The sequence below is a fragment of the Pseudophryne corroboree genome, chromosome 9, assembly GCF_028390025.1.
Source record: "Pseudophryne corroboree isolate aPseCor3 chromosome 9, aPseCor3.hap2, whole genome shotgun sequence".
In the NCBI taxonomy this organism is placed as follows: Eukaryota; Metazoa; Chordata; class Amphibia; order Anura; family Myobatrachidae; genus Pseudophryne; species Pseudophryne corroboree.
Window position 1 is genome coordinate 21,914,678 of NC_086452.1, and position 494,842 is coordinate 22,409,519.

The window sequence follows — 494,842 nt, forward strand, 5'->3', positions numbered from 1 at the left end:
CTGTTAACTTCCATCCCTTTGTACAGGTCCAGCTGACGGTTCTATCAGAATAGAATGTGCGCCGACACATTACTGAGCTGCGCCCGGCTCCTACCTGTATTGTAAATGTGACATTGCTTTATCTGCGGATGTAAATTGGTGTTATTGTGCCAGCTGCGCGGGCGCCAGTCTCCTCCGTGACTTCACCTTTCTGTGTCTTATTTACAGCAAAGAAGAAAAAAACGAAAAAAACAGACAATTCCCATATTTTGACTTAAATCGTGCAATCCGTCTGTCTCCTGCCGGCTTCCGCACAGTTCTCATCCTGAAGCGATAAAAGGCTTTTAGGACAAGTTGTAACTTACGAAACAAATATTCCGATGTTGATGCCGCTGTAACAAGAAAAGGCATAATGAAGTAACAGAATCTCATTTTCTCCCTGACAGCGGCCTCACAGTGGCGGCTTATCTGCTGAATCTAACGTACTTCCATAGGGCTGGCGGTGACAGCGGCATCCTGGGAGCAGGCCGGAGCGTCGTGTGCTGCCCGGGAGGGTGATTTATAATTCAGAATTACACTAGGACTAACATTAGGAAACGCTACAGTCAGAAACGCGGTAAATGAATAGTATTCGTACACAGTATAAGGTAATGAAGTGTCATTACCGGACAATGGTGATGGACAGCTTAGGGCTGCCCTGTGACCTGGTCCCTCTCGTCGCAGCTCTGCTTTTCTTTCTAGAAATTTATGACGCTGGCGTTTTATTCTTTCCAGGTCTGGAGTCTAAGCCCGTGCACAAGCTGGATACAGTAGTTCCTGCATTTCACACAAGGGGGGTCATTCCGAGTTGTTCGCTAGCTGCATTTGCTCGCAGCGCAGCGGTCAGGCAAAAAAACGGCAATTCTGCACATGCATATGCGGCACAATGCGCACGCGCGTCGTACGGGCACAACGAACGATGTCATTTTGCACAGGGTCTAGCGAAGCATTTCAGTCGCACTGGTGGCCGCAGAGTGATTGACATGAGGTGCACGTTTCTTGGTGTCAACTGACCGTTTTCAGTGAGTGTTCTAAAAAACGCAGGCGTGCCAGGAAAAACGCCGGCGTGGCTGGGCGAACGCCTGGCGGGTTTGTGACGTCAAAACAGGATCTGAACAGTCTGAAGTGATCGCAAGCGCTGAGTAGGTCTGAAGCTACTCTGAAAAACTTCGTAGCCGCTCTGCGATCCTTTCGTTCGCACTTCTGCTAAGCTAAAATACACTCCCAGTGGGAGGCGGCATAGCGTTTGCACGGCTGCTAAAAACTGCTAGCGAGCTATCAACTCGGAATGACCACCAAAATTCACAGCACAGTCACCATGCAATGTATTGGGGACGATGCAACAGTGAAAGTTAACAATCTCCAAAAAGCAAAGGTTATCAGAGCTTGTCTGCATAAGTAAATGACATCAGACGACGGTATTATTTCATTTACCTCTATGGAGCAGCACAAAACTGAAGAAGGATCTTGTGACCCCTCTCCTTGGGGCAGGGCTGGATTAAGGATGGGGAGGAGTGGGGCGCCGCCCCACACAGAAGTGCCCACCCACTCATGGCCATTGTGACCCTGCAATTTCAGAGAACGGGTACTTAGTCCTTGGGAGGTCAGTACTGATGGGCCCAGGGGGAAACTGCACTGTGTGTTTGAAAAATGACAGGAACTGGTTGGTTGGTACTTTATCTCTCTACTTTATCACTCACCAAGTTTTGATAAATCTCCCCGATAGATTTTTATTCTAGATAGATAGGCCCCTAAGGGTATATGTGTATATGTAAGCTCCACTTGGGCAGTGACTGTTACAAACATACAATATTGTATATGATCATTGGATGAATATTGATTATGATTCTCTCCTTTACATGCGTCTTCCATTTTTCCTCTATAGAGTTATTGTTAGATACATGCAGTTTAATAAATAACTGTACGCAACTTTATGTTCCATTCTGTCATTTAATACCGCAGTACAAGAGTTTTTTCTAATACCAGTTTTCTTTTTGTGCATGAGGTTTGAGGTGTGCGGTACCTCATGAGTTGCAGTTGCTCATTTCTATTTGTATTGTTATTTTACATATATGTTGCAGTACTGCAGTTACGTTATCTTCAGGCTTACTTTGGTTCTTTAGATTTGAATTTCATTTTATTTTATGACCGGAACAAATAAAAGTCAAAATTTCCACCCACTGCTATTTTTGTTTACAAAAAAAGTTTATTATGTAAATGCGTTACAAAAATGTTTCATGAATGTTCCCAAAGAGTTTATATCTGATAGCAAACACACAATTTCTGTTAGGTTCTAAACAAAACATACAAGTTACACCGGAAACATATTCCGCAAAACATGGCCGGAACAACAGTAACATCATTCAAAAGGGGAATTCATTGGTACGCTCTGAAAATCAATATGCGGTAAAACGCGCACTGTACAGTAAATGCAGACATCAAAATAGCTACATATATGTGTTTGTATATATATATATATATATATATACACACACACAAACATATTCACTATACAAGGGTTGTTCAATAAACAAGGTAAAAAGATCTCTCATTACGCAAATTTATTCTACTCGTACATATACGTATAATCAGATTATTTTTCCACATAGTCCCCATACTTGTCTAAGCATTGTTCTAATGGTACACCAAGACATCTATCCCGGCATAGATGAAATCAGTGTCAAGTGTCTGAAGCCAGGATGTTACGGCTTGCAGAACTTCACCGCTGGTTGCGAATCGCTTCCACCCAGGTGCTTCTTCTTTGGTGCCAGGTCAGCGCTGCAGGGATCGTCATCTGTGGTGGAGGTGCTTGGCCGGCCGGATCGCTGATCATCTTGAACGTCTGTCCTGCAGTTATCAAATGCACCAAACCCAAACCTGTTTCCGTGACTTGACGCTATCACCGCACACCGCGACAAGCTGGCGATGTCAGTTGCTGATGTTCCATTTATACGCAGAAATCTGACCACACTGTGCACCTCAATGCGCGACCGTGTTTCCGCTAGCCCCGCCATCTTACACCTGATGCTGGGATAGTATGACAGATATAGGGTGCAGTATAATGGGGGGAAGCAATGGTCTACCTGCCCTGACCTGGTGGGAAATTAGGATGAAATAGAGAACATTACACACGTGAGAGATCTTGTTACCTTACTTATTGAGCCACCCTCGTAGTTACGCATGTGCAGGGCTGTTTCGTTAAAATATCCCTACTTAGGGCTCTCTGGAGCGAGTAATGATGAGTAATTTGGACAACAGGTACTTCAGAAGATGTGCCATTTATTGAAGAAAATTGATTAGTTACAAATGTTGTCACCAGGTAGCAATACAAATCACTTGAAGAGCGATACAATTGCTTAGGCAACACTTTACTAAAGAACAGGTCATCAGCCGCAGCTTTCAGACATCTTGGCCACCCCAATTATTGAACCTCCGCCTAATGTATTGGTTGGTTGTGGAGGTTTTTGAAGAAGCCTGTGTATCGGGAAGGGTGTCAGATCTGTAAGATATCCTTAGATGTCAAGTACCGATTATCCCTAGAGACATGTTATGTTCTGCTATAGAGAATGCTTTTCTTCTAATGGAAACTGTTGTTGATCACAGTGGAGGACACACTGAACAATTATAATGCTCTTCAAGTGACTTGTTTCGCCACACCACTGCCTGGTTTGCAAAAATTTGCAACCAGAATATTTTTTTTCAGTGAATGGCTCTGAAGTATCTGTTGTCCAAACATCTCTTGATTTCAAGCCTTAGAACTGACTATAGAGTGCTCAAACTAGGGATACTAACTTATTAGCAACCCTGTATACACCGCATACACATACAGTACATATATGTAACACGCTACGACAGCATTATGTGCTCAGCACTGAGAGGTATTGTGTATATGAAGTAGATATGTATAAAACACGTCGCTCGCTACAAACGGCTGAACTAAAAAAATATATTGATACAAAAGTAATTGTTATCTTCCATGCTTCATAAAAAAACAGCAATACAAAATTATTTCTCAGCTAAACGTCTACAAAGAGGAACGTCATTTAAAGCATAATTATGTCAAGTATTTGTTCACAGTACTTGTTATTACAACAGTGTTCACGATCTGAGATCCAAGAAGGTTCTGCAGGTAGACACACTTGGCATGCGAGTGTCGTCAGCGCAATTATGGCGGCTCCTTGGATGCGCCACTAACCACACCTACCCTAATGTCCAGCACACGGGGCCTGGGCGGCAGTACCTTGGCTGTGTACAGGTGAATACAGTAACACGTGGACACCAGGGGCCGTATGCTGGATGTATCTGTCTTTCCGTGGATTCTGGAGTGAAGTGGGGGTGACAATGTGAGTGACATGGGAGGGGTCATTGGAGGATCTGTCCAGACATTTGCTGATCGGGTTGTTCCATTGGAAATGTAGCCAGCCACAGCACTGCTTATTAAATGTGAGTGCTATTCATTTACTGTCAGACCGGTTTCGGGGGGAAGGAGGTTTATAGTGTTTGTTCGTTGACAGCTTTCCTGGCGATGAACAGCAACTTTCCATGTTCCAGACAAACAGAACTTAAGACATAAATGGTTGGTAACCGGCTGCGAACACACAGTCCTGCTCCTAGTGGCATAGGGGGTAATTCCAAGTTGATCGCAGCAGGACATTTTTTAGCAGTTGGGCAAAACCATGTGCAGTGCAGGTGGGGCAGATATAACATGTGCAGAGAGAGTTAGATTTGGGTGTGGTGTGTTCAATCTGCAATCTAATTTGCAGTGTAAAAATAAAGCAGCCAGTATTTACCCTGCACAGAAATAAAATAACCCACCCAAATCTAACTCTCTCTGCACATGTTATATCTGCCTCCCCTGCAGTGCACATGGTTTTGCCCAACTGCTAAAAAAAATCCTGCTGCGATCAACTTGGAATTACCCCCATAGTCCCGATTTTAGGCGTCTGTCCTGTCAGAACTGTGGGCCTAATTCAGACCTGAACGCACGCTAGCGTTTTTTGTAGCGCTGTGATCAGGTCAGAACTGCGCATACGTATGCACCGCAATGCCCAGGCACAGGTACAAAGCGGATCATTGCTGTGCGATGGGTTTTACGAAGAATCCATTCGCACAGACGATCGCAAGGAGATTGACAGGAAGAAGGCGTTTGTGGGTGGCAACTGACCATTTTCTGGGAGTGGTTGGGGAAACGCAGGCGTGTCCAGGCGTTTGCAGGGCGGGTGTCTGACGTCAATTCCGGTCCCGGACAGGCTGAAGTGATCGCAGTGGCTGAGTAAGTTCTGGGCAACTCAGAAACTGCACAAAGTTTTTTTGTACCGCTCGGCTGCACACTTGCAAAGCGAAAATACACTGCCCTGTAGGCGGCGACTATGCGTACGCAGGACTGCAAAAAACTGCTAGCGAGCGATCAGGTCTGAATTAGGCCCTATGACGTGACTAAAATGGAAGTCTAGAGGTACAGTATGTCACCCTTCATGTTGCTTGTAAAGGGGGCGCCACATGCACCTCACAGTGGGGCGGACAGCAGTGCTAGTGTAAGGGTGGAGAGGAACTTTGGCGGAATCCTCGTCCTCCGTCATGTGTACCAGTGCAGTGACCACTGTAAGACATGAATGGTGTCCCTGTAATCATCAGATACATCTCTGACAAAGTGGAAACTGCTAATTTAGAAGATTAGTAGTAATTTTAATTCCCTACAAAAGCTGCTGCCACTTTGTCGGTCTTGTCGCAGCGAAGCTACAACTTTGTCGCCACAGTAATCCCGCGCTCATCTCAATGATTACAAATAATTTTCTTTTGAATGAAAATAACTATGATTTCTGCCATTTTAGGCACATTAGTCCTATAGCCACAGTATATAGAGCATGATGATAACGGCCATCAATTCAACTGATATCTATTAAACTGCTGACACATCTCATCGGAGACCGATAAAATCGCACGTGAGCGTCTGTAATGACAGGGAGGATATATTGTCATAAATGTACAGTAACCACACACACAGCGACCCCCTGTGCTTGTGTTATATAAGTAGGGGGCCCGGATATTAGTTTTCATTACAAAGAAAAAGTTATTTTAAGGAGAATTCTGTCAATGAGAGACTTAGGGGGTCATTCCGAGTTGATCGCTATCTGCATTCGTTCGCTGCGCAGTGATCAGGGAAAAAAATGGCACTTCTGCGTATGCGGCGCAATGCGCACACGCGTCATACTATTGCAACGAACTGTGTCGTGTAGCGAAGCATTTCAGTCGCACTGCTGGTCGCAGAGTGATTGACAGGAAAGGGGTGTTTCTGGGTTTCAACTGACCGTTTTCAGGGAGTGTTCGAAAAAACGCAGGCGTGCCAGGAAAAACGCAGGCGTGGCTGGGCGAACGCAGGGCGTGTTCGTGACGTCAAAACAGGAACTGAACAGTCTGTAGTGATCGCAAGCGCTGAGTAGGTTTTGAGCTACTCTAAAACTGCACAAAAAAACTTTGCCGCCGCTCTGCGATCCTTTCGTTCGCACTTCTGCTAAGCTAAAATACACTCCCAGTGGGCGGCGGCATAGCGTTTGCACGGCTGCAAAAAACTGCTAGCGAGCGATCAACTCGGAATGACCACTTTAAACCGGCCACCCCATGTGCTGCAATTGTTTTCTTCCATCTCCTTTACAGAACAGCGACAGTTTATAAGCCCTTTCTGGCAAGTGTGCGGCCGCCTGTGGCTTGTGTGGGCTGAGCCATGCTGTAACCGGCTTCTGTCTCTATAAGAAGCTTTTTGGCAAAGACCTACCGACCCCATCATGCATGGCGTCCGTGCCTGGGTTCTCCCTGGGTCACACAGAGACATCACAAGGGCATTAGTGAAGCCAAAGAGCTGACAATCCTCTTTGTCTAAAGGCAACGAAAAGAACGTCTGAGGTCAATTGTGCAGGAACAATACAGTCCAGAATGGAAATTGTGACATAAAAATGAATATCAAAACAAGGATGCAAGCATTAAATAAACACAATTAATACGTAAAATCCCAACTGATCAGATACATTTAAAAAAAATGAAGACATATGGCGGCTTGGCATTATCATATGGCGGCATGGCATTAGGGCGGTAACCAGACTGGACAGGGGTGCATTTAATGCTGACGCACAATCAGTGCACTGCAGGCAAGGTAAGTGGTAACAGTTTGTTGTAGGATGTCTGTACCTTGTTAGTAAATAAGCCTTAGCGCTGTTTGGTTGGTTGCGTACCGCAGTGGTCTTATTGCTCAGACTAGCTGTGGTCTCCTGCGTCATTTCATTATAGGGACCCATATATTGCCCACAGCTTACAATATCCAGGTAACGACTTCTGACAAGGAGAAAACGCCACGTTACACCCAATCCCTTTGCATAAAGTGCATATAACGTACAGTAAGTTCTGCGTGTGATTCTGCGGACTGATATTCATCCTGTACTGAGGCTACAAATGCTTCTTGCTAGACGCACGCTGTGGTCGTTATATTGAGGTCAGCGCGCTGGAGTCGTGGATATCGAGGTCAGGACCAGCCGGGGTTGGTGAATGTTATATTGTGCAGCTTTGCCCACTTTGCAAAGACTCGTTTTTCCGTGATAAATCGATGTCCGCCATACGGCGCATTTTCATGTAGGATATATTCCTCACATTCGTATCTTCCTGGCTCGTAGTAATGATAAGGAACTCTCCGGAAACTGTTCGTCCTGAAACAACAAAATATGGAGTTCACGTTTGCCGAATTATTTTTATTTTAGGAGACAAACTAAAAATGTTGCCAGAAAACCGCTGTTTTGGACGATATCAGTAACCCGCCAGACTGTAAATGCAAATCTGCGGTATGCTTTCCACCCGCGGCCGCCCTTAACCCACCAATGATGTCACATACAGATATCTGGGAATTACTAGCTCTCACCTCAGCCCTGGGATCTAACCCTCACTTACAAAGCCTTCATCCTTTCCACGCCCCTCACATCTCTGACCTCATCTCTGTCCACGCTCCCTCCGGCCCTCTCAGCTCCTCCTCTGACCAACACCTCCCCTCAACCCTGGTCACTTCTTCTCACCCTCGTCTTGCTTCAGGTGCCACCACTCCTTGGATCTTTCTACCACACCCAACCAGCCTCCTTGTTTTTAAAATGTGCCCTTAAAGCTCATCAAAACCTTCTCCTAACTCAGTACTTCTCCAACCCACCACCCTCTGACTGTTCTTCCCATCCGCTTAACACGTCAGCTATTACGGGCAGGGCCCTCCTCCCTCTTGTTCTTCCCTAGCACTGTCCATATTACTAGTGCTCCGCTCCCTTGTCTCTTCCCCACCTGTGACTCATTCCCACCTGTGACTCCTGTTAGCGTCAGCCACTGTTATCTGCCCTGGCCAGTCAGCAGTGTGATATTAATGTTTGGTACTTATGCCACGTCATTCCGCTCTGCATTATACTTAAGTTATTAATAATAATTATATTCATGGCTGCCCCTTGCTGCTAGGAGAGAGCCTACGGGGCATGTTAATTTGGCCTTTAAGGTGCCCACTGGGCTACAGATCTATCAATGTGTGTTGCACTAAAGATGCAATGTATGATGTATGTGACAGCCGTTGTGGCCGGTGACACTTGTGGAGCAGCCGCACCGTTACTCCATGCCGGTTATAGTTATAACGTGAGATTAGCGGCACGCTGTGCAGTTATAGTAATATAGGACAAAAGATACAAATGACCCTCGATGACCTTACTTGCAGTAAGTGTCGTTTATCATCCCGTAGGCGCGGATTCCGTTGCAAGCGTCCATTGCCAGGATCAGCGTGAACCAACCAGTGCTGAGATAGGATCCTGACTGAACCCTGCAAGACAAGGAGAATCGGGTAAGGTCTGGGTAGAGAGATCCACCAGGTCACATTATGACATGAGCCAATCACACTGCAGTACGTCGGCGACAGCACAGCTGAGACATCTGCAGGCTACATTCGAGGCCCAGCTAGCCCTACATCAGGGACAGGACAAGGGACGTCTCTTCATAAACCACAAATCATTCATGGAACTCAAAAGTAATGATAAAAAACATCAATACAGATACTAAGCAGCAATACACAAATATGAATATCTGGCGCTAAAGTTAATAAGACTCATAACCTGGCCTCTACCAAGTACTATGTAAACAATAGGGAAGGAACGGCTGCGCAATGTGTTGGAGTAATGAAAATAGGTAGCAGCTTGCTACCGTAGCAGAGTCCAAAGTCAAGGTGTGCAAGAGGGCAAGGTACTAACGCGTTTCGTCACATATCATGTGACACCTTTGAGAAAGTCACATAATATGTGACGAAACGCGTTAGGACCTTGCCCTCTTGCACACATTGACTTTGGACTCTGTTACGGTAGCAAGCTGGTGACTGAGCCATTCCTGCTCCGGCTCCACATCCCGGCGCAACGCCATTGCCGTCTGCCGCTCTCATCAGCACGCCGCTGACAACCTGTTGCACCTGCCTGACGTTAGTACAACTACCTCCCTGCTGCACAGTAAACAGTGGGCACTGCAAGACTATACAGCCGAGGACGCTCGGTCTGTACCAGCCCACAGAGAGGTATTTATCCATCCATCCGGCAACAGGTTATATTTGCTACATTGAGACTGCATACTCCGGCAACCTTACTCTCATTACCAATTGATTGGTTGTTCATTTATTGTGGACACTATTTCTGGATATCGACACCAGACACATTGTTATATCAGCATTGCAGGTGCTTACCCACAGCCTATATTCCTATATAAAAATCAAGGTGCTCAACTATCCAATTTGGTATAACTCCTATTATAGATATACAATTCATTTTTTATGTGATGTTATCTTTATAAATAAATTACTTTTTATTATATACACGTCAGTTACCTATTTTCATTACTCCAACACATTGCGCAGCCGTTCCTTACCTATTGTTTACATTTGCCTCAACTAAACACTCACACAGTGTTTTTACGGCAGCGCAGGTGCTGGAGCAACTATAATTAATACTGGTTGGATTTTTATATTCTAAGGCGCTATATAGCAGGTTTTCTGTTGTTTTTACCAAGTACTATGTGGCTGATTCGCATCTAGAGCGCTGTACTGTTCAGTGGGTGCGGCAGCCGGGGGAAAGCCTGATGACGGAGCTTTTCATACACCCCTGCGACGCTCCCACAAGTCAGGGTAACCCCATGTGATAGCACTGACACCCTATCTCATGCAAAGACAGATGCGGCGCAGTTGCATCCGACTCTCAATGGGACGCGCTCACGCACAAATTTATAAAGTCATTTCTGCGCAGTTTGCGTCCATGAAGAGAAATCTGTGTGACGCCCCTGCAGCTCCCCCTTGTTACAAGACTGAATTTTGCCCCTACATAAACCTCGCCTTCGCTCTGGATGCACCAATACGCTAGATATAAGGCTCTACGTTTATGGGTCTGATTCCGATTTGTATGCACAACCCTACTCAGCAGCGATTTTTCAGGCTATGGACTTGCTACGCAACGCAAGTGATGCAGCCGCCTAGAAAAGTATAGAGACGCTTGACGGAGCCAACGCATAGTCATCATCAACGCAGACACGATGAACATCGGCTCCCCGAGTGAGTCTATGGTCACGCAGCGTGGACGCGGCAGTAGCGACACTGGCGCCATGTTTCCCTATGTACATGATCGCAGCTGAAGGTAGATACATACCCTGAAAAATGGTCATTACACGCCTACATTTTTTACCACCTCTCCCAAATTATTCCTTCCTGTCAATCACTGCGAGTGACAACGCAAAAGTACCTTGGCACGGGCGCAGCATGATCGCGGCACATGCTGAGTCGTCTGATAATCGCTTAAATGCGTGACCATCTGCACTGCGTACAAATCGCAAGCAGCCCCATTGTGGTGTGTACATCTGAGCGCACACACCTGGAGACACAAGTGTGCAGACAAATCTTTGCTGGTCCGACTGTAAATCAGGCAGATACAGATTCGCTTGTTCCAAACGTTTGCAACCAATAAACTGCATTATAATGAGAGACTGAATTTCATGTGTTGTGTTATTAACACCGGGGAAAAAACAACAACTTCACTTTCTAATTAATGTCGTACTATGAGCTTTATAAAGAGCTTATATAATGCACACAACCTGCTGCTTGCTGGGTAATCTATATCTCTGCATGGAGCCGTCACGTCGTACTGACCAATGTGCCGGAGGGTCTATACAATCCTCTATACGCTGGATTAAGTACGGTTACACAGAACTAGCGCTTATCAGCGGGGGACCCGTTATTATATATTATTTTATTATATATATACTCAGTATAAATCTCTCCTATAATAATCTGGACTATCGCTTAGAATTTCACTAACTCAAACTGGAATTGATGGTATTAATTACATTCAGGTGACGATTATTAAATAGATTTGATAACAAATTGTTATTTGTTTAATGACTGTGTTATATGTGTCAGTAACAGCAGAGACAGTATAGATATCTAAATTCCCAGATCTTTTCTGAATGTATCTACAATATACAGCATGTGTATTCTGTATGCTGCCTGTCTTCCCCACAGTTACATCTGGCAGGTACACAGGTGACGTGACTGCACACAGGTGTAATTCCTGTCCCCACAGAGGTACATGTGTATTCTGTATGCGTCCTGTCTTCCCCACAGTTACATCTGGCAGGTACACAGGTGACGTGACTGCACACAGGTGTAATTCCTGTCCCCGCAGAGGTACATGTGTATTCTGTATGCTGCCTGTCTTCCCCACAGTTACATCTGGCAGGTACACAGGTGACGTGAGTGCACACAGGTGTAATTCCTGTCCCCACAGAGGTACATGTGTATTCTGTATGCGTCCTGTCTTCCCCACAGTTACATCTGGCAGGTACACAGGTGACGTGACTGCACACAGGTGTAATTCCTGTCCCCACAGAGGTACATGTGTATTCTGTATGCGTCCTGTCTTCCCCACAGTTACATCTGGCAGGTACACAGGTGACGTGAGTGCACACAGGTGTAATTCCTGACCCCGCAGAGGTACATGTGTATTCTGTATGCGTCCTGTCTTCCCCACAGTTACATCTGGCAGGTACACAGGTGACGTGACTGCACACAGGTGTAATTCCTGTCCCCGCAGAGGTACATGTGTATTCTGTATGCTGCCTGTCTTCCCCACAGTTACATCTGGCAGGTACACAGGTGACGTGAGTGCACACAGGTGTAATTCCTGTCCCCACAGAGGTACATGTGTATTCTGTATGCGTCCTGTCTTCCCCACAGTTACATCTGGCAGGTACACAGGTGACGTGACTGCACACAGGTGTAATTCCTGTCCCCACAGAGGTACATGTGTATTCTGTATGCGTCCTGTCTTCCCCACAGTTACATCTGGCAGGTACACAGGTGACGTGAGTGCACACAGGTGTAATTCCTGACCCCGCAGAGGTACATGTGTATTCTGTATGCGTCCTGTCTTCCCCACAGTTACATCTGGCAGGTACACAGGTGACGTGACTGCACACAGGTGTAATTCCTGACCCCGCAGAGGTACATGTGTATTCTGTATGCGTCCTGTCTTCCCCACAGTTACATCTGGCAGGTACACAGGTGACGTGACTGCACACAGGTGTAATTCCCGTCCCCGCAGAGGTACATGTGTATTCTGTATGCTGCCTGTCTTCCCCACAGTTACATCTGGCAGGTACACAGGTGACGTGAGTGCACACAGGTGTAATTCCTGACCCCGCAGAGGTACATGTGTATTCTGTATGCCGCCTGTCTTCCCCACAGTTACATCTGGCAGGTACACAGGTGACGTGAGTGCACACAGGTGTAATTCCTGACCCCGCAGAGGTACATGTGTATTCTGTATGCGTCCTGTCTTCCCCACAGTTACATCTGGCAGGTACACAGGTGACGTGACTGCACACAGGTGTAATTCCTGACCCCGCAGAGGTACATGTGTATTCTGTATGCGTCCTGTCTTCCCCACAGTTACATCTGGCAGGTACACAGGTGACGTGACTGCACACAGGTGTAATTCCCGTCCCCGCAGAGGTACATGTGTATTCTGTATGCTGCCTGTCTTCCCCACAGTTACATCTGGCAGGTACACAGGTGACGTGAGTGCACACAGGTGTAATTCCTGACCCCGCAGAGGTACATGTGTATTCTGTATGCTGCCTGTCTTCCCCACGGTTACATCTGGCAGGTACACAGGTGACGTGACTGCACACAGGTGTAATTCCCGTCACCGCAGAGGTACATGTGTATTCTGTATGCTGCCTGTCTTCCCCACAGTTACATCTGGCAGGTACACAGGTGACGTGACTGCACACAGGTGTAATTCCTGACCCCGCAGAGGTACATGTGTATTCTGTATGCTGCCTGTCTTCCCCACAGTTACATCTGGCAGGTACACAGGTGACGTGACTGCACACAGGTGTAATTCCTGTCCCCGCAGAGGTACATGTGTATTCTGTATGCTGCCTGTCTTCCCCACAGTTACATCTGGCAGGTACACAGGTGACGTGACTTCACACAGGTGTAATTCCCGTCCCCGCAGAGGTACATGTGTATTCTGTATGCCGCCTGTCTTCCCCACAGTTACATCTGGCAGGTACACAGTTGACGTGACTGCACACAGGTGTAATACTCGTCCCCGCAGAGGTACATGTGTATTCTGTATGCTGCCTGTCTTCCCCACAGTTACATCTGGCAGGTACACAGGTGACGTGAGTGCACACAGGTGTAATTCCTGACCCCGCAGAGGTACATGTGTATTCTGTATGCTGCCTGTCTTCCCCACGGTTACATCTGGCAGGTACACAGGTGACGTGACTGCACACAGGTGTAATTCCCGTCACCGCAGAGGTACATGTGTATTCTGTATGCTGCCTGTCTTCCCCACAGTTACATCTGGCAGGTACACAGGTGACGTGACTGCACACAGGTGTAATTCCTGACCCCGCAGAGGTACATGTGTATTCTGTATGCTGCCTGTCTTCCCCACAGTTACATCTGGCAGGTACACAGGTGACGTGACTGCACACAGGTGTAATTCCTGTCCCCGCAGAGGTACATGTGTATTCTGTATGCTGCCTGTCTTCCCCACAGTTACATCTGGCAGGTACACAGGTGACGTGACTTCACACAGGTGTAATTCCCGTCCCCGCAGAGGTACATGTGTATTCTGTATGCCGCCTGTCTTCCCCACAGTTACATCTGGCAGGTACACAGTTGACGTGACTGCACACAGGTGTAATACTCGTCCCCGCAGAGGTACATGTGTATTCTGTATGCTGCCTGTCTTCCCCACAGTTACATCTGGCAGGTACACAGGTGACGTGAGTGCACACAGGTGTAATTCCTGTCCCCGCAGAGGTACATGTGTATTCTGTATGCCGCCTGTCTTCCCCACAGTTACATCTGGCAGGTACACAGGTGACGTGAGTGCACACAGGTGTAATTCCCATCCCCGCAGAGGTACATGTGTATTCTGTATGCCGCCTGTCTTCCCCACAGTTACATCTGGCAGGTACACAGGTGACGTGAGTGCACACAGGTGTAATTCCTGTCCCCGCAGAGGTACATGTGTATTCTGTATGCCGCCTGTCTTCCCCACAGTTACATCTGGCAGGTACACAGGTGACGTGAGTGCACACAGGTGTAATTCCTGTCCCCGCAGAGGTACATGTGTATTCTGTATGCTGCCTGTCTTCCCCACAGTTACATCTGGCAGGTACACAGGTGACGTGAGTGCACACAGGTGTAATTCCTGACCCCGCAGAGGTACATGTGTATTCTGTATGCGTCCTGTCTTCCCCACAGTTACATCTGGCAGGTACACAGGTGACGTGACTGCACACAGGTGTAATTCCTGACCCCGCAGAGGTACATGTGTATTCTGTATGCGTCCTGTCTTCCCCACAGTTACATCTGGCAGGTACACAGGTGACGTGACTGCACACAGGTGTAATTCCCGTCCCCGCAGAGGTACATGTGTATTCTGTATGCGTCCTGTCTTCCCCACAGTTACATCTGGCAGGTACACAGGTGACGTGAGTGCACACAGGTGTAATTCCTGACCCCGCAGAGGTACATGTGTATTCTGTATGCTGCCTGTCTTCCCCACAGTTACATCTGGCAGGTACACAGGTGATGTGACTGCACACAGGTGTAATTCCCGTCACCGCAGAGGTACATGTGTATTCTGTATGCTGCCTGTCTTCCCCACAGTTACATCTGGCAGGTACACAGGTGACGTGAGTGCACACAGGTGTAATTCCTGTCCCCGCAGAGGTACATGTGTATTCTGTATGCCGCCTGTCTTCCCCACAGTTACATCTGGCAGGTACACAGGTGACGTGACTGCACACAGGTGTAATTCCTGTCCCCGCAGAGGTACATGTGTATTCTGTATGCCGCCTGTCTTCCCCACAGTTTCATCTGGCAGGTACACAGGTGACGTGAGTGCACACAGGTGTAATTCCTGTCCCCGCAGAGGTACATGTGTATTCTGTATGCTGCCTGTCTTCCCCACAGTTACATCTGGCAGGTACACAGGTGACGTGACTGCACACAGGTGTAATACTCGTCCCCGCAGAGGTACATGTGTATTCTGTATGCCGCCTGTCTTCCCCACAGTTACATCTGGCAGGTACACAGGTGACGTGAGTGCACACAGGTGTAATTCCTGTCCCCGCAGAGGTACATGTGTATTCTGTATGCTGCCTGTCTTCCCCACAGTTACATCTGGCAGGTACACAGGTGACGTGAGTGCACACAGGTGTAATTCCTGTCCCCGCAGAGGTACATGTGTATTCTGTATGCCGCCTGTCTTCCCCACAGTTACATCTGGCAGGTACACAGGTGACGTGACTGCACACAGGTGTAATTCCTGTCCCCGCAGAGGTACATGTGTATTCTGTATGCGTCCTGTCTTCCCCACAGTTACATCTGGCAGGTACACAGGTGACGTGACTGCACTCAGGTGTAATTTCCGTCCCCGCAGAGGTACATGTGTATTCTGTATGCCGCCTGTCTTCCCCACAGTTACATCTGGCAGGTACACAGGTGACGTGACTGCACACAGGTGTAATTCCCGTCCCCGCAGAGGTACATGTGTATTCTGTATGCTGCCTGTCTTCCCCACAGTTACATCTGGCAGGTACACAGGTGACGTGACTGCACACAGGTGTAATTCCTGTCCCCGCAGAGGTACATGTGTATTCTGTATGCGTCCTGTCTTCCCCACAGTTACATCTGGCAGGTACACAGGTGACGTGAGTGCACACAGGTGAATTTCCCGTCCCCGCAGAGGTACATGTGTATTCTGTATGCCGCCTGTCTTCCCCACAGTTACATCTGGCAGGTACACAGGTGACGTGAGTGCACACAGGTGTAATTCCTGTCCCCGCAGAGGTACATGTGTATTCTGTATGCCGCCTGTCTTCCCCAGTTACATCTGGCAGGTACACAGGTGACGTGACTGCACACAGGTGTAATTCCTGTCCCCGCAGAGGTACATGTGTATTCTGTATGCCGCCTGTCTTCCCCACAGTTACATCTGGCAGGTACACAGGTGACGTGACTGCACACAGGTGTAATTTCTGTCCCCGCAGAGGTACATGTGTATTCTGTATGCCGCCTGTCTTCCCCACAGTTACATCTGGCAGGTACACAGGTGACGTGAGTGCACACACGTGTAATTCCTGTCCCCGCAGAGGTGCATGTGTATTCTGTATGCCGCCTGTCTTCCCCACAGTTACATCTGGCAGGTACACAGGTGACGTGAGTGCACACAGGTGTAATTCCCGTCCCCGCAGAGGTACATGTGTATTCTGTATGCCGCCTGTCTTCCCCACAGTTACATCTGGCAGGTACACAGGTGACGTGACTGCACACAGGTGTAATTCCTGTCCCCGCAGAGGTACATGTGTATTCTGTATGCGTCCTGTCTTCCCCACAGTTACATCTGGCAGGTACACAGGTGACGTGACTGCACACAGGTGTAATTCCTGTCCCCGCAGAGGTGCATGTGTATTCTGTATGCCGCCTGTCTTCCCCACAGTTACATCTGGCAGGTACACAGGTGACGTGAGTGCACACAGGTGTAATTCCCGTCCCCGCAGAGGTACGTGTGTATTCTGTATGCCGCCTGTCTTCCCCACAGTTACATCTGGCAGGTACACAGGTGACGTGAGTGCACACAGGTGTAATTCCTGTCCCCGCAGAGGTACATGTGTATTCTGTATGCCGCCTGTCTTCCCCACAGTTACACCTGGCAGGTACACAGGTGACATGACTGCACACAGGTGTAATTCCTGTCCCCGCAGAGGTACATGTGTATTCTGTATGAAGCCTGTCTTCCCCACAGTTACATCTGGCAGGTACACAGGTGACGTGAGTGCACACAGGTGTAATTCCTGTCCCCGCAGAGGTACATGTGTATTCTGTATGCTGCCTGTCTTCCCCACAGTTACATCTGGCAGGTACACAGGTGACGTGAGTGCACACAGGTGTAATCCCCATCCCCGCAGAGGTACATGTGTATTCTGTATGCTGCCTGTCTTCCCCACAGTTACATCTGGCAGGTACACAGGTGAAGTGAGTGCACACAGGTGTAATTCCTGTCCCCGCAGAGGTACATGTGTATTCTGTATGCCGCCTGTCTTCCCCACAGTTACATCTGGCAGGTACACAGGTGAAGTGAGTGCACACAGGTGTAATTCCCGTCCCCGCAGAGGTACATGTGTATTCTGTATGCGTCCTGTCTTCCCCACAGTTACATCTGGCAGGTACACAGGTGACGTGACTGCACACAGGTGTAATACTCGTCCCCGCAGAGGTACATGTGTATTCTGTATGCCGCCTGTCTTCCCCACAGTTACATCTGGCAGGTACACAGGTGACGTGAGTGCACACAGGTGTAATTCCTGTCCCCGCAGAGGTACATGTGTATTCTGTATGCTGCCTGTCTTCCCCACAGTTACATCTGACAGGTACACAGGTGACGTGACTGCACACAGGTGTAATTCCTGTCCCCGCAGAGGTACATGTGTATTCTGTATGCTGCCTGTCTTCCCCACAGTTACATCTGGCAGGTACACAGGTGACGTGAGTGCACACAGGTGTAATTCCTGTCCCCGCAGAGGTACATGTGTATTCTGTATGCCGCCTGTCTTCCCCACAGTTACATCTGGCAGGTACACAGGTGACGTGACTGCACACAGGTGTAATTCCTGTCCCCGCAGAGGTACATGTGTATTCTGTATGCCGCCTGTCTTCCCCACAGTTACATCTGGCAGGTACACAGGTGACGTGACTGCACACAGGTGTAATACTCGTCCCCGCAGAGGTACATGTGTATTCTGTATGCCGCCTGTCTTCCCCACAGTTATATCTGGCAGGTACACAGGTGACGTGAGTGCACACAGGTGTAATTCCTGTCCCCGCAGAGGTACATGTGTATTCTGTATGCCGCCTGTCTTCCCCACAGTTACATCTGGCAGGTACACAGGTGACGTGACTGCACACAGGTGTAATTCCCGTCCCCGCAGAGGTACATGTGTATTCTGTATGCCGCCTGTCTTCCCCACAGTTACATCTGGCAGGTACACAGGTGACGTGAGTGCACACAGGTGTAATTCCCGTCCCCGCAGAGGTACATGTGTATTCTGTATGCCGCCTGTCTTCCCCACAGTTACATCTGGCAGGTACACAGGTGACGTGACTGCACACAGGTGTAATTCCTGTCCCCGCAGAGGTACATGTGTATTCTGTATGCTGCCTGTCTTCCCCACAGTTACATCTGGCAGGTACACAGGTGACGTGAGTGCACACAGGTGTAATTCCTGTCCCCGCAGAGGTACATGTGTATTCTGTATGCCGCCTGTCTTCCCCACAGTTACATCTGGCAGGTACACAGGTGACGTGAGTGCACACAGGTGTAATTCCTGTCCCCGCAGAGGTACATGTGTATTCTGTATGAAGCCTGTCTTCCCCACAGTTACATCTGGCAGGTACACAGGTGACGTGAGTGCACACAGGTGTAATTCCTGTCCCCGCAGAGGTACATGTGTATTCTGTATGCCGCCTGTCTTCCCCACAGTTACATCTGGCAGGTACACAGGTGACGTAACTGCACACAGGTGTAATTCCTGTCCCCGCAGAGGTACATGTGTATTCTGTATGCCACCTGTCTTCCCCACAGTTATATCTGGCAGGTACACAGGTGACGTGAGTGCACACAGGTGTAATTCCTGTCCCCGCAGAGGTACATGTGTATTCTGTATGCCGCCTGTCTTCCCCACAGTTACATCTGGCAGGTACACAGGTGACGTGACTGCACACAGGTGTAATTCCCGTCCCCGCAGAGGTACATGTGTATTCTGTATGCCGCCTGTCTTCCCCACAGTTACATCTGGCAGGTACACAGGTGACGTGAGTGCACACAGGTGTAATTCCCGTCCCCGCAGAGGTACATGTGTATTCTGTATGCCGCCTGTCTTCCCCACAGTTACATCTGGCAGGTACACAGGTGACGTGACTGCACACAGGTGTAATTCCTGTCCCCGCAGAGGTACATGTGTATTCTGTATGCTGCCTGTCTTCCCCACAGTTACATCTGGCAGGTACACAGGTGACGTGAGTGCACACAGGTGTAATTCCTGTCCCCGCAGAGGTACATGTGTATTCTGTATGCCGCCTGTCTTCCCCACAGTTACATCTGGCAGGTACACAGGTGACGTGAGTGCACACAGGTGTAATTCCTGTCCCCGCAGAGGTACATGTGTATTCTGTATGAAGCCTGTCTTCCCCACAGTTACATCTGGCAGGTACACAGGTGACGTGAGTGCACACAGGTGTAATTCCTGTCCCCGCAGAGGTACATGTGTATTCTGTATGCCGCCTGTCTTCCCCACAGTTACATCTGGCAGGTACACAGGTGACGTAACTGCACACAGGTGTAATTCCTGTCCCCGCAGAGGTACATGTGTATTCTGTATGCCACCTGTCTTCCCCACAGATACATCTGGCAGGTACACAGGTGACGTGACTGCACACAGGTGTAATTCCTGTCCCCGCAGAGGTACATGTGTATTCTGTATGCCACCTGTCTTCCCCACAGTTACATCTGGCAGGTACACAGGTGACGTGACCGCACACAGGTGTAATTCCTGTCCCCGCAGAGGTACATGTGTATTCTGTATGCCGCCTGTCTTCCCCACAGTTACATCTGGCAGGTACACAGGTGACGTGACTGCACACAGGTGTAATTCCTGTCCCTGCAGAGGTACATGTGTATTCTGTATGCCGCCTGTCTTCCCCACAGTTACATCTGGCAGGTACACAGGTGACGTGAGTGCACACAGGTGTAATTCCCGTCCCCGCAGAGGTACATGTGTACACAGGTGTAATTCGTGTCCCCGCAGAGGTACATGTGTATTCTGTATGTGTCCTGTCTTCCCCACAGTTACATCTGGCAGGTACACAGGTGATGTGAGTGCACACAGGTGTAATTCCTGTCCCCGCAGAGGTACATGTGTATTCTGTATGCCGCCTGTCTTCCCCACAGTTACATCTGGCAGGTACACAGGTGACGTGACTGCACACAGGTGTAATTCCTGTCCCCGCAGAGGTACATGTGTATTCTGTATGCCGCCTGTCTTCCCCACAGTTACATCTGGCAGGTACACAGGTGACGTGAGTGCACACAGGTGTAATTCCTGTCACCGCAGAGGTACATGTGTATTCTGTATGCCGCCTGTCTTCCCCACAGTTACAGTTTGTACTTTTCTGGAAGAGCAGTGAAGGGATGTTTTTTCATTCTGTATTTTAGAAGCACTGCTTCAATCCACACGCTGAGAGCCGCCTGACACCCAATCTAGCCCGGAGGCTGCGGATCAGCAGGTAAATGTAGAAATTCTATTAGTTTCTCGACCTAGGGTTTACAACATTCATTTCATACGGAATCAAAATCCTACACATGAATAGGTAGGCGGAATTATGTCCCCCCCAAACTGTCCTGGTGCCAATTACCTGGCGAGGAGGAAAACTCTCTCTGCCAGGCTACAGACATAGGCACGGGGAAGTGCAAGTAATGGCATTGCTGGTGCACCTGGTTGTGTGTCTGCGTTGCTGCAGAGACGCCATAAGGGAGGGGGGGAGGAGGAGGGGGGGGGGGAACTGCGGGAGACCGTCTAGGAGACTGAACCCAAACAGCTCGCAGGGAAATGAGGTTCTGAGAGGTTAATGACTTTGAGATTGTTGAATACAAAAGAAGTGGGATTTATCAGCATAAAGATTGTCTTCACAAAGCAAGAATGAAAGCTGATGGAAAAACCCTGTTACTGGTGTATGTTTGCAGTTGTCACAGTGTAATATTCAAATGGTCGTATCATATATATTATACACTAGGTGCTTCATCGCGCACTATGGGCGCTCTTCACACCGTCGCAAGGGGCTACGCCCCCTTAACCCTTGCATGCCTTTCAGGGGTTCAATATTTGCATTATATAAAGTATTACCTGCATTCCTTTGTTAGTGGTTAAATATTGCACAATGAAAGGGGCGTGCGATGGTGAAGGAGGCGCAGCCCCTTGCGACGGCGTGAACAGCACCTGCAGGGCACGATGTACAGAATGTAGCGGGTGCGGGGGGGACTGCGGATGGTGTCTGTAGATGCTGCAGGTGGAGGGGGGGCAGAAGTGGGGGTGGGGCCCGGATGGGGAAGAGTCGGGAGGTGCTGCGGGTGGGGGAGGGGCAGAGGAGTGGGGGATGCAGATTGGGGAGGGGTCCGGAGGCACTGCAGGTGGGGGAGGGGCAGGGGTGCCATGGGTGGGAGAGGGGCAGGTGTGGGGATGTTGTGGATGGGTGAAGGGTTCCGGAGGTGCTGTGGGATGGGAAGGGGCAGGAGTGCCGGGGGTGGGGTAGGGGTCCGCAGGCGCCATGGGTAGGGGAGGGGCAGGTACGGGTGGTGCGGCGCATAGGGAAGGAGGTCCGGAGGTGCTGCTGGTGGTGGAGGGGCAGGTGCGGTGGTGCCATTGGTGGGGGAGGGGTGGGTGAGGGGGGGACCGCGGATGGAGGAAGGTGTCTGCAGATGCTGCGGGTGGAGGGGGGCAGGTGTGGGGGGAGACATATAAAGGGGGTGGAGGGGGCCTGGAGGTGCTGTGGGTGGTGAAGGGGCGGAGGAGTGGGAGCCGCGGGTGGTGCAGGGGGTCTGGAGGCACAGCGTGTGGGGGAGGGGTGGAGGGGAAGGTGCGGAGGTGTGGTGCATTGGGGAGAGGTCTGGAGGCGCTGCGGGTACTGTACCTGCCAAAAAGGTAGTTGGAGGGTATGCAGTAACAGGGCCAGGACAGGGGTGACAGGGTCAGAACAGGGTTGACGGGGCCAGGACAGGGGTGACAGGGTCAGAAAAGGGGTGACGGGGCCAGGACAGGGGCGACGGGGCCAGGACAGAAATGACAGGGACAGGATAGGGGTGACAGGCCAGGGTAGGGGTGGCAGGAACAGGACAGGGGTGACAGGGCCAGTATAGGGTTGACAGGGCAAGCACAGGGGTAACAGGGCCAGGATAGGGGTAACAGGGCCAGCATAAGGGTAACAGGGCCAGCATAAGGGTGACAGGGCCAGCATAAGGGTGAAAGGGCCAGGATAAGGGTGAGAAGGGTGACAGGGCCAGGATAAGGGTGACAGGGCCAGGATAAGGGTGAAAGGGCCAGGATAAGGGTGGCAGGGCAAGGCCAGGGGTGACAGGGACATGACAGAACACAGGGCACGGGAGAGATTGGTATTAGGGACAAAAGAGTGGTGACAGACTCTCTTAGGCTGGAGTCCTGCTTCCTCTGCCCGTCTGCATCCCTCCCCCCCTCCTCAGTCACACACCGCAGACCTCGCGCAGCTGCCGGGCACTGTGGTAAGGGGAGACTGGGAGTGACTGGTTAGCCCCCAGGAGATGCTGCGGCTGGAGGGAGGAGGGGGTCGGAGCCTGCAAGCAGCTTGGACTTCTGCAGCGTTACCCGCCGGCTAAAGTGTGTGAAGGAGCTGGGCGCACCTCACTGTGGGTGGCAGCGCTGCAGCTAGCGGTGGGGTTGCCGGGGCTGAAGATAACAGAGGCAGTACGGAACCTGCACAGCGGCAGGTGCCCCACAAAACTGCAGCTAAGAAGCGTGGAGTGTGCCAGAAAGTGACGCTCCTCCGCGCCAGAGAGGGGGGGGGGGGTCAAGCACACAGTGAGCCGGTGCCCGTCTGTCTGTACGGCATACCCCCTCACACACCCCCATACCTCCCAAATGTCCCGATTTTCGCGGGACAGTCCGATTTTTTTGGGTCTGTCCCGCTGTCCCACCCGCGGGTCGCAGTTTCCCGCGGTAACGGGGGGGTCAGTTGGAAAGCTCCTGTACTCGCTGTTCTGCTTAGCAGAGCAGCGGTGAATAGTGGAGACAGAGGGAGAGGGGGCATCAGGGGGTATGGATTAAGGGGGGGTTCCAGCAGCAGAGCCGGATTAAGGGGGGGGGGGCAGGGGGTACGTACCGTTGGCCCCACAGTTTTAGGAGTAGCTCTGTCCCAGCTCAGAAGCCCCCCCCCCCCGTCCTGCCAGCAACAACGGCAGCATTGTGCTACTGTCAGCACACGCTGCTGCGTGTTGGCAGGTCTGTGGTGTTGCAGGGAGGCAGCAGTCTCCCTGCTTTCTTCTGCCTGTGCGGGTGTGTAGGGGGGAGCGACCACCTCCTCTGGATTTACCCCTAGCTGAGGGGCCAAAATTCCATAAAAAATAAATAAATCCTGGAATTTGCATAAGGGGGCGTGGCCTCGTGTCCCGCGATTAGGCCACGCCCCCAACCCCACAGAAGGCACAGCAATGAGATAGGGTTCCCCTGTCTCAAGAGCCCTGGCCCCCCCGGACTCATAATCAGCCCCTGGGGGCATGCCAGCAGCTCACAGAGCGCTGGGCATGCCGCCTCATTGACGAAAACGGGGCCCTCCCGTGAAGCCACGCCCCCTTTTCGCCGAGTGTGTGTCCCTCCTTCTGTCTGAAGAAAGCTCCTGCAGAAAGCTGGGAGGTATGCACCCCTGCCTGTGCCATGCCCATACTATCTGCTTCTGCTCCTAGTCTCCTGTAGATTTGGCCAGATCTGTGACTCATTTGACTAACTCCGCCCACTGTTGTGACTCCGCCCAGCGTTAGCAAATGAATCACAAAGTCACAGATCTGGGCTATTATATAGGAGATATATCATATTCCTGATTTCTATAGACAGCAACAGTGACGCCTGCAGGATAATGTAAGCAACTGCACCCCAATAATATAATAAAAAAATGCTGAAATCTAACGGAATACAAAGTGCGACTTATAGGTAATTAATTACAGTATACCGGCTGATGTGCCCAGGTTTCAACCAGGCAAAGGTTTGCTGGTCGGAATATATTACCCCTTTTTATCCCCTTAGGTGTGGAATCTGGAAAAAACCAGATGGCTGCAAATAACTGTCACAGTTTCCCAACCACCCAGCAGGTCACATGTTCCAGGTCTCCCGGCAGGTGCACAGGCAGAGTTCACCAACTGTCACATTTTCCAGAGCACAATGGTGATGCATTGTAAACGGCAGGTGGACGTTTTGCCACATAACTCCAAAACAAAGCGACCAATTGCAATGCCAATATTTTTCTGCACATCTACGGACCAAGGGGGTAATTCAGACCTGATCGCTAGGCTGCGTTTGCCGTTTTCACACAGCGGACGATCAGGTCTAAACTGCGCATGCGTATGCACCGCACGGGTACAAAGCAGATCGCCGCTGAGCGATGGGTTTGTGCGAAGAATCCATTCACACGGGCGATTGCGAGGTGGCTGACAGGAAGAGGGCGTTTGTGGATGTCAACTGACCGTTTTCTGGGAGTGTTTGGGAAAACGCAGGCGTGTCCAAACGTTTGCAGGGCGGGTGTCTGACGTCAATTCCGGTCCCGGACAGGCTGAAGTGATCGCAGCGGCTGAGTAAGTACTGGGCTGCACAAAGGCTGCACAAAATCTGCTTGTACAGCTCGGCTACACATGCGATCGCACACTTGCAAAGCGAAAATACACACCCCCTGTAGGTGGTGACTATCTGATCCCAGCAGTGCAATAATCGGCTGCTAGCGATCAGGCCTGAATTAGGCCCCAAGACCTTTAATTTGGTATATGATGTGTCCTCCTCAGACAATGGATCATATAAATATGTCACTCATACAAGTCGTCCTTCTGCTAGTAATAGATTTACCTGTATATCATACACTGATCATACCAACCATCAAAAGTCAATAAAATAATAGAGAAGAATAGCCATGACGGGGTGATAATCTGCGATGTGGTGTGCAGAGGCCGGTGGGATTGAGGGCGAGGAAGAAGAACGATCTGTTAAGAACTAAACCCGTGTCACCCTGCAGCACTCCTCAGCGACTTAGTAAGGGGGGAGGAGCCAGATGATCACTGAGGAGGGGGGCGCTCCTTGCTATTAGGTCCTGTCTCCATAATGCCACAAATTGTGGATTCATGAATAGAGAGCAAGGCCAAGATGACGCCCCCTGCCCTTTCCAGCTCATTTCACAAGGCGGGCTTCACGAAGTCTGCGGAACTACCTAAAAATGAGTGGCCCAGGTAAAATGTCGGCAAGTATGACCACTGGTCACATGCTTTGTGGCGCAATCAGAAGTCAGCGACCTTCTTTTGCGCTAACTGTCCTATGACACAATTGGGCGCAGCTGACCCAGTTTAGTCACTCAGAATGAGGTGACCGCCGCGGCGAGGAGCAGCGCAGTTTGTGGTCAGCTGCGTCCCGCAGGGAACAAGTTGTCACCACACCGTCTCACCAATGAGCAGCCAGGCCGCAGCTTCTCAGCCATCTATAGGCTGTATCCTGTGCGCGTTTCACCGTCACATGACTGTAGCATGGCTACTTGCACTTCCTATGCGAAACACAGAAGGGGGTCCTTGTCACGATCCTGACTGTAGTTCTCATATTGGGTGACTTACCCCTGCCATCTGTCCTGGATCCTGTGTCTTTTCTGCTCACTGGAATAAACAGCTTGCCATTACCATGAGTTTCCTGAGTCCTGAATTCTCTGCCTAGAAGGTAAGAGTTAACGAGCTCCACCTGTGGTGATTAATCTTCTGTGTGAATCTGAATTCAGCAATCTGAAGTTTAGGCCTAAAAGCCAGCATCCTCTGTTTGTTTGCAGAAGTTCAGGCTTCAGTGTTCTTTCGGCCTGCTAGGCCTCACTCCACATCACAGCCTAGTCTGGAGTACTCACATGATAGTGACTGTTCACCTGACCCAGAGCTGTCCAATCCTGTGCCAGCCTGAGACTCTCTGAATCACCTAACACTGCTCACCAATCACCAAGGACCAGGATGTATAAGTCAGGAGACTTGAGCTGGAAACTCTGCCAGTTCCTCGTGTTACACACAGCTCTGTGTGAGCTTAGAAGCTGTGCTCCCTAAAGGGAACACTTGTACTTCGGTTCCTGTAAAACTCTGCTCCTTTGCTACCCAGTCTGGATTACAGTTATGTTACCATTGATATCCAGTATTCTACAGTTTCATCTTAAAGTCACAGTTGCAGTATTCCATAGCCTCATCTTAAAGACACAGCTGCAGTATTCTACAGTTTCATCTTAAAGTCACAGTTGCAGTATTCCATAGTCTCATCTTAAAGCCACAGCTGCAGTGTTCTACAGTTTCATCTTAAAGCCACAGCCGCAGTGTTCTTCAGCCTTGCCCTAAAGTCACATCCACAGTCATCGTTCTACTTACAGTTGCGTCCCAGTCTCACTGGTAACCAGCCCGGTTCTCAGTCTCACCAGTAACCAGTCCGGCTTACTATCTCGCCAGTAACCTTGAGTACATAAGAACCTACTCATGTGACACTATATCCAGTTCAATCTCACCTATACATTCATCATCCTGCTGTCAACACCAAGTCCCTGGTGATCCAGTGGTCAGGATACGGCTTCCTCTGCCGAGGCCCGTGTTCGATCCCCGGTCAGGGATTGTTCCTTCTTCTCACTGATCCCTACAGACCAGCCTAATATCACATAGTCCTCCAGTCGCCCGCACAGACTTCACTAACACCGGGTTCACAAAAACCACAGTCATGACAGTCCGCATTCAATACTAAGGGTCAAACAACATATCTGCCAGAACAGAATGGAAAACAGGCGGCGCTGGGCTTTAATGTTTAAATAAAACACATTTTTTCTCAATGTAGGATTCTTTTCAAATGCATTGAATTTATTTTGACATCTGTTGTTACATATACCTGTATATATTTTTCTCATCGATTAGAGGAGCAGACAGCCCAAGACAGTAGCCATATAGCAGCAAATTCACTTAGATTGCAAGAGATGCAACGTGGTGCAGGGTGCTGAAATGCATAGCAGGGAATCAAGCCCAGCCAGCATGACTGAAAGCAGAGAACCAAATGTTCCGACTTCTATGAAACCAGTGTCTCTAACATGTGCGCCACACAGCCTGGAATGTTCATCGGAGTCAGCAGGGAGCTTCAATGCAATGAAATATGTATGGAGTGGACTGTGCGCACATTCTGTGTATAGAGTGTAACCGAGTATCACTGTATCAGCGGGGCGACCTGGCTCTGGATACAATAACAGAGCAGGGATTATTTCTATTGCAGGTCTCTCATTACACGGTGGCACTTATTCCAGGGTCTGACAATGCCCCACCCGCAGCGTTTCTCTCTCCTGCACAGAACCAGACCTGGGAACTCGCATCCAACTGTCACCGCACAATAAATCTTCATTAGGTGACACTCTCTGGGGTCCGGTTACAGCTGCTTCCAGCCACTGTTCTCTACTCACATCACCCTTACTATTTCCATATGTACAACTAGACTTATCAGAATCAGCTTTATTAGCCAGGTATACTTGCGTATGCTAGGAATTTGTCTTCGGTTTGTTATGAACAGTAGACTGGGGCTGTTGACTCTTCTGGTGCTGGAAATGTTTAGCCGGCAGCACAGCACCGTATAGAGGGGTCCAGACGCCCCTGGCAATGAGAAGGACGCGGCTAGCTAAAACTTCCACTCAGCTGCATTGTAATGCTGTCACGTTGCACACACTGCACTTCTGGGCTGCAACAAAATGGTGGCTCTGCGACAGAGTCCAGGAACTTAGACCCAGGGTCACAGATGGGTTCATTCACAGAGAGCTTGGTTGGTTGAACCTGGGAAGCACGACACCCCCCCCCCCCCTTTATTTTCTGGTGAATATGGCAAGTGCCGTCTTGGCCAACCGGTAGATACGATGGCTGTGCTGTTACATCGGTAAAGGGGAGAATAGGACTTATCACCCAACCTTCTGTCCCAACAGGGACAGAGCCCTCAAGCTGGGACTGAACAGTTGGTCCTTGATAACGCGGCTCGCTGTGACTTGCACCATGGTGCCCCATCCTCTGCTGTCCAATGCAGACAATCGCGGTTGTTGCCTCCAGGACCTCCCGCCGGTACAACGCTGAGAAGATCGTCAATTATGGTCAGATCATAGTTTTTGTCATTCATGTTGTTGTCTCCCATCTTCTGTCTTTCTTCTCCTTACTGAGTGTAAATAGTGCAGGACTGGAGCAGATCCTAGTTCCCACCAGCAAATCCAATCACGAAGCGCAAAATACTCACACTGAACGTAGCATGGACACTATATCACCGCTGGACACTTCTCCCGCCATCTACAGGTGCACTAGCCGATGTGATAGATACAACTGCCTACTCTATATACTATGTCACCTTGTAATTACATGTGAGATCTACAGATGGGTCCTAGCCTCAATACGCCATGTGGTGCGGGATGCTCAGCGCAACTATGCCGCTCCGCACCTTCAAAACGACACAAATCAGAATATGATAGGTCAGGATAGTATTTCTGTATTGGCACCCGCAGCAAATACAAAAGCTTGGTGTATAATGTGGCGGTATCTACGCCAAGGTCGACGCGGCAACAGTGAACCGTTGATATGTAAAAGGAGAAGAAGTTCTAATTACTAGACTAAAATTGGGCCCAGATTTATCAAGCCTTGGAGAGTGAGCACCAACCAATCAGCTCCTGTCATGTTACAGGCTGTGTTTAAAAAATGACAGTTATGAGCTGATTGGTTGGTACTTTATCACCATGCAATTTATCACTCTCCAAGCTTGATAAATCTGGGCCTTGGTTCCTATGTCTTCACTAGTTCAGCGTTATCCCGCCTCCTGTAGCGCTGACTGCAGAAACGCATTACATCCTGCATCCATAGGGAGGGTTACTGACGAGCCCTATCTCATGCCAACTTCCATCACAGTCACTGCGCTGGGGCCTATGTATATTTACTCAGCGTCCTGACTCACAGCAAACGGCGAGACTCATCTTCTCCACGCCGCTGCGGTTTCCGGGGATCACCTGTCTATCAGTGAGAAGTCTCCATCATTCCCCTCACCGCTCTCCCAGGAGTAGCGGCCCTCAGTGTGTGTCAGCTTTCTTAGGGTGTGTACACACGGTGAGATTTTTTCTTACGATTCTGACTATATAGTCAAATCGTCGAAAAGTTAGTGCAGATCGCAAGGTGAAAGTCCCGGTCGGCATCGTAAGCCTAGACAGACTGTGCAGGCAAGTCAAATTTGACTATCTAGTATAAAAGATAGTCAAAATTGACACCTAGCCAAAATCACACACAGAGCCAGTATCGCAAGCACAGTCATTATGCGCTTGCGATACTGACTATGTGCCGACCTAGCCCCTGTCGTATAGTGAGAATCGGGCGTAGCCCGAATCTCACCGCGTGTACACATCCTTACAGGAGTAAGAGACCTATGTACTAAGCCTTGGAGAGAGCTAAAGGGGAGAGAGATAAAGTACCAGCCAATCAGCTCCTACCTGCCATGCTACAGGCTGTGTTTGAAAAATGACAGGCCGGGTACACACCTGCCCTGCACGTCGGCGAACTTGTCGCACCGACCGAGCGGCCACTCAATAACGTGAACTACTTTGTTCACAGACATATTGGGGGTACACATCCGCCGACAGGATAACAATATACTATATCGCCCAGTGTGTACCCAGCTTTAGGTGCTTGTACCCAATCTATCTATCTATCTATCTATCTATCTATCTATCTATCTATCTATCTATCTATCTATCTATCTGTCTGTCTGTCTGTCTGTCTGTCTGTCTGTCTGTCTGTCTGTCTGTCTATCTAGCTCTCACTGTCTTTTTATCTATCTATCTATCTATCTATCTATCTATCTATCTATCTACATACCCCTCTCTCTCTCTCTCTCTCTCTCTCTCTCTCTCTCTTTCTCTCCCTCTCTCTCTTCCTCTCTCTCTCTCCCTCTGTCTCTCTCTCTCTATGGCCCTCATTCCGAGTTGTTCGCTCGGAGTTTTTCATCGCATCGCAGTGAGAATTCTCTTAGTAGTCATGCGCAATGTTCGCACTGCGACTGCGCCAAGTAACTTTACTATGAAGAAAGTAAGTTTACTCACGGCATTTTCATCGCTCCGACGTTCGCATTGTGATTGACAGGAAATGGGTGTTACTGGGCGGATGCACGGCGTTTTAGGGGCGTGTGGCAGGAAACGCTACCGTTTCCGGAAAAAACGCAGGAGTGGCCGGAGAAACGGTGGGAGTGCCTGGGCGAACGCTGGGTGTGTTTATGACGTCAGCCAGGAACGAAAAGCACTGAACTGATCGCACAGGCAGAGTAAGTCTGAAGCTACTCAGAAACTGCTATCTCGGTTGTAATCGCAATATTGCGCCTACGTCGGTCGCAATTTTAAGAAGCTAAGATTCACTCCCAGTAGGCGGCGGCTTAGCGTGTGTAACTCTGCTACATTCGCCTTGCGAGCGAACAACTCGGAATGAGGGCCTATATACAGTATATCTATCTCTCTACAGAGGGCGCTTCTTGTGATGATGAGACCCGTGTGCAGACTCTGGGCCTAATTCAGACCTGATCGCTCCTCTGTGATTTTGCAGAAGGTTTGTGATCAGATAGATGCTGCACAGACAGAGTGAAACTCCGCCCCGTGCAAGTCTGTGTACGCCGTGCGAAAAGCTTTGCAAGCGCTGATCAGCTGCAAATCCGTTAACAACTCACTCACCATGGAATGATTTTTCCAGTGTGTGCGCAGCCCAGGACTTACTCCTACAGTGTGATACACACAGGCTGATCGGGGCCGGAGCTGACGTCACACACCCGACCTGAACGCTTGGGGACGCCTGCGTTTTTCCTGACACTCCCAGAAAATGCCCAGTTACCATCCACAAATGTCAGCTTCCTGTCAATCAACCTGCGTACGCCTAGCGATCAAAACAGACGCTGATTTCTTTCGCAGTCTGACCTCACACGTGTGCACTACGATCGATAATCATCTGCGTTGTGAATTCGCACAACAGCGATCAGGTGTGAATTTGGCCCTCTGTCTGGGCCCCCTGTTCTGTAGCTCTGGGCACTAGGGTCACTAAGGAACCCTAGCACTGTCCCAGAGTCTAGAACACAAGCACGCCGGCCATTTTCCCAGTGATTTTTCCTACTGCGCATGCGCGAAACAGCAGGAAAATGGCCGCCGCACCATTTTCCTAGTGATTTCTGCAGCGCGTGAGTATTGAAATGAATGGGTGCAATGTGTGCGGTGTGGCCCCCTCTTGACCGCGGGGGCCCGTGTGCACCGCACAACACTGCACCAATTAAAAATACGCCAGTGAGCGTCTCCAGTATGCCATGTTCTGGGGTCCAATCAGAATCCACTCAGGTGGGCCGCGGCGGCTGCGTGACGTCTCACGCAGCCGCTGCGGCCAGCAGCAGCGACAAACTACTCCCCGCCAACGGCAGGAGCTGCGCTGGCCGGGAGTAACTCCTGAAATACAAAAGCATTGCCGCTGTGCGATGCTTTTGTATTTGTGCGGGGGGGCGGACTGACATGCGGGGCGGACTAGCCCTGTGCTGGGCGTCCCCCCCGCATGTCAGGGAATATGATCATAGCTGTGCTAAATTTAGCACAGCTACGATCAACTCGGAATGACCCCCAATGACCTCTTATCTCCGACATGCTTTTATGTAACCTCTCAGGCTACCAGCGCTGATTGTGCGGGGACCATCCGCGCGTCCCTGGGAGCAGGTGCGTTTGCTGTTACCGGCAGACTGCGAGTTAGACACAAACATCTCTATTTGATTTTCTTAGAATTCCCATAATCAAAATTTGCTGTTCCTGGACAGGTAAACACATTCTATTATGTGGATAGAAACAAAATCATAATTGGAAAATAATGTCACTTTTTCCCCGGGGACCGCATGCCAGCTCGGAGGAGACTGTGTAACGTTTCATTTTAAGTTCTGCTTTACAAACTCATAAAAAGCTGATTTTACACAGCAGTATCTGGAAATGATATCCTGACACAGAGTCCTCATTAAAAGAGCATTACCCGGCTCGCCCGGTGATCCGCTGCCAGCCCCCGGGGGAGTTCTCCTCTATTTTCTACTGCAAGATTTTTATTTTATTTCCCGGAGGATATATCCACTGGATGAGGTAAAAATATTTTATTTCTAATGAATTCACGGTATAACGAGAGTAGACAGAGTAAATGAGCTACGGCAGACGGTATTCACGGGCACAGATTAATGCGCCCATCATACGCCTCATCTGAGGGGGGGGGGGGGGGGGTGAGGGTCTCAGATGTCTAGGCAACTCTGTGGCACAACCCAAGTTATTACAATGACATTTAACACTCATTTCTGTAACACTATACGTGCATACACACTGTGCAGTATGCACTTAATTTTCCTTACGATTTTGACTGTATATGTGTACACAGCTTGCGATGGCGATGCGCGGTCCCTCGGGATCGGCATCACAAGGAAAAATAGACTGTGCAGGGAGCCCAACATTGACTATATCGGCGGGGCCAGCCTCCGGCCCCATCAAATAGTCAATGACGGGCTTTGCTGCGCATCGTGCCGTGTGTACATAGCTTAAGAGGCACGGTCCCATCTGCCTCAAGGCCTTGTAACAATATGGGGGCCCTCCTTCCTGGCAGGCTTACCTGACTGCCAGTGACTCCATATTTCTGGTGATGTCTCCTCAAATATGGCGTTTAAGCATAATATAGTATAGACTCTGGCACATTGACGTTGCTCTTCTGTGTCGGCGCCATACTTTCAAAGACCATGTGGAAATATGGTGTTGCCGGCAGTCCGGTAACCTGCTAAGAGCCTGTACTGGGCACAGGGTGTGCCACACGCACCCTGCACCCACTATAGATACACCACTGAATCTGCCCACTAAAAGGACCTGTTTCCAGTCTGGTTGTCCAGTGTCTGAGTGTTCCATCATCTGCCAACTGGACTTACAGCAAAGATCCCTACTCTCCACAAAGAACTGCAAGACTCCTGGATGGACGAGGGACCTCCCAGACAACTAAGAGAACTGCAATTTTCCCCGAAACGCCTTGGCTGCTACCATGAAGCAAGTTGGGCCAATAAACTCCCTCAACACACTGAGTAAGCAGATATAGTATGTTAAATCGTTATTCACATCATCTCATCATTATTATTACAAGGGGGTCTGTGCTGCGTTATAGGGTGTGTGTGCTGCATTACAGGGGGCGTGTGCTGCATTATAGGGTGTGTGTGCTGCATTACAGGGGATGTGTGCTGCATTACAGGGTGTGTGTGCTGCATTACAGGGGATGCGTGCTGCAATACAGGGTGTGTGTGCTGCATTATAGGGTGTGTGTGCTGCATTACAGGGTGTGTGTGCTGCAATACAGGGTGTGTGTGTGCTGCATTACAGGGTGTGTGTGCTGCATTACAGGGTGTGTGTGTGTGCTGCATTACAGGGTGTGTGTGTGTGCTGCATTACAGGGGATGTGTGCTGCATTACAGGGTGTGTGTGCTGCATTACAGGGGATGCGTGCTGCATTACAGGGGGCATGTGCTGCATTACAGGGTGTGTGCTGCATTACAGGGGATGTGTGCTGCATTACTGGGGATGTGTGCTGAATTACAGGGGGGTGCTGAATTACTGGGGATGTGAGCTGCATTACAGGGTGTGTGTGCTGCATTACAGGGGATGCGTGCTGCATTACAGGGGGCATGTGCTGCATTACAGGGTGTGTGTGCTGCATTACAGGGGATGTGTGCTGCATTACTGGGGATGTGTGCTGAATTACAGGGGGGTGCTGAATTACTGGGGATGTGTGCTGCATTACAGGGGGTGTGTGCTATGTGCTGCATTACAGGGTGTGTGTACTGCATTACTGGGGATATGTGCTGCATTACAGGGAGTGTGTGCTGCATTACTGGGGATATGTGCTGCATTACAGGGAGTGTGTGCTGCATTACTGGGGATATGTGCTGCATTATGGGGGGGGGGTGCTGCTGAATTACTGGGGATGTGTGTGCTGCATTACTGGGGATGTGTGCTGAATTACAAGGGGTGTTGAATTACTGGGGATGTGTGCTGCAGTACAGGGAGCATGTGCTGCATTCCAGGGGATATGTGCTGCATTACAGGGAGCGTGTGCTGCATTACTGTGGATAGGTGTTGCATTCCAGGGTGTGTGCTGCATTACTGGGGATGTGAGCTGCATTACAGGGAGTGTGTGCTGCATTACTGGGGATATGTGCTGCATTATAGGGGGGGGGGGGGGTGCTGCATTACTGGGGATGTGTGTGCTGCATTACTGGGGATGTGTGCTGCAATACAGGGTGTGTGTGTGTGTGTGTGTGTGTGTTGCATTACTGGGGATATGTGCTGCATTACAGGGTGTGTGCTGCATTACTGGGGATGTGAGCTGCATTACAGGGTGTGTGTGCAGCCTTACAGGGAGTGTGTGCTGCATTACTGGGGATATGTGCTGCATTACATGGTGTGTGTGTGTGTGTGTGTGTGTGTGCGTGCGTGCGTGTGTGTGTGTGTGTGTGTGTGCTGCATTACTGGGGACATGTGCTGCATTATGGGGGGGTGCTGCATTACTGGGGATGTGTGTGCTGCATTACTGGGGATGTGTGCTGTATTACAGGGGGTGTGAGCTGCATTACAGGGTGTGTGTGTGTGTGTGTGTGTGTGTGTGTGTGTGTGTGTGTGTGTGTGTGTGTGTGTGTGTGTGTGTGTGGCATTACAGGGTGTGTGTGCTGCATTACTGGGGATATGTGCTGCATTACAGGGGATGTGTGTGCTGCATTACTGGGGATGTGTGCTGTATTATAGGGGGTGTGAGCTGCATTACAGGGTGTGTGCTGCATTACTGGGGATATGTGTTGCATTACAGGAGGCGTGTGCTGCATTACTGGGGATATCTGCTGCATTACAGGAGGCGTGTGCTGCATTACTGGGGATATGTGCTGCATTACAGGGGATGTGTGCTGCATTACTGGGGATATGTGTTGCATTACAGGTGGTGTGTGCTGCATTACTGGGGATATGTGCTGCATTATAGGGTGTGTGTGCCGCATTACAGAGGGTGGGTGTTGCATTACTGGGGATGTGCAGTGAATTGCAGTAGAGTGCAGCATATTAATTAGTACACACAGGGGCAGATTTATTAAGCCTGGTGAAGTGATAAAGTGGAAGGAGATAAAGTAGCAGCCAATCAGCTCCTAAATGTCATGTCACAGGCTGGGTTTGAAAAATTACACTTAGGAGCTGATTGGCTGGTACCTTATCTCCTTCCACTTTATCACTTCACCAGGCTTAATAAATCTGCCCCTCACATCTCGTGTCAGAAGTGCAGACTATTGGCCATCTTCAGGCTCTTTCTGTGGCCACTGCAGAATTTTTGTTTCTTACTTTGACACCTGCGCAGGTGTGTAAAACATGATTACAACGTGTCCTCATACACTGTGCATTCAGTGGCGCCAGGTCCCCGGTAACTCGGCCGCGCATCTTTCTCCCTGGAAATGTGCGTCTTATTCACATAAATAAAATAACCGGGAGCAACAAAACCACATTGCTGACCTGCACTGATCAATTTCATGTGCAACACTTATACATCTGTGTGCGACCGAGCCTGAATCTGCATACGAAGCGCTGCCATGCAACGGCTCCGTTGTGCTTCATCTGTGAATGTACGTGTTTAAAACGTCTTCCTGCGTAGTTACAGTCGCAGCCCGGCGCCTCTGGTACACTGTGATATATCGCTGCTTCTGTGATGAAAACATGAGTACAGTCCACCTTTCGGAGACTCTCTGTGCGCAGGGCGCCTCTCATTGAGAGTCCTACCTGCTGAAGTCTTTTAGGAATAGTACAAGGGTCTTCAATCCAGACAAATCGCAGGTCCTTATTTTAACCGTAATGTATATAGCACAACTGAGAGCAACCAGGAGCAGCCGCAGCAGCTGCCGTTCTGCCTGCCTCCAGCCCTCGGCCGGGGAAGGGGGGGGGGGGCGGGGGCATTCTGTCTACCTTCTGCAGCCAGCTACATATATGCAGAGCGCGGCTGCGGGTGACCCTACGGATCTGGGACTCAGGGTCAACAGTGTCTAGGTCGACACCTACTGGTCGAAATTGAGTAGGTCGACACAGGAAATAGGTCAACATGGCAATTAGGTCCATGTCGACCTTGCTTATGTTGACCTAATGGCCGTGTCGGACTATTTTCTGTGTCCACCTACTCACTGTCGACCTATAGGTGTCAACCTAATGTGTGTCGACCAAGACACTGTCAACCCAGAGTCCGGATACCGGCCCTATACCACTAAAAGTGTACCAGTTTGGGGGGCAGTTGGCACCCTGCCCCGCCTGCCACTGCATGCTTGGTGTATGAGAACACATCCGTACTTAGGTGGTCATTCCGAGTTGATCGCTCGCTAGCAGTTTTTAGCAGCTGTGCAAACGCTATGCCGCCTCCCCCTGGGAGTGTATTTTAGCTTAGCAGAAGTGCGAACGAAAGGATCGCAGAGCGGCTACAAAATAATTTTGTGCAGTTTCAGAGTAGCTTCAGACCTACTCAGCGCTTGCGATCACTTCAGACTGTTCAGTTCCGGTTTTGACGTCACAAACACGCCCTGCGTTCTGCCAGCCACGCCTGCGTTTTTCCTGGCACGCCTGTGTTTTTTCGAACACTCCCTGAAAAAGGTCAGTTGACACTCAGAAACGCCCATTTCATGTCAATCACTCTGCGGCCAGCAGTGCGACTGAAAAGCTTCGCTAGCCTTGTGTGAAAATACATTGCCCGTTGTGAAAGTATGTGGCGCGTGCGCACTGCGCCACATACGCATGCGCAGAAGTGCCGTTTTTTCCTTAATCGCAGTGCAGTGAAGATTTTCAGCTAGCGATCAACTGGGAATGACCCCCTTAGTTTGCAGATCAGCCTCCTATCACGTTTACACCTCACCCCCATCATCTAGCCGTTCCGTGGCTTGGATAATCACGGGTGTTGCGCTCACAATCTCCCAGGTAATGGTTTTTCAGAGCTAGACGAGTTTGCTTCCAGCTACTGCACAAGATAAAGAAGAACGAGGAGTGAAGAGTGAACAATAGCAGAAACATATTTACTGTGCGTATTTGTATGGCCTGGATGAGGGAATGTGAGTTATATAAGTCCCAGGCTTGTCAAGGTCAGACATCGGCAGTAATTCAATAGATGACACGAGCGGAGATGTATACATCTGTAGCCGGCGTCCTCTCACAAGTGCGCACTTTGTGCGTGTGATACATCTCTGATGCTCCCATATAATTATACTGTAGCATCTATAGCCGCGTCCTCCGCAGTCATTTCTCCAGAGATGAAACGCTCTGTTTGCTGAAGTCTTATAGGAATAGTACAAAGGTCTTCAATCAAAAAACAGAAATCACATCTCTACAAAGGACGGATAAACCGGAAAACACAAGACGCCTCGGCTTTAATATTACATAACACGAGACGCACGTCGCCATACTTGCACATGCCTGTCTGCTGGAGCCTTCAAAGAAGCCTGTAAGTGATTGCTGTAACAGGAGGATTGCCATTATTCTGCTGGGTGAGGGATCGGAGATCTACAGTGTCAGCAGGTCAACCTCATAGTCCACAGGGTCAAAAAGTTAATTGAGGTACAGCAATGGGGCGTGGCTAATTAGATGCATGGAGATGTTGCGAACTCTGTGGCTCATCCAGACCCAGCCGCTGATGCAGCCCGCAGCGCAGTTTGCCTCCATGGCAGTAGGCGCATGCGGTTGCGCGGACAGACACATTGCGGTCGCATCTCTGATGGATGCAACCGCAATGTGATTGACAGCGGCGGGCGTTCGCTGGGTGATGATGTGGTGTTGGGGCGGGCCCGAACTGTTTTCGGGGAGGCTGCGTGACGTCACGCACAGCCGTTCCAATAAAAAAAATGGCCGCAGGCGACCTGACTGCCCTGCACTGTATCCTGCATTGTATATGACCCCCACTGTATCTCGCACTGTATCCAACACGCACTGTATTCAACCCACACTGTATCCCACACTGTATCCAACCAGCAATGTATCAAGCACTGTATCCGACCCAAACTGTATCCAACCAACACAGTATGTAACCCACACTGTATCTCACCCGCACTGTAATCCGCACTGTGTCCGACCCACACTGTATCCAGCCAGCAATGTATCCAGCAATGTATCCAACCAACACAGTATCTAACCCACACTGTATCTCACCCGCACTGTAATCCGCACTGTGTCCGACCCACACTGTATCCAGCCAGCAATGTATCCAGCAATGTATCCAACCAACACAGTATCTAACCCACACTGTATCTCACCCGCACTGTAATCCGCACTGTGTCCGACCCACACTGTATCCACCCAGCAATGTATCCAGCAATGTATCCAACCAACACAGTATCTAACCCACACTGTATCTCACCCGCACTGTAATCCGCACTGTGTCCGACCCACACTGTATCCACCCAGCAATGTATCCAGCAATGTATCCAACCAACACAGTATCTAACCCACACTGTATCTCACCCGCACTGTAACCCGCACTGTGTCCGACCCACACTGTATCCACCCAGCAATGTATCCAGCACTGTATCCAACCAGTAGAGCCCCTTTCACATCTCCAATGCCGGATCCCACCCGGGAATTGGAAATGGGTCCTTCCCGGGTGGGATCCGGCATTGGAGCCTCGGCGTTGGCTTCCTGACCCAGCAATTTGCCAGGTCGGTTGCCATAGCAGCGGGGGGCGGAGGTGACGCTAGGAGATGAGCTCATCTCCGCGCCGCCTCTCCCTATGTAGTAAATGGGTCCCGGGTCGCATTGACCCGGGAACCCATTTACGCAGCCACTGACCCGGTATTCAACCAGAGAATAACCCTGTTTATAACCCGGGTTGAATTACCGGGTCAGACGACCCGTGAATTTGACCATGGCCCTTTCACACCGCACACTGACCCGTGTTGACCCAGCAATATGCCGGGTCGATACCGGGTTATACTGTATGTGCAGTGTGAAAGGGGTATAATATATCCCGCACTGTATCCAACCCACACGGTATTCAACCCACATTGTATTCAACCCACACGGTATTCAACCCACACTGTATCCAACCTGCACTGTATCCCCGACTATATCCAACCTGCACTGTATCCAACCACCACTGTATCCAACCTACACTGTATCCAACCTGCACTGTATCCAACCTGCACTGTATCCCCGACTGTATCCAACCTGCACTGTATCCCCGACTGTATCCAACCTGCACTGTATCCAACCTGCACTGTATCCCTGACTGTATCCAACCACCACTGTATCCAACCTGTCCTGTATCCCCGACTGTATCCAACCACCACTGTATCCAACCTGTCCTGTATCCCCGACTGTATCCAACCACCACTGTATTAAACCTGTGCTGTATCCCCGACTGTATCCAACCACCACTGTATCCAACCTGTCCTGTATCCCCGACTGTATCCAACCTGTCCTGTATCCCCGACTGTATCCAACCACCACTGTATCCAACCTGTCCTGTATCCCTGACTGTATCCAACCACCACTGTATCCAACCTGTCCTGTATCCCCGACTGTATCCAACCACCACTGTATCCAACCTGTCCTGTATCCCCGACTGTATCCAACCATCACTGTATTAAACCTGTGCTGTATCCCCGACTGTATCCAACCACTACTGTATCCAACCTGTCCTGTATCCCCGACTGTATCCAACCACCACTGTATCCAACCTGTCCTGTATCCCCGACTGTATCCAACCTGTCCTGTATCCAACCTGTCCTGTATCCCCGACTGTATCCAACCACCACTGTATCCAACCTGTCCTGTATCCAACCACCACTGTATCCAACCTGTCCTGTATCCCTGACTGTATCCAACCTGTCCTGGATCCCCGACTGTATCCAACCACCACTGTATCCAACCTGTCCTGTATCCCCGACTGTATCCAACCACCACTGTATCCAACCTGTCCTGTATCCCCGACTGTATCCAACCACCACTGTATCCCCGACTGTGTCCAACCACCACTGTATCCAACCTGTCCTGTATCCCCGACTGTATCCAACCACCACTGTATCCAACCTGTCCTGTGTCCCCGACTGTATCCAATCACCGACTGTATCCAACCACCACTGTATCCCCGACTGTATCCAACCACCACTGTATCCAACCTGTCCTGTATCCCCGACTGTATCCAACCTGTCCTTTATCCCCGACTGTATCCAACCACCACTGTATCCAACCTGTCCTGTATCCCCGACTGTATCCAACCACCACTGTATCCAACCTGTCCTGTGTCCCCGACTGTATCCAACCACCACTGTATCCAACCTGTCCTGTATCCCCGACTGTATCCAACCACCACTGTATCCAACCTGTTCTGTATCCCCGACTGTATCCAACCATCACTGTATCCAACCTGTCCTGTATCCCCGACTGTATCCAACCACCACTGTATCCAACCTGTCCTGTATCCCCGACTGTATCCAACCATCACTGTATCCAACCTGTCCTGTATCCCCGACTGTATCCAACCTGTCCTGTATCCCCGACTGTATCCAACCGGTCCTGTATCCCCGACTGTATGCAACCACCACTGTATCCCCGACTGTATCCAACCACCACTGTATCCAACCTGTCCTGTATCCCCGACTGTATCCAACCTGTCCTGTATCCCCGACTGTATCCAACCACCACTGTATCCAACCTGTCCTGTATCCCCGACTGTATCCAACCACCACTGTATCCAACCTGTCCTGTGTCCCTGACTGTATCCAACCTGCACTGTATCCAACCTGTCCTGTATCCCCGACTGTATCCAACCATCACTGTATCCAACCTGTCCTGTATCCCCGACTGTATCCAACCACCACTGTATCCAACCTGTTCTGTATCCCCGACTGTATCCAACCATCACTGTATCCAACCTGTCCTGTATCCCCGACTGTATCCAACCACCACTGTATCCAACCTGTCCTGTACCCCCGACTGTATCCAACCACCACTGTATCCAACCTGTCCTGTATCTCCGACTGTATCCAACCACCACTGTATCCAACCTGTCCTGTATCCCCGACTGTATCCAACCACCACTGTATCCAACCTGTCCTGTATCCCCGACTGTATCCAACCACCACTGTATCCAACCTGTTCTGTATCCCCGACTGTATCCAACCATCACTGTATCCAACCTGTCCTGTATCCCCGACTGTATCCAACCACCACTGTATCCAACCTGTCCTGTATCCCCGACTGTATCCAACCATCACTGTATCCAACCTGTCCTGTATCCCCGACTGTATCCAACCTGTCCTGTATCCCCGACTGTATCCAACCGGTCCTGTATCCCCGACTGTATGCAACCACCACTGTATCCCCGACTGTATCCAACCACCACTGTATCCAACCTGTCCTGTATCCCCGACTGTATCCAACCTGTCCTGTATCCCCGACTGTATCCAACCACCACTGTATCCAACCTGTCCTGTATCCCCGACTGTATCCAACCACCACTGTATCCAACCTGTCCTGTGTCCCTGACTGTATCCAACCACCACTGTATCCAACCTGTCCTGTATCCCCGACTGTATCCAACCATCACTGTATCCAACCTGTCCTGTATCCCCGACTGTATCCAACCACCACTGTATCCAACCTGTTCTGTATCCCCGACTGTATCCAACCATCACTGTATCCAACCTGTCCTGTATCCCCGACTGTATCCAACCACCACTGTATCCAACCTGTCCTGTATCCCCGACTGTATCCAACCACCACTGTATCCAACCTGTCCTGTATCCCGCACAGTGGGGGTAATTCAGAGGATCATTTACTCTGACATGCCGGGGGACGCCCAGCACAGGGCTAGTCTGCCCCGCATGTCAGGCCCGACCCCCCCCCCCCCACACACAGGTACAAAAGCATTGCATGGCGGCGATGCTTTTGCACCTGGTGAGTAGCTCCCTACCAGCGCAGCTACTGCGCGCTGGCACGGAGCTACCCGCTGCATCCAGGGTCGCAGTGGCTGCATGTGATGTCACCCAGCTGCCGCAGCCCGCGCCCCCCCAACGGTCCAGACACTCCTCCGTTGTCCGGGCTGTGCCCTGCCAATGGCATTCTAACGCCGTTGGCATACCCCTTCCCATCTCGCGACCGCCTCTGGCATCAGGCAGAGGCGATCGCAGCCCAGAGATGCTAACAGCATCTCAATGGTCTCCGGGGGGGACGCACGCACAGTGCGGCCGCTGCACGTGCGCACTCCACAAAATAATTCAGACTGTGATCGATGACGCTGCAGCAATCCAGTCTGAATTACCCCACATGTGCAGTGTAGGGGGGCGGGGGGGGGGGGGCAGATGTAACATGTGCAGAGAGAGTTAGATGTGGGTGGGGTGTGTTCAAACTGAAATCTAAATTGCAGTGTAAAAATAAAGCAGCCAGTATTTACCCTGCACAGAAACAATATAACCCACCCAAATCTAACTCTCTCTGCACATGTTATATCTGTCCCACCTGCAGTGCACATGGGCGGTCATTCAGACCTGATCGCACGCTAGTTTTTTTTGCAGTGCTGCGATTAGGTCATAACTGCGTATGCACCGCAATGCGCAGGCGCGTCGCATGGGTACAAAGCGGATCGTTGCTGTGCGATGGGTTTTACAAATAATCCATTCGCACAGCCAATCGCAAGGAGATTGATAGGAAGAGGGCGTTTGTGGGTGTCAACTGACCGTTTTCTGGGAGTGGTTGGAAAAACGCAGGCGTGTCCAAGTGTTTGCAGGGCGGGTGTCTGACGTCAATTCCGGGACCGGACAGGCTGAAGTGATCGCAGCGGCTGAGTAAGTTCTGGGCAACTCAGAAACTGCACAAAACTTTTTTGTACCGCTCGGCTGCACATGCGATCACACACTTGTACAGCTAAAATACACTCCCCTATAGGCGGCGACTATCTGATCGCAAGACTGCAAAAAAACTGCTAGCGAGCGATCAGGTCTGAATTAGGCCCTATATTGTGAGCTGTGAGGTGGTCAAAATTAATTGAAAATGACTGGAAATTAATGTTATTGAGGCTACTAATACTCTAGGAACAAAAAAATTAAGTGATTTTAGCTGTTTTTGTTAATTTTTGAAAAGAATCCAAATCCCAAATCAGCCACGGCAGTTTGGCAAATCCAAATCCGGCCAAAAAATCAGCACCAAATCCAGAAAAAATGGCCCGCCGCACATCCCTACTCTAAACCCAATTCCACCTCGAAATGGAGACTAGAGAGATTCCCTATTCTACAGTCCCCTTTTCTCCCATTGGGACATGGCATGTATATATAACAGAGGGTAAGGGTGCCCCTACTGCACATACCACTTCTCTGAGCCCTTCCCTCCCCTTTCAACTTATAGGCCCTACACGCTGGCCGACAATCCTCAAAGATATGAACAATCTCGTTCATTATTGAACGAGATAACGTTCATATCTTAAGTGTGGAGTCACCAGCGATGAACGATACGCGGCCCCGCGCTCGTTCATCGCTGGTGCCCCGTCGGCTGTGCATGCAGGCCAATTCGGACGAACTCGTCCATAGCTGCCTGCACTTCAATGGAGCCGGGTGACAGGGAGAGTGAAGAAACTTCACTCCCCCCGTCACTGCCCCCCCTCCCCGCCGCCGGGTCGCCCGTCGGTCGTATCCGCCGTCGGGCAGCTCGGCGGCGGATCTTTAAATGTGTAGGGCCCTATAAAAGAACTTTGATGCTTAATTTGTATATTCTGTGATTACTCGTTTACTGTGTGTCTGATGCCTTTGGATGACTTGTCCCCTCTGTTCCCCTTGTGTAATTTACCCCCCTCCTTCCCCCGTTACCCCTTTTCTTTTTTTTATCCCCATAATTAATTTGCAGATTTTCTATAAAATATGCATGTTGGAAAAAATAGGATTTTGATAACCTACCGGTAAATCCTTTTTCTCCTAGTTCGTGGAGGATGCTGGGGACGACATCAAGACCATGGGGTATAGACGGGATCCGCAGGAGACATGGGCACTCTAAAGACTTTTCATTGGGTGTGAACTGGCTCCTCCCTCTATGCCCCTCCTCCAGACCTCAGTTGTAGGAACTGTGCCCAGGGAGACTGACATTTCGAGGAAAAGAATTACTTAACTAGCGGGGAGATATCTACCAACTCACACCCTCAACCATGCCGCACACATGGCATTCAACATAACACACGCCAACAGGCATGAACTAATTGCAGCAACATGCTGAACCAAGATAACACAACTTGTGTAACTCTAATAACTAAACTGCAGGTAAAGTACGCACTGGGACGGGCACCCAGCATCCTCTACGGACTAGAAGAAAAGGATTTACCGGTAGGTTATCAAAATCCTATTTTCTCATACGTCCTAGAGGATGCTGGGGATGACATCAAGACCATGGGGTCTATACCAAAGCTCCAGTACGGCGGGAGAGTGCGGATGACCCTGCAGCACTGATTGACCAAACTTTAGGTCCTCATCGGCCAAGGTGTCAAACTTGTAGAACTTAGCAAAAGTGTTTGACCCTGACCAAGTAGCTGCTCGGCAAAGTTGTAATGCCGAGACCCCCCGGGCAGCCGCCCAGGATGAGCCCACCTTCCTAGTGGATTGGGCCTTTACTGACGTCGGTAACGGCAATCCAGCTGTAGTATGAGCTTGCTGAATCGTATTTCTAATCCAACGTGCAATAGTCTGCTTGGAAGCAGGACAGCCAATCTTGTTGTGATCATACTGGACAAACAGAGCCTCTGTTTTCTGTATACGAGCTGTTCTAGCAACATAGATTTTCAAAGCTCTAACCACATCTAGAGACTTTGAATCAGTGAATGTGTCAGTAACTACAGACACCACAATAGGTTGGTTTATGTGAAAAGCAGAAACCACCTTTGGAAGAAAATGTTGGCGAGTTCGCAACTCTGCCCTATCTTCATGGAAAATCAGGTAAGGGCTCTTGTGAGACAAGGCCCCCAATTCAGACACCCGCCTTGCGGATGCCAATGCCAAAAGCATCACCACTTTCCAAGTGAGAAACTTCAACTCTATCTTTTGTAGAGGCTCAAACCAATCTGATTGAAGGAACTGCAATACCACGTTAAGGTCCCATGGTGCCACTGGAGGCACGAATGGAGACTGGATGTGCAGAACCCCTTTCACGAAGGTCTGAACCTATGGAAGAGAGGCCAATTGTTTTTGGAAGAACACTACCAAGGCCGAAATTTGGACCTTGATTGATCCCAATCGTAGGCCCGCCTCCACACCATCCTGCAAAAAAATGGAGAAAACGTCCTAAGTGAAACTCTTCCGTAGCAGCTTTCTTGGATTCACACCAAGACACATATTTTCTCCAAATACGGTGGTAATGTTTTGACGTTACTCCCTTTCTGGCCTGAATAAGAGTGGGGATGACCTCCTTAGGAATACCCTTCCTGGCTAGGATATGGCGCTCAACAGCCATGCCGTCAAATGTAGCCACGGTAAGTCTTGGTACACACACGGCCCCTGCTGCAGCAGGTCCTCCCGAGGAGGAAGAGGCCGAGGATCTCCTATGAGTAACTGCTGAAGATCTGGGTACCAAGACCTTCTTGGCCAGTCTGGGGCAATGAAGATTGCTCGAACCCTTGTCTTTCTTATGATCCTGAGTACTTTTGGGATCAGCGGAAGTGTAGGGAAAACATACACTGACGGAAACACCCACTGGGTCACCAGTGCATCCACTGCTACTGCTTGAGGGTCTCTCAGCCTGGAACAGTATCTCTGAAGCTTCTTGTTGAGACGAGACGCCATCATGTCTATTTGAGGAACTCCCCAAAGACTTGTCACCTCTGCGAAGACTTCTTGGTGGAGGCCCCACTCTCCTGGATGGAGATCGTGTCTGCTGAGGGAGTCTGCTTCCCAGTTGTCTACTCCCGGAATGAATATTGCCGCCAGAGCTTGTAGATGTTTTTCTGCCCAGCAGAGGATTTTTGTGCCATTGCCGCTCTGCTTTTCGTTCCGCTCTGCCTGTTTATGTATGCGACTGCTATTACATTGTCCGCCTGGATCTGCATAGGACGGTCTTGAAGAAGATGTACCGCTTGTTGAAGGCCGTTGTAAATGGCTCTTAGCTCCAGAACGTTTATGTGAAAGCAGGCTTCCTGTTGTGACCAACGTCCCTGGAAGTTTTCTCCCTGAGAGACTGCTCCCCAGCCTCGGAGATTTGCATCCGTGGTTACTAGGACCCAGTCCTGAATCCCGAACCTGCGTCCCTCTAGCAGGTGAGAGCTGTGCAACCACCACAGGAGTGAAATCCTGGCTTTTGACGACAGGATTATCTTTCTGTGCATGTGTAGGTGTGACCCCGACCACTTGTCCAACAGGTCCCACTGGAATACTCTGGCATGGAACCTGCCAAACTGTATGGCCTCGTAGGCCGCCACCATCTTCCCCAACAACCGAATGCACTGATGGATCGACACACTTAATGGTTTCAATATCTGTTTTACCATTTTCTGGATTTCCAGAGCCTTTTCCAGCGGAAGAAATACTCTCTGAACGTCTTTGTCCAGAATCATCCTGAGGAAAGACAACCTTGTCGTCGGTTTCAACTGTGACTTTGGGTAATTTATGATCCACCCGTGTTGTTGGAGTATTGACAGGGAGAGGGATATGTTTTGTAATAACTGCTCCCTGGATCTCGCCTTTATCAGGAGGTCGTCCTGATAAGGGATTATATTGACTCCTTTCTGACGAAGGAGGACCATCATCTCCGCCATCACCTTGGTGAATACCCTCTGCGCTGTGGAGAGACCGAAAGGTAACATCTGGAATTGGTAATGGCAATCCCGAATCGCGAATCTCAGATAAGCCTGGTGAGGAGGATAAATGGGAACATGCAGGTAAGCATCCTTTATGTCCACCGACACCAAGTAGTCCCCCTCCTCCAAACTGGAAATCACTGCCCGAAGTGATTCCATCTTGAACTTGATCCTTTTCAGGAAGAAATTCAGATCTTTTAGATTTAGGATCGGTCTGACCGAGCCATCCGCCTTCGGAACAACAAAGAGGCTTGAATAAAAACCCCGCCCTTGTTGTGACAACGGTACCAGGACTATGACCTGGTCTTGACATAATTTTTGGATTGCCGCTGTTACTGCTTCTCTCTCTGGCGGAGAAACTGGCAAGGTCGATTTGAAAAATCAGTATGGGCGAACATCTTGAAACTCTAGTTTGTATCCCTGGGATACTATTTGCAACACCCAGGGGTCCAGGCCAGACAGAATCCAATCCTGGCTGAAGAGTTTGAGATGTGGCCCCACCCGAGCGGCCTCCCGCAAGGGAGTTCCAGCGTCATGCTGGGGTTTTGGCAGAATTAGGGGTAGACTTTTGCTCTTGGGAACCCGGAGCCGGTGTGGGCTTCTTTCCCCTTCCCCTACCTGCAAAGAAGGGGGAACCTCTCGTCTTTTTGTAGTTATTGGGCCGAAAGGACTGCATTTGCGGGTGATAGGTCTTTTTTGCCGGTGCAGACGCAGAGGGCAAAAATGTTGACTTACCTGCGGTAGCCGCCGAGACTAACGCATCCAGGCCATCGCCAAATAAGGCCTCACCTTTATATGCGAGAGCCTCCATGTTTCTTTTGGAATCTGCATCCGCGTTCCACTGGCGAATCCATAAGGCCCGCCTAGCCGATACTGCCATGGTAGCGGCTTGTGAACTCAAGAGTCCAATATCCTACATTGCTTCCAGCATGTAGGCGGCAGCGTCCTTGATATTCCCTAACTTAAGGAGTATCTCATCTTTATCAATCGTGTCAATTTCTGATGACACGCTTTCTGACCATTTTTCAATAGCGTGACTCACCCATGCGCAGGCAATAGTGGGCCTGAGTAGTGTACCATTGGTAACATAAATGGATTTCAATGTCGTTTCCATTTTTCGGTCTGCCGGCTCTTTTAGAGAAGCCGTGCATGGAGCAGGGAGAATTACCTTCTTTGTCAACCTGGAAAGTGCACTGTCTAAAACAGGGGGTGACTCCCATTTTTTCCTGTCTTCAACCGGGAAAGGATAAGCTATGTGAATCCTTTTGGGAATAAGAAATTTTTTATCAGGATTCACCCACATCCCTTCAAACAGAGCATTTAGTTCGTGTGAAGGAGGGAACGTGACTTTGGATTTCTTTTTCTTACATAAATAAGCTTTCTCCTGAGGTACCGGAGTCAGAGGCGGAACTACCGGCAGTGCAAGCAGTGCGTTGCACTGGGGCCCGCCTCTGTCCAGGGGCCCAAGCATGTAATGAGTCAAACTGACTCATTACATGCCGCTGTGCGCTGCGGGCAACCGCTGCCCGCAGCGCACAGCCGCCCGGAGAGGAGAGGAGCAGCGGCACGGACGGGGGTAGGAGGAGGACGGAGGTGAAGGAGGGAGCCACAGCAGCGCTTTGTTACTGGTGGAGGCGCTGCTGCTGCTGCCCCTCTGCTTCACTATAGGCTGTCTTCCGAGAACAGCCTATAGTGAAGCAGAGGGGCAGCAGCAGCAGCGCCTCCACCAGTAACAAAGCGCTGCTGCGGCTCCCTCCTTCACCTCCGTCCTCCTCCTTCTCTCCAGCCCGGGAATCGTCTGACGCTGCACCGAGGAGCCTGAGCCAGCGGAGAGGGTAAGTATAATTCTTCTTTCTTTCTTTCTTTCTTTCTTTCTTTCTTTCTTTCTTTCTTTCTTTCTTTCTTTCTTTCTTTCTTTCTCTTTCTTTCTTTGGTGGGACTGCCTGCCGCTATGTGTAAAAATGGGGGACTGCCTGCCGCTATGTGTAAAAATGGGGGACTGCCTTCCGCTATGTGTAAAAATGGGGGACTGCTTGCCGCTATGTGTAAAAATGGGGGACTGCCTGCCGCTATGTGTAAAAATGGGGGACTGCCTGCCGCAATGTGTAAAAATGGGGGACTGCCTGCCGCTATGTGTAAAAAGGATGAATCTGCCTGCCGCAATGTGTAAAACTGGGGAATCTGCCTGCCGCAATGTGTAAAAAGGGGGAATCTGCCTGCCGCAATGTGTAAAAAGGGGGAATCTGCCTGCCGCAATGTGTAAAAATGGGGAATCTGCCTGCCGCAATGTGTAAGAAGGGGGGACTGCCTGCCGCTGTGTGTAAAAATGGGGAATCTGCCTGCCGCTATGTGTAAAAAGGGGGAATCTGCCTGCCGCAATGTGTAAAAAGGGGGACGCTGTCTGCCGTAATGTGTAACAAGGGCACGCTGTCTGCCGTAATGTGTAAAAAGGGGACGCTGTCTGCCGTTATGTGTAAAAAGTGTACGCTGTCTGCCGCTATGTGTAACAAGGGCACGCTGTCTGCCGTTATGTGTAAAAAGGGGACGCTGTCTGCCGTTATGTGTAAAAAGTGCACGCTGTCTGCCGTAATGTGTAAAAAGGGGGACGCTGTCTGCCATAATGTGTAAAAAGGGGGACGCTGTCTGCCGTAATGTGTAAAAAGGGGACGCTGTCTGCCGTAATGTGTAAAAAGAGGAATCTGTCCGCTGTAAGGTGTAAAAGGGTCTCTACCTGGTGTAGTGGTGCTACTGTGCGGCGTAATTTGAAGAATGGAGACTACTGTGCACCGTTTTATGAATTGGTATTATTTTGTGGCCACACCCATTCCCCACGAAGCCACGCCACTATGTATTTTTGCGCGCGCCTACGGCGCGCACTGCCCCTGTTTTGCATGCAGGGGTGGGGCTCCGATGCCGTTTCTTGCACACAGTGCTAAAATGTCTAGTTACGGCACTGTTGCTAGGTATCCATTTCTCTGGCCCTGAGCAGGTCCCCCTCACCAGATCCTCTCCAGGGGTGAGGGGGTGGACTTGGATGGGATGTGGAGGAAGGGGGAGGTGGGGGGGGGGGGCGAAGCATTTTGTCGCACCTGGGCCCACCGCTCGCTAGTTCCGCCACTGACCGGAGTGCTTTCTGTAACCTCCAACGCGTCCCTTATAGCCTCAATCATATATTGTATACTTTTTGCCAATTTATGATCTATCTCTCTGGATTCCCTATCGTCGACACAAGAATCAGAATCCGTGTCGGTATCAGTGTTTACAACATTTGCAAATTGTCTCTTATTTGACCCAGAGGGGCCGCCCGCATAAGGAGTAACAGCATCCTGAAAAATCACATCTTCCACAGATTTTTTCCAGCATGCAGCCTTAGATTAAGACTTATCCAATCTACGGTTAATCAGATGCATACTGTCACGTAGCTCTTTCACCCATGCAGGCTCTTGGTGTGCCGGTAGCGCCACCACATTACAACTCTGTGTCCCTAAAATGGCTTCCTCCGGGGAGGAACTCCCTGCCTCAGACATGCCTCACACGTGTACACCACACTCACCGACACACTGGGACTTATTTTGGGGACAGACCCACAGTAAAATCTGTCAGAGGGACACAGGATAGGAGCAGCCAGTTCACAAACCCAGCGCCAGTATTGCCTGTGAACACAGTATGTCCACAGCCCAAAAGCGATTTTAAATAGTAATATACACTATCAAATGCACCAGTCGCTTTGTGCCCCCCCTTTATAGCACCCTGTACTTGTCAGAAGTGGAGGAGAGGACCAGTGTGTTCTCTGCAGCCCGAGGAGAGAGAGAAAATGGCGCTGAGTAGTGTGCTGGCTGCCTGAGGAAGAAGCTCCGCCCCCACAATGGTGCGTCCTTACACTCAGTATATTGACTTATTATTTATACTGGCGGGGGTAGGGCTGTGCCAGCGGCATCTTATGCCCCCTTTTAGCCAATTTGAGGTATTTTTCTTGCTGCCCAGGGCGCCCCCCCCCGCGCCTTGCACCCTGCAGTGCATGTGTGTGTGGGCAGCAATAGCGCGCTGCGCTCCCGCCAGCCGCGCCGCACCTCAGCCGTCACTTACTTGATTGAAGATCATTCTTCTCATACTCACCTGTCTTCTGACTTCTGGCTCTGTGAGGGGGTGACGGCGTGCTGTGGGAGTGAGCATCTAGACACGGCTAGCATTCAGTTCCCTTCAGGAGCTAATGGTGTCCTGTCAGCCAGAAGCAGGGCCATGAAATTCTGAGGAAGTTGGTTCTGCTTCTGCGCCCTCAGTCCCACGAAGCAGGGAGCCTGATGCCAGCAGATCTCCCTGAAAATAAAAAACCTAACATAAGTCTTTTTAGAGAAACTCAGTAGAGCTCCTCAGTGTGTATCCAGTCGACCTGGGCACATTTCTAAAACTGAGGTCTGGAGGAGGGGCATAGAGGGAGGAGCCAGTTCACACCCAATGAAAAGTCTTTAGAGTGCCCATGTCTCCTGCGGAATCCGTCTATACCCCATGGTCTTGATGTCATCCCCAGCATCCTCTAGGACGTATGAGAAAGGAGATTTATGGTAGACTTACCATTGTTAAATCTCTTTCTGCGAGGTACACTGGATTCCGCGGGGAATAACATCGGGGTGTAGAGTTGGATCTTGATCCGAGGCACCAACAGGCTAAAGCTTTGACTGTTCCCAGGATGCACTGCACCGCCTCCTCTATAGCCCCGCCTCCAGGCACTGGAGCTTAGTTTTGTTAACCAGTCCAATGCAGTAGCAGGAAAGAGAGACGGTAGATGTTAGCCACAGAGTACCACATTCTCACGACAGGAGAAGGGACTAGCGGCTAATGCCATACGAACCCAAAGAAGCTAAGTGCGTCAGGGTAGGCGCCCTGTGGAATCCAGTGTACCTCGCAGAAAGAGATTTAACAATGGTAAGTCTACCATAAATCTCCTTTTCTGCAGCGAGGTATGCTGGTATTCCACAGGGAATAACATTGGGGATGTCCTAAAGCAGTTCCTCATGGGAGGGGATGCACTGTAGTGGGCACAAGATCCCGGCGTCCAAAGAAGCATCCTGGGAGGCGGAAGTATCAAAGGCATAGAACCTGATGAACGTGTTCACAGAGGACCACGTAGCCGCCTTGCACAATTGTTCAGTGGACGCGCCATGGCGGGCCGCCCAAGAAGGTCCAACCGACCGAGTAGAGTGGACCTTGATAGCAGCAGGAGCTGGGAGACCAGCCTGTCCATAAACTTGTGCAATCGCCATTCTAATCCATCTGGCCAAGGTCTGCTTATTCGCAGGCCAGCCACGTTTGTGAAAATCAAAAAGTACAAAAAGGGAATCTGACCTCCTGATGGAGGCAGTCCTCTCCACATAAACACGGAGAGCCTGTACCACATCCACAGATTTTTCTTTGGAAGATTTCCCAGAAGAGTCAAAGACCGGAACCACAATCTCCTGCTTAAGGTGAAAAGATGACACCACCTTAGGCAAATAACCAGGGTGAGTTCGAAGAACCGTCCGGTCACGGTGAAAAATCAGAAAGGGTGGGCGACAGGACAAAGCGCCTAAGTCCGACACCCTCCTAGCAGAGGCTATAGCCAACAGAAATACGACCTTAAGCATAAGGCATTTAAGGTCCACAGACTCAAGAGGTTCAAATGGAGACTCTTGCAGAGCATTTAAGACGACAGACAGATCCCATGGAGCCACAGGAGGGACATAGGGAGGCTGAATCCGTAGAACACCCTGAGTGAAAATGTGAACGTCAGGAAGAGACGCAATTTTTCTCTGAAACCATACCGACAAGGTAGAAATATGAACCTTGAGGGAGGCCAGACAAAGGCCCAAGTCTAGGCCTTGTTGTAGGAAAGTCAAAAGACTGGAAGTTTTGAATGTATATGCATCATAATTCCATAATTCTTAGCCACACACCAGGTGAAGTAGGAATTCCAGACCCTGTAATAAATCCGAGCCGAAGCTGGTTTATGGGCTTTCAACATAGTTCGAATAACCTCCTCAGAAAATAATTTTGCTTTCAGGAGTGATGCTTCAAGAGCCACGCCGTCAAAGCCAGCCTGGCCAGGTCCGGGTAGACACAATGGCCCTGAACGAGGAGGTCTGGGCGTTGAGGAAGTAGAAGAGGACGCTCGATCGATAGACCCTGCAAGTCTGAGAACCAATGCCGTCTGGGCCACGCTGGAGTGACTAGAAGTAGTATTCCTCCTTCTTGCTTGAGCTTCTGTATTACACTGGGCAGGAGTGACACTGGAGGGAACACATATGGCAGCCGAAAGTTCCATGGAATTGCCAGTGCGTCCACGAATGCTGCTTGAGGATCTCTTGTCCGTGCTCCGAAGACCGGAACCTTGTGATTGTGTCGAGATGCCATCAGGTCTACATCTGGTAGGCCCCACTTCTCCACTAGGAGATGAAAGACTTCGGGATTAAGACTCCGCTGTCCAGCGTGTACGTCCTGACGACTGAGAAAGTCCGCTTTCCAGTTGAGGACTCCCGGAATGAACAGTGCTGATATGGCTGGCAGATGGCGGTCCGCCCATTGGAGATTTTTTGACACTTCCAACATTGCCATGCGGCTTTGAGTGCCGCCTTAATGATTTATGTACGCCACCGTGGTGGCGTTGTCTGATTGTACTTGAACAGGCCTATTCTGTACCAGAGACAGGGCCAGTGTCAATGCATTGAATACTGCCCGCAATTCCAGAATGTTTGTCGGGAGGAGAGATTCCACCCTGGTCCACCGACCCCGGAGAGATTTTTGCTCCAACAACGAGCCCCAACCTCGCAGACTGGCATCTGTTGTCAGTAGGACCCAGTTGGAGCTCCAGAAGGGACGGCCCCTGCTCAACTGTTGGTCCTGTAGCCACCAGCTCAGTGGCAGACGAACCTCAGGAGTCAAAGAGATAATTTGAGATCCGATGAGGCAGGCCGTCCCATTTGGAAAGGATTAACCTCTGCAGAGGGCGGGAATGAAACTGAGCGTACTCTACAATGTCGAAAGCCGACACCATGAGGCCTAGTACTTGCATTGCCGAGTGTATCAACACTCTCTGGCGAGAGAGGAAGCATCTGATCTTGTCCTGAAGTTTCAGGACCTTCTCCAGAGACAGAAACAGTCTTTGGCTGTGTGTGTCCAGCAGCGCCCCCAGGTGCACCATGCTCCGAACAGGGACCAGCGAGGACTTCTTGCAATTGATTAGCCACCTGTGGGCTTGAAGGAATTCGACCAACATCTCCAGTTGACTGAGGAGGACATCTTGGAGGTTCGCCACAATCAGCAAGTTATCCAGATACGGCAGGATTCTGATTCCCTGACGACGGAGAAGAGCCGTCATCACGGCCATTACCTTGGTGAAAATCCGAGGTGCCGTGGCCAGTCCAAATGGCAGAGTCTGGAATTGAAAATGAAGGTTGCCAATAGCAAACCGCAGATATTGTTGATGCAATATGGCAATAGGTATGTGCAGGTAAGCATCCTGTATGTCCAGGGATACCATATAGTCCTCGGGCTCCATGGCCAGCACAATAGAATGTAGGGTTTCCATACGGAATTTGGACACTCTTACAAACTTGTTCAATGATTTGAGGTTGAGGATAAGCGGGAAAGACCCATTCAGTTACGGAACTAGAAATAGTATCCCCTGTCTCTCTGGGGCAGAGGTATCAGCACTACCACTCCTGTTTCCAGGAGGGATTGTACAACCAGGTGTAGAGCTTGCGATTTCAGCGGATCCAAGGGGATAACCATTGAACAGAACTGGTGAGGGGGACGTCTCTTAAAAGAGACTGCTTATCTGTGAGAGACGACTTCCCATACCCAGGCGTCTGAAGTGGTCTTTAACCAAATCTGGGTGAACTGCAGAAGTCGGCCTCCCACCCTGAGGTCCCCCAGGGGGAAGCCCGCCCCATCATGCAGCAGGCTTGTCTTGTTTGGAAGCAGTCTGACGGGCAGCCCAGGATTGTTTAGATTTGGGCTTAGTGGATATGGAAGTACGAGCCTGTCTCGGGTACGCCTGACCTTTTACTTTACTTGGAGATTGAAAATAATGAAAAGTTGTACTCTTAGCCTTCTGAGCAGAAGGATTAGTACTTGGGAGAAACGCAGTCTTGGCTGTTGCCAAGTCAGTCACAGTCTTATTCAGATCTTCCCCAAACAGTATGTCTCCCTTGAATGGGAGTACCTCCAAGGTCTTTTTAGAGTCCAGGTCCACTTTCCAGGACCTCAACCACAGAATCCGGCGGGCCAGGATAGACATAGTAGAAGCCTTGGCCACCATGACCCCTGCATCAGAGGCCGCCTCCTGAATATAGTGAGAGGCTGTGGTAATATACGACAGACATTGTCTGTCAGTGTCAGAAAAATCCTGTGGTAGCTCCTCCTCAATTGCCTGAACCCATGCTTCAATTCCTCTTGCCGCCCAAGAGGCAGCTATAGTGGGTCTATGTACAGCACCGGTAGGAGTGTAAATAGACTTCAGGCATCCCTCCATAAGCTTATCTGTCGGTTCCTTCAGTGAGGTGACAGGCAGAGTAGAGGACACCACAAGATAGGCGACATGAGAGTCCACCGGCGGTGGAGTTTCCCACTTGTTGCTCAACTCCGCAGGGATAGGATAACGAGCTAGCATCTTTTTAAACAGGGAAAACGTCTATCCTGGAGATGACCAGGATTCCTGACGTATGTCAATTAAGAGGTCAGAATGTGGTAAAACTACTTTAGCAACCTTTTGACGTTTAAACTTATCAGGTTTCTTAGATGTAACAGGAGGCTCAATGTCATCATCAATTTGGAGAATCAGCTTGATAGCCTCCACAAGGTCAGGAACATCAACCTGGGTTGTAGATTCCTCATCAGAAGCAACTGTATCAGTGTCTGACGGATCAGTATATTCCCCATCGTCATCAGAAGAATAATCCGTTATATTAGTAGATTGTGAGGAAGAAATGGCCCACTTAGATGAACCTTTGGCCTCAGAGGGATGTGAAGTGGACTTTTGTCTAACCAAAGTCTGATTTAATTGCTGTAACTGGGTAGACAAAGTATCCGACCATGGCGGATTAACTACCGGGACAATATGTGGCTGTAATAGCACAGGAGGCCCCACAGGGGGCATGAGACGCGTTACAAGCGTAGTCAGCATATTTGAAAAAGCTGCCCATGGTGGGTCTTGATTGACCACAGGTGCCACAGATGGACTAGGAGATGTATGACCCCCAGCGCCTGAACCAGCAACTAACACTTCCTCCACTGATGAATCCACAATGACAGCACTGCATGCTGCAGGAGCGTCTGCGGATGTCCCACCCTGTGTAGCAGACATCATGTGGGATGTAGCCTTAGGATGCAATAGTACAATATAGCCAGGCAAACACAAAAACCAGCAATAATCCCCTGTGTTTTGTGACAGTAAATACAGACAAACAAAGGATATAAGTGGTGTGGGGTGACTGAAAAACACAGAAAGAAATACAAACAGTATACCCTGTGTAGCACTATATATTATATGAGACCCTGACGCACCTAGTTCCCCAGGGTACAGAATACAGTGATAGCAAACGTGTGATACACAAGAGTGGAATCCACACAGCAGCTATAGGCACACTCAGTCACAGGTACAATGCAGGAATTATCACATATAACAATAAAACTGCACTGGACTAGTAATTACATATAGATATGTATGTATACAGATATAACAATGCATAGTAAACACTGGATGTATATCACAGAATACTTGTACTAAATATTCAGATAGAGTGCACTTGTTCTTAACTAACGCTGTCTAAAACGACATGTGGAATACTTAAGTGTCCTGTAAATGCCATACCTCCCAACTTTCTTATTTTATAAAGAGGGACACACGCCGCGCTCCCGGAAATGGGGCGTGGCATTTGAAAAAGGGGCATGGCTTTGCGGGAGGGCCAGCGATCGCGAGCCACACCCCTGTTTTCGTCACTGAGGGGGCATGCCCAGCGCTCTGTGAGCAGCTGGCATGCCCCCTCTCCTTCTGTCTCCAGTGAATAGACGCTGCAGCCCGCGGGTGGGACAGCGAGACAGTCCCAAAAAAACGGGACTGCCCCGTGAAAATCGGCTTTACAGAGTAGACAGTGCCCAGCAGTCCTGGAGATCAGCTCAGCTATGTAATGGCGCCAAAATCTCTTCAGGGTGTGAGGGAGAGAGAGAGATGAGCTCCAAGATGGGAACACCAGCAGTAGATGGCGCCCGAAGCTGGGGGAGGGGCTACAGGTCAGCGCCTTATCCCCTCAGCTGGACCTCACCACCGGGTACTGTGGAGCCTTTTGCAAATGGATTTTAATAAATCCGACCTGAGCTCTTTGCCCTGGGGGATATAGTGGGGTCCCTGTGCGACCCAGTGTCCACGCCAGCGGTGCGTTTCCTGTGACCGCGACCGGATCGCGATTTACCTTACCTCCCCCCTTCAAGTGCAGCCACACGATCCTGGAGAATAACAGCGGTGGTGTGCCTGAAGAAAACCGGTGTGTCTCCGCTGCAAGTACCGGGAACCAGGCCGCGGGAGTATGCAGCGCCGCTGAGGGAGGTGATGGAGCCGCAGCACAGCATGTCATAAAGAGATAGAAAGTGCTGCGCCCCTTGAAGTCTTCTAAAAAAGCTCTTTTCAGGGCTGCCTATCACAGCCCTCCCTGTTAGCTGCCTGCACTGCAGGCACCAACTTACAAACTGAGCTCCATTGCCTGGAGGCGGGGCTATAGAGGAGGCGGTGCAGTGCATCCTGGGAACAGTCAAAGCTTTAGCCTGTTGGTGCCTCGGATCAGGAGCCAACTCTACACCCCGATGTTATTCCCTGTGGAATACCAGTGTACCCCGCTGCAGAAAAATAAAAATAAACAGAACTTTATAACTTGCAAACAGCGAAACCGCGTATGCATTATTACACTGAGCGTTCGGCATTATCTGGTAAGGGGGGCGGCTGGTTCCAGAACACGGCGAGTCAGTATTAATACATTTAATCTCTCTTATATGGTTTATTGCACTTAACTAAACATACTGAGAATGTAATGAGCTGGGCTGGAGACAAATATTGATTACGTTTTATGTCAAATTTATTGATAGCATCTAGTGGGAGTGATAAGTACACATCATCTGTTAGTGTCACGCTTCCTACAATTTCTCGTTAGTGAGTAATTAATCATTGGATGCCATTGTGATTGAAGTGGGCCATCACTGTGACCGCTTCCCCACCCTGCGCCTTTTCCACTTAGTTTTGGTACCTACAGTCAGTATAATTTGGAGATTTACTGAGTTACAGAGGCGCGTTATTGCGTTATGTGCTGCCCATGAGATAGATGGGAAAGATAATAAGAGACTGGGGCTGATTCAGCTGCACACGGTCCGCACAAAATGCCAGCGTTCACATAGTGCAGAGATTATTTGCTACTGCGCATGTACGAAAAATTCTGAAAACCCGGACGGCGGTGCTTTAGGGACAGGCGGTATCGGAGATGTGTGGAAAAGTGATGGCCATTCCTGGGCAGTGACTGGGAGGTGGCTAGTAGTGCATGCACCTGTTAGCTCCTACTGACCTGCTAGCACCTACTAACCTGCTAGCTCCTACTAACCTGCTAGCTCCTACTGACATGCTAGCACCTACTGACCTGCTAGCTCCTACTGACCTGATAGCTCCCACTGACCTGATAGCTACTACTGACCTGCTAGCACCTAGTGACCTGATAGCTACTACTTGCCTGATAGCTCCTACTGACCTGCTAGCTGCCACTAAACTGCTACCTCCTACTAACCTGCTAGCTCCTAGTGATCTGATAGCTGCTAGTGACCTGCTAGCACTTACTGACATGTTAGCTCCACCTAACCTGCTAGCTCCTACTAACCTGCTAGCTCCTACTGACCTGCTAGCACCTACTGACCTGCTAGCTCCTACTTGCCTGCTAGCACCTACTGACCGGCTAGCTTCTACTTGCCTGCTAGCACCTACTGACCTGATAGCTCCTAGTGACCTGCTAGCACTTACTAATTGTTAGCTCCTACTAACCTGCTAGCACATATTAACCTGCTAGCTCTTACTAACCTGCTAGCTCCTACTGACCTGGTAGTTCCTACTGAACTGCCACCTTCTACTGACCTGCTAGCTCCTACTTGCCTGCTAGCACCTCCTGACCTGCTAGCTCCTAGTGACCTGATAGCTCCTACTGACCTGCTATCTCCTACTGGTATGCTAGCACTTACTGACCTGCTAGCTCCTAGTGACCTGCAAGCATGCTGGGGTGACCTGATGGGTGCACGGGCCAGCTGCTGAGGGGGAAAAGGTCACCTTTTGTAGTGTGCGCATAGGTTTCTTTGGAGGTGGCACTCCTCCTGCTTTGGGCCATGCCCTCTCCAATGCCGGAGCCCCATAGCTGTCTCAGCAGCCCTGGTTGCATTGCCATTAGCGGCCTCATCTTGTGACTGTTACCAAACTGCTCATGCACAATAGCGCATACTGTATATATCCAACTGTGTGTATCCGAGTCGGCAGCTTCTCTCCGTCTGCAAAATGGGTGTTACGGGTGGCAACTGGGCGGAGACAATGGGGAAACACTGAACCACCTTGTGGAAATGTTATGGCGTGTAGCCAGAGTTGCACGTGCTGGTGGGACCCCTGCTGCAGATGGAGGGATTTGCACCGAGTGTAGGGCAGAGCGATCTGCAGACTATTACACTATATGCATAATATACACTCTGCACACTATTCTGCAGCATCTGTACAGCCTATGCATATACATAGAATATTAATAATCTGATGAAAGGCAGGTTGGATCCCCTACCCCCATTAAAATACTGCGGCCACTGACCCCGACTTGTAAAAGGGGTTACATCAGGCAGCGTACATTATGCCGTGGCAGAGCAGACGTGGAACGTGGCCAAGTGCACTGTATCAGCTTGTCAGCGGGCAATGTTGGCAGGCACGGGCGCATGTCCTGAACATCAAATAATCCCAGTATAAATCCATTGTGAGCTCATGCAGGAAATTAATTGTAGGAACAGAGTTCCCTGAAGATTCGCTGATTTTCCAGAGTACGGGGTGAAAATAAATCCAGTCTCAGCCGCTGAAATCTCCCCATTATAACTTCAAGAAACTACAGAGAGCACACGGAGAACTAGGAGATTCTGCACAGTATAAATGCCTAACCCAGTCTGCTTCTGCCCCTGTAAATGTTAGAAGGAGGAGCCGTTACTGTGCGTGTTTGTTCCTATGCAATCACACATAATGTATATGTTTATCAAACCCATTGCTTTTCCGGTAAGTAAGTTAAAATTATTTTCCTGGCGCCTGCTCATAACAGCTTACCCGGACCCCCCGGGGCCCTTTAACAAGTCCGGGCCCATCTAATTAGTACCCTCCCGTGGTGCCCATGGCTGCGGCAACACTTGCTGAATAGTCTTTCCCGTGCTTAGTGCAATAGACACCTATTCTTGCCGCCCTTTGGTAAATACAGCGCCAGTAGTTGTCTGTTCTGACGCTTCCAGGCCCCAGATATACTGAGGAGTTAAAACATCACAAACAAAATGCGAATCTACAATCTTCAGGTGACAGAACGCTAATCCCGGAGATTTAGGATGACTCCGATATTTTATAAACATCTTAAGATAGCAAATGTAACATATAATACCCGCAGTTTAACCTCGGAGCTGGGGATTAGGACACAGGCCCTGGCAGCGGTAAATCACTGGATAATAAACACGATGACAATTTATGCTGGGTCTGGTCATAGATCCATCTCTGATCCGCACATACACACGCTATGAGTAATGGGATAACATCTCCGAGAATAATGACTGCAGATATTTATGCGGCTGGATATGGGCTAATTTTACTAAAAGCGTTTATCGGAAACCGAAAAGGTTGTGTGTTGTGTTGGGGGGAGGGGGGGAGGGATTCTTATTCTTCCAATATTCATCTGACATCGAAACAGCAATTTCTACTTTGTTGGGCTGTTAAATGACTTTCGTGGCCCTGTTTGAGCACCGATCTTGTCCCATTATCAGGGGCCGTCACACAACAAAACGCTAGCCCCCTATTCCGTGCTCCAGTATACCAAGCACAGGGGCAGTTTTTGGTATAGCTGGGAAGGTCGGGCACTCACTGGGCACAGTGTAGTGCAGCATATTGTGTCCCGGTTTGTATCCCGGAAAGTTGCGGTGCATGCAATATTACCCTCTCCTACGTGCTGGGGGGGGTCCACTAGATGAGGGCAGGCGGGGGCGGCAGCCGCATAGACAGTGGTTGGTTACCAGCACACCGGGTATCGCTCAGCAGAGCCGCAGTGGGAGGTCATAATGAAATGTTGAAATTCATAATTCATTGTGGAAATGTCGACAGCCGTGTTGACATCTACAAAATGTCAACATGTTCACAATGCCAACAGGTGAATTGCCGACATTTTGACATGAGAAATGCTGATATTAGGTTTAACATTAGGGAAAGGGTCATACCGCCGCAACTAATGCCGCAAAGTTGTGAGTAATGCCACAACCACTGGAACATTGGGGGTCATTCCGAGTCGATCGCTCACTAGCTACTTTTTGAAGCCGTGCAAACGCATAGTCGCCGCCCACGGGGGAGTGTATTTTCGCTTTGCAAGTATGCGAAAGGCTTTGCAGCCGAGCTCTGCAAAAACGTTTTCTGCAGTTTCTGAGTAGGTCTGAACTTACTCAGCCGCTGCGATCACTTCAGCCTGTCCGGGCCCGGAATTGACGTCAGACACCCGTCCTGCAAATGCCTGGACACGCCTGCATTTTTCCAACCCCTCCCTGAAAGCGGTCACGGTGTGAAGAGTGCCCGTAGGGCGCGAAGAATCATCTATATATATATATATATATATTTATTTATTTATTTATTATTTTTATTTTTTATTTACTCGATAAAGCAGGAAATTAGCAACAAAGATTTAAAAATGATTATAGATAATAAAAAGTATGGATAAAAAAAAAAAATATCTCCTATATAATAGCCCAGATCTGTGACTTTCTGATTCATTTGCTAACGCTGGGCGGAGTCACAACAGTGGGCGGAGTTAGTCAAATGAGTCACAGATCTGGCCAAATCTACAGGAGACTAGGAGCAGACAGAAGCAGATAGTATGGGCATGGCACAGGCAGGGGTGCATACCTCCCAACTTTCTGCAGGAGCTTTCTTCAGGCAGAAGGAGGGACACACACTCGGCGAAAAGGGGGCGTGGCTTCACGGGAGGGCCCCGTTTTCGTCAATGAGGGGGCATGCCCAGCGCTCTGTGAGCTGCTGGCATGCCCCCAGGGGCTGATTATGATTCCGGGGGGCACAGGGCACTTGAGACAGGGGAGCCCTATCTCATTGCTGTGCCTGCTGTGGGTTGGGGGCGTGGCCAAATCGCGGGACGCGAAGCCACGCCCCCTCACGCAAATTCCGTTTTTTGTTTTTGTTTTTTTTTAAATGGAATTTTGGCCCCTCAGCTAGAGGTAAATCCAGAGGAGGTGGTCGCTCCCCCCTACACACCCGCACAGGCAGAAGAAAGCAGGGAGACTGCTGCCTCCCTGCAACACCACAGACCTGCCAACACGCAGCAGCGTGTGCTGACAGTAGCACAATGCTGCCGTTGTTGCTGGCAGGACGGGGGGGGGGGGGGGGGCTTCTGAGCTGGGACAGAGCTACTCGAGCCGGGGGGCCCCCTAAAACTGTGGGGCCAACGGTACGTACCCCCTGCCCCTCCCCCTTAATCCGGCTCTGCTGCTGGAACCCCCCCTTAATCCATACCCCCTGATGCCCCCTCTCCCTCTGTCTCAACTATTCACCGCTGCTCTGCTAAGCAGAACAGCGAGTACAGGAACTTTCCAACTGACCCCCCCGTTACCGCGGAACACTGCGACCCGCGGGTGGGACAGCGGGACAGACCCAAAAAAATGGGACTGTCCCGCGAAAATCGGGACATTTGGGAGGTATGGGAGTGTGTGAGGGGGTATGCCGTACAGACAGACGGGCACCGGCTCACTGTGTGCTTGACCCCCCCCCCCCTCTCTGGCGCGGAGGAGCGTCACTTTCTGGCACACTCCACGCTTCTTAGCTGCAGTTTTGTGGGGCACCTGCCGCTGTGCAGGTTCCGTACTGCCTCTGTTATCTCCAGCCCCGGCAACCCCACCGCTAGCTGCAGCGCTGCCACCCACAGTGAGGTGCGCCCAGCTCCTTCACACACTTTAGCCGGCGGGTAACGCTGCAGAAGTCCGAGCTGCTTGCAGGCTCCGACCCCCTCCTCCCTCCAGCCGCAGCATCTCCTGGGGGCTAACCAGTCACTCCCAGTCTCCCCTTACCACAGTGCCCGGCAGCTGCGCGAGGTCTGCGGTGTGTGACTGAGGAGGGGGGGAGGGATGCGGACGGGCAGAGGAAGCAGGACTCCAGCCTAAGAGAGTCAGCCATGCCAAGTCTCCACCAGCAGCAGATCCCAACAGGTTGGAGTGGAACAGCAGCAGCCAGCAGCAGTGACTCCGGTAAGACACATCTGTCTGTCACCACTGTTTTGTCCCTAATACCAATCTCTCCCGTGCCCTGTGTTCTGTCATGTCCCTGTCACCCCTGGCCTTGCCCTGCCACCCTTATCCTGGCCCTTTCACCCTTATCCTGGCCCTGTCACCCTTATCCTGGCCCTGTCACCCTTATCCTGGCCCTTTCACCCTTATCCTGGCCCTGTCACCCTTATGCTGGCCCTGTTACCCTTATGCTGGCCCTGTTACCCCTATCCTGGCCCTGTTACCCCTGTGCTTGCCCTGTCAACCCTATACTGGCCCTGTCACCCCTGTCCTGTTCCTGCCACCCCTACCCTGGCCTGTCACCCCTATCCTGTCCCTGTCATTTCTGTCCTGGCCCCATCGCCCCTGTCCTGGCCCCGTCACCCCTTTTCTGACCCTGTCACCCCTGTCCTGGCCCCGTCAACCCTGTTCTGACCCTGTCACCCCTGTCCTGACCCTGTTACTGCATACCCTCCAACTACCTTTTTTGCAGGTACAGTACCCGCAGCGCCTCCAGACCTCTCCCCAATGCACCACACCTCCCCCTCCACCCCTCCCCCACACGCTGTGCCTCCAGACCCCCTACACCACCCGCGGCTCCCACTCCTCCGCCCCTTCACCACCCACAGCACCTCCAGGCCCCCTCCACCATCCACCCCCTTTATATGTCTCCCCCCACACCTGCCCCCCTCCACCCGCAGCATCTGCAGACACCCTCCTCCATCCGCGGTCCCCCCCCTCCCCCACCCCTCCCCCACCAATGGCACCACCGCACCTGCCCCTCCACCACCAGCAGCACCTCCGGACCTCCTTCCCTATGCGCCGCACCACCCGTACCTGCCCCTCCCCTACCCATGGCGCCTGCGGACCCCTACCCCACCCCCGGCACTCCCGCCCCTTCCCATCCCACAGCACCTCCGGAACCCTTCACCCATCCACAACATCCCCACACCTGCCCCTCTCCCACCCATGGCACCCCTGCCCCTCCCCCACCTGCAGTGCCTCCGGACACCTCCCCAATCTGCATCCCCCACTCCTCTGCCCCTCCCCCACCCGCAGCACCTCCCGACTCTTCCCAATCTGGGCCCCACCCCCACTTCTGCCCCCCCTCCACCTGCAGCATCTACAGACACCATCCGCAGTCCCCCCCGCACCCGCTACTTTCTGTACATCGTGCCCTGCAGGTGCTGTTCACGCCGTCGCAAGGGGCTGCGCCTCCTTCACCATCGCACGCCCTTTCATTGTGCAATATTTAACCACTAACAAAGGAATGCAGGTAATACTTTATATAATACAAATATTGAACCCCAGAAAAGCATGCAAGGGTTAAGGGGGCGTAGCCCCTTGCGACGGTGTGAAGAGCGCCCGTAGGGCGCGATGAAGCACCTAGTATATATATATATACCTAAATTGTGAGGTTATTTTATTCCTATTTACTTGGCCAAATTTATGTTTTTACAATTATTTTATTTTATCTTCACTTTTTACTATCTATAATAATTTTTATATCTCTTGTTAATTTCCTGTTTAATCAAGCAAATCAAAGTTGTTTGTGCACGGCATAAAATGTAATTGCATTGAATAAATAATAACGGTGTTTACCGATTGATACATTATTAATAAGGGAGCACCGTATAGCAATCACAGCACACCATTCTCCTACGACAACCGGGAGGGCATCCCTACAACTCGTAATAAAGACACCAAGGGACATCGGGGGTCAAAATTAATATCCAAAGTGAACATACGTATATTTGACAAAGGGTGTAGTGAGCACAATGTATTTCTCCCATTGTATGCCATATACTGTATACATTGAGAACTACAACAGCTGGAATTTCCAGGAGACAATGTTGCAAAACGTGACCACCGGCGGGTATCGGTGCAATTATACCCAGGGCGCAATTCTTTGCACCAAATGGTGAGCATAACACTTGTTGTAGGATTGTGTCACTTATATGACACAGTGTACACTATACACATTTCTCTTTTTTCTCTCTATCCACAAAACACTCTGCGACTGCACAAAGGAATTACGGCCCCTGGGAGATGAATTAAGGATCAGTAATCCAGTTCTGAGAGCCCAGACCAGGTAACTTAGGGAGACATTTACTAAGCAGTGATAAGAGCGAAGAACTGAGCCAGTGGAGAAGTTGCCCATGGCAACCAATCAGCAGCTCTGTATAATTTTATAGTATGCAAATTATAGATGTTACTTCAGTGCTGATTGGTTGATGGGGCACTTCTCCACTGGCTCACTTCTCCGGTCTTATCACCGCTTAGTAAATGTCCCCCTTAAGAGTCTCCGCCAGATTGCCATTCCTGGCCTAGCCAAACCCTTTCTAAACAAGACAATGCAAAAGCATTTCTCCCATTGTCACAGAATCCCAGCTGACGTCACAGCGTTTTAGCATCTCAAAATGTCACAAATAAATCCTGTTGTTCCAGGACATAAAAGAAAACCTGCATTCAACCCCTGCGTGAGCAGTCCATAATCAATTACAACACGGAACGCTTGCTCCAGCACTTGCCTCTTCAAAAGCTGACGCGTTTGACGCCGGCCGCGGTGAGCATTTAATCTGCTTTGAAAATTTCCAGACAGCCATCAGCTTCAATTCTGTCAGACGAGGTTATTATGGCAACTTTGTGTCGAGCGTAAAACTTTTCAACAGACACTGCAGAATTGAATTTTCTGACTGGTAATGGCGTATTAAACTGTAACGCCGAAAGTATTCTGCGGTTTCACATTTCATTTTATTTTTCATTTTTCATCACAATGTTTTACCCGGTCTGGGAGCATGTAAATGAAATATATTCCGTAAACAGGTATTATACAAAGATCTCCGTATGTTGTGACTGGAATGCAATTCTCTTTATAGGAATAACTGCGCACGGAAAGGCAGGAAGGCGCCAGGGAGAACCCACGGAATGTGCGGCGTAGAGATGATCGTGGAAAACAGTTCACGTTATTTACTTTCCCTGATGATATGATTAAAACATAGGGGTCTATTTACTAAGCCTTGGACGGAAATAAAGTCCCAATAAGGTCCTAACTGTCATGTAACAGGCTGTGTTTGAAAAATGACAGTTAGGAGCTGATTGGCTGGTACTTTATCTTCGGCCACTTTTGTCCGTTCAAGGCTTAGTAAAAAAAAAAATAGACCCCTGCGCTTTGGAGAGAGATAAAGTACCAACCAACCAGCTCCTAACTGTCATATTTCATACACAGCCTGTATGAGAAACGGGTACACTTGCATCTGCATGAAGTTGCGTAGAGAGGCGGAACCGAGGTGGGAGGTAGTGCGCAAGAATTGGATGCATACAGTATGGCCCATTCAGGCAAATGCGTCTTCTTCAGACCCCACAAAAGACACCTATCCATCTGTAAGGAAATGTATTCCTTTTATGTGCTCAAGTACTGGCGCAAATTGCGCAGAGGTGATGGCAGCGATCGGCAGTTGCTTTTGATTGGATAAGCAAGTTGCGCCAATTGCAAATGATCTATTGCCGCAATAAGCAGCGCTAGAAAATTGTCATTATTGCCACCTTATAATAAATAGGGGCGTGTATGTGGGCACTTGGGGGTGAATGGCAAGTTTGAAGGGATCTTTGGATATCTGGCACCCCCTATTAAATATAATTATAGTACAGCCAGCACGTCTCCTGTGGCGCGGTTTATAGGCCTCAGCGCTCGCTAAGAAGCTTTATGCCAGGTGCTGTACGGCTCTAACTGAGCTGATATTTATTGAATGTTCCAGGAACTGTCTCTATAGCCAGAGGGTGACAGACTCCAGTAACCGGTGCCAGTGTAGGACTTTCACCGGAGCGTCCGCAACAGCGCAGATGAAGGAATCTATATCCTCTTATCCACTGCCAATATATATGTCAATGAAAAATGAGTAAGTAAAGCCTTACACGAACACGTACGAAAGGAGAGCAATTACAATCTACATTTTATAAACAAATTGTCAGCAGCATCTATGTATCATTATACAGACATGTATTTAATAGACGCATATACGATGCACGGAATTCAGCCAACACACTATATTGCCTGTAACACTCATTACTGGTGTCATACACCTAGCCTCAATACGCCACGCGGCATGAGACGCCTGGCACGAGTGATCCGCGCCAAGGGGTGTAGCATGGCAACTTTTTGTCTAAATTTGCGTCGCAGATGCAGTGAAACACCGCTCTATCTGTTCTAGAGGAGCCGAGCTGCGACTTTAACTGCACAGGAATTCGTTTCAAATACAGATGGAGCCCTCGTCATCTTGGCCTTTAATATGATTAACTGAGCAAGGGCAGTAGGACTTAGGGGGTCATTCCGAGTTGATCGCTCGCTACTATTAGCAGCCGTACAAATGCATAGTCGCTGCTCACGGGGGAGTGTATTTTCGCTTTGCAAGCGTGCGAACGCCTGTGCAGCCGAGCGGGACGAAAAAGTTTTGTGCAGTTTCTGAGTAGCCCAGAACTTACTCAGCCGCTTCGATCACATCAGCCTGTCCGGGCCCGGAATTGACGTCAGACACCCGCCCTGCAAACGCCTGCGTTTTCCCAAACACTCCCAGAAAATGGTCAGTTGCCACCCACAGACGCCTTCTTCCTGTCAGTCTCCTTGCAATTGGCTGTGCGAATGGATTCTTCGTTAAATCCATCGCCCAGCAACGATCCGCTTTGTACCCGTACGGCGCGCCGGAGCATTGCGGTGCATACACATGCACAGTAGTAACCTGTTCGCTGCACTGCGAAAAACATCAGCGAACGATCAACTCGGAATGACCCCCTTAATCCCCTGCTGTAATGATTTAATCCCCTGCTGTATTGTTCTCTCTGTATTGTATTGCAGCTGAGAACAATAGATGAAAGGTGTATGCTAATAAGCCTTGGTGCACCTAGGCGCAGCAGGGAAGCCAAGATAAGCGTGGGTCCTTCTGTATGTACAGAGCTGCAGATGAGGCACAACAGAACATGTAAAAAAGCCGCTGTATTGTAGCACTTCATATACAGATTCAGACTCCGTCGCACACCAAATGAATTAGCGCCGTCTTGTGAAGCGGCTGTGTCACACATTCAGCTGAAAAAGACGCTCGGCTGTTTGGCCGACTACGTCGATAGCGTATGAGGAAGCAGAAATCATAAGCGCTGCGCACAAATATTGCTCCGTATTTTACACCTGTCATTTAGTGAACAGAAAGTGCATGGTAAAGAGGACAGTCAATCTGAGCGGAGCGGATTTGCATTAATTTGAATATAATATGCATATGATTACAGGCTTCAGGCTAGGAGTGTACAGTAAAAGTCTGAACAGTAAGCTCACATACAAAAAGCAAAGCTCCCGCAAGTGATACATTGGGACAGTACTGAACTGGGGACTTCGAAAAGGGCGGCACTTCGATAGGCCACGGACTGAGCTTATATCACCCCGATTTTTCGCATATTGGGGGTAATTCTGAGTTGATCGCAGCAGCAAGTTTGTTAGCAATTGGGCAAAACCATGTGCACTGCGGGGGTGGCAGATATAACATGTGCAGAGAGAGTTAGATTTGGGTGGGTTATATTGTTTCTGTGCAGGGTAAATACTGGCTGCTTTATTTTTACACTGCAATTCAGATTTCAGTTTGAATACACCCCACCCAAATCTAACTCTCTCTGCACATGTTACATCTGCCCCTCCTGCAGTGCACATGGTTTTGCCCAACTGCTAACAAAATTGATGCTGCGATCAACTCGGAATCAGGCCCATTGGGAGTTTTGTACTGGAGCTTGCAAAATTAGTCAAGAAAATAATAGTTTTTTTTTTTTTTTAAATTTAAAAGCAAATAATCTCGCAATGAAACTTTAATGCACACAAGTACATAGTACATACCGATGGGCTGAGTTATAAAGTATGACCAGGCTTAGGACCTCTATCTGTATATATATCATTTCAGATACGCAGATGGAGCAGGTCTGCTTACCTACCCTAATCGGACTGGTATTATCTGTCTGTAATCATCATATCTAATACAGAGCAACGTGGGCATACAGAGTGCAGAGAGTTCCTTTATCCTATGTTACTCTGGAATGGATCAGCTCACAGAATTATTAAACCTCATAGTCCTGAGCCATTGGCTTGTAGTCTCCTAGGTAATGGAAAGGGCCTGCAAAGCCACACGACCAGTATACAACATGGTGGACCATTTGGACAACCCTTTTTCATTGTGACTTGCCTCCAATGTATCAAATAGCAGGGAGTGGAGAGGGAGCGTCTTTTCCTGAAATTGCGGGGCAGTGTCTTGCACCAATTGCCCCTGTGGATACAGTATTTGCATTTATATTTGTGCAATGTACCCCTCCTCAAACATTCCGGCTTAGGGGCCTCATTCTGAAAGGTACTCTGCTCCTACTCCTGCGGGACGGCTGCTCTGCCTGGAAACGCAAAAGGCGGGAGGAGTAAAAGCGTCACTTCAAACGTCCCTTCCTTCATTTTAGCATTTCGGTATTTCTCTTTAAATACTGTTTGTTCAGGTTCATTTCCTGCTTCAATTAACTGTAAGAGGGACGGAGCAGTGGGAATGCCTTACTCAGATGTACGGCTGTACAGTTTTTATCACCTATGTTATAATGTGACAAGAAATGGCCTTTCTAGTGTAAAACGCGTTAAGCTGAAAATGTCATCGTATCGTAATCATAGTCTGCAACAGATCTTTGCCACCCCCGGGCGAGTCCCTGCAAATACGAAGTCATTTGCTGGGAGAAAGAGACTACAACCCCGGCCTTCTGAAAAACGGCGACTTTCCCCCGAAATGCGTCAGTCTCATTTCAATAACTAGTCCCGGGGGTTCACTCTTGCTTTTGCATGTGGCTATAAGTGTATCACCAGGAACTTCCAGCCGCGCTCAGCTCATCCAGCTGCAAGATCAATACTTTGCATCAATGGCAACCGCCGCCAGAATTTAAGTGTGCGTTCCGCAAAGTGAGAGCCGTCACCCAAAATAGGCGCAATTTCTGAACAGGCCTCTGCTGTCCCTGAACCTGTCCCTATAGCGTGGAAAATACGTATAGGGGGCCTAATTCAGAGATGTACGCAAGCCTGATGGTCTACGCCTTCGGAAGCAGCAGTGGATCACAAGAACAGGCAGCGGTCGTCTTTCTCCTACAGATGCTTCCTGCGGCTTTTGCATATTTTAGCACAGCCTCTGCGTACAAAGACCCAACGGCGGAAATACAGCGCCCATCCCTCAATCTGCCGCGCAGAAAGTACCCGAAATCTGCCAGCGATGGAATAATTGTCGCCATTTGTTTATGTCATAGGCACAGACATGATCAGTTACTCCCACAGCCGCATCCGAGAGGCTCTGCAGAATAATGTAATAGGGGGGGAGAGTGCTAGGGGTAGTGTGCGGAGAGAGATGAGTGCGCTTTTTTTTAACTGCACCTTAGCATATTTTTCAGGCATCGCCCCAAAAATATGCAAACAAACCCCTCCCTTGTGCAGCAATCCCTACATCCCCAGGAACCGAATAACGTGTCTCTCCCCTGGACGGCGACTCAGTTACAGCCAGGGCTGTTTTGCAGAATATCACGCCTCCATACTGAGCCAAGAAACCGGGATTTTCTTTCAGCAAATTCTTCTCTATGATTAAAAGACTTGTCTGGTCTAAAAATTCCTTTCTGCAGCTTTGGTTAAGATAAAGCAATAAATGAAAGGAATAAACTGGCTTTAAGAAGCTTCTGGCTGACAGTCCTCTCCCATCAGCGGGAGGAGACGCTCTGCGAGCCGCACTTTGTATTCAGTTGTCAAGTGTGAGAATATTAGTGCAGAGAATAGTAATCAATACAGGTGTCATGTTATCATGCTGGAATATTCAGCGCTTTATGGACAAATTGTGTTGCCAGGTAAAAGCCATAGTTTAATTCGCTGCTGCCACAAAGTGCCGGTGATGCAGCGGACAATGGCAAAACTGCAATTTGAAGGTGCTTTGGCCCACAATCCCCCCCCCCCATAGCCATTGGTTTGGTAACCATCGATGGTGATGGTGCCACAACCTATCAATGGACTGTAACTATTCAGTGTGGTACAATTGATAGTTTCACCATCGTTGTCTTTGCGCATGCAGGGCGGCTGGTTCAGCGCCTATGTGAGAGCCGGGGGAGGGGCTGAGCTGACAGTTGAACGTAAAGAGGTGGTGGTGGTGGTGGCGAGGGGGGGGGGGGGGAGTGTATAGAGATATCAATAATACAGCTACCATCAATGGTGGAAAACCATTCGGTTCTCTCCTGTCGATGGTAAAAGTATTCTGCATTGGCCATAAACCATTGATGATTTAGAATTATCAATAAATGGTCGATGGCCGTCCCTACGCCAGAGATGATTATACTGACATCACGTTTACAGGTGAATGTATCCAAATCTGAACAATCCAGCTGTTAAGATAGAGCACATTGATATGGGGGGAGATGTGTCAAGCCCTGGAGAGAAATAATGTGGAGAAGTTGCCCATAGCAACCAATCAGAGTCTGTCATTTTTGCTAGATAAATGACAGAAACGGAGTGGTTCTTTGGGCAACTTATCCAGTTTCTCTCTCTCCGCGGCTTGATACATCTCCTCCTCTAATCACTGTCTGACCGAATTTACTGTGTCCAAACCGACATCTGCCGCCTCTCATTTAGCTGTTGATTTGTATCAGTGGTCTTATTGTATCAGTGGTCTAATTCAGCCCCAGGCACAGGTATAAAATATTAATGCACCTTCTGACTTTCTGTAGGACAAAAAGCTGAAATGGCAAAGCACATCGCGTAACTCGTGCTTGCTGTCACACACCTGGCCATGCTCCTGTTCGTGAATCTAGCAGACTCCACAGATAATTTTTGTGATGTTGCAGACTGCAAGCAAATTATTCTGACTCCAGCCATTGAAAAGTCCAGCGTAACAAGATAGAGAAGCACCACCTTCCCATGCAGTGTTTTCTCTGCCTGATTTCTGCAGGGACAGCACGGTGTACACACTTACACATCAGTCACTCCAGGTATGTTACTTCTTGTACAAGGATCTATTACTGGTAAATACAGCTGACTGCAGCAAGAGTCCCCATACAGTAATGTCTCCGACTCACAGGGAATAACTGTACAACACACACAATGAGCAGTGTCACTATGTGCTTCAGAAGAGGGACACACACTAAATGGCATTTATAGAACAGTACAGGAGAAGTTTATTCCAGATAGAACCAAACACAAACGCATTTATTTATTAGTTATGGCAAAACCTCATATCGCCTCAATGTATCCAGAAACTGTCACCGAGCATCACATCGATACGTGGTAAGAATTAACGCAAGGCGTCCCGAGGCCAGCCTCCAAGCGGGTGTGCGTGTGTGGCTAAGGGATCTATGTAGTAAGCCTTGGACGGAGATAAGTACCAGCCAGCCAGCTATTGTCATTTTTCATACACAGGGGGTAATTCAGACTGGATCACTGCAGCGGTAGCGACCGCAGTCTGAATTACTATGCGCAATTGGTATGCGCAGTGCCTGATTGACAGGCATAGGCGGTCGCGGGGCGGGAGAGGCCGTGCCAACAGCATTAGAACGCCGTTGGCGGGGCGCGGTTCGGAACAACGGAGGCGTGTCCAGACTATTGGGGGAGGGGAGCGGGTCGAGGCGGCTGTGTCCCAGGAAGTGACGAGTAGCTCCTTGCCAGCGCACAGGAACTGCGCAGGTCGGGAGCGACTCCTCAAGTACAAAAGCATCGCCACCGTGTGATGCTTTTCTACCTGTGTGTGTGTGCGGGGGGGGGGGGGGGGGCAGAGACAGACATGCGGAGCGGACTAGCCCTGTGCTGGGCGATGGGTTTTACGAAGAATCCATGCGCACAGCCGATCGCAAGGAGATTGACAGGAAGAGGGCGTTTGTGGGTGGCCGTTTTCTAGGAGTGGTTGGAAAAATGCAGGCGTGTCCAAGCGTTTGCAGGGCAGGTGTCTGACGTCAGTTCCTGGACCGGACAGGCTGAAGTGATCGCAGCGGCTGAGTAAGTCCTGGGCTGCGCAGAGACTGCACAAGATCTGTTTGTATCGCTCGGCTACACATGCGATCGCACACTTACACAGCGAAAATACACTCCCATATGGGCGACGACTGAACGCAGGACTGCAAAGCGAGCGATCAGGTCTGAATTACCCCCTATGCTCAGTTGTTTTTTTCCCCATGCTCAGCCCTACAGAGCAAAGTTGTCTTTATCTCTTTCCACTTTATCTCTCTCCAATGTTTGATACATCTCCTTAGAGAACAGACACTGCTTCATAGCGGTCCCTGACATCAGTGGAAAGCATTGCTAAATAGATGAGCACCGGAGGAATCTCTTATCTTCATCAACTAAGAAGTGAGAAAAGCACCTTCATTAACAGACACCTCAAGACAGGGCCGTCTTTTCGTATGGGCTCTTGCCCAAGGGCCCCAGTGGTAAAAGGGCCCTAGGCTGATAGCTGAGGGTCCCCTTTTTCCAGGGGTACCAGATTTTTTAAAATCGGCCCTAGGGAACCAAAGATATCCGACTTCAAAGTAGTGGTCCCCATCCAAGCCTGTTAATTTTTCTTCCCAACAAGATATCTCCGGTTCTGTCTGACTTAGTTTTTCTGAGGGTATATTTCAAAAGCTGAGACTCTCCCCTTTTGGAAAACACTGGCAGCTTGTCTCTATTATGCCCAGAACCAGAGATATCACCCTTCAAGCAACTGGTCCCTGCTCCAGCTCCACATACCTTATATGTAGTTTTATATTTTCGTTGGTGGAATGGTCTGGCTCCTGACCTCTGATCCCCAAGTCCCCAGAACCTTCTGAAAGGTGTCCCCAGTACCTCCTGAAAGGTGTCCCCAGAACCTTCTGAAAGGTGTGACTCTCTAATTTTTTTTATCCCATTAAAACTAAGAAATCTGTTTCCAGGAACTGGAGATATCTGCAGTCAAGCATGCTGCCCTCCCACCAGAAAATGATGAATATTAAGCCCACTCCACTATCGACCCTCCCCTATGTATTAAACACCCCCTACCACCCTGGAAGTCATGTACCGGGGCCCTTTCATTCAGCCCAATGTCCCCTTCTACAGTTTAGTGTTCTCCCTTGCGCTCCATCTGTGCATTAAAGGAATAATTAGCAGAAATTATTGCTCCAGGTCTTACATGATGAGCAGAAGACAGAACACCTTCTACCGCCCCCGGGACATCAAAGCTGCCACTGATAGCACCCCCCACCCCTGCCACTGATGAGTGGGTAGGGGCCCCAGTGCATTGCTGTGCCCAGGGGCCTACACTGCTGTTAAGACGGCTCTGCCTCAAGAGACCTATTTACTAAAGTCTTTTGCCCTGATACCCGCCGATACTGGTTTCCGCATGAATGACTCCCATGTAGGTACTAGGAGTAATGAACAGAGGAGATACTGCAGATATCTGGAGCATTGACCGAATGTAGCTCTGAAAACCATCCGCCTCCGTGGTCCTGTACCGGAACGGCGGTCTGCCCGCTGTAACAAGCTCTCTTGCAGACATGTAGCGCCAGAAGGGGGCCTGATTCAGCACCTATAGGACACATGTCTGGGTGCAGCGTTAAACATAACAGACAACTTTCTAAAACTTTTTTGGTCTTCAAAGAAAAAAAATTCTAATGTTCTATAGTAATTCGTTTTTCTTGAACAAAGGAAAAACTTACAAAAACAAATCTAACATTTGTTACTGTTCTATTCTGCGGCAGAACATGTCTTACAGTGAGCACAGAAGAATATTTCCGCCACCTTCTATAGTTATCGTTGGAAAATGAGAATAGATTTTTTTGTTTTTGTGTAAAGCGTCTGATAGAGCGACGCAGCAGATGAATCCATCCCGCTCGGTTCCACTACATCGTCTTCATATTTTAATGATTCTGCTACTAATTAAAAGCTATTGTTTACGAGACTGAATGTCATGAATAGCATTAATCCAAAATATATTTCCTTAGACCGGTTCATGCAGCTGAGTTTAGTGGTCTGTAAGGACTTTATGCAGGGACTATAAAGCAGACGGAGAGACTATGGGGGTCATTCCAAGTTGTTCGCTCGCTAGCAGTTTTTACCAGCCCTGTAGTTACTCTTCGTGTGCGTTGATTCTAACAACGGAGGGACAGCTTTTGACGTCACACACCCGCCCAGCGTTCGCCCAGCCACACCTGCGCTTTCCCCGGCACGCCTGCGTTTTCTCAAACACTCCCAGAAAACGGTCGGTTGCCACCCAGAAACACCCCCTTCCTATCAATCTTCTTGCGCTGTGCTGTGCGACTGAAAGCTTCGCTAGAACCTGTGCAAAACCACAAAGGACTTTGTACCCGTACGTCGCGTGTGCGCATTGCGGTGCATACGCATGCGCAGAAATGCCGATTTTTAGCCTGATCGCTGCGCTGCGAACAACGGAAGCTACCGATCAACTAATTGCCCATCCAGTCCTAAAGCTCTGAAATCAATGATATGACGTCAGAGCAGATACAGAAAAAGTCGGGTGACTTATTGCGCAGGTGTGTATATGCAAATTGTACGGGTGTGATACAATATAACTGCGGTCACATTACCGACACCGGAATCCAACAATGAACATGCCGACAGGGGACGAGGGTAAGTATTTTACCTCTCCCCTGTCCCCTCCCCTAACCCGCCTGGGGTGGCGGCCAGGGCTAAGATAAAGGGGGTGACGCCTAGGACTAAGTCACCAGGGGTCAGCTAGGGCTAAGACTCGGAGGGCGGTGGCTAGGGCTACCCCCCCCCCCCCCCCTTAGTGCCTAACCATAATCCTAACAGTCACCCTGATACTTACCTTTGGGATGTCGGCATTATGGCGCCAGGATTCCGAGTATTGTCCAAATTCCGGCGTCGGTCACATGACCGCCAACACTCCAACTGCCGGGATGCTAACTGCATCCCCATTGTATACCACGATGCCAATTTCCCTCTTTCCAAGCTCTTGCTCTCTCTCTGAAATTGCAGATATGGTTAAGATCATACTTGTCTACCCTCTGGGAGGAAGCAGCGTTGTAGGCTCATGTGGGTGTGGCCGGCGACAAGATGGACTATCCGGTGGCGTGACCAGGAGACAAGATGGGCAGTCCAGGGGTGTGGCATCACGATCGCATCATCGTGGCTCCGCCCCTTCCATACAGTGTCACGAAAATAGGCACTATAAAGCGGGGAGTGGAGCTACGCTGATACGATTCAGCGCGAATCACGTGATCGGATCCCGTCAGGCCGCCCACTTGTTCTCTGCTGTGGGCGGACGAGGGGGGGGGGTTGGCAGGGAAAGTGAGAGACTTGCCCACCTTTCCGATTTTCGGGAGCCTTCCGGCCATTCCGGGAGGGTAGGCAAGTATGCTTAAGATAGATATTGTTCTATTCTTTTAAATGAAACTTCTCAAACTGTGTGCCACGGCACCCTGGGGTCCCTCAGGAGAACTGCAGGGGAGCCTTGGATTGGTGGTCCAGGACCAATTTAAATTATTTATGGTCAATGTAATAGGCAAAACCAGAGCTGGTGGCGGCTAATCATAAAATATGTGGACAAACTGAAGTAAATCTTGTCCCTCACCGCACAATTGAACCTAAGGATGACCTATAAACATAATTTACTAAATGTAATTTTTATTTCTAAATCTCTCAATAAGAAACTTTTGGGCTAGGGGTGCCGTGATAAAAATTCTGATACACCAGAGCGCCGTGATTCAAAAAAGTTTGAGAACCGCTGTTTTAAACTGTTACTGTCACCTGGATACATTGCGACTAATTCTTTATTGACCTGCAAGGTTGCAATCTACTGTACAATAAGCTTCTTCTCAATAATGTCTGAAACAAACAAAGCCGGCGTGACGAAGCAGTAATTCCAATTTACCCAAGCAATTTGTTCCGCTTTACTACATAAATCTTTTAACATCTATACTTTGACTTTCTACTCCCTGCGCCGAGTAATTGTGTCAGTAGAAGATACGGCTGAGAAATGTATCCTTACTTCACCCTGACGCTGTTACACACATCCGTCCACCGCCGGACGGCTGATTAAATTCCCTTCATGTCCGGATGACAGTGTAAATCTCCCACCTAGGTAACACATCAGCTCCTTCTCATACAGTCCCCAGTAGATGTTTCAATCTCCCCCGAGACCTTCATGAAAAGTTTGCTCCGTCATGAAACTCTCAAGGTTTGTGGGGTCAGGCCGGAGGAACACAGAATGTTCTTAATTTGAAATGATCCACTCAATAACCTAAATGATTTCATGAGATCCATTTGTTACTCTCGTCCATGTGTGAAGCTCTGCTGGGCGAGCGCATCTCCTGAAGGACGCAGGAGACACTGACAAATGTTGTTTTCACACAATAACACCTAGACTTTCCAGGCCAGCCTGCTCAGCTCCCCGCCAAACCTCTGGGGTCTGTGAGTTTTCTATCAACTCAAGACATTCTCCTGGAAAACACTTGTATTATAGTATTAAAAGTATTATATTTACAAGCAAAGTGAACATTACATTTTTGAAGTATTCGCCATGACTCTAAGCAAAGTTGCATACACTCAAACCACTTGGTGAAGCAGCTGTACCAGTCTGAAGCAGGTACATTCAGGTACGTTCTCCATGCTGGATGGAGGTCTCCACTGCAACTTCTGGTGACTCAAAACGAATCCCACGCATCTTGCGCTTGATTTGCGAGACAAAGAAGTTGCAGGAACACAATTAGGTCGCACAGCGACAGGTCTGGACTGTACGGTGGATGACCAATCTCCTGGATGGGTTCATGGGCCAGGAAATCCAACGCTTTTCTGGACTTGTGGGCAGGTACATTTTCGTGATGGAGAAGGGCACCATGAGCACAAGTTCTTGGACGGCGCCTGGAAATGGCTTCAAGCACTTGCGGAAGGCATTAGTTAGCATACCAGTCCCCAGTGATGGCGCGCTGCTGCACAAGTGGTATGGTAGTTACATGACCAGTCTTGGCCACAAATACAGCCACCATCCTCTTGGCCACACTGCACTCCTGTGGTGGTGTACCTCCAACTGGGATCCACTTGGACAACCGTTGTTTGGTGTGAGCAACCGCCATCAAACCTGGCCAGCATGTTGCGGCACAAAAGTCACCCGAGCCTCCTTCTGCTCACGAGTCAACTGATGGGGCACCCAGCGTGCAGCGACCTTGCTCAAGCCAAGCTTTTCATGGAGTATCAAGCAGATGGATCCTGATGTAATACCTATCTCCTTCTCTAACTGGGCCATCGTCACCCTGGCGTTCACCTCAACTATCGCACGCAGGACAGCAATGTTGTCCTCGGTGATGGCGGACACAGGTCGGCCGCAGCGCTCCTAGTCTTCCAGGGTCTCCCACTCCGAAATTCTGCAAACCACTCAAACACAGTGATTCGGGAGGGTGCCTCCTCCCCAAACGTATCTCACAGTTGGTCATTACCCTTCTGCTGTCGCAGACCACTCTTGTAGTGGTAGAAGACCATGGTTCTCCAGTGGCCTTTGTTGAGCTCTATAACAAGTTTGTGAAGGAAGGGAACATGGTGACTTCTTCGGTGTGCAGTGCTGCTTATGTACAGTTCTGTGCCCTGACATTTCACAGGAAATTTAGTCAGAGATTACAGTGGACAACCAGTCAGATTGCGTCTTATCTATCTATGCACTGCACACCCGGAACCTTACTGCACACCCCTTGTATTTATGCTAATGGGATACTGTAAATATGTATTTGGATGAGATGCAGTCCCGTGGCACAGCAGTCACCATAGGTTTGTTGGCTGTGATATGGTTGCCAGAAGGCTCCGGAAAGCATAAATTTCCAGCGCTAGGGCCCGATAGCTAAGGACTACTGGTTACAATACTGCAAACTTAGCTGCCTGGAGAGGGTTCCAAAGGATCTCTCTCCAATAGTGACCACTACTGCTGGTGCAGCCCGATGGCCACGTGTGCGCTTTACATCAGCCGGGTCATAAACCGGAAAGTGATGACAACGCTATGGGACATCTCAGTATGGCGGAGCTGTCCCAGCAAGAATTAGATGAGGAATTCCTGCGGACCTTACTAAGTAGGCGATGATGTATATTAATAATCACTTTATAAATGTCATCATAATAAATCATTATGTGAAAATGTTTAGTTGTTTGTATTAGTCTGTACTATGGGGATAATTCAGACCTGTTCGCTCGCTAGCATTTTTTGCAGCACTGCGATCAGGTCAGAACTGCGCAAGCGTATGCACTGCAATGCGCAGGCGCATCGCACGGGTACAAAGCAGATCGCCGCTCAGCGATGGGTTTGTGCGAAGAATCCATTTGTACGGGCGATTGCAAGGAGATTGACAGGAAAAAGGCGTTTGTGGGTGTCAACTGACCGTTCTCTGGGAGTGTTTGGAAACGCAGGCGTTCCCAAGCGTTTGCAGGGCGGGAGTCAGACGTCAATTCCGGTCCTGGACCGGCTGAAGTGATCGCAGCGGCTGAGTAAGTCCTGGCCTACTCAGAAACTGCACAAGATCTTTTTGTACCGCTCGGCTGCACATGCGATCGCACACTTGCACAGCTAAAATACACTCCCCGGTGGGCGGCGACTATGCGAACGCAGGACTGCAAAAAACAGCTAGCGAGCGATCAGGTCTGAATTACCCCCTATGGTCAGTTGTTTTTTCCCCTGCTCAGTCCTATAGAGCAAAGTTGTCGAAGCCCCTCCCTCACTGTCTTCTCATTCAGCCCAATGGATCGAAAAAAAACCCAGGGGCATGCAACTGAGATTATTTTGTTAATTTATCTGCTCTTATTCCACTCAGAAGTGTATTTCAGCTTTGTCTGGAATACTCCTACAGCACACTATTACAAGTTTTTACCTGTTACGTGGAGGCGCCTACTGTGACAACCCACAGGCCAGGGTCATTAAGTTTTCAGATTGCAAATAATACGTTAGGCACAGTGCATGCTGCCCTTACATTTATGCATCGTCAGGATTTGCAACACATATCCTGGAGCCCTGTATATATCTGACAAATGTCACTTCCCGGGATATAGGCAGGCCTGTGGCAAATTAAGAATTAATAGGAATTAATAGCTTCTTGGCCAGGCATCTATCAGACATTTTATTACCCTATTAGTAATCTTTAGCAAGTGCTCTGCAAAAAACATAGATGGTTCGTGAAATAAATAACATTTCACTATAATGTGCCTTTAATGTAGATCATTAGTTTTGAGACATGAAGTAAAGTTGAGGGTTCATCGGCTGGTGACAAATTTATATTGCGGTTTGTATGCTGCGCCTGCGTTTATTATCGCGTTACAGCCGTACCTGATCCACGCGCAGCACAGACATCAGTCATGCAACACCATATATTCTCCAGCCCCCAGGTAGCACCAGGCCGTATGAAAACGGGGGGCACCAACGGAGCATCGAAACCCCAATATTTCATTCTGATTTCAGACTGACGCCAACTGTTACTTTAGTTCTCATTTGCAAAGCAGATAAGAATATGGATACACTCCATTTATTTAATGAGCTCGCTAAGCCTGCACTAAACAAATCAATACAATTAGTGATGCCTCTTCATCACAGCCAGCGCATCCTTCAATTATCCCTCCGCTGTCACACTACTTGAATTCTTTTAAAGTGGCCTGACTGTCAGTGAGTTTATAAGGGTTCACTTTTATAAAGCATTTTTTATTATTCTTGGTATTATTAGGAAATAGTCTTTAGTTATAAACTACCAATAATTTTAGGTCATATGGCTGAAAAAGTGAAATTAATCATCTATACGGCACTGAAACTTGAGAACGGACAATCTAGACAAGATAAACAAGGCATGGGCTGTACGGGGTCCGGTTAGTGTAGAGGGGGAGCAGTAGCGGATCTTGCCACGGGCAAGCAGGACTTTTGCCCGGGGCGCCGCCTTCCGGAGGGCGCCGGACCATGGCAAGATCTGCTACTGCTGTTCCCCTCGCTGCCCGCTGTGTCCCCCGCTGGTCTCAGGGAAGGAGGGCTAGGGTTAGGCTGCGGGGTGGGGGACTATGGTTAGGCTATGCGGAGGGAGGGCTAGGGTTAGGCTGCGGGGTGGGGGGGCTAGGGTTAGGCTGCAGGGAGGGAGGGCTAGGGTTAGGCTGCGGGGTGGGGGGCTAGGGTTAGGCTGCGGGGAGGGAGGGCTAGGGTTAGGCTGCGGGGTGGGGGGCTAGGGTTAGGCTGCGGGGTGGGGGGCTACGGTTAGGCTGCGGGGAGGGAGGGCTAGGGTTAGGCTGCGGGGTGTGGGGGGGGCTAGGGTTAGGCTGCGGGGAGGGAGGGCTAGGGTTAGGCTGCGGGGTGGGAGGGCTAGGGTTAGGCTGCGGGGAGGGAGGGCTAGTGTTAGGCTGGGGGCGGGGGGGGGCTAGGGTTAGGCTGCGGGGAGGGAGGGCTAGGGTTAGGCTGTAGGGAGGGAGGGCTAGGGTTAGGCTGCGGGGTGGGGGGGGAGGGCTAGGGTTAGGCTGTTGGGAGGGAGGGCTAGGCACTAAGGGGGGGGGGGTTACAATTAGGCTGAGGACGGAGGGTTATGTATCTGTACCAATAAAGCAGCTCTGGCGGCTGAGGTTCCAGTGCAGCAATGAGGAGAGAGACGGCGTCCGGTGCAGACACGAAACGGAAACCAGTCAGTGTAGAAATGTGAAAGACGGTCAGCCGCTGCAGCCAGAACTGTCCTTCAGCATTTACTGAGCCACCTCTTGTGGTCCTGTAGACCTATGGGCGCTGTATCAGTCATCTGCCAGCTGGCAGTAGCCATGTGCTCACAAGGGAAGCCATAAGGGGGGGACTGGAGTCCCGGGCCCTTACAGAGAGGGGGCCCAGCCCTGGCTCTTACCACCAATACCTGTAGAGCTGCACCAGGTTGTAAATCAACAGCAGGCTGATGTGCAGGGAGGACTTCTTAAAACACGCCTTATCTGCGCATCAGCTCTCTGTAAACCAATCCTGTAGGTCCGCAACATTATTTTGCCAGTCCCGGGCCCCGCAATTTCTGATGGCGGCCCTGGAATCCACTATATTCCTTGTTCCTCACGTCTGCAGAATACCTGGCGCCAGCTGCTGACAGCAAGGGGGTTGCGGAGGTCCCTACATGAGGAAGAGACAGCAACGACAGGGTCACCAAGAGCTGAGCCGAGGTGGTAATACTATATGTACGGTTAACCGGAGAAGCCTAGGCTTGTGACTATATACACGGTGGAGTAACGTTATTATGACCCCCAGCTAATACCCAGAGTAACTGCCGTGGGCAGCGCGGACAGCAGCTAGACGGGCTGAACTGTCACTATAGACACACGTCTGGTAGACCCCAGGGTCACTGTGACGGTGAGCTGCTCCGCTGTAGCGCGTCGGTCAGCCCTCACGCACCTTCGTAGCCGACGGTCACCTCTCACATCAATGGCGCGTGGTACTCCGCAGTTTCCACGCCAGTTATTCGCAGTGGTGCCATTTGTCCAGTCACGGTACACCATCACCGCAGCAGCACGCGGACAGGTCACACACTGCGCTGTGTCAGAAATACCGCCGTCCTTGGCACGAACACCGATAATCATTCGAGTGATATGTGTGCAGACGGCCTATCACACACCTTATATACCAAACCACGCCAGCGCATGACACGTGACGTACTATGCGCTGCCGACGACGTCACATGTAGGAGGGGGTCATAATAATGTGACTCGACCGTGTATATATATATTGTATATATCTATGTATACAGTTATACACACACACACACACACACACACACACACACACACACACACACACACACACACACACACACACAACAATCTAAACGTTTTCTTCCACAAGCAACAACATAAGATTGGAAATAAACCAGGATTGGGGACCAATAAAATGAAATCACTACCAGTATCTAAATGTACCTACCCCCTCTAGCACGCTTGCTATGGAAGTGGACCTACTGCTGACATAATCAGCATATAAATGAAGTTACTCCCATAACAATCAGAATATCAATGTATTTACCCCTCTGACATAATAAGAATGTAAATGTCCTACACTGCTGATACAATTAATATGTAAATGTGTCCTATTATCTTACTGACATGACCAGTGTATGAGTGCTGTGCCTATTATCTCACTGACATGACCAGTGTATGAGTGCTGTGCCTATTATCATACTGACATGACCAGTGTATGAGTGCTGTGCCTATTATCTCACTGACATGACCAGTGTATGAGTGCTGTGCCTATTATCTTACTGACATGACCAGTGTATGAGTGCTGTGCCTATTATCTCACTGACATGACCAGTGTATGAGTGCTGTGCCTATTATCTTACTAACATGACCAGTGTATGAGTGCTGTGCCTATTATCTCACTGACATGACCAGTCTATGAGTGCTGTGCCTATTATCTCACTGACATGACCAGTGTATGAGTGCTGTGCCTATTATCTCACTGACATGACCAGTGTATGAGTGCTGTGCCTATTATCTTACTGACATGACCAGTGTATGAGTGCTGTGCCTATTATCTTACTGACATGACCAGTGTATGAGAGCTGTGCCTATTATCTTACTGACATGACCAGTGTATGAGTGCTGTGCCTATTATCTCACTGACATGACCAGTGTATGAGTGCTGTGCCTATTATCTCAATGACATGACCAGTGTATGAGTGCTGTGCCTATTATCTTACTGACATGACCAGTGTATGAGTGCTGTGCCTATTATCTCACTGACATGACCAGTGTATGAGTGCTGTGCCTATTATCTTACTGACATGACCAGTGTATGAGTGCTGTGCCTATTATCTTACTGACATGACCAGTGTATGAATGCTGTGCCTATTATCATACTGACATGACCAGTGTATGAGTGCTGTGCCTATTATCTTACTGACATGACCAGTGTATGAGTGCTGTGCCTATTATCTCACTGACATGACCAGTGTATAAGTGTTGTGCCTATTATCTCACTGACATGACCAGTGTATGAGTGCTGTGCCTATTATCTCACTGACATGACCAGTGTATGAGTGCTGTGCCTATTATCTCACTGACATGACCAGTGTATGAGTGCTGTGCCTATTATCTCACTGACATGACCAGTGTATGAGTGCTGTGCCTATTATCTTACTGACATGACCAGTGTATGAGTGCTGTGCCTATTATCTTACTGACATGACCAGTGTATGAGTGCTGTGCCTATTATCTTACTGACATGACCAGTGTATGAGTGCTGTGCCTATTATCTTACTGACATGACCAGTCTATGAGTGCTGTGCCTATTATCTTACTGACATGACCAGTCTATGAGTTCTGTGCCTATTATCTTACTGACATGACCAGTCTATGAGTGCTGTGCTTATTATCTTACTGACATGACCAGTCTATGAGTGCTGTGCCTATTATCTCACTGACATGACCAGTGTATGAGTGCTGTGCCTATTATCTTACTGACATGACCAGTGTATGAGTGCTGTGCCTATTATCTCACTGACATGACCAGTGTATGAGTGCTGTGCCTATTATCTTACTGACATGACCAGTGTATGAGTGCTGTGCCTATTATCTTACTGACATGACCAGTGTATGAGTGCTGTGCCTATTATCTCACTGACATGACCAGTGTATGAGTGCTGTGCCTATTATCTCACTGACATGACCAGTGTATGAGTGCTGTGCCTATTATCTTACTGACATGACCAGTGTATGAGTGCTGTGCCTATTATATTACTGACATGACCAGTGTATGAGTGCTGTGCCTATTATCTCACTGACATGACAAGTGTATGAGTGCTGTGCCTATTATCTTACTGACATGACCAGTGTATGAGTGCTGTGCTTATTATCTTACTGTCATGACCAGTGTATGAGTGCTGTCCCTATTATCTTACTGACATGACCAGTCTATGAGTGCTGTGCCTATTATCTTACTGACATGACCAGTGTATGAGTGCTGTCCCTATTATCTTACTGACATGACCAGTGTATGAGTGCTGTGCCTATTATCTTACTGACATGACCAGTGTATGAGTGCTGTGCCTATTATCTTACTGACATGACCAGTGTATGAGTGCTGTGCCTATTATCTCACTGACATGACCAGTGTATCTGTGCCTATTATCTCACTGACATGACCAGTGTATGAGTGCTGTGCCTATTATCTCACTGACATGACCAGTGTATGAGTGCTGTGCCTATTATCTCACTGACATGACCAGTGTATGAGTGCTGTGCCTATTATCTTACTGACATGATCAGTGTATGAGTGCTGTGCCTATTATCTTACTGACATGACCAGTGTATGAGTGCTGTGCCTATTATCTCACTGACATGACCAGTGTATGAGTGCTGTGCCTATTATCTCACTGACATGACCAGTGTATCTGTGCCTATTATCTCACTGACATGACCAGTGTATGAGTGCTGTGCCTATTATCTCACTGACATGACCAGTGTATGAGTGCTGTGCCTATTATCTTACTGACATGACCAGTGTATGAGTGCTGTGCATATTATCTCACTGACATGACCAGTGTATGAGTGCTGTGCCTATTTTCTCACTGACATAACCAGTGTATGAGTGCTGTGCCTATTATCTTACTGACATGACCAGTGTATGAGTGCTGTGCCTATTATCTCAATGACATGACCAGTGTATGAGTGCTGTGCCTATTATCTTACTGACATGACCAGTGTATGAGTGCTGTGCCTATTATCTTACTGACATGACCAGTGTATGAGTGCTGTGCCTATTATCTCACTGACATGACCAGTGTATGAGTGCTGTGCCTATTATCTTACTGACATGACCAGTGTACGAGTGCTGTGCCTATTATCTCACTGACATGACCAGTGTATGAGTGCTGTGCCTATTATCTTACTGAATTGACCAGTGTATGAGTGCTGTGCCTATTATCTCACTGACATGACCAGTGTATGAGTGCTGTGCCTATTATCTCACTGACATGACCAGTGTATGAGTGCTGTGCCTATTATCTTACTGACATGACCAGTGTATGAGTGCTGTCCCTATTATCTCACTGACATGACCAGTGTATGAGTGCTGTGCTTATTATCTTACTGTCATGACCAGTGTATGAGTGCTGTCCCTATTATCTTACTGACATGACCAGTCTATGAGTGCTGTGCCTATTATCTTACTGACATGACCAGTGTATGAGTGCTGTCCCTATTATCTTACTGACATGACCAGTGTATGAGTGCTGTGCCTATTATCTCACTGACATGACCAGTGTATGAGTGCTGTGCCTATTATCTCACTGACATGACCAGTGTATGAGTGCTGTGCCTATTATCTTACTGACATGACCAGTGTATGAGTGCTGTGCCTATTATCTTACTGACATGACCAGTGTACGAGTGCTGTGCCTATTATCTTACTGACATGACCAGTGTATGAGTGCTGTGCCTATTATCTCACTGACATGACCAGTGTATGAGTGCTGTGCCTATTATCTCACTGACATGACCAGTGTATGAGTGCTGTGCCTATTATCTTACTGACATGACCAGTGTATGAGTGCTGTGCCTATTATCTTACTGACATGACCAGTGTATGAGTGCTGTGCCTATTATCTTACTGACATGACCAGTGTACGAGTGCTGTGCCTATTATCTTACTGACATGACCAGTGTATGAGTGCTGTGCCTATTATCTCACTGACATGACCAGTGTATGAGTGCTGTGCCTATTATCTTACTGACATGACCAGTGTATGAGTGCTGTGCCTATTATCTTACTGACATGACCAGTGTATGAGTGCTGTGCCTATTATCTCACTGACATGACCAGTGTATGAGTGCTGTGCCTATTATCTCACTGACATGACCAGTGTATGAGTGCTGTGCCTATTATCTTACTGACATGACCAGTGTATGAGTGCTGTGCCTATTATCTCACTGACATGACCAGTGTATGAGTGCTGTGCCTATTATCTTACTGACATGACCAGTCTATGAGTGCTGTGCCTATTATCTTACTGACATGACCAGTCTATGAGTGCTGTGCCTATTATCTCACTGACATGACCAGTGTACGAGTGCTGTGCCTATTATCTCACTGACATGACCAGTGTACGAGAACTGTGCCTATTATCTTACTGACATGACCAGTGTATGAGTGCTGTGCCTATTATCTTACTAACATGACCAGTGTATGAGTGCTGTGCCTATTATCTTACTGACATGACCAGTGTATGAGTGCTGTGCCTATTATCTTACTGACATGACCAGTGTATGAGTGCTGTGCCTATTATCTCACTGACATGACCAGTGTATAAGTGCTGTGCCTATTATCTCACTGACATGACCAGTGTATGAGTGCTGTGCCTATTATCTCACTGACATGACCAGTGTATAAGTGCTGTGCCTATTATCTCACTGACATGACCAGTGTATCTGTGCCTATTATCTCACTGACATGACCAGTGTATGAGTGCTGTGCCTATTATCTCACTGACATGACCAGTGTATGAGTGCTGTGCCTATTATCTCACTGACATGACCAGTGTATGAGTGCTGTGCCTATTATCTCACTGACATGACCAGTGTATGAGTGCTGTGCCTATTATCTCACTGACATGACCAGTGTATGAGTGCTGTGCCTATTATCTCACTGACATGATCAGTGTATGAGTGCTGTGCCTATTATCTCACTGACATGATCAGTGTATGAGTGCTGTGCCTATTATCTCACTGACATGACCAGTGTATGAGTGCTGTGCCTATTATCTCACTGACATGACCAGTGTATGAGTGCTGTGCCTATTATCTCACTGACATGACCAGTGTATGAGTGCTGTGCCTATTATCTCAATGACATGATCAGTGTATGAGTGCTGTGCCTATTATCTCACTGACATGACCAGTGTATGAGTGCTGTGCCTATTATCTCAATGACATGACCAGTGTATGAGTGCTGTGCCTATTATCTTACTGACATGACCAGTGTATGAGTGCTGTGCCTATTATCTCAATGACATGACCAGTGTATCAGTGCTGTGCCTATTATCTCACTGACATGACCAGTGTATGAGTGCTGTGCCTATTATCTCACTGACATGACCAGTGTATGAGTGCTGTGCCTATTATCTCACTGACATGACCAGTGTATGAGTGCTGTGCCTATTATCTTACTGACATGACCAGTGTATGAGTGCTGTGCCTATTATCTCACTGACATGACCAGTGTATGAGTGCTGTGCCTATTATCTTACTGACATGACCAGTGTATGAGTGCTGTGCCTATTATCTTACTGACATGACCAGTGTATGAGTGCTGTGCCTATTATCTCACTGACATGACCAGTGTATGAGTGCTGTGCCTATTATCTTACTGACATGGCCAGTGTATGAGTGCTGTGCCTATTATCTTACTGACATGACCAGTGTATGAGTGCTGTGCCTATTATCTCACTGACATGACCAGTGTATGAGTGCTGTGCCTATTATCTTACTGACATGACCAGTGTATGAGTGCTGTGCCTATTATCTTACTGACATGACCAGTGTATGAGTGCTGTGCCTATTATCTCACTGACATGACCAGTGTATGAGTGCTGTGCCTATTATCTCACTGACATGACCAGTGTATGAGTGCTGTGCCTATTATCTCACTGACATGACCAGTGTATGAGTGCTGTCCCTATTATCTTACTGACATGACCAGTCTATGAGTGCTGTGCCTATTATCTTACTGTCATGACCAGTGTATGAGTGCTGTGCCTATTATCTCACTGACATGACCAGTGTATGAGTGCTGTGCCTATTATCTTACTGACATGACCAGTGTATGAGTGCTGTGCCTATTATCTTACTGACATGACCAGTGTATGAGTGCTGTGCCTATTATCTCACTGACATGACCAGTGTATGAGTGCTGTCCCTATTATCTTACTGACATGACCAGTCTATGAGTGCTGTGCCTATTATCTTACTGACATGACCAGTGTATGAGTGCTGTGCCTATTATCTCAATGACATGACCAGTGTATGAGTGCTGTCCCTATTATCTTACTGACATGACCAGTGTATGAGTGCTGTGCCTATTATCTTACTGACATGACCAGTGTATGAGTGCTGTGCCTATTATCTCACTGACATGACCAGTGTATGAGTGCTGTGCCTATTATCTCACTGACATGACCAGTGTATGAGTGCTGTGCCTATTATCTTACTGACATGACCAGTGTATGAGTGCTGTGCCTATTATCTCACTGACATGACCAGTGTACGAGTGCTGTGCCTATTATCTTACTGACATGACCAGTGTACGAGTGCTGTGCCTATTATCTTACTGACATGACCAGTGTATGAGTGCTGTGCCTATTATCTCACTGACATGACCAGTGTATGAGTGCTGTGCCTATTATCTCACTGACATGACCAGTGTATGAGTGCTGTGCCTATTATCTTACTGACATGACCAGTGTATGAGTGCTGTGCCTATTATCTTACTGACATGACCAGTGTATGAGTGCTGTGCCTATTATCTCACTGACATGACCAGTGTATGAGTGCTGTGCCTATTATCTCACTGACATGACCAGTGTATGAGTGCTGTGCCTATTATCTCACTGACATGACCAGTGTATGAGTGCTGTGCCTATTATCTTACTGACATGACCAGTGTATGAGTGCTGTGCCTATTATCTCACTGACATGACCAGTGTATGAGTGCTGTGCCTATTATCTTACTGACATGACCAGTCTATGAGTGCTGTGCCTATTATCTTACTGACATGACCAGTCTATGAGTGCTGTGCCTATTATCTCACTGACATGACCAGTGTACGAGTGCTGTGCCTATTATCTCACTGACATGACCAGTGTACGAGAACTGTGCCGATTTTATCTTACTGACATGACCAGTGTATGAGTGCTGTGCCTATTATCTCACTGACATGACCAGTGTATAAGTGCTGTGCCTATTATCTCACTGACATGACCAGTGTATGAGTGCTGTGCCTATTATCTCACTGACATGACCAGTGTATGAGTGCTGTGCCTATTATCTCACTGACATGACCAGTGTATCTGTGCCTATTATCTCACTGACATGACCAGTGTATGAGTGCTGTGCCTATTATCTCACTGACATGACCAGTGTATCAGTGCTGTGCCTATTATCTCACTGACATGACCAGTGTATGAGTGCTGTGCCTATTATCTTACTGACATGATCAGTGTATGAGTGCTGTGCCTATTATCTCACTGACATGACCAGTGTATGAGTGCTGTGCCTATTATCTCACTGACATGACCAGTGTATGAGTGCTGTGCCTATTATCTCAATGACATGACCAGTGTATGAGTGCTGTGCCTATTATCTTACTGACATGACCAGTCTATGAGTGCTGTGCCTATTATCTTACTGACATGACCAGTGTATGAGTGCTGTGCCTATTATCTCACTGACATGACCAGTGTATGAGTGCTGTGCCTATTATCTCACTGACATGACCAGTGTATGAGTGCTGTGCCTATTATCTTACTGACATGACCAGTGTATGAGTGCTGTGCCTATTATCTCAATGACATGACCAGTGTATGAGTGCTGTGCCTATTATCTCAATGACATGACCAGTGTATGAGTGCTGTGCCTATTATCTTACTGACATGACCAGTCTATGAGTGCTGTGCCTATTATCTCACTGACATGACCAGTCTATGAGTGCTGTGCCTATTATCTCACTGACATGACCAGTGTATGAGTGCTGTGCCTATTATCTCACTGACATGACCAGTGTGAGTGCTGTGCCTATTATCTCACTGACATGACCAGTGTATGAGTGCTGTGCCTATTATCTCACTGACATGACCAGTGTATGAGTCCTGTGCCTATTATCTCACTGACATGACCAGTGTACGAGTGCTGTGCCTATTATCTTACTGACATGACCAGTGTATGAGTGCTGTGCCTATTATCTTACTGACATGACCAGTGTATGAGTGCTGTGCCTATTATCTTACTGACATGACCAGTGTATGAGTGCTGTGCCTATTATCTCACTGACATGACCAGTGTATCAGTGCTGTGCCTATTATCTCACTGACATGACCAGTGTATGAGTGCTGTGCCTATTATCTTACTGACATGACCAGTGTACGAGTGCTGTGCCTATTATCTTACTGACATGACCAGTCTATGAGTGCTGTGCCTATTATCTCACTGACATGACCAGTGTATGAGTGCTGTGCCTATTATCTTACTGACATGACCAGCGTATGAGTGCTGTGCCTATTATCTTACTGACATGACCAGTCTATGAGTGCTGTGCCTATTATCTCACTGACATGACCAGTGTATGAGTGCTGTGCCTATTATCTTACTGACATGACCAGTGTATGAGTGCTGTGCCTATTATCTCACTGACATTACCAGTGTATGAGTGCTGTGCCTATTATCTCACTGACATGACCAGTGTATGAGTGCTGTGCCTATTATCTTACTGACATGACCAGTGTATGAGTGCTGTGCCTATTATCTTACTGACATGACCAGTGTATGAGTGCTGTGCCTATTATCTTACTGACATGACCAGTGTATGAGTGCTGTGCCTATTATCTCACTGACATGACCAGTGTATGAGTGCTGTGCCTATTATCTTACTGACATGACCAGTGTATGAGTGCTGTGCCTATTATCTTACTGACATGACCAGTGTATGAGTGCTGTGCCTATTATCTCACTGACATGACCAGTGTATGAGTGCTGTGCCTATTATCTTACTGACATGACCAGTGTATGAGTGCTGTGCCTATTATCTTACTGACATGACCAGTGTATGAGTGCTGTGCCTATTATCTCACTGACATGACCAGTGTATGAGTGCTGTGCCTATTATCTCACTGACATGACCAGTGTATGAGTGCTGTGCCTATTATCTCACTGACATGACCAGTGTATGAGTGCTGTGCCTATTATCTCACTGACATGACCAGTGTATGAGTGCTGTGCCTATTATCTCAATGACATGACCAGTGTATGAGTGCTGTGCCTATTATCTCAATGACATGACCAGTGTATGAGTGCTGTGCCTATTATCTTACTGACATGACCAGTATATGAGTGCTGTGCCTATTATCTTACTGACATGACCAGTGTATGAGTGCTGTGCCTATTATCTTACTGACATGACCAGTGTATGAGTGCTGTGCCTATTATCTCACTGACATGACCAGTGTATGAGTGCTGTGCCTATTATCTTACTGACATGACCAGTGTATGAGTGCTGTGCCTATTATCTCACTGACATGACCAGTGTATGAGTGCTGTGCCTATTATCTTACTGACATGACCAGTGTATGAGTGCTGTGCCTATTATCTCACTGACATGACCAGTGTACGAGTGCTGTGCCTATTATCTTACTGACATGACCAGTGTATGAGTGCTGTGCCTATTATCTTACTGACATGACCAGTGTATGAGTGCTGTGCCTATTATCTTACTGACATGACCAGTGTATGAGTGCTGTGCCTATTATCTTACTGACATGACCAGTGTATGAGTGCTGTGCCTATTATCTCACTGACATGACCAGTGTATGAGTGCTGTGCCTATTATCTCACTGACATGACCAGTGTATGAGTGCTGTGCCTATTATCTTACTGACATGACCAGTGTATGAGTGCTGTGCCTATTATCTTACTGACATGACCAGTGTATGAGTGCTGTGCCTATTATCTCACTGACATGACCAGTGTATGAGTGCTGTGCCTATTATCTCACTGACATGACCAGTGTATGAGTGCTGTGCCTATTATCTTACTGACATGACCAGTGTATGAGTGCTCTGCCTATTATCTTACTGTCATGACCAGTGTATGAGTGCTGTCCCTATTATCTTACTGACATGACCAGTCTATGAGTGCTGTGCCTATTATCTTACTGACATGACCAGTGTATGAGTGCTGTCCCTATTATCTTACTGACATGACCAGTCTATGAGTGCTGTGCCTATTATCTCACTGACATGACCAGTGTATGAGTGCTGTGCCTATTATCTCACTGACATGACCAGTGTATGAGTGCTGTGACTATTATCTCACTGACATGACCAGTGTATGAGTGCTGTGCCTATTATCTCACTGACATGACCAGTGTATGAGTGCTGTGCCTATTATCTTACTGACATGACCAGTGTATGAGTGCTGTGCCTATTATCTCACTAACATGACCAGTGTATGAGTGCTGTGCCTATTATCTCACTGACATGACCAGTGTATGAGTGCTGTGCCTATTATCTCACTGACATGACCAGTGTATGAGTGCTGTGCCTATTATCTCACTGACATGACCAGTGTATGAGTGCTGTGCCTATTATCTCACTGACATGACCAGTGTATGAGTGCTGTGCCTATTATCTTACTGACATGACCAGTGTACGAGTGCTGTGCCTATTATCTTACTGACATGACCAGTGTATGAGTGCTGTGCCTATTATCTCACTGACATGACCAGTGTATGAGTGCTGTGCCTATTATCTTACTGACATGACCAGTGTATGAGTGCTGTGCCTATTATCATACTGACATGACCAGTGTATGAGTGCTGTGCCTATTATCTCACTGACATGACCAGTGTATGAGTGCTGTGCCTATTATCTTACTGACATGACCAGTCTATGAGTGCTGTGCCTATTATCTTACTGACATGACCAGTCTATGAGTGCTGTGCCTATTATCTCACTGACATGACCAGTGTATGAGTGCTGTGCCTATTATCTTACTGACATGACCAGTGTACGAGTGCTGTGCCTATTATCTTACTGACATGACCAGTGTATGAGTGCTGTGCCTATTATCTCACTGACATGACCAGTGTATGAGTGCTGTGCCTATTATCTTACTGACATGACCAGTGTATGAGTGCTGTGCCTATTATCATACTGACATGACCAGTGTATGAGTGCTGTGCCTATTATCTTACTGACATGACCAGTGTATGAGTGCTGTGCCTATTATCTTACTGACATGACCAGTGTATGAGTGCTGTGCCTATTATCTCACTGACATGACCAGTGTATGAGTGCTGTGCCTATTATCTTACTGACATGACCAGTGTATGAGTGCTGTGCCTATTATCTCACTGACATGACCAGTGTATGAGTGCTGTGCCTATTATCTTACTGACATGACCAGTGTATGAGTGCTGTGCCTATTATCTCACTGACATGACCAGTGTACGAGTGCTGTGCCTATTATCTTACTGACATGACCAGTGTATGAGTGCTGTGCCTATTATCTCACTGACATGACCAGTGTATGAGTGCTGTGCCTATTATCTTACTGACATGACCAGTGTATGAGTGCTGTGCCTATTATCTCACTGACATGACCAGTGTATGAGTGCTGTGCCTATTATCTTACTGACATGACCAGTCTATGAGTGCTGTGCCTATTATCTCACTGACATGACCAGTCTATGAGTGCTGTGCCTATTATCTCACTGACATGACCAGTGTACGAGTGCTGTGCCTATTATCTCACTGACATGACCAGTGTACGAGTGCTGTGCCTATTATCTCACTGACATGACCAGTGTATGAGTGCTGTGCCTATTATCTTACTGACATGACCAGTGTATGAGTGATGTGCCTATTATCTCACTGACATGACCAGTGTATGAGTGCTGTGCCTATTATCTCACTGACAAGACCAGTGTATGAGTGCTGTGCCTATTATCTTACTGACATGACCAGTGTATGAGTGCTGTGCCTATTATCTCACTGACATGACCAGTGTATGAGTGCTGTGCCTATGACATGACCAGTGTATGAGTGCTGTGCCTATTATCTTACTGACATGACCAGTGTATGAGTGCTGTGCCTATTATCTCACTGACATGACCAGTGTATAAGTGCTGTGCCTATTATCTCACTGACATGACCAGTGTATAAGTGCTGTGCCTATTATCTCACTGACATGACCAGTGTACGAGTGTTGTGCCTATTATCTTACTGACATGACCAGTGTATGAGTGCTGTGCCTATTATCTCACTGACATGACCAGTGTATGAGTGCTGTGCCTATTGTCTTACTGACATGACCAGTGTATGAGTGCTGTGCCTATTATCTCACTGACATGACCAGTATATGAGTGCTGTGCCTATTATCTTACTGACATGACCAGTGTATGAGTGCTGTGCCTATTATCTCACTGACATGACCAGTCTATGAGTGCTGTGCCTATTATCTCACTGACATGACCAGTGTATGAGTGCTGTGCCTATTATCTCACTGACATGACCAGTGTATGAGTGCTGTGCCTATTATCTTACTAACATGACCAGTGTACGAGTGCTGTGCCTATTATCATACTGACATGACCAGTGTATGAGTGCTGTGCCTATTGTCTTACTGACATGACCAGTGTATGAGTGCTGTGCCTATTATCTCACTGACATGACCAGTGTATGAGTGCTGTGCCTATTATCTTACTGACATGACCAGTGTATGAGTGCTGTGCCTATTATCTTACTGACATGACCAGTGTATGAGTGCTGTGCCTATTATCTTACTGACATGACCAGTGTATGAGTGCTGTGCCTATTATCTCACTGACATGACCAGTGTATGAGTGCTGTGCCTATTATCTTACTGACATGACCAGTGTATGAGTGCTGTGCCTATTATCAGACTGACATGACCAGTGTATGAGTGCTGTGCCTATTATCTCACTGACATGACCAGTGTATGAGTGCTGTGCCTATTATCTTACTGACATGACCAGTGTATGAGTGCTGTGCCTATTATCTTACTGACATGACCAGTGTATGAGTGATGTGCCTATTATCTCACTGACATGACCAGTGTATGAGTGCTGTGCCTATTATCTCACTGACAAGACCAGTGTATGAGTGCTGTGCCTATTATCTTACTGACATGACCAGTGTATGAGTGCTGTGCCTATTATCTCACTGACATGACCAGTGTATGAGTGCTGTGCCTATGACATGACCAGTGTATGAGTGCTGTGCCTATTATCTTACTGACATGACCAGTGTATGAGTGCTGTGCCTATTATCTCACTGACATGACCAGTGTATAAGTGCTGTGCCTATTATCTCACTGACATGACCAGTGTATAAGTGCTGTGCCTATTATCTCACTGACATGACCAGTGTACGAGTGTTGTGCCTATTATCTTACTGACATGACCAGTGTATGAGTGCTGTGCCTATTATCTCACTGACATGACCAGTGTATGAGTGCTGTGCCTATTGTCTTACTGACATGACCAGTGTATGAGTGCTGTGCCTATTATCTCACTGACATGACCAGTATATGAGTGCTGTGCCTATTATCTTACTGACATGACCAGTGTATGAGTGCTGTGCCTATTATCTCACTGACATGACCAGTCTATGAGTGCTGTGCCTATTATCTCACTGACATGACCAGTGTATGAGTGCTGTGCCTATTATCTCACTGACATGACCAGTGTATGAGTGCTGTGCCTATTATCTTACTAACATGACCAGTGTACGAGTGCTGTGCCTATTATCATACTGACATGACCAGTGTATGAGTGCTGTGCCTATTGTCTTACTGACATGACCAGTGTATGAGTGCTGTGCCTATTATCTCACTGACATGACCAGTGTATGAGTGCTGTGCCTATTATCTTACTGACATGACCAGTGTATGAGTGCTGTGCCTATTATCTTACTGACATGACCAGTGTATGAGTGCTGTGCCTATTATCTTACTGACATGACCAGTGTATGAGTGCTGTGCCTATTATCTCACTGACATGACCAGTGTATGAGTGCTGTGCCTATTATCTTACTGACATGACCAGTGTATGAGTGCTGTGCCTATTATCAGACTGACATGACCAGTGTATGAGTGCTGTGCCTATTATCTCACTGACATGACCAGTGTATGAGTGCTGTGCCTATTATCTTACTGACATGACCAGTGTATGAGTGCTGTGCCTATTATCTTACTGACATGACCAGTGTATGAGTGCTGTGCCTATTATCTCACTGACATGACCAGTGTATGAGTGCTGTGCCTATTATCTTACTGACATGACCAGTGTATGAGTGCTGTGCCTATTATCTTACTGACATGACCAGTGTATGAGTGCTGTGCCTATTATCTCACTGACATGACCAGTGTATGAGTGCTGTGCCTATTATCTTACTGACATGACCAGTGTATGAGTGCTGTGCCTATTATCTCACTGACATGACCAGTGTATGAGTGCTGTGCCTATTATCTCACTGACATGACCAGTGTATGAGTGCTGTGCCTATTATCTCACTGACATGACCAGTGTATGAGTGCTGTGCCTATTATCTCACTGACATGACCAGTGTATGAGTGCTGTGCCTATTATCTTACTGACATGACCAGTGTATGAGTGCTGTGCCTATTATCTTACTGACATGACCAGTGTATGAGTGCTGTGCCTATTATCTTACTGACATGACCAGTGTATGAGTGCTGTGCCTATTATCTCACTGACATGACCAGTGTATGAGTGCTGTGCCTATTATCTCACTGACATGACCAGTGTATGAGTGCTGTGCCTATTATCTCACTGACATGACCAGTGTATGAGTGCTGTGCCTATTATCTCACTGACATGACCAGTGTATGAGTGCTGTGCCTATTATCTCACTGACATGACCAGTGTATGAGTGCTGTGCCTATTATCTCACTGACATGACCAGTGTATGAGTGCTGTGCCTATTATCTCACTGACATGACCAGTGTATGAGTGCTGTGCCTATTATCTCACTGACATGACCAGTCTATGAGTGCTGTGCCTATTATCTTACTGACATGACCAGTGTATGAGTGCTGTGCCTATTATCTCACTGGCATGACCAGTGTATGAGTGCTGTGCCTATTATCTTACTGACATGACCAGTGTATGAGTGCTGTGCCTATTATCTCACTGACATGACCAGTGTATGAGTGCTGTGCCTATTATCTCACTGACATGACCAGTGTATGAGTGCTGTGCCTATTATCTCACTGACATGACCAGTGTATGAGTGCTGTGCCTATTATCTCACTGACATGACCAGTGTATGAGTGCTGTGCCTATTATCTCACTGACATGACCAGTGTATGAGTGCTGTGCCTATTATCTTACTGACATGACCAGTGTATGAGTGCTGTGCCTATTATCTCACTGACATGACCAGTGTATGAGTGCTGTGCCTATTATCTTACTGACATGACCAGTGTATGAGTGCTGTGCCTATTATCTTACTGACATGACCAGTGTATGAGTGCTGTGCCTATTATCTCACTGACATGACCAGTGTATGAGTGCTGTGCCTATTATCTCACTGACATGACCAGTGTATGAGTGCTGTGCCTATTATCTTACTGACATGACCAGTGTATGAGTGCTGTGCCTATTATCATACTGACATGACCAGTGTATGAGTGCTGTGCCTATTATCTTACTGACATGACCAGTGTATGAGTGCTGTGCCTATTATCATACTGACATGACCAGTGTATGAGTGCTGTGCCTATTATCTCACTGACATGACCAGTGTATGAGTGCTGTGCCTATTATCATACTGACATGACCAGTGTATGAGTGCTGTGCCTATTATCATACTGACATGACCAGTGTATGAGTGCTGTGCCTATTATCTCACTGACATGACCAGTGTATGAGTGCTGTGCCTATTATCTTACTGACATGACCAGTGTATGAGTGCTGTGCCTATTATCTTACTGACATGACCAGTGTATGAGTGCTGTGCCTATTATCTTACTGACATGACCAGTGTATGAGTGCTGTGCCTATTATCTTACTGACATGACCAGTGTATGAGTGCTGTGCCTATTATCTCACTGACATGACCAGTGTATGAGTGCAGACGCCGGTACCACTGGCAGAGCGCACACGCACAACCCAATCACTAAATATCAACATGTATGAATACAGCACCAACATACTCAGCACTGCTTTACAAGTGGGAACAGCCACAGTGCTCAGACAAGGCGGGATATTACCAAACAGGCTGAGAGAAGGGGTTCACTTGAAACCCTGTAATAATGTATTTTAAGGTCTGGGATTGGCTCCATCCAGGAGCATGCTGTCGTTGACAATACAGTAGCTTTAGATCTTGCTTGCAGCAGGGAAGATCAGAAGCTCCGACCAACGACCAGCGGGACCGCGCATCGTGATCGTTATTGTTCACAGACACGAACGTTCTGCACTATTATGAACGATTTGTAGTTTCGATCAGTCAGAAAGGTCAAAATCACTCATAATATCATCTAGTGTATAGTCACTTTAAGATCTAAAAAATCTATAAATCAATCAATCAATCAATCAATCAATCAATCAATCAATCAATCTCATATCTATATATCTCATATCTATTCATAGATTTTTACTGCCCCCTCCAGTCATAGATCTCACTGAACCCTCCAGTCCATAGATCTTCACTGCCCCCTCCAGTCCATAGATTTTACTGAACCCTCCAGTCCATAGATCTTTTTCTGCCCCCTCCAGTCCATAGATCTCACTGAACCCTCCAGTCCATAGATCTTCACTGCCCCCTCCAGTCCATAGACATTACTGCCCCCTCCAGTCCATAGATCTTCACTGCCCGCTCCAGTCCATAGATCTTTTGCTGCCCCCTCCAGTCCATAGATCTTCACTGCCACCTCCAGTCCATAGATCTTCACTGCCACCTCCAGTCCATAGATCTTCACTGCCACCTCCAGTCCATAGGTTTCTCACTGGCCCCTCCAGTCCATAGATCTTCACTGCCCCCTCCAGTCCATAGGTTTCTCACTGGCCCCTCCAGTCCATAGATCTCACTGAACCCTCCAGTCCATAGATCTTTTTCTGCCCCCTCCAGTCCATAGATTTCACTGAACCTTCCAGTCCATAGATCTTTTTCTGCCCCCACCAGTCCATAGATCTCACTGAACCCTCCAGTCCATAGATCTTTTACTGCCCTCTCCAGTCCATAGATCTCTCACTGCCCCCTCCAGTCCATAGATCTTCACTGCCTCCTCCAGTCCATAGATCTTCACTGCCCCCTCCAGTCCATAGAGCTTCACTGCCCCCTCCAGTCCATAGATCTTTTACTGCCCTCTCCAGTCCATAAATCTTCACTGCCCCCTCTAATCCATAGATCTTCTAGCCCCCTCCAGTCCATAGACATTACTGTCCCCTCCAGTCCATAGATCTTTTACTGCCCCCTCCAGTCCATAGATCTTCAATGCCCCCTCCAGTCCATAGATCTTTACTGCCCCCTCCAGTCCATAAATCTTCACTGCCCCCTCCAGTCCATAGATCTTCACTGCCCGCTCCAGTCCACAGATCTTTTACTGCCCCTCCAGTCCATAGATCTTTTACTGCCCTCTCCAGTCCATAGATCTTCACTGCCCCCTCTAGTCCATAGATCTTCACTGCCCCCTCTAATCCATAGATCTTCACCGCCCCCTCCTGTCCATAGACATTACTGTCCCCTCCAGTCCATAGATCTTTTACCTCCCCCTCCAGTCCATAGATCTTCACTGCCCCCTCCAGTCCATAGATCTTTACTGCCCCCTCCAGTCCATAGATCTTCACTGCCCCCTCCAGTCCATAGATCTTTACTGCCCCCTCCAGTCCATAGATCTTCCCTGCCCCCTCCAGTCTATTGCCATTACTGCCCCCTCCAGTCCATAGATCTTCACTGCCCCCTCCAGTCTATAGCCATTACTGTCCCCTTCAGTCCATAGATCTTCACTGCCCCTCCAGTTCATAGATCTTCACTGCCCCCTCCAGTCCATAGATCTTCACTGCCCCCTCCAGTCCATAAATCTGCACTGCCCCTCCAGTCCATAGATCTCTCACTGTCCCCTCCAGTCCATAGACGTTACTGTCCCCTCCTGTCCATAGATCTTCACTGCCCCCTCCAGTCCATAGATCTTCACTGCCCCCTCCAGTCCATAGATCTTCACCGCCCGCTCCAGTCCACAGATCTTTTACTGCCCCTCCAGTCCATAGATCTTCACTGCCCCCTCCAGTCCATAGATCTTCACTGCCCCCTCCAGTCCATAGATCTTCACTGCCCGCTTCAGTCCACAGATCTTTTACTGCCCCTCCAGTCCATAGACATTACTGCCCCTCCAGTCCATAGATCTGCACTGCCCCCTCCTGTCCACAGATCTCTCACTGCCCCCTCCTGCCCGCTACTCCTACGCTGTTATTACAGGATGTGAGCTGACATTGGCTCTGAGCGGGGAGGTTACTACAGCCTAATGTCTCCTGGGATCACTCAGACAGCTCTTATGGTTTCCCCACTACTCTCTAGCAGCCCCCTCCCTGCGGCACAAGCCTGTTCTCCTGACATGTGCCCCATCCCTGGGCAGTCCCGGGGGTACATGACCACACCTCTACTTTGCACAGTGCGCATGCACTTATCCCAGAACTAAACTAAACAAAACAAAAAAATAATAATTTTCTGATGCTCAAAAATCTATTCTAGCGCTCCCAGAGCATGTCCACACCAGTGACGTGCGGTCACACCACGGCAATATGACCATAGTCAGAGCTATTTCCTGTTAAGGTCTTTTTTCATACGTATTTGTGGATGCTTTAACCAGCTATTTTATATAAACTGTTTTCTTTTAAGTTTAGTATTGCTTTAAATAAACGGATGGCAGAGACCGACAAGAAGGGAACATAAAGCCGTATTTCAGCTGCCCCTTGAACATTGATGGCCATTTTTGTCTTACAGTTACCATTAATACTTTATGTTTTTATGATGTGATACAGCCGAAACACTCTTTTTATTCTGCTCTTTTTATTGTCGCCTATAAATTAAAATCCCCCCTTTCTTCTCTGCACAATGCATTATTCAAATCAACAGGAAAGAAAGAAAAGGAATAAAAATTATGTAGAGCTGATTAAAAACGTCAATTTTATTAATACCGCTGCAAAACTGCGACCATTTCAAAAATCAGTCGAAAATAATTGCAAAGAGAATGAAAATTCTCTTTGCACTTTATAGTCCAGAAACCCGCCAGGAAGACGGGTCTGAATGCAAATTGCATTCATTTTCCTGACTATAAAGTACAGAAATTCCCCTTTGGGCCAGTTAAGGATGTAATCCTCGTGGAACGCCTATTTCAGTACAATATATTTTTATATTTTTTTTTATTGTACGATGCATTTGGTACCTGAAATTTTTCCCCATAGATGGTGAACATGAAGGTATTAAAAGTTAAAGCGAAATGAAGGGGAAAAAATGAGCCGTTGCCGGAAGGAAGATTTATGGTAATGTGGAAATTATTTCCTTAGGAGGATAAACATTTAGGTGTAAACATACTTTAGAAAGTTTTCTGCAAATGTTAAATATTGCTTAATAATAAGTAAAAAGAACCAATGTTTCTGCAGGTGAAAAATAAATAATTGCTAATATTCCCATGGCTAACGGTCATTAGGTCGAAAAGACTTAGGTCAACAGTGATTAGGTCGACCACTATTGGTCGACCTAATGACCCATACCCTATATACTGTAGGTGCACATGCACCTATGGTAGCTACGCCCTTGATGGCGCGTATTCTGATGAAGGAACCTCTTATAATAATGATGTAAATATATTTCCTCAAAGTCAGACCCCGAATGGTGCAAATAGATTTTCTGAAAACTGAATGAGCACAATATGGACTATTAGTGCAGTAGATAGAAGGCTAGTTAGATAAGATAGATATGTAGATAGATAATAGATAGATGATAGACAGATATGTAGATAGATAGATAGATAGATAGATAGATAGATAGATAGATAAAAAGATAGATCGATGATCGATAATTATATTTCCAGGTCTCTAACAAATGTTATGTTCATGTTACATTCTATTGAAGTAATTATCAACCAACTTAGGGGTTTATTCCGAGTTGTTCGCTCGTTGCCGATTTTTGCAACGGAGCGATTAAGGCGAAAATGCGCATGGTGCACAGTGCGCATGCGCTAAGTATTTTAGCACAAAACTTAGTAGATTTACTCACGTCCGAACGAAGAATTTTCATCGTTGAGGTGATCGGAGTGTGATTGACAGGAAGTGGGTGTTTCTGGGTGGAAACTGACCGTTTTCTGGGAGTGTGCGGAAAAACGCAGGCGTGCCAGGATAAAATGTGGGAGTGTCTGGAGAAACGGGGGAGTGGCTGGCCGAACGCAGGACGTTCCCAGCCACCGACCTCACCGCACGCCACTGCTGTCCGGTTCTGTGTTTTCGTACATAAGAGAATAAGCGAGTCACTGGTGGAAGCTCCGCCCAGCTGGCGACATGCTACAGTAACAGAATGTATGCAGCATTAATGAATCACTGACATTGGCTTTCTGCATGAATATTTATGACTGCATATTAAGTGTAATGTGCTGGTAGAACATATATAAAGCGGTGTCCTAATCACATAGCAGCTGCAATCATCTCTGTACGTGTAATGCAACATTGACCGCGTCTAATTAGAAGGTGATATAACAGACGACGTGCCGCCAACCCGTGCGTCAGGCGAGTGTGTGCAAAGTGTGAGCCATATGTAACCATTTACTAAACCGAGCGCAGCTAATCAAAGATGGGCATAGCTGGGCAGACTGTGGATGAGATGGCACAACGTTGACTGAGATGGGCATGGCTAGGCAGACCGTGGACGCGATTGGCACAGCAATGGCTGAGATGGGCATGGCTGAGCAGACCATGGATGAGATGGTACAACATTGGCTGAGATGGGCATGGCTGAGCAGACCATGGATGAGATGGTACAACGTTGGCTGATATGGGCATGGCTGAGCAGACCATGGATGAGATGGCACAACGTTGGCTGAGATGGGCATGGCTGGGCAGACCATGGATGAGATGGTACAACGTTGGCTGATATGGGCATGGCTGGGCAGACGATGGATAAGATGGCACAACGTTGGCTGAGATGGGCATGGCTGGGCAGAACATGGCTGTGATTGGGCACAGCATTTGGTACTCCAAAATTCACCTAATGGGTAGCCAATGTGTGTGGTGGCTGGCCACACCCAATCTGTTGGCTGACTCCACCCCTTAAACATGGGCCCCCTCCACTTAATTCCTGCCGGTGGGCCTTCATGCCTCTGTGTCGTACACCCAGTGTGCACGCCTACCCTCCGCACCGCCGCACACTGGCAGCGCCCTAGATGTGCACTGTGGCAGAAACATTTCAAGAGGCTCATTGTACAATAATGTAAATATCATATCATAGTTCAACCGTTCTCACTTTAATAAAATATTTGCGCTTTTCTCACAGCCACAAGTGGTTCCAAAACTTTTTTTGCATCGAAGCCCCTAGAGAATCAGCATTTTTTTTCTTGGCACCACTAGGATAAAAGAGTTTTTTTATGATAAATTTGGAAACAAATATTAAATTTAGTAAACTGTGCTCATGTGATCCTTAGGGTCGGTGACGTGGTGGTGCGCAGTTGTGCTTCTTATTGTCCACATGTTTTATGATTGCCAGCCGCCAGCGCTGGTTTTGCCTATCACTGTAACCATAAATAATTTGACTTGGTCCTGGACCACAAACCCGAGGCAAAGCTGCAAGAGCCTCGCGGCACCCAAGGGTTCCTAGGCACACAGTTTAGGAATCTCTGTCCTAATAGATACTATTACGGCTTAAATTAATCATGAGAGTTAGGGGACATCAAGATGCTTATAGAAATGCCTTCCGCCATCTCAGCCAATTGCCGCCATTTTACGCAGCGGAAACGATCGTGCACCGCAGTGCACAGCGAGTCATGCTCATATAAATGTGACATCCCTTGATCCTGCGTGCTGCGGTAACCCACGGTGCTGTAAAGTGCGCTGCCGCTTTGCAGCATCACTTTACTGCACCGGGGTCACAGCGCAGCACATGGAGGACCCGGTCGCCTGGCAGCTCTCACTGGAACAGCGGACACCGGCTCCCTGGACTGGTAAGTATGTTTGTTTGTTTTTTACACTTTGATCAGCTTGTGTGTCCATCAGACACACAGAGCTGATCACACTGCCGGCTCCCCGCACAGCTTTCTCTGCCAGGGGGCAGAGAAAGCTGGACAAAAGGGTGCACATCGCAGTGCTGCCCTGTGCTCTCACCAGCCTGAGCTGGCGTTATTATCACAGGGCACACTGCAGTGTTTTTTACATTTTATTTTATTTTTGTAAATTTGACCACATCGCATTTCCCATTATAAGTATGGGGAATGCGATCTGGGTTACTAAAACAATTACAAATAAAAGGTTTGGAGCAGTTTTTCATGAAAACTGCTTCAAATGCCCTTTAATACATTCAGGTGATACTAAAATAATGTGAAAATAATAAAGTAATGTTAATAAATAGGCCCCTCAGCCTGGATACCAGAAAACCTGGACTGTTAGTGTGCCCTGAGGAGCGAGGTTGGGAATGCCTGACCTAGAGGGTCAATGGTGCAATAGTCCAATCTGAACAAAGGCCCTCATTCCGAGTTGTTCGCTCGCTAGCATATTTTAACAGCATTGCACACGCTAAGCCGCCGCCCTCCCGGGAGTGAATCTTAGCTTAGCAGAATTGCGAATAGAAAATTCTTAGCAGTTTCTGAGTAGCTCGAGACTTTCTCCTACACTGCGATCAGTTCAGTGCTTGTCGTTCCTGGTTTGACGTCACAAACACACCCAGCGTTCGCCCAGACACTCCCCCGTTTCTCCAGCCACTCCCGAGTTTTTCCCAGAAACGTCAGCGTTTTTCCGCACACTCCCATAAAACGGCCAGTTTCCGCCCAGAAACACCCACTTCCTGTCAATCACACTCCGATCACCAGAACGATGAAAAATCTTCGTTAAGCCGTGAGTAAAATACCAAACTTTTGTGCTAATTTACTTGGCGCAGGCGCACTGCGAACATTGCACATGCGCAGTTTGCGACTAATCGCTCCGTAGCGGAAAAAAATAACGAGCGAACAACTCGGAATAACCCCCAAAGTTCTGCTCCCTGCATTATTCCCCCACCCTGCTCCACAAACCCGCACACTGCAGCGAAAATCTAAACACAGTTAATAAAACGACGAATAATATGATGACCAATATATCAGTATACAACACGGAACCCTATGGATGTCATTATATAACGTTCCCATGTCCGGCTGTCTATCAGAAATGAATGGAAGAATTTTGTTTAATTGCAGCCCGGCCAAGTGCAAGCGGGGTCACCGGCCCGGACTGCGCGCACACGCGGTCACGTCCTCATTATTCCCGGGCACATCCCGGCTCTGACCCCTGTCAGGTCTCATTGTTGCTTGTCAGGGGAATGTATGCTGCAAATGGAGATGGGCTTTCATACTAATTCTTGTCAATGCCCATTAATATTCAGTGTAGACTTTAGCTGTCCATAAACGCTTATTGTGGTCAGAAAATGGCTCTAAGATGACTTGTAGCCATGGGCAGCAGCTTATGAAAGGTGGTAGAATGAGCGCTAGGTAACGCTGGTGAATGGCCATAGCTGTAAAAGGCAGGCCCGTGAGACTTCAAATCCAATTAGGTGCGGTAATTCACCACAGCCAAATGAAGCAGCGGGGTTATTCAATTAGCCCTGAAGGCAGCCCGCAGGCCATGATAACTTATCCCGGATTCGATGGGTTAATGCCAGTTAACAGTTAATTAGCGGGCGAGAAAATGGGTTTCTTTTTGAATAGCCCTGGGTCTCTAATTGAATAGGCCAAGACTACCACCCTTTTTCACACCCAGTAAATTATCGACGCTAAATTAATTTCCCCCCCCCCGGCCTTGTCAATTAATCTGAGCTTCAAAAAACCTTGCCTAACCCAGTGGACCTGACCCAGAGGTGCATGCAGACTGCGCAAAGGCTGAAAGCAACATTTCCATATTATCACTCCAGCAACAGACGCAAGTTTGGTCGGTTCCGGTATGAATTGTCGACCATGTTATGGTCGACAGTCATTCGGTCGACAACTATTGGTCGACATTGACATGGTCGACATGGACACATGGTCGACACATGAAAATGGTCGACACGTGAAAATGGTCGACACGTGAAAAGGTCGACATGATGGTTTTCAACTTTTTTTGGTGTCGTTTTCTTTGTAGAGTGACCGGGAACCCCAATTAGTGCACCGTGTCCCCTCGCATGGCTCGCTTCGCTCGCCATGCTTCGGGCATGGTGCCTTCGCTCCGCTGCCGCTTCGCTCGGCACAGATTACCGTTCCAATCATAGTCCACGTGGATCGTAACGTATGGAAAAGTTCCCCAAAAGAAAAAAAAGTTAAAAAACTCATGTCAACCTTTTCATGTGTCGACCTTTCATGTGTCGACCTTTCATGTGTTGACCATGTGTCCATGTCGACCATGTCAATGTCGACCAATAGTGGTCGACCTAATGACTGTCGACCATAACATGTGGATACCAGTTTGGACGCAGATGAGTCCCCCTCTGAATCAGACCCGGTGTGTATGGGGGATCTAATACAGACATATTGCACACATATTGCACACACTTTATTGTGTATTATAATAAGATTTTACTTACCGATAAATCTATTTCTCGTAGTCCGTAGTGGATGCTGGGGACTCCGTCAGGACCATGGGGAATAGCGGCTCCGCAGGAGACAGGGCACAAAACTAAAGCTTTAGGATCAGGTGGTGTGTACTGGCTCCTCCCCCTATGACCCTCCTCCAAGCCTCAGTTAGGATACTGTGCCCGGACGAGCGTACACAATAAGGAAGGATATTGAATCCCGGGTAAGACTCATACCAGCCACACCAATCACACCGTATAACTTGTGATCTAAACCCAGTTAACAGTATGACAAACGTAGGAGCCTCTGAACAGACGGCTCACAACAAATAACAACCCGATTTTTTTGTAACAATAACTATGTACAAGTATTGCAGACAATCCGCACTTGGGATGGGCGCCCAGCATCCACTACGGACTACGAGAAATAGATTTATCGGTAAGTAAAATCTTATTTTCTCTAACGTCCTAAGTGGATGCTGGGGACTCCGTCAGGACCATGGGGATTATACCAAAGCTCCCAAACGGGCGGGAGAGTGCGGATGACTCTGCAGCACCGAATGAGAGAACTCCAGGTCCTCTTTAGCCAGGGTATCAAATTTGTAGAATTTTACAAACGTGTTCTCCCCCGACCACGTAGCTGCTCGGCAGAGTTGTAATGCCGAGACCCCTCGGGCAGCCGCCCAGGATGAGCCCACCTTCCTTGTGGAATGGGCCTTGACAGATTTAGGCTGTGGCAGGCCTGCCACAGAATGTGCAAGTTGAATTGTGCTACAAATCCAACGAGCAATCGTCTGCTTAGAAGCAGGAGCACCCAGCTTGTTGGGTGCATACAGTATAAACAGCGAGTCAGATTTTCTGACTCCAGCCGTCCTTGAAATGTATATTTTCAATGCCCTGACAACGTCCAGCAACTTGGAATCTTCCAAATCGCTAGTAGCCGCAGGCACCACAATAGGCTGGTTCAGGTGAAACGCTGACACCACCTTAGGCAGAAACTGAGGACGCGTCCGCAGTTCTGCCCTGTCCGAATGGAAAATCAGATATGGGCTCTTATACGATAAAGCCGCCAATTCTGATACTCTCCTGGCTGAAGCCAGGGCCAGTAGCATGGTTACTTTCCATGTAAGATATTTCAAATCCACTGATTTGAGTGGCTCAAACCAATGGGATTTGAGAAAATCCAAAACTACATTCAGGTCCCACGGAGCCACTGGGGGCACAACCGGGGGCTGTATATGTAGTACTCCTTTTACAAAAGTCTGGACTTCAGGAACTGAAGCCAATTCTTTCTGGAAGAAAATCGACAGGGCCGAAATTTGAACCTTAATGGACCCCAATTTGAGGCCCATAGACAATCCTGTTTACAGGAAATGTAGGAATCGACCCAGCTGAAATTCCTCCGTGGGGGCCTTCCTGGCCTCACACCACGCAACATATTTTCTCCAAATGCGGTGATAATGTTGTGCAGTCACCTCCTTCCTGGCTTTAACCAGTGTAGGAATGACCTCTTCTGGAATGCCTTTTTCCTTTAGAATTCGGCGTTCAACCGCCATGCCGTCAAACGCAGCCGCGGTAAGTCTTGGAATAGACACGGTCCCTGCTGAATCAGGTCCCGTCTTAGAGGTAGAGGCCACGGATTTTCCGTGAGCATCTCCTGAAGTTCCGGGTACCAAGTTCTTCTTGGCCAATCCGGAGCCACGAGTATCGTTCTTACTCCCCTTTGCCGTATAATTCTCAGTACTTTGGGTATGAGAGGCAGAGGAGGAAACACATACACTGACTGGTACACCCACGGTGTTACCAGAGCGTCCACAGCTATTGCCTGAGGGTCTCTTGACCTGGCGCAATACCTGTCCAGTTTTTTGTTGAGGCGAGACGCCATCATATCCACCTTTGGTTTTTCCCAACGGTTCACAATCATGTGGAAGACTTCTGGATGAAGTCCCCACTCTCCCGGGTGTAGATCGTGTCTGCTGAGGAAGTCTGCTTCCCAGTTGTCTACTCCCGGAATGAACACTGCTGACAGTGCTATCACATGATCATCCGCCCAGCGAAGGATCCTTGCAGCTTCTGCCATTGCTCTCCTGCTTCTTGTGCCGCCCTGTCTGTTTACGTGGGCGACTGCCGTGATGTTGTCCGACTGGATCAACACCGGCTGACCCTGAAGCAGGGGTTTTGCCAGGCTTAGAGCATTGTAAATTGCTCTTAGCTCCAGTATATTTATATGAAGAGACATCTCCAGGCTTGACCATACTCCCTGGAAGTTTCTTCCCTGTGTGACCGCTCCCCAGCCTCTCAGACTGGCATCCGTGGTCACCAGGACCCAGTCCTGTATGCCGAATCTGCGGCCCTCTAACAGATGAGCACTCTGCAACCACCACAGAAGAGACACCCTTGTCCGTGGCGATAAGGTTATCCTCTGATGCATCTGCAGATGCGATCCGGACCATTTGTCCAGCAGATCCCACTGAAAAGTTCGTGCGTGGAATCTGCCGAATGGAATTGCTTCGTAAGAAGCCACCATCTTTCCCAGGACTCTTGTGCATTGATGCACAGACACTTTTCCTGGTTTTAGGAGGTTCCTGACAAGTTCGGATAACTCCTTGGCTTTCTCCTCCGGAAGAAACACCTTTTTCTGAACCGTGTCCAGAATCATTCCCAGGAACAGCAGACGTGTTGTCGGGGTCAACTGAGATTTTGGAAAATTCAGAATCCACCCGTGTTGTTGCAGCACTACTTGGGTTAGTGCTACTCCGTCCTCCAGCTGTTCTCTGGACCTTGCCCTTATCAGGAGATCGTCCAAGTAAGGGATAATTAATACGCCTCTTCTTCGCAGAAGAATCATCATTTCGGCCATTACCTTGGTAAAGACCCGAGGTGCCGTGGACAATCCAAACGGCAGCGTCTGAAACTGATAATGACAGTTTTGCACCACGAACCTGAGGTACCCTTGATGTGAAGGGCAAATTGGGACATGCAGGTAAGCATCCTTTATGTCCAGGGACACCATAAAGTCCCCTTCTTCCAGATTCGCTATCACTGCTCTGAGTGATTCCATCTTGAACTTGAATTTTTGTATGTACAGGTTCAAAGATTTCAGATTTAGAATAGGTCTTACCGAGCCGTCCGGCTTCGGTACCACAAATAGCGTGGAGTAATACCCCTTTCCCTGTTGTAGGAGGGTGTCAAAGTCAGAAAAATGTCTCAATGCACACTGCCATATTTGCACCGCACACTGGTCCGTGCTGCGCGTGCGTACGCTCTCCCGTGGAGGCGCATACCCGCAATAGCGTGCACACGCAGGCGCGGTATGCGCATTTACGGTAGAGTTTATGTGATCGTAGCGTGCGACTCATTCGTTACAAATGTTCACAATTAATGTAGTTTATAGATTATGGTCCCTTTGATAGATTCTGAAAGTTTGGTTAATATAGAATGTCCCTGAACGGAGGAATCCCTCTTTGTATTGTGCGAAGGGTCTAACAGGGGTCATACAGCAGTGTTTGGTACCCATCGGAAGAGTATTTAAATAGCAATATTCCGGTGTTGGTTTGGAGCAGATTAATCGCTCGTGTGAATAGTTATGGACATAAGAAGTTATGTCCATTTATTTATTTGTCCTTACTTAGTCATGCATCTGAACAGTTGGAGACAGGCATCAGTAGGTCTCAAATGTCTCTTTGACCTCAGGGATCCCCCAAACAATAGTTTGCATGTTAAGAGGGCCTCATCTCTACACATGCATAAGGTAAACACAGGAATAGTAATTGAAGATCAATTGTACTCCAAATCAGTATCTTTCCCGCAGACGGAGTACAATAGTCTTTAATTACACTGAGCTTTTGAGACTCAATGAGGAAGGCCAACACCTGTGTTTACAAATGGGGCTGGATTTGTATACAGGAGAATGAGGGCTGAGATGTCATTGTCTCAACTGAAAGTGGACATCATGAATATAGAACAAAACCCAGACAGGATTCTGGGTTTGTATTCGCCAAACAATACCCCCTCCAGAAGACAGGAATGTGTTAGTTATCACCCATTGTTTTGCATAACCAGGGCCACTGATATGAATCAACCTATGACCTTTGTTATAATGCGAAGCCGAGTTCCTGCGTCCAATGGACAGTGAGACTGTAGGGACCAATAGATTGCATTGTGTGAGTAGCATAAAAGACGGGTCAGTGACATCCAGCCTGGACTTCTCTTCAAACTGTTATCATTGCTGATAATCGGGAAGCTGGCTGTCCAGAGGCGCTTGCGATCGTTACCCTTTGTGCGTAAGTTCTCTCCATAATCATTGTCTTTCTGTGAGCCAATTTCTCTCTCTCTCTCTCTATCTCTCTCTCTCCTCTTTTCTCTTATATACCTCATAGTATTATAGTATTGTATTGTATTGCATTTAGGTCAGTGTAGTATTGTCTTTTTGTATTTATTGTTAAGTTCTGTGGTTAGGAAGTCTTTGTTATATTGTAGTGTATCATATGTACTGTTATCCCCTTTTACAAGTATATTAGATATAATACAGTTAATAGGCCTTGGAACCTAAACCAGTATCTGTGTATTTTCTATAGTGTTAAGTGTTCACTTGAGCGTCGGTGACGCACAAGCAGCTTTGTAGATAGTCAGGTTACACAAGGTTGCACTTACACCCTGTACTCACATTAAGGTATTCTGTGTATTTCATCGGTATAAGGTTTTAACATAAAGGTATAGTGTTGTAAGCGTCTGCATCGCTGGTGACCTCCTCGTGGTCTCGAGCGTAAGCTACGCTACAGCGAATCTTTCCCCTAGACATAACCAATAACGTGTCCTGTGATCACTGGGCCGTGAGCGAACGTGACGCTTGAGCGTCTCGCCTACGGCTGAGCGATCGTTACGCAAATAGCGTATCATTACGGTATTTCTTAAGTAAACAGCGTACAGTGTTCTTAGCTTCATAAGGGTTGTTTATACGACAAAGGAATTTAGCATTGTCAATTGCGGGCTCGTCCTATACTTTTCACATCTGCACTAGGTAGATCAGCAGACATTATCCCCCAGCAAAGGGTGGGAGATTGTCTCATAGTGCTGGCGGGATAAGCGTCTGCTTCACTTAGATAAAGAGTGCTGAAGGAACCCGGTAACCGGAAGTAAGAACAAAACGCTTGTGTCTTTTTAAAACTGTTTATTTTTCTTTTGTCTTGCGTACGCACGCATATATCTGCATTTCTGTTTCATTTTCGTATATCACTATTCCTGTTTGCCAATTTTATAGTTGATAGAAAGGGCTAAAAGGAGATTTGCTGTTATTTAATAGTAGAGGTAATAGTTAAAGTATAGAACAACACACGGGTTGTCTGGAAAACAAGGCAGTCAGTGTGGATTGCGGTAGATGATCAGGGATCATCTACATTGATAAAAATATATTGTGTTACGGTGGATCCTTTGCATTGCGTACACGTGTCGCTAACAAAGACTAGCGTACGCAATCCAAAAGGCAGACGCACGCAGCGTACATTACGCAACGTAGCGTCCGGTTACGCCCACGTAGCTCAAGTTGTGGTAAAGTGAAGTAACGCAAAGGCGATAATTAACGCACAGCGGTAGATAACGCGACGCGGTAAATAACGCAAATCTATTTTTGGAAAATCTGAAATTTAGTTTAACAGATCCTGCTCCTAATTGGTAACACTTTTGGCCTGAAGACAATTTCTGCGCAGAAATAGACATAGAAACAAAGTATACATGTGTTGAGTGAGTGTGTTTTGTATACAAAAGTTTATATAACTTTAAGGTGGAACCAAAAGGAAAGCCGGGTACTCGTCAAGGGACATACGTGTAAGTGACATATACGGTGGCTAGGGAGGCATCTCTGGTTAAATAATATTTGAGCATTAGAGTATAGCGGACCATAAGGTAACAAGACCAGGAGGTCATAAGGTAACAAGACCAGGAGGTCATAAGGTAACAAGACCAGGAGGTCATAAGGTAACAAGACCAGGAGGTCATAAGGTAACAAGACCAGGAGGTCATAAGGTAACAGACCAGGAGGTCATAAGGTAACAGGTAAAATAGACAAAGAGGTCCGCTATAAAAGTACAGTGGCACAACGCCTGGGGTGTTGGTGCAGAACCCATATAGGCCATACAAGCTCTCGCTGAAGGAATCGCGGCCGGAAACATCGATTCCATTGATCTTTCAGTACATGACAAGTAGTGCTCGTGTACTGAACGATTGGACCGCACGTAATTGTGTGCAGTAGTTAGTAATCTGACCTAATACCATTAGAGTAAAGTGGTCACAAACGCTATCTGTACATTCTGACGTGATTTGTGTAATTTTTTATTTTTTTGGGAAGAGAAGTTCGCTGGTCACTCAGGAACTATCTAACAACCCCAACGTTTACTGGAAAGAGTAAGTGTCCTGCGGGTATCCCTCATATGTTCCAGTAAACTGAAGGTTCCATAGGGGCCCTGTATCGAGTACGCCAGCACCATATCGGTGTGATCAGGTCGTATTGGTCGAGGTGGGCGAGTGAGTGGGGTACTCGGTAAACCGCCACCGCCGGCCTACTGTGGAGTAATTTGGTTGTCTGTAAAGGCTTGCTGAAAACCTTGATACAGAAAATCCAAGGAGGACTAAGCAACACCTACAGACTATGGGGGCCAGTTGCTCAGGTAGGGGGCGATCAACCCAGGTTCAGGTTGATTCTGTGAACCGACCAGTTGGGTCGGCACGATATGTAATGTGTGAAAAATACGGTAGTCACACAGAGGTTTTATGTGATGAATGGGAGAGAATGACTGTACAAGACAGGGACAAATTCCCAAGAATAGGTAGCTTCAGTCCAGAAGTGTTACAAAATTTAAGGAGGAGGATAAGTCTCATTGAACCAACGAAGAGACAAAATAAACATTATGAATATTTACAGTTATGGCACCAGGAAGGTGAGATACAGAGAGGTTTGGCTCTGGCGGCAGGATCTGGGGCAGTCAGGAAGTTGATTGCCACAGCTCCTCCCCCACCATACATTGCAGGAGAGGAGTTGATTGCGGAGAGAAAAGCACAAAAGTGGAACAATAAAAATGCTCTTAGCAACTGTAGTATAGATAATAAGAATAAGTGTAATGAATGTAACAATGATTATTGTAATACTGTTGAATGTACAACTATTAACCCATGCAAGTCGCACCCCATGTTAAACTTTCCTCAGGAATACAAACAAGAAAGTGAGCCCAGAACGATGTCGGCACCTCTTCCAGAAGCCATCCTACAAGACATCCAGGTGGACACGACCAAATTGGTAAAGGCAATAATCAAACCCCCTAACGGAGGGTCAGGTGAGGTCGTGTCCACAGGTACGTACAATGTTTTATATCACGCACAAACAAATGTACCCCATATTGTAAGACCAAAACAAGGTGATGTAATTGAGTTTAGTCCTGTCAGGGTGATCACAGTCCCCAATGGGAAGACTGACGATCAGGGAACCATTCCCGTCAAGGACAGTGCAATGCGCCATCCCTGGTCCCGGACAGAATTGAGATCAATCATGTCTGATTACCCAGATCCTAGGAAAGATCTAACTGTATGATCAAAGATTCACAGAAGGTATATCAACTCCCTAGACAACGACATAATCATGGTATCCAAGGAATCAGGTAGGTACAGGGAAAGCGGTTGATGGTGATGAGCATCCAAACGTTTGAGGAGGCATCAAATCAGCCAAGACCCCATTTCACTGACACTTGGAGGAAGCCCAGGGTTTGTTATCATTGTAGAAGAGAAGGGCATTATGCCAGTAACTGTAATAACCCACATAAAGTTAGACCCCCTAGACATGAAAATGAGCATGAATATGACACACCAAATTACAAGCAGGGATCATATAGGAAGAATTTTGGGCCACACCCATAATATATAGTCAGGAAAGGTGATCATTAGAACTGATGGTAAGCCTGAGGTAACGGTTAGTAAATTGGGAGGTCATTCACTGAAGACACAGGAATGACCAGGTTAAACGTTGTAAATGTATTTGTGAAAAATGTTTTTCTCTCCCTCTCTCTATCCCCATCTCTGACGATTATTGGTAAGAATTCAAACATTGCATATTCGCTTGGTCCTTGCAGAAGTCTACCAAACCCCAGCATGACCTATCCACCACAATGTATTCTGGCCAGATACAGACAGTGGAATAATGCAAGTGCTGGTGGGGAGGGACTGCTCAAGGAAACCATTAGACACGTAGATACGACAGCCAAATAGTCTGACAATGTTTTCTTAATGTTGACAATGTTTAAAAATGCTTTGTTTCTCTTCTCTTATTGGTGGTTATTGTCGGGTTATGTAATGTATATATGCACATGAATTGTTCTCTATCTCTTTTGTTTTTTTTGTTGTCTCTCTCTTCCCACTCATGTTTCCATGATTTAAAGATGGTATGTCACCCCTCAGTTGGACCAATGGTAATGCCAGATTTTTGCTCCTTACAGAAAGATCGTCGGTTAGGAAGGAATATTGCATCACCAGAATGATCGTTTTTGAAGACTGAGAGACAACACCTTTGAGAGGACAGCAGAACAAAAAGAACAACAAAACGAGAGAACTTATTATCGTAACGAGTTCTCTCCCCCTCAAACTGATTTTCTTATACCCCCTTTACAAATTTCTTCTTTTCTCCTCCTGTAAGATGGACTTGCCCCAAGAGACTGTGACATGGATTTTCCCGCTAACCATGATGTTGACCAGAGCAGTCTGTTTCGGTGAGAGTACCAGTGAGGTCGAGAAAGGATCCAGAAAGGTCCTGATGACTGAGACGGAGGTGTAAATTTCCAATAGCAACCCAATCACCAAGCAAAGGCGAGTACCGGGCACGATCTAACAACCATGTTATTTGTAAACAACTGTGAAGGAATGTTAGTTCAAAAAGAAAGTTGTATCTGTAGGCTCTGTAACAAAGTAATGCCAATCCAGTTTTAATATCCATATGGACCGGCATCCATTGAGTGACTATCACTCCTTAGTGGGTAATGTGTTAAATAAGACCGATTGTTGGGTATGCTCTCAAGTACCTCAGGGACACAGCAAACCAGGGCTAGTACCATTTCCTTTAACGTTAGGGGAGGTACTTGAGCTAAGTGGTGGGAGACCGGTGGACCGGAGGTTTAACATCTCCAGCCCTCCTAGTTTGAAGCTCCACCAATACCATGTGGATAGGTCCCTCTTATGTTTTAACATCTCCAATCCTAGAAAACCGGGAAATTGGGAAGTGTCATGGAGCAACCTTACCATGACCTTTTCACACAGAGCAGATAGAATGCCTACAGATACAGAGCTCGTACGCCACATAGCCAGTAGAGGAAAATCTTTCCGGTATCGATATACCTTAGGAAATAGGATTACTAAAGTTGGAGAGGTATCACCAGGATACTGTGCACATATCGTACAAACTGATACGTGCATTAGACAGATGGAAGAATTAGGGTCAGGAGATTTCACCTGGAAGGTTTGTAACATGGTCATGTCCTTCTCCGTCCCTTATGTTCTCCCCGATGATGCATATTTCATATGCGGGAGAAAGGCGTACAAGTGGCTTGCCCCAAACTCTGAAGGATTGTGTTATATTGGAAAAGTATTGCCTGAAGTGATGACTGTTACACATGACAAAATGAAGGACATACACCGTGGTGCCCAAGCTCCTTATACTCACACTCATTACGAACACCGAGTTAAAAGACAACTGTCAGAAAGATTAGAGCATCCGGCCTCTGATCTTATCCATGAATCCACCGGGATTCAGGTTCTGGTAGCGTTAGATTTCACTCGTACCGCTCGAGGAGTGATGAATTATAAATACATTTCCGCACTCGCCAATTTGTTAGATAATATCACTGAAATGTATGATGACACGTTTAGATACACTGGAAGAGAACTTCAAGCTTATAAAACAGAACTAGTTCAGCATAGAATGGTTCTTAATTATCTTACAGCAGTAACAGGCGGATATTGTGTTACCTTGGCAACACAGTACGGCATAAAGTGTTGCACGTATATCACAAATAGTACCGAGGATCCGGTAGAGGTCATAGACCAAAAGATGGACGATATTCTGCAATTAAAGTGGGAATTTCGTCGAAAACACAATCTCACCCTTGCTGCTGTAGGTAATGAGCTGACTGGTTGGGTGTCATGGTTGAACCCGCGAAATTGGTTCTCCGGTTTGGGAGAGTGGGCTCAAGGAGTCATAATGGATGTTGGAAAGTTTCTACTGTGTATTTTGGGTGTCGTTATATCGATTGGATTGATATTTAGATGCGGGCAGGCTTTAATGAGGTGTAAACAAAGTACGAAAGTGATGAGCTTAAGGAGTGAGGAAACTGTAATTAACCTGGATTTGATTTATGACCCAATGATAGAAACCAGAATGTGATGAAAATGCGATTATACGGTCCGTTTCTTTCACCTGTTTTTCTGCTTTTCTCCAAGATACAAAGACCCCCTTGGACGAGGAAGTTGACGAGACGGTATACAGACAAAGACCACAGACAAGACCAAAGATGAAGAAGATTTGACAACTTTAAATATGGACACTTGATGAACTTTGCCATGGATCCCCAGTTTCCCTAGTACTTTTAAATTCACGCTAGCCCAACATTTTTTGTAAATCTGATGGCTTAGACAAAGCTATTTGCTCATGCTTAAGGAGCAAAACAGCGCAAAGAAGACGACTCTCAACAGATACCGAAAACGACTTCGACGACAGATGTACATTTCCCTGACATAGAATATCATTGCATTTTCCATAAGTGTTCTTTATCTTCATCTCTACAACCCTCAGGTAATGACACACATAGTCGATAGGGAATACAGGCACAGATATCAGCAACCACATACTTCCCCCATTCATGTATCATCAACTAAAATGTGCATCCCCATTTTGTTGCAACCACAGCCGAAATGAGCTCGGTAGAGTTTGACAGCCCATCCACAGACCCTTAGTACGGGATAAGAAGGAATTCAAATGTATACTTCGCAATACCTCGAAGCTTGATTTACCACACGTACGGCACGATGATACATGACCCTCCAAACATGGACTCATACACACATGCTTCTGCTTTCTCACTAGGTCATACCCTTTTCACACCTACTCCTCTCTTCTTCCTTACCCCACCATGGAAATCAATTAACCCCTGACTTACATTTTTCTCCTTAAATATTTTGTGGCAGTTATTATTGACTGCCAAAGGGTGGACTGTCAAAGTCAGAAAAATGTCTCAATGCACACTGCCATATTTGCACCGCACACTGGTCCGTGCTGCGCGTGCGTACGCTCTCCCGTGGAGGCGCATACCCGCAATAGCGTGCACACGCAGGCGCGGTCTGCGCATTTACGGTAGAGTTTATGTGATCGTAGCGTGCGACTCATTCGTTACAAATGTTCACAATTAATGTAGTTTATAGATTATGGTCCCTTTGATAGATTCTGAAAGTTTGGTTAATATAGAATGTCCCTGAACGGAGGAATCCCTCTTTGTATTGTGCGAAGGGTCTAACAGGGGTCATACAGCAGTGTTTGGTACCCATCGGAAGAGTATTTAAATAGCAATATTCCGGTGTTGGTTTGGAGCAGATTAATCGCTCGTGCGAATAGTTATGGACATAAGAAGTTATGTCCATTTATTTATTTGTCCTTACTTAGTCATGCATCTGAACAGTTGGAGACAGGCATCAGTAGGTCTCAAATGTCTCTTTGACCTCAGGGATCCCCCAAACAATAGTTTGCATGTTAAGAGGGCCTCATCTCTACACATGCATAAGGTAAACACAGGAATAGTAATTGAAGATCAATTGTACTCCAAATCAGTATCTTTCCCGCAGACGGAGTACAATAGTCTTTAATTACACTGAGCTTTTGAGACTCAATGAGGAAGGCCAACACCTGTGTTTACAAATGGGGCTGGATTTGTATACAGGAGAATGAGGGCTGAGATGTCATTGTCTCAACTGAAAGTGGACATCATGAATATAGAACAAAACCCAGACAGGATTCTGGGTTTGTATTCGCCAAACAATACCCCCTCCAGAAGACAGGAATGTGTTAGTTATCACCCATTGTTTTGCATAACCAGGGCCACTGATATGAATCAACCTATGACCTTTGTTATAATGCGAAGCCGAGTTCCTGCGTCCAATGGACAGTGAGACTGTAGGGACCAATAGATTGCATTGTGTGAGTAGCATAAAAGACGGGTCAGTGACATCCAGCCTGGACTTCTCTTCAAACTGTTATCATTGCTGATAATCGGGAAGCTGGCTGTCCAGAGGCGCTTGCGATCGTTACCCTTTGTGCGTAAGTTCTCTCCATAATCATTGTCTTTCTGTGAGCCAATTTCTCTCTCTCTCTCTCTATCTCTCTCTCTCCTCTTTTCTCTTATATACCTCATAGTATTATAGTATTGTATTGTATTGCATTTAGGTCAGTGTAGTATTGTCTTTTTGTATTTATTGTTTAGTTCTGTGGTTAGGAAGTCTTTGTTATATTGTAGTGTATCATATGTACTGTTATCCCCTTTTACAAGTATATTAGATATAATACAGTTAATAGGCCTTGGAACCTAAACCAGTATCTGTGTATTTTCTATAGTGTTAAGTGTTCACTTGAGCGTCGGTGACGCACAAGCAGCTTTGTAGATAGTCAGGTTACACAAGGTTGCACTTACACCCTGTACTCACATTAAGGTATTCTGTGTATTTCATCGGTATAAGGTTTTAACATAAAGGTATAGTGTTGTAAGCGTCTGCATCGCTGGTGACCTCCTCGTGGTCTCGAGCGTAAGCTACGCTACAGCGAATCTTTCCCCTAGACATAACCAATAACGTGTCCTGTGATCACTGGGCCGTGAGCGAACGTGACGCTTGAGCGTCTCGCCTACGGCTGAGCGATCGTTACGCAAATAGCGTATCATTACGGTATTTCTTAAGTAAACAGCGTACAGTGTTCTTAGCTTCATAAGGGTTGTTTATACGACAAAGGAATTTAGCATTGTCAAGGGGTACCTTGACTATCACCTGCTGAGAAAACAGCTTGTGAATGGCTTCCAATACCGTCGCCCTGTCTGAGGGAGACGTTGGCAAAGCAGACTTTAGGAACCGGCGAGGGGGAGACTTCTCGAATTCCAACCTGTAACCCTGAGATACTACCTGCAGGATCCAAGGGTCCACCTGTGAGCAAGCCCACTGTGCGCTGAAATTCCTGAGTCGACCCCCCACCGCTCCTGAGTCCGCTTGTACAGCCCCAGCGTCATGCTGAGGGCTTTGCAGAACCCTGGGAGGGCTTCTGTTCCTGGGCAGGGGCTGCTTGCTGCCCTCTCTTACCCCTTCCTCTGCCCCGGGGCAGATATGACTGTCCTTTTGCCCTCTTGTTCTTATAGGACCGAAAGGACTGCGGCTGAAAAGACGGTGTCTTTTTCTGTTGGGAGGGGGTCTGAGGTAAAAAGGTGGATTTTCCGGCAGTTGCCGTGGCCACCAGATCCGATAGACCTACGCCAAATAATTCTTCCCCTTTATACGGCAATACTTCCATATGTCGTTTGGAATCCGCATCACCTGACCACTGTCGCGTCCATAAACTTCTTCTGGCAGATATGGACATCGCACTTACTCTCGATGCCAGAGTGCAAATATCCCTCTGAGCATCTCGCATATAAAGAAAAGCATCCTTTAATTGCTCTATAGTCAATAAAATACTGTCCCTATCCAGGGTATCAATATTTTCAGTCAGGGAATCCGACCAGACCACCCCAGCACTGCACATCCAGGCTGAGGCGATGGCTGGTCGCAGTATAACACCAGTATGTGTGTATATACTCTTTAGGGTAGTTTCCAGCCTCCTATCAGCTGGATCCTTGAGGGCGGCCGTATCAGGAGACGGTAACGCCACTTGTTTTGATAAGCGTGTGAGCGCCTTATCCACCCTAGGGGGTGTTTCCCAGCGCGCCCTAACCTCTGGCGGGAAAGGGTATAATGCCAATAACTTTTTTGAAATTAGCACTTTTCTATCTGGGTTAACCCACGCTTCATCACATACATCATTCAATTCCTCTGATTCAGGAAAAACTACAGGTAGTTTTTTCACCCCCCACATAATACCCCTTTTTGTGGTACTTGCAGTATCAGAGATATGCAAAGCCCCCTTCATTGCCGTGATCATATAACGTGTGGCTCTACTTGAAAATACGTTTGTTTCTTCACCGTCGACACTAGATTCAGTGTCCGTGTCTGGGTCTGTGTCGACCGACTGAGGTAAAGGGCGTTTTACAGCCCCTGACGGTGTCTGAGACGCCTGGGCAGGTACCAACTGGTTTTCCGGCCGTCTCATGTCGTCAACTGATTTTTGTAATGTGCTGACATTATCACGTAATTCCATAAACAAAGCCATCCACTCCGGTGTCGACTCCCTGGGGGGTGACATCACCATTACCGGCAATTGCTCTGCCTCCACACCAACATCGTCCTCATACATGTCGACACACACGTACCGACACACAGCAGACACACAGGGAATGCTCTTATCGAAGACAGGACCCCACTAGCCCTTTGGGGAGACAGAGGGAGAGTTTGCCAGCACACACCCAAGCGCTATAATATATATGGGAACAACCTTATATAAGTGTTGTATCCTTATAGCAGCTTAAATATATAAAATATCGCCATAAAAAGTGCCCCCCCTCTCTGTTTTACCCTGTTTCTGTAGTGCAGTGCAGGGGAGAGTCCTGGGAGCCTTCCTCACAGCGGAGCTGAGCAGGAAAATGGCGCTGTGTGCTGAGGAGAATAAGCCCCGCCCCCTATTCCGGCGGGCTTTTCTCCCGTAGTTTGTAATATCTGGCAGGGGTTAAATACATCCATATAGCCTCAAGGGCTATATGTGATGTATTTTTTAGCCATAAAAGGTATTTACATTGCTGCCCAGGGCGCCCCCAGCAGCGCCCTGCACCCTCCGTGACCGTTGGTGAGAAGTGTGTGACAAACAATGGCGCACAGCTGCAGTGCTGTGCGCTACCTTCAAGAAGACTGAAGAGCCTTCTGCCGCCGGTTTCTGGACCTTCAATCTTCAGCATCTGCAAGGGGGGTCGGCGGCGCGGCTCCGGGACGAACCCCAGGGTGAGACCTGTGTTCCGACTCCCTCTGGAGCTAATGGTGTCCAGTAGCCTAAGAAGCCAATCCATCCTGCACGCAGGTGAGTTCACTTCTCTCCCCTAAGTCCCTCGATGCAGTGAGCCTGTTGCCAGCAGGACTCACTGAAAATAATAAACCTAAAAACTTTTTCTAAGCAGCTCCTTAAGAGAGCCACCTAGATTGCACCCTGCTCGGACGGGCACAAAAATCTAACTGAGGCTTGGAGGAGGGTCATAGGGGGAGGAGCCAGTACACACCACCTGATCCTAAAGCTTTAGTTTTGTGCCCTGTCTCCTGCGGAGCCGCTATTCCCCATGGTCCTGACGGAGTCCCCAGCATCCACTTAGGACGTTAGAGAAATTATGTATATGGTAATAACATATATCATTATTATTATTATTATCATTGGCAATTTGGTAACGCCTATCTGGCAGTTGGCTGCTGGATGTATAGTGACGGCTGACATAGACAATACACCAAACGCACTGCTGGGAATGACTGCTCGGTGCACTGCAGACGCTCAGGAGCTGGAGTCTGGAGCGAAAGTGCCAGGGATGATGCCTGAGATGACAAAGCAGCTTCCTCCCCACATAATGTGCAACACCATCTGGCCCCTGAGCTTCAGCAAAGAGCCGTCATATGCAAGTGGAGGGCGATGCCATCTATCTGCCGGAAGGTATGAGGAGGACGTGCAGGCTCCGGAGCCGGCTGCTGCTCTGTCTATGACAACTGATGAAAAGATTTTGAAATGTTTTGTCTATTATCCACGTGGGGCCAGTGAGTAAGAGGCCCATCTATCATGAAATAATTGCGATTTATTCTCCAGAATGGGGGGAAGACAAAGGTGACATAAATGAAGGGAGAGGATTCCAAACGTATGTGATGTTTCCAAACGTGGGCACATCCTTATTTTACTGGGATATTCCATAGCCCTCTAATGTCAGAAACAGGAGCATTTGCAATCCCCGTGTCTGCATAATTTGGGGGTTAATAAACAACTCTTACTGTCTATAGATGTGATCAATATGACGAGTGAAAGCATCATAAATAGAGTTCTGCCAAGTGAGAAATATGTTTGAATTCTGCATCAGCCTGACACGTCCGTGTGTTTGTTACTGGCAACGTGCACTGCGCAACTGCTGTCTACGTCATCCGTGTCATTCAATGACCTGCTCTTCAGGGACATAGAACATGAGAACATAGGTGGACGTTTTTCCAAAATAGCATAAAAAATAAATAAGTGCGGCATCACTCACAGCAAGCTACTACATTGGAAGGTCCACTCAAGGTAAATGAGAGCCCCTTATTGGAACAGCACAGCATATGATATCAGGGCATATGGGAGAGATAAGACGGGTATTGTCAGGCAAGAAGTTTAATCGTATTTGCCAACTCTCCCTAAATGTCAGGGAGACTCCCTGATATAGTAGCGATCTCCCTGACTCCCTGAACAAGGTAGAAATCTCCCTGATTGACCTTATCCAGATTTTGTAGCTGTTATAAACAAAGGGGGTCATTCCGAGTTGATCGCTCGTTGACGATTTTCGCAACGGAGCGATTAATGCGAAAATGCGCATGCGCATGGTACGCAATGCGCACGCGCTAAGTATTTTAGCTCAAAACTTAGTAGATTTACTCACGGCAGAACAAAGAATTTTCATCGTTTAAGTGATCGGAGTGTGATTGACAGGAAGTGGGCGTTTCTGGGTGGAAACTGACCGTTTCCTGGGAGTGTGCGGAAAAACGCAGGCGTGCCAGGATAAAACGCGGGAGTGTCTGGAGAAACGGGGGAGTGGCTGTCCGAACGCAGGGCGTGTCTGTGACGTCAAACCAGGAACGAAACGGGCTGAGCTGATCGCAGTGTAGGAGTAAGTCTCGAGCTACTCAGAAACTGCTAAGAAATTTCTATTCGCAAATCTGCTAATCTAAGATACACTCCCAGAGGGCGGCGGCCTAGCGTGTGCAATGCTGCTAAAATCAGCTAGCGAGCGAACAACTCGGAATCACCCCCATAATGTAAAAAGTATCAATGTGTTTTTGCAAACAAGCAGATCTTACTGAACAACTATGCTCAGACACAACAATACACGTCTACTTTGACGCTCTGCTCATATACTGTAGGTGTTGCTTTCACAATCTCCCTGAAAGAGAGAAAGTATGGTTTATTGCTTTGCTACTGACAGTGGTGAACACTGCGTAATTCCCAGCATCAGAACCCAATCACGCTCATCCACCCTTAGCTCTGGTTTGCTGCCCCGTGGCTATATAGTGCCTCAGATGCAAATGCCTCTTGGTGTGCCAATACTTATTGGAATGAATGGATTATGAATAGATAGTGCCACTGAGCGGACTGACTGCTGTGACAGTTTTTAGAATGCAGGACTAGGGCCGGCGTGATCATAGCCGAGGCAAACAAGAGCTTCACAGGAGTCTGCGCTACTTCTCCCCCACCTGTCATATGATCAATTAAACTGCCGCTGAGAAGCTGAGATATTCCATCGATCTCCTCAGGTAGTGTATCTGCTGCCAGCATGAGAAACACTCTGAGATATTGCAGAGCATTTTATCTGTGAATGTTCTCCTGCTGCTTGTGCAGAGCAACCCGCAGGGTCTCCTCTGTGGCGCACAAATGGCTCAGATGCAGCTCAAATCCCTCGCTGGAGGCTCAGCACGGGTAAGGCCGCCCGGCACGTATGGCGTCGTCCTACGTTGCGATCACAATTACATCACATCGCAGATTCAGGAAATAGCGGACGACCCCCTGTATACGCAGCGTATACAGGAGCACCGCCACCATGTTTCCCGTCGCAGGAAACGCAAATGACGTCATCGAGCCTCCCTGAAAACGGTCATGACATGCCTGCGTATCCTGCTCCACTCCCCCCCAATGGTGCGTCATGTAACTAGAACTTTGTGGGCCCCATAGCAAAATCTTGAAAGTCTCCGGGTCCCCCTGGACCGTTTTGGTATCCTGGAGCTCTAGGGGAGGTATTCAATTAGCCTCAGGGATTACCCCACTGCTAATTGCTGGCTAAAATTCCTGTGGCGCAGGGAAAGGCTATTCAATTACATATCCTTTCTCCCACACCAAGAAATCAGGATTCAGGTGTGGAAACCCACTGATTCCACGTAAACTTCTGATCACGAACCCGATTTTGTCATTTTTACTTATGGAGCTGCGAGGTTCAGACCGAATAAAGGGATTCACTGGCCAATCCCCGCTAATGGCATTGCTCCGACGTGGCTAATTGAATACCCCCCTTAAGGGGAGATTGATAGAATAAAATATACAGTTAATCTAAAGAGACACCAGGCATATAGGGGTGTGTGGTATGAAGGGTCGACAGTAACTAGGTCGACAGTGTCCAGGTCGACCACTATTGGTCGACAATAAGTAGGTCAACAGAGATGCTAGGTCGACAGGGTCTCTAGGTCGACATGGTCTAAGTCGACATGTCAAAAGGTCGACGTGAGTTTGTTAAGTGTTTTTGGTGTCGTTTTCTCCGTACAGTGACCGGGAATCCCAATTAGGGCACCGTGTCCTCTCGCAGGGCTCATTTCGTTCGCCATGCTTCGGGCAAGGTGCCTCGCGGATTCCCAATCGTAGTCCACGTGCATCGTTAAGTATGAAAAAGTAAAAAAAAAAGAAAAGAAAGAAAATTGTGAAAAGCTCATGTCGACCCAGAGACCCTGTCGGCCTAGTTACTGTCTACCAATAGTGGTCGACCTAGACACTGTCGACCCAGTTACTATCGACCTAGAGACCGGTTCCAATATAGGAGGTCATTCAAATCTGATCGTAGATGTGCCCCCCCCCACATGCCTGTGTTGTCCGGACCGCGCCCGCCAATGGCATTCTAACGCCATTGGCATGCCCCCTCCCACCCTGCGGTTGCATCTTGGGCTTCACGGGGTGCACGAGCGCACTCCTCAAAGGGCTTCAGACTGCGATCACTGCTGTTGCCGCGATGGGGTCTGAATTAAGCCCATAGAGTGTATGGGAGAATGTGCGCAATACAGGAGAGAAGTAACTGTGGAGGAGAACATGATAAGAATAGAAACTTCTCCACATAACGGATATAATAGAACGGACAATCTGGCCTGTCTCGCACCATCTGACCTGTCTCGCACCATCTGACCTGTCTCGCACCGTCTAGCCTGTCTCGCACCATCTGACCTGTCTCGCACCATCTGGCCTGTCTCGCACCGTCTGGCCTGTCTCGCACCATCTGACCTGTCTCGCATCATCTGACCTGTCTCGCACCGTCTAGCCTGTCTCGCACCATCTGACCTGTCTCGCACCATCTGGCCTGTCTCGCACCGTCTGGCCTGTCTCGCACCATCTGGCCTGTCTCGCACCGCCTGGCCTGTCTCGCACCATCTGGCCTGTCTCGCACCGCCTGGCCTGTCTCGCACCATCTGGCCTGTCTCGCACCGCCTGGCCTGTCTCGCACCATCTGGCCTGTCTCGCACCATCGAGCCTGTCTCGCACCATCTGGCCTGTCTTGCACCGTCTGGCCTGTCTCGCACCATCTGGCCTGTCTCGCACCATCTGGCCTGTCTCGCACCGCCTGGCCTGTCTCGCACCATCTGGCCTGTCTCGCACCATCTGGCCTGTCTCGCACCGCCTGGCCTGTCTCGCACCATCTGGCCTGTCTCGCACCATCTAGCCTGTCTCGCACCATCTGGCCTGTCTCGCACCATCGACTGTCTCGCACCATCTGGCCTGTCTCGCACCATCTGGCCTGTCTCGCACCGTCTGGCCTGTCTCGCACCATCTGGCCTGTCTCGCACCATCTGGCCTGTCTCGCACCATCTGGCCTGTCTCGCACCGCCTGGCCTGTCTCGCACCGCCTGGCCTGTCTCGCACCGTCTGGCCTGTCTCGCACCATCTGGCCTGTCTCGCACCATCGAGCCTGTCTCGCACCATCTGGCCTGTCTCTCACCATCTGGCCTGTCTCGCACCATCTGGCCTGTCTCGCACCATCGAGCCTGTCTCGCACCATCTGGCCTGTCCATCGAGCCTGTCTCGCACCATCTGGCCTGTCTCGCACCATCTGGCCTGTCTCGCACCATCGGGCCTGTCTCGCACCATCTGGCCTGTCTCGCACCATCTGGCCTGTCTCGCACCATCGAGCCTGTCTCGCACCATCTGGCCTGTCTCGCACCATCGAGCCTGTCTAGCACCGTCTGGCCTGTCTCGCACCATCTGGCCTGTCTCGCACCATCTGGCCTGTCTCGCACCATCGAGCCTGTCTCGCACCATCTGGCCTGTCTCGCACCATCTGGCCTGTCTCGCACCATCTAGCCTGTCTCGCACCATCTGGCCTGTCTCGCACCGTCTGGCCTGTCTCGCACCGTCTGGCCTGTCTCGCACCATCTGGCCTGTCTCGCACCGTCTGGCCTGTCTCGCACCGTCTGGCCTGTCTCGCACCATCTGGCCTGTCTCGCACCATCTCTCGCACCATCTGGCCTGTCTCGCACCATCTAGCCTGTCTCGCACCATCTGGCCTGTCTCGCACCATCTGGCCTGTCTCGCACCGTCTGGCCTGTCTCGCACCATCTGGCCTGTCTCGCACCATCTAGCCTGTCTCGCACCATCTAGCCTGTCTCGCACCATCTGGCCTGTCTCGCACCATCTGGCCTGTCTCGCACCATCTGGCCTGTCTCGCACCATCGAGCCTGTCTCGCACCATCTGGCCTGTCTCGCACCATCTGGCCTGTCTCGCACCATCGAGCCTGTCTCGCACCATCTGGCCTGTCTCGCACCATCGAGCCTGTCTAGCACCGTCTGGCCTGTCTCGCACCATCTGGCCTGTCTCGCACCATCTGGCCTGTCTCGCACCATCGAGCCTGTCTCGCACCATCTGGCCTGTCTCGCACCATCTGGCCTGTCTCGCACCATCTAGCCTGTCTCGCACCATCTGGCCTGTCTCGCACCGTCTGGCCTGTCTCGCACCGTCTGGCCTGTCTCGCACCATCTGGCCTGTCTCGCAGCACCGTCTGGCCTGTCTCGCACCGTCTGGCCTGTCTCGCACCATCTGGCCTGTCTCGCACCATCTGGCCTGTCTCGCACCATCTAGCCCACCATCTGGCCTGTCTCGCACCATCTAGCCTGTCTCGCACCATCTAGCCTGTCTCATCTGGCCTGTCTCGCACCATCTGGCCTGTCTCGCACCATCGAGCCTGTCTCGCACCATCTGGCCTGTCTCGCACCATCGAGCCTGTCTCGCACCATCTGGCCTGTCTCGCACCATCGAGCCTGTCTCGCACCATCTGGCCTGTCTCGCACCATCTGGCCTGTCTCGCACCATCGAGCCTGTCTCGCACCGTCTGGCCTGTCTCGCACCATCTAGCCTGTCTCGCACCATCTGGCCTGTCTCGCACCATCTGGCCTGTCTCGCACCATCTGGCCTGTCTCACACCGTCTGGCCTGTCTCGCACCATCTGGCCTGTCTCGCCCCATCTGGCCTGTCTTGCACCATCTAGCCTGTCTCGCACCATCTGGCCTGTCTCGCACCATCTGGCCTGTCTCGCACCATCTAGCCTGTCTCGCACCATCTGGCCTGTCTCGCACCATCTGGCCTGTCTCGCACCATCTAGCCTGTCTCGCACCATCTGGCCTGTCTCGCACCGTCTGGCCTGTCTCGCACCATCTAGCCTGTCTCACACCGTCTGGCCTGTCTCGCACCGTTTGGCCTGTCTCGCACCATCTGGCCTGTCTCGCACCATCTGACCTGTCTCGCACCATCTGGCCTGTCTCGCACCATCGAGCCTGTCTCGCACCATCTGGCCTGTCTCGCACCATCTGGCCTGTCTCGCACCATCTGGCCTGTCTCGCACCATCGAGCCTGTCTCGCACCATCTGGCCTGTCTCGCACCATCGAGCCTGTCTCGCACCATCTGGCCTGTCTCGCACCATCTGGCCTGTCTCGCACCATCTGGCCTGTCTCGCACCATCGAGCCTGTCTCGCACCATCTGGCCTGTCTCGCACCATCGAGCCTGTCTCGCACCATCTGGCCTGTCTCGCACCATCTGGCCTGTCTCGCACCATCTGGCCTGTCTCGCACCATCTGGCCTGTCTCACACCGTCTAGCCTGTCTCGCACCATCTGGCCTGTCTCACACCGTCTAGCCTGTCTCGCACCATCTGGCCTGTCTTGCACCGTCTGGCCTGTCTCGCACCGTCTGGCCTGTCTCGCACCGTCTGGCCTGTCTCGTCTGGCCTGTCTCGCACCGTCTGGCCTGTCTCGTCTGGCCTGTCTCGCACCGTCTGGCCTGTCTCGCACCGTCTGGCCTGTCTCGCACCGTCTGGCCTGTCTCGCACCATCTAGCCTGTCTCGCACCGTCTGGCCTGTCTCGCACCATCTAGCCTGTCTCGCACCGTCTGGCCTGTCTCGCACCGTCTGGCCTGTCTCACACCATCTGGCCTGTCTCGCACCGTCTGGCCTGTCTCGCACCATCTGGCCTGTCTCGCACCATCTGGCCTGTCTCGCACCATCTAGCCTGTCTCGCACCGTCTGGCCTGTCTCGCACCATCTAGCCTGTCTCGCACCGTCTGGCCTGTCTCGCACCGTCTGGCCTGTCTCGCACCGTCTGGCCTGGCCTGTCTCGCACCGTCTGGCCTGTCTCGCACCGTCTGGCCTGTCTCGCACCATCTGACCTGTTTCATACTCAGCGCTCACAGAGATCCAAATCTGCAATAAAACGACCCCACGCTGTGGTGGAATATGGGAACACTGGTGTAGCTACAATGGGTGCAGTGTGTGCGGTAAACATGGGCCCCTGGGTACAATGGGGCCCCACACTGCACACCCTGCACCCGTTTTTTAAATAGTCACCTCTCCGGAGTCCCCTGCCGGCGGCAGCATCTCTAAGCAAATCTCTGGTAAATGGCTTGCAGACATTTTTACGGAGATTTGCGCATGCGCAGTAAGGAAATCTCTGGGAAAATGGCCACCGCGCCATTTTCCCGGAGATCTGCGCATGTGCACTAGACTCTGGGACAGCGCTAGGGTCTCCTAGTGACCCTCGTGGGGAATACAGGCTGCAGAAGGTGCCAGGATACCATCAGGGGGTAGTGAGCTACATATTCATAAATACACACCAATAAATTTGACCCAATGTATTGACAGGGGTAGCGATAGATTGGGGGACGGGGCAAGGCAGGGGGAGCAGGTCAAGATAGTAAAAGTAGAGAAGGGTATCCCCAACCTGTCATTCCCGGCCAGGGGTTCTCACTCATCCTATATAATAAAAGGCTAACGCTGCTCCTCCCCTCTATGGGGGGAATTCAAGGGCATGCTAGCAGTTTAGTCCAGAATAAAGGCCTTTTCCTAATCACTGAGAGCGACATTTCGACGCCTGCGCTCCAGCAGTGACTCAGGACTCACACACATCCTTGTAGCGGAGACAGAGTGGCGCTCTGCGCGGTATTAGTGTCACTCATGTCACGCGGCGACCAGCGGGAGACAGTCACAGGGTGTGCGAGTCCTGTACTGTCTCACGCTGGTCGGCGTCTGTGCAGTGTCGCTTTCCGCTGCAAGGATGTGAGACTCGTTGTATAAGTGCACCGCTTTACTGCGGGGCTCATTCTCCAGTCTACCTTCACATAGCCACTGCGCAGTGCAGCATGGACAGACCTCGGAGACGCAGCACCCCTGTATACACGCCCTGCTGAGTGCAGCACAAAACGGGATGGCAGGTGACCCCGGCATCCCAATCCGTGCGTGACTGGTGAGTGTGAATTTTTGCAACTGTGCCTGTACGAATATTCGTAAGAGCGCCTATGGCGCACGCGCTACACAGAGTGCACATACAAAGGCGCTGTTGCAATTGAGACGCACAGTATCAGAAATGTTGTGGACTAGTGATGGACGTTACTGAGCGGTGACCTGGGGGGTGGCTAGTAGTGCACATAAATATGGTCCATTGGTATCAGGGTGCACCTATCGGTATTACTGCGTGAGCAGACGCTGACACTAGACATCTCAGTCCTTGCAGTCCTCAGCCGCCAACACTATGGGGGTAATTCAGATCTGATCACAGCAGCAGATTTGTTAGCTAATGGGCAAAACCATGGGGGTCATTCCGAGTTGATCGCTAGCTGTCGTTCGCAGCGCAGCGATCAGGCTAAAAATCGCCATTTATGCGTATGCACCGCAATGTGCATGCGCGACGTACGGGTACAAAGTCTTTTGTGATTTTGCACAGGTTCTAGCGAATCTTTCAGTCGTACGGCACAACGCAGGAAGATTGACATGAAGGGGGCGTTTCTGGGTGGCAACCGTCCGTTTTTAGGGAGTGCTTAGAAAAACACAGGCATGTCGGGGTAAACACAGGCATGGCTGTGCGAATGCTGGGCGGGTGTGTGACGTCAAAAGCCATTCCTCCGTCGTTAGAATCAACGCACACGAAGAGTAACTACAGGGCTGGTCTTGTTTTGCACAAAATTATTTTGCAGGCGCTCTGCTGCACAGGCGTTCACACTTCTGCAAAGCGAAAATACACTCCCCAGTGGGCGGCGGCAATGCATTTGCACGGCTGCTAAAAACTGCTTGCGAGCGATCAACTCGTAATGACCCCCCATGTGCACTGCAGGTGGGGCAGATATAACATGTGCAGAGAGAGTTAGATTTGGGTGGGTTATTTTGTTTCTGTGCAGGGTAAATACTGGCTGCTTTATTTTTACACTGCAATTTAGATTTCAGTTTGAACACACCCCACCCAAATCTAACTCTCTCTGCACATGTTACATCTGCCTCCCCTGCAGTGCACATGGTTTTGCCCATTAGAGAACAATTTTGCTGCTACAATCAGGTCTGAATTAGGCCCTGTGTCACTATTGTGTGCGACGCACCAGGTCCTGTGGCTATATCTACTCTGGTCTGAGCTCTCTCCAGTTATGTAACCGATGTCTAACGAACCTGACTTTGGAAAATGTCACGTTACAGAAGCCTCAGGATCTTGATTTTTGCTATAATGGTGCATTCAGGTGTCTGGGAAAGTAGTAGTAATTCTACATTATGGGTTATTATAGTCATGATCGTCATCAAGGAGCACAGCTAAGCACTGATAGCGTTTGAGGAATGAAGAGATTAAATTGTGCATCATTATTCAGCTGTAATGCTGCCTTCACTAAAAGCTCTACAGGCAGAATAATTATCTACAGCTCCAAAAATAAGATTTATTTCTAAACGCTGTGACATCCCTATCTGCGGTGTCATCCCTGTCTGCGGTGTCATCTCTAACTGAGGTGTCATCCCTATCTGCGGTGTCATCTCTACCTGCGGTGTCATCCCTATCTGCGAAGTCATCCCTATCTGCGGTGTCATCCCTATCTGCGATGTCACCCCTATCTGCAGCGTCATCCCTATCTGCGGCGTCATTCCTATCTGCGGTGTCATCCCTATCTGTGGTGTCATACCTGTCTGCGGTGCCATCCCTATCTGCAGTGTCATACCTATCTGCGGCGTCATCCCTCTCTGTGGTGTCACCCCTATCTGTGGTGTCATCCCTCTCTGTGGTGTCATCCCTATCTGCGGTGTCACCCCTATCTGCGGTGTCATTCCTATCTGCTGCGTCATCCCTATCTGCGGTGTCATCCCTATCTGCTGAGTCATCCCCATCTGCGGTGTCATACCTGTCTGTGGTGTCATCCCTATCTGCGGCGTCATCCCTATCTGCGGTGTCATCCCTCTCTGTGGTGTCACCCCTATCTGTGGTGTCATCCCTATCTGCGGTGTCACCCCTATCTGCGGTGTCATTCCTATCTGTGGTGTCATCCCTATCTGCGGTGTCATCCCTATCTGCGGGGTCATACCTGTCTGAGGTGTCATCCCTATCTGCGGTTTCACACCTGTCTGTGGTGTCATCCCTATCTGCGATGTCACCCTTACCTGAAATGTCATCCCTATCTGCTGTGCCACCTCTATCTGAGGTGTCATCCCTATCTGCGGTGTCATCCCTACCTGAGGTGTCATCCCTATCTATGGTGTCATCCCTATCTGCGGTGTCATCCCTACCTGAGGTGTCATCCCTACCTGAGGTGTCATCCCTATCTGTGGTGTCATCCCTAACTGCGGTGTCATCCCTATCTATGGTGTCATCCCTACCTGAGGTGTCATCCCTATCTATGGTGTCATCCCTATCTGCGGTGTCATCCCTATCTATTGTGTCATCCCTAACTGTGGTGTCATCCCTATCTATGGTGTCATCCCTACCTGAGGTGTCATCCCTATCTATGGTGTCATCCCTAACTGTGGTGTCATCCCTATCTATGGTGTCATCCCTACCTGAGGTGTCATCCCTATCTGTGGTGTCATCCCTAACTGCGGTGTCATCCCTATCTATGGTGTCATCCCTAACTGTGGTGTCATCCCTAACTGCGGTGTCATCCCTATCTATGGTGTCATCCCTAACTGTGGTGTCATCCCTATCTATGGTGTCATCCCTATCTGATGTGTCATCCCTATCTATGGTGTCATCCCTATCTGTGGTGTCATCCCTAACTGCGGTGTCATCCCTATCTATGGTGTCATCCCTATCTGAGGTGTCATCCCTATCTGCGGTGTCATCCCTACCTGAGGTGTCATCCCTATCTATGGTGTCATCTCTGCCTGAGGTGTCATCCCTATCTATGGTGTCATCCCTATCTGCGGTGTCATCCCTACCTGAGGTGTCATCCCTATCTATGGTGTCATCCCTACCTGAGGTGTCATCCCTATCTGTGGTGTCATCCCTAACTGAGGTGTCATCCCTATCTATGGTGTCATCCCTACCTGAGGTGTCATCCCTATCTGTGGTGTCATCCCTACCTGAGGTGTCATCCCTATCTATGGTGTCATCCCTATCTGCGGTGTCATCCCTATCTGCGGTGTCATCCCTACCTGAGGTGTCATCCCTACCTGAGGTGTCATCCCTATCTGTGGTGTCATCCCTAACTGAGGTGTCATCCCTATCTATGGTGTCATCCCTATCTGCGGTGTCATCCCTACCTGAGGCGTCATCCCTATCTGCGGCGTCATCCCTATCTGCAGCGTCATCCCTATCTGCGGCGTCATTCCTATCTGCGGTGTCATCCCTATCTGTGGTGTCATACCTGTCTGTGGTGTCATACCTGTCTGCGGTGCCATCCCTATCTGCAGTGTCATACCTATCTGCGGCGTCATCCCTCTCTGTGGTGTCACCCCTATCTGTGGTGTCATCCCTCTCTGTGGTGTCATCCCTATCTGCGGTGTCACCCCTATCTGCGGTGTCATTCCTATCTGCTGCGTCATCCCTATCTGCGGTGTCATCCCTATCTGCTGAGTCATCCCCATCTGCGGTGTCATACCTGTCTGTGGTGTCATCCCTATCTGCGGTGTCATCCCTCTCTGTGGTGTCACCCCTATCTGTGGTGTCATCCCTATCTGCGGTGTCACCCCTATCTGCGGTGTCATTCCTATCTGTGGTGTCATCCCTATCTGCGGTGTCATCCCTATCTGCGGGGTCATACCTGTCTGAGGTGTCATCCCTATCTGCGGTTTCACACCTGTCTGTGGTGTCATCCCTACCTGAGGTGTCATCCCTATCTGCGATGTCACCCTTACCTGAAATGTCATCCCTATCTGCTGTGCCACCTCTATCTGAGGTGTCATCCCTATCTGCGGTGTCATCCCTACCTGAGGTGTCATCCCTATCTATGGTGTCATCCCTATCTGCGGTGTCATCCCTACCTGAGGTGTCATCCCTACCTGAGGTGTCATCCCTATCTGTGGTGTCATCCCTAACTGCGGTGTCATCCCTATCTATGGTGTCATCCCTACCTGAGGTGTCATCCCTATCTATGGTGTCATCCCTATCTGCGGTGTCATCCCTATCTATGGTGTCATCCCTAACTGTGGTGTCATCCCTATCTATGGTGTCATCCCTACCTGAGGTGTCATCCCTATCTATGGTGTCATCCCTAACTGTGGTGTCATCCCTATCTATGGTGTCATCCCTACCTGAGGTGTCATCCCTATCTGTGGTGTCATCCCTAACTGCGGTGTCATCCCTATCTATGGTGTCATCCCTAACTGTGGTGTCATCCCTAACTGCGGTGTCATCCCTATCTATGGTGTCATCCCTAACTGTGGTGTCATCCCTATCTATGGTGTCATCCCTATCTGATGTGTCATCCCTATCTATGGTGTCATCCCTATCTGTGGTGTCATCCCTAACTGCGGTGTCATCCCTATCTATGGTGTCATCCCTATCTGAGGTGTCATCCCTATCTGCGGTGTCATCCCTACCTGAGGTGTCATCCCTATCTATGGTGTCATCTCTGCCTGAGGTGTCATCCCTATCTATGGTGTCATCCCTATCTGCGGTGTCATCCCTACCTGAGGTGTCATCCCTATCTATGGTGTCATCCCTACCTGAGGTGTCATCCCTATCTGTGGTGTCATCCCTAACTGAGGTGTCATCCCTATCTATGGTGTCATCCCTACCTGAGGTGTCATCCCTATCTGTGGTGTCATCCCTACCTGAGGTGTCATCCCTATCTATGGTGTCATCCCTATCTGCGGTGTCATCCCTATCTGCGGTGTCATCCCTACCTGAGGTGTCATCCCTATCTATGGTGTCATCCCTACCTGAGGTGTCATCCCTATCTGTGGTGTCATCCCTAACTGAGGTGTCATCCCTATCTATGGTGTCATCCCTATCTGCGGTGTCATCCCTACCTGAGGCGTCATCCCTATCTGCGGCGTCATCCCTATCTGCAGCGTCATCCCTATCTGCGGCGTCATTCCTATCTGCGGTGTCATCCCTATCTGTGGTGTCATACCTGTCTGTGGTGTCATACCTGTCTGCGGTGCCATCCCTATCTGCAGTGTCATACCTATCTGCGGCGTCATCCCTCTCTGTGGTGTCACCCCTATCTGTGGTGTCATCCCTCTCTGTGGTGTCATCCTTATCTGTGGTGTCACCCCTATCTGCGGTGTCATTCCTATCTGCTGCGTCATCCCTATCTGCGGTGTCATCCCTATCTGCTGAGTCATCCCCATCTGCGGTGTCATACCTGTCTGTGGTGTCATCCCTATCTGCGGCGTCATCCCTATCTGCGGTGTCATCCCTCTCTGTGGTGTCACCCCTATCTGTGGTGTCATCCCTCTCTGTGGTGTCATCCCTATCTGCGGTGTCACCCCTATCTGCGGTGTCATTCCTATCTGTGGTGTCATCCCTATCTGCGGTGTCATCCCTATCTGCGGGGTCATACCTGTCTGAGGTGTCATCCCTATCTGCGGTTTCACACCTGTCTGTGGTGTCATCCCTACCTGAGGTGTCATCCCTATCTGCGATGTCACCCTTACCTGAAATGTCATCCCTATCTGCTGTGCCACCTCTATCTGAGGTGTCATCCCTATCTGCGGTGTCATCCCTACCTGAGGTGTCATCCCTATCTATGGTGTCATCCCTATCTGCGGTGTCATCCCTACCTGAGGTGTCATCCCTACCTGAGGTGTCATCCCTATCTGTGGTGTCATCCCTAACTGCGGTGTCATCCCTATCTATGGTGTCATCCCTACCTGAGGTGTCATCCCTATCTATGGTGTCATCCCTATCTGCGGTGTCATCCCTATCTATGGTGTCATCCCTAACTGTGGTGTCATCCCTATCTATGGTGTCATCCCTACCTGAGGTGTCATCCCTATCTATGGTGTCATCCCTAACTGTGGTGTCATCCCTATCTATGGTGTCATCCCTACCTGAGGTGTCATCCCTATCTGTGGTGTCATCCCTAACTGCGGTGTCATCCCTATCTATGGTGTCATCCCTAACTGTGGTGTCATCCCTATCTATGGTGTCATCCCTATCTGAGGTGTCATCCCTATCTATGGTGTCATCCCTACCTGAGGTGTCATCCCTATCTGTGGTGTCATCCCTAACTGCGGTGTCATCCCTATCTATGGTGTCATCCCTAACTGTGGTGTCATCCCTATCTATGGTGTCATCCCTATCTGATGTGTCATCCCTATCTATGGTGTCATCCCTATCTGTGGTGTCATCCCTAACTGCGGTGTCATCCCTATCTATGGTGTCATCCCTAACTGTGGTGTCATCCCTATCTATGGTGTCATCCCTATCTGAGGTGTCATCCCTATCTGCGGTGTCATCCCTACCTGAGGTGTCATCCCTATCTATGGTGTCATCTCTGCCTGAGGTGTCATCCCTATCTATGGTGTCATCCCTATCTGCGGTGTCATCCCTACCTGAGGTGTCATCCCTATCTATGGTGTCATCCCTACCTGAGGTGTCATCCCTATCTGTGGTGTCATCCCTAACTGAGGTGTCATCCCTATCTATGGTGTCATCCCTACCTGAGGTGTCATCCCTATCTGTGGTGTCATCCCTACCTGAGGTGTCATCCCTATCTATGGTGTCATCCCTATCTGCAGTGTCATCCCTACCTGAGGTGTCATCCCTATCTATGGTGTCATCCCTACCTGAGGTGTCATCCCTATCTGTGGTGTCATCCCTAACTGAGGTGTCATCCCTATCTATGGTGTCATCCCTATCTGCGGTGTCATCCCTACCTGAGGCGTCATCCCTATCTATGGTGTCATCCCTACCTGAGGTGTCATCCCTATCTGTAGTGTCATCCCTGCCTGTGGTGTCATCCCTATCTGCGGTGTCATCTCTCTCTGCGGTGTCATCCCTATCTGTGGTGTCATCCCTACCTGCAGTCATCCCTCTCTGCGATTTCATCCCTCTTTGCAGTGTCATCACTATCTGCGGTGTCATCCCTATCTGCGGTGTCATCTCTCTCTGCGGCGTCATCCCTATCTGCTGTGTCACCTCTACCTGTGGTGTCATCCCTATCTGCGGTGTCATCTCTCTCTGCGGTGTCATCCCTATCTGTGGTGTCATTCCTACCTGCAGTCATCCCTCTCTGCGATTTCATCCCTCTTTGCAGTGTCATCACTATCTGCGGTGTCATCACTATTTGCGGTGTCATCCCTCTCTGCGGTGTCATCACTATTTGCGGTGTCATCCCTCTCTGCGGTGTCATCACTATTTGCGGTGTCATCCCTCTCTGCGGTGTCATCACTATCTGCAGTGTCATCCCTCTATGCGGTGTCATCCCTATCTACGGTGTCATACCTCTCTGTGGTGTCATCCCTCTCTGTGGTGTCATCATTCTCTGCAGTGTCATAACTGCGGTGTCATCCCTATCTGAGATATTATACCTATCCGCGGTTTCGGTGCGGGGGGCAGGATTGGAATTCGAGTTGGCGAATTTACAAATCCACAAAAAAGCAGCAGGATTGATCCTGGTTCAAGAAAAATTACTCATTAACCACAACAGCATTACTACACATTACTCACTTATTAACAGATTTTGTTTTCTTTAAACATACCAATTAATTTAGAGTGAGATGACTTACACTCTGTGTTATTCGTTCTGATAATGTATGTGTTAAAAATAGACTTTCACTGTCAGATGCCTACAAGTTAGCAAAGTAGGAGCATAGCGGATATGAGCGAGGAAGTCAGTCCACGTGTTGACTCTAAACCAGAGTAGGTTTTATTGAAGATAACAGGATACAAGTGATAGAAGACAAACATCATTAATATGATAAAGTGTCAATCTCTCATGGGCTAAATATTGCACATCCATACAGCACGGTGACACTCCAATAAGACAGTGACAGGCTTAGGCATATACACACCCTTTTATAGAGCCAAGCAAACAACTTGAACCTGAAGTCTAACCAGCCTGACCTATAAGTCTTATGACTTGGACATGTAATGTTATTGTAAAAAGTATCCACAGCGTCTTTTATTTACCAACTATTCCAAGCTGAGAAAATGTTTTATTTAAGTACATAAAGCATTTCTTTCCCGGTCATTCTATCCTGTTATTGCCGTCTTAAGACGAAATGCCCTATCGCAGTTGAGAGCGCCCATTATCGCCAGACACAACTTTTCTTATTATGGCCCAGATTTATTAAGCCTTGGCGAGTTATAAATTGCACGGTGATAAAGTAACAGCCAACCAGCTCCTTACTGCCATGTTACAGGCTGTGTTTGAGAAATGACAGTTAGGAGCTGATTGGTCGGTACTTTATCACCGTGCAATTTATCACTCGGCAAAGCTTAATAAATCTGGGCCCTAATAAATACAGTTCTGCAGGTATCTAATGCCTATCTCACATCTGCCAGTCTTTCACACGATAAACCGCTCATTTCCCACCCCTAAACGACACGCTGCGGCTAGGGGGGCACAGTGACATCATCGCAGACACAGACCCTGCGCACACGCAGATCCACAAGCACCGGAGATATATACGTTAATCATCAGGGGTTGCATACATCTCTGATTTAGTGCCTCTGTACACAACCATGTCAGCGACACTCGCATGACATGCTTATTAGACAATCCATCTACGTGTGTCCGCTTACACATTTCTGAGGCCGCGCGTCTCAACTGCAGCGTTACTTAGACGCATGTGCAGTAGCCAAAAAAATATGCTCAACTGCGTCCGGTGTCGACACAGCGGGCGACTAAGAATCAGGCCCCTAAGTTCCACCAGTAAAAAAATGTTACAAAAATTCACGGCTGAAGGTAGAATGTTTGCCAAATTATTTTGGGAGCAGAATGAATATCGCTCACAATCAAATTTTGATCCGGCTCAATAAGGTGTCATACAGGAGTGCTGGTCAATAAAGGTGGACGATGGCCAATAGCTGACCCTGTGAGGGACGTTGTCCAATCTAGAGGACTGTATCCGTAGGACTTACCCCATTTGCCCCTCCCTGCATACAGCTCTAACGTCTCAGTTTTATATTTATTTTTGCTACGTTGTAAAAGTTACAGCTACAAGTTGACATCCCCTTCCCGTTCACATGCCAACGATGACTGTAAGGCTGATTAAGCCGGATGACTCAAACAGCTCAGCTATTGGCGCCAGTTCTACGCTCCAGCGTTTCCCCCTTCAGCAAAATATCTCCTGTGTTATCTCTCTATTGAAGAAGTCGCTCTCATCATCAATAATGCATAGTATCTCTTTACATGGACTGGGGGGGGGGGGGGGGAAGCCTCATAATAACACGCACTCTGATGGCTCTCGCCGTCTGCCATTTACTTCCAGCTCACGTACTTCCAGATTCCCCAAAGGAAATGTCACAACTTTCACGCAGAATCCAGAATATTGTCTCTCGCCTTGCATGGCGCTTCTTAATGGGCAGGATTGATATGCGGCTGACGTGGGGTGGCTAATGACAGAAAATGCAGAAGCGTAATCTCTGAGTCGCCACAACCCTGGGATATACTGCAGGCTTGCGGCGAGAGACCGGGGCCCTCTCTCCGCTGATTCCCCTATCAAGAAACACAAGGACACAACCTGAATTTGTCAAATCGGGTGTCAGCTCATATCAGACAGGAGTGTGACACCCGGCAATGTTCTCCCCTGATAACCTGAATTCTGCGTCCTTACAATGTGCCTGAAACTCACATATCAAATGATGACTGTCTTCTTATAATGAGTTTCCTGGGCCTTGCTGTGGATTATAGACATTATTTACTAGTTCTATGAAGTGACAGCTGGAATTGTGTTATAACAGTTATTCTATATTTAAATATACACAGTACTGTGCTTAGGATTTAGGCGGGTGTGGAAAAAATGCTGCAGAGTAAGAATGCTTTTAAAAATAGAAGTGTTAATAGTTTATTTTTTATCAATTAACAAAATGCAAAGTGAATGAACAGAAAAGTAATCTAAATCAAATCAATATTTGGTGTGACAAGCCTTTGTCTTCAAAACAGCATCAATTCTTCTAGGTACACTTGCACACAGTTTTTGAAGGAACTCGGCAGGGAGGTTGTTCCAAACATCTTGGAGCACTAACCACAGATCTTCTGTGGATGTAGGCTTGCTCACATCCTTCTGTTTCTTCATGTAATCCCAGACAGACTCAATGATTTTGAGATCAGGGCTCTGTGGGGGCCATATCATCACTTCCAGGACTCCTTGTTCTTCTTTATGCTGAAAATAGTTCTAACTGACATCAGCTGTATGTTTGGGGTCGTTGTCCTGCTGCAGAATAAATTTGGAGCCAATCAGACGCCTCCCTGTTGGTATTGCATGATGGATAAGTACCTGCCTGTATTTCTCAGCATTGAGGACACCATTAATCCTGATAAAATCCCCAACTCCATTTGCTGAAATGCAGCCCCAACCTTGCAAGGAGCCTCCACCATGCTTCACTGCTGCCTGTAGACACTCAACATTGTACCACTCTCCAGCCCTTCAGCGAACAAACTGCCTTCTAATACAGCCCAGAGCACCTGTTGCCATGTTTCTGCCCTAAAGTTCCTATGTTTTAGTGAATAGTTGAGTCAATTGGCCTTGCTTCCACGTGGAAGGTATGGCTTTATGGCCGCAATTCCTCCATGAAGACCACTTCTGGCCAGACTTCTTCGAACAGTAGATTGGTGTACCTGGGTCCCACTGGTTTCTGCCAGGTCTGAGCTGATGGCACTGCTGGGCATCTTCTGATTTTGAAGGGAAGTAAGCACGATGTGTCTTTCATCTGATGCACTAAGTTTCCTTGGCTGACCACTGCATCTACGGTCCTCAACGTTGCCCGCTCATTTGTGCTTCTTCAAAAGAGCTTGAACAGCGCATCTTGAAACTCCAGTCTGCTTTGATATCTTTGCCTGGGAGAGACCTTGCTGATGCAGTATAACTACCTGGTGTCTTGTTGCTGTGCCCACTCATGCCATGGTGTATGACCTGTGACATGAAACTGTCTTCCACAACCTCACCTTTGTAGAAGAGTTTGGTTGTTCCTCACCCAGTTTTAAGCCATTTAATGACTGTGTTTCAACCTACATACGAAAATGATGATCATTATCACCTGTTTGGTATGACTGGTTAATCATACACCTGATATAATCCTTCAAAATCCCTGATTTTGTGCAAGTGTACCTAGAAGAATTGATGCTGTTTTGAAGGCAAATAGTTTTCACAACAAATACTGATTTTATTTAGTTTTTCTTTAATTCACTTTGCATTTTTGTTAATTACTAAAAAATAAACTATAAATACTTCCGACTCGCTGCTGCCTCTTTTGACCGCCCCCCCACCCACCTGTGGCAGGGAAGTAAATCATACTTACCTACTTTGTGGCTGCTCCCTCCGGGAGGTAACAGTCAGGTCACACAAGAGGGGGCATGAAGGAGGAGGTACAGGGGCGTGGTGACGTGTTTGCATCATGGTAGCCCCGCCCCTGCTCTGTAATGCCCACATTATTGGTATTGCAGAGCGGGGCGTGGGGCTACGATGACGCGATTTAGCGCGATTGCGTCATTGCCTCACCCCTTTTTCTATGCAACAGGATGAAAGTGGTGGGGGGCGTGGGGTGCAGCGGGAGGAGTGTGGGGTTTGGCGGGGGGGTCGAGCGGGATGCGGGAGACTTGCCCCTTTCCCCGGGGAGCAGGGAGTGCCACCCTAATTTCGGGAGCCTCCCGTCCTTTCTGGGAGAGTGGGCAAGTATGAAGTAAATAGATGGGGATGTGCCGCAAGGCCAGGCCCCCCTGACTCGTGGCACGCCCTGTGAACCATGGCCACGCCCCCTTGTCATGCACGCACCTGCACAACACATGCCAGGACTGATTCACGGTCCCCGTCCCTGCTTGTCGCATATACAGTGGGGCAAAAAAGTATTTGGACAGCCACCGATTGTGCAAGTTGACCCACTTAAAAAGATGAAAGAGGTCTGTAATTTCCTTCAACTGTGAGAGACAGAATCTGAAAAAAAAAAACCCAGGAAATCACATTGTATGATTTTTAAACAATTTACTTGTATATTCTTGTGGAAAATAAATATTTAGACACCTACCAAGCAGCAAGATTTCTGGCTCACAGACCTGTTACTTCTTCTTTAAGAAGCTCTTCTATCCTCCACTCATCACCTGTATTAATGGCACCTGTTTGAACTGATTATCTGTATAAAAGACACCTGTCCACACCCTCAAACAGTCAGACTGCTACCCCTCCACCATGGCCAAGACCAGAGAACTGTCTAAGGACACCAGGGACAAAATTGCAGATCTGCACAAGGCTGGGATGAGCTACTCGACAATAGGCAAGCATCTTGGTGAGAATAGATCAACTGTTGGTGCAATTATTAAAAAATGGAAGAAATACAAGATCACTGACAATCTCCCTCGACCTGGGGCTCAATATAAGATCTCACCTCGTGGGGTATCAATGATCTTGAGAACGGTGAGGAATCAGCCCAGAACTACACGGGGGGACCTGGTCAATGACCTCAAGAGAGCTGGGACCACAGTCACAAAGGTTACCATTAGTAACACACTACGTCGTCATGGATTGAAATCCTGTAGCATCCGAAAGGTCCCCCTGCTTAAGTCAGCACATGTCCAGGCCCGTCTAAAGTTTGCCAGTGACCATCTGGATGATCCAGAGGAGGATTGGGAGAATGTAATGTGGTCAGATGAGAGCAAAATTGAACTTTTTGGTATAAACTCCACTCGCCGTGTATGGAGGGAGAAGAATGATGAATGGCATCCCAAGAACACCATACACACTGTGAAGCATGGGGGTGGAATCATCATGCTTTGGGGCTGCTTTTCTGCAAAGGGGACAGGACGACTGATCCGTATTAAGGAGAGGATGAATGGGGCCATGTATTGTGAGATTTTAGGCAAAAACCTCCTTCCCTCAGTAAGAGCATTGAAGATGGAACGTGGCTGGGTCTTCCAGCATGACAATGACCCCAAACACACCGCCTGGGCAACTAAGGAGTGGCTCCGTAAGATGCATTTCAAGCTCCTGGAGTGGCCTAGCCAGTCTCCAGACCTCAACCCAATAGAATATCTGTGGAGGGAGTTGAAAGTCCGTGTTGCCCGGCGACAGCCCCAAAACATGAGAGATCTAGAGAAGATCTACATGGTAGAGTGGGCCAAAATACCTGATACAGTGTGTGCAAACCTGGTCAAGAACTACAGGAAACGTTTGACCTCTGTAATTGCCAACCGAGGTTATATTACAAAGTATTGAGTTCAACTTTTTGATTGTCCAAATATTTATTTTCCTCAAGAATATACAAATAAATTGTTTAAAAATCATACAATGTGATTTCCAGATTCTGTCTCTCACAGTTGAAGTGTGTGATGGAAATTACAGACCTCTCTCATCTTTTTAAGTGGGTCAACTTGCACAATCAGTGGCTGTCCAAATACTTTTTTTGCCTACTGTACAATACATTACCCAGTGCTTGACTACAATTAAGCAAAAAAAAAAAAAAAAAAAACACACAACATTTTCACCCCAAAAAAACAAAAAAATTAAATTAAAAAAATCCCCAAACCTGCTTTAATGGCAACAAAAACATCAAAACTGTCCTTTCGCTGTACGTTTCTACTTCAGCGTGTTAATCAGAGATAAGATGAATTGACAGCTAATGACATCTTGCACAATTTATCTTCTAATGTGTCTTGTATTCTGATTGTCTGGCTGGCTGAGGACACCTCATAATTCCCCTTGAAGTGTTCCCTACCTCCCCCGCAGTCAGAGAGCGCGGAGGCTTCACGCCGAACTGGCGGCTCTCAGTAATAGTCTGACTACTGAGTGACTCTGTGGAAGGAAGTAATTAGGGGGATTGGAAGACGGCGCAGGAAAGAATAATAGCAAAAATCAGACACAACTGAGAAAATTGACATACTGTACTGTGTACTCCTCCAGGTTTCTATATAAGAGGTTTTATTGTGTTTTTTTTTGTTATTGGTTTTGTTTTACAGATGACTTTGTTCTAAAGTGAAAGTTGAGGAAACTGTTCTGAGCAGTTTTGACGGAGTCATGTCAGCCGCCGCGCATGAATGGAGGCGACTGGAAAAAAGATGAATCTGATTAAGTTATACGATCGAAATATGCGCCTGTCATCTACACGGCGACGGCGGCTATTTTGTGGCTAGGATTAGTAATTGCCAAAAAAAGCCCTTCAGTTCTGGACAGGTCCCACTACTCCAAGGGGATGTCCAATGTCTTTATATAATATACATAGGAAGATATGTCCATTCTTACAGAAGTGATAACACACAGGCTCACCAACTATGAGTGACGACGACCGCAGCAGCGGTTTATAAACTTGTGAGAGTTTATAGAAGAATGGTGTCTTTAGCCAATAGAAGATTAGTTTACCAATCGCGTTAAGGGCCAAATTCAAGGTTGCTTGCAAAACAAAATTTTCCTCTAATAGGCAAAACCATGTGCACTGCAGGTGGGGCAGATATAACATTTGCAGAGAGTTAGATGTGGGTGGGGTGTGTTCAAACTGAAATCCAAATTGCAGTGTAAAAATAAAGCAGCCAGTATTTACCCTGCACAGAAACAATATAACCCACCCAAATCTAACTCTCTCTGCACATGTTATATCTGCTCCCCTGCAGTGCACATGGTTTTGCCCATTAGAAGAAAATGTTGTTTTGCAATCAACCTTGAATTAGGCCCTTCATGCAGTACATGTCAGTTTGCGCAAATGTTCAGATTCCGCGCATATTTATAGATACACTGTAATGTCACGCTTTTAAGATGTGCCCCATGCAAAGACTACACACGCCCATATGTGGGACTGAGCCAATATCTCATATGCCCCCAACCTTCGCCACTTCTGAAGGTTATCTTGTGGGGCTACAAAAGCTCTAGAGGATGTTTTGGGTGGCACTTGAGAGGTTAGTCCCTCTCCTACTGGGCACAGTATGCTGCCCTTCCACTTCCACCTCCATCACTCACAGAGAAGACCCCTTTGGTGCACTAGACTCTCCAGGGCTGGATTAAGGTCCACAAGGGCCTGGGCAGAAAATGTTCAAGGGCGTATACTGAGTAGGAGAGGAGCTGTGACCAGTGCTGCGTGGGTGTGGTTAGGTCTGCATAGGTGTGGACAGTGTCACGTGGGTGTGACCAATGCTGTGTGGGTGTGGCCAGGTCTTCATAGGTGTGGCCAGTGGTATGTGGGTGTGATCAGTGCTGTGTGGGTGTGGCTGGGTCTGCGTAGGTGTGGCCAGAACTACAAGAGTGTGTACACCCCCATCACAATCAACCCCACTGTCTCTCTAAATATATACATTTAAAAAACAATGCGTAATTCATGAGAAAACTAGAAGTACTGTTTTAATACTTATGATTCATGGCTGACTGTGTATCCAGCCGACGCCTGGTCAAAAAACGTAGCAGCAAAATCTTTCTCTAATGGGCAAAACCATGTGCACTGCAGGTGGGTCAGATGTAACATGTGCAGAAAGAGTTAGATTTGGGTGGGTTATTTTGTTTCTGTGCAGGGTAAATACTGGCTGCTTTATTTTTACACTGCAAATTAGATTTTAGTTTGAACACACTCCACCCAAATCTAACTCTCTCTGCACATGTTACAACTGCCCCACCTGCAGTGCACATGGTTTTGCCCATTAGAGAATTTTTTTTGCTCTGCGATAAGGTCTGAATTAGGCCAAAGTTTCTCTGAACAGAATGTTTTACACAATACAGCCACAGTAGGCGATATTCATACAGTACGTTACGGGGGGAAATCTCAAATGGGGATTACAACCATAAATGGTCTAAAATACAAAAAAATTCTACTGATCTACTTCTGTATTTTAGGAACATTTTGCACTATTTTCTCTATACTATGCATTAAAAAATTAAATTCTGATTTTGAAGTATTTTATAAATGGTATTTGGCAATTCAACTATTTTCCTACAAGTTCCACTTTCTGAAACCTACCACAAAAACAAACACCAACCTCCCCCGCCCCCACAATAATTGATTTTTGGATTGTAATGTACTGTATATACAGACCCTCCAACATGACCCGCCCCACTAGGTACAAAATGCTCTGTTTCTGGACTTCCCTTTTAATGTATGATTTCCATCACCTGTGTTGAACTAGTTGAATGATAAGAAAGCTGTTTCTTCACAGGTGATGGCAATAATAAATTAAGAGGGAAGTCCAGAACCAGAGCATTTTGTACCTAGTGGGGCGGGTCATGTTGGAGGGTATGTATATATCACAGCGAAACAAATGAAGAAGGACAATAAACACTACAAAAAGATTATCACTGGTTTAAAACACTCAAGATTGCTGGAAAAACCAGTGAGAGGAGCAACATTTCTCTTACGTCCTAGAGGATGCTGGGGACTCCGTAAGGACCATGGTGTATAGACGGGCTCCGCAGGAGACATGGGCACTATAAAGAACTTTTAGTATGGGTGTGCACTGGCTCCTCCCTCTATGCCCCTCCTCCAGACCTCAGTTAGATTCTATGCCGAGAGGAGACTGGGTGCACTACAGGGAGCTCTACTGAGTTTCTCTGAATAAAGACTTTTGTTAGGTTTTTTATTTTCAGGGAGCCCTGCTGGCAACAGGCTCCCTGCATCGTGGGACAGAGGAGAGAGAAGCAGACCTACTTAAATGATAGGCTCTGCTTCTTAGGCTACTGGACACCATTAGCTCCAGAGGGTCGGAACACAGGTCTCATCCTCGTCGTTCGTCCCGGAGCCGCGCCGCCGTCCCCCTCACAGAGCCGGAAGATAGAAGCCGGGTGAGTATGAGAAGAAAGAAGACTTCAAAGGCGTCAGAAGACTTCAGATCTTCACTGAGGTAACGCTGCGCGCCATTGCTCCCAACACACACACACACACACACACACACACACACACACACACACACACACATACACACACACACACACACACACACACAGAAGGCACTGTACGGGTGCAGGGCGCAGGGGGGGCGCCCTGGGCAGCAATTATTACCTCATAAACAGCACTGGCACAGATATTAGATACTGCTGAGGCAATATAAATATATATATATGTTATAAAACCCCCGCCAGTATAAAGAAATTGAGCGGGACCAAAGCCCGCCGTCGAGGGGGTGGGGCTTGATCCTCCAGCACTAACCAGCGCCATTTTTCTCCACAGCATGCTGCAGAGAAGTGCTCCCAGACTCTCCCCTGCTGAACAATAACGGGACAAAAACGAGGGGGGGGGGGGGCACATTTATTTGGTGCAGATTGTACATATATTTATATATATAAAGCGCTATTTAGGCTGGGACCGTGTTTTCAGCATATTGTGGCGCTGGGTGTGTGCTGGCATTCTCTCTCTCTGTCTCTCCAAAGGGCCTTATTGTGGGTCAGCCCCCATATTTATTTATCCCAGTGTGTGTGGGGGTGTCTGTACGTGTGTGTCGACATGTCTGAAGCGGAAGGCTCGTCTTGGGAGGTAGCGGAGCAGATGGTGGTGGTGTCTCCGTCGGCACAGCCGACACCTGATTGGGTGGACATGTGGAATGTTTTGAATGATAATGTGGCTTTATTACAGATTGGACAAAGCAAAGTCCAAAGACAAGCAGGAACTTAACCCATGGCGTTTACTGTGTCCCAGGACCCTTCAGGGTCCCATAAATGTCCCTTTACCCAGTTAGCAGACACTTATACCGACACGGATTCCGACTCCAGTGTCGACTAGGATGATGCAAGGTTGCACCCATGGGTCGCGACAGTATTCAATATAGGTTTATTGTAATAAACGTTGTTTTGCATATCTCAGAGGACTCCTCTGTCCCTGACACGAGGGTCTGCATATTTGAAGAAAAATAACCTAACTCATCTCATGAGCTGACAGTGTTATTTAAAACAGCTTGGGAGACTCCTGACATTAGACTGCAGGTTCCCAAGGGTATTATTATGGCGTATCCTTTCTCCTCAAAGGACAGGTTACGGTGGGAATCCTCGCCCACGCTGGACAAGGCCCTAACGCCCTGGTCCAAGAAGGTAGCATTACCGTCCCCTGATACGGTGGCCCTATAGGATCCTGCGGATAGTAAGCAGGAATATACCTTAAAATAAATTTTATGCGACTGCTGGAGCCCTATTTAGACCCGCAGTAGCGTCGGCATGGGTAGGTAACGCAATTACAGCTTGGGCTGGTAATTTGTCGTCTAACATTGACACCCTAGATAAAGATAGTATGGTGTTGGCCATTAGGTCACATCAAGGACGCAGCACTATATATGAGAGAGGCTGCGAGAAATATTGGGTGTTTGGGTTCAAAGGCTAAGGCCATGGCAGGTTCTGCTAGTAGGTCCCTGCGGACCCGTCAATGGACAGGTGATGCTGACTCAGAGAGTCATATGCAAGCTTTACCTTGCAAGGGTGAAGTTTTATTTGGGGAGGGTCTCGCGGACTTAGTTTTCACAGCTACCGTGGGTAAGTCGTCTTTTTTTGCCTTATGCTCCCCCACAGCAAAAGGAAACACTCTAATAACAGATGCAGTCCTTGCGGTCACGTAAGTTCAGAAAGGGGCGTGGCTTTATTTCCTCGCCAAAGGTAGAGGGAAAAGATCACCGGCTACGGCCAGTTCACAGAAAAAGTATCCTCCCCGGCCTCTACCACATCCATCAAAGAGGTGCTTCCACACCGATTTTCAAATCGGCCTTGCCAGCTACTTCCTCGGAGAGGAAAGTAGTTTTGGCTGCCATACTAAAGCTGGGTCAACAGCAGGTGTTTATCATGGTTCCCCTAGTGCAACAGGAAAAAGGGTTTTATTCAGCCCTATTTGTGGTCCCGAAGCCGGATGGCTCGGTCAGACCAATTTTGAATCTAAAATCCCTAAACCTACATTTAAAGAGATTCAGATTCAAGATAGAATCTCTCAAGGCAAGGATATCCAGCCTGGAAGGGGGGGATTTTATGGTGTCACTAGACATAAAGGATGCATACCTTCATGTCCCCATATTTCCTCCTCATCGGGCGTACCTAAGGTTCGCTGTACAGGATTGACATTACCAGTTTCAGACGTTGCCCTTGGGGCTTTCTACGGGCCTGAGAATTTCACCAAGGTAATGGCGGAAATAATGGTACTCCTGCACAAACAAGGGGTCACAAGTATCGCATACTTGGACGATCTCCTGATAAAAGCGAGTTCAGGGGAACAGTTATTAAAGACAGTGTCTCTCTCCCTGAGAGTACTACAACCACAGCTGGATTGTAAATTTACCAAAGTAGCAGTGGGTTCTGACAACTCGGTTGTATTTTTTTGGGCATGATTCTGGATACAGAAAAACAGAGGGGTTGTTCTCCCGGTAGAAAAGAGCCCAGGAACCCCAGAACATGATCAAAGACCTGTTAAAGCCTATAAGAGTGTCAGTCCATCAATGCACTCGAGTACTGGGAAAAATGGGGGCGACCTACGAGGCCATCCCCTTCGGCAGGTTTCATGCGAGGACTTTTCAGTGGGACCTTCTGGGCATGTGGTCCGGGTCCCATCTTCAAATATATCAGAAAATAACCCTGTCCCCCAGGGCCAGGGTGTCTCTCCTGTGGTGGCTGCAGAGTGCTCACCTTCTAGAGGGTCGCAGGTTCGGCATTCACGACTGGGTTTTGGTGACCACGGACGCGAGCCTCCGAGGATGAGGAGCAGTCACACAAGGATGGAATTTTCAGGGACTATGATCAAGCCAGGATACTTGCCTACGCATCAACATACTGGAATTGAGGGCCATATACAACGACCTACGACAAGCGGAGAATCTTCTTCGCGACCTACCGGTTCTGATTCAATCAGACAACGTCACAGCCGTGGCTCATGTAAACCGCGAAGGCGGGACAAGGAGCAGAGTGGCAATGGCGGAAGCCACCAGGGTTCTGCGCTGGGCAGAAAATCACGTAAGCACTCTGTCAGCGGTATTCATTCCGAGAGTGGACAACTGGGAAGTAGACTTCCTCAGCAGACACGATATCCATCCAGGAGAGTGGGGGACTTCATCAAAAAGTTTTTGCAAAGATAACAAGTCTTTGGGGACTTCCTTAAATAGACATGATGGCGTCACGCCTCAACAAGCTTCGGAGGTATTGTGCCAGGTCAAGGGACCCGCAGGCAGTAGCGGTAGACGCCCTGGTGACACCATGGATATTTCAGTGGGTCTATGTGTTCCCTCCTCTTCCTCTCATCTCAAAAATATTGAGAATCATAAGACGAAAAAGAGTGCAGACAATACTCATTGTTCCAGATTGGCCTCGAAGGGCCTGGTATTCAGATCTTCAGGAGATGCTCACAGAAGATCCTTGGCCTCTTCCTCTTAGGGAGGACCTGTTGCAGCAGGGGCCCTGCGTGTTCCAAGACTTACAGTGGTTGGGTTTGACGGCATGGCGGTTGAACACCGAATCATAGCGGGGAAAGGTATTCCGGAAGAAGTCATCCCTACGCTGATAAAGGCTAGGAAGGAGGTGACGGCGAAACATTATCACCGTATCTGGAGGAAGTATGTATCTTGGTGTGAAACCAAGAATGATCCTACGGAAGATTTCCATCTGGGCCGTTTTTCTCCACTTTCCACAGACAGGAGTGGATATGGGCCTGAAGTTAGGCTCCATTAAGGTACAGATTTCGGCCCTATCTATATTCTTGTAGAAGGAATTGGCTTCTCTTCCAGAAGTCCAGACTTTTGTGAAGGGAGTGCTGCACATCCAGCCTCCTTTTGGGCCCCCAGTGGCACCATGGGACCTTAACGTGGTATTAAGTTTCCTGAAATCTCACTAGTTTGAACCTCTTCAAACGGATGAATTGAAATTTCTCACTTGGAAGGTGGTCATGTTATTGGCCTTGGCATCTGCAAGGCGGGTGTCAGAGTTGGCGGCCTTGTCTCACAAGAGCCCCTATTTGATTTTCCATGTGGATAGAGCAGAGTTGAGGACTCGGCCTCAATTTTTGCCTAAGGTGGTTTCTTCATTTCATATGAACCAACCTATTGTGGTGCCTGTGGCTACGGGCGACTTGGAGGACTCCAAGTCCCTGGATGTAGTCAGGGCCTTAAAAATTTATGTAGCCAGAACGGCTAGGGTTAGGAAAACAGAGGCTCTGTATGTCCTGTATGCAGCTAACAAGGTTGGCGCTCCTGCTTCTAAGCAGACTATTGCTCGCTGCATCTGTAACACGATTCAGCAGGCTCATTCTACGGCTCGATTGTCGGTACCAAATTCGGTAAAGGCCCATTCCACTAGGAAGGTGGGCTCTTCTTGGGCGGCTGCCCGAGGCGTCTCGGCATTACAGCTTTTCCGAGCGGCTACTTGGTCGGGTTCAAACACTTTTGCAAAATTCTACAAGTTTGATACCCTGGCTGATGAGGACCTTGTGTTTGCGCAATCGGTGCTGCAGAGTCATCCGCACTCTCCCGCCCGGTTTGGAGCTTTGGTATACACCCCATGGTCCTTACGGAGTTCCCAGCATCCTCTAGGACGTTAGAGAAATTAAGATTTTAAACCTACCGGTAAATCTTTTTCTCCTAGTCCGTAGAGGATGCTGGGCGCCCGTCCCAGTGCGGAATAAATCTGCAAGACTTGTACAGGTTGAGTATCCCTTATCCAAAATGCTTGGGACCAGAGGTATTTTGGATATGGGATTTTTCCGTATTTTGGAATAATTGCATACCATAATGAGATATCATGGTGATGGGACCCAAGTCTAAGCACATAATATATTTATGTTTCATATACACCTTATACACACAGCCTGAAGGTCATTTTAGCCAATATTTTTTATAACTTTGTGCATTAAACAAAGTGTGTGTACATTCACACAATTCATTTATGTTTCTTATACACCTTATACACACAGCCTGAAGGTCATTTAATACAATATTTTTAATAACTTTGTGTATTAAACAAAGTTTGTGTACATTGAGACATCAAAAAACAAAAGTTTCATTATCCACTCTCACTCAAAAAAGTCTGTATTTCGGAATATTCCGTATTTCGGATATGGGATACTCAACCTGTATATAGTTGTTGCTTACATAAGGGTTATGTTACAGTTGAGATCGGACGTTGACTGATACTGTTTTTGTTCATACTGTTAACTGGTTGCGTATAGTCCAGGTTATACGGTGTGATTGGTGTGGGCTGGTATGAATCTTGCCCTTAGATTAACAAAATCCTTTCCTCATATTGTCCATCTCCTCTGGGCACAGTTTCTCTAACTTAGGTCTGGAGGAGGGGCATAGAGGGAGGAGCCAGTGCACACCCATACTAAAAGTTCTTTATAGTGCCCATGTCTCCTGCAGAGCCCGTCTATACCCCATGGTCCTTACGGAGTCCCCAGCATCCTCTACGGACTAGGAGAAAAAGATTTACCGGTAGGTTTCAAATCTTATTTTCTCAGTCATTTCAATGGAAAATGCATTTAAGTTGGTGCAGAAAGCCCACTAATAAATGGGGAAATATGCTGTTGAACAAATGAAACTTTATTTTAGGATTGTGGCACTACAAATCAGTGCTTTCTGAACAATTCCACAATAATATAACATTGTTTTTATAAGAATGCAGTTGTTTTTTAATGATTGTGGAGGTCAGTCACCGCTTAGCCAATCAAAAATACCCAACATATACACATTGCTTGTTATTGGCTAATCTTTTGCCATTTATTTATATGGGCAATGCATTTCAATGGGCGCAAATTGAAAATATATTGCCCTTTCAAATGAATGGGATAGAAAGGAATGATATACAGGTAGGTTAATTGGATTCTGACAAAATGAGTGTTTGAGTGTGTGCACGTGGTAAGGAGTATAGATTGCAAGTTCCATTGGCGCAGTGACTGATATGAATGGGAAAAATATTAACTACTGTATAAAGCACTGCGGAATATGCAAGCTCCACATACTGTATATATAATAAAAATAAATACATTTGTACTTTCATTTTAGAACTCCCCCTATAGTATAATTTATTCTTAGGCTAAAAATGTGAATGATTATCTGAAAAGCTGACTCGCCTTTCCTAGAACTAAAAATCCCACATAAAACGGACTTGGCAATAGTAGACGCTTGCGTTACGGCAGTTTGGTTTCTCGTGTCATTCATTACAGATACTGTATGGTACATAACATAGCTGTTACAATATATGCAAACTAAATGACTGGGAGATTGCTACGCCGTGGTAATGCAATTTGTCTGTCTGAGTCAGATTCCCAGGATAACTCAGAATATCTGCCCACACCGTCCTGCCCGGTCTCCGAGTCACCGAAACTAATTAGCGTTCCCCAGAGCTACTTATTACTGCCGACCTTGATAAATGAGTCACCTGGATGTCGCTTTACGCCGGGTAATTATACCATGGGTGATTATACAGTAGTCTGACTTTCTGTTCTATGCAAAGAAAATAATATAATATATACGTATGCCATTTGCTCAATGTTGGCTGTTTTTAAACCACGATTAGCAAACGATGACCCAACAGGTTGGCGGAAGGACGCTCACCACGGGGGACGGGAGAAATACACGTTATCCAGGCATATCTCAGCTACTCTGTTTGGTAATTCCTTCTGGTGACATAAGAGCCTACGGTGACGGGGCACATAATTCTGTGAAATTAAAAAATTGTAATCAGAGAGAGACCTGATTATCTGCAGCCACAAAACTGCAAAGAAACAAACAGAAATGAAAAAATATGTATATATTTATATTAAATGTTCTCATCCGCATAAACTCCCAGACTCTATAGAAGAGCTTACAGTCTGGTCTCCACGGTGGTCTTGCAATGCTTCGGGGGGCGACGGAGGAGGGGTATAAGAAAAGATTTTAAGCCCACGGCCATTAATCTATTGCACAGCATCCAAAAGAGAAGCGGCCGATACACAACAAAGGCTCGTAAAAGCTGCTAGCGAGCGAGCAATTTTCTCCCAAAGGTTCCATTCTGTAGACAATAAACTTGATCTACACGTCTAATAACATTTAATACATTTCAGTACACAATCTTAATTTGTATCCGAAATCACCAGGTACTCTGGAAGACAGATCTGTGAGACCAGTTGGTTGGTTATTGTCTCGCTGGTTGTGGGCTGGTATAAATCACGCGGCGTGCCATGTATCAAGGTGATTAGCGAAATGATATTTGAACATCGCGCAGAAAGAGGCAGATTTATGGCGGAGAAATAATTGTTTTGATTCAATAATTGATGTGATTTGTGCGCTGGTGGGGAATATGTTTCCCCTGCTCTGTTTCTATCACAGCAAATGTGGAGCCGCTGTAGTTTCTGTGTGATATACCTATATTCTGGGGGGCGCAGGAAGGAATAAGGCGTCTGCGGGTGAGCTACCCTTCCACATACAGTGCTGCGCAGAGCATTCACAATATAGGGGGTAATTCCAAGTTGATCGCAGCAGGAAATTTTTTAGCAGTTGGGCAAAACCATGTGCACTGCAGGTGGGGCAGATATAACATGTGCAGAGAGAGATAGATTTGGGTGTGGTGAGTTCAATCTGAAATCTAAATTGCAGTGTAGAAATAATGCAGCCAGTATTTACCCTGCACAGAAACAAAATAACCCACCCAAATCTAACTCTCTCTGCAAATGTTATATCTGCCTCCCCTGCAGTGCACATGGTTTTGCCCAACTGCTAAAAAATTTCCTGCTGCGATCAACTTGGAATTACCCCCATAGATCAAATGAAAATATATGAATGAAACACGGGCCACACACTATGATATGAGGCAATGGGGCTGATTCACAGGTGCACCAAATGTCAACGTCCAACGCACTGGAGCAAATTTTTGCCACTGCACATGCGCCCGCATCCTTTTAGCAATTTAAGCAAAACATGATCCAACCTGAACTAGACCCTCAGGTCACGGCACTGGCGGGCAGCCGTACACACCGCGACTCCGGTACTGAATGTCATTGTAGCGTGATATTTTTACCACAATAAACCATTGTGCGCTATCAGAAAGTAACATAGTAACAATCCGCAGCCTATTTACTGTAAGAAGTATCGCGGCGGTGACTGTAATGGCGCAATACCGGTTCTGTTATCACCATCTGACATTTTAATATGTAAAAGAGTTTCAAATTATGTTTTACTTTCTTCCTATCATTTTTTCTCTTCTGACATCTTTAACGCTAACGCTCACTTATGCGGTAAATGAACCATCGCAGCACCAGCCCAGCATCACAGGCACAGCACAGCATCACTGGCACAGCACAGCATCACTGGCACAGCACAGCATCACAGGCACAGCACAGCATCACTGGCACAGCACAGCATCACAGGCACAGCACAGCATCACAGGTACAGCCCAGCATCACTGGCACAGCACAGCATCACAGGCACAGCCCAGCATCACCGGCACAGCACAGCATCACATGCACAGCACAGCATCACTGGTACAGCCCAGCATCACTGGCACAGCCCAGCATCACAGGCACAGCCCAGCATCACTGGTACAGCCCAGCATCACTGGTACAGCCCAGCATCACAGGCACAGCCCAGCATCACTGGCACAGCCCAGCATCACAGGCACAGCCCAGCATCACAGGCACAGCCCAGCATCACAGGCACAGCCCAGCATCACCGGCACAGCCCAGCATCACTGGTACAGCCCAGCATCACTGGCACAGCACAGCATCACATGCACAGCACAGCATCACTGGTACAGCCCAGCATCACATGCACAGCACAGCATCACTGGTACAGCCCAGCATCACAGGCACAGCCCAGCATCACCGGCACAGCCCAGCATCACTGGCACAGCCCAGCATCACCGGCACAGCCCAGCATCACTGGTACACAGTATCACAGGCACAGCCCAGCATCACTGGTACAGCCCAGCATCACAGGCACAGCCCAGCATCACTGGTACAGCTCAGCATCACTGGCACACCCCAGCATCACAGGCACAGCCCAGCATCACAGGCACAGCCCAGCATCACTGGCACAGCCCAGTATCACAGGCACAGCCCAGCATCACAGGCACAGCCCAGCATCACAGGCACAGCATCACAGGCACAGCCCAGCATCACTGGCACACCCCAGCATCACAGGCACAGCCCAGCCTCACTGGCACAGCCCAGCATCACAGGCACAGCCCAGCATCACTGGTACAGCCCAGCATCACAGGCACAGCCCAGCATCACAGGCACAGTCCAGCATCACAGGCACAGCACAGCATCACAGGCACAGCCCAGCATCACTGGCACACCCCAGCATCACAGGCACAGCCCAGCATCACTGGCACAGCCCAGCATCACAGGCACAGCCCAGCATCACTGGTACAGCCCAGCATCACAGGCACAGCCCAGCATCACAGGCACAGCCCAGCATCACTGGTACAGCCCAGCATCACAGGCACAGCCCAGCATCACAGGCACAGCCCAGCATCACTGGTACAGCCCAGCATCACTGGCACAGCACAGCATCACAGGCACAGCCCAGCATCACTGGTACAGCCCAGCATCACTGGCACAGCACAGCATCACATGCACAGCACAGCATCACTGGTACAGCCCAGCATCACATGCACAGCACAGCATCACTGGTACAGCCCAGCATCACATGCACAGCACAGCATCACTGGTACAGCCCAGCATCACAGGCACAGCCCAGCATCACTGGCACAGCCCAGCATCACCGGCACAGCCCAGCATCACTGGTACACAGTATCACAGGCACAGCCCAGCATCACTGGTACAGCCCAGCATCACTGGCACACCCCAGCATCACAGGCACAGCCCAACATCACAGGCACAGCCCAGCATCACTGGCACAGCCCAGTATCACAGGCACAGCCCAGCATCACAGGCACAGCCCAGCATCACAGGCACAGCACAGCATCACAGGCACAGCCCAGCATCACTGGCACACCCCAGCATCACAGGCACAGCCCAGCATCACAGGCACAGCCCAGCATCACTGGCACAGCCCAGTATCACAGGCACAGCCCAGCATCACTGGTACAGCCCAGCATCACAGGCACAGCCCAGCATCACTGGCACAGCCCAGTATCACAGGCACAGCCCAGCATCACAGGCACAGCCCAGCATCACAGGCACAGCCCAGCATCACAGGCACAGCACAGCATCACAGGGACAGCCCAGCATCACTGGCACACCCCAGCATCACAGGCACAGCCCAGCATCACTGGCACAGCCCAGCATCACAGGCACAGCCCAGCATCACTGGTACAGCCCAGCATCACAGGCACAGCCCAGCATCACAGGCACAGCCCAGCATCACTGGTACAGCCCAGCATCACAGGCACAGCCCAGCATCACAGGCACAGCCCAGCATCACTGGCACAGCACAGCATCACAGGCACAGCCCAGCATCACTGGTACAGCCCAGCATCACTGGCACAGCACAGCATCACATGCACAGCACAGCATCACTGGTACAGCCCAGCATCACATGCACAGCACAGCATCACTGGTACAGCCCAGCATCACATGCACAGCACAGCATCACTGGTACAGCCCAGCATCACAGGCACAGCCCAGCATCACTGGCACAGCCCAGCATCACCGGCACAGCCCAGCATCACTGGTACACAGTATCACAGGCACAGCCCAGCATCACTGGTACAGCCCAGCATCACAGGCACAGCCCAGCATCACTGGTACAGCTCAGCATCACTGGCACACCCCAGCATCACAGGCACAGCCCAGCATCACAGGCACAGCCCAGCATCACTGGCACAGCCCAGTATCACAGGCACAGCCCAGCATCACAGGCACAGCCCAGCATCACAGGCACAGCACAGCATCACAGGCACAGCCCAGCATCACTGGCACACCCCAGCATCACAGGCACAGCCCAGCATCACAGGCACAGCCCAGCATCACTGGCACAGCCCAGTATCACAGGCACAGCCCAGCATCACTGGTACAGCCCAGCATCACAGGCACAGCCCAGCATCACTGGCACAGCCCAGTATCACAGGCACAGCCCAGCATCACTGGTACAGCCCAGCATCACTGGTACACAGCATCACAGGCACAGCCCAGCATCACTGGCACAGCCCAACATCACTGGTACAGCCCAGCATCATTGGCACAGACCAGCATCACTGGTACAGCCCAGCATCACAGGCACAGCCCAGCATCACTGGTACAGCCCAGCATCACTGGCACAGCCCAGCATCACAGGCACAGCCCAGCATCACTGGTACAGCCCAGCATCACTGGTACACAGCATCACAGGCACAGCCCAGCATCACTGGTACAGCCCAGCATCACAGGTACAGCCCAGCATCACCGGCACAGCCCAGCATCACTGGTACACAGCATCACAAGCACTGCCCAGCATCACTGACACAGCCCAGCATCACAGGTACAGCCCAGCATCACAGGCACAGCACAGCATCACAGGCACAGCCCAGCATCACTGGCACACCCCAGCATCACAGGCACAGCCCAGCATCACTGGCACAGCCCAGCATCACAGGCACAGCCCAGCATCACTGGTACAGCCCAGCATCACAGGCACAGCCCAGCATCACAGGCACAGCCCAGCATCACTGGTACAGCCCAGCATCACAGGCACAGCCCAGCATCACAGGCACAGCCCAGCATCACTGGTACAGCCCAGCATCACTGGCACAGCCCAGCATCACCGGCACAGCCCAGCATCACTGGTATAGCCCAGCATCACAGGCACAGCCCAGCATCACTGGCACAGCCCAGCATCACTGGTACACAGCATCACAGGCACTGCCCAGCATCACTGGTATACAGCATCACAGGCACTGCCCAGCATCACTGGCACAGCATCACAGGCACAGCCCAGCATCACTGGCACAGCCCAGCATCACCGGCACAGCCCAGCATCACTGGTACACAGCATCACAAGCACTGCCCAGCATCACTGGCACAGCCCAGCATCACAGGTACAGCCCAGCATCACTGGCACAGCCCAGCATCACCGGCACAGCCCAGCATCACTGGTACACAGCATCACAGGCACTGCCCAGCATCACAGGCACTGCCCAGCATCACTGGTACAGCCCAGCATCACTGGTACACAGCATCACAGGCACAGCCCAGCATCACTGGCACAGCCCAACATCACTGGTACAGCCCAGCATCATTGGCACAGACCAGCATCACTGGTACAGCCCAGCATCACAGGCACAGCCCAGCATCACTGGTACAGCCCAGCATCACTGGCACAGCCCAGCATCACAGGCACAGCCCAGCATCACTGGTACAGCCCAGCATCACTGGTACACAGCATCACAGGCACAGCCCAGCATCACTGGTACAGCCCAGCATCACAGGTACAGCCCAGCATCACCGGCACAGCCCAGCATCACTGGCACATAGCATCACAAGCACTGCCCAGCATCACTGGCACAGCCCAGCATCACAGGTACAGCCCAGCATCACTGGCACAGCCCAGCATCACCGGCACAGCCCAGCATCACTGGTACACAGCATCACAGGCACTGCCCAGCATCACTGGTACAGCCCAGCATCACTGGTACACAGCATCACAGGCACAGCCCAGCATCATTGGCACAGCCCAACATCACTGGTACAGCCCAGCATCATTGGCACAGACCAGCATCACTGGTACACAGCATCACAGGCACAGCCCAGCATCACTGGCACAGCCCAGCATCACTGGTACAGCCCAGCATCACAGGCACAGCCCAGCATCACTGGTACAGCCCAGCATCACTGGCACAGCCCAGCATCACAGGCACAGCCCAGCATCACTGGTACACAGCATCACTGGTACACAGCATCACTGGCACAGCCCAGCATCACTGGTACAGCCCTGCATCACTGACACAGCCCAGCATCACAGGCACAGCCCAGCATCACAGGCACAGCCCAGCATCACTGGTACACAGCATCACAGGTACAGCCCAGCATCACTGGTACACAGCATCACAGGCACAGCCCAGCATTACAGGCACAGTCCAGCATCACAGGCACAGCCCAGCATCACTGGTACAGACCAGCATCACTGGCACAGCCCAGCATCACAGGCACAGCCCAGCATCACTGGCACAGCCCAGCATCACTGGTACACAGCATCACAGGTACAGCCCAGCATCACTGGTACACAGTATCACAGGCACTGCCCAGCATCACTGGTACAGCCGAGCATCACTGGTACACAGCATCACAGGCACTGCCCAGCATCACTGGCACAGCCCAGCATCACAGGCACAGCCCAGCATCACTGGCACAGCCCAGCATCACTGGTACAGCCCAGCATCACAGGCACAGCCCAGCATCACTGGTACAGCCCAGCATCACTGGTACACAGCATCATAGGCACAGCCCAGCATCACAGGCACAGCCCAGCATCACTGGTACAGCCCAGCATTACTGGCACAGCCCAGCATCACAGGCACAGCCCAGTATCACTGGTATAGCCCAGCATCACAGGCACAGCCCAGTATCACTGGTACAGCCCAGCATCACAGGCACAGCCCAGCATCACTGGTACAGCCCAGCATCACAGGCACAGCCCAGTATCACTGGTACAGCCCAGCATCACAGGCACAGCCCAGCATCACAGGCACAGCCCAGCATCACTGGTACAGCCCAGCATCACTGGCACAGCCCAGCATCACTGGTACAGCCCAGCATCACTGGCACAGCCCAGCATCACTGGTACAGCCCAGCATCACTGGCACAGCCCAGCATCACTGGTACAGACGAGTATCACAGGCACAGCTCAGCATCACTGGTACAGCCCAGCATCACTGGTACAGCCCAACATCACTGGTACAGCCCAGCATCACTGGTACAGCCCAACATCACTGGTACAGCCCAGCATCACTGGTACAGCCCAGCATCACTGGCACAGCCCAGCATCACTGGTACAGCCCAGTAGCACAGGCACAACCCAGCATCACTGGTACAGCCCAGTATCACAGGCACAGCCCAGCATCACTGGCACAGCCCAGCATCACAGGCACAGCCCAGCATCACTGGCACAGCCCAGCATCACTGGTACAGCCCAGCATCACAGGCACAGCCCAGCATCACTGGTACAGCCCAGCATCACTGGTACACAGCATCACAGGCACAGCCCAGCATCACAGGCACAGCCCAGCATCACTGGTACAGCCCAGCATTACTGGCACAGCCCAGCATCACAGGCACAGCCCAGTATCACTGGTATAGCCCAGCATCACAGGCACAGCCCAGCATCACTGGTACAGCCCAGCATCACAGGCACAGCCCAGCATCACTGGTACAGCCCAGCATCACAGGCACAGCCCAGTATCACTGGTACAGCCCAGCATCACAGGCACAGCCCAGCATCACAGGCACAGCCCAGCATCACTGGTACAGCCCAGCATCACTGGCACAGCCCAGCATCACTGGTACAGCCCAGCATCACTGGCACAGCCCAGCATCACTGGTACAGCCCAGCATCACTGGCACAGCCCAGCATCACTGGTACAGCCCAGTAGCACAGGCACAACCCAGCATCACTGGTACAGCCCAGTAGCACAGGCACAGCCCAGCATCACTGGTACAGCCCAGTATCACAGGCACAGCCCAGCATCACTGGCACAGCCCAGCATCACAGGCACAGCCCAGCATCACTGGCACAGCCCAGCATCACTGGTACAGCCCAGCATCACAGGCACACCCCAGCATCACTGGTACAGCCCAGCATCACTGGTACACAGCATCACAGGCACAGCCCAGCATCACAGGCACAGCCCAGCATCACTGGTACAGCCCAGCATTACTGGCACAGCCCAGCATCACTGGCACAGCCCAGCATCACTGGTACAGCCCAGCATCACTGGCACAGCCCAGCATCACTGGTACAGACGAGTATCACAGGCACAGCTCAGCATCACTGGTACAGCCCAGCATCACTGGTACAGCCCAACATCACTGGTACAGCCCAGCATCACTGGTACAGCCCAACATCACTGGTACAGCCCAGCATCACTGGTACAGCCCAGCATCACTGGCACAGCCCAGCATCACTGGTACAGCCCAGTAGCACAGGCACAGCCCAGCATCACTGGTACAGCCCAGTAGCACAGGCACAGCCCAGCATCACTGGTACAGCCCAGTATCACAGGCACAGCCCAGTATCACTGGTATAGCCCAGCATCACAGGCACAGCCCAGTATCACTGGTACAGCCCAGCATCACAGGCACAGCCCAGCATCACTGGTACAGCCCAGCATCACAGGCACAGCCCAGTATCACTGGTACAGCCCAGCATCACAGGCACAGCCCAGCATCACAGGCACAGCCCAGCATCACTGGTACAGCCCAGCATCACTGGCACAGCCCAGCATCACTGGTACAGCCCAGCATCACTGGCACAGCCCAGCATCACTGGTACAGCCCAGCATCACTGGCACAGCCCAGCATCACTGGTACAGACGAGTATCACAGGCACAGCTCAGCATCACTGGTACAGCCCAGCATCACTGGTACAGCCCAACATCACTGGTACAGCCCAGCATCACTGGTACAGCCCAACATCACTGGTACAGCCCAGCATCACTGGTACAGCCCAGCATCACTGGCACAGCCCAGCATCACTGGTACAGCCCAGTAGCACAGGCACAGCCCAGCATCACTGGTACAGCCCAGTAGCACAGGCACAGCCCAGCATCACTGGTACAGCCCAGTATCACAGGCACAGCCCAGCATCACTCAGCTTCCCCCGGTGACTTATTTCTCTATTAAACGGCAGCAATAAAATATCAGACTTATCGCTGTGACCTAAAAGTGACTGCAAACCGCTGACATTCCATATCCTTGTGTGATGCTGCCGTTACCCTGAGTCAGTGTGACTTACACAATGGGGGTCATTCCGACCCGTTCGCGCGCAGCGGTTTATCGCTGCGGTGCGAACGGGTGCGGAATGCGCATGTGCGGCGGCCGCAGTGCGCGACGTTGCCCGGCGACAGGGGTCGCTGGGTTACGTTGCGACTTACAAAGGAAGCGGACGCAGAGCCGACTGCAAAGAAGATTGACAGGAAGAAGGCGTGCCAGGGCGGATCCGGACTGTTTGGAGCCTTTTTTAGGGAGTGGTGAGTATAACGCAGGCGTGTCCAGAAGAACGGAGGGCGCATGTCTGACCTCAAAGCCGGCTCCAGCATTGCAGGGATCGTCGCACAGGGTAAGTATGTCCAGGGATGGTCTTGTTCTGCTTGAAATTTTTTTAGCTTAGCAGGACTGCACAGGCGATCGCAGCCCTGCAAAGCTAAAATACACTCCCCCATAGGCGGGGACTAGTTGATCGCAGCAGCAGCAAAAAGTTGCTGGCTGCGATCAACTCGGAATGACCACCTATATGATGCGTAGAGGTGGGGAAGAACAACAGCCAACAAATGCTTATTTCCATATTAAAGCGAGCAGGGCCCTCTAACCTCTCTGGGGTATATTTACTAAGGTCCCGATTTTGACCGAGATGACGTTTTTTCTTCAAAGTGTCATTTCGGGAATTTACTAAGCAAAAATCTCGGCAGCGATGAGGGCATTCGTAATATTTTGGAAGTCCTAGGAAAAAATTACGAATGAATACACCATCGGTCAAATACGCCTGCAATTTGGTAGAAATTGGTCATTTACTAAAAAGTGCAAATCACAAACACTGCCGACAATAGCCAAACACTGCCGTGCTGAAATACAAATCGTGAAAAAGTGCTAAAAAAAAACAGACATGCTTTTTTATCCCGTGTTTGGATAGGCATGCACGGATCCATGAGATCCGTGCATGTTTTTCAGTGGGAAGGGGTGGGAAAGTGTTATTTAAAAAAAAAAATGCGTGGGGTCCCCCCTCCTAAGCCAAACCAGCCTCGGGCTCTTTGAGCCGGCCCTGGTTGCAAAAATATGGGGGGGAAAATGCCAGGGGTTCCCCCATATTTAAACAACCAGCACTGGGCTCTGCGCCTGGTCCTGGTTCCAAAAATACGGGGGACAAAAAGCGTAGGGGTCCCCCGTATTTCTGAAACCAGCACCGGGCTCCACTAGCCAGATACATAATGCCACAGCCGGGGGACACTTTTATCTAGGTCCCTGCGGCCCTGGCATTACATAACCAACTAGTCACCCCTGGCCGGGGTACCCTGGAGGAGTGGGGACCCCTTCAATCAAGGGGTCCCCCCCCTCCAGCCACCAAAGGACCAGGGGTGAAGCCCGAGGCTGTCCCCCCCCATCCAAGGGCTGCGGATGGGAGGCTGATAGCCGTTTTGTCAAAAAATTAATATTGTTTTTAGTAGCAGTACTACAAGTCCCAGCAAGCCTCCCCCGCAAGCTGGTACTTGGAGAACCACAAGTACCAGCATGCGGAGGAAAACCGGGCCCGCTGGTACCTGTAGTACTACTACTAAAAAAATACCCCAATAAAAACATAAGACACACACCTTGAAAGTATAACTTTAATACATACATCCACACCTCCATATACACATACTTACCTATGTTCACACGAGGGTCGGTCCTCTTCTCCAGTAGAATCCATGGTGTACCTGTTGAAAAAATTATACTCACAAAATCCAGTGTAGATGGCTCCTCTTTTAATCCATTTGTAATCCAGGTACTTTGCAAAATAACAAAACGGACACCCGACCTCGCACTGAAAGGGGCCCCATGTTTTCACATGGGACCCCTTTCCCCGAATGCCAGAAACCCCCTCTGACTTATGTCTAAGAGGGTTCCATCAGCCAATCAGGGAGTGCCACGTTGTGGCACCCTCCTGATTGGCTGTGTGCTCCTGTACTGTATGACAGGCAGCACACGGCAGTGTTACAATGTAGCGCCTATGCGCTCCATTGTAACCAATGGTGGGAACTTTGTGGTCAGCGGTTGACCGAAAGTAACCTCACCGCTGACCACAAAGTTCCCACCATTGGTTACAATGGAGCACATAGGCGCTACATTGTATCACTGCCGTGTGCTGCCTGTCATACAGTACAGGAGCACACAGCCAATCAGGAGGGTGCCACAACGTGGCACTCCCTGATTGGCTGATGGAACCCTCTTAGACATAAGTCAGAGGGGGTTTCTGGCATTCGGGGAAAGGGGTCCCATGTGAAAACATGGGGCCCCTTTCAGTGCAAGGTCGGGTGTCCGTTTTGTTATTTTGCAAAGTACCTGGATTACAAATGGATTAAAAGAGGAGCCTTCTACACTGGATTTTGTGAGTATAATTTTTTCAACAGGTACACCATGGATTCTACTGGAGAAGAGGACCGACCCTCGTGTGAACATAGGTAAGTATGTGTATATGGAGGTGTGGATGTATGTATTAAAGTTATACTTTCAAGGTGTGTGTCTTATGTTTTTATTGGGGTATTTTTTTTGTAGTAGTACTACAGGTACCAGCGGGCCCGGTTTTCCTCCGCATGCTGGTACTTGTGGTTCTCCAAGTACCAGCTTGCGGGGGAGGCTTGCTGGGACTTGTAGTACTGCTACTAAAAACAATATTCATTTTTTGTCAAAACGGCTATCAGCCTCCCATCCGCAGCCCTTGGATGGGGGGGACAGCCTGGGCTTCACCCCTGGTCCTTGGGTGGCTGGAGGGGGGGGGGGGGGCCTTGATTGAAGGGGTCCCCACTCCTCCAGGGTACCCCGGCCAGGGGTGACTAGTTGGTTATGTAATGCCAGGGCCGCAGGGACCTAGATAAAAGTGTCCCCCGGCTGTGGCATTATGTATCTGGCTAGTGGAGCCCGATGCTGGTTTCAGAAATACGGGGGACCCCTACGCTTTTTGTCCCCCGTATTTTTGGAACCAGGACCAGGCGCAGAGCCCGGTGCTGGTTGCTTAAATATGGGGGAACCCCTGACATTTTTTCCCCCATATTTTTGCAACCAGGACCGGCTCAAAGAGCCCGAGGCTGGTTTGGCTTACCCACGCAATTTTTTTTGGGAATTTAACACTGATTACAATTTTTTAAAAGGTGCACAATGAAGCCCAGCACGGATCTCTCAGATCCGGCCGAGATTCATTGTATTAAAGTCGGCAGTGTTTTACAAGTCACTCATGTAAAACACTGCCTAAAAAAACGAATGACATCGACATCGGTAAATCCGACAATGCAGAATACGACAGCTTAGTAAATTAGCCGTAATAAATTCAAAAAGTTGTAACTTTACACTTTCGATGTCATTCGTGATTGAACTTTGACCTCAAATGGGAAAATACGAATTTTAGTAAATATACCCCTCTGTCTGTTATTACCCAGTCTTGTTTTTTTACTATTTTGTTCCCAATTCGCAATGGTAAAAAGTAACAGAATACGCCATGCTACAGAATGCCATGCTATAAATCACCGGCCAATACACTGAGGCACCGTTATAAGATGTTATGCGACATTCAGCTCAAACTTAATAACTTCCAGTCTAAAACAGATACGATTGCTAAATATTGTCATTTATTGCGTGATGCTCTAATTGCACTTTGGTAATACAATGTAAGAAAAAGTATAGCACACATGGCGATGTCAGTGGCGCTGACCCACTAATAGTGATGCCTAGGACGTGTACGACAGAGGCCGCCATTTTCTGCGGCACAAGGAAGAAATCTATCAGGGGGTACATTATATTTACACATTAAGGGGGTTAATCAGAGTTGTTAGCAAACCAAAAAAGTTAGCAATTGGGCAAAACCATGTGCACTGCAGGTGGGGCAAATGTAACATGTGCAGAGAGAATTAGATGTGGGTGGGTTATATTGTTTCTGTGCAGGGTAAATACTGGATGCTTTATTCTTACACTGCAATTTAGATTTCAGTTTGAACACACCTCACCCAAATCTCCCCCACTGTCTAATGCCCCTGCTTGCTCTCTGACACCTCCACTAGGCGCCTCGGCTGCCTGCTTATACCCCCTCCCCGGACGCTGACATAGAGTCATTCCGTTTAACACCATTTAGCGGACAGTGAGATCTGCTCCCTTATCTGACAGACTGCTTTGTTTCCACAGCCATCTAATGCTCTTTAAATGAAAGTTGAAGTTTCAATTTAAAGCAAACAAATTGCATTTCAATAACTCCCTGACTTTTACCAGCGAGCGCTGACTTATAGTTTATGAGGGAACAGAGACTAATTATCATAAGAGAGAAAAAAAAATATTCCCCAGACCACAGAAGCTTCAGACGCGGCGGCACGGTGGACAGAGGGATAGCGGCTATTTTACACCTTATTTCAAAGTCGTGCTCATTGTTTGATAATGTAAGATCTGCTCAGTGTCTCGCCATAATTGTGCCCGAAGGCCTAACTAGGAGCAGCGCTTCGGCAGGTACCGGAGAATAAATAATGCACACTGGCTCCTCGAGGGGGCTCCTGTGGGGCCGCTGCGTAATGAGGGAACATTGTACTGATGATGCTGACGCTATTACAATGCGGATGATATACAAAGCAGGCTTTTGGCGTAGCAATAGTAGCTCTGCGACAACGTCTATATATCTTAAGGCTGCGGAAACTGTTAGAGGATGTCACCGTGTAAAGTGATTGATACAGAAAAAGGGTTCCGGTATGAATGGTCGACCATGTTATGGTCGACAGTCATTAGGTCGACCACTATTGGTCGACATTGACGTGGTCGACATGGACACATGGTCGACACATGAAAATGGTCGACACATGAAAGGTCGACATATGAAAAGGTCGACATGAGTTTTTTTACTTTTTTTTAGTAGTTTTTTGCGTAAAGTGACTGGGAACCCCAATTAGTGCACCGCGTTCGCTCGCCATGCTTCGGGCATGGTGCCTTCGCTCCACTACCGCTTCGCTCGGCACACTTTACCGTTCCAATCGTAGTCCATGTGGATCGTAAAGTATGGAAAAGTTCCCCAAAAGAAAAAAAGTTAAAAAACTCATGTCGACCTTTTCACATGTCGACCTTTTACGTGTCGACCATTTTCATGTGTCGACCATGTGTCCATGTCGACCATGTCAATGTCAACCAATAGTGGTCGACCTAATGACTGTCGACCATAACATGGTCGACCATGTGAACGGATACCCAGAAAAAGGAGAGGAAAGAGATTTACAGCTGCAAAGAGCTATTTGTTGCATCTGGATATTATTATTATCCTCTATATGTAAAGTGCTGCAATATTACGCTGTGCGGTAGATCGAGGGACTCATGATACAAATAACATACCCCGGAGACTTGGAACGGCTTACTGTTGTGTATGTGTCGACACGCTGCTGACACACCTCCTGACTGGCATCAGTTGACCCCCACTGGTCACAGACCTGGACCAGGCCCGGCACGGTAGCTTGCAGAGGGCAGAGCTTGGAGACGACGGGCTGAACCCAGAAAAGGCGGAGAACCATTCATGTTGGTCTCAAGATGAAAGGCAATTGTCTTGAAGGCAAGTTGTTTATTGCTCAAAAGTCTTAAAGAGTCTTAAAGAGAATGCTTAACAAGCATTGCTCAGAGGATAGAGCATACAGGGTGTTTACAGCAGCATACTCTCTTCTCAGTCAGGAGAAACCTCTCTCCCCAACTCCGGGCTCAGCCATCTTTATGTAGTCAGAAGACATAATAGCATGGTGAAATCCTCCCCCGTATACCTTTAGGATTCGTATATCAAACAGACCAGAACACATAAATACAGATTACATTTCAAAAGGGTTAAACATATTTCCTTCCTCCCCTCGTACAGTATGTCTGTAACTAAATGTACAGGAAAACATTGATTCCACATCTACTTGCCACTTTACATAGAGAAACGCAGAAGTCTTTCATTAACAGCTTTTAAGAGGAAGATCCAGGACGTTGCCTAGAGTGCAGTGACCAACATCACACGTCTTGTTATCACACCAGGAGGGTAATTATCATATGACTTCCTATGTGAGTCTCACAAACGCTTTCCAAAAACTATAATACCATACAGTATATATTTCTCATAAGTGCTTTGTCCATGCATTTTACACGTTCTACAACCATGCATAGAGCACTACCTATAACACGTTAAAACACATTATTAAACATACATTTACAGTACATGGCGCTCGGCAGTGATTCGTCCATTTAAATAATGGCGAACGCGCCATGAGTTTATCATGTGGGGCGGGTCTACCCCACACTATCTCTCTCTCCCTCCCTGCTTTCTTCACTCTATCTCGCTCTCACTCCTCCTGTCTCTCTCCCTCTTTCCATGTCACTTACTCTGCCCCCTCTCTTTTATTCCATCCCTCTCTCCCTCCCCGCTTTCTTCCATTCATCTCTCTCTCCCTCTTTCCCTGTCTCTTACTCTGCCCTCTCTTTTATTCCATCCCTCTCTCCCTCCCCGCTTTCTTCCATTCATCTCTCTCTCTCTCTCCCTCTTTCCCTGTCTCTTACTCTGCCCCCTCTCTTTTATTCCATCCCTCTCTCCCTCCCCGCTTTCTTCCATTCATCTCTCTCTCCCTCTTTCCCTGTCTCTTACTCTGCCCTCTCTTTTATTCCATCCCTCTCTCCCTCCCCGCTTTCTTCCCTCCTCCTCTCTCTCTCCCCTCTTCCCACATTTATCTCTCTCCCCTCTTTTCCCTCTCTCTTTCCCTTGACTCTCCCTCTTTCCCTGTCTCTTACTCTGCGCCCCTCTTTTATTCCATCTCTCTCTCCCTCCCCACTTTCTTCCCTCCATCTCTTTCCCACCTCCTCTCTCTCTCTACCCCTCTTACCAGATGTCTCTCTCCCCTCTTTCCCTTGTCTCTCCTTCTCTTTCCCTGTCTCTTACTCTGCCCCCTTCTTATATTCCATCCCTCTCTCCCTCCCCGCTTTCTTCCCTCCTCCTCTCTCTCTCCCCCTCTTCCCACATTTCTCTCTCTCCCCTCTTTTCCCTCTCTCTTTCCCTTGTCTCTCCCTCTTTCCCTGTCTCTTACTCTGCGCCCCTCTTTTATTCCATCCCTCTCTCCCTCCCCGCTTTCTTCCCTCCATCTCTTTCCCACCTCCTCTCTCTCTCTACCCCTCTTCCCATATGTCTCTCTCCCCTCTTTCCCTTGTCTCTCCTTCTCTTTCCCTGTCTCTTACTTTGGCTCCCTCTTTTATTCCATCTCTCTTTGCATCCTCCTCTTTCTCCCCCTCTTCCCATCTCTCTTTCCCTCCTCTTCTTTCTCCCCCTCTTCCCACATTTCTCTCTCTCCCCCTCTTTCCCCTCTCTCTTCTCCTTGTCTCTCCCTCTCTTTTCTCTCTCTATTTGGTTTACTGAGGTTATAACAGTGACCCATGGGTGGATACAAAGCTCTAAGGTTTTGCAGCTGTTTTCCCCTCACCATTTTTACTTTGAGATGATATTTTGTGCATAGGTGTAAATGTAGGAATTTATCTAGCATCCTCACGCCACCCACTCACTGATTCATAGCTCCAGCAAGAACCTGCCAGGGAGTGGCAAAGATTATCGTTCCTGACCTCCCCAAGATGGCATTTGCGGAAAGTGTACTCTTGGGACATCAAGAAGCCTCTATTAAATACACCCAGGGTTGGACTGGCCCACAAGGGCACAGGGGAAACTCCCAGTGGGCCACAGTACCTGAGGGATCAGGTTCCAAACTGTGCACTTGTATTATACATGATACATATGTTACATTATACTGCACATTACTATGGTGTATTTCAAGGCTCTGCGGAGACTGGCCACACCCGTAAGATGGGCCACTATCACCGCATTCCCCTTGGTGGGCCCTTTACGCCCCAGTCCGACACTGAATATACCGCTGTGCAGGGTGGAGAAGTGGGGATGTCACAATCAGGAATTTCTCAGGTATCATGACTGTGCCACCTACCTGACTCCTACTTACCTTTCTAATATTGTTACATTTTCTTCATTATCAGCTTATGCAATACAGAGAACCGATACAATACAGAGAACCGAAAGATTGCAGAGCTGCTGCAAGACCGGATATATCCCTCATACCCCTTTCACACCGCAATGCCGGGTCGCACCCTGGAATTGGAGATGGGTCCTTCCCGGGTGCGATCCAGCATTGAACCCTTTTACATTGCTTCCCGACCTGGCAATATGTCGGGTCGGGTTGCCATCGCGGGCGGGGTTCCGAGACGGCATCAGGAGGCGAGTGCGGAGGCGGCACTGGGAGATTACATCGACCCGGCAACCCGTTCACACTGCCCCTGACCCGGTAATTACTCGGGAATTACCCTTCTTTATTCCCAGGTGTAATTACTGGGTCAGGCAACCCGGGAATTCGTCACTGACTCCTTTCACACCACACAGCGACCCGCATAGACGTGACAATATACCGGGTCCATACCGGATTTTTTAGTGAAAGGGGTATCACTTACATGCTCCCCTTGCAAAGACTGATAATTTATAGCAAGCAATACAAGGACATTGTTTCACCTGTAAATTTTACTCACCCACAAAATGTATGTATGTACTGTATGTATGTATGTATGTATGTATGTATGTATGTATGTATGTATGTATGTGTGACCATTATTTTTCTTAGGGAAACCTCAAACAAACTGAATAGTTACTTTTTTTCAAATATTCTCTAACATATAAATAATGATATTTTGACATAATCTACAAAATATATGATTCTTAGAAGCTAAATATGGCCCGAAAAGTAATATATAAATGCACTATCTTATATTGCCTAATATATAAATACATATAAATTGTACTACCTTGTATTTACTAATATATAAATGCAGTACCTTATACAGTATTTACTAATATATAAATAAACTACCTTATATTTACTAATATATAAATGCACTACCTTATATTTACTAATATATAAATGCACTACCTTATACAGTATTTACTAATACATAAATGCACTACCTTATACAGTATTTACTAATATATAAATGCACTACCTTATACAGTATTTACTAATACATAAATGCACTACCTTGTATTTACTAATATATAATGCACTTCCTTATATATTTACTAATTTATAAATGCACTACCTATTATTTACTAATATATAAATGCACTACCTTATATTTACTAATATATAAATAGTAAATGCACTAACTTATATTTACTAATAAATAAATGCACTACCTTGTATTTACTAATATATAAATGCACTACCTATTATTTACTAATATATAAATGCACTACCTATTATTTACTAATATATAAATGCACTACCTTATATTGACTAATATATAAATGCACTACCTTATACAGTATTTACTAATAAATAAATGCACCACCTTATATTTACTAATATATCAATTGCACTACCTTATATTTACTAATATACAAATGCACAACCTTATATTTACTAATATACAAATGCACTACCTTAAATTTACTAATATATAAATGCACTACCTTATATTTAATATCAAATAAATGTACCCACTTATATTTAATAAGATAATTGTTTTGTAGCATTATTTTTTATGGAAATCCACCAGTAAAAAGAAAAACCCACAGAGAAACGTTGGACTGCCCCTGAAAAGCTCCCAACAGAGAGCGGACTTACTAAATAGACGAGCAGCCAATCAGAAGCGGCCTACTATCTCTGGCAGATGAGCAACAACAACGTCAGGTCCTTGAGCTCTGTTCTGCATGGGGCAGCCGGTCATACGTGCACATATGCCCCGACACTGCCCCTGGCGGTAAGCGCAGCCTCTTACGAAGTGGCGATAGAAAATCTGTGTTATCTCTGCATATTAATAAATTGCGCTGAATTGCTGCCATGTTCGTTACTGAAAGATATTTTTGTTTAAAGACTCTTCCTGCAAAGTCGTCAGTAGTTTAGCTAATCGTGGGGACTCGCCCAGCTGCAGGCAAATTTATTTTTCCTGGATAACAATAGGTTTCAGCAAGCCTGCCAGTGGCGACATCTGCTTTTAAGTTGCAGTAAAAATTGTAATCAATGTGGTCAAAAAACATACGGGGCTTTATATGAAACAGAAACCTCTTTATGTCTTTCTACCAGCAATAACGCCTGTTAATGCACCCTCTTCCCATACCCTTCAGTACTCACCTACACAACGGCCATGGGAATTACCTATGCCCCCTTCCTGCAAACTCTCCTGCTCCGCATGTGATTGTAAGCTCTCCCGCACACAGTATGTATGTTACGTACATTATAACATCTATGCTTTTTATCATAACGTCTGGCTTTTTATCTTGGCGTTACGTGGAACTTCAACACTACACTGTAGATTTTTCTGACCTGAAGTGGCGTAACATTATCGCACGGTGAATACGGAAGTTTGGCTGCTCCCTTAAACAGATATTACACTACAGATATTGATATTAGGTAAAGCTTCCGCAAAGTGCAGCATGCAACTCACCGATCTTTCCCGGTCTCCTGCTTGAAGATCCTGTCGCAGTAGTTCATGCGTGTCTCGGTTGTAACGTAAACTTTAGCGCTGCTGTAATTCTCCACCGTTTTCCGTAGCATGTTGTAGACTATACCCTTTCCGTCTTGTCGCATGTTCCTGAACGGACCCCATATCACGTAGATGGTGTCATTGGTTTCCTTGAAGAAGTAATCCGGGTCCTTGAGCAAGAGAGGAACGCTCGTATGGGATACCACCCGGACGGTGGTTCGTCTCCCCACGTCTTCCGTGTAGCCCCTTGTTGGAGCGTTGTTCATCCTCCATATGCAGGAAGAGCGGTCAACTTCATGTCCCACCTTCTGACCAATCATCTGTCCCGAATTCGACACGATTGCACAATGGCTACAGTCCAGTTGTAGAGGCTGGAGATACAAAGGAGACTTATGGTTACACAATGGCATCCCGGAATGTCTATAAGAGATTTGGGCAAAGTGTGGCCATGAAGCCGTCACAGAACTGGGAAACGTTGGTCTGTAATGGCTGGAGGACCACAGGAAGCCTATTTGTGGTTTATAGCACAGACTTAATCAAAATATACCTGTCAGGCTTAATATATACAGTTCCCTCGCTGTCCCTGTCTATTATTATAGTGTTTGTGATGAGTTATATATATATGAATTATTAACCTTGGATCTCCCAGCAACAGAAGACATTTCCCTTTGGAATCCTGACCATCTAGTAAATCATTATCAATGGGGTATCTATGCTCTACCCCCTGCAATGCTTGCGCATTCCGCTAAAGGTGATGTCATAGGTGGTCATTTCGAGTTGATTGCTAGCTGCATTCATTCGCTGTGCAGCGATGAGGCAAAAAACGGTACTTCTGCGCATGCGTATGCGGCGCAATGCACACGCACGTCGTACTATTACAACTAAAGATGTAGTTTCACACAGGGTCTAGCGAAGCTTTTCAGTCACACTGGTAGCCGCAGAGTGATTGACATGAAGTGGGCGTTTCTGGGTGTCAACTGACTGTTTTCAGGGAGTGTTCGAAAAAACGCAGGCGTGCCAGGAAAAACGCAGGCGTGGCTGGGAGAACGCAGGGCGGGTTTGTGACGTCAAAACAGGAACTGAACAGTCTGCAGTGATCGCAAGCGCTGAGTAGGTTTTGAGCTTCTCTAAAACTGCACAAAAATTTTTTGTAGCCGCTCTGCAATCCTTTCGTTCGCACTTCTGCTAAGCTAAAATACACTCCCAGTGGGCGGCGGCATAGTGTTTGCACGGCTGCTAAAAACTGCTAGTGAAGGAACAACTCGGAATGACCACCATTGTCCGCTTCCTTGGCCAAAGTCCCAGAATCCCCCACCCAGCACATATAAGAAGCAGGGATATCAGCATTTAATGGTGGGGGAAACAGATCCGGGGTCACTACGGCAGCAGACAGAGATTTAGTAACTATCTGAATTTTACTGGCAGGAGCAGTGATGTGTTATAGGGTCCACTGGGGATAGCTTACTAGCAGTGGCCCCACTATGCAGATGTGCAGACAGGAGTCCATGTATAGTGGGATGAAAACTTCATAAAAAACCCAACATCGAGGTTAAGGGTAAGTCTACGGCTACGCAGATTGAACATTGATGCAGGCGCCATGTTTTTTTTCAGATACATGAGCTCGCAGCCATGTCCTGGAAACGAACATGACACCCCTGCTTTTTTCCAACCACTTCCCGTTGACACCTCCAAGCGGTCACTTCCTGTCAATCACTTCTCCGTGAAATCCTTATTGCGAGCGAGGTCGCAGCGGCTCCTTGATGCATGCACATTGCGATCGCAGAATATGCGCAGTTTGCCGATAATCGCTCTGTTTTGTGAAAATTAGGAATTGTGTACAAACATGAATTAGGATCCTAGTACATGGCGAGACAGTGTTACGCAAATGTGTCCGCACGCATCTAGCCTCGAATTGCACCATATAGCCGTGTTTGGGCGCCATGTGACTTTTCATTACAATATCCATCTCAATATGTTACATTATACCAATTATTTAGCCACAAAAATACTAAATCTAAATGCTTTGTACACTATTAGCGAATTATGATGCAAAATCGAAGAAAAAGTGCTCAAGTGCGGGATTCGCTGCTCGTGTCAGCGCGCCTAAGTTGCGCCAGGCGTCTCACACCATAGGTGCACAAGGACACACCTGTAAATAACTCAAAAAGTCACATTCTCCGTGTCAAAGTAAATTAGACTAAGACACAAGATAGTTTCAGCAAATTCACAACAATACTCACCTACATCACTCACCCGATATATCAGACACCTTCCTTTTTAACCCATTAATGGCGGGATATATCGAAGGTGATAAAGCAGTCTAACCTTTATTTTCATAAGTTTGGCCACATTTCTCGTTGCCCGCCGGGTCTACATACCAGAGCTTGGATCCAGTAGGTAACGCCATCTGTAGATGGCTTTGCCTTATAGAAGCCTAAGAATCCTCTCCAATCAGATCCCTGCCAGTGTCCCCTGGGACGCATACGTAATAAGGTCATAAACCTGGAAGTCCTAGTATCGCAATGGACAGCTCGTATTGGGAGAGCTGCCCATTGAGATTTGTTTCAAGCATACGACGTTACTAAATGCCGCTATGCCTGCGATGAGTGGTGGGATGCATCACACGCAAAATGAATCTGCTTAATTACTGCGGAACGATTGCTGATATCACTGTAATAATGTAAAAAATTGCAGCAGCAGCATTACTGCAATATTAGCATAAATGGGAGGGATTTAGATGCATTCAGCCAATCAGACGTGACCGCCGATTGTCAAGATCATTAGTTTGCGTGTTGCACAATAGGTCGCACACCTGCAAACGACCGGCCTGGAAACAGGCGCATATGTGTCTTTATATATTGAAAATTAACATTTGCAGAGTACTGTGATGTATTCCAGCCGAGAACACCTTTACATTAAGGGCTTCTGGCCCGATTCTATTTAGTAATACGGACGGCCATATGGATCAGACGTGTGCATGGGGGGCTTATTCTGAGTCGCACAGCTCTCTTTTCACGGACATAAACAGCAAGTTTTTTTAATGCAGCGCAGGCGCAATTTGGCCGGGTCTGTCTTTCCAGCAGTGGGGCGATTTGGGAAAGAAGAGGGCGGTGGCAAAACCACCCCGAGTGTTGTGGATGTGTGAATTAAAAGCTCTGGGTGACTTCTGCGTACGGAGAGGGAAGCCTTTTTCTGACGGATCTCTTCCATTCCACCCCCTGTACTAGGATGCGGGAGTGGTGCCCACTCTTCCGGGGGTGCAGGGGACAGCAGGATCCGGAAGAGTATGCTCTATACCAGTGATGGCTAAAACTGATGCAGGGCATGCTGGGATGTGTAGTTCAACAACAGCTGGAGCGTCAAGGTTAGCCATCACTGCTCTACACTATAAAAGGTTGGTGTCAATAACGTCTGGCTTCCCACAGTGGTGAAACACATTAATATTCCTTCCATTTTATAGATTAGATTGATGGGTAATCCGGGCGTAAAACAGACAGGCAACATAAAAGCGGGCAGCATATTGCATAGTTTATCTCCGCGTATAAATTGCAGGCTGCTTTGCCGGGAGAGATTATGGCTCGTTATATGAATTGTCCCCTAACAAAGCATGTCAGCTGTAATCCGGGCGAGTCCTCCAGTTACTACAGCACGCCGCTCTTATCCCGCTCGCATTCCTGTAAAGCACTCGGATTTTATACAGATAATAAATGTCATTTTGATTGCAAGAAATAAAAAATATGCATATTTCAATGCTGCCTTAGCTGCTGAAATTACTTTTTTTTCCAAATCATAATGAGCAATATAATTAAATATGTAAAAGAACACAGCTAAGTACTCTTGGTGATAAAGTCGTTTTTGCTTTAATTGTATTTGGATACCACAGAATAGAAGCCGCCGCTGAACATACAGAACACTGCGCCTTAAGAAAACCATATGGAGACGTGCTTACCGGAGAGCGTCTGCTTATGTGCAGGAGAAACTATCCGAGGCACGTAGGCATGTCCCCTAATGTTATACCTCCCACAGGGCTACCGGGTTATAGGACTGTGGGCAGTTACGTCACTAGCCATTTTGGTGTCCTGCCCTGTACCAGAATTGGTGCCCCCTCTCCCCCATATAGGCGCTTGTCAAAAATATAGGGAAGGGGTGTGGCCACATAATAGTACCAATTCACATTACAGCGCACAGTAGTGTCCGTTAGTCACATTACACAGCACAGTAGTGTCCATTATTCACATTACACAGCACAGTAGTGTCCGTTAGTCACATTACACAGCACAGTAGTGTCCGTTAGTCACATTACACAGCACAGTAGTGTCCGTTAGTCACATTACACCGCACAGCAGTGTCCGTCAGTCACATTACACAGCACAGTAGTGTCCGTTAGTCACATTACACAGCACAGTAGTGTCCGTTAGTCACATTACACAGCACAGTAGTGTCCGTTAGTCACATTACACCGCACAGTAGTGTCCGTCAGTCACATTACACAGCACAGTAGTGTCCTAGTGTTCACTCTAAGCTTCTTTCGCAGGGCGCTGCGCCCTGCCCCTTTTCTGAGTGACAGAAAGCGCCCTGCCCGTTTGTGCCCGCCCTGCCGCCCTGTTAATCACCAAAGGACTGCCTTCTCCCCGCGCCAGCGCTGTCACTTCTCCCCGCGCCAGTGTGCTGTCATTTCTCCCCCTGCCGCACTGTTACTCCTCCCCCTGCCGCGCTGATAGCTCTCAGTTGAAGGTGGAGACAGGGTCAGCGTGCAGCGTGGAGGAGCAGCCAATCAGAGCCTGCGGTGTCTCCCGCCCGCCAGTCCTCCGGCATGGTTTGAAATTCCCCCTCACCACGGCGCTGCACGGCCATTCCCCCTCACCACGGCGACCTGGGCTCCGCCGTCAGCATCAAGAGACTGGACCCGCTGCAACGGTGAGTGCTGCTCTGCATCTGCCCGTCCTCCCCTCCCTCCCAGTGCTCTCTCCCTGGTGCAATGTGTCTCAGTGCTCTCTCCCTGGTGCAATGTGCCTCAGTGCTCTCTCCCTGGTGCAATGTTTCTCAGTGCTCTCTACCTAGTGCAATGTTTCTCAGTGCTCTCTACCTGGTGCAATGTTTCTCAGTGCTCTCTACCTAGTGCAATGTTTCTCAGTGCTCTCTACCTGGTGCAATGTTTCTCAGTGCTCTCTACCTGGTGCAGTGTTTCTCAGTGCTCTCTACCTGGTGCAATGTTTCTCAGTGCTCTCTACCTGGTGCAATGTGTCTCAGTGCTCTCTACCTGGTGCAGTGTTTCTCAGTGCTCTCTACCTGGTGCAATGTGTCTCAGTGCTCTCTACCTGGTGCAATGTGTATAACGTGCTCTCTACCTGGTGCAATGTTACTCGGTGCTCTCTACCTGGTGCAATGTTTCTCGGTGCTCTCTACCTGGAGCAATGTTTCTCGGTGCTCTCTACCTGGTGCAATGTTTCTCGGTGCTCTCTACCTGGTGCAGTGTGTCTCAGTGCTCTCTACCTGGTGCAGTGTGTCTCAGTGCTCTCTACCTGGCGCAATGTGTATAACGTGCTCTGCCTGGCGCAAAGTGTAGAATGTGCTCTGCCTGGCGCAATATGTATAACGTGCTCTACCTGTCGCAGTGTGTATAGGAGGTTCTACCTGGTGCAGTGTGTTTCAGTGCTCTCTACCTGGTGCAGTGTGTCTCAGTGCTCTCTACCTGGTGCAGTGTGTCTCAGTGCTCTCTACCTGGCGCAATGTGTATAACGTGCTCTGCCTGGCGCAAAGTGTAGAATGTGCTCTGCCTGGCGCAATATGTATAACGTGCTCTACCTGTCGCAGTGTGTATAGGAGGTTCTACCTGGTGCAGTGTGTATTAAGCTGCACTACTGTGTGGTGTAATGTGAATTGCCACTATTATGTGGCCATGCCCCTTCCCCACGAAAAACAGCGCCCCTAAAATTTTGCTGCGCGCCTTTGGCGCGCACTGCCCATTCTTTATCACGTGGGAATGGGAGGACCAAGCATTATAGTATGTACCTAATTTTGCCCTTCTAACTGAAAAATGTGCCCTCCCGAACGAAAAATGTGCCCTCCCGAACGAAAAATGTGCCCTCCCGAATGAAAAATGTGCCCTACCCGTGAACAGCACCCTGCCCTAAAAAAATCCTAGAGTGAAAACTAGTGTCCGTTAGTCACATTACACAGCACAGTAGTGTCCGTCAGTCACATTACACAGCACAGTAGTGTCCGTTAGTCACACTCACATTACACCGCACAGTAGTGTCCGTTAGTCACATTACACCGCACAGTAGTGTCCGTTAGTCACATTACACAGCACAGTAGTGTCCGTTAGTCACATTACACCGCACAGTAGTGTCCACTAGTCATATTACACCGCACAGTAGTGTCCATTAGTCACATTACACAGCACAGTAATGTCCGTTAGTCACACTCACATTACACTGCACAGTAATGTCCATTAGTCACATTACACCTCACAGTAGTGTCCGTTAGTCACATTACACCGCACAGTAGTGTCCGTTAGTCACATTACACCGCACAGTAGTGTTCGCTAGTCATATTACACAGCACAGTAGTGTTCGCTAGTCACATTACACCTCAGTAGTTTCCATTAGTCACATTACACCGCACATTAGTGTTCGCTAGTCACATTACACAGCACAGTAGTGTCCATTAGTCACATTACACCTCACAGTAGTGTCCGTTAGTCACATTACACCGCACAGTAGTGTCCATTAGTCACATTACACTGCACAGTAGTGTCCGTTAGTCACATTACACCGCACAGTAGTGTCCATTAGCCACATTACACCGCACAGTAGTGTCCGTTAGTCACATTACACAGCACAGTAGTGTCCGTTAGTCACTATTGATTTATGAAATTATGAAGTTAAGATTCCTTAAAGAGAGTTCAAGCTTGAATATTACCGCTCTTTTTATATGATTATTTATTTACAGGCAGATCAAATCGTACAGAATAAGATATACACAGTAGTGATATATATACTAATTATTTATCTAATGCTTCCTTCATTATATAACATAAAACAACATGACATAAGTTTCACAAACAGTTCAATTACTAACATAAAATGTATACTTGCAAGTTAAAGATTGCCATCCCAAGAATCATTCCTTCTGCATGTTCTCCATGACTTCTCCTCCTGACTGACTTCCTTCCTTCTCTCCTTCTCCTTCCTCCTCTAACCCCTAACTAAAAAGCCTGCTCCTTTTATCCCATATTTTACCAATTCAAACTATCATATTCTCATAGTTTCCAATGGAATAGATAATTATAGCTTTGTCAGATTCCAAGGTGTAATAAAACAAACATTGAACTGGGCTGTCGTGTCCTGTTCACAGAGGCATGGTGTCATAAAAGTGTGGTGTCCACACTGCCTTAAGCAAGTATAGTATTGTAAAATCTGGAATGTCTTTTCATCCAAAGTTCTATTGTATTGACAAGTTTTCCTGGGGTGGGTTACACCATGTTTTATCAATGGATGTGATCTCTTTTCATAGTAGTTAATTTATGCTCCCTAGCTTTAACCTTTACTGGACAATAGACAAACCAGTTTTATAATTGCGATAGGTATTGCAAACCTTGATTCTGATCTACTGTAAGCACACCTGTGAATTCCAATGACCAACAGAGCTCTGTCACACCCCTATTATCATTTATGGCCTAATACCTTTTCTCTACAATGACTCTTGATCTTACTGTAAAACACAAATATATATACAGTATAAATATATAAACACATATACAAGCCTAATTTCTTAAAACAGCTACACATTACCTCATACATTCAAACTTATTTCATATCTATTCCTTACTATATATATCCAGTATACTGTTCAATATGGTTACATCGCCTATTTATAATGAATTATATTTTGATTCAGACAACATCAATTGCCCTTATATTATACTGAGTGCGGGTAATTACCTATACGGCAACATCACATTACACCGCACAGTAGTGTCCGTTAGTCACATTACACCGCACAGTAGTGTCCATTAGCCACATTACACCGCACAGTAGTGTCTGTTAGTCACATTACACAGCACAGTAGTGTCCGTTAGTCACATTACACAGCACAGTAGTGTCCATTAGTCACATTATACCACACAGTAGTGTCCGTTAGTCACATTACACAGCACAGTAGTGTCCATTAGTCACATTACACCGCACAGTAGTGTCCATTAGTCACATTACACAGCACAGTAGTGTCCCTTAGTCACATTACACCGCACAGTAGTGTCCATTAGTCACATTACACCGCACAGTAGTGTCCATTAGTCACATTACACAGCACTGTAGTGTCCATTAGCCACATTACACCGCACAGTAGTGTCCACTAGTCACATTACACCGCACAGTAGTGTCCATTAGTCACATTACACCGCACAGTAGTGTCCATTAGTCACATTACACAGCACAGTAGTGTCCATTAGCCACATTACACCGCACAGTAGTGTCAATTAGTCACATTACACAGCACAGTAGTGTCCATTAGTCACATTACACCGCACAGTAGTGTCCATTAGTCACATTACACAGCACAGTAGTGTCCATTAGCCACATTACACCGCACAGTAGTGTCCATTAGTCACATTACACCGCACAGTAGTGTCCATTAGTCACATTACACAGCACAGTAGTGTCCATTAGTCACATTACACAGCACAGTAGTGTCCATTAGCCACATTACACCGCACAGTAGTGTCCATTAGTCACATTACACCGCACAGTAGTGTCCATTAGTCACATTACACAGCACAGTAGTGTCCATTAGCCACATTACACCGCACAGTAGTGTCCGTTAGTCACATTACACCGCACAGTAGTGTCCATTAGCCACATTACACCACACAGTAGTGTCCGTTAGTCACATTACACAGCACAGTAGTGTCCGTTAGTCACATTACACCGCACAGTAGTGTCCGTTATTCACATTACACAGCACAGTAGTGTCCATTATTCACATTACACAGCACAGTGGTGTCCGTTAGTCACATTACACAGCACAGTAGTGTCCATTTGCCACATTACACAGCACAGTAGTGTCCGTTAGTCACATTACACAGCACAGTAGTGTCCGTTAGTCACATTACACCGCACAGTAGTGTCCGTTATTCACATTACACAGCACAGTAGTGTCCATTATTCACATTACACAGCACAGTAGTGTCCGTTAGTCACATTACACAGCACAGTAGTGTCCATTTGCCACATTACACAGCACAGTAGTGTCCGTTAGTCACATTACACAGCACAGTAGTGTCCGTTAGTCACATTACACCGCACAGTAGTGTCCGTCAGTCACATTACACAGCACAGTAGTGTCTGTTAGTCACATTACACAGCACAGTAGTGTCCATTAGTCATATTACACCGCACAGTAGTGTCCATTAGTCACATTACACAGCACAGTACTGTCCGTTAGTCACACTCACATTACACTGCACAGTAGTGTCCATTAGTCACATTACACCGCACAGTAGTGTCCGTTAGTCACATTACACCGCACAGTAGTGTCCATTAGTCACAATACACCGCACAGTAGTGTCCATTAGTCACATTACACTGCACAGTAGTGTCCGTTAGTCACATTACACGCACAGTAGTGTCCATTAGCCACATTACACCGCACAGTAGTGTCCGTTAGTCACATTACACAGCACAGTAGTGTCCGTTAGTCACATTACACCGCACAGTAGTGTCCGTTATTCACATTACACCGCACAGTAGTGTCCGTTAGTCACATTGCACCGCACAGTAGTGTCCATTAGTCACATTACACCGCACAGTAGTGTCCATTAGTCACATTACACTGCACAGTAGTGTCCGTTAGTCACACTCACATTACACTGCACAGTAGTGTCCATTAGTCACATTACACCGCACAGTAGTGTCCATTAGTCACATTACACCGCACAGTAGTGTCCATTAGTCACATTACACCGCACAGTAGTGTCCGTAAGTAACATTACACCGCACAGTAGTGTCCATTAGTCACATTACACAGCACAGTAGTGTCCATTAGCCACATTACACCGCACAGTAGTGTCCATTAGTCACATTACACTGCACAGTAGTGTCCGTTAGTCACATTACACAGCACAGTAGTGTCCGTCAGTCACATTACACCGCACAGTAGTGTCCGTTATTCACATTACACCGCACAGTAGTGTCCGTTAGTCACATTACACCGCACAGTAGTGTCCATTAGTCACATTACACCGCACAGTAGTGTCCGTTATTCACATTACACCGCACAGTAGTGTCCCTTATTCACATTACACAGCACAGTAGTGTGCATTAGTCACATTACACCGCACAGTAGTGTCCGTTAGTCACATTACACAGCACAGTAGTGTCCATTATTCACATTACACAGCACAGTAGTGTCCGTTAGTCACATTACACAGCACAGTAGTGTCCGTTAGTCACATTACACCGCACAGTAGTGTCCGTTAGTCACATTACACCACACAGTAGTGTCCGTTAGTCACACTCACATTACACTGCACAGTAGTGTCCGTTAGTCACATTACACAGCACAGTAGTGTCCATTAGTCATATTACACCACACAGTAGTGTCCATTAGTCACATTACACTGCACAGTAATGTCCGTTAGTCACACTCACATTACACTGCACAGTAGCGTCCATTAGTCACATTACACCGCACAGTAGTGTCCTTTAGTCACATTACACCGCACAGTAGTGTCCGTTATTCACATTACACCGCACAGTAGTGTCCGTTAGTCACATTACACTGCACAGAGGTGTCCATTAGTCACATTACACCGCACAGTAGTGTCCATTAGCCACATTACACAGCACAGTAGTGTCCGTTAGTCACATTACACAGCACAGTAGTGTCCCTTAGTCACATAACACCGCACAGTAGTGTCCGTTAGTCACACTCACATTATACCGCACAGTAGTGTCCGTTAGTCACATTACACCGCACAGTAGTGTCCATTAGTCACATTACACCGCACAGTAGTGTCCATTAGTCACATTACACCGCACAGTAGTGTCCGTTAGTCACACTCACATAACACTGCACAGTAGTGTCCATTAGTCACATTACACCGCACAGTAGTGTCCATTAGTCACATTACACTGCACAGTAGTGTCCGTTAGTCACATTACACCGCACAGTAGTGTCCATTAGTCACATTACACCGCACAGTAGTGTCCGTAAGTAACATTACACCGCACAGTAGTGTCCATTAGTCACATTACACTGCACAGTAGTGTCCGTTAGTCACATTACACAGCACAGTAGTGTCCGTAAGTCACATTACACAGCACAGTAGTGTCCGTTATTCACATAACACCGCACAGTAGTGTCCGTTAGTCACATTACACCGCACAGTAGTGTCCATTAGTCACATTACACCGCACATTAGTGTCCGTTATTCACATTACACCGCACAGTAGTGTCCCTTATTCACATTACACAGCACAGTAGTGTGCATTAGTCACATTACACCGCACAGTAGTGTCCGTTAGTCACATTACACAGCACAGTAGTGTCCATTATTCACATTACACAGCACAGTAGTGTCCGTTAGTCACATTACACAGCACAGTAGTGTCCGTTAGTCACATTACACCGCACAGTAGTGTCCGTCAGTCACATTACACAGCACAGTAGTGTCCGTTAGTCACACTCACATTACACCGCACAGTAGTGTCCGTTAGTCACATTACACAGCACAGTAGTGTCCATTAGTCATATTACACCGCACAGTAGTGTCCATTAGTCACATTACACTGCACAGTAATGTCCGTTAGTCACACTCACATTACACTGCACAGTAGCGTCCATTAGTCACATTACACCGCACAGTAGTGTCCGTTAGTCACATTACACCGCACAGTAGTGTCCATTAGTCACATTACACCGCACAGTAGTGTCCATTAGTCACATTACACCGCACAGTAGTGTCCGTTATTCACATTACACCGCACAGTAGTGTCCGTTAGTCACATTACACCGCACAGTAGTGTCCATTAGTCACATTAAACCGCACAGTAGTGTCCATTAGCCACATTACACCGCACAGTAGTGTCCGTTAGTCACATTACACAGCACAGTAGTGTCCGTTAGTCACATTACACCGCACAGTAGTGTCCGTTAGTCACACTCACATTATACCGCACAGTAGTGTCCGTTAGTCACATTACACCGCACAGTAGTGTCCATTAGTCACATTACACCGCACAGTAGTGTCCATTAGTCACATTACACCGCACAGTAGTGTCCGTTAGTCACACTCACATTACACTGCACAGTAGTGTCCATTAGTCACATTACACCGCACAGTAGTGTCCATTAGTCACATTACACCGCACAGTAGTGTCCGTTAGTCACATTACACCGCACAGTGGTGTCCATTAGTCACATTACACCGCACAGTAGTGTCCGTAAGTAACATTACACCGCACAGTAGTGTCCATTAGTCACATTACACCGCACAGTAGTGTCCGTTAGTCACATTACACAGCACAGTAGTGTCCGTCAGTCACATTACACCGCACAGTAGTGTCCGTTATTCACATTACACCGCACAGTAGTGTCCGTTAGTCACATTACACTGCACAGTAGTGTCCATTAGTCACATTACACCGCACAGTAGTGTCCGTTATTCACATTACACCGCACAGTAGTGTCCCTTATTCACATTACACAGCACAGTAGTGTGCATTAGTCACATTACACCGCACAGTAGTGTCCGTTAGTCACATTACACAGCACAGTAGTGTCCATTAGTCACATTACACAGCACAGTAGTGTCCGTTATTCACATTACACCGCACAGTAGTGTCCATTAGTCACATTACACAGCACAGTAGTGTCCATTAGTCACATTACACAGCACAGTAGTGTCCATTAGTCACATTACACAGCACAGTAGTGTCCATTAGTCACATTACATAGCACAGTAGTGTCCATTAGTCACATTATACTGCACTGTAGTGTCCGTTAGTCACATTACACCGCACAGTACTGTCCATTAGTCACATTACACCGCACAGTAGCGTCCGTTAGTCACATTACACCGCACAGTAGTGTCCATTAGTCACATTACACCGCACAGTAGTGTCCATTAGTCACATTACACAGCACAGTAGTGTCCATTAGTCACATTACACCGCACAGTAGTGTCCATTAGTCACATTACACCGCACAGTAGTGTCCATTAGTCACATTACACAGCACAGTAGTGCCCATTAGTCACATTACACCGCACAGTAGTGTCCATTAGTCACATTACACCGCACACTAGTGTCCATTAGTCACATTACACCGCACAGTAGTGTCCGTTAGTCACATTACACAGCACAGTAGTGTCCATTAGTCACATTACACAGCACAGTAATGTCCATTAGTCACATTACACAGCACAGTAGTGTCCATTAGTCACATTACACCGCACAGTAGTGTCCATTAGTCACATTACACCGCACAGTAGTGTCCTTTAGTCACATTATACCGCACAGTAGTGTCCATTAGTCACATTATACCACACAGTAGTGTCTGTTATTCACATTACACCGCACAGTAGTGTCCATTAGTCACATTATACCACACAGTAGTATCTGTTATTCACATTACACCGCACAGTAGTGTCCATTAGTCACATTATACCACACAGTAGCGCCCGTTAGTCACATTACACCGCACAGCAGTGTCCTTTAGTCACATTATATCGCACAGTAGTGTCTGTTATTCACATTACACCGCACAGTAGCGTCCATTAGTCACATTACACTGCACAGTAGCGTCCGTTAGTCACATTACACAGCACAGTAGTGTCCATTAGTCACATTATACTGCACAGTTGCGTCCGTTAGTCACATTACACTGCACAGTAGCATCTGTTAGCCACATTACACTGAACAGTAGTGTCCATTAGTCACATTACACTGCACAGTATCGTCCGTTAGTCACATTACACCGCACAGTAGTGTCCATTAGTCACATTATACTGCACAGTTGCTTCCGTTAGTCACATTACACTGCACAGTAGTGTCCATTAGTCACATTACACTGCACAGTAGCGTCTGTTAGCCACATTATACTGAACAGTAGTGTCCGTTAGTCACATTACACTGCGCAGTAGTGTCCATTAGTCACATTACACCACACAGTGGCGTCTGTTAGTCATATTACACTGCACAGTAGTGTCCTTTAGTCACATTACACCGCACAGTAGTGTCCGTTAGTCACATTATACTGCACAGTAGCGTCCGTTAGCCACATTACACTGCACAGTAGCATCTGTTAGTCCCATTACCCTTCACAATAGTAACCGTTAGTCACATTATTCAGCACCGTAATGTCCGTTAGTCACATTATACCTCACAGTAGTGTCCGTTAGTCACATTATACTGCAAAGTAGTGTCCATTATTTACATTATACAGCACAGCAGTGTCCATTAGTCACATTATACCACACAGTAGTAGTGTTCACTCTAGGCTGTTTTAGCAGGGCGCCGCGCCCTGCCCATTTTTTAACAGGCAAAACCCGCCCTGCCCCTTTTGCGGCGCCCTGCTAGAACAGGCGCCCGCTCCCTGCCCTCCCGGCGTGTATAGATGCCGTGCGCATGCGCGCGGCATCCATTCACGCATTGGGAGAGGGCTGGGGGAAGCCCAGCACCGACGGAGGTGCTGGGCACGCCCCCAACAGTGACGTCGCCGGCCACAGACGCTCTCTATAGTAGCGTCTGTGGGCCGCAACGCCCCCTAAAATGACGGAGGCGTGGCCACGCCCCCTAATTTGCGTGGCCGCGCCCCCATTTCGGACGCGCGCACCTGTGCCCCCGGAGTCCGGCGCCCTGCCCCTTTTCACTCCTAGAGTGAACACTACAGTAGTGTCCATTATTCACATTATATCGCGCAGTAGTGTCCATTAGTCACATTATACCGCACATTAGTGACCGGAATTTACATTATACCGCACAGTAGTGTCCATTAGACACATTATACCACACATTAGTGTCCATTAGTCACATTATACAGCACAGTAGTGTCCGTTATTCACATTATACCGCGCAGTAGTGTCCACTAGTCACATTATACAGCACGGTAGTGTCCGTTATTCACATTGTAACCGCACAGTAGTGTCCGTTATTCACATTATACCGCACAGTAGTGCCCATTAGTCGCATTACACCACACAGTAATGTCCATTAGTCACACTACACCACACAGTAGTGTCCATTAGTCACATTATACTGCACAGTAGTGTCCATTATTCACATTATAACTAGAGATGTGCAGCGGGCATTTTTCAGGTTTTGTGTTTTGGTTTTGGATTCAGTTCCGCGGTCGTGTTTTGGATTTGAACACGTTTTTTCAAAACCACCCTTTCAAATTTTTGTCGGATTATTATGCGTTTTGGATTCGGGTGTTTTTTTTTTTTTTTTAAACCCTCAAAAACAGTTTAAATTATAGAATTTGGGGGTAATTTTGATCCTATAGTATTATTAACCTCAATAACCATAATTTCCACTCATTTCCAGTCTATTCTGAACACCTCACACCTCACAATATTATTTTTAGTCCTAAAATTTGCACCAAGGTCGCTGGATGACTAAGCTAAGCGACACAAGTGGCCAACACAAACACCTGGCCCATCTAGGAGTGGCACTGCAGTGTCAGACAGGATGGCACTTAAAAAAATAGTTCCCAAACAGCACATGATGCAAAGATAAATTAAAAAAAGAGGTGCAAGATGGAATTGTCCTTGGGCCCTCCCACCCACCCTTATGTTGTATAAACAGGACATGCACACTTTAACAAACCCATCATTTCAGCGACAGGGTTTGCCACACGACTGTGGCTGAAATGACTGGTTGGTTTCGGCCCCCACCAAAAAAGAAGCAATCAATCTCTCCTTGCACAAACTGGCTCTACAGAGGCAAGATGTCCACCTCCTCATCCCCCGATTCCTCACCCCTTTCACTGTGTACATCCTCCTCCTCACAGAGTATTAATTCGTCCCCACTGGAATCCACCATCACCTGTCCCTGTGTACTTTCTGGAGGCAATTGCTGGTAAATGTCTCCACTGAGGAATTTATTATAATTCATTTTGATGAACATCATCTTCTCCACATTTTCTGGAAGAAACCTCCTACGCCGATCGCTGACAGGGTGACCGGCTGCACTAAACACTCTTTCGGAGTACACACTGGAGGGGGGGGGGGGGGGCAACTTAGGTAAAATAAAGCCAGTTTGTGCATGGGCCTCCAAATTGCTCTTTTTCCTGCCAGCATATGTACGGACTGTCTGACATGCCTACTTGGATGCTGTCACTCATATAATCCTCCACCATTCTTTCAATGGTGACAGAATCATATGCAGTGACAGTAGATGACATGTCAGTAATCGTTGGCAGGTCCTTCAGTCCGGACCAGATGTCAGCACTCGCTCCTGACTGCCCTGCATCACCGCCAGTGGGTGGTTTTGGAAATTTTATCCTTTTCCTGGCAGTTCCAGTGGCGGTAGAAAATGAAGGAGGAGCTGTTGGCGGTCACGTTACGCTTGACTTGACAATTGTCTCACCAGCAGGTCTTTGAACATCTGCAGACTTGTGTCTGCCGGAAAGAGAGATACAATTTAGGCTTTAAACCTAGGATCGAGCACGGTGGCCAAAATGTAGTGCTCTGATTTCAACAGATTGACCACCCTTGAATCCTGGTTAAGCGAATGAAGGGCTCCATCCACAAGTCCCACATGCCTAGCGGAATCGCTCCGTTTTAGCTCCTCCTTCAATCTCTCCAGCTGCTTCTGCAAAAGCCTGATGAGGGGAATGACCTGACTCAGGCTGGCAGTGTCTGAACTGACTTCACGTGTGGCAAGTTCAAAGGGTTGGAGAACCTTGCACAACATGGAAATCATTCTCCACTGCGCCTGAGTCAGGTGTATTCCCATTCCTTTGCCTATATAGTAGGCAGATGTATAGGCTTGAATGGCCTTTTGCTGCTCCTCCATCCTCTGAAGCATATAGAGGGTTAAATTACACCTCGTCACCACTTCTTGCTTCAGCTGATGGCAGGGCATGTTCATGAGTGTTTATTTATTTATTATCCTGGCGCTCCAGTCTTCGTCACGCGGTGGCTGAATGCCGAAAGTGGCCCGCAATTCTTCGGGCCACCAACAGCATCTTCTGCACGCCCCTGTCGTTTTTTTAAAAACTATGCACCACCAAATTAATTGTACTGTATGTGCAAAAGGACGTGCTGGAATTTGCCCACATGTAATGCACGCACAATATTGGTGGCGTTGTCCGATGTCACAAATCCCCAGGAGAGTCCAATTGGGGTAAGCCAATCTGCGATGATGTTCCTCAGTTTCCGTAAGAGGTTGTCAGCTGTGTGCCTCTTATGGAAAGCGGTGATACAAAGCGTAGCCTGCCTAGGAATGAGTTGGCATTTGCGAGATGCTGCTACTGGTGCCGCCGCTGTTGTTGCTGCGGGAGGCAATACATCTACCCAGTGGGCTGTCACAGTCATATAGTCCTTGGTCTGCCCTGCTTCACTTGTCCACATGTCCGTGGTTAAGTGGACAGTGGGTACAACTGCATTTTTCAGGACACTGGTGACTTTTTCTGACGTCTGTGTACATTCTCGGTATCGCCTGCCTAGAGAAGTGGAACCTAGATGGGCTTTGGTATCGGGGACACAGTACCTCAAGCAATTCTCTAAGTCCCTGTGAACTAATGGTGGATACCGGACGCACGTCTAACACCAACATAGTTGTCAAGGCCTGAGTTATCCGCTTTGCAACAGGATGACTGCTGTGATATTTCATCTTCCTTGCAAAGGACTGTTGGACAGTCAATTGCTTACTGGAAGTAGTACAAGTGGTCTTCCGACTTTCCCTCTGGGATGACGATCGACTCCCAGCAGCAACAACAGCAGCGCCAGCAGCAGTAGGCGTTACACTCAAGGATCCATCGGAGGAATCCCAGTTAGGAGAGGACTCGTCAGACTAGACAGTGACATGGCCTGCAGGACTATTGGCGTTCCTGTCTAAGGAGGAAATTGACACTGAGGGAGTTGGTGGTGTGGTTTGCAGGAGCTTGGGTACAAGAGGAAGAAAGGATTTAGTTGTCAGTGGCCTGCTACCGCTGTCACCCAAAGTTTTTGAACTTGTCAATGACTTCTGATGAATGCGCTCCAGGTGACGTATAAGGGAGGATGTTCCTAGGTGGTTAACGTCCTTACCCCTACTTATTACAGCTTGACAAAGGCAACACACGGCTTGACACCAGTTGTCCGCATTTCTGTTGAAATAATTCCACACCGAAGAGGTGATTTTTTTGGTATTTTGACCAGGCATATCAATGGCCATATTCGTCCCACGGACAACAGGTGTCTCCCCGGGTGCCTGACTTAAACAAACCACCTCACCATCAGAATCCTCCTTGTCAATTTCCTCCTCAGCGCCAGCAACACCCATATCCTCATCCTGGTGTACTTCAACAGTGACATCTTCAATTTTGAATATCAGGAACTGGACTGTGGGTGCCCCTTCCTGCACTTACAGGGGGCTTGCAAATGGTGGAAGGCGCCACCTCTTCCCGTCCAGTGTTGGGAAGGTCAAGCATCGCAACCGACACAATTGGACTCTCCTTGGGGATTTGTGATTTTGAAGAATGCACAGTTCTTTGCTGTGCTTTTGCCAGCTTAACTCTTTTAATTTTTCTAGCGGGAGGATGAGTGCTTCCATCCTCATGTGAAGCTGAACCACTAGCCATGAACATAGGCCAGGGCCTCAGCCGTTCCTTGCCACTCGTGTCGTCAATGGCAAATTGGCAAGTTTACGCTTCTCCTCAGACGATTTTAATTTAGATTTTGGGTCAATTTACTAAACTTTTGCTTTTTGGATTTGACATGCTCTGTACTATGACATTGGGCATCGGCCTTGGCAGACGACATTGATGGCATTTCATCGTCTCTGCCATGACTAGTGGCAGCAGCTTCAGCAGCACTAGGTGGAAGTGGATCTTGATCTTTCCCTATTTTACCCTCCACATTTTTGTTCTCCATTTTTTAATGTGTGGAATTATATGCCAGTGATATATCTGGAATTAGACGGCAGTAATGTCTGGAATTAGATACCACTAGATAGATACCAGATACCACTGTGACTGGAATGATGATGACCTATGCACAGTGACAGGACACTACCACAGCACCCTACAGCAGCAAGATGCAGCACAAGACACTGGACTATTAGTAATGTACTGTAATATACTGAGCACCACACAATGCAGCACAAGACAGTGAGCAGTGATACTGAGCACTGATGAGGATGATACTGAGAACTGACACTGAGCAGCAAGATGCAGCACAAGACACTGGACTATTAGTAATGTACTGTAGTATACTGAGCACCACAATGCAGCACAAGACAATGAGCAGTGATACTGAGCACTGATAATAATAATACTGAGAACTGACACTGAGCAGCAAGATGCAGCACTGGACTATTAGTAATGTACTGTAGTATACTGAGCACCACACAATGCAGCACAAGACAATGAGCAGTGATACTGAGCACTGATGAGGATGATACTGAGAACTGACACTGAGCAGAAAGATGCAGCCCTGGACTATTAGTAATGTACTGTAGTATACTGAGCACCACAATGCAGCACAAGACAATGAGCAGTGATACTGAGCACTGATGAGGATACTAGAACTGACACTGAGCAGCAAGATGCAGCACTGGACTATTAGTAATGTACTGTAGTATACTGAGCACCACAATGCAGCACAAGACAATGAGCAGTGATACTGAGCACTGATGAGGATACTAGAACTGACACTGAGCAGCAAGATGCAGCACTGGACTATTAGTAATGTACTGTAGTATACTGGTCACCACAATGCAGCACAAGACAATGAGCAGTGATACTGAGCACTGATGAGGATACTAGAACTGACACTGAGCAGCAAGATGCAGCACTGGACTATTAGTAATGTACTGTAGTATACTGGTCACCACAATGCAGCACAAGACAATGAGCAGTGATACTGAGCACTGATGAGGATACTAGAACTGACACTGAGCAGCAAGATGCAGCACTGGACTATTAGTAATGTACTGTAGTATACTGGTCACCACAATGCAGCACAAGACAATGAGCAGTGATACTGAGCACTGATGAGGATACTAGAACTGACACTGAGCAGCAAGATGCAGCACTGGACTATTAGTAATGTACTGTAGTATACTGAGCACCACACAATTCAGCACAAGACAATGAGCAGTGATACTGAGCACTGATGAGGATACTAGAACTGACACTGAGCAGCAAGATGCAGCACTGGACTATTAGTAATGTACTGTAGTATACTGGTCACCACAATGCAGCACAAGACAATGAGCAGTGATACTGAGCACTGATGAGGATACTAGAACTGACACTGAGCAGCAATAAGTAAGCACTGCTGAGCACTGATATTGAGATTTCCACTGAGAGAACGTAGCCACGTCCTCTCCGCTCTCTCTACGAGTGAAAATGGCGGCGACGAGCGGCTCTTTATATGGAATCCGAATCTCGCGAGAATCCGACAGCGGGATGATGACGTTTTCCCCCGTTCGGGTTTTCCGAGTCAGGTGGGAAGAACCGAGCCTGCCTCGGACCCGTATAAACCACGTGGAGTTCGGTTCTCGATGAACCGAACCCGCTCATCTCTAATTATACTGCACAGTAGTGTCCATTAGTCACGTTATACCGCACAATAGTGTCCATTATTCACATTATACCGCACAGTAGTGTCCATTAGTCACATTATACCACACAGTAGTGTCCATTAGTCACATTATACCACACAGTAGTGTCCATTAGTCACATTATACCGTGCAATAGTGTCCATTATTTACATTATACCGCACAGAAGTGTCCATTATTCACATAGTACCGCACAGTAGAGTCCATTAGTCACATTATACCACACAATAGTGTCCGTTATTCACATTACACCGCACAGTAGAGGCCATTAGTCACATTATACCCCACAGTAGTGTGCATTATTCACATAATACCGCACAGTAGTGTCCATTAGTCACATTATACCACACAGTAGTGTCAATTATTCACATTATACCGCACAGAAGTGTCCATTAATCACATTATACCACACAGTAGTGTCCATTATTCACATTATACGGCATAGAAGTGTCCGTTATTCCCATTATACCACACAGTAGTGTCCATTATTCACATAATACTGCACAGTAGTGTGCATTAGTCACATTATACCACACAGTAGTGTCCATTATTCACATTATACCGCACAGAAGTGTCCACTAGTCACATTACACTGCACAGTAGTGTCCGTTATTCACATTATACCGCGCAGTAGTGTCCATTAGTCACATTATACCACACAGTAGTGTCCATTATTCACATTATACCGCACAGTAGTGTCCATTAGTCACATTATACTGCACAGAAGTGTCCACTAGTCACATTATACCACACAGTAGTGTCAATTATTCACATTATACCGCACAGTAGTGTCCATTAGTCACATTATACCACACAGTAGTGTCCATTATTCACATTATACCGCACAGTAGTGTCCATTAGTCACAATGGGCCAGATGTACTAAGCCTGAAAAGTGATAAATATCACAGTGATAAAGTACCAGCCAATCGGCTCCTAACTGTCATTTTTCAAACACAGCCTGTACCATGGCAGTTAGGAGCCGATTGGCTGGTGCTTTATCACAGTGATATTTATCACTTTTCAGGCTTAGTACATCTCCCCCATTATACCACATAGTAGTGTCCATTAGTCACATTATACTGCACAGTAGTGTCCATTAGTCACATTACACCGCACAGTAGTGTCCATCAGTCACCTTATACCACACAGTAGTGTCCATTAGTCACATCACACCACAAGGTAGAGCCCCTTATACACATTACACCACAACAGAGGCCCTCATACATGTTACGCCATAGAATAGCCCCTTATACACATTTTGCAGGTAAATCCCCTATATCTCTACCTCATATTTCCTCCTCGAGGGAAGGGGGGGGGGGGGCATAGTAAATTATTAAATTGGATTCAGTTATGTTTATTCTTCTGCAATTTAGCTTTTTATGCTGACAGGACAGTTAAAAGATGGTGTGTGTGACGCTCCGCCAAACAGATAAATTACTTCTCTTACCTCAGTCTGAGCAGTCTGCCCGGTACCCGGAAGTCCAACTTCACACACTTCAACAGCCCAGAAAGGGGGACAGCAGGAGCGACATGGGGGATACAGTGCTGCCTGCTGTAATGTCTGGACTGGCACAGCAGGAGGGAGGGCCAAACTCATGTATACAGGGGACACACTTTGCCTCAAATGCTGTGTGCACTGTATGGTGGTCACTGTGATGCTGTGTACTGTATGACACTCACTGAGATGCTGTGTGCACTGTATGGTGGTCACTGTGATGCTGTGTACTGTATGACACTCACTGAGATGCTGTGTTTACTGTATGAAGGTCAGTGCAATGCTGTGCACTGTATGGTGGTTACTGAAATGCTGTGTTTGCTGTATGGCAGTCACTGATATGCTATGTGCACTGTATGGTGGTCACTGCAATAATGTGAGCACTGTATGAAAGTTATTGTGTTCCAGCTGTGTAACTTTACACTGCTTCTGTATTGCCTGTGTGTGGGTTGGTGGGGGTGTGGGAGCCGGGGCAGAGGTATCAGTAAAATGCCAGGGGCAATTATTCATGTCATTTGGATGTTGACTTTTGAAACATCTGGACCTATTTTTCCAACTTTGCTCATCCTCATGTCACCACTGCCTGTAAATTCACAATCCCCATTAGCAGGTTCTACCAGAGGGTATGCTATTGTTCCTGCCTACGAATGGGTGTTGTGACCGGACGCCTTTCGTTCGCGTTCCCAGTGCACAGAATGGAAGGTTAGGTCACACGGGACCTGACCACATAGGGGATTCCCGCTTACCGTCAGTAACCACCTGTTACTGACTCCACCCACTGCGCTGTGGACGGGTTTATGCTGCCACCACCAAACTCCTAACCTGCCGTGGCGTTTGGAACCACGATTCTGCTCTGTATGTGCCGACACACTGCCTTACCACCACCTGTGTGGTGTTGACGAATCCCCACTAGCCACTTGCTAGGCCTCTACCGGTAGCTGGCGGAAGGCGGAACTTGGAGACGTTAGGTGCTTCCCTGGACAGCCGGAGGACGGGGCTATGTTTGGCATAACCCTGTAGGTCACAAGATGAAGCAATCTTCTTGAGGCAGATGTTTATTTGCTCAATAATAGTCTTAAAAAAGACTCATCCCTATTGCTAGGGCAACAGCATACAGCAAGATGTTCCAGCAGAATGAAGATGGTACAAATACACTCTGGAGGCACGCAGGCCTCCTTTTTATGTCAATTTTCCACACAGTACCACAGGGGGTCATGTCCCCCCTGAGTAATTTCCATCCAATCAGGAAATCTTACAAAATACAAATAAATAAATGAAACAATTTCCTCTTTCCTGGCACACACAAAGTTTTGTATAATTTAAACTCCAATTCCTACCACCTGGGAGTTTACACTTCACCACTGATAAATTTATCACATAGCTTCAAAATACAAATGTTTCTGTCTCATTCACATCTCCATGCAATCCCAGTGTTTGGAATTACAACAGGAAAGGCTGCAACACAACAAAAAGTCTTCCTTCCACCTTCTTTTGCATGTCAAAGATGTTTGGCCACCAAGAGGCCGGCTAATTGACACTTACTTATACATAGCAAGTCTGGAGCTAGGACAATTACCATACGACTTCCTATGCAAAAAGTGACTCACAAACTATTTTCAAGGCCTTTTCAGAAACAAAATACCTTGTACTTTCCCCATAAGTGCCCTGTCCATGCAGTCCATCATTCTCCAACTGCGCACTGCGCAGCGATATAACATATGACACATTATTAAACATATTTTAAATACCTGGTGCCTAGCACCCACAATACATTTAAAGATGGCGACTAGCACCAGTGCACAGTTTTAAAGGTGGCGCCAAGCGCCCATTGTCTTCCTAATGGCGCCAGGCACTAGGGGTTAACCCCATCAGTGCTGCGGCCGCCATTACACGTGTGGCTGGTTAGTCTCTCCGGCCACAGGTGTGTATTGTACAGGTGTAGAATGAATTGCTCAAACAAAATAATCCTTTGCTTATGTGATCAGACGAGTATTAACACGTGTGTACCCTTTTTTCTATTATTTGACCAAAATATTTTTTATTTGGTACCAGCTAGTGAATTATGTAGCCGAGTAGGGATATGTACTAAGCCGTGATAAATGTGGAGAAGTGAGCCAGCGGAGAAGTTGCCCATGGCAACTGATCAGCTGCTCTGTATACTTTTATAGTATGCAAATTATAAATGTTATGTCAATGCTGATTGGTTGCCATGGGCAACTTCTCCACAGGCTCACTTCTCCACTTTTATCACTGCTTAGTACATCTCTCCAAGACCTTTGTGGCTGTAACATGGGTATATTGCAGCATTTTCTTCATCATCTATTCTCCAATTCAGCTGACTGACCGCACACCAGTTCATTATCCCCGTGCTGCTAACATCAAATAATGGGAATGGGGGATGGGGTCTGCTTCTATATCTGTGCACGGCAAACAAATAGTCCCATGGTGCTGCATAACCACATTGTTCCTGACGGAGAAATTATCCCTATGACGGAGGACACAAAGGCTACTTGTGCGCAGGGAGAACAAAGGCGGCCATTTTCTGCGAGCCTCATTCAGCAGAAGCTATTAAACTATCAGTCTGTCACGGGGCTAAAGAAAGACATTCATTGTTTTAAATGCGAACAGGACTTAACAGTTAGTTTTAAAATGAGTTTTGTGTTCTAAAACGGCTTGTACCACCCACCAGTCGCCGGGCCCACGCTAATGTCATCTCTGGAGTATGTGGGCTTTCAGATGCTAGACAGCCGGGCCGTGATCCAAAGGCTAAGTAACGTGCTTTCTTTATTAGTGAGACAGGAGTTTGCGGGCAACGTTCCGCGCTTTCACCGGGCGCTCATTCTGTCAGTGCTGCACATTCCTCACACGCTTATCTCAGGGAGATTTTCTGTCTCAAAACAACAAATCCTTGAAATAAATTCCTGACTTTTATCTAGTTTCCAATGGCGTATAAAATCAATGCAGCTCAGCCAGCACAAGTCTTGGCTCAAAGGGCTTTTCAGCCTTACGATGACTTTCCTTTATTAGCCCGCACACGCCCTCCTGTAGCTGGAACTCTATTATACTTCCCCTCTGGGGAGGTGCAAGGGGCGGGTGCGGCAAATCACATAACGGCGCTGCCCCCTAACTGCCTAATACTGCAATTTGCATCATCAAGCATTCGGATCCACCTGCTTCACTGAAACTGATCTACTCACCCGAAATTCCATGAAAATATGAAGTATGAACCAAGGGGTTAAATTCAGGTTTGGTAGCAAACCAAAACAGCACACTAATGGACAAAACCATGCTGCACTGCAGGTGGGGCAGATGTAACATGTGCAGAGAGAGTTAGATTTGGGTGGGGTGTGTTCAAACTCATATCTAAATTGCAGTGTAAAAATAAAGCAGCCAGTATTTACCCTGCACATAAACAAAGTAACCCACCCAAATCTCACTGTCTCTGCACATGTTACATCTTCCCCAAAGGCAGTGGACATGGTTTTGCCCATTATTCAACACCCAACATCTCCCTGACAGAGCTATTAAGTGATGACACTTCTTGTCAGGTTCCCCCAGAGTTCCCTGTGTAACACAACTGGCTGACGTTCTGCAGTAATTATCACATCTCATCGTCACGCTACTTGTTTCCTGTCTGAGATAAACTTTCTTACACAAATTATAGCAGGAGGGGGAAGCCAGATGTTGGAAGGGTGAGACATATACAGCAAAACCTCCTAACAGTTCTCATTTCTAAAGCAGGACACAGCCAAGTCTCTTCCATAGGGAGCATTGCATTGTCACATCATGGGGGTGTATGTGTGACAACTGGCATGGCCAAACCCACGGGGTGTTTCTAGCTCTCCTGAACACCCCATCCCCCCAAAACATTCTAAAAGCTGCCACATACACTAAAGGCAGCTGCATCTGCACACGGCACCCACTCGCGTGGCTTATCTGGATACGAGCGGTAGATATTCCCGCAAAGTGACGTCAGCTTAATAGAATCGGCATACATTTACATTTCATCCTGCGGTTGGTCACTCATCATCAGTACAGTAGAAGTAAGATACGGAGGCGTTTCATCCAGCAACAGGACAAAGAACAAATCCTACGCGTTTCGCCTGTATTTAATGCAACCAGTTTGCTAATTTATTAAGGATATTTGTTGGCACTTTACATGTTACACTACTGTGTGTCTGTCACTTTTTCTGATTTAGTGCACCTGTATTACACCGGGACAACAACAGGTCCCGTAAGGACAGCTGCCACCTGTGTACAAATTCACAAATGAAATCCAACTCTTGATACTGGAGCGTCACTGTCTGTGCCCTGTTACCTAACCCTATTTCATTCAAAAATTCCAGTCCCACATATGAAATCTATGGTCCCATCAGTTCTAAACCAGGTCAAAAGTGCCACTTACAGTACAATGCTTCGGATAAACCCAACTCTTGTGGTTTAGACATCTCCCCCCTTTCAGCGGCACATACCATAAGCACCTAATCCGGGCACTAACAGGTAATAACTGGTAGATTTGTGCAAAGATAGACAATTTATGCCACAATCGCATCGCTGGTCCTGCTGTATGTACCTTGAATGAGAATGTTGGGAGACATTTATGAAAAAACGGTGCAAAAAAAAAAGAAGAAGTGGTATTGCCCCTAGCAACCGTTTGGGTCTATTTCGTCTCTGTACAGCGCTATGGAACAGGTCGGTGCTTATAAATAATGGAATATTAATGATGATGCGCAGTATTCAGGAGCAGAAGGCAGGAGATTCTAGGACACGTTTATCACAGGCCAAAAATGACTTTAGGACAGGACTTTATTAACAACTTTCCAATTATCACTTAAAAATACTGCTAACTCGTGGCTCATTCATTTCTTATATAAGTCATGAGAGTGTGTGTGGGGGGGGGGGGGCATGAGGAAAGTGACTAAGGGGTTAATTCAGACCTGTTCGCTCGCTAGGGGTTTTTGCAGCGCTGTGATCAGATAGTCGCCGCCTATAGGGGAGTGTATTTTTGCTTTGCAAGTGTGCGATCGCATGTGCAGCCGAGCGGTACAAAAATGTTTTGTGCAGTTTCTGAGTAGCCAAGGACTTACTCAGCTGCTGCGATCACTTCAGCCTGTCCGAACCCGGAATTGACGTCAGACACCCGCCCTGCAAACGCTTGGACACGCTTGTGTTTATTCCAAACACTCCCAGAAAACGGTCAGTTGACACCCACTAACGCCCTCTTCCTGTCAGTCTCCTTGCGATCAGCTGTGCGAATGGATTCTTCGTAAAACCCCTTCGCACAGCAACGATCCGCTTTGTACCCGTGCGACGCGCATGCGCATTGCGGTGCATACGCAAGCACAGTTCTGACCTGATCGCAGCGCAAAAACCTAGTGCGCAATCAGGTCTGAATGACCCCCTAAGAACCTAATGCAGACCTGATCACTCTTGTGCGAAATCATACAGCGGGTGTTTATTGATCGATTGCGCATGCGTATTTAACGTAATACGCAGGTGCGAGGCCAAACAGCGAAAAAATCCTGCATTTTCTTTTATTGCTAGGTGAACACAGGTTGATTGACAGGAAGCCGGCGTTTGGGGGTGGTAACTGGGCGTTTTCTGGGAGTGTCAGGAAAAATGCAGGCGTGCCCAAGCGTTTTCAGGGCGGGTGTGTGACGTCCGCTCCGGCCCCGATCAGCCTGTGTGTATCACACTGTAGGAGTAAGTCCTGGGCTACACACAGACTGGAAAAATCATTCCATGGTGAGTGAGTTGTGAACGGATTTGCAGCTGTCCGGCGTTTGCAAAGGTTTTTGCACGGTGTACGCAGACTTGCACGGGGCGTGTTTTCACTCTCTCTGGGCGGCGACTATCTGATCGCTGACCTCTGGAAATTCACAGAGCAGCGATCAGGTTTGAATTAGGCCCTAAGCCACGCAATTGTGCAGGAGGGGGAAACGTGACATTAGACATGGCTGGGTTTTTGTATCTTTGTTAGTGACTGTCAGTGGCTCTAGAAGTTAATTAGCATATTAATGACATGAGATATGTTAGTGTCACATACACCCAGGGTGACCTGATACCAGGAGGCAGAGCCGGCCCTAACTAATATGATGCCCTAGGCAAGATTTTGGCTGGTGCCCCCTAGCACCGCCGCTAGTTCTGCAGGATATGCTAACGTCGGGCGCCTTTTGTTTAAGAAAATGCATTTTATTTACATTACTTTGTGGCTAGGATGCACAAGCAGCTTCTGCTGATTAAAATGATATGCAGCATGCCTATATCCTGTGTGCGACTGCGGCTGTATCTGCATACGAAATGCTACATTACAGTGATTTCCAGGAATACACTGCAATGTAGCATTTCGTATGCAGATACAGCCGCAGTCACACACAGAATATAGGCATGCCACATATCATTTTAATCAGCAGAAGCTGCTGGTGCCCCTAAGCATACCAAATGCCCTAGGCATTTGGCCTAGTTTGCCTATGCCTAAGGCCGGCTCTGCCAGGAGGACTGAGCAAGTGCAGCACTCAGTCCATGGATGTATAAACTGTCCCGTAGAGCAACCTATCTCACAGCCATGAACATATTTAGCTACTACTGCTGTGACATAATTATTACCACAGAAGTACAGAAACCTGAGCTCCAGGTGCAAATGGCAGGAGGTCCTGTCATTGCCGGATGCAAGATGAAAAGAAAGAAATTAAAACAAATTTACTTGCAATGCGCTGAAATAACTGTTGGAATGGATCCTCTGTACTAAAATATGATTTGTGTGTGGGGTGTTGTGTGTGGGGTGTGATTTGTTTGCACTGTGTAATTTTCGGTATCTTAGCAAATGGTAACGGGACTTTCAGAAAAACTGACTACTGATACAAAGCTGCAATCGAAAACTTAATAAAGAGAACATTATAGGGAACAGCTATATTATAAAATCAATTGCTGATAAAAATGATGTCACAGATTTGAACGTAGAATCTATGGATTTCAGTGGCCGTTCCTGGGAGATAACAGCGGGGTGACTAAGACGATGTGGGCGTGTCACTGAATGCGGCTGCGTCCAACGGCGCACAGCCTCTTATATTGGAGACCATGCTCAGATGGAGCCATAGGGCTGGGGCAAGTTTTGATGGTGAGACTGATGGTGTATCTACAGCAGGGGTTCTCAAACTCGGTCCTCAGGACCCCACACAGTGCATGTTTTGCAGGTAACCCAGCAGGTGCACAGGTGTATTAATTACTCACTGACACATTTCAAAAGGTCCACAGGTGGAGCTAATTATGTCACTTGTGATTCTGTGAGGAGACCTGCAAAACATGCACCGTGTGGGGTCCTGAGGACCGAGTTTGAGAACCTGTGATCTACAGACACACGGAGACGGATATCTTGTGTACACCACAGCCGGGGATCAGCTGTTAGGAATACAGTTTTCTGTGTATTACATTAACTTTCATTTAGAATACTTTGAATTCTTTTTTAATTAGGTACATACAGACATCTATTCCTTCATTACATGTACATTGCAGGACAGGAGTCATCTGTGCGTGCCATCATTTCATAAACGCGTCGGTCGGGATGAAAGCCATTCACCAGTTATAGCCACACCTGGAGTAACAGAGAATGGAGTCTTACTGGCATTGAGGCTACTGTACATATACAGACCCTCCAACATGACCCGCCCCACTAGGTACAAAATGCTCTGTTTCTGGACTTCCCTCTTAATTTATGATTGCCATCACCTGTGCTGAACTAGTTATATGACAAGAAAGCTGTTTCTTCACAGGTGATGGCAATCATAAATTAAGAGGGAAGTCCAGAAACAGAGCATTTTGTACCTAGTGGGGCGGGTCATGTTGGAGGGTATGCATATAGGGGCTCATTCTGAGTTAATCGCTAGATGCCGTTGTTCGCAGCGCAGCGATCAGGCTAAAAATCAGCATTTCTGCGCATGCGCGACGTACGGTTACAAAGGCCTTTGTGGTTTTGCACAGGTTCTTGTGAAGCTTTCAGTCGCACAGCACAACGCAGGAAGATTGACAGGAAGGGGGCGTTTCTGAGTGGCAACCGTCCGTTTTTAGGGAGTGCTTAGATAAACGCAGGCGTGTAGGGGAAAAAGCAGGCGTGGCTGGGCGAACGCTGGGCGGGTTTGTGACGTCAAAAGCCGTCCCACCAACGTCAGAATCAACGCACACGAAGAGTAACTACAGGGCTGGTCTTGTTTTGATTAAAATGATTTTGCAGGTGCTCTGCTTCACAGGCGTTCGCACTTCTGCAAAGCGAAAATACACTCCCCAGTGGGCGGCGGCATAGCGTTTGCACGGCTGCCAAAAACTGCTAGCGAGCGATCAACTCGGAATGTCCCCCATAGTCAGCTCCAGTGCTAAACTCTCATTCGTCTGTTTCCCAAGACAGTCCTGTTTTTTTGGCACTGAATAATTATATTTTTGATTAGCCCATTATGCTAGAATGCAGATTCATAATGCAGGGACCTTGGAGGGGGGCATGGCTGGATTGTGGGCCCTCTTCACCTCCGGACCCCTCAAGGCCCACTGTAGGTCCACTAATTGCATTAGTTATCCGTGGTCAGGTCAAACAGCCCAATTTATTTGTGGAATAAGCTTTTAGCTTTGCGGCCCTGACGCTACGGAACTCGCTGCCTCTGCATACACGGACCGAGACTGACCCTGAATTCATCCCCAACACTCAGCTTTCTTTTCTGATAAGTTTTTATTGTATCTTGTGTTTTTTAAATGTAAAGCACGTTGAGCTTGATGCAGAGCCGCCCACAATCGTTGCGCCGTGCAGATGTTCATGTAGTTGAGCCATTAGACGTAACTGCACATGCGTTAAAATATAATTTCAAAACTCCTGCGCTACAGAGTGTACGCACGAAGACACTGCCGCCATCAATTCAGAAGGTGGCGGAGAAGTGACAGCCGTTCCTGGGTGGAGGCTATTAGTGCACGCAAATGGGCCAGTCAGTGGGTGTGCTATGGGAGGGTCTTGTGCTGTCACTGCAAGTAGCGGCATACACAGGCGCACAGCCACAAGCCGCAGTCAGACAGAGAAACTGCGCCTAGTACAGAGCTGCTGCAAGTTTCAAAGGTGCTACCGATGGTGGCGTCTAAGAACGGCACAATCAGAATTACAGTGTGCACTAAGGGGGTCATTCCGACCCGATCGCTCGCTGCAGTTTGTCGCAGCGCAGCGATCGGGTCGGAACTGCGCATGTGCCGGCGCCACAGTGCGCCGGCGCATGGCAGCCGTCGTTGCCTAGCGATCGCCTCTGAGACAGAGGTGGTCGTTGGGCAGGAGGCGGCTGGACGGCGGCGTTAAGCTGCCATTTAGGGGGCGCGGTCCGGCCAACGCAGCCGTGGCCATACCATTGAGAGGGCGGGCCGCGGTGGCTGCGTGACGTCTCACGCAGCCGCTGCGGCCAGTGGCAGCGACAATTAATTCCCGGCCAGCTGCAGGAGCTGCGCTGGCCGGGAGTTACTCCACAAATACAAAAGCATCGCCGCTGTGCGATGCTTTTGTATTTGTGTGGGGGGGGGGGGACTGACAGGCGGGGCGGACTAGCCCTGTGCTGGGCGTCCCCCCCGCATGTCAGGGAAGATGATCGTAGCTGTGCTAAATTTAGCACAGCTACGATCAACTCGGAATGACCCCCTAAAAGCGGGCGTCTCAGCCCCTGTACTTTCAACATAATGGATGTATACAAGGGACGGAGTTTGTATTGTCATTTGAAATAAAGTAATACAATAATGTGCCTAATTCAGATATGAGATCTTAGCGGGCGATCAGATCCAAAATTCGCATTTGTGTATGCACCGAGCCGGCGAGTCGCACGGCTGCAACGGGCATCGGCGCCCTGCGATGGGATGGTGCGAAGGATCTAGTCGCACGGGCGTTCGCAAGGAGATTGACAGGAAGAGGCCGTTTGTGGGTGGCAACTGACCGTTTACAGCAGAGGTTCTCAAACTCGGCCCTCGGGGGCTCACACAGTGCATGTTTTGCAGGTAACCCAGCAGGTGCACAGGTGTATTAATTACTCACTGACACATTTTAAAAGGACCACAGGTGGAGCCAATTATTTAACTTGTGATTCTGTGAGGAGACCTGCAAAACATGCCCTGTGTGGGCCCCCGAGGACCGAGTTTGAGAACCTCTGGTTTACAGGGAGTGTCCGGAAAGACGCAGGCGTTACCAAGCGTTTTCGGGGAGGGTGTCTGACGTCAGCTCTGGCCCCGATCAGCAGGATTCCATCGCAGCAGCTGAGTAAATCCTGGGCTGCGCAGAGACTGCACAAAATCATTTTTGTGCAGCTCTGCATCACAAGCAAACGCACACTTGCACAGCGATTATACACTCCCCCTGTGGGCGGCGATTATCTGATCGCAGGGCAGTAAAAAGCGCAGCCCAGCGATCAGATGTGAATTAGGCCCAATGTAAGAAGCTAGATCCTCTTTTCAATCTCTTTCTTTTTTATTTTGATAAGTTACAACATTCTTTATTCCATAAGTACATATTTATAAACTACGGTATCATCTATGTGACAGACTGGTCTTTTACTTGTTACATTGTTATTCTGCTTCTAGTATATATGTGTACAGTGGAGGGCAATAATAACATCAATACCTCACGCTGGACGCATTAATGCGCACACTGGCGGGAGAGCGAGATTACTGACACGACGTGCCATTCGCAGCTGCCTGGTGTTCAGTACTGAAGACGATCCCGCTAAAGGTTGCTGAACCGGGTGTGTTTCCCATTACCATCCAGTTCTCTATAGAACCATCACAGCTGATTAATGAACGAGCCAAGAAAATCTATAAGCATAACCGCATGCTAACGGCAGATGAGGCGGAGAGTCCCACAAGATCCATTTATATCCCTTCCAAGGAAAATCTCAAAACAAAACTAACAGACGTCTGCACCGCTCGTCTTCATTTTAATTTAGATCCAGGCACGTTGGCCGGTGATTGGCGTGATGGGGTCTATACAACTAATTTACAGTCTGCTATTGTTACGGGAACTTCGTGTCTGTATTGCAGCCGGCGCTTCTGATAAATGGAATTATCTCGTTTTGGATGATGCATTAGGGTAAAAGCATAGCGCTGTACGGGTTTTAATCAGCAAAGAGAACGCGGTTCCTGACCTTTTGCATTTTTGTTCCTCTGTAGACAATAGAAAAGATAATTAAAATCTGTAAATTAAGGCTTTAAAAAAACACACAGAAAAAAAGGACAAAATAGAAGACATTTCTTAATAAAGGTCACCAGTGAGAGAGGACTAGTTATTAAAGCTGTACATTTATCACACAAGTGTTTCTACCAAAGCTGAAGGTCAGGCCATTAAACGACGGTATGATCAGCGCTGGGAAAGGTCATGTAGAACCCCCACTAGAGGTACAGTATGTCAGTGATACATAATTAGAGATTGCTCGCACCCCACTTCTGCAGCCACCATTGGTAACAAGATGAATTTCCTCTCTTGTCCTCGTTACCTCCGGGTCATGACGCTCTCTCTCGTCGCAGTCCAATTTGCAGCACAGGAAGCCGCTATCTGATTTCATAAATCTTTCAAGAAAGGAAGTTATTAAATCGTTGCAAATGCGAAATGAAACGAGGACGCTGGAATTGTGACGTGTCTGTATTTCATTTTAAAGGTTTAATGGGAAATATTAAATGTAATATTAATGACACGCTTCCCTTAGTGGCAATCTCTGCATTTTTGTCCCATTAAGTAACATCTGTTATCACGGTTAATCATGTATTAGTGCTGCAATTTACTAATACGGTCATGTCGGTGCAGCTTAACGGGGACTGGCGGTCCCAGTGGTGACTGCGACCCTTTGATACGGCTTCCGACTTAGGAACTTCCGGGTTGTCCAGCCATTGGGACACATATGTGCACAGTCCAAGGTGCAATGGAGAGAGACGAAGACCCCTGTCCAGCGATACTGCAGCCTATAGGCTAAAGCGCATATCACCATCCGAAGACGGCGTAAACTATCAGGGCTGAAAAACTTAGGCCCAGATTTATCAAGTCTTGGAGAGAGATAAATTGCAGGGTAATAGAGCACCAGCCAATCAGCTCCTAACTGACATTTTCCAAACACAGGAGCTGATTAAGACTTGATCTCTGTTGTGCGAAATCACACAGCGGACGACTATCGAATGACTGCGCATGCGTATGCACCGTAATGCACAGATGTGTCGCCAAACAGCGACAGGATGGTGTGAAAATTCAGATTGCACGGCATTTGCAAGGTGATTGACAGGAAGAGGACGTTTGTGGGTGGTACCTGGACGTTTTCAGGGAGTGTTAGGGAAAACGCAGGCGCTCCCAAGCGTTTTCAGGGTGGGTGTGTGACGTCAGCTCCGGCCCCGATCAGCCTGTGTGTATCACACTGTAGGAGTAAGTCCTGGGCTACGCACACACTGCACAGACTGGAAACATAATTCAGTGGTGAGTGAGTTGCGAATGGATTTGCAGATGTCCGCTGTCTTTGCACAGCGTACACATGCATTTGCAGTGCACACGGCGGGTTTTCACTCAATATGGGCGGCGGCTATCTGATCGCAGACCTCTGCAAATTTGCAGCACAGCAATCAGGTCTGAATTAGGCCAACAGTCTGTAACATGACAGTTAGTGGCTGGTACTTTATCACCATGGAATCTATCACTCTCCAAGGCTTGATAAATCTGGGTCTAAGCTTTATATATTTCTCCAGGTGGCAGAATTCTGGGGATTGCGGCATTGTGTGTGAGTCTATGGGGGACATTTACTAAGCAGTGATAAGAGCGGAGAAGTGAGCCAGTGGAGAAGTTGCCCATGGCAACCATTCAGCAGTGAAGTAACATCTACAATTTGCATACTATAAAATGATACAGAGCTGCTGATTGGTTGATGGGGAAATTTCTCCACTGGCTGACTTTTCCACTCTTATCACTGCTTAGTAAATGTCCCCCTATGTGGTTATGCATAGGGAGGCCAATCCCGGGATCGGCGGGATCCCGGGATTTGGGCCCAAAAATGCCGGGATTTGAATCCCGGGATTGGAGCATCCAATCCTGGGATTCACGGGATTGCACTGCGCATGTGCGGGAGGGACAGTGGCGGATCTTGCCACGGGCAAGCAGGACTTTTGCCCGGGGCGCCGCCTTCCGGAGGGCGCCGCACCATGGCAAGATCCTCCACTGTCAGTGTGCGCCCCAGCAGTGTCCCCCCGCTGTGCCCCCCCTCCCGCTGTGAGAAGGGAACCAGACGCTACGCGTCTGGTTTCCCTTCGTGGCGCTGGTCCTCCCCCGCTCTGAAGGGAATCAGACGCTAAGCGTCTAGTTTCCCTTCATGGAGAGGACCTTTGGTGTGCGGTGCGCGATGACGTCATCGCGCACCGCACAGCATTGTGGCATAGACGCTAGGGGTCATAATTGACCTCTAGCGCTTATGCTGTGCTATGGGAGAGATGTCATGACTGACGTCTCTCCCATTGATCCGAGGAGAAGAGCGGCGCTGGTCTGCAGGGCCTGGAAACAGGAGCGGGGTACAGTAAGTATACTTTTTTTTTTTTTCCCAGCGGCGCTACAAATGGGGGGCGTGACTGACCACGCCCCCATGTTAAGCCACGCCCCTAACTTTTGCCCGGGGCCCCGCAAGGGCAAGAACCGGCCCTGGGGAGGGAGTGTGTGTAAGTAATACTACTTACACTTAGGCGGGCGGCAGCCATAGACGAACGCGGCGACACTTCAAATGTGGCGCCGGCCGCCAGCCAATCAGAGCTGGCGGACCGGCAGCCAATCAGGGAAGCTGCCGCGGCAGCCAATCAGGAGTGACTGCTGCGGCCACTTCCCTGATTGGCTGCTGGTCCGCCAGCTCTGGTTGGCTGGCGGCCGGCGCTTCATTTGAAATGCCGCCGCTTTCAGTGTGTCCATGGCTGGCGCCCACCTAATAGTAAGTGTTATTACTCACACCCAGCCTTCCTCCCGCGCTGCTACCAACCCTCCCCGCTACCTACTGTACACCCTCCCGACCAGCTACCTACACCCTCCCGCCCAGCTACCTACAAACTCCGCACCGCTACCTACACCCTCCCGCCCAGCTACCTACACCCTCCGCACCGCTACCTACACCCTCCCGCCCAGCTACCTACACCCTCCGCACCGCTACCTACACCCTCCCGCCCAGCTACTTACACCCTCCTGCACTGCTACCTACACCCTCCCTCCCTTCCCCGCCGCTACCTACAGCCTCCCGCACCGCTACCTACCCTCTAGCGCTGCTCCCTACACCCTTCTTCACTGATCCCTACTGGGATCCCGGGATTGATCGTTTTTCAATCCCGAATCCCGGGATTTAAAAAACGGCCCGGGATTGGCCTCCCTAGTTATGCAGTGTTAGATACAGATATTGGATGGAGATATCAGATGTTTCCTATGTCTGCTAATGTTTCCCTTTGGTGTGGGTTATTCAATGAATAGGATGGCAATAACATATAAAGCGGTCATTAAAGCTCAGTAAAGCAACGTGACACTCTCAGTGGTCTTACGTCAACACTATTGAAAGCAAAGTGCTTTTTGCCCATAGTAATCAATCATATTCTGTAATTTTTGTAGTGCAGGTTAGAAAATAAAAGCAAAAACATCTGTGCATCAGTTTTCCTCATGTCTCGCAATGTTCTCAGAATAATCAATGCTTCCACTGCATCCATTGATTTTCCCAGGAAGCTTCCAGAGACAGCTGCCAGAGTTGTTGGTGCAGCTGCACTGGCAGCACAGATAGGAGACAGCTGCCAGAGTTGTTGGTGTAGCCGCACAGACAGCACAGAGAGGAGACAGCTGCCAGAGTTGTTGGTGTAGCCGCACTGGCAGCACAGAGAGGAGACAGCTGCCAGAGTTGTTGGTATAGCCGCACAGACAGCACAGAGAGGATACAGCTGCCAGAGTTGTTGGTGTAGCCACACTGGCAGCACAGATAGGAGACAACTGCCGGAGTTGTTGGTGTAGCCGCACTGACAGAACAGAGAGGATACAGCTGCCAGAGTTGTTGGTGTAGCCGCACAGACAGCACAGAGAGGATACAGCTGCTGGAGTTGTTGGTGTAGCTACACTGGCAGCACAGAGATGAGACAGCTGCCACAGTTGTTGGTGTAGCTACACTGGCAGCACAGATAGGAGACAACTGCCGGAGTTGTTGGTGTAGCCGCACTGACAGCACAGAGAGGAGACAGCTGCCAGAGTTGTTGGTGTAGCCGCACTGGCAGCACAGAGAGGAGACAGCTGCAGAGTTGTTGGTATAGCCGCACAGACAGCACAGAGAGGATACAGCTGCCGGAGTTGTTGGTGTAGCTACACTGGCAGCACAGATAGGAGACAACTGCCGGAGTTGTTGGTGTAGCTACACTGGCAGCACAGAGAGGAGACAACTGCCGGAGTTGTTGGTGTAGCTACACTGGCAGCACAGAGAGGAGACAACTGCCGGAGTTGTTGGTGTAGCTACACTGGCAGCACAGAGAGGAGACAGCTGCCACAGTTGTTGGTGTAGCTACACTGGCAGCACAGATAGGAGACAACTGCCGGAGTTGTTGGTGTAGCTACACTGGCAGCACAGAGAGGAGACAGCTGCCAGAGTTGTTGGTGTAGCTACACTGGCAGCACAGAGAGGAGACAGCTGCCAGAGTTGTTGGTGTAGCCGCACTGACAGCACAGAGAGGAGACAGCTGCCACAGTTGTTGGTGTAGCCACACTGGCAGCACAGATAGGAGACAACTGCCGGAGTTGTTGGTGTAGACGCACTGGCAGCACAGAGAGGAGACAGCTGCCACAGTTGTTGGTGTAGCCACACTGGCAGCACAGATAGGAGACAACTGCCGGAGTTGTTGGTGTAGCCACACTGGCAGCACAGATAGGAGACAACTGCCGGAGTTGTTGGTGTAGACGCACTGGCAGCACAGAGAGGAGACAGCTGCCACAGTTGTTGGTGTAGCCGCACTGACAGCACAGAGAGGAGACAGCTGCCACAGTTGTTGGTGTAGCCACACTGGCAGCACAGAGAGGAGACAGCTGCCACAGTTGTTGGTGTAGCCGCACTGACAGCACAGAGAGGAGACAGCTGCCACAGTTGTTGGTGTAGCCACACTGGCAGCACAGATAGGAGACAACTGCCGGAGTTGTTGGTGTAGCTACACTGGCAGCACAGAGAGGAGACAGCCGCCAGAGTTGTTGGTGTAGCCGCACTGGCAGCACAGAGAGGAGACAGCTGCCACAGTTGTTGGTGTAGCTACACTGGCAGCACAGATAGGAGACAACTGCCGGAGTTGTTGGTGTAGCCGCACTGACAGCACAGAGAGGAGACAGCTGCCAGAGTTGTTGGTGTAGCCGCACTGGCAGCACAGAGAGGAGACAGCTGCCACAGTTGTTGGTGTAGCTACACTGGCAGCACAGATAGGAGACAACTGCCAGAGTTGTTGGTGTAGCTACACTGGCAGCACAGAGAGGAGACAGCTGCCAGAGTTGTTGGTGTAGCCGCACTGGCAGCACAGAGAGGAGACAGCTGCAGAGTTGTTGGTATAGCCGCACAGACAGCACAGAGAGGATACAGCTGCCGGAGTTGTTGGTGTAGCTACACTGGCAGCACAGATAGGAGACAACTGCCGGAGTTGTTGGTGTAGCTACACTGGCAGCACAGAGAGGAGACAGCTGCCAGAGTTGTTGGTGTAGCCGCACTGGCAGCACAGAGAGGAGACAGCTGCCACAGTTGTTGGTGTAGCCACACTGGCAGCACAGAGAGGAGACAGCTACCACAGTTGTTGGTGTAGCCACACTGGCAGCACAGATAGGAGACAACTGCCGGAGTTGTTGGTATAGCCGCACAGACAGCACAGAGAGGATACAGCTGCCAGAGTTGTTGGTGTAGCCGCACAGACAGCACAGAGAGGAGACAGCTGCCAGAGATGTTGGTGTAGCCACACTGACAGCACAGAGAGGAGACAGCTGCCAGAGTTGTTGGTGTAGCCGCACTGGCAGCACAGAGAGGAGACAGCTGCCACAGGTGTTGGTGTAGTCGCACTGGCATCACAGAGAGGAGACAGCTGCCAGAGTTGTTGGTGCAGCCGCAGTGACAGCGCAGAGAGGAGACAGCTGCCACAGTTGTTGGTGTAGCCGCACTAGCTGCACAGAGAGGAGACAGCTGCTTGAGTTGTTGGTGTAGCCGCACAGACAGCACAGAGAAGAGACAGCTGCCAGAGTTGTTGGTGTAGCCGCACTGGCAGAAGAGATAGGAGACAGCTGCCAAAGTTGTTGGTGTAGCCGCACTGGCAGAAGAGATAGGAGACAGCTGCCAGAGTTGGTGTTGTAGCCGCACTGACAGCACAGAGAGGAGACAGCTGCCAGAGTTGTTGGTGTAGACGCACTGGCAGCACAGAGAGGAGACAGTTGCCACAGTTGTTGGTGTAGCCGCACTGACAGCACAGAGAGGAGTCAGCTGCCACAGTTGTTGGTGTAGCTACACTCTCAGCACAGATAAGAGACAGCTGCCAGAGTTGTTGGTGTAGCCGCACTGACAGCACAGAGAGGAGACAGCTGCAGAGTTGTTGGTGTAGCTACACTGGCAGCACAGAGAGGAGACAGCTGCCAGAGTTGTTGGTGTAGCCGCACTGGCAGCACAGAGAGGAGACAGCTGCCAGAGTTGTTGGTATAGCCGCACAGAGAGGATACAGCTGCCAGAGTTGTTGGTGTAGCCGCACTGGCAGCACAGAGAGGAGACAGTTGCCAGAGTTGTTGGTGTAGCCGCACAGACAGCACAGAGAGGAGACAGCTGCCAGAGATGTTGGTGTAGCCACACTGACAGCACATAGAGGAGACAGCTGCCAGAGTTCTTGGTGTAGCTGCACTGGCAGCATGCCAGGATTGCTGGTATAGCTGCACTGGCAGCACAGAGAGGAGACAGCTGCCAGAGTTGTTGGTGTAGCCGCACTGGCAGCACAGAGAGGAGACAGCTGCCACAGGTGTTGGTGTAGTCGCACTGGCATCACAGAGAGGCGACAGCTGCCAGAGTTGTTGGTGCAGCCGCACTGGCAGCACACATAGGAGACAACTGCCGGAGTTGTTGGTGTAGACGCACTGGCAGCACAGAGAGGAGACAGCTGCCACAGTTGTTGGTGTAGCCACACTGGCAGCACAGATAGGAGACAACTGCCGGAGTTGTTGGTGTAGACGCACTGGCAGCACAGAGAGGAGACAGCTGCCACAGTTGTTGGTGTAGCCGCACTGACAGCACAGAGAGGAGACAGCTGCCACAGTTGTTGGTGTAGCCACACTGGCAGCACAGAGAGGAGACAGCTGCCACAGTTGTTGGTGTAGCCGCACTGACAGCACAGAGAGGAGACAGCTGCCACAGTTGTTGGTGTAGCCACACTGGCAGCACAGATAGGAGACAACTGCCGGAGTTGTTGGTGTAGCTACACTGGCAGCACAGAGAGGAGACAGCCGCCAGAGTTGTTGGGTGTAGCCGCACTGGCAGCACAGAGAGGAGACAGCTGCCACAGTTGTTGGTGTAGCTACACTGGCAGCACAGATAGGAGACAACTGCCGGAGTTGTTGGTGTAGCCGCACTGACAGCACAGAGAGGAGACAGCTGCCAGAGTTGTTGGTGTAGCCGCACTGGCAGCACAGAGAGGAGACAGCTGCCACAGTTGTTAGTGTAGCCGCACAGCCAGCACAGAGAGGCGACAGCTGCCACAGTTGTTGGTGTAGCTACACTGGCAGCACAGATAGGAGGCAACTGCCAGAGTTGTTGGTGTAGCTACACTGGCAGCACAGAGAGGAGACAGCTGCCAGAGTTGTTGGTGTAGCCGCACTGGCAGCACAGAGAGGAGACAGCTGCAGAGTTGTTGGTATAGCCGCACAGACAGCACAGAGAGGATACAGCTGCCGGAGTTGTTGGTGTAGCTACACTGGCAGCACAGATAGGAGACAACTGCCGGAGTTGTTGGTGTAGCTACACTGGCAGCACAGAGAGGAGACAGCTGCCAGAGTTGTTGGTGTAGCCGCACTGGCAGCACAGAGAGGAGACAGCTGCCACAGTTGTTGGTGTAGCCACACTGGCAGCACAGAGAGGAGACAGCTGCCACAGTTGTTGGTGTAGCCGCACTGACAGCACAGAGAGGAGACAGCTGCAGAGTTGTTGGTGTAGCCGCACTGGCAGCACAGAGAGGAGACAGCTGCCAGAGTTGTTGGTGTAGCTACACTGGCAGCACAGATAGGAGACAGCTGCCAGAGTTGTTGGTGTAGCCGCACAGACAGCACAGAGAGGAGACAGCTGCCACAGTTGTTGGTGTAGCCACATTGGCAGCACAGATAGGAGACAACTGCCGGAGTTGTTGGTGTAGCTACACAGACAGCACAGAGAGGATACAGCTACCAGAGTTGTTGGTGTAGCCGCACTGGCAGCACAGATAGGAGACAGCTGCCAGAGTTGTTTGTGTAGCCGCACAGACAGCACAGAGAGGAGACAGCTGCCAGAGATGTTGGTGTAGCCACACTGACAGCACAGAGAGGATACAGCTGCCAGAGTTGTTGGTGTAGCCACACTGGCAGCACAGAGAGGAGACAGCTGCCACAGGTGTTGGTGTAGTCGCACTGGCATCACAGAGAGGAGACAGCTGCCAGAGTTGTTGGTGCAGCCGCAGTGACAGCGCAGAGAGGAGACAGCTGCCACAGTTGTTGGTGTAGCCGCACTGGCTGCACAGAGAGGAGACAGCTGCTTGAGTTGTTGGTGTAGCCGCACAGACAGCACAGAGAAGAGACAGCTGCCAGAGTTGTTGGTGTAGCCGCACTGGCAGAAGAGATAGGAGACAGCTGCCAAAGTTGTTGGTGTAGCCGCACTGGCAGAAGAGATAGGAGACAGCTGCCAGAGTTGGTGTTGTAGCCGCACTGACAGCACAGAGAGGAGACAGCTGCCAGAGTTGTTGGTGTAGACGCACTGGCAGCACAGAGAGGAGACAGTTGCCACAGTTGTTGGTGTAGCCGCACTGACAGCACAGAGAGGAGTCAGCTGCCACAGTTGTTGGTGTAGCTACACTCTCAGCACAGATAAGAGACAGCTGCCAGAGTTGTTGGTGTAGCCGCACTGACAGCACAGAGAGGAGACAGCTGCAGAGTTGTTGGTGTAGCTACACTGGCAGCACAGAGAGGAGACAGCTGCCAGAGTTGTTGGTATAGCCGCACAGAGAGGATACAGCTGCCGGAGTTGTTGGTGTAGCCGCACTGGCAGCACAGAGAGGAGACAGTTGTCAGAGTTGTTGGTGTAGCCGCACAGACAGCACAGAGAGGAGACAGCTGCCAGAGATGTTGGTGTAGCCACACTGACAGCACATAGAGGAGACAGCTGCCAGAGTTCTTGGTGTAGCTGCACTGGCAGCATGCCAGGATTGCTGGTGTAGCTGCACTGGCAGCACAGAAAGGAGACAGCTGCCACAGTTGTTGGTGTAGCCGCACTGGCAGCACAGAGAGGAGACAGCTGCCACAGGTGTTGGTGTAGTCGCACTGGCATCACAGAGAGGCGACAGCTGCCAGAGTTGTTGGTGCAGCCGCACTGGCAGCACACATAGGAGACAGTTGCCAGAGTTGTTGGTGTAGCCGCATTGTGGTGTAGCCGCATTGACAGCACAGAGAGGAGACAGCTGCCAGAGTTGTTGGTGTAGCTGCACTGACAGCACAGAGAGGTGACAGCTGCAGAGTTGTTGGTGTAGCTACACTGGCAGCACAGAGAAGAGACAGCTGCCAGAGTTGTTGGTGTAGCTACACTGGCAGCACAGATAGGAGACAGCTGCCAGATTTGTTGGTGTAGCCGCACAAACAGCACAGAGAGGAGACAGCGGCAGAGTTGTTGGTGTAGCTACACTGGCAGCACAGAGAGGAGACAGCTGCCAGAGTTGTTGGTGTAGCCGCACAGACAGCACAGAGAGGAGACAGCTGCAGAGTTGTTGGTGTAGCCGCACTGGCAGCACAGAGAGGAGACAGCTGCCAGAGTTGTTGGTGTAGCTACACTGGCAGCACAGATAGGAGACAGCTGCCAGAGTTGTTGGTGTAGCCGCACAGACAGCACAGAGAGGAGACAGCTGCCAGAGTTGTTGGTGTAGCCGCTCAGACAGCAGAGAGGAGACAGCTGCCAGAGTTGTTGGTGCAGCTGCACAGACAGGAAATAGCTGCCAGCGCTGTACAAATAGATAAGGCTAGGGTGTACGTGACTTTGGGCTATCTCAATATGAATACTATGTATTTTACAAGCCCACGCGGTTTACTTCATTAAGCTAGGACGTGTTACAGCTGTTACTGGAGTTAATGGTTTATGGCGCCTCTTTCCAGGCTTTAGATGGTGCCACCATGCACACTAGTGAGCGCCTTCAAGTCTGAATTTCCTGGCTTAATTAAATATCTTGCACACATCAGCAGAAGCTCTTTATAGCATTAACATTGTGACCGGAAGATCATTTTGCATTGAGACGCTCCATCCCATATTACAGAAGAAGAGACTATTCGGACGCCAGGGCAAAACGCTGCTCACAACACTGGATATGATGCTGTACATTATTTAGAAGTCCAATGAAAAATATCCTGTTTTAACTCTACATGTCCGACAAATGCTATGATCCAATCGCAAGAGAGGCTATGCAGGCGCCCACACATGTGCGGCAGTCCCGTCGCCGCCGGATCCAACCAGCATGCGCCGCTGGGCAGAATGACAGGACCGTGGGATTTCAATGCGAACACATACATTTCAATGTATGTGTTCACACAGTGCAGCTGTGCCGCACTGTGTTCTATTGAAATCACGTGTGTCAGTGACGGATCCTGTTCTGTGTGTCCGTGATCTGTGTGAACACAAAACCCCCATCTATGCCAAGCGGGTCCCGTTCAGCCGCTATGTGTGGCCCTAACCTAAGGAGTTATGCCCGTAAGTCACTGTACCAGTACCAAAATGTTATTGAGATGACAGCAGCTGGATTGCCACAGGTGGCCAACCCGGTATCACTCTAAGACAACCACTTCACTTCTACGTTTTCATTTCCACCATGCAGGTGAATGACCCTAAGCAGGGGCATAACCAGAACTTTGTGGGCCCCATAGCAACATATTGAAGGGGCCCTTGTCCCAATGCTTCTTGAGAAACAACTCTCCACAGCAGTTATTAATATTATGCCCCATAGTAGTGCCATAGTTAATATTATGCCCCGTAGTAGTGCCCTAGTTAATAGTATGCCCCATAGTAGTGCCCTAGTTAATATTATGCCCCGTAGTAGTGCCCTAGTTAATAGTATGCCCCATAGTAGTGCCCTAGTTAATATTATGCCCCATAGTAGTGCCCTAGTTAATATTATGCCCCATAGTAGTGTCCTAGTTAATATTATGCCCCATAGTAGTTCCCTAGTTAATATTATGCCCCGTAGTAGTGTCCTAGTTAATATTATGCCCCATAGTAGTGCCCTAGTTAATAGTATGCCCCACAGTAGTGCCCTAGTTAATAGTATGCCCCATAGTAGTGCCCTAGTTAATATTATGCCCCGTAGTAGTGCCCTAGTTAATATTATGCCCCATAGTAGTGCCCTAGTTAATAGTATGACCCATAGTAGTGCCCTAGGTAATATTATGCCCCGTAGTAGTTCCCTAGGTAATATTATGCCCCATAGTAGTGCCCTAGTTAATATTATGCCCCATAGTAGTGTCCTAGTTAATATTATGCCCCATAGTAGTTCCCTAGTTAATATTATGCCCCATAGTAGTGCCCTAGTTAATATTATGCCCCATAGTAGTGTCCTAGTTAATAGTATGACCCATAGTAGTGCCCTAGGTAATATTATGCCCCGTAGTAGTTCCCTAGGTAATATTATGCCCCATAGTAGTGCCCTAGTTAATATTATGCCCCATAGTAGTGTCCTAGTTAATATTATGCCCCATAGTAGTGTCCTAGTTAATAGTATGCCCCATAGTAGTGCCCTAGGTAATATTATGCCCCATAGTAGTGTCCTAGGTAATATTATGCCCCATAGAAGTGCCCTAGTTAATATTATGCCCCATAGTAGTGCCCTAGTTAATAGTATGCCCCATAGTAGTGTCCTAGTTAATATTATGCCCCATAGTAGTGTCCTAGTTAATATTATGCCCCATAGTAGTGTCCTGGTTAATATTATGCCCCATAGTAGTGTCCTAGTTAATATTATGCCCCATAGTAGTGTCCTAGTTAATATTATGCCCCATAGTAGTGTCCTGGTTAATATTATGCCCCATAGTAGTGTCCTAGTTAATATTATGCCCCATAGTAGTGTCCTAGTTAATATTATGCCCCATAGTAGTGTCCTAGTTAATATTATGCCCCATAGTAGTGTCCTGGTTAATATTATGCCCCATAGTAGTGTCCTAGTTAATATTATGCCCCATAGTAGTGTCCTAGTTAATATTATGCCCCATAGTAGTGTCCTAGTTAATATTATGCCCCATAGTAGTGTCCTGGTTAATATTATGCCCCATAGTAGTGTCCTAGTTAATATTATGCCCCATAGTAGTGTCCTAGTTAATATTATGCCCCATAGTAGTGCTCTAGTTAATATTATGCCCCATAGTAGTGTCCTAGTTAATATTATGCCCCATAGTAGTGTCCTAGTTAATATTATGCCCCATAGTAGTGTCCTAGTTAATATTATGCCCCATAGTAGTGTCCTAGTTAATATTATGCCCCATAGTAGTGTCCTGGTTAATATTATGCCCCATAGTAGTGTCCTAGTTAATATTATGCCCCATAGTAGTGTCCTAGTTAATATTATGCCCCATAGTAGTGCCCTAGTTAATATTATGCCCCATAGTAGTGTCCTAGTTAATATTATGCCCCATAGTAGTGCTCTAGTTAATATTATGCCCCATAGTAGTGTCCTAGTTAATATTATGCCCCATAGTAGTGCCCTAGTTAATATTATGCCCCATAGTAGTGTCCTAGTTAATATTATGCCCCATAGTAGTGCTCTAGTTAATATTATGCCCCATAGTAGTGTCCTAGTTAATATTATGCCCCATAGTAGTGTCCTAGTTAATATTATGCCCCATAGTAGTGTCCTAGTTAATATTATGCCCCATAGTAGTGTCCTAGTTAATATTATGCCCCATAGTAGTGTCCTGGTTAATATTATGCCCCATAGTAGTGTCCTAGTTAATATTATGCCCCATAGTAGTGTCCTAGTTAATATTATGCCCCATAGTAGTGCCCTAGTTAATATTATGCCCCATAGTAGTGTCCTAGTTAATATTATGCCCCATTGTAGTGTCCTAGTTAATATTATGCCCCATAGTAGTGTCCTGGTTAATATTATGCCCCATAGTAGTGTCCTAGTTAATATTATGCCCCATAGTAGTGTCCTAGTTAATATTATGCCCCATAGTAGTGCCCTAGTTAATATTATGCCCCATAGTAGTGTCCTGGTTAATATTATGCCCCATAGTAGTGTCCTAGTTAATATTATGCCCCATAGTAGTGCCCTAGTTAATATTATGCCCCATAGTAGTGTCCTAGTTAATATTATGCCCCATAGTAGTGCCCTAGTTAATATTATGCCCCATAGTAGTGTCCTAGTTAATATTATGCCCCATAGTAGTGTCCTAGTTAATATTATGCCCCATAGTAGTGTCCTGGTTAATATTATGCCCCATAGTTGTGTCCTAGTTAATATTATGCCCCATAGTAGTGTCCTAGTTAATATTATGCCCCATAGTAGTGCCCTAGTTAATATTATGCCCCATAGTAGTGTCCTGGTTAATATTATGCCCCATAGTAGTGTCCTAGTTAATATTATGCCCCATAGTAGTGTCCTGGTTAATATTATGCCCCATAGTAGTGTCCTAGTTAATATTATGCCCCATAGTAGTGTCCTAGTTAATATTATGCCCAATAGTAGTGCCCTAGCTTACATAATGTCACATTGTAGGACTGCAAATACACATTATGCCACAGTATCCCCCAGTTCATATTATGACATACAGTGACCCCAGTACATATTAGGCCACATTCCAGTGCCCCCTGTTCCTACTGTGCCACATTACAGTGCCTCAGTTCATATTAGGCCACGTTGCAGTGCCTCCATTTCATATTGTGCCACATTAAAGTGCTCTAGTTCTAATTATGTAACATTATAGCGCCCCCTCATCATTATAACATCCACTACACACTCCTCTCAGACTGGGCAATGGATCAGACCTAATTGCTTCTGGGAAATTGGTATGCAACTTTATAACCTGAATCTAGGCCCACTTAGGCCTCCGGGCCCCATAGCAATGGCACCCTTTGCAGTGCACCCACTATAGCTATGCCCATGACCCTAAGCACCTCGTATAGAGTGGTATGCAGTTAAAATGCCGGGTGTTGGTCTCATGATACCGACGCAGAAATCCCGACAGCCGACAATGCTGACAGACGGAATTACGTCGTACTAGGGCTATTCCCACTCGTGGGTGTCCCATAGAGTGGGAATAGATCCTGTAGCAAGCACAGCGAGCCACCAAACCTACAGCATGGCAAGTGCAGCGAGCACGCAAGGAGCGCCGCTGTCGGCATCCTGGCGGCTGAGATCCCGCCCGTCGGGATAACGTATGTAACCCTATAGAGTGACGCTGTCCCCAGGTGTGGGCTATTCTCACAGTTTATGTATAGCACGCACACTATGTATACACGGTGGAGACAGAGCATTCTGCGACACAAGCCTGGAAAACGTGACACTGTATTTTCTGCATCCGCCATAACTCACCAAGCGAACCAGTTAAATCCTCGACTTTCCCCATCTCAGATTCAGGCAATGTCTCACAAAATATGAGCATAATTTTGAAACAATACATGATCCGTTCAAAGGCAGAGGATAATTATAATCTACTCAATGCAATTTAGTTAACTACCTTAATGTAAAACGGAATGAGATATGCTTGTGTAATTCTGTCATTCCAGCCGTAGATTGCTTCGCTGTACAAACTGCGTGATGGAGCTGCGACATTCATACCCACAATGAGTGATAAGACTCCGGAGGAGCGCGGCTCCGTAAGTGATCGTGTGGAGGGATTATACGGCGCAAGGAAAGATTCGTTTTATTTACAGCTGCTTTGTATTTTATGACAAGCTTCTGGGAGTTTATTCTGCCATACGAGCACTTACTATCGATCTGAGGAGGAAAGAAACACATCGATGAGGCTAGATTCACTAAAACTTCTAAACAGGGGGTTGCCGATAGCAACCAATCAGAAACTAGCTATCATATATCCCATATATTCTAGAGAATGAAAGCTAGATTGTGAAACTAGTGCACAGGAGAGCTACTGTTCACATACTTCCCATCCGTCTCCATTTCAGTGGGGCTGCCCAGATGTAAAGGGCAATCCTGCTGTCAGCGGAGATAGATACAGAACAGCATTCTTCTAGTGAAAACGCTGACTCTATTATGGGTAAACAGCCCCATCGGGCCCTAGCTATGCCCCCATGTCCCAATTCCAAGCACCCAAGTGTCGGGAGGGATGCTACTAGTGTTATAGATACAAATGGATCTCACCTATAGGCATAAGTGGAGCGTGTGGGGTGCACTCGGGACCCTCAGGTCCAGGGGGGGCACACACTGCACCCGATTTTTCAATACTCATCTCTCCGGACACTGAGAGATGAGTCCTGCAAAATCACTGGGAAAATGTCAAGGCGGCCATTTTCCCAAAGTCCTGCGTATGCACAGTAGACTCTAGAGCCTACTAGTGCCCAGCGCCGTGACAGTGACTATGCTGCCCGGCTGCCAATGAAAGAGAGGAGGGGCCCCGGTTGGAGACTGCCAGAGCAGCAGACACCGGTAGACTCAAAGTCCGTGTCTCCCGGGACGGTCACCCCTGTCGCCCCTCCCTAATACGGCCCTGCGGGTCAGTATAGCTGAGACTGCCAAGTGTCCACCCGCTGCCTCAGAGAGTATAGCAAATGGCAGCGTTCTGACATTTCTTTTGCATTTTTACTCACTTGAGCATTAATTAAAAAATTTTAGGGTAGTGCGTCCCAACTCCAGTCCTCAGGGACCACTAGCAGTGCATGTTTTCCAGATCTCCTAGTTATACTCATTACTGGCTGACACATTTTAAAAGATTCACAGGTGAAGCAAATAAGTACATTTGTGATACTGAGGAAATATGTAAAACATGCAGTGTACTCTCTGAGGACTGGAGTTGGGAAACGCTTGGGAGGTTGGTGTCAGCCTAGAGCAGAGATTCCCAAACTAGTTCCTCAGGGCACCCTAACAGTCCAGGCTTTAAGGATAACCATGCCTGGGCACAGGTGACTTAATTAGTACCACAGCCAATTTGATTTAACCTTCTGTGCTCAGTCATGGATATCCTGAAAAGCTGGACTGCTAGGGTGCCTAGAGTAACAAATTTTGGAACCACTGGCCCAGAAGCTTCGGGATAAATTTACTAAGATGGGAGATCTATTTAAGATGGGATGTTGGGGGTGTCGCTCTCTGCTCTGGTGCTTCTAGCACACTCTGGTTTGCATCTCACGGTGCTAGAATGAACACTAGTGATATTTACAGTCTGCCTCCCCTAACCACGTTCTGCTTATTTGGCCACAGAAATGATTGGCAATCAAGCTGAACGACGCGATAAGGGGAGCACTACGCGCAATTATAATGTATCACAGAATCTGCACTGACGTTTCTTCATCTCAATTAATTGTAGAACAGAAATCGCTTTGCATTTCAATTTCATTTTTATCTCAGAGAGCAAACCTGTAACAGCAGTTGGCATAGATGCTAGAACAGGCTGTACGCGCAGGAAGAGACGGGTAAGACCTGCCGCCTCTGCTTTCCGACGCCATCACTCTCTGTTTGTCTAAACCAATCATTCATCTTAATTTGGTGAGATCTCGCTGGTGACCCCGCTTTGCATAATGCAGAGGAGGAACATTAAGTGACCCAGGCCGCACTGCATCTTGTCTGGCGTTTCCAACATTTATTTCATCATTGAAGACATTTAATAGCTTTTGAAATTGATGTTTAATCAATACTTTGTCAAATATGAAGGAAGTCGCGGTCAATACTGCTTTCACTGATTGTAGGCACATAACAATGAAATAAGCCGCTATCGATTCCAATCTGAAGATTCACCTTAAAGCATAATTATCCTGGCAGTATTTATGTGCGGAATGCAGCATTCGCTGCGACGGACACTGATACCGGGGTAATAATAAGAATTTACTCACCGGTAATTCTATTTCTCGTAGTCCGTAGTGGATGCTGGGAACTTCGTAAGGACCATGGGGAATAGACGGGCTCCGCAGGAGACTGGGCACTCTAAAGAAAAGATTAGGTACTATCTGGGGTGCACTGGCTCCTCCCTCTATGCCCCTCCTCCAGACCTCAGTTAGGGAAACTGTGCCCGGAAGAGCTGACATTACAAGGAAAGGATATTTTGAATCCAGGGTAAGACCCATACCAGCCACACCAATCACACCGTACAACTTGTGATAACCTTACCCAGTTAACAGTATGAACAACAACTGAGCCTCACTCAACGGATGGCTCATAACAATAACCCTTAGTTAAGCAATAACTATATACACTTATTGCAGAAAATCCGCACTTGGGACGGGCGCCCAGCATCCACTACGGACTACGAGAAATAGAATTACCGGTGAGTAAATTCTTATTTTCTCTGACGTCCTAGTGGATGCTGGGAACTCCGTAAGGACCATAGGGATTATACCAAAGCTCCCTAACGGGCGGGAGAGTGCGGATGACTCTGCAGCACCGAATGAGCAAACACAAGGTCCTCCTCAGCCAGGGTATCAAACTTGTAGAACTTTGCAAATGTGTTTGAACCCGACCAAGTAGCTGCTCGGCAAAGCTGTAAAGCCGAGACCCCTCGGGCAGCCGCCCAAGAAGAGCCCACCTTCCTTGTGGAATGGGCCTTCACCGATTTTGGATGCGGCAATCCAGCCGCAGAATGAGCCTGCTGAATCGTGCTACAGATCCAGCGAGCAATAGTTTGCTTTGAAGCAGGAGCACCCAGCTTGTTGGGTGCATGCAAGATAAACAGCGAGTCAGTCTTCCTGACTCCAGCCGTTCTGGAAACATATATTTTCAAAGCCCTGACTACGTCCAGCAACTTGGAGTGCTCCAAGTCCCGAGTAGCCGCAGGCACCACAATAGGTTGGTTCAAATGAAACGATGACACCACCTTTGGGAGAAATTGGGGACGAGTCCTCAATTCTGCCCTGTCCATATGGAAGATCAGATATGGGCTTTTACATGACAAAGCCGCCAATTCCGACACACGCCTAGCCGATGCTAAGGCCAACAGCATGACCACTTTCCACGTGAGATACTTTAGTTCCACGGTCTTAAGTGGCTCAAACCAGTGGGATTTCAGGAAATCCAACACAACGTTAAGATCCCAAGGTGCCACTGGTGGCACAAAAGGGGGCTGAATATGCAGCACTCCCTTAACAAATGTTTGAACCTCAGGCAGTGAAGCCAGTTCTTTTTGAAAGAAAATGGATAGGGCCGAAATCTGGACCTTTATGGACCCCAATTTTAGGCCCATAGTCACCCCTGACTGTAGGAAGTGCAGGAAACGACCCAGTTGGAATTCCTCTGTAGGGGCCTTCCTGGCCTCACACCAAGCAACATACTTCCGCCATATACGGTGATAATGTTTTGCTGTCACGTCTTTCCTAGCCTTTATCAGCGTAGGAATAACTTCATCCGGAATGCCTTTTTCCGCTAGGATCCGGCGTTCAACCGCCATGCCGTCAAACGCAGCCGCGGTAAGTCTTGGAACAGACAGGGCCCTTGTTGCAGCAGGTCCTGTCTGAGAGGCAGAGGCCATGGGTCCTCTGTGCGCATTTCTTGTAGTTCCGGGTACCAAGTCCTTCTTGGCCAGTCCGGAACAATGAGTATTGTTCTTATTCCTCTCTTTCTTACTATTCTCAGTACTTTTGGTATGAGAGGAAGAGGAGGAAACACATATACCGACTGGTACACCCACGGTGTCACTAGGGCGTCCACAGCTATCGCCTGAGGGTCCCTTGACCTGGCGCAATATGCGGGACGCCATCATGTCCACCTGTGGCAGTTCCCATCGGTTTGCAATCAGTTGGAAGACTTCTTGATGAAGTCCCCACTCTCCCGGGTGGAGGTCGTGTCTGCTGAGGAAGTCTGCTTCCCAGTTGTCCACTCCCGGAATGAACACTGCTGACAGTGCTTGCACGTGATTCTCCGCCCATCGAAGAATCTTTGTGGCTTCCGCCATTGCCATCCTGCTTCTTGTGCCGCCCTGGCGGTTTACATGGGCGACCGCCGTGATGTTGTCTGACTGAATCAGCACTGGCCGGTTTCGAAGCAGGGGCTCTGCTTGACTCAGGGAGTTGTAAATGGCCCTTAGTTCCAGTATATTTATGTGGAGAGAAGTCTCCAGACTTGACCATAGCCCTTGGAAGTATCTTCCCTGAGTGACTGCTCCCCATCCTCGGAGGCTTGCATCCGTGGTCACCAGGACCCAGTCCTGTATGCCGAACCTGCGGCCCTCGAGAAGGTGAGCACTCTGCAGCCACCACAGAAGAGACACCCTGGCCCTTGGGGACAGGGTGATCAGCCGATGCATCTGAAGATGCGATCCGGACCACTTGTCCAACAGATCCCACTGAAAGATCCTTGCATGGAACCTGCCGAAGGGAATGGCTTCGTATGAAGCCACCATCTTTCCCAGGACTCGCGTGCAGTGATGCACCGATACCTGTTTTGGTTTCAGGAGGTCCCTGACCAGAGATGCTAATTCCTGGGCCTTCTCCACCGGGAGAAACACCTTATTCTGTTCTGTGTCCAGAATCATGCCCAGGAAAAGCAGACGCGTCGTAGGAATCAGCTGCGACTTTGGAACATTCAGAATCCAGCCGTGCTGTAGTAACACTTCCTGAGAGAGTGTTACGCTGATCAACAACTGCTCCCTAGACCTCGCCTTTATGAGGAGATCGTCCAAGTACGGGATAATTATAACTCCCTTCTGCCGAAGGAGTATCATCATTTCGGCCATTACCTTGGTAAATATTCTCGGTGCCGTGGACAGGCCAAACGGCAACGTCTGGAATTGGTAATGACAGTCCTGTACCACAAATCTGAGGTACTCCTGGTGAGGAGGGTAAATGGGGACATGCAAGTAAGCATCTTTGATGTCCAGCGACACCATAAAATCCCCCTCTTCCAGGCTTGCAATAACCGCTCTGAGCGATTCCATTTTGAACTTGAATTTCTTTATATAAGTGTTCAAGGACTTTAAATTCAGAATGGGTCTCACCGAACCGTCCGGTTTCGGTACCACAAACATTGTGGAATAGTAACCCCTTCCCTGTTGAAGGAGGGGGACCCTGACAATCACTTGCTGGAGGTACAGCTTGTGAATTGCCGCCAGCACTACCTCCCATTCCATGGGGGAAGCTGGCAAGGCTGATTTGAGGTAACGGCGGGGGGGGGAGTCGCTTCGAATTCCAGCTTGTATCCCTGAGATACAATTTGTATAGCCCAGAGATCCACCTGTGAGCGAACCCACTGGCTGCTGAAGTTTCGGAGACGCGCCCCTACCGCACCTGGCTCCGCCTGTGGAGCCCCAACGTCATGCGGTGGACTTAGTGGAAGCAGGGGAGGACTTTTGTTCCTGGGAACTGGCTGCATGGTGCAGCTTCTTACCTCTACTCCTGCCTCTAGCAAGAAAGGATGCGCCCCTGACCCTCTTGCCTTTTTGGGAATGAAAGGACAGCATTTGATAATACGGTGCTTTCTTAGGCTGTGAGGAAACCTGAGGCAAGAAAGTCGACTTTCCAGCTGTCGCTGTAGACACGAGGTCCGACAGACCGTCCCCAAACAATTCCTCACCCTTATAAGGCAAAACCTCCATGTGTTTTTTAGAATTAGAATCAGCATCTCCTGTCCATTGCCGAGTCCATAAGACCCTCCTGGCAGAAATGGACATAGCATTAATTCTAGAGCCCAGCAGGCAAATGTCCCTCTGAGCATCTCGCATATATAAGACGACGTCTTTGATATGGCCCAGGGTTAGCAAAACAGTATCTCTGTCGAGGGAATCTATGTCGTCTAACAGAGTATCTGTCCACGCTGCTACAGCACTACACATCCAGGCTGAAGCAATAGCAGGTCTCAGTAGAGTACCAGAGTGTGTATACACTGACTTCAGGATAGCCTCCTGCTTTCTATCCGCAGGCTCCTTTAGGGCGGCCGTATCCTGAGACGGCAGGGCCACCTTTTTAGATAAGCGTGTCAGCGCCTAGTCCACCCTAGGGGATGTTTCCCAACGTAACCTGTCCGTTGGCGGGAAAGGGTACGCCATCAGTAACCTCTTAGAAATCACTAATTTCTTATCAGGGGAACTCCACGCTTCTTCACACAATTCATTTAATTCATCAGATGGGGGAAAAGTCACTGGCTGCTTTTTCTCCCCAAACATATAAACCCTCTTGGTATTAACCGGGTTACTCTCAGAAATGTGTAATACATCTTTCATTGCAATAATCATGTATCGGATGGCCTTGGTCATTTTAGACTGTAAATGTGCCTCATCATCGTCGACACTGGAGTCGGACTCCGTGTCGGCATCTGTGTCAACCATCTGAGATAGAGGGCGTTTATGAGCCCCTGACAGTTTCTGAGTCGCCTGGGCAGGCGCGGGCTGAGACCCCGGCTGTCCCAAGGCCACAGCGTCATCAAACCTTTTATGTAAGGAGTTTACATTGTCATTTAAGACCTTCCACATATCCATCCAATCAGGTGTCGGCCCCGACGGGGGCGTTACCACACTTATCTGCCCTTGCTCCGCCTCCACGTAACCTTCCTCATCAAACATGTCGACACAGCCGTACCGACACACCGCACACACACAGAGAATGCTCAGACTGAGGACAGGACCCCACAAAGTCCTTTGGGGAGACAGAGAGAGAGTATGCCAGCACACACCACAGCGCTATATAACACAGGGATTTTCACTGCTAATAAGTGATTTACCCAATAGCTGCTTTTTTTGTATTGTTTGCGCCTAAATTTATGTGCCCCCCCTCTCTTTTTAACCCGTCTTGTACCTGGATACTGCAGGGGAGAGCCTGGGTAGCTGCTTTCAGCGGAGCTGTGAAGAGAAAATGGCGCTGGTGTGCTGAGGAAGAAGGCCCCGCCCCCTCAGTGGCGGGCTTCTGTCCCGCTTTCCATGTAAAAAAATGGCGGGGGTTTTTACATATATACAGTGCTAGACTGTATATATGTATGTTTTTATGCCAAAGGTACTTCAATTGCAGCCCAGGGCGCCCCCCCCCCTCCCCCCCCCAGCGCCCTGCACCCTACAGTGACCGGAGTGTGTAAGTGTGCTGGGAGCAATGGCGCACAGCTGCGGTGCTGTGCGCTACCTTAATGAAGACAGGAGTCTTCAGCCGCCGATTTCGTCGTCTTCAAGCTTCTGTTCTTCTGGCTCTGCAAGGGGGACGGCGGCGCGGCTCCGGGAACGGACGATCGAGGACAGGTGCCTGTGTTCGAACCCTCTGGAGCTGATGGTGTCCAGTAGCCTAAGAAGCACAAACAAGCTGCAAGCAGGTAGGTTTGCTTCTCTCCCCTTAGTCCCACGTAGCAGTGAGTCTGTTGCCAGCAGAAGCTCACTGAAAATAAAAAACCTAATACAGGTTGAGTATCCCATATCCATATATTCCGAAATACGGAATATTCCGAAATACGGACTTTTTTGAGTGAGAGTGAGATAGTGAAACCTTTGTTTTCTGATGGCTCAATGTACACAAACTTTGTTTAATACACAAAGTTATTAATAATATTGTATTAAATGACCTTCAGGCTGGGTGTATAAGGTGTATATGAAACAAAAATGAATTGTGTGAATGTAGACACACTTTGTTTAATGCACAAAGTTATAAAAAATATTGGCTAAAATGACCTTCAGGCTGTGTGTATTAGATGTATATGTAACATAAATGCATTCTGTGCTTAGATTTAGGTCCCATCACCATGATATCTCCTTATGGTATGCAATTATTCCAAAATACGGAAAAATCCGATATCCAAAATACCTCTGGTCCCAAGCATTTTGGATAAGGGAGACTCAACCTGTAAATACTTTCTTTACTAGTAAGCTCAGGAGAGCCCACTAGGAGCACCCAGCTCTGGCCGGGCACAGATTCTAACTGAGGTCTGGAAGAGGGGCATAGGGGGAGGAGCCAGTGCACACCAGATAGTACCTAATCTTTTCTTTAGAGTGCCCAGTCTCCTGCGGAGCCCGTCTATTCCCCATGGTCCTTACGGAGTTCCCAGCATCCACTAGGACGTCAGAGAAAAATGGGCAAAATAATCGGAAATCATTGTCACGCACGGTTATAGGGATTTTCAGAATTAAAATGTTAAATATTTTAAAGGTTCCATTGACAGATCTACAACATGTACTTGTCAGAAGCACACAGTGTAAGCAGCCATTTTTGGTCTGACCCAATATGTAGTTTATCCATTCACTAGAGACAAGTGACATCAATATGCCTGAGGGACAAGTGACATCACTATTCCTGAGGGACAAGTGACATCACTATGCCTGAGGGACAAGTGACATCACTATGACTGAGGGACAAGTGGCATCACTATGCCTGAGGGACAAGTGGCATCACTATGCCTGAGGGACAAGTGACATCACTATGCCTGAGGGACAGGTGACATCACTATGCCTGAGGGACAGGTGACATCACTATGCCTGAGGGACAAGTGACATCACTATGCCTGAGGGACAGGTGACATCACTATGCCTGAGGGACAGGTGACATCACTATGCCTGCAGGACAAGTGACATCACTATGACTGAGGGACAAGTGACATCACTATGCCTGAGGGACAAGTGACATCACTATGCCTGAGGGACAAGTGACATCACTATGACTGAGGAATATCAGTGGATTCTAGTGACATGGGGTCATTCACACCCTGCTGCTGTTGCTCTGTGCAGCGTAGTTTGGCGGCTGCGTGGACATAAACATTGCGGCGGCACCCGTGAAGGATGTGGCCGCAATGTGTTTGACAGTGGTGGGCTTTCGTGGGCCGGCTACGCGGCATTGGGGGGGCAGGGTGAGGCAAATGGGGTCGGGCCAGCCCCATTTTCGGGGCGCCTCCATGACGTCACACGCAGCCGCTACGAAAAAAAAAGATGGCTGCTGACCCCTGTCTGCGATGCCACAGGTCAACCTTAGATCTAATTGCGGACGCATCGGGAGGGGGGGAGGAGCCTTACACATGCTTAGTGGCCTTGCCCTGTGCTGGGCGGCCGTCAGCATGTGCAGAGATGAACGTAGCCATCTGTAGTCATCTCTGAATAACCCCCATAGTGGTACAGTGAACACTTTACTTGCAGTTTTTGGGAATCACCACACTGCAGAGCATGTGCGAGTGTTGGGAGCAGGGTAAGGATATTGCAGATCACTCTCCCAGTACTTCCTGTAAGATGTGCAGACTACAGGTCGCAATGGGTAATGGTATCTGGTAAATTTGGCAAGAAATAAGCCCCCAGTGGTTCATATTGTGGCCAGAAACAGGGGAACGCAGCAGACAACTGGTGTCTTTGGATAGGCCCCATAGAGTGATGGAAGACGTATTGGCCCAGATTTATCAAGCCCTTTACAGGTTGTGTTTGAAAAATGACAGTTGGGAGCTGATTGGTTAGTACTTTATCACCGTGCCATTTATCGCTCTCCAAGGCTTGATAAATCTGGGCAATTATCTCCACACCAACATATGTCTTTTTGAAGCCCCAGCGGAAGAGGACCTTGTTGACCGACTGTGTGCTGTAACCATAACAACAGTCACATGACAATATTTACTTGCAAAAAAAAACCCGGAACGGCAAGAAGCGCATAATTGGAGAAGAGGAGGGAATCTGAGAACGCAGCATAGTCAATTCAGCCCACCGACTTACCCACCATAGTCAATAGAACCAGGGGTGGTACAAGAGAGGAGGGGGGCAGTATCCACACGGGACCCCGCTTCATTTCCCACCGGCGAATGGCCGACTAAACTCCATCACTGTGCCAGAGACCATTGCCCATGCAGAAGTCTCCAAGAACATGGATCCGGAGCCATTTTCATGGTGATTCCTCTACTGTGCATGCACAGAACTCCGGCAAAATGGCAGCCTATAGAAGCAGGACCCCGGAGCCCGTGCACCCCACACCCAGCACCCGTTATACCTATGCCCATATTCTGTACTCTTTCCCAGCCTTCAAATATTAAAATACTATATGGATCATATTATCATCTGCACGCCTCACGCTGGGATACCCTAGCGTCTGACCCTCTTCCAGTGGCAAACGCAGGATTTCTAGAGAGGGGTTTCCAAATGCAATCCACAATCTCCCACTCTGCGGAACATTGGAGCAAGTGCAGGAGTCTGGTAGAGCAGCAGAAGAACCTAGTAACGACCGTGGATATTAATGTAAGCCTTGATCTTTTTATACACTGGATACTGTATGGAATACAGTATTAATATCTAACACAATAGTATAGGCTGTAGCAAACATATTTAAATAATACATAAATACACAAACATAATAGAGCCAGTACTGAACTATCTAAGCATACATTCTCCCACCTCATGGTAAGGCTCCTGTCTCTTCTTCCTGGTAGCTACTTTCTGGTCCAGTGCACTGACTGAGGACTCAGATCCACACATGGCAAACTAAGCAGAAGAAGTTGCTACCACTGGGCATATACAGCAGCTCTGCTCTGTCCCCAAAACTGTATGGTGTGGCAGCAGCTCTAGTAATCGTATTATATACTATTGCTATTGTTGTCATAATTTGAGCCACTGGCCAAGAGGAGGGGGGTTTCCGGGCAACCGGAAACCCCCCCCCCCCCCCCCCCTCCCCTGCGTTTGCCTATGTCTTCCCAATAGAGTGTAACGTCATGTTTGGGGCTGCCCCTTGTTTTCACATCTGCATTTATATTACTTACCGTCTATGTCCCTGTGTAATGTATGTCCTGATCGCCTCGCTGTCCGGCGCTGCAGAGAGCCGTGATACCGGCTTACAGATCAATATCAATAATAAAACAGAAAAGCACTGAAGAGATTGATTTAGACAAATCTTTAGTTTATGTTGTAACAACAGCAATGAAGCTTTACGCAGAGATGATTGGTCCACTTAGAAAAGCCTGTATCGCCGTTATACCTGGGAGAATGAATGGGAAAAGTGACATCTGCATCCAATGATGGACTGAGTGATATATATTACCTTTATTCCCAGATGTCCAATACAGCACGCTCATTACCATTAATGTAATTATCCCAGCACGCTCTACATAGACATACGGTCAATACTGAAGGATAGAACTGTGAGCGTTGTTTCTAGATGAAGGTAAGACCCTTGGAGCCAGCGCCCGGTCTCCTGTACGCACTTCTTGTACAGAACGTAATCTGCAGAATCTCTTTGTGAATGACCTATTCACTGAGCACCGACTTCTCTAGCAGATTGTGGTTATCAATCTTACAGGAACTCTCGGAAAATACAGAACTATAGGGCAGAGGAACATCAGACGGAACCCGGGGATTCAGCAACAGGAAAATGCCTCTCGGCTTATGTTCTGATAATAAAGACAGGCAAACGCGTGGGGTTTGGCTGACGGAGATTGCTTCTGAGAAAATCCTTAGTACACTATTGGATCCATTTATCAGAAGGATATTTATTATCTGTCACCCACGTCTACATAGATGTACAGAGGCAGAAGACATAAGCGGGTTTTAATGAAGAGGTCACCGACTAAAAGCAGCCGCCCCAGAGGCCGAAAACATTTACACAACACTTTCGCTAGGACCGCGTATAGGCCCAGATTTATCAAGCCTTGGAGAGTGATAAAATGAACAGTGATAAAGTGGCAGTTAGTCAGCTCCTAACTGTCAGTTAGGAGCTGATTGGTTGGACTTTATCACCGTGCAATTTATCACTCTCCAAGGCTTGATAAATCTGGGCCATAGTTTGGCGAGTCACTCTTACTCCCCTTAATATTAAAAAAACACTATCCTGTTTATATCTGTCTCCCTAAAAAGTGAAAGAGGACTTGTCACCTCTGTCTTCTGTTAACAAGAGACAATTCAAGGCTTACAGGTAAAAATATACATCTTGGGTAGCTCATGATGGGCTGTAATATATTTTGGCTATTGGCCTGCTGAACAAGCCCGCCACGCTGCCAAAGGCTGCCGCTGAGACCCCTTATGCAATGCCTGCGCTCTAGACCAATGAAAAGTTCTGTCACAAAGCACGGATCTGGGGCTTAATTCAGAGTTGATCGCAGCAGCAAATTTGTTCGCAGTTGGGCAAAACCATGTGCACTGCAGGTGGGGCAGATGTAACACGTGCAGAGAGAGTTAGATTTGGGTGGGGTGTGTTCAAACTGAAATCTAAATTGCAGTGTAAAAATAAAGCAGACAGTATTTACCCTGCACAGAAACAAAATAACCCACCCAAATCTGACTCTCTCTGCACATGTTACATCTGCCCCACCTGCAGTGCACATGGTTTTGCCCATCTGCTAACAAATTTGCTGCTGCGAACCACTCCCCCATGATGCGGTAGGGACACTGCCGCCCAGCTCTGCTATGGCCGCCCAGCATGTGCGGCGTCGCCCCTCGCGATGCAATCGCAATTCAATTGCGTTTGCATCGCAAAACCTTCAAATAGAGTCCATCTCTATACTAAAGGATAAATGCGTCTCCTCTAAGCTTTGACCCATTTCGGAGGTGACAAAACCCCTCTAAACTTGTGGCTGAAAATTGCACACGTTCCAAAACCTCACCCAGCGACAAAAGGGTTAAGTAAATCGGCAGGCCATTTCTTTTCCTGAGCCAACACAGTTTTTAATAAAAATGTCACATGGGAACGCGTCGCCTCCACTTTCCCGTTCCCAGCGGCCCCCGAAAGATTCTCAATTTCAGCTGAGAAAAACAAAACGCTTCTCTTAATAATTTGAGGATTTATAAGTTTTCCTGACAGCTGGGCCAGATTTGCAGAGCCGGGGCGGCTGAGACATTGATGAACGACTGGAGAGAAATGAATTCAGTTTTCCGACAAATCTGACCCTGCCATTCAAATGAGAGCGCGTAGCTCTGGGGATAGAACCTGATAATATGCTTCCTAATCAACAGGCTTATAAAATATGTATTTCTCCATTACGGACTAACGTGCTCATGAAATATAAATAGCCCATTGCTGAAAATATAATGTAGCAGAAAATACTAATCAGACTATTTGGCACATCGGTGTGGCTTTGTTTCAGAGGAGACTTTGTATTTATTCCAGATGTAATATTTCATTTCCTTATATGTTCTATAAATGATTATTCTTTTTTTGCACATAGGTAAATTGCTAAAATATTTTCGAAAAGATTAAGTACATTTAGGCGGATAATTTGCGCTGTTTATAACGTTTATTTGTGAGCAATTGCATCCATCTTAAAGTGTGGACTTTTTTTATTCATATATTTAAAACTCAATAGACCCATTCTGTATTTTCTATCCATGAATAAATCTACCTATCTACATTCATTGGCTGGATACACCCTCTAGTGGAGTGTACCTACAGTAACATTGGGCCTAATTTAGACCCGATCGATGTTGTGTGAAATCGCACAGCGGCCGATTATCGATCGGCTGCACATGGGTAGGGATCGTAATGCACAGGCGCGAGGCCAAACTGCGAAAAAATCCTAACCTTTTTTTGATGGCTAGGCGAACGCAGGTTGATTGACAGGAAGCGGACGTTTGGGGGGTGGTACGTTTCCTGGGAGTGTCAGGAAAAACGCAGGCGTTCCCAAGCGTTTTCAGGGCGGGTGTGTGACGTCATCTCCGGCCCCGATCAGCCTGTTTGTATCACATTGTAGGAGTAAGTCCTGGGCTACGCACAGACTGCACAGACTGGAATAATCATTCGATGGTGAGGGAGATGAGAACAGATTTGCAGCTGGCCGGCGTTTGCAAAGCTTTTTGCACGGCGTACGCAGACTTGCATTGGCTATGTGAAAATATGTAAACGTCGCTGCTGGCTGAGATTTGAGGAATTTAATGAATTGTGGGTTTATGGAGAAAAATAGCTAATGGAACTACTGTAATTTCATATATTAATACTGTATGTCCTTAGTTACATATTATGTATACACATAAACTGGGATGGGCTCACAGAAGTGTACGGGAGATGGATGGATAGCATTACCACATTTGGAGTTCTGCCATTACAGTGTGTACTACTTGTATAACTATATTGAGAAATCTGGATGTTGTACACTATTGAAAAGCTCAGAGATTCCTTCCATTATCTCTTCCTATTGAATTTTAGTCAATTCCTGGGGCTATTTAAAGGGACACTCTCCTCAAAATTGGTCTGTGCTTAATTGTGTATTACACGGGACTGTAGCTGTATATGGTCCATCTACGCAGCTTAGGTGCAAACTATGAGAGCATGGGGGCTGGTCCTTGACCTAGGTCTCCAACGCTAGGTGCCTTCTGACGAGACTGGTTATAATTGACACCCAAGTAATCTAATATCCGTGTATCTGTTAGCTAGCGCCTTGGTTACTCACCTGCGGCAGGACCACAGGTACTACACCACTGGCTGTCCATGCTGTTGCTCCTTGACACAGAAGAGAAGGGAGTCAGAAAGACTTCCACGACAACAGAATGCCTACAGTCCATGGGGGAGATCTACAAAAACCTTCTAAAGACGTCAAGTGCAGAAGTGACCTTAGTAACCAATAAGCTACTAGCTTTCATTTATCAAACATGATAAAATGATAGGTGGAATTTGATTGGTTGCTATGGGCAACTTCTCTACTAGTCTTTTTTTATACCACAACACCATTTCCACCTCATACGTTGGCCCAACTCTTCCAAACAATACAGGGTTGTCCAAGTTATGGGGCAGAAAATTGTTTTAAAGCCAAGCCGAGTTGAGCCTCCAGCCTATGAGCATTACAGAGGGACAACCAAGCTGGCGTTACGCCCAGAACCGGATGAAGACATGTCAGAGCCGGAGGTCCACCTGTAAGGAGCGGTCAGAGAGATAGGTCTATAGGAGGAGAATATTCTGAGCGAGCTCCCAGCACTACAGGATCCGTACAATAAGTGTTTTCTGTATCACACTCAGCTGCGCCCAAGAGACATAAAATCAGGAAAAACAAACATAAGAGAACATACACTGCGACGTAACAGATAATAAAAACAATGATAATGCTTCATGATACAGTCCATTACCTCTATCATTACAGAGAATGGAAGCCATCAGTCAGCTATTCCTCAGCACATCGTCATCTGACTGCACATCCAAAGTCCTTATTCCCTCCGTAGCCCTACCACTGGAGGCATTCTCACTGCAGCTCAAAGCCTGCCTGCAGCCTTACGGAAAGTAGCATGTTCTGCAGAGCTTACGGAAGTAGCAAGTTCTGCAGAGCTTTCAGAACGTAGCATGTTCTGCAGAGCTTATGGAAAGTAGCATGCTCTGCAGAGCTTACAGAAAGTAGCATGTTCTGCAGAGTTTACGGAAAGTAGCATGTTCTGCAGGGCTTACGGAAGTAGCAAGTTCTGCAGAGCTTTCAGAACGTAGCATGTTCTGCAGAGCTTATGGAAAGTAGCAAGTTCTGCAGGGCTTACGGAAAGTAGCAAGTTCTGTAGAGCTCACGGAAAGTAGTATGTTCTGCAGGGCTTATGGAAAGTAGTATGTTCTGCAGTGCTTACGTAAAGTAGTATGTTCTGCAGGGCTTATGGAAAGTAGCATGTCCTGCAGAGTTTACGGAAGTACATGTTCTGCAGGGCTTATGGAAAGTAGCAAGTTCTGCAGGGCTTACGGAAAGTAGCAAGTTCTGTAGAGCTCACGGAAAGTAAGTAGAATGTTCTGCAGTGCTTACAGAAAGTAGCAAGTTCTGCAGGGCTTATGGAAAGTAGCAAGTTCTGTAGAGCTCACGGAAAGTAGTATGTTCTGCAGGGCTTATGGAAAGTAGTATGTTCTGCAGTGCTTACGTAAAGTAGTATGTTCTGCAGGGCTTATGGAAAGTAGCATGTTCTGCAGAGCTTACGGAAGTAGCATGTTCTGCAGGGCTTATGGAAAGTAGCAAGTTCTGCAGTGCTTACGGAAAGTAGTATGTTCTGCAGGGCTTATGGAAAGTAGCATGTTCTGCAGAGTTTTTACGGAAGTACATGTTCTGCAGGGCTTATGGAAAGTAGCAAGTTCTGCAGGGCTTACGGAAAGTAGCAAGTTCTGTAGAGCTCACGGAAAGTAAGTAGAATGTTCTGCAGTGCTTACAGAAAGTAGCAAGTTCTGCAGGGCTTATGGAAAGTAGCAAGTTCTGTAGAGCTCACGGAAAGTAGTATGTTCTGCAGGGCTTATGGAAAGTAGTATGTTCTGCAGTGCTTACGTAAAGTAGTATGTTCTGCAGGGTTTATGGAAAGTAGCATGTTCTGCAGAGCTTACGGAAGTAGCATGTTCTGCAGGGCTTATGGAAAGTAGCAAGTTCTGCAGTGCTTACGGAAAGTAGTATGTTCTGCAGGGCTTATGGAAAGTAGCATGTTCTGCAGAGTTTACGGAAGTACATGTTCTGCAGGGCTTATGGAAAGTAGCAAGTTCTGCAGGGCTTACGGAAAGTAGCAAGTTCTGTAGAGCTCACGGAAAGTAAGTAGAATGTTCTGCAGTGCTTACAGAAAGTAGCAAGTTCTGCAGGGCTTATGGAAAGTAGCAAGTTCTGTAGAGCTCACGGAAAGTAGTATGTTCTGCAGGGCTTATGGAAAGTAGTATGTTCTGCAGTGCTTACGTAAAGTAGTATGTTCTGCAGGGCTTATGGAAAGTAGCATGTTCTGCAGAGCTTACGGAAGTAGCATGTTCTGCAGGGCTTATGGAAAGTAGCAAGTTCTGCAGTGCTTACGGAAAGTAGTATGTTCTGCAGGGCTTATGGAAAGTAGCATGTTCTGCAGAGTTTACGGAAGTACATGTTCTGCAGGGCTTATGGAAAGTAGCAAGTTCTGCAGGGCTTACGGAAAGTAGCAAGTTCTGTAGAGCTCACGGAAAGTAGTATGTTCTGCAGGGCTTATGGAAAGTAGCAAGTTCTGCAGTGCTTACGTAAAGTAGTATGTTCTGCAGGGTTTATGGAAAGTAGCATGTTCTGCAGAGCTTACGGAAGTAGTATGTTCTGCAGGGCTTACGGAAAGTAGCAAGTTCTGTAGAGCTCACGGAAAGTAGTATGTTCTGCAGGGCTTATGGAAAGTAGCAAGTTCTGCAGTGCTTATGCAAAGTAGCATGTTCTGCAGGGCTTACGGAAAGTAGCATGTTCTGCAGAGCTTACAGAAAGTAGCATGTTCTGCAGAGCTTACGGAAAGTAGCATGTTCTGCAGAGCTTACGGAAAGTAGCATGTTCTGCAGGGCTTACGGGAAGTAGCAAGTTCTGCAGAGCTTACAGAAAGTAGCAAGTTCTGCAGTGCTTACAGAAAGTAGCATGTTCTGCAGAGCTTACAGAAAGTAGCATGTTCTGCAGAGCTTACAGAAAGTAGCATGTTCTGCAGAGCTTACGGAAAGTAGCATGTTCTGCGGAGCTTACAGAACGTAGCATGTTCTGCAGAGCTTACAGAAAGTAGCATGTTCTGCAGAGCTTACAGAAAGTAGCAAGTTCTGCAGAGCTTTCAGAACGTAGCATGTTCTGCAGAGCTTATGGAAAGTAGCATGCTCTGCAGAGCTTACAGAAAGTAGCATGTTCTGCAGAGTTTACGGAAAGTAGCATGTTCTGCAGAGCTTACGGAAAGTAGCATGTTCTGCAGAGCTTACAGAAAGTAGCAAGTTCTGCAGAGTTTAAGGAAAGTAGCATGTTCTGCAGAGCTTAAGGAAAGTAGCATGTTCTGCAGAGCTTACAGAAAGTAGCATGTTCTGCAGAGCTTACAGAAAGTAGCATGTTCTGCAGAGCTTAAGGAAAGTAGCATGTTCTGCAGAGCTTAAGGAAAGTAGCATGTTCTGCAGAGCTTACAGAAAGTAGCATGTTCTGCAGAGCTTAAGGAAAGTAGCATGTTCTGCAGAGCTTACAGAAAGAAGCAAGTTCTGCAGAGCTTACAGAAAGTAGCATGTTCTGCAGAGCTTACGGAAAGTAGCATGTTCTGCAGAGCTTACAGAAAGTAGCATGTTCTGCAGAGCTTACAGAAAGTAGCATGTTCTGCAGAGCTTACAGAAAGTAGCATGTTCTGCAGAGCTTACAGAAAGTAGCATGCTCACCTGGCTGTCCAGCGCAATTCCCCTTGCTATAGGGGCAAACAAGCTGCATTTATCTAGCTTTACTCCTGTGGTTATGTGGCTGCAGGTAATGGACTAGCTCCAGCCAGGGGTCCGGTATATAATACCGGCGGTCGGGACCCAGTGGTCAGGAGACCTGACGCCAGAATCCTGGTGGCGAACGCAGCGGGTCCCCTCACGAGCTCACTGCGCTCGCCACGCTTCGGGCGCCACACTATTATATTCCCCCTCGGGTGGTGGCATGGACCACCACCCAAGTGAAAAGTAGGGGCTTTGGCCAGGTTCCGACCGGCGGCATTTCGCCGGCTGTCGCGATTCTGGTGTCGGTCTCCTGACTGCCGGGATTCCAATAGCCGGTAAATTTACCCAGCCGGAGACGGACCTATATTTTTGGGACTCTGAAGCTTGAAGTGTTATAGGGGCCCCTTCGCAAACCAGCAACAATAGGGCAACTGTAGTCCAGGAGCTGCTGGGAGTTGTAGTCTGGCTCTGTGGTTTGAGCTCTGTAAATTGTGTGAAATGTGTATTCATTTTATCTGACTCGGGAATTGTAGTTTAAAACGGATATACGTTTCATGCTTATTATAGAGCACAAATCACAGAGGTAGACTACAAATCCCAGCATCTCCCGTGGTACTAAGTGATGTGCGTCCACGCTGTAATAGCAGCTATGCTGTACTAGAAGCCTGGTTGCCATGGTGATATTGGTGATGAGCTATAACCATTCAGTACATAAAAACAAGAGGCGAATATCTGATTTGTGGCATTAAAATGCACAAGTGAGATGAGTGCAGCCCGGCCCCTCCGGGATTAGGAGGCCTGAACTTTCAGTTTCATTAGTTTCAATGTAGGTCCGCCACTGGATCCAGTGTTCTGTGACACGTACTGCGTTTGCCACTATATATGACCAGGCAAGAGCCAGAATCTCTGTGGGTTGTGCACTATCCCTGCCACATATCCATTAATCTCTAGCACATCAGATTATAGTTGGGAACAACCACGGTCAGGACCACGACCCCACAAATGCCGCCGACACGCTCTGCAAACGCCGCCTGTCTGAATTAGGCCCTAAGTCAGTAGGGACTGCATTGTCATAGAGGGATCTTCTTATACCTCCCCAGCAAGCTTAATGCTTCTCCCGCTGCATTATGGCTCCACATGTGCAGTCTTAGAGCAGGCAGCAACGTAACACTGCAAACGTCTTTTGCGCAAAGAGCACCTATCGGAGGGTTTTCTGTTAAATAGCCCCGAAAAATGTAATTATTATTATTAAAAACAAAACATTCCGGGTTTTGTTTTTCATATTACTACCCCTCTAAATTCAGTAGCCAAGGAAGCGGGGACTTTGAAAAGCACCATTTAGTAGTTGGTGTCCTGAAAGGAGAATAACATTAAAATAATTTTTCCGGCTTCTTTCCCTCTGCTCCAGTGCTTTCTTTCCCGAACATTTATTCCCAGAGCGTTATTTCCCCAACACTTATTCCCAGAGCTTTCTTTCCCGAACATTTATTCCCAGAGCGCTATTTCCCCAATACTTATTCCCAGAGCTTTATTTCCCCAACACTTATTCCAAGAGGTTTATTTCCCCAAAACTTATTCCCAGAGCTTTCTTTCCCGAACATTTATTCCCAGAGCATTATTTCCCCAATACTTATTCCCAGAGCTTTATTTCCCGAACATTTATTCCCAGAGCTTTATTTCCCCAATATTTATTCCCAGAGCTTTATTTCCCCAACACTTATTCCTAGAGCTTTATTTCCTGAACATTTATTCCAAGAGGTTTATTTCCCAAATAAGAGCTTTATTTCCCGAACAAGAGCTTTATTTCTTGTACATTTATCCCCAGAGCTTTCTTTCCCAAACATTTATTCCCAGTGCTTTATTTCCCGAACATTTGTTCCCAGAACTTTAGTTCCCGAACATTTATTCCCAGTGCTTTATTTCCCCAACACTTATTCCCAGAGCTTTATTCCCCAAACATTTATTCCAAGAGGTTTATTTCCCAAATAAAAGCTTTATTTCCTGAACAAGAGCTTTATTTCTGAACATTTATTCCCAGTGCTTTTTTTCTCGTACATTTATTCCCAGAGCTTTATTTCCTGAACATTTATTCCCAGAGCTTTATTTCCCGAACATTTATTTCCAGTGCTTTATTTCCCGAACATTTGTTCCCAGAGCTTTATTTCCCGAACATGAGCTTTATTTCCTGAACATTTATTCTCAGTGCTTTATTTCCCGAACATTTTTCCTAGAGCTTTATTTCCCGAACAAGAGCTTTATTTCCCGAACATTTATTCCAAGTGCTTTACTTCTCGTACATTTATTCCCAGAGCATTATTTCCTGAACATTTAATCCCAGTGCTTTATTTCCCGAATATGAGCTTTATTTCCTGAACAAGAGCTTTATTTCCCCAACACTTATACCCAGAGCTTTATTTCCCAAACAAGAGCTTTTTTTCCTGAACATTTATTCCCTGTGCTTTATTTCCCAAACATATTTTCCCAGAGCTTTATTTCCCGAACATTTATTCCCAGTGCTTTATTTCATCAACACTTATTCCCAGAGCTTTATTTCCCGAACAAGAGCTTTATTTCTGAACATTTATTCCAAGTGCTTTATTTCCCGAACACTTATTCCCAAACATTTATTCCAAGTGCTTTATTTCCAGCACATTTATTGCTTGAGCTTTATTTCCCGAACAAGAGCTTTATTTCCGAACATTTATTCCCAGTGCCTTATTTCTCATACGTTTATTCCCAGAGCTTTATTTCCTGAACATTTATTACCAGAACTTTATTTTCCGAACATTTATTCCCAGTGATTTATTCCCAGAGCTTTATTTCCTGAACATTTATTCCCAGAGCTTTATTTTCCGAACATTTATTCCCAGTGCTTTATTTCCCCAACTCTTATTCCTAGAGCTTTATTTCCCAAACATTTTTCCTAGAGCTTTATTTCCCAAACAAGAGCTTTATTTCCCGAACATTTATTCCAAGTGCTTTATTTCTCGCACATTTATTCCCAGAGCTTTATTTCCCAAACATTAATTTCCAGAGCTTTATTTCCCGAACATTTATTCAGAGAGCTTTATTTTCCAAACATTTATTCCCAGAGCTTTATTTCCACAACTCTTATTCCCAGTGCTTTAGTTCCCGAACATTTTTCCTAGAGCTTCATTTCCCAAACAAGAGCTATATTTCTCATACATTTATTCCCAGAGCTTTATTTCCCAAACATTTATTGCCAGAGGTTTATTTCCCAAACCCAAGCTTTATTTCCTGAACATTTATTTCCAGAGCTTTATTTCCCAAACATTTATTCCCAGAGCTTTATTTCCCCAACTCTTATTCCTAGAGCTTTATTTCCCGAACATTTTTGCTAGAGCTTTATTTCCCAAACAAGAGCTTTATTTCCCGAACATTTATTCCCAGAGCTTTATTTCCCAAACATTTATTCCCAGAGCTTTATTTCCAGAACATTTATTCCCAGAGCTTTATTTCCCGAACATTTATTGTCAGAGCTTTATTTCCCGAACATTTATTCCCAGAGCTTTATTTCCCAAACATTTATTCCCAGAGCTTTATTTCCTCAACTCTTATTCCCAGTGCTTTAGTTCCCGAACATTTTTCCTAGAGCTTTATGTCCCAAACATTTATTCCCAGATCTTTATTTCCCGAACATTTATTGCCAGAGCTTTATTTCCCAAACAAGAGCTTTATTTCCTGAACATTTATTCCCAGAGCTTTATTTCTCAAACATTTATTCCCAGAGCTTTATATCCCCAACTCTTATTCCTAGAGCTTTATTTCCCAAACATTTTTCCTAGAGCTTTATTTCCCTAACAAGAGCTTTATTTCCCGAACATTTATTCCAAGTGCTTTATTACTCATACATTTATTCCCAGAGCTTTATTTTCCAAAACATTTATTCCCAGAGCTTTATTTCCCGAACATTTATTTTCAGAGCTTTATTTCCCAAACATTTACCCCCAGAGCTTTATTTCCCCAACTCTTATTCCCAGTGCTTTAGTTCCCGAACATTTTTCCTAGAGCTTTATTTCCCAAACAAGAGCTATATTTCTCGTATATTTATTCCCAATCATTTATTCCCAGAGCTTTATTTCTCGAACATTTATTCCCAGAGCTTTATTTCCCGAACATTTATTGCCAGAGCTTTATTTCCCGAACTAGAGCTTTATTTCCTGAACATTTATTCCCAGAGCTTTATTTCCCGAACATTTATTCCCAGAGCTTTATTTCCTGAACATTCTACCTAGGTAACAATTTCATCTTCACTCCTTATACTGAAGTTCGGGCAAAGGTTGTATACTGAAAAATATCAACTGTTACATCTAAAGTATAAATTCAAACACTCAATGCAAGATGCAAGTTGAAAAAAAAGAAAAGAAATCATAAGCCCTTCAAAAAGTTCTCCAAATAAGATTTATAACACCCAAATTCCACTCTCCCAGCAGTTCTTTATACACCACCAAAAACACCCCTTATCCCCCTCCCTTTATACCAAAAAGTCCACACTACCACATTTTATTTACACATAAATCCCCCCCCCCCAGCTCCCCACTTACCTCCATGACTAGTGATTTTGTGGCTGCTGCCTGCTTGATGCAGCTCCACACTGACCCTGACATCAGAGGTGGAACTAGTGGCGGTGCAGTCAGTGCATTGCACTGGGGTCCACTGCAGGTGTGTGGTTCGTTTTATCGACAGTATCTAGGTCGACAATGTTTAGGTCGACCACTACAGGTCGACAGTCACTAGGTCGACATGGATGGAAGGTCGACAGGGTTTCTAGGTCGACATGTGCTAGGTCGACAGGTCTAAAGGTCAACATGAGGATTTTTTTTTTTTTGTGTCGTTTTCTTCGTAAAGTGACCGGGATCCCAAATTAGTGCACCGCGTCCCCTCGCATGGCTCGCTTTGCTCGCCATGCTTCGGGCATGGTGCCTTCGCTTCGCTCGGCACACTTTACCGTTCCAATCGTAGTCCACGTGGATCGTTAAGTATGAAAAAATCCCAAAAAAAAAAATGTGAAAAACTCATGTCGACCTTTAGACCTGTCGACCTAGCACATGTCGACCTAGAAACCCTGTCGACCTTCCATCCATGTCGACCTAGTGACTGTCGACCTATAGTGGTCGACCTAAACATTGTCGAACTAGACACTGTCGATCTTCAGACCGGATCCCCCACTGCAGTGAAGGGGTCCGTAACTGCCTGTATTATGAGTCACACTGACTCGTTTTATGTCATCGCCAGCGCAGTGTTGCCCGCCACCAGTTCCTGTATGGTAGTGTAGCCACTGCAGTAGACACTGTGCACCATCGGTGGTCGTGTCCCGGCGAGAGGGAGGAGGCGGGGCCGCTCACCCCTCTCCTCTCAGCTCCTCCTCCCAGACTCAGTAATGCTGCCTAAATTAGATTGACCACCTGGATGGGGAGGAGGGGTTGCTCTCTCAGTTCCTCCCCTTTCCTACTTATATTCCAAACCCCTCCCCCGTCCCTGACCGTTCCCAGTGCCAAAAGTACATGGAAGGGAAGCAGAGGGACTGGCAATCTCCATTCGCAGCAGCAGCGCCTGATTGTACAGCCACAGATGCCAGGCCTCTACCCACTCTCCTTCTCTCCTCTACCTCCCTCTCTCTCTCGTTATCCCTCAGCCACCCTCTCTCTCTCTCCCCCTTGGTCCTCTCTCCACCACCTCCCTCTCCCCCTCCATTTCTCTCTGTCTCCCTCCTGACCCTCTCTCTCTCTCCCCCTTGGTCCTCTCTCCACCACCTCCCTCTCCCCCTCCATTTCTCTCTGTCTCCCTCCTGACCCTCTCTCTCTCTCTCTCCCCCTTGGTCCTCTCTCCACCACCTCCCTCTCCCCCTCCATTTCTCTCTGTCTCCCTCGTGACCCTCTCTCTCTTGTTCCCTCCATCTCCCCCTTTTCATTATCTCCCTACCTCTTTACCCCCTCCTCTCTCTCCCTCCTTTTGCCCCCCCCTTACCCTCTTTCTCTCTCCCTCCATCTCTCCTCTCTTTCTCCATCCCCTCCTTTCTCTCTCTCTCTCTGTATCCCCTCTCTCTCTCCATCTCCGCCCCTCTCTCTCTGTCTCCCGGTCTCTCTTTCTCTCTCCCCGTCTCTCTCTGTTCCCCTGCACCTCTCTTCCTTCCTTTCACCCCTCTCTCTCCCTCCCACCGTCTCTCCCTCCTTCCCTCTCTCTGACTCTCCTCTTCCCTAACATAATTCCTTTTACATAGAAACATAGAATGTGGCGGCAGATAAGAACCACTTGGCCCATCTGGTCTGCCCCTTTTTTTTATCCTTTAGGTAATCTCAATCCTTTTTGAACCTTAATTCTTTGTAAGGATATTCATATGCCTGTCCCATGCATGTTTCTATGCCTTTAGTAAATGTCTTTCCTCAGCTGTCATATTGAAGCCACTTGTTTTCTTTTTGCTGGTCTCCCCCCAATGATACTTTCCCTTTATGTCCCAGTGAACCCTTTCAACCCAATTTACTCCCTTTACTCCTTCCTACAGAGACCTCTCATACCCTCTGCCCCTCCTCTTCACCCTTTCCCTGTCATCCTCTTCATCCTCCAATGCCAATCCCCATCGCACCCACTGTTTCTCCCTCTCACCTCTCCTTTTCACCAACTATCCTTCTCCCCATCACCCTCTGCCTCATCCCCGTCACCCTGTGCATCTCCCTGACACCCATGCCATGTTTGTGAACTCGGGGTAGGGTGGAGGAGGGGGGAAGTATCTCCCTGTAACACACACGTAACATAACACATCAGGGCTATATATACACATCCCCAGAAAAAGAACTCAGCGCTCGCTGCAGTGAAGGCAGTTTGATGCCACCTGAGGAGACGTGTTAATAAACCTCAGCAGAGAGTACAATATGGAATAATTGCCGCTTTATGTTTTAGTACATTACTGATCATGTAGAGCCAGTGCTTTTATTCTGAGGTAAAAGTTGCCGGTGCTGTACAGATTTATACACTCTGATATTTATTCATTTGTAAAATAGTTTCCCCGACTTCTTCCTGTTTCTAGAACTAGTTATGAGAAAAAAAATGAAAATTAGAGCAATAAACAGGTGTTGTTACCACAATAGCAGCTCTGTGTATAACAATCGCCACAGGCAACGGCAAAAATGATGCAAAGCGAAGTGTACGTTGGTCCTTTCACTTACAATATATTGGTTTTGAAGCCTTAGCATCAGAGAGGGGTGTCTGAGCTGGATTAAATGCACACTGAGGGCACTGCGTGCCGGTAATTAGATGCAGGTGGCACATGTTCTATTTACACGCCTATGGCACACTACATGTCAATGCCTGAGATCCGGCTGCCTCGGGTGCAACACTGGATCGCATAGATACACAGAGATGCCTATCTATATACCTAGCCTCGGGAGTCAGGCTCCACGTCTTTACACCAATGCATACAGGACCTAACACAGTAATACACCCAGTGCATGATCAGAAGACGCACAAGCATATACATGACACTCACACATGTGCCCTCAGACGCACACGCCCATCCCGCTTCCCCCTCTCTCCAGAACTCAATCCATGAACCCGACCCAGTCCCATACACTTACATGCATAACCATCACTGTCAGCCCTTTCCCCTCTTTTGGAACCCGTGATGCGGACAGTGCAAGATGGGAGCTGACGCCTGGATCGCTGTGAGAGGAGAGGGCAATGGGATCAGTGCAAAAAGAGGGGTCGGAGTAATATACGCCTTTGTCTATACACATTCCAATTAGAGATGAGCGGGTTCGGTTCGTCGAGATCCGAACCCCCCGAACTTCACCTATTTTACACGGGTCCGAGGCAGCCTTGGATCTTCCCGCCTTGCTCGGTTAACCCGAACGCGGCCGAACGTCATCATCCCGCTGTCGGATTCTCGCGAGATTCGTATTCTATATAAAGAGCCGCGCGTCGCCGCCATTTTCACTCGTGCATTGGAGGTTGAACAGAGAGGACGTGGCTGCGTTCTCTCCCTGAAAAGCTCCGTATCTGTGCTCAGTGTGCTGCAAATATCTGTGCTCAGTGTGCTGCAAATATCTATGTTCTCTGCCTGAAAACGCTCCATATCTGTGCTCAGTGTGCTGCAAATATCTGTGCTCAGTGTGCTGCATTGTGGGGACCACCAGTATATAATATAATTATAGTAGTACAGTACAGTAGGTCATTGCTGTATCTTGCAGCTCTGTGTCAAGTATACTATCCATATCTGTGCTGCATTATTGTGAGCAGTATATAGTAGGACAGTGCAGCATTTTGGTGACCAGCAGTATACATATAGTACAGTACAGTAGGCCATTGCTGTATCTTGCAGCTCTGTGTCAAGTATACTATCCATATCTGTGCTGCATTATTGTGAGCAGTATATAGTAAGACAGCGCAGCATTTTGGTGACCAGCAGTAGTAGTACAGACAGTACAGTAGGCCATTGCTATTGATATATTACTGGCATATAATTCCACACATTAAAAAAATGGAGAACAAAAATGTGGAGGGTAAAATAGGGAAAGATCAAGATCCACTTCCACCTCGTGCTGAAGCTGCTGCCACTAGTCATGGCCGAGACGATGAAATGCCATCAACGTCGTCTGCCAAGGCCGATGCCCAATGTCATAGTAGAGAGCATATAAAATCCCAAAAACTAAAGTTCAGTAAAATGACCCAAGAATCAAAATTAAAAGCATCTGAGGAGAAGTGTAAACTTGCCAATATGCCATTTACGACACGGAGTGGCAAGGAACGGCTGAGGCCCTGGCCTATGTTCATGGCTAGTGGTTCAGCTTCACATGAGGATGGTAGCACTCATCCTCTCGCTAGAAAAAAGAAAAGACTTAAGCTGGCAAAAGCACAGCAAAGAACTGTGCGTTCTTCTAAATCACAAATCCCCAAGGAGAGTCCAATTGTGTCGGTTGCGATGCCTGACCTTCCCAACACTGGACGGGAAGAGGTGGCGCCTTCCACCATTTGTACGCATCCTGCAAGTGCTGGAAGGAGCACCCACAGTCCAGTTCCTGATAGTCAACCTGAAGATGTCAGTGTTGAAGTACACCAGGATGAGGATATGGGTGTTGCTGGCGCTGAGGAGGAAATTGACAAGGAGGATTCTGATGGTGAGGTGGTTTCTTTAAGTCAGGCACCCGGGGAGACGCCTGTTGTCCGTGGGATGAATTTGGCCATTGACATGCCTGGTCAAATTACAAAAAAAATCACCTCTTCAGTGTAGAATTATTTTAACAGAAATGCGGACAACAGGTGTCAAGCCGTGTGTTGCCTTTGTCAAGCTGTAATAAGTAGGGGTAAGGACGTTAACCACCTCGGAACATCCTCCCTTATACGTCACCTGCAGCGCATTCATCAGAAGTTATTGACAAGTTCAAAAACTTTGGGTGATAGCGGAAGCTCCTGCAAACCACACCACCAACTCCCTCAGTGTCAATTTCCTCCTTAGACAGGAACGCCAATAGTCCTGCAGGCCATGTCACTGGCAAGTCTGACGAGTCCTCTCCTAACTGGGATTCTTCCGATGGATCCTTGAGTGTAACGCCTACTGCTGCTGGCGCTGCTGTTGTTGCTGCTGGGAGTCGATCGTCATCCCAAAGGGGAAGTCGGAAGACCACTTGTACTACTTCCAGTAAGCAATTGACTGTCCAACAGTCCTTTGCGAGGAAGATGAAATATCACAGCAGTCATCCTGCTGCAAAGCGGATAACTCAGGCCTTGGCAGCTGTGTTGGTGTTAAACGTGTGTCCGGTATCCACCGTTAATTCACAGGGACTTAGAGAATTTATTGAGTTAGTGTGTCCCCGGTACCAAATCCCATCTAGGTTCCACTTCTCTAGGCAGGCGATACCGAGAATGTACACAGACGTCAGAAAAAGAGTCACCAGTGTCCTAAAAAATGCAGTTGTACCCATGTCCACTTAACCACGGACATGTGGACAAGTGGACCAGGGCAGACTCAGGACTATATGACTGTGACAGCCCACTGGGTAGATGTATTGCCTCCTGCAGCAACAACAGCAGCGGCGGCACCAGTAGCAGCATCTCGCAAACGCCAACTCATTCCTAGGCAGGCTACGCTTTGTATCACCGCTTTCCATAAGAGGCACACAGCTGACAACCTCTTACGGAAAGTGAGGAACATCATCGCAGAATGGCTTACCCCAATTGGACTCTCCTGGGGATTTGTGACATCGGACAACGCCACCAATATTGTGCGTGCATTACATGTGGGCAAATTCCAGCACGTCCCATGTTTTGCACATACATCGAATTTGGTGGTGCAAAAATTTTTAAAAAACGACAGGGAGCGTGCAAGAGATGCTGTCGGTGTCCCGAAGAATTGCGGGCCACTTTCGGCATTCAGCCACCGCGTGCCGAAGACTGGAGCACCAGCAAACACTCCTGAACCTGCCCCGCCATCATCTGAAGCAACAGGTGGTAACGAGGTGGAATTCAACCCTCTATATGCTTCAGAGGATGGAGGAGCAGCAAAAGGCCATTCAAGCCTATACATCTGCCTACGATATAGGCAAAGGAGGGGGAATGCACCTGACTCAAGCGCAGTGGAGAATGATTTCAACGTTGTGCAAGGTTCTGCAACCCTTTGAACTTGCCACACGTGAAGTCAGTTCAGACACTGCCAGCCTGAGTCAGGTCATTCCCCTCATCAGGCTTTCGCAGAAGCAGCTGGAGAGATTGAAGGAGAAGCTAAAACGGAGTGATTCCCCTAGGCATGTGGGACTTGTGGATGGAGCCCTTAATTCGCTTAACCAGGATTCACGGGTGGTCAATCTGTTGAAATCAGAGCACTACATTTTGGCCACCGTGCTCGATCCTAGGTTTAAAGCCTACATTGTATCTCTCTGTCCGGCAGACACAAGTCTGCAGATGTTCAAAGACCTGCTGGTGAGACACTTGTCAACTCAAGTGACCCGTCAACAGCTCCTCCTTCACATTCTCCCGCAACTGGGGCTGCAAGGAAAAGGCTAAGAATTCTGAGTCCACCCGCTGGCGGTGATGCAGGGCAGTCTGGATCGAGTGCTGATATCTGGTCCGGACATATGATTCTGTCACCATTGATAGAATGGTGGAGGATTATATGAGTGACAGCATCCAAGTAGGCACGTCAGACAGTCCGTACGTATACTGGCAGGAAAAAGAGGCAATTTGGAGGCCCTTGCACAAACTGGTTTTATTTTACCTAAGTTGCTCCCCCTCCAGTGTGTACTCCGAAAGAGTGTTTAGTGCAGCCGGTCACCTTGTCAGCGATCGGCAAACGAGGTTACTTCCACAAAATGTGGAGAAGATGATGTTCATCAAAATGAATTATAATCGATTCCTCCGTGGAGACATTCACCAGCAATTGCCTCCAGAAAGTACACAGGGACCTGAGATGGTGGATTCCAGTGGGGACGAATTAATGCTCTGTGAGGAGGGGGATGTACACAGTGAAAGGGGTGAGGAATCGGAGGATGAGGAGGAGGTGGACATCTTGCCTCTGTAGAGCCAGTTTGTGCAAGGAGAGATTGATTGCTTTTTTTTTGGTGGGGGCCCAAACCAACCAGTCATTTCAGCCACAGTCGTGTGGCAGACCCTGTCGCTGAAATGATGGGTTTGTTAAAGTGTGCATGTCCTGTTTATACAACATAAGGGTGGGTGGAGGGGCCCAAGGACAATTCCATCTTGCACCTCTTTTTTTTTTTTAATCTGTGCATCATGTTATGTTTGGGGCTAATTTTTTTAAGTGCCATCCTGTCTGACACTGCAGTGCCACTCCTAGATGGGCCAGGTGTTTGTGTCGGCCACTTGGGTCGCTTAGCTTAGTCATCCAGCGACCTCCGTGCAAATTTTAGGACTAAAAATAATATTGTGAGGTGTGAGGTGTTCAGAATAGACTGGAAATGAGTGGAAATTATGGTTATTGAGGTTAATAATACTATGGGATCAAAATTACCCCCACATTCTATGATTTAAGCTGTTTTTGAGGGTTTTTTAAAAAAAAAACCACCCGAATCCGACAAAAAAATTTCAGGGAGGTTTTGCCAAAACGCGTCCGAATCCAAAACACGGCCGCGGAACCGAATCCGAAACCAAAACACAAAACCCGAAAAATTTCCGGTGCACATTTCTAATTCCTATGCCATCTGCGCTACCCAATTATCAGTCTGATTGCTGGGATCTAGATCATTTATGAGTTATGTGCTATCGATCAGCCTCAGGAAAACAAACCCCATTTGTTTGTTTAAAGAGGAAGACTAAATTAGTATTATCATGTTGTGCTTGCGGCTTCGGTACGTGTCCCAGGGCCAGATGTACTAAGCCTTGAAAAGTGATAAAGTGGAGAGAGATAAAGTACCAGCCAATCAGCACCTAACTGTCATGTCTCAGGCTGTATTTGAAAAAATAAGAATTTACTTACCGATAATTCTATTTCTCATAGTCCGTAGTGGATGCTGGGGACTCCGTCAGGACCATGGGGAATAGCGGGCTCCGCAGGAGACAGGGCACATCTAAAAAAGCTTTTAGGTCACATGGTGCGTACTGGCTCCTCCCCCTATGACCCTCCTCCAAGCCTCAGTTAGGTACTGTGCCCGGACGAGCGTACACAATAAGGAAGGATCTTGAATCCCGGGTAAGACTCATACCAGCCACACCAATCACACCATACAACTTGTGATCTGAACCCAGTTAACAGTATGATAACAAAACGAAGTAGCCTCTAAAAAGATGGCTCACAACAATAATAACCCGATTTTTGTAACAATAACTATGTACAAGTATTGCAGACAATCCGCACTTGGGATGGGCGCCCAGCATCCACTACGGACTATGAGAAATAGAATTATCGGTAAGTAAATTCTTATTTTCTCTAACGTCCTAGTGGATGCTGGGGACTCCGTCAGGACCATGGGGATTATACCAAAGCTCCCAAACGGGCGGGAGAGTGCGGATGACTCTGCAGCACCGAATGAGAAAACTCCAGGTCCTCTGTAGCCAGAGTATCAAATTTGTAAAATTTTACAAACGTGTTCTCCCCTGACCACGTAGCTGCTCGGCAAAGTTGTAATGCCGAGACTCCTCGGGCAGCCGCCCAAGATGAGCCCACCTTCCTTGTGGAGTGGGCCTTTACAGATTTAGGCTGTGGCACGCCTGCCACAGAATGTGCAAGTTGGATTGTGCTACAGATCCAACGTGCAATCGTCTGTTTAGACGCAGGAGCACCCATCTTGTTGGGTGCATACAATGTAAACAACGAGTCAGTTTTTCTGACTCCAGCTGTCCTTGAAATATATATTTTTAATGCTCTGACAACGTCCAGTAACTTGGAGTCCTCCAAGTCGCTAGTAGCCGCAGGCACCACAATAGGCTGGTTTAAGTGAAATGCCGAAACCACCTTAGGGAGAAATTGAGGACGCGTCCTCAATTCTGCCCTGTCCGAATGGAATATCAGATATGGGCTCTTGTATGACAAAGCTGCCAACTCTGAAACTCTCCTGGCAGAAGCCAGGGCCAACAGCATGGTTACCTTCCATGTAAGGTATTTTAATTCTACCGATTTTAACGGCTCAAACCAATGAGATTTGAGAAAATTTAGAACCACGTTCAAATCCCACGGTGCCACTGGAGGCACTATTGGGGGTTGTATATGTAGTACACCTTTGACAAAAGTTTGTACTTCAGGCACTGACGCCAATTCCTTCTGGAAGAAAATTGATAAGGCCGAAATTTGAACTTTAATAGACCCCAATTTTAGGCCCATAGACAATCCTGCTTGCAGGAAATGTAAGAATCGACCCAATTGAAATTCTTCCGTTGGAGCCTTCTTGGCCTCACACCACGCAACATATTTTCGCCAAATGCGGTGATAATGTTGTACAGTCACTTCCTTCCTAGCCTTAATCAAGGTAGGAATAACTTCCTCTGGAATGCCCTTTTCTTTTAGAATCCGGCGTTCAACCGCCATGCCGTCAAACGCAGACGCGGTAAGTCTTGGAACATACAAGGTCCCTGCTGAAGCAGATCCCTTCTCAGAGGTAGAGGCCACGGATCCTCCGTGAGCATCTCTTGAAGTTCCGGATACCAAGTTCTCCTTGGCCAGTCCGGAGCCACCAGTATCGTTCTTACTCCTCTTTTCCGTATAATTCTCAGCACCTTTGGTATGAGAGGCAGAGGAGGGAACACATACACTGATTGGTACACCCACGGTGTTACCAGAGCGTCCACAGCTATTGCCTGAGGGTCTCTTGACCTGGCGCAATACCTGTCCAATTTTTTGTTGAGGCGAGACGCCATCATGTCTACCTTTGGTTTTTCCCAACGGTTCACAATCATGTGGAAAACTTCTGGATGAAGTCCCCACTCTCCCGGGTGAAGGTCGTGTCTGCTGAGGAAATCTGCTTCCCAGTTGTCCACTCCCGGGATGAACACTGCTGACAGTGCTATGACATGATTCTCCGCCCAGCGCAGAATCCTTGCCGCTTCTGCCATTGCACTCCTGCTTCTCGTGCCGGCTTGTCGGTTTACGTGGGCGACTGCCGTGATGTTGTCGGACTGGATCAACACCGGCTGACCCTGAAGCAGCGGTTTTGCCAGACTTAGAGCATTGTAGATCGCTCTTAGCTCCAGTATATTTATGTGAAGAGATGTCTCCAGGCTTGACCACACGCCCTGGAAATTTCTTCCCTTTGTGACTGCTCCCCAACCTCGTAGGCTGGCATCCGTAGTCACCAGGACCCAGTCCTGTATGCCGAATCTGCGGCCCACTAACAGATGGGCAGTCTGCAGCCACCACAGGAGAGACAACCTTGTTCTTGGTGACAGTGCTATCCGCTGATGCATGTGCAGATGCGAACCGGACCATTTGTCCAGCAGATCCCACTGAAATGTCCGTGCATGGAATCTGCCGAATGGAATCGCTTCGTACGAAGCCACCATCTTTCCCAGGACTCTTGTGCATTGATGTACTGACACCGTTCCTGGTTTTAGGAGGTTCCTGACAAGTTCGGATAACTCCCTTGCTTTTTCCTCCGGGAGAAACACCTTTTTCTGAACCGTGTCCAGAATCATTCCCAGGAACAGCAGACGAGTTGTCGGGGTCAATTGAGATTTTGGAAGATTCAGAATCCACCCGTGTTGCTGGAGCACTACCTGGGTTAGTGCTACACCGACTTCCAGCTGTTCTCTGGACTTTGCCCTTATCAGGAGATCGTCCAAGTAAGGGATAATTAATACGCCTTTTCTTCGTAGAAGAACCATCATTTCGGTCATTACCTTGGTAAAAACCCGAGGGGCCGTAGACAAACCAAACGGCATCGTTTGAAACTGATAATGACAGTCTTGTATCACGAACCTGAGATACCCTTGGTGTGAGGGGTAAATTGGGACATGCAGATAAGCATCCTTTATGTCCAGGGACACCATGAAGTCCCCGTCTTCCAGATTCGCTATCACTGCTCTGAGTGACTCCATTTTGAACTTGAATTTCTGTATGTACAGGTTCAAGGATTTCAGATTTAGAATAGGTCTTACCGAACCGTCCGGCTTCGGTACCACAAATAGTGTGGAATAATACCCCTTTCCCTGTTGTAGGAGGGGTACCTTGACTATCACCTGCTGAGAATACAGCTTGTGAATGGCTTCCAAAACCGACGTCCTTTCTGAGGGAGACGTTGGTAAAGCCGACTTTAGGAACCGGCGAGGGGGAAACCTTTCGAACTCCAGCCTGTAACCCTGAGATATTATCTGCAGGACCCACGGGTCCACTTGTGAGTGAGCCCATTGATTGCTGAAAATCTTGAGTCGACCCCCCACCGTTCCTGGGTCCGCTTGTAAAGCCCCAGCGTCATGCTGATGGCTTTGTAGAAGCCGGGGCGGGCTTCTGTTCCTGGGCAGGGGCTGCGTGCTGCCCTTTCTTACCCTTTCCTCTGCCTCTCGGCAGATAAGACTGTCCTTTTGGTCGCTTTTTATAGGAGCGAAAGGACTGCGGCTGAAAAGACGGTGTCTTTTTCTGTTGTGAAGGGGTCTGAGGTAAAAAGGTGGATTTGCCGGCAGTTGCCGTGGTCACCAGGTCCGAAAGACCGACCCCAAACAATTCCTCTCCTTTATATGGCAATACTTCCATATGCCTCTTGGAATCCGCATCACCTGACCACTGTCGCGTCCATAAACTTCTTCTAGCAGATATGGACATCGCGCTTACTCTTGATGCTAGAGTACAAACATCCCTCTGAGCATCTCGCATATAAAGAAAAGCATCCTTTAATTGCTCTAGAGTCAATAAAATACTGTCCCTATCCAGGGTCTCAATATTTTCAGTCAGAGAATCCAACCACACTACCCCAGCACTGCACATCCAGGCTGAGGCTATTGCCGGTCGCAGTATAACACCCGTATGTGTGTATATACTCTTCAGTGTAGTTTCCAGCCTCCTATCTGCTGGATCCTTGAGGGCGGCCGTATCAGGAGACGGCAACGCCACTTGCTTTGATAAACGTGTGAGCGCCTTATCCACCTTAGGGGGTGATTCCCAGCGCGCCCTAACCTCTGGTGGGAAAGGGTATAATGCCAACAACTTCTTTGAAATTAGCATTTTTCTATCGGGGGTAACCCACGCTTCATCACACACATCATTCAATTCCTCTGATTCTGGGAAAAATACAGGTAGTTTTTTCACCCCCCACATAATACCCCTTTTTGAGGTACCAGTAGTATCAGAGAGCTGCAAAGCCTCCTTCATTGCCGTGATCATATAACGTGTGGCCCTATTGGAAAATACGTTTACTTCCTCACCGTCGACACTAGATTCATCTGTGTCGGTACCCGTGTCGACTGACTGAGGTAAGGGACGTTTTACAGCCCCTGACGGTGTCTGAGATGCCTGAACCGGTACTAACTGGTTTGCCGGGCGTCTCATTTCGTCAACTGACTTTTGTAATGTGCTGACATTATCACGTAATTCCATAACCAAAGCCATCCATTCCGGTGTCGACTCCCTAGGGGGTGACATTACCATCATCGGCAATTGCTCTGCCTCCACACCAACTTCGTCCTCATACATGTCGACACACACGTACCGACACACACAGCAGCCACACAGTGAATGCTCTATTGAAGACAGGACCCTCCTAGCCCTTTGGGGAGACAGAGGGAGAGTTTGCCAGCACACACCAAAAGCGCTATACAGTATATAACAACCCTAGAAGGTGTTGTTTTTATATATGCGCTCTCAATATATATTTATATCGCCAATTTATGCCCCCCCTCTCTTTGTTACCCTGTTTCTGTAGTGCAGTGCAGGGGAGAGTCGTGGGAGCCTTCCTCACCAGCGGAGCCGTGCAGGAAAATGGCGCCGAGTGCTGAGGAGAATAAGCTCCGCCCCTTTTCCGGCGGGCTTTTCTCCCGGTTTTTCTAATAAACTGGCCTGGGTTAAATACATACATATAGCCTTAATGGCTATATGTGATGTATTTATTTGCCTCTAAGGTACTCTATATTGCTGCCCAGGGCGCCCCCAGCAGCGCCCTGCACCCTCCGTGACCGAGATCCGTGAGCCGTGTAGCAACAATGGCGCACAGCTGCAGTGCTGTGCGCTACCTCTATGAAGACTGTAGTCTTCTGCCGCCTGTTTCCGGACCTCCGTTCTGCCGTTCTTCAGCGTCTGTAAGGGGGATCGGCGGCGCGGCTCCGGGACGAACCCCAGGCTGACCTGTGTTCCGACTCCCTCTGGAGCTCAGTGTCCAGTAGCCTAAGACTTCAATCCTCCTGCAGGCAGGTGAGTTGCAAGTCTCTCCCCTAAGTCCCTCGTTGCAGTGATCCTGTCGCCAGCAGGAGACACTGATTAGAAACCTAAAAAAAAACTTTTCTAACTAGCTCTTTAAGAGAGCCACCTAGATTGCACCCTCTCGGACGGGCACAAAAACCTAACTGAGGCTTGGAGGAGGGTCATAGGGGGAGGAGCCAGTACGCACCATGTGACCTAAAAGCTTTTTTAGATGTGCCCTGTCTCCTGCGGAGCCCGCTATTCCCCATGGTCCTGACGGAGTCCCCAGCATCCACTAGGACGTTAGAGAAATGACAGTAAGGAGCTGGTTGGTTGGTTGGTTGGTTGGTACTTTTTTATTCTCCACTTTATCACTTTTCAATGCTTAGTACATCTGATCCTTAAACCCTCGTTACGTCGTCAATGAGAACGATGACGGTGTTACAGTGCATCCGGAAAGTATTCACAGCGCTTCAGTTTTTCCACATTTTGTTATGATACAGCCTTATTCCAAAATGAAGTACATTCATTTTTTCCCCTTAAAATTCTACACACAATGGGGGTAATTCCAAGTTGATCGCAGCAGGACATTTTTTAGCAGTTGGGCAAAACCATGTGCACTGCAGGGGAGCCAGATATAACATGTGCAGAGAGAGTTAGATTTGGGTGGGTTATTTTGTTTCTGTGCAGGGTAAATACTGGCTGCTTTATTTTTACACTGCAAATTTAGATTGCAGATTGAACACACCACACCCAAATCTAACTCTCTCTGCACATGTTATAACTGCCCCCCCTGCAGTGCACATGGTTTTGCCCAATTGCTATCAAAAATCCTGCTGCGATCAACTTGGAATTACCCCCAGTACCCCATAATGACAACGTGAAAAAAAAGAGTCCTGGTGGTTCTGAACTTCTTCCATTTACGGATGATGGAGGTCACTATGCTCATTGGGACCTTCAAAGCAGCAGATATTTTTCTGTACCCTTCCCCAGATTTGTGCCTCGAGACAATCCTGTCTCGGAGGTCTACAGACAATTCCTTTGACTTCATGCTTGGTTTGTGCTGAGACATGCACTGTCAAGTGTGGGACCTTATATAGACAGGTGTGTGCCTTTCCAAATCATGTCCAATCAGCTGAATTTACCACAGGTGGACTCCAATTAAGCTGTAGGAACATCTCAAGGATGATCAGTGGAGACAGGATGCACCTGAGTTAAATTTTGAGTTTCATGGCAAAGGCTGTGAATACTTATGTACAAAGATAGGTACATACTTATGCCCAAAGATAGGTGTGCCAAGCTTGTGGCATCATATTCAAAAAGACATGAGGCTGTAATTGCTGCCAAAGGTGCATCAACAAAGTATTGAGCAAAGGCTGTGAATACTTATGTACATGTGATTTCTTAGTTTTTTATTTTTAATAGATTGGCAAAAATCTCAAAAACACTTTTTTCATGTTGTCATTATGGGGTATTGTGTGTATAATTTTGAGGGGAAAAATGAATGTATTCCATTTTGGAATAAGGCTGTAACATAACAAAATGTGGAAAAAGTGAAGCGCTGTGAATACTTTCTGGATGAACTGTAGGTCGAAACACGCGGCGCCGACATACTAATAATGCGATTTAAAGCATTTGATCAGTGTCAGCTTTAGAGTTTCAATAATTTCATTACCCCAGGTTATTATCTCACGGCAAGGGTAATTAGCAATGTTGACATTTGTAATTACGATACCACAATGTCAACAGTTATGATGCGGACATTGTAAAAATAGCGACATTGATAAATGGTGGGTGGGGGACAGGGAGTAGGGGCTCGGACAGGTATAATCTCTGGATGTTGCTCTGTCAGATGTCTCAACCGAAAGTTCTGCTCACATGACAGCAGGGACTGGAGCTGCGGCACCTGATTGGACCGCTGGGCCAGCAGGGTCTATATACTAAGGCGCCCTACACATTAGGCGATGTGCCGCCGAGGTGCCCGACGGCCGATACGGCCGACGGGCGACCCGGCGGCGGGGGGGCAGTAACGGGGGGAGTGAAGTTTCTTCACTCCCCCAGTCACCCGGCTCCATAGACGTGCAGGCAAATATGGACGATCTCGTCCATATTGGCCTGCATGCACAGCCGACATGGCACCAGCGATGAACGAGCGCGGGGCCGCGCATCGTTCATCGCTGGTGACTCCACACTGCACGATATGAACGTTATCTCGTTCATATCGTGCAGTGATGTCGGCATGTGTGTAGGGCCCTTTAGCCTTTGAGACAGATAAAGTGGAGAGAGATAAAGTACCATCCAATCCGCTCCTGTTATTTTTCAAACACAGCCTGTCACATGACAGTAAGGAGCTGGTTGGCTGGTACTTTATCCATCTCCAAGGCTTAGTAAATAGACCCCAAAAAGGGTGAATTCTGGGAATATTCTGCCCCTATGTTTATAATGCTTACCACAGGGGGGCGCTCCTCATATTTGCTCCATGTTAGTTTCCAGTTTGGGGAAGCTCTGTGTGTGTCTGTATGGTGTGTATATGTCAGTATATTGTGTGTGTCGGTATGGTGTGTATATGTCAGTATAGTGTGTGTGTCAGTATAGTGTGTGTGTCGGTATGGTGTGTATATATCAGTATATTGTGTGTGTCGGTATGGTGTGTATATGTCAGTATATTGTGTGTGTCGGTATGGTGTGTATATGTCAGTATAGTGTGTGTGTCGGTATGGTGTGTATATGTCAGTATAGTGTGTGTGTCGGTATGGTGTGTATATCTCAGTATAGTGTGTGTGTCGGTATGGTGTGTATATGTCAGTATATTGGCCCTCATTCCGAGTTGTTCGCTCGCAAGGCGATTTTAGCAGTATTGCACACGCTAAGCCGCCGCCTACTGGGAGTGAATCTTAGCTTCTTAAAATTGCGAACGATGTATTCGCAATATTGCGATTACACACCTCGTAGCAGTTTCAGAGTAGCTTCAGACTTACTCGGCATCTGCGATCAGTTCAGTGCTTGTCGTTCCTGGTTTGACGTCACAAACACACCCAGCGTTCGCCCAGACACTCCTCCGTTTCTCCAGCCACTCCCGCGTTTTTCCCGGAAACGGTAGCGTTTTTATCCACACGCCCATAAAACGCCGTGTTTCCGCCCAGTAACACCCATTTCCTGTCAATCACACTACGATCGCCGGAGCGAAGAAAAAGCCGTGAGTAAAAATCCTATCTTCATAGCAAATTTACTTGGCGCAGTCGCAGTGCGGACATTGCGCATGCGCACTAAGCGGAAAATCGCTGCGATGCGATGAAATTTACCGAGCGAACAACTCGGAATGAGGGCCATTGTGTGTGTCGGTATAGTGTATATATGTCAGTATAGTGTGTGTGTCGGTATGGTGTGTATATATCAGTATATTGGCCCTCATTCCGAGTTGTTCGCTCGCAAGCGGATTTTAGCAGATTTGCTCATGCTAAGCCGCCGCCTACTGGGAGTGAATCTTAGCATCTTAAAATTGCGAACGAAGTAATCGCAATATTGCGATTACACACCTCGTAGCAGTTTCTGAGTAGCTTCAGACTTACTCGGCATCTGCGATCAGTTCAGTGCTTGTCGTTCCTGGTTTGACGTCACAAACACACCCAGCGTTCGCCCAGACACTCCTCCGTTTCTCCAGCCACTCCTGCGTTTTTTCCGGAAACGGTAGCGTTTTTTCCCACACGCCCATAAAACGGCCTGTTTCCGCCCAGTAACACCCATTTCCTGTCAATCACATTACGATCGCCAGAACGATGAAAAAGCCGTGAGTAAAATTCCTAACTGCATAGCAAATTTACTTGGCGCAGTCGCAGTGCGAACATTGCGCATGCGCATTAAGCGGAAAATCGCTGCGATGCGAAGATTTTTACAGAGCGAACAACTCGGAATGAGGGCCATTGTGTGTGTCGGTATGGTGTGTATATGTCAGTAGAGTGTGTGTGTCGGTATGGTGTGTATATGTCAGTATAGTGTGTGTGTCGGTATGGTGTGTATATGTCAGTATAGTGGCCCTCATTCCGAGTTGATCGGTCGCAAGGCGAATTTAGCAGAGTTACACACGCTAAGCCTACGCCTACTGGGAGTGAATCTTAGCTTCTTAAAATTGCGACCGATGTATTCGCAATATTGCGATTACTAACTACTTAGCAGTTTCAGAGTAGCTCCAGACTTACTCTGCCTTTGCGATCATTTCAGTGCTTGTCGTTCCTGGTTGACGTCACAAACACACCCAGCGTTCGCCCAGGCACTCCCACCGTTTCTCCGGCCACTCCTGCGTTTTTTCCGGAAACGGTAGCGTTTTCAGCCACACGCCCCTGAAACGCCGTGTTTCCGCCCAGTAACACCCATTTCCTGTCAATCACATTACGATCGCCGGAGCGAAGAAAAAGCCGTGAGTAAAAATACTTTCTTCATAGTAAAGTTACTTGGCGCAGTCGCAGTGCGAACTTTGCGCATGCGTACTAAGCGGATTTTCACTGCGATGCGATGAAAAAGAACGAGCGAACAACTCGGAATGAGGGCCAGTGTGTGTGTCGGTATGGTGTGTATATGTCAGTATAGTGTGTGTGTCGGTATGGTGTGTATACTGTATGTCAGTACAGTGTGTGTGTCGGTATGGTGTGTATATGTCAGTATAGTGTGTGTGTCGGTATGGTGTGTATATGTCAGTATAGTGTGTGTGTCGGTATGGTGTGTATACTGTATGTCAGTACAGTGTGTGTGTCGGTATGGTGTGTATATGTCAGTATAGTGTGTGTGTCGGTATGGTGTGTATATATCAGTATATTGTGTGTGTCGGTATGGTGTGTATATGTCAGTATAGTGTGTGTGTCGGTATGGTATGTATATGTCAGTATAGTGTGTGTGTCGGTATGGTGTGTATATACCAGTATATTGTGTGTGTCGGTATGGTGTGTATATGTCAGTATAGTGTGTGTGTTGGTATGGTGTGTATATGTCAGTATAGTGTGTGTGTCGGTATGGTGTGTATATGTCAGTATAGTGTGTGTGTCGGTATGGTGTGTATACTGTATGTCAGTATAGTGTGTGTGTCGGTATGGTGTGTGTATTATTGGTAGTGTGCACCTAGTGGGTTATGAGATTTGTGGAGGCAGATGCCTCATATAATGCCAGAGGAGCCAGTCTTCTCCATCCTTGTGCCCACTGTCCCCAGAGACAGCTACTGCCTGGCACAATGATGGTATCAGGGATAAGGGGTCTCCTGTTGTGACCGCTGCTTTCAGGGAGTGATGACACTCGGTGGGTGGATCTTCAGTCCCTCTCCCTGGGGTAACTGTACTAAAGCTTCCAAAGCAGAGAATTGGTGATGTTGCCCATAGCAACCAATCACATGGGGGTATATTTACAAAAGTTCCGATTTTTTCAGAGTTTTTTTTTTTTTCTCAAAGTGTCAACACGGGAATTTACTAAGCACAAATCTCGGCAGTGTTGGGGCTATTCGTAATGTTTTTCACTGCAGAGGTCAGAAATACGAATTAAGAGACCATCGGTCAAACGCGGCTGTTTGTTCATACAACACGGTAATTTACTAAGAATTCGTATTCTCAATTACTGCCGACAATGGGGGTCATTCCGAGTTGTTCGCTCGCTAGCTGCTTTTAGCAGCATTGCACACGCTAAGCCGCCGCCCTCTGGGAGTGTATCTTAGCTTAGCAGAATGCGAACGAAAGATTAGCAGAATTGCTAATACATAATTCTTTACAGTTTCTGAGTAGCTCCAGACCTACTCACAGATTGCGATCAGCTCAGTCAGTTTAGTTCCTGGTTTGACGTCACAAACACGCCCTGCGTTCGGCCAGCCACTCCCCCGTTTTTCCAGATACTCCCGCGTTTTTCCCTGACACGCCTGCGTTTTTTAGCACACTCCCGGAAAACGCTCAGTTACCACCAAGAAACACCCCTTTCCTGTCAATCATTTACCGATCAGAAGAGCGACTGAAAAGCGCCGCAGAATCCACAGCAAATCTGCTAAGTTTTTAGTTAAATAACTAAGCGCATGCGCCCTGCGTGCCTTGCGCATGCGCAATTAGCAACAAATCGCAGCATAGCGAAAATCGGCAACGAGCGAACAACTCGGAATGACCCCCCAGAGCCAGACACTGCCGGGAAAGCATAGAATTCATTAAAAAAAAAGCAGCTGAAGAATAGACCTGCTTTTTCCTGGCGTGTTTGGATAGTCATGCACGGATCAGTGAGAAAGGGTCTGTTCGCCTTTAAAATGTAAAAAAAAAATTGCATGGGGTCCCCCCTCCTAAGCATAACCAGCCTCGGGCTCTTTGAGCTGGCCTTGGTTGTAAAAATACAGGGGGAAAAATGACTGGTGTCGCCCCATATTTATACAACCAGCACCGGGCTCTGCATCTGGTCCTGGTTTAAAAAATACGGGGGACAAAAGATGTAAGGGTCCCCCAAATTTTTTAAACCAGCACCGGGCTCCACTAGCCAGAGAGATAATGCCACAGCCGGGTGACACTTTTATATAGGTAGCTGCGGCCGTGGCATTACCCCTCCCCCAACTAGTCACCCCTGGCCGGGGTTTCCTGGAGGAGTGTGGAACACTTAAATCAAGGGGCCCCTCCCCCTCCAGGAACCCAAGGGCCAGGGGTGAAGCCCGAGGCTGTCCCCCCCATCCCTGGGCGGTGGATGGGGGGCTGATAGCCTTTGTGTAAAAAAATAAGAATTTACTTACCGATAATTCTATTTCTCGTAGTCCGTAGTGGATGCTGGGAACTCCGTAAGGACCATGGGGAATAGCGGCTCCGCAGGAGACTGGGCACAAAAGTAAAGCTTTAGGACTACCTGGTGTGCACTGGCTCCTCCCCCTATGACCCTCCTCCAAGCCTCAGTTAGGATACTGTGCCCGGACGAGCGTACACAATAAGGCAGGATTTTGAATCCCGGGTAAGACTCATACCAGCCACACCAATCACACCGTACAACTTGTGATCTGAACCCAGTTAACAGCATGATAACAGAGGAGCCTCTGGAAAGATGGCTCACAACAACAATAACCCGATTTAGTTAACAATAACTATGTACAAGTATTGCAGACAATCCGCACTTGGGATGGGTGCCCAGCATCCACTACAGACTACGAGAAATAGAATTATCGGTAAGTAAATTCTTATTTTCTCTGACGTCCTAGTGGATGCTGGGAACTCCGTAAGGACCATGGGGATTATACCAAAGCTCCCAAACGGGCGGGAGAGTGCGGATGACTCTGCAGCACCGAATGAGAGAACTCCAGGTCCTCCTCAGCCAGGGTATCAAATTTGTAGAATTTAGCAAACGTGTTTGCCCCTGACCAAGTAGCTGCTCGGCAAAGTTGTAAAGCCGAGACCCCTCGGGCAGCCGCCCAAGATGAGCCCACCTTCCTCGTGGAATGGGCTTTTACAGATTTTGGCTGTGGCAGGCCTGCCACAGAATGTGCAAGCTGAATTGTACTACAAATCCAACGAGCAATAGTCTGCTTAGAAGCAGGAGCACCCAGCTTGTTGGGTGCACACAGGATAAACAGGGAGTCAGATTTTCTGACTCCAGCCGTCCTGGAAACATATATTTTCAGGGCCCTGACAACGTCCAGCAACTTGGAGTCCTCCAAGTCCCTAGTAGCCGCAGGTACCACAATAGGCTGGTTCAGGTGAAACGCTGAAACCACCTTAGGGAGAAATTGTGGACGAGTCCTCAATTCTGCCCTGTCCGTATGAAAAATCAGGTAAGGGCTTTTATAAGATAAAGCCGCCAATTCTGACACGCGCCTGGCCGAAGCCAGGGCCAACAGCATGACCACTTTCCATGTGAGATATTTCAAATCCACAGATTTAAGCGGTTCAAACCAATGTGATTTTAGGAACCCCTAAACTACATTGAGATCCCAAGGTGCCACTGGAGGCACAAAAGGAGGCTGTATATGCAGCACCCCCTTGACAACGTCTGAACTTCAGGAACTGAAGCCAGTTCTTTGTGGAAGAAAATCGACAGGGCCAAAATCTGAACCTTAATGGATCCTAATTTTTAGGCCCATAGACACTCCTGTTTGCAGGAAATGCAGGAATCGACCCAGTTGAAATTCCTCCGTTGGGGCCTTCCTGGCCTCGCACCACGCAACATATTTCCGCCAAATGCGGTGATAATGCTTTGCGGTCACATCCTTCCTGGCTTTGATCAGGGTAGGAATGACTTCTTCCAGAATGCCTTTTTCCTTCAGGATCCGGCGTTCAACCGCCATGCCGTCAAACGCAGCCGCGGTAAGTCTTGGAACAGACAGGGTCCTTGCTGGAGCAGGTCCCTTCTTAGAGGTAGAGGCCACGGGTCCTCTGTGAGCATCTCTTGAAGTTCCGGGTACCAAGTCCTTCTTGGCCAATCCGGAGCCACGAGTATAGTTCTTACTCCTCTCCGTCTTATAATTCTCAGTACCTTGGGTATGAGAGGCAGAGGAGGGAAACACATACACTGACTGGTACACCCATGGTGTTACCAGAGCGTACACAGCTATTGCCTGAGGGTCCCTTGACCTGGCGCAATACCTGTCCAATTTTTTGTTGAGGCGGGACGCCATCATGTCCACCTTTGGTTATTTCCAACGGTTTACAATCATGTGGAAGACTTCTGGGTGAAGTCCCCACTCTCCCGGGTGGAGGTCGTGCCTGCTGAGGAAGTCTGCTTCCCAGTTGTCCACTCCCGGAATGAACACTGCTGACAGTGCTATCACATGATTTTCCGCCCAGCGAAGAATCCTTGCAGCTTCTGCCATTGCCCTCCTGCTTCTTGTGCCGCCCTGTCTGTTCACGTGGGCGACTGCCGTGATGTTGTCCGACTGGATCAGCACCGGCTGACCTTGAAGCAGAGGTCTTGCTTGGCTTAGGGCATTGTAAATGGCCCTCAGCTCCAGGATATTTATGTGAAGTGATGTCTCCAGGCTTGACCACAAGCCCTGGAAATTTCTTCCCTGTGTGACTGCTCCCCAGCCTCGCAGGCTGGCATCTGTGGTCACCAGGACCCAGTCCTGAATGCCGAATCTGCGGCCCTCTAGAAGATGAGCACTCTGCAACCACCACAGGAGAGACACCCTTGTCTTTGGTGACAGGGTTATCCGCTGATGCATCTGAGATGCGATCCGGACCATTTGTCCAGCAGGTCCCACTGGAAAGTTCTTGCGTGGAATCTGCCGAAAGGGATTGCTTCGTAGGAAGCCACCATTTTTCCCAGGACCCTTGTGCATTGATGCACTGACACTTGGCCTGGTTTTAGGAGGTTTCTGACTAGTTCGGATAACTCCCTGGCTTTCTCCTCCGGGAGAAACACCTTTTTCTGGACTGTGTCCAGGATCATCCCTAGGAATAGAAGACGTGTCGTCGGGATCAGCTGCGATTTTGGAATATTGAGAATCCAACCGTGCTGCCGCAACACTACTTGAGATAGTGCTACCCCGACTACCAATTGTTCCCTGGATCTTGCCCTTATCAGGAGACCGTCCAAGTACGGGATAACTAAAACTCCCTTCCTTCGAAGGAGTATCATCATTTCGGCCATTACCTTGGTAAAGACCCGGGGTGCCGTGGACAAACCAAACGGCAGCGTCTGAAACTGATAGTGACAGTTCTGTACCACAAACCTGAGGTATCCTTGGTGAGAAGGGTAAATTGGGACATGGAGGTAAGCCTCCTTGATGTCCAAAGACACCATATAATCCCCTTCTTCCAAGTTCGCAATCACCGCTCTGAGTGACTCCATCTTGAATTTGAACCTGTGTATGTATTCAAGGATTTCAGATTTAAAATAGGTCTCACCGAGCCGTCCGGCTTCGGTACCACAAACAGCGTGGAATAATACCCCTGTCCCTGTTGCAGGAGGGGTATCTTGATTATCACCTGCTGGGAATACAGCTTGTGAATGGCTTCCAATACCGCCTCCCTGTCGGAGGGAGACGTCGGTAAAGCAGACTTTAGGGGAGTGCCTGAGTCCGCTTGTAAAGCCCCAGCGTCATGCTGAGGACTTGGCAGAAAACGGGAGAGGGCTTCTGTTCCTGGGAACTGGCTGTTTGCTGCAGCCTTTTTCCTCTCCCTCTGCCACGGGGCAGAAATGAGGAGCCTTTTGCCCGCTTGCCCTTATGGGGCCGAAAGGACTGCGCCTGATAATACGGCGTCTTCTTATGTTGAGAGGCTACCTGGGGTAAAAAATGTGGATTTCCCAGCAGTTGCCGTGGCCACCAGGTCTGATAGACCTACCCCAAATAACGCCTCCCCTTTGTAAGGCAATACTTCCATATGCCTTTTGGAATCAGCATCACCTGACCACTGCCTCGTCCATAACCCTCTTCTGGCAGAAATGGACAGCGCACTTACTCTCGATGCCAGTCGGCAAATATCCCTCTGTGCATCACGCATATATAGAAATGCATCTTTCAAATGCTCTATAGTCAGTAATATACTGTCCCTATCTAGGGTATCAATATTGTCAGTCAGGGAATCCGACCAAGCCACCCCAGCACTGCACATCCAGGCTGAGGCGATTGCTGGTCGCAGTATAACACCCGTGTGAGTGTATATACATTTTAGGATATTCTCCTGCTTTCTGTCAGCAGGTTCCTTAAGGGCGGCCCTATCAGGAGACGGTAGTGCCACCTGTTTTGACAAACGTGTGAGCGCTTTATCCACCTTAGGGGGTGTTTCCCAACGTGCCCTATCCTCTGGCGGGAAGGGGTATGATGCTAATAACCTTTTAGGAATTATCAGTTTTTTATCGGGGGAAACCCACGCTTCATCACACACTTCATTTAATTCCTCAGATGCAGGAAAAACTACAGGCAATTTTTTCTCACCAAACATAATACCCTTTTTAGTGGTACTTTTCATAGCATCAATCATGTAACGTGTGGCCCTACTGGAAGTCACATTCGTCTCTTCATCGTCGACACTGGAGTCAGTATCCGTGTCGGCGTCTGTATCTGCCATCTGAGGTAACGGGCGTTTTAGAGCCCCTGATGGCTTTTGAGACGCCTAGACAGGCACAAGCTGAGTAGCCGGCTGTCTCATGTCATCAACCGTCTTTTGTAAAGAGCTGACACTGTCACGTAATTCCTTCCATAAGCTCAGCCACTCAGGTGTCGACTCCCTAGGGGGTGACATCTCCATTACAGGCAATTGCTCCGCCTCCACACCATTTTCCTCCTCATACATGTCGACACAATCGTACCGACACACAGCACACACACAGGGAATGCTCTGATAGAGGACAGGACCCCACTAGCCCTTTGGGGAGACAGAGGGAGAGTATGCCAGCACACACCAGAGCGCTATATATATACAGGGATAACCTTATAGAAGTGTTTTTCCCCTTATAGCTGCTGTTTTATTTATACTGCGCCTAATTAGTGCCCCCCTCTCTTGTTTTACCCTTTTCTGTAGTGCAGGACTGCAGGGGAGAGTCAGGGAGACGTCCTTCCAGCGAAGCTGTGAGGGAAAATGGCGCCCGTGTGCTGAGGAGATAGGCTCCGCCCCCTTCTCGGCGGACTTTTCTCCCGCTTTTTGCTGTATTCTGGCAGGGGTTAAAATACATCCATATAGCCCTGGGGGTTATATGTGATGTATTTTCACCAGCCAAGGTGTTTCTATTGCTGCTCAGGGCGCCCCCCCCCCAGCGCCCTGCACCCTCAGTGACCGGAGTGTGAAGTGTGCTGAGGAGCAATGGCGCACAGCTGCAGTGCTGTGCGCTACCTTGGTGAAGACTGATGTCTTCTGCCGCCGATTTTCCGGACCTCTTCTTGCTTCTGGCTCTGTAAGGGGGCCGGCGGCGGGGCTCTGGGACCGGACTCCAAGGCTGGGCCTGTGTTCGGTCCCTCTGGAGCTAATGGTGTCCAGTAGCCAAGAAGCCCAAGCTGGCTGCAAGCAGGCAGGTTCGCTTTTTCTCCCCTTAGTCCCTCGATGCAGTGAGCCTGTTGCCAGCAGGTCTCACTGAAAATAAAAAACCTAAAACTAAACTTTTACTAAGAAACTCAGGAGAGCCTCCAAGAATGCACCCTTCTCGGCCGGGCACAAAAATCTAACTGAGGCTTGGAGGAGGGTCATAGGGGGAGGAGCCAGTGCACACCAGGTAGTCCTAAAGCTTTACTTTTGTGCCCAGTCTCCTGCGGAGCCGCTATTCCCCATGGTCCTTACGGAGTTCCCAGCATCCACTAGGACGTCAGAGAAAAAGAATATTGTTTTTTGTCGTAGAACTACAAGTCCCAGCAAGCCTCCCCCACAAGCTGGTACTTGGAGAACCACAAGTACCAGCATGCGGGGAAATAACGGGCCCGCTGGTACCTGCAGTTCTACAACAACAAAAATACCCCCAACAAACCACAAGACACACCGTGAAAGTAAAATTTTATTCAGACACACTTACACACTCACATACTTACCTACATCCAACGCTGCGATTCACGTCCACTTGTCCAGTAGAATCCACGGGGTACCTGTAAAAATAAAATGATACTTACAACCAATCCAGAGTAGATCTGTCCTCTTCTCTCACAAAGTAATCCAGGGACTTGAATAAAATAAAAATCCAAAAACCCGATCCACGCACTTAAAGGGGTTCCACATGGAAGCCCTTTCCCCGAATGCTGGGACCCTCCCGTGACTTCTGTCACTGAAGGTCCCGCCAGCCAATCAGAGAGCGCCACATCATGGCACTCTCCTGAATGGCTGTGCGCTCCTAGCCTGTCAATCAGGAGGAGCGAACTGGCTAGAATGGAGTTTAGCGCAGCTCCATTCTACCCAATGATTGGAACTTTGCAGTCTGCGGTAAACCGCAAAGTTAATTGGGGTATATATATATCAGTGCCGTAACTAGGCATTTTAGCGCTGTGTGCAAGAAACTGCATTGGCGCCCCCCTCCCCCTATGCAAGACAGGGGCAGTGCGCGGCGTAGGCGCGCAAAAAATTATATTGGGGCGTGGCTTCATGGGGAAGGGGCGTGGCCACAAAATAATACCTATTCATACTACAGTGCACAGTAGTCTCCATTATTCAAATTACGCTGCACAGTAGCGCTACTACACCAGGTAGAGACCCTTTTACACATTACAGCAGCCAGTCCCCCTTTTTACACATTACGTCAGACAGCGTCCCCCTTTTTACACATTACGGTAGACAGCGTCCCCCTTTTTACACATTACGGCAGACAGCGTCCCCTTTTTACACATTACGTCAGACAGCGTCCCCCTTTTACACATTACGGCAGACGTCCCTCTTATTACACATTACAGCAGACAACGTCCCCCTTAGTACACATTACGGCAGACAGCGTCCCCCTTATTACACATTACGGCAGACGTCCCTCTTATTACACATTACGGCAGACAGCGTTCCCCCTTATTACACATTACGGCAGACAGCGTACCCCTTTTTACACATTACGGCAGACAGCGTCTCCTTTTTACACATTACGGCAGACAGCGTCCCCCTTTTTACACATTACGGCAGACAGCGTCCCCTTTTTACACATTACGGCATGCAGCGTCCCCTCTTTTACACATTACGGCAGACAGCGTGCCCTTTTTACACATTACGGCAGACAGCGTCCCCTTTTACACATTACGGCAGACAGCGTCCCCTTTTTACACATTACGGGAGCCAGCGTCCCCTTTTTTACACATTACGGCAGACAGCGTCCCCTTTTTATACATTACGGTGGACAGCGACCCCTTTTTACACATTGTGGCAGACAGACTAGAGAGAGAGAGAGAGAGAGAGATACTTACCATCTCTCCCCGCTGGCAGTCAGGCTCCTCGTGCTGGCAGATCCTGGGCAGCGGCAGGGGAGAAGGAGGAGGAGGGAGGGGGACTGGAGCCGCAGCAGCGCTATGTAATTGGTAGAGGCGCCACTGCAGCAGTCCCCTCTCCTTCCGCATTGAGGGAAGCACATCCCAGCATTCACAGCAGCGCCGGGCAGCCAATGCGGAAGGAGAGGGGACTGCTGCAGCGGCGCCTCTACCAATTACATAGCGCTGCTGCGGCTCCAGTCCCCCTCCCTCCTCCTCCTTCCCTGCCTCCGGCGCTGCTGCTCTCCTCCAGGGCGGCGCACACCGCACAGAACAGGCGGCTTGGAGTCAATTTGCGGCAGAACAGGCGGCTTGGAGTCAATTTGACTCATTACAAGCCGCTGGCCGTGCGCCCTCATGAGACTGCAGAGCTGTATGTGCATAGGGCCTAATTCAGATCTGAACGCAGCAGCAAATTCAATAACAGATGGGCAAAACCATGTGCACTGCAGGTGGGGCAGATGTAACATGTGCAGAGAGAGTTAGATTTGGGTGGGCTATATTGTTTCTGTGCAGAGTAAATACTGTCTGCTTTATTTTTACACTGCAATTTAGATTTCATTTTGAACACACCCCATCCAAATCTAACTCTCTCTGCACATGTTACATCTGCCCCACCTGCAGTGCACATGGTTTTGCCCATTAGCTAACAAATTTGCTGCTGCGATCAGATCTGAATGAGGCCCATTATGCGATGCTCTGCAGGCAGCCGTCACATGGGCTGTGGTGGCTGCTAAGCTACTGATACCTGGGCCTCTCTATCCACAGAACTGTACACGCTGCCCCTCCCCCCGCGCCCCCCAGCTTCTGCGCATTACAGGAACAGCACTTACTTCCTAGGAACCCGGAGACAAAACAATTGTTCATTTTCATACGGATCCTTGAAACAGAAATCTGCCCAATGATCTGAGCAAAATACCTGCCCAGCCTGTTTCTCAAGAGCAATAATGAGGAAATGCAGACTGCTGCTCGCTTTCCTCTCCTGCCCTGCTTACGCATTCATGGCACAGCGTGACGGTTATTAAAATGCTCTATGTGAGAAGCCCGCACAACACAAAGAGATATGAATTGGCATTCTGCAGAGATAATGCTATCTAATGGGCAAGACGGGCAGCACGCGCTCTTCCTCAAACCGCCAACATCTAACGCAGACGAGACATTTGTATTCTGCAGCGTGTGGCTGACCACTGCAAGTCACTTCCTTCCTGGCCGTCACTAATGGTAATTCCCGGGAGACAGGCTCGTCTCACTCAGTCACTGAGTAATAGCTGCTTTAAGGATATTTGTGCGGAAGAAGTAATCGTAATAATAATGATAAAGCATAAACCTCAAATTGTCACATGTGGTGTTTGGTGACTCAAAGCAGCAATCCCACATAGAGGTTTTAGTTTTAGGGGGACATTTACTAAGCAGTGATAAGAGTGGAGAAGTGAGCCAGTAGAGAAGTTGCCCATGGCAACCAATCAGCACTGACGTTACATCTATAATTTGCATACTATAAACTGATACAGAGCTGCTGATTGGTTGATGGAGCAACTTCTCCACTGGCTCACTTCTCCGCTCTTATCACTGCTTAGTAAATGTCGCCCTTAGTTTTTTATGCTTAAATAGCAAGCTATGCACCTATTACGCTGGCCTCTTTTTAATTACTGTTCCCGAGTCATTACCTCTTTTCAACATATTACATGTGATATCAGGGGGGAAAAAGATGGGAGGGAGCATGCCACAATAAAGACAGAGCTCAGAGGGGCTGTTCCAAAGTCTCTCTGCTCAGTACATCATTTATCATGTGACTGTGGTTGCCATGGTGTTCATATAAAACTGTGGAAAATCTGGAGAGTGATCAATCCTTTATAGTAGTAGCCTTAAGAAACAAACCAAGGACAAAGGGAGTACTGCTTTAAAGGCAGCAGAGACTCCCCTGCCAGGGCCAGGAAATATGCGTTCATAGACGCAGAGGCTGGGCTCGGCACTCCTACAAAATAGAGATGGCACGCCCCCATTTTGGGAATGGTTCTCGACGCCACCCTCGCTCACCCCCTACCCAAACACAGCAGCATTTCAATCCTACTGCAGCTAAGGGGGGGGGGGGGGGGGGGACCCTGGACTCTAATCCCAACCCTTAACCTAACCCTTCCCCTAGAGCAGTGGTTCTCAAACCTCGGGGCACTTGAAGGGAGCCTTTGGATTGGTGGCCCAGGACCAAATCAAATTATTTATGGTACATGTAATAGGCAAAACCATCGCTGGTGGCTGACAATAATAAATTATGCTGACAAACAGAAGCAAATCTTGTCCGTCACCACACAACTGACCCTGAGGATGACATATAAACACAATTTAAATTAATTTAATATTTCTTTCTAAATTTCTCAATAAAAAACATTTGGCCTTGGGGTGCCGTGAATTTTTTTTTAATACTCTAGGATGCCGTGATTCCAAAAAGTTTGGGAACCACTGGCCTAGTGCCTAACCCTACGGGCCCCTTCCAGTGGCAAACGCAGGACTTGCATGGGGGGGTTTCCAGAACTGGGTGGAGCCAATCACGGGGGAGGGGACTAAGGTGACCCAGTATATGCTGGGTCCGTAAAACTAGTGTGTCTGTGTGTGTGTGTGTATGTATGTATATATATATATATACCGTGTATATATATATATATATATATATATATATATACCGTATATATATATATATATATATATATATATATACACACAGCATATTAAACATGCATACATATATATATATATATATATATACACACATAGAGTACACGTATGTATACACATGTATGCATATCATATGTGTGTGTGTTTATATGTATGTATGTATGTATGTATATACATGTGTATATATGTATGGACATGGATATATATGTACTATAATTAAAATAAAGTAAACTTTTATTAAGCACTTACAAGTGCCACCAGGAAGACAGCAGGCTGCAGAGGACGCTATGCAGCCATTAATAATACTCATGCAGCTAAAAAAAAAAAAAAAAAAAATTTTTTTTTTTTTTTTTTTTTTTAGTGGAGGGGGGTTTCTGGGTGCTCGGAAACCCCCCCTGGATGCGCCACTGCCTTCTACAGCCTAACACTAACTGGCCCCTTCTACAGCCTAACCCTAATCCTCCATTAAGTGCCTAACACTAACCGTCTCCTCCGGCACCCTAACCATCCCCTCCGTCAGCCTTACTCTAACCCTCAGCTAAATGCCTAATTCTAACCATCCCCTCCGTCAGCCTTACTCTAACCCTCGCTAAATGCATAACCCTAACTATCCCCTCTGGTAGTCTTACCCTCCCCCAAGTGCTCAACCCTAACCGTCCCCTTCCACAACCTAAACCTAACCATCCCCTAAGTGCCTAACTCTAACAATTCCCTTCCACAGTCTAACCCTCCCCCAAGTGCCTAACCCTAACCGTCCCCTTCTACAGCCTAATCCTAACCCTCCCCCAAGTACCTAACCCTAACCGTCCCCTTCTACAGCCTAATCCTAACCCTTCCCCAAGTGCCTAACCCTAACCGTCCCCTCCGGCAGCCTAATCCTAACCCTCCACTAAGTGCCTAACCCTAAACGTCCCCTTCGGCAGCCTAACCCTAACCTTTTCCGCTAAGTGCCTAACCCTAACCGTCCCCTTCTACAGCCTAACCCTAACCTTCCGCTAAGTGCCTAACCCTAACCGTCCCCTCCGACAGCCTAACCCTAACCCTCTGATAAGTGCCTAACCCTAACCGTCCCCTTCTACAGCCTAACCTTCCGCTAAGTGCCTAACCCTAACCGTCCCCTCCGGCAGCCTAACCCTAACCTTCCGCTAAGTCCCTAACCGTCCCCTTCTACAGCTTAACCCTAACCTTCCGCTAAGTGCCTAACCCTAACCGTCCCCTCGGGCAGCCTAACCCTAAGCCTTTGATAAGTGCCTAACCCTAACCGTCCCCTTCTACAGCCTAACCCTAACTTTCCGCTAAGTGCCTAACCCTAACCGTCCCCTTCTACAGCCTAACCTTCCGCTAAGTGCCTAACCCTAACCGTCCCCTTCTACAGCCTAACCCTAACCTTCCGCTAAGTGCCTAACCCTAACCGTCCCCTCCGGCAGCCTAACCCTAACCTTCTGCTAAGTGCCTAACCCTAACCGTCCCCTTCTACAGCCTAACCCTAACCTTCCGCTAAGTGCCTAACCCTAACTGTCCCCTTCTACAGCCTAACCCTAACCTTCCGCTTAGTGCCTAACCCTAACCGTCCCCTTCTACAGCCTAACCCTAACCTTCCGCTAAGTGCCTAACCCTAACGTCCCCTTCTACAGCCTAACCCTAACCTTCCGCTAAGTGCCTAACCCTAACCGTCCCCTCCGACAACCTAACCCTAACCCTCTGATAAGTGGCTAACCCTAACCGTCCCCTTCTACAGCCTAACCTTCCGCTAAGTGCCTAACCCTAACCGTCCCCTCCGGCAGCCTAACCCTAACCTTCCGCTAAGTCCCTAACCGTCCCCTTCTACAGCTTAACCCTAACCTTCCGCTAAGTGCCTAACCCTAAACGTCCCCTCCGGCAGCCTAACCCTAACCCTCTGATAAGTGCCTAACCCTAACCGTCCCGTTCTACAGCCTAACCTTCCGCTAAGTGCCTAACCCTAACCGTCCCCTCCGGCAGCCTAACCCTAACCTTCCGCTAAGTGCCTAACCCTAACCGTCCCCTTCTACAGCCTAACCCTAACTTTCCGCTAAGTGCCTAACCCTAACCGTCCCCTCCGGCAGCCTAACCCTAACCTTCTGCTAAGTGCCTAACCCTAACCGTCCCCTTCTACAGCCTAACCCTAACTTTCCGCTAAGTGCCTAACCCTAACCGTCCCATTCTACAGCCTAACCCTAACCTTCCGCTAAGTGCCTAACCCTAACGTCCCCTTCTACAGCCTAACCCTAACCTACCGCTAAGTGCCTAACCCTAACCGTCCCATTCTACAGCCTAACCCTAACCTTCCGCTAAGTGCCTAACCCTAACGTCCCCTTCTACAGCCTAACCCTAACCTACCGCTAAGTGCCTAACCCTAACCGTCCCCTTCTACAGCCTAACCCTAACTTTCCGCTAAGTGCCTAACCGTCCCATTCTACAGCCTAACCCTAACCTTCCGCTAAGTGCCTAACCCTAACGTCCCCTTCTACAGCCTAACCCTAACCTACCGCTAAGTGCCTAACCCTAACCGTCCCATTCTACAGCCTAACCCTAACCTTCCGCTAAGTGCCTAACCCTAACGTCCCCTTCTACAGCCTAACCCTAACCTACCGCTAAGTGCCTAACCCTAACCGTCCCCTTCTACAGCCTAATCCTAACCCTCTGATAAGTGCATAATCGTCCCCACCGGCAGCCTAACCCTAGCCTTCCGCTAAGTGCCTAACCCTAACTGTCCCCTCTGGCCAGAGCCGGCCCTAACCCATATGATGCCCTAGGCAAGATTTTGGCTGGTGCCCCCTTGCACAGACGCTAGTTCCGCCTCTGACCCTGCACCCCTTTCCCAGCACATCACCCCTCACCCATAGCAATCTTCATCTTGGTGTTCCTAACCCCTATATTTTAAATAGGAACAGTGTGTAAATTCAGTGCGCAGCCCAAAATGGTGCGTGTTCTTGCTGGGAAGGGGCACGGCCACACACTAATACCCCCAGTTGAAATTACACCACACTATAGTGCAACTTTATTCACATTATATCATGCAATAGTGTCTCTTATTCACGTTACATCACACAGAAGTACCACGTTACTCCTCACAGTAGTGCCCCCTATTCACATTACACCATATCATATTGCTCTTTATTCACATTAGACCACACAGTAGTGCCCTTTCTATACGTTACGCCACAAAGTACTGTAGTACACCTTGTACACATAATGCCGCACATTAGTAATGCATTTTGTGTGTAGATAGAGCCGCAGTCACACACAGAATATAGGCATTTTAATCAGCAGACGCTGCTTGTGCCCCTTGGCATTCCTAATGCCCTTGGCATTTGCCTAGTTTGCCTATGCCTAGGGCCGACTCTGCCTGCGGCAGTCTAACCCTAACCCCCTGCTAAGTTCCTAACCCTAACCAACCCCTTCTACAGCCTAGCCCTAATCATCCGCTAAGTGCTTAACCCTAACCGTCCCCTCCGGCAGCCTAATCCTTCCCCAAGTGCCTAATCCTAATTCTAACCCCAACCATAAAAATCATCAAAAATCATGTGTCAACCTTTTTGTGTCAATTTGCAAGTTGAGGTCTAGACCATGTTGACCTTTTGACCCTGTCAACCTAAATTAATGTCGACCATTTAACTGTCAACCTTTTGACCCTGTCGACCTTGTGATCCTGTCGATTTATTGACTGTCGACCATGCGGTGTCAACCTATTGACTGTCTATCTATATATTGTCTATCTTCTGTACACTGATCTGAGGGCAGCTTCAGCCAGTCCAGTCTGACTGTGAATCAATAAATCCTACCGTACAGCCTGCAGGTGACACTAGTTACTGACAGTCACTTCCGTACAGCCTGCAGGTGACACTAGTTACTGAGAGTCACTGCTGTACAGCCTGCAGGTGACACTAGTCACTGACAGTCACTGCCGTACAGCCTGCAGGTGACACTAGTTACTGAGCGTCACTACCGTACAGCCTGCAGGTGACACTAGTTACTGAGAGTCACTGCCGTAAAGCCTGCAGGTGACACTAGTTACTGACAGTCACTGCCGCACAGCCTGCAGGTGACACTAGTTACTGAGCGTCACTACCGTACAGCCTGCAGGTGACACTAGTTACTGAGAGTCACTGCCGTACAGCCTGCAGGTGACACTAGTTACTGAGAGTCACTGCCGTACAGCCTGCAGGTGACACTAGTTACTGAGAGTCACTGCCGTACAGCCTGCAGGTGACACTAGTTACTGAGAGTCACTGCCGTACAGCCTGCAGGTGACACTAGTCACTGACAGTCACTGCCGTACAGCCTGCAGGTGACACTAGTTACTGAGCGTCACTACCGTACAGCCTGCAGGTGACACTAGTTACTGAGAGTCACTGCCGTAAAGCCTGCAGGTGACACTAGTTACTGACAGTCACTGCCGTACAGCCTGCAGGTGACACTAGTTACTGAGCGTCACTACCGTACAGCCTGCAGGTGACACTAGTTACTGAGAGTCACTGCCGTACAGCCTGCAGGTGACACTAGTTACTGAGAGTCACTGCCGTACAGCCTGCAGGTGACACTAGTTACTGACAGTCACTGCCGTACAGCCTGCAGGTGACACTAGTTACTGACAGTCACTGCCGTACAGCCTGCAGGTGACACTAGTTACTGAGAGTCACTGCCGTACAGCCTGCAGGTGACACTAGTTACTGAGAGTCACTGCCGTACAGCCTGCAGGTGACACTAGTTACTGAGAGTCACTGCCGTACAGCCTGCAGGTGACACTAGTTACTGACAGTCACTGCCGTACAGCCTGCAGGTGACACTAGTTACTGAGAGTCACTGCCGTACAGCCTGCAGGTGACACTAGTTACTGAGAGTCACTACTGTACAGCCTGCAGGTGACACTAGTTACTGTCAGTCACTGCCGTACAGCCTGCAGGTGACACTAGTTACTAAGAGTCACTGCCGTACAGCCTGCAGGTGACACTAGTTACTGACAGTCACTGCCGTACAGCCTTCAGGTGACACTAGTTACTGACAGTCACTGCCGTACAGCCTGCAGGTGACACTAGTTACTGACAGTCACTGCCGTACAGCCTGCAGGTGACACTAGTTACTGAGAGTCACTGCCGTACAGCCTGCAGGTGACACTAGTTACTGAGCGTCACTACCGTACACCCTGCAGGTGACACTAGTTACTGAGCGTCACTACCGTACAGCCTGCAGGTGACACTAGTTACTGAGAGTCACTGCCGTACAGCCTGCAGGTGACACTAGTTACTGAGCGTCACTACCGTACAGCCTGCAGGTGACACTAGTTACTGACAGTCACTTCCGTACAGCCTGCAGGTGACACTAGTTACTGAGAGTCACTGCCGTACAGCCTGCAGGTGACACTAGTTACTGAGAGTCACTGCCGTTCAGCCTGCAGGTGACACTAGTTACTGAGAGTCACTGCCGTACAGCCTGCAGGTGACACTAGTTACTGAGCGTCACTACCGTACAGCCTGCAGGTGACACTAGTTACTGAGTGTCACTGCCGTACAGCCTGCAGGTGACACTAGTTACTGAGCGTCACTACCGTACAGCCTGCAGGTGACACTAGTTACTGAGAGTCACTGCCGTACAGCCTGCAGGTGACACTAGTTACTGACAGTCACTGCCGTACAGCCTGCAGGTGACACTAGTTACTGAGAGTCACTGCCGTACAGCCTGCAGGTGACACTAGTTACTGACAGTCACTGCCGTACAGCCTGCAGGTGACACTAGTTACTGAGAGTCACTGCCGTACAGCCTGCAGGTGACACTAGTTACTGAGAGTCACTACCGTACAGCCTGCAGGTGACACTAGTTACTGAGAGTCACATATGGTCACCGATCTTGAAGAAAATGTGACTTGTGCTGGCATTAGTGACAGCGGGCCATCCATTGTGTACGTCTGTGTACGGTTTGGTGGATTATTCCTTTATTACATATAATTACCACTTCTGGGAATTTCTTTTTGCTTATATGAAGGTTGCGGACAAGAGATTACTGTATGTTTGGGCAAAATTTGCAAACGCCTAAGGCAGAGGTTCCCAAACTGTGTGCCGTGACTACCTGGGGTGCCTCGGGACACTTGCAGGGGTGCCCTGGGTTGGTGGTCCAGGACCAATTCAAATTATTCATGGTAAATATAATAGGTAAAACCAGTGCTGGTGGCTGCCAGTCATGAAATATGTGGCCAAACAGAAGCAAATCTCGTCCCTCACCGCACAACTGACCCTAAGGATGTCATATAAACGCAATCTATTTACTGTAATATTTCTTTCTAAATTTCCCAATAAGAAATTTTTGGCCTAGGGGGGCCGTGAAAAAAATTCTGATATTCTAGGGCGCCGTGATTCAAAAAAGTTTGGAAACCACTGGCCTAAGGGCCTAATTCAGACCTGATCGCTCCTCTGCGAATTTGCAGAGGTTTGTAATCAGAGAGTCGCCGCCCAGACAGAGTGAAAATCTGCCCTGTGCAAGTCTGCGTACGTCGTGCGAAAAGCTTTGCAAATGTCGGCCAGCTGCAAATCCGTTCACAACTTACTCACATCTCATTTTTTTCTTCCAGTCTGTGCAGTGTGTGCGTATCCCAGGACTTACTCCTACAGTGCCATACAATCAGGCTGATCGGGGCCGGAGCTGACGTCACACACCCGCCCTGAACACGCTTGGGAACGCCTGCGTTTTTCCTGACACTCCCAGAAAACTGCCAGTTACCACCCCCAAACGCCGGCTTCCTGTCAGTCACCTTGCCAACGCCTAGCGATCAAAAAAATTGCTGTATTCTTTTGCAATTCGGCCTCGCGCGTGCGCACTACGATCCGTACGCATGCGCAGTCGATCGATAATCGTCCGCCTTGTGAATTCGCACAACAGCGGTCAGGTCTGAATTAGGCCCTAAATACACAGATGGCATCTGCTGAAACCCCGTCTCTGCCGCCCGTCAGACTCTGTGAGACACATACCCTCCAGCTGGACCTTTTTGGCGGGCACAGGACCTTTTTTTTATGGTCTGTACCGATTTTTGGCTCTCCAAACTTCCATTGAAAGCATAGGAAATGGGGCATGGCCGCGCCCCCTTTACCCGCGGCCACGCCTCCTTTCCTAGTTTGTACCGATTTTTATGTGTAAAATTTTGGAGGGTATGGAGACATTTGGCAGCAGTCACATGTTGTGAATATACTGTAATAAATATGAATATACTACACCCAGGGCTGTTTCTAGCCAATTTGGCTCCCAGTGCGAGATTTAAAAATGCGCCCCCCCGTGACATAAAAAATGTGCCCCCCCCCCCACACACACACACCTAGATGGCAAAAAATAAATTTGTGCGCGCACCCGGCAAGGGGGCGTGGCCTCATCTGAATGGGTGTGGCCTCATTTAAATGGGCATGACCTCGTCTGAAAAGACTACCTCACAATCCAGTTTTTGACCCTGCTCCAACAGATCACGACCACCACAGGAAAAAACAATTCTACTATATTAAGCCCCACACAGTAATGCCCCCTGCACCATATTATGCCACACACCGCAATGCCCTTGATACAATAAATCCCCACAGTACAGCAGGCAACAGTCCCCATTTCACACATTACGGCAGGTGTCCCCATTTTACACATTGAGAGAGAGAATACTTACAGAGGCGATTACCGCTATTCGGCCCGCCTCACCAGTCGTTTCTCGCGCCAGCCTTTCCCTCTTCCTAACTTGGATACCCCTCTGTACTCCGCTCGGGGGGGGGGGGGGGAGTTTCGCGGAGTGACGGGGTTGTGTCGTGACGTAACGACGCAACCGCGTCATTCCGTGAAACTCCGCCCCCCGAGTGAGTTACTCGGGGAGAAATACGAGGGGGAAGCAGGGAGCCACAGTTAGTGCCGCAGTGGGCGCCCAGTGCGGTTGCACTGCTCGCCTGCCCCAAGAAACGGCCCTGACTACACCCCATAGATTGTAAGCTTGCGAGCAGGGCCCTCCTACCTCTATGACGGTTTGTTTTTACCCAGTTTTGTCTTCTAATTGTGTCCAGTTGTAAAGTGCAGTGGAATGTGCTGCGCTATATAAGAAACTGTTAATAAATAAATATATTGTCGCTGAATGTGACTATACTGTAATAAAACCCACTGAGCAGTCGGCTTATATTATAAGACAGTTCCATACAAGTGACTGGATGCGTCTCCGCTGAACGGAATCTCATTGCTTAATTCCAGGTCACCAGCGCGGAGGGGACAAGGTGAGTGTTTTTCCTCCGTTTCAGCTGAATTTCTGGCGTTGCAGACACAGATTGGAGGCAGGCGGAATCATTTATTCATTTCAGTTTATTAAGGTCAGCACTATTCCATCCAGAGCTCCGCACTCCCAGAGGTGGAGAATACGCGTCTGGGGAGATTTCTGCTCCGTCCACAACCCAATGACAATAAAATGTCACCTTTATGTAACAGCACGACAGCAAATAAAGCAATAATCTGTTATCATACGCCGCGGCCTCAGGAAGTGACACATACAATCACCAGCAGAACACAGCACCGCAGACAGGCAGGCCTGGTATTAAACACCTATTACTTCTAATGGAAGCTGTGCAGTAATCAGCCCTGTGCCACCCTGCCAAGACTCCAGACCTGCCACGTGAATGAGCCAAAAGCGGTGTGGTGGCCGTGAGCTGGGTGGCAGATGGCGGATTCCTAGCAGTGGGGAGTATCTAACCTCACACCACACGGTGGTTGTAATATAACGACAAAAAATACTGCATGTACCATAGGAGACACCTGTAATAGTAGCCTTCTCTTACAGGCACTGTGAGGAGCGCTGGTATACAATATAATGGGGCATACACACAGACTTGGGAGTCTATTTACTAAGCCTTAGACGGAGATAAAATGGAGAGATAAAGTACCAGCCAATCAGCTCCTAACTGCCAGTTACAGGCTGTGTTTGAAAAATGACAGTTAGGAGCTGTTTGTCTGGTACTTTATCTCTCTCCACTTTATCTCCGTCCAAAGCTTAGTAAATAGAGCCCTTGGTCCCCAAACTACTCCTATTACCAGCACCGTGACAGTGACAGGCATACTGACAGTGGATATTATACACAGACAAGAACAATTGTTGTGCACCTCCATGTACAACAGGTGGATGGCAGTTGGAGTACTCATGTACTGTGAGGAGCTCTGCTACACCAGACACTGATCAGGAGAACGCCAGGGTAAGCAGCGCGTACAATTCTTACAACTCACATTTTACGCGTATATGCACTGGATGCGTTTATTACAGAGCTGTGGTCATTTATATTCTTCATCGCGGGTTATTGCATCGTACAGAATGTTGTACTGCGGCTATTTATCACGCCCGTGGATGTTCAGCGTGTTTTCACCCTGTCTCTCGCAACCTAACGATCGGAAGTCATATGTGCGCGTGCGACTGCCATCTATATATACGCATAGTAATTTGGCTTGGCGGGTCCCCATTGGCAGCTACAGCTACACCATCCAGAGACTGCGTTAGCTGGCGGTGAAAAACGCCGCTTCTTGACTAAGGGGGACATTTACTAAGCAGTGATAAGAGCGGAGAAGTGAGCCAGTGGAGAAGTGGTCTGAAGTAACATCTATAATTTGCATACTATAAAATGATACAGAGCTGCTGATTGGTGGATGGGGCAACTTCTCCACTAGCTCACTTCTCCGCTCTTATCACTGCTTAATAAATGTCCCCCTAAGTTACGAAGTTGAATCAGAGGTCTATAGGGTTGGGGGTAAGCGGCAGCGCAAATTAGGTTACCACCGGTGATATCTGATTTATTACAGGGTTGACCTCTTGATAAAATGTAACGATTTGTCTTATGTCTGTTTCTTATGGTGCCCATACACTTGTGCGATGCCCCGCGACGTGACATCGCGGGGCATCGAACCGGCAGTTCAGGTGCAATGAAATCGCACCTGAACTGCCAAAGTGATTACCATGCGATCATGCGATAGATCACATGGTAATCACGTGATGGGCACGCCACCGTCGAGTGGGAGCGGCCTCCATCCGCTCCCGGCGGGTGCCCATCGCACATCGCAGTGCGATATATAGCATGTGTTTTTAAAAACACATGCGATCGCACTGCGATTTGATAAATATTAAGTGCAGCACATATTATCTTGAGACGTGAGATTCGACCGGCGTTCCAGCGCATCGCATCGAAAGGTACCTAAAATGTGCATACAATCCTTTGATTTCTCTCACAGATGCGGTTGAAATCGAAGGTTAGCACCAATTATCTCACAAGTGTATGGGCACCATTAAACAGACCCCTAAATGAGCCTCAAAGCTTCAACATTAAACTAATTATCAACAGTGACATCTACAGGCCATAGAGTATAACTACACAATATAGTAAATGAGGAGTCATCGCAACACACAAATAATTATCCTATGTTTTCTTTGTAATGACAGAAATTGGTTCAGAGTCGGACATAAGCCGCTCTCGTTAAAGGTAAATGTAACAATGGGCCTGATTCATAGTTGTACGCCAGGCTGATATTTTCGCAGTTGAGCCATTATCGGTAAACTACGCTTGCGTCATTGCCGCAATGTGCTTGTGCAGCGAATGATCTGCAATTACGCTCGAAGTGAGGAATCATTCGCAATTGATTGACATGAAGCGGCCATTTTGTGGGAGGTAACGGGAGTGGCAGCAAAAATGCTGGCGGGGTCATTTTTGGAGTGTGTATCAGCCGCTGACAGCGATCCGGTATGCGGGAATCACATCTCCGGCATCTCAAGTGTGGCTCCGGTGGGCGGCTGCTACATTTGCATATTTTCCCACATCCTATGGGGTAAATTGACTAAAGCTTCTAAAATTGAAACGTGATGTTGCCTATAGCAACCAATCAGATTCTGTCTATCAATTCTCTATTGCATCCTAGAAAATGACAGACAGAATCTGATTGGTTGCTATGGGCAACATCACCACTTTTCATTTTTAGAGGCTTTAGTAAATATACCCCTCTGAGTCAAAAATTGCACCTGCGGCAGCATTAGCGCACTACTATGAATCAGGCGCCATGTCCCTATTTAGTAATAAACTGCACCAAACACACAGTGAGCGGAAGCCATTTTGTGCACTGACCCAATATCAGCCAATCAATTCACAGGACACTACTGAGGCACTTTGAATGCATTCTCGTGACTGATGTTAGGTTTCACTCCTATGATTAATGTTAGGATTACTGGATGTAGAGAACATAACTGCTCCCTGCATAATATGTCACAATAATGCTGCTGGTTCCTGGTGATTTAATAGGGGGCTTAAGTTGCGGGCGCCCAAGAAAGAACTGACTGAAAATATACATTATACAGTAGTTTGTAAAACAAAGTTCCGTCATTTTACCTCCCGCGTTTTAATGTTGATGTAGCCATTGTGATATGTGAGAGGGCGCTGTCGCCAGGTGACATGCGCAGGGATGCAGCGGCCGCTTTTCTGCCCAAAACAGGAGAGCAGCTGGAGGAAGTTCACTTCATTGATGATCCGGAGAACGACCAGGAACAGGAAGACCGACACGGAGCAGATGGCTAGAGCAGGCAGCTTCTGGGGGAGAAAGCGAAGCAAAAGAAATACAGAATCAATATATTATAATAACATGGTAATAACATGAGCATTCCATGAAAACTTTCCGTTGAATCCGTGGTTAAATCTTAGACCACCGGTTAATGGTGGTCATTCCAAGTTGTTCGCTCGCTAGCAGTTTTTAGCAGCCGTGCAAACGCTATGCCGCCTCCCACTGGGAGTGTATATTAGCTCAGCAGAAGTGCGAACGAAAGGATCGCAGAGCGGATACAAAAACAGTTTGTGCAGTTTCAGAGTAGCTCCAGACCTACTCAGCGCTTGCGATCACTTCAGACTGTTCAGTTCCTGTTTTGACGTCACAAACACGCCCTGCATTCGCCCAGCCACGCCTGTGTTTTTCCTGGCACGCCTGCGTTTTTTGGAACACTCCCTAAAAACGGTCAGTTGCTACTCAGAAACGCCCTCTTCCTGTCAATCACTCTGCATCAGCAGTGCGACTGAAATGCTTCATTCGTTGTAATAGTACGACGCGCATGCACATTGCGCCGCATACGCATGCGAAGAAGTGCCGATTTTTTGCCTGATCGCTGCGCAGCGACCGAAATCTGCTAGCGATCAACTCGGAATGACCCCCAATGTCTCCCCAGCCTATCATCCACCTGCTCTCTCTCTCCTAGGCGCATACCCAAGAACATTCTCCCAACCAAGTCCATCCACCAATTGGCCCAAACTTCATCATTCATCCAATCACGCCAACGTTCGCTCAAAGCCTTCCCACATTCTTATTTGCGCCACCTTTGCGGGTCCATAAAACGTGAACGTTGAGCTTAAACGTGAACTAAACTATTGCAAGATGGTGTGCGATGAAGTCACCGTACATCGCTCGAGAACATTGTGCGCTGTAAAATACACATATATTATTAACAGAGCACTAGTCACATACACGATAAATCTTCTCAGCAACGCATACACCGTCTAACGGGCCAGAAACCAACCGCCAGTGTTGGTTTGTGTGCAGGGAAGACAGGTAGTGAGAAACATAAGTGTCTCCGAGATTTTCCTTTGGTTTTGAAACTATTTTTTTTTATTGAAGCATCAAGTGTCACATACGCAGGCACTGTAACCAACAATGGCGCGATTATTAACGAGAACAAAGATTACTGACGATGGTATAGCGCAAGGGGTACATGGAGTCCTCAAGTCAATAAAATAAGGAACCAATAGGTTCCAACATACAGAGGTCTATAACAAAAAAATTATAAAATTACATATCAAGATTGTAAAAACCGCAGAGAAAGGTGCCTCGTCGTCTTCCTCATCCCCCCCACCCCGCCGTCTTCCTCATACCCCCCACCCCGCCGTCTTCCCCACCCCCTCCCCTGGTCCACAGTAATTAAATATGTTAAAACTGAACCAATAGCGTGCAATAATCAAGACTTAGGGGTCTATTTACTAAGACTGAGGGTTCTATTTACTAAGACTTGAATGGAGATAAATTCGCTGGGGATAAAGTACCAGCCAATCGGCTTCTGTCATTTTTCAAAAACAGCCTGCGACATGGCAGTTAGGAGCTGATTGGCTGGTACTTTATCTCCAGTGACTTTATCTCCAGCCAAGGCTTAGTAAATAGACGCCTAAGCCTTGCTCGGAGATAAAGTACCACCCAATCAGCCACTAACTGTCATTTTTCAAACACAGCCTGTAACATGACAGTTAGGAGCTGATTGGCTGGCACTTTATCGCCATCTACTTTATCTCCATCCCAGGCTTAGTAAATAGATCCCTAAAGTTCACTTTTAGAGTTGTATCGAAGGGTCATTTGCTGCAAGTTTGGAAAGGTACCAGGACGAATTCTTTAAACTATGATGGATTTGTGCCCTCACTGGGGTAGAAAGTGTAGCTATGTAAAAGTTTTCAGTTTTCAGTTCTTTGTCCACGATACCTTCAACCCAATTCATTCTAAACAAATAATGTAAGGGTGCAGCCAAGTCTGCAGCACTTCTTCCCAGTAAAAGTCGCCTGCCACCGTGCGTGACGCGAGCACATGGGGGAAGTATCTCAAATAGATCCCATTCTGGAATAAAATTGACCAAATTAGCTATAGAGTAGTTACGACCTAGAGCCAAGAGCCTTGAATTATGGGGCATGCCCACAGGTAATGGTATGGTGATGTCTATTTTCCCTTCGTGGAAAGAACCCGGATGTGACATCAAGTGAGGGCGGAAGTTCTCTTCTGCCCTTAAAGCATGTTAATGTTTTCTCCAATCTCCGTTTGTTGTAGGGTATTTTGTTTTATTTATGCTGCATTGTACCCTCGCTCGCCACAGGTTACTATTCCAAATAGTTTGTGACTTGAGCCAGTGCATTATGGGAAAAGTCCTCTCCACAAAGGGAATCTAGATGCTACCGTAGTGGTATAGGTCCGCTGACTGAGTTCCACAGTTGTAGCAATTTGAGTTTGGCGAATCGCCTATCACAAATCTCCTATGAGGAGATAAATAGGCCCTGTGGAGCATATTTAGAAAGATTGCAGTATATGAAGAGTAGGGTAGGAGTACGCAGATCTTAGCATGATGAGAACAAAGTAAATCGTTCGGTGATACATTGGAGAGAAAGTCAGTGGGCGAGACTCGTAGGAGAGTTATCAGGTATAAATTGAATGCGCAGGCCGGTATAAATTGCTGAATTGTTCCCTGCTGTTTGTAACAAATGCCCAGATTTATCAAGCCTTGGAGAGTGATAACTTGCAGGATGATAGATTACCAACCAATCAGCTCCTAACTGTCATGTTACAGGCTGGGTTTGAAAAATCGCAGTTAGGAGCTGATTGGTTGGTACTTTATCACCGTGCAATTGATCACTCTCCAAGGCTTGATAAAATCATAATCCAAAGTGTCTAACGCATAGGGGGTCATTCCGACCCGATCGCTCGCTGCAGTTTATCACTGTTGTTCCCTAGCAATCAGGAAGAGGCAGTCGCTGGGCTTGAGGGGGCAGGACGGCGGCGTTAAGCGGGGCGGACTAGACCTGTGCTTGGCGTCCCCCCGCATATCTGAGTGCCTGATCGGAACTGTGCTAAATTTAGCACAGCTACGTTCAACTCGGAATGACCCCCATAATCCCAATCTGAAGTCAAGAAATCCTGCACAACAGAGAAAAATGCAAGAGGCATACCTCCCAACATCCGGACACTCTAATGCAGTACGCCCTCGCGCAGCGACACAACGTGCATCAGAAAAGAGGGCGTGGTCTATGGAAAAAGGAGGTGTGGCTTTGCAGGAATGCAGTGATCGCGAGCCACGCCTCACATATTCGTCACTGTGGGGGCACGGCTAACGCTCTGTGAACTCCTGGCATGCCCCCAGTCCCTCTGTGTCCTGTGAATGGACGCTGTGCGCATGGACTGTATATGAGTGACAGGAGCCTCCCATCGTCCCGCGAGGTGGGACAGCGACACAGTCCCGAAAAAACAGGACTCCCCAGCAAAAATCTGTACAGTTGGGCGGTATAAAGAGGGAATGCCGCTAATGTGGGATAACGCCCCCTAGCTTCCTGGAACGCGAGAGACGTCTCAGAGCTTTGTTATTCATTGATTCATGAAACGTCACATTTTCCAAAACGCTCTTCTCTTTCTCAATATCTTGCAGCCATCAGAACATATTCTGAATTAATTATTTCTCCAGCGGGATCTAACGTTTCAGTCACTCCGAAGTCACCTCCGTGAGTCAATGGTACATGTTATGGCTGAATTACTCGCTCAGTACAATCCTCTACGCCCAACGCACTTTACCAGCGTCCTCTACCCGTAGAGGTGGAAAGCGAAGAACCTTCTCCTGTCTATAACTTAACAAAATATCCTGACATTTGTGTTAAAAGCTTTCTTCCTGTAAGATCAAAGAGAATGGACCTGTAACAGCTTTCCGTCTCCCAGAGGTACTGATGTTCTGTTGTCCCATTTCCTTTATCCGCCTCCTCTCTGATGTCCGCAGATTACTCCTCAAATTATCCTCACTTATCGTTACCGTCAAGTCGAGAGGAAAACTTTTAAAGGCCAATTAACATGACAATTGATATTACAGAGGACGTGTCACAAGGTTATTCATTCCACGTCTGCTTTATTACATATCTTATTATTTACTTATTGACATTGATTTATATTACGCCGGCATATTGCACTGCACTTTACAATTGGGGTCAGGGTAATAAATTGAGATTTGGTAATACCCGACAGAGCGGTAAGACGGTCATAAGGGTGAATGTAATAATGTAATAGTCTACGATTTGCAGGATTTGGCGAGTTCCTGGTGAGTCTGACCGATGTTTAAAAGGGGTTATCGTATAAAAAGCAAAAACAATTAATAAATGCCCCACACTGGCTTTTCTCCAGTCACCGCTACGGTCTGTCTCACTGAGCATGGATTTGGGAAATGGGTGTGGCTGAATATTACCTAACTCCCAACTTCTACTTTCTTATAGATGGGGCAGTGCCGCCACGCGCACAAGCAGAAGGCGCGGTCCCTCCACACAGCGGTGTGGTTACGTCATATTAGGGATGGCCATCAGTGGGTTATCCATCGATGGTACCATGGATGGATAACCTCGAAGGTTGGAAACCATCTGTAAGGGAACCAATATTGAGTGAGTCGAGGGCCAATCAGGACCCGGGGGCGTGGCTTTGTGGGTGTCAGGGGGCGGAGCTATGCGCAGTGTTCCTGACATCCTGGAGAAGAAAAAAATATTTGATTGATCTTTATCATCGATAGCAGGAACCCATCTGGTCCTCCCCCATTGATGGTAAAAGTAGTTACCATCGGTCATATACCATCGATGATTTCAAATCATTGATGGTCATCCCTACATCATATTGGGCCATGCTACATCCTCCATGGGGTGTCCTCAGTACTCCCCCAGCCCCCTTCCTCTCCCCTAACATAACCCCACGCACGTTGCACACAGATGCCATAGGCAGGCAGGTCACTAAAGGGGCACCCGTTAGCGCCATACATTTCCCAATCATCCTGGAATTAGGGTAGAAGTTCTGATTGGAACTTTTCCTGTCTAAATCTGGACAGCTGGGAGACATATAAGACATAAATGAGCATCCAACAAGCAATAGCTTAGGAGAAAAATATAATTTAATAAGTAACCAGAGTGGTCCAACAGTGATAGCAAGCAGGACTTTACATTTTCCATCTGGCCGGCAGCCCCATATATAGTAGTGTAAAGATGAAGTGCGTGTGCCCCCTATATATGTGTGCCCCCGCAATGAAATGCACCTTTGCATGCTTAGGGGTTAACAAAGGACCCTGGGAAGAACACAGCTGCACACCTAGAACACAGAAGCTGCCGAGAGGTCCCCGGATCACTCTATTCCACAATAATTGCCGCCCTATGATGAGTTACTGAGTCTCCCAGCTCCCTGAGACTCCAGTCAATAGACTTAAGCAACTTGATTGATTCCTGCTGGATGGACATTTATAGCCCCAGTAAATATCCCTGGACAAGGCAGGCTCCTGCAGACAAAACCTTCTCACAGTGCGCTCAGCTAGAGCTTATACTCATATAACTGTCAACCTTAATAGATATCGGTAACGTAGAATGTTAGCTCTTGGGCCAATGAAAAAAAAAAAAGGGAATGTAAAACATAAATCCTCCACTTGTTCAGTTTAGCAAGAATGTTTCTCAAGTATATTCATAATTAACACATCATAATTAAACCAATCCTGGGTATAGGGTTATTACATAATTTAATCCATGCAATTATGGCATACACGCCGACACTCCTGGCATGTCCAGTAGGCTTCTGAATCTCGGGCGACTCTCCCAGGTGGCCAGAAGAGTTGTTAAGGATCCAGGAGGCTGCCCGCTGAATTGCGTCATGATGGCCTAGCCCCCCCCCGCTTTACAGTGCTGATAGTTGCGGCATTGTGTAGCAGGGGGCAGTGCCACAATGATGTGACCGCGCAGTCACAATACCCCACACTGCCCACTTCTGCCGCACCATACCAAGCTGGTGGGATCGTCATGGAGGGAGCAGACCAGAGGTTGGCAAGTATGAATTATGGGGCAAATGTCTGCAGATGAAATGCTAATCCAACAGGCGCTAAAGAAGAAAACAAGAACGTCCAATGACGAACAGGAAAAGATGCGGCGTCGGCAAGGAAGAAGACGCCAGAAGAAAAAAAAATAGAAAGAAGACAGTAGTCTCATGAAAAGAAGATAGACATCGAGAACATTGTGCAAGAAGTGCTCCAAGCTGGAGGAGGCCCGCGGCAGGTGTCCAAAGAAAAAGTGGCCCCACACTTTGGGTACTGGGCCCAATTGCCAGTCAGTGTAGGTGCTAGTCCTACCTTCCAAATGTCTCTGTATTTTATGCACTAGGCCCACACCCATATTATTCCCGTGAGGGCTATGTGGCTCCTACAGGTTCACGTAGAAAGGTCACCACCTCCCCAACAATGACTTGTACACCGCAGTAGGTGTTTATAAATGCGCATAGGCCTGGGCTCAGTAGGCGCTCTACCCACCATCAGGCTCAGACTCCAGGGAGGTGGTTCCTTGCTTTTAGAGGCCTCGTACCTTGAGCAACGCCCCAAACCCAGTTTCCCGCCAAAATCAGACGCCCATAATAAATAACAGTTAATTAAAGGAACAGATTATTTTTCCAAACAGAGATTTGGCAGGGTTGGATGGATGTTGAGCCCCACAACTGTCGAGTAGCATCAGGGAACCAGTTAGTAGTTGGTTGGGTCATTGCATCAGTTTGCTAGGGGGGTGGCACAGGCAATGTCCCTCTGGACCAGCGGAAAGCTCTATCAGTGTCTACATCTCACCCAAATATAGAAACCTTGTTAAATTTAGCCTATAAATCGCCAATTTTATGACACAACCTTAATGGTGCCTCCCTAGATTTCTCTACATGTATTAAGTAATACGGTAGAAGCAGACAGAATACGATAAAAATCCCGGTCTGGGAGAATGGAGAATATTACTCGGAAAAGATGGAAACGTCAGAGCCAGATTCAGCTGCAAAATGTTTAACCCCGAGAATAAAATGAATGTGTATTGATTGGCTACGGGAGAAGATTATAATTTGATCTACGTATAATTGCTGTTTTTATGTAACCATTGAGCAAAATGAATGCTAAATTCTCTGTAGCGCATGAATTGCAAATAGGCCACACTAAATATTTATTGAACCTTTTACGATTATGTGCATAAAACTAAATGGGAATACCGCCGAATATTTGTATGCAAATGACAGAAACCAGGCTCATTAGCACTGAGGTCAGCTAATTTTCCATTGCAATTCTGTGGGATGACATTGCAGGAGCCTGGAAGCGCGCCCATTGCGGAAAGCGGCGTTTAGAAAGGTAAATATATATAAAAAGTCAGCTTTTGTTTAACTACGCCATTGAATATGATGTTGTTGTGCCATTCTGCTATAAAACGAGGGAGATTAAGTACAATGTGCGGCGACTTGCTCGCTCGGTGTGTTCAGCTGCTGATAAGCCGAGGAGACGGAACTGGTTCCAGTGAATAGAGATCTTGCAGAATGACTTTCTTGTTCAACAAATTCTGGAGGGCATCATTGTAACAGATGGTGAGAAATATGAGTCCCTGTTGTTCTCGTCGTATAAGAATAAAAAGAAAAGGAAAAGTATCTCTTTGTAAAGTACAGTAAATCTAAGACATTTCTCGCCTTGTAAAGCCAATCTGTCACTGCGCACATGTCGGCTTCTGGACAGAATTTTGTGTATAATGTGCAGAAACACATTATGGTCCTCCGGCACGTTACTTTCCGCCCTGCATTATTTGTCTGTGGCAGAGCGTTAGTATTAAGTGCAATTATCAACAGTTTAGCCCTACCAAAAAATTGCCCATGACCATGTCAAACGCACGCGTGGGCTGGAAGGTGGGAGTGACGTACAGGGGAAAGAGGATCACTGCGGTAAGAGAGGGGACTGCGTGCTGCAGCTCCAGACCATCCCTCATTTCCAGGAATAGGTCATGGGTTGTACAGATTCATCCAAGGAAATAACGACTCGGTCAAGTCATCATTATCAACCAACTGCACAACCACTATACTGTATGTTCCATCATCCTTATTCTCTAGGTGCTAATATTGACTGAAATGTCATTGTGTGCAGTTCTGCATGGTGCGTCTGTCTGCGTCTCGGACCCAGAAATGGGTATGGCCTCACTAGAAACTGAGTGCGGCTTGGGTGGCTCTAGGAGTTTGGGTGTGGGAGTGTTTTTGAGAGGATATGAGTAGCTTAGGTGGATCTGTGAGTGGATAAGATGGATCTGGTAGTGGTTTGGGTGGTTCTGGGAGTAGCTTAGATGGACCTGGGAGTGGTTGCATTGGTTCTGGGCGTAGCTTAGGTGGATCTGGCAGTGGTTTGGACATATCTGGAGAGGTTTAGATGGATCTAGGAATGGTTTGGAGATATGTGGAAATGGTTTGGATGGATCTGTGTGATTTGGTGGATATGGGAGTGGTTTGGGTGGTTCTGGGAGTAGCTTAGATGGATCTGGGAGTGGGTTTGGTTTATTTGGGACTGGTTTGGGTGCATATGGGAGTAGCTTAGGAAGATTTGGAAATTGGGTGAATCTGGAAGGGGTTTAGCGCAATCTGAGAGTGATACTGGTGTCCTAGGAGTAATTTAAGTGGAGCTGAGAAAACAAAACTATTCTTGCTTACCCTAGATCATATTTGCACAGAATATACATGTGGAAACACATGGCACAGTGGTTAGCATTGCCAGTGCTCTAGGTTAATAAGTTGGATCCCTGACCCAGGCCCTATCGGTGTGGAGATTGTATATTATCTCAGTGTTTGTATGGGTTTCCTCCAGGTACTCTGGTGTTCTCCCACACTCCCAAAAATATACTGGTAGGTTAAGCGGCTTCTAGAAAAAATGTACCCTAAGGGGGGAAAGAGACGGGTGCAACACAGGGGAATAGCTTCGGAATTTACGGCTGGAGCAATTCAATAAAGCTGCCTTCCCCCTGCTTGGTAAACCAGGGGTTAATAAACGTTAATCCATTGATTCTGTGTAAAATGCACAATAAATGGGTTTCCACATGCGTATAACCCCCGCGAGCTTCCGAGACACACCCACGATATTCCCATGACACTCCCACAAGTCCGGGCGGTTACGTGCAATCGCATAGTTCCCGCCCTTTCACGGAAAGACAGATAAGGCCAAGCTGCATCCGATGGACTTACGCAAAAGATATGTAAATTTACTTCTGCGCACGCGGCGTGCAACAACTCGCCATGTGCGTCCATGCTACGAGAACCATCCTTATCAGAGCCAGGATTGCGCAACATAAGCTCACTACACCATCTCCATGTAACTGCGCACATTTTTCCCCATACACGGAACTTAAAGCCGCAATAACCATTTATATACTTTCAGGTTTTATTCGGGAACTCTGAAAAGCGTTTATACCCAGCTAATATCTATTATGACATATAGAGAATACTCCTCCGCAATAACGCAGGCTTCAGGAAAGGAATGAGAGAGGTTGGTTCATTAGCCGGATGATGTACAGCGCTCAGCGCATTTGTAAACTGTCCCCAAACGCCACCAATGCAGATTACTCACAGAAGTGGCACGTGACGGGGAAACGGAACACTCTGAAGTTCTAATTCTGGTATCGCTGCTATCCTAGAATGAACTTGCCTGGTAGCGAGGAGGGAGAAAGGATTAATATTTCATGCTGAGAACGCTGACAGGAGGACAGACGAGCAGAATTAATTCATACACAATGCACAAGAGATATCCCCGGATAGCGCAATCATAGACTAGAACATGAAAAGGAATTAGACGGAACCGCTCTCACTTAAAAAAAAAGCTGGTTTTATTGTATTAACTGGATTTTTTTAGCCCCCTTCATGCGTTTGTAACACCCCAATGGTACTCGCCTTTGGAGGGCGCCGTGTACAAGTGGTGCCCACGTAACTTCTCACTGTCTTTTAACTATTGGCGGTGCCTCCACCTGAATCAGTACCGGCCTCAGGAAACCTCTGCCCATGGTGGCCTCAGGAAACCTCTGCCCATGGTGGCCTCAGGAAACCTCTGCCCATGGTGGCCTCAGGAAACCTCTGCCCATGGTGGCCTCAGGAAACCTCTGCCCATGGTGGCCTCAGGAAACCTCTGCCCATGGTGGCCTCAGGAAACCTCTGGGCAACACCTCTAACCTTTCATCGCTGGCGTATACATAGTGGGTGCAGGATGTGCCTTGTACATGGGTCCCTGGGTCCGGGAAGGCCCATATCGCACATCCCTTGGATCGCGCAAGCCGCACGCTTCAGGTCCAAGCGAGAGGCCAGGAAACCTCCGTCACCCTGGACTCATCCCTCCTCAACATCGCCACCCTCTCCCCACCAGCAAACCCCATCACTGCCGTACCGCGTCCTATGTCACAGACCAATACTGCACATGTGTATTATATGTACTACAATTGTAGAGAATGAAATCCATTAAATTCATGAGTAAATAGAACACAGAGAAAAAGAGGGTGGTATTCATGTGACCGGCGGTCTGCTGACCGACAGTCACATGACCTCCTCCACCATCCCGACGGCTCACTATCCCGATGGTCGGCATGCCGACCAACAGGGACTATTTCCACTCGTGGGTGTCCACGACACCCATAGAGTGGGAATAGAACCCGTGGCGACCGCAGGTCGCCACCGAGCCCGCAAGGGGCTTGCTGCACTCGCCCCTCCCCGCCGGGATCCCGGCGTCGGTATGCTGCCGGGATCCCGGCGTCGGTAAGCTGACCGGCGGTCTCCTGACCGCCGGTCAGCCGTACTACACCCAGAAAAAGACAATAGCGCAGGTGTTCTCAAACTTTTTTAAATCACAGCAACCTACAGTATCAGATTTTTTTTCATGGCACCTCTAGGTCGAAAGTTTCTATTGTGAAATTTAGAAATAAATATTACATGAAGTCATCCTTAGGGTCAGTTACGTTGTGAGGGACGAGATTTGCTTCTGTTTGTCCACATATGTTATGACTGGCAGCCACCAAAGCCCCAGGGTGCCACGGCACACAGTTTTAGAACCACTGCAATAGATAATTCTTGGAAATATCAATAGACATCGATGTTAATCAATGGTTGGCAATAGAGGAAACACGATTCTGTAAAAGAAATGTATCATTTTCTGGCAATGCAGTATTGACGCACAGCATAGGCCCTCACACGGGAATAGTGGCAGGCAATGTACTAAATACAACAACAAAGAAAGCACACAATAGAGTGTAGAGATATCACACACAACTGGAGGAATGGGAGCAATGATTGACACACAATTTGCATCAATGTCTCAGAAACTCCAAAACCTCAAACTAGAATTGAGGGTTTCTCAGATGTCCGATGGTCATTCAGATGATCTGACGCTGCGTCTTAGGATCACTGAAGCCGACACTGGGCGTCTTCTCATTTAAGACGTCACCTGCAGTTCTTGATAATTTTGCACAGTCGCTGCATACAAATATACACAATGGTTCTGCCACTAGCGTCCACCTCTAAACCAGCCCCATATTTTCTTATTGCCGCAATAAGCAGTGATATGAAATCATAATGATCAGGTCTAAAATCTAATAATGAATAAATATGCACAAAGGTATGCAGTGATTGGTGGTGGCACAGCTCAAGTGGGATAGACATTTATGAAAGAGGCAAATTTGAGAGAGAGGATAGCCATTGATGATTCCAAATCATCGATGGTTTATGACTGATGTGGAATACTTTTGCCATCAATGGGAGAGAAACAGATGATTTCCCACCAACGACGGTACAGAAACACCCGATTTGTTTTACAAGGTGTCAGAACACGGAACATAGCTACACAACCCGACACCCATGAAGCCCCACCCCCAGCTGCTGGTTGGACCACGGGCCAGCCTTTAAAAGCACAGGGATGACCATCTGTTGGAGAAACCATCGATAGCCATCAATTGCTTAGGTATGCAACCACTGATGGTCACTTGCCATTCCACCATCAATTGTAACCATCAATGGTAAACACACCAATGGTGTTTAGTAGCCTTACAGTGACTATGATCTTACCCTACGATGAATCGTAGTCAGGATATATCTATAGAGCAGGTGTCGTTACTCTGTGCTTTATGTCGGGGGTATGGAGTATATAGGAACCCCCACCCCCACCCATTCCTCTTCCTACACACACATTCCCTTTGCAGTAAATAGCAATTTATCCCAAAAAATGACAGCTCCACTTTAAGAACAAAATCCCGTGGAGTACGGCTATTATGGAGCTAACATTAATGCATGCACTTAGGAACAGGTTACAAAAGATCTGTGACTTCTCAGATTGGGTGAGAACTCTGCGCAGCGCTCGTGCTGAGCGACACAAATCATTATTTCATTAAAAAAAGCTGCCAAAAGAGTCCATTTACACAATGTGGCAAATACAGTATTGCTGGAAGCAAACACGACAATGTGATTTCCAAACACAAGTCCCGCGCTGCTCAGCGGAGCCAAATTATCCCCAAACCGCACAATGCAATGGCAATTATTCCCGAACATGGCACGTGTCAGTGACACCAACGACTTTGTAGTGTTACTGCGGCTCTGCCGTACCCTGGGGTGGGCTCGGGTGTTCTGGCAGCTGCCGTCCATTTATATGTCTTGTAATACAGTGCGCTGACAGCACCCTGATTAGTTACTAATGGGTGTAGCGCAAGATACAGCAATTAGTGTTCTGTGGGATTACATGCATAATGGTAAGGAAATAAAGCACAGGAAGGAACTTGTGTTTTCTCCTCCTGGTGGCGAGCCCGGTGCAGTCACAGTTACACAGCGTGCTATAAACGAGTCTGATAAACAATGCAAAAATGCGCACAACACAGAATGTCACTGAGAATTGCGGCTTTGCATCAGATCCAAGACTGACTCATTGGGTAATAGTGATTCATGGCGATGCAGATATTAAATGGCGAGTTCTGAAGTCTGCACAGATGTCTTATGAGGGGTGGGAGCCCACGGGCCAAATTCAGACCTGATTGTAGCAGCAAATTTGTTAGCAGTTGGGCAAAACCATGTGCACTGCAGGGGGAGCAGATGTAACATGTGCAGAGAGAATTAGATTTGGGTGGGTTATATTGTTTCTGTGCAGGGTAAATACTGGCTGTTTTATTTTTACACTGCAATTTAGATTTCAGTTTGAACACACCCCACCCAAATCTAACTCTCTCCGCACATGTTACATATATTCCCCCCCCCCCCCCCCCCCAGCTGTGCAGTGCACATGGTGTTGCCCAACTGCTAACACATTTGCTGCTTCGATCAAGGGGATCATTCCGCCTATGGGGGAGTGTATTTTTGCTTTGCAAGTGTGTGCAGCCGAGCGGTACAACAAAGTTTTGTGCAGTTTCTGAGTAGGGGGGGGTCATTCCGAGTTGATCTCACATAGAAACTTTTTGCTGCTCGTGCGATCAACCTGACGTCGCCTATGGGGGAGTGTATTTTAGCATAGCAGGGCTGCGATCGCTTGTGCAGCCCTGCTATGCTAAAAAAGTTTAAAGTAAAACAAGACTAGTCCTTCAGCTACTTACCGAGTGTGATGGATCCAGCGATGAAGGTCCCGGCTGTGACATCAGACATTATTTATTTATTACCAGTTATTTATATAGCGCACACATATTCCGCAGCGCTTTTACAGAGAGAGAATATTTGGCCATTCACATCAGTCCCTGCCCCAGTGGAGCTTACACTCTATATTCCCTATCACATGTACACGCACACACATTCACGATAGTGATAATTTTGTTGGGAGCCAATTAACCTACCAGTATATTTTTGGATTGTGGGAGGAAACCGGAGTACCCAGAGGAAACCCACGCAAGTATGGGAAGAATATACAAACTCCACACAGTTACGGCCATAGTGGGAATCGAACCCATGACCTCAGTGCTGTGAGGCTGTAATGCTAACCATTACGCCATCCGTACTGCCCGCGTTGGTCAGACATCCGCGTTGGACTCACCACGCCTGGAAAACAGTGAGTATCCACCCCGGAACGCCTCCTGCCTGTCCATCTTCTTGCGATCACCGCTGCGATCACTTTTCTCGCTGGCGGCATCGCAATGCATCCGCCGCACATGTGTATTTCCGACCCATTCGCACCGCAGCGAAGAACCGCTGCGTGTGAACGGATCGGAATGACCCCCATGGTCTGAACTTACTCAGCCGCTGCGATCACTTCAGCCTGTCCAGTCCCGGAATTGACGTCAGACACCCGCCCTGCAAACGCTTGGACACGCTGCGTTTTCCCAAACACTCCCAGAAAACGGTCAGTTGACACCCATAAACACCTTCTTCCTGTCAATCTCCTTGCGATCGGCTGTGCGAATGGATTCTTCATTAAATCCATCGCCTAGCACGATCCGCTTTGTACCCGTACGATGCGACTGCGCATTGCGGTGTATACGCATGCGCAGTTTTGCCGAGTTTTGACCTGATCACAGCGCTGTAAAAAATAGCTAGCGTGCGATCAGGTCGGAATTGCCCCCCAGGTCTGAATTACCCCCCATATACAGTGTCCAAGTATGTAACCCCTTGTGTTGGTGCATGTGCAGAGTGGAGAACAGAGGGGGTAATTCTGAGTTGATCGCAGCAGCAGCAAGTTTGTTAGCAATTGGGCAAAACCATGTGCACTACAGGGGGGGCAGATGTAACATGTGCAGAGAGAGTTACATTTGGGTGGGTTATTTTGTTTCTGTGCAGGGTAAATACTGGCTGCTTTATTTTTACACTGCAATTTAGTTTTCAGTTTGAATACACCCCACCCACATCTAACTCTCTCTGCACATGTTACATCTGCCCCCCTGCAGTGCACATGGTTTTGCCCAACTGCTAACAAATTTGCTGCTGCGATCAACTCAGAATTAGGCCCTTTGGGGGTGATTCCAAGTTGTTCGCTCGCTAGCTGCTTTTAGCAGCATTGCACACGCTAAGCCGCCGCCTACTGGGAGTGTATCTTAGCATAGCAGAATTGCGAACAAAAGATTTGCTAATTTTCTCGTAACGATTACCCCGCAGTTTCTGAGTAGCTCCAGACTTACTCTGCTATTGCGACCAGCTCAGTCCTTTTCGTTCCTGGTTTGGCGTCACAAACACACCCAGCGTTCACCCAGACACTCCCCCGTTTCTCCAGCCACTCCCGCATTTTTCCCTGGCACGCCTGCGTTTTTCCGCAAACGCCGTGAAAACGCTGAGTATCCGCCCAGAAACACCCACTTCCTGTCAATCATACTCCGATCACTTCAACTATGAAAATTCTTTGTTCTGCCGTGAGTAAATCTACTAAGTTTTGAGCTAAAATACGTAGCGCATGCGCACTGCGAACCATGCGTTCGGTATGCCGTCAGTCGGGATTCCGGCGCCGGTATGCTGGCCGCCGGGAGCCCGGCCGCCAGCATACCAAACTACACCCCCCCTTTGTACGAGACAGCGCATTTTACAGACAGAACAACAGCTGTAAACGACAACAGAATGAAACAGCGCAGCGACACGTGGAACTCTCATTATTAACAAAATATAAATGATATATTAGTACAAGTAGCATTTTAAGAGGAAAAGCCTTTTAATATAATAACGGGGTGGAGAGTAGGTAGGACGCTGACATGCGTTGTTACCGCCATGCGCTTACATAGGTGCCGGGCACAGAATAACACGCCTGTACATTAGGCAGCACCATGGGGCACTTTCCCATGTTAATAAGAGAGGCCCAGATGAAGCCTTAACTCTCCATACGCCCTATACTGGGACAGTACGCCCCAGCAGGGGGTAAACACCTGTACATTGCATTAACCACCCAACGTGACCCTCTCCAGGAGGGACAATACGCTCTGTTCCTGGACTTAATGTGGGATCGCCATCACCGTAGTAACACGTCTTTCTCATCTATTAACTACTTCAACACAGGTGCCGGCAATCATAGGGGGAGATGTACTAAGCAGTGATAAGAATGGAGAAGTGAGCCAGTGGAGAAGTTAAGCATGGCAACCAATCAGCTGCTCTGTTTAAGTTTATAGAGTGCAAATTATAAATGTTACTTCAATGCTGATTGGTTGCCATGGGCAACTTCACTTCTCCACTGGCTCACTTTCTTATCACTGCTTAGTCCATCTCAAGAGGGAAGTCCAGGAACAGAGCATTGTGTACCTCTTGGAAAGGGTCATGTTAGGAGGTATCCTTTTACTCAGGGTGGGGTAAATTTACTAAGATGGGAATTCTATTTAAGATGTGATGTTGCCCACAGCAACCAATTAGATTCTACTTCTCATTAATCGAGCACCTTCTAGAAGATAATACCTGGAATCTGATTGGTTACCCCGGGGTGAGAGTAATGATAGGTTGTATGAAGGCTGCACGGCAGGTACGCCACACGATCCCCTGCGCTAAGAAGATCAGCTTCATTAATGAGGTAGTTAGAGCCAGATGTCGCCTTTGGAGCACAGATTTGTAGTAATCTTGCTCCACTACAGGAGTGTAGCGAGCGCATCAGCATAAGGGGGGTCATTCCGACCCGATCGCACGCTGCAGTTGTTCGCAGCGCAGCGATTGGGTCGGAACTGCGCATGAGCGCGCCGGCACATGCCAGACAGCCGAAGGCCATCCTTACCTAGCGATCGCCTCTGCCTGATTGACAGGCAGAAGCGGTCGCTGGGCAAGAGGGGGCGGCACAGCGGCGTTTGCCTGCCGTTTTCTGGGCGCGGTCCGGCCAACGCAGGTGTGGTTGGACCATGCAGAGGCGGGCCGCAGCCACTGCGTGATGTCACACGCAGCCGCTGCGACCCGGGGCAGCGATGAGTAACTCCCGGCCAGCCGCAGGATCTGCGCTGTCATGAAGTTACTCTTCAAGTACAAAAGCATTGCCGCTGTGCAATGCTTTAGTACTTGTGCGGGGGGGGGGGGGGCTGGACTGACATGCGGGGCGGACTATCCCTGTGCTGGGCGTCCACCCCCCCCCCCTGCATGTCTGGGAAGATGATCGTAGCTGTGCTAAATTTAGCACAGCTACGGTGTCTCAGCCCTTGCACTGTAGGTGTCTCAGCCCTTGCACTGTGGGTGTCTCAGCCCTTGCACTGTGGGTGTCTCAGACCTTGCACTGTGGGTGTCTCAGCTCTTGCACTGTGGGTGTCTCAGCCCTTGCACTGTGGGTGTCTCAGCCCTTGCACTGTGGGTGTCTCAGCTCTTGCACTGTGGGTGTCTCAGCTCTTGCACTGTGGGTGTCTCAGACCTTGCACTGTGGGTGTCTCAGCTCTTGCACTGTGAGTGTCTCAGCCCTTGCACTGTGGGTGTCTCAGACCTTGCACTGTGGGTGTCTCAGCTCTTGCACTGTGGGTGTCTCAGCCCTTGCACTGTGGGTGTCTCAGCCCTTGCACTGTGGGTGTCTCAGCCCTTGCACAGTTGCACTGTGGGTGTCTCAGCCCTTGCACTGTGGGTGTCTCAGCCCTTGCACAGTGGGTGTCTCAGACCTAGCACTGTGGGTGTCTCAGCCCTTGCACTGTGGGTGTCTCAGCCCTTGCACTGTGGGTGTTTCAGTCCTTTCACGGTGGGTGTCTCAGACCTTGCACTGTGGGTGTCTCAGACCTTGCACTGTCACTGTGGGTGTTTCAGTCCTTTCACAGTGGGTGTCTCAGCTCTTGCACTCTGGGTGTCTCAGCCCTTGCACTGTGGGTGTCTCAGCCCTTGCACTGTGGGTGTCTCAGACCTTGCACTGTGGGTGTCTCAGACCTTGCACTGTGGGTGTCTCAGATCTTGCACTGTGGGTGTTTCAGTCCTTGCACTGTGGGTGTCTCAGACCTTGCACTGTGGGTGTCTCAGCCCTTGCACTGTGGGTGTCTCAGCCCTTGCACTGTGGGTGTCTCAGCCCTTGCTGCACTGTGGGTGTCTCAGCCCTTGCACTGTGGGTGTCTCAGCCCTTGCACTGTGGGTGTCTCAGCCCTTGCACTGTGGGTGCCTCAGCCCTTGCACTGTGGGTGTCTCAGATCTTGCACTGTGGGTGTCTCAGACCTTGCACTGTAGGCGTCTCAGCCCTTGCACTGTGGGTGTCTCAGACCTTGCACTGTAGGCGTCTCAGACCTTGCACTGTGGGTGTCTCAGACCTTGCACTGTGGGTGTCTCAGCCCTTGCTGCACTGTGGGTGTCTCAGCCCTTGCACTGTAGGCGTCTCAGCCCTTGCACTGTGGGTGTCTCAGACCTTGCACTGTGGGTGTCTCAGCCCTTGCTGCACTGTGGGTGTCTCAGCCCTTGCACTGTAGGCGTCTCAGACCTTGCACTGTGGGTGTCTCAGACCTTGCACTGTGGGTGTCTCAGCCCTTGCTGCACTGTGGGTGTCTCAGCCCTTGCACTGTGGGTGTCTCAGCCCTTGCACTGTGGGTGTCTCAGACCTTGCACTGTGGGTGTCTCAGCCCTTGCACTGTGGGTGTCTCAGCCCTTGCACGGTGTGTGTCTCAGCCCTTGCTGCACTGAGGGTGTCTCAGCCCTTGCACTGTGGGTGTCTCAGCCCTTGCACATCGACCATCTCAGCCCTTGCACTGTGGGTGTCTCAGACCTTGCACTGTGGGTGTCTCAGACCTTGCACTGTGGGTGTCTCAGATCTTGCACTGTGGGTGTTTCAGTCCTTGCACTGTGGGTGTCTCAGACCTTGCACTGTGGGTGTCTCAGCCCTTGCACTGTGGGTGTCTCAGCCCTTGCACTGTGGGTGTCTCAGCCCTTGCTGCACTGTGGGTGTCTCAGCCCTTGCACTGTGGGTGTCTCAGCCCTTGCACTGTAGGCGTCTCAGACCTTGCACTGTGGGTGTCTCAGACCTTGCACTGTGGGTGTCTCAGACCTTGCACTGTGGGTGTCTCAGATCTTGCACTGTGGGTGTTTCAGTCCTTGCACTGTGGGTGTCTCAGCCCTTGCACTGTGGGTGTCTCAGCCCTTGCTGCACTGTGGGTGTCTCAGCCCTTGCACTGTGGGTGTCTCAGCCCTTGCTGCACTGTGGGTGTCTCAGCCCTTGCACTGTGGGTGTCTCAGCCCTTGCACTGTAGGCGTCTCAGACCTTGCACTGTGGGTGTCTCAGACCTTGCACTGTGGGTGTCTCAGCCCTTGCTGCACTGTGGGTGTCTCAGCCCTTGCACTGTGGGTGTCTCAGCCCTTGCACTGTGGGTGTCTCAGACCTTGCACTGTGGGTGTCTCAGCCCTTGCACGGTGTGTGTCTCAGCCCTTGCTGCACTGTGGGTGTCTCAGCCCTTGCACGGTGTGTGTCTCAGCCCTTGCTGCACTGTGGGTGTCTCAGCCCTTGCACTGTGGGTGTCTCAGCCCTTGCACATCGACCATCTCAGCCCTTGCATGGTGTGTGTCTCAGCCCTTGCACTGTGGGTGTCTTAGACCTTGCACTGTGGGTGTCTCAGCCCTTGCACTGTGGGTGTCTCAGCCCTTGCACTGTGGGTGTCTCAGCCCTTGCTGCACTGTGGGTGTCTCAGCCCTTGCTGCACTGTGGGTGTCTCAGCCCTTGCACTGTGGGTGTCTCAGCCCTTGCTGCACTGTGGGTGTCTCAGCCCCTGCACATCGACCATCTCAGCCCTTGCACGGTGTGTGTCTCAGCACCTTCACATCGGGCGTCTCATCCCTTGCACGGTGTGTGTCTCAGCACCTTCACATCGGGCGTCTCATTGAAGTCCACAAGTGGAACGTGTCAGAACACAACAAGTCGCTGCACAAGACCGATCAACATGAAGAAGATGATTTGGCTGAAATTACCACATAACGCTGCCAGTGCGCCTCATTCACATTTACAGTCACGACGCAGTGAGGGACTGTCTTCGGTGATGTCAATCACATGCGATTTTGACCCCCATTTATCAAGCCTTGGATAGTAATAAATAGCAGGGTGATAAAGTACCAGCCAATCAGCTCATAACTGTCATATTAAAGAGTTTGAAAAATGACAACTGTGAGCTGATTGGTTTGGACTTTATCACCATGCAATTAATTACTCTCCAAGGCTTGATAAATCTGGGCCTATATGACTGGGTTTTTGTCTAATTGCATTGCTTTTGAAGAGCGCAGTTATAGCCTTTGAGCAGGAGTGTTTGCACTGAGCGATGGTGAGGTATGAGCGGAGTTACGTTATACACCGCACAGCACTAGTGTCGCTTCAGTGTGCAATCACATCATGTTTAGGCTTTATGAAACTTGAGGGCCTCATTTGCTATAAGGTAATGACCGGTCATAATACAGGGGCCATACATATACAGGGGCCACACATAACAAAACCAGGTTTGACATGTTATTTTTACAAGAAGGGATTCGCTCATTTATGTTTTAGTTTTCTCTAGCTTATTACCACATCTTCCGTCTGGGGGACCCCAAACTTCAGGGGCTATAGAGTTTTTCTCACAATTTTCTTTTTCATTCCAAATCACCTCAGTTTTACAATGATTTGCTGGTCATTGCTATAGTATTGGTTCCGCTTTCTATGGTTTATATGCTGCACTTTAACGTAACATGCCCGCATTGGCAACTGGACAGCGCAGAACCTAACAATCCCTCCATTTATTAAACAGAAATATAACAGAAAAGCTGCAAAATGCTAATGCAGCTCCCCAGACAGAGAGCAGATCAGAAGTATCCACTGGTCCTGAAGAGCTGGCAATCCATTTCATGACAGACACTTAGATTACACCCTATGGGCAGTTGTGTACTGTTGTGTGCTCATTTTGAAGAATACTGGTTGATGCTTCATTTGCACGCGTTGTTGTGCATCTAATGACCCACATTACAGCGCCCCCTCTTCTCTCCACCTCCCTGTCTGGGCTTAGTAATTACAGTCCACAGGTGACCTTTCCAGTAAGCCGTGAGAGCTGAGCTGTGCCTGTGCTTTTCAATTTGCAGCCCAATGTTTCCTGGGTGTAGTGAGTCACACAAATTATCCTCTACCCCAGAGACTCACTCAGCCGCCCTACATATACTGTATGCAGGCCTCCGCACGGCTCCCTGACTGCACTGACATCTGCTTTTAGTCAGAGATGAGGAGAAGGAGATCAGATGGACAATCGTTGCCCTGATCTAAACTACATTTACCGGTCGTCCCCGTCCGGATTATAGTCTTATCATAAGGTGACAGCAGTGTCCCCGCCACAGAGAAGGCGGCTGATGCGCAGTACAGAAGTCACAGCCAACTCCAATTATCTGGTTTATCACAGCTTTATTTCAGTCACAGAAAACACACACACATGCTGTCTCCATTACGAAGCTACTCTAGCACCACCTCTAGTAAGCCACATTTACCCCTATGTGCACTGCAGACAAGCCTGTATGTCCTGCTTCACTGCTGAGGTGTTTCTCACACCTGTGCTGAGCCTATTTTGGCACTGCTTGGGAGAGGAAGGGGCCCATGTACAGTTTCCATCTGGGCCCCCTCCTCTCTAGCTGGCACGTTAGTAGAACTCTGAGCACTAGGGTCACTGGAGACCCTAGCGCTGTACCAGGGTCCAGTGCACATGTGCAGGTCTCTGGGAAAATGGCGCAGCGGCCATTTTCTTTTTGCACATGGCAAAACTCTGGACAAACGGCCGCTGCACAATTTTCCCAGTGATCCCACAGATGGTATGCTGGTAGTCCTGATGCAAGCAATGTCCAGATGAAGATCGAGAAGCTCCTTGCCGCAATGTTCACTGACGAGAACTAGGTCTGACGCGTTTCGCTGCTAATTTGCAGCTTCATCAAAGATAACTCTATATGGCCCAAAAGTCGTTTCTATATGGTAAGTCTATCACGATGGTCAGCCAACACCTGTCACCAATTTTCTTACAATAAACTTTAATAAAGCAAAAAATCAATCACATATACAGATCATCTGTTTATTATAGTGTCTTCCAGTTGTCAAATAGGTTTTATGGTCTGTAATTAAAGACTCTATATTGGAGAATGAATTGAGGTTGTTGAACATTGTCGTGAATAAAATAGGTTGTGTTGCTAAGCTGCGTTCCGCTACGGAGTGATATTATAACAATGTGATCTACATTTCAAAGTGTAATCAATTTTCTTGTTCGCATGTTGCCTAGCAGCCACAGTCACGCGCAATGCGACTTGCGTTGGACACCATTGCTGCTTTGGACCATCACTAATTTGGATTTGCTAAAAGATCAACCACAGATCTGGTAATACAATCCTCAAGCTGGACTGTTGTCCCCAGTAGGGCTGATGCCCAGTATATGGGATCCGGTCTGAAGATCGACAGTATCTAGGTCGACAATGTTTAGGTCGACCACTATAGGTCGACAGTCACTAGGTCGACATGGATGGAAGGTCGACAGGGTTTCTAGGTCGACATGTGATAGGTCGACAGGTCTAAAGGTCGACATGAGTTTTTCACATTTTTTTTTATTTTTTCATACTTAACAATCCACGTGGACTACGATTGGAACGGTAATCTGTGCCGAGCGAACGAAGGCACCATCGAGGGGACGCGGTGCACTAATTTGGGATCCCGGTCACTCTACGAAGAAAACGACACACAAAAAAATATATCCTCATGTCGACCTTTAGACCTGTCGACCTAGCACACGTCGACCTAGAAACCCTGTCGACCTTCCATCCATGTCGACCTAGTGACTGTCGACCTATAGTGGTCGACCTAAACATTGTCGACCTAGATACTGTCGATTTGATGAACCACATCCCAGTATATGACCCGTCCACTAATTTCCCGATTCGGGACTATTCACTTTATGCCCAGAGATTTCATCTGTACTGACCAGCAAAATTATTTTATTCAGAGGCCTTAATTGGTTGTTTCATGATATTTACGTATTTATATATACGTATATGATTATTAAATTATTATTTTGTATTCAAATATTTTAAATATTATAAAAAGATATATATATATATATATTATATTATTTTATATTCAAGTGACACCTACCGTTGCCCAAGCAGCTCTCTTTTAGCGCTGTTTATAATTTGTATTGTTTTTCCCTGCATGACAACTCAACGTGAATTTCTAATTGAATAGCAAAAAGTTGCGGCTCTGGGTTTGGAACCACGTTAAGCAATTTTCGCCGCAACCCGCCACTAATTGAATCAGCTCCTCTGCTTTTAATACTCCCTCTGATTATTGTAACTTCATCCTGTTCCCCTTTTTTTTATCATATAATACATATCTGTAGTGCGCTTATTAATTCAATAGTATATTCATCTCTTTGCTTAATTGTGTCTAATCTGCCAAATTTAACATCCATTAAACATAATATCCCAGTATTACTGTCACCCACGTGAGCGGGAATCTGCCAGTGTCTATATAAATGTGTCCCCGTTACATTAATTATCAAAAGGGCTGTGCGCACTTCCTGCACTAAGCAGGCTACAGTAATTCTCTTAATTAGTACCCAAAGCCAATGTTTCCAAAGTTCATTAGTAAAATAAAAATAAACCTTGTGCTGGAAAAGTGGATTTACCCAGCAGTTAAGAGTCCTGACAGAGGAAAAAGCAATTAGCGCGGAACAGCCGGTAATTGACAAGTTAAAGGGTGATGTGTCACTGGAAGGAGTCGAGCTGTCAAAGAGTTTTGAAGTCGGAATCATTTAAATAATTGGCGATAAAGTGCACATGCATCTGTTACACGGCTATAAACATTTTATATTACACACTGAATTTATCTCAGATCTTAACGATCCCACCAATCGCGTCTGTTCTCTTCCCATTAACTTCGTATACGTTACTTCAGTCATAAGGTCTCTAGAAAAGTCATCAAAGGGTCTTCAGACTAGATACCCGCTCTCCAGATAAACAATCCGGCCTTCCATATCAATAATCCAACTTTCCACACTAGGACGCCGACTCTCCAAACCAGCAGTGCTGCTCTCCAAAACAGTAAACCTGCTCTCCAGAGCAACAGTCCGGCGCTGCTAATGAGGAGTCCCGCCCGCCACAACAACAGTGCCACTCTCCATATCAGCAGTCCAGCAGTCCACAACAGAACTCCGGCGCTCCACACCAGCATCCCAGCTGTCCACATGAGAAGGCCGGCGGTCCACAACAAGAGCCCGGCCCGCCAGACCAACAACACCGCGCTCCAAACCAGCAAGAGAACACTCCACACCAGCAACCCAGCACTCCATAACAGCTCTTCCATCTCGCGCAAGTCGCTAGCATCTTGCGGAACGGGGGACGGAACACTCTAGAATACACATAAAAAGAAGGCGAAACGGTAGTTATAACAGTTAGTAAAACGAGCAATATTCCCGAGAGAGGGTTAAGGCCGAATAGCGGCAACCTGTCACAGATTGCACGCAGTTGGTGCGGGAGGTGACATGAATGACCGGGAATGGGAATGGTGACGATGAAAGTCAATGTTAATGTTGAGTATGTAGGGTTACAATGTAGCGATGTTTACATACTGTACAAAAAAACACTGATGTGTCACTGACTGCTGATTGGTCTTTGGGACTTTCTTCCTCTGATGAAAACAGTACTTAGTATCACAAAACGCACCGCAAATAGTTCTTACTGCTGCCTGACACATCAAAAACCAAGGATTAAAGGAAAATGCAACCAGTGGGAGAGAGGGTTTCTGCCTATGTAAGAAATAACGAATCGCTGCCCCAATACCCCCTCCCCATTAAAGGTATAGAAAGTACCAGATTTACTAAGTGGTGGGTTTTGCACCTGCCACAAAGTTGCTCTGAGATGCGGTTCCTATAAAGCATTGCACAAATCCTTATGGTTGGGATATAAAGCATCAAATCACATGCTATGCGCAAGGTGCTAGTTCCTCCTAGTGGGGAAGTGGGCCATGTTTGTATATGTGGGCCCTACTTCCCTAGGGACTGCCGAGCCACACGGACAAGCATATGGCTGGTTGACATTATGGCAAAGCAACCCTGCACTGTGGGTCCCTCTGCTATAGTGCCACCATAGTGCCATTCAGAGGGGAACCCTAACTCTTTGCCCCCCCCCCCCTTGCAATATTTACACTACCAGCTTAGATGTAAAGGCCTAGTGCTGGCTATGAACTTGTGGGGAGACCCCACGCGTTTTGTCCCCCCACATTTTCCAATTTTAAAACAAAACTTGTAGAAAAGGCTGCACGGATTGTAGGGATTTCTAAACTGCTGTGGGACTGGGGTTTAGAACCTGATGGACACTAAAGGGGATTTGTGTTTACATTTTCAAAATGACCTTTAGTACATTAATTGGTTTTCACCATTAACCCACCATCCATCCACAGAGATTTCCATAGGTTTCAAAACACAGATGAACCCGCCACTTACCAAATCATACCGTAAGTCCGGGCTACAGGCCACTGTGCGTGTGTATCTGCCTCCACACTGGCCGAAGTAATACGTTTTATTGATAAATTGCGGCAACAGTTTTTTTATCACTGCGATACGCAGAAATAGAACTCTTCAATATCGCTGCATATTGTTAAATGCGAAGTAACTACAGATTATCTGTAAAATATCTCCTTAATCACAGGTGATTCATCTGCTTGCAATGCTTATTTGTGTTTGGAGCGTACCCCAGGATCATTTATATTAATTTGGACACTGTGTAAGATCAGTAATCAGTAATTTGCTTCATGCAAAAACAAAATAAAAGGGATAAATACAGCACTGGACTCTTACACAAATATGGCAGCATGCTATGCGCAACAACAAAATGATTGTCCGAATAAACTCCATAGTCCTGGCATTCACGGAAAGCTTTACTTCCACTTCTGACAAGATATTGTGGGGGTCATTTTTTCAGAGATGCATTTTTTTTATTACCTATATGTTAATGCAACTTGATTTTAAGCAGCTAGAACTTAATTAACTCTCAGAAAATCCCTTTTTATGTTCAGAAGCCAGAGGCAGATTTCTGTCCGGAGTCCGGCCAGCCCCACCGTGTGTCTAAGGCTGAAATTTAATTACACTCTATATGCAATAGAATTATGGAACGAGTACAAGGAGTAATACCTTCTGTATGTAAAATACGGCGAGACCTGCGGTGCCTGATCTTTCACTTTATGTGCACACTAAAGAGAAAGAAATTATTTCGTTTTAAAGCCGTTTTGGCAGACGTGGTCCCGGAAAACGTACCGCAATCTCTACTGAAATCCCGAGTGCTTCATCTGTCAGTCACAGGATGAAGATTTACTGCGTACAGTTAAAAATTAATTCTCAACTCTATTAAGCCCAGTATTTTCAGGGCTGGCCGACGTATGCTTAATTTGTGTATGTTATTTATTGGGGAGATTTTCCGAAGCGTAAATCTCCATCCTGCCAATAATGAAATGCAGGATAGATGTAATGGAGACGGTAGGGGCCTTGTGTAGTTCTGCATATTGCAGATAGACTGTACTACACGCAAACAGTGGTGACTGGTAAATGTGGGGAAATGATGTGACGCAGATTATATTATATATTGCAGACCCAAAAACATAATACAGAACCATATGGTTATATAAAGAGGCTCGAGAGGTGGATATATACTCTGTGTGTGTATATATAAACAATGTATATATATATATATATATATATACATATATATACACTTATACATAATTTTTATACCACTTTTCTGCAATTCCATTTCTCCTGTTGGAGACAGTTTTGTTAGTCCGTCCTTATCCTTTAGCGCTCGGTTTGTATTCCATAAAATTTTGCAGTGTTTTAAACATCTCATTTTCACATCAGCCTTAAACAATAGTGCGCAGATTAAACGAAATGATTTATTTAACTGAACTTTGACCAGTTTCAATTTTCTCCCAGGCATATTTTCAATTGCATCTCTTTATCTCCCCACAGACACTGGCATTGCAGATTAAAATTCTATTTCGCAGGAACACGGTGGGGGGAGGGAATGTACATTATTCCAATCATACACATTCAGTCCTCAAACAATTCCACCAATAACGTGGAACAGACTCCAGCAGTATGCGACTCTGCAGCTGTTGTGGGACTACAAGTTCCAGCATGCCAAGTGCGTTTGACTGTAAACTCTCAATGCCACTCTGGGTTAGCGTTAATGCTTGGATTGGCTACATGATGGCCTAGCCCCTCCCACTTCAAACACATGCACCGATAGGTTAACCTGAAATGCCCGTGCTGCTAATAACATTATAATGCTCTCGCTGATTACAGGTTGTGCTCCTCCAATATCACTTTGTCTCCCGCCCGTCTGTGTGTTCCTAGTTTATAAACCTGAATGCATCTGGTGGTCTGACCTCAGTCAAATACATGTAGAACGTTGTGCATTACTCTCCTGGAATGTCCGGGAGACTCACAGATTATGAGGGATCTCCCCGACTGCTGGGACAGGGGGCTAAGGTGCTGGATGGGGCGTCACTGGCCCGCACACTGGGAGTGGTCATGATGTGATGACACAAATGAAGTCACCATACACCTACACTACCTCCTTTACCATGCTTGGGAAAACACAATAAGATAAAGTTGCAGGAAGGTACAGTAGATATAAACTTTGGAGACACAATAAGATAAAGTTGTAGGAAGGTGCAGGTAGATAGATGTAAACTTGGGCGATACAATAAGATTAAGTTGTAGGACGGTGCAGGTAGATAGACGTAAACTTGGGCGATACAATAAGATAAAGTTGTAGGAAGGTGCAGGTAGATAGATGTAAACTTGGGCGATACAATAAGATAAAGTTGTAGGAAGGTGCAGGTAAATAGATGTAAACTTGGGCGATACAATAAGATTAAGTTGTAGGAAGGTGCAGGTAGATAGATGTAAACTTGGGCGATACAATAAGATAAAGTTGTAGGAAGGTGCAGGTAGATAGATGTAAACATGGGCGATACAATAAGATAAAGTTGTAGGAAGGTGCAGGTAGATAGATGTAAACTTGGGCGATACAATAAGATAATGTTGTAGGAAGGTGCAGGTAGATAGATGTAAACTTGGGCGATACAATAAGATAATGTTGTAGGAAGGTGCAGGTAGATAGATGTAAACGTGGGCGATACAATAAGATAATGTTGTAGGAAGGTGCAGGTAGACAGATGTAAACTTGGGCGATACAATAAGATAATGTTGTAGGAAGGTGCAGGTAGATAGATGTAAACTTGGGCGATACAATAAGATAATGTTGTAGGAAGGTGCAGGTAGACAGATGTAAACTTGGGCGATACAATAAGATAATGTTGTAGGAAGGTGCAGGTAGATAGATGTAAACTTGGGCGATACAATAAGATAATGTTGTAGGAAGGTGCAGGTAGACAGATGTAAACTTGGGCGATACAATAAGATAATGTTGTAGGAAGGTGCAGGTAGACAGATGTAAACTTGGGCGATACAATAAGATAATGTTGTAGGAAGGTGCAGGTAGATAGATGTAAACCTGGGCGATACAATAAGATAAAGTTGTAGGAAGGTGCAGGTAGATAGATGTAAACCTGGGCGATACAATAAGATAAAGTTGTAGGAAGGTGCAGGTAGATAGATGTAAACCTGGGCGATACAATAAGATAAAGTTGTAGGAAGGTGCAGGTAGATAGATGTAAACCTGGGCGATACAATAAGATAAAGTTGTAGGAAGGTGCAGGTAGATAGATGTAAACCTGGGCGATACAATAAGATAAAGTTGTAGGAAGGTGCAGGTAGATAGATGTAAACCTGGGCGATACAATAAGATAAAGTTGTAGGAAGATGCAGGTAGACAGATGTAAAACTGAAGATTCTCTTTTTTCAATTCAGGCTCTTTCTGAACTCTTTTTTATTGCTGTTTACATCCAACATGAGGCGCGAGGTGACGGTGATCTACCCATAAACCGTACTGACTGCCTGGATAAACGTCAGCCGCCATCCCACCATACGGTACAATGACATCATAGCTACCTTATAAATAAGTGACAACAATAAAACAATGTCACATCATTTCCGATTTCTGTTGCGTCCCCAGAACTGGGTCACATTTCCATCTGGCGCTGACACATGACGGACAAGGCCTCATCACCCCCCCCCCCCCCCCCCCCCCCCCGATTGCTCCCTCCCTAGATTGTGCCTTAATGGAGGCATGTCAGCGCATATGAGAGAGGACTGGCGCAGTGATGGCTGCCGGAGCCAGCAACACTTTATTTGTGAAGTCAGCAGAACGGAAGCACCTGAGAGACCGGCCCTTTATTTCGGAGCAGACGGGGTGACCTACTTTCCCCTCTCACTTCTCCAGGCTAATAAATTCTGAGATGTGAAATGACAAAATTCTCTCCAGACCGGTGGCTCGGCGCCATCTCATCTCACTAGGAACCTGGGTAATTCCCGAGCATCAGGAGGAATCGCAGAGCGTACGCCGCTTACTCTCCTGCATAAATAGGCTGACCATTTATAAAATGCAAACTTCTACTGCCTCAGAGATAAGGGCAGGAGCGAGATCTTCTGCATTCCGGCAGGGGGTACCCGAAATATCAAATACCACCCATTATTGATCATAAAAGCAGCACTCCTAGGAACTAATAATAACTATGGCGGATATTCAGGTTTGTTAGCAAACCAAAACAGTTAGCAATTGGGCAAAAGCATGCTGCACTGCAGGTAGGGCAGATGTAACATGTGCAGAGAGAGTTAGATTTGCGTGTGTTTATATTGTTTCTGTGCAGGGTAAATACTGGATGCTTTATTTTTACACTGCAGTTTAGATTTCAGTTTGAACACACCCCACCCAAATCTAACTCTCTCTGCACATGTTACATCTGCCCCACCTGCAGTACACATGGTGTTACCCAACTACTAACTTTTTTTGTTCGCTAACAACTCTGAATAACCCCCATATGCCCAGAGCGGTCAGGGATCGCAGGTACACATCCTTTCAATGTTGTCCCTTTTTTAATATTCAATAAACAGATGTTGGCGAGTATAAAAAATAATACATGCCCAATATCCGAAATACAAAACCTGCCATATACAAAGAACGTTCCGCTCTAAACGTACGGTGCATAGAATATACCAAGTGATATTCACAAATACTCCTCGTTCCCAGAACCGACGTTCAGCGCGGTTCCCTCGTAGTGACAGTAATTATGTTACTTTTTGATCCTTCTGGTTCTCAGAATTTTGGATAATGGTTTCCCGGATACCTCAAAGTACATACAGTAAATGCATCTTTCTCCACTTACTAGTTCTGCAAATTACAACTGTTTCTATATATAACTATAAATTAAGGAGCAGCAGCACTTACTGCAGATGAACTTTGACGCAGGTTAGGGGATGGGGGGGGGGGGGGGGGGATACAGCAAAACATTATAGGGGAGATATATCAAACCTTGGATAAAGTGGAGAAGTTGCCCATAGCAACCAATAAGTATCTAGCTGTCATTTATCTAGCACATTCTATAAAATGAAAGTTAGAAACTGGTTGCTATGGGCAACTTCTCCACTTTATCTCTATCCAAGGTTTGATACATCTCCCCCTATCTGTTAAACACAAGAAGTCAGCTCTCAGCAAGAACCTCCTAAACATCAGTCTTACATTTATACATGGGGTCTAATTCAGTAAGCATTGCAAATTCTGCTTGTGATCGCACGCTGGGGGGCGTCCACCGCAGGGTAACGCCGAGCAGCATACTCACTCCCCCCCCCCCCCCCTTCCCTTGACCAAGCAGAAATTGCGATCGCACTGCAATTTCTGCTTCATCACAAAACATGGGGTAGCCTCCTGCCGGCGCAGCCTGCAGTCTTTAAACTATAGTTGTCATTATACGATGTGCTGTGAACGGCATCATCATACTCCACTTACCGCCGCAAAGCAGGGCTGTGATAATGCCATCACAGCGCCACACCCCTCGCAGTGGCCCCTGGGACCTCCGCCTACAGGATCTCCCAGAGAGTAGTCTCATATAGTCAGCATCTATTGCTGGCTACACACTAAGCGATCCGTCTTACGAGGTATCGTTTCAACGCAGATCAGAGCAGTATATTGCGGGTCATTCCGAGTTGAACGCTAGATGTCGTTGTTCGGCATTTCTGCGCATGCGTATGCACCGCAATGCACAGGCGCGTCGTACGGGTACAATGAGCATCGTGGGTTTGCACAGAGTGTAACGAACATTCCAGTCGCACGGCCGAACGCAGGAAGATTGACATGAAGTGGGCGTTTCTGGGTGTCAACTGACCATTTTCAGGGAGTGCTTAGAAAAACGCAGGCGTGGCTGGGCGTTCGCTAGGCGGGTGTGTGACGTCAAAAGCTGACCCTCCGTGGTTAGAATCATCGCACAGGAAGAGTAACTACAGTGCTGGTCTTGTTTTGCACAAAATTATTTTGCAGGCGCTCTGCTGCACAGGCGTTCACACTCCTGCAAAGTGAAAATACACTCCCCAGTGGGCGGCGACAATGAGTTTGCACAGCTGCTAAAAACTGCTAGCGAGCGATCAACTCGGAATGACCACCATTGTGCGGATCGTATAGTGTGTACACCCGATAACGCATGTCACCGTAACATCTGCTGGGCTGCACAGAAGACGTGTCCCGATGCAATGAATCTCCACTGCAAACATCTGTAATAGTCACACACACACTGCATACTTATATCTCACTACACAACAGTCCCCTATCTGCAGGTCCAGCATGTACTGTACACCCAACTCCAGTCACACACACACTACATACATATATATCACTACACAACAGTCCCTCACCTGAAGGTCCAGCATGTACTGTACACCCAACTCCAGTCACACACACACTGCATACATATATATATCACTACACAACAGTCCCCTATCTGCAGGTCCAGCATGTACTGTACACCCAACTCCAGTCACACACACACTGCATACATATATATCACTACACAACAGTCCCTCACCTGAAGGTCCAGCATGTACTGTACACCCAACTCCAGTCACACACACACTGCATACATATATATCACTACACAACAGTCCCTCACCTGAAGGTCCAGCATGTACTGTACACCCAACTCCAGTCACACACACACTGCATACATATATATCACTACACAACAGTCCCCTATCTGCAGGTCCAGCATGTACTGTACACCCAACTCCAGTCACACACACACTGCATACATATATATCACTACACAACAGTCTCTCACCTGAAGGTCCAGCGTGTACTGTACACCCAACGCCAGTCACACACACACTGCATACATATATATCACTACACAACAGTCCCTCACCTGAAGGTCCAGCATGTACTGTACACCCAACTCCAGTCACACACACACTGCATACATATATATCACTACACAACAGTCCCTCACCTGAAGGTCCAGCATGTACTGTACACCCAACTCCAGTCACACACACACTGCATACATATATATCACTACACAACAGTCCCTCACCTGAGGTCCAGCATGTACTGTACACCCAACTCCAGTCACACACACACTGCATACATATATATCACTACACAACAGCCCCTCACCTGAGGTCCAGCGCGTACTGTACACCCAACTCCAGTCACACACACACTGCATACATATATATCACTACACAACAGTCCCCTATCTGCAGGTCCAGCATGTACTGTACACCCAACGCCAGTCACACACACACTGTATACATATATATCACTACACAACAGTCCCCTATCTGCAGGTCCAGCATGTACTGTACACCCAACTCCAGTCACACACACACTGCATACATATATATCACTACACAACAGTCCCTCACCTGAAGGTCCAGCGCGTACTGTACACCCAACTCCAGTCACACACACACACTGCATACTTATATATCACTACACAACAGTCCCTCACCTGAAGGTCCAGCATGTGGCAGTGTACACCCAACTCCAGTCACACACACACTGCATACTTATATATCACTACACAACAGTCCCTCACCTGAAGGTCCAGCATGTGGCAGTGTACACCCAACTCCAGTCACACACACACTGTATACATATATATCACTACACAACAGTCCCACCCCTGAAGGTCCAGCATGTGGCACTGTACACCCAACTACAGTCACACACACACTGCATACAGTACATATATCTCACTACACAACAGTCCCTCACCTGAAGTCCAGCATGTACTGTACACCCAACTCCAGTCACTCACACACACACACTGCATACATATTTCTCTGACGTCCTAGTGGATGCTGGGACTCCGTCAGGACCATGGGGAATAGCGGCTCCGCAGGAGACAGGGCACAAAATTTAAAAGTTTGACCACTAGGTGGTGTGTACTGGCTCCTCCCCCTATGACCCTCCTCCAAGCCTCAGTTAGGTTTTTGTGCCCGGCCGAGAAGGGTGCAATCTAGGTGGCTCTCCTAAAGAGCTGCTTAGAGTAAAAGTTTGTTAGGTTTTTTATTTTCAGTGAGTCCTGCTGGCAACAGGCTCACTGCAACGAGGGACTTAGGGGAGAAGAAGTGAACTCACCTGCGTGCAGGATGGATTTGCTTCTTAGGCTACTGGACACTAGCTCCAGAGGGACGATCACAGGTACAGCCTGGATGGGTCACCGGAGCCGCGCCGCCGACCCCCTTGCAGATGCCGAATAGAGAAGAGGTCCAGAAACCGGCGGCAGAAGACGTCTCAGTCTTTATGAGGTAGCGCACAGCACTGCAGCTGTGCGCCATTGCTCTCCGCACACTTCACACCAGCGGTCACTGAGGGTGCAGGGCGCTGGGGGGGCGCCCTGGGCAGCAATGTAATATACCTATTCTGGCTAAAATATATCACATATAGCCCCTGGGGCTATATGGATGTATTTAACCCCTGCCAGGTTCCAAAAAAACCGGGAGAAGAAGCCCGCCGAAAAGGGGGCGGGGCCTATTCTCCTCAGCACACAGCGCCATTTTCCTGCCCAGCTCCACTGCGAGGAAGGCTCCCAGGACTCTCCCCTGCACTGCACTACAGAAACAGGGTAAAAACAGAGAGGGGGGGCACTTATTGGCGATATTTATAATATTTGAGCTGCTATAAAGGGAACACACTTATTAAGGTTGTCCCTATATATATTTATAGCGCTTGGGTGTGTGCTGGCAAACTCTCCCTCTGTCTCCCCAAAGGGCTAGTGGGGTCCTGTCTTCTATCAGAGCATTCCCTGTGTGTCTGCTGTGTGTCGGTACGTGTGTGTCGACATGTATGAGGACGATGTTGGCGTGGAGGCGGAGCAATTGCCTGTAATGGTGATGTCACCCCCTAGGGAGTCGACACCAGAATGGATGGCTTTGTTTATGGAATTACACACGCTACAAAAGTCGGTTGACGACATGAGACAGCCGGCAAACCAGTTAGTACCTGTCCAGGCGTCTCAGACACCGTCAGGGGCTGTAAAACGCCCTTTACCTCAGTCGGTCGACACAGACCCAGACACTGACACTGAATCCAGTGTCGACGGTGAAGAAACAAACGTATTTTCCAGTAGGGCCACACGTTATATGATCACGGCAATGAAGGAGGCTTTGCATATCTCTGATACTGCAAGTACCACAAAAAGGGGTATTATGTGGGGTGTGAAAAAACTACCGATAGTTTTTCCTGAATCAGAGGAACTGAATGAAGTGTGTGATGAAGCGTGGGTTACCCCCGATAGAAAACTGCTAATTTCAAAGAAGTTATTGGCATTATACCCTTTCCCGCCAGAGGTTAGGGCGCGCTGGGAAACACCTCCTAGGGTGGATAAGGCGCTCACACGCTTATCAAAGCAAGTGGCGTTACCGTCTCCTGATACGGCCGCCCTCAAGGATCCAGCTGATAGGAGGCTGGAGAATACATTAAAAAGTATATACACACATACGGGTGTTATACTGAGACCAGCAATCGCCTCAGCCTGGATGTGCAGTGCTGGCGTGGCTTGGTCGGAGTCACTGTCTGAAAATATTGATACCCTGGATAGGGACAGTATTTTACTGACTATAGAGCAGTTAAAGGATGCATTTCTTTATATGCGAGATGCACAGAGAGATATTTGCACTCTGGCATCAAGAGTAAGTGCGATGTCCATATCTGCCAGAAGAAGTTTATGGACGCGCCAGTGGTCAGGTGATGCGGATTCCAAACGACATATGGAAGTATTGCCGTATAAGGGGGAGGAATTATTTGGGGTCGGTCTATCGGATCTGGTGGCCACGGCAACGGCCGGAAAATCCACCTTTTTACCCAAGGTCACCTCCCAGCAGAAAAAGCCGCAGTCTTTTCAGCCGCAGTCCTTTCGTTCCTATAAGAACAAACGAGCAAAAGGACATTGCTATTTGCCCCGAGGCAAAGGAAAGGGTAAGAGACTGCAACAAGCAGCTCCTTCCCAGGAGCAGAAGCCCTCCCCGGCTTCTACAAAGGCGTCAGAATGACGCTGGGACCTTACAAGCAGACTCAGGGGCGGTGGGGGGTCGCCTCAAACATTTCAGCGCACAGTGGGCTCACTCGCAGGTGGACCCCTGGATCCTGCAGGTAGTATCTCAGGGTTACAGGTTGGAATTCGAGAAGTCCCCTCCTCGCCGTTTCCTAAAGTCTGCTTTGCCAACGTCTCCCTCCGACAGGGCGACGGTATTGGAGGCCATTCACAAGCTGTATTCTCAGCAGGTGATAGTCAAGGTACCCCTCCTACACCAAGGGTACCTCAGGTTAGTGGTCCAAAACTGTCATTATCAGTTTCAGACGCTGCCGTTTGGATTGTCCACGGCACCCCGGGTCTTTACCAAGGTAATGGCCGAAATGATGATCCTTTTTCGAAGAGAAGGCGTCTTAATTATCCCTTACTTGGACGATCTCCTGATAAGGGCAAGATTCAGAGAACAGCTGGAGGTCGGAGTAGCACTAACCCAAGTAGTGCTCCAACAACACGGGTGGATTCTGAATTTTCCAAAATCCCAACTGATCCCGACGACACGTCTGTTGTTCCTAGGGATGATTCTGGACACTGTTCAGAAAAAGGTATTTCTTCCGGAGGAGAAAGCCAGGGAGTTATCCGATCTAGTCAGGAACCTCCTAAAACCAGGAAAAGTATCTGTGCATCAATGCACAAGAGTCCTGGGAAAAATGGTAGCTTCTTACGAAGCGATTCCATTCGGCAGATTCCATGCACGAACTTTTCAGTGGGATCTGCTGGACAAATGGTCCGGATCGCATCTGCAGATGCATCAGCGGATAAAATTGTCCACAAGGACAAGAGTGTCTCTGCTATGGTGGTTGCAGAGTGCTCATCTGTTAGAGGGCCGCAGATTCGGCATACAGGACTGGGTCCTAGTGACCACGGATGCCAGCCTGAGAGGCTGGGGAGCGGTCACACAGGGAAGAAACTTCCAGGGCGTGTGGTCAAGCCTGGAGACGTCTCTTCACATAAATATACTGGAGCTAAGAGCAATCTACAATGCTCTAAGCCTGGCAAAACCTCTGCTTCAGGGTCAGCCGGTGTTGATTCAGTCGGACAACATCACGGCAGTCGCCCACGTAAACAGACAGGGCGGCACAAGAAGCAGGAGGGCAATGGCAGAAGCTGCAAGGATTCTCCGCTGGGCAGAAAATCATGTGTTAGCACTGTCAGCTGTGTTCATCCCGGGAGTGGACAACTGGGAAGCAGACTTCCTCAGCAGACACGATCTGCACCCGGGAGAGTGGGGACTTCATCCAGAAGTCTTCCACATGATTGTGGTCCATTGGGAAAGACCAATGGTGGACATGATGGCGTCCCGCCTCAACAAAAAACTGGACAGGTATTGCGCCAGGTCAAGAGACCCTCCGGCAATAGCTGTAGACGCTCTGGTAACACCATGGGTGTACCAGTCAGTGTATGTGTTTCCTCCTCTGCCTCTCATACCAAAAGTACTGAGAATTATACGGCAAAGGGGAGTAAGAACGATACTCGTGGCTCCGGATTGGCCAAGAAGAACTTGGTACCCGGAACTTCAGGAGATGCTCACGGAAGATCCGTGGCCTCTACCTCTAAGACGGGACCTGCTTCAGCAGGGACCGTGTCTATTCCAAGACTTACCGCGGCTGCGTTTGACGGCATGGCGGTTGAACGCCGAATCCTAAGGGAAAAAAGGCATTCCGGAAGAGGTCATCCCTACACTGGTAAAAGCCAGGAAGGAGGTGACTGCACAACATTATCACCGCATTTGGAGAAAATATGTTGCGTGGTGTGAGGCCAGGAAGGCCCCGACGGAGGAATTTCAACTGGGTCGATTCCTACATTTCCTGCAAACAGGATTGTCTATGGGCCTCAAATTAGGGTCCATTAAGGTTCAAATTTCGGCCCTGTCGATTTTCTTCCAGAAAGAATTGGCTTCAGTTCCTGAAGTCCAGACTTTTGTAAAAGGAGTACTACATATACAGCCCCCGGTTGTGCCCCCAGTGGCACCGTGGGATCTTAATGTAGTTTTGGATTTTCTCAAATCCCATTGGTTTGAGCCACTCAAATCGGTGGATTTGAAATATCTTACATGGAAAGTAACCATGCTACTGGCCCTGGCTTCAGCCAGGAGAGTGTCAGAATTGGCGGCTTTATCGTATAAAAGCCCATATCTGATTTTCCATTCGGACAGGGCAGAACTGCGGACGCGTCCTCACTTTCTGCCTAAGGTGGTGTCAGCGTTTCACCTGAACCAGCCTATTGTGGTGCCTGCGGCTACTAGCGATTTGGAGGATTCCAAGTTGCTGGACGTTGTCAGAGCATTGAAAATATATATTTCAAGGACGGCTGGAGTCAGAAAATCTGACTCGCTGTTTATACTGTATGCACCCAACAAGCTGGGTGCTCCTGCTTCTAAGCAGACGATTGCTCGTTGGATTTGTAGCACAATTCAACTTGCACATTCTGTGGCAGGCCTGCCACAGCCTAAATCTGTCAAGGCCCATTCCACAAGGAAGGTGGGCTCATCTTGGGCGGCTGCCCGAGGGGTCTCGGCATTACAACTCTGCCGAGCAGCTACGTGGTCAGGGAAGAACACGTTTGTAAAATTCTACAAATTTGATACCCTGGCTAAGGAGGACCTGGAGTTCTCTCATTCGGTGCTGCAGAGTCATCCGCACTCTCCCGCCCGTTTGGGAGCTTTGGTATAATCCCCATGGTCCTGACGGAGTCCCAGCATCCACTAGGACGTCAGAGAAAATAAGATTTTACTTACCGATAAATCTATTTCTCGTAGTCCGTAGTGGATGCTGGGCGCCCATCCCAAGTGCGGATTGTCTGCAATACTTGTACATAGTTATTGTTACAAAAAAATCGGGTTGTTATTGTTGTGAGCCGTCTGTTCAGAGGCTCCTACGTTTGTCATACTGTTAACTGGGTTCAGATCACAAGTTGTACGGTGTGATTGGTGTGGCTGGTATGAGTCTTACCCGGGATTCATAAATCCTTCCTTATTGTGTACGCTCGTCCGGGCACAGTATCCTAACTGAGGCTTGGAGGAGGGTCATAGGGGGAGGAGCCAGTACACACCACCTAGTGGTCAAACTTTTAAATTTTGTGCCCTGTCTCCTGCGGAGCCGCTATTCCCCATGGTCCTGACGGAGTCCCAGCATCCACTACGGACTACGAGAAATAGATTTATCGGTAAGTAAAATCTTATTATATCACTACACAACAGTCCCTCATCTGAAGGTCCAGCGTGTGGCAGTGTACACCCAACTCCAGTGTCTCACACACACACACACACACACACACACACACACACACACACACACACACACACACACTGCATACATATATATCACTACACAACAGTCCTTTATCTGAAGATCCAGCATGTACTGTACACCCAACTCCAGTCACACACACACTGCATACATATATATCACTACACAACAGTCCCTCACCTGAAGGTCCAGCGCGTACTGTACACCCAACTCCAGTCACACACACACTGCATACATATATATCACTACACAACAGTCCCTCACCTGAAGGTCCAGCGCGTACTGTACACCCAACTCCAGTCACACACACACTGCATACATATATATCACTACACAACAGTCCCTCACCTGATGGTCCAGTGTGTACTGTACAACCAACTCCAGACACACACACACACACACACACACTGTATACATATTTATCACTACACAACAGTCCCTCACCTGATGGTCCAGTGTGTACTGTACACCCAACTCCAGTCACACACACACTGCATACATATATATATCACTACACAACAGTCCCTCACCTGAGGTCCAGCATGTACTGTACACCCAACTCCAGTCACACACACACTGCATACATATATATCACTACACAACAGCCCCTCACCTGAAGGTCCAGCATGTACTGTACACCCAACTCCAGTCACACACACACTGCATACATATATATCACTACACAACAGCCCCTCACCTGAAGGTCCAGCATGTACTGTACACCCAACTCCAGTCACACACACACTGCATACATATATATCACTACACAACAGTCCCTCACCTGAAGGTCCAGCGCGTACTGTACACCCAACTCCAGTCACACACACACTGCATACATATATATATCACTACACAACAGTCCCCTATCTGCAGGTCCAGCATGTACTGTACACCCAACTCCAGTCACACACACACTGCATACATATATATCACTACACAACAGTCCCTCACCTGAAGGTCCAGCGCGTACTGTACACCCAACGCCAGTCACACACACACACTGCATACATATATATCACTACACAACAGTCCCTCACCTGAGGTCCAGCATGTACTGTACACCCAACTCCAGTCACACACACACTGCATACATATATATCACTACACAACAGTCCCTCACCTGAGGTCCAGCGCGTACTGTACACCCAACTCCAGTCACACACACACTGCATACATATATATCACTACACAACAGTCCCTCACCTGAAGGTCCAGCGCGTACTGTACACCCAACTCCAGTCACACACACACGCTGCATACATATATATCACTACACAACAGTCCCTCACCTGAGGTCCAGCATGTACTGTACACCCAACTCCAGTCACACACACACTGCATACATATATATCACTACACAACAGTCCCTCACCTGAGGTCCAGCGCGTACTGTACACCCAACTCCAGTCACACACACACTGCATACATATATATCACTACACAACAGTCCCTCACCTGAGGTCCAGCATGTACTGTACACCCAACTCCAGTCACACACACACTGCATACATATATATCACTACACAACAGTCCCTCACCTGAAGGTCCAGCGCGTACTGTACACCCAACTCCAGTCACACACACACACTGCATACATATATATCACTACACAACAGTCCCTCACCTGAGGTCCAGCATGTACTGTACACCCAACTCCAGTCACACACACACTGCATACATATATATCACTACACAACAGTCCCTCACCTGAGGTCCAGCGCGTACTGTACACCCAACTCCAGTCACACACACACTGCATACATATATATCACTACACAACAGTCCCTCACCTGAAGGTCCAGCGCGTACTGTACACCCAACGCCAGTCACACACACACACTGCATACATATATATCACTACACAACAGTCCCTCACCTGAGGTCCAGCATGTACTGTACACCCAACTCCAGTCACACACACACTGCATACATATATATCACTACACAACAGTCCCTCACCTGAGGTCCAGCGCGTACTGTACACCCAACTCCAGTCACACACACACTGCATACATATATATCACTACACAACAGTCCCTCACCTGAAGGTCCAGCGCGTACTGTACACCCAACTCCAGTCACACACATACACTGCATACATATATATCACTACACAACAGTCCCTCAGCTGAAGGTCCAGCATGTACTGTACACCCAACTCCAGTCACACACACACTGCATACATATATATCACTACACAACAGTCCCTCAGCTGAAGGTCCAGCATGTACTGTACACCCAACTCCAGTCACACACACACTGCATACATATATATCACTACACAACAGTCCCTCACATGAAGGTCCAGCGCGTACTGTACACCCAACTCCAGTCACACACACACTGCATACATATATATATCACTACACAACAGTCCTTTATCTGAAGATCCAGCATGTACTGTACACCCAACTCCAGTCACACACACACTGCATACATATATATCACTACACAACAGTCCCTCACCTGAGGTCCAGCGCGTACTGTACACCCAACTCCAGTCACACACACACTGCATACATATATATCACTACACAACAGTCCCCTATCTGCAGGTCCAGCATGTACTGTACACCCAACTCCAGTCACACACACACTGCATACATATATATCACTACACAACAGTCCCTCACCTGAAGGTCCAGCATGTACTGTACACCCAACTCCAGTCACACACACACACACACTGCATACATATATATCACTACACAACAGTCCCTCACCTGAGGTCCAGCATGTACTGTACACCCAACTCCAGTCACACAGTTTTGCTATAGGAAATGTAACAAAATAATTACAATTTCAATCTCATTTTGCTAGAACGGGGGAAGCGCAGCTGAAGGAAGGAAACAAATTATGCAGCAAGTGTTACAATTCATGAATGACAAGTCCGCTCTTGTAGCAGATATAACCAACAAGCTATATTCCATGAGACTGGAGACACAGCTGGGACCGCCGCTTATAAAATGTGTCTGACATGTTTGTACTATAGCGCATTACATACAATGACTCAGGTGTGCTTCCATGTTATTATACGTAGGGCAATATAGATCAATTTACTGACTGCTGAGTCTGCGGAACTGATATCAGGATAACAGCGACTGTTTCGGGGGTGTATCACAGCTAGTGACTGCGTTCTTGTACGCAGTGGTACTGGCCCTGGAGCCTTAGTTCCAACGGACATTGGTGGTCATTCCGAGTTGATCGCTCGCTATCTGATTTTAGCAGCATTGCACACACTAGGCCGCCGCCCTCTGGGAGTGTATCTTCGCTTAGCAGAATAGCGAACGAAAGATTAGCAGAATTGCTAATAAAATATTTTCTTGCAGTTTCTGAGTAGCTCCAGACCTACTCCTAGATTGCGATCACCTCAGTCTATTTAGTTCCTGGTTTGATGTCACAAACACACCCAGCGTTCAGCCAGCCACTCCCCCGTTTCTCCTGCCACTCCTGCGTTTTTCCCTGGCACACCTGCGTTTTGTAGCACACGCCCAGAAAACGCTCATTTACCTCCCAGAAACGCCCCTTTCCTGTCAATCACTCACCGATCAGCAGTGCGACTGAAAAGCGCCGCACGAACACCAGCAAATCTACTAAACCATGCGCATTTTCCACCTATTCGCTGCGTTGCGAAAAATGGCAACGAGCGAACAACTCGGAATGACCACCATTCTGAGTAGCTACAGATGTAGCAATAGCATATTTTGTATATTCCGCTACGTACAAAGACAGGATTTGCACACACCACAGAATCATGCTCAAAACTATGCAGCTGATGCAACACAACTTTGAATTGTTGAGAAATAGACTTGTCGCAAGTTTTTAGCCCTCTGTGACATCACAATGTGTGCTGGTATGGATTACTCCCTATGGCCAAGGACAATTAAACTCATGGGTTCTACAAATGTATCATATAACTCTATTCTGGAACACAGCAGCTATAAGACATTCGCTTCACTTACACATGTCCTGATCTTTCACACATATACATATGAAACATGATTACATTATATTTATTACTTGAGAAAAACATTATGTGCAAACGTTCCTTATGAGGCCGGTATACTGTATATATTTGAAATATTTCATGTGTCTAGTTCTCATAGTTTCAAATTTAGTTGTGCTTATTCAAACATGGACTATTGATTCTACCATTCCAGTGGAGAATAAAGGGTGTCCAGATCTATCAAACATTGCTAGGTTATGTCCAGTCTAGCTTTGTTCCTGATCGCTATACTGTACATACCGGGGGGTAAATTTACTAAGATGGGAGTTCTATTTAAAATGGGATGTTGCCCATAGCAACCAATCAAATTCCAGTTATTATCTTCTAGAAGGTGCTAGATAAATGAGAAGTAGAAGCCAACATGTAAAAACAGGGAGAAATGGAGTGTTCAACGCCTGTCCAATGGCTTTCACTGCTAGGTAGATGGTACAGATCTAGCACCAGAAACTAGGACCTACCATGCCGCCAGGAACAGAATACGCATGGCGGCGGGGAAAGTGGCGGGACAGGGCAGGGGTTGATGGTATGGAGGGGCGGGGCAGAAATGAGCAGCAGACACGGTGGTAGGTGGGACACAGAGGGGCATGGGGAGGGCGTTTGCAGAGCATGGGTGTTCTCTGGTGATCACCCATGACAACCAGAGAATAACTTCTGAGGGGTCAATTAATTTGAAAAAGGGGGCTTCAGGGAACCCCTGACTCTGTGGGAGCCAGAATGGGGGGACAGACCACTTTTAATGCTCTCACACCTATTTCTTGTTTTTGGAAAAGTCTGTTGTGTATTCATTGGACAGGACTGCGCTTAATGAAGTCACACCCGTAAACAAACCCACCTCCTCCTGACTCCCAGCCACATCAACTATTATTATCAAGATTTATCTTTGATGCGCCACACAATTGATGCAGCGCCTTATAGGTTGTATACAGGTAGCAGTGAAAACAGACATATCAAAGGTACGGTAAATGGAATTCCACGTATCACTGTAACAACGCAAAGCAAATGACTGACAGACTACAGTAGGTATGGCGTGAATGGGGTAGACGGTTAGGGTGTACAGTACGCCATGAAAGGCAAGTGGAGGTGAGGCACGAGGAGTCAGAGCCGCTGAATGGGACCAGGAGCACTGAGGAGAGTGCTGGGGAGGAATAGGAGGTAGGAGGGCCCTGCCATGAGATCTAGCAGCTAAAACACCGGGGAACAAGTGGAAGGGGGACGTTTAGGAAAACGCTCCCACCACACACATTTGGAAGATAAGTTAATTCCCACCAGCAATTAAAAAAAAGATCTGAGATTTCACTATCCAGGTTACTAGATCTGGAACACCATTAAATCAAGAATAAAAGAAGAAAACAGAACAGGGAACATATTTTAGATATAAGCAGAACTTGAAAATCCAGATACCATGGGGTAAAACACGCACGGTTTAATGAGGGCATACATTGTGAGCTTAGGTTCATTGTATATTTGAAACAGCACGGCTGTCATAGTGGTTAGCATCGCTAGTCCATAGCCATGTGGTCATGATTTCAGTTCCTGCTAACGCACTCTCTGTGTGGAGTTTGTATGTTCTCGCATTTGGGTAGGTTTCTTCCCACTCTGCAAAAACATACTGGTATGCGCTACAAATGCTAACAAATAAGGGTTGTCAATCTATCATGCCAATTTCCACAATGATTTGTAGCCAATCATGCCTCTATAATTGCCCATCAAACATCATAAGTGGCTATATGGAAGGTGTGGTGATAAGGACAGTGAAGTGTGCACAGATAAGGTAATATTAGCCTACAAACAGGTAATACAGAGACTAAAGCGGCTCTGAAACACCAGGTGGCACCGCAGGTGCGCTGTGGCGACAAATCGCACAGCACATTATTGTATTATTATCAGACAATAAACCGACGCGGCAATCTACAGACTTTCCTGCTTACAGAATGTTTTGTAGCCTTGTAACGTGAAGCTGGAGGTTCTCCTATAAATCAGAATCGCCCCGTAATATATCCCCCATATAGTAACCACTGCAAAAAAGAAAAGGGGCTAATTTAGAGTTGCTTAAGATACGCAACCTTGTACTGTGCACGTGAGCCAAACACGTACACGACCATATATAGGGGGTAAATCAGACCTGATCGCTAGGCTGCTCTTCGCACCGTCGTAAGGGGCTGCGCCCCCTTAACCCTTGCACACCCTTGTGGTGTGCAATATTTTTATTATATGGAGTATTACCTCCAATCATAATTGTGTGAGTGGTTAAATATTGCACGGACAAAGGGCGTGCGATGGTTAAGGGATCGTAGCCCCTTGCAACGGTGTGAACAGCGCACACAGGGCCTGATGAATCACCTAGTAGGTGCTGTGGTTGGTGGATTGGCAGGTGCGGGGGAGACGCAGATGGCGGAGTGGGTCCGGGGGTGCCGCGGATGGGGGAGGGGTGGTGGCAGTGGTGCCTCGGGTGGGGCTGGTGCGGTGGTGGCGCGGGTGGCTGGGGGAGAGGAGGGTGCGTGGGTGCTGCAGGTGGGGGTCCGGAGCCTCCGTGGGTGGGGGAGGAGTGGTTGCGGGGGTGTCACGGGTGAGGTAGGGGCAGGTGTGGTGGTGCTGCGGGTGGGGATTGGGTGGGTGCTGGGGTGCTGCGGGTGGGGGAGGGGGTCCGGAGCCACCGCAGGTGGTGGAGGGGTGGTGTGGGGGTGCCGCGGATGGGGCCCGGAGGTACTGCGAGTGGGGGAGGGGCGGGTAATGCTTATCCTGCCGCATTACAGGGAAGAAGATGCACTCAATAAACTACAGCACCCAGCAGCCTTTAGCGCCGTAATGCTTTAGTGCTAAGTGCTGATGGGAGCTGTAGTTTATTTAGTGCATCTACTTCCCTGTAATGCGGCGCATTGGGACACCGGCGCTAACAATAGTGACTGGCTGGCAGAACTGACTGACTGGCTGAATCAATGTAAAAGGTGAGAATGCTGTGCAGTGTCAGTGACACTGCACACCCACTGCACTGCACAGCACTGTCACCTTTTACATTGATTCAGCGTCCAGACATTACCCTCCGCGATATCACCCACTCTATCCGTTACATTAGCCATCTCGGGGCTTCCAGGCCGGCCGCCCAGGTGCTGTGTTGTGGAGTCAGGGCCTCTGGGGATCTGGGCGTGGCTGTGGCGGGGAGGCACTTCTATGACATCACGCGCAGAGGAGGCTCCGGGGCTCAGAGAGTATGCGGTGCAGGGAGGGCTATGAAAGCCTTCCGCTGCGCCGCTTTCATACACATGTATGCCAATGGCCGCAGCAGCTTTTGTTCCACCTGCGCCGCGGCTAGGGAGTGGGGATTGTTGATGCCGGAGGGGGTAGACAGACTGGCAGCAGGACATAGGGGGTCTCTCCGACCTGATTGCTAGCAGGATACTTTTAGCACTGCTGTGATCAGGTAGTCGCCGCCTACAGGGGAGGGGGAATCGCTGTGCAGGGCTGTAAACGCTTGTGCAGAGCTCAGGACTTACTCACCCGCTGCGATCATCCAGGAAGGAGCTGACGTCAGGATCCCTCCCTAGAAACAGTTGGGCACGCCTGCGTTCGGACGGACACTCCCTGAAAACGGTCAATTGACGCCTCCGGCCGGCCTCTTCCTGTCAATCTTCTTGCGTTCGCTGCTGCAAACACTTTCTTTGTTATTCTCGTCGCTGCCCGGCGACGGCCATCACCAGGCAGTGACGCGCCTACGCATTGCCGCCCACGAGCATGCACAGTTCTGACCCGTTCGCACGGCTGTGAAAAAAGTGACCACGCCCCCTTTTCGAATTTGCATCAATGTTTATGTGTAAAGTGTTGGAGGGTATGATGCTGCAGATGCAGGGGACTATTTTGGGGTGTGGGGCTGGAGCTGCAGCTCCATCAGCCCCATTGTTAATCCTGCTCTGGGAACACACAGCAGGCAAAGGGCAGAGCCTCCCATTGGATGTAACCTGTGTGGGAGGGCGTTTCTCGCCCAATCAGCTGTGGACTGGGTGTGATAGACCTGCTGCTAACCCAATGAGAGCTCCTAGCCATGCCCAGCGTTATACACACAGGCACAGAGTCACAAATCTGGGCTATTATTATATAGGAGATGTCACAGTTAGTTCTATTACTTACAGTCAAGACAATGCTCTCTGAGATGTGCACTACATGGCCAAAGTATGTGTACCCCAGGGCCGTAACGATGGAGGTGCGGCTGGTGCTGTCGTACGGGGCAGGATGCACTGGGGGAGTTGGAGATTTGGTCAGGATGAATGGTGTCCTCAATGCTGAGAAATCCAGGCAGGTACTTATCCATCATGCAATACCATCAGGGAGGCGTCTGATTGGCTCCAAATTTATTCTGCAGCAGGACAACAACCCCAAACATACAGCCAATGTCATTAAGAACTATCTTCAGAGTAAAGAAGAACAAGGAGTCCTGGAAGTGACTATATGGCCCCCGCAGAGCCCTGATCTCAACATCTGTCTGGGATTACATAGACAGATGGATTTGAGCAAGCCTACATCCACAGAAGATCTGTGGTAAAGTCTCCAAGATGTTTGGAAAAGACTGTGTGCAAGTGTACCTAGAAGAACTGATGCGGTTTTGAGGTCAAAGGGTGGTCACACCAAATATTGATTTGGTTTAGATTTCTCTTATGTTCATTCACTCTGCATTTTGTTAATTGATCAAAATAAACTATTAACACTTTTTTTTTAAAGCATTCTTACTTTGCACCATTTTTTCCACACCTGCCTAAAACTTGTGCACAGCACTATACATAAAGGTTACACTTAGCAGCATTTGAAGGGAAAAACAAATAAATGAAAGGACTGGTTCCGCAATGATCGCAGGTAGGACTTTGATGTGAGGCTGTTTTGCAGTTCCACCATGTTCAGTACTTTTGCAAACCCACTAATGTAAGCCCACACCTATCACCACAGGCGTCTGCAAAGACCGGGCGCGGCCTGTGATTTGTGATGTCGGCGTACAATTAGGTGCACACGTGTAAAAGGAAAAAGTAGATTAGCATTTTCCGGGGTTTGTAAATGGCCATTACTGTCTACAACTACATATTATTGTCTATGGACCAGTAAAGGTCAGTAAACTGATATAAAATGATATCTATGCATACTTCATATTCTCACTTCCCAGGTGTTAGAGCTGAGCAGCGTGAGCGTCTGTTTTCACTCCGTGTGTTGCTGAATACCGGGCGAGAGGGGTATCATTAACACATTTTTTATTATTCATCAGGTTCGAACATTACGGGAAAACTGATAAATAAATTCCCTTTTACTACATGAAAGAAAGACTTTAGATCCGAACTTCCCCGCTCTGCCGGCTCTGTACTGTTACGCTCATTTGCATATGAAAACGAGATGAAAATGACAAAAAAAATAAAAAATTGGATGAAATTTCCCAGGGTGCATCTCTCCCACATCTAAGAGATAAAAGACATCTCGGAGATCTGACTTCTTCGACTTAAACAGAATTCGACTCTTACAAACGTCTCACTTTCTTACGTACTTTATTTTAATTGCAAATAAATTTTTGGTTTTAAAGGCCCCAGGTAGGGTCTATAATGTGAGGGGACACGGTAATCAGACATCTTTCCCATGCACCGCCAGAGGGCCCAGAGTATTAAATGCTGGGACCGGAACACGGTAGATAATGTGGAATAATAATTTGGGCCGCCTGAGAGGTCACTGTGACTACGTGATGAGACCACGCGCTGCAAATACCAAGTAGCTGCTCCTTGGTTTGCAACAAGGAAATTTTTATTGGACCTTGACCTTAGCCGAGACTGCCAGTCCGCAGAGAGACCCGTGTACAAATGACTATTGTATTCTAGTGACGTATTGATCTGTTCTCAGTTTCAGGTGAAACCTCCGGGACGAAGATACGGTTTATGTTACAGTAACAATTACTGGGAAGTAGATGAGACTGAGTGTATCAGTGGTTGTTACCGCACGCAGTATGCGCAGCTTCACGCAAGGTACAACGCTGCGCTTATTTAGACTCCGGACTATAACACACATTCCTATTGTCTCACGAGGATGCGACAAACTATCAATTACAATGGAATTAGTTCATTTATCTTCCGCAATGTAGTTTTCACATTCCCAGAGAAAAGAGCTTAGCGTTCATAACGCAGCGACGACACATGGGTATTCCGAGGCTACTATTAGCTTGGAAGAAGGAAAAATGAGATGGGAAGAACACGGACAGGATCTCTGTAAGAAGGTAAGAGAATATAGTGATAATGATATGGGAAAAAGCATATGGGCAGTCCTAGGGGGAGGGTTAGAGTTAGTCTGGGGGTTAGGATTATGCACTAGGGAAGGGTTAGTGTTAGGCTGCTTGGGGGGAGGTAGGGATGGCCATCGACCATCGATGATTCAAAATCATAGATGGTCGATGACCGATGTTGAATACTTTTACCATCAATGGGGGAGAACCAGATGGTTTCCCGCCATCGATGGTTCACTTTTTTTTTATCTCAGTGTCAGGGCACGGAGCTTAGCCCCGCCCCCTGACACCCGTGAAGCCATGCCCCCGGACTCTGATTGGCCCGCATTACATTATGATAATGCCACTGTATAGGTCATTGGTGCGGCCCCATCTGGAATACTGTGTCCAGTTCCGGAGACCATATCTCCAGAAGGATATAAATACATTAGAGAGTGTACAAAGAAGGGCAACTAAAATGGTGCATGGCCTACATCACAAAACTTACCCGGAAAGGCTAAAAGATCTTAACATGTATAGTTTGGGGGAGAGAAGGGAAAGGGGGGACATGATAGAAACGTTCAAATATATCAAGGGTCTTAACAAAGTCCAGGAGGGAAACATTCTTCAAAGGAAGAGAGTATTAGAACTCGAGGACATACACTGAGACTGGAGGGGGGGAGGTTCAGGGGAAATTTAAGGAAAAATTACTTCACAGAAAGGGTAGTGGATAAGTGGAATAGCCTCCCATCAGAGGTGGTAGAGGCTAAGACTGTAGGGCAATTTAAACATGCTTGGGACAGGCATATGAATATCCTTACAAAGAATTAAGGTTCAAAAAGGGTTGAGATTACATAAAGGATAAAAAAAAAAGGGGCAGACTAGATGGGCCAAGTGGTTCTTATCTGCCGTCAAATTCTATGTTTCTATGTTTACAGTAATGCAGGGGTGACCATCGATGGGTAAAACCATCAATGGATCCCTTCCAGATGGTTTTACACCATCGAGGTTATCCATCAATGGTATCATCGATGGATAACCCACTGATAGAGATAGACTGTGAGGGGGGTAGGATTAGGCACTAGGGGGAGGGTTAGAGTTAGACTGTGGGGGGTTAGGATTAGGCACTAGGGGGAAGGTTAGAGTTAGACTGTGGGGGGGTTAGGATTAGGCACTAGGGGGAGGGGTAGTGTTAGACTGTGGGGGGTTAGGATTAGGCACTAGGGGGAGGGTTAGAGTTAGACTGTGGGGGGGGGTTAGGATTAGGCACTGGGGGGGTACAGTTAGACTGTGGGGGGGTTAGGATTAGGCACTAGGGGGAGGGTTAGAGTTAGACTGTGGGGGGGTTTGGATTAGGCACTAGGGGGAGGGGTAGAGTTAGACTGTGGGGGGGTTAGGATTAGGCACTAAGGGGAGGGTTAGAGTCAGACTGTGGGGGGGTTAGGATTAGGCACTGGGGGAGTACAGTTAGACTGTGGGGGGGTTAGGATTAGGCACTAGTAGGAGGGGTAGTGTTAGACTGTGGGGGGGTTAGGATTAGGCAGTAGGGGGAGGGCTAGTGCTAGGCTGCAGGGGGGACGGGGGTTATGGTTAGGCACTACAGAGAGGGTTAGGGTTACGGAGGAATACAAGTCTGACCCAGAAGTGATGATCACATGGCCACTGGGATCCGGCAGATGCCGATGGATCCGTTGCAGCTGACAGGAGCAGGTAAGTCGTCGTTGGACCACCAAGACAAAATGTCAACATTTCATCACTGTCTCCATGATGAATGCCAAGATTCTGAATGTCGATATTTCATACATAACTCTTCCGGAGGATAGTACAGACGCCCTGATGTTTCTCCATGTGGGCAAACTACACATCATTGTGAATAAGGTATAGAAGAAATGATCCGTGCCAAAGTTCACCAAAGGTTAGGAGTGTGCGGCTATGAACTGAGGAACTTCAACCAATAATGTTCCATAACGCATATACATGTAGGAAGATTGGTAGTTCCAGCGCCGTTAAGTCGCAGAGTGTTTTGTGGACACAGAGAAAGAAGAGAAATGTGTATAGTGTACACTGTGTCATATAAGTGACACAATCCTACAACAAGTGCTACACTCACCATTCGTTGCAAAGAATTGCGCCCTGGATACAATTGCACCAATACCCGCCGGTGATGGCGGTTTGCGACGTCGTCTCCTGGAACTCCAGCTGTTGTAGTCCTCAATGTATATATGGCATACAATGGGAGAAACCATTGTTCTCACTGCTGTAAAGGATGGACCTGCCAGATATGTACCTACGGGTCTACACCCTTTGTCAGACGTATGTTCGCTTAGAACATTCATTAGGACCCCCGATGTTCTTCCGTGTCTTTATTACGAGTTGTAGGGACACCCTCTCGCTTGCAGGAGAATTGTGTTCTGTGAATGCTATACAGTGCTCCCTTATTAATAATGTATCAATTGGTAAAACCTTTATTTATTAGATGCAATTATTATGCTGTGGAAAAAACTTTCCATTGCTTGATAAATAAGGAAATTAACAACAAAGATATAAAAAATTCTAGGAGATAAAAAGTAAAGAAAAAAATTATTGTAAAAAATATAAAACTGGAGAAGTAAATAGGAATAAAATAACCTCGCAATTTAGGCGCAACGCGTATCGCAGATCATTGGGGGTCATTCAGACCTGATCCCTGCTGTGCGTTTTCGCTCAGCAGCGATCAGGTATGAACTGCGCATGCATATGCACCGCAATGCGCAGACGCGAGGCCCCCCTAGCGACAGGGGATGCCGGACAGCGACGAGAAGAACAAAGAAAGTGATCGCACCGGCGATCGCAAGAAGATTGACAGGAAGAGGCCGTTTGTGGGTGTCAACTGACCGTTTCCAGGGAGTGCCCGGAAAAACGCAGGCGTGTCCAGACGTTTGAAGGGAGGGTTCCTAACGTCAGCTCCGGATCATCGCACTGGAAGAGTAAGTCCTGAGCTGTGCAGCGTTCGCACACCTGCACAGCGACTACCCCCTCCCCCAGTAGGCGGTGACAACCTGGTCGCAGCAGTGCAAAAAACCGCCTGCTTGCAACTAGTTCTGAATTAAGCTCATTGTCCGCATCCCCAGGCCAGGTGACATTTTAAATGTGTTGATATTAATGATGTCACTTTAGCCATGACATCATCATCAATGGCTCTCTACAAAACTTCAAACGGGCTCTCAAGACCCACTTCTTCACCAAACCCAGCCAAATCTCATCCTAACCCTCTGTTCCACACTCTCTATGTACCCCATCTGTGTTACCCCTGTCTGTCTGCCGCTCCCCTTTAGAATGTAAGCTCTCACGAGCAGGGCCCTCTTCCCTCATGTGCTTATCCTTTTCTTATTTTAAAAATCTTCGGTGGCACCAAACCCCCCAGTTTTCTGCCACCTGATACTTATTCCAGTGTCATCTGCTGATGTAGCTATGTTTATTTTCCCTGTACTTGTCCTACATTGTCTTCAACTGTAAGTTGCTGTTTTCCTGTTTGATTATTTATGTACTCTGTAATTGGGCGCTGCAGAACCCTTGTGGCGCCATATAAATAAAGGATAATAATAAATAATAATGGTGATCTCCTGTCAACATTGTGAATGCCGACACTAATAATACCCCCAAGACTGTCAAGTGATTTGTTAAAATGGTGATCTGGTCAGGATCCCAGTAGTTAAAATACAGAACGAGTATTTGCCGGATTGCCGGAGAGGTAAGCCACCAGTGGGGGGGGGAGTGGGGGGGTGGCTTAAGCTGCAGGAGGGGGGAGAGTTTAGACACCACCGGGGAGGGATAGGTTTAGGCTGTGGGAAGGGAGGGTTAGGGGGGCATTAGGGAACGGTGAGTATACTTACCTTTCCCCTGTTGGGATTCTCACCACTGGAATGCCGCTGATGATATTATGACCAATGGCATCCCGACCGCCGGCATATTAGACTCAACCCGTTAAAAAGTTTTTGTTTTGCAGATGTTATGTAGTCATCTGACCACTGGAGGCGCTGTCATTGTCTAATACTGTTGTATGAATTAATCTATTCCCAAACATATTATTTATAAGACAAAATTTTAATATTTACTCTAATATTTTACTTTTAAAATGTACTTATACAAAGTTTATTACTCCATGAACTGTATGTTTATTTTCAAGATCCGTAGATGTGAAATTAGACCTTCTGCGCGCAAGCAGATGTCCTATCTAAGGGGGGGGGCAACCTGCCTGGGCCTTGACAGTCCGCAAACCCTTCTATGAGCGACGGCCTTCTCGCAAAATGATTACACTTATATTTAAAAATAAATGTAAGAAATAAAGTGGCAGTTGGAAGCTGCGAACTGAAAATTCAAAATTGACAGATGAGACCCTCTAAGGCCGAGTGTCCCTGATCCCCAGCCTGCGCTTCTTACACCGTCAGCGGAAACCTATAGAAATCCTTATATCAAACTAAATGGTAGCGGCGTTGTTTTATCTGCGGCGTGACACATCATCTGCGCAATGATGAACGTCCCCTAAAACATTTGTAAATTTCTTGCTGTCAGCAATAAAAGAAGTTCTCAATTTCCGCTCGTAATTCACAGCTTTAAGGCGAAGCGTCGTCCGCTGCTAAATCTTCAGCGTTAAGCTTTCTGCATGACAGAGACAAAGATGCCCTTTTCTATAGTAAATATTAACAGCAAAGCAAACAGAAGGGTCTACGGATCGCTGTTGCCACCTTGAGGGCAGGAGTCAATACAGGCTGCCGGCTCGGAGACCCTATCTGGATCTCGTGTGTTAATAGAGGGACATTATAATGAAAAACGTGCCTATTTCCAAAACGATTGCATTCATTGGCTGCTGGTTATTAACGTTTATTCATATAGCGCATTGCAATTAGGATGGTTTTGCTTACATTGAGATTTTAGAGTTTAGAACAATGGGGGTCATTCCGACCTGATCGCACGCTAGGATTTTTCGCTGCAGTGCGATCAGGTCAAAACTGCGCATGTAGATGCACGGCAATGTGCAGGCGCATCGCACGGGTAGAAAGCGGATTATTGCTGAGCGATGGATTTAACAAAGAATCCATTCGCACAGCCGATCACAAGGAGATTGACAGGAAGAAGGCGTTTGTGGGTGTCAACTGACCGTTTTCTGGGAGTGTTTGGAAAAACGCGGGAGTGTCCAAGCGTTTGCAGGGCGGGTGTCTGACGTCAATTCCGGAGACGAACAGGCTGAAGTGATCGCAGCGGCTGAGTAAGTTCTGGGCAACTCAGAAACTGCACAAAACTGCTCGGCTGCACAAGCGTTTGCACACTTGCAAAGCGAAAATACACTCCCCTATAGGCGGCGACTATCTGATTGCAGGACTGTAAAAAGTAGCTAGCGAGCAATCAACTCGGAATGACCCCAAAAAGCGGAAACAGAAGTGGATATGGGGGATAGTTATAATGTGCAGCCAGCCGTCTGTCAGTCGCACGTCCCTATGTCTGGCAGCCCTCGGACAGAAGCCTGCTATGTGACCCTAGTAATTAGAGAGAATAAATAAGATTTTACTTACCGATAAATCTATTTCTCGTAGTCCGTAGTGGATGCTGGGGACTCCGTAAGGACCATGGGGAATAGACGGGCTCCGCAGGAGACATGGGCACTTTAAGAAAGAATTTGGATTCTGGTGTGCACTGGCTCCTCCCTCTATGTCCCTCCTTCAGACCTCAGTTAGAGAAACTGTGCCCGGAAGAGCTGACAGTACAAGGAAAGGATTTTGGAATCCAGGGCAAGACTCATACCAGCCACACCAATCACACCGTACAACTTGTGATAACTATACCCAGTTAACAGTATGAACAACAACAGAGCATCAGGTCAACCCTGATGCAACTATAACATAACCCTTATTTAAGCAATAACTATATACAAGCATTGCAGAAGAATTCCGCACTTGGGACGGGCGCCCAGCATCCACTACGGACTACGAGAAATAGATTTACCGGTAAGTAAAATCTTGTTTTCTCTAACGTCCTAGTGGATGCTGGGGACTCCGTAAGGACCATGGGGATTATACCAAAGCTCCCAAACGGGCGGGAGAGTGCGGATTACTCTGCAGCACCGATTGAGCAAACACAAGGTCCTCCTCATCCAGGGTATCAAACTTGTAGAACTTTGCAAAAGTGTTTGAACCTGACCAAGTAGCCGCTCGGCAAAGCTGTGATGCCGAAACCCCTCGGGCAGCCACCCAAGAAGAGCCCACCTTCCTAGTGGAATGGGCTTTAACTGATTTAGGCAGCGGCAACCCAGCCGCAGAATGAGCCTGCTGAATCGTGTTACAGATCCAGCGAGCAATAGTTTGCTTTGAAGCAGGAGCACCAAGCTTGTTGGAAGCATACAGGATAAACAAAGACTCTGTTTTCCTGACCCTAGCCGTTCTGGCTACATAAACCTTCAAAGCCCTGACCACATCAAGCAACTCGGAATCCTCCAAGTCAGTAGTAGCCACAGGCACCACAATAGGTTGGTTTATATGAAAGGATGAAACCACTTTCGGCAGAAATTTTGGACGGGTCCGCAATTCTGCTCTATCCGCATGGAAAACCAGATAGGGGCTTTTATGTGACAAAGCCGACAACTCTGACACACGCCTAGCCGAAGCCAAGGCTAATAGCATGACCACCTTCCACGTGAGATATTTCAACTCCACCGTTTTGAGTGGTTCAAACCAGTGGGATTTCAGGAAACTCAACACCACGTTAAGATCCCAAGGTGCCACTGGAGGCACAAAAGGGGGCTGAATATGCAGCACTCCCTTTACAAACGTCTGAACTTCAGGTAGAGAAGTCAATTCCTTTTGAAAGAAAATGGATAGGGACGAAATCTGGACCTTAATGGAACCCAATTTTAGGCCCAAATTCATTCCTGACTGTAGGAAGTGAAGGAAACGGCCCAGCTGGAATTCCTCCGTAGGGGCATTCCTGGCCTCACACCAAGCAACATATTTTCGCCATATACGGTGATAATGTTGAGCTGTCATGTCCTTCCTAGCCTTTATCAGCGTAGGAATGACCTCATCCGGAATGCCTTTCTCTGCTAGGATCCGGCGTTCAACCGCCATGCCGTCAAACGCAGCCGCGGTAAGTCTTGGAACAGACAGGGCCCCTGTTGCAACAGGTCCTGTCTTAGAGGAAGAGGCCACGGTTCCTCTGTGAGCATTTCTTGCAGATCTGGATACCAAGTTCTTTGTGGCCAATCTGGAACAATGAGGATTGTTCTCACTCCTCTTTTTCTTATTATTCTCAGCACCTTGGGTATGAGAGGAAGAGGAGGAAATACATAGACCGACTGGAACACCCACGGTGTCACCAGGGCGTCTACAGCTATCGCCTGAGGGTCTCTTGACCTGGCGCAATACCTCTGTAGTTTTTTGTTGAGGCGGGATGCCATCATGTCCACCTGTGGCAGTTCCCACCGACTTGCAATCTGTGCGAAGACTTCCTGATGAAGCCCCCACTCTCCCGGGTGGAGGTCGTGTCTGCTGAGGAAGTCTGCTTCCCAGTTGTCCACTCCCGGGATGAACACTGCTGACAGTGCGCTTACGTGATTTTCCGCCCAGCAAAGAATTCTGGTGGCTTCCGCCATCGCCACCCTGCTCCTTGTGCCGCCTTGTCGGTTTACATGAGCCACTTCGGTGATGTTGTCTGACTGAATCAGAACCGGTTGGTCGCGAAGCAGGGTCTCCGCTTGACGTAGGGCGTTGTATATGGCCCTTAGTTCCAGGATGTTGTTGTAAAGGCAAGTCTCCTGACTTGACCACAGACCTTGGAAATTTCTTCCCTGTGTGACTGCTCCCCACCCTCGGAGGCTTGCATCCGTGGTCACCAGGACCCAGTCCTGAATGCCGAATCTGCGGCCCTCGAGAAGGTGAACACTCTGCAGCCACCACAGGAGAGACACCCTGGCCCTGGGGGATAGGGTGATTAACCGATGCATCTGAAGATGTGATCCGGACCACTTGTCCAGTAAGTCCCATTGAAAGGTCCTTGCATGGAACCTGCCAAAGGGAATGGCCTCATATGACGCCACCATCTTTCCCAGGACTCGAGTGCAGTGATGCACTGACACCTGTTTTGGTTTTAATAGGTTCCTGACCAGTGTCATGAGTTCCTGAGCTTTCTCTATCGGGAGATAAACCCTTTTCTGGTCTGTGTCTAGAATCATGCCCAGGAAAGGAAGACGAGTAGTAGGAACCAACTGCGACTTTGGAATATTTAGAATCCAGCCGTGTTGCCGTAACACTTCCAGAGAAAGTGCTACGCTGATCAGCAACTGCTCTCTTGATCTCGCTTTTATGAGGAGATCGTCCAAGTATGGGATAATTGTGACCCCTTGCTTCCGCAGGAGCACCATCATTTCCGCCATTACCTTGGTAAATATTCTTGGAGCCGTGGAGAGACCAAACGGCAACGTCTGAAATTGGTAATGACAATCCTGTACCACAAATCTGAGGTACGCCTGATGAGGTGGATAAATGGGGACATGAAGGTATGCATCCTTTATGTCCAGAGACACCATAAAATCCCCCCCTTCCAGACTTGCAATGACCGCTCTCAGCGATTCCATCTTGAACTTGAACCTTCTCAGGTACATGTTCAGGGATTTTAAATTCAATATGGGTCTGACCGAACCATCCGGTTTCGGGACTACAAACATGGTCGAATAATAACCCTTTCCTTGTTGAAGGAGGGGAACCTTGACCACCACCTGTGGAAGATACAATTTGTGAATTGCAGTTAGCACTATTTCCCTCTCGTGGGGGGAAACTGGCAGGGCCGAGTTGAGGTATCGGTGAGGGGGCATCTCTTCGAATTCCAGCTTGTATCCCTGAGACACAATATCTATTGCCCAGGGATCCAACTGGGAGTGAACCCACCTGTGGCTGAAATTTCGAAGACGTGCCCCCACCGGGCCTAGCTCAGCCTGTGGAGCCCCAGCGTCATGCGGTGGATTTTGTGGAAGCCGGGGAGGACTTCTGTTCCTGGGAACTAGCTGTGTTGTGCAGCTTCTTTCCTCTGCCCCTGCCTCTGGCAAGAAAGGACGCACCTCGGACTTTCTTGTTTTTCTGTGAACGAAAGGACTGCATTTGATAATACGGTGCTCTCTTAGGCTGTGAGGAAACATATGGCAAAAAAATTGACTTTCCAGCAGTAGCTGTGGAGGAGGAGGCAACCCGATTTACACACAGGACTACTGCTGGAGGCTCTGATGATCCTACAGGAGAGAAAGCCTGGGATCTCTTGCTCTGAGCGCTATTTGAACTGTCTAAACCACAGTTCAGACAGATCTGGTAATTACCCATTGTGAATTATTGACGGGAAAGCCTCCTACCTTTTAAAAATTTGAATATGCCTTGCATTGCATTTTAATTTTAACCATTGTCTGTATATTTGTTTTTTATCATTGTCTGTACAAATTAAAACGGTGTTACACTATATTTTTCATCTCCCCCCTTTTTTACATACCCCATATACACTGAACGGAAAAGGTTCATGCGAAGGAATCAGCCTATGCAAGTATTGGAAAAGCGCTGGTTAAGTGTATACTTCATTTTTTTCTGTTATGTGCATTGTTGGTGGAGGATTTAAAGGATACCTCTAGAAGTATCACACTGATTAGCAGCTATTTGCGCACGGGACGGCTCTTCTAATTCTTTTTACTGTTAGCTGTGGAGACCAGGTCCGAGAGACCCTCCCCAAATAATTCCTCACCCTTGTAAGGTAAAACCTCCATATGCCTTTTTGAGTCGGCATCACCTGTCCATTGCCGAGTCCACAGGACCCTTCTGGCAGAAATCGACATAGCATTTATTCTAGAACCCAGTAGACTAATGTCTCTTTGAGCATTTCTCATATATAGGACAGCGTCTTTAATATGCCCCAAGGTCAACAATATAGTATCCTTGTCTAAGGTATCATATTCCTCAGATAAGGTATCCGTCCACGCTGCTACAGCACTACACACCCAGGCCGACGCGATCGCCGGCCTCAGCAAGGTACCCGAATGTGTATAAATGGACTTCAGGGTAACCTCCTGTTTGCGATCCGCAGCATCTTTGAGGGTAGCCGTATCCAGTGACGGCAGGGCTACCTTCTTGGATAAGCGTGTTAAAGCTTTGTCCACCTTAGGGGAGGATTCCCAGCGTAACCTGTCCGTTGGCGGGAAAGGATACGCCATAAGAATCCTTTTGGAGATCTGCAGTTTTCTATCTGGAGATTCCCAAGCCTTTTCACATAACTCATTCAGTTCGTGTGAGGGGGGAAAGGTTACCTCCGGCTTCTTTTCCCCATACATATGTACCCTCTTGTCCGGGACAGGGGTTTCCTCTGTGATGTGCAACACATCCTTAATTGCTATAATCATATAACGGATGGATTTAGCCAATTTAGGCTGTAACTTTGCATCATCTTAATCGACACTGGAGTCAGAATCCATGTCGGTATCTGTGTCAACAATTTGGGATAGTGGGCGCTTCTGAGACCCTGACGGCCTCTGCGACATAGGATCAGGCATGGGCAGGGACCCTGACTGTCCTGAGGCTTCAGCTTTTTCTAACCTTTTATGCAAGGAATTAACATTATCATTTAAAACCTTCCACATATCCATCCAATCAGGTGTCGGCGCCGTCGGCGGAGACACCACTTTCATTTGCTCCCGCTCTGCTTCCACATAGCCTTCCTCGTCAAACATGTCGACACAAGCGTACCGACACACCACACACACAGGGAATGCCCTTTTTGAAGATAGTTCCCCCACAAGGCCCTTTGGAGAGACAGAGAGAGTATGCCAGCACACACCCCAGCGCTATATAACCCAGGAATAACACAGTAACTTAATGTTAACCCAGTAGCTGCTGTTTGTATTGATTTTTGCGCCTAATTATGTGCCCCCCCTCTCTTTTTACCCTCTTCTACCGTGTATCTGCAGGGGAGAGCCTGGGGAGCTTCCTCTCAGCGGAGCTGTGGAGAAAAAATGGCGCTGGTGAGTGCTGAGGAAGAAGCCCCGCCCCCTCTACGGTGGGCTTCTGTCCCGCTTAAATATACATTTTCTTGGCGGGGCTCATACATATATACAGTGCCCAACTGTATATATGTTTACTTTTGCCAAAAGGAGGTCCAAATGCTGCCCAGGGCGCCCCCCCCTGCGCCCTGCACCCTTACAGTGACCGGAGTATGTGTAGGTGTGTGGGAGCAATGGCGCACAGCTGCAGTGCTGTGCGTTACCTCAGTGAAGAACGGAGTCTTCTGCCGCCGATTTCGAAGTCTTCTTGCTTCTCATACTCACCCGGCTTCTGTCTTCCGGCTCTGCGAGGGGGACGGCGGCGCGGCTCTGGGATCGCACGGCGAGGGTGAGATCCTGCGTACGATCCCTCTGGAGCTAATGGTGTCCAGTAGCCTAAGAAGCAGGACCTAGCTTCAGAGCGTAGGGCTGCTTCTCTCCCCTCAGTCCCACGATGCAGGGAGTCTGTTGCCAGCAGAGCTCCCTGAAAATAAAAAACCTAACAAAATACTTTCTCTCAGCAAACTCAGGAGAGCTCACTGAAAAGCACCCAGCTCGCTCTGGGCACAGTATCAAACTGAGGTCTGGAGAAGGGACATAGAGGGAGGAGCCAGAGCACACCAGAATCTAAATTCTTTCTTAAAGTGCCCATGTCTCCTGCGGAGCCCGTCTATTCCCCATGGTCCTTACGGAGTCCCCAGCATCCACTAGGACGTTAGAGAAAGTATATATTATTATGTGGGAAGAGAATCGATATCTCTGCCTGGCATATAAACCTGGAAATGCTTGTCGTGCAGTGCCCCTTAGAGGACACGTGTAGAATTGCGGCTGACAATGTTCACAAGCAATTAACGGCTGTGATCTTAGGTGATTTCACAGATGGTAATGAGTTTGCTGACAGCGCACATTTTATCAGTTCTTCTTATAGTCATTCTGAATTTACATACACTTCTCTCAGCTACTACATAAAAACAACAGATAACAATTATGGGGGAATGTTCCAGTCTCCCATTCCCTACTAGTGACCCTGACACTCTGTGCCCGTCCACTTGTTGGGTACAGGATCAGTGAATACTGATTTACCCCCCACAATATGCTGTTACTCTCTTTTTTGCCCATAACACTGGACGAGGAAATGTAAGCTTGTGAGCAGGGCCTTCCTACCTCTAGGTCTGTCTGTTTTTACCCAGTTTTGTTCTATTACTGTTGTTCTAATTGTAAAGTGCAACGGAATATGCTGCGCTATATAAGAAACTGTTAATAAATAATACAATAAATCAATAATTTTGTGTTGGCCGGATAGCATTTGTGACACTAATTCCAAAACTGTAATCAGATTTTCTCCAATGAAGGCATATATATAATTACATTGATTTTGGTTCATTGGGTTAATCTTATTACGTATTGTTCAGATTATGCTATATAATAATATAACAGGGCAGCACGGACGGTGTAATGGTTAGCATTACTGCCTCACAGCACTGAGGTCATGGGATCAATTCCCACCATGGCCCTAACTGTGTGGAGTCTGTATATTCTCCCCGTACTTGCGTGGGTTTCCTCCGGGTACTCCGGTTTCCTCCCACAACCCAAAAATATACTGGTAGGTTAATTGGCTCCTAACAAAATTAACCCTAGCATGAATGTGTGTGCGTGTACATGTGATAGGGAATATAGATTGTAAGCTCCACTGGGGCAGGGACTGATGTGAATGAGTAAAATATTCTCTGTAAAGTGCTGCGGAATATGTGTGCGCTATATAAATAACTAATAATAATAAAAAAGACTAACACTGCTCCTCACCTCTATGGGGGGAATTCAAGTGTTCTGCAGGCCAGCAGCCGCTAGATGGTGCCCAACGGAGCAATTCAAGTGTTGCTTTGTTCGGGCAGCTGGGCAGACATTACTGTTATGTTGTTCCGTCATTTTTCCGGGCTGGTAACTAGTTAATATATATTATATAGATATATATTAGTAAGTACATTTGAAAGGAATTGCCTTGACTTGTATAGTAATATAAATTTTGTTTTTTATTTCAGTAAGCGCAATAGCCACCTCCCATCTGAGGACAGCGTGTTATGGAGGGAATGGTTGATGGGCCACAAATTAGGGAGTTTTTTAATGGCTGTTGAATTCCGCTGGAACTGAAAGCTTGGCTGACCGCCAAATGGATATGCGGAAACTTTCTGGGGACTAGCAAGTCTCCCGCATATAAGGATGGGGCAGAGAACCTCCTCAATACTTCTAAAGAGATGGGGTGTCGCCTGTCATTGGACATGCATTTCCTGCATTCCCGTCTGGATTTCTTTGCAGAAAATCTTAGTGCAGTAGGTGACGAGCGGGGGGAATGGTTACACCAAGATATTCACACTATGGAAAAAATAAGATTTTACTCACCGGTAAATCTATTTCTCGTAGTCCGTAGTGGATGCTGGGAATTCCGTAAGGACCATGGGGAATAGCGGCTCCGCAGGAGACTGGGCACAACTAAAGAAAGCTTTAGGACTACCTGGTGTGCACTGGCTCCTCCCTCTATGACCCTCCTCCAGACCTCAGTTAGGATACTGTGCCCGGAAGAGCTGACACAATAAGGAAAGGATTTTGAATCCCGGGTAAGACTCATACCAGCCACACCAATCACACCGTATAACTCGTGATACTATACCCAGTTAACAGTATGAAATATAACTGAGCCTCTCAACAGATGGCTCAACAATAACCCTTTAGTTAAACAATAACTATATACAAGTATTGCAGACAATCCGCACTTGGGACGGGCGCCCAGCATCCACTACAGATTACGAGAAATAGATTTACCGGTGAGTAAAATCTTATTTTCTCTGACGTCCTAGTGGATGCTGGGAACTCCGTAAGGACCATGGGGATTATACCAAAGCTCCCAAACGGGCGGGAGAGTGCGGATGACTCTGCAGCACCGAATGAGCGAACTCTAGGTCCTCCTCAGCCAGGGTATCAAACTTGTAGAATTTAGCAAATGTGTTTGACCCCGACCAAGTAGCTGCTCGGCAAAGTTGCAAAGCCGAGACCCCTCGGGCAGCCGCCCAAGAAGAGCCCACCTTCCTCGTGGAATGGGCTTTTACAGATTTAGGATGCGGCAGTCAAGCCGCCGAATGTGCAAGTTGAATCGTGCTACAGATCCAGCGAGCAATAGTCTGCTTTGAAGCAGGCGCACCCAACTTGTTGGGCGCATGCAGGATAAATAGTGAGTCAGTCTTTCTGACTCCAGCTGTCCTGGAAACATAGATTTTTAGGGCCCGGACTACGTCCAGCAACTTGGAGTCCTCCAAGTCACGAGTAGCCGCAGGCACCACAATAGGCTGGTTCAAATGAAACGCTGAAACCACCTTTGGGAGAAATTGGGGACGAGTCCTCAATTCCGCCCTATACATATGGAAAATCAGATAAGGGCTTTTACAAGACAAAGCCGCCAATTCTGACACACGCCTGGCCGAAGCCAAGGCCAACAGCATGACCACTTTCCACGTGAGATATTTTAGTTCCACGGTTTTAAGTGGTTCAAACCAATGCGACTTTAGGAAATCCAACACCACGTTGAGATCCCAAGGTGCCACTGGGGGCACAAAAGGGGGCTGAATATGCAACACTCCCTTAACAAATGTCTGAACTTCAGGTAGTGAAGCTATTTCTTTTTGGAAGAAAATCGATAGAGCCGAAATCTGGACCTTAATGGAACCCAATTTTAGGCCCATAGTCACCCCTGATTGTAGGAAGTGCAGAAATCGACCTAGCTGAAATTCCTCCGTTGGGGCCTTCCTGGCCTCACACCACGCAACATATTTCCGCCATATGCGGTGATAATGGTTTGCGGTCACTTCTTTCCTAGCTTTAATAAGCGTAGGGATAACTTCCTCCGGAATGCCCTTTTCCTTCAGGATCCGGCGTTCAACCGCCATGCCGTCAAACGCAGCCGCGGTAAGTCTTGGAACAGACAGGGCCCCTGCTGCAGTAGGTCCTGTCTGAGCGGCAGAGGCCATGGGTCCTCTGAGATCATTTCTTGAAGTTCTGGGTACCAAGCTCTTCTTGGCCAATCCGGAACAATGAGTATAGTTCTTACTCCTCTCCTTCTTATTAGTCTCAGTACCTTGGGTATGAGAGGCAGAGGAGGGAACACATACACCGACCGGTACACCCACGGTGTTACCAGAGCGTCCACAGCTATCGCCTGAGGGTCCCTTGACCTGGCGCAATATCTTTTTAGCTTTTTTTTTGAGGCGGGACGCCATCATGTCCACCTGTGGCCTTTCCCACCGGTGTACAATCATTTGGAAGACTTCTGGATGAAGTCCCCACTCTCCCGGGTGGAGGTCGTGTCTGCTGAGAAAGTCTGCTTCCCAGTTGTCCACTCCGGGAATGAACACTGCTGACAGTGCTAACACATGATTTTCCGCCTATCGGAGAATCCTTGTGGCTTCTACCATTGCCATCCTGCTTCTTGTGCCGCCCTGTCGGTTTACATGGGCGACCGCCGTGATGTTGTCTGACTGGATCAGCACGGGCTGGTGTTGAAGCAGGGGTCTTGCCTGACTTAGGGCATTGTAAATGGCCCTTAGCTCCAGAATATTTATGTGTAGGGAAGTCTCCTGACATGTCCATAGTCCCTGGAAGTTTCTTCCCTGTGTGACTGCCCCCCAACCTCGAAGGCTGGCATCTGTGGTCACCAGGACCCAGTCCTGTATGCCGAATCTGCGGCCCTCTAGAAGATGAGCACTCTGCAGCCACCACAACAGCGACACCCTGGTCCTTGGAGACAGGGTTATCAGCCGATGCATCTGAAGATGCGATCCGGACCACTTGTCCAACAGATCCCACCGAAAGATCCTTGCATGGAACCTTCCGAATGGAATTGCTTCGTAAGAAGCCACCATCTTTCCCAGGACTCGCGTGCAGTGGTGCACCGACACCTGTTTTGGTTTTAGGAGGTCTCTGACTAAAGATGACAACTCCTTGGCCTTCTCCTCCGGGAGAAATACTTTTTTCTGTTCTGTGTCCAGAACCATCCCCAGGAACAGTAGACGCGTTGTAGGAACCAGCTGCGACTTTGGAATATTCAGGATCCAGCCGTGCTGTTGTAGCACTTCCCGAGCTAGTGCTACACCGATCAACAACTGTTCCCTGGACCTCGCCTTTATCAGGAGATCGTCCAAGTACGGGATAATTAAAACTCCCTTTCTCCGAAGGAGTATCATCATTTCGGCCATTACCTTGGTAAATACCCTCGGTGCCGTGGACAGACCAAACGGCAACGTCTGGAATTGGTAATGACAGTCCTGTACCACAAATCTGAGGTACTCCTGGTGAGGAGGGTAAATGGGGCATGCAGGTAAGCATCCTTGATGTCCAGTGATACCATGGAATCCCCCTCGTCCAGGCTTGCAATCACCGCCCTGAGCGATTCCATCTTGAACTTAAACTTTCTTATATAAGTGTTCAAGGATTTTAAATTTAAAATGGGTCTCACCGAACCGTCCGGTTTCGGTACCACAAACATTGTGGAATAGTAACCCCGTCCTTGTTGGAGGGGTACCTTGATTATCACCTGCTGAGAATACAGCTTGTGAATCGCCTCCAGCACTGCCTCCCTGTCCGGGGGAGCTGTCGACAAGGCAGATTTGAGGAAACGGCGAGGGGGAGACGTCTCGAATTCCAGCTTGTACCCCTGAGATACTACTTGTAGAATCCAGGGATCCACCCGTGAGCGAGCCCACTGGTCGCTGAAGTTCTTGAGACGGGCCCCCACCGTACCTGGCTCCGCCTGTGGAGCCCCAGCGTCATGCGGTGGACTTAGAGTAAGCGGGGGAGGACTTTTGTTCCTGGGAACTGGCTGTATGCTGCAGCTTTTTCCCTCTACCTCTGCCTCTGGGCAGAAAGGACGCGCCTCTAACCCGCTTGCCTTTCTGGGGCCGAAAGGACTGTACCTGATAATACGGTGCTTTCTTTGGCTGTGAGGGAACATGGGGTAAAAATGCTGACTTCCCAGCTGTCGCTGTGGAAACGAGGTCCGAGAGACCATCCCCAAACAACTCCTCACCCTTGTAAGGCAATACTTCCATGTGCCTTTTAGAATCTGCATCTCCTGTCCACTGCCGAGTCCACAATCCTCTCCTGGCAGAAATGGACATTGCGTTTATTTTAGATGCCAGCCGGCAAATATCCCTCTGTGCATCTCTCATGTACAAGACAGCGTCTTTAATATGCTCTACGGTTAGCAATATAGTGTCCCTGTCTAGGGTATCAATGTTTTCCGACAGGGAATCTGACCACGCAGCTGCAGCACTGCACATCCATGCTGAAGCAATAGCCGGTCTCAGTATAATACCTGAGTGTGTATATACAGACTTCAGGATAGCCTCCTGCTTTCTATCTGCAGGCTCCTTTAGGGCGGCCGTATCCGGAGACGGTAGTGCCACCTTTTTTGACAGACGTGTGAGCGCTTTATCCACCCTAGGGGATGTCTCCCAACGTGACCTGTCCTCTGGCGGGAAAGGGTACGCCATTAGTAACCTTTTAGAAAGTACCAGTTTCTTATCGGGGGAAGCCCACGCTTCTTCACACACTTCATTTAATTCATCAGATGGGGGAAATACCACTGGTAGTTTTTTCTCCCCAAACATAATACCCTTTTTTGTGGTACCTGGGGTAATATCAGAAATATGCAACACATTTTTCATTGCCGTAATCATGTAACGGGTGGCTCTATTGGAATGTACACTAGTCTCATCATCGTCGACACTGGAGTCAGTATCCGTGTCGACATCTGTGTCTGCCATCTGAGGTAGCGGGCGTTTTAGAGCCCCCGATGGCTTTAGAGACGTCTGGGCAGGCACAGGCTGAGAAGCCGGCTGTCCCACATCTGCTATGTCGTCAAACCTTTTATGTAAGGAGTCGACACTGTCGCGTAATTCCTTCCACATAACCATCCACTCAGGTGTCGACCCCGCAGGGGGTGACATCACATTTATCGGCACCTGCTCCGCCTCCACATAAGACTCCTCATCAAACATGTCGACACAGCCGTACCGACACACCGCACACACACAGGGAATGCTCTGACTGAGGACAGGACCCCACAAAGCCCTTTGGGGAGACAGAGAGAGAGTATGCCAGCACACACCAACAGCGCTATATAACACAGGGATTAACACTATAACTGAGTGATTTTCCCAATAGCTGCTTGTATACACAATATTGCGCCTAAATTTAGTGCCCCCCCTCTCTTTTTTACCCTATGTAGTCTGGAAACTGCAGGGGAGAGCCTGGGAGTGATCCTACCAGCGGAGCTGTGAGGGAAAATGGCGCCAGTGTGCTGAGGGAGATAGCCCCGCCCCTTTTTCGGCGGACTTCTCCCGCTTTTTTCTATGTATATCTGGCAGGGGTATTTTACACATATATAGTCTCTATGACTATATTATGTGTTATTTGCCAGCCAAGGTACTCAATATTGCAGCCCAGGGCGCCCCCCCCCCCCCCCCCAGCGCCCTGCACCCATCAGTGACCGGAGTGTGAGGTGTGCATGGGAAGCAATGGCGCACAGCTGCAGTGCTGTGCGCTACCTTGATGAAGACAGGAGTCTTCAGCCGCCGATTTTGTCGCTTCTTCTGTCTTCTGGCTCTGCAAGGGGGACGGCGGCGCGGCTCCGGGACCGGACGACCGAGGCTGGGCCTGTGTTCGATCCCTCTGGAGCTAATGGTGTCCAGTAGCCTAGAAGCCCAAGCTAGCTGCAAGCAGGTAGGTTCGCTTCTCTCCCCTTAGTCCCTCGTAGCAGTGAGTCTGTTGCCAGCAGATCTCACTGAAAATAAAAAACCTAAAATAAACTTTCTTTTTCTAAGAGCTCAGGAGAGCCCCTAGTGTGCATCCAGCTCAGCCGGGCACAAAATTCTAACTGAGGTCTGGAGGAGGGTCATAGAGGGAGGAGCCAGTGCACACCAGGTAGTCCTAAAGCTTTCTTTAGTTGTGCCCAGTCTCCTGCGGAGCCGCTATTCCCCATGGTCCTTACGGAGTTCCCAGCATCCACTAGGACGTCAGAGAAATAATATTTTACTTACCGGTAAATCTATTTCTCGTAGTCCGTAGTGGATGCTGGGGACTCCGTAAGGACAATGGGGAATAGACGGGCTCCGCAGGAGACAGGGCACTTTAAGAAAGAATTAGGATACTGGTGTGCACTGGCTCATCCCTCTATGTCCCTCCTCCAGACCTCAGTTAAGGAAACTGTGCCCGGAAGAGCTGACAGTACAAGGAAAGGATTTTGGAATCCAGGGTAAGACTCATACCAGCCACACCAATCACACCGTATAACTTGTGATAAACTTACCCAGTTAACAGTATGAACAACAACAGAGCATCAGATAAACCTGATGCAACCATAACATAACCCTTATTTAAGCAATAACTATATACAAGTATTGCAGAAGAAGTCCGCACTTGGGACGGGCGCCCAGCATCCACTACGGACTACGAGAAATAGATTTACCAGTAAGTAAAATCTTATTTTCTCTAACGTCCTAGTGGATGCTGCGGACTCCGTAAGGACCATGGGGATTATACCAAAGCTCCCAAACGGAGCGGGAGAGTGCGGACGACTCTGCAGCACCGAATGAGCAAACACAAGGTCCTCCTCAGCCAGGGTATCAAACTTGTAGAACTTTGCAAAAGTGTTTGAACCTGACCAAGTAGCCGCTCGGCAAAGCTGTAAAGCCGAGACCCCTCGGGCAGCCGCCCAAGAAGAGCCCACCTTCCTTGTGGAGTGGGCTTTTACTGATTTTGGAAGCGGCAATCCAGCCACAGAATGAGCCTGCTGAATCGTGTTACAGATCCAGCGAGCAACAGTTTGCTTTGAAGCAGGAGCACCCAGCTTGTTGGATGCATACAGGATAAACAGCGACTCAGTTTTCCTGACTCTAGCCGTTCTGGCTACATAAATCTTCAAAGCCCTGACTACATCCAGTAACTCGGAATCCTCCCAGTCACGAGTAGCCACAGGCACCACGATAGGTTGGTTTATATGAAAGGATGACACCACTTTTGGCAGAAATTGTGGACGAGTCCGCAATTCTGCCCTGTCCATATGGAAAACCAGATAGGGGCTTTTACATGACAAAGCCGCCAATTCTGACACACGCCTAGCCGAAGCCAAGGCTAATAGCATGACCACCTTCCACGTGAGATATTTTAACTCCACGGTTTTAAGTGGCTCAAACCATTGTGATTTCAGGAAACTCAACACCACGTTAAGATCCCAAGGTGCCACTGGGGGCACAAATGGGGGCTGAATATGCAGCACTCCCTTTACAAACGTCTGAACTTCAGGAAGAGAAGCCAGTTATTTTTGAAAGAAAATGGATAGGGCCGAAATCTGGACCTTAATGGACCCCAATTTTAGGCCCAAAGTCACTCCCGACTGTAGGAAGTGAAGGAAACGGCCCAGCTGGAATTCCTCCGTAGGGGCATTCCTGGCCTCACACCAAGCAACATATTTTCGCCATATACGGTGATAATGTTTAGCCGTCACGTCCTTCCTAGCCTTTATCAGCGTAGGAATGACCTCATCCGGAATGCCTTTTTCTGCTAGGATCCGGCGTTCAACCGGCATGCCGTCAAACGCAGCCGCGGTAAGTCTTGGAACAGACAGGGCCCCTGTTGTAACAGATCCTGTCTTAGAGGTAGAGGCCATGGGTCCTCTGTGAGCATTTCTTGTAGCTCTGGATACCAAGTCCTTCTTGGCCAATCCGGAACAATGAGTATTGTTCTCACTCCTCTTTTTCTTATGATTCTCAGCACCTTGGGTATGAGAGGAAGAGGAGGAAACACATAAACCGACTGGAACACCCACGGTGTCACTAGTGCGTCTACAGCTATCGCCTGAGGGTCTCTTGACCTGGCGCAATACCTCTGTAGCTTTTTGTTGAGACGGGATGCCATCATGTCCACCTGTGGCAGTTCCCATCGCCTTCAAATCTGCCTGAAGACTTCTTGATGAAGTCCCCACTCTCCCGGGTGGAGGTCGTGTCTGCTGAGGAAGTCTGCTTCCCAGTTGTCCACTCCCGGAATGAACATTGCTGACAGTGCTCGTACGTGATTCTCCGCCCATCGAAGAATTCTGGTGGCTTCCGCCAGCGTCACCCTGCTCCTTGTGCCGCCTTGTCGGTTTACATGAGCCACTGCGGTAATGTTGTCTGATTGAATCAGCACCGATTGGTTGCGAAGCAGGGTCTCCGCTTGACTTAGGGCGTTGTATATGGCCCTTAGTTCCAGGATGTTGATGTGAAGGCAAGTCTCCTGACTTGACCACAGACCCTGGAAATTTCTTCCCTGTGTGACTGCTCCCCACCCTCGGAGGCTTGCATCCGTGGTCACCAGGACCCAGTCCTGAATGCCGAATCTGCGGCCCTCGAGAAGGTGAGCACTCTGCAGCCACCACAGAAGAGACACCCTGGCCCTGGGGGATAGGGTGATCAGCCGATGCATCTGTAGATGCGATCCGGAACACTTGTCCAACAGATCCCATTGAAAGGTCCTCGCATGGAACCTGCCGAAGGGAATGGCCTCGTATGACGCCACCATCTTTCCCATGACTCGCGTGCAGTGATGCACAGACACCTGTTTTGGTTTTAAGAGGTCTCTGACCAGTGTCATGAGTTCCTGAGCCTTCTCCGTCGGGAGAAAAACCTTCTTCTGGTCTGTGTCCAGAATCATGCCCAGGAAGGGCAGACGCGTCGTAGGAATCAGCTGCGACTTTGGAATATTCAGAATCCAGCCGTGCTGTTGTAACACTTCCCGAGAGCGTGCTACGCTGATCAGCAACTGCTCTCTGGACCTCGCCTTTATGAGGAGATCGTCCAAGTATGGGATAATTGTGACTCCCTGCTTTCGCAGGAGCACCATCATTTCTGCCATTACCTTGGTAAATATTCTCGGTGCCGTGGACAGACCAAACGGCAACGTCTGGAATTGGTAATGACAATCCTGTACCACAAATTTGAGGTACTCCTGATGAGGTGGATAAATGGGGACATGAAGGTAAGCATCCTTTATGTCCAGAGACACCATAAAATCCCCTTCCTCCAGACTTGCGATGACCGCTCTGAGCGATTCCATCTTGAACTTGAACCTTTTCAGGTATATGTTCAGGGATTTTAAATTCAATATGGGTCTGACCGAACCGTCCGGTTTCGGTACCACAAACATTGTTGAATAGTAACCCTGTTGAAGGAGGGGGAACCTTTACCACCACCTGCTGGAGATACAATTTGTGAATTGCTGCTAACACTATTTGCCTCTCTATGGGGGAAGCTGGCAGGGCCGATTTGAGGTAACGGTGAGGGGGCATCACTTCGAATTCCAGCTTGTAACCCTGAGACACAATCTCTATAGCCCAGGGATCCACCTGTGAGTGAACCCACTTGTGGCTGAAATTTCGGAGACCCACCCCCACCGGGCCTGGCTCCGCCTGTGGAGCCCCAGCGTCATGCGGCGGATTTAGAGGAAGCCGGGGAGGACTTCTGTTCCTGGGAACTAGCTGTATTGTGCAGCTTCTTTCCTCTACCCCTGCCTCTGGCAAGAAAGGACGCACCTCGGACTTTCTTGCCTCTATGTGATCGAAAGGACTGCATTTGATAATACGGTGCTTTCTTAGGTTGTGAGGGAATATATGGCAAAAAATTTGACTTTCCAGCCGTAGCTGTGGAAACTAGGTCCGAGAGACCGTCCCCAAACAACTCCTCACCCCTGTAAGGTAAAACCTCCATGTGCCTTTTTGAGTCGGCATCGCCTGTCCATTGCCGAGTCCACAGGACCCTTCTGGCGGAAATCGACATTGCATTTATTCTAGAGCCCAGTAGGCTAATGTCTCTTTGGGCATCTCTCATATATAGGACAGCGTCTTTTATATGCCCCAGGGTCATTAATATAGTATCCTTGTCCAAGGTATCAAGTTCCTCAGATAAGGTATCTGTCCATGCTGCTACAGCACTACACATCCAGGCCGACGCAATAGCCGGCCTTAGCAAGGTACCTGAATGTGTATAAATGGACTTCAGGATACCCTCCTGCTTTCTATCCGCAGCATCTTTTAGGGTGGCCGTATCCTGTGACGGCAGGGCTACCCTCTTGGATAAGCGTGTTAAAGCTTTGTCTACCCTAGGGGAGGATTCCCAGCGTAACCTGTCCGTTGGCGGGAAAGGATACACCATAAGCATCCGTTTGGAAATCTGCAGTTTTCTATCTGGAGATTCCCAAGCCTTTTCACATAACTCATTTAACTCATGTGAAGGGGAAAGGTCACCTCTTGGCTTTTTTCCCCAAACATATAAACCCTCTTGTCAGGGACTGGGGTTTCCTCTGAGATGTGTAATACATCTTTCATTGCTATAATCATGTAGCGGATGGCTTTAGCCATTTTAGGCTGCAACTTTGCATCATCGCCATCGACACTGGAGTCGGAATCCGTGTCGATATCTGTGTCAACAACTTGGGATAGTGGGCGCTTCTGAGACCCTGACGGCCTCTGCGCTGTAGGAGCAGGCATGGGTTGAGACCCTGACTGTCCCAAGGCTTCAGCTTTATCCAACCTTTTATGCAAGGAATTAACATTATCATTTAAAACCTTCCACATATCCATCCAATCGGGTGTCGGCGCCGTCGGCGGCGGCGACCCCACATTCATTTGTACCCGCTCTGTTTCCACATAGCCTTCCTCGTCAAACATGCCGACACAAGCGTACCGACACACCACACACACAGGGGATGCTCTATTTGAAGACAGTTCCCCCACAAGGCCTTTTGGAGAGAGACCGAGAGAGTATGTCAGCACACACCCCAGCGCTATATGACCCAGGAATCACACAGTAACTTAGTGTTAACCCAGTAGCTGCTGTATATACTGTTTTTGCGCCAAATTTATGTGCCCACCCTCTCTTTTTACCCTCTTTCTACCGTGATTCTGCAGGGGAGAGCCTGGGGAGCTTCCTCTCAGCGGAGCTGTGGAGAGAAAATGGCGCTGGTGAGTGCTGAGGAAGAAGCCCCGCCCCCTCAGTGGCGGGCTTCTGTCCCGCGTTTTGTGTAAAAATAATGGCGGGGGCTCATGCATATATACAGCGCCCAACTGTATATATGCTGCTTTTGCCAAGAGGTACCTAATTGCTGCCCAGGGCGCCCCCCCCCCCCTGCGCCCTGCACCCTACAGTGACCGGAGTATGTGGGTTTAGTGTGGGAGCAATGGCGCACAGCTGCAGTGCTGTGCGCTACCTCATATGAAGACTGGAGTCTTCTGCCGCCGATTTCGAAGTCTTCTTGCTTCTGACGCCGGCTTCTGTCTTCTGGCTCTGCGAGGGGGACGGCGGCGCGGCTCCGGGATCGGACGACCAAGGGTGCGTTCCTGTGTACGATCCCTCTGGAGCTAATGGTGTTCAGTAGCCTAAGAAGCAGGACCTATCTTCTAGTGAGTAGGGCTGCTTCTCTCCCCTTAGTCCCACGTAGCAGAGAGTCTGTTGCCAGCAGATCTCTCTGAAAATAAAAAATCCTAACAAAATACTTTCTTTCCTAGCAAGCTCAGGAGAGCTCACTAAGGTGCACCCAGCTCGTCCAGGCACAGATTCAAACTGAGGTCTGGAGGAGGGACATAGAGGGAGGAGCCAGTGCACACCAGTATCCTAATTCTTTCTTAAAGTGCCCTGTCTCCTGCGGAGCCCGTCTATTCTCCATGGTCCTTACGGAGTCCCCAGCATCCACTAGGACGTTAGAGAAATCACTACAAAGGCTTCTGGAATGAAAGCATGATGGCTGACCATTGTTGGATGTTGTATCGTGACAGTACAGACATTGGGCGTGATTCACTAAGGATCGCTTATACGTTGCGAGTTTACTTGGCCTCGCAAGCTGCCCTGGGACGGAAAACCCGAGTAAGCTCGGGCTTACCCAGCCTGCCATCGCAACTGATGATTGCGCTGTTCATCCCATATTCGATCGCATCGCAAATGCACCTCCTCCTGCACTTGCATGTCAAAGGATCGAGATTACAAAGATGCTGAAATTGCAAGCTTTGCAATTGCAATCCTTACTGAATTAGGCCCATAATTCATAAAAGTAAAGCATACTCTCAATGCTTTTAAAATCTTAAGATCTTTTAAAATCAGGTTTGGAATCAGTGCCAAGAATGCATTCAAAAAAGTGTGTTTATGTGTGATAAAAAAACAAAAAGTAGATTTTTGTTGACCAGTGTAATAAGGGGGTAATTCAGACCTGATCGTAGCAGAAAATTTGTTAGCAGTTGGGCAAAACCACGTGCACTGCAGGTGGGGCAGGTGTAACATGTGCAGAGAGAGTTAGATTTGGGTGGGGTGTGTTCAATCTGAAATCTAAATTGCAGTGTAAAAATAAAGCAGCCAGTATTTACCCTGCACAGAAACAATATAACCCACCCACATCTAACTCTCTCTGCACATGTTACATCTGCCCCACCTGCAGTGCACATGGTTTAGCACAACTGCTAACAAGTGTGCTGCTACGATCAGGTCTGAATTGCCCCCTAAGTCATTTTTGCCATTCCCTCTGCCCTGCGATTGGCTGTATTGATTTGCTATAGTTATCCCTGTATTGATGGTCGGTTGTCTTGTTATCCCAGGATAAGGCGCTGCAGACACCCTGTGGCCCCATAAAAATGATAATAATAGAATTCTATAGACGTGGTGCAGAAATCTTTTCCTCTACAGCAGACACGTGATCCAGTTTGATGTAATTAAATGCCACACATGCATCCATGTTTAAATCCTACAAACTACAGGCCTGGCGCGCTCCATAGAAGATAAACACATCACAGACGGGCTAATTTAGGCTGCCATTTCCATTATCACATAGGTGGATACAATGTGTTACAATATGCATTTCATCTGAAGATGCTCAGACTGCATAAATAATAAAGGGCATTTACTGCTGCATGCAGCTGTCACGGCTCCGTTAAATAAACGTCTGACAGATTTCCTGACTCTCCAGAGTATGCTACAAAGCAGACAGACAGAAAGCCAGCAGTGACAGGGGCTGAGATACTGCCTCTGAGTGATGTGCAGTGATACAGGGTGAGCGGCGCTCTGCTGCCCCCTAGAGTATTACATTATTATTACCAGCTGGTTTTGTGAATTAAGATTCCATGTAATGTGATCTGAATTCCTGGCCGCGTTGCAGACTGATTGCGAAGTCTCCGGAGTCCTGGCTGAATGACACCTTTGTAGTTTTATATTTTATTTATGGCATGACTGGAATAAATGCGGCTTCTTTGTATTAAAACTATGCTACTTTCCACTACGCTACACATCCCAAGCTAGAATCTCAGACTGGATAGTGGCTTTGCTGTATTCAATATAAAGACAAAGGGGGCTGGCGCAGCTTTGGCCGCAATTGGGAAACCAAAGTGAAAGCGCAAAGTGTGTTCGCTAAAAAAGCCGCAATTGCGTGTATACACACAAAGCTGCGGCTATTGCATGAGTAGCGTATGCACCCAAGTTATTAGCCATGTGTTTGGTTTGTAAAATACGGTATGCACTCGTTACTGGGCGTCAAAAAAAAAAAATTTTTTAAAACCTTAAATACGTCTCGATTACATCAAAGAAAAATCCACAAATCTCAATAGCATAGTATATGCCCGAGCAATGAAAGCCCCACTCAGCATCAGCCAATCGCAAACAGCCAATCAGTTGCATTTCACTAGTGCTGGTGCCTATAATCCGCTCTGTACACCAGGTATGATACGGGATGCCGGCGATCACATGACCAACATCGGCATTCTGATAATGAGAATGCCGACAGGGGACAGGGTAATTATCCATGCTGAATTAGGCCTTGTGTCCAACTCCCACCAAAGGTATGGCTGAATCAGACAGTACCTGTCACATGTAATCAGGTAAAGTGATCGTTACCCATTGGGCCCGGTAAGTGCAGTGGTCAGCGCACACAATAAGCTCACGCTTCTTCCTGCTCGTAATACGCATGGAAATGCTTAGGCGGGTCTGCAGGCCTGCAGTTCCATGCAGCGCTCCTGTGTCTTTAATACACTATAATATGTTACAGGTCATAGTGGCATGTTCCGCTATAATTTGCTATCTAACGATGCACATTACACATTGCAGCCTGGAGACTACAGACAGTGCCGTTTCTTGCGGCGGGCGAGCCGTGCAACCGCACGGGGCGCCCGCCGCGGCACTTCTTGAACACTTTAAAATCCCCCCTTCTCCCGAGTACCCAGCTCGGGGGGCGGAGTTTCGCGGAATGACGCGGTGCGTTGTGACTTCACGACGCAATCGCGTCATTTTGTGAAACTCCACCCCCCGAACTGGGTACTCGGGAGGAGGGGGAGCCAAGCCGGCGGCGCCGCGAAGAAGAGGGAGAGGCGGCGAAGAGCGTGAAGATCCGCTTCAACTGTAAGTCAGCCTCTCCCTCTCTCTCTCACCCCCCTCTGCCACCTGCCATCATGTGTAAAAAGGGGACACTCGCCTGCCATCATGTGTAAAATGGGGACACCTACCTGCCGTACTGTGTTAAATGGGGACACCTGCCTGCCATACTGTGTAAAATGGGTACACCTACCTGCCATACTGTGTAAAATGGGGACACTTGCCTGCCGTAATGTGTAAAATGGGGACACTTGCCTGCCGTAATGTGGAAAATGGGGACACCTGCCTGCCATACTGTGTAAAATGGGGACACCTGCCTGCCATACTGTGTAAAATGGGGACACCTGCCTGCCATAATGTGTAAAATGGGGACTCTTCCCTGCCGTAATGTGTAAAATGGGGACACTTGCCTGCTGTATTGTGGAAAATGGGGACTCGTGCCTGCTGTAACGTGTAAAATGGGGATTTAATGTATCAAGGGCATTGCAGTAATGGCATAATATATATTTTTATTTTTTTCCTGTGCTCGCTGTGATCTGTCGGTGCAAGGTCAAAAACTGGGGTGTAAGGTAGTCGATTCAGATGAGCCCACGCAAATTTTATCGAGACCACGCCCATTTTATCGAGGCCACGCCCCCTTGCCGGGAGCGCGCATACCTTTTACTTTTTATATCTATGGGGGGGGGGGCACATTTTTTTGTTATGCCAATGGGGGGGGGGGGGGGGGCGGGCGCATTTTTTAAATCTCGAACTGGGAGCCAAATTGGCTAGAAACAACCCTGACTATAGAGCTACAGTGGATGATTTGGCGGGTCTGCAGGCCTGCAGTTCCATGCAGCTCTCCTGTGTCTTTAATACACTATAATATGTTACAGGTCATAGTGCCATGTTCCGCTATAATTGGCTATCTAAGGATCCACATTACACATTGCAGCCTGGAGACTATAGACCTAAGCAGGAATGTGGGTCTGCAGACTCATCACATCCGTCACCAGGCTGCGGGTGAACCGATGAGCTGCTGTACAATGTCTGTGCCCCACTCAGCCGCCGCGGGATTGCCGGCTCCACAAGTATAATTAAATCATCATTTACTACTACTGGGAGCTGAGAAACAGCAGGGAGATGAGAATCATATTTTACTACTACAAAACCATAGTCACAACTGTAATAAATAAACATAATTGCTGCATAACCGCAGAACATAAGAAAGAGATGCTAACACGACGTGGGATTTACAAATGGCTCCACACCCAGCCACGCGTTTCTGAGGCCTGGAGAGCCGGAGAGTGGGAAGAAGAAATGTTACACTATACATGGATGGTTCCAATCACTCAGGAATGTACCTGGTCCACAATGTAACGTCATGCGCGGCTGGCAGATGATCAGACGATGAGACTCGGCTAATCCGACACAGGGCAGAACGCTGCCTGGATCCCACAGGAGCTATTACACTGCGCCTTACAGCCGCATAACGTCTACAGCTAGTTCCTGCACAGCGTCACATCACTCCGAAACAGCGAGCGCAGCAACGTGGAAACAGCTGTCTCCCATTGCAGATAATACTGTGGAATTTATTATCTCTTAGTAAAAGCATCCCGTGTTTATACAAAACCTGCGAGGACAGTTATTTAATAAAAGCAAGCTGTTCCAGCGCCGTCCTGCGGGCTGGATGTCAGTCTCCAAGACGCCTCTGTGACCTCCGCAGACTGTACTCTATGATACCATATATTAATTATCCTCACACTGCCCCCAGCATGCCAGTGCTCCTCACAGTGACTATAGGGGAGACACTGGATAATTATACCATTATTATCCTCACACTGCCCCCAGCATCCCAGTGCTCCTCACAGTGACTACAGGGGGAGACACTGGATAATTATACCATATATATATTATCCTCACACTGCCCCCAGCATCCCAGTGCTCCTCACAGTGACTACAGGGGAGACACTGGATAATTATACCATTATTATCCGCACACTGCCCCCAGCATCCCAGTGCTCCTCACAGTGACTATGGGGGAGACACTGGATAATTATACCATATATTAATTATCCTCACACTGCCCCCAGCATGCCAGTGCTCCTCACAGTGACTATGGGGGAGACACTGGATAATTATACCATATATTAATTATCCTCACACTGCCCCCAGCATGCCAGTGCTCCTCACAGTGACTATAGGGGAGACACTGGATAATTATACCATTATTATCCTCACACTGCCCCCAGCATCCCAGTGCTCCTCACAGTGACTACAGGGGGAGACACTGGATAATTATACCATATATATATTATCCTCACACTGCCCCCAGCATCCCAGTGCTCCTCACAGTGACTACAGGGGAGACACTGGATAATTATACCATTATTATCCGCACACTGCCCCCAGCATCCCAGTGCTCCTCACAGTGACTATGGGGGAGACACTGGATAATTATACCATATATTAATTATCCTCACACTGCCCCCAGCATGCCAGTGCTCCTCACAGTGACTATGGGGGAGACACTGGATAATTATACCATATATTAATTATCCTCACACTGCCCCCAGCATGCCAGTGCTCCTCACAGGGACTACAGGGGGAGACACTGGATAATTATACAATATATTAATTATCCTCACACTGCCCCCAGCATCCCAGAACTCCTCACAGTGACTACAGGGGAGACACTGGATAATTATACCATATATTAATTATCCTCACACTGCCCCCAGCATCCCAGAACTCCTCACAGTGACTACAGGGGGAGACACTGGATAATTATACCATATATTAATTATCCTCACACTGCCCCCAGCATCCCAGAACTCCTCACAGTGACTACAGGGGGAGACACTGGATAATTATACCATATATTAATTATCCTCACACTGCCCCCAGCATGCCAGTGCTCCTCACAGTGACTACAAAGGAGACCATGGATAATTATACCATACAGTAATTATCCTCACACTGCCCCCAGCATGCCAGTGCTCCTCACAGTGACTACAGGGGAGACACTGGATAATTATACCATATATTAATTATCCTCACACTGCCCCCAGCACCCCAGTGCTCCTCACAGTGACTACAGGGGGAGACACTGGATAATTATACCATATATTATCCTCACACTGCCCCCAGCATGCCAGTGCTCCTCACAGTGACTACAGGGGAGACACTGGATAATTATACCATATATTAATTATCCTCACACTGCCCCCAGCACCCCAGTGCTCCTCACAGTGACTACAGGGGAGACACTGGATAATTATACCATATATTAATTATCCTCACACTGCCCCCAGCATCCCAGTGCTCCTCACAGTGACTACAGGGGAGACACTGGATAATTATACCATATTTTATCCTCACACTTCTCCCAGCACCCCAGTGCTCCTCACAGTGACTACAGGGGGAGACACTGGATAATTATACCATATATTATCCTCACACTGCCCCCAGCATCCCAGTGCTCCTCACAGTGACTACAGGGGAGACACTGGATAATTATACCATATATTAATTATCCTCACACTGCCCCCAGCATGCCAGTGCTCCTCACAGTGACTACAGGGGAGACACTGGATAATTATACCATATAGTAATTATCCTCACACTGCCCCCAGCACCCCAGTGCTCCTCACAGTGACTACAGGGGAGACACTGGATAATTATACCATATATTAATTATCCTCACACTGCCCCCAGCACCCCAGTGCTCCTCACAGTGACTACAGGGGAGACACTGGAAAATTATACCATATAGTAATTATCCTCACACTGCCCCCAGCATGCCAGTGCTCCTCACAGTGACTATAGGGGAGACACTGGATAATTATACCATATATTATCCTCACACTGCCCCCAGCATGCCAGTGCTCCTCACAGTGACTATAGGGGAGACACTGGATAATTATACCATATAGTAATTATCCTCACACTGCCCCCAGCACCCCAGTGCTCCTCACAGTGACTACAGGGGAGACACTGGATAATTATACCATATATTAATTATCCTCACACTGCCCCCAGCATGCCAGTGCTCCTCACAGTGACTACAGGGGGAGACACTGGATAATTATACCATATATTAATTATCCTCACACTGCCCCCAGCATGCCAGTGCTCCTCACAGTGACTACAGGGGAGACACTGGATAATTATACCATATAGTAATTATCCTCACACTGCCCCCAGCATGCCAGTGCTCCTCACAGTGACTACAGGGGAGACACTGGATAATTATACCATATATTAATTATCCTCACACTGCCCCCAGCACCCCAGTGCTCCTCACAGTGACTACAGGGGGAGACACTGGATAATTATACCATATATTAATTATCCTCACACTGCCCCCAGCATGCCAGTGCTCCTCAAAGTGACTACAGGGGAGACACTGGATAATTATACCATATATTAATTATCCTCACACTGCCCCCAGCATCCCAGTGCTCCTCACAGTGACTACAGGGGAGACACTGGATAATTATACCATATATTATCCTCACACTGCCCCCAGCATGCCAGTGCTCCTCACAGTGACTATAGGGGAGACACTGGATAATTATACCATATATTAATTATTCTCACACTGTCCCCAGCATGCCAGTGCTCCTCACAGTGACTACAGGGGAGACACTGGATAATTATACCATACTAGGTGCTTCATCGCGCCCTACGGGCGCTCTTCACACCGTCGCAAGGGGCTACGCCCCCTTAACCCTTGCATGCCTTTCTGGGGTTTAATATTTGTATTATATGGAGTATTACCTGCATTCCTTTGTTAGTGGTTAAATATTGCACAATGAAAGGGCGTGCGATGGTGAAGGAGGCGCAGCCCCTAGCGACGGCGTGAACAGCACCTGCAAGGCACGATGTACAGAATGTAGCGGGTGCGGGGGGGGGATGCGGATGGTGTCTGTAGATGCTGCGGGTGGAGGGGGGGGGGGCAGAAGTGGGGGTGGGGCCCGGATGGGGAAGGTTCGGGAGGTGCTGCGCGTGGGGGAGGGGCAGAGGAGTGAGGGAAGCAGATGGGGGAGGGGTCCGGAGGCACTGCAGGTGGGGGAGGGGCAGGGGTGCCACGGGTAGGAGAGGGGCAGGTGTGGGGATGTTGTGGATGGGTGAAGGGTTCCGGAGGTGCTGTGGGATGGGAAGGGACGGGAGTGCCAGGGGTGGGGTAGGGGACCGCAGGCACCATGGGTAGGGTAGGGGCAGGTACGGGTGTTGCGGCGGATGGGAAAGGAGGTCCGGAGGTGCTGCAGGTGGTGGAGGGGCAGGTGCGGGGGTGCCATTGGTGGGGGAGGGGTGGGTGAGGGGGGGACCGCTGATGGAGGAGGGTGTCTGCAGATGCTGCGGGTGGAGGGGGGCAGGTGTGGGGGGAGACATATAAGGGGGGTGAATGGTGGAAGGGGCCTGGAGGTGCTGTGGGTGGTGAAGGGGCGGAGGAGTGGGAGCCACGGGTGGTGTAGGGGGTCTGGAGGCACAGCATGTGGGGGAGGGGTGGAGTGCCGCATGTGGTGGAGGGGAAGGTGTGGAGGTGTGGTGCATTGGGGAGAGGTCTGGAGGCGTTGCGGGTACTTTACATGCCATAAAAGGTAGTTGGAGGGTATGCAGTAACAGGGCCAGGACAGGGGTGACAGGGTCAGTACAGGGTTGATGGCGCCAGGACAGGGGTGACAGGGTCAGAACAGGGGTGATGGTGCCAGGACAGGGGTGACGGGCCAGGACAGGGGTGACGGGGCCAGGACAGGGGTGACAGGGCCAGGACAGAAATGATAGGGACAGGATAGGGGTGACAGGGCCAGGGTAGGGACGGCAGGACCAGGACAGGGGTGACGGGGCCAGTATAGGGTTGACAGGGCAAGCACAGGGGTGACAGGGCCAGGATAGGGGTAACAGGGCCAGCATAAGGGTGACAGAGCCAGGATAAGGGTGAAAGGGCCAGGATAAGGGTGAAAGGGCCAGGATAAGGGTGGCAGGGCCAGGATAAGGGTGGCAGGGCAAGGCCAGGGGTGACAGGGACATGACAGAACACAGGGCACGGGAGAGATTGGTATTAGGGACAAAACAGTGGTGACAGACAGATGTGTCTTACCGGAGTCACTGCTGCTGGCTGCTGCTGTTCCATTCCAACCTGTTGGGATCTGCTGCTGCTGGAGACTTGGCATGGCTGACTCTCTCAGGCTGGAGTCCTGCTTCCTCTGCCCGTCCGCATCCCTCCCCCCCTCCTCAGTCACACACCGCAGACCTCGCGCAGCTGCCGGGCACTGTGGTAAGGTGAGACTGGAAATGACTGGTTAGCCCCCAGGAGATGCTGCAGCTGGAGGGAGGAGGGGGTCATAGCATGCACGTGGCGCGGACCTCACGGCTTCCGGGCACTGTGGTAAGGGGAGACTGGGAGTGACTGGTTAGCTCCCAGGAGACACTGCGGCTGGAGGGAGGAGTGGGTCAGAGCCTGCAAGCAGCTCGGATTTCTGCAGCGCTACCCGCCAGCTAAAGTGTGTGAATGAGCTGGGCGCACTCCACTGCGGGTGGCAGCGCTGCAGCTAGCGGTGGGGTTGCCGGGGCTGGAGATAACAGAGGCAGTATGGAACCTGTACAGCGGCAGGTGCCCCACTAAACTGCAGCTAAGAAGCGTAGAGTGTGCCAGAAAGTGACGCTCCTCTGCACCAGAGAGACCCTGCTGAGTATGCCGATGTGGGGGGTCAAGCACACAGTGAGCCGGTGCCCGTCTGTCTGTATGACATACCCCTCACACAACCCCATACCTCCCAAATGTCCCGATTTTCGCGGGACAGTCCCATTTTTTGGGGTCTGTCCCGCTGTCCCACCCGCGGGTCGCAGTGTCCGGCGGTGGGGGGGGGGGGCAGTTGGAAAGCTCCTGTACTCGCTGTTCTGCTTAGCAGAGCAGCGGTGAATAGTGGACACAGAGGGAGAAGGGGCATCAGGGGATACGGATTAATGGGGGGGTTCCAGCAGCAGAGCCGGATTAAGGGGGGGGGGGGGGGGGGCAGGGGATACGTACCGTTGGCCCCACAGTTTTAGGGGGCCCCCCGGCTGGAGTAGCTCTGTCCCAGCTCAGAAGCTCCCCCCCCCCCCGTCCTGCCAGTAACAGCAGCAACATTGTGCTACAGTCAGCACACGCTGCTGCATATTGGCAGGTCTGTGGTGTTGCAGGGAGGCAGCAGTCTCCCTGCTTTCTTCTCCCTGTGCGGGTGTGTAGGGGGGAGCGACCACCTCCTCTGGATTTAGCCCTAGCTGAGGGGCCAAAATCCCATTTCAAAAATAAAAATCGTAATTTGCATAAGGGGGCGTGGCCGCGCGGGCCGCGATTAGGCCACGCCCCCAATACACAGCAGGCTCAGCAATAAGATAGGGCTCCCCTGTCTCAAGTGCCCTGGGCCCCCCGGACTCATAATCAGCCCTGGGAGCATGCCAGCAGCTCACAGAGCGCTGGGCATGCCCCCTCATTGACGAAAACGGGGACCCTCCCGTGAAGCCACGCCCCCTTTTCGCAGAGTGTGTGTCCCTCCTTCTGCCTGGAGAAAGCTCCTGCAGAAAGCTGGGAGGTATGCACCCCTGCCTGTGACATGCCCAATGTCCATTCTATCTGCTTCTGCTCCTAGTCTCCTGTAGATTTGGCCAGATCTCTGTGACTCATTTGACTAACTCCGCCCACTGTTGTGACTCCGCCCAGCATTAGCAAATGAATCACAATGTCACAGAATAGGGCTATTATATAGGAGATATTAATTATCCTCACACTTCTCCCAGCACCCCAGTGCTCCTCACAGTGACTACAGGGGAGACACTGGATAATTATACCATATATTAATTATCCTCACACTGCCCCCAGCACCCCAGTGCTCCTCACAGTGACTACAGGGGAGACACTGGATAATTATACCATATATTAATTATCCTCACACTTCTCCCAGCACCCCAGTGCTCCTCACAGTGACTACAGGGGAGACACTGGATAATTATACCATATATTAATTATCCTCACACTGCCCCCAGCACCCCAGAACTCCTCGCAGTGACTACAGGGGAGACATTGGATAATTATACCATATATATATTATCCTCACACTGCCCCCAGCATCCAAGTGCTCTTCACAGTGACTATAGGGGGAGACATTGGATAATTATACCATATATATATTATCCTCACACTGCCCCCAGCATCCCAGTGCTCTTCACAGTGACTATAGGGGGAGACACTGGATAATTATACCATATATTTATTATCCTCACACTGCCCCCAGCATGCCACTGCTCCTCACAGTGACTATAGGGGGAGACACTGGATAATTATACCATATATTAATTATCCTCACACTGCCCCCAGCATGCCAGTGCTCCTCACAGTGACTATAGGGGGAGACACTGGATAATTATACTATATATTAATTATCCTCACACTGTCCCCAGCATGCCAGTGCTCCTCACAGTGACTACAGGGGGAGACACTGGATAATTATACCATATATTAATTATCCTAACACTGTCCCCAGCATGCCAGTGCTCCTCACAGTGACTACAGGGAGAGACACTGGATAATTATACTATATATTAATTATCCTCACACTGCCCCCAGCATGCCAGTGCTCCTCACAGTGACTACAGGGGGAGACACTGGATAATTATACCATATATTAATTATCCTCATACTGCCCCCAGCATCCCAGTGCTCCTCACAGTGACCATAGGGGAAGACACTGGATAATTATACCATATATTATCCTCACACTGCCCCCAGCATGCCAGTGCTCCTCACAGTGACTACAGGGGAGACACTGGATAATTATACCATATATTAATTATCCTCACACTGCCCCCAGCATCCCAGTGCTCCTCACAGTGACTATAGGGGAAGACACTGGATAATTATACCATATATTATCCTCACACTGCCCCCAGCATCCCAGTGCTCCTCACAGTGACTACAGGGGGAGACACTGGATAATTATACCATATATTAATTATCCCCACACTGCCCCCAGCATGCCAGTGCTCCTCACAGTGACTACAGGGGGAGACACTGGATAATTATACCATATATTATCCTCACACTGCCCCCAGCATCCTAGTGCTCCTCACAGTGACTATAGGGGAAGACACTGGATAATTATACCATATATTATCCTCACACTGCCCCCAGCAAGCCAGTGCTCCTCACAGTGACTATAGGGGGAGACACTGGATAATTATACCATATTTCTCTATCGTCCTAGTGGATGCTGGGGTTCCTGAAAGGACCATGGGGAATAGCGGCTCCGCAGGAGACAGGGCACAAAAGTAAAGCTTTCCGATCAGGTGGTGTGCACTGGCTCCTCCCCCTATGACCCTCCTCCAAGCCAGTTAGATTTTTGTGCCCGGCCGAGAAGGGTGCAATCTAGGTGGCTCTCCTAAAGAGCTGCTTAGAAAAGTTTAGCTTAGGTTTTTTATTTTACAGTGAGTCCTGCTGGCAACAGGATCACTGCAACGAGGGACTTAGGGGAGAAGAAGTGAACTCACCTGCGTGCAGGATGGATTGGCTTCTTGGCTACTGGACATCAGCTCCAGAGGGACGATCACAGGTACAGCCTGGATGGTCACCGGAGCCTTGCCGCCGGCCCCCTTGTAGATGCTGAAGTAAGAAGAGGTCCAGAATCGGCGGCAGAAGACTCCTCAGTCTTCTAAAGGTAGCGCACAGCACTGCAGCTGTGCGCCATTTTCCTCTCAGCACACTTCACACGGCAGTCACTGAGGGTGCAGGGCGCTGGGAGGGGGGCGCCCTGGGAGGCAAATGAATACCTATTTTGGCTAAAAATACCTCACATATAGCCTCCGGAGGCTATATGGAGATATTTAACCCCTGCCAGAATCCGTTAAGAGCGGGAGACGAGGCCGCCGAAAAAGGGGCGGGGCCTATCTCCTCAGCACACAGCGCCATTTTCCCTCACAGAAAGGCTGGAGGGAAGGCTCCCAGGCTCTCCCCTGCACTGCACTACAGAAACAGGGTTAAAACAGAGAGGGGGGGCACTAATTTGGCGTTAGAAATATATAAAAAAGATGCTATAAGGGAAAACACTTATATAAGGTTGTCCCTATATAATTATAGCGTTTTTGGTGTGTGCTGGTAAACTCTCCCTCTGTCTCTCCAAAGGGCTAGTGGGTCCTGTCCTCTATCAGAGCATTCCCTGTGTGTGTGCTGTGTGTCGGTACGTGTGTGTCGACATGTATGAGGACGATGTTGGTGAGGAGGCGGAGCAATTGCCTGTAATGGTGATGTCACTCTCTAGGGAGTCGACACCGGAATGGATGGCTTATTTAGGGAATTACGTGATAATGTCAACACGCTGCAAGGTCGGTTGACGACATGAGACGGCCGACAAACAATTAGTACCGGTCCAGACGTCTCAAAAACACCGTCAGGGGTTTTAAAACGCCCGTTTACTTTAGTCGGTCGACACAGACACAGACAGGGACACTGAATCCAGTGTCGACGGTGAATAAACAAACGTATTCCTTATTAGGGACACACGTTAAAGGCAATGAAGGAGGTGTTACATATTTCTGATACTACAAGTACCACAAAAGAGGGTATTATGTGGGATGTGAAAAAACTACCGTAGTTTTTCCTGAATCAGATAAATTAAATAAAGTGTGTGAAGTTAGGGCGCGTTGGGAAACACCCCTTAGGGTGGATAAGGCGCTCACACGCTTATCAAAACAAGTGGCGGTACCGTCTATAGATAGGGCCGTCCTCAAGGACCAGCTGACAGGAGGCTGGAAAATATCATAAAAAGTATATACACACATACTGGTGTTATACTGCGACCAGCGATCGCCTCAGCCTGGATGTGCAGAGCTGGGGTGGCTTGGTCGGATTCCCTGACTAAAAATATTGATACCCTTGACAGGGACAGTATTTTATTGACTATAGAGCATTTAAAGGATGCATTTCTATATATGCGAGATGCACAGAGGGATATTTGCACTCTGGCATCAAGAGTAAATGCGATGTCCATATCTGCCAGAAGATGTTATGGACACAACAGTGGTCAGGTGATGCAGATTCCAAACGGCACAAAGGTGTATTGCCGTATAAAGGAAGAGGAGTTATTTGGGGTCGGTCCATCGGACCTGGTGGCCACGGCAACTGCTGGAAAATCCGCCGTTTTTACCCTAAGTCACATCTCTGCAGAAAAAGACACCGTCTTTTCAGCCTCAGTCCTTTCGTCCCTATAAGATCATATCTGCCCAGGGATAGAGGAAAGGGAAAAAGACTGCAGCAGGCAGCCCATTCCCAGGAACAGAAGCGTTCCACCGCTTCTGACAAGTTCTCAGCATGGCGCTGAGACCGTACAGGACCCCTGGATCCTACAAGTAGTATCCCAGGGGTACAGATTGGAATGTCGAGACGTTTCCCCTTCGCAGGCTCCTGAAGTCTGTTTTACCAAGGTCTCCCTCCGACAAGGAGGCAGTATGGGAAAAAATTCACAAGCTGTATTCCCAGCAGGTGATAATTAAATTACCCCTCCTACTACAAGAAAAGGGGTATTATTCCACACTATATTGTGGTACTGAAGCCAGAAGGCTAGGTGAGACTTATTCTAAAAAAATTTTTGAACACTTACAAAGGTTCAAATCAAGATGGAGTCACTCAGAGCAGTGATAACGAACCAGGAAGAAGGGGACTATATAGTGTCCCGGGACATCAGGGATGCTTACCTCTATGTCCCAAATTTGCCCTTCTCACTAAGGGTACCTCAGGTTCGTGGTGCAGAACTGTCACTATCAGTTTCAGACGCTGCCGTTTGGATTGTCCACGGCACCCCGGGTCTTTACCAAGGTAATGGCCGAAATGATGATTCTTCTTCGAAGAAAAGGCGTCTTAATTATCCCTTACTTGGACGATCTCCTGATAAGGGCATAGTCCAGGGAACAGTTGGAGGTCGGAGTAGCACTATCTCGGATACTGCTACAACAGCACGGGTGGATTCTAAATATTCCAAAATCGCAGCTGATCCCGACGACACGTCTGCTGTGCCTAGGGATGATTCTGGACACAGTCCAGAAAAAGGTGTTTCTCCCGGAAGAGAAAGCCAGGGAGTTATCCGAGCTAGTCAGGAACCTCCTAAAAACAGTGCATCATTGCACAAGGGTCCTGGTAAAAATGGTGGCTTCCTACGAAGCAATTCCATTCGGCAGATTTCACGCAAGAACTTTTCAGTGGGATCTGCTGGACAAATGGTCCGGATCGCATCTTCAGATGCATCAGCGGATAACCCTTTATCCAAGGACAAGGGTGTCTCTCCTGTGGTGGTTATAGAGTGCTCATCTTCTAGAGGGCCGCAGATTCGGCATTCAGGATTGGATGCTGGTGACCACGGAGCCCAGCCCGAGAGGCTGGGGAGCAGTCACACAAGGAAAAAATTTCCAGGGAGTGTGATCAAGTCTGGAGACTTTTCTCCACATAAATATACTGGAGCTAAGGGTAAATTTATAATGCTCTAAGCTTAGCAAGACCTCTGCTTCAAGGTCAGCCAGTATTGATCCAGTGGGAAAAACATCACGGCAGTCGCCCACGTAAACAGACAGGGCGACACAAGAAGCAGGAGGGCAATGGAAAAAACTGCGAGGACTTTTCGCTGGGCGGAAAATCATGTGATAGCACTGTCAGCAGTGTTTCATCCCGGGAATGGAAACTGGGAAGCAGACTTCCTCAGCAGGCACGACCTCCACCCGGGAGAGTGGAAACTTCATCGGGAAGTTTTTTCCACATGATTGTAAACCGTTGGGAAATACCAAAGGTGGACATGATGGCGTCCCGTCTGAACAAAAAACGGGACAGGTATTGCGCCAGGTCAAGAGACCCTCAGGCAATAGCTGTGGACGTTCTGGTAACACCGTGGGTGTACCAGTCGGTGTATGTGTTCCCTCCTCTGCTTCTCATACCTAAGGTGCTGAGAATTATAAGACGTAGAGGAGTAAGAACTATACTCATGGCTCCGGATTGGCCAAGAAGGACTTGGTACCCGGAACTTCAAGAGATGCTTACAGAGGTCTTATGGCCTCTGCCGCTAAGAAGGGACTTGCTTCAGCAAGTACCATGTCTGTTCCAAGACTTACCGCAGCTGCGTTTGTCGGCATGGCGGTGGAAAGCCGGATCCTAAGGGAAAAAGGCATTCCGGAAGAGGTCATTCCTACCCTGGTCAAAGCCAGAAAGGAGGTGACCGCACAACATTATCACCACATGTGGCGAAAATATGTTGCGTGGTGTGAGGCCAGGAAGGCCCCACAAAGAAATTTCAACTCGGTCGTTTCCTGCATTTCCTGCAAACAGGAGTGTCTATGGGCCTCAAATTGGGGTCCATTAAGGTTCAAATTTCGGCCCTGTCGATTTTCTTCCAGAAAGAATTGGCTTCAGTTCCTGAAGTCCAGAAGTTTGTCAAGGGAGTATTGCATATACAACCCCCTTTTGTGCCTCCAGTGGCACTGTGGGATCTCAACGTAGTTCTGGGATTCCTCAAATCACATTGGTTTAAAACCAGTCAAATCTGTGGATTTGAAGCATCTCACATGAAAAGTGACCATGCTCTTGGCCCTGGCCTGGACCAGGCGAGTGTCAAATTGGTGGTTTTTTCTCAAAAAAGCCCATATCTGTTTGTCCATTCGGACAGGGCAGAGCTGCGGACTCGTCCCCAGTTCTCTCCCTAAGGTGGTGTCAGTGTTTCACCTGAACCAGCTTATTGTGGTGCCTTGCACCTACTAGGGACTTGGAGGACTCCAAGTTGCTAGATGTTGTCAGGGCCCTGAAAATATGTTCCAGGACGGCTGGAGTCAGGAAAACTGACTTGCTGTTATCCTGTATGCACCCAACAAACTGGGTGCTCTTGCTTCTAAGCAGACTGTTGCTAGTTGGATGTGTAATACAATTCAGCTTGCACATTCTGTGGCAGGCCTGCCACAGCCAAAATATGTAAATGCCCATTCCACAAGGAAGGTGGGCTCATCTTGGGCGGCTGCCCGAGGGGTCTCGGCTTTACAACCTTGCCGAGCAGCTACTTGGTCAGGGGCAAACACGTTTGCTAAATTCTACAAATTTGATACCCTGGCTAAGGAGGACCTGGAGTTCTCTCATTCGGTGCTGCAGAGTCATCCGCACTCTCCCGCCCGTTTGGGAGCTTTGGTATAATCCCCATGGTCCTTTCAGGAACCCCAGCATCCACTAGGACGATAGAGAAAATAAGAATTTACTTACCGATAATTCTATTTCTCGGAGTCCGTAGTGGATGCTGGGCGCCCATCCCAAGTGCGGATTATCTGCAATACTTGTACATAGTTACAAAAATCGGGTTATTATTGTTGTGAGCCATCTTTTCAGAGGCTCCGCTGTTATCATACTGTTAACTGGGTTTAGATCACAAGTTGTACGGTGTGATTGGTGTGGCTGGTATGAGTCTTACCCGGGATTCAAAATTCCTCCCTTATTGTGTACGCTCGTCCGGGCACAGTACCTAACTGGCTTGGAGGAGGGTCATAGGGGGAGGAGCCAGTGCACACCACCTGATCGGAAAGCTTTACTTTTGTGCCCTGTCTCCTGCGGAGCCGCTATTCCCCATGGTCCTTTCAGGAACCCCAGCATCCACTACGGACTCCGAGAAATAGAATTATCGGTAAGTAAATTCTTATTATTATCCTCACACTGCCCCCAGCATGCCAGTGCTCCTCACAGTGACTACAGGGAGAGACACTGGATAATTATACCATATATTATTTATCCTCACATTGCCCCCAGCACCCCAGTGCTCCTCACAGTGATTACAGGGGGAGACACTGGATAATTATACCATATATTATCCTCACACTGCCCCCAGCATCCCAGTGCTCCTCACAGTGACTACAGGGGAGACACTGGATAATTATACTATATATTAATTATCCTCACACTGCCCCCAGCACCCCAGTGCTCCTCACAGTGACTACAGGTAGAGACACTGGATAATTATACCATATATTATCCTCACACTGCCCCCAGCATCCCAGTGCTCCTCACAGTGACTACAGGGGAGACACTGGATAATTATACTATATATTAATTATCCTCACACTGCCCCCAGCATCCCAGTGCTCCTCACAGTGACTACAGGGGAGACACTGGATAATTATACTATATATTAATTATCCTCACACTGCCCCCAGCATCCCAGTGCTCCTCACAGTGACTACAGGGGAGACACTGGATAATTATACTATATATTAATTATCCTCACACTGCCCCCAGCACCCCAGTGCTCCTCACAGTGACTACAGGTAGAGACACTGGATAATTATACCATATATTATCCTCACACTGCCCCCAGCATCCCAGTGCTCCTCACAGTGACTACAGGGGAGACACTGGATAATTATACTATATATTAATTATCCTCACACTGCCCCCAGCATCCCAGTGCTCCTCACAGTGACTACAGGGGAGACACTGGATAATTATACTATATATTAATTATCCTCACACTGCCCCCAGCACCCCAGTGCTCCTCACAGTGACTACAGGTAGAGACACTGGATAATTATACCATATATTATCCTCACACTGCCCCCAGCATCCCAGTGCTCCTCACAGTGACTACAGGGGAGACACTGGATAATTATACTATATATTAATTATCCTCACACTGCCCCCAGCATCCCAGTGCTCCTCACAGTGACTACAGGGGAGACACTGGATAATTATACTATATATTAATTATCCTCACACTGCCCCCAGCATCCCAGTGCTCCTCACAGTGACTATAGAGGAGACACGGGATAATTATACCATATATTAATTATCCTCACACTGCCCCCAGCATGCCAGTGCTCCTCACAGTGACTATAGGGGGAGACACTGGATAATTATACTATATATTAATTATCCTCACACTGTCCCCAGCATGCCAGTGCTCCTCACAGTGGCTACAGGGGGAGACACTGGATAATTATACCATATATTAATTATCCTCACACTGCCCCCAGTATCCCAGTGCTCCTCACAGTGACTACAGGGGGAGACACTGGATAATTATACCATATATTAATTATCCTCACACTGCCCCCAGTATCCCAGTGCTCCTCACAGTGACTACAGGGGAGACACTGGATAATTATACCATATAGTAATTATCCTCACACTGCCCCCAGCATCCCAGTGCTCCTCACAGTGACTATAGAGGAGACACGGGATAATTATACCATATATTAATTATCCTCACACTGCCCCCAGCATGCCAGTGCTCCTCACAGTGACTACAGGGGGAGACACTAGATAATTATACCATATAGTAATTATCCTCACACTGCCCCCAGCATCCCAGTGCTCCTCACAGTGACTACAGGGGAGACACTGAATAATTACACCATATATATATTATCCTCACACTGCCCCCAGCATCCCAGAACTCCTCACAGTGACTACAGGGGGAGACACTGGATAATTATACCATATATTAATTATCCTCACACTGCCCCCAGCACCCCAGTGCTCCTCACAGTGACTACAGGGGGAGACACTGGATAATTATACCATATATTAATTATCCTCACACTGCCCCCAGCATGCCAGTGCTCCTCACAGTGACTACAGGGGGAGACACTGGATAATTATACCATATATTAATTATCCTCACACTGCCCCCAGCATGCCAGTGCTCCTCACAGTGACTACAGGGGAGACACTGGATAATTATACCATATAGTAATTATCCTCACACTGCCCCCAGCATGCCAGTGCTCCTCACAGTGACTACAGGGGAGACACTGGATAATTATACCATATATTAATTATCCTCACACTGCCCCCAGCACCCCAGTGCTCCTCACAGTGACTACAGGGGGAGACACTGGATAATTATACCATATATTAATTATCCTCACACTGCCCCCAGCATGCCAGTGCTCCTCAAAGTGACTACAGGGGAGACACGGGATAATTATACCATATATTAATTATCCTCACACTGCCCCCAGCATCCCAGTGCTCCTCACAGTGACTACAGGGGAGACACTGGATAATTATACCATATATTATCCTCACACTGCCCCCAGCATGCCAGTGCTCCTCACAGTGACTATAGGGGAGACACTGGATAATTATACCATATATTAATTATTCTCACACTGTCCCCAGCATGCCAGTGCTCCTCACAGTGACTACAGGGGAGACACTGGATAATTATACCATACTAGGTGCTTCATCGCGCCCTACGGGCGCTCTTCACACCGTCGCAAGGGGCTACGCCCCCTTAACCCTTGCATGCCTTTCTGGGGTTTAATATTTGTATTATATGGAGTATTACCTGCATTCCTTTGTTAGTGGTTAAATATTGCACAATGAAAGGGCGTGCGATGGTGAAGGAGGCGCAGCCCCTAGCGACGGCGTGAACAGCACCTGCAAGGCACGATGTACAGAATGTAGCGGGTGCGGGGGGGGGATGCGGATGGTGTCTGTAGATGCTGCGGGTGGAGGGGGGGGGGGGGCAGAAGTGGGGGTGGGGCCCGGATGGGGAAGGTTCGGGAGGTGCTGCGCGTGGGGGAGGGGCAGAGGAGTGAGGGAAGCAGATGGGGGAGGGGTCCGGAGGCACTGCAGGTGGGGGAGGGGCAGGGGTGCCACGGGTAGGAGAGGGGCAGGTGTGGGGATGTTGTGGATGGGTGAAGGGTTCCGGAGGTGCTGTGGGATGGGAAGGGACGGGAGTGCCAGGGGTGGGGTAGGGGACCGCAGGCACCATGGGTAGGGTAGGGGCAGGTACGGGTGTTGCGGCGGATGGGAAAGGAGGTCCGGAGGTGCTGCAGGTGGTGGAGGGGCAGGTGCAGGGGTGCCATTGGTGGGGGAGGGGTGGGTGAGGGGGGGACCGCTGATGGAGGAGGGTGTCTGCAGATGCTGCGGGTGGAGGGGGGCAGGTGTGGGGGGAGACATATAAGGGGGGTGAATGGTGGAAGGGGCCTGGAGGTGCTGTGGGTGGTGAAGGGGCGGAGGAGTGGGAGCCACGGGTGGTGTAGGGGGTCTGGAGGCACAGCATGTGGGGGAGGGGTGGAGTGCCGCATGTGGTGGAGGGGAAGGTGTGGAGGTGTGGTGCATTGGGGAGAGGTCTGGAGGTGCTGCGGGTACTGTACATGCCATAAAAGGTAGTTGGAGGGTATGCAGTAACAGGGCCAGGACAGGGGTGACAGGGTCAGTACAGGGTTGATGGCGCCAGGACAGGGGTGACAGGGTCAGAACAGGGGTGATGGTGCCAGGACAGGGGTGACGGGGCCAGGACAGGGGTGACGGGGCCAGGACAGGGGTGACAGGGCCAGGACAGAAATGATAGGGACAGGATAGGGGTGACAGGGCCAGGGTAGGGACGGCAGGACCAGGACAGGGGTGACGGGGCCAGTATAGGGTTGACAGGGCAAGCACAGGGGTGACAGGGCCAGGATAGGGGTAACAGGGCCAGCATAAGGGTGACAGAGCCAGGATAAGGGTGAAAGGGCCAGGATAAGGGTGAAAGGGCCAGGATAAGGGTGGCAGGGCCAGGATAAGGGTGGCAGGGCAAGGCCAGGGGTGACAGGGACATGACAGAACACAGGGCACGGGAGAGATTGGTATTAGGGACAAAACAGTGGTGACAGACAGATGTGTCTTACCGGAGTCACTGCTGCTGGCTGCTGCTGTTCCATTCCAACCTGTTGGGATCTGCTGCTGCTGGAGACTTGGCATGGCTGACTCTCTCAGGCTGGAGTCCTGCTTCCTCTGCCCGTCCGCATCCCTCCCCCCCTCCTCAGTCACACACCGCAGCTGCCGGGCACTGTGGTAAGGTGAGACTGGAAATGACTGGTTAGCCCCCAGGAGATGCTGCAGCTGGAGGGAGGAGGGGGTCATAGCATGCACGTGGCGCGGACCTCACGGCTTCCGGGCACTGTGGTAAGGGGAGACTGGGAGTGACTGGTTAGCTCCCAGGAGACGCTGCGGCTGGAGGGAGGAGTGGGTCAGAGCCTGCAAGCAGCTCGGATTTCTGCAGCGCTACCCGCCAGCTAAAGTGTGTGAATGAGCTGGGCGCACTCCACTGCGGGTGGCAGCGCTGCAGCTAGCGGTGGGGTTGCCGGGGCTGGAGATAACAGAGGCAGTATGGAACCTGTACAGCGGCAGGTGCCCCACTAAACTGCAGCTAAGAAGCGTAGAGAGTGCCAGAAAGTGACGCTCCTCTGCACCAGAGAGACCCTGCTGAGTATGCCGATGTGGGGGGTCAAGCACACAGTGAGCCGGTGCCCGTCTGTCTGTATGACATACCCCTCACACAACCCCATACCTCCCAAATGTCCCGATTTTCGCGGGACAGTCCCATTTTTTGGGGTCTGTCCCGCTGTCCCACCCGCGGGTCGCAGTGTCCGGCGGTGGGGGGGGGGGGGGGGCAGTTGGAAAGCTCCTGTACTCGCTGTTCTACTTAGCAGAGCAGCGGTGAATAGTGGAGACAGAGGGAGAGGGGGCATCAGGGGGTACGGATTAAGGGGGGGTTCCAGCAGCAGAGCCGGATTAAGGGGGGGGGGGGCAGGGGATACGTACCGTTGGCCCCACAGTTTTAGGGGGCCCCCCGGCTGGAGTAGCTCTGTCCCAGCTCAGAAGCTCCCCCCGTCCTGCCAGTAACAGCAGCAACATTGTGCTACAGTCAGCACACGCTGCTGCATATTGGCAGGTCTGTGGTGTTGCAGGGAGGCAGCAGTCTCCCTGCTTTCTTCTGCCTGTGCGGGTGTGTAGGGGGGAGCGACCACCTCCTCTGGATTTAGCCCTAGCTGAGGGGCCAAAATCCCATTTCAAAAATAAAAATCGTAATTTGCATAAGGGGGCGTGGCCGCGCGGGCCGTGATTAGGCCACGCCCCCAATACACAGCAGGCTCAGCAATAAGATAGGGCTCCCCTGTCTCAAGTGCCCTGGCCCCCCCGGACTCATAATCAGCCCTGGGAGCATGCCAGCAGCTCACAGAGCGCTGGGCATGCCCCCTCATTGACGAAAACGGGGACCCTCCCGTGAAGCCACGCCCCCTTTTCGCCGAGTGTGTGTCCCTCCTTCTGCCTGGAGAAAGCTCCTGCAGAAAGCTGGGAGGTATGCACCCCTGCCTGTGACATGCCCAATGCCCATGCTATCTGCTTCTGCTCCTAGTCTCCTGTAGATTTGGCCAGATCTCTGTGACTCATTTGACTAACTCCGCCCACTGTTGTGACTCCGCCCAGCATTAGCAAATGAATCACAATGTCACAGAATAGGGCTATTATATAGGAGATATTAATTATCCTCACACTTCTCCCAGCACCCCAGTGCTCCTCACAGTGACTACAGGGGAGACACTGGATAATTATACCATATATTAATTATCCTCACACTGCCCCCAGCACCCCAGTGCTCCTCACAGTGACTACAGGGGAGACACTGGATAATTATACCATATATTAATTATCCTCACACTGCCCCCAGCACCCCAGTGCTCCTCACAGTGACTACAGGGGAGACACTGGATAATTATACCATATATTAATTATCCTCACACTGCCCCCAGCACCCCAGAACTCCTCACAGTGACTACAGGGGAGACATTGGATAATTATACCATATATATATTATCCTCACACTGCCCCCAGCATCCAAGTGCTCTTCACAGTGACTATAGGGGGAGACATTGGATAATTATACCATATATATATTATCCTCACACTGCCCCCAGCATCCCAGTGCTCTTCACAGTGACTATAGGGGGAGACACTGGATAATTATACCATATATATATTATCCTCACACTGCCCCCAGCATCCCAGTGCTCTTCACAGTGACTATAGGGGGAGACACTGGATAATTATACCATATATTTATTATCCTCACACTGCCCCCAGCATGCCAGTGCTCCTCACAGTGACTATAGGGGGAGACACTGGATAATTATACTATATATTAATTATCCTCACACTGTCCCCAGCATGCCAGTGCTCCTCACAGTGACTACAGGGGGAGACACTGGATAATTATACCATATATTAATTATCCTCACACTGTCCCCAGCATGCCAGTGCTCCTCACAGTGACTACAGGGAGAGACACTGGATAATTATACTATATATTAATTATCCTCACACTGCCCCCAGCATGCCAGTGCTCCTCACAGTGACTACAGGGGGAGACACTGGATAATTATACCATATATTAATTATCCTCATACTGCCCCCAGCATCCCAGTGCTCCTCACAGTGACTATAGGGGAAGACACTGGATAATTATACCATATATTATCCTCACACTGCCCCCAGCATGCCAGTGCTCCTCACAGTGACTACAGGGGAGACACTGGATAATTATACCATATATTAATTATCCTCACACTGCCCCCAGCATCCCAGTGCTCCTCACAGTGACTATAGGGGAAGACACTGGATAATTATACCATATATTATCCTCACACTGCCCCCAGCATCCCAGTGCTCCTCACAGTGACTACAGGGGGAGACACTGGATAATTATACCATATATTAATTATCCCCACACTGCCCCCAGCATGCCAGTGCTCCTCACAGTGACTACAGGGGGAGACACTGGATAATTATACCATATATTATCCTCACACTGCCCCCAGCATCCTAGTGCTCCTCACAGTGACTATAGGGGAAGACACTGGATAATTATACCATATAATATCCTCACACTGCCCCCAGCATGCCAGTGCTCCTCACAGTGACTATAGGGGGAGACACTGGATAATTATACCATATATTATCCTCACACTGCCCCCAGCATGCCAGTGCTCCTCACAGTGACTACAGGGAGAGACACTGGATAATTATACCATATATTATTTATCCTCACATTGCCCCCAGCACCCCAGTGCTCCTCACAGTGATTACAGGGGAGACACTGGATAATTATACCATATATTATCCTCACACTGCCCCCAGCATCCCAGTGCTCCTCACAGTGACTACAGGGGAGACACTGGATAATTATACTATATATTAATTATCCTCACACTGCCCCCAGCACCCCAGTGCTCCTCACAGTGACTACAGGTAGAGACACTGGATAATTATACCATATATTATCCTCACACTGCCCCCAGCATCCCAGTGCTCCTCACAGTGACTACAGGGGAGACACTGGATAATTATACTATATATTAATTATCCTCACACTGCCCCCAGCATCCCAGTGCTCCTCACAGTGACTACAGGGGAGACACTGGATAATTATACTATATATTAATTATCCTCACACTGCCCCCAGCATCCCAGTGCTCCTCACAGTGACTATAGAGGAGACACGGGATAATTATACCATATATTAATTATCCTCACACTGCCCCCAGCATGCCAGTGCTCCTCACAGTGACTATAGGGGGAGACACTGGATAATTATACTATATATTAATTATCCTCACACTGTCCCCAGCATGCCAGTGCTCCTCACAGTGGCTACAGGGGGAGACACTGGATAATTATACCATATATTAATTATCCTCACACTGCCCCCAGTATCCCAGTGCTCCTCACAGTGACTACAGGGGGAGACACTGGATAATTATACCATATATTAATTATCCTCACACTGCCCCCAGTATCCCAGTGCTCCTCACAGTGACTACAGGGGAGACACTGGATAATTATACCATATAGTAATTATCCTCACACTGCCCCCAGCATCCCAGTGCTCCTCACAGTGACTATAGAGGAGACACGGGATAATTATACCATATATTAATTATCCTCACACTGCCCCCAGCACCCCAGTGCTCCTCACAGTGACTACAGGGGGAGACACTGGATAATTATACCATATATTAATTATCCTCACACTGCCCCCAGCATCCCAGTGCTCCTCACAGTGACTACAGGGGGAGACACTGGATAATTATACCATATATTAGTTATCCTCACACTGCCCCCAGCATCCCAGTGCTCCTCACAGTGACTACAGGGGAGACACTGGATAATTATACCATATATTAATTATCCTCACACTTCTCCCAGCACCCCAGTGCTCCTCACAGTGACTACAGGGAGAGACACTGGATAATTATACCATATATTAATTATCCTCACACTGCCCCCAGCATGCCAGTGCTCCTCACAGTGACTATAGGGGGAGACACTGGATAATTATACCATATATTATCCTCACACTGCCCCCAGTATCCCAGTGCTCCTTACAGTGACTATAGGGGGAGACACTGGATAATTATACCATATATTATCCTCACACTGCCCCCAGCATCCCAGTGCTCCTCACAGTGACTACAGGGAGAGACACTGGATAATTATACCATATATTAATTATCCTCACACTGCCCCCAGCATCCCAGTGCTCCTCACAGTGACTACAGGGGGAGACACTGGATAATTATACCATATATTAGTTATCCTCACACTGCCCCCAGCATGCCAGTGCTCCTCACAGTGACTATAGGGGAGACACTGGATAATTATACCATATATTATCCTCACACTGCCCCCAGCATGCCAGTGCTCCTCACAGTGACTACAGGGGGAGACACTGGATAATTATACCATACTAGGTGCTTCATCGCGCCCTACGGGCGCTCTTCATACCGTCGCAAGGGGCTAGGCCCCTTGAACCCTTGCATGCCTATATGGGGTTCAATATTTGTATTATATGGAGTATTACCTGCATTCCTTTGTTAGTGGTTAAATATTGCACAATGAAAGGGCGTGCGATGGTGAAGGAGGCGCAGCCCCTTGCAACGGCGTGAACAGCACTTGCAGGGCACGATGTACAGAATGAGCGGGTGCGGGGGGGACTGGGGATGGGGGAGGGTTTCTGTAGATACTGCAGGTGGAGGGGGGACAGATGCGGGGGGGCCCGGATGGGGAAGGGTTGGGAGGTGCTGCGGGTGGGGGAGAGACAGAAGAGTGGGGGCTGTAGATGGGGGAGGGGTCCGGAGGCACTGCAGGTGGGGGAGGGGCAGGGGTGCCACGGGGGAGGGGCAGGTGCAGGGATGTTGCGGATGGGTGAAGGGCTCCGGAGGTGCTGTGGAATGGGAAGGGGCGGGGGTGCCAGGGGTGGGGTAGGGGGTCCGGAGGCACCGCGGTGGGGGAGAGGCAGGTGCGGGTGGTGCGGCGGACGGGGAAGGGGGTCCGGAGGCGCTGCAGGTGGTGGAGGGGCAGGTGCGGAGGTGCCGTGGGTGGGTGAGGGGGGGACCGCAAATGGAGGAGGGTGTCTGCAGATGCTGTGGGTGGAGGGGGGCAGGTGTGGGGGGAGACATATATGGGGGGTGGATGGTGGAGGGGTTCTGGAGGTGCTGTGGGTGGTGGAGGGGTGGGGGAGTGGGAGCCACTGGTGGTGTAGGGGGTCTGGAGGCACAGCGTGTGGGGGAGGGGTGGAGTGTCGCATGTGGTGGAGGGGAAGGTGCGGAGGTGTGGTGCATTGGGGAGGGGTCTGGAGGCGCTGCGGGTACTGTACCTGCCAAAAAGGTAGTTGGAGGGTATGCAGTAACAGGCCAGGACAGGGGTGACAGGGTCAGAACAGGGGTGACGGGGCCAGGACAGAAATGACAGGGACAGGATAGGGGTGACAGGGCCAGGGTAGGGGCGGCAGGACCAGGATAGGGGTGACAAGGCCAGGATAGGGGTGACAGGGCCAGGATAAGGGTGACAGGGCCATATTAGGGGTGACAGGGCCAGGATAAGGGTGAAAGGGCCAGGATAAGGGTGACAGGGCCAGGATAAGGGTGACAGGGCCATATTAGGGGTGACAGGGCCAGGATAAGGGTGAAAGGGCCAGGATAAGGGTGACAGGGCAAGGCCAGGGGTGACAGGGCAAGGCCAGGGGTGACAGGGACATGACAGAACACAGGGCACGGGAGAGATTGGTATTAGGGACAGAACAGTGGTGACAGACAGATGTGTATTACCGGAGTCACTGCTGCTTGCTGCTGCTCTTCCACTCCAACCTGTTGGGATCTGCTGCTGGTGGAGACTTGGCATGGCTGACTCTCTCAGGCTGGAATCCTGCTTCCTCTGCCTGCCCGCATCCCTCCCCCCACTCCTCAGTCACACACCGCGGACCTGGCGCGGCTGCCGGGCACTGTGGTAAGGGGAGACTGGGAGTGACTGGTTAGCCCCCAGGAGACGCTGCGGCTGGAGGGAGGAGGGGGTCGGAGCCTGCAAGCAGCGCGGACTTCTGCAGCGCTGCCCGCCGGCTAAAGTGTGTGAAGGAGCTGGGTGCACCTCACTGCGGGCCCGCCCCCTTTCCCGTTGGCCATGCCCCCTTTTTGCTGTGCGTGTGTCCCTCCTGCCTGAAGAAAGCTGGGAGGTATGCACCCCTGCCTGTGCCATGCCCATACCATCTGCTCCTGCTCCAAGTCTCCTATAGATTTGCCCAGATCTGTGACTCATTTGACTAACTCCGCCCAGTGTTTTGACTCCGCCCAGCGTTAGCAAATGAAGCACAAAGTCACAGATCTGGGCTATTATATAGGAGATATTAATTATCCTCACACTGCCCCCAGCATGCCAGTGCTCCTCACAGTGACTACAGGGGAGACACTGGATAATTATCACTGTGTGTATGACGCTAGCACTGCACAGAAACAATTATTTACTTTGAGATTTTTCAGAATAGACAGAACTGCGGCGAGACGCTGGCAGCGCCATTTCAGGTAGACATTTCAATCTTTACCCTGGATAGAAGCGTTAAGATAGCGGTGTCGCTGGTGTCCTATAAGACCAGTGACCTCTTGTTCCAGGACACGCCATCTATATACTGTACGTAGGCGGAATGGATAGAGAAAGTCTACACACCCTTACTGCACCTGCATGTGTTGTGATGAAATATAAAGATTGTGATATCTGCGCAAAAGTACAGTATTAGGTTAGCAGCATAAACATTTAAAGAAAAAACCACCAATTTTTCCACAAATTGCAATATGTAGTAGATAAAATGTAATATTGCGCTTACACTGTACAAAGATGCAAGAGTTTTGAATGCAGAGTTTTCATATGGTCAATGGAATATGTAACCAAATGGGGGGAATGATCCCTTGGATGGTATAGCTATAAAAGAAGGTGAACAATAGTGCAAGTACGCCAATATAAAAAATAATTCCTTTTAATGATCTGTATATTAAACTCACAAACGTAGGTTTTTTGAAAGCATATCACAGTAACGATGGTTCACAATTAGGAACGGTTGATGACTTTCAGGCTTCTTTCTTATGACAAGATTAGAGAAGGCTGGAAGATAATAGAAAAAAGTGCAATAGTGCAAAACCTGATGTGCAAAATGAACAATTTAATTAGCACCAAATGCACTCACAAACATGAAATTTAAAAGAAGCTTGTAATAAAATGCTGGATGGAGTCACATATACTTATCGAGAGATAAGTCTCGCAGAGGTCCCACAGAGTTCCGGATACTCGAAGGGGTTTTCTCAGAGAGATTCCAGTTCCAGTTAATTCAACAGTAGCCACGGCTGCTTAATGCATTTCGAACCAAAGGGCAAAAACGCTTCTGAGGAAGAACCCTTTGGTTCGAAATTGTTCATTGGCCCTCATTCCGAGTTGATCGTTCGCAAGGCGATTTTAGCAGAGTTGCTCACGCTAAGCCGCCGCCTACTGGGAGTGTATCTTAGCATCTTAAAATTGCGAACGATGTATTCGCAATATTGCGATTACAAACTACTTAGCAGTTTCAGAGTAGCTCCACACTTACTCGGCATCTGCGATCAGTTCAGTGCTTGTCGTTCCTGGTTTGACGTCACAAACACACCCAGCGTTCGCCCAGACACTCCTCCGTTTCCCCGGCCACTCCTGCGTTTTTTCCGGAAACGGTAGCGTTTTTCCCCGCACGCCCATAAAACGGCCTGTTTCCGCCCAGTAACACCCATTTCCTGTCAATCACATTACGATCGCCGGAGCGATGAAAAAGCAGTGAGTAAAAATACTATCTCCATTGTAAAATTACTTGGCGCAGTCGCAGTGCGAATATTGCGCATGCGTACTAAGCGGAATTTCACTGCGATGCGATGAAAAATACCGAGCGAACGACTCGGAATGAGGGCCATGATGCACATCAGGTTTTGCACTATTGCACTTTTTTCTATTATCTTCCAGCCTTCTCTAATCTTGTCATAAGAAAGAAGCCTGAAAGTCATCAACCGTTCCTAATTGTGAACCATCGTTACTGTGATATGCTTTCAAAAAACCTACGTTTGTGAGTTTAATATACAGATCATTAAAAGGAATTATTTTTTATATTGGCGTACTTGCACTATTGTTCACCTTCTTTTATAGCTATACCATCCAAGGGATCATTCCCCCCATTTGGTTACATATTCCATTGACCATATGAAAACTCCGCATTCAAAACTCTTGCATCTTTGTACAGTGTAAGCGCAATATTACATTTTATCTACTACGTATTGCATGTGTTGTGATGTAAAGACTAAAATCAAGACCTGTCTCCACCTGTAATGTGACCATGGTACCAACAAAATTAGACTGAAAACATAAAAAATAAAAAAATGTTCCTGGCTGCACCGTACAGGGATAGCTGCGATTTGTGGGGCACTGGCATGGCATCTACAGGATCTCACTGGGGCAAGCCACCAATCAGGAGCGGGTAAAAGATCACTCCAAAGGCTGCACATATACCTGGGCACAACGTGATACTACCAGCAGTAAGCGGAGAGAATGCGGCACAATGGAGACATTGCTGGGATCAGGACGTCCCTCTGAAGCTGATGGCAAGGTGGAAACTCATCAGGAGCTACCAGGAGGTAACGTTACAGCAGATGTGTGATAGACGCTACATAAAAGGAAGACTCTGCTATAATAACAGCATACAGTGCTTCTACATAGTATAGGGTAATGGGTGCGCACACTTCTGCTATAAGGACACGGTACGTTCTCTAGTGTCACTGTTATTCCTAAACGTTGTCAGTTTGTCACATGCATCTTGGTGGTCCCACAAGCACAGAAAACGGTGGTCTGGTGGTTTATCCTGCTTCAGGCCTGACGTAACAAAAGTCGTCTCTGGACTTCGTAAAGGAGGAAAGTAAAGGTTTGTGCAGCGGCAACAGATGCTCTAGGCAGCGCAGTACACAGTCTGCCTGGGCCCAGGTACTTCAGGGGTGTGGCCTAATCGTGGGAGGCGTGGCCTTGTAGACTTAGAAAAAAATACAGTAAAAATAGTACTTTAAGCGCCTCAGTGGCCACACTGCAGCCCAGCACACAGCAGCATGTGCCGGGCTGAGGAAAACGACTTGGGCCCCCTCCATTAGGCCAGGGCACGGGTAAATAGTACCTGCTCCCCCCCTCTCTGCACCACTGGTGCTAGGTGTTTCCAGCAATGCAACTTTGTAGCAGCGGTGGGGATCCGGACTGAAAGTCGACAGTAACTAGGTTGACAATGTCTAGGTCGACCACTATTGGTCGACAGTAACTAGGTCGACAGGGTGTCTAGGTCGACAGGGTTTTTAGGTCGACATTTTCTAGGTCGACAGGTCAAAAGGTCGACATGCGTTTTTCACAATTTTTTTCTTTTTTTGAACCTTTTCATACTTAACAATCCACGTGGACTACGATTGGAACGGTAATCTGTGCCAAGCGAAGCGGTAGCGGAGCGAAGGCACCATGCCCGAAGCATGGCAAGCGAAGCGAGCCATGCGAGGGGACGCGGTGCCCTAATTGGGGTTCCCGGTCACTCTACGAAGAAAACGACACCAAAATAACATTAAAAACTCATGTCGACATTTTTACCTGTCGACCTAGACACCCTGTCGACCTAGTTACTGTCGACCAATAGTGGTCGACCTAGACATTGTCGACCTAGTTACTGTCGACTTTCAATACCACACCCGCAGCGGTGAATGCAGCATTCCATGTGATTCAGCTTCCTGTCTGCAAGACTGTAATAAGATATGTCCTGCGCACACACAGCTGTATCAGTCAGATGCAGATTGTTTAAAGGCCTCATTCACTAGAACGATAATGCCCGATTTCATCCAATTTCGGGCATTCGGGCCGATATATCGGGTGAAATCGGGCATTTTGGAGGTGTTTCTGATCCGATCCGATGCGCGTTCCCATGAGGGTCGGCTCGGCTCCCCTAGATCGTTAGTGCTGCACTCGTGATATGTCGGTTCCCGCAGGCATGGCTGGGATCGCATACGATATATCGCATGCAAAATATACCAAATCGTATGGAATCGTATGGAACCACTCCCGGGAAGCTCGCGGGAGAGTTCAAGGGAAATCGCCTCCGACTACAGCCTCAGACATATCGTCGTAGTGTATGGGGCCCTTAACTTGTGTACAGACTATAGGCTCCCAAGGCATGCTGGGACTTGTGGTTCTACTAGAGCCACAGAGCTAAGGTTGCTTAGGCCTGATATACACTAGGGTGGTCATTCCGAGTTGTTCGCTCGGTAATTTTCTTCGCATCGCATCGATTTTCCGCTTAATGCGCATGCGCAATGTTCGCACTGCGACTGCGCCAAGTAAATTTGCTATGCAGTTAGGAATATTACTCACGGTTTTTTCATCGTTCTGGTGATCGTAATGTGATTGACAGGAAGTGGGTGTTTCTGGGCGGAAACAGGCTGTTTTAGGGGCGTGTGGGGAAAAACGCTACCGTTTCTGGGAAAAACGCGGGAGTGGCTGGAGAAACGGAGGAGTGTCTGGGCGAATGCTGGGTGTGTTTGTGACGTCAAACCAGGAACGACAAGCACTGAACTGATCGCACTGGAAGAGTAAGTCTCGAGCTACTCAGAAACTGCACAGAGATGTCTTATCGCAATATTGCGAATCTTTCATTCGCAATTTTGATAAGCTAAGATTCACTCCCAGTAGGCGGCGGCTTAGCGTGTGCAAAGCTGCTAAAAGCAGCTTGCGAGCGAACAACTCGGAATGACCACATATATACACCAAAGTTGAAAGCTAACCCATCCTCTACTCCCTTCACTGGCTGCCTGTAAGATGGCGAATCATCTTCAAGATTGGCTTATTGACTTTCAAAGCATTACATGACCAGGGCCCAAGGTACCTGAAGCAGCTTCTGACCCCATACTGCCCCACTCCATTACTGCGATCTGTAGATGAAGGACTTTTAGCAGTACCTAGAATCTACCGTAATTCATCTGGGGGTGGAGCTTTTAGTCATGCGGCTCCGACTCTATGGAACTCACTTCCCCGCACAGTGCGAGAGGCCCCAACTATAGAATCCTTCAAAAGTAGACTCAAGACTGTATTTTATGAAAATGTACTTCATTATTTTCTGTACTATATTATGCTATGTATCTGTTAAGCGCCTTGAGTCCTATTGGAGAAAGAGCGCTATATAAATAAAATTATTATTATTATTAACCCTGGATTAGGCAGCGTTTTGCTGAGCGACACTTGTTGGGCCTGCTGGAGTATCTACGTATAATGGGTACAGGGTGCGCCCTATTATTATTATTACAAAAATGTCTCAGTCATCCAGACATCCCAGGAGAGTAGGTAAGTACGAGCCACATATATGCCTGTCACTTATGGGTGCTTTGAGTTCTGGCGCGTAGAGACAGACAGTAGCGAGCTGCTTGTGATTGGGAAGTCACTAAAGTTTATACAGTAGGTGCTTCTTGTTAAGCGTGTCCATATTATATGATTCTGTGAGCGCAGTTTACAGTAAATTTTTAGCTATTTTAATTTGTATTCGAGACAATTAAATATGCTGCATTATAGAGGTCTTTCAATGTAAACCAGCCTTCCCAGTGTACAGTGGGGGCCATTCCGAGTTGATTGCTAGCTGCCGCTGTTCGCAGCGCAGCGATGAGGCAAAAAATCGGCATTTCTGCACATGCGTATGCACCGCAATGCGCACATGCGACGTACGGGTACAAAGTCCTTTGTGGTTTTGCACAGGTTCTAGCGACGTTTTCATTCGCACTGGCGGCCGCAAGAAGATTGACAGGAAAGGGGCGTTTCTGGATATCAACTGACCGTTTTCAGGGAGTGCTTAGAAAAACGTAGGCGTGCCAGGGAAAACGTAGGCGTGGCTGGGCGGGTGTGTAAGGTCAAAAGCCGTCCCTCCGTGGTTAGAATCAACGCACACGAAGAGTTACTACAGGGCTGGTCTTGTTTTGCACAAAACCATTTTGCAGGAGCTCTGCTTCACAGGCGTTCGCACTTCTGCAAAGCGAAAATACACTCCCCAGTGGGCGGCGACAATGCGTTTGCATGGCTGCTAAAAACTGCTAGCGAGCGAACAACTCGGAATGACCCCCAATATGTGTTTGTTGCCATTGAAAAAACATTTCTCATGCTTATGGCCAGGTAGGTAATTAATAGGGCCCATACATCTGCGCGTTGACTGGCCCGGGGACCAGAGAAATCCAACAGTGTTTTTAACATGCTGAATTTTCCCGATTCCCTGATGGACCGCCAATCATTGATGGCCACTGTTTTTTAATTTATTTTTTTAAATATTCAGGGCTTCCAGTTCCACCGTGCATGTGGGCCAGCTGGCTCACGTCGGCTGCATGTCGGTATGCATTTAGTCTGGCCTGACAAAGATCACTGTTCTAGTCTTACCCCCGCCGCCCAGTATAGCTCAGATTGCATTGCACTGCCATATTATCTTAGTAAATCATGGAGGGGTATGGGTCGTTGGGTCGACACAGATTAGGTCGACAGTCATTGGGTCGACCACAATTGATCGACATGCATTAGGTCGACAGGGTCACTAGGCCGACATGGCCATTAGGTCGACATGTACTAGGTCGACAGCTCAAAAGGTCGACATGAGTTTTTTTTACTTTTTTTGGGTGTCGTTTTCTTCGTAAAGTGATGAGGAACCCCAATAAGTGCACTGTGTCCCCTTGCGGCTTCGGGCAAGGTGCCTCGCTACACTCAGCACAGGTTACCGTTCCCAATTGCAGTTTACGCGGATCGTAAAGTATGAAAAAGTTTAAAAAAATTGAAAAAAATTTGAAAAACTCATGTCGATGTTTTGAACTGTCGACTTACTACATGTCGACATAATGACCGTGTCGACGTCGTGACCCTGTCGACCTAATGCATGTCGACCAATAGTGGACGACCTAATGACTGTCGCCCTAATGACCGTATCCCTCATGGAGGAACAGTAGGGATTCTATCGCTGCGACCGGTGGTGATAAGAAGTAGCCATTAGGTAACAATCAGATTGCTTTTTAAAAGGGACACTGAACAAGAAAAAAAAATATGACCACAATTAAATTTACCTAGAGCAAGCAACACCTGTGACCGCACCGGAATAGGCGCAGAGAGAACTGTACGGTTACACGTAAGAATGTGAATGAGAAAGGACAGCTGTTCCCTTTAAACCCGTGACAGCCATAAAGCGTTAAGGTGAGGGGTTAGCTCTGATCTCCATTCCCACATGATGCTCCCCCCCGTAGTTCACAAGGATGATCTGTACATCTGGAGCGCACACGTGTGTCATGCGGCGGTGTACTGACACATCGCCACCGCTCATTACAGCCATCTGTCCGCCATGCAGCACATCAGTAGCAGCTAAGAGACTCAATCCATGCATATAATACAGCTGCTGTAAGAGATCTGAACGGTGGTGGCCCTATGGACCAGATCGTGGATTACTTCTTGTCACCTTCCGCCATTACATCGCCGCCAGTATATTACAATAGCCAAAGCTTCCAAGCACATGATTAAAGACTCAATTCCGTCCTAACCTGGCACACTACAAAGCCCAGTATTTCTCCATGACTGTGTTTGATCATGATGTTGTAAGATCCTGTCCAATAAATAATAACTAATAATAACAAATTGCATCTAACGTACGAAAGGAAGAACTTTGCATTGCCGCTGGTCAGTAGTGGAAAACAGATATTTTCAGGGAACAATGTCCAGGGTGAAAGTTTAAAATCTGCTTTAAAAATCAGCTTTAAAAATCAGGAGAGTGGGTAACTATGCCAGGAAAGGGCATCAGTTCCCTCAATGGGCACTATAGAGGTCATCTGCAAAATGCAAATTGCAAGGTATACACTGCAAAACCACCAGACCAGCAGAGAGCCTAGATTACCACCAATTCACATGGGCATACAGAGCACGGTACGTGTATTTTTGCAGGAGCAGAGGTGAGGACTGGGCTGGATGAAGACTGTGCAGCATACAGGAGCAGAGCTGAGGACTGGGCTGGATGAAGGCTGTGCAGCATACAGGAGCAAAGGTGAGGACTGGGCTGGGGGAAGGCCATGCAGTGTACAGGAGCAGAGGTGAGGACTGGGCAGGGTGAAGGCCATGCAGCGTACAGCAGCAGAGGTGAAGACTGGGCGAAGGCGCACAGGTGAGGACTGGGCTGGGTGAAGGTGCAGAGGTGAGAACTGGGCTGGGTGCAGGAGCAGAGGTAAGGACTGGGCAGGGTGAGGGCTGTGCAGCGTACAGAATCAGAGGTGAGGACTGGGCTGGGTGAAGGCCATGCAGCATGCAGCAGCAGAGGTGAAGACTGGGCGAAGGCGCAGAGGTGAGGACTGGGCTGGGTGAAGGTGCAGAGGTGAGAACTGGGCTGGGTGAAGGTGCATAGGTGAGAACTGGGCTGGGTGAAGAGGTGAGAACTGGGCAGAGTGAAGGCCATACAGCATACAGCAGCAGAGGTGAAGACTGGATTGGGTGAAAGCACAGAGGTGAGGACTGGGCTGGGTGAAGGCTGTGCAGCGTACAGGAGCAGAGGTGAGGACTGGGCTGGCTGAAGGCTGTGCAGCATACAAGAGCAGAGGTGAAGACTGGATTGGGTGAAAGCGCAGAGGTGTGGACTGGGCAGGGTGAAGGCTGTGCAGCATACATGAGCAGAGGAGAGGATTGGGCTAAGTGAAGGCTGTGCAGTGTACAGGAGCAAGGTGAAGGAGCAGAGGGGAGGACTGGGCTGGGTGAAGGATGTGCAGCGTACAGAAGCAGAGGTGAGGCCTGGGCTAGATGAAGGCCGTGCAGCATATAGGAGGTGAGGACTGGGCTGGGTGAAGGCGCAGAGTTGAGGAACTGGGCTGGGTGAAGAAGCAGAGGTGAGGACCGGGCAGGGTGAAGGAGCAGGGGTGAAGGAGCAGAGGTGAGGACAGGGCAGGGTGAAGTTGCAAAGGCGAGGACTGGGCTGGGTGAAGAGGTGAGAACTGGGCTGGATGTAGGAGCAGAGGTGAGGACTGAGCTGGGTGAAGGCTGTGCAGCGTACAGGAGCAGAGGTGAGGACTGGGCTGGGTGAAGTTGCAGAGGTGAGGACTGGGCTGGGTGAAGGAGCAGAGGTGAGGACTGGGCTGGGTGAAGCAGTGTAGCATACATGAGCAGAGGTGAGGACTGGGCTAAGTGAAGGCTGTGCAGTGTACAGGAGCAAGGTGAAGGAGCAGAGGTGAGGACTGGGCTGGGTGAAGGCTGTACAGTGTACAGGAGCAGAGCTGAGGACTGGGCTAGATGAAGGCCGTGCAGCATATAGGAGGTGAGGACTGGGCTGAGTGAAGGTGCAGAGGTGAGGAACTGGGCTGGGTGAAGAAGCAGAGGTGAGGACCGGGCAGGGTGAAGGAGCAGGGGTGAAGGAGCAGAGGTGAGGGCAGGGTGAAGGCGCAGAGGTGAGGGCTGGTCTGGGTGAAGGCTGTGCAGCGTACAGGAGCAGAGGTGAGGACTGGCGTGGGTGAAGGCCAAGCAGCGTGCAGAAGCAGAGGTGAGGACTGGGCTGGGTGAAGGCTGTGCAGCGTAAAGGAGCAGAGGTGAGGACTGGAGTGGGTGAAGGCCATGCAGCGTGCAGTAGCAGAGGTGAGGACTGGGCTGGGTGAAGGAGTAGAGGTGAGTACTGGGCTGGGTGATGGCGCAGAGGTGAGGACTTTGTTGGGTGAGGGAGCAGAGGTGAGGACTGGGCTGGGTGAAGGCTGTGCAGTGTACAGGAGAAGTATGGACTGTGTTGGGTGAAGGCATAGAGGTGAGGACCGACCTGGGTGAAGGACGACGGGTAAGGACAGTGATCACTTCAGCCTGTCCGGTCCCGGAACTGATGTCAGGAACCCTCCCTGCAAACGCTTGGACACGCCTGCGTTTTTTCCAACCACTCCCTGAAAACGGTCAGTTGACACCCACGAACGCCCTCTTCATGTCAATATCCTTGCGATTGACTGTGCGAATTGATTCTTCATTAAATCCATCGCCCAGCAACGATCAAGCTTTGTACCCGTACAACGTGCCTGCGCATTGCGGTGCATGCGCAGTAGTGACCTGATCGCTGCGCTGCGAAAAACGGCAGCGTGCGATCAGGTCGGAATGACATGTTATAGAATACATTCTTGACCTTATGCAATACATTCTTGACCTAAGTAAGTTCTGAACTACTCAGAAACTGCACAAACTATTTTTGTACCGCTCGGCTGCACATGCGTTGCGTTCGCACTCCTGCAAAGCGAAAATACACTCCCCAGTGGGCGGTGACTATGCGTTTGCACGGCTGCAAAAAGTAGCTAGCGAGTGATCAACTCGGAATGACCCCCATTGTTAGTTCTAATGGTCAAACAAGTCTATTGGAGAAAGGGATCAGGAGATGATGGATGCACCAAAGCTACCAACCAAATAATTGCTCTACAGTGTATTCATGGATTCAGTATGATTTCCCGGTGGACAGGATGCCGGTGGTCAGAATCCCAACCACCCCTCCAAAAGTGCCCTAACCCTCCCCTGCCCCCCTGCCCTAAACCTCCCTTATCGGTGTCTAACATTAACCATCCCTAGTGCTGCCTAAACCTAACCCTCCCCACTTCGTGCCCAGCCCTAACCTCCCCTTCCAATTGCCTAACCCTAACCCCCCCACCCCCCCTCCCCAGTACCTAACCACAGTCTTCCTGTCCCTGCACCCTAACCCCCCTTTTAATGCCTAAACATTTACCACACCCCCAAATCCCCCCCCCCCCCCCCCTTCCCCGCTGAAAGAATGATCGGGATTCCGGGCATGAGTATTCTGGCGCAGAGAGCACGAGCTCCATCTGCATTTTGTCGCCGACCTTATGCCGTCGTTCAGGATTCTGCCGTCTGTATTTCGACCACCGGGATCACGTCCGGCAGCATTTTAACTACATCCCGTATTCACTAACACCAAAATAAGGAACTTCTTTGGAGACCCGGAGATCAGCTCTGGAATCCATATAAGTGAGAAGGCGAGAGGTATGGCAGCTGTGACGTGCCTCTATCACCCGGCCAAGTGACTGTCTTGTCGGAAGATGTTGTCGCGGCGAAACATCCTGTTACAATCTATACTTTACTAAATGGGGAACAAAATATTTGGGTTCCCGTCGACTGCTAGACAGTATTCCATAATCATTGTTCATCTTCTATTCTGATTATCATCAAGGAATTTATTAGCATTCCAAGTGGAATTCATCCAAGATGTAAGTAAAACCAGATGAGTGCTACAGATGGGCCGTGAATGTACTTGGCATGAAAATATTTATAAACTTTCCCAAACTTTGTACCTCTCGGTTCTCATTGCCCTTTAATTAGTAACAGGAGATCAGCCAGAATTGGAGCTTCTCCATATTTAATGAGCACTAAGCTGCTATCGGGACTCTCTATAATGGTGTCCCCATGCCAAGTAGTAATACAACAATTCCATTGTGAATGGGGGAAATAGTAAAGCCGCAAGGTGACCTTGACTAGCCGGTGGTACGTTACGATTCCAGTGAAGAGATAAGAGTCCATTACTACTGTCAGTAAGGGTTACTACCGGGAAACCTTTGCAAAATACATTTAGCAATGAGGCTGCACGGACACATATTTTATAACTTTGATCAGCTCAGATAGGCAATGCCGCATGCGGACCTGTGATTCACTGTACAGGGTGATTCAAAAGTCACAGTACACCCTTTCATTTTAAACACTGTGCAGGAAATGGGAAACTGAATACTCCAGTAATTTATGCTCTCATCCTTCAGTGCTGCCCTTTCCCTCGCTAAACAATCATACTGTACTTCAAAACTCTCATCTCTACCCAGTCTTCCAAGCCCCGGCGCCTCTTTGCAACTGTGAACTCCGTCCACTGCCCACTACCCACTACCACCTTCCCTCCCAACCTCATTATCTGCTCTTGACTTTGCCACTTATTTTACATCCAAGATTGACTCCATACGTCAGGACATCACATCCCCCCAGACCAGCAACCAGCCACCACCCATCCTTTGCCACCCCTCCCCTTCCCTCTTACCAACGCTGATATCTTTCTCCCATGTATCTGGTGAGGAAGTTATGGCCCTCATCCGTTCCTACCCCCCACCACCTCCCCACTTGACCCTATCCCCTCCCACCTCCTCCGCTACCTCTCTCCTTCTGCCTGTTCCCATCTTACCCACCGTCTCAATCTCTCCCTCTCATCAGGCACTGTCCCCTCTGACTTCAAGCATGCTCTTGTCTCCCTTATTCTTAAAAAACTTACCCTTGATTCAAGCACTCTCTCCAACTACCGACCCATCTCTCTCCTCCCTTTTGTCTCCAAACTCCTCAAGCGTATTATCTACACCCGCCTCACTGCATTTCTTTCCTGCCACCCACTGCTTGACCCATTCCAGTCTGGTTTCCGCTCTCTCCACTCCACTGAAACTGCCCTCACAAAAAAGTCTGCAATGACCTCCATGCAGCCAAATCTAAGGGCCGCTACTCTCTGCTTATTCTACTTGACCTCTCTGCTGCTTTTGACACTGTGGACCATCATCTCCTTCTGCAAATCCTTCACTCTCTTGGTCTGTGTGATACTGCCCTCTCCTGGCTGTCCTCCTACCTCTCTGATCGTTCCTTCTCTGTCTCCTCTCATGACGCTACCTCCCCCCCACTTTCACTAACTGTTGGTGTCCCCCAAGGTTCTGTTCCTCTCCTTTTCTCTCTATACGTCCTCACTATGTAAGTTCATTAGTTCTTTTAACTTCCAATATCACCTCTATGATGAAGACACTCAAATCTACCTTTCCTCCCCTGATCTCTCCCCTGCTCTCCTCACTCGTATCTCCAACTGTCTCTCTGCTATCTCTTCCTGGATGTCCCAGCGCTTTCTTAAACTCAACATGTCCAAGACTGAGCTGATCATCTTCCCTCCCTCCCGCATGACATCACCTCCCACAACCTCATTATCCATTGATGGCACGACTATCTCCTCTAGCCCCCAAGTGCGCTGTCTTGGCGTAATCCTTGACTCCTCCCTCTCCTTCAAACCACACATTCAGCACCTCTCACAAACCTGTCGTTTTCATCTCAAAAATATTTCCAGGATCAGACCCTTTCTCACCAAGGATGCCACCAAGACCATTATTCACTCACTGGTCATCTCCAGACTGGACTACTGTAATCTCCTCCTAACTGCCATTCCTGACAATTACCTCTCTCCACTCCAATCTATCCTCAATGCTGCTGCCCGGCTCATCTTCCTCACCAAACGCACTACGTCCACCTCTCCTCTCCAACGAGACCTTCACTGGCTCCCCTTCCCTTTCAGAATCCAATTCAAACTTCTCACACTCACTTACACAGCCCTCTCCCACTCCTCTCCCATCTACATCTCTGACCTTACCTCTCTCTTTACTCTCCCACCCGTCCTCTTCGCTCTGCTAATGCACGCCGACTCCCAAAAACAGGAGTTTTCAGTGGAATTGTCACAAATATATGAAGATAAATGGACCCTCTGACACTAGAACAGCATCTTATGCTCATCGCTCTGTCTTCCAGCATTTATACTCCTGTCTGCTGATTGCCGGGTGTTCTGCCATTTTCCCAGTACCTGCACACTACTAATATTGGTGATTTACCTTCCCCTACTAAACCCCAATTTTATTATTCATTCTATGAGTTTTGTTTATGGGGGTGCAACCCAAATCCAACTTTTTAGCAAAACAAGAAAAGAACAAGGGGATGTTCCTAACGGGCACACATAGGGCCTAATTCAGATCTGATCACAGCAGCAAGATTTTTATCTAATGGGCAAACCCATGCTGTGCTGCAGGTGGGGCAGATGTAACATGTGCAGAGAGAGTTAGATTTGTGGGGTGTGTTCAAACTGAAATCTAAATTGCAGTGTAGAAATAAAGCAGCCAGTATTTACCCTGCACAGAAACAATATAACCCACCCAAATCTAACTCTCTCTGCACGTGTTACATCTGCCCCACCTGCAGTGCACATGTTTTTGCCCATTAGAGAAAATATTTGCTGATGCGATCAGGTCTGAATAAGGCCCATATACAAGAGAAAGTCCTTTGAATTTCATTAGAATGTAACCTTTCCCAAAGTCCCAATTGCACATCTACGATCAGGTCTGAATTAGGACCAATATCTGAAGACCCGGATTCAGGAGCAGACTGCCTAGTCAGCGAATTGAAGCTGACTATCATATCGACCCCTATTCAGTAGTTTTCAGACACACCTCACTAGATAATTACAACAAATAATTTAAGGGTCTTGATAGTGAACTTTTAAAAATTTCTGTATTTTTTACATCTTTTCCAACTTTTTCACATTTCTTTTATATTGTCAATTAGTCTGATTTTAACCACTATATTCCATCGTATCTTACCAGGATGGGTATGTGTGACCGGCGGTCAGGATCCCGGCTGTGAGATGGTCGACGGGGGGGGGCATGGGGGCGCAACAAAGCCCCTTGCGGGCTCGCTGCGTCTACCACAGGTTCTGTTCCCAGTCGTGGACCACCAGTCACATGACCGCATCACATCTTACCTCCAGATTGGGACTTTTTAAAATTATGACTAATAAAGGTTACATTTTAATGAAATTCAAAATTCAAAGGACTTTGATAAATGTGCGCCCATTAGGAAAAACCCCTTGTTTTTTTCTTATTTTCCCTGACTCGAGGCTAGTCTGACCACTGCCCTGCACAGATTCTGATCACGTGCCTGTCACCGTAGACGCCCACTCAGAGGGCTACGACCTGTGTACCGGGCACAGCAAAGTCTAAACCCCCTTGCAGGGATCCCTTGCGACGACCACCGACGCATTAAGAACCTTCGCCTCTGTTCTGCGCAGCTTCAAACCTAACTGGCTGCAATGAACCGGTTTATCCTTGAGTTTGTGACACAGGCAACCTCAGTGACCTTGAAACCAATAACGTTTTATCGCCACACAAATAGGTATTTATGAAAAAATAAGTGGAAAAAAAACGGCAATACCCTAGTTGTATAAGTTTGCACGCCCCTTTATAACAGTGCTATAGCTAAGTTCAAAGTTAACCAATCATATTAAACAGCAACTATCCTTACACCTGCCGCACTGTAACCCCAAATACAGGCCAGCCGTTCCAGTAGGATTTCCCTGCCGTTTGCTCAGTTGCACCCTACACGGACCGCCGCGGTCCCCAAGATGCTTTCATAACATCTACAGGATCTCACCAATCAGGAGAGAGGGTGTAACATCATTCCAAAATCAAACAAAGCCGCACCTACTGTACCGTGACGCATTGCGGCGGGCAGTGTTGCACTTCACAAGGGACGGAACAGAAATGGTTTCCAGCAATACGTTCATGTGCAGGATCACCTAAGAGTTTACTAGCTACTTCATACGGCGACTTTTGGCGGAACGTTTTTCATAGATGGGTTGCAAAAATGAAACATCTGATTTGATGCTTATGTGCGATCAGCAAAACAAACGGATCGGCTGACACCAATCAGCAAGAGGCTTATTTACATCCGGCGCTTGAAACAACACAATATACATTTTCTTTTTACCAAAGTGAAGGTCCAAACGAGAACCCAGAGGACAATCCAGTGAAATTGCAATCTACAATTCATGCACAATAATAAATTAATAACATATCTAACTAAAATGATATCCAAAAACAGCGCATTCCGCCACATCTGGACGCTGCCTCTGACGTCCGTTTAGTAAGACAATAAATCTAAGCTCTTCATCCGAAGTCCCGAGACACACACCTCGCTTCTACAGCAGGGGGGTAAGTTCTGCAGATGTTTTTGTCTCTCATGTCATAATTTTGCACAAAAATCCCACATAGAGTATACAGATGGAGTCATGTTCATCTATGCTTCTCTGCTGCACCTAGGTGCACCTTGGTTATTAGCATAAACCTTTCATCTATTATTCTCAGCTGCAATACAATACAGAGAGAACAATACAGCAGGGGATTAAGTCTGACTGCACTGTCTCAATGAATCCCATTAAAGGGATAGATGAGCATGGCTCCATCTGTACATGGGGCTTTGGCAGGGAAGGTGGGTCCGGCCAGCTGTGTGCCCCAGGTGGCGGCATTCCCCTGCATCCTATTACTACAGTAGTTACACATTGTTCTATAAACTCTCAGATTTTTCCCTTCTCACAACTAAAGAATAATTCAAATCCGTCGCATTATAACTCGTCTTCTCAGAGCCTAATTATTATTTCCTTCAATCTAAAGGCTCAATCCAATTAGCTGCGAGTTTAGTTGCGGCATGAGTAAGTGGTAATCACTTTGTACACAAGTCTGCGAGTGCGGTGGAGATCGGGACGCCAGGCGGGCAAGCTGCGGAGCCGGCATTTCTACACTGTTGCGACGGCAACTCGCTCCCTTTGCGGCTAACTGAATTGATCCCCTACGTTACCCATTCAGCTTTTTGTCACTTACCTCATATTCAGAACTAGTCACTTACTGTATCTGTCACAGAGCACACGGACTGCCAGTTCCCGCGCTCACCGTCACGCTCAGGTTATACAGTATATGTTATAGGTCAGATATGTAATATGGGGGTCAGTGCAATATACAGGGTTTAGGGAAACATCTGATTTCTGACCCCCAGATTGTCATGTATTGTTACCCCTGTATTGGGAACCCTCGCTATCAGAATCCCAGGAAAAGGTCACCCCTCATTCACTATCATCTGTCAGCCCTCACTCACCTTTCACCCACTTAACCTTCACTTACCTATCATACACTCACCCCTCATGCACTCTCATCCATCAGCCCTCACCTACCTCTCACACACTCAGGCCTCACTCACCTGTCATACATTCAGTGCTCAGCAGCCTCTTTTACACTAACCCCTCTCTTTTCTCTGATTCACTGAGATTGGACTCACCTGTCAATCATTCAACTCTCACTCAGATTACGCTCTGGACCTGAGTCGGACGCAGCGCAGAGAGTCGCAGCTGTGACTGAGGAGCACAGGAGAAGCATAGTATTATGTGTTGCTGGGCAGTGGCTTAGCGGGTGCATTGTATGTGTATGTTATGCGAGTGTCACTGGCAAGTCGCTGACAGGAGATGCGTACGCAGACGCAGAATCTTCATGTAAGAGGCCACAGACAGATGGAGAATATTCCACGAGTACGGGGTTAGTGCAAGTGTTGAAGATGCGTCTACATGTGTGTCTTAGTCCTTGCACAGTCAGGCGCATTGGCTCTACGCCAGGGAGGGGGATTGTACACCAGGGGGGGAATGTACACCAGGGAGGGACTATATGCCAGGTAGGAGCTGTACACCAGGGGGGGAATGTACACCATGGAGGGGCTGTATGCCAGGGAGGGACTGTATGCCAGGGTGAGGGGCTGTACGCCAGGGAGTGGGACTGTACACCAGGGAGGGCTTTACACCAGGGAGGGACTGTATGCCAGGTAGGAGCTGTACACCAGGGAAGGAATGTACACCATGGAAGGGCTGTACACCAGGGAGGGACTTTACGCCAGGGAGGGGCTGTACACCAGTGAGGGACTGTACGCCAGGGAGGGACTGTAAGCCAGGAAGGGAGGCTGTACACCAGGGGGAGAATGTACAGCAGGGAGTGGCTGTACACCAGGGAGGGACTGTACGCCAGGGAGGGACTGTAAGCCAGGAAGGGAGGCTGTACACCAGGGGGAGAATGTACAGCAGGGAGTGGCTGTACACCAGGTAGGAACTGTACGCCAGGGAGGGGCTGTACACCAGTGAGGGACTGTACGCCAGGGAGGGACTGTAAGCCAGGAAGGGGGGCTGTACACCAGGGGTAGAATGTACAGCAGGGAGTGGCTGTACACCAGGGAGGCGCAGTACAGTAGTGAAGGGCTGTATGCCAGGGAGGGGCAATACACCAGGGAACGGCTGTGCGCCAGAAAGGGACTGTATGCATGGGAGGGCTGTATGTCAGGCAGGGGACTGTATGCCAAGAAGGGTAATACGCCAGAGAGGAGCTTGTAGAAGTATTTGCAGAAAGTTACAGAAGCAATGTCGGAAAAAGAGGTATATGGATGCTGCAGCGTCCGACTGAGGATCAGGCCCTTTATTTCCATATACCACTCAATACCCCCAGCCTCACTTACAGCTTGCATAATTTACTCTCACTTATCACTCTTTCACTTACCTCTAAAGCACTGAACTCCCACTCACCTTTCATACACTGAGCTGAGCCCTCACTCATCTCTCATACACTGATCCTCTGCTCATCTTAGACTTATACACTCAGCTCTCACTTACCTCCAATACACTAAGCTTTCACCACCAATACACTGAGCCGTCACTCACCTCTCATGCACTGAGCTGAGCCCTCACTCATCTCTCATACACTGATCCTCTGCTCATCTTAGACTTATACACTCAGCTCTCACTTACCTCCAATACACTAAGCTCTCACCGCCAATACACTGAGCTCTAACTTACCTCCAATACACTGAGCCGTCACTCACCTCTCATGCACTGAGCTGAGCCCTCACTTATCTCTCATACACTGATCCTCTGCTCATCTTAGACTTATACACTCAGCTCTCACTTACCTCCAATACACTAAGCTTTCACCACCAATACACTGAGCTCTAACTTACCTCCAATACACTGAGCCGTCACTCACCTCTCATGCACTGAGCTTTCACTTACCTCCAATACACTGAGTTCTCACTTACCTCCAATACACTGAGCTCTCACTTACCTCCAATACACTGAGCCCTCACTCACCTCTCATACACTGAGCCCTCACTCACCTCTCATGTACTGAGCTCTCACTTACCTCCAATACACTGAGCTCCCACTCACTTCTCATGCACTGAGCTCCCACTCACCTCTTATATACTGAGTCCTCACTTGCCTCCAATACACTCTCATACACTGAGCCCTCACTCACCTCTCATATACTGAGCCCTCACTCACCTCTCATATACTGAACCCTCACTTACTTCCAATACACTAAGTACCCACTCACCTCTCATACAGTAGTTCTTACATCTCATACACAAAGGTTTCACTACAGTCACCTCACACACAGACCCTCAGACACTGAGCTCTCACTCGCACTCACCTATCCACACTCACCCCTCAGTCACCCTGAGCCCCTCACTCACCTCTACTGAGGTGTCCCTTACACTCACCTCTCTACACCCAAAGCCTCAGTGACCCTGAGCCCTCACTCACCTCTACTGAGGTATGAATTACACTCACCTCTCTACATTCACCCCTCACTCACCCGGAGCCCTTACTCACCTCTACTGAGGTCTCACTGACACTCACCTCTCTACACTCACCCCTCAATCACCCCAAGCTCTCACTCACTTCTACTAAGGTCTCACTGACACTCACCTCTCTACACTCACCCCTCAATCACTTCTACTAAGGTCTCCCTTACACTCACCTCTCACATACTGAGCCCTCACTTACTTCCAATACACTAAGTACCAACTCACCTCTCATACAGTAGTTCTTACATCTCATACACAAAGGTTTCACTACAGTCACCTCACACACAGACCATCAGACACTGAGCTCTCACTCACCTCTACTGAGGTCTCACTTACACTCACCTATCTACACTCACCCCTCAGTCACCCTGAGCCCTCACTCACCTCTACTGAGGTCTCACACTCACCTCACTACACTCACCCCTCAGTCACCCTGAGCCCTCACTCACCTCTACTGAGGTCTAAATTACATTCACCTCTCTACATTCAACCCTCACTCACCCAGAGCCCTTACTCACCTCTACTGAGGTCTCACTGACACTCACCTCTCTACACTCACCCTTCAATCACCCCAAGCTCTCACTCACTTCTACTAAGGTCTCCCTTACACTCACCTCTCAACACTTACCCCTCAGTAACCCTGAGCCCTCATTCACCTCTACTGAGGTCTCACACTCACCTCTCTACACATACCCCTCATTCACCCTGAGCCCTCAGTCACCTCTACTGAGGTCTCCTTTACACTCACCTCTCTACACTCACCCCTCAGTCACGCTGAGCCCTCACTCACTTCTACTGAGGTGTCCCTTACATTCACCTCTCTACACTCACCCCTCAGTTACCCTGAGCTCTCACTCACCTCTACTGAGGTCTCTCTTACACTCACCTCTCTACACTCACCCCTCAGTCACACTTATCCCTCACTCACCTCTACTGAGGTCTCCCTTACACTCACCCCTCAGTCACCCTGAGCACTCACTCACCTCTACTGAGGTCTCTCTTACACTCACCTCTCTACACTCACCCCTCAGTTACCCTGAGCTCTCACTCACCTCTACTGAGGTCTCTCTTACACTCACCTCTCTACACTCACCCCTCAGTCACACTTATCCCTCACTCACCTCTACTGAGGTCTCCCTTACACTCACCCCTCAGTCACCCTGAGCACTCACTCACCTCTACTGAGGTCTCCCTTACACTCACCCCTCATTCACCCTGAGCCCTCAATCACCTCTACTGAGGTCTCCCTTACACTCACCTTTCTACACTCACCCCTCAGTCATGCTGAGCCCTCAGTCACCTCTACTGAGGTCTCCCTTACACTCACCTCTCTACACTCACCCCTCAGTCACCCTGAGCCCTCACTCACCTCTACTGAGGTCTCCCTTACACTCACCTCTCTACACTCACCCTTCAGTCACCCTGGGCCCGACAGCAGCAGCAGCACATCTCCCCTATCCTCTCCCAGGGCAGCAGCAGCACATCTGCCCCAACATCTCCCCCATCCTCTCCCAGGGCAGCAGCACATCTGCCCCAACATCTCCCCCATCCTCTCCCAGGGCAGCAGCACATCTGCCCCAACATCTCCCCCATCCTCTCCTGGGCAGCAGCAGCACATCTGCCCCAACATCTCCCCCATCCTCTTCCCGGGCAGTAGCAGCACATCTGCCCCAACATCTCCGCCATCCTCTCCCCGGGCAGCAGCAGCACATCTGCCCCAACATCTCCCCGGGCAGTAGCAGCACATCTGCCCCAACATCTCCCCCATCCTCTTCCCGGGCAGTCGCAGCACATCTGCCCCAACATCTCCCCTATCCTCTCCCCGGGCAGCAGCAGCACATCTGCCCCAACATCTCCCCCATCCTCTTCCCGGGCAGTAGCAGCACATCTGCCCCAACATCTCCCCGGGCAGTAGCAGCACATCTGCCCCAACATCTCCCCCATCCTCTTCCCGGGCAGTAGCAGCACATCTGCCCCAACATCTCCCCCATCCTCTTCCCGGGCAGTAGCAGCACATCTGCCCCAACATCTCCCCCATCCTCTTCCCGGGCAATAGCAGCACATCTGCCCCAACATCTCCCCCATCCTCTTCCCGGGCAGTAGCAGCACATCTGCCCCAACATCTCCCCCATCCTCTTCCCGGGCAGTAGCAGCACATCTGCCCCAACATCTCCCCCATCCTCTTCCCGGGCAATAGCAGCACATCTGCCCCAACATCTCCCCCATCCTCTTCCCGGGCAATAGCAGCACATCTGCCCCAACATCTCCCCGGGCAGCAGCAGCAGCACATCTCCCCCATACTCTCCCCGGGCAGCAGCAGCACATCTCACCCATACTCTCCCCGGGCAGCAGCAGCACATCTCACCCAGACAGATGATTCCCGGCTGCTGCCCCCGGTCCCCTCCCCGGATCCCTGCGTCCTAATAGCTGGCTGAGCCGTTACCTTCAGTACCCCGGCCATGTCCGCGCTGCCCCGGCCTCCTCTCTCCGGGATCAGGGGATCGGTGTCTCCTCCAGCCCTGTGCCCGGGTACCAGAGCCCGGCTCCCGAGTCCTGCGTCCCCTGCCCGGCTTCTCCCTCGCTGCAGCGGCCCGGAGCCAGCTCGGCACCTCCCCCGGTCACATGGGGCTCGGACTGGGGGGTCGGAGCATCTGTCTCCCGGGGGCTGGCAGCTGCTGAGCGGCGGGGTCCAGGCACACACTCCCCCCCCCCCCCACCCCAATATCCTGTGTATATATATATATATATATATACACTCCCCTTATATATATACCCCTCCCCATATACTGTGTGTGTGTGTATATATATATATATATACACACCCCAATATATCCTGTATGTATACACTCCCCTTATATATATACCCCTCCCCATATACTGTGTATATACAGACCCCAATATCCTGTATGTATACACTCCCCTTATATATATACCCCAGCCACTCCCCATATACTGTGTATATACACACCCCAATATATCCTGTATATATACACTCCCCATATATATATATATATATATATACCCCAACCCCTCCCCATATACTGTGTATATACACACCCCAATATACTGTGTATATACACACCCCAATATCCTGTATGTATACACTCCCCTTATATATATACCCCAGCCACTCCCCATATACTGTGTATATATACACACCCCAATATATCCTGTATGTATACACTCCCCTTATATATATACCCCTCCCCATATACTGTGTATATACACACCCCAATATCCTGTATGTATACACTCCCCTTATATATATACCCCAGCCACTCCCCATATGCTGTGTATATACACACCCCAATATATCCTGTATATATACACTCCCCATATATATATATATATATATATATATATATACCCCAACCCCTCCCCATATACTGTGTATATACACACCCCAATATCCTGTATGTATACACTCCCCTTATATATATATACCCCAGCCACTCCCCATATACTGTGTATATATACACACCCCAATATATCCTGTATGTATACACTCCCCTTATATATATACCCCTCCCCATATTCTGTGTATATATACACACCCCAATATATCCTGTATGTATACACTCCCCTTATATATATACCCCAGCCACTCCCCATATACTGTGTATATACACACCCCAATATATCCGGGTGGTCTTCAGTATGCCGGCGGTCGGGCTCCCGGCGACCAGCATACCGGCGCCGGGAGCCCGACAGCCGGCATACCGACACTTATTCTCCCTCGTGGGGGTCCACGACCCCCCTGGAGGGAGAATAAAATAGTGTGGCGCGCGTAGTGCGTCACCGTGCCCGTAGCGTGGCGAGCGCAGCGAGCCCGCAAGGGGCTCATTTGCGCTCGCCACACTGTCGGTAAGCCGGCGGTCGGGCTCCCGGCGCCGGTATGCTGGTCGCCGGGAGCCCGACCGCCGGCATATCGTAGTGAACCCATATATCCTGTATATATACACTCCCCTTATATATATACCCCAGCCACTCCCCATATACTGTGTATATACACACCCCAATATATCCTGTATATATACACTCCCCATATATATATATATATTGCTTCACCATGTGTCCTTGAAAAAAACACCCGCCGCGGTGTTGAAACGTTGGACCCTCATGCTGTTTCTCACATAAAAAAATTTTTTCTATATTGAAATCCGTGGAGTGCCGCCTGGTTTTGTGATATGGGATCAGTGGACATCTGTCTCCCAGTTTCGCCTACCGTGTGATTGTGCATTTCAGAAGGAGGGCACCCCGGTATTGTGCTAAGATCATCGAGTGCCAACTACATTTCACCATATATATATATATATATATATATGCAGCGGTCAGGCTCGGCACTCCTTGCAGGGAAAAATTACTTGCTGTGGTGCCATCTCAGGATATATATACCCCAACCCCTCCCCATATACTGTGTATATACACACCCCAATATATCCTGTATACAGTATGTATATATATATATATATATATATATATACTAGGTGGATCATCACGCCCTACGGGCGCTCTTCACACTGTTGCAAGGAGCTACGCCCCCTTAACCCCTGTACGCCTTTCTGGCATTCAATATTTGTATTATATGGAGTATTACCTGCGTTCCTAGTTTTGTTAGTGGTTAAATATTGCACGACTACAATATAGGAACAAAGGGTGCAGGTGCGCCATACACCATTAAAATTATTACAACCATAATATAATATTTGAGGTTCTTGGCAAATATTGGCCAGTATAGGAGCCTGCCCACCTACTTCACGGTGACCTCATTGGACAGGTCCCTAACACTATAGGGGTTCACCTCTGGGGCTCAGAGCACCCCCAGACTAACCCAGTTTTGTTAGTGCTTAAATATTGCACGACGAAAAGGAGTCCGATGGTGAAGGGGACGTAGCCCCTTGCAACAGGGAGTGGGGGCCAAGGATGGGGGAGGGGGTACGAAGGCGCTGCGGGTGGGGGAGGGGCAGGTGCGGGGCTGTCGTGGATCGGGGAGGGGTTCCGGAGGCGCTGCGGGTGGGGATGGGGCGGTGCATATATACAGTACCAGTCATTTTGGACACACTTTCTCATTCAATTGAATTATCAATGGAAATCAAATTTATTAACTCATGGAGGTCTGGATCTGGAGGCCACACACACTACTGAGCCTCATTTTGACTTGTTTTAAGGACATTACATCAAAGTTGGATCAGCCTGTAGTGTGTTTTTCCACTTTAATTTTGAGTTTTGAATCCAGACCTCCATGGGTTAATAAATTTGATTTCTATTGATAATTTTTGTGTGATTTTGTTGTCAGCGCATTCAGCTATGTAAAGAACAAAGTATTTAATAAGAATATTTCATTCATTCAGATTTAGGATGTGTTATTTTAGTGTTCCCTTTATTTTTTTGAGCAGTGTATATACCCCTCCCCATATACTGTGTATATACACCCCCAAACCCAATATCCTGTATATGTACACCCCTATATACACTGTGTATATGCTGTATATCAGTTATTTATTAGAGATGTGCGGCTAGCACTTTTCAAGTTTTGTGTTTTGGTTTAGGTTCTAATTCCACTTTCGTGTTTTGGTTTTGGATCTGGATGATTTTTGAATAAAACATAAAAACAGCTAAAATCACAGAATTTGGGGGTAATTTTGATCCTACCTTTATTATTAACCTCAATAACAATAATTTCCACTCATTTCCACTTCCAGTCTATTCTGAACACCTCACAATATTGTTTTTAGGCCATAAGGTTGCACCGAGGTGGCTGTATGACCAGAGCCGGCCATAGTCATAGGCAAACTAGGCAATTGCCTAGGGCATTTGATATGCTTAGGGGCATCAGCAGCTTCTGCTGATTAAAATGATATGCGGCATGCCTATATTCTGTGTGTAGCATTTCATATGCGGATACAGCCACAGTCTCGCACAGTATATAGGCATGCTGCATATCAGTTTAATCAACAGAAGCTGCTTGTGTATCCTAGCCACATAGCAATGCAAATAAGATGCATTTTCATTAAAAAAAAAGGTGCCCGACGTTAGCATTGATGCAAGATTTGTGAGGACACATCTGTATCCAAGCAGAGGCAGAGGTCACAGTGTTAGTGGAAGTGTGAGTGCTGTGTGCATGTGAGTGGGTTGGTTGTGCAGTAGCGTTCAGAATATGTGTAAAGGGCACTATGTGTGTCATTATGTGTATAAGGGCATTAATAATGTGCAGCATAACGTCCTGGTACTCTGCTGATTGGCTATGCGCGTCTGAGCTGTCAGACAGCGCATCGCAAAGCCTCTCCATTATATTCAATGGTGGGAACTTTGCGGTCAGCGGTGAGGTCACCCGCGGTCAGCCGCTGACCGCGGGTAACCCCACCGCTGACGGCAAAGTTCCCCCCATTGAAACTAATGGAGGGAGCTGTGCGATGCGCTGTCTGCCAGCAGACGCGCATACAGCCAATCAGGTGAGTGCCACGAAGTAGCGCTTCCTGATTGGCTGAAGGGACCTTTCTGTGACAGCAGTCACGTGGGGTCCCGGCATTCGTGGAAAGGGGTCCCATGTGTAAACATGGGACCCCTTTCAGTTCGTTTGGTCCGGGTGTTATTTTTTATTTTTTGCCAAGTACGTGGATTATAATCTGGACACTGGATCAGGTGAGTATAATTTTATTCACAGGTACACGTGGATTCTACTTGGACAAGTGGACAGAGGTCGGCGTGTGAACATAGGTAAGTATGTATGTGTCGACATGTGTGAAATAAAGTTTTACTATCACGGTGTGTGTCTCCTGTTTTTATTTGTTTTTTTTTCCAGTAGAACTACAGGTACCAGCCGGCCCGTTTTTCCACCCGCATGCTGGTACTTGTGGTTCTCCAAGTACCAGCTTGCGGGGGAGGCTCGCTGGGACTTGTAGTACTACTGGAAAAAACAATATTTTTTCATTTTTCTCAAGGCTATCAGCCCCCCATCCGCAGCCCTTGGATGGGGGGGACAGCCTCGGGCTTCACCCCTGGCCCTTGGGTGGCTGGGGGGGGACCCCTTGATTGAAGGGGTCCCCACTCCCCCAGGGTACCCCGGCCAGGGGTGACTAGTTGGATATTTAATGCCACGGCCGCAGGGCGCTGTATAAAAGTGACCCCCGGCTGTGGCATTATCTGTCCAGCTAGTGGAGCCCGATGCTGGTGTAAAAAATACAGGGAACCCCTACTCTTTTTGTCCCCCGTATTTTTTGCACCAGCACCAGGCACAGAGCCCGGTGCTGGTTTCAAAAATACGGGGGATCCCCTGTCATTTTTCCCCCCGGATTTTTAGAACCAGGACCGGCTCGAAGAGCCCGAGGCTGGTTATGCTTTGGAGGGGGGACCCCACGCAATTTTCTTTCGGGTTTTTTACAGTTATTTCCGTTTTTCTTAAAATCGGATCAAAATCCGTCAAATCGGCCGTTTTTCGACAGCGGGACTGTCGAATCCGTTTTTTATTGAATATGTTGAATTCCGGCACCCACTTGCCGGAATTCGACGGTCGAATTGTGTCAAATTAAAAAACGGGCGAAAAATTGCCGCGATTCGCCGCTAATTGCATATACCCCTATATCTCTGCAGCCTGAGGAGAGAGAGAGAGAGAGAGAGAGAGAGAGAAAATGGTGCTGAGCAGTGTGCTGGCTGCCTGAGGAAGAAGCTCCTCCCTTTTTACCTCAGAGACTGTTTGTGATATTTATACTGGTGGGGGAAGGGCTGTGCCTGGGCATCTTATGCCCCCCATTAGCCAGTTTATAGAGGTATTTTGCTGCCCAGGACGCCCCCCCCCCCCCTGCGCCCTGCACCCTGCAAATGCCTGTGTGTGTGGGCAGCAATGGTGCGCTGCGCTCCCGCCAGCCACATCGTACCTTAGCCGTCACTTACTTGATTGAAGTTCAATCTTCTCATACTCATCTGACTTCTGGCTCTGTGAGGGGGGTGACGGCGTGCTGTGGGAGTGAGCATCTAGACACGGGTAGCGTTCAGTTCCCTTCAGGAGCTAATGGTGTCCTGTCAGCCAGAAGCAGAGCCATGAAACTCTGAGGAAGTTGGTTCTGCTTCTGCCCCCTCAGTCCCACGAAGCAGGGAGTCTGATGCCAGCAGATCTCCCTGAAAATAAAAAAACTAACATAAGTCTTTTCAGAGAAACTCAGTAGAGCTCCTCAGAGTGCATCCAGTCGACCTGGGCACATTTCTAAAACTGAGGTCTGGAGGAGGGGCATAGAGGGAGGAGCCAGTTCACACCCAATGAAAAGTCTTTAGAGTGCCCATGTCTCCTGCGGATCCCGTCTATACCCCATGGTCTTGATGTCGTCCCCAGCATCCTCTAGGACGTATGAGAAAAGTATAATAATGCATATGTAGTCAGTACTTGGTTTGGGCCCCTTTTGCATGAATTACTGCCTCAATGCGGCGTGGCATGGATTCTATCAGCCTGTGGCACTACTAAGGTGTTATTGAAGACCAGAATGCTTCAATAGCGGCCTTCAGCTCTTCTGCATTGTTCAGTGTCATGTCTCTCATGTTTCTCTTGGCAATGCCCCATAGATTCTCTATGGGGTTCAGGTCAGGCGAGTTTGCTGGCCAATCCAGCACAGTAATCCCACAGTCATTGATCCAGGTTTTGGTACTTTTGGCAGTGTGGGCAGGTGCCAATTCCTCCTGGAAAATGAAGTCAGCACCTCCGTAAAGCTTGTCTGCTGAAGGAAGTATGAAGTTCAGTAAAAAGACCCCAAAAAACAAATTGAAATGGTCTGAGGGGAAACGTAAACTTGCCAATATGCCATTTACGACACAGAGTGGCAAGAAACGGCTAAGGCCCTGGCCTATGTTCATGACTAGTGGTTCAGCTTCACATGTCGATGGAAGCCCTTATCCTCCCGCTAGAAAAATAAGAGTTAAGCTGGCAGAAGCACAGCAAAGAACTGTGCGTTCTAAGATGGTATCACAAATCCCCAAGGAGAGTCCAAGTGTGTTGGCGGTTGCGATGTCTGACCTTCCCAACACTGGACGGGAAGAGGTGGCTACTTCCACCATTTGCACGCCCTCTGCAAGTGCTGGAAGGAGCACCTACAGTCCAGTTTCTGATATTCAAATTGAAGATGTCACTGTTGAAGTACACCAGGATGAGGATATGGGTGTTGCTGGTGCTGAGGAGAAAGTTGACGATGAGGATTCTGATGGTGATGTGGTTTGTTTAAATCAGGCACCAGGGGAGACACCTGTTGTCCGTGGGATGAATAAGGCCATTGTGATGCCTCGGCAAAATACCAAAAAAGCCACCTCTTTGGTGTGGAATTATTTCTCTACAAATCCGGACAACAGGTGTCAAGCCGTGTGTTGCCTCTGTCAAGCTGTAATAAGTAGAGGTAAGGACGCTAACCACCTAGGAACATCCTCCCTTATACGTCACCTGCAGCGCATTCATCATAAGTCAGTGTCACGATGTGAAACTTTGGGTAAGAGCGTAAGCAGTCCACTGACACCTAAATCCCTTCTTCCTCTTGTACCCAAGCTCCTGCAAGCCACACCACCAACTCCCTCAACGTCAACTTCCTCCTCAGTCAGGAACGTCAGTAGTCCTGCAGGCCATGTCACTGGTAAGACTGAGGAGTCCTCTTCTAACCGGGATTCCTCCGGAGGATCCTTGAGTAGTACGCCTGCTGTTGCTGCCGCTGCTGTTGTTGCTGCTGGGAGTCGATCGTCATCCCAGAGGGGAAGTCGGAAGACCACTTGTACTACTTCCAGTAAGCAATTGACTGTCCAACAGTCCTTTGTGAGGAAGATGAAATATCACAGCAGTTATCCTGTTGCAAAGCAGATAACTGAGGCCTTGACAACTATGTTGGTGTTAGACGTGCGCCTGGTATCCGCCATTAGTTCAGTGGGGCTTAGAGAATTGATGGAGGTAGTGTGTCCCCTGTACCAAATCCCATCTAGGGGGTATATTTACTAAGCTCCCGATTTTGACCGAGTTGGTGTTTTTTCATCAAAGTGTCATCTCGGGAATTTACTAAACTCAAATCTCGGCAGTGATGAAGGCATTTGTATTTTTTTTGAAGGCAACGAAAAAAATACGAATGAATTCACCATCGGTCAAACACGCCTGTTATTTTATACAACTCGGTAATTTACTAAAAATTCGAATGCACAATCACTGCCGGCAATAGCCACACACTGCCGTGAAAAAATACAAATCGTAAAAAAAAGCAGTTTTCAAATAGACCTGCTTTTTTTTACCGTGTTCTGACAGGCATGCACGGATTAGTGAGATCCGTGCATGTTTATCAGTGGGAAGGGGTGTGAAATGGTTAAAAGTCAGACAAAAAATTTGCTTGGGGTCCCTCCCTCCTAAGCATAACCAGCCTCGGGCTCTTTAAGCTGGTCCTGGTTGTAAAAATACGGGGGGAAAATTGACTGGGGTTCCCCCATATTTTAACAACCAGCACCGGGCTCTGCACCTGGTCCTGGTGCAAAAAATACGGGGGACAAAAGACGTAGGGGTACCCCGTATTTTTAACACCAGCACCGGGCTCCACTAGTCAGAGAGATAATGCCACAGCTGGGGGACACTTTTATATTGGTCCCTGTGGCCCTGGCATTAAATCACCAACTAGTCACCCCTGGCCAGGGTACCCTGGAGGAGTGGGGACCCCTTAAATCAAGGGGTCCCCCCCTCCAGCCACCCAAGGACCAGGGGTGAAGCCCGAGGCTGTCCCCCCCATCCAAGGGCGGTGGATGGGAGGCTGATAGCCATAGTGTAAAAAATAGAATATTGTTTTTTGTAGCAGAACTACAAGCCTCCCCGCAAGCTGGTACTTGGAGAACCACAAGTACCAGCATGCGGTGGGGGGGGGGGAGGAATGGGCCCGCTGGTACCTGTAGTTCAACTACAAAAAAATACCCAAATAAAAACAAAACACACATCATGATAGTAATTTTTATTAAACATACATGCACACTTACATACATACATACTTACCTATGTTGACACAAAGCAGTCGGTCCTCTTCTCCAGTAGAATCCGGGGGTACCTGTAAATAAAATTATACTTACAAAGAATCCGGGGTAGATCAGTCCTCTTCTTAACAGTTATAATCCAGGGACTTGGCGAAATAAAAAAACGGAATACCCGGACCACGCACTAAAAGGGGTCCCATGTTTACACATAGATCCCTTTTCCCCCGACTAGCGGGACCCCCCATGACTGCTGTCAAAGAGGGCCCCTTCAGCCAATCAGGGAGCGCCACATCATGGCACTCTCCTGATTGGCTGTGCGCTCCTGAACTGTCAGTCAGGCGGCGCACTGTAGATACAATGTAGCGCAGAGGCGCTCCATTATATCCAATGGTGGTAACTTTGCGGTCTACGGTAGACAGCGAGGTTAAGTGGGGTCACTCTTGTGGTTGGCCCCACAAAACCTTGCGGTCTACCGCAGACCGCAACGTTCCCACCATTGGATATAATGGAGCGCCTCTGCGCTACATTGTATCTACAGTGCACCGCCTGACTGACAGTTCAGGAGCGCACAGCCAATCAGGAGAGTGCCATGACGTGCGCTCCCTGATTGGCTTAAGGGACCCTCTTTGACAGCAGTAACGGGGGGTCCCGCCAGTCGGGGAAAGGGAATCCATGTGTAAACATGGATCCCCTTTCAGTGCATGGATCGGGTATTCCGTTTTTTTATTTTACCAAGTCCCTGGATTAAAACTTATAAGAAGAGGACTGATCTACCCCGGATTCTTTGTAAGTATAATTTTATTTACAGGTACCCCTGGATTCTACTACACAAGGGGACCGACTGCTTCGTGTCAACATAGGTAAGTATGTATGTATGTAAGTGTGCATGTATGTTTAATAACATTTTACTATCACGGTGTGTGTGTTTTGTTTTTATTTGGGTATTTTTTTGTAGTAGAACTACACATACCAGCGGGCCCGTTTCCCCCCGCATACTGGTACTTGTGGTTCTCCAAGTACCAGCTTGCGGGGGAGGCTTGCTGAGACTTGTAGTTCTGCTACAAAAAAACAATATTCTTTTTTTTACACTATGGCTATCAGCCTTCCATTCGCTGCCCTTGGTTGGGGGGGACAGCCTTGGGCTTCACCTCTGGTCCTTGGGTGGCTGGAGGGGGGGACCCCTTGATTTAAGGGGTACCCACTCCTCCAGGGTACCCCGACCAGGGGTGACTAGTTGGTGATTTAATGCCAGGGCCGCAGGGACCAATATAAAAGTGTCCCCTGGCTGTGGCATTATCTCTCTGACTAGTGGAGCCCGGTGCTGGTGATAAAAATACGGGGTACCCCTACGTCTTTTGTCCCCTGTATTTTTTGCACCAGGACCAGGCACAGAGCCCGGTGCTGGTTGTTAAAATATGGGGGAACTCCAGTCAATTTTTTCCCCGTATTTTTACAACCAGGCCCGGCTCAAAGAGCCTGAGGCTGGTTATGATTAGGAGGGGGGACCCCACGCAATTTTATTTCCTGATTTTTAACTCTTTCCACACTTCTTTTAAGGTACACAATGAAGCCCTGCACGGATCACACTGATCCAGCCGGGATTCATTGTGTTAAGTCCGGCAGTGTTTTCCTAATCACTCCCATAAAACACTGCCAGACATTACGAATGACATCGGCATCGGAAAACACGACAATGCAGAATACAACAGCATAGTAAATGAGGCGTAAAAAACCCAAAAAGTTGCAAATTCACACATTCGATGTCATTCGTGTTTAATCTCCCTCCAAATTCCGACAATTATGAATCTTAGTAAATATACCCCTAGGTTCCACTTCACTAGGCAGGCGATACCGAGAATGTACAGAGACATCAGAAAAAGTGTCCTCAGTGTCCTAAAAAAATGCAGTTGTACCCACTGTCCACTTAACCACGGACATGTGGACAAGTGGAACAGGGCAAACTAATGACTATATGACTGTGACAGCCCACTGGGTAGATGTATTGCCTCCCGCAGCAACAACAGCAGCGGCACCAGTAGCAGCATCTCAAAAATGCCAACTCGTTCCTGGGCAGACTACGTTATATATCACCGCTTTCCGTAAGAGGCACACCACTGACAACCTCTTACGGAAACTGAGGAACATCATCGCAGAATGGCTTACCCCAATTAGACTCTCCTGGGGATTTGTGATATCGGACAACGCCACCAATATTGTGCGTACATTACATCTGGGCAAATTCCAGCATGTCCAATGATTTGCACATACAATTCATTTGGTAGTGCAGATTTTTTTTGAAAAATGACAGGGGTGTGCAGGAGATGCTGTCAGTGGCCCGAAAAAATTGTGGGCCACTTTCGACATTCAGCCACCGCATGCCGAAGACTGGAGCGCCAGCAAACACTCCTGAACCTGCCCTGCCATCACCTGAAGCAAGAGGTGGTAACGAGGTGGAATTCAACACTCTATATGCTTCAGAGGATGGAGTAGCAGCAAAAGGCCATTCAAGCCTATACATCCACCTACGATATAGGCAAAGGAGGGGGAATGCACCTGACTCAAGCGCAGTGGAGAATTTCCGTCTTGTGCAAGGTTCTCTAACCCTTCGAACTTGCCACACGTGAAGTCAGTTCAGACACTGCCAGCTTGAGTCAGGTCATTCCCTTCATTAGGCTTTTGCAGAAGCAGCTGGAGAAATTGAAGGAGGAGCTAAGACGGATCGATTCCGCAAAGTATGTAGGACTTGTGGATGTAGCCCTTCATTCGATTTTCCAGGATTCAAAGGTGGTCAGTCTGTTGAAATCAGAGCACTACAGTTTGGCCACCGTGCTTGATCCTAGGTTTAAAGCCTACGTTGTATCTCTCTTTCTGGCAGACACAAGTTTGCAGAGGTTCAAAGACCTGCTGGTGAGAAAATTGTCAACTCAAGCGGAACGTGACCCGTCAACAGCTCCTCCTTCATTTTCTCCCGCAACTGGGGCTGCGAGGAAAAGGATAAGATTTCCTAGCTCACCCGCTGGCGGTGATGCAGGGCAGTCAGGAGCGAGTGCTGACATCTGGTCCAGACTGAAGGACCTGCCAACGATTACTGACATGTCTACTGTCACTGCATATGATTCTGTCACCATTGAAAGAATGGTGGACGATTATACTGTATGAGTGACAGCATCCAAGTAGGCATGTCAGACAGTCCGTATGTATACTGGCAGGAAAAAGAGGCAATTTGGATGCCCCTGCACAAACTGGCTTTATTTTATCTAAGTTGCCCCCCCCCCCCCCCCCCTTTCCAGTGTGTACTCCAAAAGAGTGTTTAGTGCAGCCGGTAAACTTGTCAGCGATCGGCGTAGGAGGTTACTTCCACTAAATGTGGAGAAGATGATGTTTGTGATGTTAGTGTATTAGAATGCTTAATATTTGTAGACACTCCCTTACTAATCTGTGTAAGCCTGAATCTTCAGTGATGGTCCCTGGGACCAGGGGGATGCTGGGAAGTGGGTGGTCCAGTGTGCAGTGTGTCTGGAGCTGGAGGGAATAAACAGCACAGCAGTGAACTCACATGTCTCTGTGTCCTGATGACTGGATTTACAAACATGTGAACAAAACATGGTGTCAGAAGAAGTTTAATTTGGACTGCTAGTGCTCTCAGAGTGTGAAAGAATCCTGCAGCAGTCTGTAAGGCTGTGATACTCAGTGTCTGCAAAGCCTGCCGTGTGCTGCTATCTTCAAACAGTGAGTAACCATGGATAAACTGGCTCCTCCAACCGGCATGCTGATGTCTGGTAACTTGTCTGAAAACTGGAAAAGATTTAAGCAAAGGTTTAATATATATCTTGCTGCATGTGGAGCTGATTCAGAGGCTGACAAAACGAAGGCATCCATTTTCCTCCATGTGATAGGAGAGGATGTGCAGCACATTTATAATAGTTTTCAGTTTGATGAGGGGCAGAATATGGTGCTATCTTCTATAATGCAAAAGTTTGAAGATTACTTTGTGCCAAGGAAAAATGTGACATATGAAAGATATGTTTTTCACATGTGATCAGAAGTCTGTAGGTGGATTTGATCAGTATGTTACAGAGTTACAATCACTCAGTAAAACCTGTGAGTTTGGTGATTTAAAGGATTCACTGATTAGAGATCGTATTGTCTGTGGAATACCTGATAATGGACTCAGAGAGAGACTGCTGAGAGAGCAAGACCTAACACTAGAAAAGGCAGTGACTATGTGTAGATCTGCAGAAATAACTAGATTTCAAGCCAAAAAGTTACACAAGGAAGTAGATGCTGATGTGCATGTAGTGCAGAAAACAGAGCCATGCAAACCTCCATTCTCAAGAATGAAGCAGTCTAATCTACAGTCTAATAAAGAAATGTGTAGTAGATGTGGAAATGCTCACAATCCTAAAATGTGCCCTGCTTATGGTAAAACCTGCATGAAATGTGGTAGACTTAATCACTTTGCCAAATGCTGTAAAATTAAAAGTAAAACAACCAAAGTGCATGCTGTTAAACAAACAGATGAATTCTTTGTGGATTGCATTGAACTTTGCAGTGCAGATAAGAAAGAATGGATTGTCCCTTTAACTGTGAACGAGATTGTCATTCCCTTTAAGCTTGATACTGGTGCGCAGGTGAATTTAATATAATTTCAAGACTATAATACTTTTAGAGTAAAACCTAAAATTCACCCAGCCAAAGTGAAAGTTACAGGGTACACTGGGGAGGAAATTGCTGTGAAAGGTACATGCTTAGTGACACTGAAATATAAGGGACAACAGTTTAAAACATCTCTACTGATTGTGGATAAAAATTTGCAACTGATTCTAGGATTAAGTTCCTGTGAGAAACTAAGCTTGCTAAAGAAAGTTTTTATGGTGACATCACAAGTAGAAGATGACTGCAAATCGATGTTTACAGAATACAGAGACTTGCTTGAAGGTCTAGGTTATTTGCCTGGAGAGCAGAGAAAAAATATAGACACGCAAGTTTCTTCAGTGATACACCCCTGTAGAAAAGTGCTGTTTGCGCTGAGGGAAAAACTGAAACAAGAGTTAAATCGCATGGAAGCCTTGGGTGTGATACAGAAAGTTGATGAGCCTACTGAATGGGTAAGCTCCTTAGTAATTGTTGAAAAGAAAAATGGACAACTCCGAATATGTCTAGACCCCAGAGATTTAAACAAAGTTATTAAACGAGAACATTTCAAACTACCAACCAGAGATGAAATCATGTCTCAATTTGCGGGAGCAAAATGGTTCAGTAAATTGGACGCATCTTCATGATTCTGGCAAATGAAGCTAGATAAGGCCAGCTCAAAGCTTTGTACATTTAATACACCAGAAAGTCGATACAGATTTCTTCGACTACCATATGAAATATTGTCTGCTCCAGAAGTATATCACAAAAAAGATACACATGATTTTTGAACATATTCCAGGTGTTGAAACAATGATGGATGACATTATTGTTTGGGGATCTACAAAGGAAGAACATGATTCTAGATTGAGACAAGTAATGGAACTTGTCAAGAAAGTGAATCTAAAGCTAAACAAGGACAAATGTGAATTTGGCGTGAATACAATTACCTTTATGGGCAACGTGGTCTCGGATCAAGGTGTAAAACCAGACCCAAGGAAAATATCAGCCATAGTGAACATGGAACATCCTAACAACAAAGACGACGTCAGAAGATTCCTAGGAATGACTACTTACTTAGGAAAGTTTATTTCTCAACTCTCTGAATGAACAGCCTCTCTTAGATGGTTGTTGGACAAAGATAACGAGTGGATGTGGTCACATGAAGAAGAAGAAAGTTGGCAAAACTTGAAACAGATCATTACAGAGCAACCAGTGCTAAAATTCTTTGATCCTGCGAAAAGAATAAGAATTTCAGCAGATGTTTCACAATTTGGCCTAGGCTCAGTGCTGTTACTAGAACATGAAGATACATGGCAACCAGTAATCTATGCATCAAGAGCACTGACAAGTGCTGAAACAAGGTATGCTCAGATAGAAAAAGAACTTCTAGCGATCACATATGCATGTGAGCGATTTCATCAGTTTGTGTATGGTCAAACATTTACAGTGGAAACTGACCACAAGCCATTGATAGCTATCATGATTAAATCATTACATGACTGTCCCATGAGAATTCAACGAATGCTTATCAGACTACAGAAATATGATGTACACTTGCTGTACTGTCCCGGCAAATACATGTACATTGCTGATACACTTTCTCGTGCTGTGGACAAAAGTGAAGGTTCCAAAAGTCTGATGGATGAAGAGATAGAAGCCTATGTTAATTTGATCATAGCTTCTCTACCAGTGTCTCTTGCAAGACAAGAACAGATTAGGAAAGAAACTGAGACAGATGACACAATGAAAGTGTTGAAAGATATCATTCTGAAAGGTTGGCCAGCTGAAAAACATGCGTGCCCGCTGTCTATCCATGATTATTGGATGTACTGCAGTGACCTTACAGTTGTCAATGGTATTATTTACAAAGGCAATAGGTTTGTCATACCTGCATGACTAAGAAAAACTATGCTGTGCAAGATACATGAAGGCCACTTAGGAGAAGAAAAATGTAAGCGGAGAGCGCGTGAAGTTATGTATTGGCCAAGAATGAACCAAGACATAGCACAGACTATAGCTACATGTGAATTATGTCTTACGTATAGACCGAAACAACAAGTTGAGCCACTGAGTCCTCACGCAGTGCCAGAGAGACCGTATCAGAAAGTTGGCGCAGATTTGTTTGATTGTAATGGGAAAACGTACATTGTCGTGACTGATTAGGGTTAGGGTTAGGGTTAGTCGTGTGGCAGACCCAGGGCCGGTGCAAGGTTTCTCGTCACCCTAGGCAAAATTTCTGCCTACACCCCCGTCCTCCCGTCCTCCCGGCCCTCCCCTTCCCCTGTTGCTTGGACAGTGGAGTGATCACGTTATCTAGAGGCTGTGTTAACAGTATGTTGATCCTCCTGAAGCAGCCAAATAACAGCAAAAGATAACCTGACAAATATTATATTAAATGCACACAAGTTAAAAAGCATCCAGCCCCACATCCATATATAGTATAATACCACAGTCTGTAGTTTTATACAGTATTATAGATAGGCACCAGGGTTGTAACTAGAACTTTGTGGCAGTGACGTGCGGTGAGGTCATTGGTTGGGGAGGCACTGAGATTTTATATATAATATATATATATATATATATATACATATACACACACACACACATACATATACAGTGGTCGAAGTGGACATTTTGAAGTGGGGGTATGGAAAAGTGAAGGTTGCAATTATGCGTGCGCCTCCGGAAGAGGGGGTGTGGCCACTCAAATGGGGGCGTGTCCTTCAGTGTATTAGGACCCCTTATACTATCTAGAAATTCTTATACTATCTAGAAATTCACATTACAGCACACGGAATGAGCCGAAATTCACACTACAGCACATGGTATGAGCCAAAATTCACACTACAGCACATGGTATGATCCGAAATTCATATTTTACCACACAGTATGAGCCGAAATTCACATTACAGCACACCGTATGAGCCGAAATTCACATTACAGCACACAGTATGAGCCGAAATTCACATTACAGCACACGGTATGAGCCGAAATTCACATTACAGCACACAGTATGAGCCGAAATTCACATTACAGCACACAGTATGAGCCGAAATTCACATTACAGCACACGGTATGAGCCGAAATTCACATTACAGCACACAGTATGAGCCAAAATTCATATTTTACTACACAGTATGAGCCGAAATTCACATTACAGCACACGGTATGAGCCGAAATTCACGTTACAGAACACGCTATGACCCAAAATTTCAGATTTTACCACACTGTATGAGCCGAAATTCACATTATAGCACACGGTATGACCCGAAATTCACATTACAGCATACGGTATGAGCCAAAATTCTGATTTTACCACATGGTATGAGCCGAAATTCACATTATAGCACATGGTATGAGCCGAAATTCACATTATAGCAAACGGTATGACCCACAAATCAGGGACAGGGAGAGAGAGTGACAGCAAGGACTGAGAGAGTGACAGCAGGGACTGAGAGAGTGACAGCAGGGACTGAGAGCGTGACAGCAGGGACATAGGGTAACATTACCTGATATGTGCAGCGGAGGTGCGGAAGGGACTGTGGTTGTCGGTGGCGGATGAGCCCATGGTCTGCGGGGGATGCGGCGGTACTAAGCTGTCCTTCTTCGCTGAGGCGTTGATGTCCCTCTGACCACCGCCAGTTGTGGTCTGCGGTGGTCAGCTTTCAATGGCGGTGCAGCGTGCAGAAGTGAGCGCTGGTCAGCGGTGGGAGGCGGGCAGCTGTGATATAAATATATCATTTTTTTACATTTATTTTATTTATTTTTCCCTGTCCCTGCGTCCAAGTGATCTGGGGGTGAGCTGGAGTCCAAGTGATCTTGCCCAGATCACTTGGACTGCAGCTCACCCCCAGATCACTTGGACTGCAGCTCACCCCCAGATCACTTGGACTGCAGCTCACCCCCAGATCACTTGGACTGCAGCTCGCCCCCAGATCACAAGGGGGGGAGCTGCAGTCCAAGTGATCTGGGGGTGAGCTGCCCAGACACTTGCCACCAAGCACAACTCCCCCCACCCCTCGCCTTAGTGGTCCTGGTTCCTCAGTCCCGGAGGAAGCAGATGCTGCCGGAGATGCTGAGGGCACGAAAATAGAGGTAACAGCGCTGCCTGTTGTCTCCGGAGCTGCCGCTGCTGTAGGCAACTCCAACATCGGGAGGCGCGGGACGGCAGGGAGGGAGGGGATAGGGAGACGTGGGGTGGGAGGGAGGGGATAGGGAGACGCGGGGCGGCAGGGAGGGAGGGGATAGGGAGACGTGGGGTGGGAGGGAGGGGATAGGGAGATGCGGGGTGGAAGGGAGGGAATATGGAGATGCGGGGTGGGAGGGAGGAGATAGGAAGGCGCGGGGCGGCAGGGTGGGAGGGGATAGCGAGACGCGGGGCGGCAGGGAGGGGATGGTGAGATGCGGGGTGCGAGGGAGGGGATAGGGAGACGCGGGGCGGCTGGGAGGGAGGGGATAGGGAGGCGCGGGGCGGCAGGGAGGGAGGGGATAGGGAGGCGCGGGGCGGCGGGGAGGGAGGGGATAGCGAGACGCGGGGCGGCAGTGAGGGGATAGTGAGACGCGGGGTGGGAGGGAGGGGATAGGGAGACGCGGGGCGGCAGGGAGGGAGGGGATAGGGAGGCGCGGGTGGCAGGGAGGGAGGGGATAGGGAGGCGCGGGGCAGCGGGGAGGGAGGGGATAGTGAGACGCGGGGTGGGAGGGAGAGGATAGGGAGACGCGGGGCGGCAGGGAGGGAGGGGATAGGGAGGCGCGGGGCGGCGGGGAGGGAGGGGATAGCGAGACGCGGGGCGGCAGGGAGGGAGGGGATAGGGAGGCGCGGGGCGGCGGGGAGGGAGGGGATAGCGAGACGCGGGGCGGCAGTGAGGGGATAGTGAGACGCGGGGTGGGAGGGAGAGGATAGGGGCGGCAGGGAGGGAGGGGATAGGGAGGCGCGGGGCGGCAGGGAGGGAGGGGATAGGGAGACTTCTCTTGCCTTTCAGATGCTCCAATTAAATATATTTTACAAAGAAAAAAAATATTTTGATAAGTAAGCCCAGACCAGGGGCGGCCGCGGCGAGGGTCTAGCCTGCCACAGCCGTCAGTCACCTCACCTACGCCAGTGTGTTGATTTCCCTGCTCCATGTCTCTAACAGAAATAGACGGAGCTGCGCGTATGAGAGAGCAGGTCAGGAGACGGGCGCCGCACAAGCGCACGGCATGTTCGTGCTGACGGCGCCTAGGATGCGTGTTAGGCTGTCAGTGTGGGCGGCGCCCGTCTCCTGACCTGCTCTCTCATACGCGCAGCTCCGTCTATTTCTGTTAGAGACATGGAGCAGGGAAATCAACACACTGGCGCCGGTGAGGTGACTGACGGCTGTGGCAGGCTAGACCCTCGCCGCGGCCGCCCCTGGTCTGGGCTTACTTATCAAAATATTTTTTTTTTTGTAAAATATATTTAATTGGAGCATGCCGCCCTCCAGTGGCCAGTGCCCATAGGCAGCTGCCTAAAGCTGCCTAATGGTAGCGCCGGCCCTGGGCAGACCCTGTCGCTGAAATGATTGGTTTGTTAAAGTGTGCATGTCCAATTTATACAACATAAGGGTGTGTGTGAGGGCCCAAGGACAATTCCATGCTGCACCTCTTTTTCTTCCTTGCATCATGTGCTGTTTGGGGACTAGTCTTTTAAAGTGCCATCCTGTCTGACACTGCTGTATAACTCCAGGGGTACTGCCGTATAAGTCCAGGGGTACTGCCGTATAAGTCCAGGGGTACTGCTGCATAAGTCCAGGGGTACTGCTGTATAAGTCCAGGGGTACTGCTGCATAAGTCCAGGGGTACTGCTGCATAAGTCCAGGGGTACTACTGTATAAGTCCAGGGGTACTGCTGCATAAGTCCAGGGGTACTGCTGCATATGTCCAGGGGTACTGCTGTATAAGTCCAGGGGTACTGCTGCATAAGTCCAGGGGTACTGCCGTATAAGTCCAGTGGTGGTGTGCTGCTTAAGTCCAGTGGTGGTGTCCTGTGCTGTATATTATTTACTCCAAATAAAAGGGTTATATACATTACTTATAATATTATCCAAATAATGTAGGGTTTGCCCTGTGTGATGTAGGTGGTACGCTCGCCTGTTCTGCATATTATTATAATAGCTCCAAATAAAAGGGTTATTATTATCCAAATTAATTTTACAGGCTTTGCGGTGTGTGTGTTTAGAGGTACGCTCTCCTGTGCCACCAGTATTGTGCGTGTATTAGATCTGGGCAAATTCCAGCACGTCCCATGTTGTTTGTGCCGCACACAGTGGCGGATCTAGACTTAACTTTTAGGGGGGCGGGGCGGTTTAAGAATGATGACTCCTCCCCCTAATCATAGCCCCTCCCACTTAGTAATGCCCTTCCCGTTCGCTTCTAAAATTTCCTATTGTTGCCATTACTAATAAAATGTTGCCAGTTAGTGGAGAGAACCCTGCGCACTGGTGATACAGACTGGCGAATCGCCATTCCTTCTATCAGGGGTGGTAGAGGCTAAGACAGTAGAGCAATTTAAACATGCTAGGGATAGACATAAGGATCTCCTTACAAAGAAATAAGGATCAAATAAGGTTAGAGATAAAAAATAATGTAAAAAAAAAAAAAAGGGGGCAGACTAGATGGGCCTAGTGGTTCTTATCTGCCGACAAATTCTGTTTCTACAGCACACAGAATGAGCCGAAATTCACATTATAGCACACAGAATGAGCCGAAATTCACATTATAGCACACTGAATAAGCCGAAATTCACATTATAGCACACTGAATGAGCCGAAATTCACATTATAGCACACTGTATGAGCCGAAATTCACATTGTAGCACACTGAATGAGCCGAAATTCACATTATAGCACACTGAATGAGCCGAAATTCACATTATAGCACACTGTATGAGCTGAAATTCACATTGTAGCACACTGAATGAGCCGAAATTCACATTATAGCACACTGTATGAGCTGAAATTCACATTATAGCACACTGAATGAGCCGAAATTCACATTATAGCACACTGTATGAGCCGAAATTCACATTATAGCACACTGTATGAGCCTAAATTCACATTATAGCACACTGTATGAGCTGAAATTCACATTGTAGCACACTGAATGAGCTGAAATTCACATTGTAGCACACTGAATGAGCCAAAATTCACATTATAGCACACTGTATGAGCTGAAATTCACATTGTAGCACACTGAATGAGCCGAAATTCACATTATAGCACACAGAATGAGCCGAAATTCACATTATAGCACACTGTATGAGCTGAAATTCACATTATAGCACGCAGAATGAGACGAAATTCACATTATAGCACACTGTATGAGCCGAAATTCACATTACAGCACGCAGAATGAGCCGAAATTCACATTACAGTACACTGAATGAGCTAAAATAATGCAGGCACTGGGGGCAAGGGGAATCCTACCCCCTTATTAACTTACACTGGGGCAGCGAGGAAAAAAAACACAGGGGGGAGGGAGGGAGACGTGGCACACACACACTTTAGCTAGGAGGGGGGACATATCATACACTTTAGTTAGGAAAAGAGGGGGGAGAAATGGCACACAGACACTTTAGTTAGGAGGGGAGACATGGCACACACACTTTAGCTAGGAGGAGAAGGGGGGGTGGAAGATATGGCGCGCACACACACACACACACACACACACACACACACTTTAGCTTGGAGGGGAGGAGACATGGCATACATTGACACCTGGGCCAGTATTTACTAAAAATCCGAGTTTGGCCGATTTGTGTTTTTTTTTTTCTAAGTCCCAATCCGGGAATTCACTAAGCACCAATCTCGGCAGTGTCTGGTCTATTCGTAATGGTTTCAATGACAACGTTCCGAAATACAAATGAATAGACCATCGGTCAAACGCGGCTGTTATTTCATAGAATACGGGAATTCACTATTCATTCGTATTTGGGTGTTAGTCTCTGAGTGCTCAAATGCGGTCGTATTTTTTTGCGATTCGTTAAAAAAAGCGGCAAAAAAATAGACCTGCTTTTTTCAGTCGTGTTTACATGTGTTGCAAATAAAAAATCACTCACACCTGAATTAGGATGCCTATAAAAGGATGTTAGGCCCATTTCAATACACCTACACTCAGAAATGGCAGCAGGACTGTGGGCCAGTGATCTTTTGTGTGCTGTGGGATTCCTCAGACTCAGACATCAGCCTGTAAGTACCCAGGGCCAAGAAACTGAACATGGTCAGCAGGTTGTACAGGTTCCGCGGAGGCTGCGCAGGCCTCGTTTTTTTAGGGGGCGTTTAAACTTGAACGCATTGTCCGATGATAAGGTCATACAGATGTTCCGTCTAAATCGTAACAACATTTTCCGTCTGTATGACCTTGTCAAACTGGGCCTAGACCCTGAGACAGCACGCTCTTGCCCTGTCTCAGGCCTGCACAAACTCCTGGCTGTGTTACACTTTCTGGCTACTGGCAGCTTTCAGGCTGTGTCTGGGGATGTCATAGGAATCTCACAGCCCTCATTTTCCAGAATCTTAACACAGGTGATGTATACCTAACGACCTCTTCTGTTTTGTGTTTGTTTTAATTTCTCGGTGGCCAGTTCTGTCCTAAAATCTCATGTTTATTGTTCTTTAAAATGTTCACACAGGTGTTGGCTGTTTTGCAGCCCCACATCGAGGCCTCAATCTGCTTCCCTACCCAGGAGTCTCAGTGGCATGCCGTCAGGGTAGATTTCTATGAGCTGGCTGGCATGCCCAATGTGCTTGGAGCCATAGATTGCACACACATTCAGCTGAGACCACCTAGGGGCAGGCAGCACATATATACAAACCGCCATTTCGAACACTCCACAAATGTGCAGGTGGTTTGTGATGCAAATCTCAAAATAGTTGTTGCTGGTTACCCTGGGGGCTGCCATGACTCCTTCATCCTCAGTCAGTCATCCCTCTTTGATAAGTTTGAGGACAGACAAATGCCAGATGGATGGCTGCTGGGTATGTAATTTGATAGGTGTAGGCCTGCGTATACTTTGTCCAAATACAGGTGCAGATGTATTAACCTGTAGAAGGCATAAGGAAGTGTGAAACCAGTGATCTGTGCAAGGTGATAAAGGCACGAGCCAATCAGCTCCAATATGTAAATTAACATTTAGGAACAGATTGTCTGCTGCCTTTATTACCTTGCACATATCACTTGTTTTTCACTTCCTTATGCCTTCTACAGGTTAATACATCTGCCCCACAGTGTGTTAGTTATGTGTTGCTGTATCTTAACATGAATCACGTTACTATATCTGTCTTTTAGGTGATGGAGGATATGGCTGTTTCTCTTGGCTTCTAACTCCATTGTCCCGACCTGATACCCCTGCTGAACACAATTACAATCATGCACATAAGTCCACACGGAATGTGATAGAAAGATGTTTTGGTGTGCTGAAATCTATGTTTCGGTGTCTGGATAAGTCTGGTGGCCTTTTGTTGTATAGTCCCTCCAAGGTGACTTAAATTGTGTTCTGCTGCTGCTTTCTTCATAACATGTGTTTGCAACAACATCTGCCACATGTTGAGGAGGAGGAGGAGGAGGAGGAGGAAGAAAGCAGCCAGCAAGCAGAGGAATTAGAGACATCTGGTGATACTTGGAGTACTGATGTAGGGAGGCAGGTTAGGCAACAGATCATCAATCGCTATTTCTAAGGTAAGCTTGGTTTGCTTATTTCATTTGTTGTGTAATCATAAATAGATGTTTTGTTTTTTTTCTCCAAAACCATTACTCAGAATGTGTCTGTCTCCTTGACACATACAAACATACCCTCGCTATATGAAAAACAAATGTCGCATGTGTATTGTGTGTATTTTTAATCTCAAAACAACAGATTATGAGTGGCATGCATTAAGTCTGGATAAGTGATCGTAAACTTGCAGTGCTAATTTCTTACAAGCCCACATCATCCATTTAGTATTTCACTTTATCATTGTGTGTAACGTCCTAATGCACAGGTTCACAAACTCGGCCCTCAGGACCACACACAGTGCATGTTTTCACGTAACCCAGTAGAAGCACAGGTGTATGAATTACTCACAGACATATGTTAAAAGGTTCACAGGTGGAGCTAATTATGTCACTTGTGATTCTGTGAGGAGACCTGCAAAACATGCACTGTGTGGGTTCCTGAGGGCCGAGTTTGAGAACCTGTGTTCCCAAAAAACACTCCTCAACATATAATATGTTAGCCTTGAGGATTACATGTGTCCCTATGTGTGATGCACCATCATATTTAAGACTCACAAACTTACTGTAATCAGGAATAATTTATTTCCTAATGTTTGATGCTGTAAACTTGATGATGTGTAAGTAAATACACAGTTTGCCACACATATACATTATTATACACAGTTTGTGCTTTTTGTTGTAAAATTACATATTTGTTTGTTTCTGCATCACGTGTCAAAACATTCTTAATAATTTTTAACACACACAAACATGTCCCAACAATACTGACATTAATTTGGACAATGTTTTTCAAACAAAACAAAGGCAACATATTACAAGCTTTTTACGCAACTCAATTGTGTTCTTCTTGTAATGTTGTATAGATAAGATAGCTAAGATATGTATCACTAACATTGTATTTTGGATTGTCTGCAGGCAAAGAGAATGATTGGAATCTAGAAAGAGTAATGATTAGAAAAAAATCAAGTGGTCAGTTTACTTCCTGCTAAAGACATTCTGCCTGGCTGGCAATTATTGTATCTGCAGGCAAAGAGAATGATTGGAACCTAGAAAGAGTAATGATTAGAAAAAAATCAAGTGGTCAGTTTACTTCCTGCTAAAGACATTCTGCCTGGCTGGCAATTATTGTATCTGCAGGCAAAGAGAATGATTGGAATCTAGAAAGAGTAATGATTAGAAAAAAATCAAGTGGTCAGTTTACTTCCTGCTAACATGTATGTGTGGCTCCATCAACATTTCCCTCCTCCAATACCAAATGAAAATGGTAATAAATAAATGTGCGTCCTAAATTTATGTTTTTTTTTGGCACACTTATAATTAATGATGTTGAAAAAAGGGTCAAGGAGCTAAGTGTTATATTATTTTAGCAACAAAAACACTTGCTAACTTTTTTGAGTTACTTATCACAAATGTCTAACTTGTTTTTTTTCACATTTTTTTGGGTGGTTCCTTGTCCTGCCCTTTGCCTTTAGCACTGTCATGTTGTCGTGCTCTGGTGGACCATCTTGGTGGTGTTGAGACTGGCGTGATATTTGGAGTAGTCGTACCAGAACTGCTGCTTGTTTGCTGTTGGTGCATGCATCTGAGTGTTTCATTCAGGTTAGTGAGGGTGGCATTGAGTTCACGTGTAGCAGCATTTTGATTGTCTACTATTCGGAATAAACTTTCATTAATCTTTTGATTGTTTTGAAAAATGCTCATATAACTTTGCTGTTGTCTGTGCTGTTCTTCCATTATGCGCTGTAAGTTGCCCATGACCTCTGTAATATCTGTACGCATGAGTTCCATGGTATTGCCTATTCTGGTTGTTTGTTCATTTTGTCTACTCAGATTTCTTGATATTCTTCTGAGGTGAGATGGTAGGCTTGCAAACATTTGTGTCTGCTTACGCAGGCAATCTTCATTAGTGGCCTGCTGTCTAGCCCAAATGGTCCAAAACACCTGATCAGGGCCTTGTGTTCCTGGTGTTGTTGGGCTGTGTTGTAGTGGTGGTGTGCTTTGCTGTGGTGGTGTACTCACAGGTGCTGGGGGGCTCATTCCTTGCATTAATGGCTGCATTTCTAAGATGTTTGTCTCCTCCATGTCACTGTGTTGCTGTTGTTGCGGAGGGATGCTGTTCCCAGGACTAGAAGCTGAAATGTTAAACAAATCTCCGTTAGCTATCCATATGTTTGAGAAATGTAAACAAATCACTACACATGGGGGACAATTTACTAAGATGGGAGTTCTATTTAAGATGGGATGTTGCCCATAGCAACCAATCAGCTTCTACTTCTCATTTATCTAGCACCTTCTATAAGATAATACCTGGAATCTGATTGGTTGTTATGGGCAACATCCCATCTTCAATAGAATGCCCATCTTAGTAAATTTACCCCATGGAACACATGTGATTCACTGTTGCTTTCAACTATTCTGCCTAGCAACATCATCATAGCTTAAATACATACATATGCCTGTTTGTGGCAAATGTGTCTGGTTACTTAATTGTGAAAGCAAACACTTTAGTTTTATTGTAGCTCACACATACTCCACCATAAAAACACATTGGAATACATAATGTCTTACCTTATAGCTGTTATGATTCCAGCACTCTGGTCAGAGGAGATCTTATGGCAAGGACCGGAGCACTGGAACGGAATGCTGGGGAAGGGAGCAGGACAGGAAAATAGCCCCTGGCGCCCTAACTCTGTTGTCTCACCCGTGTTGTCAGAAATCCCCTGCGAGACTATGGTTTCTTGAGCCCTTGGCAGCCGCGTTTGAAGGGCGGATTATGTCTGCCCAACTTCGATGCCCCCCGGTCTTAATGAGAGACAAAGGGAAACCCGAGACAGGGTGATAACAAGAGGCCCTCTAACTAAACAACCAGGCCAGGGGCTAAGCAAACTCAAAACTATAATATGTGCGGAGAAACCGCCAGGGAAAAGGACAACCAAAATATCCACTTGTCCAATTCTCCTACCCGGCACCGCCGAGTACCAGAGAGGACTTGTGGAAGCGGAACCGTCCGCAAATGCTCCAAACACAAAATATAAAAGGTAAAGCGGCTGAGCCGCAACACACGGCAGAGCCGCAACTCACGAACACCACTGGATATAAAACGGTGATCAGTCAGGACTCCAGGGAACCAAACGACCTCTTGGGATGAGATGACAACTCCCGAATACCGGACTTCTGAGGACTGGAATGACCGGATACAGCAGGACTGGAAACAGACTCTCAGCAAACAAAGGCAGCATGCAGGAAGCTATTACCAGCGTCTGTGAGAAGCCCTGGGAGTGTATTTAACAAGGAGTCCTCCAATCAGCTGCTAAAGGCTGATTAGAATAAATGCCGTGCAGCTGCCTTGCTGCACGGCCAGAGAGCAGGTGAATATCTCAATTTCCTAAAGCCTAGCAACGGGGAACGCGGTCCGCCAGTGGCGTCCCCGTTGCTAGGGTCCGTGCGGCTCAGCGCGCCCGGCGTCTAGCGTTGCTAGGGAGCCGGCGGCTGTATGCGCACGGCGTCTCTAGTTGCTAGGCGCCGGGCCGCGCAGACAAGCGGACCCCGGCGCCTAACAGTACCCCCCCCTTGAGGAGGGGTCAGGGAACCCCTAAAGCCAGGTTTCTGAGGAAATTCCCGAAAAAATGCCCTCTTGAGCCTCGGGGCATGAAGATCCTTATCCAGGACCCAAGACCTTTCCTCCGGACCATAGCCTTTCCAGTGAACTAGAAAATACAGCCGACCCCGGGACAATTTGGAATCGAGAACCTTCTCTACCAAGAACTCCTGTTGTCCCTGTACATCCACTGGAGATCTACCCTGAGAGAAATTCCGAGGAAATCTACTGGAAGAAACGTATTGTTTCAACAGGGAACAATGAAACGTATTTCCAATCCTGAGAGATCTTGGTAAACGTAACCGAAAGGCAACTGGGTTGACTCTTTTAATAATAAGAAATGGCCCAATAAATTTGGGTTCCAGTCTAGCCGAGGATTGTCGAAGCCTGATGTTGCGAGTCGACAACCACACCCTATCTCCCACCTTAAAAGTGCAAGGACGTCGGAGCCTGTCAGAAAATTTCTTCTCTCGAAAGGCCGCTTTTCTGAGAGCAAGGTGCACCTTTTTCCAAATGGCTCTGAGATGGGAGGTTAAGGTTAGCGAGGAGACTGAGGAATGATGAAAAAAAAGAATTAGCTCTGGGGTGAAAACCAAAAACTGAAAAGAATGGAGACTCTTTAGTGGAGGAATGACAAGAATTATTGTAAGCAAATTCAGCCAACGGAAGAAACTCGGACCAATCATTCTGGAGTTTGGCTGAATACAAGCGCAAATATTGTTTCAATGATTGGTTAACTCGTTCGGTTTGCCCGTTGGATTGTGGGTGGTAACCGGATGTTAACGACAATTTCATCTTCAATGAGGCACAAAAACATTTCCAGAATTGTGCGATGAATTGTGGACCCCGATCAGAAACAATATCAGTAGGCAACCCATGAAGCCTGAATACATGGCGGAGAAACAAAACTGCCAACCCTTGGGCAGAAGGCAATCGGGGAAGAGCAATAAAATGAGCCATTTTACTAAAACGGTCCACTACCACCCATATGACTCGGAATCCGGCTGAAAGGGGAAGGTCAACCACAAAATCCATGGAAATATGAGACCACGGCCTGAGAGGAACATTTAAGGGCATAAGTTGCCCGATGGGCAAGGAACGGGGAACCTTATGCTGTGCACAAACCTGACATGAATAAACAAATTCCTTGACGTCTTTAGAAAGACCAGGCCACCATACTGAGCGAGAGACTAACTCCAATGTCTTAGAGACTCCTGGATGCCCTGAAACTTTGTTATCATGGAATTCCGTTAAAACAGTAGCTCTCAAAAACTCAGGGACGTAAAGACGACCAGCAGGAGTAATTCTAGGAGCTTGGTGTTGAAGCTGTTTTAACTGGGTAAATAAATCTTGTGTGAGGCCCGCCCAGATGACCGAAGATGGAAGTATGGGGGTAACAGGATTGTTATTGTGAACCGGAAGAAAGCTACGTGACAGGGCATCAGCCTTAGTATTCTTGGAACCAGGCCTGAAAGTGATTATAAATTTGAAACGCGTAAAAAATAATGCCCAACGTGCCTGCCGGGCATTAAGCCGCTTAGCCGATTCAATGTATTGCAGGTTCTTATGGTCAGTCAATACCGAAATAGTATGTTTTGCTCCCTCCAGCCAATGCCTCCACTCCTCGAAAGCCCACTTTACCGCCAGTAACTCCTGATTACCAACGTCATAGTTGGATTCAGCGGAGGAGAATTTCCTGGACATAAAGGCACAAGGATGTAACTCCAGAGACTCCGGATCCTTTTGAGAAAGGATAGCCCCCACTCCAACCTCCGAGGCATCAACCTCCACCACAAAGGGCAATTCCGGATTAGGATGTCTGAGGACTGGAGCCGAGACAAAGGCTTGTTTCAAGGCCCGGAAGGACAACTCAGCTTCACGCGACCAGTTGGTAGGTCCGCTCCTTTCTTTGTCAGAGCTACAATGGGAGCAACCAGGTCAGAAAAAGAATGAATGAACCTCCTATAATAATTCGCAAACCCTAAAAAGCGCTGAATTGCTTTTAAATTGGTGGGTTGCGCCCAACTAAGGATGGCCTGGAGTTTCTTTGGTTCCATGGAAAATCCCTGAGGGGAAATTATGTACCCTAAAAAAGATACTTCCGTGACATGAAACTCACACTTCTCCAGCTTGCCATATAAATGATTCTCGCATAACTTTTGAAGAACCAGACGCACCTGGGTAACATGTTGTTCCATTGATTCAGAAAAAATCAGGATGTCGTCTAAGTAAACGACCACGAATTTCCCTAGGAAGTCACGGAGCACATCGTTAATGAGGTCTTGAAAAACTGCCGGAGCATTGGACAGGCCGAACGGCATCACCAGGTATTCGTAGTGACCCGACTGAGTACTGAAGGCCGTTTTCCACTCATGTCCAGATTTAATTCGGATGAGGTTGTACGCTCCTCTAAGGTCAATTTTAGAAAAAATCACAGCAGACCATAACTGATCAACAGAGGCGTATCTAGGGCAGGGCGAGCAGGGCATATGCCCTGGGCGCCGTGACAGGCCTGCCAGAAGGGGGCGCCACCGGCCAGGGCAGTAAAAAAGGTTCAGTGTCGGCCGCTGATCATCCTGCTCCATCTCTGCTCCTGACGTCCAGTGACAGGTGGGGACCGTTGGAGTGTTTAGTTGCGCCCACAATGCACCGGACCAATAGGAGAAGGATGGGGGTGGGGACAAGCAGCTCATGCAGCAGCATCATTGGTGGGCGGGGTGTCCGGACTCCGGAGGCATCCCAGACTATATTTAAATGTTGAGCACTAGAGTCCGGGCGCCGGCATCCCCGCGTAGTGGATTGCGCTAGTGCCAGATCGGGGCTGCTGGGCACTGTGGCAGACACTGACGGGGAATCACACGGAGGATCGCAGTGCAGCAGCAGCGGCCAGAGCGGGACACATCTCATGTAGTGCATGGCCCTCTCTGTGCTGTTACGTCTGCTAGAGGCTCCTCCCCCCAACTCTCTTACACACATGGCGGGCGGAACCTGCTCCCTCTGCTCTGATGCATGGCACTGAAAGCAGCATGCAGCCACAAGGCCCACACATCCTGGTGAGTTGACTGGGTGTATGAGGACTGTTGCACGGGCTGGGTGCTGTAGCATATGAGGGGGGCTGTTGGGGTGTATGATGAAGGGGGGGCTGGGTGCTGTAGTGTAGGAGGGGGGGTGCTGGGTGTTTGAGTATTTGGGGGGCTGGGTGCTGTAGTATATGGGGGGTGCTAGTGGTTGTAGTGTATGAGGGGGTCTGTCTGGGGGTTGCTGTGTCTGAAGTGGTCTGTTGGGGTGTATGAGGAGGGGGGCTGGGTGCTGTAGTGTATGAGGGTGGATGCTGGGTGTTGGTGTATAAGAGGAAGTGGGTGCTGTAGTGTATGGGGGTGGGTACTGGGTGTTGTGGTGTATGAGGAAGGGGAACTGGGTGCTATAATGTATAAGCGGGGGTTTGACTCTCTCCAGTCTCTGACTAAGCCATTTTAAGGACCCTTAGGTGGATGGTGGGCCGGCACTTATACAGTGTATAATGGACACTACCACTGTGTGGCGTAATGGGTATAATGGGCGCACTGTGCTGTGTAATGTGTTTGATGGGCGCACTGTGCCGTGGAATGTGTAGAATGGGCGCACTGTGCTGCGGAATGTGTAGAATGGGCGCACTGTGGCTTAAGGTGTATATGGAGTAGTACTGCTGTGCGGTGTAATGTGAATAAGGACCACAATTGTGTGGCATGTGAGTTTTTGGTATTTTACTACAGTATATATAATGTAACATGGATCATATTAAGTTATAAAAAGCCACCATGGCCACTCCTGGTTTAAATAGTTTTTCTTTTTTTTAACTAAAAATAATAAAAAAAAAGTCCCAAGCCTTGCTCAAGAAGTAAGAAAAAAAAGAGTCCCTAAGCCTTTTTTCTATATTAAAAAAAGCCCCTTATTTATTAAAAGAAAATCCCTAGGAGAGCGGTGGCCAACCCGCAGCTTTCGAGCCGCTTTCAGTGGGTAAAGGGGATGGTGTGCTGAGGGACGAGACAGGGGGTAGGTGATGGTATACTGAGTGTCGACACAGGGCGTAGGTGATGGTGTGCTAAGTGACGACACGGGATAGGTGATGGTGTGCTGAGTGACGACCCAGGATAGGTGATGGTGTGCTGAGTGATGACACGCGATAGGTGATGGTGTGCTGAGTGACGACACAGGACAGGTGATGGTGTGCTGAGTGACGACACGGGATAGGTGATGGTGTGCTGAGTGACGACACTGGATAGGTGATGGTGTGCTGAGTGACGACACGGGATAGGTGATGGTGTGCTGAGTGACGACGCGGGATAGGTGATGGTGTGCTGAGTGACGAAGCGGGATAGGTGATGGTGTGCTGAGAGACGACACAGGGGGTAGGTGATGGTGTGCTGAGAAACGACAGTGGGGTAAGGGGATGGTGTGCTGAGTGACGAGACAAGGGGAGGTGATGGTATGCTGAATTACGACGCAGGGGGAGGTAATGGTTTGCTGAGTGACGACACAGGGGGTAGGTGATGGTGTGCTAAGAAACGACAGTGGGGTAAGGGGATGGTGTACTGAGTGACGAGACAGGAGGAGGTGATGGTATGCTGAATTACGACGCAGGGGGAGGTGATGGTGTGCTGAGTGACGACACAGGGGGTGACACAGGGGGTAGGTGATGGTGTGCTGAGAAACGACAGTGGGGTAAGGGGATGGTGTGCTGAGTGACGAGACAGGGGGAGGTGATGGTATGCTGAATTACGACGCAGGGGGAGGTGATGGTGTGCTGAGTGACGACACAGGAGGTAGGGGATGGCGTGCTGAGAAACGACAGTGGGGTAAGGCGATGGTGTGCTTTATGACGAGACAGGGGGAGGTGATGGTATGCTGAATTACGATGCAGGGGGAGGTGATGGTGTGCTGAGTGACGACACAGGGGGTAGGTGATGGTGTGCTGAGTGACAACACGGGACAGGTGATGGTGTGCTGAGAGACGACACGGGATAGGTGATGGTGTGCTGAGAAACGACAGTGGGGTAAGGGGATGGTGTGTTGAGTGACGAGACAGGGGGAGGTGATGGTATGCTGAATTACGATGCAGGGGGAGGTGATGGTGTGCTGAGTGACGACACAGGAGGTAGGGGATGGTGTGCTGAGAAACGACAGTGGGGTAAGGCGATGGTGTGCTTTATGACGAGACAGGGGGAGGTGATGGTATGCTGAATTACGATGCAGGGGGAGGTGATGGTGTGCTGAGTGACGACACAGGGGGTAGGGGATGGTGTGCTGAGAAACGACAGTGGGGTAAGGGGATGGTGTGTTGAGTGACGAGACAGGGGGAGGTGGTGGTATGCTGAATTACGATGCAGGGGGAGGTGATGGTGTGCTGAGTTACTAAACGGGATAGGTGATGTTGTGCTGAGTGACGACACGGTATAGGTGATGGTGTGCTGAGTGACGACACGGGATAGGTGATGGTGTGCTGAGTGACGACACAGGACAGGTTATGGTGTGCTGAGTGACGACACGGTATAGGTGATGGTGTGCTGAGTGACGACACGGGATAGGTGATGGTGTGCTGAGTGACGACACGGGATAGGTGATGGTGTGCTGAGTGACGACACGGGATAGGTGATGGTGTGCTGAGTGACGACACGGGATAGGTGATGGTGTGCTGAGTGACGACGCAGGATAGGTGATGGTGTGCTGAGTGACGACGCGGGATAGGTGATGGTGTGCTGAGAGACTACACGGGATAGGTGATGGTGTGCTGAGAAATGACAGTGGGGTAAGGGGATGGTGTGCTGAGTGACGAGACAGGGGGAGGTGATGGTATGCTGAATTACGATGCAGGGGGAGGTGATGGTGTGCTGAGTGACGACGCAGGGGGTAGGTGATGGTGTGCTGAGTGACGACACAGGGGGTAGGTGATGGTGTGTTGAGTGACGACACAGGGGGTAGGTGATGGTGTGCTGAGAAACGACAGTGGGGTAAGGGGATGGTGTGCTGAGTGACGAGACAGGGGGAGGTGATGGTATGCTGAATTACGACGCAGGGGGAGGTGATGGTGTGCTGAGTGACGACACAGGGGGTAGGTGATGGTGTGCTGAGAAACGACAGTGGGGTAAGGGGATGGTGTGCTGAGGAAAGAGACAGGGGGTAGTTGATGGTATGCTGAGTGTCGACACAGGGCGTAGGTGATGGTGTGCTGAGTGACGACACGGGATAGGTGATGGTGTGCTGAGTGACGACACGGGATAGGTGATGGTGTGCTGAGTGACGACACGAGACAGGTGATGGTGTGCTGAGTGACGACACGGGATAGGTGATGGTGTGCTGAGTGACGACACGGGATAGGTGATGGTGTGCTGAGTGACGACACAGGATAGGTGATGGTGTGCTGAGTGACGACCCAGGATAGGTGATGGTGTGCTGAGTGACGACACGCGATAGGTGATGGTGTGCTGAGTGACGACACAGGACAGGTGATGGTGTGCTGAGTGACGACACGGGATAGGTGATGGTATGCTGAGTGACGACACTGGATAGGTGATGGTGTGCTGAGTGACGACACGGGATAGGTGATGGTGTGCTGAGTGACGACGCGGGATAGGTGATGGTGTGCTGAGTGACGACGCGGGATAGGTGATGGTGTGCTGAGTGACGAAGCGGGATAGGTGATGGTGTGCTGAGAGACGACACAGGGGGTAGGTGATGGTGTGCTGAGAAACGACAGTGGGGTAAGGGGATGGTGTGCTGAGTGACTAGACAAGGGGAGGTGATGGTATACTGAGTGTCGACACAGGGCGTAGGTGATGGTGTGCTGAGTGACGACGCGGGATAGGTGATGGTGTGCTGAGTGACGACGCAGGATAGGTGATGGTGTGCTGAGAAACGACAGTGGGGTAAGGGGATGGTGTGCTTTATGACGAGACAGGGGGAGGTGATGGTATGCTGATTTACGACGCAGGGGGAGGTGATGGTGTGCTGAGTGACAACACGGGATAGGTGATGGTGTGCTGAGTGATGACACGGGATAGGTGATGGTGTGCTGAGTGATGACACGGTATAGGTGATGGTGTGCTGAGTGATGACACGGTATAGGTGATGGTGTGCTGAGTGATGACACGGGATAGGTGATGGTGTGCTGAGTGATAACACGGTATAGGTGATGGTGTGCTGAGAGACGACAGTGGGGTAAGGGGATGGTGTGCTGAGTGACGAGACAGGGGGACGTGATGGTGTGCTGAATGACGACGCAGGGGGAGGTGATGGTCTGCTGAGTGACGACACAGGGGGTAGGTGATGGTGTGCTGAGTGACGACACAGGGGGTAGGTGATGATGTGCTGAGTGACAACACAGGGGATTGGTGATGGTGTGGCTGAGAGACGCAGGGGGCAGGATGTGAGTCTTGTTGAACCGCTGTTGTATGATGGTGACCTTGTTAATATTCCTAAACAAACGGGCATCTTCTGGAAGATGGGATCTCCTACATGAATAGTGAATACCGATAGAAGACGCCGTCTGCCTCAGAGGATACATTTCTTCAGAGGTTCCACAATGCGAGAAACCATCATACAGGTAAGGTATGCAATTGAAAATAATGTTTCCATTTGTGACGCGAAACAGGTGGCGTGTCATGTCAGCATGCTCCATTTTCAGTGGCCATGCCCCTTCTGGTGCGTGACCGCGCCTCCTCTGGTGCGTGACCACGCCCCCTCTGGTACGTGACCACGCCCATTTTTTTGACGCGCGCCTGCGGCGCGCACACATTCTTTACTTTATATTATTTTTATTTCTTTTTTTTTGGGGGGGGGGGGGGGGCGCCATTCATAATCTTGCCCTGGGCTCCAAATACCCTTGTTACGCCTCTGCTGATCAAAGAGTACAGAAATCAACGGCAAAGGATAGGTGTTTTTAACTGAGATCTTATTCAGGGCTCTAAAATCAATGCAAGGTCTAAGCGAGCCATCCTTTTTCTCCACAAAGAATAAAGCCTGCACTTAAAGGAGATTTTGATGGTCTAATAAATCCTTTCTCAAGGCTCTCCTTTACATAATCATTCATAGCCGCAGTTTCTGGCCCGGATAATGCATATAATCTTCCCTTTGGCAATGCGGCACCAGGAATTAACTCAATAGCACAATCATAAGGCCGATGGGGAGGCAGAATGTCCGCATTGCCTTTGGAGAAAACATCAGCAAACTTCTGGTATTCCACCGGAATGAGTTCTGGAATGATAGCTGCTACTCTGACTGGAAACGTGATACATTCCTTATCACAAAAAGTACCCCATTGTGAAATCTCCCCCGACCGCCAATCAATGGTGGGATTATGAAAGGCCAGCCAAGGGTGACCCAGAACAACTGGAACTGCTGGGCAATGTGTAAGAAAGAACTCGATTTTCTCGGAATGTAGAGCTCCTACTGTAAGTAGTACAGGGGGTGTATGGAGAGAAATAATCCCATTAGACAGCGGACTCCCATCTAAGCCATGCATGGTGACACACCTACCCAAAGGTAACTGAGGAATGCCTAAGGCCTTAGCCCAAGTTAAATCCATAAAGTTTCCTGCAGCTCCACTGTCAACAAAAGCCGACACCGAAGAACTGAGGCTGCCAAAGGAAACTTTAACTGGGACTAAAAGGGAGTTATTCGAGGAGATAAGCTGCAGACCTAGGTGAACCCCCTCACAATTCACCTGGTCAAAGCGTTTCCCGACTTGTTCGGACAATTACGAGCAAAATGTCCCTTACCCCCACAGTACAGACAAAGACCAGAATTTTGCCTTCTGGCTCTTTCTTCAGGAGACAGCCGGGAGAGACCCATCTGCATGGGCTCCTCTACGTCTTCAGGAATGGATTATACACACGGACTTGACCTTACAGGTGCTCCTTTTTCAGCCCTCCGCTCTCTGAGACGACGATCAATCTTAATAGAAAGCTCCATGAGTTTATCGAGAGTCTCAGGAGCGGGGTACTGAAGGAGACTGTCTTTTATAGACTCTGATAAGCCGAGGCGAAACTGACTGCGCAGGGCTGGGTCATTCCAGCCACAGTCATTCGACCAACGGCGAAACTCCGTACAATAAACCTCCGCAGGATTTCTACCCTGTCTGAGAGCGCGCAACTGACTTTCAGCGGACGCCTCTCTATAAGGGTCATCATACAAGAGCCCTAAAGACTCAAAAAAAGCGTCAACTGACAACAATGCCGGATCCTCTGCTCTTAATCCAAATGCCCAGGTCTGAGGATCCCCCAGGAGCAAAGAAATAATAATCCCGACCCGCTGAGATTCAGTACCCGAGGAAGTCGGTCTTAAACGAAAATAAAGCTTACAGGATTCTTTAAAATTAAAAAACTCTTTTCTATCACCAGAAAAACGGTCAGGCAAATGCATCTTTGGTTCAGGGACTATCCTTGGGGAAGCTCGCAAAAGATCTTCCTGCGACTTCACCCGAAGAGAAAGATCCTGAACCATCTGAGTAAGTTCTTGAATCTGGCTGACTAAGAGCTGACCAGGATTTGGCCCTAAACCTGTTGGATTCATGAGGCCGATAAACTCTCACAAAACTGAATGAGAAAAAATTAAACCCCGTTTAATTTTAAGTTTTGGTATGGCCGGTAATAATGTTATGATTCCAGCACTCTGGTCAGAGGAGATCTTATGGCAAGGACCGGAGCACTGGAATGGAATGCTGGGGAAGGGAGCAGGACAGGAAAATAGCCCCTGGCGCCCTAACTCTGTTGTCTCACCCGTGTTGTCAGAAATCCCCTGCGAGACTATGGTTTCTTGAGCCCTTGGCAGCCGCGTTTGAAGGGCGGATTATGTCTGCCCAACTTCGATGCCCCCCGGTCTTAATGAGAGACAAAGGGAAACCCGAGACAGGGTGATAACAAGAGGCCCTCTAACTAAACAACCAGGCCAGGGGCTAAGCAAACTCAAAACTATAATATGTGCGGAGAAACCGCCAGGGAAAAGGACAACCAAAATATCCACTTGTCCAATTCTCCTACCCGGCACCGCCGAGTACCAGAGAGGACTTGTGGAAGCGGAACCCTCCGCAAATGCTCCAAACACAAAATATAAAAGGTAAAGCGGCTGAGCCGCAACACACGGCAGAGCCGCAACTCACGAACACCACTGGATATAAAACGGTGATCAGTCAGGACTCCAGGGAACCAAACGACCTCTTGGGATGAGATGACAACTCCCGAATACCGGACTTCTGAGGACTGGAATGACCGGATACAGCAGGACTGGAAACAGACTCTCAGCAAACAAAGGCAGCATGCAGGAAGCTATTACCGGCGTCTGTGAGAAGCCCTGGGAGTGTATTTAACAAGGAGTCCTCCAATCAGCTGCTAAAGGCTGATTAGAATAAATGCCGTGCAGCTGCCTTGCTGCACGGCCAGAGAGCAGGTGAATATCTTAATTTCCTAAAGCCTAGCAACGGGGAACGCGGTCCGCCAGTGGCGTCCCCGTTGCTAGGGTCCGTGCGGCTCAGCGCGCCCGGCGTCTAGCGTTGCTAGGGAGCCGGCGGCTGTACGCGCATGGCGTCTCTAGTTGCTAGGCGCCGGGCCGCGCAGACAAGCGGACCCCGGCGCCTAACAATAGCTTTGTTCAAACAAACACAGTAATGTTTTTATATGTATTTTGCAATGGTACCTCAAACACACATGTGAACTGTTGAAAAACAACCTTACTTTTTTCAATAAAACCAACATGCTTTTTTGTTGCAGCATCTTACACACAATGTCATACTGTATGGCTCAAGTGGACATACATATCTTTACTGGATGTGGACAAGGACATTTAGCTTGGATTCCATTTCAGCTTTTACTTACTGCGGTAAGTATTTACTTTTTTGATGTGTTTTGACTTAATGCGGTTATTAAATATTTTGATTATGTACTGAATTTTTACACATTTTTTACAGTTTGATACTCAAAATCAAGATGAGGGGAGTGTGGATGACGCCTTGGAGGTGTGTCCAAAATTTGGAGTGGGGGGACAGAACATACGGACGATAATCTTCGTGGCGGGGTAGCCTGCTGTGTTTGGGGCGGGACATACGACCTTGCTTTCTTTTCAGCCACAGGTTTTTTGTGGTGATGTCTTTCAGAAGTGTCACTTCTGCTGCTCCATACTTCTTTTGATGGACCCTTTTAATGAAAGTGCAATTTTGTTATGGCCATTCCTTTACAAGCATATCCTATACTACAATGGACACTTTCAGTGGCAAACGCAGGATTTGCAAGGGGGGTTTCCAGAACTGGGCGGAGCCAATCACGGGGGTGGGGACTGAGGTGACCCAGTATATGCTGGGTCCGTAAAACTAGTGTGTCTGTGTGTGTGTGTATGTATATATATATATATATATATATATACATACACACACACATACATATACACGGGTGGTCTTCAGTATGCCGACAGTCGGGCTCCCGGCGACCAGTATACCGGCGCTGGGAGCCCGACCGCTGGCATACCGACACTTATTCTTCCTCGTGGGGGTCCACAACCCCCCTGGAGGGAGAATAGAATAGTGTGGCGCGCGTAGCGTGGCGAGCGCAGCGAGCCCGCAAGGGGCTCATTTGCGCTCGCCACACTGTCGGTAAGCCGGTGGCCGGCCTCCCGGCGCAGGTATGCTGGTCGCCGGGAGATCGTAGTGAACCCATATACACATATACATAGCATATTAAACATGCATACATATATATATATATATATATATGTACACACACATACAGTACACATATATATACACATGTATATATATGTATATATGTATATCATATGTGTGTGTGTGTTTATATGTATGTATGTATGTATGTATGTATGTGTATATATGTATGCACATGGATATATATGTACTATAATTAAAATAAAGTAAACTTTTATTGCACTTGCAAGTGCCACCAGGAAGACAGCAGGCTGCAGAGGACGCTAGGGAGTCATAAATAATACTCATGCAGCTAAAAAAAAAAAAATTTTTTTTTTTTTTTTTAGTGGAGGGGGGTTTCTGGGTACTCGGAACCCCCCCCCCCTGGGTGCGCCACTGACTTTACCTGCTTCCGCAGCGTCATCATCATCAGATGTGATAGGAGTTATTGGCCGACGAGGAGTGCTGCTTTTTTCAGACACTGTATAAAATGAATTATAATAAAAAATCATGCTATTGTGTATACATCCACCCATTATGCTTATAAACATTTATTCTTTTAGAAATGCTTGGTTTTTAATTAAAACAAACATAAGGACCAGAAAAATAAATAAATAAACAATGACCAAAACACATATGCACTATGGCAACATCAACACAGGAAAACATGTACAGGACACTGACATAGGCCACAAGTTCAAGGAAAGGTTTAAAAAAAAAAAAAAACACTACTTCATTTTGTATTGGAAGGAAAAATATTACAGATGCAATATCTAATTTGCTCTGTGATGTGGCACTCCAAAGACACATTACCACTATATGAGCAAAAACAAAATGCAGCAATTTAAAAAAAACACACTGCAGTGTGGTGTCACGGTACAAATACAAGCAAAAAACCTATACAAAAAAAAAAGATTTTTAAAATAAATAATTAACATTATCTAAAGATGACATTACACATGTAAGTGGTTTCCAAACCACTTTCCAGTACTCCAGCCTCTAATATCACAACCACTTTTTTACTAAAAAAACCACATGGATCACTTAAATATAAAACATAGTCACTATTTTACAAACAAAAACAACCAAAAGGAAAACATTATTGTAGGACAATTCAGAGACACACCAAGTCCAAACTACACATGCAAAAAATCTGCCTGAAAAACACATGACATACAATAAAGTAAGATGTTACATTGACTTTTATATAAAACATTAACCAAAACAATGTATTTGCTGACACACACTTGAAGATGGGAGTAATATGCAACATCACATGACACACATTACAAAAATAATAATAATAATAATAATAATAATAATAATAATTTAAAAAAAAATGCAAATACACATGCTCACCATTCTTCCTGGGCCTATCTGAATCCTGGACATAAGTTGCAGAGACAACTTCTGGAGGTATTACACTCCGCATGGGCTCCTCATACTCCAGATAACTTGCAATATAGGGCTGCCCACCACCGGTTTTCCGAGCCGACTTGGCCTCCTTGGCCATTTTGGACTTGACACGTCGTTTTATGTCATAGTACCGTTTGCGGCACGTGTCCTCCGTCCGCTTGACCACCCCCTCACTATTGACAGCAGCAACTACTTTCGCCCACAACACCGTCTTCCTCCGTGTTGGCACCTTGGCGGACTCAGGGCCAAATAGCTGCCTCTGATACTTCATCAACTCACGCACCAATGCCACATTTTCAGCAAAACTAAACTTAACATTCCGCCCAGTCTTAGTAGTGGTGCGTGGCTGCGGAGCACTCTGACTGTCACTATCACTTGAGGCTGCTGCAGCAACCTCACCCACCTCCTCCACCTCACTAACACTCACCTCCTCCACCTGACCAACCTCCTCCCCCTCACTCACACCCTCCACCTCTGAGTCACACATAATTGTGTGTGTAAACAGTTAACACAGGAAAAAAAAAGACAAACAACACACTCCTCCACTATCACTACACAACACACACACACACACACACACACACACACACTGACAAGGGACTATAAAGAAAAATAACTTGGACTAAAAATGAGACAAAACCACAAAATACAAGACAACAAGAATGACAAGACGACTTTCAAACACAATACCACACTCAGAAATCGCTACCACCACTCCTTTTCAAAACACAAATTCACCTACCTCCACAGCACAACCTCCCTCCTCCTCACCACTAACTAAACCCACGAGGTGCGGACGGTTTGGGGCGTATTTATATGGTTGCGCACAGACACTCCTACCATCTGAAACACAACCAATCACGAACGGGGATGAAAATCGAAAGTGAAAGTGAAAATGCGGCCGTGGGGGGAAAAAAACCCTGCCGCGTTTAACTTAGGAAAAAAACCTGCAAATACAACAAAAACACGTACGCAAACGACAATGACGGCCGTAAATGTGCCAAAAAAAAACGACTTGCATCGACATCGGAAAACACGAAAACAATAAAGTCGACTGCTTCGTAACTTTGCGTATATGGATTCAAAAAGTTGCATGAAAATGCACCCGATACAAAATGAGTTTAAACACTACACAAACTGACTCAAACACGAATATTAGTAAATATTGCCCCTACTTGTATTTTGGAGTCCGACTCCGCAGCAGCATGAGGAGTCGGGATGGAGGCCGGGTCCCGCCGCGGTGTTGGGAACGGGGTGGAGAGCGGTGCTGAGCTCCAGCCTCCGTGCGCAGCGCAAGAGCGCTCCGATCAGCGCTGCAGTGTATAGCAGCGCGGCGCATGCCATACTTTCAGCAGAGGGCAGGAGGGGTTTGCCGGCAGTGGGTCAGGCAATGCGCCCGCCTCCTCACAGCCCTGCTCACTCGTCTCCCGCCAGCTCTTTCCCCACCCCCGGCTCAGAGGGTCAGCTTGAAGACGGGACTCGTGAGCTGCTGCCAGAAGATGCCTCTTCTATTGATGAGGAGCAGCAGCTGTGGCTGTAGTGTTAGGGACATGGGCTGTGTGTGTGTGTGTATATACATAGGGTTGTGTGTGTGTATATACATAGGGTTATGTGTGTGTATCCTATATGGAGCTGTGTGTGTGTACAGTATATACAGGGGCTGTATGTGTGTCTATATGGGACTATGTGTGTGTGTATACATAGGGTTGTGTGTGTGTGTGTGTGTGTGTGTGTGTGTGTGTGTGTCCTATATGGAGCTGTGTGTATGTATGGGGCTGTGTGTGTATATACATGGGGTTATGTGTGTCGTATATGGAGCTTTGTGTGTGTATATACTAGTGATGAGCGGGTTCGGTTTCTCGGAAACCGAACCCCCCCGAACTTCACCTTTTTTACACGGGTCCGAGGCAGGTTCGAACCTTCCCGCCTTGCTCGGCTAACCCGAGCGCGCCCGAACGTCATCATCCCGCTGTCGGATTCTCGCGAGATTCGGATTCTATATAAGCAGCCGCGCGTCGCCGCCATTTTCACTCGTGCAATGGAGATGATAGGGAGAGGACGTGGCTGGCGTCCTCTCCGTTCATTGTAGAAGTTGATTGGTTTATTGCTTAATTGTGGGGAGGACTGGGGAGCAGCTGTTAGGAGGAGTACAGTGCAGAGTTTTGCTGATAAGTGACCACCAGTTTTTATCCGTTCTCTGCCTGAAAAAAACGCTCCATACCATATCTGTGCTCAGTGTGCTGCATAATATATCTGTGCTGAGTGCTCACACTGCTTAATTGTGGGGACTGGGGAGCAGCTATAGCAGGAGTACAGTGCAGAGTTTTGCTGACAGTGACCACCAGTATACTTTGTCTGCCTGAAAAACACTCCATATCTGTGCTCAGTGTGCTGCTTTATTGTGGGGACTGGGGACCACCAGTATAATTAATATTATATAGGAGGAGTACAGTGCAGAGTGCACTGCTGTACCTACCTCTGTGTCATCATCCATTAAGTATACTATCCATCTACATTCTATACCTGTGGTGCATTTTAGTTTTGCAGTTTGCTGACACAGTGTCCACCAGTATACTATATATAGCAGTACGGTAGGCCACTGCTGTACCTACCTCTGTGTCGTCACTTGTCATCCATTAAGTATACTATCCATCTACATTCTATACCTGTGGTGCATTTTAGTTTTGCAGTTTGCGGTCAGTGTCCACCAGTATACTATATATAGCAGTACGGTAGGCCACTGCTGTACCTACCTCTGTGTCGTCATCCATTAAGTATACTATCCATCTACATTCTATACCTGTGGTGCATTTTAGTTTTGCAGTTTGATGACAGTGTCCACCAGTATACTATATATAGCAGTACGGTAGGCCACTGCTGTACCTACCTCTGTGTCGTTACTCGTCATCCATTAAGTATACTATCCATCTACATTCTATACCTGTGGTGCATTTTAGTTTTGCAGTTTGCGGACAGTGTCCACCAGTATACTATATATAGCAGTACGGTAGGCCACTGCTGTACCTACCTCTGTGTCGTCATCCATTAAGTATACTATCCATCTACATTCTATACCTGTGGTGCATTTTAGTTTTGCAGTTTGATGACAGTGTCCACCAGTATACTATATATAGCAGTACGGTAGGCCACTGCTGTACCTACCTCTGTGTCGTTACTCGTCATCCATTAAGTATACTATCCATCTACATTCTATACCTGTGGTGCATTTTAGTTTTGCAGTTTGCTGACAGTGTCCACCAGTATACTATATATAGCAGTACGGTAGGCCACTGCTGTACCTACCTCTGTGTCGTCATCCATTAATTATACTATCCATCTACATTCTATACCTGTGGTGCATTTCAGTTGTGCGCAGTAAATATAGTAGTAGGCCATTGCTATTGATACTGGCATATAATTCCACACATTAAAAAATGGAGAACAAAAATGTGGAGGTTAAAATAGGGAAAGATCAAGATCCACTTCCACCTCGTGCTGAAGCTGCTGCCACTAGTCATGGCCGAGACGATGAAATGCCATCAACGTCGTCTGCCAAGGCCGATGCCCAATGTCATAGTAGAGAGCATGTAAAATCCAAAACACAAAAGTTCAGTAAAATGACCCAAAAATCAGAATTAAAAGTGTCTGAGGAAAAGCGTAAACTTGCCAATATGCCATTTACGACACGGAGTGGCAAGGAACGGCTGAGGCCCTGGCCTATGTTCATGGCTAGTGGTTCAGCTTCACATGAGGATGGAAGCACTCATCCTCTCGCTAGAAAAAAGAAAAGACAAGCTGGCAAAAGCACAGCAAAGAACTGTGCGTTCTTCTAAATCACAAATCCCCAAGGAGAGTCCAATTGTGTCGGTTGCGATGCCTGACCTTCCCAACACTGGACGGGAAGAGCTTGCGCCTTCCACCATTTGCACGCCCCCTGCAAGTGCTGGAAGGAGCAGCCGCAGTCAAGTTCCTGATAGTCAAATTGAAGATGTCACTGTTGAAGTACACCAGGACGAGGATATGGGTGTTGCTGGCGCTGGGGAGGAAATTGACAAGGAGGATTCTGATGGTGAGGTGGTTTGTTTAAGTCAGGCACCCGGGGAGACACCTGTTGTCCGTGGGAGGAATATGGCCATTGACATGCCTGGTCAAGATACAAAAAAAATCAGCTCTTCGGTGTGGAATTATTTCAACACAAATGCGGACAACAGGTGTCAAGCCGTGTGTTGCCTTTGTCAAGCTGTAATAAGTAAGGGTAAGGACGTTAACCACCTCGGAACATCCTCCCTTATACGTCACCTGCAGCGCATTCATCATAAGTCAGTGACAAGTTCAAAAACTTTGGGTGACAGCGGAAGCAGTCCACTGACGAGTAAATCCCTTCCTCTTGTAACCAAGCTCCTGCAAACCACACCACCAACTCCCTCAGTGTCAATTTCCTCCTTACCCAGGAAAGCCAATAGTCCTGCAGGCCATGTCACTGGCAAGTCTGACGAGTCCTCTCCTGCCTGGGATTCCTCCGATGCATCCTTGAGTGTAACGCCTACTGCTGCTGGCGCTGCTGTTGTTGCTGCTGGGAGTCGATCGTCATCCAAGAGGGGAAGTCGGAAGACCACTTGTACTACTTCCAGTAAGCAATTGACTGTCCAACAGTCCTTTGCGAGGAAGATGAAATATCACAGCAGTCATCCTGCTGCAAAGCAGATAACTCAGGCCTTGGCAGCCTGGGCGGTGAGAAACGTGGTTCCGGTATCCATCGTTAATTCAGAGGCAACTATAGACTTGATTGAGGTACTGTGTCTCCGGTACCAAATACCATCTAGGTTCCATTTCTCTAGGCAGGCGATACCGAAAATGTACACAGACCTCAGAAAAAGACTCACCAGTGTCCTAAAAAATGCAGTTGCACCCAATGTCCACTTAACCACGGACATGTGGACAAGTGGAGCAGGGTAGACTCAGGACTATATGACTGTGACAGCCCACTGGGTAGATGTATTGCCTCCCGCAGCAAGAACAGCAGCGGCGGCACCAGTAGCAGCATCTCGCAAACGCCAACTCGTTCCTAGGCAGGCTACGCTTTGTATCACCGCTTTCCAGAATAGGCACACAGCTGACAACCTCTTACGGCAACTGAGGAAGATCATCGCAGAATGGCTTACCCCAATTGGACTCTCCTGGGGATTTGTGACATCGGACAACGCCAGCAATATTGTGCGTGCATTACATCTGGGCAAATTCCAGCACGTCCCATGTTTTGCACATACATTGAATTTGGTGGTGCAGAATTATTTAAAAAATGACAGGGGCGTGCAAGAGATGCTGTCGGTGGCCCGAAGAATTGCGGGCCACTTTCGGCATTCAGGCACCGCGTACAGAAGACTGGAGCACCACCAAACATTCCTGAACCTGCCCTGCCATCATCTGAAGCAAGAGGTGGTAACGAGGTGGAATTCAACCCTCTATATGCTTCAGAGGATGGAGGAGCAGCAAAAATAAGAATTTACTTACCGATAATTCTATTTCTCGTAGTCCGTAGTGGATGCTGGGGACTCCGTCAGGACCATGGGGATTAGCGGCTCCGCAGGAGACAGGGCACAAAAGTAAAAGCTTTAGGATCAGGTGGTGTGCACTGGCTCCTCCCCCTATGACCCTCCTCCAAGCCTCAGTTAGGATACTGTGCCCGGACGAGCGTACACAATAAGGAAGGATTTTGAATCCCGGGTAAGACTCATACCAGCCACACCAATCACACTGTACAACCTGTGATCTGAACCCAGTTAACAGCATGATAACAGCGGAGCCTCTGAAAAGATGGCTCACAACAACAATAACCCGATTTTTGAACAATAACTATGTACAAGTATTGCAGACAATCCGCACTTGGGATGGGCGCCCAGCATCCACTACGGACTACGAGAAATAGAATTATCGGTAAGTAAATTCTTATTTTCTCTGACGTCCTAAGTGGATGCTGGGGACTCCGTCAGGACCATGGGGATTATACCAAAGCTCCCAAACGGGCGGGAGAGTGCGGATGACTCTGCAGCACCGAGTGAGAGAACTCCAGGTCCTCCTCAGCCAGGGTGTGCCCCTGACCAAGTAGCAGCTCGGCAAAGTTGTAAAGCCGAGACTCCTCGGGCAGCCGCCCAAGATGAGCCCACCTTCCTTGTGGAATGGGCATTTACATATTTTGGCTGTGGCAGGCCTGCCACAGAATGTGCAAGCTGAATTGTACTATACATCCAACTAGCAATCGTCTGCTTAGAAGCAAGAGCACCCAGTTTGTTGGGTGCATACAGGATAACAGCAAGTCAGTTCTCCTGACTCCAGCCGTCCTGGAAACCTATATTTTCAGGGCCCTGACAACATCTAGCAACTTGGAGTCCTCCAAGTCCCTAGTAGCCGCAGGTACCACAATAAGCTGGTTCAGGTGAAACGCTGACACCACCTTAGGGAGAAACTGGGGACGAGTCCGCAGCTCTGCCCTGTCCGAATGGACAATCAGATATGGGCTTTTGTGAGACAAAGCCGCCAATTCTGACACTCGCCTGGCCGAGGCCAGGGCCAACATCATGGTTACTTTCCATGTGAGATATTTCAAATCCACAGATTTGAGCGGTTTAAACCAATGTGATTTGAGGAATCCCAGAACTACGTTGAGATCCCACAGTGCCACTGGAGGCACAAAAGGGGGTTGTATATGCAGTACTCCCTTGATAAACTTCTGGACTTCAGGAACTGAAGCCAATTCTTTCTGGAAGAAAATCGACAGGGCCGAAATTTGAACCTTAATGGACCCCAATTTGAGGCCCATAGACACTCCTGTTTGCAGGAAATGCAGGAATCGACCGAGTTGAAATTTCTTCGTGGGGCCTTCCTGGCCTCCCACCACGCAACAAATTTTCTCTACATGTGGTGATAATGTTGTGCGGTCACCTCCATCCTGGCTTTGACCAGGGTAGGAATGACCTCTTCCGGAATGCCTTTTTCCCTTAGGATCCGGCGTTCAACCGCCATGCCGTCAAACGCAGCCGCGGTAAGTCTTGGAACAGACATGGTACTTGCTGAAGCAAGTCCCTTCTTAGCGGCAGAGGCCATGAGTCCTCTGTGAGCATCTCTTGAAGTTCCGGGTACCAAGTCCTTCTTGGCCAATCCGGAGCCACGAGTATAGTTCTTACTCCTCTACGTCTTATAATTCTCAGTACCTTAGGTATGAGAAGCAGAGGAGGGAACACATACACCGACTGGTACACCCACGGTGTTACCAGAACGTCCACAGCTATTGCCTGAGGGTCTCTTGACCTGGCGCAATACCTGTCCAGTTTTTTGTTCAGGCGGGACGCCATCATGTCCACCTTTGGTCTTTCCCAACGGTTCACAATCATGTGGAAGACTTCCCGATGAAGTCCCCACTCTCCCGGGTGGAGGTCGTGCTGAGGAAGTTTGCTTCCCAGTTTTCCACTCCCGGAATGAACACTGCTGACAGTGCTAACACATGATTTTCCGCCCAGCGAAGAATCCTTGCAGTTTCTGCCATTGCCCTCCTGCTTCTTGTGCCGCCCAGTCTGTTTACGTGGGCGACTGCCGTGATGTTGTCCCACTGGATCGATACCGGCTGACCTTGAAGCAGAGGTCTTGCTAAGCTTAGAGCATTGTAATTGCTCTTAGCTCCAGTATATTTATGTGGAGAGAAGTCTCCAGACTTGATCACACTCCCTGGAAATTTTTTCCTTGTGTGACTGCTCCTCAGCCTTTCAGGCTGGCATCCGTGGTCACCAGGACCCAGTCCTGAATGCCGAATCTGTGGCCCTTTAGTAGATGAGCACTCTGCAGCCACCACAGAAGAGACACCCTTGTCCTTGGAGACAGGGTTATCCGCTGATGCATCTGAAGATGCGATCCGGACCATTTTTCCAGCAGATCCCACTGAAAAGTTCTTGCGTGAAATCTGCCGAATGGAATCGCTTCGTAAGAAGCCACCATTTTTCCTAGGACCCTTGTGCAATGATGCACTGACACTTTTCCTGGTTTTAGGAGGTTCCTGACTAGCTCGGATAACTCCCTGGCTTTCTCCTCCGGGAGAAACACCTTTTTCTGGACTGTGTCCAGAATCATCCCTAGGAACAGCAGACGTGTCGTCGGAGACAGCTGCGATTTTGGAATATTTAGAATCCACCCGTGCTGTCGTAGAACTACTTGAGATAGTGCTACTCCGACCTCCAACTGTTCTCTGGACCTTGCCCTTATCAGGAGATCGTCCAAGTAAGGGATAATTAAGACGCCTTTTCTTTGAAGAAGAATCATCATTTCGGCCATTACCTTGGTAAAGACCCGGGGTGCCGTGGACAATCCAAACGGCAGCGTCTGAAACTGATAGTGACATTTTGTACCACGAACCTGAGGTACCCTTGGTGAGAAGGGCAAATTGGGACATGGAGGTAAGCATCCTTGATGTCCAGGGACACCATATAGTCCCCTTCTTCCTGGTTCGCTATCACTGCTCTGAGTGACTCCATCTTGATTTGAACCTTTGTATGTAAGTGTTCAAATATTTCAGATTTAGAATATGTCTCACCGAGCCGTCTGGCTTCAGTACCACAATATAGTGTGGAATAATACCCCTTTCCTTATTGTAGGAGGGGTACTTTGATTATCACCTGCTGGGAATACAGCTTGTGAATTGTTTCCAACACTGCCTCCCTGTCGGAGGGAGACGTTGGCAAAGCAGACTTCAGGAACCTGCGAGGGGGAGACGTCTCGAATCTCCAATCTGTACCCCTGGGATACTACTTGTAGGATCCAGGGGTCCACTTGCGAGTGACCCACTGCGCGCTGAAACTCTTGAGACGACCCCCCACCGCAGCTGAGTCCGCTTGTACGGCCCCAGCGTCATGCTGAGGACTTGGCCAAAGCGGTGGAGGGCTTCTGTTCCTGGGAATGGGCTGCCTGCTGCAGTCTTCTTCCCTTTCCTCTATCCCTGGGCAGATATGACTGGCCTTTTGCCTACTTGCCCTTATGGGGACGAAAGGACTGAGGCTGAAAAGACGGTGTCTTTTTCTGCTGAGATGTGACTTGGGGTAAAAAAGGTGGATTTTCCAGCTGTTGCCGTGGCCACCAGGTCCGATGGACCGACCCCAAATAACTCCTCCCCTTTATACGGCAATACTTCCATGTGCCGTTTGGAATCTGCATCACCTGACCACTGTCGTGTCCATAAACATCTTCTGGCAGATATGGACATCGCACTTACTCTTGATGCCAGAGTGCAAATATCCCTCTGTGCATCTCGCATATATAGAAATGCATCCTTTAAATGCTCTATAGTCAATAAAATACTGTCCCTGTCAAGGGTATCAATATTTTCAGTCAGGGAATCCGACCAAGCCACCCCAGCGCTGCACATCCAGGCTGAGGCGATCGCTGGTCGCAGTATAACACCAGTATGTGTGTATATACTTTTTAGGATATTTTCCAGCCTCCTATCAGCTGGCTCCTTGAGGGCGGCCGTATCTGGAGACGGTAACGCCACTTGTTTTGATAAGCGTGTGAGCGCCTTATCCACCCTAAGGGGTGTTTCCCAACGCGCCCTAACTTCTGGCGGGAAAGGGTATAACGCCAATAATTTTCTATCGGGGAAAACCCACGCATCATCACACACTTCATTTAATTTATCTGATTCAGGAAAAACTACAGGTAGTTTTTTCACACCCCACATAATACCCTCTTTTGTGGTACTTGTAGTATCAGAAATATGTAACACCTCCTTCATTGCCCTTAACATGTAACGTGTGGCCCAAATGGAAAATACGTTTGTTTCTTCACCGTCGACACTGGAGTCAGTGTCCGTGTCTGTGTCGACCGACTGAGGTAAATGGGCGTTTTAAAGCCCCTGACGGTGTTTGAGACGCCTGGACAGGTACTAATTGGTTTGCCGGCCGTCTCATGTCGTCAACCGACCTTGCAGCGTGTTGACATTATCACGTAATTCCCTAAATAAGCCATCCATTCCGGTGTCGACTCCCTAGAGAGTGACATCACCATTACAGGCAATTGCTCCGCCTCCTCACCAACATCGTCCTCATACATGTCGACACACACGTACCGACACACAGCACACACACAGGGAATGCTCTGATAGAGGACAGGACCCCACTAGCCCTTTGGGGAGACAGAGGGAGAGTTTGCCAGCACACACCAAAACGCTATAATTATACAGGGACAACCTTTATATAAGTGTTTTTCCCTTATAGCATCTTAATATATATAATCATATCGCCAAATAAGTGCCCCCCCTCTCTGTTTTAACCCTGTTTCTGTAGTGCAGTGCAGGGGAGAGCTTGGGAGCCTTCCCACCAGCATTTCTGTGAGGGAAAATGGCGCTGTGTGCTGAGGAGAATAGGCTCCGCCCCCTTTTCGGCGGGCTTCTTCTCCCGTTTTTCTGAGACCTGGCAGGGGTTAAATACATCCATATAGCCCCAGGGGCTATATGTGATGTATCTTTTAGCCAGTATAGGTATTTCATTGCTGCCCAGGGCGCCCCCCCCCCCAGCGCCCTGCACCCTCAGTGACCGCTGGTGTGAAGTGTGCTGACAACAATGGCGCACAGCTGCAGTGCTGTGCGCTACCTCATGAAGACTGAAAAGTCTTCTGCCGCCGGTTTCTGGACCTCTTCACTCTTCGGCATCTGCAAGGGGGTCGGCGGCGCGGCTCTGGGACCGGACTCCATGGCTGGGCCTGTGTTCGATCCCTCTGGAGCTAATGGTGTCCAGTAGCCTAAGAAGCCAATCCATCCTGCACGCAGGTGAGTTCACTTCTTCTCCCCTAAGTCCCTCGTAGCAGTGAGCCTGTTGCCAGCAGGACTCACTGAAAATAAAAAACCTAACAAAACTTTTACTCTAAGCAGCTCTTTAGGAGAGCCACCTAGATTGCACCCTTCTCGGCCGGGCACAAAAATCTAACTGAGGCTTGGAGGAGGGTCATAGGGGGAGGAGCCAGTGCACACCACCTGATCCTAAAGCTTTTACTTTTGTGCCCTGTCTCCTGCGGAGCCGCTAATCCCCATGGTCCTGACGGAGTCCCCAGCATCCACTTAGGACGTCAGAGAAAGGCCATTCAAGCCTATACATCTGCCCACGATATAGGCAAAGGAGGGGGAATGCACCTGACTCAAGCGCAGTGGAGAATGATTTCAACGTTGTGCAAGGTTCTGCAACCCTTTGAACTTGCCACACGTGAAGTCAGTTCAGACACTGCCAGCCTGAGTCAGGTCATTCCCCTCATCAGGCTTTTGCAGAAGAAGCTGGAGACATTGAAGGTGGAGCTAAAACAGAGCGATTCCGCTAGGCATGTGGAACTTGTGGATGGAGCCCTTAATTCGCTTAACCAGGATTCACAGGTGGTCAATCTGTTGAAATCAGAGCACTACATTTTGGCCACCGTGCTCGATCCTAGATTTAAAACCTACGTTGTATCTCTCTTTCCGGCAGACACAAGTCTGCAGAGGTTCAAAGACCTGCTGGTGAGAAAATTGTCAAGTCAAGCGGAACGTGACCCGTCAACATCTCCTCCTTCACATTCTCCCGCAACTGGGGGTGCGATGAAAAGGCTAAGAATTCCTAGCCCACCCGCTGGCGGTGATGCAGGGCAGTCTGGAGCGAGTGCTGACATCTGGTCCGGACTGAAGGACCTGCCAATGATTACTGACATGTCGTCTACTGTCACTGCATATGATTCTCTCACCATGGAAAGAATGGTGGAGGATTATATGAGTGACCGCATCCAAGTAGGCACGTCAGACAGTCCGTACGTATACTGGCATGAAAAAGAGGCAATTTGGAGGCCCTTGCACAAACTAGCTTTATTCTACCTAAGTTGCCCTCCCTCCAGTGTGTACTCCGAAAGAGTGTTTAGTGCAGCCGCTCACCTTGTCAGCAATCGGCGTACGAGGTTACTTCCAGAAAATGTGGAGAAGATGATGTTCATCAAAATGAATTATAATCAATTCCTCCGTGGAGACATTCACCAGCAGCAATTGCCTCCAGAAAGTACACGGGGACCTGAGATGGTGGATTCCAGTGGGGACGAATTAATAATCTGTGAGGAGGGGGATGTACACAGTGAAAGGGGTGAGGAATCGGAGGATGATGATGAGGTGGACATCTTGCCTCTGTAGAGCCAGTTTGTGCAAGGAGAGATTGATTGCTTCTTTTTTGGTGGGGGCACAAACCAACCAGTCATTTCAGTCACAGTCGTGTGGCAGACCCTGTCGCTGAAATGATGGGTTCGTTAAAGTGTGCATGTCCTGTTTATACAACATAAGGGTGGGTGGGAGGGCCCAAGGACAATTCCATCTTGCACCTCTTTTTTCTTTCATTTTTCTTTGCATCATGTGCTGTTTGGGGACAATTTTTTGGAAGTGCCATCCTGCCTGACACTGCAGTGCCACTCCTAGATGGGCCAGGTGTTTGTGTCGGCCACTTGTGTCGCTTAGCTTAGTCACACAGCGACCTTGGTGCGCCTCTTTTTTTCTTTGCATCATGTGCTGTTTGGGGACAATTTTTTGGAAGTGCCATCCTGTCTTGATTGACACTGCAGTGCCACTCCTACATGGGCCAGGTGTTTGTGTAGGCCACTTGTGTCGCTTAGCTTAGTCAAACAGCGACCTTGGTGCGCCTCTTTTTTTCTTTGCATCATGTGCTGTTTGGGGACAATTTTGTGGAAGTGCCATCCTGTCTTGATTGACACTGCAGTGCCACTCCTAGATGGGCCAGGTGTTTGTGTCGGCAACTTGTGTCGCTTAGCTTAGTCAAACAGCCACCTTGGTGCGCCTCTTTTTTTCTTTGCATCATGTGCTGTTTGGGGACAATTTTTTGGAAGTGCAATCCTGTCTTGATTGACACTGCAGTGCCACTCCTAGATGGGCCAGGTGTTTGTGTCGGCCACTTGTGTCGCTTAGCTTAGTCAAACAGCCACCTTGGTGCGCCTCTTTTTTTCTTTGCATCATGTGCTGTTTGGGGACAATTTTTTGGAAGTGCCATCCTGCCTGACACTGCAGTGCCACTCCTAGATGGGCCAGGTGTTTGTGTCGGCCCCTTGTGTCGCTTAGCTTAGTCACACAGCAACCTTGGTGCGCCTCTTTTTTTCTTTGCATCATGTGCTGTTTGGGGACAATTTTTTGGAAGTGCCATCCTGTCTTGATTGACACTGCAGTGCCACTCCTAGATGGGCCAGGTGTTTGTGTCGGCAACTTGTGTCGCTTAGCTTAGTCAAACAGCCACCTTGGTGCGCCTCTTTTTTTCTTTGCATCATGTGCTGTTTGGGGACAATTTTTTGGAAGTGCCATCCTGTCTTGATTGACACTGCAGTGCCACTCCTAGATGGGCCAGGTGTTTGTGTCGGCCACTTGTGTCGCTTAGCTTAGTCAAACAGCCACCTTGGTGCGCCTCTTTTTTTCTTTGCATCATGTGCTGTTTGGGGACTATTTTTTAAATCGGCCATCCTGTCTGACACTGCAGTGCCACTCCTAGATGGCCAAGTGTTTGTGTCGGCCACTTGGGTCGCTTAGCTTAGTCATCCAGCGACCTTGGTGCAAATTGTAGGACTAAAAATAATATTGTGAGGTGTGAGGTGTTCAGAATAGACTGGAAATGAGTGGAAATTATGGTAATTGAGGTTAATAATACTATGGGATCAAAATGACCCCCGAATTCTATGATTTAAGCTGTTTTTTAGGGTTTTTTGAAAAAAACACCTGAATCCAAAACACACCCGAATCCGACAAAAAAATTTCGGTAAGGTTTTGCCAAAACGCGTCCGAATCCAAAACACGGCCGCAGAACCGAATCCAAAACCAAAACACAAAACCCGAAAAATGTCCGGTGCACATCACTAGTATATACCGGAGGCTGTATGTGTGTATATACATGGGGTTGTGTGTGTGTCTATATGGGGCTGTGTGTGTATATATGGGGCTTTGTGTGTTTATATACAGTATATGGGGTTGTGTGTGTGTCTATATGGGTCTGTGTGTATGTATATACATGGGGTAGTGTATGTGTATATATGGGGCTTTGGGTGTGTGTGTGTGTGTGTGTGCGTGTGTGTGTGTATATGTATGTATATATATATATATATATATATATATATACATATATTGGGCTGTGTGATATATGTGTGTGTGTGTGTGTATATATATATATATATATATACGTATGGGACTGTTTGTGTGTGTATATATATGGTGCTGTTTGGATATACTCTATCTATCTATCTATCTATATACTGTATATAGGGCTGTGTTTATACTATGGTGCTATGTGCATGCGCGTATTTGGGCAGTGTGTATATATGGGGCTGTGTGTGCGTATGTATGTATATGGGGCTATGTGTGTGCGTATGTATGTATATGGGGCTATGTGTGTGCGTATGTATGTATGTATATGGGGCTGTGTGTGTGTATATGTGGCTCTCTGCATATGTGGCTGTCTTTGTATGCGGCTTTGCATATGTATATGTGTCTCTTTATGTGGCTGTGTGTGTGCACATATGAGGCTGTGTGAGTGGGGGGGGGGGCACACCATTGTCTAATTCGCCTCCGGACGTCTTGTTTAAACTTACGCCCCTGGTCATACAGCCACCTCATTGCACCTCTTTTTCTTCTTTGCATCATGTGCTGTTTGGGGACTAGTTTTTAAACCTGCCATCCTGTCTGACACTGCAGTGCCACTCCTAGATGGGCCAGGTGTTTGTGCCGCACACTTGTGTCGCTCAGCTTAGTCATACAGCAACCTCAGTGCAACCTTTTGGCCTAAAAACAATATTGTGAGGTGTGAGGTGTTCAGAATAGACTGGAAATGAGTGGAAATGAATGTTATTGAGGTTAATAATACCGTAGGATCAAAATTACCCCCAAATTCTGAGATTTTAGCTGTTTTTATGTTTTTTTCAAAAATCATCCAGATCCAAAACCAAAACCCGAAAGGGTGGTTTTGGCAAAACCAATCCAGATACAAAACAGGAGCATGGAACCAGAACCAAAACCAAAACACAAAAAGTGCCCGCCGCACATCTCTAGTATACACCTCCCACCTCATACACCAGGACTCAACATAGTACTGTACAGCAGCCCACCCTCTATGTATACACCTCCCACCTCATACACCAGAAGTCATCATAGTACTGTACCGCAGCCCACCCTCTGCGTATACATCTCCCACCTCATACACCAGGACTCATCATAGTACTGTAACGCAGCCCACCCTCTATGTATACACCTCCCACCTCATACACCAGGACTCATCATAGTACTGTAACGCAGCCCACCCTCTATGTATACACCTCCCACCTCATACACCAGGACTCATCATAGTACTGTAACGCAGCACATCCTCTGTGTATACACCTCCCACCTCATACACCAGGACTCATCATAATACTGTTACGCAGCCCACCCTCTGCGTATGCACCTCCCACCTCATACATCAGGTCTCACCATAGTACTTTAACGCAGACCACCCTCTGTGTATACACCTCCCACCTCATACACCAGGACTCATCATAGTACTGTAACGCAGCCCATCCTCTGTGTATACACCTCCCACCTCATACACGAGGACTCATCATAATACTGTAACGCAGCCCACCCTCTGTGTATACACCTCCCACCTCATACACCAGGACTCATCATAGTACTGTAACGCAGCCCACCCTCTGTGTATACATCTCCCACCTCATATACCAGGACTCATCATAGTACTGTAACATAGCCCACCCTCTATGTATACACCTCCACCTCACACACCAGGACTCATCATAGTACTTTAACGCAGCCCACCCTCTGTGTATACACCTCCCACCTCATACACCAGGACTCATCATAGTACTGTAATGTAGCCCACCCTCTGCGTATACACCTCCCACCTCATACACCAGGACTCATCATAATACTGTAACGCAGCCCACCCTCTGTGTATACACCTCCCACCTCATACACCAGAAGTCATCATAGTACTGTAACGCAGCCAACCCTCTGCGTATACACCTCCCACCTCATACACCAGGAGTCATCATAGTACTGTACCGCAGCCCACCCTCTGCGTATACACCTCCCACCTCATACACCAGGACTCATCATAGTACTGTAACGCAGCCCACCCTCTATGTATACACCTCCCACCTCATACACCAGGACTCATCATAGTACTGTAACGCAGCCCACCCTCTATGTATACACCTCCCACCTCATACACCAGGACTTATCATAGTACTGTAACGCAGCACATCCTCTGTGTATACACCTCCCACCTCATACACCAGGACTCATCATAATACGGTAACGCAGCCCACCCTCTGCGTATGCACCTACCACCTCATACATCAGGTCTCACCATAGTACTTTAACGCAGACCACCCTCTGTGTATACACCTCCCACCTCATACACCAGGACTCATCATAGTACTGTAACGCAGCCCATCCTCTGTGTATACACCTCCCACCTCATACACGAGGACTCATCATAATACTGTAACGCAGCCCACCCTCTGTGTATACACCTCCCACCTCATACACCAGGACTCATCATAGTACTGTAACGCAGCCCACCCTCTGTGTATACACCTCCCACCTCATATACCAGGACTCATCATAGTACTGTAACGCAGCCCACCCTCTGTGTATACACCTCCCACCTCATACACCAGGACTCATCAGAGTACTGTAATGTAGCCCACCCTCTGTGTATACACCTCCCACCTCATACACCAGGACTCATCATAATACTGTAACGCAGCCCACCCTCTGTGTTTACACCTCCCACCTCATACATCAGGTCTCACCATAGTACTTTAACGCAGACCACCCTCTGTGTATACACCTCCCACCTCATACACCAGGACTCATCATAGTACTGTAACGCAGCCCATCCTCTGTGTATACACCTCCCACCTCATACACGAGGACTCATCATAATACTGTAACGCAGCCCACCCTCTGTGTATACACCTCCCACCTCATACACCAGGACTCATCATAGTACTGAAACGCAGCCCACCCTCTGTGTATACACCTCCCACCTCATATACCAGGACTCATCATAGTACTGTAACGCAGCCCACCCTCTGTGTATACACCTCCCACCTCATACACCAGGACTCATCAGAGTACTGTAATGTAGCCCACCCTCTGTGTATACACCTCCCACCTCATACACCAGGACTCATCATAATACTGTAACGCAGCCCACCCTCTGTGTTTACACCTCCCACCTCATACACCAGGACTCATCATAGTACTGTAACGCAGCCCTCCCTCTGTGTATACACCTCCCACCTCACACACCAGGACTCATCATAGTACTGTAACGCAGCCCACCCTCTGCGTATAGACCTCCCACCTCATACACCAGGACTCATCATAGTACTGTAACGCAGACCACCCTCTGCGTATACACCTCCCACCTCATACACCAGGACTCATCATAGTACTGTAACACAGACCACCCTCTGCGTATACACCTCCCACCTCACACACCAGGACTCATCATAGTACTGTAACGCAGACCACCCTCTGCGTATACACCTCACACACCAGAACTCATCATAATACTGTAACGCAGCCCACCCTCTGTGTATACACTTCCTACCTCACACACCAGGACTCATCGTAGTACTGTAACGCAGCTCACCCTCTGCGTATATACCTCCTACCTCATACACCAGGACTCATCGTAGTACTGTAACGCAGCCCACCCTCTGCGTATACACCTCCCACCTCATACACCAGGGCTCATCATAGTACTGTAACACAGACCACCCTCTGTGTATACACCTCCCACAGCAGGACTCATCGTAGTACTGTAACGCAGCCAATCCTCTGTGTATACACCTCCCACCTCATACACCAGGACTCATCATAGTACTGTAACGCAGCCCACCCTCTGTGTATACACCTCCCACCTCATACACCAGGACTCATCAAAGTACTGTAACGCAGCCCACCCTCTGCGTATACACTGCTCACCTCATACACCAGAACTCATCATAGTACTGTAACGCAGCCCACCCTCTGTGTATACACCTCCACCTCATACACCAGGACTCATCATAGTACTGTAACGAAGACCACCCTCTGTGTATACACCTCCCACCTCATACACCAGGACTCATCATAGTACTGTAACGCAGCCCACCCTCTGTGTATACACCTCCCACCTCACACACCAGAACTCATCATAGTACTGTAACGCAGCCCACCCTCTATGTATACACCTCAAACCTCATACACCAGAAATCATCATAGTACTGTACCGCAGCCCACCCTCTGCGTATACACCTCCCACCTCACACACCAGAACTCATCATAGTACTGTAACATAGCCCACCCTCTGTGTATACACCTCCAACCTCATACACCAGGAGTCATCATAGTACTGTAATGCAGCCCACCCTCTGCGTATACACCTCCCACCTCATACACCAGGACTCATCATAGTAGTGTAACGCAGCCCACCCTCTGTGTATACACCTCCCACCTCACACACCAGAACTCATCATAGTACTGTACCGCAGCCCACCCTCTGTGTATACACCTCCCACCTCACACACCAGAACTCATCATAGTACTGTAACGCAGCCCACCCTCTATGTATACACGTCCCACCTCATACACCAAGACTCATCATAGTACTGTAACGCAGCCCACCCTCTGCGTTTACACCTCCCACCTCATACACCAGAACTCATCATAGTACTGTAACGCAGCCCACCCTCTGTGTATACACCTCCCACCTCACACACCAGAACTCATCATAGTACTGTAACGCAGCCCATCCTCTGTGTATACACCTCTCACCTCATACACCAGGACTCATCATAGTACTGTACCGCAGCCCACCCTCTGCGTATACACCTCCCACCTCACACACCAGAACTCATCATAGTACTGTAACGCAGCCCACCCTCTGTGTATACACCTCCCACCTCATACACCAGGACTCATCATAGTACTGTAACGCAGCCCACCCTCTGTGTATACACCTCCCACCTCATACACCAGGACTCATCATAGTATTGTAATGCAGCCCACCCTCTGCGTATACATCTCCCACCTCACACACCAGAACTCATCATAGTACTGTAACGCAGCCCATCCTCTGTGTATACACCTCCCACCTCATACACCAGGACTCATCATAGTATTGTAATGCAGCCCACCCTCTGCGTATACACCTCCCACCTCATACACCAGAACTCATCATAGTACTGTAACGCAGCCCATCCTCTGTGTATACACCTCTCACCTCATACACCAGGACTCATCATAGTACTGTACCGCAGCCCACCCTCTGCGTATACACCTCCCACCTCATACACCAGGACTCATCATAGTACTGTACCGCAGCCCACCCTCTGTGTATACACCTCTCACCTCATACACCAGAACTCATCATAGTACTGTACCGCAGCCCACCCTCTGCGTATACACCTCCCACCTCACACACCAGAACTCATCATAGTACTGTACCGCAGCCCACCCTCTGCGTATACATCTCCCACCTCATACACCAGGACTCATCATAGTACTGTACCGCAGCCCACCCTCTGCGTATACACCTCCCACACCAGAACTCATCATAGTACTGTAACGCAGCCCACCCTCTGCGTATACACCTCCCACCTCACACACCAGAACTCATCATAGTACTGTAACGCAGCCCACCCTCTATGTATACACCTCCCACCTCATACACCAGTACTCATCATAGTACTGTAACGCAGCCCACCCTCTGTGTATACACCTCCCACCTCATACACCAGTACACATCATAGTACTGTAACTGGGGGGTGGCTAGCTAGTCACGGACATTTTGCGGGATTGTCGCTCACAGTGACCACCTCTAAAGATGCAGGTGCGCTGACAGAGGCGGCCATGTTCAGTCAGCAAGAAGGCACCTACCACAGGGCAGTTGCAATCTTCGATGCTGCAACCAATGGTGCACCAATAACGTATCTTAGTATGTGTCGCTGCCGGTGGGAGTCTCGGGGGTATATTTACTAAAAGTCGATTTGGATACTATTTAAAATCATCCACAATAGAACCAACATCCCCACAAACTCGAGTAGTGTTTCTATTCCAATTATCTCATTTACTAAAATTCGATTTTGAGTTCCATTATAAAATCGCAGAGTGATGTTATATTTGTATTTGAAGTTCTAAGTCTGGCGAATTCACACACAAATCGACTTGAAGTCGACTCCAAATCTACTTCATTAAACAAATGCATCCCTATTGGCCAAAACAGGTCACATGTCCTGTATTACCCGCAAACGCCTTCATTCCTGGGCTAATTTGCATATCCACCAGTTTTTATAAATCACTTCTGTGCCGTTAAATGCCATGATCTATGCAGCCAGATCACCATGTGCTTCTCTCCCACGTACTGTCCATTATATTGAGGTTTCAGATAATTCTATATGATCAAAAATTGAATAGATGGTTCTATTGAAAATTGTGTTTTTTTGGTCGATTCTGGGTTCTATTGAGGTTCTATTTGTTAATCGACTGTTAATAAATGAGCTCTTCCTATTGATATCTATGGAGAAGTACTGATGGTCTATTTGAGGTTCTATTTGTATGTGAAGTCGAATTTCTGGCGATTTTGAGTCGGTTTTGCCTTTAGTAAATACCTCATTGTCAAATGCACCACCAAATCATCTCAAAATCGAATGGAGCAGAAAATCGAACCTTAGTACATGTTCCCCTCAGTAGGCTATGTAGAATCTGCATAAATACACAGACACAGGGTCAAAGCAGAAATGGCTGGCGCCACAGCATCGAAACACCACCGCTGAGGAGATAAACAGAAGCTTCCCAAATGGCTTCTAAATACGGAGATTATCTTGTACTGTGGTTCGTTTACTGTAACCAGGGCAGTCTCATCCAGTTGGCTTAATGCGACCAAGGGGTCCCAGGTTTCTAAGGGACTATGTGCAATAACTGCCCCCCCCCCTTCCCCCCAGTGGAATGCCACGCCAACAGCACCCCACCTTGACCAAACAGATGTGCCGACAGCAAGCCATTTCCCCCTGCTGGAGGTTGTGGCTGCTGCATAACGCCCGCAACTAACTAGCTGCCAATCGATAGAATACAGCAACCCCCCCACCCCGACACTGGGCCTACACTGTTGTTAAGAAGACGGCCTCGATTGTGACCTTAGCATTTACTACTAACACTGAGGTATATCTCCTTGAGCAACCCAGATGCATGTACTACTGTTTTCTCAAGTTCATGAGTTAAATTCCTGACCAAGGCCCTATCTGTGCAGAGTTTGTATGTTCTCTCCGTGTTTGCGTGGGTTTCCTACAGGTGCTCTAGTTTCCTCCCAAAGTCCAAAAACATTCTGGTAGGTTAATTGGCGATTTGGCTTTTGGAATACAAAAAAAACAAATTAACCCTAGTGTGTATGTATTGACAATGCTAAATTCCTTTGTCGTATAAACAACCCTTTATGAAGCTAAGAACACTGTACGCTGTTTACTTAAGAAGTACCATAATGGTACGCTAGTTGCGTAACGATCGCTCAGCCGTAGGCGAGACGCTCAAGCGTCACGTTCGCTCACGGCCCAGTGATCACAGGACACGTTATTGGCTATGACTAGAGTAATGATTCGCTATGGCGTAGCGGACGCTCGAGACCACGAGGAGATCACCAGCGGCGCAGACGCTCACAACGCTATACCTTTATGTCTAAACCTTATACCAAAGAAATACACAGGATACCTTAATGTGAGTACAGGGTGTAAGTGCAACCTTGTGTAACCTGACTAACTACAAAGCTGCTTGAGCGTCACCGACGCTCAAGTGAACACTTAACACTATAGAAAATACACAGATACTGGTTTAGGTTCCAAAGCCTATTAACTGTATTATATCTAATATACTTGTAAAAAGGGGATAACAGTACAAATGATACACTACAATATAACAAAGACTTCCTAACCACAGAACTAAACAATAAATACAAAAAGACAATACTACACTGACCTAAATGCAATACAATACAATACTATCTAATACGATACAATACTAGCCTAGTCTAGGGGAGATATGAGAGAACAGAACAGAGAGAGAGAGAGAGAGAGAGAGAGATGAGAGAAATTGGCTCACAGAAAGACAATGATAACGGAGAGAAACTTACGCACAAAGGGTATGATCGCCTGCGCCTCGATATCCAGCTCCCGGCTATCAGCAGATAACCGTTGATGAGAGAGTGAGAGCTGGATGTGGTCGGCCTGCCTATTTATGCCCCACACACAATGCAATCTCCTGGTCCTACAATCCCATTGTCCATTGGCCGAAGGAATTCGGCCCTGCATCATAACAAAAGGTCATAGGGTGATTCATACAGGTGGGCTGTGACGATTTCCAACAGCTCAGGTGGGTGGGAAACTGGGTTTCCCGCCGCATACCTGAGTATGTGTAAATAATAGAAATGGACATAAACTTCTTATGTCCATAACTATTCGCACGAGCGATTAATACGCTCCAAACCAACACCGGAATATTGCTAATTAAATACTCTTCCGATGGGTACCAAACACTGCTGTATGATTCCTGTTAGACCCTTCGTACGATATAAAGAGGGATTCCTCAGCTCTGGGACATTGTATTTTAACCAAACTTTCAGAATCTATCAAAGGGACCATGATCTATAAACTACATTAATTGTGAACATTTGTAACGAATGAGTCGCACGCTACGACTACATAAACTCTACCGTAAATACGCATACCGCGCCTGCGAGTGCACGCTATTGCGGGTATGTGCCTCCACGGGAGAGCGTACGCACGCGCAGCGCGGACCAGTGTGCGGTGCAAATATGGCAACGTGCATTGGGACATTTTTCTGACTTTGACAGTCCACCCTTTGGCAGTCAATAATAACTGCCACAAAACATTTAAGGAGAAAAATGTAAGTCAGGGGTTAATTGATTTCCATGGTTGGGTAGGGGAGGAGAGAGGAGAAGGTGTGAAGAGGGTATGACCTAGTGAGATAGCAGAAGCATGTGTATATGAATCCATGTTTGGAGGGTCATGTATCATCGTGCCGTACGTGTTGTAAATCAAGCTTCGAGGTATTGCGAAGTATACATTTGAATTCCTTCTTATCCTGTGGTACAGGTCTGTGGATGGGCTGTCAAACTTTACCGAGCTCTTTTCGGATTTTGAACAAAATGGGGAGCACATTTTAGTTGATGATACATGAATGGGGGAGGTATGTGGTTGCTGATATCTGTGCCTGTATTCCCTATCGTCTATGTGTGTCGTTACCTGAGGGTTGTAGAGCTGAAGATAAAGAACACTTACGAAAAATGCAATGATATTCTATGTCAGGGAAATGTACATCTGTTGTTGAAGTTTTGTTCGGTATCTGTTGAGAGTCGTCTTCTTTGCGCTGTATTGCTCTTTGGGCATGAGCAAATAGCTTTGTCAGTGCCATCAGATTTACAAAAAATGTTGGGCTAGCGTGAGTTTAAAATACTAGGGAAACTGGGGATCCATGGCAAAGTTCATCAAGTGTCCATATCATAGGTCGTCAAAACTTCATCTTTGGTTCTTGTCTGTTGTCTGTATAGCGTCTTGTTAACTTCCTCGTCCAAGGGGTCTTTGTATCTTGGAGAAAAGCAGAAAAACAGGTGAAAGAAACGGACCGTATAATCGCATTTTCATCACATCATGGTTTCTATCATTGGGTCATAAATCAAATCCAGGTTAATTACGGTTTCCTCACTCCTCAAGCTCATCACTTTTGTACTTTGTTTGCACCTCATTAAAGCCTGCCCGCATCTAAATATCAATCCAATCGATATAACGACACCCAAGATACATAGTAGAAACTTTCCAACATCCTTTATGACTCCTTGAGCCCATTCTCCCAAACCGGAGAACCAATTTCGCGGGTTCAACCATGACACCCAACTAGTCAGCTCATTACCTACAGCAGCAAGGGTGAGATTGTGTTTTCGACGAAATTCCCACTTCAATTGGAGAATATCGTCCATCTTTTGGTCTATGACCTCTACCGGATCCTCGGTGCTATTTGTGATATACGTGCAACACTTTATGCCGTACTGTGTTGCCAATGTAACACAATATCCGCCTGTTACTGCTGTAAGATAATTAAGAACCATCCTATGCTGAACTAGTTCTGTTTTATAGGCTTGAAGTTCTCTTCCAGTGTATCTAAACGTGTCATCATACATTTCAGTGATATTATCTAACAAAAATCTAACGCTACCAGAACCTGAATCCCGGTGGATTCATGGATAAGATCAGAGGCCGGATGCTCTAACCTTTCTGACAGTTGTCTTTTAACTCGGTGCTCGTAATGAGTGTGAGTATAAGGAGCTTGGGCACCACGGTGTATGTCCTTCATTTTGTCATGTGTAACAGTCATCACTTCAGGCAATACTTTTCCAATATAACACAATCCTTCAGAGTTTGGGGCAAGCCACTTGTACGCCTTTCTCCCGCATATGAAATATGCGTCATCGGGGAGAACATAAGGGACGGAGAAGGACATGACCATGTTACAAACCTTCCAGGTGAAGTCTCCTGACCCTAATTCTTCCATCTGCTTAATGCACGTATCAGTTTGTACGATATGTGCACAGTATCCTGGTGATACCTCTCCAACTCTAGTAATCCTATTTCCTAAGGTATATCGATACCGAAAAGATTTTCCTCTACTGGCTATATGGCGTACGAGCTCTGTATCTGTAGGCATTCTATCTGCTCTGTGTGAAAAGGTCATGGTAAGGTTGCTCCATGACACTTCCCAATTTCCCGGTTTTCTGGGATTGGAGATGTTAAAACATAAGAGGGACCTATCCACATGGTATTGGTGGAGCTTCAAACTAGGAGGGCTGGAGATGTTAAACCTCCGGTCCACCGGTCTCCCACCACTTAGCTCAAGTACCTCCCCTAACGTTAAAGGAAATGGTACTAGCCCTGATTTGCTGTGACCCTGAGGTACTTGAGAGCATACCCAACAATCTGTTTGGTTTAACACGTTACCCACTAGAGAGTGATAGTCACTCAATGGATGCCGGTCCATATGGATATTAAAACTAGATTGGCATTTCTTTATGCATCCATCTTCAACCAGATTATCACAGAGCCTACAGATACAATTTTCTTCAGCTAACAATCCATCACAATTTCTTCTATCGGATCGTTTTCTGATACTCGCCTTTGCTTGTTGGTTTGGTTGATCTTGGAAAACTACGCCTCCATCATCATAATCGGAACCCATTCCAGAACCTCTCTCGACCTCTATGGTACTCTCGCCGGAACAGACTGCTCTGGTCAACATCATGGTTAACATCAAAATCCGGATCACAGTCTCTTGGGGCAAGTCCATCTTTGAGGAGGAAATAGAGAAGAATGAGAAGGGGGAAAAAGAAATTTTAAGGGAGAGGGGCTGGGAAGTGGAGAAAAACAATAAAAGGGAGAAGGGAGTCGACAACTGCTTTCGGTCTTCAAGGCTCAGGTGCCGCCTCAGTCCTCCTGGAACAGACACTCCAGTGATACAACCTCTACCGTCTGTTCCTTATCACGGGACTTCTCTGGATCGGCCACCTTTTTGCAGTGGGATGAATGGACCCAAGTCTCTCTCTCAGCAACCTTCAATGCTGTGGTGCTAGTCAATAAGACCTGGTATGGTCCTTCCCATCTATCAATAAGACAACCTGAGCGTAGAAAATTTCGTATCATTACATAATTCCCAGGTTCAATGTCATGACAATTACTATCTGGTAAATCAGGAATCACCAACTTCAGATTATCATTTTGATTCCTCAACTGTTTACTCATGTTAATTAAGTATTTTACAGTTACTTCATTGTTACATTTCAAATCATCCTGAGGGTTAATCATGACATGCGGTTGTCGACCAAACAAGATTTCAAAAGGAGACAGATTAAGGGGGGACCTGGGAGTGGTTCTGATGCTATACAAAACAATGGGTAAAGCTTCTGGCCATGTTAATCCTGTCTCTGCCATTACTTTACTCAATTTATTTTTAATAGTGCTGTTCACTCTTTCGACCTTCGCACTCGCCTGTGGACGGTACGGAGTGTGCAGCTTACTATCAATTCCCATCAACTTACACATTCCTTGAAAGACATCACCTGTAAAGTGGGTACCCCTATCACTTTCAATGATTCTAGGGATACCATATCTACATACAAATTCCTGCACAATTTTCTTAGCTGTAAACATAGCGGTATTTGTAGCTGCTGGAAAAGCCTCGACCCAATTCGAGAAAACATCTATACAAACAAGTACATATTTCAAATTTCGACATGGGGGTAATTGAATGAAGTCAATTTGTATTACCTGGAAAGGGCCGCCGGCAGGTGGGATATGGGATGGTTCTGTAGGTATTGCTTTTCCAACATTCTTTCTCAGACAGGTAAGGCATGACATTGCTCTTTTACTCGCATGAGAGGAGAATCCTGGGGCGCACCAGTATGCTCTTACCAATTTGCACATCCCCTCCTTGCCTAGATGAGTCAGCCCGTGAGCTGCTTCAGCCAGACATGGAAGGTATGCCCTGGGGGCCACCGGTTTACCATGTCCATCCGTCCAGAGCCCTGAGGACTCCTGGCCATATCCCTTTGCCTTCCAGACTGCTCTTTCCTGTGTGGAACACAAATTCTGCATCTCACACAACTTCTGTGTGTTGATGGTATTAAATACCATCAGTTGTGTGGTGTCTGTCTGTATGGGGGTAGCAGCTGCAAGCTTTGCGGCTTCGTCTGCTCGGCTGTTACCAAGGGATACTGGGTCTTGGCTATATGTATGTGCTTTACATTTGATAACAGCCACTCTGTCGGGTTCCTGTATCGCTGTTAGAAGCCTTTTTATATGAGCTGCATGCGCTATCGGTGTACCAGCCGCCGTCATGAAATTTCTGAGCCGCCATAGCGCTCCGAAATCATGGACTACCCCGAACGCGTATCTAGAATCGGTGTAGATATTGGCTGACTTACCCTTAGCCAATTCACATGCTCTGGTTAGGGCGACCAGTTCAGCAACCTGGGCTGAGTGAGGTGGGCCTAGCGGTTCCGCTTCTATGGTGTCTTGGTCATCTACGACTGCGTATCCAGTACACAAGTCTCCCGAGTCTGACTGTCTGTGACAACTACCGTCCGTGTAGAACGTGAGTTCTGCATCTTCCAGTGGATTGTCACTGATGTCAGGCCTTGCGGTAAAATTTTGGGTCAAATATTCCATACAATCATGTGTATCTTCCTTTGCATTAAATCCTCCTTCCCCATCACTCTCACCTTCCACCCTTTGTGTCTGACCAGGCACACCTGGGAGAAATGTTGCAGGATTTAATGCGCTGCATCTCCTTATGGTGATGTTTACTGGGGCCATTAATGCCAATTCCCATCTCGTAAACCTTGCTGATGAGACGTGTCTGGTTTGGGCAGAATTCAATAAGGCAGATACCGCATGCGGTGTATGGATTGTGAGGTTGTGGCCTAGCACGACATCTTCGCTTTTCGTCACTAGCAATGCTATCGCCGCAACGCTACGCAAGCATGTGGGGAGGGATCGCGCTACCGTGTCTAGCTGGGCGCTGTAGTATGCGACTGGCCTGCTGGCGTCACCGTGTTTTTGTGTTAGTACACCTGCTGCGCACCCAGCACTTTCTGTTCCGTATAGTTCAAAGGGTTTCCCATAGTCTGGCATACCTAGTGCTGGTGCCTGCGTTAGGCACTGTTTGAGTCTCTCAAATGCTGTTTCAGATTCGTCTGTATGCGAAATCCGATCAGGTTTGTTTGAAGAGACCATTTCCTGCAAAGGTAGCGCCAATATGGAAAACCCTGGGATCCAATTACGGCAATACCCACACATTCCTAGAAACGTCCTGATCTGTTGTTGGGTTTGTGGCAGTGTCATGTCTCTAATGGCTTGGATTCTATCAGCGGTCAGGTGTCTCAGTCCTTGTGTTAGACAGTGTCCCAAATATTTTACCTTAGCTTGGCATAATTGCAACTTGTCTTTGGAAACCTTGTGACCTGTGTCTGAAAGATGAAACAGGAGCTGTTTCGTATCCTTCAGGGAAGCTTCCAATGAATCAGAACACAGTAGTAGATCATCCACGTACTGTATCAACACTGATCCACTCTCCGGTTGGAAAGACTGTAAACAATCATGCAAAGCCTGAGAAAATATACTTGGACTGTCTATGAAACCTTGGGGTAACCGAGTCCACGTGTATTGGACTCCTCTGTATGTGAATGCAAACAAATATTGGCTGTCAGGGTGCAGAGGTACCGAAAAGAATGCGGAGCAGAGGTCAATAACAGTGAAAAATTTGGCAGTGGGAGGAATTTGCATTAGGATGACAGCTGGATTAGGCACTACGGGGAACTGACTCTCAACTATTTTGTTAATCCCCCTTAGATCCTGCACTAGCCTGTAACCCCTCCCCCCACTCTTTTTAACAGGGAAGATGGGACTATTTGCTGTGCTGGACGTTCTTACTAGAATGCCCTGTTGTAGCAAGCGCTCTATTACTGGGAAAACTCCTAACTCCACCTCTGGCTTCAGAGGATACTGTGGGATTTTTGGAGCTATCCTACCATCTTTTACTTGTACAACTACTGGAGCTACGTTTGCCATTAATCCAGTGTCCTGTCCATCTTTTGTCCAAAGTGACTCTGGTATCTGAGATATCATCTCTTCTACTTGGGATGGATTCCTATTTGTCATAATGGAATGTGACATTAATTTTGATGGGGAGTCTAGCATGTCTCGTACTTCCTGAGCGTGATTCTCAGGAATGTCCAAGAATACACCTTCAGGAGTACAATAAATGACGCAACCCATTTTACATAGTAAGTCTCTTCCCAGGAGATTAGTTGGTGCAGATGCAGCCAGCAAAAAGGAATGCTTGGTATGCAAAGGCCCTATTGTAATCTCGGCTGGTTTGCTAACAGGGTAGTGCTGGACTACTCCTGTTACTCCCATGGCTGGAATTGTCCTACCAGTGGTTCTCATGCCCACTGTCGAATTTATCACTGACTTGGCCGCCCCTGTGTCTACAAGAAAGTTTAAAGTTTTACCAGCCACATTGATTGCAATCTCTGGTTCGCTTCCAAGACTGGCAATCAACTTAACTGGCTGTAGATTACAGGTATGGCCATACCCCTATTGGGTATGCTGACCTCCCTGAATCCCATTGGCAGCAACTACTTGTGGGGGAGTTAGCTGGGAACTACCAGAGGCATGCCAATCTCTGTTCGGGGGATATCTTTTTGTTTCCCCTGTATGTGGCTCAAAACTCCGCCTCTGTGGACCCTGCTCCCAATGTCGTGTGTTGTGTTGTTGTCTAGGGGGTTGAAAAGATCTTTGTACATTCTTTGTTCTACATTCTCGTGCATAGTGTCCCGGTCTGTTACAAGAAAAACATGTTATTACACTTGCCTTACCCACAGGATTCGGTGGTACATACGCAGGCTGCCTTGTGGTCAGCGCCTGTATACTTACGGACATCAACTTATCACTTTGCGACTCTCTGTGCCTAGTGATGTTTCTGTCGTGATCAATAGCAGCCTCTCTCAAGCCGGACACTGACAGACCTCGCCAGCATGGTTGCGTGGTCTGAACCCTAGTCTTTAATGTTTCCTTTAAACCATCCATCAGTACAGATACTGCTACTTCTCGATGGTTTGGGTTGGTCTTTATGTCTTCTATACCCGTGTACTTTGCCATTTCTAATAGTGCCCGGTGAAAATATTCTATTGCCGTTTCGGACTCCTTTTGCTTAATGGAAAATATTTTATTCCATTTAACAACGGCTGGGAAATACTCTTTTAGCTGTAAATTTATCCTTTTTACATTATCCTTGTTGTACACGTCTGTAAGCGGTACATCTTTATCCAATGCACAATCAGCTAAAAATTGAGTTGCGTCAACATTGGAAGGTAAACAAGCTCTTAGCAGTATCTGCCAATCCTTGTTGTTGGGTTCTACAGTGTTACCTAGATCCCTGATGTATTTTTGGCTAGCAACTAAATCCTTCCTGGGGTCAGGAAATTCGGACACTATTGTTCTTAATTCCATTCGGGAAAATGGAGTGTACATGGCAATGTTCCTTATGGGAGTGGCTCCAGACACATCTGTTTTTCCATTGGGAACTGCTATTACCCTTACAGGAGCAATTCTAACAGCCTCTTCCTGTGTAGATTCTACTGCTTGTTGTGGTACAATTGTTTCAGTGTAGTGCATGGTGCCGTACTTACCCGTTGACACGACCTCACCTATCCCTCCGCTAGGGGCTTTCACTAATCTCGTGGGTGTCGCTGTGCCTACTGTGGTTTCTGCTATGGTGGCTGCAAGAGAGAGAGCTGAAATTGTTGCTGAATCGTCTTCTTGATCACACTCCTGAGGAAGGTTCAAAACAGGGTACATCTTGCACGGGTTAATACTTGCATGAGTTATTTGGTTAACATCATTAACATTTACAGGGTTACTAAGAGTTTGTGTTTTACAACCCAGTGCGTTTCTCTCCGCAATCAACTTCTCTCCTGCAATGTATGGTGGAGGAGGAGCTGTGGCTATCAGCTTCCTGACTGCCCCAGATCCTGCCGCCAGAGCCAAACCTCTCTGTATCTCACCTTCCTGGTGCCATAACTGTAAATAATCATGATGCTGAATTCGTCTCTTTGTTGATTTTACGAGACATATCCTCCTCCTTAAATTTTGTAACACTTCTGGACTGAAGCTACCTATTCTTGGGAATTTGTCCCTGTCTTGTACAGTCATTCTCTCCCATTCATCACATAAAACCTCTGTGTGACTACCGTATTTTTCACACATTACATATCGTGCCGACCCAACTGGTCGGTTCTCTGAATCAACCCGAACCGAGGTTGATCGCCCCCTACCTGAACAAATGGCCCCCATAATCTGCAGGCGTTGCTTATTCCTCCTTGGATCTTTATCTCAAGGTTTTCAGCGAACCCTTACAAACAAACCAAGATGTCCTTGGGCAGGCCGGCGGTGGTGGTTTATCAAGTACCCCACTTACTTCTCGCCCACGTTGGCCAGTACTGCAATCACTGTAACCAGAGCTGCTGTACCCAACCTAGGGCCCCTGTGAACCTTTATTTACTGGGGCGCGTTCCCCAGCAAGTATCGGTTGTTGGATAGTTCCTGAGTGACCAGCGAACTTCCCTTCCAAAAATAAAAAATTACACAAATCACGTCAGAATGTACAAATAGCGTTTGTGACCACTTTACTCTAATGGTATTAGGTCAGATTACTAACTACTGCACACAATTACGTGCGTTCCAATCGTTCAGTACACGAGCACTACTTGTCACGTACTGAAAGATCAATGGAATCGATGTTTCCGGCCGCGATTCCTTCAGCAAGAGCTTGTATGGCCTATATGGGTTCTGCACCAACACCCCAGGCGTTGTGCCACTGGACTTTTATAGCGGACCTCTTTGTCTATTTTACCTGTTACCTTATGACCTCCTGGTCTGTTACCTTATGACCTCCTGGTCTGTTACCTTATGACCTCCTGGTCTTGTTACCTTATGACCTCCTGGTCTTGTTACCTTATGGTCCGCTATACTCTAATGCTCAAATATTATTTAACCAGGGATGCCTCCCTAGCCACCGTATATGTCACTTACACGTATGTCCCTTGACGAGTACCCGGCTTTCCTTTTGGTTCCACCTTAAAGTTATATAAACTTTTGTATACAAAACACACTCACTCAACACATGTACACTTTTGTTTCTATATCTATTTCTGCGCAGAAATTGTCTTCAGTCCAACAGTGTTACCAATTAGGAGCAGGATCTGTTAAACTAAATTTCAGATTTTTTCCAAAAATAGATTTGCGTTATTTACCGCTTCGCGTTATCTACCGCTGTGCGTTACTTATCGCCTTGCGCTAATTATCGCTTTTCGTGACTTGAGCTACGTTGCGTAACCAGACGCTACGTTGCGTAATGTACGCTGCGTGCGTCTGCCGTTTGGATTGCGTACGCTAGTCTTTGTTAGCGACACGTGTACGCAATGCAAAGATCCACCGTAACACAATATATACTTTTATCAATGTAAATGATCCCTGATCATCTACCGCAATCCACACTGACTGCCTTGTCTCTTAGACAAATCGTGTGTTGTTCTATACTTTAACTATTACCTTTATTATGAAATAACAGCAAATCTCTTTTTAGCACTTTCTATCAACTATAAAAATTGGCAAACAGGAATAGTGATATACGAAATTGAAACAGAAAATGCAGATATATGTATGCGTGCGTGTATACGCAAGACAGAAGAGAAATAAACAGTTTTAAAAGACACAAGCGTTTTGTTCTTACTTCCGGTTCCCGGATTCCTTCAGCACTCTTTATCTAAGCGAAGCAGACGCTTATCCCGTCAGCACTGTGAGACAACCTCCCACCCTTTGCTGGAGGGATAATGTCTGCTGATCTACCTAGTGCAGATATGAGAAGGATAGGACGAGTCCCCAATTGACAATGCTAAATTCCTTTGTCGTATAAACAACCCTTTATGAAGCTAAGAACACTGTACGCTGTTTACTTAAGAAGTACCATAATGGTACGCTAGTTGCGTAACGATCGCTCAGCCGTAGGCGAGACGCTCAAGCGTCACGTTCGCTCACGGCCCAGTGATCACAGGACACGTTATTGGCTATGACTAGAGTAATGATTCGCTATGGCGTAGCGGACGCTCGAGACCACGAGGAGATCACCAGCGGCGCAGACGCTCACAACGCTATACCTTTATGTCTAAACCTTATACCAAAGAAATACACAGGATACCTTAATGTGAGTACAGGGTGTAAGTGCAACCTTGTGTAACCTGACTAACTACAAAGCTGCTTGAGCGTCACCGACGCTCAAGTGAACACTTAACACTATAGAAAATACACAGATACTGGTTTAGGTTCCAAAGCCTATTAACTGTATTATATCTAATATACTTGTAAAAAGGGGATAACAGTACAAATGATACACTACAATATAACAAAGACTTCCTAACCACAGAACTAAACAATAAATACAAAAAGACAATACTACACTGACCTAAATGCAATACAATACAATACTATCTAATACGATACAATACTAGCCTAGTCTAGGGGAGATATGAGAGAACAGAACAGAGAGAGAGAGAGAGAGAGAGAGAGATGAGAGAAATTGGCTCACAGAAAGACAATGATAACGGAGAGAAACTTACGCACAAAGGGTATGATCGCCTGCGCCTCGATATCCAGCTCCCGGCTATCAGCAGATAACCGTTGATGAGAGAGTGAGAGCTGGATGTGGTCGGCCTGCCTATTTATGCCCCACACACAATGCAATCTCCTGGTCCTACAATCCCATTGTCCATTGGCCGAAGGAATTCGGCCCTGCATCATAACAAAAGGTCATAGGGTGATTCATACAGGTGGGCTGTGACGATTTCCAACAGCTCAGGTGGGTGGGAAACTGGGTTTCCCGCCGCATACCTGAGTATGTGTAAATAATAGAAATGGACATAAACTTCTTATGTCCATAACTATTCGCACGAGCGATTAATACGCTCCAAACCAACACCGGAATATTGCTAATTAAATACTCTTCCGATGGGTACCAAACACTGCTGTATGATTCCTGTTAGACCCTTCGTACGATATAAAGAGGGATTCCTCAGCTCTGGGACATTGTATTTTAACCAAACTTTCAGAATCTATCAAAGGGACCATGATCTATAAACTACATTAATTGTGAACATTTGTAACGAATGAGTCGCACGCTACGACTACATAAACTCTACCGTAAATACGCATACCGCGCCTGCGAGTGCACGCTATTGCGGGTATGCGCCTCCACGGGAGAGCGTACGCACGCGCAGCGCGGACCAGTGTGCGGTGCAAATATGGCAACGTGCATTGGGACATTTTTCTGACTTTGACAGTATTCTAATTCTAGTTCTAATTCATCACCTTATTTTGGCTCTGCAAAACCATCCTCAAGTGTTTTGGTTGAGTTTTGGTGTTTGGTTTGGTTTTGGATTCCTTTAAAATCGCAAAAAGTAAATAGATACAAATTGTTGAAAACAGCGAAAGTCAGGAAATCTGGACCTGTTTACATGCAAATCAAAACTAAAACCCGACTTCGCTTTTTTAAATCCGAGTTCCAAACTGACAACAGACTCGAGCCGGGACTTGGTTTCACTCGGAACCCCGAAGCAATTCAGAACTGGGACTTGATTCGACTTGGAACCCCTATGTTCGGGTGTGTTCGTATTTCAGTATGTGTTGTCTGTGTGGTAGGGAATGAGCACCACTGGGTCAGGGACTGATGTGAATGAATGAAATCTATAAAAAACTTTTAATAAAAAAGTTTAAGATGTCAGCACGCAAGAGCCACCTAGTGGAAGATTTAGGTAATAAGAAAGTTACACATCAAACTATCACCTTATACTTTACCAACTTCCAAACCTCTGCAACAACCGTGAAGCTACAAATGCCACGTATTCTCCGATAATTTGTTCTCAGCACCATGAAAGACATTTGAAAGTCTATGAAATAAAAGGCTGATTAAACGGCGCCGTTATCGCAGACGGAATGCTAAACAGCTGAAACATATTGTCAGTCTTTGCTTGAGATGACTTATTGTGCGCTTGTCGGAGTTTTAATGACGCTGTGTGCGATCAAGCCCTTAATGGGCAGAGTAACGAATACAATGAGCGCTTCCCAGGGCCATATGCTTCCACAGTCCAACTTCAGCCTAAACATTACAATTTGAAATGCTAATATTCTAATCAGCGGCATTAATGGTAATGGAGGATTGTGCTAATTCACCTCTGACGAGTTTTTAATGAGTTGCTGCAGCCAAGGGCAGAGGCAGTGGAGCTGAAAGCAGTTAAGCTGGAAGGAGAAAGCTCGATTAACATTCATCCACGGTCATTGTTCCGCAAGTAACCAGACCTCCGTGTGCCCGCTCGCTTTCTCCGTTCTACTCCACGTTCACTCCTCGCAGGATGCAGGAAGAGGCAGACAATGAGTCTTTGTTTAATAGTGAACAATGAGTTTGTGAGGAAGAATTCCTGGGATGTTTTAGAAGATTCTGTAGCATTTCTGACCTTTATTCAGCCCCTCAGTTCGCCATCTTTCCTTGACTTTGAAAGAGATAAAGGAATGACGTGGATTAGTAATGGCTCCGCGTCAATTCTACCACCTCCGCCTTTACGGACTGAGGGCCTGATTCAGCCGTCTTAAGGCGTATTTGCAAATCTCAGCGACTGCGGACAAAGACGCTGCGTCGCTCGCAGATCAGTTGATTATCACATTTCTGTACAGCCCTATGGTCGCACATCATGGCTGCAGGAAGTGAGGCGCCGGAGACACGGTAACTGCGTCCGGGATTGCACACGCTGGCTGAGACACACCCCAAAAACAGTTACCACCTACAGACGATTCCGGTCAATGACTTTGAGAATGAGTTCTCTCTGCGACCGCTGCTGCAGGACCGTTGTGGCACTTTGGCGCACGTGCAGTTGGACGATAATTGCTCAACTGCGATAAAATCGGATTTGTGTACAACTCTGAGCCCTCTAAAGGTACTATGCTACAAAAGGTTTAACGCTAAATAAAGTATATAAATAAATTCTATAATAAAAAGTATCTGTTCTAAAGATGGAATTATCTAATGGGGCCATGCTACGGAAAGTTAAGTTATGCAAGGCTTTGTCTACTTACATGGGACATAGGGTAAATTTACTAAGGTGGGAGTTTTTTTAGAACTGAAGTTGCCCATAGCAACCAATCAGATTCTATTATCTTCTAGATGCAGTTAGATAAATGTTAAGTAGATTATGGTTGCTATGAGCAACATCACCAGTTCTCAAAAACTCCCATCTTAGTAAATTTACCCCAATATCAGGGGCAGATTGGGGATTTCAATTGGCCCAGAAAAATAATGCGTCAATGGCCTCATGTTATAGGTGTGGCCAAATTTGAAGTAGACGGGGTCAAATCAACAGGAGGTTGGCAATGGGGTTTGTGCCGCCATGTGGGGGTTGGCCATCCTCCACCCGCTGACAGGAGCTGATTGGTTGGTACTTTATCTCTCCAATTTATCTCACCCGACCTTTGGTAAATCTCCTTCTTAGTCCTGTAGTTAACACCCTGCCGATGCCAACCCATAACAGGCAATGGGGTTACATAAGATCCGGTACAGAGTGCATCTGAAGAATAACACCACCTGCTGGAAGAACAGGCAAATTCAGGATGACAACATTTGAGAGTTTAAGCTCCTGGCAGGGACAGGTATTGTGTCAAGACCTTATCTATTAGTCAAGGACTCCAGACTTAGGATTTTTTAAACTCTATTTCAAATTCTAATAGCATACGAACATCCATCGGCCATAACATTTCAACAACCTGTGTATTGTGAAGGTCCCCTTAATGCCGCCAAAACAGCTCTGACTTGTTGAGGCATGGACTCCACAAGACCTCTAAAGGTGTCCTGTGGTATCTGGCATCAAGACGATACCAGCAGATCCTTTAAGTCCTGTAAAGTGGAAGGTGGGGTCTCCACGGCTTGGACTTGTTTTTCCTGCACATCCCACAAATTCTCGATCGGATTGAGATCTGGGGAATTTGGAGGCCAAGTCAGCACCTTGAACCATTCCAGAACAATATTTGCAGTGTGGCAGGGCACATTATCGTTCTGCAAGAGGACACTTCCATTAGGGAATACCATTGCCATGAAGGGATGTACTGTACTTAGTCTGCTGCAATGTTTAGGTAGATGGTATGTGTCATAGTAACATTGATATGAAAGGTAGGACCCAAGGCTTTCCAGCAGAACATTGCCCAGAGCATCACACTGCCCCCGTCGGCTTGCCTTCTTCCCGTAGTGCATCCTGATGCCATCTCTACCCCAGGTAAATAAACACACATGCACCTGGCCGTCCATATGATGTAAAAGAAAACGTGATTCATCAGACCAGGCCACCTTTTCCCATTGGTCCATGATCCAGTTCTGACGCTCACATGCCCGTTGTAGGTGCTTTCAGCAGTGTACAGGGGTAAGCATGGGTCTGCGACTACAGAGCCCAATATGCAGCAAGCTGGATGCACTGCTTGTTCTGACATTTTTCTATCATAGCCAGTATTAACTTTTTCAGCAATTTGTGCTACACTAGCTCTTCTGTGGCATAGGAGCAGACAGGCTAGCCCCCCCCCCCCCCCCCCCCCCATCTCATCCAAGTCCACCCCCTCACCCCTGGAGAGGATCTGGTGAGGGGGACCTGCTCAGGGCCAGAGAAATGGATACCTAGCAAGAGTGCCGTAACTAGACATTTTAGCACTGTGTGCAAGAAACGGCATCGGAGCCCCACCCCTGCATGCAAAACATGGACAGTGCGCGTCGTAGGCGCGTGCAAAAATACATAGGGGCGTGGCTTTGTGGGGAAGGGGTGTGGCCACAAAATAATACCAATTCATATAACTGTGCACAGTAGTCTCCATTATTCAAATTACGCCGCACAGTAGCACCACTACATCAGGTAGAGACCCTTCTACACCTTACGGCAGACAGATTCCCCTTTTTACACATTACGGCAGACAGCGTTCCCTTTTTACATATTACGGCAGACAGCGTCCCCTTTTTACACATTAAGGCATACAGCGTCCCCCTTTTTACACATAACGGCAGACAGCGCCCCCCTTTTTACACATAACGGCAGATAGCGTGCCCTTTTTACACATAACAGCAGACAGCGCCCCCCTTTTTACACATAACGGCAGATAGCGTGCCCTTTTTACACATAACAGCAGACAGCGTGCCCCTTTTTACACATAACGGCAGACAGGGTGCCCCTTTTTACACATAACGGCAGACAGCGTGCCCCTTTTTACACATAACGGCAGACAGCGTCCCCCTTTTTACACATTAAGGCAGACGAAAGAAAGAAAAAAAGAAAGAAAGAAAGAAAGAAAGAATTATACTTACTGTCTCCGCTGGCTCAGGCTCCTCGGTGCAGATTCTGGCAGAGATCCCGATTCCCAGGCAGGAGAGAAGGAGGAGGAGGGAGGTGGAGGAGGGAGCCGCAGCAGCGCTGTTTTATTGGTGGAGGCGCTGCTGCTGTCCCAGTCCTTCACCATAGGCTGTTCTCCGCCGCTGTGAATTCTGGGATGCGCTTCACAGCGTCGGAAGACAGCCTATGGTGAAGCAGAGGGACAGCAGCAGCAGCAGCAGCGCCTCAACCAATAACACAGCGCTGCTGCGGCTCCCTCCTCCACCTCCCTCCTCCTTCTCCCCCGTGGCAGCTGCGGTCCTCTTCTCTCCTGTGTGCTGCGGGCGGCGGTTGCCCGCAGCACACAGCGGCATGTAATGAGTTAGTTTGACTCATTATATGCTTTGGGCCCCTGGACAGTGGCGGGCCCCAGTGCAACGCACTGGTTGCACTGGCGGTAGTTCCGCCTCTGCTTACCAGGGAACACCCTACAATACCTGTTTTTTTGGAGATGCTCTGACCCAGCTGTCTAACCATCACAATTGCCCTTGTCAAAATCACTCAGATCAACTTCAAGGACTGATTGTTCACTTGCTGCCTATTATATCCCACCCCCTGACAGGTGCCATTGATAGATGGGTGTATGTGTCTTGTTGTTTTAATTGTTATATTATACAATTTGTTTACAAACGCACAGCGCTTCCTTTACTTCTGGAAAAATGAACCATTGTTAAAAAGTGGTGCCGGTCTAAATCTATGCTAGAAGATAGACCATTTTCGCAGACACAATTAATCAGACGCACAAGCCGATACTGTAGGTACTGGGCCAAATACTGAACTGGGGACTGACTTCCACTGTGCAATTATTTAGTTGACACTGAAAAATAGCAATATATTCACTACAGATTGCCACTGGCGCCAAATGCAACATGTCCTCTATTGCACCCACTCACACGTGCACATTATTTATTTATTTGCAGTTTCTTATATAGCGCAGCATATTCCGTTGCACTTTACAATTAGAACAACAGTTATAGAACAAAACTGGGCAAAGATAGACAGACTTAAAGGTAGGAAGGCCCTGATTGCAAGCTTACAAACTATAGAGAAATAGGCCTTGATACACAAAGATAGATGCTACCTGTTGCATAATGGTCCACCAGATTGCTAGGTTCTTAATGGGTTGTATGATATGATCACCCTGCAATGTTGGAAGACAAAATATGAGGTTATCTGGACTGTACAGAGAGGATGTAACTGGATAGGGAAGCACTGAAGGTTATGTGGGTGGGTCTGGAATTTGGTAGGCTTGTCTGAAGAGGTGAGTTTTCAGGGAACGTTCAAAGGTTTGGAGACTAGAGGAGAGTCTTATTGTGCGTGGGAGGGCTTTCCACAGAGTGGGTGATGCCTGGGTAAAGTCCTGTAATTTTAAGTGTGAACAAGTAATACATGTGGATGAGAGATGCAGATCTTGTGCAGAGCGGAAAGGTCTGGTAGAGAGATATTTTGAGATGAGTGAGGAGATGTATGATTGTGCAGTTTGGTTAATAGCCTTGTATGTAAGTAAAAGTATTTTATATTTAACACGATAGAATACCGGTAACCAATGGAGGGACTGACAGAGCGGATCTGCAGACGAAGAACGTCTAGCGAGGAAGATTAGCCTCGCAGCTGCATTTAAAATGGATTGTAGTGATGAGAGCCTATGTTTGGGAATACCAGTAAGGAGATTATTACAATAATCAATGCGGGAGATGATGAGAGCATGGATTAGAGTTTTTGAGGTGTCTTGTGTAAGATAAGGGCATATTTTGATATGTTTTTTAGGTGCATATAACATGATTTAGAGACAGATTGAATGTGTGGAACAAAGAACAGTTCAGAGTCAATGGTGACACCTAGGCAGCAAGCTTGTGGGGTAGGGTGGAGAGTCGCATTGTCAACAGTTATGGAGATAAAACCTCCTCTCTTGGCCTTTCCCAATGGACTGACTCCTCTACTCATCAGGAGGGCCAATGCCTTGATCTAGTATTCACCAGACTATGCTCCGTCTCTGAACTCACTAACACTCCTTTCCCCCTCTCAGATCACAACCTTATCACCTGCATGCTCTCCTCTGTTAATTCAAACTCTGTGTTGCTGAAGTCCTCCAATCCTCCTCAAATTTGCAGAAATATTAACACAATTAATCTTCAAGAACTTTCCACTTCACTCCAACAATTGCTTTCACCTATTTCTGCATTAACCTCTCCTGAGATGGCTGTATCACACCTGAACGAGACTCTAGAACTAGCCCTTGATGAAGTGGCTCCAGCTACCCATCACACTCCACGTAGACCTAGATGTCAACCATGGCACTCCAAATTAACAAGACAACTACAAAAACTCACGCGAAAACTTGAACATCAGTGGCGTAAATCTCGTATTTCAAGTGACTTCCTCACATATAACCATCTACCACTCTTATAGAAATGCCCTGGACACTGCCAAACAAACATATTTCCAAACTCTTATCTCTGCTCAAGCCTCTAACCACAAACGACTCTTTAATACATTTAAATCATTTCTGAATCCTCCCGCACCTACCCCACCAGCCACTATCAAGGCACAGGATCTTGCTTCCTACTTCAAGGAGAAGATTGATAAGATCCGAGATGAAATGGTATGCTCTTCGGCAGCCAGTGACCTGCTCCGTTCTTTACCTGAACCCTCTGGCACTCTTTCTTCATTTGATCCCACAAATGAAGATGAAGTATCATCACTCTTCTCATCCTGCTTCTCTACTACCTCTCCTCTTGATCCTTTACCCTACAAATAAGTAAAGCTCTGTCTCTGGTGCTAATCCCTACCTTAACTAACATCTGTAATCTCTCTCTCTCTACTGGTATTTTTCCTTCACTCTTTAAGCATGCAGTGATTACTCCCATTTAAAAATAAAAAATTCTGACCATAACTCTCTCTAACTACCGCCCTATCTCTCAGCTCCCATGTCTCTCTAAGCTACTTGAGAGACTTGCCTACACTCGACTCACACACTTTCTTAACTCACACATTTAACTGGACCCACTTCAGTCAGGCTTCCGTTCCCAACACTCCACAGAGATAGCACTGTCTAAAGTGGTTAATGATTTGGTCACTACGAAGTCTAAAGGCCACTACTCACTACTTATTCTTCTAGATCTATCTGCTGCATTTGACACTGTTGACCACTCTCTTCTCATACAAACACTACAATCCCTAGGACTTAAAGACACAGCCCTTTCTTAGTTCCTATCCTACCTATCTAATCGCTCCTTCAGTGTTCGCTTCTCTGAATCTACCTCCTCTTCGCTACCTCTTTCAGTTGGAGACTGCAAGGCTCAGTCTTGGGTCCTCTGCTTTTCTCTATCTATACCTCATCTCTTGGTAAACTAATCAGCTCTTTTGGTTTTCAGTACCATCTGTACGCAGATGATACTCAAATCTACCTATCCTCCCCTGACTTGTCCCTATCTGTACTGGGCCGTGTTACTGAATGCCTTTCTGCCATTTCATCCCGGATGACATCTCGCCACCTCAAACTTAATATTTCAAAGACAGAGTTAATTATATTTCCACCGGCCAAGCTTTAAATACTGTTTTAGAGCTAGAAAAGTACAGACTACATACAGTGTGCTCCAATACTGACAGTAAATTAGGCTGCTTTTGCGTTATAAATAGGTAGTGGAAATCATGCAGAAACAACACATTCCCATCATTAATGGGGGAGAATACTTTGATGAATAAGCCCTATAAACTCTTAAATTAGATAAAAAAATACACAATCGGGAGAATATGTGAAGTATGGCCCTCATTTAGCTTCAGTTGCTAAAATTGCAGATGGCCGTGCTTTGGCCGTCTGCGCATGCGCACCCGAAAGGATGCGATCGCAAATTGAGTGACAGGTGGCAGGCGGCGTTGGGGGGAAGGGCAGCAGGAAACACAGGCTTGTCATGGCTGTTTTCGGGAGGGCCTGCATTTTCTGCCGATAGGAAACATGGCAGTGGTGCACCTGCATACGTAGCCTGGTTGCGTATGCAGGAAGGCTTCCACTATTTGCCGATTTCTGCAATGTGATTACAATTGGATTACGATCACATCTCTAGGCAGCGACTAACACGTTGGGTGGCCTTACCCTGTGCTGGGCGGCCCCCAGCGTGTGATTGTATATAGTAACAGTTTTGCTTTTTAGACTGTTACTGAAGCTGAATGAAGGCCTATATTTTAATTGTAAATAACATACATTAGCTTTAATTTAGCATTGGTTTTAATAACAGCATTGGTTTCGAAACAATGAATTGTGCACGCAGACATGTCACAGCCCCAACACGTATGGAAAGCCTGTATTTGTGTCAGTCACAATGTATATGTCACACGTAGTGGACAGAATGCTTTCATTCCTCTCATTACAGCCAGAGAGGTTTGTGTCACTTCTGCTGTGCATAACAATTCCCCAGCACAGAGGACTGGGCAGCCTGCTTTGTGTGACTGGTTGGATTACCAGCTCTGGTTGCCTCCAGTCATTTTAATTGTCCAACCAGCTTGTCAGCAACGAACGCTGAAAGGCAGCTTGAGGTGCTTAACAACAGAAAAACGTTGGTAACATCACCAGGATTGTCAGAAATTGCTAAAGACTGATACCAGCAAGACGATGCTCTGCAGGGAGGTGATAGGTACAGAGACGGCATATCTGCAAAATACAGCAATTTCTGAGCAATTAGGCAAGGCAAAAACATAAAAACTGAAACAACCAGCAGCCCCGCGGATTGCAATCTCCTCCGGCAACATCATGTACTTCAGCTCACTTGGCGGAAATTTCCTTAAAGCGCAGATGCTGAACAATTACGAAAAGACGCGCTGCGAACTCCACAAAGGGGAGATTGCAAGACGACGCATCCAATCATTAACCACCATTAACAAAAGCATCAAAGATGTACAGGACACCTTACGGGACATCAGGGCCAGCTCTGGATATTGCAGGGAAATGCAGAAATCCAGTCCCGTTCTCCGATCCAATGTTTGGCAAGTGCGTGAAGGGAGGGCACAAACGGCGCCGATGAGTATAGAGAAAGTGGATATAAGCAAAACACAAGCGGGAGTCAAAGTGCAGGAAAATACAATGGCAACGTATTCCCAGCGGGATGTAATGAAGAAAGATTTGGACTGTAGTGAGCATGGACCTGTAAGAAACAGACAACTCAGCGCATCAACAGACAGAGTGGAACGTAGTTTCCGGTTATCTGATCTGGTAAGTCAACGGAACGTTTCAAACAAACCGGAAAGTTCTCTGCTTGGAAAGAATGCCCTAAATTCAGACAGTCCTGGCACTGTGCTGGAGGATAACAAAGTATGGAACTATAAAACGAATGGAGATAAGGATATTGAGGCAAGTGGAGATGATAGACATATGCAACCAAGCAAAAAGAGTCCAAACCGAGTTATAAAAGGAACAAACAAGAGTTTCGACTCAGGAGTAAACAAAACAAACTCAGATTTCAACAAATCTCAATTTCAGCAAAGGAAAAGAAATCGATCGCCTTCAGTTAATCTAGATGAAAACACTTTTTCCAGCGGTACTGCAGACAATACCACCCAGGGAAAACCATCTCAGCGTCCAGGATCTAAACCATATAAACCTATTCTTCAGTCTCAGATGGCTCTAGGCACATTGGCCGATGAACTGCCAAACAAGAGAGAATCTGATGTCATGATTGGTAAATCAGATAAATCTGGAGTTGACAGCTGGGCTGATGAGTTTACAGGGGGCAGTAATCAGACCGCCGCCAAAAGCAGTTCACGAGGAAAATCGCAGGTGAAATCGGCCCCCGTTTCCCAGCGCCGGGCGGATTTTATAGCGAAATCTGCCAGAGCTTTGTCCACCGGTGACATCAGGAATCTCAAAATTCACACAAGTATTTCCAAGACTGAGAGGAAAAGGATATTACAGGAATTAATCTCAAACTCTACTGTGACCTATGACAGAAGTATACTGGAGAGGGTGCGACAGAGAGTGCTGCAGGAGAAAATCGCCAGATTCTTTGAGTTATTGCATGAACAGGATGGCAATGA

At 48.2% G+C, this 494,842-nt stretch overlaps 1 protein-coding gene across 1 annotated transcript; it reads right to left on the bottom strand.

Moving 5' to 3' along the window:
- Positions 1-2,243: 2,243 nt before the first annotated feature.
- On the bottom strand, positions 2,244-411,361 carry ST6GALNAC3 (ST6 N-acetylgalactosaminide alpha-2,6-sialyltransferase 3). The gene is made up of 5 exons (XM_063939049.1): positions 411,119-411,361; positions 287,835-288,032; positions 175,501-175,910; positions 8,738-8,845; positions 2,244-7,712 (listed from the first exon to the last, which is right to left on the bottom strand). The coding sequence occupies exons 1-5, from the start codon at positions 411,134-411,136 to the stop codon at positions 7,532-7,534; spliced, it is 915 nt and encodes a 304-aa protein (XP_063795119.1). The 5' UTR covers positions 411,137-411,361; the 3' UTR covers positions 2,244-7,531.
- Between the last annotated feature and the right edge of the window lie 83,481 nt (positions 411,362-494,842).

Bases quoted from the DNA above. Each gene is read 5' to 3' on its own strand.
- ST6GALNAC3 (XM_063939049.1), bottom strand. The intron at 8,846-175,500 runs GTGAGTTGCATG...CTTGTCTTGCAG, and splicing joins CAGGAGACCGGGAAAGATCG to GGTTCAGTCAGGATCCTATC. The intron at 7,713-8,737 runs GTAAGGTCATCG...TTGTTGTTTCAG, and splicing joins ATAAACGACACTTACTGCAA to GACGAACAGTTTCCGGAGAG.